We start from the raw sequence: 557,527 nt of genomic DNA on the forward strand, positions 1-557,527 counted from the left end.
GCAAGCTTATAAATATACCGGTGATAACATAGTTGGTAAAGCTTCGGCTTCCCTTTCGGGGTACCGAGAACGATACCCGACACGAACCTCTTAATTTTCAGAGTAATGTGCGTTCTAAGCAATTAGATTATCACTTGATTTGACGGGGAAGGAACACATGCTTGAGAGTTCACAATGGTATTCTCAAAGGCATGTGAGGTCAACCGAGCCACACTGGGCTTGCATGGTGGACAACAGCTTAAACCCCTTTTCATTGTGGGAGAAGACGGTAAGACCCGAGACCTGTAGCTGGCCGGAAATAGGGTGCTCTATGGTTTCATTATAGAGAGTTAACTAACGCAAGACATTAATACCAAAACGAAAAAAATATGTTTATTCATCATTCTATGTTCTTTGGCATCATACTATGTTCGCTTCGTAGGCACCTGTGATAAGTCTATATGATTTAAGAGTACTCTTATAGCTTATTATGACAGAATTTATTATTTCAAAAACACAAAACACAATCAAATAACTCAAAATCGACAGTCCGTGTTAACAACAAGAAATAAAACGAATACGAGGTATCAAACCGGGGCGAACCACTACCTATGGTTATAAAACACACAGTTACCTTGTGTAAGTCAGCGGAGGTCAGGTGCCCTCCGATCGGATACCGGGTCTGCTATCGAGATAGATTTTACGTCGAGAACGAACGGCCGTGCCTTTGTCGCATAATACATTTTTAATCAGTCTAGAATTTGTACCCGGTTGTGTAATCGCTAGGGTTGCCAACCATGCATTAAACTAGAGTAGCAAGCTACACAATTTGTGTTGTCTGAAATCAGTGGTGACTGATAGCTTTCGAAGATAACAATAACAATTAATAATAATATGTAAAAGGATTTGGATAAAATATAATACCCAGTTAATTTGGCAGCGACCCTTCTTTCTGAGTCCAAGGCTATGGATTCCATTCCAACAACTGGAAAATGTTTGTGTGATGAACATGAATGTTTTTAAGTGTCTTGGTGTTTGCATTGTAAAAAATATTCATTTTAATATCTATAGCACAAGCTACGCTCACTTTGGTGTGTATTGTCGTAGTATGATTATTTATTGTGTATAATCAAATAATATGACTTTAAAAAAATACCCTATTTATGTGGGAACTTGGTAAGTGTTCATAAAATTACTTAGTTTACATTTATTTATTCGGTTAGTTTACAGGCTTAGGGTATATACAACTGTCGGTTTCCTAGCGACATCAGTCTGCGGACCACTAAATCCAATAGGCACGTCTTTGTCGGTAAGTTGTATAGTCGAAAATCTTTATTTAAAATCTTTCTGTATTTTTATGTGGTGCACAATAACAGTGTATTGATTCATTCATTTAATAGCCACAGGCCGAAGACTAGACAAGAGAAAATTCAGATATTATAAATGCTCCCGCCGCATATCGAACCTAGGCCTCTCTCTTATGTGACCACAGCGTTTACCACTGTGCCAGAGAGGTAGTCAAATAACGGAAAAAAATTCGGGGTTAAACTTTATTCCGTTTTTCATTAAAAAAAAAGGTCAACCCTGAAACAGATCCCAGATGCTTTATTATGATCGAGTCATAGTTTGAGTTAATTTCAAAAATGTTTTAGACTCATGTTGTTTTGTATTATAAGTACAACTTCCGACAGGTTGGAATTTAACACCTACTTATCCGTGCTGACATAATGACAAATTGTGTTATAGTACACTGCATTAAACTTATAGGGTCTACTCTCTCTTTCTTTCTATAGTCATTCCTTCATCACTGAAGTCCTGGTAAAATCTCAACTTCAAGTGGGTAAATTGTATATGTGTTATTATATATATTAGTTTATTTTTATATTTATTTATTAATTATATTATTTACTTTTGTTCTATTTGTGTACACTAGTTTATGTATTAGCATGTAGTTATTCGCATCACGCATGTATGTATTTTAATATTTGTACCACCAGCAGTCTATTCTCCTCTTCTTTTTTTTTCCTAATTCAAAGGTTGCCTAGCAGAGATCGCTATTAAGCGATAAGGCCGCCTTTTGTATTACTACTTTCGATATGTTTCTGTTTTTGTTATATTTTATATATGTTAATGTTGTGGTATACAAATAAAGAGTTTAATAATAATAAATTGTCTCCATCGGTTTCTGTTGGAGCCCATTTTGGCGATTTGATAGAAACGGCACTAGTTTGACTTCTTCAATTGTTCAGACCATCTCTATGGGGACCGGCTTCTAGATCTTTTGCCTTCGGCTATATTTTTTTCCAGGTTATATCACCACCCCGCCGCATTATGTGCCTAAAGTCTTTTTTTTTTATTACTACAACTTACAAGCCCTTGACTGCAAACTCACCTGGTGGTGGTGATGATGCAGTCTAAGATGGTAGCGGACTAACCTTTTAGGGAGTATGGTAGTCATACCCCTAATAGTTTTCTACGTGACATCGCACCGGAACTCTGAATCGCTTAGCGGCACGTCTTTGTGGCTTTGACGGCCAGAGTTACTAGCAAACTAGTAACTTTGGCCGCCAAAGCCTCCCACAGACTAGAGCAGAGAAAATTCTGACGCGACCTCCCTGACGCAGCGCTGAGCGCGTCAGGGAGGTCGCGTCAAAAAACATTCGAAAGAAGAAACCACATCGGGTCTTACTCACAAATAAATCTTGCTGTAATAGTAGAGTTTTTTTAAGACCCCGTCTCAATCGAGAAGTACTACAGCTATGCTTATTTCTGTCCCCAAGCAGCATCGTTTCATTGATGTGTTCCGGTCTGAAGGGCTTAGTTGCCGGTGTAATAGGCATATGAGGCTTAACCAGTGGCGTGCACTTGGTTTCTTACCAGGGTATGCATACAGCAAAAAATTGCATAAAACGGCAAAAACCCTCCCGTTTTACGAGATGTTAGATACTTTTGTGCATGTATGAAGTGCACGCCACTGGGCTTAAAACCCACACCTCAGGTTAATGGATACAGTTCCTAGCATGATGCAGCCCTGCGAAATGTCGCCCTGGATTATCTCCTTGTTCCGTCAATTATTAATCCTTACTAATATTATAAATGCGAAAGTCTTGTTTGTTTTTTTGTCCTTCCTTCACGTTCTCACTAATCATACAAGCAACTTGATTTGTGGCATTGACTTAGTTGTAAAGGCGGAAAATAACATAGGCAATCCCAGGTAATCCCAGGTAAACAAACGGTTCCCACAAGTTTCTAAACAACCGTAATAAACGCGGCAAAAAAGTTGCATTAGAAGGTTGCTCTCAGTTATTTATATTATTTATCATTTTATATAAAACGTTAGCTTACAGAAAAATCCCATTATAATGTTAAGGATTACTTAATTGATAAAAAGCTTGCGTGTGAATTGCTCTAACTTCATAGCTTAATATTTACTGTGAGGTGGTGATAACAAAAAAAAAATTACCCGGCTAAGTTTGTTGTGGGCTCTTCTTAGACCAGGGCGCGTTTGTAACACTCGTAGCTTTAGGTTGGCGAACGAAGTTATCACCATCCCTTACAATTATGTAAACATATATGCATGAACGCTTCATAAGTGTCTGTGAAAGGCCTGCATGAATAAAGAAATGTAGAATTTGAATTTGAATTTATTTTTATTTTCTGTTACAATTACTACAGTAAAATATTTTAGAAAAATTCCGTCTAACTTAAGAGCAGTTTGTTAACGGGATCGGCTCTCTTATATATTACGTAGTTAATATGTTAAGATGGTAAAACTATTTCGACTTATAAATAGTGTATAAAAACAAATTATGGTTTATGAATGGTTTCATGATGTAGTTGAAATGCGATCTTCTTTGTCGTTACACTCTTGTCAGAATGGCCGTGGTCATCAAAAAGTGACGCTGTTTTGAGTAGATGTTAATTGTTTTACGAGCTTTCGTCACTTTTCCTTACTGGAAGACAGCCTGTAAGCCTAAGCCTAATGCAAGTGGCCTCCCAAAGCCGATTTGACATGATCATTCCATCCCATGGCGGCTTTCCGCGCGCTCTTAAATATGATTGAATACTATATAACTATTATTCCACATTTAATAATAAAGCCAACATTGACAAGAACACTTCCCATAGTCCCACATAAACAGCATATTACAATAATTTCATTCAAATCCTATTTAATTATTATAATACCATTCCAGAAACCATAAACCTCAGAACCATAAATAAAGTGGCCTGCCTATAAAAAATAATTATTAAGAGTGTTAGCTTGCTATTTAATAAATAACTATTAACTTCTTTCCCTTTGGTACTAAGCTCAGGTAAAAACTTTGGCGGAGAAAGGGAATTTTTATGATTTTAAACATGTTTAAAAAAGACCGAACAAGTTTAATACATGGTTCTTAATGCTAATGCATTTCGATGGTAAAGTTGATAACTTTTATTACACAGCTACTTATACAAATATTCCTCATAATGACTCTCCATGATCACGCAATAGGTCAGATAATCGTGTGCATACAGCTCCGATTTCTCCTAATTTTTTCTATGAAAGTTCTTGAGGAACGCATGCGATCGTGATCCGTATGATGAAAGTTATTTCCCTATATGGAGAGAACGTTACATGTACTTAGTCAAATGAGTGAGAGCCGGTGTCATTTTCAGTGCAACTAACAAATGTGTGTAATACAGATTACGTAGAGAACATAATCTAACTTAGAATTAGAAGAGATTTTTGTGACAGAGCTCGTCCGGGAACGTAATATTGCCATGCTTATAACTGCCGCTAAGCAGAATTGTTGCAATGCTGTGTTCTGAAGGGCGTGGTTGCCAGTCTTATTACGGGCACACAGGCTTAACACCTACGCCTCAAATTGTAGGACACAGTGCGGCATGGTGCAGGACGTGTTGCTTTGTTTATAGCTTGGCCCGTCAATGATTATTATAAAAAAAAAACTGCAGAGAATATGATATTAACACATGTAAAAGTTAATGTAAAATGATTTACATATACATACTCTGTTTTTTAATTTCTCTATGACTAGCTGTCGCCCGAGTTCTTCGTCTTTGTTTATTAATGGTTTTTAAAAAATCCCATGGGACCGTTTGTTTTCATGGAATAAAAGCCTATGTTACTCTTCGTTTTTCAACTAACTCTATGACAAATATCAAGGGCGTGTAATTAACATAATTCCTTAGTTACGGCGTGTAAAGGAGATACATAAAAGCAATGATTATTAAATATCTGCACGCCGAAACAACGCCAACTTTGTACCCATATTCCAGCAAATAGAAAAATCTATTCTATTGTATTCTTAATCACTTTCGCTTTTATCATATTAGTTAGGATTTAAACAATCTTTTTAATTAGAATAAGAGAGAAAATAGGTAAGGTATTATCATGATGATCATCAATTTATCACCGATAGACGTCCACTGCTGGACATAGACCTTTGTAGGGAGTTCCACAATCCACGGTCCTGGGCCGCTTGTTTCCAGCGGCTCCCAGCGACACGTTTGCTGTCCTCTGCCCTGTCCACCTCGTTAGGGGCCGACCAACGCAGCGTTGCAAATGTTTATGCTGTTTATAATCAAGCTAAAAAAGCTGTCAAAGTTCTAAAAAGCTTTCTATAATAATGTGGTTTAAGCTTGTTAACACCTGCCCCTAATTTTTCTTACGATTTGTGACAAACGGCTTATTTACCCTCTCGAAAAATTGATAAGCACTTAGTAATTCTCACAACCGTATCTGAGACTATAATAGTACCCACGCCGCTTACAATTACGACTGCTAATGTCACGCGATGTTTGGGGTCAGAGATAAATTATTTTGTTATAACGTGCTAAGATCGTGTGAATCAACTTAAAGATAATTATTGTAAAGTACAATATGTAAGCTTAGCTAACCAATTAGTCGTCGTCTCAAGCCTCAATAGGACGGCGTTTACGGCTGGGCATAGGAGAAAGGGAGATTCAGCATGGGAGAGGGAGAGAACTGGATTGAACAAATGAATGAGTCTTAGTTTTTGTTTTAAGAAATACTTATTTAGTACCATCCCGATGTTTACATCCTTTTCTTAATCCATTACGAGTTAGCTCTTTACAGCAATCTCACTTGGTGGTAAGTTACAATGCAGTCTAAGATGGAAGCGGGCTAACCTGTTATAAACGTTATAGCGTTGTAGTTATACCTACCCCTAATCAGTTTCTATGCTACATCATACCGAAACACTAAATCGTTTAGAGGCAAGTCTTTCGATAGGATCGTAACGAGCCATGAAGAATATTCAGAAATTATAAATTCCCAAATTAACGGGAATCGAACCCGCGACCTCCAGGTAGGTTGAAAATTGTCGGTGATTCAGCCCCGTGTCCGTGCCTCGGAAAGCACATTAAAATGTTCGCTTCGTAAAACGTTCCTTCGCCTGATCTCTCTCGCAAGTGTTTGTCCACTGGACAGATGCCCCATGGGCCATTCGCGCAGATAGTATTTTCGCGTGGCGCGATCGGCGAAGTGACTAGTGACTAGTGTATACAACGTGTAAATGAAAACCGAAATATTACTTACAGGCTTTAGATGTACATCTTAATATATATATAAATCTCCTGTCACGATGTTTGTCCGCGATGGACTCCTAAACTACTTAACCGATTTCAAATTAAATTGGTACACCGTGAGCAGTCTGGTCCAACTTAAGAGATAGGATAGCTTACCTTTAATTATAGTCGCAATTTTTTTTTATTGCAAATTATTTGTCTATGATTAGTTGAGTCACATGTTATATATATATATATATACTACTATACTCATTGAAGGCTTAGCGATACAGAATACTTTAAAAACAAAATCAAACGCAGACGAAGTCGCGGGCAACAGCTAGTTATTTACTAAATCTCATCTAGTGTAACCGAAACACTATTAGTTTTTGAGTAAACCACTGCCATAGTTTTTCTGAAAGAAATCAGATAATGCCCTACTAACATCACATGCAAAATTATAATCAAGTATTTCCTGTCACTTTACTAGGTACACGTCGCGTAGCGTAGGTACTATGCACGTGTCGATCTTATATCTACAATAGGGTTGTCATAAGGAAACACTTGAAATTTTTGAATAAGTTTGTATGGCAAATCTATATGGTTCTTTTGATTTAATATTTTTACAGGGCAGTGGCGTGCACTTCATACATGCACAAAAGCACTGCCTGCTCTAAAATGGCTTATAAATATATACTAGATGTTGCCCGCGACTTCGTCCGCTTTTGTCTTGCGAAAGACATGTGCCTCTTAAATGTGGCAGCACTTTATGTATTTACGATAGCTAAGCCTGGTTTAAAATCGTCAAACACTTTCGTCCCCTCTCCCAAGAGAACTGAGCTTAATTTCGGGATTAAAATAGATCCTATATTACTTCTAATACCTTCAGGAATATGTGTACAAAGTTTCGTGATGGTCGGTTTAGTAGTTTTTGCGTGAAAGCGTAACAAACAAACTTACATTCACATTTATAATATTAGTAGGGATAGGGATAGGGATAGGGATAGGGATATATAAAGCTCGTATAGGAAGACATTTTTTGCCATTTTATGCAATTTTCCTGCTGTATGCATACCGTGGTAAAAAACCCAGTGCACACCAATGTTACAGTGTGATTCCTTATGAAATATACTTCCTACCCTTCCGTTTATACCCTTCAGCAATATTTCGTAATTCGGTTACACTTTGTGACATTGAAGAAGCACATACCACAGATAGCGGCACATAGGGTAAATTTGGGCCACTCGGCTTCTGCTTTTGTGCATGTCTGAAATGGACGATACCGGCTGGAAGCATCTGAATGAGACGCAGAGGACCGTTTACGGTGGTGGGCTCTTGGAAAAGTCAATGTTCAGAAAATTATTGAATTGTTAGCTGTTGATGACACAGCCGCGGCTCGCGTCAGCAATTGACCGTCGATATGATTCTGACGCGATGGTGCTTCAAAACTACCCACTTACAATTTACAATTTATTTATTGTGCGCTCGAAGATTCAATTTTATATAATAACTCTATTTTTTTAAATTAGCCTGTAAGTTCCACTTAAATGGAAATTCAGATAGTGATGATTCCTTGAAGTATTTTCCTGTTCGTTATACCATTATATGTAGTCTGGTGGCATTGAGTTTATAAAGCATTGTAAACAATGCCGAAAGTCCCTCAAGCCCGCATTCTGGCCGCGAGCCAGCGAGGAAGTCTTTACTATAGATTTTTCACAACTTCTCGTACCTACAGCTGATATTATCACATGCTACATTGACCGCCAGTTTCTGAAACGTCGATCATTGAACATATTTGCTAATTTGTCTATAGCATATGCCTGAAAAATTCTTGTTGCACCTAAAAAAATTATCCCAATATCTCTGTTTCTTTGAAATATTGTATCTAAGGACCTAATCTGTTATTTAGTTATTTCAGATGACCGCGCAGTACCCATACAAGTCGACAGCGCTTAAGAGTGCGAAGAATCTATAAACTAAGTAATATTTTGTATTAATAAATGAATTTGTTTCAAATGGGTGAGACGATGTCAGTTTGGAAAGGGTCATTATTACAATTATTATTTAGGTATTTTCATTATTAATTTTCATTATATATATAAAATGGGTAGTTAGAAATAATCTCGAGATACGAAGTTGGATGAATTAATGTCCCAGTGATAAATTTGTTATATAAACGCCTTTAAGATTGACTCTACAGAGGATCGGCGTTTCTGAAATACGAATATTATTTGTGAACTTTAGTAGCTATTTAGGATGATTGTTGGTTCGATATGGTTTTCAGAAACTAGGGGAAAAACTAAAATTATCACCACGATGCGTTTTATTGAACCAGCTGATCGAGAACGAGTGTATAGTAAATGCTTTTTGTAGTATTAAAGCTTTGTTTTAGAGCACTTCTGGGGAAATACCTGCCATGCTTATTTCTGGACACAAGGCGGCACGTTGCAGGATGTGTTCGTGTCTGCGAAGTGGCGCTCTGTATAAAGGCGATGGTTTTCCACCTATCATCTCATCAGGAGTGTCATTAGCTTGCTCCGTTAATTACTACAAAAAAAAATTCCTAGCGTTTTCGTAGGGGACAAATGAAATACTAGTCAGCTGTTAGGCAGATACATTGATGGACTGTGGTTGACTACTACGAAATGATCGGATAGGCAATGACTACTTACCTATGTGGAGTGCACTACATTGGTTAATTAACCCAATTTACCAATTTAACATAAACAAACAAACACTTTACCATTATACATTCATATTATCTACCTCATATAATTCTATTAGAAAACAAATGCTTGCCTATGAAATAGTAAGCAATTAATAAACAAAAAACTGTGATTACACACTTTATTAATATAGTAAACTCACGCCAACTTGTCCGCACGTGATTTCAGAATGCGTTAAATGAATGGTCACAAAAAGTTTAATAAACAAGACGTTTAAACTGAGTGTTTGCGATGTTTAAAAACAACTTTTACTCGAGAGGAACTGTATAGAAGAGATTTACTGGGTAGAGAGGCTATTGAACATTAACACTCCAATAATGTCCCTAAGCATCAGTTATATTATCTGGCATTATATAAGTAGGTACGTGAAGACTGAAGTATGGACAGACGAGATCAAGCGTGTAGGAGGAGCCGCTAGATGTAAGCGGCATAAAACTACGGAATTTAGAAATCCGTAGAAAAGGTAAACGTAAACGAAAAGGTAAAACGGTAAACGTATAAAAATAATAGTAACGTTGGGTCGACCGTTATTGTTCCGATCGTCGTTTCAGTCAATAGTCTTCTCGCGAAAAGCTTCGACCATCATCTTAAGAAGCTTTCGCTTGGTTGTTGGATCAAGGGTCGGATACAGAAGGCAATAGTCCTTGAAACGGCGCGTTTTGTGAGGAGGTTCCTCACTCTGTAGCCCTGACCGCCGGTTGCTTGTGCATTCAAAAGCCCCAAAGGCGGAGGGTCGATGTTTTTTTATAATTTTTGGAGTTTACTACTTAAGAGTCGATTTTCATGTATAAGGCGCCCGGTATGAGAAAAATGTGAGGAGTAAAATCTACTGATGAATGACCTCGTTACGTTTTCGCTTTGCGACGTTGCATGCTAGCTTGCAACTTATTTTTCCTATTTAAGTTACCAAGGAAACCGAATAACTAGGTAAAGAAACAAAAACATAAATATATGGGACAGAGTGAGATAGAAAACATTAAGTATACATTTTTTTTCCTATTCTTGTTACCATGGAAACTAAATAATAAACATTACATTTATCCTTATAGTTCTGATACTCTACATCCACCTCAATCTTCCGTAGGCTACAGGATTTTTAATTTACCCACCACAATATATATTACAATATATATTGTGGCTATGTTTTAACATAGTCGCACATTTCCCAGTATTTTGAATCAATTACGAGTACATCGCGATCACACGAACGTAGGGTCTTTACGCAAACACTAAACCCCAGTGGCGGCATCAAACCGAAGTGAAAATTATCCAAAATAATTGCCGAAGCTTAATAATTTTATAATAATTTTAATGCGAGAAAAAAAATTTCCTACTTTTTAAAATCTGAACCTAATATTTTAATTTTTTTTTACATTCTCGTTTAGGAGGAGGGTGTTTTAATTGTATGCCATAATCCTGCTTTATGTCAACCCTGCATACGCCACTGCACGAATAGCAAATAAATAGAAGTAGTTTTTTGTTTAATACAGCAATTTTTCATTTACTTACCTTTATTTTAACGGCTGTATATATATTACGAGTATATTCCCACAATAACAAGGTTGGTATAATACACCTATTAAATGTATTCATTTTCACACGATACATCATCGACCCAAATAGGATTCGCTCGAAACGAAAGCCTTTAACGAATTTAATTTGGGCCAACGTGTAAGCTCTGCGTGACTCGCGCGTGTTTTAGTTTTTATGAATCTAGGTTTTAGAGCAAAACTTATATATCGGTAAGTGTATAGGGTGGGTTGAATAATGTTAATTAAGTGCTATGCTGTATATACCTCGTTGTATAAATCTAGAACAGACCTATCTTATTACTGCTGACGACGACTGATGATTGACGGCCGACTGGCGCAGTTTGCAGCGACCCTGCTTTCTGAGTCCAAGGCCGTTGGTTCGTTTCTCACAGCAGGAACATCTTTGTGTGATGAACATGAATGTTTTTCAGTGTCTGGGTGTTTGTGTTTATATTATAAGTATTTAGGTATATCATTCATAAAAATATTCATCAGTCTTCTTAGTACCCGTAACACAAGCTACGCTTACTTTGGGGCTAGATGGCGATGTGTGTATTGTCGTAGTATATTAATTTATTTTTATTTACCACTTAACAATAAAACTTTAAGGTATCATATTGCGACTGTAGTTTTCTTCACTCAAAATTTATGTCAGACAGTTATCCAAGTTGTGTTGTTAAATGAGGCGACTAAGGGAAAATAATAAGGAATCGGCAGCAGCGTCCTCTATGCTACTACTACAATTTACTGCGATTACACACCCGTCTGCCCAGTGTGGAGTTTATGGGCAAGCCCTCCCATTGGTCTTTAGACCAGCAGTGGACTGTTAGTCCAGTCGTAATAATGTAGGTCAATGGAAGGTAGTAGGTACATATGCACATAACATACGTTCAGTGTTCACACCCGTTAACTTTTTAAATCGGGCCACAGATAATGCAAGCGGACTCGAAGACCTGACAGTAGATACGCGCACTGAATAAATCCGTTTAGAAATAATCGGGCCGTGTGATGTTGTATGTGAACATTTGCCAACTACGAGTTCGATGTCCGAATAAAATATATATTATACATTTAATTGTACGCAGGCACTTAGAAAGTACGTTAAATAAATAATAGAATGTATTGTCTATATATACCTTATTTGTCACATTATTCATTACCTACTGAAGGTAAGGTAGGAAATGATTTACTTTTAAATCTTTTTAAATTAAAGAAAAAAAACGGCAACCACGTCCTTCTGATCGCAGCACAGCAATGCTGTTTGGCGCCAGAAATAACATGGCTGTTGTACTTGCCCGGACGAGCTCTGCTGCTCTGATAAGCTTTATTCCTACTAAAAACTCTAAAGTAAGCTAAATTGTCGGGCCTTAGAGTATATACAGCTACGCTGAATCCGATTGAAAAAATTGTATTATTTTTAGGCATATCTATTAATTTTTTTCATTCTTCGGTAGGATCGTAGCTGATAACTGCCTTAAGGGTGAGAGATGGGGTGAGTGGGAAATTTCGCCATAAGAAGAACCTCACGGCTCGAGAACACGACACGAGAGGGCAGGGGGATGTTGACCCGAAGGTGCCTCCTGCGAGGACTTCAATCTCGGCTCGGATCGACGTTTCAGACTGAGTCTCATCTTTGAAAATTGATATACTACTGTAGTTACTACTGTCGTAAATTTAACTTAATTGGCAGCCAGACAAATCTGGTAAACGTGAAAAGATCGAGAGAGCATGTCTTTTTCTTCAGCACGGCTAGCAAGGGCACGAGACAGTTATCTCCCCGGGTAAAGGATAAAAAATTATCTTCTCCCACAGCTTTATTAACTCTCAGAAAAGACGAAGACGAGTGGAAGCCCTGTTGCTGTAGACACTATCGCTCAAAGTGTCTAGTCCAATCATTGTGGATATAAGCAACCAGCGAACGCCACACTCCTTGTTTTAAATTTTTTCTTTACGCGTTATTTTATCTAACTAGAACTGTCTAGTTATCTAGTTAAGTTAAGGTAAGCGATGATTTTGATCTCCTAGACAGCTTAAGACTCCCCGAGAGTCTCGCGCAATCTAATTTCTTGATAGGTGTTCCACTGTATACAAATCCGATTCCAGCTATGTAGGCGGCATTTAACTGGCATTGCGGTAAACATATTTGCTTACCTATTGTGTAGAGGCTTGTGAGTCACATCTAAATCAAACCGAACCATTCCATTTATATTCGTTTATTGAGTTCATTGCGTTTAACCTGAAAAGTTGAATTTAAAACCTGCTTCCAAGAAGGCGTAGGTTCTTAATATGTTTATTCGTATGTAAAACATATACACACCTTTTTATAGTATTACTCTTGCTTGATTTGCACGTCTTATTAAAATTTCGTACCTAGTTTTAGTTTAGCAGTCTTTTAAATACGATCCAAAAAGTGGTATATTTAAGGAAATTAATTAACAACCAAGACCAAGATCTGCACTTATTGTCAAAATAAAAAAACAGTTTTCTAAAAGCCAACATCTATACTACATTAACAGAATCGTTTTTTGTTTTTAGTGGCTTTTAATTCGACTTCAATTGTATGTTGAGACAAGAGAACAAGAGCATGGCCTCGCAGGGCTAGCAGAGGCAGAAACGAAAGTAATATCCCCTGACAAGGGATGTTATTAACGTGCCCATCTGCTAAAGAACGGGAACAGGGAATAGGAGAAGTTTACTCCCGTTTATAATTACACATTTCCACTCGTAGTCGTGCGCCAATGCTCCGAGAGTTGATAAAGCTTTGGGAGAAGATAGATTTTTATCCTCTTTTAATGTCGCCGTGCTGGCTACATTAATAGAGTCAGGTAATAAGAGTGATTGCAAATATATTGTGCATTTACTTAGTTACCTGTCACAAGATCGATAAAAATAGATAAGGGGTTTTATCAAATGTTATTGTGGTAATATTTATCAAGATATACGTGCGTTTTCACTCTGACATTGATGATGGGTTCAACCATCAATGTTCTGTCACTATCCGCACTCCAATACGGCATAAGGTGAGATACTCCGAAGTTGTCATAAATAATTACCATGTATATACAACTTTCAAAGATGAATGGTCAGACTTTGGTCTTGAACACGAACACCCGCTCGGAGTAATCTTCGTATTGTTACGGTTTAGGGTATCACCATATCTCCCGAACATATCCTTTCGCAATGAGATGGTTTAAGTGCGGATTGCTGGACTTCACACACCTTTGATAACATTATGAAGAATAATCATAGTGTTATAAAAGGTGTGGCATGCATGTAAAGTTTAAAGCAAGTGATATTAAATTGCTTTAAACGCTCTAAACGAGCAAAATTTGAGGTGCATACCGTGGTTCGAACTCGGCCCTCCGAAAGTAAATCTGGAGTCCTAACCGCTAGGCTATCACCGCTTTCTTTCCACTCACACGCATCTGATATTAAATTGTCATTACGTTGCATTCTTCACGTGAACGTGAAATCTCATTCAACGTAGACAGCATACAACGCAAACTGTCTGTTGGCACATCTCCAGCCTACGAATGCAATGCATCATACTAAATTGTTACCGGTTAACGTATTCAGCTTAAAATACAGAATTAAGAACGTACAGAAACCGTGTACACGACTCACCGACTCAACCGAAGAATCAAAAACCACTCCTCTTTAGTCGTGTTTGTCAAACTGGCGGTTAGTACTTTCATTCCATTTAGCAGTTGACAGTAGTTATTTTATCTCTAATGTGCTAAAAGTTTACCATAAAATGGGGAAAATGGGAAAAGTTTGTGAGCTAGCAACATTGAGACGTGCGCGGGGCGTTTTAACGTTTGTTTTTTGCACTGTATGCAATAATGGCTGAATGAGGGTTCTGTATGTTACTAATTCTTCGGCTGAAAAGTTTGTTTAGAAATACCTGAACGTAAGCAACAGAGCTCGCCAACTAACACTGGAGCGGTGTGGATTTAATACCAACCAACCATATTAAATCCACACCATATTCAAGGAGAACGGGAATTAAAATATGTAGGACGCAAAGCTAAAATACCGCGTTGACCCCCCGAGGAAGTGGATAGATCAAGCTAGTCGCAGAGAGCTGCTGGAAACAGGCGGCTTAGGACCGTGGATTTTTAACTACCTAGAACAGAGTTATGTCCAGCAGAGGACGTCAATCGTCGTGACGTCAGTCGTGATGATGAAGGCTTAAATGTTGAGGGATCCAAACAACGCCTTACTATCGTTTTTAATCATTAAAAATAGTATACCTGTCTATCATCATCATATAAACCCATTACTGGCCCACTAAGGGGCTAAGGCCGTAGTCCACCACGCTGGTCCAGTGCGGATTGGTGGACTCCACACACCTTTGAAAACATTATGGAGAACTCTCAGGCATACTGGTTTCCACACGATGTTTTCCTTCACCGTTGAAGCAAGCGATATTTCAATTAGTTAACGCACATAACTTTGAAAAGTTAGAGATGGGTGCTGTGATACGAACTCGGACCCCCGAAAGTGAAGTCGAGCTCCCACTGGGCTATCAACGCTTCACCTGCCTATACGTATATGTAAATTCCATCGCAAACTAAAACAAATGAAACAAACAAACAAACCCAAGAGCTGGCGTTTTTTTAACCCAACGGCTAAGTCTAGCAATTCAAGGTTCAATAGCGCCAGCATTTTGGATACCATGCCCATAAGTGAACAGTTAGACGGCTTATATTTATTGTAAATATTATTATTATTAAACTCTTTATTTGTATACCACAATATTAACATATTTAAAATATAACAAAAACAGAAACATCGAAAGAAGTAGTAATACAAAAGGCGGCTTTATCGCTTAATAGCGATCTCTGCCAGGCAACCTTAGAATTAGGAAAAAAAAGAAGAGGAGAATAGACTGCTGGTGGTACAAATATTAAATACATACATACGAATAACTACATGCCAATACATAAACTAGTGTACACAAATAGATAAAAAGTAAATAATATAATAAATAAAGAAATATAAAAATAAACTAATATATATCTGAGCTGATCCTCGGTCAGATTAAGAAAGCTTGCATCCGCATAATCGAGAATAGATAGAAAGAGAGAATGTGCTAGCATAACTTTGGTCGGAATTGGAAGAAATGATTGCAGCCTTCGCAACGAGCTCATCGCCACAAACACTTTCTGACTCAGCTCTTTGACATGCACTGTCCATGACAATTCCCGGTCGAATTATACACCAAGATCTTTAACAGAGTCACAAAAAGGAATAGCGATGCCATTATAAATAACAGAAGGAATGCTCAGCCAATCAACCCTCGCGATCATTCCTGAGCTACCGAAAACGATAGCTTTTGATTTTGCAGGATTGACCTTTAGCCCATATTGCCTGCTCCACTCAGAAATTGCAGCCATATCATTATTTATAGCTGCAACAGCAGCACCAAGATTTTGCAGGGTAGATGAGCGATATATTTGGATATCATCTGCATACATGTGATAGAGAGAAGAGATGTTTTGAGTAATAGAGTTAATAAAAATAGAAAAAAGTAAAGGAGATAACACGCCACCCTGAGGTACCCCAGCCGCAACATCACACCAAGACGAAAAAGACTCTTCAATCTGAATGCGCTGTCGACGGCCATTGAGGTAACTCCGAAACCAGTCTATTACTGATGGAGATATGTTAATAGAGCGTAAAAGACTAAGCAAGATGTCAAATTCAACTGTATTAAAGGCATTGCTAAAGTCAAGCAGAATAAGAATTGTTAGCTGCTTGTTATCCATCGCCCATCGAATATCATCAGTTACTTTAGCTAGAGCAGTAGCCGTACTATGACCAGGCCGAAAGCCGGATTGCAAAGAACTGAGAAGGTTATTCTTATTAAGAAAGAGACTAAGTTGTTAAGATACGAGTTTTTCAAGAACTTTTGAGAGAAATGGTAATATAGAAATGGGGCGAAAATCAGAAAACGATGAAGGGTTGTTTTTTTTAGGTAGAGGAATAATCTGAGCAAACTTCCATTCTTCAGGGAATTTGCTACAGAGAATGGAAGAGTTTAAGATATGGGTTAGAATAGGGGAAACAACGTCAAGAATTGGAATGATCATATTACGGGTAATGCTATCTACACCAACAGCATTCGATGCAATGGATATTATGCTCTTCTTAACATCACATTCAGTAAAAGACTCGAAGGTAAATGGTAAAAAGTTAGGAGTTGAGTGGGAAGAAAGAATTCTAAGAGTACGTTCTTTATCGAAACTATTAATTGTATCAGAAGTAGAAAAATGTTTATTTAGGAGTTCGATATCAACGTTAATAGGAGATCTATGAGATGAATTACCCACTTTCAACAGACTTATGAATATGGCGTCGTTGAGCATCCCTACACAATGTATTACAGCGATTCCGTGCTTTATGATATTTTTCCCGGTTAGCGTCAGTATTATTTGTTTAATATTAATTTTAGTTTATAATTATTATTTCTCTAGAAAAATATATTTTTCGTTGGTTGGTCGGGTATTAATAAAGAAAAAAAAAACAAACGTAATTTTGTATTTATCACATCAAGTAGAGGTCATTGTAAGATGTTTGAAGTGACGACAAGATAAAAACTCGAGAACAAAAGTACGAAATGATAATGATACGCAACTTTCTTCAACGCGCGTCGGCGACTGCACCTTTCATTTGGACTTATTTGCTGGCTACAATAACCGGAATACCGGATGTGTCGACATAAACAAAGCGTATCAGATTCTCATTTTCTTATTTAACTATAAAAAAAAAGTAAACAAAACTATATCGCGGAAGCGGTATGAAAACAGGGGTTCCGTAGACACAAAAAATATTTTTTAAGTTTCCTAAAAACTATACTATCTAAATGTATTGTTGTGTGTGGTATAACTAGCTTATGTAGTAGTTGCTTTTTAGGGCAGAGCTCGTCCGGTTTAGATCTAACCCTATTTTTTTCTGCTACTAATAAGCATTGTTGCTATGCTATGTTGCGGTCGGAAGGGCATGGTTGCCGGCGTAATTACAGGCACACCTTTGCTGGAATGGCAGCCCCGAACTGGTAAGCGCAGTTTGGTCGACCCCCAACGAGGTGGACAGACGACATTAAGCGCGTCGCAGGTAGCTGCTGCATCCAAGCGGGACAGAACCGTGGCATTTGGAACTCCCTACAAAAGACCTATGTCGTGCAGTGGACGTCTATCGGTTGATGTGATGATGATGATGATGTGATGATGAGGCTTAACACCTACGCCTCAGATGGATGGACACAGCGTCACGTTTCAGGACGTGCTCCTAGCATGCCCTGCGATGTATTGTTCTGTTTATACACAATTTTTATCACTTAGAATTAGGTGGGCCATATGCTTGGTTGATAGATTGCCAACCTTCGTAAGGAGACGGCACCCAAGAAGAACACTTGGTCCGTCAATTATCACTCAAAAAAACCCCTTTGTAAATATGTTGACATGCCGATAACGTTTAGTTCAGAGATGTGTATACAACAGAATTGACACGAATTTCTAATATTGACAGAGCTGCAGATTAACTCAAGCATATTGAGCCATCTCATTGTTTGCCAGATTCACAATTGAATTACATAATATTACATGTAAGCGAGTGATAACAGTTATAAATTAAATTATACATCACCGTCGAATTATATATCTAACTCAGGTGTCAGCTTTATTTATTTACGCATACACATTTATTAATCAGCCACGGTTTCTTTTTTTTGATACAATCCAGACAAAACATTTCGTTCTAGTAGTTTTAGTACTTACTCATTTTTAATGGGTCATATTTAATAATAATAATGATAATAATTTATTTTATTTCATATAGAAACATTTTTACAGCGGGAAACTCCTTATGGACTATACAAAGTGACATTAGTAAAATTCAATTATCTTAATTTATATATATATATATATATATATATATATATATATAAATTTCATATAATATATTTATATATATATATATATATATAAATATATATATATATATATATATAAATATATTAAATGAATTACAATGATTTGAGTAGTTTTAATTTGTTTTTTGTAAGTGAATAATATTTATCTTTAACGAGTGTCCTTACAAGAGTTTAATTGTAACAAATTCAATTTTAAGAACTGCTGCTTTATTATTAGAAAGGAACATGATTGGATATATGACTGGATAATCCATGTAGTCATACATCTATCATGTTGCCAGAGGAATGTTAAACATACATGTAAGGAGTAGGAAGACAATACAAGAGACGGTTGTATTGTGTGAAAGTGGATATAAAAGAAGATAATATGTTGTGTGGACTCCAGGAAGCCTGGGATAAGGGCGAGAAGAAGATATTTAACAGTTATAAGCGGTGTTTAGGTTACAATAATTTTCGTAGTGTTCATTAATCATTAATTATACTAAACTGATAATGTCTATTTCTTAATGATTTCACCGTGGAATCCTAAAACGTAACTAGTGACAGCCGTTAACGAATTTGATATCTCTCTGCATCTAAGTTAACACTATTATTTATTAACTATCGCTTTTTTATCTTAATCTTAATGTAGAGCATGGTATTCATTAAAATATTTTTCAATTGATAGTTTAATTGGTTTATGGATTTTATTCAATCGATTTCAATTAATCTGAGTTATATTTTAAGCAAGTTTTTATAAGAATAATAGTGTCTATAAGATGTTTTTTTAAAGTAATATTTTAAGGACCTGAAGTTAAGTGACGGCCGACTGGCGCAGTGGGCAGTGACCCTGCTTTCTGAGTCCAAGGCCGTGGGTTCGATTCCCACAACTGGAAAATGCTTCTGTGATGAACATGAATGTTTTTCAGTGTCTGGATGTTGAACTGTTTTTAATAAGTATTTACTCGTAAATATATTATTCTTAAAACTATTCATCAGTCTTCTTAGTACCCATAACAAGCTACGCTTACTTTGGGGCTGTATGACGATGTGTGTTTATTGTCGTAGTAAATTTATTTATTTATTTCTTTATTAAAAAAAAAAGTAGAAACAGAGCAACACTTCACAGGGCATGCAAGGAGCACGTCCTGCAACATGCGGCCCTGTGTCCATCAATTTGAGGCGTAGGTGTTAAGCCTCATGTGCCTATAATTACATCGGCAACAACACCCTTCGGACCAGAACACAGCATTGTAGCAATGCTGCTTAGCAGCAGAAATAAGCATGGCAATAGCACTTCTCCGGACGAGCTCTATCACAAAAACTCTACTATTACAAAAGATTCTTGTCTAGATATTACCAGTTTTAACTGGATTTAATGAATGATGTTCTTAAAATGTAATAAATAAATATACTACGAGAATAGACACATCGCCACCTAGCCCCAAAGTAAGCGTAGCTTGTGTTATGGGTACTAAGATAACTGATGAATAATTATATGAATAATATACATAAACAGACAATGGAAACATTCATGTTCATCACAAAAACATTTTCCAGTTGTGGGAATCGAACCCACGGCCTAGGACTCAGAAAGCAGGATTGCTGCAAACTGCACTAATCAAAGGTGGCCGTCAAAGGTGTTCCTAATTGATGACGCTTGATTAATATGTGAAATCACACCGATGAGATAAGTATTACATAACACAAATTTTCTAAAATATATCTAAAAATAGTGTTTATAAATATTGCTTATAATTATTTAATGTTAATTTATTTGAATAAAAAATATATTAAATTGTAAATTTAGCATAAATAAAACTTTTCACAAAATTTTATATCCTGCTACGCTAAATAAAAAATGTGTTATGGTAATCGATTTTCTAATAGATTCGCTAGTCTTGATTTAATAAGTAACGTAAACAAACTATGAAGACAAATTCTATGAGCTTTTTTCGCTGTCGAGAAAGGTTGATTCGATCGAGTTATGCATAAGCATATTATGCCATCGAACTAAGCGAGTATCTATTAAATAAGAGTCTATCTATACATGCATAGAATAATAATTATTACCTAAAAGAGAATGCCCACTCTCGGGTTATTGTTATACTTACTTACGGCCAATTATTTATTTTGAAATCTTGCACGTTCTTATTTTACGTCTCTTTTGTCGCAGTACCGCAAGGAAATATATATATGGTGTAAATGAATACGGAAATAGTACTTCAGAGGCTTTAGAATTACATTATTTACTGTCTCTAAGACTTATCTGTGAAAGCGAATCGCTAATAGTTTTTGAGTAAACAACTGCCATAGTTTTTACTGAAAGAAATCGGATACAACCCTAAAACATCACATGCTAAATTAGAATCAAGTGATTCCTGTCACTTTATTAGGTACGCGTCGTGTAGCGTAGGTACTATGCGCGTGTCTGTCTGTTATCTTCAATAGGGTTGTCAAAAGTAAACACTAGGAATGTTTTAAATTAGTTTGTATGGAAACATAAATATGCTTCTTTTGATAAAAATTTTTACAGAGGGATTCCTTATTTAATATACTTATGCACCTTTCAAAAGGTATTTCGGAATTCCGTTACACGTATTTTAATACTATGTCCTACTTAATCTACTTATGCATTAGAAATTAACGTAATTCTTACAATTTTGAAAACGGCCGCGCCCTAACTAGACATGTATACGTTTATACGTTATATTGCATATTTAAATTCATTTTGTAAAAGTTACATTTATAATAAATTTATCTTGTATTGTATAAATGTAACTTTATGGATTGTGCTGAATAAATTAATTGATATTATATTGGAGTTGAAATGCAAAAATGAATAGTTATTTTTTAGATTACACAATCGCCTCTAAAGAAGTATATCACTCTTGTTTACATTACGGATATGATAACTAACCTAGATGATAATGTATTAAAAGCTGATGCTGTGATTTACCTTACAATCTATCAACTCTACGTTTCATACACTTGGGAGAAAAAGACGTCGTAAAGAGTGTGATATATTGAAAATTAAATTAAATGTCAACAAACGTTACGAACTTATGTTAAGTTTCTAGTTTCACTACATTTTTGCACAGTCTCCTTGTTAGCAACGATTCCACAAACGATTTTCAACGTTAGCAACGATTGATAGGTACAGTGTGATGCATGTAATCTAAATAACAATAATAATTTAGGTTTCTGTGCTGAAATGTTGCTAACACGCTAACTTGGCACTGAAATTGGTGCAGAACAATTAATAATGTTTCACACGGCACATCGTAACGGCACAATAATATAGCAAAATAATACACATTGAAAGTTTGGTTTGTCCATCCCCGTGCCTCAGAGAGCATAGCTAGCCTTCCTCATAAACCTAATTAAAGAATTCTGATCAATATCTCACTATCTTTAACTTAAAATCTTAAATTTTATACAATAGCTATAAAGACGGCCGATTGGCGCGGTGGGCAGCTACCCTGCTTTCTGAGCCAAGGCCGTGGGTTCGATTCCCACAACTGGACAATGTTTATGTGATGAACATGAATGTTTTTCAGTGTCTGGGTGTGTTTATCTATATATTATAAGTATTTATGTATATTATTCATATAATTATTCATCAGTCATCTTAGTACCCATAACACAAGCTACGCTTACTTTGGGGCTAGATGGTGATGTGTGTATTGCAGTGGCGTGCACAGAGTTTTTGACCAGGGTATGCATAAAGAAGGAAGATGGCATAACATTGAAAAATCCTTCTCCTTTATGAGTTATACAAAAAATTTTGGGTATGCATTGCTTTTGCGCATGTATGAAGTGGACACCACTTGTTGACATCATAAAGATTCAGCATACTACATACACCATAATATCTTTGCATCATCTGAGTCCCTCACAAGACTGATGTGTATCAAAATATTTTTATTATATTTTAATTCCATTAAAAGTTAGCTCTTGAATGCAATCTCACCTGCTGGTATTTGAAGATGCAATCTAAGATGGTAACGGGTTAGGGAGTATAGCAGACATATTAAAACCTACCTCTAATTGGTTTCACCGCAACATCGTACCGGTACGCTAAATCGCTTAGCGGCACATTTTTGTCGGGCCACGGTCTCCCAACTGACAAACGGCTGGTCTGGCCGGCTCGATACATCTCTATCGACAAGGACGCCAAGCGATTTAGAGTTCCGGTACGATGCCGCATAGAAACCTATAAGAAGTATGAGTTTAATGTAACCGCCATACCTCTAAAGGCTAGCCCGCTTTACGCCCTTAGACTGCATAGGGTGAGGTCACAGTCAAGGGCTACCTTGCAGTGGTAAAACAAAATATCTTAACATCATAGAATTAAGAAAATACAGAAGCCGTGGGCACGACTAATACTGAAGAATCAAAAACCACTGCACTTTAGAGTGGTTTCTCGAACAAACGAGTAGTAAATTCATAGCATTTAGACAGCCGATTTGCGCAGTTTGCAGCGACCCTGCTTTCTGAGTCCAAGGCCGTGGGTTTGATTCCCACAACTGGAAAATGTTTGTGTGATGAGCATTAATGTTTTTCAGTGTCTGGGTGTTTATATGTATATTGTAAGTATTTATGTAAAAATATTCAACAGTCATCTTAGTACCTATAACACAAGCTACTTACTTTGGGGCTAGATGGCGATGTGTGCGTTGTCGTAATATATCAAAAAAAAAATCTATATTTATTTATTTAGCAGTTGACAGTAATTTTTACCTTTAATGTTCTAAGCGGTACACCATAAAATGGAAAAATGGAGAAAAAAATGTACGCTAGCAACATTCCGCGGGTGTAAAGCGCGATGTGCGCGGGTCATTTTAACTGTTTTTGGACACAATGCTCTGCATACAATAATGCCTGAATGAGGATTCTGTATGATCTTAATTCAATGCTCAACATGCAACGTCTGTGACGAAGGTATGACATAGTAGTAATAATTGGTTCCAGCCATCGCAAATCGATCACAGGCGAGTCGGAATGAATTGTGTTTACCTTGAATCAATATACCAATTTCCCGTCAATTGGTCTGCGTCAAACGCCAATTAACAGAGTGCGCCTCAGACCGGTCGCAATGCTGTACTAATACAGATGTGGAAGTCATAAAATTTTAACTATAAACAACGTGTCTTTTTTTTTATATTTTATTCTTTATTCGTCAAAGAAGGTTTTATACATATCCAAAACACAATTCGGCATCCTTATGTTGTGATGTGGGGAATTTTATAAATCCCTCATGTTATCATTTCTCTGGGATAGAAATACATAAAATATCTTTTATGTACATTGTGAGAGGGTACGAAGCCGTCCGCGTCCGTCCCGGTTATCATCACTGATTTGTTACAATTATCGTAGAGAACCCACCAGTCCGCATTTTAGCAGCGTGGTGGGTTAAACTTAAATGATGAGATGGGGAGCCTGTAGTCAGCTGTGGGATAACAGTAAGGTTAATTATGACATCATCATAGGTACAATAGCACTGTATTGTCGTAGTGTATTTATTTATTTATTTAATTATGCAGTTAGCACCTACCTATTATTTTATGCACATAAATATTATTTTATGTACATATTCCGCAAATCCGCGTTGCTTAGTGTGGAGGGTTACTGGCTTGAATCTTAATGTGTGAACTTAAACTTAGCTTAAAAACGTATAGGTCGTACTATGGATCTAATTAAAAAAAAAAAATATACATAGAATCATCAATAGCCTATAATAGTCCACTGCAAGACAAACGGCTGCTCCCAACGGGATGGTATGCCCATAAACACTACGCTGAGGAGTTGAGGTGATCGCAGTTGGTGAAAAGAAAACTCCACTTGCTAGAAATGGCCATTAAAAACTAATGATATCTAAATATCGTCTGCGAGTCTCAGACAGATACAGAAATCCTACATGAGCGATAACATGATGATGTATTAAAATGTGCGAGAAAAATTATTGATTGTCTTTGACATACTTAACATAAGTACGATAAAATTAATAAATTTCTAAACGACGAGGTTGCTTCGACGTGGTTGCTTGTTGAACTGAATGACAGAAAAACGACTTCGCTGGTATGGTAACATATGGTAAATTAAAAAAAATAGCTTGTTCCAGTACACAGAATAACAGTATTCTTGTACCATCACTTCTTCATGCAAAAGCCTGAAGCAAACAGCCAATTTTATCTTTCAAGGAGATAATTGATTTTTATGCTTTATGATTTTTCGCTTTTTTAAGTTAGAAAAATCCAATGTAGATATTTTGCGTAAGTTATGTACACCGATAAAATTTTAAATATGCACACATTTACCGGATTGAAAACCTCTCGGTTGCTACACTCGCTGACATCGTTGGAAAGTTGATATCTGCATTCTACACCTCCCAGTGAGTACCTACTGAGCTACCAACATAATATTTTTTAGCTGTCACGTTAATATCATCCTCAACGTGAAAGGATTGTTAAAGGGTCCATAATACTCTTCTTGGTTTCTTCGTGTCTAAATTTACTCTAGTTTTTCAAAATTACTTCACAGTATTCTAAAGTAAGTTTTGGAAAGTTACTCTAGTAAAACAAGGTAAATTTTAGTTTATGTATTCGTATGCAGTTATTAAAATGTAATTTTATAATAATTTTACACGACACGTTTGTTCTTATTCATGTCGTTCGAATCCCCAATAGGGTTGCGTGGAACTTAGAGATGTTCTGAGCGTAGCTCTCTCCGGTTTCTATCATCCGCTGAGTGACTCTGGGCTTTCTATAATGGGATCCGATGGGCGGAAGGAAAGCTAGAAAAAAACTGTATCTTGAGATATAATAAAAAATGGTTAAAGAGTTCGATTCCCAGCACACACCTCAAACTTTAAGTAATTAAAATATCACTTGCTTTAAGGGCTAACGAATATATCGTGGGGAAACCTGCAAGTCTGACAGTAATCCTGTTCAAGTTCGCGTGTGAAGTTTACCAATCTTGGCCAGCGTGGTAGACAACGGTCGATAGGTAAACACATTCAGTGCTAAGAGGAGACCCGTGCCCTGCAATGAGTAGATTTACACTTTTAAATTAAATTAAAAATTAAATATATACTACGACAATACACACATCGCCCTCTAGCCCAAGGTAAGCGTAGCTTGTGTTATGGGTACTGAGATAGCTGTTGAACATTTTTATGAATATTATACACATAAATACTTATAATATACAGATAAACACCCAGACACTGAAAAACAATCATGTTCATCACACAAACATTTTCCAGTTGTGGGAATCGAACCCACGGCTTCAAACTCAGAAAGCAAGGTCGCTGCCCACAGCGCTACTCGGCCGTCTAAACTACACTTTTAAATCTTTACCTTTTTTGAAAAACTAAATAAAAAAGTGTTTACAATATTCGATAGCTAAGAAAAAATAGACTAAGTACATTTCTTCCAATTTATTACAACATTCTTACTATCGGAGTCAATCAGCATATTTGACACACTACTGAGTACTTTTCAAACAACATGCTTCGATACTAAACTAATAGTAATTAATGCAATTAACGGCATGAACCTCTCGATTGAACGCTTAGTTTAATCACGTCATGAGGCTTCCGAAGAAAAAACTCGTGTCATTATAGAGGAAGCGAATCCACTTTCGTTTTTATAATTAAACCTAAGCAAAAACCGCGTTAAAACAGCTTTATATAGCGTTCAAAATAGCACCATGAAAAACTAAACCGCCGTTAGCGGTTAACCTAGGTAGTATTTCATTCGGCTACTTTACCGTTTTTACAGTATTTACGATTAATGAAGATAAATGCAATCAATACAATGAACAAAAGTGATGTTATGAAATTTTTGGGACTCTTTTTGTGGTTAATACTCTTTTATAGCATGATTCCAAAAGTAATTCTGGACCGACCATTAAAACACATTTATTACAGCGAGGTTACTATACAATTGAAGAATTTCTTAGTGACAAGGTAGCTTGAAAGGCATCGCTGCGCCGCTCTTATCTCCTGCAAGATATAAAAATGATTATAAAATTTGTCTTTAAAAAAGAGCAACTGCTGAGTTTCCTGCCGGCTTCTTCGCGGTGAAATTCCGAATCGGTTAGCAGGGTCACTACAAACAGACATAAGTACTAGAGGTTTCAAAAGTTCCTATACCTTTTAGTAAACTTTTTTAAGGTTGTTTAAAATAGGATAGCTCAATGACCCAGGGTGACCTATTAGGATCGATTTCGAAAAAGAAATCGATTAAGATATGTCATGTTACAGTTGAGAGAGAGGAGTTATCTAAATACCTCCAAAAATAACTCGGTTATAATCCCTTATCTGCGACAGCTGTCGCCAGATAGCGATGTAACAATAGGCGGCTACTTATCTTGGTAGATGAGTTCCGAGAGAAGTGCAATATGAAAGTGTTGATACCGCTGACTCTAACGATTGCAGTGTAGGAAGCTATTTTTTAAATATCAAAGATTTGGATTTTTTTTATTTTTTATTTAGTTTTCTTACATTATTATGTATAATTGCACTATCCAGCTCTCTTGCAGCTTTTCCTTCTGCCAGAGGTTGCCTGTAAGAGATTGCTTGCAGCAAAAGGCCGCCTTTGCATGCCAACAATTCTTGTTCTTTTGCTTATTCTATATTTTATGTATATTTTGATGTTTGTTCTCAATAAAGTATTTCTTCTTCTTCTTCATTATCATATTGTATATTATAATTAATAGTTTCGTAACATACAATTTTTTGGAAATGAACATCCCTGCTTCTGCGATTTGATACATCGGCCGGGCTGTTCTTCCTATACACGTAGATAAAGTAAACTAAAGATTTGGATTTATATTGCTATAAAAACAGAGCAAGATCTTAGGGCCCCCAGCACAGCAACTATGGGCAGGAGACAATTATCTCGCCCGGGAAAGGATAAAAATTCATCTCCTCCCACAGCTTTATCAACTCTCAGAGCACTGGCGCACAAGTGAGATAATATATATGTGTAGTAATAAACCGGAATAAACTTCACCTATTCCATGTTTCCGTGCTTTAGCAGGTGTACAGGTTAATTATATCCCCTGTCAGCAGGGCTAGCACGGGCAGCACGGCTAGCATGGGCACGAGATAATTATATCCCCGGGGAAAGGATAAAAATTTATCATCTCCCACAGCTTTATCAACCCGCAGAGCACTGGCGAACAAATGGAAATAATATCCAAATAATATATATTTAATAATAAAGGAAGGTAAACTTCTCCTATTCCCTGTTCCCGTGCTTTAGCTGATGGACACGTTCATTATATCCCTTGTAGGGGATATAATCGGGGGATATAATTTTTGTCTCCTACCTGTGCTAGCCCAGCTGGAGACAAAAATTATATCCCCCGATTTTATCCCCTGACAAGGTATAAAATGAACATGGGATATAATCGGGGGTTATAATTTTTGTCTCCTGCCCGTGCTAGCCCTGCTGAAGAGTTTTGGAGTATCAAGTATTAATTATTTATTTTTAAATGATACTATAATGTGAATTAAGCATTAATAGAGCTTAGGGTCAGCTCGTCCGGGTAAGCCGCCATGCTGAGTAGTTGCTGGTGTAATTATAGGCATATAAAGCTTAACACATACGCCTCAGGTTTTGGACACAGAGCGGTAGTTTGTGGAACGTGTTCCTTGCTTGGCTTGCGAAATGTTGCTTTGTTTATAGGCGCGAGTCCGTGAACTATTATTATTAAAAAAATACTAACATCATTCTATATTTAAAAATATTTCGTTGACCGCCAGCCATTTTCATACCCGCTTTTCCATTATTGCATTATTTAAGCAATATTTCCATAATTGTATTATTTCATCTTTTGTACCAATACGATCATGTTTATCTATCGTTTTACAGCAATCGATTAATATGAGTACTTTGTTATGCATGGATTGGATTCAAAGCATTAGATTGATAATATGAGTTAATTTAATATATTTATACAATTTAATAATAATATTGTATTCATAATTAATATTAATATTTAACGAAGGAAACTGATAGACATGAAACATTCCTAAAGAATAAGGCCTTGACAGAACGCTTTCTATGCTCGAGATAATCGTTATTCCCCGTCACAGTAATAACAGCTTTTGCAATTTAATTGTTTTTATGCCTTTCTGTGTCTGAATTGTCTAATTCCATTTTCGAGAGCAATATTTCCATTATTGCATTTACATTGGGACATTGTATGTTCTACAGGTTACGCATTTATCTGCTTTCATCTAATCTTATCTATTTTTTTTCAATGTCAGATAACACAATCTTGCAGCAAAAGTAATACTTGTTTTCAAAGTTATAATGATCTTTGAAGAAGCGTCGTCATCACTTCTTTTCGATGCAAAGTATATTAAAACTCATTAACTAAGTAGGGGCTTGTTGTAACGGGGGTAAGTAGTAACAGCTTAATAACTCAGCCGGTTTCAAAAATTTTGTTTAGATTTTGGACCCAACGAGTGTCAACCCCGCACCAGTAAACGCAGCGTTGGTCAACCCCCAAACAGGTGGACAGACGACATCAAGCGACTCGCGGGGAGCCGCTGGATACAAGCGTCCCAGAATCGTGGAGTTTGGAACGTCCTACAACAGACCTATGTCCAGCAGTGGACGTCAATCGGTTGATTTGATGATGAACTAAGTATCTACCTTCATTCAATGAATATGTGCCTAATAACTTAGCTTCTTTAGACTTCTTAATCATACTTCTTTATAAAGAGCATCAAATTTTTTTTTTCTCATTTCTTATTTGTTTGATAAAATTTCGCTAGCCTATAACAGTCCACTGTTAAAGGCTAAAGGCTGGACTAAAGGCCTCTCCAAACGGAACGGTTTGCCCATAATCGCCACGCTGGGCACACGGGTTGGTGATCGCAAAGATAGTAAAGGGGTGGTAAAGTAAGCGGCGATAGCGCAGTAGACAATTTAGCTTCAATTTCGGGGGCCGACTTGGAATCCCAGAACGCAGGTCTAACTTTCTAAGTTATGTGCGGTTTAAGTAATTCAAATATAATTAGCTTCAAAGTTGAATGAAAACATCCTGAGGAAACCTCCATGCTTGAGAGTTCTCTCTCTCAGACATGCAGTTTTCCTCTCTCCTAACGTTCTTAAAGGCGAGTGAAGTCCACCAATCCGGGCCAGCGTGGTGGACTACGCCCTAAACCTTCTCATCGTGGGAAGAGACCCGTAATGGCTTTATATGATGATAATGATAAATTGGATTTAACCATAAAATGAATAAAAATAGTAGTAATAATATAATACAATAATAATAATCATTTATTTGCAAAAACGTTTGTACAATATCAAGATGTTGATAAACAATATAGTTAGTTTAGAGAGCATAACATTCTACTAAATTAATAGTGTGCAAATTTGGTTCAAGGATATTAAAAAGACCAACCATAATTAAATGTCAAATTAAATTAAAATAAACACTACAAACACATGATAAAGTTAAAAATGACATTAAATAAATAAATAAATAACCAAATCGAAATAAATGATCCATAATTTATATTTAAAATTATTTAGTTTATAAGTGTTGTAAGTTTAAAAGGTGAATAAGTATGATTTGCTAAACACATGGTCTCGTAGCGCTAAATCTCGAATACCTACTTACAGGTGTCACCAAGTTTAGCCAGCATGGGCAGGAGACAATTATCTCCCCGGGGAAAGGATAAAAATTCATCTTTTCCCACAGCTTTATCAACTCTCAAGTCTCAAAGCGCTGAAGCGCTAGTGGAAATAGTATCCAAATAATATATGTGTAGTTATTTATAAACCGGAGTAAACTGCTCCTATTCCATGTTCCCGTGATTTAGCAGGTGGACACGTTAATTATATCCCAATTAGGTGATATAATCGGGGGATATAATTTTTGTCTCCAGCACAGCTAGCATGGGCAAGAGACAATTATCTCCCAATGGAAACGATAAAAATGTATCTTCTCCAACAGCTTTATCAACTCTGAGAGCACTGGCGCACAACAAGGAAATACAACAAGGAATATCCTAATAATATATGTGAAAATACTAAACAGCTGTACCTAAACTTCTAATATTCCATTTCAGTGCTTTAGCAGTTGGACACGTTAATTTTATCCCTTGTCAGAGGATATAATCGGGGGACATAATTTTTGTCTCCTGCCCAAGTTAGCCCTGCTGGGTCTATCAAGCTGAGGCGTAGATGTTAATGTGCCTGTTAGAACACAGCAATTTGTGGCAGAAATAAGCATGGTAGTGGTACTCCCCGGACGAGCTCTGTAGCTAAAAGCTCTGCTACTACTACTACATCTAACAATCATCTATGCTATCTATATCTTGATATACGAGCCATGTCTACAACCGAAATCATCCTATCAGTTACATATTACGCAAAATGTCAGTCATGTCACTAGATTCGATCACGTCCTTACTTTCGAACGTTAATTAATCTTTTGTACCATTACGATCATGTTTAGCTATCGTTTTACACCAATCGATTAATATGAGTACTTTGTTATGCATGAATTGGGTTTAAAGCATTAAATTTAAAACTTACAACATTTTGGTATACGTTACGAGCTGATTTTGTAAAAAAAATATGTACCAACCAGTAACGTTTCGTTTGTGTAGTGATTAGCATGTTTGAATGTGGATCACAAGGGTTTGAATATCGGTTTGGGCCAATAATTGTTAGGTATTGTTCTGGTTATATACATTTTCAGTTGGTGTGGTTGGTAGACGTCTGGGAGGTATACAACGGGTTCCCCGGGCGTCTTACGAAGCCAAGAAAGGGCACATGCCGTGGTGGTTATTAGTTTAGGTTATATACCCCCTTTAGAGGGGGGAGTCCCACATAAAATCAATCCTGCCCAAGGGTCAGAGGTAGTAAGTAATACAGCTTTCCCACCACGCCAAAAACAAAGCGGGAAATTGGCCCCCGTCCCTAAGATAGCACGTTTAACCATAGGTCCCGGTATTATCACCAACCATCGATATATATTTCAATTTGACACTAACATTTTTATGTGTCAATTATTGGTTTAACTCGCCACCATGGCAGCATTAAGTCCGCCTTTTCTAAACCGTTTTTTTTTTGGTTGTGCAATAAAGTGAATGAAAATAATCTCCTCAAATTAGTGTATTGACTTCGGACCTCGATATGTCTACAAAGTTTGAAAGAAATCTGATCGTTCAAAGTAGGACAAAATTGAGCTCAAAGGGGTCGGTTACATACGAAGAGCGTGAAAAAATAATGGCTTAGAGCAGCGTAGTGCGTTGAACTTGTTCCCTCTCATAATATAAGACAGGAAGCCTGCCACGGTAGGATGTTTATGGGCTGATGGTGAACCAGTAAAGACTCAATATAACTATACAAAAATAGGTGGTTCATTAAATCTTATAAGAAAAGGTTTTTGACTATTTAAACTAACATTGACGGTAATATAAGAAAAATCTAGATAATATAATAAAAAGCTTCATTTAGATAAGGCTATAGAAATCTATTTAAAAACAGCATAATCTAAAAACAGATTTTATAAAACTGTGTACAATAGAAATTCTATAGCTCTTAATCACAATTTTTTCAATAATATAACTGAAATATTTCTATTGCATTGCACTATTTGTTTGCAAATAGTGGGTTGCCGCAACCATTGTTGTGACGCAGTGACCCGTCACAACCGATCGCAATGGAACTGTCCCTTCCTGGTACTATGTGGTGCAATCAGAAGGGACGAACGATAAAAATCGGACCAATTTCCTTTGTTGACACTGTATTGTAGTATTCACTATAGAGACGTATATTCATAAAAAAATTTAGCCTAGTCACTAGGCTATCACCTCCGATCCTTCGGCCGCTTCAGCCTCCTGTTTGGAGGGAGTTTGATCCCCGGCATTTACCGGAATATTTCGAAGTAATGTGCGTCACTTCCTTTAACGGTGAAGGAAAATATCGTGAGGAAACCTGGATGCCTGAGAGTCCTCCATATCTTTTACAAAGGCGAGTGAAATGCCACTCCTCACTTGGCCAGCGTGGTGGACTACGATCTAAACCATTCTCATTCTGATCGGACACCCGTGTGGGCTACCAGCAGCTTGGTTGGCAGTAGTTATCCTGTTTGGGTAGGGATTACGAATTACTGGATTTAATTTCCCAGTCGGGACAGTATTGCGTTTTCTGGAAATTCCCATTAACCGTCGCTCCGTCGCTACTCCGTCGCTGTCCTGCACCCCCGTGTTTCGTAGAAACATTAAAGCACGTTATCATACATTGGCAAAGGCGTCCTATCTCTATTAAGGAGGAGGCCTCAGTACCTGCACTTGCGTGCATATAGAGTATGCACAGGGTATGCAGATGATTTAAATGAAGAAAATCTCCAGTACGAGTTATAAAACGCTTAACGATAGGAATTGTAAGAGTTATAAAAAGCCTACGCTTAAGTATTTTCTAACTACATACCCTCTATGCACAACACTGTGTACCTGCACCGTTATACCTATACATATGTTTTTGTTTATATATTTAAAAGCCATACAGTCCTCGAGAAAGCTTTTCCACAAGATATACCACATTAACTTAGTCTACACATCAACAATGCGCTAATTATGGAAATCACATGGTGTTAATAAGTTCGAGACTAACACAATGACTCAGTTCAGACTTCAGATTATATAACTTAAAATTGTGACACACTCAGTCTATTGTTCTCCAAACCAACTTTTCTTTAGGCAGAGAAAATGGCAAGCTAGAGTCGGCCTAAACATAATCTACTAAGCGAGAGAAAGAGGTACTGTCAAGTTTCTTGCGGACTTTTTCTCAGTAGAATCTGCATTCTGGAACGCAACATCTACTCAAACTGAAATATTTTTTTTTAACATTTGGACGGCCGTTTGGCGCAGTGGGTGACCCTGCTTTCTGAGTCCAAGGCCGTGGGTTCTATTCCCACAACTGGTCAATGTTTGTGTGATGAACATGAATGTTTTTCAGTGTTTGGGTGATATGTGATCAGTATTTTGTAGATATATTATTCATAAAAATATTAATCAGTCGTCTTAGTACCCATAACATACGCTACGCTTACTTTGGGACTAGATGGCTATTGTCGTAATAAATTTATTTATTTATTACATATTTATATTTGATGTTTTAAAAGAGCCTATAAGGTAAAAATAATCTGATTTGGAGATCGTCTTGTTACCATCATATATTTTTATTTGAAGGCCAACTTCAAATTAAAATAAACTTTAATTCAAATACTTAGACCTACCTTAGAGACTTTAGACTTTTCCGCCGATCCGGAATGTGGATTCCGGAAGACCTATAAATCCCTGCCTGTTTTGTTGGGCGCAAAATTCCCAGCATTACCAAGGCAGTAAGTAGGTAAGTAGGAATTTAGTGGTACTGTCGCATTTGTTTAGATGTACGCCGTACGTAGTATGCAGTTTCCATCGCTTTGCAGCTTTAATGTTTGAGAAAATAAAACATTATGTTAGTTACAAGTATTGATCAGATTTACAAATGGTTCTCACACTTTACCAGATTCGTTACACAAAAACAAATTAATTTTTTTATAATTTGGGGTTAGAAGGTACCAGGCGTGCAGACAATGAGTGAAGCAGGCTATGGTTCATAGACTTCCTCAGTAAACGAGAACAATGCTCATTGTAGCGTCCGTTACCATTTCACTGCACTGGCAGAGTTGATCTAAATGAGATATTATCTCTAGAGACTCCAGTTTTCCGTAATGTCGTTGAGGGTTTATTGTTATTCTCAGACGAGGGCGATCTTACTCTTACAACCCAGTCACAGCTTATTGGGCATATTAATTATTGGAAATAATAATTTATGTTATTTATTTAATATTTATATATATGACATGTCAAAAATTAACGTTTGAAAAGTGCTTTTTTTGTTCATTGGGGCTTGTAAGAGATTAAAAAACGTTGAAAAATAAAAATTTAAATTGACTTTAAGCAGTCGTTTCTTCACAGTCGTTTTAAAAAAAGTTAATGGTAATGATTATTAGCGGGTTGGCTTTTAAAACGTAGTTGTTAGCTCTCTAACCACAGGAGGTAATAACATCTCACTGGCGATGAGTGTGTGCTACGGGCTAGCGATTCACAACGTATTGCAAAACGTATAAGTTATTTAGAAAGTATAGATTTAGCTGCAGGAATGTCAATATATATTATCTAGGTGCCTATTATGTATGTAATAAAACATTAAAGTGTTAGCGGAGCAGAATACTAAGAGCGCAGACAATAGTCAACGATGGCTAGGAATGTATCCTAAATGAGGGGACACAATGCCCATTGTGGTATCCGTTATCATTTCACCGACGTATTTGCTACCACAATGTGAAAGGCTTGGCAAAACGTTAATACATGTCTTATTGATTTACGCGGTTTGCACTTGTAGTTAAAATTATAAAGCAAGAACACATAATGTGAGTTCGAATTATAAGAACAAAATTTATTGAAATGAATAGCCTATAGAAAGGACTTTCGATACGTCATACTTCACAATTTACTAGAATGGCAAACTTAAAAGTAAAAAGTATCTTAACCCCTTATCCCATCTTTTCCCGTCTATTTTGACGGCCAATTGGCGCAGTGGGCAGCGACCCTGCTTTTTGAGTCAAAGCTTTCGATTCCCACAACTGGAAAATGTTTGTGTGATGAACATGAATGTTTTTCAGTGTCTGGGTGTTTATTTGTATATTATAAGTATTTATGTGTATTATTTATACAAAAATATTAATAGCACAACACAAGCTACACTTACTTTGGGTCTTGATGGCGATGTGTGTTTTGTCGTAGTATATTTATATATTTTAATTTACATTTATTTAAAAAAATATATATATAGCTATAGGAAAAATACAAGTACCTACCGGCTAGATAATTATGTCGTGCGCGCGAGTAAGCATGGACTTTAAAATAATGAATATAAATTCATAAAATCAGTAAGCAAGCCTTTTTGTAGGCGATCGTTATTGACTCTTCCAAAGATAGACTATATGTAATAATAATAACCAAACGTATGATTCCATATGACACCCTTTTTTTTTTTTTTTTTTTGTTGACGGGGGGGAAATCTTCTCAAAAGATGCCCAATTCTCTGTGGGAGAATTTGGGTTATGTGGGATTTCTACCCACTAAAACCCCCTCGGTTGCCAGCCTCAGTACATAATGGGAGGCTCCGGGATCTCCTAGGAACGCACCGGTGCCTCCCTTGCACAACGCTTATAGCTCGTCCCGGGAAGATTTATGATTCCCGATTACCTGTAGGGCGCTGTCTTCTACGAGCAGGATTGGCTCGCTCTCGATCTCGCTCAGCAGCCTCCTTCTTGACTAGTACAGTTTCGCAGAAGGAGACTACCGCCTTCGCCGCTCTATCCTCCGCGAGCATTGCTGCTATCACTGCTGCAGGAGAAAGATCTCTTCCAACGTGGCTGATCAGTAGATGGCGCTCCTGGTCCCAGGCCGGGCACTCTTCGAGTGTATGCTGCGCGGTGTCCCGGTCTCCTCCGCAATGGTGGCATTTTGGTGTCGCCTCACGACCAATCCGACACAAGTACTCCCCGAAACAACCATGCCATATGACACCCTAGAAAAGACAACCTTGGCACCCAACAATGTTACCCTGGCGATTTTCCGGGATAAAAAGTGTAACTTTGCGGTGCCGTGTGATGGCGGGTCAGAATACAGCTGTCACCACACCATCTCTTGCCGCGGGTGTCATACGAGGAGACTAAGGGAATATATCGGAGAACGGGCACCAGCATCATCCGCCCTACTACTATCATCTACTGTGATCACCAATCCGTCTGCATAGCGATGTGATGCGTTGACAGAGCCCTTTTGTCCAGCAGTAGGCTAAATAACATAACTACATATAATAATAATATTACTACATAATAGCAAATTTTAAATTTTTTCGTAGTATCATCTTTCGCACTCACACACAATACATTCAAAAAGGATGGCATGTTATTTATTTTTGAAAATTTTATCAACACGTCATGTCGCGACTGTCTACAACGATAGACTGAGCCCAGGAAGGCTAATCAGCCCATTTTTAATATGTGATATTAGTGTGCGTATTTACTTAATATAATAACATTGATAGCAATGCTGCAATTAAACTGTCTTGTTGAAGAGTTTTTATCTTAGAGGCAAAAGTAACTTTAGAACGCAAGTCCCCTATTACGTAGGCGATCGTTATGAGGTAACCCTACCCTTTCCAAAGCGCAAAGTAACCGTAACATCATAATTGTAAACAATGCAAGACTTACAGCATTTGTTATTACTCCGATAACATCTCGATTGATTCTCGGAACGGATCGATCTGACGTAATCGATTCGTTGCATGCCGAAAGAATGAGCTTTTCTTAGTAACTGGAAGTGATCTCAAAGAACCAATTGAAACCGAAAAAGGAATCGATTTGTGATTAGACACCTCCTCGGGTCTTAATTTCATTGCTTGTTCGAGAAGGTCAATGCACTTTAGTTCTATAATTCGGTATCTATACTTATTCTGTGGTTTAGAGTTTATTAGATGCCCCCGTATTCTCTACAATATCTGCCAGTGTTAACTGGTAAGGATGAGCAAGGATGTACCTATTTAAACAATCGGCGCGGCACTGGGTAATCATGTGTTTTGTACGTACAGTTGGCAATCTGATAGAAAAGTATAGGCACTTCGTAATAAAAATGTTCATTACCTCCATTTTCGATCAATAATGTCACTATTAAAGTTTGTTTATAATCTACTCGTAGCGGAAGGTAAGTGTGGTTTTTATTTGTCTCTGGTGGCTTTCTGAACTAAATCCGACTTGTTACTCTGATTTCTGAATCTTAGCTTTTAGCAATAGATCAAGAGATACTTACACAAACAAATACATACCATGTATTATATGTGGTTTATATACGTGTTTAATAGAACTCGCTCGCACGCGCGTTACTAATCGTTGATTGATAGATCAGGGAGTAGAGTAAGATCATACTTATTTAAACTATGTCGGCGTGGAGGAGAAATTGTTTTTATCAACTGACACGCTCACCGAGATATTACCGTTTTCAAGTGTAATACGGTCAAGGAAAATCACTTCTGAAACCTGACTTTAAAAGTAATACCGCTATCAGCGTGTATAATTTTATGTCATGTAACATAACTCGGTCGGGACCGTCGCAGTTATTATATCCACAATGTACGAGTATCAATAATAAAATCATAGCCTAGGAGATTATTCGCAAAGTCCTCTTGCTACCTAAATAAAAAGGTTCTAAAGGAGATAAAAACTGACAGCATACTGCCTGACGACTGACGACACACTAACTAATGGCACTGACGATGTCGCCAAAAGGTTTTTGAACAGATTTACAGGTGTTAAAATAAAATACCAAATAAAAAAAAAAACCCTATTTAAATATAGTATTGGTACATTGTTTTTCTAGTCCCTTTCATTTGATACCCATAATGCTAATAATGTAGTTGTGAAAAAATAAATGTAAATCCCCAAAATGTGATGGTGGCCATCTTGGTTTAGAAATTTGTCATAGTGTCTCATCAAAATACTATATTTAACTACATATTAAGGAAGTGGTGTAGATAATATAAGAACACTCCAGTATAATTTATCTTTCAAACAAACAAAAAAACAAAATAAAAATCGGTTCTTCCGTGGGCGAACTACAGTGGCACATACACACACACACACGCAAACACACATCATAAACATATACACCTCATCGTTTTTGCGTCGGTATTTCCATCAGAAATCATTGAAAACTAAGAACTCCTTCACGCTATCGTTATTAAGAACCCCATGAATTTGAAACTATTTATAATTTACGACCGAAAAACGTGTTTTAATAACATGTTTTATATAGATTTATTTAGTGCATAATTTATATTGTTTGCGTTCTTTAAAAAAGGTGGTAGGTTAGGCAACTTTCGGCCGTAAATTTAAGAAGTAAGAGTTTTTAGTAAATGCAAATATAAGGTTGTAAGATTCACTTGTTGCTGTTGAAGGATCACGAAGCGAGATCACGAGCTTGGCGAAATGTCTCACGAAGACTACTGTGACACAGAGATTGGAGAGCGGCGTACAGACTATCAATCTGGCATCAAATCATTTATTGTTCTTATTCGGATTGATTGTCTGACAAATGGATTGATGGAAATGTATTGTAGACTAACTTTTGCGTGTACCTACTGAATGTGGTTTTTACTCCCATTACGACATGGGGTCGTTCAATACTAGCCGTTGTCCGCCGTCTTAGTCCGCGTTTCACCATAGGGTGTTCAAATACCAAGGTCTTATGCCGCTTGGGTCCAGCGGCTCAATGCGGTTCGCCTGATGTCATCCGTCCACCTTGTCGGGGATCTACCAGTGCTGCGTTTGCCGGTGCTAGATCGCCATTTCATAACCTTGGGACCCTAACCTCCATCGGTTCTCTATGCTAGATATATCCACGCCCATTGCCTCTTCTCAATTTTCAATCTATTGAATTGAATCTGATTGGTTCAAGGCCCTCATTTATTTTGTACACCATACAAAAAGAAAACAAATCTTAAACTTACCAAGGTCACGGATTGAAAACGCTAGATTGATCGTCTAGAGAAGGCTGAGTCACGTGTGGCCCGTCAGTTTGATATAATGCAATGCAATTTGTTTGAAGCAAGTACCCGAGAGTACGAGGTCGTGAGTTGACAAACGCTGGCATTATATACGACCTGCATGATGTGCAATTTGATGTGTCCACACTCATTCGTCTTGCAACTGTACGAACGAACAAATCCCAAAAAAAAACTCAAATCTACACCTTAGAAAGAACTTGTCTAAGCGTTAAAGGAACAGTAAGAGTCAGAGTTTTAGAGCTCGTCAGTGTCAGTAGCATTGTTGCAATGCTGTGTTCTAGTCTGAGGCACATAAGGGTTAAGATCTCTACGCCTCAGATTGATGGACATAGGACGACACTATGCAGAGAGATTATTTTCCGATGTGTTGGTCTGGTTTTAGGCGATAGTTTTCTATTTACAACGAGGTAAATGAAAAACTATTGCCTATATTATTCTTCGGACTCCGACTTCACTTTACAGGGGCCGAGTTAGAATCCCAGCACACACCTCTAAGCTCTTCTCATAGTGGGAGGAGACGCATCCCGTGTAAGCCGGGACTGGGTTGATATGATGATGATGATCATCATCCTCCTCCCACAATGAGAAAGGGTTAAGGCCACGCTGGCCCAGTGCGGATTGGTGGAATTCACACACCTTTGAGAACATTATGGACATGTTTTCCTTCATCGTTGAAGCAAGTGATATTTTAATTGTTTAAAACGCACATTACTTAGAAAAATAAGGTGTGCGTGCTGGGATTCGAACTCGCCCACGCGAATGTGAAGTCGTAGACCTACCCACTGGGATATCACCGCTTCGATGATGATGTTATAATGATGAATTAAAGAACCAAGCAAGATGTCTCACCACATTAATTAATCAAATAAACTTAGTTACCGTGATAGTAGTTGTGCATAGGTATAGCTTGTATCCTCGAGACGGACTAGGATATCTATCTAAAAATTCTTGCGGGATTTAAAAAAAAGCCAAAACAAACGCGAATCTAGTAATGCCTGAGGTAATTTTAAGTTGTAACTTAGTTATCGCTTTCTTCTGTGTATACAATAGACACTTTGATTAATAGCTTTCGTCATAGCAATCGAAATTACTAACATTTATTTCTTGCGTGCGTTTCATTTATTTCTTAAGTACAGACGGTGATTTATAAGTCAAAGATGCGATGAAGATAAAAACGCTACAGTTTTGCCACACATAAAAGGTTTTGTTTTAATAACCTCTCCAGTGAATGGAACGATTGAATGAAATGGTTTAGCGCAACGCGTGAAGGGAGTTAACGTAATATTGCGCAGAAGTGTCTAAACATAAGAACGAATGTTCAAGTAAACTTCAATTTCTTTATTAGTAACTACATTAAAAAGTGTGTTTATAATTAAATACATGCCTACCTATTTGTTGATTTTTTAACTAAGTAGTACCGGACCGGTGAAGTCGCTTCAGTAAAACGCTTTTTTAATCTTTCTTGAGATCGCTGCCAGTTATTTCCCAATGCCAACGTTGGCTAGCAGAGATAATGGTCATATGCTGAGGTACGTCTTCTCCTATGTTGCCGTATTCCACTGTATTCCACACTATACGCGAATCCGCACTGGGCCAGCGTGGTGGACTACGGTAATAACCCTTCCCGGCATGATAATAGGCAGGCAATGGGTTCCTATGATGATGATAATGATGAAGATTCCACTACAAGTTAACTCTAGACTGCAATATCACCTGGTGATAAGTGAGGATACAGATGCGATATCCAGCTCACCTGTTAGGGATATTTTAGTTATATTAAAGTACCGTACTGGAACTCTTTCTTAATAAGGTGGAACTACTGGTAAATAACGGCCACGACCGAAGCGGTCAGACCAGATCAGAAAAAAATCAGAAATGCTAATTTTCACAATTTGCCCCTGCCGATGATCGAATCCGGGATCTCTTAATAAAGGCACAGCGTTCACAACTGCACCAGTGAAGTCATTAATAAATCTTCAAATTAATAGGTTTGTCCGTAACTTGTTGTTTTGTACAAAATATAAACAGCATTAATACATTATAGCATAATATGCTATTACTGTGTAGATGTAGCATACACATTATGTAGGCTACGTAAGAAATGTTTGTATCCTCTTTGTATTCTCCATTGACAAATAGTAGCTAAAGGAAATAAATAAAACAGAAGCATGCAGACTTAGGACCCCGGCAAACTACCCAGGTATTTTAACTGCCGCCGACGGCGCCGCGTCTCGTCATATCGCATTCTTTATCGACTGCGCTTCCAAACTCGCCATTTTGTTATCTCTTTTATGCGGAGGATTCTAAAATTTCTACAGAAATTGCTTGTTAGTTTCCTATGGATGTCGGCTTTCGGCGTTGATCAAGCTAATAAGCAGTTTGTTTAGTTGGACGACTCAGGCATGCAGATTTCCGCGCGATGTTTTACTTCACAAGGCATTTCAATTAGAAACTCTGAAAGTTATAGGTACGAGTCGGGGTCGAATCCGTCCCCCCGAAAGGAACGTTGAAGTATTAACCACTAGACTATCACGGCTATCGATAATTCGAGTGCTTACTATAAATTTCTTCTATAGTAACAGGTGACTGGCACAATCACTAAAACCCGGTTAAATAGAAATCTCCATTTGTTTAAGTTTAATCGATAAGGCTTTCAGTTAATTTGAAATGTACGGGCTGTATTATTATTATTATGTAAGTTGGGAATAAATATATAAATAAATAAATAAAATTATTACAATTAGGTATATACCTTAATTAATAAATCGAAACAATATACGAAACAATCACGCTTAGCTAATTGTATATTTCAATTCGGTTATTTTTTTAAGAATTTACAAAATTTTTATTTTTGGGACAGGACGGTGCATGGAATATGGTGTAAGCACTCTATATCGAGTGTAAGCTACGTAAGTTTGAATTCAATCAATTGCAGCCTTTTTATTCTGACGAAAAAATAATAGGTAAATAGGTTCTTAATCTGATCAGCTGCTTTAAAATTGCTAAATACAGAAATGAGAGATTTATTTTTTTATTACTGGTGTAAGTAAACTTTAATTATTTTGAATATTTTTTAGCTACTGTAATGGAATAGATTAAAGGGGCTGTGTATGTATGACTATTAAAAATTCACTGCATTCATTCATTATGTTGACATGGAATATGGTGTAAATTGTACTTCGTACTAGTATTGTAAATGTAAAAGTGTGGATGTTTGTTACTAAATCACGCAAAAATGGCTGAACGGATTTCAATGAAATTCGGCATACATGTAGCCTTTAACATGGAAAAGAACATAGTATACCTTTTATCCCAATTTCTTATGTAGTTCCCGAGGGAAAATTGAAGATTGTTTACGAGCATGTCACCTATGCAACTATGGAAAAGTATATGTAGTTTGTATACCGAACTCTCAAATAGTTAGGTAAGATAAAAAAGCTAACGAACGAAACTTTAGACCTAATCATGAATTCCAAGTAGGCGAAGTCGCGGGCATAAGCTAACCTGGATTGATGGATGATGTTTTTAATATTAACTAGTAGATACGGATAGGTGAGTCAAAATAAGTGCTATGAGAAATTTCTATTTGACCGAGGTGTAGTTTGTTCCGGTCTCGTTCAATTGTTCTCTCGGCACAGAGATTACAATATATAGAAATGAGGTTGTGTTGGGCGTAATATATTGCACAATTTATTACAATTATCCGGATGCTCGCCGATCCGGGTTGAAGGCTGAAGCAGCTAGATGGGTGTACTGTGGCACTCCCTTTTTAGGGTACCCAAATGATATGGGACCGTATGACCGTCTGTCTGTCCATCTGTCAGGCTGTATCTCATGGACCGTGATAGTTAGACATTTGAAATTTGCACAGATTATGTATTTCTGTTTCCGCTATCACAACAAATACTAAAAAAAATAATAAATTAAATATTTAAGGGGGCTCCCATACACAGACATTATTTTCTTGGTGTTTTATAGATAATGGTACGGAACATTTTCCGCGCGATCCCAACTCGCACTTGGCCGATTATTTCTTTAAGCTGTGCTGATGCAGCTGATGATGTTAATAATATAGAATCTTCTAAATATCTTTTCATTATAGTTCATCGATGAAGAATATACATTTGTGTTAGCCGTTAATTTAGCACTGCCTTATTCAACTACAGAACACAGGGTTCGATAAAATTGTAACGTATTGGGTTTTTCTGATATTCCCCCGTTGATTCCCCTGTGATGTGTAAATTGAAGGTGACTTAGACCGTTGTCGACCGTGTCTCGGAGAGAACGTTTAGTCGTGGCTCCAAGTTATCTTGACTAATATTCTGATGTCCACGAACGCGCATGTGAGCAGAGTGGTGGGTGGGTGGCTCTGAAACTTTCCCTCGTATGAGAGAGGAGGGCCTGTGCCCCAGTTGTGGTGCCATTTATAGACTCAACAAGGGTAGCAAACACAAAAGACAAAAAATATGTCTCCCGATTATTTTCCCATACATGAGATAAAGTTAACATGTCCATGTTAATTCATTCAGTTTTATTTGCCAAGCTCCAGCCAACCTTGAAATATCAGACATGTAAAAAAGAAACGATAACGGGTAATTAGATGCAGCTCTTATCTACGTCTTATTTATTAGGTAGAAGAATATAATAAAGAGATTTATATGTAATTTAGTATACTAAGATTGGGTATCTAGCGTGTTAATAAACTTTAAAAGAAATCCCTACTTATAGTTATACTTATACTTTACTTATTACTTATTACTTATATACTTACATTCACATTTCGAATATTAGAAGTATAAGACTTCTAATATTAGAAATGTGAATGTAAGTTTGTTTGTTACGCTTTCACGCGAAAACTAATGAACCGATCTTCATGAAACTTTTTATACATATTCTTGGAGGTATTAGAATTAATATAGCATACTTTTCATTGAAAAAAAATACGTAAGATAAATAAATGTTTGTGAAAAAATCTAAAAATCTCATATATGACTATAGGTGTAGGCTATGTGCTATGTAGCAGTACGCTGCCTCTCAAAATTACGCGGGCGAAGCCGCAGTGCACATCTAGTAAGTATATATATGTTTGATTTACCAATAAATAGGTATCTATCTAAGTAATAACCTACCAGGTTATTATTGAAATACATAGGATTAAGATCATACAAACCCTCATTCAGCCATTGTTGCATGCAGTGCATTGTGGCCCAAAACAGTAAAATGTCTCACACCCGCGGAATGTTGCTAGCTCACAAACTTTTCCCAATTTTCCCATTTTATGGTAAACGTTTATAACATCAAAGGTAAAATAATTACTTTCAATTACTAAATGGAATTAAGCGAGTAACCGCCTGTTCGAGAAACACTACTGTGGACTGTTTTGTACGCTTCAGTATGAAAATTTCAGAGAAAAATATGAGTCGATAAACGAAAGTAATATAGACACTATTTTTCATCACGCGCAGTGTTGCGTTCACTTTAGCTGCTTTTCGTTCTGAATCCATACTACAATATCGATACATAGCATAAAACATTTTGTGCCAAAATCAAAAAACAGAACCTTTCACTACGGCACGGCAATTCGATATAAAATGCTAAAATCTCCTGCGGATGTACGCCGCACGCGATGTCCTTTGGTAGCGCAGCGGCAACTTTGACAAAATACGGCACGGGCTAAGAAGGCTCGGCACAAAGGCGACTAGGCGAATGGCACAGATTTTAATTTTAATTTTAATCATAACTTACTTTTATAATTAAAAAGTAATTTTTTCCGTTACTTTCTGTTTTGGCTTTTGTTGTTGTTTATTTTCCTTTTTTTTCCACTCACTTTGAAAAATATTAGTCTATAAACGAAATTAGAATGTAGGGTATGCACAGGGTATGCAGATGTTATAAAATGAAGAATATCTCCAGTACGAGTTATAAATACTTAAGGGTAGCCTTTTATAACTCTAAAATGCCTATCCTTAAGTTTTTATAACTCGTACTGGAGATTTTCTTAATTCTATGTCATCTGCATACCCTTTGTGCACGCGAATGATTACTCTTTGTAATGTATATATGATAAGGAATATTATTTTTATTTATGTAAAATCGCTGGTAGACTCAAAAAATAAATAAATCCACTTTTACACTATAGACCCAGCCTACGAGCAAGTTTTAACCTACAAAAATAATAACATACCTATGCTCATTCCAATGATGGCATCTGAAGGTAAATAGCGTCAATAAAACACCTTCCATGCTTGCACACTTTCTTCTAACAACGGTTCGTTGGGCATTTTCACATGCAAGCCCAGCAATTAACGAATATTTTCAACTTTAGCACCAATTTCACAGTTCACACATGACGAAGTCTTTTTAATTGTTACCATTTATGTAAACCTGTTTTCTATACATAAACTGTTGAGCTTTGAGATTTCGGCAACGGTGGGCAATCTTCAGAGAGATTTTTCAACTACGCGGGAGATTTTATAACACACAAGTGTGTGCGAAACACATGCTTTCTCTTTTCCCTCATAGTCCGATGTGACGATGATTCCGACACCACCGGAAGATCAGGCGCAGGACCGACGTGCTCTCCGAGATACGGAGGTATTCTACTACAAGTTAGTCTTTACTGCAATATCATCTAATATTAAGTGATGATGCTGTCTCAAATGGTAGCGGGCTTACTTGTTAGGGAGTATGGTAGTCATACCCCAAATCGGTTTCTTCGCGAAATCGCACCGAAAAACTAGCGGCACGTTTTTGTCAGTAGGGTGGTAACTAGCCACAGCCAAAGCATCCACTAGACCAGACCTGAGAAAATTCAGAAATTATGAGTTCAGAACCCGGGACCTCATACGTAAATTCACAGCGCTCACCGCTGCGCCAGGTGGTGAAGGTGAATCTACTTTTCAAATTCGGGGCTGGTACAAAAAACTTGAAAAACACCCCAATACCCGTGTCGATCCGCCCGACCCAGGACAAACTCGGGGCACCTCGTGATCTGCAATCGAACAAGTAAAGCACTAGACCAGCTAAGCAGTTTTCTATAGTTAATTATTACGATTGGATAAGCAACTTATATCGTTTTCATGGCAATTTATTTTTTGTCTTTAAGTTCCTGCCAATAATGCCATATATAAATAAAATTGCAGTCTCTTGTAATGTTATAATAACAGCTTCTTACTTAAGAATAAGTGAAAGTAGGTATGTATAAACGGTACTCATAACTAACTAACTGTATTGGACAGAAGCAGGCGTTACTTTGCGGAATTCCATAATATATTATGAAAATTAAGCTTAATTTGCTATTCTCCGCGAAAAACAGGAGAATCTGTATGTAATAATTTATAATTTCTTCAATCTTTAAACTCCACACCAAACAGATCTTCTTAGCTCAATTTTCATATTAACTAACTGTAACTTAAAACAAAGGAAAACGGTTATCTCTCTGTTTGTTCCGGCTCATCTCCGAAACGGCTGGACCGATTTTAACGAAACATTTAGAGGATTACACATGAAAATTACTTCTTAAAGAAGGTAGAAATGGAGGTTGACAGACTGTGAGAGTTCTAGATTTTTCAAAGTACGTTTATTAAAAAATAATTTTTTTTTTTATGCTGCTGGCTGGTTTGGGTATCCAAAAAGAAAGATTGTACAACCCTTAAAAATTGTGGAAAATTGTTCGAAAGGCCTATGCATTGGAAGGGCGGGCATAGTTTCAAGCTATTTTCCATACAAACTTAAAATCTGCATGGATGAAAAATTTTGAATATGGAATAAAATGTACGATGACAAAGTTGCGAGCAACCGCTATAGGTAGGTATAGGGGTATGTATAGCATGTACATACCTAAGTTATTATTCTTACCTACCTGATCTGTACTCAAGGATTGTCGAGCTGAGATTGTAATTAATTGAGCAATTAACGAAAATATCTCTTAAAATTAAGTAAGTTTTTTTAAATAAGGTTTATAATTGAAAAGAAAAACGTACCTATCTAAATTTAGGATGGTTTGTAGTTGATTTTGTATTTCATCCGCATCAGTATCAACCCATTATCGGCCCAGAATGAGGAACCGTTTATACCGTTAAGTCCACCACGCTGGCCAAGTGCGGATTGGTAGCCTTCACACGCCTTTGCAAACGGGGAACTCTCAGGCATGCAGGTTTCCTCACGATATTTTCCTTCACCGTCAAAGCAAGAGATATTGTAAATAACTTAAATTGAAAATGCACATAACTCCGAAAGGTGAGAAGTGCGTGCAGTTCCTTCGAAAGGGAGGCAAAGCTCTAACCACTAGGCTATAACCGCTGCTGATTTTATATTTATGATCTTTATTATCAAAATCGGTCCACCTCGTAAACGGGGAGCTAGTTTACAAAAACACGCACAGAACACATAAACATTAGTATTTTTTCCACCGTTTAAACCTTCCGCAGACTTTCACGAATTTCGCATGATCCATATCAGCCAAATCGGTGCAGCCGTTCTCGAGTTTTAGTGAGACGAACGAACAGCAATTCATTTTTTTATATAGATTTCACACATATTTATAATCTAAATAATCTTCCATATCACCATTTAAGTGGACTACCGGCTTATTTGGTTTATCCGCTGCGGGGTCGAATGTCAATGATGAAACTGGGTCATGTTAATTAACTACCTTCCTCATAGGAATTCGATCATTAGCCAATGGAAATTGTAAACGACAGTGGGTACATTCATCCGGCAAGATACACTAATTTACTAGCGAGGTATTAATTTTCTTTTCTGTTTTCATTACCGCTATCTTTTGGCCGATTAAAATACAATAATCGTTACCTTCTCACAGCTTAACAGTGAAACTGATATTGATGAAATTTTGCATATACAGTATCGGGCTACGGGCTAGCTATTGCCCGTGACTTCGTCTGCGTTTGATTTTGTTCTTTGATGTGGCATTCAATTTAGGTGTAGTTCTAAAAAAATTAAAGTATTCAGTATGGCTAGTCTTAAATGAGGGGTTTGCTGCTGTCCGCTGAGGAGTTCTGTCCTCTATCTCCAGCAACATTCATCAGATCTACACAGTTTGGACAAAATTAAACACATATTATAACCTCTATAGTACATAAATAATTATGTAAATCATTTATAATTTGTCGGAGTTATGGTGTAAAATCGTCAAACACTTTCATCGAGCTTAATGTCGGGATAAAAAGTATCCTATATTACTTGTAACACTTCCAAGAATATGTGTACAAAGTTTCATGAGGATTTATAATATTAGTAGGTATTTGATATTATAAATGTGAATGTAAGTTTGTTGGTTACGCTTTCACGCAAAAACTACTAAACCGATCCTCATGAAACTTTGTACACATATTCTTGGAAGTGTTAGAAGTAATATAGGATACTTTTTATCCTTACATTAAGCTCGGTTCCTTAAGGAGAGGGGATGAAAGTGTTTGACGATTTTACACCATAACTCCGACAAATTATAACCGATTTAAATAATTACATTGTATATACAATATATCGAAATTTTTAAAAATCGGAACATTTATATCTATAAAACCGAATAAGTTTTGCATTTAAGTTAAGACATTTTTATTTCAAACTAAAAAATATAATAATCCTCCAGAACATCCTGCTTAGTTGACTCAAACGAAAAAGTGCGATATGCGGAACTGGTTTTATGGTAATAGTACTAGTAGCAACGCAATCATTATTTTTTAGAACTACCCTCACTCACCCATCATATTTTGTATGTAGCTTTAAAAATACTTACCTACTCATAATTTCGAGCGCTAAACGATGAATACAGGTGTACGGATAAACCCGATTGGGTTTTTGTTACGCCGTAATAGAAATACAATTATGTTTATTTAAAAATGTTTATTTTTCAGTAAAATAAATAATAAATAAGTATGATAACTTTGTAGCGCGGAAAGATAAGTGAAAATTGTATACGCACTAAATTGTAAAAAAAAAACATATGTATCTTATTTTATAACGATACCTGAAAACCACCAATAGAAGAATGTTATGTTATTTTAGCTGCTGTCGACGGTTACTAAGCATGTTTCACTTAATTTACTCTTTACAAACAATTTCTATTCCGATCAATGAATTGACTAGAATATCGATTGGGGTCGCGTAAATAAGGAGAAAATGCACAATAATGTAGACATTTGCATTTACTCAAATGCATGCAATATAATTCAGAGGAATGCGTGACAGTTGGAATAAGAGCCAGCGCACACCGTGCAAGCGTTAACATTTACAAGAGAACGATTTAGGTGCATTCGGCAGCATGCCATACCAATAATTGCAATATATATCCACGCCATCCACACTAATCACTGAACCAATGAGGTAATACGTACGGTAAACAGAATCATAGTTTTCTGAAGAAGATATAAAGAACTCGAAGTAATGATCAACTTCTGTTCTATGACATTTAAATGTCGAAATTTGAAATCGGACACCTAATGTCGTAGCATGGCATTGTACATTATTTGGAATCCCGCCGCACTATGTTTTAAACTTGGACGACACTTGGAATATCTTCTCTGGACACTGATAATAATAAATATTTTAACGAACTCGAACGATGGTGTGCGTTGGACCTAAGAGACTGTTCTGACCATGAAGATGATCTGCAACATTATTTATCTCTTTCACGCGCAATCTGATCAATTGTGTGCAGAAAGAGGACAGAAAAGAGGATTTGTAAAGCTAAAAGTGAGCTGGTCATCTTTCGATCACTCTGCAATCTGCTCTTCACACGATTTAATGACGTATAAATTAGGTAGGTACAATAATAAAAATGCGACTAAAAATAGAGTCTGCTTTATTTTTTCTTTTCTCTACTTTACATATTTAGTCTGAAATATACCTAGAGGCTAGATATAAATAAACGGGTGCATCAAGTGAGTACTCACAATGTGTTTGCTCAACGTAAAAGCAAATTATTTTTTAATACATTATTTATAAAACGCACATAACTCTGAGACTTTAGAACTGTGTACCGGGGATCGAACTCGGTCCTCTCGAAGGGACTTTATGGAGCGCTGATAGTCTAGGGCCTAGACTATCACCGCTCCATTAAGTAACATAAGAATTATAAAACAAGTGGGAATATCGGTATGAATATTGAATATTAGAGGATGAATGTAGAGTAGGACACATCACTATCATAAAATCAAGAAAAATTACTCTTGCTGTGACCGATAGTGTTCCATTGCAATCGTCCAAGGTCTTTCGCAAAGACTCAGTTTGTCGAATTATCCTGCGACATATTTCCAAAACAGACAAAAAACGAGGAAGCGTGTCTCCGCCGGTTGCCATGTCTGGATTTATTTAGAGATGATTGCCCAAGACAAATGAATGAGATCAAAACAACATGGTCCCGACAGAGTTTATTGGACATTCGCGGTGATTCATAAAGGGCAGCTGGATAGGAATAGCGTGTTTTTATGTGCACAATACAACTTGATTGTGTTCTTTCGAAAAAAGTTAGGTTATACCTACCCGGTTATATGTCTTCCGTGTTTTCCTAAAGTTTAATTAACTTTGAAAGGGAATCCCTATTGAAAGTTATTTTCAAACTGTTTTCATTCCGTCTTTAATGCAGCTGTTATATTATTTCTTTACACTCTGCCTCTTGGCAACTGGGGAACTGGGCGTATAATTTCAGTGACTGACATAGAAAAGTTGAATGAATTACCGGTAATTTAAAACCAGTCCGGTGGAAACCATGACTGTGGACCTACAGTCCGCCCCAGTTGTTATCACTAACCTGTGATAATAACTTAAAAATACTTTTATTTCAAGTAGTCCTATTTAATAAACACTTTTGAAACGTCAAGTATGTCTGTTTGTAGTGACTCTACAACCGCGCCGGTCCGGAAAGCAGATTCTACCAAGAAGAGTCGGAAAGATACTCAGTAGTTGCTCTTTCAAACATCAAAATTCAAATTTAAATTTGCTTTATTCATGTAGGCCTACCACGGGCACTTATGAAGTGTTCATACAAATATGTTTACATAATTGTAAGGTGATAACTTCGTTCTTGCGGGAGATGAAAGCGAAGCTGGGTGCTTCCAATCTACCTTGTCATTAAGAAAGTCATCAAATGTATAGGAATTATTTAATGTGTTTTTTACACATTGTTAAATGTATGCATAGTTATGTCCAGAATAATCTAAGGAATCATGTTGAACCCCACAGAGAAGTTCTGCATCTTTCGCAGAATCGTTAAAACCCCTAAACCCAGCAGTTGCCGTGCTTTCGCAGATATGACTTGTCACAGGCAGGAGATAAAAATTATATCCCCCGATTGAATCCCCTAATAAGGGGGTTCAATCGTATCGGGGGGGGTCCACCTGCCAAAGCAAGTAGGAGAAGTTTACCCCCGTTTATTATTATACATATATTATTTCCACTTGTGCGCCAGTGCTTTGAAAGTTGATAAAACTGTGGAGAAGAAACATTTTTATCCTTTTACCGGGGAGACAATTGTCTCCTGCCCAAGCTAGCCGTGCAGAGGATATAAACGAGGGATAAATTTTATGTCTCTTGTCTTGCCGTGCTGAGGGGATAGGAACATAAGTACTTATCCCTAGCTCTAATAACAGCACTATCGCTCTACAGAACAAAAAGTGGTTAATATCATTTCATTACACTGAGATTAGCCATTTACAGAACATGTATCGTCGCAACAAGAAGGCATGTTAAAAAGAGATTTCCTCGCGTCTCATTTATTATGTTATTATCGTGGTCGTGAGAAAGTACCCACAATTATTATGGCTGCGACAACAGTTTTCACTCATTAGTATAGACTACGCTACAGTCCGTGCGACTCTCGGGGGAAATCCGTATAGGAACCAAGTCTACATGGTGTTACGTAAAACTGCAATTGCAATGAAATGAAATAATCATGGTGGGTCTAAACTAACCCTATATCAAGAGTAATTTGCCCATTAATGTAAAATTAGAAAATTTAAATAATGAAGCAAAAATTGAAGTATTTCTTTTTTTCCTCTGTGGCATAGCCCTTCAGTGCAAACTTAGTGATGATGCAGTCTAAGATGGTAAGCGAGAGTTCGGCAAGGGGGTTAGGGAAACGAGGAAACGTCAAAAAATAATTTATATCAAGACTGCTTTAAATTAGCACTTTTGAAACCTAGTCTTTCTTGTTTTAATGACTCTACCACCGGTTCGGAAGGCAGATTTTACAGAGAAGAAACCGACAAGAAACTCAGCAGTTGCTCTTTATCAACATAACCATTTTCATAATAATTATTCTTTCTTGCGAGAAATTGAAGCGGAGCGACCTTGATCTTAAAAGGGCTGTGTAGAAAGGGTGTTAAGATGTCTTTTAATAAGTTCAAAGTTTATATAAAACGTAAGCTTATGGAAAAATCCTAATATAATATTTAGGATTACATGTTTGATAAAAATGCTTGGGTATGAATTGCTCTAACTTCATAGCTAAACATTAACTCTGTGAGATGGTGATAACAAAAATAAAGTCTAAGTTTGTTGTCGGCTCTTCTTAGACCAGGGCGCGTTTGGAACCCTAATAGATTTATTTTAAGCTAATGAATAATAAGCATGCAGTTATTACCATCACATTAGTGTTAACATGTTAAATCTATGAACGCTTCATAAGTGCCTGTGATAAGGTCTACATGAATTAAAAAAAAATGAATTTGATTTTGAATTTGGTGTTAATTAGTCAAGGCCAAAGGCTGTCTCCACTAGACAACTTTTAAAACGGCGTTCCTGACTCCACTCTCCCCAACACGATATCTGGTAATCTTTACCAAAAATTGTTTCTCCTCAAATTGTGAAACTTTTCCCGCTCCATCAACGGTGCCTCCTAAAACCTGTGGCTTTCCATGATTTTCTTTTCGAAGCTCGTTATTTTTCTTAAAGCAAACAACCTGTATATCACTATCACATACTTAACAAATAGGCAGGTATTATAAATCTGTTAAGTTAGTAAGTATTGTCATTAGAAAGAAAAAAGTAACAGGCAATTATTGCTGTCTTTTGTTCAAGTAGAGACGGTATCACACAGGCGATTGTTTATTCAAATTCAAATTCAAATTCAAAATTCATTTATTTCAAGTAGGCCTAATATAAGCACTTTTGAAACGTCAAGTCTGTCTGTTTGTAGTGATTCTACCACCGGTTCGGAATGCAGATTCTACCGAGAAGAAGCCGGCAAGAAACTCAGCAGTTGCTCTTTTCCAACATCAACAATTTACATTTTGTATTTTAACATTCATTTTTCTATCTTGTGAGAGCTGAAAGCGGAGCCGGATGCTTCCAAGCAACCTTGTCATTAAAAAATTCATCAATTGTATAGTAACCTCGCTCTAATAAATGTGTTTTAACAAATTCTTTAAACTTGTGCATTGGCAGGTCCAAAATCACCTTAGGAATCATATTATAAAAGCGTATACTCAATCCCACAAATGATCCCTGTACCTTACGCAGACGATATGCAGATGACACTAATTTATGACCATTTCTTGTAAGTCGACTGTTTATGTCCACTTTTTGTGTATAAAGACTAATATGTTGTCTTACAAATACTATATTGTTATAAATATATTGTGAAGCTACAGTAAGTATGCCTATTTCTTTAAACTTCTCACGGAGGGATTCGCGTGATTTAAGTTTATATATTGACCGTACAGCTCTTTTCTGCAATATAAATATAGTTTCGATATCAGCTGCTTTACCCCATAACAAGATTCCATAGGACATAACACTATGAAAGTACGCAAAATAAACTAGCCTAGCTATTTCAACGTCAGTAATCTGTCTAATTTTTCTGACTGCGTAGGCAGCCGAGCTTAGTTTACCCGCTAGTGAATCTATATGGGCACCCCACTGTAGCTTATTATCCAAGGTCACGCCCAGAAAAACTGTGGAAGTCTCTATTTTTAGTGATTCACCATTTATCATTATATTTTTATCAATTTTCTTTACATTTGGTAAGATAAATTCGACACACTTTGTTTTTTTTGCATTTAAAAGTAAGTTGTTAACTGTAAACCAGTGCGACACATGCGACATAACACGGTTTACTTCGTCAGAGTTATCTTTACTCCTATCAGTCTTAAAAATTAGAGATGTATCATCTGCAAACAATACAATGTCGCATGTTCCACTGACATGGTACGGTAGATCATTTATATACACTAAAAATAGAAAAGGACCCAAAATCGAGCCTTGTGGGACACCCATTGAGGTATTTGAACCCTGAGACTTTGCATCATTTATGCAAACTCTTTGGGTTCTATTGCTGAGATAAGAGGCAACCAAATTTAGTGCAACGTTTTGGATACCATAGTTTAGGTTTTATGATCAACACAATCGAAAGCTTTAGATAGATCACAAAAAACACCCATGGCGTTCTGTGAACATTCCCAGGCATCATAAACATGTTTTATAAGTTTAGCGCCTGCGTCCGTTGTGCTACGACCTTTAGTGAAGCCATACTGCTCAGGGTGTAGTAAGTTATTTACATTAAAATGATATAAGAGTTGATTTAATATAATTTTTTAAATATCTTACTAAGAGCTGGTAAGATTGTGTGTAAGTGAATATAGCTCGGTGAGCCAATGGATGCTGAGGTCCCGCACTGATAAACGCAGCGTTGGTAGATCCCCAACGAGGTGGATAGACGACATCAAGCGCGTCGCTGGGAGCCGGTGCAAATAGGCGTCATATAGGATTTTGGATACAATTTTAAAGTATTTCCGTATCTAAAAACGACACCTCGATTGCGGGCGAGTAAATCTTTACTATGGCTCGAGACCACAATAAGTAGATACGTCAAACGTATCGTATTATTATTAAATAAATGGAGGAAGTGCCCTAAATTTTTGATTGACGTGAATCCCTCGCCCAGTTGCTCGTAACGGTCGTTATGTTCCCCGGAGCGGCCGAAAATAAAATGATTACTTACTTACCTACTTACTTTTGATAGGAACACGTTAGGTTCCCACTAATAGAACGGTCGTGCGCCGTCGTTCTGGCCCATGTTGCATCATCTATCTTCAGTAATTGGACTGCCTTTTGGGACCTTTTTTTTGTAAATGCTTAGGAATCCTTAATTTTTTCAGGATAAAAAGTATCAAGTCTCCAGGATGCTACATGCTTATCTATGTTTGACATATATTTCGTCAAAATTAGTTTAGCAGAACAGAGGTGAAAGTATGAAAAAAATGCTTTTCTTAATTTTGTACTAAGGAACTCAATTTTTCTCAAAACTCAAAAAAAATTGTATTGAAATATAGGATGTCATGTCTGCAAGACAAACTTCAGTGCAGAGGTTTGTCAGGATTGCTGTAATAGTTGAACCTAAAATAGATATAAAATAAACAAACAGATACACTTTTTCATATATGATATAAGATGTTATGGACTCTACCCTGGATAAATATAACAGCAAGTACACACGGATAGTTGAATATGTGGGAAAAGCATATGGGATATCAATATCATAGTATTAATAGAGAAAAACTCTCGACAACTTTATCCATAGCCTTTTAGAGAAACAACCGAACAAAGTTGCTATAAAAATACGCACTGACAACAATAACATCAGTTGTTTACTTTAAAGGTCAAACGGGGTCACGGATTGATATGGCAACAGCAAAATGTTATGATCCTAGATAAAACATTGCAATAATAATTTACAAAATTTACACACACATTAGTTAGGATACAAAAAGTTTTTTTGGGAATTTTTATATTAAAACTGAAATATAAGTACGTCTCGCGACGTCTAAATCGCGCGTTAGAGTTACTTTCTATGGATGGTGTCCTTGTACTCCCTTTTAAACCTTGTTTATTGAGCCCATTCGCTATGCCATTGAAATGATTCTGACCTTTTCATACTGGGGACTGTATTTTTTTTTACATAGCATGTTGTGGTTAACTTTGTTACGATGGTAGCGTATAGAGAATCAGGGCCAAGGTTATCTCGCGATTCAAGATATATGTGATATTAATAAACTGCAATCTTCGTAGGTAGATTTATGATTATTAAGTCACCGGTAAGTTGGCAGCAGGAAGGTTTGATCAGTCATTGCGTGCTACGTCTACTCGGAGTTTTTTGTTAAACATTGCTGCGGGTGACGTATGAACGGCTTTAAATCTCTCTCTCACACTGAAAAATCGTAGAAAAGTATTATTACCACTCGTTAAAAATAGCAATAGGTACCAAAAATTGTCCGGATATATAACATATGTGATAATCTGCCGCGTGGTAAAGTTTACGGTCGATTAGTTGCTTTTAAGCCTTGGTTTTTTTGTTGTGCCCCGTAGTTACACTTCCGTTCACACAAAACTGTACGAAGGGGGAAAGGCCATAGGACGCGAAACATCTGTCTACAACAACTTACCACCTGCCTTTCTATTCCTTTGTAGCTCCCACACTATCGATGTAATTTGGGTTTTCATTCCAGTGACTTATATATTTCAACCTGTAAATGTGTGGAGGAATACAGCCACGGTTTTTCAAACCTAACCTGACTATGAGATACTTAAATTAATATCATATCGATCGATATATTTTCGGACTAAAATGGTTTTTATTTATTGATTGTTATTACGTACACAAAACAGGTAATAACTAAAGGTCTAAATATACATAATAACAAGTTTTGTTCTAAGTTAAAACCCAAAGTATGTTTACACAACTTGGAGTTAAATTTAACAAAAAGTAAAAATAAAATAAACATTAATCCGAAAGAAAAAATAAACAATTAAAATATATATATATATATATATATAATAAATAAATTACGTGGAATAGTGGTTAATAATTTGATTTCTAGAAATATTTATCTTTTTAGCAGAAATATCGAGATTTGAATGCCATAGAAAATCAAGGACTTAGTTTATAAACATTTTATGAACTGTTTCGCGGTGTGGTTTCTTAGTGCAGGGTTGGGACTGCATAAAATTCGATTGAGAACTTAATAATATAAAAATAAACACCAGACGATTCTATGACATTGTAAGACAATGTTGTACGTTTATGCTTCGCTTCGATCGGGTACCCTCGTAAAACCCTCATTTCTTATGTTAAAGTTTCCTACCTACAAAATTTACATATATTTTTATGTGTTTAATTGAAGTTTTTCAATTTGTTAGGTACTATGATTTTAATACATCATCCAAATATTATATTATGAAGTTTATAGAATGCAGAGTCATCTCACGGCAGGTTGTATATACAATAGTAAACTAATGGCTGGCGTTTGTTTTTCTACTCGATAATAGATGGCGCTGTGCAAAAGTGTGTATTTTATTAGAAGCTTGAATAACTGCAATGTTACTTTTAAAGTTTAAAATTATTTTATTAAGACATCTATCGTCGTCCCTTAAATAAGTATATATAAAACAAAAGCTTCACAACATTTGAACATCGCTAATGTACGTTTAATTTTGCTGAAGATCAAATGTAAACAAACAAATAACAGGTCGTGAACATTTAAAATGAAGCTAGGTTAGGTTATATTAGTATTTAAGAGGTAAACAAAATATTTTATACAACAACATATTAAATTTATACAGAAGACTAAAATTATATTTATTCTAATTTTTGTAGAAAATTAAAATGTTGTTTACCCATTTTACTAAAAGAATAAATAGCCTGACATTTTTTTATTTAACCGATGATAGACCCTTTACCTACTTTATTTTAGAAGCGCTATGAAATTGTTTATTTATTTATCATTGTACTCCCTTTTTATAAGGTTATAAAAATCGCACTTAATGACTTACTAAACAAATAAAACTCAATAATTTGTAAAACATTTATTTCCATAAATGATAAGACTAAGAACAACACTGCTCAGCGGATACTGCTCACTCTTTTAATTTTGCATCACAAACAATTAATGTCTTTGCGTTATTTATAAAGCTATAGTGTGGCTGCTATGTGAATATTAAACAAGTTTACTGGAACACGTCACGATCCCTATAAAGTTATAGGAGCTGTCGAGTGACCCTTAGTTAGGATAGGGTAGAGTGGAAGAAAGAGCATTACAGCGTTAACGAAAGTGATCGAATACAAAAAAAAAGCAGGTGTAGGCATGAAGATAAAGATTCTTTTAATTCATTTATAAAATGTTAATCTATTGTACCTAGTGTATGTTTTACTATTGTAAGTAAGTTCTGCGTATGCAGGTTGCTATTTTAAATTATTTTGAATATTATATTTTCATTTTCATTTCCATATAATTTTAATTGTGTGATATTCAGTATTATCTGAGGATAGAATTAAGAAATTCACATTCTAGGGGTAGGTTTCTAATTATGCTCAAGTGCAAGGTCAATTAATACCTAGCTAATGAGCTTTCATAGAGCACCTCAGAGGGATCGTGAAGTATATATTTAACCTTAAATTATGTAACATAACGTAACTAAAACAAAATTATTGCGTAGGTTGTTAACCAAAAAAAGTTTTACTATGGCTGTATAGGGACTAGCAGCTTTTAAAATATATTTCTTTATATAGAAAACTATGGGTTTCAAAAATAAACATTTATAAGAAATAATCATAAGTTCGTAAATAATATTATAATAAATACAATTTTAATTCTAAAATATCAACATAACGCAATTCATTTATTTATCCATTTATTTTCTCAATTATTTCTTTTTAGCCTAATTTTCATCCAAACACGATAAAATAATTCCTAAAAATTAAATTTTTTGCAGGCAATTATTTAGTAATACTATAATACTTTTTTTTATATTTTAGAGATCCCAAAAAAAGACGTGTCAATAATTTTAAGAATATTGTTAAACTACATTTTTTGAAATAAAATTATTAGACACATATTTGTAATAAAAATAATAATAACCTATCATAAAACAAAAACATAAACTTATGTAGTTAGAGAAAAAATAAAAAATATTGCAACACTGGTAGTTAATGTTTACTGCATGTAATTATTATTATAACTACAATATTATTGTCAATAAAATGATATATTTTTCTTAAATTATTTGAATACTCTACTCATTCAAAAATTAGAAAACAGGTACATTGCATAAATCGAAGGCTAAACGAGTGTATAGTTAAACCTGCGTCTGTGATGACGTTAAATTGTGCGTCCGTTGCGTCCAATCACAACACGAATCCAACTGGCGCGCATTATGATTGGTCGGACGCCACGAAAATCACGGCCGCGACCTTAGACTTTCATATGTTATTCACCGAAATAATAATATAATTATTTCAATCAGAAAATGCCCAAGCCGTAACAAAATCTTCAGGAAATTAATAGAAAATGAGCCGAAGCCAAACGTAATTTTAATTATTGACATAATTATTTTTTTACTATATAACATTAGTAAATTTAATTATTGTGTTAAAATAATCGGAAATATGTAATAGATTTTAATTTAATCTACTATTTATATACTTTATTACAATTTTATCGGTTAGGCGTTACTTTTTTTTGCGTGACATCGATAAAGATGACACAGACATATCAGGGTGGAAATTGAAGAATACCAATTTTTAACGAACTCGTTTCACTCGAAATTATAATGACTAATATGATTTTTTTGTGTTATCAAATAACCGAGAAGTTTAAGGGAGTACACCATGTACTCCTTTCTATCCTTTCTATTATTGATGATTAGTAACATTGTCGTGTACAGTAACTGTACACGGCCATGTTACTAATCATCAATAAATCCAGTGACCCGATAGTTCCAAAAGCCTGATATGTCTTGACATATCCCTAAAACTATTTGTATAATTAAGGTTGAAAGCACAAAAATGGATCTAATTTAAAAATGCGATTGTGTTAAATTATTTATACTCATTTTTTTTCGTGCAATTTCTGTTTTTATATTAAAAAATGGTTATAGTCAGATCGTTGTTTCTCATTTTACTACAACAAAAGCAGTGCTTTGCTAAACTATTTTTTCGTATATAGTTTTAAAGATTTCTAACACAAATACGTAGGTATTTAATGTACTTCTAAAGTAATCTTTTATTTACATCGCAAAACGTATATCAAAATTAAATATTTAAGAATAAATTTGATATATTTTGCTGCTATTTATGATAAATAAGCTTTAATAAGACCAAAGGCAATTTTGAATACAGATTAAAAAATATTAAAATATTTTTTTAATAATATTTCTTGTCTACAATATTTTCCTCTATTTATTATCTCCTACGCCCAAATATTGCAAATAATAATTAATTTAAATTATAATTATGATTTAGTCCTGATGTCTGCGTAGCAATGATATTCTGTTTTAAAATATACATATATTAAAAAAAAAAAGTTTATATTTATAAATTCAGCATAAATACAAAAAAAAAATAAAAGCCATTTATTTTTTATTTGTAATACATGAACATCTTGACTAACTTAATTATAATATGGAATAAATATAAATTACTACTTTGGTGGAAAGGGGAGATGGGGGGGGGGGACACAGGTCACTTAAGGTGTTTTCACAATGAACATTAGAAAATAAAAATAAATTAACGACCTCCCTGGCGCATCGGTGAACGCTGCCGATGAAGCGTATAAACCAATTAGGGGTATAGTTTTAATATAACTACCATACCCCTAAACCAGCTAGCCCGTTACTTTCTTGGACTGCATCATAACTTTCCACCAGGTGATATTTCAGTCAAGGGGTAATTTGTATGGAATAAAAAAAAAATCACAAATTAAGCTTAATGCCCGTTGTATATAATGGAATAAAAATATCTGAGAAGCGACGCCCGCTTCTATCAAATTTTTAAAATATTTCTTTATCCTTTCGATTATGAATATATGCGCCAGTCTTATAACATCGAGTTAATATAGAACGAAGGCACTCGCTTAGGCATAAAATAATATTCGTTATAAGGTAATTCCAATGTCATAGACAACCTTTTTTATGAAAACATCATAAAAATAGTTTGTTGAATTATTAGCAATCAATATTCTAAGTCGATCGTACCTAAGCAAAAGGGATCCAATCCATAAAAGGCCAAAATCGTGAAGTTAACAATAATACCGCGCAAGCGAAATTACCAAAGTTTATAACACAAATATAAAAAAAAAACACTCTTACTATATTATGTCAAAATCAAATATATCCTACATTTTTAATATTAAAGACTGGTTTATCATGCGATTTTTTGTATGAACTGATAAGAGAGACGTTGATTGTATCTCCTTAAAACTCTGCTTTTTTGGCTTGCCCGGTTATGTCATTAAAGTTATTCTTCCGAGTCGTACATCTTTTCGATTTCCCCTATCGTCTTCAATTTAAATACCTTCTTAGTTATTCCAACGATAAAACTATTAAGGCCATTTATTGAGTATCGAGCTTTTAAAGTAATATCAAAAATTATTATTACTTTTACATACAATCACCGACCTGCACCGGAAATCTAAGTCTTTTACTCAAACGAGTTTAGAACTAAGTATTCACATAAAAAAAACATTTTTACAAGTTGTCGCATATTAGAAATCCAAGTAAACATAAAACACATAAATATTATAATTAAAAATTTAAATGCGTTATATTTCCGAACGCAATGACCACTCTTGACAAATCAAAACTGTAATAGTATTGTAATATGGAATGAGAAAATGGCAAGCTCCCCTCGAATGTTCCACAAAAAATAAAATAATAATAATACATAGCTCTGGTTACATACCGTACTGACTAGTGATAGCTATGTGCATTTTAAACCTAACATCTCTCTTACCATAGAACTCCATGCATAAATAATTTTCACCATAGACAATAATATCAATATAAGAACATAACATTCATTCAAACACCGAACGCGACGCCTCGAATGAAATCAACCAAAAAATCAAAAATCGAACGCTATTATCAACCCATGGATAGGTTCTTTACAATCACTTCATGGCTCCGTCGATTTAGGTCTTTAACTTCATGGCTCCGTCGATTTAGGTCTTTAACTTCATTGCTATGGTTGGATTCAACTAGCATTGAGTGTCTTTTCGCGTTGAGATCCTTCTTCCTCCTCACTACCACCGGACTGTATGGCTCGGACACACGGCGGTCGAGATTCGCTTGGCTCTGTCCCTGTGTGCTCGAAAAAGAACCTTGCCTCGGAAGCGAGGGCGACTGTTGCTCCGGATTTAAATTCGGAAGGTAAGTTTGAAATGATGGCCGGTTTTGCGCAGCATCCATGATGGAACCTTTCGAAGGGAAAATTATACTGTGAATCAAAACTAGTTTTACACTTTTCATTGTTCATTATTATGATATATATACAGATAATGGAGAATATAATGTAAGTATTGATTCTTATAATGTACGCGACATTACAAGAATATTGATTGTTTTATAGCGAGCAAGCATTTTTTGTGCGTCCTTGCGCGTCCAACTGGAGGGAAGCACTTGAAATTGCTTTTAAAAGCTGAGGGAGATTTAAGGGAAAAAAAAATACGACGGATTTCACGGTCAGGTTAGAAAGGTTAGTAAAGTAAAGTAAAACTGCTAGGTACTACATTTTCTGTTAGACCTTCAAACTGTCAGACTTATGTCAGGTGGTTGCACTAGCTGAGTGCAAGCAAAGTAGGTAAATTAGTGAGGAATATGATTACCGCAGTGACTTGCGCAATGACAACTGACAAACACAATCATCTGGTGTCAATAAAATATAAATAAGTTCAAATAAGTAATTTTTTATAAATATATATTTCTTTTTGTTTTATTAATAAAAAAAAAATGTTTTAGTATAAATTAATACCCTACGTTACAGTTTTCTAATAAAACGTGCTTCCGGGCCAGATGCTCCGATTTGCAAAATCTCCTTTGATCTGTAGTACTGCATACTTGTTAGTGGACCCCGCAAACCAGCAGATATTCACTTGAGAATCGCCACGTTGCCAGTAGGCCAGTTAAGGACTGAGCCCAGATTTGTCGAAGCTAAATATCTCTTACTATACAGGATGTGCGGAATTTTCTACAGCGTGGGTTAACAAAGTCCTTTGGCAGGTGAGAACCCATCGGCCAGAAGACTTAACTAGCTCACTGTGCAATTATGGTGCAATTTTAATTCACAGGTCTCATGTTATTGTGAACGATTAGTAAATGTTATTGAAAATTGGGAAAAGACCCTATTAAAAATATTCACAGTTCAGTGTATGCCAAGTAAATTAAAATTTAAATACTTGAATGAGTGGGTAACTAAAAATATGTATAAGGGAGAAGAAATCAAACAAAAAAAAACTATACAAAACTGCTAAGATTTATTTTGTCAAAATCAATATTTATAAACTAGTTAGCACATCAACCAATTGCCATTGATTAGTTCATCATTAGATGAGTTCAATGACAAATTGAAAGTATTGTTAGACTAAAAGCAAAGGTTCCCACTTTGAAAATAGAAAACTTTATCCCTATGATATAAGCATGCACAAACTAACAACAACTTCACACTACACAAAACAATCACTATTTTATAATGAGATCATAGAATAAGCAAACAAAAGTGATAAATGCGTTGAAATACTGGTATTTTATATACACAAGTACTCTTTTATCGACTTACAGAGACATAAGTACTTCCATTAGATTCATAGGATAGAGTTCCTAGGCAATATTATGAATATAAAAATTACGGAACCGACAGGATTTAAACCTGCAACTCTCAGACAATTACGGCCTGAGCGATTAGCTCTTCTACCGTCGATACCGAAATTACTAGTATTTTATATTAGTCAGATTAGATTCGATTCGATTGCCAGATCTGGTTCAAACCATGCCGGTTCCGTAATTTTTATATGCATTTTAAAATTTATAAAATTGATATTTCCTTCAAGTGTAGGTAAAAACAATAATAAAAATGATAAAATCGTGAATAAGTACTTATTCGAATATTATTTATTAAGTTTTGAGGCAAAAAAAGAGTCGCCCTGTATAAGGTTTATTAAAAATGTATGATGAATAATCTATTAACTGGGATTCCTTACGAGAAATTAAACTAAAATAAATTGGCAAAAATAAAGAAACAAACTGTATGGACACTGGGAATTTTTAGTAAATATGACAATTTAGATTAGTTTTAATTTTTTGTAAAACCTGTATAATGCGATTGTGTAAGTTGGATCGTTAAATAATAAAATTGCTCGTGGATCGTTACAGGAAAATTCGTATTGTAAAAGATCCAAGACTTAAGAAGGTGTAAAGAAGAGAAAAAAAACAACCTAAATTATGTTTCAACGGAGTTACCGGAAAATCCGGTTAAAACTCGGTGTATGATCATGCAGCATCGACGGGTCCACACCAGCCCATTAAAGTATTGATTTCATATAAATTATCTGTAGTTAACGATCCAAAGTTGTCAAATGATAATGATATTCTTACACAACCGCATCTATGATGAGCACCATTATTAGTTACTTATTACTTATATTAATATAAAGTATCCAACACTCCATAATTAGATGACAGATAAGGTTAGCAACACAGTTATACTTTAAGACAGAAAATAAAGGATACCTGCAATCCTACTACATTAGGTTTGCCGACCTACAAGGAGAAAGAGGAATTTAAACACGTTCCAAATACAAATAAATAGGTCCAGTCACGTTACGCCGAACAGGGGCACAGGCAACAAACTATATAGACATTTTTTAGTTGAGCCTATGAGTCTTATTTCGACATTGGCGAAATACAACGTGCCGATTTAGCACAATACCACAAAATAGCCAAAAAAAGCAAAAAAAGAAGAGTCTTATTTCATACCACTCTCTAAACTATGGGGTAGGTACAACGTAAAGGTAAGGGTTGTAGGTATTCAAACAATGAATAATTTGTTAAAGACTGGTATAAGAAATACGTACTGTGATTAAGTAGTATCATTTTAAGTTTTTAGACAATACAGGTAACACAATATAAAAAAGAGATTCAGTAGTTAGACGTCTTTAAACTCATTGAGACATCTTCTAGATAGCGTCTCAAATAGTGTATAGGCCAGCCTTTTTTTCGCCCAGCGCTTACCGCACGATTGCTGACAACTGTGACAACTGTCTTAACAAACAATAGTGTCCCCTCGTCAGCCCATCCCAAGCAAGACGTAACGTGACGTAAAGTTACATGCGGAATTTATTACTACTCTCCAGATCCGTCTGCGTCAATATGATTTTTTTATACCGTGAGTATTAAGGCATTCAATTATTGTGTTAATGCACGCTTTAAGACGCATTTGGTGGGGAAACGTAAAGGTCCTTACACACGCATAAACTTTGTGCGCACGGAATAAATCATCACTATCATCGGTCTAACAAAGCCACAGGTCTGTCGTGAGATTCCCAGCTCCAATAGACATAGGGTCTAAAGTGCTTCACTGGGGTTCACAAAAATAATTTTCTAAAAACGTGTGGCAAAAAACTGAATTCCTAACAATTTTTAGCATAAAATCGCTTTGCCATTAATAGCCTGTTATTTTTTTAACACGCGAAAGTAACTAAATCTTTTCAGTACGTCCAAAATTCGTGGCGTGTGCAACAGGGAAATAAGAGCTAGCCCGTACTGCTAAAAATCCGGGCGATACAATTTATATTCCGCGTACAGAATTTTACAACGTACGACGCACTTCCAAAAAGGCCAACATAATATTCGCGCGAATTTAAATCGCACCGAAAGACTTCTTTACGTTCGAATTTTAAATAGCAAGTGCGGGTTTCCATCTCTAAAGGGTATATTATATACACGTAATGGTAGTACTACGTGGTTATATACTCGTGAAATCATAAATTTTAATTCGAGGTTTCACCTTGCAGTTTTATTTATTGAAAATAAATATCAATCTCACTTCGAATATAAATAAAAATACATGAATCATATATCATTAGATAAAATGAGCATTGTAGCGATTTCTTATTACTGTCATTTTAACTATTTGTATATGAAACCGCGCAGGAGTTTTAAGCAGTGTGTGCTAGCTCTCAAAAATTAAATAACAAGTAATACTACGTCAAAAGATGCGTCGTAATGAGATCAAGAAAAAGAGTATGTACGCGACAAAAGCGGCATAGTCGCAAGCGAATAGCGCTACGAATATGAGAATGCATTCTGTGGTGGTGTACTGTGCGCGGAATGATCGCTTACCCAGAGTCCTGACGAGCCACGGCGTGACAGTTTGCTTTTGATTCATGGCCGCTTGCATCTCGTTTAAAGCTGCGTTTAATTGGTGGCTTAGCTCCTGTGGAGGAACGTTTACTCATTAAACGTTTTTATTTAGTACAATGAAAATCAACATATATCTATACTAATATTACAAATGCGGATAGAAGCAGGCGTTACTATGCGGAATTCCGTGATATATTATGAAAATTAAGCTTATTTCGCCATACCCCGCGAAAAGCAGGAGAATCTTTATGGTGCAATTTACAATTTTCAAGATCTATTAGTTGTCGAGTACTCCGCGAACAGAATCTCCTGCTGTTCGCAGAGTATGGCAAATAAAGCTTAATTTTTACATTATAAATGTGTCAATGTGTTTGTTTGTTAACTATGTTCGGGTCAAACAGTGCATCAAGCAAGGTAAAATGGTGAGAGTACATTTTTACGATGCGCGCGCACACCGTCACAAAAAAATGACACCATGAAGTTAGCTATAGTCAACATTTTAGTTTTAAAAAAAAAAGGTTTGACAGATGACTTTCAATAATTCATCTCATTCATTTTTCTATTGTTAGTGTAGTTTTTTCTACAAACGTAGAATAAGGCGAAAGATAAAATTTTTGAAAAGTTTTTATCTTGTTGCGCCAAAGAAGTATAACTTCTAACGCGTGTACATAGGTACACAAAAACGTTTTTTTTAACTTATTCTTTTATCTTTATTTTAAGACATGATTGTCTGGGCGAACATGCCTCTCTGTAATGGTACATTACATACAACTACATACAGTAACTAGGACTGTCATCGAGAGAGGAATTATGATCGAAAGGAAGAGCATACGACGAGTGGATCACTCGTTGCCACACTTGACAGCACTAAGACACATGAGATAAAACTCACATTTTAATGTGTTGAGTTGAGTTGGTGTCACGTCTCTATAGAATACTGACCTGGTTACTGCATTGCGCCTGCACATGCGCCAACTTAACCTGCGCTAGTTCCAGCTCGAGATCACGAACTCTTTGCTTTAAGCGAGCTTCTGTATCGCTTGAGTTCTCCTTTTCCTCCTCGGGCTTCTGTTCCACTTCTGAAAAATAAAAAAAAATAAAAACATAGTTCATACACAATACGAAAAGACTTTTTCCCAAACTAATAATAGGTAATATAGTAATTTAAGTGTTAAATGTATATATTAATATAAACATATATATTTAACACTTAAATTGCTGCACCAACCCGTTCCTTCGTTTTTCCTAACGTCAAAGGTTGTCTGGAAGAGATCGCTTTAGTGATAAGACCGCTTTTGCGCGCTCTATTTTATATTCTAAGTTTCTTCTGTATATGTGTTTACTTTTTAAAAAATGTGTGAGTGCCATAAAGATTTCTAACAAACAAAAACGTATTTTCAATTAAGTCATTTTTTTTTTAATTCAGAGCAATCAAAATATCGCTTTATGTAACGGTGAAGGAAAAAAATGAGGAAACCTGAACGCCTTAGCCGGCTTTAGCCGCCGCCGCACCCGGTGAGTAGACCCGTACCCTTTAGAAGGCTGGTCGATAATGACGATGATAATGATGATTTTGATGATGATGACGACGACGACGACGATGATGATGATGATAAAAAGCATGCCAGGTTATAATATCAGATTGTTTTTGTTCCTACCTTCTTTATTGTCTTTCTGTGCCAACTTTAAACTGCAGTTCATACAGCTTTTCACACAATCCTGTAAGCAGAACACACAAATAAATCAAGTAATTTACTGATAATTTCTCAAACGGTGTATGAAAATATGGATAGACTCAGATAGATTTAGGCGAACGACGAGAAGTTGTACTACGGCTGACTTATTTACTGACCTGTACTGTATGTAGCTGTTTGTCTAGACGAGCGCAGATCTCTCTGTAGTCACGCGCAACCGCTGCATAGTGTACGGACTCTTTCTGTGCTTCTTCGTAATTGCTGCGCGCCTGTAACACATTAAATATGAATAAATAAATATACTACAACAATACACACGCCGCCATCTAGCCCAAAGTAAGAGTAGCTTGTTATCGGTGCTAAGACGACTGATGAATTATTTTTTTTCTGAATAATATAGATAAATACTTATAAAATAAATTTAAACGCCCAGACAATGAAAAACATTCCTGTTCATCACACAAACATTTTCCAGTTGTGGGAATCGAACCCACGGCCTTTGAACCAGAAAGCAGGGTCGCTGCCCACTGCGCCAATCGCCCGTCATATAAATTAATATTGTTGTATTTACGAACTCTTGTATAATAGTATCGATTGTCCAACATGGAAGGTAATGTAATGACCAGTGATCGGTATAGGTAATGCAATTTGGGGTCAATGATAGCAATAATAATCATATTAACGCCCGAGTTCTTCGCCCACGTTTATTATGATTTTTTAAAACCCGTGTGAATCGTGGATATCATGGGTGTTTTTCTTGGATAAAAATTAGCCTGTTATAATTCATCCTTTCAAGTAACTCTATGCACCAAATGCCAAAAATCAAGTTGATGTCTTGCTTAGAAAGCAAAAAGAAAGTGCAAACAAAGTCACTTTCGCATTTATAATATTATATTAGTGAGAAGCGGTGATAGCGCAGTGGGTAGGAGCTCCACTTCACTTTAGGGGGGGCGAGTTCGAAACCCAGCACGCACCTTTCTCTATCACTTGCTTCGACGGTGGAGGAAAACATCGCGAGGAAACCTGCATGCCTGAGAGTTCTTCATAATGCTCTCAAAGTTGTGTGGAGTCCACCTATCCGCACTCTGCTATGATGATGATCAGTGAGGATACAAAGTGTATATTTGTCCTTAAGGAATACATTAAAGAAATAACCAAATTGATTTTACCTGCATGAGTTGTGCTTCTAACATGTCTTTATCTTGTTGTAGTTGCGAATTGATTCCTTTTAACCTTTCCAGTTCCACGTTTATTTTCTCCTTTTCTGCAGACTCTGTAAGCAAACAATTTTATTTTTTGATTAGGTTTTATGTTCAACTACGATAGCTTGGTAATGGAAAATAAACTTTAATATTTTAAATGTCCGAAATTCTGATATTTATTTCTTAAACGAAATTTGTACAACACAACCTTTTTCCGACCGACTTACATTTTTCCTTTATTATTGACAAGACAAGTGACATTGAAATAGTTACTTTAGCAGCCATTTACATTTTCATAATAGATTTAACTCTACAATTAAACATTTTTTAAAAACCTAAGCATGCTAGTCAACAGTTTCAGTTATTTTTTAACTGACTAACTGCGGTCTAGTCTAGTGTAAAAAGAGGCACTAGTTGTGTTTAACTCATCGGTTACCTTTAATAAACTTCTCGTATTCGAGCTGATATTTTTGTAGCCGCTTCACTTTAATACTGCACGCAAGTTTGACGATTTGGCGGGCTGCCTCCTCTGCACGACATTTCTTTGGTAACGTAACTCTGTAAATAATAAATCATCTCTATTATTGTCCTACTGCTGAGAACAGGCTAACTCAGTAATAATAATAAATATACTACGACAATACACACATCGCCATCTAGCCCCAAAGTAAGTGTAGCTTGTGTTGTGGGTACTAAGATGACTGATGAATATTTTTATATGAATAATATACATAAATACTTAAAATAAACAGATAAACACCCAGACACTGAAAAACATTAATGTTCATAACACAAACGTTTAGCTGTGACTATGCGGGTTGAAGGTCACTAACCATTATTATAACATGTTAGGGATAATAAACGTACTAACTATTTGTCTTATTCTCAGAGGAGAAACAATCAATTGCATTCCACAGAAAACCTCAATATTAAATTTTCTTTTACCTAGACGCGGGAATAAAACCGAAATAAAAAATTTGATATATTTGGTGTATATTTAGATATAACAATAGGTTGTTATCTGTACCCGTGACTCGTATTTTTCTATAGAGATAGACGAGAAAAAAGGCCCCTGTAACTCTCTCATGGTGCGTATGCTAGCCCTACAGGTTCGTTCAAAACTTTTGTAGACAAGAAAAAGGGCTCCTGTAACTCTCTCGTGGTGCGTATGCTAGCCCTACATGTTCGTTCAAAATTAATGTAGATTTAGGAAATAAGTTTTCTAGCCCATCCAACAGTGTAACTGTCATTAAAGAAATCTAAGCATGCTACAGCTTTATAAACTCATTTTAATTTTATTATAATTTAATACCTGAAATATTTGAGTACGCCTTCAAAATCGTGCTGCAAGAGGTCTTTGCGAGCGCGCGAGAGCAATGCCAAGGAGACTTGGAAAAGTGTGTCCATGCCTTGCAGCAGAAATACGTCCAATATATGGTAAACCTGTAGAAAATATTAAATGTTTTGAAAAATGATTTTGTAATATCTTCCTATTATTAAAACGCATGTTAAATATACCATGGAACAAACATTATGAATTTTATTATTAATTTATTATTTAAGAAGTACCTATTATTTTATTGGTGCCTATACATAAAAAGTCAAAGTCAAAGTTAAATATTTCTTTATTCAGATAGGCACATAGATGGCACTTTTGATGCGTACATTACATGTTAAATATGACGTAGAAGTGAGTTGATGGCGATAACTATATTCATCGTTTTTTTTGTGATCACCATCTCACATTGTCATTTAAAACTATTAAAGAAGCAAAAGGAAAAGGTTTCTGAATAACTGATTTATTTATCTGACAAATGAGGCTTAATTCACAAAAGTACAGATAGATAGATATATACGGAGCATATACCAAGAAAAGATTTTTGAAAATACATTCTCAGATTGAGAATTAATTTCAGGCAAAGTAGGGGTTTGAAATTCGTGTGAAAATCGCACTTAAGGTGAGCTAAGCTAAAGGCAAAAGTGAATAAAGAATAATGAGAAAATATGATTTATAAGTAAGTGATTTGAGCTTGACAACATTTGTATTAGGAAAATATCAGAAAAACAAACTTCAGGTGGTGCATTATTAAAACCAATATGATATGATACGAAAACCCTCTCGGATTAAACTTTTAAACATTATAATTATAATTTTGCAACATTATAATGTGATCGAAAAACACTCACCAATGGCAATGGAAACCGGGCAGTAAAAACTGTTAGGAACCACTGCGATGCGAACATGTGCGGTTCAACTCCCAACTCTTGGAAGTGGGCGCGTAGGTCGTTTAGTTGTTCCTGTAGCAATAAATATTATTTAATAATGAATGTTAAAATTAGAAAAACATACATATATTTTTCAGTTTTCTTATCAAAAGAAAACTATTAAAAAATGTTAAAACTAATTGAATATGTGTGCGTGTGAACGTATGAGTAAATTATTATTTCAATAAAGAATTATCTAGGACCTTCATTCTTTGTCTGTGGCCATAGTAATTAATCTGTGACCAATAGTGTAATTTTGTTTAGTTATATTTATTCTAGAGACAATAATGCATCTTACGAACTTCGGGCTTTAAAAAACTAGAATAATCACACTTACTTCCATTAATCTGTCCAGCTGATGAAGCCGCATGTATAACGCGTCGAAACCGTCCTTGTACAGTTCTCGCAACCCATATCCATACATGAGACGCACTAACAGGCAAAATGCTTGCTCTTCAGGCATCTGTGAAGTAATTCAATCAAAGTTGTCTATACCCCTCCTCTTTGCACGTTATATGCGACTAAGGGAGTATAACGGAGAAAGGACAAACCGTGAGTTAGTTGAGGCTTTTATTCTAGCAGCTATTTATGAAATCTTATTAAAAAAGTTTTTAAAAATTTATAGAAAACTTTCTGAGGGTCCGAGTCGACCCCGGCACCAATCTAAACCGCACCATTGAAATTTATTCAAAGCACTTGCTTTAACGGTGGTGGTTCTCAAGGAGTCTACAAATCTGTCTAACGGAGGACTATATCCAAAACTATTCCCATTCTTAGAAAAGACCAGTGCGCTGTTGCGCGCCGCTAATATCATGTATAATATGTACATAGTTTTTTTTTAATTTTGAACCCCAATTGATATTAGCAGTTTATCATAAACTAGGCTGTAAAGAACCTGGCATATTCCTGGAGACCTTCATGAATTACTCCTCGTCAAATTAATACGTCAACCCGCACTGTAACAGCATGATTCATAATAAAACTAGAACTTACGTGCAAAAGCAGTGTAGCCGCCAAGAAGCTCAACCCTTGACAGTAGCCGACCTCGTGGTCGTACACAGCGTAGGCTCTCGCCATTCGGAGCAAGGAATCCTGCCCGAGCCCGCCCGCTTCACGGAAGAAGTCATGAGCCGGGAACGTGCGCGCTATGTCGCGTTGTATCACTGCTTCGAACGGACAATCCTAGAAAGACGGGGCATTATGGTCACCATCATAAATATCCAATGGCGATACTCCCTTAAAAGTCACACATTGCCATCGCAACACTGATCAAATTTACACCCTGAATATCAGAAGTTATTATATAGTAATACTACGTAAAGTAGCGCTATATATTATTTTCTATTCCCATGCTTTAAATCCTCTCAAAAAGATTCTTCAATATATTATTATGGGAGTAGATAAATATGCAATTGTTGATTATTAGGTATTAAACCTATCTGGTATTTCCAGAAACCTGAAACTTGATTTATGCAACTGTTGTACAATAAAACAAAAGTTGCATAAATAACTCTTATACTATTTTGAATTTACCTCGAGTGCAAGACTTTATAGTTTAATATAAATATTAGACTTTTGTTTGTTTGTTTGTTTGGGTGTACCAAATAGGCTCCGAAACTACTGAACCGGTTATAGCTGTTACTTGTTATGGTAATATAAAGCGGGCGCAGCAAGTATGAAATAAAAAAATATACCTTGCTTATAAGAGTCCGGTAAGTCTCCATTAGTTTATCATTCTGATCCACGCCGGCTAGTCGAAGCCACACTTCGCCACGCAGAGCCTCCGGTACTCCCACGCGTACTAACTGGCTAAGGGCTCGAGGTCTAGGGCCGATCCAACTGCAAAGACACATTTCCTAATAGGCCATACTAAAGATATAGTAGAAATTTCGAAACGCTAAGTAGAAAATTGCATATTGCAGATGAGTTGAACGTGGCTAATGTGCAAGATTGATTGACTCATCAACATCGTCAACCCATTCACGGCCCACTACAGAGTAAGGGTCTCCTATCAGAAAAGGGTCTCAGAGAAGGGTTAAGACTTTACACGCCGTTGAGAACATTATGGAGAACTTTCAGGCATGCAGATTTCCTCATGAAGTTACTACTACTACTTGAATTGCTTAAACGCACTTCCAATAGATAATTGTGCTTTATAGGGATCGCGCGAATGGTAGACCAAATTCCTAACCACCGGGCTTAACAGGTTCAAAACACCAACAGGAGAAATAAAGTTAACGGGCTGCCTTTAACTAAGATTTGCACGATTCAAAAACTTATCGGTTCAGAGGCATAATCCTAGAGCTTTGAGGCAAATTTAATTAAGAAAACAATAAGTTTAATAAAAGTCAGATTTTCCACTAACTAATTAAGGAAACAATAACTCAATCGATTAATCAGGAAACAATAATAAAATCGATTTTTACAAACGACAAGAAATCCCGCATGAGTCTACTTAAAGTAGTGTATAAAACTGCAAAAAACAAGGATCAAAAACACTCCTGTGATAGTATCAAAGAAACCTATCTGTAACGTCAGCAGATAAACTAAAATTAAAAGTTCTTTTCAAAGGCTTACCTTCTCAAAACTTGTGCCCAATTTTCGAGTACATCGACACCGCAATCTTTGGACACTTCGCCTGTCCCGCTGAGAAGAGGTTCATCACCATCTAAAGAATAAATGGTTTTACATGTAAACTAATGGGAAATTGTATGTAAACTATTAAACTATTAAATAATCAAGTGCGGATAAAATCACGGATAACTTTTAAGTATTTAATATATTTGGTCATTTTTCATAATATGATACCCGTTCTGGAGGCACTGGGTGGGTTCACATGCACACACACGGAGCAAATAGTATAACATTTTAATTTTTTTTTTTATTTTAATAATTATCATTATTCATTGTAATTTTTAAATTAAATTTTTATTTTTTATTTTGTCTTTTACTTTTTTGACATGCCATTTGAATAAATTTATACTGTAATTTTAATTTTTAATTCGATATTGTATATTAAGTAATACTAATCGTTGTTTTTAATGTATTAATATGGGCTTTGCCTGAAATAAAGAAGTTATTATTATTATAATCTTACCTGAATCGGGCTCAGAAGGCGAGGGCGGCGCCGGCGCAGTTGACAATGGCGATGGCAACAGACTAGATAGCGATAAGGGCAAGTTCAATCGCGATCTATCCAACTCCCCTGAAGTTTCCACACTAGTTACTTCATACTGTAGCTGCCCTAAAGAATCTACTGACTGAAAACAAATGGCTTCTTTAACATAATGAATGTTGGTCTGGTTCGATGGCCAATTACTACCCAGAAATACTGCCAAACATTTGCATTTCGATACGATGTTGTGTGGAAAGAGATAAAGAATAAATTTAGCGTGCTTTTAACTTATGGTCATAACGCTGTAAAAGAGCTTCCACATATCTACGGCGCGTAATTGGCATGAGCCGTTCAGAATAAGCTTTATTATATAATGCAATGTTTTTTTTTTGCCGTCTTTTTCACTTTTAATAAAAAACAGTTACAAAAACACTTAAAAGTTTTCTCGAGCTCGATAGCACTGTCCCTGGCGGTGTATCGTCTGGTTTGCGAGTGTACATCCATTGCTGTCAAATGATGTATTCCGTACTGAGGGATTGGCAAAAGGTCACAATGGTTATAGCTAAGGAAGGAAAGATCGCAGACAATCTAACTTCATCAAAGGTTTTTTTTTAACCTGTTTTATATGGATGTGTTAACCAAGTATCGGCGATAGCCCAGTGAAATTCGAGGGGCCCAGCACGCACCTCTAACTTCTAAGTTCAAAGTTATGTACGCTTTAAGCAAGGAAAATATAACTTGCTTCAACGGTGAAGAAAAAACATCGTCAGAAAACCGGCATGCCTGAGAGTTCTCCATAGTAATCTCAAAGGTGTGTGGAGTCCACCAATCCGCACTGGGCCAGCGTGGTGGACCACGGCCTTAACCTCTTCTGATTATGAGAGGAGACCCGTGCCTTGTAGTGAGTCGATAATGGGTTGATATGATGATGACGTTTACCTCTTTCAAATTGATATAGAACTGTTGTACAAGAGGTCGTTTCGAGTAGTACCAAAATCTTTCTGTCGGCGGAAACACTTTGACCGGCGTTTCAACTACTAGTCTGTAACAAAGAAAAAAAAAAAATCTTTACTGAAATGGTAAGCGAGACCAACATTATAATAAAAAAAATTTAATTTGTTTTTGCGATGCACCATTACGTTACGACATAACTAGTCGATCCTGTCCCTCGATTAACAATTTTGATAGGATGTTAGGTTAACCTTATCTAATAAAAGACGGTACAATAGTACATTTAAAGATAATTGTTAAGAGCTCATTCCATCGTCTTCTTTGTCATACTGCTAGGCACTGGTCTCTTATTGGTGACAAATTCGGACCTTTTTCGTACACCATATTTAAAAGACCTCCCTGGCGCAGCGGTGTGCTGTTTTAAGTGGGTCCCGGGTTCGATCCCCGGCAGTAGCACTTTGAGAATTTATTATTTCTGAATATCCTCTGAATTTCCTCTACCTACCACAAAACGTGCCGCAAAGTGATTTAGCGTTCCGTTACGATGTCGCGGGGAAACAATTATAAGTATGGATTTAATATAACTGCGATACAGGTTAGCACGTTACAATCATAAGACTGCATCACCACTTGTCACACGGTGAGATTGCAGTCAAGGGCTAACCTGTATTGAAATTTAAAAAGCACCGCTTCCAGTTACCATGTTTTTTATAGTAACAATTGACGGACTAAACTGAGCAACATTTCACGTAAATAAAAGCTACATAACTCAAGATTATAGAAGTAAAGCGAATTCCATTCAATATAAATTTTATACTCACCGCAGCGGATCCCGAATACCCCTTATTACGAGGTCGAGGGCCAGAGACATATAGGCCGGCGCCCCGTCTCCACTTGCAACATTAAAAGCGGCCAACGCCGACTCGCCCGCGTTCCACAAAGCGCAAACAGAACAGCCCGATCCGCCTGATGAACCGCTCACCTACATTGACATAAACCATCATCGATTAATTTAAATACATAAACTTAGATCTAAGTAATAACGAAAGGGAAGGAGAGAAGAGAAAATTTTTAAATAATGATAGATATATACAAATTATTAGAATGTATATATAATATTGTGTAGATGTTTATTATATATACCTATAGTATTTATGTATATATTTATAAATATATATACAGTGTAATTTATATATACAGTGTTTTACGACATCGTTTGCCTCGAAGAGATCGCTATGCAGCGATAATTATATACTTCGTGTCAACTAGTTTTTTTATAATTTTACCTGTATTTTATGTGGTGTACAATAAAAGTGTATTAATTCATTCATGCATTCAATGATGGAGTAAATCATACATAACAATTAAGAAAACATATAACACATAGAATACAAGAGTTGGTTGTAACTGGAATTTGCAACCTCTTACATACCATTTCTAGCAGTTGCATATCGGAATGTTTAACGCTTCGTCCGGGCGCCAGTAGTATGCCGAAACACCTCTCGATGTACAAACCGCCCGTATATGATGACTGCAAAAAAAAGCAGAAGTCGTATTAATATATGATTAATATATATATTATAATAAATAAGCCAAAAAGATAAAAGTGAACACACAAAATATTAGAGATTGACCACATATTGGAATAGATTCATACCTGGAGATCGTCAGTGTCTGCTTGCACATTGTTGGTAACCTGTGTCACGTTTATGGTCACTTGTTTGTCTATACCCCCACGCAGTTTGTAGCCGAGACGCTCCTTAGGTACTTGGCTAAATGTGCCCTAAAATAAAGTTAATTAAGTCTAGATTAGATCAAAGGATATATAACAGTACAAAAAGTTCTCTTGTGTAATAGAGTTAATGAGATAGCTACTCTAATATGGCGTCAATAAGTTCAAATTTGCTCGTAACCAAGCTGCCGCCTTTCGTAACGCTTGCCTAGACTAGGAAAGTGCGAGTTTCATTCAACTTTGACACCATAACAAACGTCTCATAACAAACTAAGTACCGATTAGCCATCACGATAAAAAGAGCACTAACTCAGAGCCTTATATAAGTAGTGTTATTTCAGATAGGCAGTTAGAAACCCTGAATACTAAAAAGACCTTTTCTCTGGCATTAGTTTTTAAGGTTACTATTGATCAACTATCTATCACTACTGGCAAGTGTAGTGCAAGAGATGCTGCTGGCACCATTTAACGAAGTGTGATTTAGTGCTGGACATTGCTCGGCAACTAACACAGACGAAAGGTACAGCGAAGCAACAATGCTTCAAGTATTTTTTTTTTTTGCTAACTGTATCCGAACTACTGAGTATGGATCACTACAATTAATTAATACGAAACATTTTTGTGAGTATCATTTCTGGTTTACCCTGTTGCTTCGGACTACCGTCCGAATATTAATATTATACTTAATATAATATTCTATGAATAACTGTTATTCACCTTAAGGGTTGTGATAGCGTCATCCCTTAGGAACTGAGAGAGTGTGCGAAGGTCGCCAGCATGGCTAGCATGGGCAGGAGACAATTATCTCCCCGGGGAAAGGATAAAAATTTATCTTTTCACACAGCTTTATCAACTCTCAGAGCACTGGGTGCACAAGTGGAAATAATATCCAAATAATATATGTAATAATAAATGGGGGTGAACTTCTCCTATTCCATATTCCCGTGCTTTAGTGCTTTAGCATTAAATACCCTGTCAGGGGTTATAATGAGGGGATATTATTTTTGTTCCCTGCCTGTGCCGGCCCTGCAGGGACAAATTATTTGAAGAACATGTGTCTCTCCCAAAGGCAATTCAAATGATAACATACAATAAATTCATAATCGTTAAATTCCTATAATACCTGTGCATCAGGAATCGATGAAGTAGTTTGTAAAAAAACGACGTGGTGAACTAGAAGTTATACATTTATAACCTACGCAGTAAATACTTAAATGGTCTTCTTACCTTGGCATCGATCTCCTTAATATCCACAGTACATTCGAGTACGTGCATAAGTTGCATCGGTGGTGCGGCGGGTCCAAGCCCTTCTGTTAGTGAACCGGTCATGGATGGTGCTGCGCTTATATCACCCACAAGTGACGATGCCATGGACCGTGGAATGCGCTCGAATGCTTTAGCGAAACAGCCTGTAACAAGATCAGTTCAAAGACTCAATTCCAACTGCTACTCTAAATAATTATAGTGTTCAATAACCTCTGATTTAAAAGAGACCTTTTTAATGAGCCCCTTTGAAGATAATGAATTTTGTGGCTTTCGTTGTTTTCTTAGTACAATTCGAATTAATGAAAACACATTTTTAACGCACAGAAAAAATATATAACAGTAAACAATACACAGAGCAAGTTAGATAGAGGGGACAATTTGGCGGCCTTATCACTACATTGCGTTTTGTCCAGGCCACTAAAGGCGTAAAAGGACATAAATTTAGATAGGTAGGGGGTGTGAAATGCTAACTTATTTTACTTTAAGCAAAAAACTAATAATAATTTAAAGTTATCAGCACTGACTTTAACGTTCAGTTGCGTGATTCAGTAATTTTTCGAACAAGTTGCCAACCGGTCCCTTTTATACGAAACGCATGTTTGACAGCTATTGTTGTATACATGACAATTTTAGCATTAGCCAGTAAAGTTAATTAATACGGAATCAGGATTTCGTTTTAGCTTTTTAGTACGGTGCCGCGTAGTAACAGATTAGGATCAAGGCTTAATATATTGTCAAAAAAAACCTTAAGCTCTTTTCCAGGTTATTGGGTTAAAACACGTTCGAGCGGTAAGTATAATCTGCCGTATATTCCTTTCAGGTTAGTTGGTGTCTAGCTTGAAATTAACCATAAGAGAGTAACCGACGGCGGCTGGGCGCTGTGGGCAGCGACCCTGCTATCCGAGTCCAAGGCTGTGGGTTCGATTCCCACTAATAGAAAATGTCGCTGTGATGAACATGAATGTTTTACAGTGTCTGGGTGTTTATCTGATTTTAAGTATATTATTAATAAAAATATTCATCAGTTATCTTAGTAACCATAACACAAGCTACGCTGACTTTGGGGCATACATCGCGATGTGTGTCGTAGTATATTTATTTATTCTGTCTTCTGTATAATCAGTTATATTCGAAATAAAGATGAAGTACCTTATCGTACATTTTATACCATAGGTTACCTTTTCAGGTTAGTGGGTTTTTATATTGACTTGTTGCTGACCAGTAATTATCTAACTCTAGAATAGAATAAAATAAAATAGAAGTAATAGTTTATTTAATACTATATACCTACAGTACAAAGTTATCGCGAGTTTCAAGAAATTTAAGGACCAAACAAAACGTATTTTAGAGAAAAAGTTTTTAAAAAGAGCCACACAAGAAAAAGTTATCTTTTTTAAAACTATATCGGGATTACTATGTTCTCAATTAACTTAACGGTTCCTATTCGTTGTTAGTGATAAAAGCTGAAACCGACTTAACCTGCTTAAACTACGCTAAATTCACCGTCAAACCTCCAAACTCCTATCCAGTATCCAGACCTATCCAGATTTTTTGCAGCTGCTACTGCCACATAGCATTGATAGCGCGGTGGGCAGGGGCTAAGTCGAGCTCCTGCCTTTTCCAGCAGCTCTAACTTATCAAAGTCATGTGCGTTTTATGTAATTAAAATATCATTTGCTTCAACGGGGAAGGAAAACAACGTGAGGAAACCTGCATGCCTGAGAGTTCTACATAATGATTGTTAAACTATAAAATTATGTTGGAAAAGAGCAATCTGCTGAGTTTCTGGCCAGCTCTTCTCAGTGGAATCTGCCTTCCGAACCGGTGGTAGAGTCACTATAAACAGACTGACTTGACGTTTCAAAAGTGCTTATAAATTAGGCCTGCTTGAAATAAATGAATTTTGAATTTTTTTTAATGTTCTCAAAGGTGTGTGGATTACATCAATCCGCACTAGGTCAGCGTGGTGGACTACGGCCTTAACTCCTACTCATTGTGGAAGGAGACCCGTGCTCTGTAGTCGGCCGGTAATAGTTTGTTGCGTTGACTGCCACATATTCAAGTAAACTGTTCCTACGGGATGCTTTAAGAACAAAAACAAACGCGGCAAGGTCGCGGGCAACAGCTAGTATACTATATAGATAAAGTATTAAATCTACTATTACGTTGTATACTGCGTTCTATACTACTAGTATAGTACTACTAGTGTAGAATGTAGTATAGCAATATAATATAGGAAGATGTACACATCTGTCGTACGATACTGAAACCTCGTGTTATATGACGGGCATTTGAACGTTTATCAACAGAATTATGTGGGCGTAAAATGTGATCAAATAGAGGTCGCATCTGCAAGGACAAGTGATACTTTCTATTCAATCAACTAAACTTTGCAATATTTTAGAAACAAAAGTGACACTTTAGAAAAAAAAACGGAAGTGGGTTATGAAGTTATGTATTAATGTTAATAGATTTTTTAACTGAGGTGTATGTACATAAAGAATAAACAAACTTATTATAATAATACCCGCTAGTGAGTTGGTTCGGTTAAAATTCATTTCGGTTAGCAAAATGTTAACTACATTATAAAAACAAATAAGTACATCAGAACATTTAAACCTAATAGTTAAACAACTGAAAAGCCTCGAGGACGTTCCCAATTCGGTTCGATTTTGTTTTTATATTCTAATGTTAAAACTGCTGAAAAAATTGTATTTTACAAATTAGCATCTCTATTTTTTAATAAGATCCATAATAATAATAATAATAATAAAGCCTTTTTAAAAACATTATCTACATTAATTTTATTTAAAACGCGGGTGAAACCGTGCATTATAAACTAGAAGTAGATTATAACTTATTCTGGTGGCCGGTAAACGATACTTTAAATATATCCAAATATGTATGTTAACAGGAAACAATTTCATACAAATACCTTTTAAACGAAGTTCCTAATATATCTTCATTGAAATAAAATACACTTCAAATACACCAATGCAAGCACTTATATAAAACACATATGATAAGTGAACGAGAAAATCTAAAAAAAACAACACAAAACAGACACGATTTCAAACATAAATGTTAAGAACGGATTTGGTATAAGAACCGACAAGCGCTCGACACTAAAGCCAGAAACTTTATGAAACAAACAATCCAATATCTAGATAACAGTTCGACGACCTTATTCTGATTCGTGAAACGATTTCGGAACAGTGACATCATTTTTAATGGTTTTCTTTAAGATTTTTATTCTGCTTTTTACTTAACGTTCCAGTCGAAACATACTGTAGACCACATTTTCTACTAATACTTCTCTTAAGAATATCTATGGGGGGAAAAAAAAAAAAGAGTCAAAACTTACGTCACAAAATGAGGGTTTCTTACGTAAACGCGTTGGATTGTTATTGTAAAAAGACCGAAATAGTATAATTTTTTTTAGTTTAAATCAGAAAATTAAATCGTGATATTTACCGAGACCCCATCTCTCTCCAACGTTAGATTAGATGACTCGACCTCCTCCCCCCCTTAAAACAACTCACGTATTTATGGACGCCTCCTTTGCGCAGTCCAGATTATAATGCCATACAGAATCGAGACCCTAATGTGTAAAAGAGGCTTTGCACTCTGAAAGCTTCCCGGAAGAGATACGGAATATTTTAAACACATACCACACACATATATATCGATGGGTTCTAATGCACAACGTAGCGGAACGGTTAATCGCCTGGAGGTAAGTCGAGTCCGAAGACCCAGATTACAAACATCTACGAGTAAATCAGATCCGATCTGATTTAATCGTAGATGTTTGTAAATTCCAGACACCAGAGGGTTAGATTCGAAGTTCGAGGTCATCGCAATCCATTAAATAGCTCGACATTAACCCAGAATAAGGATGCGATAAAACAATATGTCACGTTATCTATAAAATAAAACTGTGTCAGACTGTAACACACCATCAATAGACCGTCTATCCCGTTTATAACACATGTTTCAAAAATAATGAACCAGTGGTACTAAACGAAAATACAAAGTCGTGCTAAAAGAACAAGAAGAAGGAACACTTGATTACATACAGTAAAAGAAACAGTAAGGAGTATACAGTACACAAAGTAGACATGCAAAGGCGAGCAAGAGAACGGGATAGTGCCAAGTGTTGATAGATATACATAAAAACCAAAATGTAAAGATACAAATACATAGATAATTTAAATAAATATATATTAATACATAATTTAAAAGAACGAAATATAAAGAACCTACTTCAAATTCCGTCACTCAAAGAGACATAGCAGTCCTTCAGACGACTCTTAAATATCGGAAGGGAACTACTTCCACGGATTTCAGCAGGCAGATTGTTCCAGAGTATAATTGCCTTAAAGGTGAAAGAATTACCTAAGAACTTCGTTTTACAAAATATGAGTACCAGACGGTTACCAAGGCGGGATCGAAGGTTGGAATGAGAAATGTATAATTTGGGTCGCTAATGATTATTTATTATTCAAAAGAATGCCGTGTGGTGAAGGCAGCTCAGAATACAGTTGTTACCACCCGCCTCTTTCCGAGGGTGTCGTACGAGACGACTAAAGGAATATGACTGAGAACGGACAGCAGCTTTTCTGTGCTAATATACTACTACGATCACAAACCCGTCTCCCCAGCGTGGTTCAGCAGTAGATTGTTATATGGTACTGATGATTGTGATGGTTAATTTTATTTCAACGCAAATGAACAGAATCAAATTAAACTCAGCAAATTTAATATCACACTCAATGCAGCTCCTCGCGTTATTTATGGTGCTCAGTATTTATGGTGATACCTATGCCATCATCAGCCAATTTCCCGCAGCTCGACACAACTCTCCTCTCGCATATAGTTCAGATTGATTTAAAGCATATTGTTACAAATATTGGATAACATAAATTATAATTGGACTTAAAAATTATTCATTGTAAAGAAAACATCTCCTGAAGATGCTTCGGTTTCGGAGCGAAACGTGCGTAGAGGGTACATTGCCGAAGATCTGGGTACACCAAACGGTGTGGAGTATAAGGATTTAAGAAATTATAAATTATAAATTACATTATACTCTGCGAACAGAGGAGCAACAGAGGAACAGCAGGAGAATATGTATATATTCTCCTGCTCGCAGAGTATAGCAAATCAAACTTAATTTTCATAATATATAGTGTTACAATAAAGGCTTTAATGTTATCTGTGTCACTAACATTCTTATACCAAACAAATAAAACACGTTGATCACTGTTTTTTCATGGGAACAAATTAAATTTAATGCTAAATTCTTACCTACAAAATGTTATTTTCACTGAGCGTGTATAAGTCAACGCAGATCAATGATAACTATTCATCGTTATTTGGACGGCTCATTGTAAAGCAAACACTGAAATCATTTCAATCATTTGTAATAGGCCGGGCAAATAGCCACTTTGCTAATAAATCGCAGATTGTTTTCAATATTGAACCTACTTCCATTGTAATAAAGTACGGACCTAGTGATTTATTGTGAAAACATTAATTTTATTTAACAAATCATGCAGTAATATATACTATTATGTCAGAGCGTTGTTTTCATAATACACTCAAAGAGCACATACAACAACAGGATGAAAAACTATTCCAGTATGTTATGTAATGAGTGAAAATATACAGTTTACTAAACTATTGCACTTTTTCTGTTGTCCTAGTAGAATTCCATTCGATATCTCCACAAATCTTCAACAGAATCTTATGAAATTTGAAATGAACTCCGCAGCTTTAAAAAAACCTGTTGCCTGTGGTCCATTAGTTTTTTTTTACAAATGCCGTGGTAACCGTTTGTTTCCTGGAATAAAAAGTAGCCGTCTTTCTAACTAACTCTTAGCCAAAAATCTAGTTGGTAGCTCGGAAGAACAAACAAACAGAAAAACACACTTCCGCATTCATAATATTAGTAAGGATAATGAAATCAATCATACGTCGTCTACCCGTCTTGACCTAGTGTGGTAACATTAAATTTTCAATCACCCCATTACGGCCTCGGCCTAATTTTCTGTCTGGGTCATTAATATTTTATAAGGTTGTATTATGTAATAGATGTACTGTCACACGACTGACAACCAAAGTACGAAAACTAAGCCGGGTCAAACTAAGGACGGTAGAGTAAGTATGATAACAGAAAGTATGGTAGCATTAAACAAACACCTTTTCATTTTAGGTATAACCGACTGTTCTCTGTGCAGAGCATGCAAGGATCTAGCGGAGTAGGAGAGCAACGCGCACCATACCTTGGCGACCTGGGCGGCCTGCTAAGCTTCTGGAGTGAGCTAGTCTGGCTGGAGTGACCCAGCGGCGAGCCGTACCAGTGGCAGTCGTACAATGGATAGCCGACCAATTACGGAGAAAAGCCCAAAATTTCTGCTTGGGATGTCGTGGACTAGTACTCCGGCACTGTCTTAGATGTTTAATTAAACGTATTAGGAGCTGACCACGCGTAATTTGTTTTTCAGTTCTTTGGGGCATAACCTAACCCAATATAAGTAACCTTTCGCAAGGAAATGTATCCAGTACACTCTACCTACTTAGCAAACTATAAAGTTTCGTCGAAATGATTCTTTCCTTTGGCAAAAAGTAAGTCTAATACGATTAATATTATGCTTATAAAAACAAACACATATCTTTAAAAAAAAAAAAAAACTGAAAATATATTATAGAAGAAACTTGGTCGATCGTACGCGTTTGTTTCAAGTTTTTAAAGTATTCCGTAGGTGCAGTTATTTACCGGGGCTTAATAATATGCAATTTCCCCAGAATGCAAGCTATATCTATGGTTAAAGTTCTAACTAAGAACATGCTAGCATTTCTGTTACTCTGGCAGTTAAGAATAAAAATCCTGCGGTCGCGAGCGAATTAGAATTTTGTCGTGACTCTTAAAAACAGCTAACTTGACACTTGCTTTTCAGCTTCGGCGACGTCCGGACACTTGTTTGTCGGCTATCGGCGACGTACGATGGAACTCATAATACCGAAGACCCTATGGTCTTCTCCTCAGTGGCGTGTACAGGGTTTTTGACCAGGGTATGCATAAAGATGGAAGTTGGCATAACGTTGAGAAATCCTACCCTTTTATGAGTTATACAAAAATGTTAGGGTGGGCAGTGCTTTTGTGCGTGTATGAAGTGCACGCCACTGCTTCTCCTAAGACCAGTCGAGGAAACTAAAACTTTGGCGCGACTTTATTAACTATTATTTAGGCGATTTGATACTGGAACATATTGCAGCGGACAAACTAGAAGTTTCACGTAGAAGCGGTGAGCGCTGCGGTTTTACGGGAAAGGTCCCGGGTTCCATCCCCGGCAAGGACAGTTTGGGAATTTATAATTTCTGAATTTTCTCTGGTCTGGGCTGGAGGGAGGCTTTGGCCGCTTTAGGCCTAAACGCCGATTTAGCGTTTCGGTATGTTGTCGCTTTGGAACCGATTAGGGATATGGCTTTAACATAACTTAGGCAGCCGATTGGCGCAGTTTGCAGCGACCCTGCTTTCTGAGTCCAAGGCCACTTGAAAATGCTTATGTGTAAGCAATGAATGTTTTTCAGAGTCTGGGTGTATATCATAATATTCATCAGTCATCATAGTACCCGTCACACAAGCTACGCTTACTTTGGGGCTAGATGGCGATGTGCGTATTGTCGTACGTAGTATATTTATTTGTCGTACGCAGTATAACTGGACTTCGCTTACCACCAGGTGAGATATCATTCAAAGGCAAACTTGTGGTGGGTTAAAAATACCATAATAATAACAGCTTACTTGAAACTTGGTTGACAGCTTCGGCGATGTGACATCGGAAAACATGACAGCGGTAGACTGCAGACTCTTTGGTCTCCCCGTGAGACCACGTAAATGCAAAACACGAGGCGACCGGCGTGCCAGCCGCGCCTCTCGCGTAGAACGATATCCTGTTGACTGCGTACCGTGTCATCACACTGTTTGTAGCCGCTTGGTATAATCTGTGGACATTGTTATGATGCATGGACTGGTAAACTACATATCAATACTCAGATTAGTTTGTAGTGGGTATCTTCTTGTACTTGTACAATTGAGGCCTTAATTTTATAAATTTAAAATGCATATAAAATTATTCGGAACCGACAGGATTTGAACCTGCGTCGCTCTGGCTATCGCGGCCTGAGCGCTTTATCCAATTAAGCTACGGCTCTCCTACCGCCGATGACGAAATTAGTATATGCCCTTCGCATCAGACTTATAGCGACTGTAGCGTCATCTAGTAGGAAACGTTGCAGTTTCGATCGACTTTTTCAAGGCCTTAATTTAAGCACTTTGAAATGTCAAGTAGATCTGTTTGTAGTGACGAAACCACCGGTTCGGAAGGCAGATTTTACTTAAAGGCCGGCAAGAAACTCAGCAGAACCATATCGCATACTAGATCAACTACACCACTAAAAAAAATCACCTTTGAAAAGTGATCTTTATGTTATGCGACATAAAGTAAGTTATTCATTGTTATGAAAACGTGAGTAAACGAGTTGCCCGTTGTCGTACAATACCCTCTCTTAACCCCCAAACGATCAATCAATCAATCTTCAAACGATTGACGTCCTCTGCTGAACATAGGTCTTTTGTATGTAGTTTCAAAATTCCTGGGCCACTTGTTTCCTGCGGCTCCCAGCGATTTGTTTGATTTGTCCACCTCATTTGGGGCCAACGCTGTGTTTACCTCAACTCACCTCGCTGCGTTCACCTCATTAAGGGTCACCATTCCAGCACTTTGGGGCCCTAGCGTCCATCGGTTCTGCGATATTTGTGCCCCGCTTATTCAGCTATGTCGGTAACTCTACAAATCTGAGTCCTACACCCAGTGGCGTGCATAGAGGGTATGCACAGGGTATGTAGATGATATAAAATGATGAAAATCTCCAGTAAGAGTTATAAATACTTTAGGGTAGGCTTTTAATACCCGGCTAAGTTTGTTGTGGGCTCTTCTTTGGGCGCGTTTGGAACCCTCGTAGCTTTAGGTTTAAGTTGGCGAACGAAGTTATCACCATCCCCTTACAATTCTGTTAACATGTATATATGAACGCTTCATAAGTGCCTGTGATAGGCCTACATGAATAAAGTTATTTGAATTTTTATTTTGAATAACTCTTACAATGCCTTTCCTTTAGTTTTTTATAACTAGTACTGGAGACTTTCTTCATTTTATATCATCTGCATACCCTGTGAATACCGTCTATGCATGCGACTGCCTCTACAACTACCTCACCAGTCCTAACCTACTCATAAACTACAAATTTAAAGCACTTACACAACAAGTCCCTGCGAACACACTGGTATGGATATTGATACGGCTATCCCGTCTCGGTTCTCAGGCATCGAGCTTAGTTCCTTCATGATACGCTGTATGTCAGTTTCCGACTTCGGGTCCGCGATGTTCTGCGCGCCGAGGTAGCTGACGCCGCAGAACACTGTGCACTCCTGGTCCACATCTGACACTGGTAACAAATATGACATTAAGTTTCAAGTACAAGTTAGGTTTTATTTATTACTAGCGTACCCAGCCAGCCCGCTTCGCCGGGCTATATTTTGCTTTATTTTATTCAAGCAATAAACTTACATCAATAAATTTTTAATTTAAGTCTCATAATATATTAAATCATTTATTTCTCTCCGTATTCATTCTCTTCTCTTCTCGAGCGGGTGAAGATCATTATCTACACCCATGTACACCCAACAATAGAATATCATCATAGTACCTAAGTAAAAGCTGTATATGACAGTTTGACAGTTCAAAAATAGGAGTGCTCCGATAGTCACCAAACTTTACAGGATTACTCGCCAGGGCAATCCGGAGATTCCCTGAAAGTTTCATTGAAATCGGTCCAGCCGTTTCGGAGCCTATACGGAACATACCCACACACTTTCTCTTTTATATATATAGATATATATATAGATAGATATATAGATTCCACTACAATCCCACGTGGTTGTAAGTGATGCAGTCTAAGATGGTAACGAGCTAAACTGTTATATGTAACTGGTAGAAGTTAGGCAGTTATATGAAAGTCATATATCTAAACAGTTTCCACGCGGCATCGCAACGGATAGGAAATCATATGATCTTATCGCGGTACGCTTTTTTCGGTATATCCGTTGACTGCAATCTCACCTGGAGGTAAGTTATGATGCAGACGAGATGGTAGATACAAATGGTAACGGCCTGACCTGTTATTGGTATGCCAGTTATATTTAACCGATACCTCTAAGCGGGTTTTAACACCCTACCGACAAAACGTCACGTAAACGATGGGATAATATAACTATGCCTTTTAAACTAAGATTTTCTTGGTTAATCAACATTTCTTAAAAAAATATTTAATTATTTTTAAGAAATGTTTAATATAACTGCCATGTCTGTAATAGGTTAGCCTGCTACCATCTTAAGACTGTACTGACTGTAAGACTGACTTCAATTACCATCAGGTAATATTGCAGTCAAGGACTAGTCCAAAGACTTATAAAAAAATGTGGAATAAAAATATATAAACGTCTCGTCGTCGTCGTAATAGAAGCCTATTTGAATCTTTTTTTTTTTATAAATTACATGCATGGCGAGACAATTATATGACATATTATATACAACGTGTAAATGAAAACCGAAATAATACTTCACAGGCTTTAGACATACATTATGTACGACTTATCTGTGATACCGAAAACCTAATAAATTTTGATTATACCACTGCCATAGTTTTTACTAAAAGAAATTAGATACAGATTTAACATCACATGTAAAATTAAAATCATGACACGCCTGTCATTCTATTAGGTACGCGTCGCCTAGCGTAGGTACTATGCGCGTGTCGGTCTTTTATCTTCAATAGGGTTGTCATAAGTAAACACTGAGAATGTTTTGAATTCGTTTGTGTGGAAGAATAAATATGTTTCTTTTGATTTAATATTATTACAGGATGACTTCTAATGAAACATTCTTATGCCACCTTCAACCTTATTTCGTGATTCGGTGACACGTTGTATATAGGTCATCATCATCATCATCATCAAATCAACCGATAGACGTCCACTGCTGGACATAGGTCTTTTGTAGGGAGTTCCAAATTCCACGGTTTTGTGCCGCTTGAATCCAGCGGCTACCTGCGACGCGCTCAATGTCGTCCGTCCACCTCGTCGGGGGTCGACCAACGCTGCGTTTACCAGTACGGGGCTGCCATTCAAGCACCTTGGGACCCCAACGTCCATCCCTCCCCCGAACTATGTGCCCCGCCCATTGCCACTTCAGCTTCGCGACTCGATGTCGGTAACTCTGGTTCTTCTCCACATTTCTGATTTTATCACTTAGAGATACTCCGAGCATAGCTCTCTCCAGTATATAGGTATAAGTAGTAAACTCAATCACCTTCATCATCACTTTCAATGGGTTTCATGTGGTCGTGTTTCTCCGTTGGCGATGGCGTTGAGGTGTCCGCGCTCGCAGAACCTTCTACTATCTCGTAGAACTTCGAACCGCCGACATGCCGGCACGAATCCTGCGTTAGTGTAATTCAAAGATAATTATAAACCGAAATCATTGAAACCTTTTAAGTTGGGCTTTTAATCTAAATAATAATAATAAATAACTATACTAAGAAAATACACACATCGCCATCTGGCATCAAAGGAAGCGTAGCTTGTGTTATGTGTAGTGAGATAACTGATGAATATCTGAATGATATATAGCATAAATACTTATAATACATACATATAAACGCCCAGACACTGAAAAACATTCATGTTCATCAACATTTTCAGTTTTGGAAATCGGACCAACGACCTTGGACTCGGAAAGCAGGTCGCTGCCCACTACGCCAATCCAAATTCAAATCCAAATACCCAATATGGGTATCAAACTTAAAGTCTTGACTAGTAGAATAATGTACAGTATATTGAAAGTCGGTGGTTTTTAATTTTTTTTTTATGTATACAGGAATGCTCCTCTTTCCGTAGAACTAGTTAGAAATTTATCACGGAAAACAAAGTTATCTGGGTGACTTAACATAATAATAGGGAAATAAAAACGAATGCCTGTGACCATGTTTACTGCTTGTTGTTCAAATTTATTGGCAAGTAATGGCGATCATGTTATGGGTTTTACCGGTGGATTGTTATGGCTGGCGTAGCCATTTATAGTCGTTTATGTAGGTATGTAATGGTGGGTTTAGTATACATTTTCGTAGATCGTTGATGGAATGACAGCGGAGAGGGAGCGTGCTGGAATAGACCAAACAATCAATCAAAGCAATTTGGTCTTTTCTTAACTTGACTTCTAGCTTCGCTCGTCCTTCCTTCAGAGGAAAGGCACCATAAATGTTCGAAAAATCAATGGACGCTGCGGTGCCAATATGCTGGAATGGCGACTTCGCACAAATTACTCGTTGGTATAACCCAAGACAGTAGACATCCAACGACTCGCAGAGATCCGATGGACACAAGCGGCACAAGACCAGTTTTGGAATTTTTAACGAAAGCCTTATCTCTAGCTGTGGACGTGATTGGTTGATATGAAGATGTTCATCTTTAGCCTTATAATATTTTACCACTGAGCACAGGTCTTCTCCCTCAGAGGACGAATTAAGAGCGTAGACTAACTAAAAATTAATTAAGGTTAACTTTACTCTGATTTCCAGTATTTACTCAAAAAACAATTTAGTCGTTAACAATTTACAAATAAAAAAGCATCAATTTTTTTTTAAGATTTAAGCATTAAGCATAAATTTAAGAAAAAAACTCAATATTTTACATTTAGTCGTTAAATTAATAAAGAGTATAGTTTCCATTTTGAAAGGACAAAATGGTCTTTGTTTTGGATATGACAAATATCGTTTTATAAAAACCAAAAGTCGTGAGTGCATTTACAACTCCTTGGTTGACTATATACCTCCCAAAATAAAACGTTTATATACATAAGTGATGATTTTAAAAAATATATTTGTTTTTGTAATTAGTAACGAATACCTTTTTTTTTAAATTGACTCTTTGTTTCCAAACTATTATAGCATTTTTATTCACTTAAAAGTTGTTAACGAGGTCAAATAAGCGACTGTTTTAAAATATTTCTAGCGTGTTGAATCTCTACTATGAATGGACGTCTGTGCCCAGAAATAGGGCATTGATTAGACTTATGAAGAATATTTTATATTATTAACGAAAATTAATATAAAAGCACAAACAAAATAAAATATAAACGGATCAACATCATTCATGATTCTTTAAAATAAAAAAATAGCATCGTAATTGAAATTTACCATCCATTCAGTTTAAATAATAGAAATACGAATGAAAAGTAAAAATATGTACCTATAATAATAAGAATAGCCTAGTGGTTCTTTGGCTTCACTATCGGGGGATCGAGTTCGAGCCCCGGAAAGCATCTATAACTTTTTTAAGTTATGTTCGTTTTATGAAATTAAATATAAGTTTTTATTGATGACGATGATATCAATAGTAATAACAAGTGCATACAGAATCTTAATTCCTCCAAAGGCAATAACAAATAAAATAATATAAGAACCTTATACACCGCATGCGAAGTTCTCCCAAAAAGCCCCGGAACGCATCTATAACTTTATTAAGTTATGTTCGTTTTATGAAATTAAATATAAGTTTTTATTGATGACGATGATATCAATAGTAATTACAAGTGCATACAGAATCTTAATTCCTCCAAAGGCAATAACAAATAAAATAATATAAGAACCTTATACACCGCATGCGAAGTTCTCCCAAAAGTCATTATGTCAAAGAGCATAGTTTACCACTTTAAACAAAAAAAAAACTAAATTCGAACGATAAATTTCGTCTTCTGTCAACGTTCAATGGCCGACGTTTGAATACTAAACAGTTTACAGTATAACTGACTCACTATGCCCACTGACGCCCAAGTTATCATATGGTCGGTTAGGTATTCCAAAGGTTACGTCACATATAAGTTATATTATTGCCGATAATGTTCTAATATTTAGTTTAAAAGCTGTACACGAAGCTTATGTTGGTGTAACTACATTGTGATGGAAATAATTTTTTGTCCAATAATCGATAAATAATTTAAATAATTAAATAATAATAATCAATAATTTAACGAATTTACCATGTTTAGAATTTAACTTTACAAACTATTCTTTTTTTCCAGAGCAATACAAGACTTTACAGAAATGAAAACCGAAATAATATTTCACAGGCTTTAGACATTATGTACAGTCTCTGAGACTTATCTGTAAAACCGAAAACCTAATAGTTTTTACTCAGAGAAATCAAAAACAGCCCTATCACATGCAAAATTAAAATCATTTGACTGCTGTCACTTTATTAGGTACGCGTAGCGTAGGTACCATGCGCGTGTCGGTCTTTTATCTTCAATAGGGTTGTCATAAGTTAACACTTAGAATGTTTCGAATTCGTTTGTGTGAAAAATAAATATGCTTCTTTTACAGGGTGATTCCTTATGAAATATAGATAAACATACTTCAACATTATTTCGTAATTCGGTTACACGTTGTATAAGAACCATGCCGATAAGCAAGTTAGATAGATCAAGTTTCGGGGTTTCTTAGACCACGAAACTTGATCCAGAATACATAATATTAAAACTTAATCTCATCTCGTTTTAAGTATTTACTTATCTAATGCTTTAAATTACTGTTGATTAAACATAAATTGATTGTGGTTGTCTTGTTATTGCCAGTTGTTGTGATCCATCCTCTATGTTTGAAATTGTTTCATATTGCTACAAGAGACAAATTACGCTTCTAATACGTTTATAAGAAGTTGCAACCAATTGAATGCATTATTAGCAGTTTATTTACGGAAAATAGACTGCTAATTTGCCTATCTTTTTCAAACAAATTATAATACAAAAAGAGAATAAATGCGTTTGTGTGTGTGAAATAAGTGGTTGAGTGCGATTTTTTTTAAATGTTTGATTTAATGCAATGTTTATTATGTATGATTAAAAAAAACAAAATTTGTACTCTGTATTCCTCTATATAAACTATGAGTTTGGGAAATTTCATACTCTTCGATCCGCGCATTACGTTACGTTCACAAAGTATTTCCTTCACTTACCAAACTAACATAGGAAACAATTTTTAACAAGGTTGAGTAATATAAATAATTATAACCTATTATTCAATTATATTACTGTACGTTTCCACAAAATAAATAAACAAATTATTATTATCAGATCATCGATTCTCTTTCTTCTTGCCGATGTTTGACAATGTTTTCGATGGTGGAATAACCGCTATTTTCTTTGATCAATCTTGCGACTTTTATGCCTATGGCCTTTAACGACATCCATGGGTAGATATGGAGCAGTCATACTTTTAAAGCAAGACATGAAGGTACCAGAATAGATCAATAAAAAGTATAAATGCGACAAACTACATTTATGAATATATTAGAGAAAATTATTAAAAAAATAATATTATAAAAAATATTCAAGCGAGTCCAGAAACTTTTCCTATTTTTAGAGTCTGTATAAGAAAATCTCACCTTCAAGACGTTAATGTTCATCACTAATTACAAAAACATGCGAAATTCCAAACCTAATTATTCGTACTATGATTAACACTTGGTAATCAAATCAAAAGTTACTTTAAACCACAAAGTAGATATAAGAAGAGTACACTACTTCGTTAAATTAACTTATCTATTTATTTATGGTACTCTAACAGGACACTGTTTTTTTAAAACCTCCTCTTATCAATAATCACTGATCACACACTGATTCATAACGCTTTATAACCGGGTCTTTAAATATCTACGGCAATTGAATCCTAATGCACGAAATGCATTTTTGTGACGTGAATTTTGTTTGTATAAAATGCAAGGACTGTAAATTTTACGTCACAAATTGTGGTTAAGCGCGTTAAGATTAGAATACAATAGAAAACCAGGGCACAAGAATCTAATCAAGAGTTAGCAAGGAAGGTGACCGCCCCGACAGCAAGGCACTCGGGTAACACTAACAAACTCAATGCGCGCACAATAGGAGGAACCAAAACAACTGAACAATTAACGTTCACGGGCACCGATTGGATGTACGATATAATTTAAGTCGGTATGCGCTTTAGTATCGTCGCCTCAAGTAACTAAACTGTGCACTTAAGTTATTTTTAATGGCTTTCTCAGTGTTAAAAAAAACAGTTTTTTTAAGCTTCCGATGGCAGTAATACAGCAATTTTGTGTTATACATTTTATATATTTCCGAAAACTATAGATTTAGTGAGTGTTTGACAATATAATACGATTTCTCATATTAATTGATTCAATGATAATAAACTCACTTGTTTTTATGTTGTGAACTTTAGTTGTAGTTAGGTACCTACCCTAATAGGCAATATAAAGGACTTCACAACATGTTACTGTTTTGAACCTGATAGATAACCTATAAGATATTGTGTACTTTCAATCAATTATTTTTGTTTTATAATTTTTCTAATGATATTTTTTTGTAATGATAATATTATAACCTAGCGTTTATGATGCGGGGAAATAAATACCATAGATTTCAGAAACAGTTCCGCTAAAGGGACATATGTATACATACATGAAAAGGCTGTTACCATAACATAAAAACTATTACCCTACCTTTTCTTCGGCGTAGTGGGATAAAGAATATTAGGAATGCTCTAGAACAACTTTTCGCCTCATAACACAAAAAGCACTATAAAAACCACGCGTGATACATTATACTTTGTACAAAAAGAGCGAGTAATGTTCCAACGAAACTTGCGAATACAATGACGAATCACAACAGCAATAATGCTCTGAATGAGAAATGTCATGAGAAGTAGGCCGAAACGATGAAATAGGTTTGGGGAAATGTCACGGAAATAGGACGGTCTGTTTGTCTGAACGTCGTTGTGTAATTTCTGCGCATAAAAATCAGATAGTATTAGAATTTAAAATACAACAAGTACACGACAGTATAGGCTGAGCAAAAATATGGCAACACAAATTCAATATGGAGACGTCTGTAAGAATGAAATTCTTCGTATAAGTAATCGAATTCCCTATTAAAAACTGGAAATCACACTTATAATTTTGTTGGTCGTGACAGACTAACTGACTGATGGTTATATAACAAAATAAGTTAAAAAAAAATTAGGTATAGTCAAAAGTGAAATTTGAAAAGACAAACCAAATCGCACCATATGGTTGGTACTTACTTTGGTATGGAATCCTAAACGGCTAAGTGAGATTTCAAACCTATAGACCACTCATAAACACGTGCTGTGTAGTTTAGGCTTTCATTATTTTATTAGCTGTCGGGCTGATTGAAAACGTAGGTACGCGATTGCATTTGTCCTAACAATATTTTATGGGCAATAAAATTAAATTTATCGGTACACATATTTTTACAGGCGTTAACAATTCATTTCGCAATTAAAAATGATTGAAATAACCTAGGGCGATGACGCCTGTTGCTTGCATTTCAAGTTGAAATCAGTCGTTCCTAGTATTATCACTAACTCATGATAATTATTGTTACCTGATGATAAAAAGGGGGCCCTGAAGACCACTAAAGTTTTCGAATAGCGCGTGTTGACTTTATAGCTCCGTAACATGGTCGTTAACAATTGGCCTTATATTAAGGGCTTACTACAATCAATTTAAGCTGTAATATTTTAACAAAGTTGACGCTCTCGTTACAGAATTACTTTAGGGACGACAATGTTTGCTATATAAAAGCAAAACTGTTATTTGATCATAAGGATCATAATGCTCTAAGCAATGGTATGGTAGCCTCCTGATCAGAATACAAAGTCACTCATTGGGTTATCCACAGAGTACCTCTACGCCAGCTTGTCTCTCTCTATTGGGACATGGGGGTCCCAAGGTGCTGGAGTTGCGACTACGCGGAAACGGCACGTAATTCCAGCAAGACTGCGAATCTCGTAATTCCGTACAGAATCCCTCCAACTGCCCAGCAGCGGATTATCAGTTGATTTTAAGATGAGGTCGGAGACTTCGTTTCTTAAATCTGGCAACACGCTTTAGACTATTTTGGTTCTAAGCCCCATGTGCTTTTTTCATAATATGAGACATAAGGCCTGTGTCTGGCAGTGGGACATTCGATAAATAAATACACTTTTAACTAGTAGGTAACATAAAAACCGGTAACAAAAGTACAGACAATAAAACTCTTTCAGCCAGTTTTTTTACCATTACGGGTGAAAATGCAATCTGAGTATAATCTGCGTTCGCTTTCAAAGTATCTTTATTCGAGAACACAAAGGAAGATCACTTTCTATTTGCCTTATAGGAAGTAATATTTTTCAAAAAACAATGACAACTTTTATCAAATGGTTTGAATGTTACTTTCAAGATAAGATATCAAGTTATTCAAACATTTTTTTTTGTATCTGTACTATACCAGAAATAAACATTTTATTGACTTCTTTATCAGTTGGTATATTCAAAGTATGTGTTAATGGAGCAGTTAGCTATACGTCCTTACGCCGAACGCACTTTGTATAGGAATTTGTATTGCTATGTATTGTATTACATACGGGCGTTTATTTAAAGATACTTACTATTTGCACAAACAAAACAATTATCAAAATGCTGGGCAGTCTTAATATCTCACAGGAAAGATACCTTAATCCTACCCCACTGCTCCAACCGGGATACTGACTGATACAGATTGTCTCAAGTAACGTTCTTAAAGTCTTAGCCTAACCTAACATCCTAGTAAATGGGTATTACTAGGATGTTAGGTTGAGAGAGATGTGCTAGGTAGCTGAGCAGTGAGGTTAAGGAACTGCGTCAGACTCATTGTAGATTAAATAATGTATATAGTAAAATTTAATTTTAAAATTTTAAGACGTTAAAATTTAAAACAAAAACTGGACGTCTTTATGAATATGTCTGTGATGGTGATATCTAACATCATAGACACAGTTGCCCCTCATTTTTTAATGAATGGGTTGATATGGGTATGGAAAACTATTTCTGTATTTACTTATTTAAATCTGGCAATAAAAATTACCTAAACGATGATAAGCCTAATAGTCTTAACGTTTCTATATATATTTAATATAGCTTAATATATAGTAATGATGAATATCGTACACATCCTTAACACATTTATATTCGAAAAATTATTTATTCTTTTATAGTAATAATTGAAGAAGTGGAAAACCATCGCCTATAAACAGCACAATTTCGCAGGTCATTCGAGGAACACGTCCTTAGGCGTAGGTAACTTAATTAACCTGTAATTACACCACGCCTTTAATACCGGAACACAGCAATGAGAGCAATCGGCAGAAATAAGTAGCTGTAGTACTTCTCCGGACGTACTTTCCAAGGATTCTCCCAGGAACGGAGTAAAGATAAAGGCAAAAGATGTGTGACCCCCCATCCAGTTACCGCCTTGGATCAACGCTGCATAACCAACGTATTATAGATTTAGGCTAATGCAACCAGGCCACATAGCGACTAAATAACTAGCTTGCTTTTGTATAATGCAGATCCGTAAATCATAATACCTTACGTAATAATATAAACATAAAACGTGGCGATTACGTATTTACGTACGTCGATGTGCCTACGACAATCTGAAATTCCAACACCGCATTCCGAGAAGTTCGTAACAACAATAACCACCTTCATGTAACCATTTTAGTGCGGGAATTGGCGACCTACATATCTGGTTCATAGTTTAGCGGTCAAATAAAATCGAACTGACTCAAGAACTTTATCTTTATATCCCTTGTTTCATGATTTTACTACCTGTTTTTGTTGTCATTGTAGGTTTGTGTGTTCGCTTCTTAATTAATGCTCCCAATGCACATGTCTCAAAATAATAAACGTAATCAATTAATTATAATTAATTCATTTTTTATTGGTTTAATTGTTAAAGAAATTTTATTTTTTAATCTAAATATCACAAGTTAGTGGTTCCATATTACGTACGTAATTAATGTTAATATTAAATCTCATAAGTGTACAAAAATTAAAGTCTTCTTCGGTAAATTTATCTATTGGATGATCTATTTTTAACTAGATTGACTATGGTGCCAACTACTATGTGCTACACACCAAACCACAGAACAAATGTGATCATTTAATAGAAGAAATGTGTACGGATATTGTTTATATTGGATAGGGTCTAATATTTCTATTCTGTGCCTGATCCTGTGTCATTTTGAAATAAATAAAGCTCTTGACCAAGTCAATTTTTTGAAAAAAGAATATGATTTTAAATATGAATGTTTGTAAAAAGCAACTGCTGAGTTTCTTGCAGACTCTTCTCAGTGCAATCTGCCTTCTGAATCATTCACTACAAACAGACAGACTTTGACGTTTGAAATGTTTTTATAAAATAGGCCTACTTGAAATAAATTAATTTTATTTTATTTCGATGAATTAGTTTCTATGTAGCACCATGCCACAATGCTATATGACGTGCCGTCTTTGCGGTTTATGCAAGAATTTCCAATAACCGAGCAAATGCAAAGAAATTGCAGGCAACACTAGTCTTTAATAAAATTAATAAAATATTATTATATATGCACCTTTACACTGCAGGCAAAAGGAAACATAAATTGTAGTTGTAAAATATTTCCAGTGATATTTTCTGGAAAAATATTTTATTTTTAATTTTGGTATGATTGCAAGATATTGAAGAAGAAGAAACACTTTATTGCATTAAAGCATACAGGAAAAAAAATATTAAAGAGTATACAGTAAGCAAAGGCGGCCTTATTGCTACTAGCATTCTCTTACAGGCAACCTTTGTAGACTTATAGCCAAGAGAACGGGATAGTGCCTAGAGTGCTGAAATATATACATGAAAACCAAAATGTATAGATACAAATACATAGACAATTATAGATACATAATATATATAACATACATAAAATAATATATTGAACATTACAATAAGTATAATAGTATTCCATTGCACACTAACCTGACTCTTTACTGGTATATTCTGTACACTCGCTCCGTCAACTGTATCACCCATCCTAGTATCAGTATCACTTTCCACTTCGTAAATAACTTTGAACAGGTCAAGACCTTCAGGGACGTTAGATTCTATGTTCGCTTCAGGTCGTATTGTCAGCTCTTGATTAATTAGCTGACTGCGACTTATTCTTAGAGAGCTTTGAAGAGACTCTGATATGGCCTGGAAACAATTTTATGTAATATAGTTCTAGTAATAATAGGAAAATTTTAAAGAAATATTGTAATGAAAAAATAGATTGGCTTTTGGATTGGATTGTTTGGTTTCTTTATTTTTAGGTATTTTTTTAATTTTGAGGTCATAGCTTGGCACTAATCTCACCAACTCTACATTATGTTGTCTGTTGCCCCTAGTGTTGCTTTAACTGGTACACAAATACTTGCCTATTAATTGCTATAATAAAGTACAGGGTTAGCAAGATAACAGACAAATTTAATTTATTTGTTAACAATGCAGTGCAAGTCCAGTTTGCATAGTTTAAAGGAGACACAAGAAACAGTTCTCTTCTATTTTGATATTGTTTGATAAACGTATCTAAGATGTTAAAAAAAAGGTATTTCTTAGAATATATTTCTATGGGTTCATTACATACCTATTTGATATTTGCACAGTTTTGTTATTTATGTGACAATGTGCTAAAAATAAAAAAAAATTGATTTAAAATCAACAACATCTAGTATGTTTTTGATTATAGTCATCAAACTGTTTCAATGTAAAAATACCATGGAACAAAGTTTTTATGACTTCAAGGTTATAATAAGAGTTTACACAGCTATACTACACACTATTAAATCTGTGAGAACCAAAGTTTTTATACATACGTCGCTCAATATGTCTTCTAAGTCGCAGCATACATTTGTTGTTAGCACTGGGACGGGACTTGGCGTGAGCGATCTTCCGCGGTAATAAAACTCAAAATCCACAGGGTCCGACACCTCATTCATGCGACACCCATTGAACTCCATCACTGTCTGTTGAAAAACACCACGATTATTCACAAATACATGAATGTTACTAATGCATTATGTATGAAAAGAAAACCGACTTATATATAATACGAAAATAATTCTCATATTTCTTACCCATCGAAGATTAGGTTCTCTTGTGAGAACAAGACATTTTAACAACCCAATATTTTAGAAAAAGTAAATAAAAAGAAAACACGACTAAAGTTCAATGCGGTTTTTAGATAGATGTACTTATATTTACCGATGAAAAGTGATCAATTGTTGGTTTTTACTCGATGCAAAGAAACGTCAAAAATGTCAAGCTTCAAGAAAAATCCGTTCCACGCAATTTTCACGTTCAAAGGAAAACATTATTTGATAGCAGGAACAAACTATTTAAATTTTAAAATAATAATAAACTATAAAGTCTAGCATAAAACGATGAGTGTCAAGCAAGCAGGTAGCTGGTCGGTGGGCAAAGGGTTTTCGTAGTGGGGGTAGGACTTAATAAAAAATCATCACCGATGAGTATACAAGCACCATAACTACTCAAACCTTATCTTTTTCTCAAATAAACTGCCCGAAGACCAAAATCCTGCACTAACTGTATGTTTCCCCGGGTCAAGGAATTTTCTAGATCCTTCCCAAGGCTTAAGACATTTTAACTGGACGAAAAAATTAAGGAGAAAAGAAAATGACACACCTTTGTTATTCCTATTTACAGTAGAGGGAGTAGGTTGTACTCGTAGTGGCAGCGACGGATTTGCTCAGATTAATGATTAGGATTTTGCTAGGTACATCTTATGTAGATATGAATTTCTTCTTTCTTTCTGTATTCGTAGTATTTCTTATGTAGTCAAAATGATAGGTGCTGGGAAAGGAGCAGCTGATACCTGCATGTTCTGGAGTCTAGGTCAGCCTAGACTGCAAATCAATCACGTTGTATTGGGATGATAGTTTCACTTACTTAGTAAATTTTGATACCATATAGTTTAGTTACGTCAGCCTGAAGATGCAATAGGTAACAATACTTTTACTAAAATATGTCCATTAGCTAATACCGGCGCGTGGGGTTTGCAAGTCTAACAAAGAATTATGGGGGGGGTAGTGGTGCAAATTCTGTTGTAGACAAATCTATAAATAAAAACCAGCTCCATAAATTTCACACTGATACTTACAAAGATAGCAATAGTTTTAGACATTTTTCTGTCCGATGAGATAAGCTTTTAGCTTAAGATGATGATGATGACGAGGGTTCTAATGATTAATTATATTATTGTTGATTCGTGAAGTAGTGTACATAAAAGGGTTCCATCACAATGAGCCTATAATTCGGAATAGGGGCAATTCCTAGATTAGGTGTATAAAATAGTATAGGAAAATATAGATTAGTCTAGTCGACAGTAGATAGCATTTTATTTCTAAACTTTGATTCTGCATTTCCTTTGATAAGTTTTCTTATTATAATTTTTAATATATATAGGTAGATGACTCTCCTTACCTCTACCCTCCATAGGTAGAGGTAAGGAGAGTCATCTTATATGGGAGAAAAGTTGAAAAAGTGTCCAGTTGTTGCGCTAAATAACAGTTCAAAAATCCTCCACAATGGCGCTGGTGGATGCACAGGGTATGGTATGAATGTAGCAATCGTAGATGAATGAAGTATGCCGAGTTAAAAAATTTAATGTCATTGTGAACTAAAGTAGTTAATTATTGAGAATTTCAACAACTTACGTTGTACAAAATATTGTGGTAAATATAACCTTACTTCCTTGTTTATTTTTCAAGCCTACTCTAACAATATTTATATTTGGCGCTTCTTTTAAGAGTTACCTTGATGCAAATGTGGCGCCATCCTAATTTAATACATTTTGACGACACTTTTTCATATACACAGATGATCCTCCTTACCTCTACCCTCCATACTTTCTGTGGAATAGTATGTCACTGTCATAATAACGTCAACTTAGCGTCAAGCGTCACCCAACTAACGTCAAAAGCAGCGTCCGTTTGATTTGAAATGTCATTTTGTATTTTTAAATTGTTTTGAAAAGAAAGATTGTTGAGAAGTTTTGATAATAGTATTACGAAAAGAAAAAACAAGGATAAGAAGAAAATTTGTCATTAATACACTGTGGGAAGTAGTTGTAATCAGGAGACAGTGCACAAAAATGGAAAATTGCGAGAAAGAAAGTGACGCCCAAAAATCTTTTAGTTCACCACCAAGAAGAAGACGTTCAACGTTTTTTGAAAGACGTGACTCTATTGGTTTGTGTATTCAAATAATTACGCTTTTTCCTTGTATTAATAATTTGAAAACGAAGGTTTTATGTCTTGTTTGTACTTTTCCTATAAGACTAAATACATATATTTTAAAATATTTCCAGTTCCACAACCTGAAATAATAGACCCAATACAAACAGAAAATATTGACCCAAATTTCTATAAAAAGCTAAATGAAGTGGACAACAAACACAATCAAGATCTAAAGAGGTATTTAGTATTTAAAAGATTATTACTATCATTGATGTGACTATATTTAACACTTGTGGGATAATTATAAAAACAGAGTTCAATAGTGAACATGTCACCCTCAAAGCTTTACAGATTGTAGTAACTACACTTACTTCTAACTACAATGTTGCATAGTTATATAAATAATTTTGTATATCATTCTAGCTTCCAGTGAAATCAGAGTATCCAGAATGCTATTAAAATATCAACATGCATTTGTTCAAAATAAACTTAATAAATAAATTGGTTTTTTCCCCCACATTTTAAAAGGATATGCTGGACGTCTTTTAGCATTCCACATTCTGTACAGTTTAGATTAAGTATCTTTTTCATTAGGAAACCAAAACTATTCAGAGGAAGATGTCCAGATGTTTAACCCTTTTATTGTTGTTTACTTTGCCTGTAGTAACTTTAAGTTATATTTTTAGGTATCATGACATTCTTTTAGCTGAAAAGAATCAGTGGAAAGTAGAAGTAAAATGCAGAAGAAATAAATACCATGACTTGAGACAGTAAGTAAATTTTCATTAAGACGTTTTCTGTTTTCTGTACATTTACATCATAGACAGTGATCAATATTATAGTGCTATTTTGTAGAATTCTATGACAACATCTATGTATGGACATTCCATTACTATTTAATTATGATTTATTAATTAGAAGCAGAGGAACTTTGTGGAATTTCATTGTATATTATGTAAGCAGGAGAATCTGTATAGTGTAATTTATAATTTCTTCATTCTTTATACTCCATACCAAACAGATCTTTGGCCATTGCCTACTCTCTATGCATGTTTCACTCCCAAACTGGAGCATCCTCAGATGTTGACTTTACAATGAATAGATGTTAAGTCATAAAATAATTGAAGTGTAACTCACTGGATGAATGATAAAAACTTGGAATATGATTGTCCAATATCACCATTCAATTCCAATTGAGAACCTACACCAGGTGGGTCCAGCCATTTACTTAGTTCATGTCCATATACAAGAATTATGTTTATAAAGATGAGATGTTTAATAATGAATTTTGTTATTTTCTAGGCAGTTTCAAATTGCCTCAAATGCACCATCAAGATCCAGAATATCATATTCAGCACTATCAAATGAGGACATTGAGTTTCTGAAAGGAAAGGTTAATGTATCACAACTTGTTGAAAATCAATGTAACTTGCACAAAAGTGTGTTGAGGACTCGAGATTTTTTTAGACGGGCAACAGAACTTGACAATGTTGTTCTTGACCACTGCGAAAAGAAATTAAGTAAAGTCACAGATTACATATTGCAGAACAGTACAATTGATTTTAAATAATGATAGCTTGGGTTTATATCTCCACATGACCTAATAAACTTTACATTATATGTAGACATATCTAGGGCAGAAAATCCTAATTATTTTGTGTAACAGATTAAATTATGACCTATGTAACATATCTGTGGAAAACCAAAATTCAAATAAATAGCCTAAAGGCCAACAAAGAGTAAATGCATGCACAATAAAATGATGTGGCAATTCCAAATCTTTTTGTGCGTTTGTGTACAATACATATTCCTTAAAAATGTTTAATTTCTGCAGCCAGGTAAGGTCATATTGTAATTTTTGGTTAAGATTATTTAATAAAGTTATTGTACATATGTGTAGTTAAACTTAAATTAAAATAGTCACAAGTAGAGAAAGGTTGGAGCCTGTTGCAGAGAAATATATGTTACATATTTGAAAAAAACTAAAAGATATCTATCTTTTAGGTCGTATTCCCACTAATTTTATTAAAAATTAAAATCAAAGACTATCAACATTGCATGTACATAACATAAAAAATTCTGCTAAGTTTAAATGTAAATTGTGAATAGTTCAATTTGCCCTGTACTTTTGTACAATATATTATTACAATTAAGCACTAGATTAATTTTTTTTTGTCATAGTATGAGCAATGCCTTGAAGTGTAAATAATATTTTTTAAGATTGTACTTCTTTCTAATTATGACATTTAACTAAAATGTATATGGTTAACTAACATTTAAAAAAATATATTAACGTAACTGTCTCTGCCTGATATTTTAACTTGGCACTTCACTGCAGACTGCAGTGAGATTCAAGTTGATTAAATTATTCTATTAAGATTTTCATACATTTCTCAAATTGGTTGGTTATTAAAGATTTTTTTTTATCATGTTAATTTAATTTAAAAATAAATATTCATAATGGAAAGATATTATTATAATTTTCTTGCAATTTTACCTATGTGGTCTATGTAATGTAGTGTTAAACTAAAAATTAATATAATTGTTAAAACACAATTTGTAACATTCTTATTCCAATTGGATCTGCCAATTTTCTAAAGTGAGATTTTATGCCATTGTTAATAAATTACATATTTTATGTATACATTCACTAATGAACCTATGATAATATTGAAATAATAGGTAAATTAAACAACTTAAATCATTCATTAATAACAATTCATTTTAATATTTCATTTCATTATAAATATTTACATAATCCCTTTCATACAATTACTGAAATTAATTAACTTACAATTCAAAAATATTAACTTACAACTCGAAAATATTAACTTTTTGGTTAAAACATAGATAGTAGTTAGGTTATAGTAAAAGTATTAGTAATACTATGAGCGGAAATTATTTTTTACATTTTGATTAAACAAATCATGTAAGCCTACTCAATAGGTATAATTTCACTGTTAAAATTCTAATTATTCATATAAATTCATTAAAAATAAAACTAATGAAATTACACTTTGAACTAAGTTCAAAACTAACTTATCGTTTTATTAAATTTAAATACTTAATTCACCCATTTATACACACTTACTAATACAAAATTATAAAAATGTGAAATTTTCATAACATCTTAGCAATCTACGATTTAAAACTGTATGTGTATTGCTTGGAATTCTATATATTCAAGAGTTTTTAATATAAAGATATTAGATTACATTCAGTATTTCAATTTACAATAGTAATTATAAAAAAAAAAGCTATTTCATCATATTTGAAATTTTTTATCAGTTCAAAATCGAAATACGACATTTCATATTAGTAAAATCTTGCAGTAAAACATTTTCTTTAGTCTTTAACATCAGTCCGTAAATATATTTTTATGCATACGTTCGTGCCGTGCCATTACCAGGCTAAGCTTCCGTAATAATCCTGTATAAATTATTCACATTAATAATAGTTTGAGATATGGCTGTATTTTCTGTCTGGGCCTAGTCGGTGGAGTTAGTTTTAAATGAAATAAATATGTATAGTTTGGCTATCAGAAAAAATTAATAGTACTCGAGGCCTTTTAAGTAAGCGCTATGTAAACAACAATTATAATGGCATTGGCATATACTTCACAGTAACCCAGCCCATGCAAGGCCATGCATGCCAAGTCAAAGTTTATTCTTCTGTGCTTAGAAAAAACTAAAGACTTAACAAAATGGTGTGGTGTGTTACAATGGCGTTTGCCAGTGTGCTGCTGGCTTAATAGTGTTGATGGCAATGACCTTCGCACACCATATCTACACAACATCGACTGGAGAAAATGATAGTAGTAATGATAGACTGACTCGACATTGGAATATGAGCCTGCTGACATGAAGTATACTTTTGAAATGTTTTGCCAGTACTTTACAAATGCTAACGTTACGCACATTATACCAACACTCCAAACTATCATCTCACATGATATAAAACTCGCGCTTAAATACTATAATTTGAGTTGTGTTAATTGGTACAAGTTTATTACAAGATTAGTTCGTTCGCAATCGAGAAGTCGTTTTCGAGTATTAAAATCGTCAAAGTAAAATGCAACTTATGTCACTAGTTATAGAGCCGCAGTACATCTGATTTTTGTTTTACAAACGTTCTGTCAAAAGACCAAGCTAAATACTTGTAGGCAAATTTGAGCTCTAAAACAATGATCCATTGTACTCCAATGTTTAAGTATTCCATACTCGACAACGACTCCTCAATTGCGAAATCTTGTAAGACACAATGTACCTACAATCAAACTTGTCTGTAAGGCAATTTTGTGCTTAAATTGGAGTTTCCATAATTAATTAAATTCACATTTTGTTAATCAATCATAAAACAAAAATGCTTGTTTAGGAACTTTTAGCTTGTAGGAATCATAACTCAACTTAAATGCCTTGTGTGGAAACTCCTTCTGGTCTGCAATTTCTTTTCCTTCACTGTCTTGTATTCTCTTCGGCAAGGACTATTTCTTAGGTCGAGGATGGTGTTGACATTGTCAACAATTTTTTTGGCAATTTCATGCTCACCTTCAAAATCGTGTTTCTTGTATGTGGTGTTTGGACTATATACATTTACGTTACCTGAAAAATAAAGTGGTACACAATTGTTTATTATTTACCGCTAGCATATTCAAACAATATTTCTAATAAAGTTGTGAGATATTAGGTTTTTCTGTCAAAATATTTTTTTACCTGCCTTATCAGTCAGGAAGGTGCTTACTTTTATTAAAATTTGATTTCAGAGAGGGTAAATAAAGAGAAACAACTTTTAAAAAAATTAACTATTATTTTAATTTTTTTTTTTTAGCGGCACGACAATTTTACATCATTTTTAAAGAATTATGTTTCCAAACATACTAAATAAACAACATGATGTGACTTGTGATATGGTTCGTAAGGATACAAACATATTAACAGTAAACAGTGGAATATTTGGGTTATGACAATGGTCTTCTCTTTTAGAATAAAGATTATAAAGAATACCTACCTACATGAGATGGTTGGCAACCCTATTGTCCAACGACGGGCTTTGAAGAGTATGTTAAGCCGTGGATCCCGATTCCGATACTTATGTGCGTTTTTAATTTAAGCGGGTAAAGGGTCGATGTTTATGATGATAATGATGATACAGCACAGTAGGAGACTAATAAGCTAAAGGTATTGATGAATTGCCACCAATGATATTACAACTTTTTAGAAATTTTCTAGTTATAACCTTAACATTTAAATAAATACCTGCATTATTCCTATCACTAAATGCTGCATCATGATTGGGTGAGTATACTATTCTGAATGTAGTTTTGCTGCTTTTCTCCTCCAATATCTGACACCACGCTACGGAGTTCATGCTGTGAAGAAAATATTTTGGACGCGCCTGCAAGAAATTACAAAAAAAAATGAATATTTGTTTTCCTGGAATAGTAGATAGAGGAGAGTCGAGTAGTCTTATGTGCTAGGTCTTATGTGGTTATTTTTAAACTATGAACTAGGCCAGTTATCATCTAGCAAGGCTAGCGTGGGAAGGAGACATTTTTCTCCCTGGGGAAAGGACAACATTTTATCTTCTCCAAATGGTGTATCAACTCTCCTAGCATTGGCACACAAGTAGAAATAATATTCTATGTCTAATAATAAAGGGGGTAAATGTCCCCTTATCCCTGACACAGTGCCTTGGAAGGTGGACACGTTAATTTTATCCTCTCTCAGCGGATATAGTTTTTGCTTACTCCTCCTACTACTGGCTATTTATATATAGCCGCGTTATTTAGAAAAAAAATTCATCCAAACTTTTGAATTGATAATAGTAGTATAATACCTATTTATTTATTTAATAGTATATTATTTATTTTTCATAAACCATAGAGTCACGTATAAAATATGATGGTGCGCCGCGCCGTCTAACAATGCGCGTTAAGGTAAGAAAGAACATTTATTTTTATGTATTTATATCATTGCGTATTTGGATTAGTAAGTAAATAGGTCAACTTCAATTTGTCCAGCACAATACAAAATGTTACATTTATAATACAATATTATTATGTCCATTTATTTAATTATGTAGAAATATTTTATTTTTGATATTTAAATAAACTTTATTTAACTTGAAAAAAAAAATACAATATTTAAAATAAATCTAACGATATAATGTACCATATGTACACCCAGTTTGGGCGCAGCCATTTTTTTTTTTTAAATGTTATGGTTAGGTTTTTAAACAAATTCTGCTTAATAATAATTAAAATATTGCAACATAAAACAGTGCAACGATAGCGCGATTTAGAAGCGTCAAGCAGCGTTATCTAGCAGGGCTTTGGGGTTTATGCCAAAAATCAAGTCGGTTATTTGCTCAGTTAGGACCCACATACCCACTTCCATCATAATTTCAACCAATGGATTGACGTCCTTTGCTGGGCAGTGGACATAGGTCTTTTGTACGGAGTGTCAAATACAGCGGTCTTGTGCCGCTTGGCTCCCTGCAAAGCGCTTGATCCTTCCGCCTCATCGGGGGTCTACCAACGTAGCGTTTTCTGGTGCGAGGTCGCCATTCTAGCACCTCGGACCCATTGAGGGCATCGGCAGTGGGCAGCGACCCTGCTTCCTGAGTCCAAAGTCGTGGGTTCGATTCCCACTACTGGAAAATGTTTGTGTGATGAACATGAATGTTTTTCAGTGTCTGGGCGTTTATCTGTATATTATAAGTATTTATGTGTATTATATTCATAACAAAATATTCATCAGCTAACTTAGTACCTATAACACAAGCTACGCTTACTTTGGGATAGATGGCGTGTGTATTGTCGTAGTATATTTATTATTGCCACTTCAGCTTCGACACGCGTTGAGTCTCGGTAAATCTGGTTCCTTTACAGATCTCATATAATTCCGGATTGGATCTCACATACACCTTCGCATTTACAAAATAAATAGGAATAAAACCTACATACCCAGAAAGCGTGCTTATTCGGAACCAGTGGCACAACTTCTATAGTGTCCAGAGTGATTCCCAGCTGAACTGGTGTGTTCGCCCGCACCTTATGTAATAGCTGCACCCTGTATAGTTTGTCTTGCGAGGCATCTGCGACGGCGCCAGACTGGAATCCAAAACCTTTGTTACCTGGCATAAAAAATACGTAAAATACACAAATTTGCCTCATATTAGGTACAAATTTATATAATAAATTCAAATTCAAAATTTCTTTATTCATGTAGGTCTATCACAGGCACTTATGAAGCGTTCATACATATACTATGTTTACATAATTGTAAGGGGAAGCATATTATTATTTTTACATGCAAACGTATGTAAAAATAAATATGCTTTGTTTGATTTTATATTTTTTTGATGTAATTCAAAACATTCCAAGTATTTATGACAACCCTATTGAAGATAAAAGACCGACACGTGCATGTACCTAGGCTACTAGGCAGGAGTCACTTCATTTTACTTTTGCACGTGATGTTTTAGGCTTGTATGATTTTTTACAGTAAAAACTACGGCAATGGTCAACTCAAACTATTAGAGTTTCGGTTTCACCGATAGGTCTCAGCAAATAATGTACCTCTAAAGCCTCCAAAGTATTATTTCGGTTTTTATGTACACGTTGTATACAGCTAATCTAGATCCTTTAATGGGTGAGTTTTGGAAAATGTAAATAAATAACCTAATAATTTTCAGCATTGCCGTCAAAAATTGTGGGTTTCATCTTCTTAAGACCAGGACCTAACCAAAATCAATTAGAACAGTGCCACTAGTACGAGATCGTTACACTCAAGTGTATCAAAAATATAAATTGCGCAAAGTCGCGTATCATAAAGAGTATCGAAACGCGGGAACGTAGAAGTAAAATTAAATTTAACACAATAGTGTTAAATTCATATGATATGATAAAGCTTTAAATCAATATGATTTAAAGCTCAACTTTGTCAACAATTCCTCAGCAAATAATTTAAAGTACAGAATTAGCGACTGTAAAACCAGTGGCTTAGGTCCACAGGTAGGTTTGTCTATACACTGCAGTCTGCAGTACAATGTACTCAGTATAATGTTACGATACGCGTAAGCGACTTGTTCTCATTGAGAGTGTACAAAGCATATACAAAAAAATTAAATTAAATTGACTTTTCAATTTAGTTAAACTTTGGCAGCTTTTACTTCGGAAACCTGACGCTCTATTAGTATCAATGGATAATTTCATATATCTTTTGCATCTTTATAAAGTCTTACCTTCAATGACGGTATTCATTGCCCTTAAAACTTCAGTTGTATCGCTGTCCCCTGTATGAAGTCTTGATGTATTAACATTACTCTGACCGGAGACAGACACTTTTGGAAAGCACTGAAACGCTGAATGCAGATCAAAATCAGGTATAGGGCAGGCCATAACAGCAGTATCTCTTTTCTTTAGGTCCACAAGGCCAAGGCATGTGAAACCAAATTTTGAGCATGGTTCATTTTTGTCAAGGCATGGGAATGCCCAGTCTACTTCTCCATCATCTTCCACTATAAATAAACCATAGTTTTGCACGGAGCCTAGTGTTATGTCTGGATGTTCAATGCTGGAAAGGAATGTTATAGTTAAATTGTAGAGTAAGATAAAATTTCATAAGCAGTGTGGTTGATATTTTTCAATTCCTAGAAAATTAGGTGTAGTTTAAGTACCCTTAAAAATATTGAGTATCATAATAACTGCAGAGAACTCAAAAACTGGAGTAGCAAAATAATAGCCCATCTAAGTGAAATTAAGATTATGATATTAATTTTAAAATAATTTATGATATAAAGTAGGTAATTTATGATGATTTTTTTTTAAAGTTGGCTGCTTAAGTACTGTGAATAAGGGCTTTAAAATAAGTTCCATTCTACTCTTGGGTTACTGTTTCTAGATAAAAAATCTAATTTATGAATGATCATACAAATTTTTAGATACAGGTGGCTTATAATGGCAAATGACTTGTTAATGTTGTCAAAATTAGAAGTGTATAGAAAATTATTATAAAAATATGACCCTTTGTATTATAAATACCTGTATTTGTAGCATGTGAAGCCAATCAAGTCTTTTATCTTTGCACTGGCAATAACACAAATAACAACAGGATAATTCTGATATTTCTCCGGAAGCATTGTCATAAAAATCTTAAATGATTTTATTGGTAGCCCGAGCTGTGCAGTGCCATCAAACTTTGCATACTCCAGGTACTGACGATGGGGTAGGTCAGGGCAGTTCTCTAGCTGTTCTGCTAGCAAAGATTTCTTTGTTTCTGGTTTTTTAACATCAATCTTTGCAAAAACTTCGGCCATTTGTTCAGATGTGAGTTGAGCTTGTGGATCCTCCCATTTTATAACTTTGATTTTAGCAGCCTTCTTTAAATCTTGCTCCTTTTTGTCTATAGTAAGCTTTTGTCTGAAAAATTATTGATTAGTATTTTTTAATTTATCAATACATTAATTAAGTAATTTGTATTATAAAAATGGCCTGCATCCTGCACTGTCACCTATGTTGCAATGTGATATTTAACATGACTTTGTCTAAATGTCATAGTGTTTAATTTAATAGAAAGTTTAGTAAAGATTTGTTGAGTGATAATAATAGTCTTATCATACCACATTATTGCTAAATAGTTTTATTTAACAGACCGGGTTTTAAAACCAATACAGCTTATTATGTTGTATTATACCAATAAATTAACTAGTAAACATTGCTGTTTACCATTAAGGAGTGCCAATAATAATCTTACATTAGTTTCTTTTTCCTTCTTAACTGCACCACCCACCAGGTTGAAATGGGACAGGTTGAATGGGTAAAGAAAGAAAACAAAGGAACAAATTAATGCATTTCAACCTAGTATTTACATGATACTTATATAAACAACTAGTTGTTGCCCACAACTTTGTCTGCATTGTTTCTACAGGAATACTTTATATTCCTTAAATTCTTTGATCAAAATCCAGGAGCCAACTGTATTTATATTAAATTTCATCAAATTAAGGTAAGCAGTCAAGCCATACTTAGTCATAGGTCACTACTGCTTTTATTTTAAATCCCACCTAACTTTTACCAGCAGCTGCTCTTTATGATGTAAACTACATGTCTGCCAAACTTACACACTTATAATCTTAGTATGGATTCCAAAAAAAACATGGGATAGAAGCAGGTGTTACTTTTCGGGAATCCATGATATATCCTGAGGATGCTCTGGTTTCGGAGCGAAACGTGTGTAGAGGGTACATTGCCGAAGATCTGTTTGGTGTGGAGTATAAGGATTGAAGAAATTATAACAATTACACCATACAGATTCTCATGTTTTTCGCGGAGTATAGCAAATTAAGCTTTATTTTCATAATCTCCAAAAAAGACAATTGGTCGCTCGATATAATATATAACATCGATATACCTGTGTACTGGCAAAAATTCGTCAGGAATACGGGGGTAACTAGGGCACGGTTCGTCTTCATCACTATCGTCCATATCTGGGTAAGGATCAAACTGGGTGACCAGCTCTCTGTCGTCTTCGTCATCTGTACCCGATTCCTTGCCCCTACTAGTACTCGGTTGGTAAAGCACTTTATCCCTTTCACGTTTTTTCTCTTCCATGGCCTTGTTTTGAAAAATTTTGGAAAAATCTTCGCCTGCCATTACAATTTCGCAGAGACCGGTGTCATCTGTGGCTATAAACGCGTCGCGTACGCTTTTTAGCAACCACGCTTTATTATCATATGTCGCCATTGTTACTAAATTAATATGTTTTGGGCTGTAAATATTGTGTTGTACAAACAACTTGCATGTTTTTTTACAGATTGTTGGACATGCTTTTATGACATATGAATGACGTTTAATTTGATAACCATAGACCATAGAGGAAGGTAATGTAGCCAACTTTAAAGCAATATTTTTTATGCAGAGTAGTTACAAAGCTAAAGCGGTCAGTTTTTACTGGACTTCTTTTTAAGGTAATAAAGTATATCATTCCCGCTGTAGAACATTATTAAGTTCATGGTTCAGCCGGTTCTGTTTTTTAGTTGACTGAAAACATGGGAGGTTTATAAACTCCAATTTTTGCAATTGGATTTGATGTTATAAATTACGATATATCTGTTTCTTCTTCATTTCGCGTGTTTTTACAAACTATCGGTTTTTTGATTGTCAAAGGTCAAATGCTCATATATGTTCGTTTGGACCTTTTGTTAATTTATATATGTTTGAAATCGTAGAAAACTCATTTGATTACAATATAATTTAAAATTAAAATAAAAAATTGATATTTTCTGAAAAGTGTACATCACTAAATATGTCACGTCACTACGTGCTAGTCGTTACCATGGAAACGTTCAGTGTATCGGTGTGTTTGAGGTTAAAATTGTAAATACTAAATATTGATATTGTCAACTGGAATTTAAAATGACTACTAATTTTAATTGTTGTGATACTTTATGTATTCTCGCTAGAACTGTCCGATTGTAAATTACAAAATTTACATTAAACATTTGTAGTAAGTGTTAAAAATTGCTTTTTACCATAATTTTGTATGTTATTAAAAATTTTATTCACCATAATATTTGCGATATTTGTAGGATTGTGAGGTTGTAGTTGTTCGGTTTCTAACTTGCAGCTATGGCGTAGTTTATCCAATCGATATATTACTGTTAATTTTTGTTGGTTTGAAAGTTAAAACGAAGGGTATTTAAATACCTGGTATAAATCGTTAAGAAACATTTGCAGTTATGTTTACTAGAAATGCCAAGCCGCAGTGGGGCGCAATATCGCTATTTTATAACTACCTTCCTCTACATTTACATTATAGTATATGAGCCAGCACTACTGCAACACTATTAGGCTGAGATGATGAATGCATTTGCCAACAAAAACAGCTTTGATATGGTGAAAATAGCATGATTTTATTTGACTTTACACTCATTGCATAAGTTTCGATAATGTATTAAGAAAAGGGATAAAAGGGATTTTTATTGAATTTATAACACCAAGTAACTTTTATTAATAAAAGAAATACTACATAAAAATTAAAAACAATACAACAAAACAAAACAAAACCAAACTTTTAAACCTAAACAATACTATAGTTGCCCATAGCCAACATGCAGCTCCTCAAGTCTTGCACACAGTCGTAAAATGAGCGATAAGGTGGTGCTAAAGTAGCATCATAAAGTTTCAGCATTTCTATAAACTTCTTCATTGCTTCACCATACTTGCCCTCTTCCATTGCTACCCGACCAAGCTTGTACATCATTTCAGTGTCCTGAAAACAATTGTGTAAACTATGATCTTTCTTTATTTCACCATTATCCTAATCATTCAAGCTTTGTAACCACAGAGCATTGGGGCGAATGAGCTCTAATTCCCTGTCAAATGAGAGAAGCGGAAGCTAATATAAATTGGACTGAGACGAAAACAATCTGACCCACATTGAGGAAGTTTTGAGTCATTTAGGGCTTTACTAATAAATTGACTTTACTAGAAATGTGACTGTTGGCCGTTGCTTTACTTTACTTTCTTTTTTTACAGGTAACAACAAAAAAGGAAAATAGTAAAGGTGTTCCAAGGAAAATGGCAGATGAAGAAGAAGGTACAGTTTTCTTAGTATCTGAAACGAATTTCTTCAAATCACCAAAACTTTAAACTTTAAACACCTATTAAGCAGTTGTTTTATTTTTCAGTGGTGGAGGAAAGCTCCGACGTTGTACGAGTCGCAAGTGCAGGAAGTGAGGCTGGGCTCAGCCCCGTGCAGGAAAAACCACTCGCCCCTCCAAAATATGAAGTCCGACCGGGACTAGGTGACAAGTAAGTTGATCAATATTCTATTTCTATTAAAATCTATCAGAGATTTTTATCACATTTATATTATATATATTTTTTTAATATATAGACTGCCTGACTGCATTCTCCATTCAGAACGGTTTTGTGCTATTATATTAAGCTGAGCTTTCTTGAGGTCTTTTTCGACCGTCGTCAATTAGGTTGCGGGCGGTAGTAGGCGTCGTTCCGTAGGCTTTTTCGGGTTAAGTTCAGTGGCGTGCACTTCATACATGCACAAAAGCACTGCTTACCCTAAAATTCATACATAACTCTTGTAGGAGGAGAACTTTTGCCATTTATGCAAATGTCCTGCTGTATGCATACCCTAATAAGAAACCCAGTACACGCCACAGGTTAAGTTTAACCATATCGTCGTATGGGCAACTTTGGACGTGACTGTACCACCATAAACGTTTCTCTTTGACCTTTAACTTGACTGCAACTCAAGCGGTCCATATAAGACGTTCCGTTAAGAGTAGAAGTTAGGAAGGACTTCAGCAATAACCACCCTTGGATTATTTTTGAAAGGTCTAGAAAGTTCTGTTAAAAAGCCTTGACCCTCCAATTAAGCATTAACATTTTGTTAAGTGCAATAGGAATTCTACCAACGAGCTTTCGTATTACCGCAGTTCTGTCCATAAACTATTCAGAATATTAAATTCAAATTCAAAAAATGTTTTTATCATGTAGACCTTATTACAGGCACTTATTCGTTCGTCAGGCGTTCATATATTTAACATCTTACACTAATGTTAGTGATGGTGACAACTGCATTCGTTAACTTAAAACTAAAGCTAGGTGGGTTCCAAACGCGCCCTGGTCTAAGAACAGCCCGCAACAAACTTCGCCAGGTTTTTTTTATCACCATCTCACAGTCTATCTTAGCCTTTGTTCCATTTTAAAAGAGACTATATACCTAAGTTGTTTTTTTTTTTAAAGATTTCAAGCGGAGAACGTTCGGGAAATAATGCTGTCTTCAATGAAGGAGCAGTTGATGGGGCGACAGTACCGAGCGGACCAGGCTCCTCGCTGGGCCAAGAGCATCTCAAACGCGGTGAGGCAACGAGTGCAGGACCTCGATATGAAGAGGTGAGTTTTAGGATAAGGTAGTTGTCATTTTGATCTATAATTGTACAGATCCAACTGTTTAATACCAGCCAAATATTGGATAGAATTTGACGTTAATTTGCGTGAAGTAAATTCCATGAAGCTTAAAAATTAGATTAGAAAAGCAGGAGAATCTGTACGCTGTAATTTATAATTTCTTAAATTTTTGTACTCCACACCAAACAGATCTCAGGACATGGATATTCTTTACGCACGTTTCGCTCCGGTTCCGGAGAAGTCTAAGGAGATTTTGACTTTATAATGAATGCTATGTTAAGACAACAATTATTCTTTGTCGAAGATCTGTTTGGTGTGGCGTATAAATATTGAAGAAATTATAAATTACTACGTACAGATTCTCCTGCTTTTCGCGGCGTATAGCAAATTAAGCTTAATTCTAAATTTCCATTACTGTCCCAAAAAAGGGTGTAGTCCACCAGGCTGGCCAAGTGCCAACTGATAGACTTCACAAGCCTTTGAGAACAGTATGGTGAACTTTCGGTCATAGTTTTGTTACGACGTTTTCCTTCTATGTTTAAGCAAGTAATATTAAATTGCTTAAAACGCACCTGATAACTCCGAAAGGTAAGAGGAGACAAAATATTTTGATCGAACTCGGTCTCCCCGAAGACCAAAGTCCTGATCACTAGCTACCCTCTTCAATTTTAAATTTGGTTCCAATTGGGAGTTTACATTCGAATTTTGAAATTTGAACTAAATCCACCAATGGCGGGCCAGTAAATATTTCAGTTTAAAATTAATGTTCATGATGTGGGGATTTGGCAAAGTATCCTGGCTTCAACTTATTCAGAGCCAGCCAGAATACTATAAGATTTGAAGTTTAGATAAGATAGCAGTCTTATTTTTAAAATAATTCCTGAATAAATAAACAATAAAAAAAAAGAAACGAATTCTGTTATATCGATCCATTAGCAATTGCATAGGTATTAATCACCCAGCGACCTTACATAATCTATGATTTCGGTTTAACTGTTTGTTCTCAGGTATAAAATTTTAGTCCAAACGATCATAGTGGAGATGAAAGGCGCCGGCATTAAGAGTGGTCAAAGGTGCATTTGGGACCCAGAAACTGATGCGTATGTGGACGATTTGTTCAGGAACGACACTATATTCTGTTACACGATTGTCTATGGTATTTACATGTATTGATAAGTAGGCTTTAGTATTATTTTACATTGAGATGAATTATGTACGAGTATGTTTTAAGAAAGGAGTATTAGGCAAATATTTTGTAGATAAGAATTAATAAAAAAGTTCACCAACTCAACTGGTTTTCTTTTCCTAACTATTGTTATCATCTCTAGTATTATTGCCTAGTCTATGTAGATATAAAGTTTCACGGAAAATCCATTAAAGGTAATAAACAAACATGTGGCTGAAAAATTATAGTAATATTCAAGTGTTCGCTAATGTGTAACTTTATATGGTGATTTTGTCATATTTTGTTTAACGAAAATGTTTAGTGAACAATTTTCGTGTGGATGCTAATTTGATTACACATCCATTGTATGTTTTTTACATTTATATACTGTATTCACGAAATCTAGATTCAAACAGCAATTAGGTAACAAGACGAGTTTTACTTCCTTTTAAATTATTTTGAAGTCTGATATTATTCATATTTATCAACTTTGAGCATAGTTATCAACTGTAAGCATAGGTGTAGCTGTATGGCGACGGCAGATCTGAATACAGTCTTCCACCCCTCCTCTACCCGTGGGTGTCATACGAGGCGACTATGGACTAAGGGAACATAAAGGACAACGGGCAACAGCGTTCTCAGTGCTACTATTACTATTTACTGGGATCACAAACCCATCGTTGTGATTATTCGCAAACTCTCTCGTTGGTTGCGGCTCTTAAGTCCACTTACAGGCTGTTGAAAAAAACATTGGCGGTAACGATGATTTAATTTATTGTCTTAAAAAAATAGACGAAATTTTAGTTTTTTCTTAGTGCCAACAAAGATAGATAAAGAAAAAGTTTTTGCCTTTTGGGCCGCCATTTTGTTTTGCTATCAAAGCTGATCAAAGACAAGTTACAAAAATTAATTTAAAAAACCAATAATTGTGCTTTAAAGTTCTCTTTCTAATCCGCGGTAGTAAGTGATGGCATTACAAATACCTAATATAAATAATAATATTATTAATAATATTACCTATTAGTAGGTAATACTTAATAATATTACCTGCAATAATAATGATAATATTGTGGATCAATGGACGTGGACAGGCTGCTGTCATTTTGTTTTTGTCTGCAACAGATTGACGTCGTTTTGCTATCGACGTCCACGTCGATGTCGACGTCGCTGTAAGTATCGCACTGTAAAATGAGTGTCCAAGGATGTATAATTCCATTAACTTACTTGTAGTGACTTCAGTCCTTTCAAAATATTCGTGTACTGCTGGCATAGACCGCATTGCACCATAAACTCCTTGCAATCGTACGCCACAGGAATAACGTTGGGACAGGGCCGGTCAGAATCACACCTGAAAGCGATATTATTACTGCTAGTTGGTTCAAAGGACCGCGTTTATTTTGGTTTATTACCGCGAATGTACCTACCCTTTATATGCCTGCGACAAAATATACCCTATGGACGACAAGCTATGTAATTGCTGAATAGATTTTTCAGCGGCTCACATTATACCTCACGCGGCTTTTTGCGGTCTTAATTATCCGCTTAGAACCACCATTTTGAGGAAGTTTTCCTACTGTCGAGGTCTTACAATACCGGGCCGCAGTCTTTAGAACCATTCATTCTGGAGTAGTCAATATAAAGCTGTTTTTTTTTTAGAAAACAGTTATCTCAACAATTTTATAAGTGATAAAAGGATGAGTCTTGGCTTTCTGTTCATAAATAATAAAAAAAAGCATGCAGAAACTGATGGCATTGATTTTTCGCAGCTCATTATAATTGCGAATGACGCGCCTAAACTTCGAATGAAAATATTATGTGCAAGGTTTCTTATGACTTACTTGAAACGCATATAATTCTCAGTCATGTCTTCGTATGTTGGCCAATTTTGTTCACAAGGTATACAAGTGCAGTCGAACCAGTATTGGTCCTTTAGCTGCACCTTCCGCTTCTCTTTGGGCACTGTAGTAAATATTGGCCCGTAATTTTCTGATATCTCTTCGCCTTCCTTTATATTTTTTACAGCGCGAACGACAACATGGGGCCCGCAGAAATATCTGTAATCGAGTACAAAACTTATTAGAACATAAACTTATTAGAACACTTATTTAAGCTAAGATTGACAATTAAAACTCAAAATTCCTGGAAAATGTTAAAATAAATACTACCTACCTTACGATATTTGGATCGCAACTGTGATTGAACAAAGCAAGTGTTGGAAAGACGGCACCAGCTAGAAACATCGACTTTCCGTCATGCTTTATTATATTTTGTCCTACTTTTGGTTTGGGACAATGTAATTCGAATACCTCGTGGGCATTAAATTGGAGAACTTGAAGATTTTTTAATATTAATCCACCAAATAAGGCGACGTCTTCTGCATAACATTCAGTAATTGCCATTGATTTTATTTCATCAATTTCCACGGACTTTTGTTTTGGTCTGCCGTCAAAATAACCACTTATTTCTAAAAGCTTCAACAGGAAAAGGGTCATCTGTGCTCTGTGCAAGAAATCTTGTTTAGTTCTTTTATCTTCGTGCGAAACTAAATGGTATATGTTCCTGTAATCATCAGTTTTGTATGTGCCTGTTGGCTTATTATGTAAATCTTTTATCAAGCCTCTGAAGTATTCTTTATTGTTCTGTGTTATCATCCTTAGTGCAATATGACAGGTTATAGAACAGCCTGACTTCCAAATAAGTGGAAGGATATGACATTCATATCCATGATAGGATTTTTGTGCAACATCCAGACATTTATCACTACAAAATATTACGTTTGGACATTTCGGACATGGTAAAGGGATTACGCATCTGTAATAAGAAATAATTGAAATATTAAAATTTTTCCAAGTAGTATTCCAAAATATAGCATAAATATAATCTAAGGTATAGGTAGAGCTTACTTTACAAAACAATTTTGACAGTGAGTCTTCGAATATTCTCCTAATAAAACGCCACTATGGGGTTTCTCCACTAGCAAAACTTCACCGGGTATTATATCTTTGGTCGCCGTTGCGAATCTTCCTTTAGCTTCACAGTACTCAAATTGAACTGCTTCTGATGCAGCAGGATATTGGTGGCTATGTTTCCCTGGTAGTTTTGGTTTGGGTGGAATTTTCTTCAGAGGTTCTGGGTCCTTTGGATTTCCAGCCAGCACCATTCCTTTGTGTAAAATTTCCAACATAAGCTTTGCATCAGTTCTCATTTTCATTCTTTTTTCTTTATCAAGATTATTGGCTTCATCTAAGGCACTTAATGTATCTCTGTAAACAAACAATATATTTTAATGAAACTTAGTTATGAAGCTACATGTCAAAAATAAAATGTTACTTACTGAAAAGCTATAACAGCTTCCTGGTTTCTTTTTAAAACCAGCAAACATCTGGCTTTTCTTTCATAAACTTTGTATCTTAGGTGTCGAGGGTAACTCATGGAGAGGCTCCTTTTGATATCAGTAAGAGCATCTTCATATTGTTGCAAATGATTTAAAGCAGCTGATCGGTTTGCGTAGATAATTGAAAGTTCTTCAGCTGAAATATTTAAATACTTGCGTAAAACAAATTGGTCTCATAATATAAACAAGTTAAGAGAACAAAATACTTAAGCTTAAGCTAACCTATGAAACAAATATTCTTACAGCTACAACTAAAGGTTAGGTAAAGGTGAAAATACTTTAACACAATAGGCATAAGTAGGTACATTAAAATACGTTTGCATGTATTTCATTGTTGTGAGGATGGGTTACCGAGAATTCAATTAGTCAGCGTAGTGTATCTACTCGTACCACGTCTCCAAATATGCACTCGGGTCTAAGAATGATAAAAAATATAAGAATGATAAATAATTTTTCTAATATAATTTTGAGTGTAACTTTAAAATAAAGTTTTAAGAGCAAATAAATTGCAAGGTTTATAATAATATCTGAAGTTACTTAATATTATAAATGCGAAAGTGTTATTATTTGTTTGTTATCTATATTCGGCTCAACCACTGTGCCGATCTCGGTGAATTCGGCATCGAGATAACTTGCATCCTGGATACTTTGTATCAAGGAAAAATAAACGAGTCCCGCGTTAAATCTCAGCCAATAGCTAGTTCTTATAGAGAAAATCTACAACTTATGTTTAACCTAACGAAAAGGAATAACTAAGCGGTACTTTTAGAGTTGGTAGATTATAAATTGTCCCTTGTAGATGCCCTAAGTACTTGTTACTCAGTCATCGTGTTACTCACTTTGCTACGTACTAGGTACTTACTTTCTTTCTGTGGCATGTAAACCATACTTTGATTGTACATTTGTAACGCTTTAGCCCAGTCGCCTTTCTGCACGGCTTTATTGCCTTCATCTTTTAGCTGTAGCGCTTTCTCGAAATCCTTTTTAACAGGAAAACTACCACCGGTTTCATTTTTAACAACGTCATTTGAAAGATCATAATCCTTTACGCAGGGAAGACTGCTAAAATACGATACACGCTTTGAATTGGATTCCAAATTAGCGAAATTGTTGCTCGTCACATCATCTATTCTGCTGTTTATATTATCATGAAAATTCTTGAAGAATCCCTCTATTCCTTGCGACATTCTTACGTTGTTTTCAGGTTTCTCGTCGTCTCAATTTTTGTTATTATTATAGTAAATTTTAAGCAATTTTGGGTACAATTTTACGATTGTGTCGTGGTCTGAGTGACTTTTAGGTTAAAAAACGTACGAAAGATGCCGGTTCAATGTGTGGACTATTCTATTTTTATATTTGGAGCACTCGTTTGCCGATCGCTACAGAGTGAAGTTCGGAGCATTTCTCTATATTGACGTCTATTATTAAAGTTACGCAATTTGATTAAGATTCTAGAAGAATTGTTTCTTATACTTGTTATTTAAATTACCTACATAATTAATTTCTTGGTACTCATGTATGATCATTATTACCTACGAGTATGTATCAATTTATGGAAAATTTTAATACCCTTTGATCGACATCGTTCTTGGAAAAGGTCTTGCTCGGAGCATGTACCCACTGTATAGTATATTTAAGTCCACTTATGTAGGGTCATTTAAGTGGTTAGGGTCGACCTTCAATTTTATTCTGTTTATTTGGTTATCATAGTAAATCAAAGTTCATGGATGAAAAAGATATAAAACTTTTTTATAATTGGTTCCGGTATTAGGTACCTACTTCTTATGGTAAAAGATACTTACTGCATCATGTTCCTTCCGATCTCTTTAAAAACGTAAGACGTTGGGATGTCATCTTAAAAATTTGAAGTCCATTTTTTCTTACTTTTTAGTGTAAAGTATGTTTTAAAAATTAAAAATTATCAAATGTGTTGAAATAAATAAAAACAAATAAAATAAATAAAATAGATATTCTTTATGAGTGTATGCTTTTTTTATTTTTTAATATTTTCAAAAACAATCTTTACACTAAAAAGTAATTGAAAAATTGTTTACATAATAAGACATTTGAGAAAAAAGTAAGTGTATTTTTAAGATAGAGTTATCTAAAATAGTGTCATAAACTTAAATTTCTAATATTTAAACCCCAACTGATATATTTTATTAGTGTGTACAAGCTCGGCACCGACTGAGAATTCCCTGACAGAAAAACCCAATACCTAACAGTTTTTGGCCCGACCTGGGAATCGCACTCCAATTGTGACCCTTAATGCACATGTTAACCACTGTACTAACAAGGCAAGGCAATCAACTTATTATAGCGTTAATTGTCTTAGCGGGGCGAATACTTAGAATTTGGTGAAGGTCACGTCAATCCATCCATGAATCCGGCGCATCACAGAATCAAGAACTAGGGACACCAATAATTCTGTTTTTACAACTTTTAGTCCTGTTTCTTCGTTTGTACATCTTTCAGCTCAAACGTCATCGTCACCATCATCAGCTTCCAGTCGGACATCAGTCTAACTAATGGGCACAGCCCACAGGCAGCCTCCCTCGTAAGGTAAAACTTATAGCTTATAATATACCTACTCAGTTAACTTTTGTAACTGTATAACAACATTTGTGATTGTATTATTCGCGTTATTAATTTAAAACGACATTATTACTTATTTCTGATTATTGTATTTTTATTCTGTAAATTGTGATGTAATTTTTATTTTTTAAAACATTTGCACACTATCTGTGACTGTCTGGGGCCGTTTAATTAAATGTTTGTTTACATAAATAAATACGCCCTTTGACATTTTGTCCCTCACAATTCTGTCTTGCATTGATTCCAGCTATTGATTAATACTTATCGTGTTGATGAAAGACCTATATTTTGAAAGAAAAAATGTCAGGTTCATATTAAACACCCCTTTGCTATGCATTTCACAGCACATAAAATTCACAAAATATATAAATTATAATAAAATAAGATTAAATTTATACTAATGAAACTTAAGTACTAACTCTTGCCAGGCTAGCTTAAACCAGTGGACCTAGATGCCTTTGACTTGACTTTATCATGCTCAGATATTTGCTAACTTACTGAAGTTAAAGTTCAATGATTAAAGAAATTTCAGTGGTAAATTATTGCACCTTGCAGATTTGCCTGGTTTACTCGAAATGTCGAATTAATATAAAACATATCAAGCTCAATGATTTTTGGCGACCTCTCTGGCGCAGTGTTGTGCACTGTGGTTTTAGGTTGGAAGTTCTGGGTTCGATTCCCGGCAGGGGCAATGTGGGAATTTATTACTTCCGAATTTTCTCTAGTCTGGTCTGGTGGTAGGCTTCGGCTGTGGCTGGTTACTATCTTGACGATAAAGACGTGCCGCTAAGTGATTAAGCATTACGGTACGATCTGAGTGATCTGGGTATGGGTTAAATATTCAAACTCAAAATTCAAAATTCATTTTTTTCAAGTAGGCATAATAAAACCACTCTTGAAACGTCAAGTCTGTCTGTGTGTAGCGACTCTACCACCGGTTCGGAAGGCAGATTCTACCGAGAAGAAGCCGGCAAGAAACTCAGCAGTTGCTCTTTTCCAATATCAACAATTTACATTTCACATTTAAAATTCATTTTTCTATCTTGTGAGAATATAACTGCCATACTTCTTAAAATATATCATCATTCCATCCAGTATTCCACAATTTGCTTACTGCGTTTCGAGGCAGAATAGTTTGCCAACTAATGACAAAAAAAAGCGCTACCATTTAAGTTATGGACACCCTAAGGAATTCTAAGTAGCCATAATAACAAAAACTGTGGCACACGCAACTTTTTGTCCGGGTAACTGACCGCCCCTGGACAAAAACTGGCAGTGCAGTTTTAAACGACCGATCTTTCCAGAATTTCCAAAGCTCTGACTCAACTGGTTGACCCTTTTTGGCAGTTTCATTAGAAAAAACCGCTGACGTAAATGGAATTGAAATTAAAATTGCAGCACTCAGTTGTGCGGCTTCCAAACACGAAAATAGTTTTAATATGATTTTTGTTTTCTGACGTGTTTGTTTATTATAGCCTGCAATTGTGGCTTTATAATAAAACATTGCAAGAGTATATTTATTTTCTTCTAATAATTATTTTTAAGGTTACAGTAAAAAAAAAAAAAAACTTAAAGTCAAAGTCAAAGTTAAATATTTCTTTATTCAAATAGGCACATAGATGGCACTTTTGATGCGTACATTAAGTACATGTAAAATATGACATAGGAGTGAGTTGATGGCGATAAATAAATTCGTCAACTCAAAACTAAAGCTACGAGGGTTCCAAACGCGCCCTGGTCTAAGAAGAAACCTACAACACACTTAGCCTGTTGTTATTTTTTTTTGTTATCACCATCTCACATTGTCCTTTAAAAACTAATTAATAATTTATTTAGAGACCGACAACGGAGTATTTTTATATATAAACGGAGTGTCCTACTGTCCGTCTGTATTTCCTCCTTCCTTCACCATCCAGATCGATTTTCACAGAAGCGGCTTGACCTACTACTAGTTTAAAACTCAAACAAAATATTTATATGCATTTTTCAGTGCTGAAAAAGCTAGCTTTCAAATCTACTCAGGGCATAAGGTATTTTTACGGGAATACTAGTATAAGGTAGCTATTAAGTAGTTATTCTGTGACAGGACCCCCGCCAATCAGTGGGGTGCACTGCATAGATGCATAAAGGCACTGCATACCCTACTCTCAGAACCTATCAGGGTCTTGGAAACAACAGAATCAAACATTACTGTACCGATTCTAGACTAAGCAACAGCGGGGTGTGTGTATTTCATGAGTGTAATAAAACATTGCTTTTCCTAAACATTTTGTAAAACCTGTAGTGTTTTAGAAAAATCGTTCTATTGTTATCATATAAAATGAAGAAAATCTCCAGTACTAGTTAGAAATACTTAAGGGTAGGCCTTTTATAACTCTTACAATGCCATATCATGTGCATACGCTGTGCATACCCTCTATACACGCCACTGAAAGGTGTGCCTATATTATTTAAAGTTTTCTCTTAACAAGCCTAGATAAAGAATAATAGGCACTATTTCCGTTTAAATGTACAAATCTCTCACTGCAAGGAACACGCATTGCTTTGTATATATGGGAAGTTTTATCACTTATCATTAGGTGGACCATATGCTTGGTCCGTTAATTATAACCGACTACAGAAAAACAGATTGATAGAAAACCTTTTTTAGGTTTAGATTTCCAATACTGTAACTTGATAAATATTCTCATTTCTTCTTGTGCTACGATTCCAACCCGTGTTTACATAATACCGTCTCGTTGGTTGGTCATCGGTGTCAGATATCGTTGCGGTTAATTCTCCACTGTCTGTTACGCATTAATCAATCATGCGTTTCCGGAAAATTATTGTAACATCATCATCATCACACCTGGTGCTCAAGAGGGTATTTACCTTAGTTAGGAGATTCATAATTTTTTTAATTATTTATAGGTTTGGCCAATTTTAGTTTATAAAATAGGAAAATTGTTATTGTTGTAGCTATGGATTTTTATCTGAATGAAACGTTATTATTATTATTTTGGATTTTTGGTGTTTGTATTTCTCAGCTCTAGGCTGGTTTTAACTGCATTAACGGGCCTTAACCAAGTAAATGCAGCGTGTGGTGTGTTTTGTATTGTTTTTTTATGTTAAACCTATACTATGCTTTCGTCAACCTGCAAAAACTTTCTTACTACATGTATTTAAAATGGCAGCTTTTTGCAAACCGATGTAAAGAGATTCTTCCAGACCTATTATTTTTAAGCTATGTAGAAGATTATTGGGAATAACCCCTGTAGTAGAGATAACGATAGGTACCACATACACTTTGGCTTGTTTCCAGATTCTATTATTATTATTATTATTATTACCATCATAAATAAAACCTGCATGCCTGAAAGTTCTACATAATGTTCTCAAAGGCGTGTGAAGTTTACCAATCCGCGCGTGGGCAGCGTGTTTGACCTAGCCTAGTTAACTAAACCCTTCTCATTGTGAGAGGAGACCCGTGCCCTTCAGTGGGCCGGAAATGGATGGATATGATGATATATTATGAAAATTAAGCTTAATTTGCTATATTCCGCGAAAAGCAGCAGAATCTGTACGGTGTAATTTATAATTTCTTCAATCTTTATAGGACTATAAGGATTGAAGACTGTAAGTTTGAAAGGAAATTGCATACAATTCTACAATAAACTACCCATTGACATCTTGGAGATGTCTCTTATAAAGTTCAAAGTTTCTATTAAACGTAAGCTTATAGAAAAGTTCTTTTATAGTATAAAGGACTACGTAATCAATGAAAAAGCTTGGGTGTTAATTATTGCTCTAACCAGGTTGCTCTTCTAATAATGTGAAATGGTGATAACAAAAAAAAACACCCGCCTAAGTTTGTTGTGGGCTTCTTCTTAGACCAGGACGCGTTGGAACCCTCGTTGCTCTAGTTTAAAGTTTACCAATGTGGTTATCGCCATCATCTCACTACTGTGTAATTCTCATGTACGCATCAAGAGTGCCACTTATGGGAGTGCTACTTGAATAAAGATATTTTTGACTTTGACTTTGGTTAACTGTTGTTGTGGACTGAACTATTATTCATTGTAAAGTCAACATCTGAGGATGCTCCAGTTTCGGAGCGATACGCGCGTAGTGTACCCTACATTGCTGAAGATCTGTTTGTTGTGGAGTATAATAATTGAAGAAATTATAAATTACACCGTATGGTGGAATCTCCTGCTTTTGCAGAGTATAGCAAATTAAGCTTAATTTTCATAATATATCATGCATTTTAGCAAAGTACCGGCTTCGATCCAATATTTGATATGATGATGATGATATTTTGGGCATAAATAATTCACAAAAAGCAATTATTTTCTGTAAAAACATTAGACTATTGCCTTCTCAACTAGTATTAATTTTGTTTCAGAATTCAGTCAATCAATAATGAGATAAAGTAAAGCCGAGGTGCGAGGCGCTACTGGTCTTAGAGTCATGCACGAACCATGCTGAATCAATGCACGATTACGGATAACCCCACGTGGAAGTATTCCGGATCGCATTAACTTCTCATTTTGCCCATATCTAACGCGCATAACAATCACCATTTGTGACTAGAATATTCTTAAAGTCGTGACTAGCAAATCTACAATAAATTATCTGAATCACAAAACATGGATGCGAATATGAGTCTTGTTTGTCCGTTCTTAAAGAGCGATATAGAGTATCGATATTAAGATTTCATTTGACTATTTAATAGTGAGAGTGTTTGGTTAAGGTGCTAATGTTTTAGATTAATTAAGAGATAAATATATGGATGCACATGTATTGAATCTGAAATTTTACGTATAACAAAGCATATGGCAAGTTACACTCAAAAAGAAAGTTAAGTTGGACTTGCACATGAAAGGTTTCGTACCAAGGTGTGACATGAAACTCAAGATTTTACATTATTACGATCGGGCTAAAACTATTTTTGTATACGAATAATTTTAAATTTTTACCGTTTTTATAATTTGTTGTTATATTGGCAGATGATAGGAAAATTGCAACTGTCTACCTACAACGGCTCACGAGATACAGCCCGCTGACAGAAATACCGGACGGACGGATGCCCTAACAGCATACGCTACAGGAATAACAAAAGCAGGAGTGGCTTAGGAAAAAGATATAAAATAAGCATTGAGCTTAATCTATTTTTCTTCTATTACTATATTCAACAATCCGCACTGGACCAGCGTGGTTGACTACGGCCTTAACCCCGTCTCGTTGTGGGAGGACACACGTGCCCTGTAGTGGGCCGATAATAGGTTGATATGATAGTTGATGGATGGGAGAGGTTAGATGTACATTGATGACCTATGTCCAACTGTGGAATATTTAGAATACTGATGATATGTTAGCTAGGCTAGCTATGCTAGCTAGGCTAGCTTATAGGTTAGGCCTGTGCTAATGTGCAATTCTCTTCGGTGTGACCATTTAAAAATCTTCCGGGATCATTACATTAACTCAAAGACGCAAAACGCATTACAAGATAAATCTCGGTGAATCATATAAAATGAGCACTTCATGATTACAATAGCGCGTACGTGTAGCGGAGTAGTTGTAGGTAATTATAGTGCAGAGTTTTATGTAGGTTGTTTTCCTATGTTAGGCTAAATAGGTACAGTTTTCTCGAAAGTTGTAGCCGTCATCATCAATGTCCTGTTATGATTTCCTGTCATTTATAAACTGTGATACGTAATTAGGTATAATTTTAATCTTAAACCTAAAAAAAATAAACAACTCATATCTGATTGGTCAGTGTATAATTACTGTTTAACCGCGCTTTCACTCTGACCTATCAGAACGTTCCCTGGGAGATGGAAAATGAAAAGAAGAATAGATGGATGGTAGGCGGGGAATGTTAGAAAGTATGGTGGTGAAGGGGGTTAAGGTAAGAGTTCTGAAATTGAAGATGTATGAAATAAAGTTGTGACTAATGAACACTGAATTTGATTTATCAAACTCCTAAGAGTCCGTATTCTGGGGATTGGTCAACCAAATTTTGGTAATGGTAGTGGAGCAGCTGCTATCCACTCTATTAATCCACCGGCCTTGTTGACCTTCCGGCTTATCGTCATTAATTTTTGAGGCTAAGAGTTGGTAATTTCAATTTATAGCACATTTACTGCCAATTCCTGCGCGTTCAGATGATCTTTGTCAGCATTACCTGCCACCAATGGACGCTGGTCTCCTCTTAGAATGAAAAGGCTTTAGGCCGTAGTCCACCATGCTGGGTGCAGTTTAATAAACATCACCTGTATGTCTGAGAACTCTCAGAAATACAGGTTTCCTCACTATTTTTTTCTTTACCGAACCGGTGGTAGAGTCACAACAAACAGACATACTTGACGTTTCAAAAGTGCTTATATTAGGCATACTTCATTATCATCATCATCACTTCAACCGATTGAAGTCCACTGCTGGACATAGGTATTTTGTAGAGAGTTCCAAAATCCACGGTCCTAGACCGCTCGTATTTTTGTAATGATGAGTTAGGCCTACTAACAGAATTTTGAGTTTTGAATTATGTAGAACTCTCAGGCATGCAGGTTTCCTCACGATGTTTTGCTTAGCCGTTAAAGCAATTGACACTTTAAATACTTAAAACTTAGAAAAGTGTCAGGTGCGTGCTGGGAATCAAACTCGGCCCCCCGAAAGGGAAAAGGAGCTCAATGCGCTATCATTGCTTCACCACGCAATATAAGTAGTTAATTATAATGTAAGTAGTTCATTAAATACAATTTTCCGTATCAATGCTTTTCAATTCCTGTAGAGATCGTAATAACCATACGAATGACAATAATTGGACCGCCCTTCTGAGATCAGTGTTTCCTGATTCCTATTCCTCGATAAGTTAGAGATACGTACCGGGGATCGAACTCGGTTCCCCGAAACGGAGGCCGAAGTCCTAACAATAAGGCTATCACTATACCTAGTAGTACTTATTTTAAGACTACTCGTTTTGTAAGTTCAACTCATCATTATCCCGCCCACAAGTGTCCACTGCTGGACATAGCTCTTCTAAGAGCGCGCAAGGGACCTCCAACTTTCTCATCCAGCCGCTTCCAGCTATCTTTTGAAGGTCATCCGTCCAATGGGCTGGAGGTGGTCCCACACTGAGCCTACCGCTCTGCGGTCCCAACTACAGAAGATGTTTGCTCCAACGACTATCGATTCTGGGACAGACATGACTCGCTCACTGTCACTCCAGCCTGATTATTCTTTAAGCCTGTACGTCAATGAGTTCTCTCAACATCGACAGCAAAATTTTACTGTTTCTGTGTTACATAAGCGCTAAAAATTCGTTTGAAAATTACATAGTTTTAATTTGTTATATAACATTTCATTATAATCTCTTATCAAAACATCGTTGTTGTATCAGATCATCATCATTAAAATTAGAAGACAATTTAACTACTGGGGGTGAAAGCGATATGATAGTAAAACAAGAACAGCGGTGATATTTTTTAGATAAGACGTCGGCGCCATTGTTCTTTTATCTCGTGTTTGGAATGTCAATATTACTTTAAGCAGCTGAAGGTCGTTAGATAACCAAATGTTTTGATAAATACGGCCAGTATTTTAGGTGATTTACGGAAGGCGATACTATGTTGTCTAGACCATGCACTCTTTATGGCTTGCACTTTTTAGGTACAAAGGTAAAAATAAACCGATTGTTTTTAATAACTCGTATTGTAGACTGCCTCGTTGCTCTAGAGTTTACGGATTTGATTTCTGGGTCAGAGCAAAGTTTTATATTGTCGTTTAGAGCACGTTAAATTGTCCGTTTCGGTTGTTATTTTTATTAGTAGTTATCATCAAAACCCGCCAACACACTCAAGTAGCTTGGTAGGTTAAGGAGCCGGTCAATAAATATCATCGATAGCCTATAACAGTTCACTTCGGGACTAAAGGCCTCTCCTCACAAAAGCTTTTGCCCATAATCACCACGCTGGCCAGAAGGGTTGGTGATCGTTTATGCTAGTACTAGCACAGAGGACGCTACTGCCCGTTCTCCGTAATACTCCTTAGTCGCGTCGTACCATACCCGCGGGAAGAGGAGACAACTGTATTCCGTTCCGCCATAACAGCGTTCACGGTGTCCGACATACACGTATACGAGGAAAAAATGTTTTTCAACGTTGCAATTTTCAATGACATCTCAAAGAAAGGAATGATTCAACTGAATTTTGATAGACTAAATAAAAGGAAAACTTATTAACCTTCCAAAAGAGTTTCGCAACCAACTGGAAGATTTTAACAGCATAATGGGTCTTATTGTTTTTTTTAATTCGAATACAAATTAGCCCTCGACTGTACCCTCACCGGTTGGAGTTGGTAAATCATGATGCAGTAGTCTAAGAGATGACGGGCTGTCAGAAGTATGGCAGTTATATAAAGCTCATATCACTAAGCGGTTTCTACTAATCGTTCTACGTCTTTGTCAGTAGAATGGTAACTAACTATATATTATACTAACGAATTAAAAATTTCCGAATTGCCCCTTCCAGGGACCTCGCACTTCTCTGTCTCATGTGACATCGCTGCGCCAGGGAGGTCGTCAAAACATGGCATAACGGAATAGTTACGCAGTATTGTGATAACGACTGAGAAACGGGGAGGTATCTTAGCATCTGAAGTGTATCGAAAATGCATCCGTTTGGTGTGAATAGAATTGAATTTTTATTTTTTCTTCAAAATTATTTATTAATTACATAAGAATTATCAGTAAATTTGCTAAAATGCTAATCAATTTAATGAAATATTAAAAAACTTATCGTTATCCAAAGTTCAATTATTTACCCACTTTATAATTTTTTTGTAACAATTATTATCACACCAACGCTGACTGATTTAACGCGTTTTAGTACAGATTATTGCACTTACATCAATAGTAATTAGATACGTTACATTGACTTTATCAAAATCCTTAGGCAATTAAATAAAAAATGTAAGTATGTTTTTCTCACAGTGTTTTTTATGCCTTACCTTGCTACGTATAATTAATGTAGAAGACATGTAAATGCAGAAAACATTTACCTTCACCTTCCAGTAGGTAATATTTTTCTTGAACGCTCGCCGTATGTTATAAACAATCATGACAACATCCTCGTCATCTTTTCCCGTTGGCCTCACACAAGTGTTAGACCTTCTTCCGGTGTTTCTGGACATCCCTACTTCTATAGATTCATCACTCACTCTATTCATTCACTCTATTCATCATTATATGATCGTATTACAGGGATCTCATCAACTCTTTTAACCAAATCTTTGATGTGAGATGTTTTCTATAGGTGTCCTATGTTTAATTAGGCAAGTAAACTTTTTAACCGACTGCTGGAAAATGTGGAGGTTCTTAATTCACCGCCTATAAATACAACTAGCTGTGACCCGCTGCTTAACACGTGGTAAATAAGTAGTTTTTGGCGATTTTGCTAGGACGTGAAGGAATGACGATGTATGGTGTATAAATACCAATTTTCTTGTAAACTTACTCGATCAAAAGTATTCTATGTTACTTTCCGTCCTTTCAATTTACTCTTAGAGTATACTTTCGGAATCAGGCGTTTAGATAGGATAAACAAACAAACACACTTTCGCATTTATAATCTTAGGATGGGCTAGCATGGATACTAGACTTACAATAAATTCTTTACTGTACTATAAATTCGCTACTGGAAATGTCAATAGATTCAATTAAATGACCTTTGCGGTAATCCGTGCGCATACATCTTGCAATTATTAATAAATAACATGCAAATCGGAAGTGCGTTGACTTTGATAAAAATATTATAATGCGACCTGCGCGCGCGCATCCTCCGGGGACATCACTTAGCGCGACACCGGATGAATACTGACGCGCTTACCTTGCTTATGACATTGTTGATCACTTTTAATGTGTCATTATCAGACATTATATACCGCATTACATACAACTATTGCAATTAATTTTATTATTAGTGTCATTTCTTGTGTCTGTTTTGGTCTGGTGAGTACGGAAATTATGATTGATTTAAGGCACTAGAGAAATCTAGGTGCCGACTGCCTAGTATGTTTCTTGAAGACCTAAATAATTGATCCTGTGGTGATGGCAGATCAGAATACGACTTTGAAGCTCAGCGCAACGCCGAGTCAACTGTGTCTACTACGATGAAGTTACAGCCAGTGCGGTTATACCTTAAGTACTATTATTCGATTTTATATCTAAGTACCTAGTCTTCAAAAATCTCTAATACTTCTACTGCGATCACCAACCCGACTCCCCAGCGTTGTGTATGGGCAAACTCTCCTGTTAGAAGAGCTTGAGTCTTTTGTAATAGTCTGCTAATTGAATACTGTGACGATGATTGCGATTTAGCCTTCTGGTACGAAGTCTCGTAGAAGCAGGTCCGTTAATGACAACACCGACTTCTCAGGTTGTCATTTCTGGAACGCAGTTTTAACCATTTCCTGACGCCATCGTCTCTTAGTTTATCGATCTTATGTAATCCAATCACAAATAAATTAATTTTAGATTTTTTATTTTGACTAGCCAAGATTGGCAGGTAGCTTTGTATACCCCTGTATAATTCGAGACGAGTTAATTCTGCTGCACCCGCGTTTCCGGTATAGGACTGGTGAACATTGCAAAAGCTGGAGATTATATTTCAGCCACCGTACTTCCCAGGTATTGTATTAATATGCTTGTATTTTGCATTATAAGTCTTTATAAATAAATTCATTTATTTCAAGCATGCTTACCCCATAAGCACTTTTGAAACTTCAAATCTGTCTAAATGCTTTAATGCTAGGACCAATCTATACACAGGGTGGGTATAGATTGGTCCTATACTATAATAACAAGCTGAAGAGTTTGCTTTTTTGTTTGACAACGCTTATCTTTGCAACCAGATAAAAAAAAATGTATATAAGGAGGTATTAAGGTAAATTTTCATAAAAAAAAAAATTGGTTTGATATCCCATCTCTTGGGGAAGCCTATAGGCTATTTCACGTCACGCTACGTCGGAATTAATAAAACGGGTTGATCGGAGTAATGTATGTGTAGTATGCAGAAGCTAGCTCTACGCTTAACGAGATGGGAAATGGCTAGCGGGAAAATAAACGACAAACAGTCTTGTTCATCATCATCATCAGTTCAACAGTTTGTTGTCCACTGCTGGACATAGATCTCTTGTAGGGAGCTCCGAAATCCACGGTCCCGGGCCGCTTGTTTTCAGCAGCTCCCAGCGATTCGTTTGGTGTCATCGTTCCACCTTGTTAAACGCCGACCAACGCCACGTTTACCTGTGCGGGGTCGCCATTCTAGCACCTTGGGACCTAAACGTCCATCGGTTCTCAACTATGTGCCCCACCCATTGCCATTTCAGCTTTGCGAATCGCTTAGCTATGTATGTAACTCTAGTTCTTCTACGGATCTCCTCATTTCTGATTTAATTACGTAGTGATACTCCCAACATAGCTGACTTTATCGCCCGCTGTGCGACTCTGAGCCTTTTTATGAGTCTATTTATAACAGCCACGTTAATTTGACTAATTAACATTCCGTTTTCAGTGTACCGAATAACTAATAATGCTGCAACAAGAATGTTATCTCCTGAAATGCTACAGTAGTTATAGCTCATTGTTGATTGTTTATTGAATGAGAGTCAGATTATACTGTATATATCGGCTAGTATTCAATGCATTAATGCTTAATTACATTTCATTGGAATGATTGCTGATAATCGCAATCTCAGATTAATATGGAATTATTGGAGGATGAGAGTCGAGAGAGAGTAAGTCCAGGCATTAAATATAGTATCTAAAATATCAGTCGGTATTTCTTCCCCAGTGGTGATCGCTGTGGTCTTATAAGTGGGCGCCCTGGGTTCGATCCTTGGCGGGAGAAATATAATTTATTATTTCAAAATTTTCTTTGGACTAGTAATAATAGAAAATATGTTTTGACCCGTCTTATCATATTATATAGAATAGAAAAACTTCATAGCAACACAACACAATAGGAAAATCACAAGGAAAACAGTAATAGTACTTAGTGCCAGGGTGCAAAGACGGCCTTATCACTATAAGTGATCTTTTAAAGGCAACCTGAGCTTGCGAAACCGATAAAAAGGTGGAAAGTGGATGGTGCATAAAGAATTTTACAAAAAAAAAGAAAACCTTCATGAACATACAAAGTATATTTTAAAAATACCGCTATAAATGTATATATGTATATTTAGATATATATTTATGCTATTATCGGGATTTTCATTTTTCGAGATCTGTGAAATAAATTTGAACTGAGTTAGACAAAGACGCCTAATGAGACGCCATCAAATATTACAAAGTCCTTCCACACCCAATTCCTAAAAAAATCCTTAAAAAGATAAAAGACATAGTATACAATAATTGTTCTAGTATACAATTGGTGCTCAAATTGAATTTAGTACTGGTGTTATTATCGACGAAGAAAAAAATGTAACGCGCCATAAGAAGTCCCTTTTCAAAATTTATCTCTCATTTGAATTCCATAACGTACTGAAAGAACGACTATGCTTCCAAATCGGTATTAGATTACTTGTACCTTGAAAACACATGTCACGCATGTGTATGATAATAACTCTTTACACATTTTATGTAACAATATTAGCTCCAATTTTGTATCTACGATAGTAGGTATGACATTGATAGTAAGATTATAATTTTTTGTACACGGATCGGATTAAAATATCATAACATTTTCATCGCATTTTTGATTTCTGATTCTTGATTTGGAAATCATACTTTTCATTATTTTAGAAGCTAGTATAACACTTATCACTTATAAATTACACCATACAGATTCTGCTGCTGTTCGCGGAGTATAGCAAATTAAGCTTAATTTTCATAATATATTATGGATTTCCGCAAATTAGCGCCTGCTTCTATCCAATATCTCATCACGGGATAAACATATACCCACCAAGCTGCTCCTTAACAAGCAGGAAGAAAAAATATAAAATGCACTTTTGTGTAAGTTACCTATTTTTATTAGACCAATCCAGAAACTGAGAGTCATGTGAATCTTTATGGGATTTTATATAACTTGTGCTATGTTGGTTTCGTTGGTCCACCTATTGCGGGGTCGCCTACGAAATAATTACCTACTAAGCGTAGTAATAACTACGATCTTCTGTAACAACCGTAGGTGGATAATATCTACTCTAATATCTATCTAATATCTAGTTATGCGGATGTTGCGTTATTATGTCCGTAGAACGCCTACATTAGAATAGTTTTCATATTGAACTATATTGGATTGGCCACTTTATGCCGGCGCGCGTAGTAAACTCAGCAGTTCTACAGTGAGTTTTTATCACTAACTTATTGCATTTAGCCACAGAAACACACTTTGGTAGTCTTATGATTTGTAACTATTTAAGGAGCGGATGAACAATATCTTTCAACTCATTTACTTGAAAGATATTGGCGTTTTTAGCACAATTTTGAGACGAGAAATTGAGACGTTACAAAAGGATGTTAATGTTGCTGTGCGCGTAGGAAAAAAGGGAAAAGAAATGTGTGCCATAGAATAAAAAAAAAACTAAATATGCATGATAATTTCACACGACGTTCTGTGTCACAGATTGCTGAGTGCTTGCATGCTCATACGGTTCGGTTTCGGTGTTCGCACACTCCTTTTTTTTTTTGGCCTTACCCGGGCTCAAACCCAGAATCTCGTGAGGAATAGTCGAACATACTATTTACTAAACCATTTACATTTGCTACTACATAATTTTATTTTATCAAAATGTTGATTGTATGTTTTATCGTAATTACAGAATATTTGATGATAAATCGATAGTAAAGTAAATTATGAGCTTAGATATCTGTTAAGTCTACCAAAAGGTTTCTAAAAATAATAAAATTGATATCAAGGACGTTGAAAAAAAAAAATTGATTTGGCAAATATCGATAAATGTAATTTTTAATTAAAATCAAACCGCATTACAATAAAGTTGTTACGTTATAAAAAAAAATTGAAAACTTAACTTCCAAACTAAGAATGCACACTTAAAAATGGGGCCATAAGGCCGCCATATCTATTTTGTTTTCAGTAAATGTATAAAGTCAAAGTCAAATAGGTATGTCTTTATTCAAATATGCACAGTGATCGCGCTTTTGATGCAAACAAAAAAAATATGAACATAGTACTGAAATGATGGCGATAACTACATTCTACAAACGTAAAAGTAAAGCTACGGGGATTCCAAATACGCCCTGGCCAATGCCAATGTCATACACAAAGGATACCTCGTCAACTCAATCTGTTCAGGCATTTCGAAGTTATCGTGGAACGAAGAAACTCACAACATTCATATATACAAACATACAAGAACCCTGCCACACACCTTTTTGGGCAGTCCAATAATAAGTTGTATGTATTCGCGTTCTGCAGAATAAAAAGCCAGAAGCCTATATTTATATATTGCAGTTTTGTTGCTGCGTGAAATAATGGCAACCTAACAAACACTTTCACATTTAGTTATAATATGAGTAGGAATATATGGTACATTTATGTAAAGCAGCAACAACTTTTTGAGCATCAAAAGATGCTCAAAGAGATTTTTTAGATCACCAAAATTACACAGTTACTAGATTATTCTACGGGTTTATACCCATGTATTTATAGCTAATTACAATTTCCGCTCTTTATTTATATCCTCACCTTGCTCACTGTGAGCTAAACAAAAACTTAACCGCATAATTACCAAGACGAAAATACCCAAACTTCTGGCTGTCATTTATGTTTTGTTTTATTTCTGGGTATATTCACGGTTAATCATTGTGTTTTGTTACTTGTTGCATGTGAGTCTTCTATGAATGTTTGTTTATTCGAAATATAGTTTTTTTTTACACAATCTATTTATATATATATATATCTTGGTTGGTGGTTTAAAGAAAGAAAATTAGGGAAAACAGCCTAAACATATAAAAAAAACAGGCTAAATCTCGAAAACGGACAGACAAATTTTAGTTTACCACACATATATTATATATGTTTTTTTGCTAACCGTACGTACATCCAAAGCGTAAATCCAAAGCTTTTTCAAAGATTTTATTATATATTTAAAAAAACGTCTATATAATAAGTGCGTACGTAAGTAGTTATAAATCTTTGGCCTTATTCACAATTTGTTATATTTTTTTTAGAAAGGCCGTGTAAACATTTGTACATAAAAAAAACCTTTAACGCATTCATCGGGAGTTACACTGCGTGTCTAACTTGTTCATTCGAAAAAACATTTTTCATAACACGCCAAAATAATTACCTTTGCAAAAAGAAAAAAGAATCGGAATCAATCAGTAGCAAAACATTCAACGAATTATAGCCGTGTCTGTAATTATGTACAAAAATATTAAGAAATAAATATTACGAAAGTTTTTAAGCATATTATCTCAGCTTTATATCCTGTATTAATAAAACTACTTAAATTAAATATCAGGAATATTATATAATAATTATTGTTGTTGTGATATGAATACCAAATAGTGATTTCAATACCTTATCACAGATGCATAAATGATAAAAAAATATGTTCTTGCTGCTATCGAATCAGATTTTTCCTTGCGCGTATCATAGATGCCCAGGCCGTAGCTGCAATGAACGCAACCTGGGGTTTTATTAGGATCATTCCAGGCAGGCAACCATACGACAGAATGAGACTTTATTTGTACTATAATTTACCACTTTATCAAGCCCAACAAAAACAGGGCGGGATGTCATTCTCGATTTGATCACAGCGCGGTCCGGACGCGTTTTAAAAATAATATTATTATTTCGATAACATTATTACAGTGTAATTACGATATATCGGTTAATTATAGTCCCGTAGCGAGATACGTAGCGGCCGTCTACGAGTTGTACAGTTGCGTGCGCGTACGCAGTGCGTTCAGATAGTGCTCGAAAAAAATTCAGAAGAATGGCCACCAAAGACGTACAAAGTAAGTTAACCCTTTTTTTCTATGCCCGTCAATTGTTTTCAGTGTTTCTTTTTTTATTTTATATTTGGTTAAGAGAAACGACAATGATACACTCTATTTTTATTTTTGTGAGAACATAATCTACACATGTCATTTAATTTTGAGCAAGATACGAAATAATTTAACTTTTTTTTATTAAATTAATAATACAAATTTAAAAAAAACAAATTAACCGACTTCAACAAATGTCGGATTTGAATACTCAAACTGAATAGATTTAATTTCATTTGAGTTTAACAAAAGCACTTTCCACGAAATTAGAGGCTCCCCTGGAATTTTTATGAGATCTTACCAACAGATCCTGCCATCCTTTGTGGCGATGAGACCACCCAAAGTGAATATCCCGTTTTCAAATGATAAAACATTTTTCAAAATCGATGGACAATCGGGTTAAATTGGTGAACAAAATATATACAGTCGAATATATTCGTAGAACCTTCCTTTTTTTGAAGTCAATACAACGTGCAATAATCAAGAACGTAAAAGAAATTGGTTGCCTTCATGACTGATCCACTCAAATTAATTACTTACATATTCACGATAATATGGTAATAATGCTCCAAAAAGATACTAAGTAATAATTACCACGCAATAATTGCATATGTTACAGTTAAAAAATAAGATAACAAACTGGTTTATGAAGAATTCAAATAAATGAGCTGCTTCTATATTTTTCCACGCTTATATATGTCTCAGTAACATATGAAGGCATGATCAAAAACCATATCTCTTTCATAATATAAATTGGAAGTAATTACGAATGCTTAATCAACCTCCATATTTAGGGAAGAATATTACACAACAATATTAAAAAAAATATTTAAATCGAACCTTATTTTTTATCAACGGTGAGACCATTTGATAAATTGAATAAAGGTTATTTATTGCCACTTTGAATTTGAAAAAAAAGATACATATTTCTAGGCTTTTAATAAAGACACTCTTTGGTGCGAGTTGAACCGTAAGCAAATGTCATAATTTTAATATCGTGAAACATATAAACGGCTAAACTCATATTGTGGCAGTGCCTATAAATTTCCCGACTTATCTATAGCTACAGTTCTATAATTTTTATACCGGCACCATAATTTATAGCACGGCAACTTGTGCAGGAGACAAGGACTAAATGTATATTCCAGGGGTCCCACAGTATAAAACACCCTGCGAGCTATATTACTTTGATATTATTTCCACACATGTGATGTCAAACGGGCGTGAATTTCTCTTTTTCCATTTCGTAGTGCTTTGGCAGGTGGAAGGGTAAATTTTGTACCACGTGTGGCATCATCATCATCATCATCACCAACCCCTTACCGGCCCACTACAGGGCACGGGTGCCCGCTCAGAATGAGAAGGGTTTAGGCCTCTACAACGCTGGCCAAGTGCGAATTGGTAGACTTCACACTTTTCGTGGTATAATCGGGGTTTATTTTTTTTCTCCCGCTTATGCTATCCTTGCAGGATGTTGTCTGGTTTACATACGCATATGGAGAACACATCGTTTACCGTTTACCATTTCATCTAATTGATGAGATAAGTTATCAATTAAAATCCAAAATATAATACCGCATGGCATATTGAGAGATGGTTAGTTTTAGTTTGAAGAATGTTTATGTATATGGAAACTAAATCGGCTTTTGCCGGCCAGGAAAGCTTTACGCATTGAAGGCGAAAACGAGGTTATGGAGTTGAGTAATTGTTTTTATTGGCTGGTTATCCAGAAAAATCACTTCGCACTTCATGCATAGGTATTCTTTATTTTATGAGATAGACGCAAACCCAAGTATATTAAAAACGTAATAAAGTTGATATTTATTCAATAAGATATAAATTAGCGGAATTATATAATTTCATAAATTATTCATGTATAAAAATTATTTTTAATAACACTTTATAGTGTACTACACAATACTACTTAATAAATAATAGACTACTTAAGTTAATCTTAAAACACCTAATTAAGTAGCTGAAGATGTTATTATTATCTTATAGTGTTTATTTTACTTTAGTCTATTGGCATATACTGACGTTTAAATTGTTTTGATAAGCAAAGCCACTTATCAGAATACCTAATTCACATCTGTCATCTGTTTATCAAACATATCCATCGGTGAAGGCGGGCGAAGGAATTTTCGATATCTTTACATCGCGAGTGACAATAATTTAATGATAATCGTAGTGTAAGTTTAAGATAGCAATATCCAAAATGGTAAACTATATCCCACGCTGGAAATATGTTGAATTTCTCTCTCATTTTTCAAAGAGATTTTATAGATTGCGACATAGTTGCGGAGGATTCTGTGTGGTTGATTGATAGAGAAGAAAACTCTGTTAAAGCAATACTCAAGTTTTGTAATTTTTTTTAACTAAGTCGTTAGTTGACATACATCCAAATCAGAGTACTAAAATTGCCTAGTAATAGTTGCGTTGCTGGCTTTTAAGGAATAGGTTTATCCACCCCTTTAACAGCCTCCCATCCTAAAAGTATATTTCCATTGTTCCTTAAAGAATATCGTCTATCTTATTTGTAGTGTTTTTTTTACAGTATTCGTTTAGGTATGTATAATTACTATGAGCAGAAAATACTTTAATACGAAGTTAAATATGCAAACTTTGCGCATAACATTTTGGACATGAATTAATATAAAATAGCGTCATATAAATTAAATATTTAAGCGAATTGTTTTGCATTATCTAACGCAAACTTTGTGCGAGCTCTCTGTGCAAACGCGTGCTATTAATAATGACTTATCATAGCTGCTAATGGCGGTAAAGATTAATCATTAACTTTGTTGAAGTTATCTTGTATGCGGGAAGAAAATGGATATCCTCGTTGACATGTTCGCGTCCGGTTACCTAACACCTACCTCTTATATTCCGTATGCCGCGTCTAAGTTTTGATAACTAGCTCTGTCCCGCGAATTCATCCGCGTTTATTTAATTAAAAAACGCTTTTTCATTATATTTTTTATCATTAGGTACTTTTTTTCGTTGATCGACATGAGTGCAATAATAGTACTGAAATACAAGATGACATTTTTAATTTGGGTTTTAACAAAGTAGTTTCAAAAGTTTGTATCTACGGTATTGTTAATACAATACCAGTCGCCTTCAACACTAATTTTCACGCATACTATTTTTATAGGCGCAATGCCAACGAAGATAAATATAGATTGCATCTCCCTATTTTAAAAACTCAAACAACAATCAACATATCAACATTTAATTCTAATCTTTAACACATCATGTTCACTAGTTTCGAATGAATTTCGATTTAACAGGCCCTCATAACCCCACTAGTTCTCTATGTTGAACTATGGATTAGGTAGTTTTCCAGGTTGGGAATTAAAATTATAATAATAAGAATTTTTGCACGGCCTCTTTAAATTTATATATCTTTAGTTATTATTATCTAGGTTTCATGTTTTTCCATAATATCTAAAAGTCTGAATGGCCTGAATTGGATGTGTGAGGTATGAAGTGCCATTAGAAAAAATCAATATATATAATAATATAATCAATATTTTTAAATGTGATAATTGGTGGTTTTTAATTCTTTTGATTACCAGCCGAGAGTTAGTAATTCATCGTTGTCCACCCCGTGCCTAAGTGAGAATTTTAGCTGTCAGATCCGGTTTTTGTGATATTGAATAATAATCTAAAACTATTATTATTTAATATCACACTTTACTTGCAATGGAGTAGCATGGTAGGTCCAAGCAATAAATCCTTCTCTCCTATGAGAGAAGAAGCTTATTATAATCATAAATTATCACCTAACTATTTTCAAAGACTTAGTAAACTAAGCCATCGTGCATTATATCAGTTATTCTCTCAGAAGTGGCGCCATAATTGATGTCTTTGGCAAAACTAACTCATTATCACTCTCAGTACTTACCTAGTGACGTCACTTCAGCAACTAGACTAGAGCAGAGAGTAACCCATCATATTTAAAGCACACAGAGTAAAAATTAACTTTTATTGTATACTAAATTAGTAATTTTAATTTCAATTATTTAAAACCACCATTATTCTGTGCTTTATCTTATGATAATGCTGATAAAAAAAACATAGATACTTGAGGCAGGAAAGATAAATGTATATTCATGTAATAATATAAAAATTATATCCACTCTTAGTAACGTAGTATTGAGTGACACTAGTACGTAGTACTGAGACGATTTAGGGCCTCAATGTGAAGCTCTCGTTTTAGCCAACACCGTAATCTGACAACAATGAGACCATATGTATGAACGCTTTCCAAGAATCTTTGATAGAACTATTTGAATAGAGTTTTGATTGATTGATTGGTCAACGAGTCGCGAAGTATCTCAATTGGTAATGGAGGTTTGCAGAATAGGTACCTATTGTTGTCGATCTTAAAATTTGGAATGCGACTTCCGAATTGAAAATATCTAATCAAATGACGACCTTGTGTTAACAGTTGTATTATCTTGTAGTAAATATGTAATAGATTAAATACACTATCGGAAAATTCTGTTCGATAAGGTGGATTTGAAACATTTTTTTTTAATATCTTACGCTACGCTATACCTGGTGCTATTTGTGGGGCCTTAGACAATCACTTTGGATACGGATCTTAGTTAATTAAAGACAGATTGAAAAGAAAATAGCTTTTAAAGATTTGCACTACGATATCTCTTATAAAAATTGCACACTTAGGTTAGATTTTATTCAAAGTAATGTTACTTTAAAAAAAGCGAATTTTAGATAGCTCGGATATTAATGTGGAAGTTTTCACGCAGGGTGTACAAGACTAAATTTACCAATTTCTAGAAGAAAACTTTATAATACTCTGATTTATTTCAAAACCGATTGTTTTACTAGTAAATACTATTATGCGTACCTCTTTGCGTACACTGGCAGCTAAGTATGACATATATAAAAGGAAAATGATATCTGAGTACACGCAGACTTCAGATGAACTTAGAAAAGAATAGTAAAGCCACTTCATTATGCACCCATAGTTTTCATAGTAAAGGTAGTCATCCACAGTCTGTGTCACCAGTATCATCACCATCTTATGTAAGGAATATGTGTGTCAGGTTAAGTAACTCAAAACCAAATATAAATATTAATAATTCCTTTATTCCATCTGTTACTCATAGTACCAACTCAACAAAAACATTTATGTACAGCGATGAAATTGGATGTAACATGGGCTTATATCTTAACTCACAGTTAAACGGACACAAAGTTTTGAACTTCTGTTTACCCAAATCAGATTTTAAAAGTATTGTAGCTGCTATTTGTAGAAATAGGAATTTGTATGATGTTAAAACTAATTTAATTATCCTAATAGGAAATAGAGGAAATGTCAACAAACCCGATCTAATTAAACTTTTTGATTCTCTAAATACTTTAAATGTAAATAGTATAGTATTGTACACATTTCCTTATAGTGATAGTTAGAAACACCAAGAAAATACTATTAGATATAATTTAAACATGACTTTGTACAACTTATGTACATATAATAAAAAAAATCATATTATTGACTTTAGCAAGTGTGCTAGTCCTTCTTATAATTTGTACCGAGATAGGTATTACCTATCACACTATTTTAAACGACAGATAGCTGTTTCGCTATCATATTTATTTACAATTACAGCCAAGAACTTGGCTAAACAAGCTGCTTTTATTGAGCAGTGTAATAGTTCTGACATTAACACCTTGGAAATCATTCCAAGTCATTCTACTTTAAACTAGTTAAGGAGACAACAGAGGTTTCCTCTTGCTTAGATAAACAGACAACTGAGACTATCTCTGGCATATACAATATAAATTATATTAAGGCATTGCACAATTTAAAAGTAAACCAAAAAATATACAAAAAATCTAATTCTAATCATATCAACTTGGTTCACCAAAATATTCAATGTATTAAAGGAAAGGACTTAGAGATTGAATTATTTTTGAATGATTTCAACATTAATATTTTATGTATAACTGAACACTGGTTGAAGACTCATGAATACTTGTTTAATTTTGTTAACCACCAGGTTGGTAGTTCGTTCACCAGAGTTACTGCAATTCATGGAGGCTCTTTAATACTATTAAATAAAAATTTAAAATTTAAAACAGAAATGATATTGTGAGCCTGTCTGTTGAACGGACAATAGAGCTAGCCTCGGTCGAATTAGAGCAATTAATAATTGTCACTGTATATAGACCACCCTTGTCTAACTTTGAACTTTTTGAAAAGGTAATGGATGAGGTGTTATTTAAAATATCAAAGTCAAATAAACTCTAACTTCAGACCAATATCAGTACTGCCCACTTTCAGTAAAATTTTTGAAAAACTTATTTTAAATCATTTACTTTCCTATTTTCATAAGTATGATGATTTACTCCACGTTAAACAATTTGGTTTTACACGGGGTCGCTCACCTATCGACGCTGGTGTTGAGCTAATACATAATATATTTGAAGCTTGGGAGGAGTCACATGATGCACTTGGTGTGTTCTGTGATTTGTCTAAGGCGTTTGATTGTGTTGTACATGAAACGTTAGTCAGAAAACTACACCACTATAGAATTCAGGGTGTAGCTCTCGACTTGATTAGTTACTACTTGCGTGATAGGGTGCAAATGGTAGACGTTAATGGAAAGCGGTCTAATGGGTCATTTGTGAAAATTGGTGTTCCACAGGGTTCTATATTAGGACCTTTTCTATTCCTTATTTAAATTAATGACCGGCCTTACCTTGTTAAGGACAATCACGGGATAGTATTGTTTACTGATGATACATCACTTATGTTCAAAATTAAGAGACGTGAATTAGCTTTAGACTATGTAACAACAACCTCGCTAAAGTAGTACAATGGTTTGAAGCTAATAATTTGGTTTTAAATGAAAATAAAACTAAGTGCATAAAATTCACATTACCAAATGTTAAAAATGTAAAAACCACTATACTACTTGATAATGAGGAATTGAATCCGGTGGATACAACAGTATTTCTAGGAATAACGTTAGATGCTAAACTTCAATGGGGCCCTCATGTAAATAATTTATCGAACAGGCTTAGTTCTGCTGCCTATGCAGTAAAGAAGATACGCCACCTGACAGACATAGAAACTGCTAGGCTAGTCTATTTTAGTTACTTTCACAGCATTATGTCATATGGAATTTTACTATGGGGTAATGCTGCTGATATTGGCACTATTTTCGTGCTGCAGAAGAAGGCTGTTCGTGCGATCTATAAAATGGGTCCGAGAGCGTCATTGAAAGATAACTTTAAAGATGTTAAAATAATGACACTCTATAGCCAATACATATTTGAAAATTTAATGTATCACAAAAATATATCAAAATTTAGAAGAAAATGTGACTGCAATAATTTGAACGTTAGAAGCAAAAATAAACTTGCAGTGCAGTACACTAGACTACACAAAATAAGCAATTCATTTAAAGGAAATTGTATACAATTTTACAATAAATTACCGGTTGATATCTTGGCGATGTCACTAAAGAAGTTCAAAGTTTGTATTAAGCGAAAGCTTATAGAAAAGTCCTAACCAGGTTGCTTCTTAAATATTTTCTAATGACAATGTGAGATGGTGATAACAAAAAGAACACCCGGCTAAGTTTGTTGTGGGCTTCTTCTTAGACCAGGGCGCGATTGGAACCCTCGTAGCTTTAGTTTTAAGTTTACGATTGTAGTTATCGCCATCACTACTCACTGCTATGTACACATTTTGTATATAATAACGCATCAAAAGTGCCATCTATGTGCCTATTTGAATAAAGAAATATTTGACTTTGACTTTGACTATGAAAGCACCTCAATACAATATTTATCTAGAACTTAGGAGTTAAGAATATTTTCCATTCAAAGCTAATAAACATTTGATAAAACATATCAAAATGATTAGGTACAGACGTTAACAAAGTAAACAACCAAACCGAGTTATATACAACATGTAACCGAATTACGAAATCATGTTAAAGGGTGCATCAAATATTTTATTAGGAATCACTCTGTAAAAGTATTAAATCAATAGAAGTATAAGTATTTATTTTTCCACAGTGTTTTCTTATGACAATCCTATTGATAATAAAAGACCGACACGCGCATAGTACCTACGGTACGCATCGCGTACCATATAAAGTGACAGGGGTCACATGATTTCAATTTTGCATGTGATGTTCCGGCTGTATCTGATTTCTTTCAGTAAAAGCTATGGCAGTGGTTCACTCAAATACTATAAAGTTTTCGGTTTCACGGATACGCATCAGAGACAGTACATAATGTTCCTGTAAAGCCTGCGAAGTATTATTTCGGTTTTCATTTACACGTTGTATGTTTAGGTAGTTTTATTCAATAAAATTTCAAAACAATTAGAAATAGGTAATATCGCAACATTCATATTACATTCATATTAACAATTTCTAATAATAAATAAATAAGTATGTAGTGGGTATTTTATCATAATCCTAAAACCTAATCCAAATATTTTTTAATATCCGCTTAAATTTAAAGCATTTTAACGGGTAGGTATTTGTACCTAAATATCTATACTTCTATACTTCATAAATTAGTATTAACAGATTATCATTTAGTTAAAGATTGGTTTTTTGGTTTTTTACCAATAAAAAGGTTATCCATAGTAACCAAAACTATGTTAGGTTGTGTTCCATTCCAGTAAAAATAAGAATTAATGGTATTTGTAAACCAAGCCAGAAGAACAAAAGCTTTATACGCATGCGCAGACTAAATGAACCGTAATACGTAAATACTATGTACTACTACTACAAAAAATGTACTTAGTAGATAAGCCACAATTACACAAAGTATGCCACAAAAAAATATTAATTAAAATGTTATTTTCAATTGTTCTTCAATATTAATCCTAACAAAGAAAAATAATCGTTTTACTATTAAGATTCTATGACGAAAAACCTTGATATCTACAGCATGTGATTAGGTAGCATAGTTTATAATATACATAGTAAAATTAAAAATACTGGAGTTATATATTAATACCTCGAGCTGGGTCTAGCTAGTACTCTCAATAATTACGTAAGTAAATTTTACCAATCACTAGTATGTCTACCAAAACCCAATCCTCTTTAAGACCAATACAGCAAGCATGTATATTTGTTTACCGATTAAATTTCTTATTTATTTCCGCGATTCAAACCGATTCTTTAAGGTAAACTATTAAGATTTCAGTTGGCCTAAGTGCACAAATCGTTCGTCTTATTTAATCGGTGACTAAAATATATTTAAATATTACCGCTCTTGAACCGTAATGGTTCGTTGACCACATTATGCTAGTTTTACACACTCGTAAAAAAACACAAAAAAAAAATACCTTATTTATATTGTATTTTTTAAGATACACTCGTACATCAATATATTTTAGCGATAAGGTATCATGAACACTTACCAAGGGTGGTATGTTTTTCACTATTCTTTGCAGAGGCACTTCGACCTACACCATTCCATTATTGCTCGTTTTACGTTTAATAGTTTGTGTGTCTAGAGACAACAAACACTATTAGTATCAATACATATATATCTTTTTTTAAATGTTAGTAAAATAACAGATAGTGTAGATACGGCTTGAGATCAGATCGACGAGAGCGTTGCACCAATTATGCGTTATTTTGGCTGCGGTTTAACATTCCACTGTCGTTTTAGCTCTATTACGTGTTAACGAGACGTGAGCTCGTAGTTTGTGTCGCATTTAATGAACATGTAGGGCCTCATTAATAAACGTGGCATAACGTTGGAATAGTGACGCAGTGTTTTTTTACATTATGAAATGTGCTATTTCAGCGTTATGCTAGGGTTGTTTATAAAGGCCATTGAACCCTAGGTTTTAGCTTGACTGTTTACTGATTGTATATATCTATTGTCCAATTAAACATGGGTACATATATACTTAAACCCGTGGTATAATGTAAATATTCTTTTAATTGCTCTTTAGTGTGAAGTATGTTTAAAAAAAAAAGAAAAAAATATAAAATTACTCTTTAGTGTCAAGTAAGTTTAAAAAAAAAATGAAATCAATCGTGTTAAAATAAAAATAAATACAAAATACACACACGCATATCTGTGACTGAAAACGAAAGAAATGATAACTATTAACAAAAGATTGTGCAATATGCGAGAAGTTATGATAAGTTAAAATAGGATGTGTTATGGTTTTATTATCAAAAAAAAAAGTTGACTATCAATAAAAAATCAAAACTATTGTTTGAATAAAAAAAAATCGAAAAAATAGCCTATACAAGAATTTATCGCTTGACCCGTCGGATTCCAAAATGTGCATTTCACGAACATTTTTCCCTGTACACTTGGTTTCACAGGATATGGGGAGGTACAACTGCCCTACAGGATTACAATTAGAACTCATTGTTATAGGCACCTACAAGCCTTACCTATTATAACAACATCAATGAGCGTGTTATTGTATCAAAATCCGTATTTACTAGAATCGTTACTCGAATTCATAAGTATACAAGAAGGATTAAACGGTCACGCAGCTACACAAAACATAATTAAAATGTAAATATATTGAGCGCAATAGTAAATAATGCATAATATGAGCCGCACGCAAATTTTATCATCTGTATGCCGTTTCGATACGGGTGATCTGTTCTAACTACGCGTAATTATAGGTATCTACATCATCCATATAAATAACACTGAATTTTGTAAAACTGACTGATTTTTAAGACTGATTATAAAGCATCGTTCAAAATAATTGAAGTCTACTACACGAGAAAAAATTAAAACAATTAATTTTTGCATTTATAAATTTGGGGTTATTTGCCTATTCGAATATGTTTTTCTGTTTCATAAAACGAGCAAAATTGATTCAATTGATACCGCAGCCGCACCGCGACTCTGGCACTCGATATAGGATGCTCCTTACACACCAAACTTTTTTTTTTACCCATGTGCGACGAAAAAAAATTCACCGTGCACTAAGCTCAAAACTCACGTAACTATTATCGGTATAGCTTGTCCAATTCAAGTTTTATTAATTTTTGTGTGGCTTCCCGGCAGAAGACGGGAGTTACAACGCGGCGGTTAGGAAATAGTAAGGGTAGTTACTCTACGCTAAGGCTACGTTCTATTTTCCCCTATATGGGACAAATGGTAGATTGTTTGAAAATTAATTGGCATTCATGTTTGCAGGGTACTCATAGTTACAAATAAAATAACCTCCACGAATATTTTTTTGGAAAACAACAGGCTGTAGAACGGTGGATGAAAGTATGGAAGGGAGAATGTAGGGAATTTTCACAAAAAAATGACATGTACACCGACAAAGTTGCTCGCATCCGCTGGTATAACGTATGATTATAAACATTCTATACAACATGTTTAATTTAAGTGGGACAGGGAATAATTTGAATAAAGAATAGTTTAACGCTTTCGAATTTACAAGTCCAGCGTCCATTCGTTCGTCTCCTGTTTTAAGTCTGGTTAAGGAAGGAACGGTGTTCCGAAGGTTTTATAGTAAAATTAAATTTAAAAACTAACTATTAACAAGTGATAAGAATAATTAATTCCGCATTGCAGCTGCGATCGTGGAATGGAGGGTTTTAGAGCAAAATGTTAGTGACATTTAGCTCTACAACCCTCACTCCCATGAGAGAAGATATCTACATCCCTCTCTCCCACGAGAGAAGATGTCTACATCACTCTCTCCCTCGAGAGATTTTGTCTGTATCCCTCTCTACCACGCGAGAGAATCTTAGCACTTTGTGTCAGCAGTGGGATATTAATTGGCTTGTGATGATGAGGATGATGTTGGAGACAATAAGGTCAAAGCTTGAAGGGTGTGGCGAAGGTAAAGAGACATAACGTATTTTAATCTAAAGTGTCTGGCAAAATTATTTTTCTTATTTCGACACATAACTCCAGGGTTTTGGGCAGAGCAAATTGTTAGTGAACATTATGAATTGTTAGTTTACTAAACACTACTTAAACAAAAGATAGCACTGAGTTATCAGCACATGAAACATACAGCAGTGGCTCAAGAGTAGTGTCATTCTAACCTGTCAGCGAATAATTAAGTACGTATGTAATAATTGGATAGATCCGAGATGAGATTTACACTCGTTTGCTTTATTATTGCGAGTTAAGTCCCATATCGAGTTTTATTTGAAAGTCCTGAAACTACTGTATATGCGTTTTACACGAAGTCGAAACTAAACTGTGTCGTTGGATCCCTCTACATTTAAACTATTTGTCGTAAAAATTGTATTTATCAGTGAAATACTTACTATCAATAAACTTTATTGTTACGCCCCAGTTCAAAATAACTGGTCAATTGGAATAAATAGCTTTTTCATTTAAATGTTTCTACTGTTTGTTGAAATCATACGTGAGACTTCAATAAACAATGAGATTTTATTATTATTGAAAAATTATGAGGACCACGTTTAAAACAAAATTTTAATGGCTATTAAAATTTTGTTTAATAGCCATTAAAATGCATATTGTAAAAGCCATTCTTCGGTTCATAAACTATTTTTTTGCATTAAATTACATGAGTCCGTTGCCAAAAAAGAAAAAAAAAATTAGAAGTAGTTTTTTGTGTCAGATCTCTTATCAAGCGGTCGCATACAAATCGTAGAGTAAACTAGGTAAGGTAGTCATCCTTTTCAATCACTGCTCGAGCATTGGCCTCTATTATCGATAGGCCGCTGTCACTTTGAATAAGTCTCAAATTGACTGACGCCATATTAGCATCGTAAGTGAGACGCTGTAATACGAGTTTTCAACGAACTTATATTAAAATGACCAAAAAGACTTGTTAGTTCCAGAGACACTCGTACGTCATATGGCACTGTAAATTAGGAATAAATGTAAGCTGTCTAAAATAAAACACTAGGTTATTTGTATAGGAACAGCTAGCCCCATGTGGTTATACAGGTTAATGGTTTTAATGGTATGGTAAAAGCACGGCAGATCAGATAAGACCTTTTTGTTTAGGATTTTTAACACAACCGATTGATATATTTACTTGTTCATTCAGTGGTGAAGCAATGGCTACGATTGGAGAAGATCTGCACTCAATCTGTATCTAACACGACTATCTCAAGAATTCTATTTGTATTTATGACGAAAAGTTGAATCAGCCGTAAATATGGTTGCAGATGTAGAGGGCGGAAATACGAACTCCGCACCGGAAGCAGAGGCCCCAACTAGCAAAGTTTCCCGCCTGCTCGGTAAGGATGCATGGGTTCAAGCACGTTTTGGATAGCTAACACTTTATCACAGTATGACAGTTGCATGCACGCAATACGCACTTTGTTTAGCCATGCATGCTAAGCTCCTGAGACTGAAGGTTGTCTTTAGGAGATCCCTTCAAGCGATAAGGCCGCCTTTGCACATATAGAAGAATTACCTTTATTTTTGTTAATGTAGTTTTTTTAATGTACAATAAAGACTTTCTATTCTATTCTTCTTTAGATTATGGGGATTATGGGATGTTTTCCTCTATAAAAGAATTTTATTGAAAAAAGCGATGTGAACGTTTTAGGTTGCTTATTTTATTGTAATATGTACGATATATATTGAGTGGTAAATAATACTATCCACTATTTCACTCAATATATATTGAAAAATATGGTATTCGAGAGACGGTATCGCTGTTTATATGTAACCTTATATTTCTTTAAGCTAGGGAACTCAGTCTTTTCAGCTTAAGAGCTTTTTGATTTAAGCTTGGCTGATAAAATATATACTATATGAGTTTTACCTATTTACCTCGCATCCCTATGAGCAAGACAACATCGCTTTTCATCTCTTATTTTTTATTTACCAAATAAGTTGGTATAACTTTTTTGGTATTAGCGAAGCGATAATATGTTATAATGCACCATAGTTTGAATGCCACCACTGCAAACATTGACCTTTAATAGCACTTCACTACCATAATACATATTATAATTATAACTCCTTTATTTATTTTGTTTCCTTGAGCACCGATTGTGATGACAAATATTTCTATGTTCGTATGGAATGAAGACAAATCACATGTTTATATACCGTTGTTTTTAACTTTACATACAATATGTTTTCTCAGAGCATGCATATGTTAAACGTATTCTATACTCCAATACAATTAAACATGAGCATTATCAAATAAATCTTAGGCTGATCGACGGTTTGACGCGTGAAATATATATTGCACAGACACGCATTAATATACCTACTTTATCATTCGAAAATCATGTCTAAAAGCTTCCAACAATAAATCTTGTGGGTACATAATATTTCCATAATCATCTCTATGTTTATGCACGATTTAATAGTGCACCGTTTATTTTAATAGCTCTATTAATACAGATTAAGTTATTATTGATGAATATATTGCCTTAATTCATATGGAGCAAAGTCCAGTTTCGCAATCACTTGAAAGGTTATCTGGCGGGAGGCTTCGGCCGTAGCTCGTAACCACCGCACCGACAATGACGTGCAACTAAGCGATTTTCGGTTTTGGTTCCGATTAGGGTATTGTAGCTGCAAGTGAGATTGCAGTCAACTTGTCAAGAGCTATATTGTAGTAGCAAAAAAAGGTAAAGTTGGGTTCAGTTTGAAATCTCGTGCAGTCAATAGAGCTGGGGATGCAAAGTGACTGACTTTAGACTTTTAGACTGGGGAGCCAGAATTAATCTGCATAAATATATACATATAAATGAAGTTTAATTATGGCGTTATCTAAACACGAATAAAAAGTTTGACAGTTCCTGTTCATATTCCCTCTATCATACACGTCTTGATCATTCTTCAATGACTTTGTATTCATTCCTAATTTAAAGGTAAAATAGGCGGAAACATCTGTTCCCATATTTTATTAAAGTTTTCAAAAGTTCACTAACGAATGTGAGGATAGTTTTATATAAAGCTGTATTTAACAATTTAAGCCATGTTTTAGCCGAGAAGGTTTATTGGAGGTACATTCATAATTGTTAGTGCGTTCTATTCTAAAATATAATTTTCTTTATTGTTCTTCTATACGTAACGTTAGTTTTCAATTCAGGTTTTATTTAAGCCACATCCGTTATCCTCAATTCTTGTACAAAGTAGAATTATAGGACTTTGGCAGTGGCGAGGTGGACATCCATCGTGCTGGGACGTGCCACTGATTCACTGATAGTACACTTTCAATGTGTAAGTTTCTATTTACTTACCTACTTAAACTTGCATTCCATAGATAGATACTTAAATGACCATATTAATTTTTAAAAATATTACTAGCAATTAATATTTTATATATTTCCTGACTGCCATACTATACACTATATATTTTTGGGTCAATTATATGAATGAGGTTTTAATCGTTGGCATCTTCACGTAGCACGTTTAAGGGCATTACTTGAGCTACATGATTCATGCCAAATCTAAAATAGAGAAAATGCACACATATATATCTATATCGTATCTATAGATATCAAACATGTCAAATGGTGATTGAAACATGTGAAATGACCACTATTTGGTGCGAGCGTATTTTTTTTGGAAAAGCTTTTAGAGAAATGCCGAACTGGTCTTCATAAAATTTTCTCCAAAACTTGTTTGCATCCTGGAGACGAAGTTAGTAATTTTTTACCCTGGAATAGACACTGGTTCTTCACTGGACAATTTCTACGGGGTTAAACGGCTATCTTTTCATGGCTTAGCAGCTAAAGTGATCTTGACAGAATTTTGCAGCGAAATTAGCTGCATCCTTGTGGACCTGTAGAAATAAAACAACTCCATTTTCTTGCCAACTCGAGGTATTTATGCTCTACCTATTTAGATCAGTGATAATGACAAAATGACCGCAAAGTCCCACGTTACAATAAAAGGATAACAATGTAATGAAGCCGTCGAGAATCTTGCTGTCCACGTGTGTCTAATCATTTGATAATTACATCTATAACTACACTTGTAAATTAACAGTTACCCGCGATTTATCCGCGAACAATTATTTATATGTAAAACCCATCCCAAGGTACTTTCTCAAAAAAGCCTGTAGGTATTTTATTTTAAATTATTAGTTTCACTATAGATTTTAATTTACTGTCTGCATATACAGGAGTTTCATACAATCTCAGGTTAAAGAATCATTTATTTCTCTTAAAGAATAATTTACATATTCACTTACAGAGAAATCATATTGAACTTATATTATTTGATTAGCAATCATTTATATTAAACTTATTATTAAGGTATACATATAAATTGTTAAAGGTCTACCCTCAAATACTTCGATAACCGTATGTTGCCATAAGCGGTATTACAACATTACAACTGAGATAGTAGATTTTTCAGTTTGCGTTTGAAAATTGTAAACGACTTCGCATTTTTCACTTCCGTGGGCAATTTATTGTAGAGTTGTACCCCTTCAAATTTCACATTTCTTCGCCCGAGGCAGGTTCTAAGACGTGGAAGTAAAATATAGTCTCCTCTACGACTGATTCTACTTTGCACTTGGTGTATTTTTGTAAATGTGATGTGTGTATGAATGGATTTGTTTAGAATTTTTCTTATTAATATGCAAGTACAGTATGTAGCTGTTTGATGTTCATAAGTTTTGTGATTTTGTGCAATCTTCCAACCCCATTTAAACCTTTTACCTCTAAAGGGATGAAATAGGGTTGTAATTAAGCTATATTTTTACGTATTTTGAACTAACTTTTAGCATAGAACCCAAAAGGAATCTTTAAATATTAGTGTCACCAATTTTGAAAAACCTTATAATTTGATTATTTAAGGTTCAAAGCTCACAAGAACAGCTTGTCTCTAAAGAAAATTGTCCTAGATTTTGAAATCTTCTAATCCCCATTTTTAATAATATTAATTTCACCACCATAGAATAAAAGGCACAGCACATAATTCAACTTTAATTTTGTGCAACTTTAAAATCCCAAAAGAGGAAATTAATGAATGAAAAACCTTGTATCGGTTTCAAACTTGGGGTCGTTCAGGGTTTTATTTTAAAACCTTTTCTGTTCCCCATTTACATTAATGACCTGAAGTTCTTTACTCAAGACGAAATAGTATTGTTTGTGTCTGAAAAAAAATAAAGTTTAAATTAAACGTAAACTATGGAAATGTACAATAACATTCGAATAAGCCTTTAATATTCTAACACCTCCCAAGTTGTCAACACTCATGATTGTAGCTATATGGGTGCCCACTGTCTATTGTATTCTAATAAGCATCTGTTTAGACATTAGATATAAGTTATAAATAATATCCTATAGCTATAACTATACTCATTCATAACTTTAATGAAACCTATATAGGTAATATAGGTACGTATATAAATAACAAGTGTATTAGAAACTTTGAGTAATAATATACTACAAACTAGAGATGACCACGCTATGTCGCAAAATAAGTGAAATAGGTCTATCACCGGCACTTAAAAAACGTTTATGCATGATTTCATTTCATTCTTTTTTCGTTTGTTTAAATTAGCTCTTGGCGTCAATCTCACCTGCTGGTATGATGAATTCTAAGATGGTGACGGGCTAACCTGTTAAGGGTATATTAAACCTATACCCTAATCGATTTCTACGCGACATAGCACCGCAATGATAATTCGCTTAGCGGCTTGCTTACTCGGTAGGGTGATAACTAGCCACATCTTAGGGCATGCAAGAAGCACGTTCTGCAACATGCCGCCCTGTGTCCATCAATTTGAGGCATAGGTTTAAAGCCTCATGTTCATCTAGTTTATGTATCCTCTTTGCAACCAAAAATATTGTACCGTTGTTACAATTTCTCACATTTCAAAGTGGAATTTCATCAAATCTTATCTGCCAACCTTTTCGCCAACCTATATTTGTTGGTTCAATAATTTCTGTAAAATAGTGATTATTCAGTCAGTGAGTGGTAGTATTATTGTAAAAAGCAACTACTAAGTTTCATGCGGCTCTTCTCGGTAGAAACTGCTTTCCAAACCGGTGGTAGAGTCACTACAAACAGACATACTTGAAGTTTCAAAAGTGCTTATAAAGTAGGTCTACTTTTATAATTATTTATTTTTTATTTCTTACAATCGGTATGTAGGGGAGGACATCAAGTCACATACCGATGAAACTGAAACTCCACTGAGTTTTTATGGACATTGCACGATCCTAATGTTAAAAGAAATTATAAAATTTAACCGGGTATAAATACACCGCCAGCAGGTCGAGATACTGCACCATATAATGCAGTCCCACCGCCAGCTAGCAGGCGTATAGGCATAAACAGGTTGTACCCAGAAGAAGATATCAATATTCTTCCAATTTCTGAAAATACTCTTTGAAAACATTCTTTATATTCTATTCGGTGATCGGCTCCCAAATTGGTAAATTCAAGCAATTTTTGAAATATATGATTTTTTAATTTGAAATACCTACATATAGATTGACCACGTAATTTTGCAGGGCCGGACAGCTCTAGTACATTATTACTCAATGATTAGAAATGGCCGGGTAAACGTAGTGAAAGGATCTAATAGAGACGTGAATGTACTCCCTTTCCGTTGATGGATGTGAGAGCTGCCTCGGATGGTGACACTGCCTCATTGGTCAATGCTAATGTTCGACTGCATATCGCGAGGTCTTAGGTTCGGTGACCATATCGGGTCAAAAGTTGATACATATTTCTTTGAAAAAAACTCATTTCGGCACGCGGAGTTCGTTATGAAATAAGGGGTGTCTCGAAGATCACGTTAAGCACCCGGCTGCAGTTATTACAAACATATAAACAACATGTGATGGTGTGAAGAGTAGCCTTTAGTTACTAATGGGAGGGTATAAAAGTAAAACAAGACAAAATTATCCCATAAAAACACAACCGTAAAGGCGGGTTTTAAATGTTGGTTGAAAGAATAAAGGCATCGAAATTCAAGTCACTGTGAGGTTCAAAAGCTTTATTTGCATACCCATCAAATAACTTAAAAAACAAAAAAAATACGACATACTAGGTATGTCCGAACTTAAAAAAAACTTATTCCAAATTCTAACTTATTTACATAATAATTTTAGTTAGGTTTCGTGAAGGTTTATGACCATATAGATGTGTTATTTATATCATAAACCGTCCATCATACATCGGTTATCGTAGTGGGTCTAAGTTATATATTACTTTATCTTTAGAAATAGCACAGCAGTGGACTTAGGACGATAACTTGTTTTAGGAAAGGTCTTATGATGTTTTATTGTTTGGCTTTATGAACCTTATTTTGATTAAACCGATCTTATGAACCACAAAAAATTATCGAAATTCTAAATTCATTTCTTGGTCTTGTAGAAATAACAATTAGGGGTATGGGCTTAAAATTACCAGGTTAGCCCGCTTCCCTCTTTGACTGTAAAGTGAACAAATATTTGAAAACTTTTGAAACCTCTAGTCTCTCTGTTAGAATTGTATCTACTACCGGTTTCACATCCGGATGCTACTGTTAACCAGCAAGTATAAATACAAAACGTCATAATCAATCATAATTGAACATTAATATTTTCCATAAGACGTTGCGATAGTGTGTAAGACACCTTACCTGTTAATGGGGGGGCATAAAAGGCGAACAAGAATCAATTAAAATGATTAATACAGTAGCTTCTTTTATTTTATATATTTAAGTTGATTCTTGCGTTAATTAATGAGTGTTAGTACTTAGTACTAACTGTTAGCATCATCCATACCATATGATTAATTGGTTGTAGTCATTATTTTTAATTTGATTTCTTAAGGTTACTTATACACAATACGTGCTAAATAAGACATGACCGTTGACCGTGATATACCATATAAGTAGTTAGGTTCTAAAATATTTATACAGTATACTGATGATAAAATCACAGGCGAAATTTAAAAAAAAAAACAGTTAAGGCAATTATATTGTCAACGGCTATTAATAGCATGTATATACTTACTCATTTATTGTATGTTAAAGTATTTAAATATGTAAGTGTTGTTATTATATACATTAGTTTATTTTAATATTTATTTATTATTTATATTATGTACTTTTGAGCTATTTGTGTACACTAGTTTATGAAGTTATTCGCATGTATGTATTTTAAATTTGTACCACCAGCAGTCTATTCTCCTCTTTTTTTTTTTCCTAATTCAAAGGTTGCCTGGCAGAGATCGCTATTAAGCGATAAGGCCGCCTTTTGTATTCTACTTCTTCCTATATGCTTCTGTTTTTAAAATATTTTGTATATGTTAATGTTGTGGTATACTAATAAAGAGCTTATTAATAATAATACTCTATATATATAAAAGAGAAAGTGTGTGGGTATGTTCCGTATAGGCTCCGAAACGGCTGAACGATTTCAATGAAACTTTCAGGGAATCTCCGGATTGACCTGGCGAGTAATCCTGTAAAGTTTGGTGACGATCGGAACACTCCTATTTTTGAACTGTCAAACTGTCAAATACAGCTTTTATTTACTATGATGATATTCTATTGTTGGGTGTAAATTGGTGGAGATAATGATCTTCACCCGCTCGAGAAGAGAACAGAAGAGAAAGAATACGGAGAGAAATAAATGATTTAATATATTATGAGATTTAAATTATAAATTTAATGATGTAAGTTTATTGTTTAAATAAAATAAAGCTAAATCTAGCCCGGCGAAGCGGGCTGGGTACGCTAGTAATAAATAAATAAGGACTTACAAATAAACGTGGAACAAAGTTGAAATGGTTACTCGTATTTAGTGTTATATTAGTAGTAGAGCTTATTGTGTGACAGAGTTCGCTTGGGGAGGTACTGCCGATAAGCTTATTTCTGCCGCTAAGCAGCATTACTGATACCAACTGGCGTCGTTGCTGATGTAATTACAGGCATATGAGGCTTATACCCTACACCTGCTATAATGGGCACAGGGCGGTGCTTTGCAGAACGTGACCCTGGCATAACCTGCGAAGTGATGCCGTGTTTAAGCTGTGGTTTCCACTCAGGTTGGCCCTTGTCAATTAAAACTATAAAAAATATTGAAGACTGACAAAGCTTAGCGTAACTATTCCGACCCCGCTAAATTTTAAAACCCGTAGAGTATGTTTATATGCTTGAACTTACTAGATTTTTAGGAACTACCATACCGGTGTGTTAAATAGATATATCTAGAACCTTCTCTATTTTTTCTTCTGCAGTCTTTTGAACCGTTTTGGTGTAGGGCTCCTTCAACATCCACTTCTCGCGACATTGAGCTGTGTGGATCTCATTAGAATAAGCTTCTTCACGGCGTCCTTCCATCGCATTTGTGGCCGTCCTTGAGGGCGCTTTTCTCCCCATGGCTTCCATTCGAGGAGACGTTTGCACCAATCATTCTCCCTACGAGTTATATGTCGGGAGCACGTCCATTATAACATAATATGCGCTACTTTTCTTGTTACATCTGCAACTTTGCTTTGTTCTCAAAGCCATTTATTTGTCTAATTCCTCCCTCTTTTTCACACCCACCAGTTTCCTCTCCAGTGCCCTCTGGGGCACTTCTAATTTATTGATTATGACTCTGGTGAAGACCCAGGTTTCGGCACTATAAGTAAGCCCTGGTAGGATACACTGGTTGAAAATTCTGTCTTTTTGTTCAGCTGGGATTTTTATCTTACAAACAAAAAATAATTTGGAGTCGGCAGCCTACTTCCCTTACTCTTCTGTGAATTTCATTACTTTGGTTTTCATTACCCATATTGACCTAGACACCACGTCTTAGCAATGAAATTCCACCATAATTTTGGCTGAGTTGGAGTAATTCTGAAGAATTAACATCTGAAGATTTTAAATACGCTTATCTTAGAATAACTTGATAGGAGAAGTTACAAATCTGGGTTGGTTACAAAAACTGTTTTATATTAAGGTTCCATTAGGTAAAGTTCTGGTGGCCGCAGACATTCTTTTATGTATGCATAATTACAGTAGTGTTAGAATAGACCATCTGCATTCTTGTTCACGTAACGTACCTAACACCTACACGTAAATTGTATTTGGAACTCCAAATTGTGAAAGTCCTATAAATTAATGTGGAGTGCTTTATGTTCTCTGACTTTTTTTACAAACGATAAAAAAGGTTGAATGGAATTATATAATGTAACGATTTAATCATAGTCAATTTTATCCGTGTCAGTTAGTTATTTAGATTAAATAATACCTTACTGTGAACATTACTTTCTATCGTCTAAGAATGTGATATGTAAGGTTCCTCACATCATATTACAATGATTGGACGGACTATGATATATTTTTAACTGTTACCCAAAACAGAGGTATTAATTCGATACCTGGGTCTTATACCTATTTTATGCCGATTGTCAGGGTTTGGTACCTTAAAAGGAAAAAAAATACAGTTATGACCATAAACTTCGTTGTCCGCCAGTCAAGACCATTTCCTCAAAAATGAATGAATGAATGAATGAATGAATACACTTTTATTGTACACCAAAGAAACAAAAAGTAGTTACAAAGATATAAATACAATCAAGAGAGTACAATTTGGTGGCCTTATCGCTACATAGCGATTTCTTCCAGGCAACCAATGGCGTAAAAGGAAAAAACGTAAAAAAGAGGTAGGTGGTGCAATAAATAAGATTTAAAAATTATACAAATATATAAATATAAATAATATATATATATATATATATATATATATATATATAAAATGTTATGAATAAAATCAATTACCTCTTAGAGCTGAGAGAAAATCCTACTAATATGTGTGTGATAAAATCATACCTCAAAGCCACATATTCTGGCACCATCCAAAACCTTATACTATAGGCACATACCCTTAACCTAGAATGAAGAAATTAAATTTAATAATTTCTTGATTCTTACTGTCATAAAACAGCATTTGATGACAAAATACGATATCACACACAAAACTTATTTGTTGGAAAACTAATCGCGAAATCCTAATCCTATATAATGTCAAATCCTAATGTAATGTAAAATCCTAATCCTAATCCTATATAAATGCGTAGGTGAGAATGTAATTTTCTCTTTTCTGCGAGTTCGAATCACACCTCCAACTTTTAAGATATTAAAATATCACTTGGTTCAACGGTTAAGGAAAACATCATGAGGAAGCATGCATGCCTACATAATGTTCTCAAAGGTATGTAAAGTCCACCAATCCGCACTGGGCCAGCGTGGTGGCCCACGGCCTTAACCCCTTCTCATTGTGGGAGGACACTCGTGCCTTGCAGTGGGCCGATAAATTGTTTCATATGATGATGATGATGAAACTTTGACCTTCCAAGTCACTTTTCATATCAATCACAATAATCAAATACGATTATTCTGTCACTGGATTGCTGTATAGTGAATAGGATCACTTCAGTAAATTGCCGTTAAACCGTTCAGTTTTGGAGTTGTTATAATTCTATATCTATTTTCGTCTGCTGCAATCAGTCAAATTGTCAGTTAGGTCATACGTATCTTGGATTAGAGGAAGCTGTGGACACAGACCTACGCACTTATAACAATTCCAGCCAATTGTGGTTCAGTTAGCGATATTTATATGTACTCCTACAATTCTACATTCCGCCGGTTTAGGTAGGTATAGGCAGTGGCGTGCATAGAGGGTATGCACAGTTTATGCACTTTCAGTAAAATTTTTGAAAAACTTATTTTAAATCAGTTACTTGCCTATTTTCATAAGTATGATTTACTCCACGTTAAACAATTTGGTTTTACACGGGGTCGCTCAACTATCGACGCTGGTGTTGAGCTAATACATAATATATTTGAAGCTTGGGAGGAGTCACATGATGCACTTGGTGTGTTCTGTGATTTGTCTAAGGCGTTTGATTGTGTTGTACATGAAACGTTAGTCAGAAAACTACACCACTATGGAATTCAGGGTGTAGCTCTCGACTTGATTAGTTACTACTTGCGTGATAGGGTGCAAATGGTAGACGTTAATGGAAAGCGGTCTAATGGGTCATTTGTGAAAATTGGTGTTCCACAGGGTTCTATATTAGGACCTTTTCTATTCCTTATTTACATTAATGACCTGCCTTACCTTGTTAAGGACAATCACGGGATAGTATTGTTTGCTGATGATACATCACTTATGTTCAAAATTAAGAGACGTGAATTAGCTTTAGACGATGTAAACAACTATCTCGCTAAAGTAGTACAATGGTTTGAAGCTAATAATTTGGTTTTAAATGAAAATAAAACTAAGTGCATAAAATTCACATTACCAAATGTTAAACATGTAAAAACCACTATACTACTTAATAATGAGGAATTGAATCCGGTGGATACAACAGTATTTCTAGGAATAACGTTAGATGCTAAACTTCAATGGGGCCCTCATGTAAATAATTTATCGAACAGGCTTAGTTCTGCTGCCTATGCAGTAAAGAAGATACGCCACCTGACAGACATAGAAACTGCTAGGCTAGTCTATTTTAGTTACTTTCACAGCATTATGTCATATGGAATTTTACTATGGGGTAATGCTGCTGATATTGGCACTATTTTCGTGCTGCAGAAGAAGGCTGTTCGTGCGATCTATAAAATGGGTCCGAGAGAGTCATTGAAAGATAAATTTAAAGACGTTAAAATAATGACACTCTATAGCCAATACATATTTGAAAATTTAATGTATGTTCACAAAAATATATCAAAATTTAAAAGAAAATGTGACTGCAATAATTTGAACGTTAGAAGCAAAAATAAACTTGCAGTGCAGTATACTAGACTACACAAAATAAGCAATTCATTTAAAGGAAATTGTATACAATTTTACAATAAATTACCGGTTGATATCTTGGGGATGTCACTAAAGAAGTTCAAAGTTTGTATTAAGCGAAAGCTTATAGAAAAGTCCTATTATAGTATAAAGGATTACGTAAACGATAAAAAAGCTTGGGTGTAAACAATTGCTCTAACCAGGTTGCTTCTTAAATATTTTCTAATGACAATGTGAGATGGTGATAACAAAAAGAACACCCGGCTAAGTTTGTTGTGGGCTTCTTCTTAGACCAGGGCGCGATTGGAACCCTCGTAGCTTTAGTTTTAAGTTTACGATTGTAGTTATCGCCATCACTACTCACTGCTATGTACACATTTTGTATATAATAACGCATCAAAAGTGCCATCTATGTGCCTATTTGAATAAAGATATATTTGACTTTGACTTATGCAGATGATATAAAATGATGAAAATCTTTTGTACGAGTTATAAATACTTAAGGGTAGGCTTTTTATAACTCTTACAATGCCTATCCTGAAGTTTTTTATAACTCGTATGCATGCATACACTCTATGCACGCCAATTTATGATATTTACAACGGCATCGTTTGTAAAGCAAATAAAAAAAACATTCGATTGAATATCGTGAGATCTATTATCGAATCATAGTGCCAATTATTCACTCTAGAAATCTTCATTGCCAGCTTTGGCGATGTTGCCCCTCTGTGTCTCAAATATTCTTCATTCAAGTTTTCTTGGTTTATGTCATAAATATGGTGGCGGTAGATCAGACCTAAGTTCTCACCACATCTCCTCCGGCGGTTATCGTACGAGTAGACTAAGCAAATTTACCAGAGCAGTGTTCCTTTGCAACTACTGCCATCTACTGCGATCGCCAACCCGTCTGCCCAGCAGGGGGATTCTGGGCTAGATTTCCTAATGTAAGTATAAGCTTTTCAAGAAGAATAAATAAATAATATAATATTTACGAAAAAATAAGAATGACCTGGAGAGAGATAGATACTTAATGCTATCGATTGTGGCATACAAAAAAAGTTACATCGAAACATTATAGTTTAGAAATGTGTCTGCCTATAGGCAGTATAGTATAGTCATAGGCAGGTAGTTATTCATTTATTGAGGATTGAGGTACATTGAGAAAATGAACTAGTAATATTTATGGGTTCATCGCGGAAAGTTCTTTCGATTGTTTGTCATCTATGTTTGGCTCAACTGTTGTAACCGATTTTGATGAAATTTGGTACACTTGTAGCTTGCATTCTGGAGGAAAGTGTATTCTGGAAAAGCTGTTGGTACTTGTTACCTAAGCTTTGGAATGGCTTTGTCGGATTTTAAAAACCCCAACATAAACGCTGAACAACCAACATAAAAGAGCTTCGGGCAATAGTTCCAATATTAATAATATTGATTTGCAAGAAACATTGTAAAAGGATGGTATAATATCGTTTACGCGTCCATAGATGTTTCGTCAACTTACGTGCAATACTAATGGGTAGATAACTTTTCGCCAAATACAATCCCTCCCGTTGGGAGAGGCCTTTAGTCTAGCAGAGGACTGTTATAGGCTATTAAAAGTCCGCGATCTTGATTTAAAACAGCATTTAGAAGCTCTTTCAAATTCAAAATTAATTTATTTCAAGTAGGCCTAATTAATAAGCGCTTTTGAAACGTCAAGTCAGTCTGTTTGTAGTGACTCTACCACCGGTTCGGAAGGCAGATTCCACTGAGAAGAGCCGGCAAGAAACTCAGCAACATCATTTTAAAGCTTAATAATCTTTAGATTTTTTTTTTGTTTTGTGAGAGATGAGAGCGGAGTGGCCTGCTTCCAAGCAGCCTTGTCGTTAAGGAATTCATCAATTGTGTAGTAACCACGATTTGTTAAATGTGTTTTAATATATTGTTTAAACTTAGGTAAATGTAGATCTAATATTACCTTCGGTATCATGTTATAAAAGCATTTACCCATCTCCACAAAGGATTTCTGTACTTTTCTCAGCCGATATGCAGATATCACTAATTTATGTCCGTTTCTAGTTAGTCGACTGTTTATATCGACTTTTTGTTTATAATTACTTATGTTTTGTTTAATAAAGATACTATTATTATAAATATATTGCGAGGCTACTGTAAGTATACCTGTTTCTTTAAATTTGGTACGAAGGGATTCGCGTTATCTAAGTTTATGTATCGATCGCACAGCTCTTTTCTGTAGTATAAATTATAGTTTCTATATCAGCAGCTCTGCCCCATAACAAGATCCCATACGACATTACAATATGGAAGTATGCAAAATAAACAAGCCTAGCAGTTTCAACATCTGTTAACTGTCTTATTTTTCTGACAGCATAAGCAGCTGAGCTGAGCTTACCCGCTAGTGTCTCGATATGGGCACCTCACTGTAGCTTACAATTCAAGGTAACTCCTAGGAAAACTGTAGAAATCTCCATTTCTAATGATTCTCCATTTATCATTACTTTTTTATCAACTTTCTTTACATTTGGTTTCTTTACATTTCTACCATATTAATAAACAGGCTAAGGATGATGAATCTTAAATTGTAACATACCCTTTACACTCCTGCGTACCTAGTCTTCCGATTCAAACATAAGCTCCTTAATGCAACAAAAAAGGAGAACCGGTACAACATTCAAAAGAAAAAAATCTGAATACCGATTTGTTATCTATGACAAATAGTCCATACCAAGATGCCATTATGAGTTTTGAGAATCCGTTCATCAGATCTTCCTACAATGTCGTTACGTAAAACCATTGAAACAAGTCAACAACCTCTTATACCGCAATTTGTTTCAATCATTGATTTAATGATAGACTAACACTCAAAAAAGCGTTCGCATTCATAATTACGTTTAGAATTTGGATGACCAAAATGTAATGTGACCAAATTGGATATGTCCTGACTTCATCATACTGACGACTTTTTTTTTTCTCCGACGTAGAAACCATAAAATCGGTTTAACAAAATTCATTCAATTCACTGTCTCTGAGACATATCTGTGAAACCGAAGCGTTAACAGTTATTGAGTAAATCATTGCCATAGTTTTTACTGAAAAGAATCAGATAAAGCCCTAACATCACATGCTAATTAAAATCATGTGGCTCCTGTCACTATGTTATGTACGCGTCGCGTAGCATAGTTACTATGCACGTGTCGGCCTTATAACGTCAATAGGGTTGCTATATGGGAAAATAAATATGCTTTTTTTGATTTCATATTTTTACTGAGTGAATGTGAAATATAAAATAATTAATTAATTAATCCTTATGAAATATACTTATGCATCCTTCAACAACTTCTAGTAATTCCGTTAAACGTTGTATATATTTAAGTGGGCAGTTAATGAACAAAAACTTTTTTTAACATCGAAATTTTCAATATCGATGAAATTTAACTTTTAATCTATTAAATTGAGAAGATCAACATGGTTACCCTGCATACAATGCAAAAACAAAGCCAACGCCCTCTGCTGGATGTTTTCCATACTAACCCATCGAATGCTATTTTAGCAATCCTTCAACGTTTCTGCTTACCGTCGCGTCGTGTCTGGAGATAATTGTACGTTTGATTAAAAGCTTTCTACCGGCCGTGTACTCGTATGTTATTAAATTATCGTCTCTATGAAAGTAATGTTGATAGCTTTTTCACCAGCTTTATTTCGTGTTACTTTCTTAATTCGCCCCTGTGTTTATAATGAGGATAGTAAAAATCATTTATCATCCTATCTTGTAAGAACCGAATGAACTGAACAGCAACAAAAGGCAAGGCAACAAAACGATATTATACTATGGGGCTGGTCTGATGATAGTTTTTATGTATGATATTACTAAGTATTATCTATTCCGCGTTTTGGGTTCATTGGTTATTCTCTATACTAAGTAGTTGGCTGATAAATGTTACATGTTTGACTTTATGATAAAGTTATAAGAATGGTTAAAATAATTTGCTTTACTTAACATATATAATGATAAATCAACCATCTCATTACAGAAAAAATAATGAAAATTAAATAATCGAAAACTATAATAATAATAAAAAGAATATTTGTTATTATTGTAAGCAACCTGGACTTAAGTCTGACCCATAGAAAGGTTATTTTTATAAAAGTTTTTAAATTCTATTAAGTAATCTGATTATTATTTTTTGTAAGGGATTTTAAACACTTCTAAGGTTACTTTCAGCTAACCTGGGCACTATGTTAGACCACACCACGCTGTCAGTGGTGATTGGTATTAGGCTTGGCGCCTCTATAATTCAGCCTCATCGATGCCACTGCGGTGACAGCGTTGACACCTACGGTCACCATGGACTCTCCTGTTCAAGAAGCGCTGGTCGCTTCTCTCGCCATAGCACCATCAACGACATCATCCGATCTCTTGCTACCGCTCACGTACGAGCTGTATTAGAACCTATTGGTTTGGCGCGTAGCGATGGCAAGCGACCTAATGGTATGACGCTCATACCTTGGATGCTGGGAAAGTCACTTGTGTGGGATGCAACTTGTGTCGATACCCTAGCTGCATCACACATCCAGGCCACCTCGTCAATGGTGGGTGCGGCTGCTACCAGTGCCGAGCAGGCCAAGAGGCGTAAATATGAAAACCTGGATAGCAGTTTCATTTTTGTGCCTTTTGGAGTAGAGACTTTGGGACCGTGGGGTCAATCTGGGGATTTGGCCATCCAAAGGGGCAATGCTGCCAGCATCTTAGGAACTGTACCTCTTTGCGGTGGTTTCGAAGACGATTTAGATTGTATTTAGTTTTAAATAGTTTATTTTAGGTTATATTTATAAAACAATAATTTTAAAGAATAAATAAATTTATTTCTCTAAGGTTACTTAGCCGGTATACTTATAATCATTTGATGACGAATTCGACTGTAAATTGTAATGAAATGAAATGCACAGCTTGAAGAACCCAAAGTTCGTTTGAAATCTTTTTTATCAAGTTTTTTTAAGAAGAATGCTTCTTACATGCATAACAGATGCGGAATCAGTAGATCAGAGTAGGTCGAATCGCACGATTAGTTTTTTTATCGAAAGGAAATACTCTCGCTTTGATGGACATCAGTCGCTTTTGTTTTTGTTTATAAATTTTGAAATGTCTATTAAACTAATTCTTACAATATTTCTTTAACGTAACAAGTTACTGAGCGAATGTTATTGAAAGGAGTTAGATCACGTCGAATACGTAATAATGATGGATTGATAATCAGATGTTTAAAGTTTATCTTAACTGCCCATTGTCTTGCGTTGCGATGGTGGATCTACGGTAACCGTTGCTACTACATATAACTCTTCTATAAGTGAAAGGGTAACTGGAAAGTGTTTTGTAAAGATTTAATCTCGCGCCTAGTACCTTTTGGTCTGTGGATTTATATTATGTTTATCTGGTTGGGTAGATAAACCAATACATAAAACCATTACGAAACGCTTTGCCTATGCATTATTGGTAACTTGAAAAGTAAACAAAACAGTCTTTAACATGTTTATTTTGCGTAATGTTTTAAGCCGCTTATAAAATCTTGACCAAGTAATTTTACGAGTTTACGGTGCTTTAATTTGCTACATATAGGTACAGTTGTGGTATACGGAAACTACATTATAGAAACTACGCGCTGAAACTAGAGAAGACTTACGCGTGTAATTCTACCCCGTGCGCTGGATATTCTGTGATTGTATTATCGACATTACCTAACATTATCAACTTTTATTTTTTTAAGGTAATCTGTATTATTATATATTTCCTTCTCTTTTTTTCCCGTGACTCACATCATTATTTGTCTAACTATAAAGGAACCGCCAAATATCGTGCCAAGTTTTATCTCGTTCAAATTACCAGAAACTAATTTACTGATACGTTAACAAATTAATTGCAAAATGAACCTTAAGAGTTTCGAAATAACGCATTTAAATGTGTGTGCTTAGGGTTTTAGTATACGTTTCGTAACATGTGGTTTTACAAAATGCATCAGTGAGAAAAGTTCTGGGAATGTTTGACGACATAGTACTATGTCTGTAGCTTTCCGCAAAAATTGTTAAAAAATGTACTTGACATTTTTTTTACAATTTTTATATTAAACTATATATTATGCCCTCGACTTCATCCGCCTTTAAATTTTATAAATGCAGAAATAGATTCTTAAGGGAAGGACCGAATTGGGATTGATACCTACTGCTTGATCTATCTTCTTCTACTTCCTTTTCTTCTGAATATATTTGTATTCCCATATATTGAATCTTGTAAAAGTCCATTTAGTACTTTTAGCGTGAAGAAATAATAACATAATCTTATTAATGACAAGGTTGCCTCGAAACAAGCCGCACCGCTTTCATCTCACACAAGTTAGAACAATGATTGGTAAATTTTAAAATGATGTCGGAAAAGAGCAACTGCTGAATTTTTTTGCCGGCTTCTTCTCGGTAGAATCTGATTTTCAAACCGGTGGTAGCGTCACTACAAAAAGACATACTTGACGTTTCAAAAGTGTTTTTTTTTTAAATTTTGATGGATCATGCATTTCTTCGGGATAAAAAATTGCCAATTTCACTCTCTGGCTTCCCAAATACACAAATATTGGCATCATCCCGTGTCTCGGTTGCTGCGTGAAACAAAGACAAATCAACATCAATAAACACACATACTTTTGCATTAAAAATATTAGTATCTAGAGATTGCTCTGACGAACGAGTACTGCGAAGCGCGTAGAGGTCACGTCGTTTTATTTTTTGGCGAATGTAATATTAAACGTGACTCGAATTAAAATATACCAATGTACAACATAAATTGTCAACATAAAACTAGATCGGTTTAATAGACTGCAATTAGGGCAATGAATCGTTTAAAAATGTTGGAAACTCACAACATGGTAGTGATTTATAAAGTTTTTATTTTATAAACTATCGGACGCTCGCGACTTCGTCCGCATATGAGTCAATCAAAAAGCTAGAATAGATCTGATGCTTACATCATAATCATCGTGACTAGTTATGTACCCTCTATTATTTTACGTGGTATACTGAGTTAGTAAGTTGTCGTTATTTTTGTTGATACAAACATACATACATCCATCCATACATCCATACTCACAAACTTTCGCATTTATAATATTAGTAGGATAGCAAGTAATGCACAAAGCGTATTTTTTCGCGCATCGAGGCGCATTTCGAGTTTGCACGCAATAACGCCAAATAGGTTTTGTCTGGTTTGCTTTGGAGGCTTTGGCCATGGCAAGTTGCCACCCTACAGACAAAGACATGTCGCCAGGCGATTAAGCGTTCTCGTACGATGCCGCCTAGAACCAGATAAGAGGTAGGTATAGTTTTATTATAACTATTATACACCTAACAGGTTAGCCTGCAACCATCTTCGAATGTTATTATCATATCATATTATTTAACAATAGAATAATAAAATATCATGTTATTAAATGCGTCGCTGCTTTTTCGGGCTGGGTGACGTCTGCTGGGTCCATAAGTTTACAATAACCTTTTTCAAGAAATAGGCTATTAAATTAAGAGGTCGGTAAAAAAACATGCACTTCCCAATAAATCATAACTAACACTAAAAATATATGTAAGTAGGTAGGCACTCTTTCACTGACGGGTGTTTTAAACTTGATTCATCTGAAAACCATTAATACGAGCCGCAATGTCATTGTTTTATTTTTTAGTAGAAGATGTTCCATTGTTTGTTGGTACACAGCCCAGAATAGCAATCATATGTAAATGCGCTCGCGTCTTCGGTAATTTAAGATGTCGGTATTGTTACTAAATTGCCAGTGTTATATAAAAAAAACAGGCAGGTGCGAGTCGGCTCACGCGCCGAGGGTGTCGTACCTTGAAATATTTTTATTTTTAATTAGTGACAAACTTTAAAGTCTTAGAAGAAATATAAATGGTTTAGAATTTGTTAATTAGGAAATCTCATATGACATTTGATTTTCTACGCTCTAATAATTATATGAGTTGCCCCTTTAACAATAACAAAAACTATGGATAGAAGTTCGCTTTACTTTACGGAAGATGCATGGATAACTAATAAAAAGGGAAAATGATATAAAATTAGCATTAAGCTTAATTTGTTAGACCTTCCAAAATGCACTCTTAAAATTAAAACTGAGCGTTTCTAACTGAGCGCATTTTGGAAGATCTGTGTGCGGTTACATTTGATAAATACAAATTGCACCGTGCAAATCTGCACTGGTTTTCTCGGATTATATATAGCACATTTAAGCTTAATATTTATTGTAAAAAAACTAAAGGATTTTCTTACAAATATCAAGTTGATGACTTACAACTTGAACTCATAGTTATTGAAATATGCAGTTGTGACAGACTAACAAAGTCCTAGCCAAAGTTTACGTCATTTTGGTACGAAACCCTAAAAAATATAGTTAGCATATTACCATCTCGTCTTTAAATAGTTTTGAGTTTTGATGCAATATGGTTTGACTATTAAGCACGTGGCAATAAAAATAAATACCTCTTTTTGGGTCAGGTGTAAACTTAATATATCATGTGGTAGTAACTACTTTGGCGCAATGATGCCAGTGTGGTGTGGCTTGGTTACGACAGTGTTAACCAATCAATTGCTATTTTAAATCAATGCTAAACAATGATAATGGGTGACTAACTTCTCAATTTTTAGTTAAATCGTTTCTCCCTGCCTCAAAGAGCATGTTACGCCGTCGGTTTCGTTTGTTTCCACTAACAACTGTAAATACTACCTGAGAGTTAGAGCAGAGTGACCACAAACTATATGTTACGGAATCTACACAATGAGGACATTTGTCCCATTATTTTAATCATTGTCTGTCATATCCACTATATTTGATTTGATGTTATGCCATAGGTATAAATTATAATTCTCGGAATGCTACGTGGAAGCTAAGGACATCTTATTTATCAAAACCAACTCAGTAAGAGCGCCGCAATAGTGGACTATCTGAAAAATATGTACAGTCCATTAAGGTCGAAGTGATGGGAACAGGCCCCCTTTCTCGTGGGGATTTAGTGATAAAAGCACCACTTCAGGAAAATGCTGGTTGGCGGGCATATATATAATCGGCGCCGCTCAGTTTACGCGCTCTCCGTGGCACAGAAAACTAATTTTCATACTCAGGACTGGTACTGAAAGTTCTCTTGACAGGAAAACCTCTTGTTGGCCCGATTCGTAACTCGAACCCAAGACCACATGATTCGTAGTCGAACATGCTGACCACTAAACCAACGGGGTATTAGTCGGGCAAAGATGATATATGATGGTAAAGGATACAGATGCTCGCACGTGAGGCGACGTGACGTGAGTATGATTCTCTACGCATATTGTGGCGTCTTTGTCGCTAATGTAATGTACGAATATTACAATATTTTGGTCTGAAGCATAGACGCGAGCGTTTTCATTCCACCACAAATCTTAAAATGTTATTATCTAACAATTGAAATGCTTTGTGCTTCTCTGAAATTTGTCTTTAGTTGTTTAAAAAACAGATCAACTCTTCCTTAGGAACTCTTCCTTAGGAATCTCAAGTGAGTTCCCATAACTTAACATTGATTAATTTAATGTTTCAATTAGTACGAACCAGATTTAATAGCAAGTATTATATCCTAATTAATTTGTTCTAAATCGACAACATTGGCACATTGCACTACTATGACCTTTGTGACAGTTTAGTTTCATTACCTATTTTCTACACTAGTTTTTACAAGCCCTGGAGTGCAAAATCATATGGTGTTATGTGATGATGTTGTATAAAATAGATTTTTATAACCTGTTAGAGGTAAACCAGCTATAACCCAAACCCCTACACAGTTCGTTTTAATATTTTTGTTAGCGTCCTCACGGCCGCTTTGATGTGTATATAAATGAAACTAAGTGGACTGTATATAAAGCTGATTACAAATAGAAGTACAACGTTTGCGAGAGCCTTTCGCCGCCACGACCGGACCGAGCGATGTACCCGTCGACCTGCCTGGCTCCCCGCGCGTTTCCTCCCGTGTGTTACATACGAGTATATCTTTACCCCACAATTTTGCTATTCAAAGATAGCATAAATATTTCAGATGCGTATCTACAAACAAGTTGTTATTCTCCTGAAAGGCTCCTTGTCGCCCCTTAAAAAAATCCTCATAAATTGTCTTTTTATTTAAATGATTTATTTAGTTTTTTAAAAAACTTCAGCGAATAAAATATTTTTACTATTTTGGAAAGCAGTTAATAAAATAAGTTTCATTATGGTCTTAAATATTACGTAACTAACAAAGGTTTTGGATGTTCCAATATAGGAGTATATTATTAGCTTTTAGTCAAGTTGATGATTCAAGAAATCCGTTGTCAAGCAGTGATAATTTAAACTTTAAAGGACAAAGTTGAGCATTGATGAGTCAGTAAGTCTGTCAGTAAGTTTCACCTACATTTATATCATATTTACACAAATATCGGGTACAACCAAAAGCGTTTTTAACAAAAAGCTTATTAACGTGTACCTCTATCCTATGAAAGAAGGTCTTAGAACACAGATCAACGGGCGCTCCAATTTGCGAATGAATTAAATATCATAAAAAAACAATATTTTTCCCTCGCCTATTAAAATCGATAAGTTGAAACGCCAAAGCCTATGCATTAGGGCAGATGCGACACGATTCAAGGCTGTGTAATTGTACGTTTGACACTCACTGACACCGCCTTGAAGGTTTAGGTTACGTCTTAAATCTTGGCATACGTTAACTATACGTAAGCACTAAAAAAATATGACTATGTCCCATTGGAGGAATCGTCGTCATTGCAGGAAAAAGTTACTAGTTGGATGTCGCCTGTCAACCTAATTCACCAGTCATAAACCAAACAAGGCAAGATTTGTTTACAACTGTATTTATTTGTTACACATTAATGAGTGAATGAATGAATACATTTTTATCGTACACCACACCAGAAGTGCTTACATTACAGAGAGCAATAATAAAATAGCGTATACAATTTCGCGGTCTTATCGCTACATAGCGATCTCTTCCAGGCATAAATGTCAATGTAAGTTTGTTTGTCACGCTTTCACTCAAAAACTATTTAACCGATCCTCATGAAACTTTGTACACATATTCTTGGAAGTGTTAGAAGTAATATAGGATACTTTTTATCCCGACATTAAGCTCGGTTTCTTTGGGAGAGGGGATGAAATGGTTTGACGACTTTACACCATAACTCCGACAAATTATAACCGATTTCAATAATTATTTTTGCACTATAGAGGTTATAATAGGTGTTTAATTTTGCCAAAACTTTGTACAGATCTAATGAATGTATTTGGAGATAGAGAACAGAACTCCTCAGCGGACGACAGCAAACCCCTCATTTAAGGCTAAACGATACTGAATACTTGAATGCCAATTGAATGCCACATCAAAAAACAAAATCAAACGCAGACTAAGTCGTGGACAACAGCTAGTAGCGTATAAAACGAAAAAAATGGGTCCATTTGATTTTCAAACTTTTATCATTTCAAAGTGAGTACTTCAACTGCCTCGTTGGACTAGTGGTAACAGATCATGTCCTGGGTTCGAAATCCCGGGTCGGCCAAAAATTGTAAGGTACCAATTGTGTATTGTCTGTTAAAGAATTTTCAGTACCAGCTCTGTGTTAATAAATTGGCGGTGTCAACCTCTTTGCCTCAGAGAACTCGTTAAACATTTGTGATAATAGCAATAAAAGCCCAGCAACCCGCATTGGAGCAGCGTGGTGGGTCTATGCTGTAAAACCGTCCTGTAAGAGACGAGGACTGTGCCCAGCATTGGGACGTTAATAGGCTGCGGATGATGATCATTCGAAAGACACATGATTTTTTCTTTACCTAGACTTTACGTGGATTCCATCTACTGACTGAGGGTGAGATTATATAGCCAAATACCATAGGTTGTAGTTCCGTCTATAGGGGGTTTCATTTTAAGGATTGACGTTCTTCAACCTTAGGACTCAAAGTCAAACAGAGAACAGACTCGAACCGCACCCCGATGATTGTGTAGCTGACATGTTGGTGGACTTAGTCTAGATAAATCGTATAAATAATTATTTGATCAAGGTTTTTATTAATGCACAGCGTGTTTATAAGTTTTCTAGAAATATTTGCATGACTCAACTATCGTACCACACAATCTTCTACTATTTTTTGTTAAAAAAACACAAAAACAGGATACGATTTTTACAAATTTATACGAATGTTCTAGATTGTATCACTTCTCTATCTAGTTTTTTTCTCTTATATTCCTCAAGGTCAAAATAACATAATTTTCCCCAGAATTAACTATTGTGGTACAAGTTATTTCACAATACTTTAATGAATCCCTTCACAATCAACTGCCAACGTCAGTATACATTTTTTTGTCCTATTTGGGAAATCTAGTAGAGTTGCTCTTATATATTATCTTATTTTACTTTAGGATTACGCAAGACTGGGCAATAAACATATTACAGCACAAAGAGTGTGCGGTTACAATGTTCCTTTCAGAATTCAGTTAAGGGTTTTTAAACATTAAAGGATTGGAATAATACTAAGTTCGTCTTAAAATAAATAATAATATTATTGACGTGTAACCTACACTGTTATCATTAAAAGCTATATTGCTTATGCACTATTACTACAGCGTCAATTAGAAAACTCGTATCAGTGTTTCCGTAGCAACACTGATAAAATTTCTTTGCTCTTTGGTTCATTCCTACATGGAGTTCTTGCATGGATGAAGAACTCCATGTAGGAATGAACTCCAAAGAAGAAGCCACGTTTCGACGTGACTTTTTCTATGGAATGATTCCTTTACTACTTGAAAGTTTCTAGATTCTAGATTCTTTGTATAAAGATCGGGCTGGATACCACGAAGTTACCAAATGAACCGTGCAGCAATGAGTAACATATTCGATTGCTAATCTGTTTTCCTTTTAGTGTAAGATCCGGTATAAGAAATGTATACCCCCATCTCTTGTTTATGAGGGAGCAGAAATTCATAGCCCTCATAAATAACATATATATATATATATATAGGGTATATTATACTGGATTCATGCTTCTTCGCGTTGGGCGTGTATGTTTGTCTCAGTATATGGTTCTTAGATACTATAATAATATACCTACAAGATGGCACTCAGATAGTTTTAACGTAAGAATTTAAAGTGTTTATTATTTTATTGATCTTCAAGGAGCCAGGATCGGGCAGCTGGCTAAGGGATACATATAGATTGCAGCAAATTTTAAAACATTGTTTAAACTTATGCATTGTAAGATTTACAATATGTTATATTAATTTAGCAGTTTAGCACGTCTCGCGACGACATTGTCAGGGACGGTTAATTTCCACGGTTTATTTGCTTAACTGCTTTGCGTTTGACATTTTTCAGCTGTAACATTTTACTTAAGTACGCAATGTTGACTTTATACATTTTCTCAAGACAAAAGGTAACAAGATTATTAGTTATAATTGTAATACTTAGTAAAAAAGTTATCTTTGATTTTTTCGAATAGGGACATACTTTTTTTATAATATTTACATTTTACAAGAACTCTCATTTCTCATTTTCGTTGTAAAAACTTAAAAGTCGATGTTTTTTTTCATAATATGAGGAATGTGAAAATTGCAAAAGAAATGATAAAGCTATTGAAGAATTTACAAGTAGAGCTCTTTTATATAATACCACACTTGTCTAAGTAACTATACTTGTAATTTTTGATTCACTTTTTGGCTATTACATTGTTCGAGGGGCAAGGAAAAATAGCTTATATATTATCCTTTCAAATGGACGAACAAATTCACCCTTCAATATTAAATTCTTCATCACACTATTTCCTGCTGACAATAACAATAAAGTTATATTATAAGAGTTATTCCTTTCTCTTCATCAATAGCATATGCACCACGTTATATCAGATATTCTAAGCAGACTTAGAGCATCAGCGTATACTCTAAGTAAGTTTATAAATACCTATGCATACAAGTCAAAAGTGTGTTGTTTGTTTGTTACCAGTTTAGTTCAAACACTTCACCGAACTAGGAGAAATTTTGCATAGGAATATCTTGCATCCTAGGGACGTAATAGGTTTGTACTAGGGTCGTATATTTAGTATATTTATACTTTTTGTCAGTGATAACATATATATTTAGCAATCCTTAAATGTTCGATATCTTAAGCTGCTTTACGAGCCGGTGGTAGTCTAAGACACAACAATTCTATACTTTTAAAGTGCTTGTTAGTACAGTATCATTCTTATTTTTAGAGAACATTTATAACAGAACTCCATCTATGTAAAAAATAAATACGAACTAATTATGTTGAATGTACTTATTTACTCGAGTAAATTACGTGAGAATTATTTATTGCAATCTATTTGCTAGATATGCGCTGGACAATGGCAAATATATGCAATTTAAATAATTTATAACGCGCAACAGGAGACATAGGTAAGCGCCGGCTTATTTTAGCTCTGCTCGTAAACAATAAGTGACGCATCTAAATAAATGGATAAGGTAGCAATTTGTTCCGTCACCTTCTGAACTAAGCACGGCCAAGGTGCAACGAGCGTTTTCAGACACGCGTCGAAATTCGTAGACAATAGATCTACTAACTGTCTTATGAGATAGGAAGCCTGTGCCCACCAGTGACTGTGGATTTATTTATACTTTATTTTATTATTAAAAAAAAAAAAACAAAAGATGGCCTAATTGCTTGGTAACGATCTTTGCAAGGATGCTGGTAACGCCTTATCTCTTCCCTTAGATTAAAGGATTTCTGGAATCTGGATGGAACTTGAACGCAATACTTATTGGTTGGAGGATTTGGAAAACGAGCGTAAATTATAAAGGTTCTATTATCTTGCATCTTTAGAAGAATTCCAGGTCTACAAGGGCTGTAACGCTCTACCCATATATCGAAATCTACTATCTGACTTGAGTTCAACCGTATATTATTCATTAAAATGAGCTTTACTTATGAAAATTTAGCAAAATATCCTAACGTTTTACATTACCAGCGAAAGGCTCGACCTTTCGCTGGTAATGTAAGTAAATGTAATGAGAATATTGTAATAGAATACCTAACAATTTTTGGACTGACCCAAGAATCGAACCAAGGACATCGTGTACCGTAGTGTAATATCATAAGCAATAGACCTACGAGTTTTTATAGATACACATAGCTTAAAGTAATAGTAGAATTAGATAACAGGCTACTGAAACAGAATTTTATGTTGAAATCGGTTTAATAAATTTTGCTGTAGTAGACAGCAACTTCTTGCATTATTTTATTATTGTACTCTCAAGACAGTTTTGTCTGTAGTCTACAATTTGTTTTATTAACATGATAGCTTGCTCGCGTAATGCAATAACTTCGTACGAAGATAAATGATGTAATATCTATAGTCTATACGTACAAAGAAAAATTTACCAATTTTCTTTTTTTTAGCTGTTTACAGCAGCCTTATGTACCCAGTGGATTTGCATGCTATGTTCGCATCGAGAAGGCACAATTGTATACATATGCTAAATAGTGCTATAGTTTAAGTTAGAGTAAGCAGTTGATTGCCAGTTTTGCGAACTAAATAAAAATTAAATAAAAAAAATATGTCTGACTAAAGCAAAAGCATAGAGTGGTTTAAAAAAATGTACTGCGAAAAATCATACAGTTAAACTATTGCTAAATTAGTTAATAAATATATTAGTATCCATTAAAATATCGTAGTCACATATAAACGAAACAGACTTGATTCGAATGGTTCTCCAATCAACTTTCTTCTTTTCTAAAGCCTCCATTAATCTATAGGCAAAGTTGCGGGTACTAATAAATTAACTAAGGTTAACCTCCTAAAATAATATATTCCATCCCGCACTGTTCTATAAACTTGACACACTTGAATCAGAGTAGGTACCGTTAATGGTTATGGTAGCAAATTGCTCTTATCACAGCCTTTTACAGCTTAAAGATAACACATGTTTTCGGTAGTTAATGTTATATGGACGGACATTTAGATAAGGGGCACTATTTTTTGGAAATCACCTATGATAAGGCTTTTTCTATGACCACCATATAACTTAATGAAACTACGATGGCGGTTTGAAAATAACGCGTGGTTTTTCAACAAGAGGCTGTGTTTATGAATTTATTGTAACTAGTGAGAGTAATAGGACCCTATGTATATTGGAAGCTCTCTTACCTAACTTGTCTATGGTTCTTGTCACCAGGTGTAGTTTAATAATTATAATAACCGAATTTATATTATTGACGGCCGATTGGCGCAGTGGGCAGCGACCCTTCTTTCTGAATCCAAGGCCGTGGGTTCGATTCCCACAACTGCAAAATGTTTGTGTGATGAACATGAATGTTTTTCAGTGTCTAGGTTTTTATATGTATATTATAAGTATTTATGTATATTATTCATAAAAATATTCATCAGTTATCTTAGTACCCATAACACAAGCTACGCTTACTTTGGGACTAGATGGCGTGTGTGTATTGTCGTAGTATATTTATTTATTTATTATTCTCATCTGTCAAGGCTTACGAGTCCTCTTCTAAACTTTGCGATCCACTGAATCGGTGTCGAAACTTTACGGCGTCTAACGTAGTTAGACATCACATAATCGTTCGTCAAACGTATTTTTTAACCTAAATCACTAGGCATCCGGTTAAGGCGATTCGCTACATAGCGATCTCTTCCAGGCAACCAATAGCGCAAAACAAATACAGAAAATAGGTATGTGGTGCCTATATACACATATTAGTAGGAAAATATTGAATAGCTTGCTCTTACGGGAAAGTAAAACTAACTAACTAACTGAGAGTTCTACATAATGTTTGATTGGGTTGCCTGGCAGAGATCGCTTTTTAGCGATAAGGCCGCCCATTGTACCTGTGTTTTATTGTGTTGTTTTTGTTTATAATTTAATTTCTGTTAGATGTACAATAAAGTGTATTTTCAATGTTCTGAAAGGTGTGTGATGTCTACCAATCCGCACTGGGCCGGCGTTGTTTTTTTTTATGTTTATAGATGAGCCCTTGACTGCAATCAAACCCGATGGTAAGCGATGATGCAGCCTGAGGTGGAGCGCGCTTCCCTAGAAGATGCCTGGAAAATGGAAGTTGGAAGGGCATTCTAGATCCTAGCGGTGCGGATCAGAAACGAAGATGCGAAGCGCTTCGTACGCGTCCACGGTATATCGACCACGTAGGGATGCAGATCCTTAGCGTGATGGCCTATGGCCTCAACCCCTTCTCATTGTGGGGGGAGACCCGTGCTCTGTAGTGGGCCGGTAATGGGTTGATATTGTGATGATGATGATTTATTAAACATTTTACATTTATTATACATTTTAGTATATTAAGTAATAACTTTATCTAACAAAATGAGTCGTAGACAAAGGGTCTATAGCTCAATTTGTTAAATAATTAAAATTTACTTTTGTTGTTATAATTACAATATTATTCGGGAAGTACCTACTTAATGAAAAATGCATGAGTCGCAAGGAAGTCTGATATAATGCCCATAACGATTCGTGTTTTCAATTATAACGTGGGAATAATAAACAATGGATAAATTACTAATGAATGGCCTGAAAAAACTTGGTAAATTATAAATGAATTAAGACACATACTAAGTAGGCAGTTAATTGAAGACTCGATATCCTGACAGTTATTGTTGGAACGAGGTGTGAAGGTCATAATTTGGAACTAGTATATATTTTTACTACACATCTGTTGGCTTTGGCCGTGGCTAGTTACCACCCTACCGACAATGGCGAGCCGCTAAGCGACTGGTGTTCCGGCGCAATATCGCGTTGAAACCAATTAGGGGTATGACTACCATACACCCTAACAGAGTAGCCCGCTACCATCTGAGACTTCATCATTACTTCCTACCAGGTGTGATTGCAGACAAATGCTAGAAATACGCTAAAGGCAATACGCTAAGAGTGTGCATAAGTTTTTATTCATTAATTAGTCAGGTACTATTTTTCTGAAATACCACTCGGAAGGTTCTTACATTTATGTTTTAAGGGTATAAAAAAATTACTGCTATTTTTCTTGCTGGCTTTTCTTCAATAGAATATTTCATTCACATTTTGAACAGGTGTCATAGAAATGAATTAAAATAAAAGAGAAAGAACCAAGCGATTAGTTTCTCGGTAAATCAGCTTTTTGGTAGTAGAGTTACTGGAAATAGATTTTACGTTCCAAAAGTGCATGTAAAAAGCTAGAACTGAACGAATTTGTAACATAAAACTTTCTATAAGGTGCCTACCTACGTCATTTCGGTTCGCAATGCAAATCGTCAGGCTAATAAACTTGTATTACAAGAAAGAAATTGAGGCTGATTACTCGGCACGATCGGCGCTTACAAGAATTCATAAACCTGTTTTCATTATTCGAGCATCGCACTTGCTTGCGTCTTACTTTTTCCAAGTTAGTTTATTAATAGGTATTCACCACTTCAAAAATAGATTTGTAATTAAAATACGCCACTTCGCATTTCAATTATAATAATGTCTTAATTATTACAAATGAGAAAGGCTGTATGTTTGTATGTTACCTAAGTTTGGTTCGAATATTGCAACGATATTGGTGAAATGCGACTATAAATATTGGACATGCAGATGCTCCTGCTTTTCGTGGACTATATTAAGGAGCAAATTAAGCTTAATTTTCATAGAAGAATTTTTGCAAGTTACTCTTAAGTTAGTTTTCATCCTGTAAGGCTAGCATGCGCACCTCAAGAAAATTATGTCTAACCATTATCCCGTCTATCTCGATAGAAAATATACGAGTAACGGGTAGAGATAAATACCTCGTGGCAATCTTGCTAGCCCTACTGAAGATGGAAGAGGATATTGTTACCCTAGTTAAGCACCGGGGAATCTGATTGAAAAATAGCCTGTTTTAACTTATGCCCGGTTACGCAGCTAAACCGTCGCGGGCAATACCTAGTGATTCATTAATAGATTATATTTTCCTACTGAGTTATAAATAGCTGCACTCTTCAAAAAAAAAACATTTATTTCATAAATTCATTTATGTAGGAATAGTTTATAAGTTCATTAATAAATCATTGTTTTAACAATCGTGGAAGTAGCGAAGCCTGAGTTAACGTCCACTAAAAACCAATTTCATTTATTAGTATTTTATTTGACTTTATTATTCCTATACGGTATACCATAGATAAATAATCGGTGAGTATCTTTCGTATTAACTAGACGACTCAAAGAATTTAAAAAAAAAACCTTGCTAGCAGGTTGCAAGAAATTCCTCTTTATTCTGGTATTCGTGTGATAATCATATAATGACAAAGAAACCAAATTTACACATATGAATTTATAATAAAGAACAAAACGAATATATAATAAAGAGAGTAAAAAAAAACATTTATAATATACTATCAGGTAATTCTTAGATAATTATATCTGCTGTATTTATTAACTCCAAAAGTTAAAACACTATTAATGTAATCGTATTTTAATAAAAAGTATATTGTATGTCTTACCTAAATATACTTCATTAGATAAGTAAACAGTTAAAATAATTCTAAAACATTTTTGAAGATAATTTCTTTGATATGTATCGCGGTTTCTAGAGTATAGTCCGGGAGCTCAAATCGTAAGAAATCAAAAGATCTCAGCGATGTTTATTGTGTTCGCCACATATTGTAAGAGTTCACATCAGATGGTGTCGAAGTTATATCTCCAAGCTAATTTTCATTGAGTTAAAAAATCATTGGTTATTACACCCACCTAGGCACCTAGAGGTTAGATGTTTGTTTAGAGATGAATATACCTTCATCTATTATGAAGGTATATGCATCTCTAAACAAACATTTGGCAAACAGTTAACGATAAAGTGTGTCAGACAAACACAGTCTCCGAACGCGAGGTTGAAACAATGCCTGTAGGCTTATCTTACGCTACAACTACTGTATTTTTACTACCGATAAGAGCTGAATAAATTATCCAGCCACTTCGCGGCGCGTTCGTAAAATATGTGCGGACCTTCACGCCTTAATAATTTATATGCTTGCTTTTGTTAGTCATTTAATTGTATATTAACAGATGTTATTTTTCTCTCCTTTTAACCAACCTCGACAGGTTTTTTAATTCGACACGTACCCTACCTACATAACGTACAACTAGTAGGTTTAATTATATTACTAAGCGAGGCACGTTACTTCGTCTATGTACCTTTCCTGCATCATAGTATCACATGTCACAATACTAACTGTTTTTGTGCAATTTAAAAAAAAGTTGGTGATAAAAAATTCCGTGAAATTTGCTATATTCCGCGAAAAGCAGGAGAAAATCTGTATAATTTCTTGACTCTTTGTACCACACCGAACAAATCTTCGGCAATGTATTCTATACGCACGTTTCGCTCCGATACCGGACATCCGAACCTCAGGAGAATGGAGATGTTGACTTGCTCTTTAGGTACAATGAATAATTGACACTTAAAATTATAAATACCGAAAGAGCAAGTGATATTAAATTGAAATTAAATAAGAACGCACTCTTTTATTGCCATTGCGAGCCAGGGGATAGAATTCATTTTCGTTTTTAGAGTAGTATGGACAGAATATAAATTAAATTAGGCAATTATTTTACATATTGTTCTAGCGTCTATCGCATCGTTTTGCTAACAAAATAATTTAATACATAGTGTTCTATTTACTAAGTAGGCATCTTAGCACATCTTGTACGATCAGCCGTGTTCGAGTTCGACAGGCGCTTCATAAATTTTTTATTGATATTTGTTAGCGTATTCATTCGAATCCGAACAAAATTGTATCAATTCAAATCAAATAACAGATAATTGCCTACCTATTAATAACGATTGTGGATAAGTATCACGTAAGTATTTAGCAATCGCAAAAAATAGGACAATGTTACAAACCAAACAGATACGAAGAGATACGCTCATTAAACATGTTTATATTTAGATAAATATTGATATTCAGAAGTCATGGCTTCTGGAACCATTAAAGTGGAAGCCTGTTTAATAGTTTTCTTTTAATTATTTAGAAGTATTGAAACTAGCAAATTTTTGACATAAGATTTTTTTCTGTTGTAGAGATCTTAATATATAAAAACGAGATAAAAACGAAATAAATATTACTATTGTAATTATTATATGAGTAAGTGCCTTCAAATTCAAACGTGAAATTAGAATCGGGCCTCAATTTCTACTACGAATGTCATAAAAAAATCCATAATTAATAAATAGTTTATATAAGTATTTATAGACTTCTTAAGATGTGGTGGTTTTCCATAATTTTATCCGTTACTTAAGTATGAATTTCCTCGTCGCTGCGTTATAATAAGATCACACAAGTAAGTCATACCAATTATAGGTTAGGATTAAAGTAACCTAGAAGGTTTTTCAGATTTGGAATTTTAATTCGTTCATTGCATTTAATTGATAGGTTATAACGCAACTTTAACATTAAATGTAAAGATATAAACATAACTGAATCCGGGCCGATAGAATAAAACCTACGTATCTCAAATAGAGGAAGCATTCTACTTATTCTTAGTTAATATTCCTCACAGAAACCTCATTTTCGTAACTACAAGATATATTGTGATTTAAGGACCAGAGAAAGCATTTGGCATTGCATCGCGCACGCAACATTAACGATTTGACTGTATGCCAATGGGGTTAGGCTTATGCCAATTTGTGAAGGTTTTACCTAGATCCTACGTTGATATCTTGAAATCCTTTTTTAATGATAATTTCTTACAGATTACTAGCTTTGAACAAGTGAGTTAAATGGCATTTTAAGTGAGCATAACTTAATAAGCGAAATAAACTTCTTATGAATTAAAAAAAATATCAAACATGAAGAAAACTAAACTGTAAATGACTTCTTTAGTGCGAAAGTAAAACTTAGTTATTGTAGCCCGTCCCTGAAGCGAGAAAACCGTCCTCACAATTGAAATGAAATTGTTTTTGTGCTTCCGGTTTTAAATTAGCAAGTGTGTAGAATAGGTAGAATAATGCAAACCAAGAAAAAATCGTACAGCTTATCGACTTATAAAAAGTTACGTTGTCAGTGTAGTATGTTGAACAGTTCGTGAAATACCGACAAAAAGAACACGAAAGCGGGTAGTCAGATTCTGCCCGTGACATCCAACTTGACATCTGGTACCCCCGCATTCCCGCCGTGGCCACGATCCATGCAACTAGGTCGAAATATCAACAAAACCCAAAATATTATCGTGGTATGTACTCGTTCAAGTTTATTTAAGAAACCTTATTAAATATTTAGTAAATTTAATTATATTTAATTTACTTTTATTTAAATAAAAACCTTAAGAAATAAATAATCAATTAAGATAATAACTTTTATGAGATATTTTAAGCTTAGTTAACAGTTAATGAAAATACTTTTAACAATGGATTAAATTAAATCATTATTATGCATGTTACGGAGTGTGTTATTTTGACAGATTTGTTTTGACGGCGAATCTTACCTCCTCAAACAAAACATAATGTAAGAAGACAGTTTCATTCTTAAATTCCCATCCTTTCCGTTTTAGTTGGTAATTCCCGATTTACTGCGATTTCATTGACATTTTGGCTTGGATTTACATAATATATCTAAGTTAAGCGAATTTGATTTTATTATGCTAGTTAAGTTAGGTTTATTCTATTCATGAATAGATCGTGCCTGAATTATTACGGTTTTTCCAACAACGTACAGTTCTTATAAAACGTGATTCAGACTTGAGATAGATTATAAAGCCTATATTGAGTCTAAAAGAATTCCATTTCAATATTCTAGGTAGTAGGTTTATTTCCATCTATGTTCTGCATGTATGCCACTTCCTTTCTCTACATCGACTTTTATACTTACGCACATTACTCAGAATTTAACCTGTGCTGTGATATTTTCCACTTTGTAATTTTATATGGAATATAGCTTTTGCCCGCGGTTTATTATTATTAAACTCTTTATTTGTATACCACAACATTAACATATATAGATAGACGGCCGATTGGCGCAGTGGGAAGCGACCCTGCTTTCTGAGCCAAGGCCGTGGGTTCGATTCCCACAACTGGAGAATGTTTGTGTGATGAACATGAATGTTTTTTAGTGTCTGGGTGTTTATCTATATATAATAAGTGTTTATATATATTATTCATATTATAATTATTCATCAGTCATCTTAGTACCCATAACACAAGCTATGCTTACTTTGGGGCTGGATGGCGATGTGTGTATTGTCGTAGTATATTTATTTATTATTTATTATACAAAATGTAATCAAAACAGAAACATAAAGAAAAAGTAGAATACAAAGGGGTTTATGTAAAATTATTAAAGAAATATTTGATGTGTGGAAAATAATACACGAGCCCTACTCATATGTCCATTTTACCCGCAAGCCAGTAGTAGGAACCCGTTTAAAATTGAATTGAACCTTTCTTATAAGTTTCATCCGAGTATTCTATTATAAGCGTATAAACAGGTTCGGTTTTGCTTTTTTATGTGAAATATATATTGGCATGCCTTTGCACTCTAGGCATGTCAATCGATGTGATAATAATAAAATAGCCCCGGATGCCCTCACGGAAACGGCATGACGCTATTACGCCGTCACACCATCGCACTCGACCCCTTTGTCGACTATAGAATATTATATTCTTCTTTTATCTATTTAATAATAGGTATACATTACATAACTATAAGTCTACATTCTCTAATAATTATTGTATTTAAATTAATTAGATAAATCACTATGATTTCATTAACGGAACCTAATTTAAATGCTTTACATCCACTACTTCCAGTGACAGCCAACATTTTTTTTTCTTTCTTAGCTAGTCATTTTCCTTATACCTGGTTCTTAGAATTGTTACGATGGGAAAGGCTTTTATATTGTGTAATGTTTTTTCTCCGATTAGAAGGTCAAGGTTGACACTTCTGATGAACTCTAAGCTATTTCCACGATATTTATAATAGGTATCCATTATCTACTCTCTTACCGCATCTTTCATCTAGTTCTTCGCTATGTAGTTTATGTAAGGTGCCCGCGGGTATTAAGGCCTGTCGGTTAATAAGGCCTAAATGACAAAAATCGTACAAAATATAACAGTTGACGATCAAGGTTACACACACACATTACATAGTGTGTATATGCGTCGCTGTGAAGCGGCGGACGCGCTTAGATATTATTTGATACGCGAATAACATAGTTTGGAAATAAAACTGGACCCTGGTAGGGCGTTGTAATTAGTTTCTAGATTTTTTTAAGATATTAAAACGATTTGGTGCAGACGAAGTTGCGCGGGTCAGCTAGTATTTTATAACATGATACTACAATAATTAGTTTTTTATGAGGTTAAAAAATGTATTAAAACACATTTGAAAAATCCTGGCTACTTCCGAATTAATGAATTTCTAAAAGACAAGCCACTCCGTTTTCATCTTTCACAAGATAGAGAAACAATAATCAAATTGTAAAATGGTAGAATGCTTCTTGGTAGAATACTCATGGTAGAGTCCGAACTCATGGTAGAGTCACCAGAAACAGACAGAGTTAACGGTTCCAAATTGCGAAGTAAGCCTACTTGGAATAAATGAATTTCATTCAATTTAACCAACGAGCATTAATATATTTATGTTCAGATTACATCACAGACAATGATGTCAGGAAAAGTTTAAAACTGCGTTCCAGGCCGTTACAGGGGATATCATAAGAATTGGGAATTCATGAAATTTTCGGAGACATTGACGCCGGACGGATATCCAACCGTCGATTAACTTATAAACATAACAAGAACAGCATTCGGAATAAAAAGTAAACTGCAACGACTGGTCCGCTGACATCCCCGGCAGCCGCCTACCTCACACTCAGGTACGAAGCGTTACAGACTGGTAGTGCGTACACAGTTCATACGACGATACTCGATATTTTCCCCGCGACAACGACCGAGGAATTTTTCAATTAAAATTAAATAACTTGCGGTGATATCGCAACGGTGCGGTGCGGGTATTGTGATATCGGACTGTAAACAGTGTTAGCAAAATGAAGACGGATTATCCCATGGATGAAATGCATAAGAGTAAGTAAATTTAGATGCTGATTAATCCAAACTGAAGTTAAAATAACGTATATTATTATTAAATTTATGAAGTGTTTACAGCGGGATTTCTTGAATATATTTTTGACTAAATGGTTATTTGCTGTACTAAATGAAATAAAATTTTCTCAGTTGAATAAACCGACAAAGTGACTCTAACGTAAATTTGCAGTTTACGACTACTACAAGTTATTATCATTTTGGGATAATTTTATATAGCAAACTAAAAATTGCAAAAAAGTGTAAATAGAAAAGTTTATGGAGCGGTTACATAGCTTTTTAAATCGTGTTTTAGTTTCAAACGTTCTGTTATAGCATCCGGATATTTATTTATTTTTGATGACTGTTGTATGAAAATGTTGTATCCACGCATTTATTAACTTTCGCTTCGTGTGAAATTTTATCGCAACGAAAATTCGTATATGATATCATTTCAGAATGCTTTGTTTGTTTTTATTAGCATTAGGGTTTTTTAAGATGATCTAGAAATCTCTGAAAGTAATACTTATTCTACATAATATCACTAACGATAAAAATCTAAACGCTTTTAGATAATCTATAAAATATTTTATTTGGGTTAGTTTATCAATCAATTATCACGCCCTTGCAATGTAATTATTAATTATTAAATAACATTTACTGATACACAATAATTATTAAAGGTGGTGGTTATAAATAATCTTATGAACGAATCCTTAATTCAGGTAACTCGGTCAATAGTCGTGTAAAATGAAGAGATCGGTTTTCGTAGAAAGCAATGATTTCTAATGCTGTAAATTGCACATGTCGCGAAGTAGGTAATTTTATTGATGTCAGTTAATTTTAGCGATAGACGCATAGCGTAGATTTTATTACCTCTTAAAGTCCGCAATGTCCTGCATGAGTGATTCTAACAGTAACATGAGTAGTAGATATATTGTATAATTTGGCTTAGCAAGTTTTATAATAACATAATTATCAACCATTCAATTAGATCTAAACTTTTCCACCTTTATTTTGATTGCGGGATTTTTATGGGATTTGTAACCAAACTACACAAAACTGTTCGTTCAAAAACCGTTGGGTCGCTAGTTTTTTGGAACTTAAATCTCCGGCCTTTCTGTTAAACCACGAAACGTGGTACCTGCTTACGCGGTAAAACACTGTTAGTTACGCGGTACCTGAATATTAACTATAATTCGCTACTGCCATCCCTTTATTGCACTAACGACCATAAATATTAACTACTCAAAATGCTATCTTAAATATTCACTATCTGTATTAGTTAGTAAATATAAAATTTAAAAAAAATTAAGGAGCACCAGGATCAACACGTTTTTCAATCCTGGGGTCAGGCCAAATACGTGCACTTTTAAATTATAAAATTTTACGCTGTAAGTAGGAGAGAATCAATAATTATTTTATAAATATAAATTAAGTGCTTTTATTAATTGTGTGATAAAATTTTAATTGCTTATTGTAATTTATTATAAAGTTACTTCATAAATTACTCGTTCAATGGACCCAAGTTTTTTTTTTTTACGTCGTCGTGTATAAGTAGCGTACCTTAGTACTAAAATTAATAATATTTATTTAAAATGAAATAAATACATTTGTTTAATTAAACAAATTTTACTTTACGAACTAAATTCTCAACATAGAATCGATAACCTACTTAAAAATGAAATCTTTTTTTATTAAAAGTTATTGTAAATATGCACATAAATTTTCATATTTTTATTTTTATACACAACTTAGTTAAACAATCAGCAGTTAAGTATATTGTGATATACAGAAATGATAGCTTGTGACTATGATAAAACAATATAAAGTGTTGTGTAATGTTGTTGTTTTTTTTTTAATTGCGGAAATGGTAATTATAGAACAATTCATTTTATGGATAGATGCAAAATATAATTGAGTATAAAGAAGCGTTCATAAGGACGCAAGTTTTAACACGACGTCTACCAATGCACGTCCACAGCTGGGCATAGGTCTTTTCTAGTTCCAAATTCCAAGGTCTTGCGCCGCTTGCATATAGCGTCTCTTTGCAACCCCTTTTGTCGTCTATCTTTATAAACGCCAGAAACTGGAGACATCGTCTATCCGAGCTATGTGGCTCGTACAGCGCCACCTTAGCGTCGCGACTTTTGGAGCTATGTTGGTAACTCTGATCTTCTCATAATTGAGGAGATCCGTAGAGAAAAGAGAGCTCGAAGCTCGGGATATCTCTATGTGTTTAAATCACACATAAAGATATCCCGAGCTTGGAGCTCTCTTTCGAGGCTGAGTGCCTCTGAGTAACTACTTTTTATGAGACCCAATAAAAATAAAGTTAAGAAGGTCTCTTTTTTTATAATAAAGCCCGCTTAGTGAATTAAAGGAAAATTTAAGTAAATTGGTTAGGTACAATTTGTTTATATTCTCAGGAAGTACTGGGCCGATAAATTAAACTAGTCCCGAGAAATATTGTACTGTATATTGTTTAATTCAATAGGCAAAACCGCGGGGTAAAGCCTAACTTCTTAAGACATGACAGGCATTAACAATATTTTTTGTTCTTTTAAATCTGTGTCATGAAGCCGTAGTTTTTTTACCGTCTTTTTTGCACGATTGGTCACTATTTGGTTTAGAAATATAATTAATATTTGCTTGACTCACATTTACTTGAGATACACATTATGCTCTATATTCGTTTCTGAAATTTATGCACCACGGATATTTGTATAAAATATCTCATAAAAGTATCACAATGCATACTTCATAAACGAGTTTGTTTGCATGTTTGTATGCCTGGAACTACTACGGTTGTATAAAATATAGAGGGTTTTATAACCCATTTATTTAGCAAGGTAGGTTGGGGAATTGGAATGTGGGACAAAGTTTAGAACGCCGTATTTTTCAATCCAATATCCGAATTTAGTTTATAGGTATTTTATTAGGTATCTGTGAGAAAAAAAGAAAAGTTTTGTTGGGAGCGTGTTACCGATGTAAATTTTCTATCGAAGTGAGCCAGATGAGTCAGTCGTCTTTTGTCTTTAGCATTTGTTGCTTGACATTTGTGTTGTTGTATTTTTATTTGCATAGTTGATCGTTGACATGAAACTGCTTAAATTATAATACAACCAGAAACTTCTTATTATTTTGTCTTCTTTCTGTGTGAATTAAGCTATTTTTTGTTAAACAAATATTGAAGTTAGTGGGGTTAAGAGCTTAGTTCCACCACACTGCTCCAGTACGAGTTGGCGGGATTAAACGATTATTTTAATATACCTACCTACATCACACATTAGTAGTGATTTTGATAAGAATCGTGATGAAAATTTTCTATCTTCCAGGCTGACACAGATAATTTCTTGACTGGAATGCAAAATAAGTATACTATTAATAGATAGTTGTTAAATCTTCAGCTATGGTATCGAACCGAGTGCCGTATCCGTAGACAAACAAATGAATCTCGGCACCAACGTCAATGTGAATCCTATCCGCATATTTTTAGAAATTTTGTTTTTCTACTGTTCACAGTGGATAAGTAGGTATAAACCGATTCTAATAAATAATAAACTAAACTAAGATATTGAAACAATTACCTAGTTTAGGAACAATTCCAAAAAAATATCACTTTTTTTATATAGTTTATGGAAATGGTATTGGTATTATTAATAATATCGTTATTTTATATTTTTTGAAAATTGTATTGCTCGTTTGAATAAAGAATGCTTCATCTATATAAATATATATAAAAAAACACGAGCGCAGTAATATAAAGTAAAACTACCGTGTTAAGTTTCTTCGGTTACGAGCAAGTGTCATGAAAATTTATTTATTACGAAATAAAGTCGCATTACGTTAGACTATTTATTAATCGCAATTCCAACCGCAATTATGAAGCTATTAGAAACATAAATATTGAAAAGTTAACACAACTTACAATTTCTTCATCTTGGAGGTACATGATCTATTAATATTGATATAAAAATATAATGTGATTGGAATACTAAGTAATAATAAATAAAAAATGCATTAATTATTTTTCAATTAAAGATTATCTCACTCAAACCGAAAGTTTGCTGTATTCGAAAGTCCTGTTAAAGAGGCAGAAAGTAACACAGGTTACATTTTTTATCACAGAAAAACAAATGTAGGGATTTTAGGGTATGGAAAAAAACTAACCTCTTGTGGACGAAGTTGTTAACTAACGCATGTAATATCATGTTGGAACAGTCATAGTACTCCAGTGTTCTAGAAGAGATTGAAAACGTCTTTGCAAACCTTTGTATTTTAAAGATTACTTTACATTTTTAATCTGTATTTATGTCTAAACACTTGTGTGTTAAAAGTAAAGCGTTTTCTATCTACGTGTAAAACCTACGTAGTGAGAGAGTGCTTATGATCTCTTTTTCTCTATTTTCTCTCCTCTCACCTTTTTCCCATCGGGCATTGTTAGAAACAAAACATTGTTGATATCCCATACGCTTATCCGAAGCATTTTAATTACTTGTTTTAAATATGCACCGCAAAAATCTAGAATGCTGTTTTGGCTTCTGTTTTCCCCGAATACTATAATTGCGCTGTCACTTACAACTAAACACCAAACTTAAATAATAAAACTAACCTACGTAAGTATGTTAAAATAGACTTTACTTTAATTTTATCTTCAGAGTGAGTGTTTGTCTCACTTTATAATATAGCGCAAAAATTACCAGAAGAATAAAATAAGGTAGTCGCCTGATAGTCGTATGGATACACTTTCGGAAAATGTTCAGTCAGTTTATAACTACAGCTTTAGAACAAGGAAGGGTCTCAAACCGGAACAACAGCAATAGTTCTAACAAGGAATAATAGGCCTTTTTGGGATACTATTAATGGATAATCAAGTACATGCATTATTTAAAAAGAGGTGAAAGATAACACCCCTGTTGATGACTTGAAATCGGAGTTACATGTGTATGTGTGTGCGTGTAATCGTGTTTAAATATTGTTTGAGACCTTTAAAACTCTGTGATGTTGCCGTAGATATCCGTGACCCTATTTGACTCCCCACTTGCAAATTATGGAACAATCTCCCATCCTGATGTGTTTGCTCAAAAATACAATCTAGGGTTATTCAAGGGGCGGATAAACAAATTTTCTAAAAGCCGGCAACGCATCGGTGATCACTTATCACCAGGTGACCCACTTGCTCGTTTGCCCGCTATTAATATTTAAAAAAAAAAAAATCTTCTTAGTAGTCTTGTATATTGAAAACATTAAACAAATAACATAGACGTATAATAAGTAGAAGACACTGACCTTTCTCGTCTTTGTTAAAGGAACAAGCTCACTAATCGGGTTATCCGATGTGACGGATAACAAGCTGTTCTGGAGGCAGTTGGTGGCGGAGCTCCTCGGGACCTTCCTGCTGACGTCCATCGGTGTAGCTGCCTGCATCGCCATCGAGAATGCAGAGGCACCGAAAGTTACCAGCATCGCCTTGTGTTTTGGTCTACTAGTCGGCTCTATTGTGCAGGTATGTGGTCTTTCAGCTTTTAGCACAAATCAACAACAATGTTGAAGGAAGGGAAGAACTCCAGTACTTGTGGAGATGGTGTGTTGCTCTGCCAAAGCACGGAAGTACCGGATACATTATTTGAAGATTTCATAACGGGACGTTTCATTTTCCTGCTTTATCAAACGCCAGAAGATTTTGTTTAAAAGCGTTCAATTGATTTCATGGGTACATGTAAGAAATACGACATTATTACAGAGGATAGACAAAGATCTCGAAATAACACAATTTTAATGCGAAAATTAGAGTACTGAAATGTTTAAGACAATTTGAAATGGTAATAACAAAAAAAAAACAACCGGCGAAGTTTGTTATAGGCTTCTTCTTAGATCAGGCGCATTTGTAACCCTCGTGGCTTTCGTTTTAAATTAACAAATTTATTTATTGCCATCAACTCAAAAGTGCCATATATGTGCCTATTTGACTTTGACTTTAATCTTATTATGAAGAACGATACACACGATCTCCTTCAGCTCATCATTTAGAGGAATATAGCTTTTTCAAAAATTTAAGCTATAAACTATATTGAAACATTTTCTCCTGATGTCTCCTGGCATACTAAATTGAGTTTAAATTAAAAAAAAATCTTTTTAAATTCTGACGGTATGCCAATTTTCATTAATAAAACCGTAAGTGTTTCTTTACCCGTACATGTTTTCACGACGTGCAATCGTATTAAAGCAACTAATGTTATTACGTCATGAAGGGCCTTTCTAGCCGTAAACTCACGAGACTATTGTCAATTGTTCTTCAAGTATATATTTATAATCTTTTGTGTTTCAAGTATAGCCTGCGTTGCTATGAGATTGGATGAAGAATAATTAACGAGATTTGAACCTCTATTCTATATAAAGATCATTTCTATATGTTGTAGTACGCAATTAATTATAATAATCCTATATACTATTAATGTGTTCTTCTGCGTCGATATGATCGTAAAAAAAATTGAGGGTTAACGAAAGCTTAGATTTGATTGCACTATAACCATGCCCTGTTATTACGTTTTAATATGTAATGTATATTTTGTTTATACACAAACGTATCAATCAGTTATTAATTGTGTATTTTTACAAACTCGCTACTGGTTCACCCTTGATAAATTGCAGAGGTCAAACGGCAAATTAAAACTTGTGATCGTAATTGAGGTTACATTTAAAAGCTGAGGAGGTCTACTTAATATGACGTAAGTGAGTATATAAGTATGGAAAATGTAGGACCTCCCGCTGAAGTTTATTAAACCGAAACGATACGTCTCATTACTCCCAAATTCTTTGAAGTTCGGGAAGGATTACTTGACTTGTTTGTTTTATCTGTTTACAGATATTTTTTAATCCTGCTTCAAATATTTTTTTCCCCTTGTCCTAAAAAAAGGGTGGCTTGGCATTCATCTAAAGTCTTTTGATCTTCTTTTGAAGAATACAATATGACAGAAAAAAAAAAATGGAAGTTAGTAGTCTGGAAATATATTTTATATTTTAGAAAAAAATACTTCGAAAATGAATTTATAAGTAGTGTTTTAACGAGTAGATTTTAATATTGTAACTGCCATTTTGGTAGTTTGGACAGCAGCATATAAATGAATAAAGTCGTAGCTTCGAGCAAAAAAATATATATTAAAAGGCAGTTATTAGTAACTACTGACCTTGTGCACAGAAATTTCACCCTCGTCTATAAGAGAAGAGCATCGGGAACTGTGAATGCGGTTATTATCACTTGTTTGCTTAATAACCCATATTAGATCAGCGTGGAGGGTCTAAGCTATAAATCCTATTCTTCTGTGCGGGATGCCCAGCTGTGGGGCGCTAATAGATTAAGTATGATCTTAAGAATGTATTTGTCATAATTTAGCTTTGTAAATAGGGTTATTATATAAACTATACTGTTGATATTTCAAGTTTATCAAATTTAAGCAAAAACGCGGCCTAAATTTTTGCAATAAAATATTTAATCCACATCCTTAAATGCAGCTATCAATACAATAAAATAGGACAATTGAGTCAATGTCCGGCCTTTCCCACGAAGTCGCAGACCCGTGGTCGCTCATGTGTTAAATGTATAACACATGTTCCATTCAATATCATTAAAAGGCCAATATGCAAATAGATGAATATGTGAACCTTGGTACACGATAATAGTACGATACCACTTTCGACTAATGGAGGTGAATATAACCGACAGGTATGGGTACAGTTTATTGACAATGTAATTATTACGTGTGTCAGAATGGTGTCATAAGATAAAGTGTTTATTTTTTAATTTTATTATTTAAGTCTACTAATCGAAGTATCGTAATATATTTTAAACAGATTTTTATGTACCGATTGTGTTTAATCTATAGTAGTAGGTTCGTGCTCGTAATAATATAGGGGAACGAAAAAGAGTTAGTAATCAATTATAAAACACAACAAAGTGTTAGTGTAAACGGGATATTAACTATCAATCGAATTAACAGAAAGGTCTCAATACGATGAGTGTTGGGTTTTTATATATATCTCTGACGTCATCATCATGTCAACCAATGGACGTCCACTGCTGGAAATAGTTCTTTTGTAGGGAGTTCCACAATACACGGTCCTGGGCTGTTTGCCTCCAGCGGCTCCCAGCGACTCGCCTGATGTCTTCTGTCCACCTCGTTGGGGGCCGACCTACGCTGCGTTTACCGGTGCGGGGTAGCCATTCCAGCACCTTAAGACCCCAACGTCCAATATACCAATATAATGGACAAATATATCTCTGTATACGAATATAATTTTTCTGTACGTCACTTATCCCTTTTAAGGCTGGATATATTTTGACGAGGATTTTAAAGAAGTGTCTGTGTGTCTCTAGATGTTTAAGATTGATTGGTAGATAATTCTGCGACCAGATTCAAGGTTCTTTTTAATTCTTAGGGACTCATTGTTTCATGACCGCTAGTTTATTATGATAGTTTAATAAAATAAAAAGGGTTATATTTATAAAAAAAATCTTTATATTCCATCCCTACTTAATATTATAAATGTCAATGTAAGTTTGTTTGTTACGCTTTCACGCAAAAACTACTTAACAGATCCTCATGAAACTGTGTACACATATTCTTGGAAGTGTTCGAAGTAATATAGGATACTTTTATCCCGACATTAAGCTCGGTAACTTTGAGAGAGGGGATGAGTGTTTGACGATTTTACATCAAAACTCCGACAAATTATAACCGATTTAAATAATTATTTTTGTACTATAGAGGTTATAATATGTGTTTAATTTTGCCCAAACTATGTTTGGAGATAGAGGGCAGAACTCCTTAGCAGACAGCAGCAAACCCCTCATTTAAGGCTTAGCGATACTGAATACTTTATTTTTTTTAGATCTACTACTAAATTAAATGCCACATCAAAAAACAAAATCAAACGCAGACGAAGTCGCGGGCAACAGCTAGTATTGTTATAATTTTTTAAATTAATACCTTATTTCATACAAATGTAGTGTGTAGTTTTTTAAGTAAGTCCGCGCGAGCAAGTTCATGAATAAGAACCCCGAACGTGTTCGTAACTAGGGCATGGAACCTCGATCTATATGAGTACTTATATAATATTTGATTAATTTCATCGATATATTAAATTGGCAATTTTATACTTACCAGTTATAGTTGTTTATATAATTTGTAGATACAAAACCAACGTATTAAACCCTTCAAATCATAGATTTGTCGAAAAATGATTTAGAGATAAGTGGTCACGAATACGGCATCCGTATGTCACTCGTGCTTAGCCCTGGACGTTATGCAAATTGATCGGATGCAAGATAAAGCTGCTACTCACAACATGCTTTAAGTGTTATTATTATAGGGCTATAAATAAATATTTATGTAACGGTGCAATGAATTTCTTGAATTCTCGAGAATGTTTACAAATGTTTTGAGTTTGACTTTGACACACTCATGCATCGATTGAAAGACAAACTATTTATAAAATAATTTTCTTACTTTAAAAAGTTCAAAGATCATTTTATCACGATTTTATCGATCAACGACAAAACTTATGTGAATTAAATAAAATTCAAAGACCATTTCGCGATTTATTCAGCATACGTTTAACAGCGTAAAGTATATAATGACAAAACGTGTTTATGTATATAGCTTAATTTTGTTCATGAATAACTTGCACTTGACTTCAATAAATAATACGTGTGGGTAAAATTTATATCTTATTTTCGAAGTTACCTTTTTTGTTAAATAACTTAAAATACGTGTTCTAGCCTTCCTTTAAATTGTAATTTCTTATGCGGTATGTAAGTTTTAGTTGCGAGGTATGGAACAATCGAACGAGCGCGGCCATTCTTACTAATATTATAAATGCGAAAGTGTGTTTGTTTGTTTGTCATTCCTTCACGCTCTAACTAGTCAACCAATAAACTTGATTTGTATTTAACCACCTCCCTGGCGCAACGGTGAGTGCTGTTAATTTAACTAGAAGGTCCCTGATTCGATTTCCCGCAGGGGCAATTTTGGAATATATTATTTCTCTTTAGCACGCTATCATCTTAGACTGCATACCACCAGGTGAGATTTCAGTCAAGGGCTAACCTGTAGTTAAAAAAAAAACAATTAAAAAATATTGGCAGTAACATAGGGTCCTAGGATAACAAACGGTTCCTATGGGATTTGTAGATTAACAATATAAACGTAAACGAAGTCGCGGGTAACAGCTTGTATTTTATCAAAATTTTTAAAAGCGCTTTCATCGTATTTTTGAAATATACTAAAAAGGTTACTTCATTCATTATTTAGAGAGTATTATATACAATACGTTTATACTTTGTTAATATTTGTTTTGGGGCGAAGATAGTAAATAGCAATCTTTGTCAATATACAATGCCTATATTTGATAGCTTTTTGACCCTCGGTGCAAAAAGCTCGAAGTACGGATCAGTGATAACTCGATGGTCTGCGCAAATAAATGTTTTAATACAACATAGCATTTTGTACTTGGTTTAGCAACTATGGGCGTCTACGTGTTCCACTTTTATCTTATTAGCGTTATTTCTTTATCTAAAAGTCAAGGGAAATAAATATCTGCATACAACATGAACACTGCCAGTGATGAGTTAAGTTGCGAAATTTCTATCGATCAAAATATTGATAAATATTAAGGACGCGCAAATTACAATCGCTCGTCATACATAGGTAATGCGTGAAATTTGCAGCTTCAAATGTTACGTGTTGAAGAAATAATTCTTGTTAGTAGGTATATTTTTAATCTCCCACAGTCTTTCAATGCATCCAGTGACAGTAAATTTTTCTTTCATCATCATATCGACCCATTACCGGTCCACTACAGGGCACGGGTCTCCTCCCACAATGAGAAGAGGTTAAGGCCTCCACCACGCTGGCTCAGTGCGGATTGGTGGACTCTACACACCTTTGAGAACATTATGTAGAACTCTCAGGCATGCAGGTTACTAAACCGTCGAAGTGATATTTTTAAATACTTAAAACGCACATAACTTAGTCAAAAAAAAATCTTTATTTAGTATAGGCCCATAGATACCCATTTGTTTCCATCATTATAATGGTGTTATCTAAATTCGTTAAATAAAAATTAATGCTGTATGGAGCAAGCATGGTTCCAAACGCCTCCCCAACAAATTTAGCCAGAGAGAGACATTTATACCTTTTTACCGTAAAAAAAAAAAAAAAAAACACCCGGCTAAGTTTGTTGTGGGCTTCTTCTTAGACCAGGACGCGTTTGGAACCCTCGTAGCTTTAGTTTTAAGTTTACGAATGTGGTTATCGCCATCATCTCACTACCGTGTGGTTCTTATGTACGCATCAAAAGTGCCACCTGTGGGCCTACTTGAATAAAGATATTTTTGACTTTTGACTTTGACTTCGTCTGTGCTTAATATTACTATCGGATCCTTCTATAAGCGTTCGTTTAATATAAACTTTTAACTTATTGAGTTTATCGTTTTATACTGTATACACAATGTCAGGTTTAATCAAGTTCTTGCGTATAATTTATGTTTTGGATACATTGCTGTACAATATATTGAAATTTACAGAAGATTTGTATGAACATGCAGACGATACGGTCGCGTGATCCCAAATAATTATTATGAGGTTCATGTGAAATCCACACGGTTACAAGTTGATTAGACCATTCACGACTTCTCATTAATCATATTCGGTGCAGGCAATCGACGTTTGGCATCTCGACATTTTAATAATGTGCATTGAACCATCTTGTTCTCGGAAATCCCTTGATAACCTTCATAGTTCTGTGTGCATTTTCATATTCTAGTTCTTGACATTTTCCTTATTTATTTCTATGGTTATGTAACGTATTTATTTATTACTTCGTGAGATATTCCATATGTTTAGTAGTAGAAGAGCTTTTATGACAGAGTCCGTCCAGGGTAGCGCTCCTGGCATGGTTATTTCTGCACAGCATTTAGGAGATGTTAACTTTACAATGACATTTCTTATGTCATTGTAAAGTCAACATCTCCTGAGGATTGTTTCGGAGCGAAACATGCGTAGAGGGTACATTGCCGAGAATATGCTTGGTGTGGAGTATACGGATTGAAGAAATTATAATTTACACCATACAGATTCTCTTGCTGTTCGAGGAGTATAGCAAATTAAGCTTAATTTTCATAATATTTTTGCTATCATTATAAATCGTTAACTATCAAGGTATACCTAAATTAAAATATTATTTATAAAATAATAGTTTCGTGCTCTGTTTAAACAGTGTTTCCAAACTTAAAGTTGAAATAAAATAAAAAAAGTACTCTGTGCTTGAATGAAAGCGTTATCAATTCACTACCGACCCGCAGGGTCTCTCAGAATAAGAAGCCCAGCCCCGTGACAAAGTCTCGATGTATAGACTTCACACGCCTTTAAGAAAAATAAGGACAGCTCTTAGGTATCAGGTGTCTTCGATGTTATACTTCACCGTTATAGTAAGTAATATCTAGAATTGCTTAAATTAAAAACAAACATAATTTCGAAAATCCACACACAATTTTTTATTATTTTTAGTAAGTTTTAACCGCGGCTTGGCTCGCGTGGTAGTTTAAAAAATTTTGCCAGAAGGAATAAGATACCGTAAACATTGTTGTGTGTCTTTTCATTAGCCTGTTGTAAGTTAGTTACTATTCGGCTTTTCAGCTAACTCTTTGCCAACAATAAAGTAGATTAGTCGTTTAGTTAGGGCGTAAAGGAAGGACAAATAAACAAACATACTCGCTCTTATAATGTTATTTTATTTTTGGTGTTGGTCCTCAGATTGTCATCATACTACCTATTTAGAGTTATAGTGTTATTTTAAGTCTTAAACCTCGCTTGGATTGGTAAGTAAAACCGTAGAGGTGCTACTATGCAGTCTTGTAGTAAAATGTAGCTGTCCAAATTACAATTGCATTTATTTCCCAATACCTTTGTAGTAGTCAATCAAGCCGTGAAAATATCGCAACGGAGCAATCAGTGTTATTAATGAACAAACAAATGCGACGTGACAATCAATATCTCACTATTAAGCTGAGCACACATGCCAAAGATGTTATCAAATTAACATTATAAAGAGACAGAGTGAAACTCGCGACTTCATTCGTTAAATGCGACTTTGTATTTTTAATTTATATTATGCCTTATGGAAAGGAATGATGAGGTGAAACAGGCTTGCCTAAAACATTCCCATTCACTTTTGTCTTAAAGGTATCCAACAGGGTATACGTGTTAGGAAACACAGATGCCTTAACGGTTCGTAACAGGAACGTGGATGAAAAACATTATTGTCATTTGACTTATCATCATCATCATCAAGCGCCCCACTACAGGGCACGGGAATTCTCCTTTCAGAATGAGAAGGGCCAAGCGCGGATTGGTAGACTTCACACACCGTTGGGAACATTGTGGAGAACTCTCTGGCATGCAGGTTTCCTCACGATGTTTTCCGTCACCGAGTAAAGCAAGTGATATTTAAATTGTTTAAAATAAAAACGCACATAACTCCGAAAAGTCAGCGGTACGTGCCGGGCTCAAACACGGTTTCCACGAAAGGAAATCCGAAGCCTTCCCCACTAGTCTATCACTGCTTCTGCACTGTTGGCTACATACCAGCTTGATTATAAAAATTATAAATAATAAGGATAATGTGTATTATGATACGATATAATATATACGATAGGTTGGACATGCAGTTTTTTAACTTCAGAAATAGGAACAAATAAAGCACTTCACCATGCTAACGGCGCGCGGCGTCTCGCTTTTGTAGTAAAAGTTTCTAATACCTATGATGTGAAACAGTGCGTCGCTTTTGAAACTTGTCACTATATCATATTGTCAGTTATACCCTTAAATTGGGTATTAAAACCAACAGTCTCATAATGTAACCTAATTTACCTAATCGAAATGCGCAAGAAGACCATAGTTTTCGAACAGTGCTTGTTGCTAGTTATACTTAACGCATCTGAAATGTGAAGTAGCAAAGGGAAGAGCTATGTTACATAAGAGTATATAATTGTTATGTTGTCGCTGTAATTCTACGGCATTTGATCCCTTGATTAAAGTTTTTGTATAGCCATAATTAACAGAAACGTTTACCTATTACTGGTTCCTGGTTCGATAACCTTTTTAGTTACCTTTGTGCTGTAAATAAATAACTATTTCAATTAGCAACAGTGATAAAATATTCTCGGACTGTGATTTTTATAAAGTAAGTGTTTAGAAATCTAAGACTGGAAGTAGACAAAAAGGAAACGTCGGCTAAAGCCGCGTCCTGTAAGACTTCGGAATAGCTTTGTTTTCACGATTGAGATGATAAGAGTTCATACTGAAATTAATGGTTACGCTTTGAGATGACACCTCATCTTTGCAGGCGTAAAATGGCGAATGATATTTGTATTAAACTTTAAACAATTCCTAAAGTATATGTTTCCGAAAATAGTTGTTATGTATTAAATTAATTACAAATGACCTAACTTAAAGTATATTTTGATATTAGTTGATGTAGATATCTTGTGTCATGTTCAAGAGATATTATCGACGTAGCGACGTTGCTCGCTGGACCGTATCCCAATTAATCGCTCCAATCTCTGTTATCTTATCTGATATGCTGACTCATTGGCAGGCCTTAGTTTGTTAATTTGATTGTTGTTTTTCTTATGGTTGGAGGCTTAAAAGATATAAAGTCTGCTGTTCAAAAAAAGAAAATACGTGTGTGTACTTATGTGTACGCGTTAGAAGTTATACTCCTTTGGCGTAACAAGATAAAAATCTTTTCACAAATTTTATCTTTCGCCTTATTCTAATTTCTGCGTTTGTAGAGAAACGACAATAACTATTGGCTACTGTTAGTAGTAGTGTTGAATTATTGAAAGTCAACTAAACACACCTTTTTTAGAAAAACTAAAATGTTGACTATAGCTAACTTCATCGGTGTCGGTTTTTTGTAACAGTGTGCGCGCGCATCGTAAAAATTTACTCTCACCATTCTTCATATTAATTACCTTTTCGTTTAGCGGACAATAAAATAGCGCAAATATTAAATTCTGACCCTAACTATTATTTACATGTATGTGATTGAACCACTGAAATAAACTAGCGAGTGGTTTGACATATAAAAATCGTTTTTAATAGAAACATTTTTGACCACGACGGTTTTCTTTCTAAACATACTTTATTTATATTTACAATCAATAACATTAAGTTTTTTTGTTTTTACTACGAAGCCAATTAGCATCTAATTACCTTTTTTGTTTAGCGACAGTAAAAAATGCGAATATTTAATTTTGACCCTAACTATTATTTACGATTCACAATACCTACTGAAATAAACTAGTATATGCTTTGACATAAAAAAATTTGACCACGATGGTTCTCTTTCTAAATATATCTTATTTATATTTATAACCATTGACAGGTAAGCGTTTCTGTGGTTTGATACGAAGCCAAGTAGAAACTCAGTCATGTAAAAACTTTATTGCAAAAACTCTATTTTAACCGCCTTTAAGAAAGGAGGAGGATATAATTATTTTAAACAATTGTTTTTCATTTGGAAAGCTGTGTCACTTTAATCAAAATTTTGCACAGACAATAAATGATGATATGTTTGATTTTGAAGTTCTCTACCCGTATGTTATAAAATATACAAATCATCTTTAAAATGCTCTCCGCTGAATAACGTAACACGAATCTCTTCACTTAAAACGTGTAGACTAAATAAAACTTACGTAGAAGTCAAATGAAAAATGTTTTGTTTTGATTTCCTTAAAATTATATGTTCAGATTAGTATGATATATATTATAGTGTTATATAGCAACACCAACGGTGAAAGTAACGATTCTTAAATCATAAATTATTATTATTATAATTACCAACGAAACAAATCCATTTTGCAAGACGACCTTGAAATAACGGTACAAAGGTACATCGTTGATATTAGTATGGAAATCAGTTTCGAGATATGATTGCCAAACGGTTCTAAAATTATCAAATGCATATAAATTGTAACCGAACCCTTCATTATGAAAAGCTCTTGGCCCAAATAAGTACTCATGTTGGTTAAGAAAGTAATCGGCATCAAGGTCAGTTAGTTGGTTTAAGTTCAAAGACTGCAGTCGTGAAGATGGACTTATAATTAACTATTTTTCCTCACCGTTTAGAAGTCTAAGTTAACGCAGCGAAAATTATGTTTAAAAAATCTATATCATGTAAGTAAGTATATATTTATTATTGTCGTAACGTTAATATAAACAAAGGTTTCTTGCCTTTAAGGATTTTTTATGTACCTACCTTCTAGCTGTCCCGGTTTTTTAAAAACTCCGGGGGAGCTGTTTATTTTTCTGGACCTTTAAGTTATCCTACATCTGCATTCAGAATTGGAGCTAACTAGAGCGAGTAACAAAATGTTTTTTAATTTCTTCGAGACCAGTCCCTAAGGGATTTCCCGCCATAAATTAGTTTTTTATATCCTTCGCCTACCTAGCTGTCTGTGTTCCAAATTTTGATACGGGCAGTGCATGAGTTGAGCCTAACTTAGGTAACAAACAATACAGATACATAAACAAACAGACACACTTTTATATTTAAAATATTAAAATAAATCAATCACCTGCCATCAGTGGCGTGCATAGAGGGTATGCACAGGGTACGCAGCTGATATAAAATAAAGAAAATCTCCATTACGAGCTATAAATACTTATGGGTAGGCTTTTATATAACTCTAACAATGCCTATCCTTAAGTTTTTTTATATCTATTACTGGAAATTTCCTTCATTTTATATTATCTGCATACCCTGTACCCTCTATGCACGCCACTGCCTGCCATGGTGTATCAAGGACTGTTTTATACACCAATATTCGTAGCGTATCACATCATTGGAACGTACTGAAAATTCAAAAAAATCGAAATTCATTTATTTCAAGTAGGCCCAGTTTATAAGCAGTTTAGAAAGGTCAAGTTAGTCTGTGTATGACTCTACCACCGGTTCGGAAGGCAGATTCCACCGAGAAGAGCCAGCAAGAAACTCCCTGGCGCAACGGTGACCGCTGTGAATTTAAGTAGGAGGTCCATGGTTCGATTACTGGCAGGAGCAATTTGGGAATTTATAATTTCTGAATTTTCTCTGGTCTGGTCTGGTGGGAGGCTTTGGCCGTGGCTTCTTACCATTTACCAGCCTACTTGCAAAGACGTGCCGCTAAGTGATTCGATGTTCCAGCGCTATGTCGCATAGAAACCTATTAGAGGTATGATTACCACACTCCCTAACAGGTTAGACCGCTAACATTTTAGACTGCATCACCACTTACCATCAGGTGAGATTGCAGTCAAGGAGTAACTTGTAGTGGAATTTAAAAAAAAATGTATTATTATTTTGATTTATTATTTTGAATGAATGAATGAATACACTTTTTTTGTACATCACATACGAAAAATTGTAAATAAAAATTTAACAGAAAGTATACAATTTGGCGGTATTATCGCATAGCGATCTCTTCCAGGCAACCAAAGGCGTAAAACACAGCTCAAGAAGAGAGGTAGGTGGTGCATATAAATAAACATATTATATACCTATATATACGTATAATAAACTTACAATATAGTATATAGTGAGGCTTATTTACGGAAAAGTGACTTTAAGTTGTTAAGAAGATCTGATAAAGACTTCAAAATGACATAACAAAGCCATTTACATAAACTAGAAACATATTATTATTGTTATGGTATTACGGTGGCACGGTATCCAACAAAAAGCGGCCATCACGCGATTTGAAGCGTTTTATTCACTTTATTCTAGTTCAGTGTGTTTCCGAGACAAATCAAATTGCGTCAGTTATACTCTGTTAAACTTGCGCAACAGAATAAGCTGTCAGTCAGGGATTAACATGACAATGGTACGATCCAAATAAATGCCATTTGTCGTGCGTGCTGTTCGCCCACGATAGGGTTAGCAACTCCCATTTAGTCGATGTATATTGTTGCCCTGACAACACGTTCATGACTGTGTCGCAAGACAGCATCAATGCAAGATTTAAGACACGAAGAACAGTGGTGCTATTTATTTAATGCCATAAATTCTAAAGTTCTATCCTAGAAAATAATAACTACCTACTGCATAATTACGGATGTCAGGCTAGTTCTCTATGGATTTAAATCTTTGCCAAAAAGCGTTTTGTGACGCAGAAAAGCACTGCGAATTTTCCAAACGGGTTGAATACCTGATTATGAATTGTTTTAACTAGGTACATAGTTAAAAGGGACAATGTGAAATAAAAATATCCAAAAGAATTGGTCGGGGACAAGCCTGCGTAACCTCTAGTTTAAATTTTAATAAGTACTATGAATTATACGGTAATCAAGCAAATTTTAATTTGTGTTTGTTTGAGTAAAGTTTTCAATTCTACTTTGTTTAATAATTTAAGTTGTAAATATTCCTAAAAAAACCGCGACATTCGACAGGATAATAGAATGGAGATCTGAAAGGTGACAACCCTAGTTTACACGACCAATGTCACCGACTCCTACGAGTTTATTGTGTCACACATGTTAGGCATAGGTTTTCATTTAAATATCACAACACCTAAGATGAATAAGGTAGGTTTTTAAACACATCTTTGTATCGTGCTCGCTGAAAACTAGTGCATTATAAGGCACTGCGACGTTTACGTAGCTACATAAGTTAGGCTACATTTACATGACGTGCAATACGATTTTACGCGTTTATGGTTCTTTTTAAAACAATATTATAATAAACCTAGACTTGCAGCTTAAATCGCTCTCTAAAGAATAGTCCGAGGCTATTGAAATATGGAAGTAGCTGATTAAATTAGGTACCTATAAGAATATTTTTTTTTGCTTGATGAAATTACCGTAATTAATTGAAATACCGGCGCCGCATCGCGCCGCTTAAACTTAGTATAGGATGCTTCTAAGCTACCAAATTATAAAATTAATTTTCTAATTTTCCAGTGAATTTTCGTTGGAAATTGCCCCGTTTATTCTTGCACTCATTCGGGACTCATAGCTAGAGGGGCGCGGGGCGACATACACTGGGTCAATTACGCATTCAAAATTATGTTTACAAAATGAAATGAAATGAAATGAAATGAAATGAAATGAAATGAAATGAAATGAAAATGAATGAATTTTTATAATATTAAATATAATCCAATACATTCTACCAGTTAGTGTATGAATATTTCACAATATCAAAAATGTTACAGTAATGAGATTAAATGAAGTAGTACTTAACAATTTATTATAATTCAACAGATTCATAATTTACTTTATTTTGGTAAAATTAATATTAATTAATTTATTAAATAATTATTATGAATAATTAATTAATTTATTAAATAATTAATTAATAATTCATAATTTACTTTATTTTCATAAATTAAAGCATACTTAATTATTTTTGATCAACTTGGCTCACGTACGATCTGATTCAAGACAAAAGTTTTTAGTTCCGTGCCAAATTTTGTGACAAAAGATTATACGAATATGCTTATTCATGCTCGCATAGATTAACTCGTTAGTTTATGGTATTCAGGTCAATTAATTCGTTTATAATAAAATTTATATAACAACGTCTCACTTTCCGTTTTTATGTAATTTATTAAAATTTACGGAAGAAGTAGTTCATTGCTACACAACGGAGGAAACAATGTCTGTTGGAAGGCTTCGGCCTTGGCTAGTTACCACCCAACCAAGCAACCTAGCATGGTACGATACCACATAGAAACCGATTAGGTGTTTAGGTTTCCTTTCTATTGCTACACTGAAGATATTCTTAAACTGTGTCATCACTTACCACCAGGTGATATTGCAGTTAATGGCTATCTTTTATTGAAAAAGAATAGAACTTTCTGGGCCGTATTCTGTATATATAGTAATTTCTGATCCTAAGTAAAGTTACAGCTAAGCGTATGCCTCAATGAACTAACATTCAGTCTATATGGACCCAAAATGAAGACGCGTAATCAACTTGAACTTTTGCCACTACGCCGCTTCCCATGACGCCGCTTTACGCTTTTTGAACGGCCTGCCCTGAATGAAAATTGATATATTCCATGGGTGAGAGTGGCAAAAAATTGTTAGGTAGATATATACCCAAATTTAACTACTAGTTTAACGTTGACCAATCTGTGCCTCGGAAAGCACGTGGCTTTGTCCCAGTTATTAACACTAGCATATGATATTTATATTATACACTAGTAAACGAGATACGTCCAGAAACCCATATTGAAGCAGCGTGAAGGCTCTCAGCTCTAAGTCCCACCCTCCTATAAAAAACGAAGGGCGTGAGTATCTTGTGATCTGTAGCAAACATGCTTTGCGTACCACTAAGCCAACAAGATATCTCATTTATTGTTCAAATAAAAACGCGATAGTATGTTCTTTGAACTGTCTTTCACGCAGCAACGAATCAAAATATATTTTTTTACGTAGAGACAGTGGAACAGCCGGAGAGTGACAAAGTTTGCTTACATAAACCGGTAAAAGAAACACACGCAGACAAAGTTGTGGGCAAAATAAAATCGGATACAGCGATCGTTTCATTCATGTTTTCCTGTTCATTAATTTAATTTGAGTGTTTGCATTTTTTATGACGCCTACACCGCATCGGCCGTTGTGACACAGAGCTGTCGCGTAACGGTGCCTTAAACAAATGAATGTGGGAAAAAAGCTTCAGGTCGTGTACCCGCACTGGCGACCCCGATATATAGGTATATGTTTATGTATTCTTAGACTATGATATAGTGTAAGAGTCACCACAGATCTAGCATACTTATCACAGCTGTAAGTCTAAGGCACTTCTAGAACCGGTTCTTAAATACTTCTTGGTAAGTCAATACCACCAACGCATGTTCCCTGCGATTCTATATATATATTTGCACAGATGTATATATTCAGCTTGTTGTATTGTCGTTGTTAAAAAATAAATATTACGTAATTCGTTAAACATACATGTAGTATATGAAGTATATTTAAATATCATGTTACATAGTTACATTCATTAGATCTTAATGTAGAATTTAGGCCTAATCAGTTTACATCAAGTGTCAACTATGTCGGAGAAAGTTGGTCGATAACTTTTCGTTTTTTTTTTAAATTTTAATAGTGGGCAAACGAGCAAGTGGGTCACCTGCTGTTAAGTGATCACCGTCGCCCATAAACATCTGCATCACCAGAGAAGCCACCGATGCGTTGCCGGCTTTAAAGGAATTTGTTTAGTTGGTAATTTTATACTATTGTCCTTTGCTAGATGGAGGTTTTGGCAGTGGCTAATACTACCTTTCGTCCCAGACTTGGCGAGTAAGGTAGCGTTTCGGTACGATGTCGCAAAGAAAACAATTAGTGGTTTTGGTTTAATATAACTGCCATAACAGGTAACCCGCTAACATCTTAGACGGCATACTTTACCTTGCAGTAAAGAAAAGAAAACCCGACTTCAATCCTACCTATGTTCGCATCTGTACAATGTTTAATCCACGCCGTTAAATAATAGATTTAGAAAACGCGACCGATGTCACGCTATCTCTTTCGCGCCTTTTTTTAAATTACGAACGTGAAAACATGTGCGAGATGGGTGCTAAAGATGTTCCTGAGAAAAGTTTTTTTTTAATTATACCAACCGGGGAAGAATATTTGTGTGTTATAACAGATGTAAAAAAAAAAATTATAACTTACGAACTGCGAGACTATTTTCGTTAGTTTGCTAGTACAAAAGCGAAATTTGTTGTGTGATATAGCCGGACAGAAAATTACTAAAAAAGTGGCGGAATGTATTATTTACTTTATGTAAATGCATACTTATAATCAGCTATTCGATATCTATACTAAGTTTCCAAAAAAGCTCTAAAATAAATAGTGCTAAATTAAGTCCGTCCAGTCTACATTGGAACAGTGGGTCGTATTAATATTTATTTATTAATCATTAAACTGGGTAACATCATGAAAATTACAAAAGTAAAACGGAAAAATGGCATGCGTAATTGTAACAATCTACTGCCGTAACTTAAGAAAAGTAAAACGGAAAAAAAATCCCTAGGTAAGAGTTGGTCTGCGCCCACTGCTTACTGAAGATATTTTTCACATCTGTTGGTACGATTGTTCTACATACGCATTAATAGATCGTTGTCGATAAGGTCTCAGATCATGGCGACCTTGACTCTGATTGCCTTTAACCAGCCGCAACCTGTTCGACATAGTTTCTTGACTTTAAAACGTGTGAATTATTTCGAAAAAAAAAAATTACCTTCCAAAACATATTGGCGACCTTTGTATTTTCACTTATTATCTACGATGTTTTTTTCTAACATGTTCCCGCGGATGTCGTACGAGGCGACTAAGAGTGTATAACGAAGAACGGGCAGCAGTCTCGTCTATGCTACTACTATCTCCATCATCTCTATCATTTGCGGATGGTGGGCAAACCCTCCCGTTGGGAATTGGGATACTTAGTTACTTAGATACCTTTAGTTAAGCAGTGAACTGCTATAGGCTTTTGATGATAAAAAGTACAATAATGTTCATACAAGTTGATTATTAAACCTTGATTATGTTTATTTTTATTATCTATATGTTCATAAGTATTTATGTATGATTGAGTATATATTAGTTTATTATTTTATATTTATTTATTATATTTTTCTTATTTGTGCAATTTTGTTTATGTAATTGTATTTAGCTATTTGAATGTAGGTTTATAATAATTTTACACCACCTGTCCGCTCTCGCTCATCTTGTCCTAATCCAAAGGTTGCCTGGCAGAGATCGCTACTAAGCGATAAGGCCGCCTTTTGTATTCTACTTCTGTGTTTGTATTTCTGTTTTTTTTTCCTAACTTCATTGTGGTGTACAAATAAAGAGTTAAATAATATTAATAATTATTAATTGTACAAGTCGTTCAGTAGTTCCCCGACCATTGCAGCGAAGACTTTAGTTACGACCTCCCCGGCGCAACAGTGTGCGCTGTGAATTTGGAGGTCCCGGGTTCGATTCCCGGCAGGGGCAAATTGGTCATTTATAATTTCTGAATGGTCTGGTCTGGTCTGGTCTGGTGGGAGGCTTTGGCCGTGGCTAGTTACCACCCTACCGACAAAGACGTGCCGCTAAGTGATTTAGTGTTCCGGTGCGATATCGCGCAGAAACCGATTAGGGGTGTCTACCGTACTCCCAAACAGGTTAGCTTGCTATAATCTCACTTACCAGGTGAGATTGATTTCAGTCAAGGGATAACTTGTAGTGGATTTAAAAAATAGTTTATTTGTTCGATAAAGTCTATGATATCTCCATTTCGTCTGCTCTTTTATTAAATATATCTCAACAGGTTGCCGAATTCTTATCATTATACAAAACAAATAACGGCCGAGTGGCGCAGTGGGCAGCGACCCTGCTTTCTGAGTCCAAGGCCGTGGGTTCGATTCCCACAACTGGAGAGTGTTTGTGTGATGAACATGAATGTTTTTCAGTGTCTGGGTGTTTATCTGTATATTATGAGTATTTATGTGTATTATATTCATAAAAAAATATTCATTAGCTATCTCAGTACCCATAACAAAAGCTACGCTTACTTTGGGGCTAGATGGCGATGTGTGTATTGTCGTAGTATATTTATTTATTTATTTAAAAAAAAAAAAACTTCTAGAAATGAATGCTTAGACATTTTGTATACAGTTATCACTGATTAGCAACTATTGTTAGTACAGAAGAAGTAAAAGCGTCAATAGTAGGTAGTTACGCCGAAACATCTTTAAGGGCTAATAAGAAAGCCCAGATGTCCCAAAAATTGGTATTTAAGTCTGGTGAGCCAAGAGCTGGATTAGTTAGCCCAACGGCTAAGTTTAGCAATTCAAAGGGGCAATAGCGTCAGCATTATGGATACCATGCCCATAAGTGAACATTTCTCTCTCTCTCTGGTCGTTCCTTCATCACTGAAGATCGTGGTCCTGGTGAGATCTCAACTTCGCCTTATTAAACTGTCTTTATCGGCTTCTGTTGGAGGCCATTTTGGCGATTTGATAGAAGCGGTCCGAATTTGATTTTTTCAACTGGTCTGCCCATCTTGTTGGGGACCGGCCTCTAGATCTTTGTGAAAAGTGAACATTAAGGCGGCTTATATTTTTTGTAAATATTAATATTAGTTTGTCATTACTATTGTGTTTACTCAAATGGTGATTTCCATCAGTTGTATGATGATGGTGATAATCGATACTGTGAGCGGTAATGACCAAATTTATATAAGTAACTTATTTTGAATCAATTACTATCCGGTTAATTAAATGTGAAGTGGTTCGATGAATATTGCGCCATACTGTAAGTGCACTCGAACGTAGAGGCTCCACGCAGTCTGTTAAAATAGCAAACTCCATTCATAGAGAAGATATCAATCATTTTAATTAACGATTCAATATTGAGATCTCTGAGATCTACCTTGAGCGTATTATTGCAACTGAGAGCTTAGGAATCGTGACACATGAATACCTAATTATGACCAGTCAGTTAAGTTATGAGATACAATTTAAACCAAGAACATAAACTTTACTTACACAAGTAACTTGACATTTGCTTTTGTCCTTCTAACAATTATTAAATAGAGAAAATTTTTAGCCCAAGCAATTACTTATATATCTACTAGCTGTTGCCCGCGACTTCGACTGCGTTTGAATTTGTTTTTAAAGTATTCAGTATCGCTTAGCCTTAAGTGAGTATTGTAGTATATATGTACATACATAACATGTGACAAATAATTTGCAATAAAATAAAATTGCGACTATAATTAAAGCTCTAAGATATCCTATCTCTTAAGTTGGACCAGACTGCTCACGGTGAGCCAATTTTATTTAAAATCGGTTAAGTAGTTTAGGAGTCCATCGCGGACAAACATCGTGACAGGAGATTTATATATATTAAGATATGAGTTCGAACCTCGAGCGAACTTTCGAAAGCTTTTTTCAGATTATTTAATATTGCTCTTTTTCCTAACAAGAGAAAACATAGTTTTGGGACTCTCTTCTCTCTTCCTCTTTTCGTAAAAAAGTGGAACTTTATGAAACTTTTTTAAATATTCAACTTCTATAGATGGCAACAGTTATCTTACAAATATAACCTACTGAATAGCAATAATATAGCAGTTTATAAATGTAGCAGCAAAATAAAGCCCATTGTATAAGTTTTCTAAATTGCGTTATTACAGTTTTTGTAAAAGTGTTATCAATATCGGTTCTACACTACAAACATACAAACAGTTACGTCGTAGTGAAAAAAAAAATCATATGAGATTATATTTAACTATCATTTCGAGTTACAGAGACAAAAAGTGGAGACTTCCTTACGTCTGCATCCCGACGATGTTCGAAAAATCTTTTTTCCCTGTAACATGAAATTGAGATAAATCTCTACATTTATCTCAATTTCATGATATGTACCCCTTCCGTTCACAGATAATCAAAAAACTAATATTAGATTTTTGATTATCTGTGAACGGAATGAAAAAAAAAGGATCTGTATGTTGTTTTGACATATGTCCTGACATATATCCATATGATCCTTTTTTTTCATCATCATCATCATTATTCTCAGCTTATCAATATCACATTGCTGAGCACTGCCACGCTGCTCTAGAGCAGGCGGGTTTTATAATGAATATTGTATATGGACGAAGCCAAAGGAAGTAAATAGTCGTACATGTGAATATAAAATGCCCTTTTGTACGTACCTACCTACCGAATAATTTTGATAACTGGCCGTGACATTTTTCCACCTTTCGCAAGATTCCTTCGTAAAATTGAAGTTTAAAATTCGCATATTATTATTAAACCCTATAGCGCCCCGGTTTCGTCACTATCTTAATGATTGCTTGCAAATCAGGCCCTCTTTTACTCACCGGCGTACCTATATCTTTAAATTAATAAGCCTTTGGACGTGTAAGATAAATAAATCGGAGTTTGCGACACAGTTACATTTATTTCATTGCATCAAATTTATGCAATGAAATAAATGTAATTACAGTTTTTGTAAAAGTGTTATCAATATCGGTTCTGCACTACAAACACACAAACAGTTTCGTCGTAGTGAAAAAAAAAATCATATGAGATTATATTTAACTATCATTTCGACTAACAGAGACAAAAAGTGGAGACTTCCTTACGTCTGCATCCCGACGATGTTTGCGACACAGTTACATTTATTTCATTGCATCAAATTTATTTATCTTTTTATTCATAACTGCCTCGTTGGTTACAATATGAAATGTGTTATTACTTATGACAAGCGATCATGAGGAGTCGGAGGTTCGAATCCAGAGTCAGGCCAAAAGTTATAAATTACAGTAAATTTTTTTATGCCAAGTCAGAAAAATTGGCTTATGAGAGCACGGTTCTGATTATTATCATAATTATTACTATTGGTAAAAACTCAAATCCATCTCTCCTATGAGATATGAATGGACTAAAGATGATGGTAGTTAATAAAAGATTTCACATTAAACTACAATTACAAACAAAATTTAAAAAAAAAAGAGTCCAAGTAGAGTCCACTTGCTCAAACTCTATTCTACAACTATTCTAACATTATTGAAGAATTGCCACCCATTTGGCTGATATCAATGTTTGAATCCAGTTTTGGGTAAAATAATTCATACTTGATATTATAAATGCGAAAATGTGATTGTTTATTTAATTTATTTGGCCGTGGTATCGATTCCCACATGTTGGAAAATTCTTGTGTGATGCACAAGAATGTTTTTCAGTGTCTGGGTGTTTATCTGCATATTAAAAGTATTTAAGTATATTATTTCTAGAAAATATTCATCAGGCATCTTTGTACCCATACCGGCGTAGCTTGCTATTCTTACTAGATGGCGATGTGTGTGTTGTAGTAGTATTTATTTTATTTATTTATTATCTATATTCATATCAACATATATTTAGTACACATTTGAAAATTTAATTCAAAAAAACGTTCATAAAAACATTTTTAAATTTAAGAAAATATGTGACTGCAATAATGTAAACATTAGAAGTAAGAATAAACTTACAGTGCAATATACTAGGTTACATAAAAATCATAGTTTGTTTAAAGGAAATTGCATACAATTCTACAATATACTACCCATTGACATCTTGGAGATGTCTCTTAAAAAGTTCAAAATTTGTATTAAACGTAAGCTTATAGAAAAGTCCTATAATAGCATAAAGGACTACGTAATTGATAAAAAAGCTTGGGTGTGAATTATGTAATAAGATAGCTTGCATCCTGGATACTTTTATCCAGGTAAATTAAAGATTATAGGATACGGGGGGTTATTTAAACAAAAGAGCGGCCAAAGTCTCGGGCAACATTTAGTTTTCCCATAAATATATTTCATTACGACCACTGTACAACGTAAACATCGTCTTTGTCAACCGCGGTAATGTCTTGATTTGTCAACCTGCGGTGAGGTATGCGCCTGCGCACGTGTATATTAAAGCTTGACTGAGTTGTTGACCGGTTTGTGGGGTCGAGCTTTTTAAAGTTAATAGCCTTTGACGTTCACGTACTAAGGAGCATTTATTCAATTTCTTCGAACATTGTGCATTAAGAATCAGGTGTACTTATTTTAAACGAGTACATTTTATTAGATAACCCACAATGTTTGTACAATATTTAAAAATACACATATATTTCCTATTTTTTTTTCACATTTGTCCTTTTCTAATTTTAATTCTTTCGTTAACTTATCTTCTTCTATGCAACATGTCTATTGTTTCTAATACCATCACAAATTATTTATTGTTTGTATACCTACCTTCGTTTTTATGTTTATTTCTTGTTATGGACGAGTGGTGTCTTCTGACACAGTCATACTATCCTTAAAAGAAGGATCCAGCCATTAGCGTTTACAGTTTTTTTATTTTTTTTTATTTGTGTACTTTGTAAATTAGTGTCAATCAAGAAAAAAATTTAAATTGTATTATATTATTAACAAAGAGTACTGGCAAGACCCAGCAAAAGTTTAGCAAATATGAAAAAATATCATCGGAGAGTCAATAAATATTATGACATTTAGAACATAAGTTGTACTCTATCTATACGTCCCTTTTTTCAAGTATGCTCCAAGACATCGTATTTTTTTTTATGTTTATTGACGAGCGCTTGACTGCAATCACACCTGATGGTAAGCGATGATGCAGCCAGCTACACCTTGTAGCGCACTTGCCTAGAAGATGCCTATTCACTCTTGATTTGAAGGTACTGATATTGTAGGTACTGGGGAATATGGAAGCTGGAAGGGCATTCCAGATCCTAGCGGTGCGGATCAGAAACGAAGATGCGAAGCGCTTCGTACCAGTGGTGTGCCTAGAGGGTATGCACAGGGTATGCAGATGATATAAAATGAAGAAAATCTCCAGTACGAATTATTAAAAAACTTAAGGAAAGGCTTTGTATGAGTTATAAAAAGCCTAGCCTTAAGTATATATCTCACACTCGACATTTTCTACATTTTATATCATCTGCATACCCTGTGCATACCCTCTATGCACGCCACTGCTTCGTACGCGTCCGCGGTGTATCGACCACGTAGGGATGCAGATCCTTACGGTGCCCCGCGGTTCGATGGTAAAAACGCGAGAGGGGAACAATCCACCGTATTTCTATTTTTTTAATTAATAGAGTCTTCATTATGTTTTCACTACTTACTTATTAGTACACACTATTATTTCAAACTCACAACTGAAGTATATCATCATCGTCATGCTCCGATATGGGTTAGCAGATGAAATCATACGTAACTAAGTATCTTAATAGTTCTGCACATCAAAAATTGACAACCGATATTGATAACAAGATTGCAGACTCTATCTTAGAGCACAAAATCCCACACTCAGAACTTATCGCCATTAACGCCCAATCATCTTGACTATATTGTCACACGATTGCTATCATGTTTCCAATTTATTACAAGAGATAAAAAAACGCCGACCGATATTCTCTTTCGTTTATAACTCAAGACCATCAAAGTTGTCATTTCCGTTAAAGTTAACGAGAGTAGGTTACCCAGATTTACAGTTTTTTTTTCCTGCGTATCACAGATATAATAATTGAAAGCGAATGTTTCTATCGTTGTTACCTTTTACATACCTGATAACGTCATTTTTATCTGCATGGTGGAATTTATCCAATATACGTCGACGGATTAATTTATGGACAAATGACAAGTTTTGGGATTTAGGTGGTTGAAGCGGTGATAGCCCAGTTGTTAAAGTTTCGGCACCCCTTCAGGGGGGACCAGGTTCGATCTCCGGCACGCACCTCTGATATAATTTGAGCGTTCAAAATATCACTTGCTATATAGGTGAAGGTCAAACATCGTGAGGAAACCTACATGCCTGAGAGTTCTCCTTAACTTTCTTAAAGATGTTGTTAGTGAAGCAATTCGTACTTGGCCAGCGTGCTTGGCTACGGCCTGAACTACTCATCCTGAGATTAAACCCGTGCCCTGCATGAGCCGGCGGCATTCTCACAGCAATAGTTGCCAGAGTTTTTTTAAGTGACGCGCTCTCTGCCTACATTTAGATAAATGAAGTGACACTCACAACTACAACGGTCGCTAAACACGTTAGCAGTGTCATATTTTTCCTCTGTCAGTTGATAATATCTTACCATTTAATTTAATATTTGTTGTAAGCCTAGCAGACCATAACGTAGTAATTATTACTTCGTATATAGTGCATACATACAAATACAGTATATACAGTATGTGTCGTAAATAAAAAAGATATTATTTACGACACATACATAATGTTTTTATACGTAATTGTGCCAGCTAAAAATTTGAACTTTTATTAAAAATTTGAATTTTTAATTAAACTAAAATGTAACGGAAGCCACCTCATTTAAAAATAATACTAATGTGGTATTGTTACTTCTTCACTTCTTCTTAGCCGAACCAAAAAGTACGAGCTTGTATTTTGTTGGTTTTTTCACCGATTTCTCTGTAAATTTTTGACAGGAACCGATTTTGTAAATAATTGACAATAAACTCTCGAGTTCCTCTCATTGTCAAGATCTTATGAGGTGATTGATCCCAAATTGAGGGAAATTCTCGAATTTATAGCCATGTTTAGTACAGTGTTGGCGTTGATATCTCTTATATTAAATAATGAAATCTATAAAATGATTTATGTGTTTAACACTGAAAGTCTTTGGTTTGTATAGTATATACCAACCAAAGACTTTCAGTATCTTAAGACTTTCATATATATAGTTCAATGATTTACGAACAATGTTATAAAATCGTAAAATTCGGCAAAACTGGTGTAATTTACGTATCAGTGTTTTAAAACCTGAGAATGACTACGAGCTTTTACGAGCTTTTACAAGTTTGTGAGGTGTTTTTAGTTTTTTTTTTTTTTAAATATCTTGTGTGAGCTTTTTTGCGAGCTTTCTTTTTTGAGCTGTTTTTATTTTTTGCGAGCTAGTAAATATTATACTAAGAGCAATATCAAACTTATCCATACAAGATTTTCTAAACAGTGTATCTGAAGAACATCTGTGTATTGCAAAATTTATTTAACTTCTACGCGAATTTCTAAATTTTTGAGCAACAATCAAGTTAAAATGTTAACGAGGCGATAAAACTATTAGCACGTAACGAATGCACCAGACCAATCGATTACAGACAAAATGTGCACCCATAAACTGTTATGTAACACGACATTTCCGTGTGTGATCATTACCACATATACCATATATATCACTTATGACAAAAATTAAACCGTATGGACTATGGTGATGATATTTTAATACCATGTAACTTAAGTACAATTGTTTCACGGATCTAGATATACCCATTGAGTATTAATAATACTAATAAATTATCCGCCATTTTGTAGCGGCGGCCATCTTGAATTTATAATGATAATGAATAAACATAATTGTATTGTCACCAAAATCCAAAGTGTATACAAAATTTCAGATTAATCGGTTGACAGGAAGAGGGTGAAATTTGAATTACTAAATTTGACCCAAGAATAATAAATAAAACAAACGGGGTGAGCTAAATAAAACCGTTTAAAAAGAAAGAAGAGATAGTACACCACTCACCACTACTGCGTTTCTAACAGATGCAGCGCAAGCATTTAATTTCATTTAGTTGCGTGCTACTTTTAAGCGTCCAGGGACTTGTTTGCAGACCCCACACTTCAGATTAGCGCGATTTAATCCAAGATACCGACTGGATTATTACGATTATTTTACCACGATCTTAGACCATATCTATTATGTTATTTACCTATTTTAGTAATTAGGTTCGTAAATGCCTGAACAATTGAGCAACTTCTGGCTATTTTTCCATTCTATCTGAACTAAACCTTTCTGATATACAGAAAAATCTATGTTAGACAAACGAAAAATAAATCCTACAAAGTAAACTCGAAGAGCTCGCTGTGCTCTGTAAATATATTGCAAAATATTAAAGTTTTAAAATAAGTTTAAAAATACAAGACACCGATCCACTTTTCACAAATTCTGAAAAGTGGCAATAATCATGAATCAAACAATAAGAAATAGCAACCAAATTGCATTTTTTCATGTAGGTAATAATAACACTAATTGGTGTCCAAAAAGGGCACTAACGATAAACTTTGTAAACGGGGTCACGCAAAGTTCATGTAAATAGTCGTTCATTTAGTTGTAGACTTCTAAAAAAGGCGAAGCCCACTAATCTTCTAGTTAATAGAAGTAAATTGAAAGTCAGGGTTGTCCCATTCAAACTCTAAAAGACCGATACATAGAGCATGCCAGTAATTAGTTATGGAGAGCCAGCCAGGCGTGAAACGTTGATTGATAGATATTTTTATATACCTCTTTCAATATCTATTATTAACTATGTCATACAGTTCATGACATAGTTAATAAAAGATATTGATTATTCATGTGACTTCGTTTGCGAAATTCTATAAAAATAAAACTATCATCATTCTTCAATATTAATGACAGCTGATTCATTTGATTTTCATGATTAATATTCAGAGCTAAACATAGGGCCTCCTCTCATGTAGGACATGCTTTAGACCCACAACGCAGCTCTGACGTGCTTAGCCAGTATTAAAAGGTATTATCAATAAAAATATAACAAAATTTAAAAAGAAAATGGACTGTAACAATATTTATATTAGAAGTAAAAATAAACTCGTTGTGCAGTTTAGTACTAGGCTACACAAAATTGCAAATCCATTCAAGGGCAATTGTATATTATTTTATAACAAATCACCAAATGAAATCTTTGAGATGTCGCTCAATAAGTTCAAAGTTTATATAAAAGGTAAGCTTACAGAAAAACCCTATTAAGGATTAATTAAACGATAAAAAAGCTTGGGTGTGAATTGCTCTAGCTTCATAGCTTAATATAAATTTACTATGAGATGGTGATAACAAAAAAATAAATAACCCGGCTAAGTTTGTTGTGGGCTCTTCATAGAAGTTCCCCTTCATAGAATATCGTTGTTTGGAACCCTCGTAGCTTTAAGTTTAAGTTGGCGCACGAAGTTATCATCATCCCCTTACAATTATGTAAACATATATGTATGAACGCTTCATAAGTGCCTGTGATAGGCCTACATGAATAAAGAAATTTTGAATTTGAATTTCATTTGAGTCATAATAAACGACTGCTTATAGTTTCCGCCGTAGAATGGGGATAGATAACGCAAATTTCCTATTTGCGCGAAGATAATACTGTGACTTTTTTTGACCTGACGCAAGAATCAAACCAAGGCAAATAATTGTATCTAGGGTGGATGTGCCAGTCTCAAACCAATTAGGAATAGTTTTTCTCTTCTTCTTAGGGAACAGGGCACAGGTCTCTCAGAATCTCTCAAAAGAGAAAGAGAGAGAAACTTTTGAGAGAAAGAGGTCTCTCAAAAGTGTTTAGGCCGTAGTCTACCGCGCTGGCCAAGTGCGGACCGTTGGAGTTCACATGCGGTTGTGAACATTATGCATACTCTCAGGCATGCAGGTTTCGTCACTATGTTTTCCTTCACCGTTTAAAGCAAGTAATATATAGTATTTTCTTAAATTAAAAACGCACATAATTCGAAAAGTCAGCGGTGCGTGCCTGTGATCGAACTCGGTCTCCAAGAGAGGAAAGCCGAAGCTTTACCCACTAGGCTATCGCCGCTTTAAAAGTTATATCCCTATCCCTACTAACATTATAAATGTCAATGTAAGTTTGTTTGTTACGCTTTCACGCAAAAACTACTGAACAGATCATCATAAAAATGTGTACACATATTCCTGAAGGTATATAGGTGAAGTAATATAGGATGCTTTTTATCCCGAAATTAAGCTCAGTTCTTTTGGGAGAGGGGACGAAAGTGTTTGACGAATTTACACCATAACGCCGTTAACCATAAGATCAATTGAATAAATGAGGTTCTTTTGTTGACCAGTAAAAAAAAAATTGTAAAAAAGTGTGAAAATTGTGGTTAAAAGCGCCTAAAATTATTTTAAGATCCCATAAATAAACATTAAATCATTTCAAAAAGCACTAAGCACTATTAAGTTTATATATTACATTTCAAATTGAAAATAATATTGTCGTACCCGTTGAAATGCGTCGCTTATTACAATGGCGGCCGAACGGCTAATGACATTGCACGCCTTAATAAAATACAATTTCAGACTGTGTTTTTTGTCTCTTCTAACGGCAACGTAATTGAATGATCTGTCTTAGTAGCATTAAACTATCTTAATATTTACACTTAATGGTGCAATTGGTCAACAACCGTAGAAACTACTACGAACAAGACTAAAAACGTCAAGTGAACGTTCGGTTTAAACGATGACAAATAAATTAAAATACGTAAAGGTGCCTTCCGGGCTCTTCGTCATAAAATAATCGATATAAGTTCCAAAGAACATAATAGGAAAGAAGATTGATGAAGGTGATTTATAACATCGTTACCATCATTACGACACGCAAATTACAATTCTTACGTTGTCTCTTTTTCTAGAGTTTCCAACACGTTTAGTTTTAAGGGCCTACCTTTCGAGCGAAATATAAGCAGAACTATATTCACTTTGTCGTATACTAGTGGGCATCGAGCCTAATGACACACGAACTTTATTGTTTTCATAATAATCTATAACAATCAACAAATTAGGTGAAATGGTTATCCACGTACATTTTGTAAAACACCACGCCAAATATATAAAATTCTTCATAGTTTAAAAAAAATGCAATCAAACCTGATGATTACTTATGATGGAAGCACATAGTCTTGAATAACGACTATGCAGGGATTCGGTTCCCAGTATTTCGTCAACGATATAATGTGATTGTCACTCTCTGTGATGATATAGTTTGCAATACATACTGGTTGCAGCAAGAAACAGCTGTAGTTTTTGGCGTTGTTGAGCCTCCGCAGATTACACAATATGTTATCTCAGATAGATGCTACACTTATGCATTAGTGCAGGCATAAAATTTAGTGGCATTTTATCCACCTTGCGTGACCTTGACATTGTCTGTATACATATACTTTGAACCGGTTTGTATGGGAAAGCACAGAATCACAAAACAGTACGTCTTACCTACCAGATAAGTTGGCAATTGGTGACTGTGGCTGAGGGCACAAAAATAAAAAAATAGAAAAACGCATTTTGTGACAAAAATAAAAAAATAGAAAAACGTTTAGTAGGGCCCTTAAATAGCATCGCAGCTTTCAATCACTAGTGATTACTATCAAGCGGTAGATCAAAGAATTAAGAATACTTTATATTCAATAACAGGTCACTTGTAATGCATGTTTGTATGTAAACATCGGTCGTGATATAGGTGAAGGCTCGACGTTCACATCGATCAAAAGCCCAATTTCGGACCTCATTAACATTTACAGTATAAAGTTCGTTTCTTCTCATCTCTCGAAATGTCCAATCCAATTAATAATGGATTAAATACGTTCGCCAATTAGATAATTTCAGCCTTGATTAAGAGTATTTATAAATAAATATCTGAAAAGATACGCTTGCAAATGCAATTGAATGCCGCGGGCGCTTTACAATAGGCTCAAAAGCTCATAGAGACTCTTGCGAAATGCAATAACGTTAACTTGATGTTTTTTGTAAACAAAGCGACTGCCGATTAAAGAGTTGTGTGCACTGTAATCAAAATAAAAAACACTACTTTGTGTTATATCAAAAAAACAGAATTTAATTTACTAATTTAGTTTTACATTCAAGCAAAAGTAAATAGGTTTTATGAGCTATTTTTAAACTAATATAATTTGAACGAGATTGCTATAAAAAAATACTCTGATTTTGCCTAGGAGATGTAGAATATAGTTTTTAAGGGCTCCAACGGATCGCTTCCCGAATTATTGTAGTGACTGCTGTTTACTTATAACTTCCTTTTGGAAACTATGTAGCGTTTAATGTATGCTGTCTGGAAGAAATTATTACAATATTGTTTATAATAAGCTTGTGCGGTATAGAAGGATTTTATACATTAAACTTAATTATTAAATAATCTGCATTCCGAATTAGCGTGGCTCAGTAGATGCAATTAAGATATATATAATACTACTATACTTATCATTATTTTGACATAGCTAACATTCACCTGAGATGAAGAATAAAAACATATAACTAATAATACAATTATGCGATTGATTTGAAATATTTCACAGAAAAGTATACTTAACCTACATTTAAGTACCTGCAATTTTATAACATCTTTAACCAACGACTTCAATGTCTTCAACGTTAATACTAATTTTACAAGTTCATGAGTCCAATAAATCCAATAAATTAAATTTTATTCATATGCTACCTACTATTAACCAGTTACATAAAGACTTGTTTATTAATTTATTTATAATATTTTCCAAAAGTAAAGCTTCAAGTGCATGACGTAATTTGAGACAAACCGTCACGAGTATACACTTGACCCACATGGGACCGGTCTACACAGCTAGCCGAAACCGATCTCTTCCTATTGCCATCAAATGACCCCACTTTTTATTAACTACAGATAAAAATCAAAAGACTTTTATTGCAGTGAAAGTAATAATCGTGCGCTTTCTCCATCTGAATCTAACTGTCGCACTGTTCCGTTTGGATAATTTTCAGACTTGTTTTTACTCACGACGCGGAACGGAGATGGTGTTGTGCGCAAGAGATCGTGTGTGTAAATTTTATACAAATGTAGTACTCCAGAAATGGCTGAATGCATGTAATTATCTGTGTTCACAACAAATAAATAAATTAATAAATCAATTATTGCGCTACACGCACGCGTCACAGGAGGACGAGAAGAGTACAAGCCCAGTATAATGCAGGGATACAAAAGTTTGACGCCTTTGATCATGTGGTAAATGCCGACAGTGTCTAGACAACATCCTTGTATTAATTAGGTGAAGTGTCCTTTACTAGTTCCTACTGAAATTGACGAGGAGAGGCCCTTATTGCTGTTAGACTGTGTTGCAGGAAAAAAACGATAAGTGCATCGATATTTATTGTTTCATATATCGATATTTAAGGGCATATTTGACGATAGAAAATTTCGTAAGCTTATAGAAAAAACATATTATAATATTATGGATTACATGTATGATAAAAAAGCTTGGGTACGAATTTCTCTAACTTCATAGCTAAACATTAACTCGACTGTGATGGTGATTACAAAAAAAAACCTGGCTAAGTTTGTTGTGGGCTCTTCTTAGACCAGGGCGCGTTTGAAACCCTCCTGGATTTAGTTTTGAGTTAACGAATGCAGTTATCACCATCACTAACATTAGTGTTAACATGTTAAATGTTTGAACGCTTCATAAGTGCCTGTGTAGGCCTTCTACATGAAGAAAACATTTTTTGAATTTGAAATAACGGACATTCAAACGATATAAAATACTATATATTTCAACTGATTTCAACCGCTGGTCTTTATGGTAGAAGTTAGTATAATTAAACAAACACAGAATTTCATAAAGCATAAATATTTTACAAAACTTCACCTCCCTAACGATATTTTTTTATCTGCTTCTATTTCCTCCATGGAAATAAGAAAATTTGAATTTCAGGTGGGGCTTTTTATTTAGCTATCTTTTTTATTTTCTAGCGCCAGAGCAATCTACGCTGGGTTTGCGGATCGAGCAGTTCTTACTCCAATATGAGTTTTGTTTGATATTTGCAATCGATTGAAGTATAAATTTTATATACTTTGCAGTGGTTATTATTATTTATTTTTCAATATGAATACGATATTCCTACCCTCAGGGTAGATTTTAATATTACAAGACATTTGTGGTAAACGTAAAACAGTTTCATTTGTTTTGGGTCTCATCAAGGTCTTTATTTGTTGGGGCTACCAAATTAAAACAACAATCTATACGAAACAACAATCAATACAAAACAACACTTAATTAGAAGTCATCACACCTGCACCACCCGGTGGGTTAGAACAATCAGCAGATTAAAATGTAAATGATTTGTATCAGCGATCGCTTCGCGCGGGACCCATTGTTATACGTTTCATAAAATAGATACCCATAATCCCAGACGGTATTGTCTCTATCTGCTTTGGTATGAGCATGGTATAAACTAAGTTGGTAATGAAACTTGGCATAACCAGCACAGGTTCGATCAAAATCAAACTTAAGTTTAATTTAACTTATTAACTTAACTTTAATTTATTTTTGATAATTGAGACTTTTTTCAAAAGCCTTACAACAAAACTTATAACTTCATTAAAATATAACCTAAACTAATTACTATACAAATATCATGTCCGCCTGGAATTGTTACAAGAATGCATTTCCGCGCTCAAGAGCAGAGATCAGGCTGATCCCTTGTTGAAAAAATGAGCCATGCCGTCGTCACTAGATGAGGCAATCAACAGTATGGCAAACGGAACAAATATGTAACTCTAGTAACTTAACTATTCACCAAATTTTTGGGCCGCTTAAATATTTTGTGAACAAATCTGTCTTTAAAATGACATTTTCTACAATATTAATCTAGTAAGTTATAATGTAGAAATAAAAAATTAGGACAAAGTCAGCTTTAAGTTTAGAACGTTCTTCGAAAGACAAAAGCATGTACTTATAACATAATATCTAATATCGAGACTGAATTTAATGTAACCAGGTTCTTATTTTAATTTTGATTCGAATCTTTCCGTTTTTTTGTTTATCAATTAATACTTATTATTAGATTTAAATAAAAATGTGCAAACGTTCACACGCTCTTGAGCAAATACGATAACTTAATTAACCAATTAATATTCAATGATATCATCAACGCTAAATTTTGAAAATTATAATTTATTTTATTTGCTAACAACATTAAAAATATTTTTTTACATGTGTCATGATATCTTTAATATTCACTTGAAATATCTAAATTTTTCAGGAAAACGAGCTGAACAAATAAACTTGTTATTTTTATTAATTTAAGAGTAAGATATTTTTCATTGTTGTGGGAAGAAATCTTTAATGAATGAATACTAATATCTGGCCTGGACTGGCCATTTCTTTATTTTTATTCAAACAATAATTATTTTATTAAAGTAACTATCTCAATACTTTAGTTAAGAATCAAATATTAAAAAATATAATCTAAGGTTTCATCCGATGAGTGATGCTGCAACATTATTATAAACAAATTAATAATTATGGCGCACTTTTACAAAAATGATTATCCTTTTTGTTAAAATTCTAATCAATTTAATGAAATCCTCACGACAAACAATTTCACGAAACGTAATAATTAAACAGCATAGTGACATTTAGTTTCATAATGAAAACTTTAAATAAAATAAATTAGAAATATCACGACCAACGCGAGCTAACATTTACGTAATTATTTTATCCATCTTATATTAGCCTGGTCTATAAATAACTATTAACCGTTAAGCATTCTCATGTAGATATTTATAACCAATGTTGATGATAACTTCTCGGGCACTTAAAATATTAATGGCCAGTAATACATAATAAGTTAAATAGAAGAAGATATTAAGAGTCTTATTTACTGATTATTTTTCAGAAGTTGTTTCCGATTAGGTTATTGTTTTCCTTAAGAGTTGGTTTCAGTATAATACTTTAAATAAGCAAATTCTGGCATTCTTGCGGGAAAATTTAGATGAGCGTTGCTTCAAACTAAACTACGTTAAAGTTTTATAACAGGGTAATCTAGTAAAAAAACAGATAGATAGAAAAACGAAAGAAATACATCTTTGTTCCGTTTAACGTGAAGACCCCGGGGCCATGGAGTTTAAGTGCAAAAAAAATCTTGCTAGATATCTCGATTGATTGCCTCATCTGGCGACAGAGGGGCTGGCCCCTTTTTTTGCACAGAGGACCAGACTGGCTTATGGTTGAAATGCAGCCAGCATTTTAAGCTACATTCCAGCAGGCGTGAAATGTACAATAATTACATTTGTTATGTTTTATTTTGTCATAATTAATAAAAAAAAATGAAAAAAAAAAGTTCAAGCAGAACTCAGTACTTAAGTTCAAGTTTATGACGTTTATTCAGCTTTCGATTCACACTTGGTAAGATTCGCCACAGCAACGACCGTGACCTTCCGTCGTTTATGCCAGTAACTGTTTGTGTTATGACATGCGGCTTTGTAGCCGTAACGGAGTGCATTTCAATTCCATTTCCATTTTAATTTATTTCTGCGAAATATTATTCTTGTGAATGTTATCATTTTATGATAGAAATATTCTTGACAAATTCAAAATTGTAAATCGAAATTCTTTATATTAGGATCCTATTTAACATAATTACAAAACTAACATTTTATTGTCGTGACCCGCACAGTCAAAAATAATTTCAACCATATTGCAATGCCTATCTACTCAATATTGTGTAGAGTATTATGTGCTATACATGAAAGAAATAAAATATAAATAAAATAAATTGAATGTAAACTCCCTGGCGCTGCAGTGAAAATTATAGTCTAATTAGTGGGTGGCCCCGGGTGTGTTCCTCGACAGGAACAAATTGTAAAATCATAACTTCAACATTTTATATCCCAACCCACTTGACGCAGCGTGGTAGTTCTATGTCTTTACAGCTCGCCTATGAAAGACGAGCCGAGACAAGTGGCATGAAAGGCTGCTGATGATGATGATGATGAAATTGTATGAAGTCTGGTGACGTGCAGCAATGCAATTTAGCGTTCTGACCCTGCCATACCCCTCTTCTTATTCTTCTTCTGTTCCTGGGCCTTTTCCGCACTTGGTTGGTCTGGGACCGTCCGTTGTACGTATGGCCACTGATGCGGCTCCCCGCTGGATCACTCCAGCCAGCCGAGCTCGCTCCAGAAGCTTAGCAGGCCGCCTAGGTCGCGAGTAAGCGAGTAGATAACATAGAATGACGAAAATAACCAATAGTTACCAATTAAGGGTAGGGATTCTTTCTATTTTATTTCACCTGCCCTCAAAGTGCATACCCTGTATGAACGCCACTACCTATTAGCCCATTACCATCTTAGACTGCATCATAACCTACTGAGATTGCAGTCAAGAGATAAATTAAAGAAAGAAAAAAAATCATCACAAGGTCATCACCTCTTCACCACTGAACTATCGCTCTTCACACTGAACTATTAAAGAATGAAAAAAAATCATCACAAGGTCATCAACTCTTCACCACTGAACTATCGCCGCATTTTAGCTGCTAGCACTGCTCATATACCTGCATAATATAATGAAGTCATAATCAAATCAATGTTAAAACCACATGCATATGCAACCGTTCAGGTTTCGTTCCCAGCCAGCTTGACGCCTTTCTGCAGTGCATTGTGCAATATCTGAAGTTGTTCTATGTAAAACAGGCCTACTATATGCGCTCTACTTCAATTAAGGCAATTAAAATCTTTATAAATTTCATTGACATTGGGTCAGAAAATGTTGGTGCGATGAACATGAAAGTTTTTCAGTGTCTGGGTGTTTATCTATATTTTATAAGTACATATTTATGTATATTATTCATAAAAATGTTCAACAGTCTTCTTAGTACACATAACTCAAGCTACGCTTACTTTGGTGCTAGATGGCGATGTGTATTGTCTTGGCTTTATCATTATTTTTTATTATTATTATACCTCCTCCCACAATGAGAAGGGGTTAAGGCCAAGTGCGGAAGGGTGGACTCCACACGCTGTTGTGAACATTATGGAGAACTCTCAGGCATGCAGGTTTCCTCACAATGTTTTCCTTCAGGTTTAAAAGCAAGTTATATATAAATTGCTTCGATTAAAAACGCACAAAACTCCGAAAAGTCAGTGGTGCGAACTCGAACTCGGTCCCCACGAAAGGAAAGCCGAAGCCTCACCCACACGGCTATCACCGCTTCTTTATTCATTTACTAACAAGAAAATATAAATTAATAAATAAATATACCACGGCAGTACACATATCGCTACTGTGCATGCTACATGGGTACCTACTAAAATGACTTATGAATATTTTTATGCAGAACATATATAAATACTTATAATATACAGATAAACTTTGGGGCTAGATGGCGATGTGTGTATCGCAGTATATTTATTTAGTTATTTTATTTATTTATAAACACTCAGGTATTGAATAGCATTCATGTTCATCACACAAACATTTTGCAGTTGTGGGAATGGAACCCACAGCCTTGGATTCAGAAAGCATGGTCGCTGCCCACTGCGCCAATCGGCCGTCTATATGTATGGCAGCTGCACTAATCCCATATCTCTAATGAGTTTTTGTTAACCTTGTTTTAAAAACAAGCGAAAGCAGTGATAGCGCATTGGCTCGAATTCACTTTCGGGGGGCCGAGTTCGAATCCCAGCACGCACCTCTAACTTTTCTTAGTTACGTACGTTTAAAAAAATTATAATATCACTTGCTTAAACGGTGAAATTCCAATCCGCACTGGGCCAGCGCGGTGGACTAAGGCCTTAACCCCTTCTCATTGTGGGAGGAGACCCGTGCTCTGTAGTGGGCCGGTTATGGGTTGATATGATGATGATGATGATGATGAATATGGTGATGGACTTCCGTTATTGCCTTGTGCATAATATGTTACATCTGCAATCTGCACATTTACTAACTGGTCAGTTACAAAAGATTATCTAGCTGGAGTTCCCTTTAAGAAGACAGCGATTCAAAAAAATTACGTGTTTTGAAAGTACCGATGAAATTTTGATAGTGAATTTATTACTCTAGATAGGGTGGCGCAAAAAAAACGACTATTTTTTTTTTTTGAGTCTCGGATGAAAAAATGTTAGTTTTTGATGTTTTAAGAGCCGTCTCCAAAGGACAGCTCAAAAAAAAATTTTTAAGAGGTCACTCCAAATTTTTTTAAATTTCGAATAACGTCGAAAATCGAATTTTTTTTTTTTTAAATTTTTTTTCTCGTTACGGTATAATTTTATAGACCAAAAAAAATAAGTTTCTGAAAGTTTCAGTTAAAAATTTTAATTTTGAAAGGTCGCTCATAATTTTTTTTAATTTATTAGTAAATGACTTTAGATTTTTTCGAGTGACTTTTAATATTAAAATTAAAATTCCGGCCATTTTTTTTCCTTTATTTAGTACAATAATCTATAAAAATACACCACGAGATGAACTAAAAATCAAGGATAACAAAAAAAACACAATTTTTTTCTAATTTTATCATTTTATTTAATCAACTACAACATTTTTACAGTATTTTAATGAACTTTGTTTGTAATATATATATAATATATATATATATAAATAATAAATAATAAATAATATATGATATCGATCTAAATAAAGTTAAAATCGGTTATAATTTGAAATTTAGTTTCAGAATTAATTACTTAATATTGTACTAAATAAAGGAAAAAAAATGGCCGGAATTTTAATTTTAATATTAAAAGGTCACTCGAAAAAATCTAAAGTCATTTACTAATAAATTAAAAAAAATTAAGAGCGACCTTTCAAAATTAAAATTTTTAACTGAAACTTTCAGAAACTTATTTTTTTTTGGTCTATAAAATTATACCGTAACGAGAAAAAAAATTAAAAAAAAAAAAAAATCGATTTTCGACGATTTTCGAAATTTAAAAAAATTTGGAGTGACCTCTTAAAAATTTTTTTTTGAGCTGTCCTTTGGAGAGGGCTCTTAAAACATCAAAAACTAACATTTTTTCATCCGAGACTCAAAAAAAAAAATAGTCGTTTTTTTTTGCGCCACCCTACTCTAGATGTAATAGGAGCTTCTGTACTTACGAGTAGTTTTATATCTTTATGTCAACCATTTATTAGTTCATTGGCTTACTTAATAACTTTAACGATAAACGATAACATAAAACAAACATAAAACCGAGAATGCAGTCGTTTTTATGTCAATCTCCATTCAGAGATTTTGATGCTCTTTTTATCTAATATCGTTTTTATTACCCGATCAGGAAAGTTTATATATTAATTTACTATTGTAAAATGACCATATTTACATAAAATGAAAGTTTATAAAGAAGTAAGCTGTATAACGTTACGTGATAGGAAATGCAATATCTTAATACATAATAATTTCATTCACTATAACTTAATATAAAAAATCATCATCATATAAACATATTACCGGCCAACTACAGGACATGGGTCTCGTCCCACAATGTGAAGGGGTTAAGGCCATAGTCCACCACGCTGGCCCAGTGCGGATTGGTGAACTCAACACACCTTTGAGAACATTATGGAGAACTCACAGGCATGCAGGTTTCCTCACGATGTGTCCAAAAACAATAAACAAAAACTCATGAATATCTCAAATATCAAAAAAATAAAAATATGTAGAAACATAACTTGATTACATACAGCGCACGATTGGTATATATGGAAGATACAAGATAAAGCTGAAAAACTTAAGCACTACACTCTAAACCCTACCTAATCTACTCTATAAAAAAATCAAGGTTTTTGAGACTAATGGTATTATGATCTACATTATTAAATAAATTTCCTTTGCTATGTTTCTCAATTAATTCATTTTGTTTCATGCCTATTCTCCTTTTCATATCCGACATATTCGATTTTTAATGAGTCTGGGAATGGAATTTGTAGAAATTAATTCATCCATTTTTATTATTATTCTACTCGTTGATCTAAATACGAATTCATACCTAAGGAAATGACTGCAAAAATGACAAACACTCGTATAAAATTTAAAATATAAAAAGTTATGTAGACTTCAAATAGCAATTTAAATGATTTTTCAAATCCGAATGGCAGTGACAAATCTTTTATAATATAAGCACATTCAAAAAAACTCTTCAGCTTTATCATTATATACTGTTAAATGTATCAGCCTTCAACAGAGATTGACATTTACCCTTTTGTTTACACTTATAGTGCAACGATAAAGCTTATCGATTGTTTTGTTCATGTATCAAAAACCAATCAAAAAAACAATCAGATCGTATTACTTAACTCTTATCAATAATCATTAGTTTTATGAACATGTACGCGTATATGCAGTGCATTAACTCTATAGTTTACGTCCATATGTAAATACACTAAACAGCTCAAGCCGTAGGTGTAGCGGGCTGACAAGCTGGATTTACGAGGCACAGCTAATAGCAGATAACCTTACACCATTAGTTACGATCTGACACACAGAGACACTGGAATAACTATGCTAATATATCAAAAGTAACGGCTCTAGGCTTCGATCATTATTTAATAGATGTGCACACACAATATCGAAGAGAAAAAGTTTTATAACATGTAACAAGCTAAATATTCACTTGGCTTAGAACGAGGAAACTTGGTATTAGCTGTTTGTTTTCTTAAAAAACATAAATTCAAATTCGTTTTTCACTAAAAAAAAAAAGCGCCTGGTGCCCTGCTCCTGAGGCATCTTTGGACACAGTTGTTGCAGTTTTATACTTTTGCTAAATTTTTGATTAAACGCTGGATCCTGCACGGTGTATTATCCGTAACATTCTACAACACAGGTTTTAACTTTTAAAATCATTTTAGTCGTGGTTAAATTAGTTGTGGTTAAAAAATTCAAAAAAAAAAAAATTCAAATTCATTTATTTCAAGTAGGCCTACTTTATAAGCACTTTTGAAACGTCAAGTATGCATGTTTGTGTGACTCTACCACCGGTTCGGAAAGCAGATTCTACCGAGAAGAGCCGGCAAGAAACTCAGTAGTTGCTCTTTTCCAACATCAACATTTACAATCATTTTGCTATCTTGCGGGAGATGAGAGCGAGGCTGGCTGCTTCCATTCTACCTGACCTGCTGATTCTATAAAGACCTGCTTATGCTTACGGCATTTACTATTTTACAGCTAAAAATATTTGGGTTTGTTTAGTTTTTAAATTAAAGAACGGGGATTAAAACTGTGAAACTTTATAATACGACCAGAGATTAATCCATCGTAAAAATATAATATTTTTTATTTTATTTCACTATAAGTTAGCCTTTGACTAAAGTCCAGATTATATACATTTAGTTATCCAATTTATGTTGCTTGTAGGCCTATCACAGGCACTTATGAAGCGTTCATACATGTACGAGTATGTTTATATAATTGTGAGGTAATGAAACCTAAAGCTACGAAGGCTCCAAACGCACCCTGGTCTAAGAAGAGCCCACAACTAACTAGCCTGGATTTTTTTTTTGTTTTTTTATTATAGTATTGCTGAAACTACAGATAACTTAAATACAAAATATGATACTACTAGAGTTACATCTCACTGATATTAAAGATGCGAAAGTGAGTTTGGTACGCTTTCACGACTTAACTACTCAACCGTGGGCATGGCAACTCAGGTGATGTCAGGGGAACTGAACAGTACATAGGTCATCCAAAAGTAGGTATTATTCCCTAGAGTTGTAAAAATAAGTTAAAGGCAAGGACAATCTGAATTGATAAAACAAAAATCTACGTTACACAAAGCCGCGGGCTAACAAAACCTAGCTCATAAATATCATCATTACATGTCACGGGTCTCCTCCCACAATGAAGAGGAGGTCGTAGTCCACCACGCTGCCCAGCATATTGCTGTACTCTGACTCCCTCAAACATTATACTAATAAAACTGAAACGCTGAAAAGTTTTTCACAATTTAATTACATTCACCAGTAATTTTTTTAACTATTTTTCACATACACTATTTTATCATGTCCAGAACCTCGCGACCCGTACAAACAATAACCACTACACCACCTAGGCACTAACATAAAAACCTTAAGTAAAAGTACCAGGGAAAAGACAGAAAGGCTCTTAACTCCCAATACTATGTCGTAAGATGACCATGATAGAGTTCTATTGGTATTTGATGTTAGATGTTAAAGGGCGTACTCTTTGCGAATGACTATGCGCTATGTGTGTGGTACTTATTAATGAGATCCGTAACAAGACATGCATATATACACCTACTATATATGATATATAAGATAAGATTTTATAAATTAATAGTGTAATTATAACGTTAGGTAGTTAAATATCTGTATTTTTATTCAACTTTTATTCTACAAACGCGTTTAGGACTTTTCTAAGTAACGTGTGTTGAATGCAATTAAAATATCACTTGCTTCAACGGTGAAGGAAAACGTCCTGAACTGCATGCGTGAGAGTTCTCCATAATGATCTCCAAGGTGTGTGGAGTCCACCAATCCGCACTGGGCATGCGTGGTGGACTACTGCCTTAACCCCTTCTCATTGTAGGAGGAGAAGACGACGAGATATGATGAATACGATGATATTATGCATCCTCGTTTCTAATGACCACTAAGTTGTAGAATTTCTTTCCGGCATCCACTTTTTAACTAAGTGAGAGTAAAGTGCTTTCCATCTTGCTTCCAAAGCAAAAGCGAATAAACAGCTTGTAAGAAATACCTATGCGACAGTTTCTATCAGACGTATATTTACGCATTTTAATTAATTGAATTGGCATACACTGTTGCGAAAATTGGATTTAATTATTGGCGACCCTGCTTTCTGAGTCCAAGATTCCCACAACTGGAAAATGTTTGTGTGATAAACATGAATGCTTCTCAGTGTTTGGGTGTTAATCTGTATTTTATAAGTATTTATGTGTATTCATCATAAAAATATTCACCAGCCATCTTAGTACCCATAACACAAGCTACGCTTACTTTGGGGATTGATGGCGATGAGTGTATTGTCGTAGTATATATATTTATTTATTTATCTTCCTGAACGCTGTTTATCCATGATAAAATCGGCAAATATGTTAAATCATTGTAAATAACCATAAATCTACGCATATAAATATAGTGATGTTTAGCAACAAAGGCCGCGAGCCTATAACTCAGTTAATTAACTGTTGACATCGCTAATTCGTTCAACTCACTTTACATTGAGTTACTTAGTGTCATCTTATTAATAAAAGTCAATGATACAATGACGCCATTGAACTGTAACTAATAAACATATTTTTTTGTTAAAAATGAACAAGAAAATAATAATGTATATCATATGAGAACTGCGATTATCGTAAGAGCCGTCAATTTTTTTAGGATCAAGAGTAGCTTATTATTATTGATTAACTGTAGGACCCGGGTTAAATCCCAAGCAGACGGTAATTTGGAAAAAATCTTATTTCTGATTTTTTCCGGTATGATCTGGTCTGGTCGTGATATGTCAAAGACGTGCCGCCTAGCGATGAACCGTTCTGGTACGATGCCGCGTAGAAACCGCTTAGGGGTATGGGTATAATATAACTGCAGTTCTACCCCTCACAGGTTACCATCTTAGACTGCATCATCACTGACTATAAGGTAAGCACTCTCAACTGATGGTAACTGGCGATACAGTCAAGAGCTAACTTGTGGTGGAATACGAGTAATAAAAAAATGCCTATAAATATAATACATATCGACAATAAACACATCGCTATCTAGCCCCAAAGTTAGCGTAGCCAAGAGTACTAAGATGACTGATGAATATGTTTATGAATAATATACATAAATACAGATAAATACCGACCAAATTAACTACACAAACAACGTGTACATATATAAAATAAATAACACCAATCTGTTGCTCTGTTGATCGAAAGACAAAAACACCAACGCACTTTCGCATTTCCTACAGTGACAATTAAGAATATCTTCTGCACATTTATGAAAATACCGTTACTAGATAATGTATGGAACAACAGGCAGCAAACAAAAAATATATATATTTACGCGGATAGCGTGGGGTCAATATGTGGAACATTCGGAATAACTGTACCTGTAAATTGTACGATTAACTGTAAAATGTAATGTCAACATACATTGAGCTGCTCACGCACGTATGCAACTTAATTCACCGATCTAGTTTTTCTAAAGCAATGCGAATTATATTAGAAACAGTCTCTGGTGAATGTAAGTAATGCTTATTACCGATGCGATAGATTGCCTGGTCAGTAATAAGTATATTAGTGTCTAAGTGTGTGTGTTTTTTTTTAACTGATGTAGGGCATTTGAATTAAAATGTTCTAGATCAGTATTATCGTAGGTACCTAAGTAGACCTATAGGCTGAATAGCCAGATTGACCCTTAGATTGTTAAACGATAAAACGTTGATATTAGAAATGATCAACTGGTTCGTTTCTTAATAGCATCTCGTATTATAGAGGTGGTGGAGTTATTACAAAAATCTTGACGTTTCTTGTAGTATTTTTGACCAAAAACATTATATGCAGGTCAGGCGAGTTGGCGTGTTGTCATAAATAAAATAAAAGCCTTTTATTTCTTGTAACTTACATTTACATACCTAAGCTAGTTAAATGTTAGTATGTTAGTTTTCGTGTACCTAAATTTATTGTTACAAATGTTAGCTTATTACAAGATCCCCTGAAGCGTGTTGTCATAGTGGGTTTAAAACATTTATTTTAACATTTACAATATTTTTTTCTAAATATGCATTTGAATATTTTGTTTTTATTCATTAAATAAACCATCCTTTATGCTCACATTGCTTTTAGGCATATTGACTAAATAGTTTAAATATTTCACATCTGCTAGGCGTCCCGTGACGGCCTTTTTTTATTTCCATTATTTATACATCATGAAAGGTTTAAAAGTGTTAATTTTTTTTTCCAATAATTATAATAATACTACAATATAAACTATGTACATACAAAAATAACCCACTAATAAAATAAATTCATAATAACACTGCACAAAATGAAGTAATTGCAATGAATTTATATTGTTGTACTATTTATCGGTAAAAACAGATAAATACATCCGGCGCGTGTCGGATACATGGAGACCAACGCGGGCGTGTAATGTGTGTTACCGTTGTCTAGGGTCGCAAGTTATAGGATTTTAAGTGTTTTAACTAAGGTATTTATTTGGGGCCAAAATAAATATGTTTGAAATATGTTATCGAAAAAATGTATCACTAGCAACTGCTGTTGTGTATAAAATAATGTCCACATACAATGAACATTATGCTTATTTTTTTTAATCAAGTTGACAGTGAAGTTTATAGGAGAACTCTTGTAGTTTTTCTAAGATAAGATTACCTAAAAAGAACCGAAAAAGGAAAACAATATCTCTAGAGGGCACTTAGCTGTCCGAGAAGTTAAAATGGTAAAAGAGGAGTGTATGTAGATCAATGTTATATATACATAGGATTGAAGTGCGGCCAATTTTTCTGCGGAGTAAACGTAAATTAATACAACAAAATTTCATCACCGTTTTTCGATAGACAAGAAAATTGTTATTAAGTTACTCTTTGTCATTAGATAACATTTTTGTCTCATATTTTGTTGAGGAATTCAGTAAAAAAATAAATAAGTAAAATTATATTTCTATAGTCATTTGTTTATTGTTTATTAATTGATTGCATTCATCTACACACATAAGAGATTACATGACACCCCGCCGGGGCATTGCAATAAATTAATCGAAATTATTTTAATTCCGTTATTAATTGAATGTAAATTATTTTGGTCAAATAAAAGTATTATTAAAACTAATAAAGAAATTAAAATAGGTATAAAATATGAAAACATGTCAACTTAAAACATAAAATATTATTTCGATATACAATTACTAGCTGTCCCGGCGAACTTAGTACCGCGGACCATTTTTTTTATGAATGTTATAATTTAATACTTACTATCTTATGCCAGTCTATCCGTTATTTATATGAATCCAAAAAATCAAATATCATAAAAATTGGTCCAGCCGTTCTTGAGTTATAAATGGTGTAACTAACACAACTTTCTTTTATATACAGATTACATTAATCAGTTATAGAATTCTAATTCGACGTTACTTACAATGTTATAAATAATCTAAGTTAGTAAGCCTATACGCCTCTAACTTGAACCACGTCAAGTTAGGGATTGTAGACGCCCTTGATCGTACGGCGACCGCGGGCATATGAGTACGCATGGCGTGGCTTGGTACCTTCGACATGGAACCCGTTACGAGACCACGCAATTTATTACATATGAGATTTGATAATGATTCGCTGGCGAACCTTATAGTAATTTTACTGTAAGAGTACCTGCAGTAAAATTACTGTAATACCTTTGATCTACTGTAGGTAAGTATCATATATGTATTGCCCGTTGGTCCTTTCGTCTTTTTTTTTAATTTTACACAATACTAGCTGTTACCGTTGACTTCGTCTGCGTTTGTTTCGGCGTCAGGGTTCAGGATGAAGTTTTCCACCTGCCTGACGCTGAGTTGAGCGCTGTGGACCCCTAACTAGGATGTCCACTACAAGTTGGGTTAAATCCCAACTTGTTGTGGATTTTTAATATCTGAATTTGCTGTGTAACTGCTTGAAATTAAAAAAAAAAATTGCTTCTTTCACTTTTAGTGTAAGGTCGCCTTTTACCTGAAATATTTGTTGTTTGTTGTATGTATACCTATGTTACGTAATAACAAAGAATAAAATACACATTACAGTATGTATACTTACTTATTTTTTGTGGATCAATAGACAAACTTGTCCGGTCATATCTTTTGCTATATGTAAAGTTGTGACCTACTTAATCAACTTTGACAACTTTATGGTTTATATTTATATTTTTACATATAAAAATAGAAGCATTGAATAGCAAATTAAGTTTATTGAAGGCTCACGTCTAACTTTTAATTACTATGTTAATTTGTTTAATGTCTAATTTATTCCAAAAGTATTATATAATTCGCATTCCCAGTGTCACGGTTAGATTAACTGTTCACCTCCGCGGTGTCATTGATCTTTAGTACATTATCGTGAAGCAGAATAAAAAATAATAATCGAAGAGCCCACGATGTGGAACTATGAATTTCATGAAACTCTAGACAAAATGTCTAAGTTTTTTAAAATGTCAAAACCATTTAGCCCTTGACAGTAACGTGTAACATGGTAGTGATTTCGCTATCGAAGATAGAAATGGGCAATACTGTTGGGGGTATTGCAGTTATATTAAACTTATACCACTATCGGCTTCGTACCAGGACGGTAAATCATATGGCAAAGCCTCTCACCAGACCGGACAAGAAAAAATCATAAATTATAAATTCCCGAATTGCCCCTGCCAGAAATCGTAGACCAACATTTATAAGTCCACCGTGAACGTCTACTACGTTTATATTGTTAAGAATATAAAATACCTTGGTTAGTTATTCATCTCATCTATAACCACACGAAGTTTGTTTCGAGGCATTATAAAGATGTATTTGGAAGATGCAATCATTAATCGTACCATCGTGAAAAACTACGATACGTTTAAGTAGTTAGTTGACAAACGTATATAAAAGCGGATCGCCACACTTCATTCTCTTAGCGACAAACCTTTTTTGTGACCTCTCATATTATTATATTGTGTAGTTTTGGTGTGCTTTTCACGTAGTTGATCTACGTGAAAAGAGCGTCTGTAACCTTAGTATTTTATTAGACTCTTATTCAATGTGAAATTGCAATAAAGTGCAAGTCTATTAGACAAAATACATTACTATTGGAACTAAACTATATGCTCTTTGGCTTGGGATAGTTAACCAAATTTGAAAATTCTTTAATGGGACTAAATTGTATTTGGGCTCTTGGACTAATTAACTAATGTTACTCAGGTTGTAAATAACGTATGTCTGGTCTGTCGTGTCGCATTTGAATGATTACATTAATCAGTTATAGAATTCTAATTCGACGTTACTTACAATGTTATAAATAATCTAAGTTAGTAAGCCTATACGCCTCTAACTTGAACCACGTCAAGTTAGGGATTGTAGACGCCCTTGATCGTACGGCGACCGCGGGCATATGAGTACGCATGGCGTGGCTTGGTACCTTCGACATGGAACCCGTTACGAGACCACGCAATTTATTACATATGAGATTTGATAATGATTCGCTGGCGAACCTTATAGTAATTTTACTGTAAGAGTACCTGCAGTAAAATTACTGTAATACCTTTGATCTACTGTAGGTAAGTATCATATATGTATTGCCCGTTGGTCCTTTCGTCTTTTTTTTTAATTTTACACAATACTAGCTGTTACCGTTGACTTCGTCTGCGTTTGTTTCGGCGTCAGGGTTCAGGATGAAGTTTTCCACCTGCCTGACGCTGAGTTGAGCGCTGTGGACCCCTAACTAGGATGTCCACTACAAGTTGGGTTAAATCCCAACTTGTTGTGGATTTTTAATATCTGAATTTGCTGTGTAACTGCTTGAAATTAAAAAAAAAAATTGCTTCTTTCACTTTTAGTGTAAGGTCGCCTTTTACCTGAAATATTTGTTGTTTGTTGTATGTATACCTATGTTACGTAATAACAAAGAATAAAATACACATTACAGTATGTATACTTACTTATTTTTTGTGGATCAATAGACAAACTTGTCCGGTCATATCTTTTGCTATATGTAAAGTTGTGACCTACTTAATCAACTTTGACAACTTTATGGTTTATATTTATATTTTTACATATAAAAATAGAAGCATTGAATAGCAAATTAAGTTTATTGAAGGCTCACGTCTAACTTTTAATTACTATGTTAATTTGTTTAATGTCTAATTTATTCCAAAAGTATTATATAATTCGCATTCCCAGTGTCACGGTTAGATTAACTGTTCACCTCCGCGGTGTCATTGATCTTTAGTACATTATCGTGAAGCAGAATAAAAAATAATAATCGAAGAGCCCACGATGTGGAACTATGAATTTCATGAAACTCTAGACAAAATGTCTAAGTTTTTTAAAATGTCAAAACCATTTAGCCCTTGACAGTAACGTGTAACATGGTAGTGATTTCGCTATCGAAGATAGAAATGGGCAATACTGTTGGGGGTATTGCAGTTATATTAAACTTATACCACTATCGGCTTCGTACCAGGACGGTAAATCATATGGCAAAGCCTCTCACCAGACCGGACAAGAAAAAATCATAAATTATAAATTCCCGAATTGCCCCTGCCAGAAATCGTAGACCAACATTTATAAGTCCACCGTGAACGTCTACTACGTTTATATTGTTAAGAATATAAAATACCTTGGTTAGTTATTCATCTCATCTATAACCACACGAAGTTTGTTTCGAGGCATTATAAAGATGTATTTGGAAGATGCAATCATTAATCGTACCATCGTGAAAAACTACGATACGTTTAAGTAGTTAGTTGACAAACGTATATAAAAGCGGATCGCCACACTTCATTCTCTTAGCGACAAACCTTTTTTGTGACCTCTCATATTATTATATTGTGTAGTTTTGGTGTGCTTTTCACGTAGTTGATCTACGTGAAAAGAGCGTCTGTAACCTTAGTATTTTATTAGACTCTTATTCAATGTGAAATTGCAATAAAGTGCAAGTCTATTAGACAAAATACATTACTATTGGAACTAAACTATATGCTCTTTGGCTTGGGATAGTTAACCAAATTTGAAAATTCTTTAATGGGACTAAATTGTATTTGGGCTCTTGGACTAATTAACTAATGTTACTCAGGTTGTAAATAACGTATGTCTGGTCTGTCGTGTCGCATTTGAATGTACCTGTATCATTCATATTGCATAGCGGTGAGTTTGACAGGTCAATGTTTGATATCGGCATTAATTGCTCGCAATATCTTTATTATTTCCGAATCCCATTAAATAAACGTAACGAATGAAATTGTTAAATGTTAATAATTAGTTAATGCTGTTATTAATTGAATTGTATTTAAAATTAATATCAACGTGATATTTTTTATTACTTAACTTATAAATGAGGTTTAGGTTCTGGAATTATATGTATAATCGCACCCGTAATAAAGTACAATATCGAAATTTGAAAATCGAATATCGAAGTTTTTCATTTGTTTTTAATTCCACTACAAGCTAGGCTATAGTGAGGTCTCAGGCAAGTGTGAACATGGTAGCGGGATAAACTGCAAGGGTTAAACGAATTTCATTGTAAGAACATATTCGAATATTTGATCGTAGTTTATCTCAATGGTTTATTTAATCTTTCTTATCAGGTAATAGGTACTAGTCTATACTTATTATAAAACTGTAAATGGAAGATTTCTTTACATTAAATATATTTTGAAAATTTTGACCGGGGGTTGCTTTATAATCGATACTGAGTCCAAAACAGATTTTTATTTAATTTTGGTCTGTCTGTCTGTCTGTCCGGGCATCACGAAAAAAAAATCTTGAATTATTTACAGATAACAGCAAGTCGCAAGGCATATGGGACAACGATCGAATGATGCGTGCCATCCAACTAATATTATAAATGCGAAAGTATGTGAGAATAGATGTATGGATGGATGGATGTATGTATAGATGGATGTTTGTTACGCCACAACGAAAGAACCGATTTGGCTAAAATTTGGCAGAGATACCTACAATATAGTCTGGCATAGCTCATAGGCTTCTTTATATCCCGGAAAAGCGAACAGCTTCTACAGGATGGCTTCGCTATTTTTTCCCCATTTGTCTTTCAATATCCGGTGGTTTTTTGGATAGGCATAATTGACGTGGTTTTTTAAAGTCGAGAGCATAACTTAACTGGTACGATTGCTAAAGGTTCTTCAAACATCCTGCATAATATTGTCCTTATTTTAATGATGATACAATCATTCATAGTACCGACCTATGACATAGCATTACAAAGGAAGTCAGAGGTGCGGTGTTGCTCATCGAGCTTACGCTTTTGAGTCACGATCTAGCAACGATGGGTGTATCATGATTTCTCATATGTGAACATATTTACCACTAAGGAATATTCCCTTTACGACCAGAATTTAACCATACAAATCCTAATTCTAGTTCAGAACGTAACGAACTAAAACGCGACGTAAAATGCTGCGTGTACGCTCTGCGCTCTTTTCCATCTCCACGTTCTCTAGCAATATTTAGTTGCATAAATAAAATGTGTCATGTATCAACGGTAGATCACGACTTCGACGATTTAGACAGATTGTGTAGAAGCGGCGTTTACTGCATACCATGGTTATGAAATAAAATAGAAATAGAAAAACTTTATTGCAACACAACACAATATGGAAAACACAAAGGTAGTAATACTTAGTGCTGGGGTGCAAAGGCGGCCTTATCACTAAAAGTGATCTTTTAAAGGCAACCTGAGCGTACAAAGCCGATAAAAAAGTAGAAAGTGGATGGTGCATGGATAGATGGATGTTACAAAAAAATAAAATAAACTTACATATTACTACATTTATATATTAACTACAAAAATACCGATATAAGTTTAAGTATACTATAATAGCTACTATTTATATTTATGAAATATATTTATGCTATTATAAACTTACATAATACTCAAAAACATAGGTGATATGATATGTTAAACTTATGGTAAGGTATAGTTATATGGGGACTTGAATTAATTTAACATAACTGAAATAATCAGTATTATTGAGCATACACATTGAATTTTTATTTTATCCTAAAACTTAAAAAAAATAACTAAGAAAACATAGCAACAAGCAGCGGATTACCTAAGTCAGAAATATGGTCAAGAATAACATAATATCTTGTTTACGCTTTGTACAACTTTATAGTATATAATATAAAGTATATTAAATGTTTAAGGTATTTTTGTACTTAGCTCACTTGGCTCAGCGACGCATCTGGGGAAGGCAGAGAACACTTGTGCTCAACAGTGGGACATATATTATTGACCTCCTTGATACCTTCTTGAGCTTCAAATAAACTAAGAGTTTTCTAACCTAAAGCTTCTAGTACTACTTGAGCGCGGCTATAAAGCAATTTACTCGAAAGTGATGTTTTGACCGAAAACGGATATTACGCAATTCAACTAAGCAATAATTAATCGCAATGGCTACAAGAGTAGATAGATAAATGTTAAGACAAAACTAATAAATATACATCGCAACTATCTACTGACATCTATTTATTTGAGTTAGTGATAAATTAATGTAGACCATCTCGGGTACAGATGTGTTTGTAATGCTGCTTCCGCCCGAAATTAGTAATCGATCTAGCCAAAATCAAGCTGGCATATTTAACCTCTCACTAGTGCGTCTTTTAATAGTGCCATCTTTTTCATACTCTTCCCTTAGATAGGGATAGCACTACTAAGTCAAATCGGTCTTCTGGAGGTTGTTAGTGTATCTAAGTAAATAAGTTAGGTGGTCGATTTTAGTAGCGTGAGGTTTTTTTCACCTGGTGAGTCACCTGCAGGGCTAGCACAGGCAGGAGACAAAAAATATATCCCCCGATCCCCTCCTAAAAAGGGATATAATAGGAGAAGAGTACCCCCGTTTATTAATACACATATATTATTTGGATATTATTTCCACTTGTGCGCCAGTGCTCTGAGAGTTGATAAAGCTGTGGGAGAAGGTAAATTTATATCCTTTCCCCGGGAACATAATTGTCTCCTGCCCAATCTAGACGGGCTGATGTTGAGTGATCACCATCGCCCATTAACATCTGCAACACCAGAGGAGCACTGATACGTTGCCGGCTATTAAGGAATTTGTTTATCCGCCCGTGGGGTGATAGGAGATCAGAATATATTTTGTCAACAGCCTTCCTCTTCCCGTTAGTGTCGTACGAGGCGACTAAGGGAATACAGTGGAGGACTGGCAACAGCGTCCTCTGTTCCCGTCAATCACATACCCCTCTGTCCAACCCAGCGTGGTGATTAAAGGCAAGCCCTTCCGTTGGCAGAGGCTTTCAATCCAGCGGTGAACTCTTATGTATTTATTTTTTATTTATTTATACACTTTATTCGGACACGACGAAAATAAACTAAACAATGGACACAACACGAGGAAACTTAAAAAGTAGGATAAAAGCGGCCTTATCGCTTAGTAGCGATCTCTTCCAGGCAACCTTAAGATCAGGAAAACCAAGGGAAACCGATTGGTGGGATGTATTGATACATACATACTTACGAATAATTACACACTAATACTTATCCAAATAACACATAACAAATAATAATATTAATAAATATAAAAAAATTATAATCTAATATGTAACATAAGATATATAAACTTAAATATGAGTAAGAATAAATCACCAAATGTCGTCTTTATGGCTTTAACAGCATGTTTGAATATGTCTAGTGACCTAGACTGCCGTAGGCTTATTGGGAGTGCATTCCACAGTTCGGTAGCTTGAACAATGAACGAATGCTTATAAAATTTTGTTTTATGAAACGGCATGCTCAAACCAAGCGTACGACATAAACGTAATGTGACTGCACTCAGTGGCGTGCATAGAGGGTATGCACAGGGTATACAGATGATATAAAATAAAGAAAATCTACAGTACGAGTTATAAATACTTAAGGGTAGGCTTTTTATAACTCTTACAATGCCCATGCTTAAGTTTTGTATAACTCGTATCTGCATACCCTGAACATACCCTATGCATATGTATACCCTCTATGCACGCCGCTGACTGCACTCCAAAAAAATTAAATTAAATCTTATAGGCTATTGGTAAAGAAAGATTGGTTATAATAGAATTAAAGTTATAACTTGTGTTAATTGCGAGTGGGAAATAAACCGTCAGCCATAAGTTTCCGATTTCAATAGGATATAAGCTAGACCCATTAATAGATTTATAAGTGGAGTCGTCATAAGCTGATAACCTAACACGGTTTTACACTAAGCTTCACCTGTATTTGTAAACTGACGGCGCATTTAATTGCTTCTGAAGTTCTGAGAGCCGCGCTTAATGTCGGAGAGGTGATTTAGGTATATGTCTTGTATAAGATTAGGACTGACTGGAGATTGATTTATATTCATCTTTGGTTATTCGTGCCGACTGCATTATTTACCCAATTTGGGCATATTGTTTATAGATTCTAAAGATAAATATTCAATCTATTGAATAATCCTTAAATCCTAATGACTTTAGTTGTTTTTGAAAAACCAGCGCAGTTCGAATTGGTTTTGCACGCGAAGCTGTTGCCGAATGAAGCTGAAGCTGAAGCCGTATCGCTACCACAGAATTAAGCATATGCGGTGCAAAATTAGTGAAAACATTTTATGGTAAATGTTTAGAACATTAGAGGTGAAATAATAACTGTCAACTGCTAAATGGTATGAAGTGACTAATGGCCTGTTCGAGAAACACTGCTAAAGTGGAGTAGTTTTTGATGCTTCAATATTAGTCGTGTACACGGTTTCTGTTTCTTCTTAATTTTATGATAGCTACATATTATTAGAGTTGTTTAAAAAAAGAAGACTCTTTCAGTTCACGTTGCCATCCCGATACTAATCATTGAGACATAGTATTAAAGAAGGCAAAAAACCAAACCGCATGCAAACTACGGGTAACTCGCGGCCACCGCACGGCGAACTTGTTTTGCAAGCGTTCTGATTTATAAAAATATTAAAACAAATATCAGTGAGCTTACATGAGTTATGAGTAATATATTAAATCAATGTCTAATATTACTTGCTTCCGAACTTTATATTAAATGTTGTGTTTTGTTTGTCACAGGGCATCGGCCATGTATCAGGCGGCCACATAAACCCGGCGGTGACATGCGGACTGTTCGCGGCGGGAGACATCAAACTGCTCAAAGCCATCTTCTACATCGTTGTACAGGCTCTGGGAGCCACTGCTGGTGCTGCTTTCATTCGGGTAAGTTCTTTATGGAACATACATACCTAAGGTGAATTCATCTTTGTAACTTTAATGGAACAATAGTCGCTGTGGTTTCCCGTTGCCTTCTGCGCCAGTTATTTTAGGGTTTATTGGACCCTAGGCCACTGCTGCCTCTTCTAGTCAGTTTCGTAGCTAGGTGTATGGATATACCGCCATTGATCGCCAGAGACTAGTCCGTTGTTTAGCAAAGAGTACAATGGCAGCCGATTGACTACCGTCGCCGTAAGGCTCGTGTAGGTGAGGTTGACAATAGGTCGGCTAAGATGTTGAGCACTGTTTCCCCTTAATCCCCTATTATGCCTAACGCTATGCAATTCATCTCAGCAGCCAAGAGTGAAGAATCCTAAGGTGGCCTGGTAGAAATTGCTACTTAGCGATAAGGCCACCTTTTGGTGTCCTACTAATTGAAGAGTCTGTTTTTTTATTTTCTTAAAATATTACTTAACCATGCCCTTTAGGCCTATGTAATCATCAACCCATTATCGGCCCACTATAGGGCATTGCCACTTTTAAGAATGAGAAGGGTTTAGACCATAGTCTACCACGCTGGCCAAGTGGTGCGGATTGGTAGGCTTCACAGTCCGTTGAGAACATTATGGAGAATTTGCTACTTATCGATAAAGCCACCTTTTGGTATCCTACTACTTGAAGAGTCTGTTTTTTTTTTTGTTTTCTTAACACGTAAAGATAACAAATAACGAGTAAAAGTCTGTATAAATATAACACTGTATGCATTGTATGAAGTGGTGATAGCCTAGGGGTCTTAGGGTCTTCTTGAAGAGCGGGGTTTGATACCCATCACACACCTGTAACTTTTCGGAGTTAAGCAAATTATAATAGCACTTGCTTTAACGCTAACATCGTGAGGAAACCTGCATGCCGGAGAATTCTCCACAACAGTCTTCAAAGACGCTAGCCAGAATATTTCTCATTTTGAGAGGAGACCCGTGCCATATAGTGGGCCGATAATGGATTGATTATAGTGTCGCAAGGACCATTGTGAAAAGCCTTTTATACCTGCCAATTTAGTTCAGCTAAGAATGTGTTCAAAAGAATTTGCACCATTTTTCGATTAAACCAAAACAAACAAAACAACGCTTTCGTAACAACATTCTCCAATATAAAGATACAAAAAAAAATACAAAACAGATTTCAAGGTAGTTTAAAAAGCTAATAATAAAAGGGAAAAAATTGTTTATCGATAGCGAACAGAAAAATATATTTTAAAAAAAGTATTTTTTTACGTGAGCAAATAATTCACCTCTTAGCGTCGCAACTTTCACTACGCCTACGCTGAGGCCACTTATATCTATGGAACCTAGAGTTTTCTACTTATACATTTGGCTATAATACACACCTATACCCCAAAAACCCACTAGGCATTCTCGAAAAATAAAAACACGGAAGGATAGTTTTTCCTGTAGAACCTTCAGAAAGATTACTTTCATTTCATACCAAACTTAATACATTTGTCACAATTCGTTTTTTTTTTAATATTATAAGTAGTCAGTGGCTATATTGAATGAATAAACTTACTATTGCCATCAGTTAATAAATATATCGTGTACACCGCAGATAAAAATATCATGAACTAGCTCCTAGAATAGCATGAATAAATATAAATAAATAAATAAATATACTACGAGGATATACACATCGCCATCTAGCCCAAAGTAATCATAGCTTGTGTTATGGCCACTAAGATAGCTGATGAATATTAAATGAATATAATACCTATAATATACAGATAAACACCCAGACACGAAAAAACATACATGTTCATCACACAAACATCAATGGGACTCGAACCCATTGCCTTAGATGCAGAAAGAAGGGTCGCTGCCCACTGCCCTGTCCCATAAATAATAGAGCCAGTCAGAGACACAAACTCGCTTTTCCCTACATAAAAGATTCAATCATTTGCAAACAACCGTAAAAAAGCATAGTTAGTAGTTTCATTACTTGTTCTAAATTGAAAACATTATGTGAAATTTTTTGGCATGTGTGTGAGTAATACATACTATCTAACTTTAAAAATAAAAACACAATAATAATTAAAAATACCTTATAATTGTGTTTGAACTTAACTATTTATTCGAGTGATAGGTAACTCTAGCACTATCTAATAACGCCTCCAAAAAATCTGGTTCCAACATTACCCATCGTTTTAGATTACATACCGCTCGTTGATCAACAGCTATTACATAAAATGCAAGTTTAAACTGCTCTTCACGTGACCGCAACATGTAATTAACCATTTCCCATCCAAATACGACAAGACGTCGACATTCTAATCGCCATATAAAGCGGCCGTTTAATCAAGCTCACTTGTGATGACATGAAAAATTGCCGCTCGCCCTGACACTGATGATCTTAGAATAAAGGAACAACTGGAGCAACCTTCGCTGACGAGAGAGCCTCACGTTTTTGGTAACCATCGCTAATCGACCGTAGCTTCGCTTGTTTTATATTGCCCTTACTCAAAGCCTTTATTAATTTCAGATAAAATACATTTCAGAAATCGCAAACATTATTTTGTAATAAGTATCCTTCTTTCATCATGGACCCTTGCGACATTGTCCTTGTGCAACTTCTGGACGTCTAAATGTCGTAGCATGATTTTTTTTAATAATAACACCTAATGGTTAAAGAAAAACCATCGCCTATATAACGGTAAATATATAAAAGCAGTAGGGAAACCATACTAAGTGTCGCACAAAAGAGCACGCACCGATTAGGCCCCCCGACTAAAATCCTGTGATCATAGCTTTGGGGCCTCGGTGGTGCCTGCATCTGTGTAAGTGTGCATTTTCGATCGTTTGTTCGTAGTTTCCATACCTCTTTAATATAATTACAGTACCTATAAACAAAGCAGGTCCAACAAATCGCCGTCCTGTGTCCATCAACCTGAGTAGGTTTCAAGGCTCATGCGCAGTAACGCCGGCAACGATGCCATTCAGACAAAAAAACTCACATCAACATCAATCCATCACCGGCCCACTACGGGGTACTGGTCACCTTTCAGACGGAGAAGGGTGTAGACCATAGTCTACCACGCTGGCCAAGTGAGGATTGGTAGACTTCACAGCCCATTGAGAACATTATGGAGAACTCTCGGGCATGCAGGCTTTCTACGATGGTATCCTTCATCGTTTAAAGCAAGTAATATAACATCATCATCACATAAACCCACTACAGGGCACGGATCTCCTCCCACAATGAAAAGGGGTTAAGGCCGTAGTCCACCACGCTGGCCCAGTGTGGATTGGTGAACTCACACACACCTTTCAGAACATTATGTAGAACTCTCAGGCATTCCTCACAATGTTCTCCTTCACCGTTTAAGCAAGTGACATTTTAATTACATAAAATGCACATAACTTAGAAAAGTTAGAGGTGCGTGCTAGGATTCGAACTCGCCCCCCGGAAGTGAAGTCGAGCTTCTACCTACTGGGCTATCACGGCTTAAGTAATATATAAAGTGCTTAATTTAAAAACGCACGAAACTCCGAAAAGTTTGTGGTGCGTGCCGGGGCTCGAACTTAGTCTGCACGAAAGGAAAGCCGAAGCCTTACCCACTAGGCTATCACCGCTTCTACAAAAAAGCTCGCCTTCTACTGAATAAATAACATATGTTAAATAGCCTTTAACCTTCCTCAAGAATATGCTTCTATTAAAGTCCGACGCGATACGTTTGCAAGCCGCAGGTACCTACTTATGCTACTCGTAGATGAGATGTGCAATCACAACGCTCTAGATGATCACTCATAAATTATCACTATAACCTATTATGTAACGTCACGATAAACGTTGGGTGTGTGGCCTTAGCAAGCCTCAGCAATCACTACCATTATATTAGGTACAAGTTTGCACTTGTCTGTGACTTGACGCTCTGATAAACGCGCGTACCGACCTGATAAAAGTAACATAGAAAAAAGGTTATAAACGTCCCCAACGACTCGGCTGAAGAATCCAAGAACTCCTAATCCCTTGTCAAAGTCAAAAATATCTTTATTCAAGTAGGCCCATAGAAGGCACCTATAATGCGTTCATTACGTGAGGATTCAAAGTCAAAAGTCAAAGTCAAATATTTGTTTATTCAAATAGGCACATAGATGGGACTTTTGATGCGTACATTACATTACACTTTTGATGCGTACTCAGTAAAATATGACATAGAAGTGAGTTGATGGCGATAACTAAATTCGTAAACTTAAAAGTAAAGCTACGAGGGTTCCAAACGCGTCCTGGTCTAAGAAGAAGCCCTTAAAAACTTCGCCGGGTGTTAATTTTTGCTATCACCATCTCACATTGTTATTTAAAATTATTAGAAGAACAACCTGGTTAGAGCAATTCCGACACAAGCTTTTTTATCGATTACGTAGTCCATTATACTGTAAAAGGACTTTTCTATGAGCTTACGTTTAATACAAACTGAACTTTTCGAGAGACATCTCCAAGATGACAATGGGTAGTTTATTGTAAAATTGTTTGCAATTTTCCTTTAATTATTTTGAATTATAGAATATTTAAAAAAAAAAAAAAAATTATAGAATGTAACCTAGTAAATTGCACTGCAAGGTTATTCTTACTTCTAATGTTAAAATTTTTGCAGTCACATTAATTTCTTAAATTTAGAAATATATGTCAACCGTACTAAGACCTAAATCAATTAGGTATCTAGTAAAGAAAGAAGCAGTTTCTATAAATAGACACGTGATTTAGTCATTTTTATTGTGTTTTTACTTACACTTGAAGGAAATATTAAATAATTACAGACACATGAGGCGTAACACCTACGCCTCAGGTTGATGAACACATGTTGCAGGACGAGTTCTTGGCATGCCCTGCTCAGTGTTGCCTTGTTTATAGGTGCTAGTCTTGCATTTACTAGGAAGGCCTTCTGCTGGGTCCGTTAAGTATCTCTATAAAATATATATAAATATATATATACAGTCAAACCTGGATAAGCGAGAGTTCAAGGGAGCACAATCTCATTCTCGCTTATTTATATGGAATATCTTGATTGCTGTAGTAAGTAGGTGGGTGTTAATTAATTTCTTTAGATGTTACCTTTTGTCGACGGCACGGTGGTGTACGGTAAAATTCGTAAGAATTTATGATTACACCATAATAGTTTTAAGTCTACTTGTGAATTTTGGTTAATAAATTATTATTATTATTATTATTATTATTATAGAGGTTTCTCACTAACCCGAGTTTCTCGCTAATGCGATGACTGATGAATATTTTAAAAATTAATATACTTATAATAATTGTTTTATAAATATAACCTAAAATAAACTATTTAAAACTAAATAAAATCTAAAACGTCCTCGAAACCACCGCAGCGAGGCACAGTTCCTAAGATGCTGGCAGCATTGCCCCTTTGTCTATATATATATATATACAATATATATATATATATATATATATATATTGTATTATATATATTATTATATATATATATAGAGTTTCGTTTTTAATGTAAGGACTTTATATATTACTTAAGCGGTGATAGCCCAGTGGGTAGGAGCTCGACTTCACTTTCGGGGGGCCGAGTTCGAATCCCAGCACGCACCTCTATCTTTTCTAAGTTATGTGCATTTAATATAATTAAAATATCACATGCTTCAACGGTGAAGGAGAACATCATGAGGAATGCCTGAGAGTTCTACATAATGTTCTCAAAGGTGTGTGAAGTCTACCAATCCACAGACTATGGACTATGGTCTACACCCTTCTCCGTCTGAAAGGTGACCAGTGCCCCGTAGTGGGCCGGTAATGGGTGGTGGTGATGTGAGTTTTTTTGTCTGAATGGCATGGTTGCCGGTGTTACTGCGTATGATATATATTACAATATCTAATAAATATATATATATATATATATATATATATACATATGTAATATTATATATATATATATTATAACAATGCATTTTTAAACAATTATAAGTTATTATAGACATGTGGTTCTCAAGTAACATCGAAAAATGCAAAAAGTAAAAAAACTGAACCTACAATTAAAAATAATAGATCAACAGCAATTCGTTAATTTGTAATTAAATTATGCAAGCGGTCATGCCTCTGGCACAGAATTAAGAACATACAGAATCCGTCTACACGACTAATATTGAAACAACAAAAACCACTCAACTTTAGTTGTGTTTCTCTATCTCTATCTAATAGGCAGTTAGTCACTTCATTCATTTAGCTTTTGACACTAATAATTTTGTTTCTAATGTTCTAAACGTTTATAATAATATTAGGAAAATGATAAAAGTTTGTGAGCTAGCAACATTCCGCAGGTGTCACAACGAGAGACGTACTTGGCGCGCCTTTTTGGAATGAGGCTTGTGTATGTTTTTAATACTGTGGCCACTGGCGGACTTACCATAACGTTCTGATCAATTTTATAATTACCTTGGGAAAGATCATTAAAGTTTAAACACGCGTCTGAGCATTAACAAAAATGTTTACCAATTAACCATTTAAGATAATTACGTATATTAATATTTTATTCATTGTCTCAACCGATGGACGCCCACAGCTGGAGATAAATGTATCATGTAGGGATAAACAATATTGACGAGCCCTTCGCTTTATAATAAATTTATATTTTGGCACTAACTGCTTCGTTTATCGACTAAAATAAAATAACGAAATTAATTATTAAAAAAAAATAAAAATTATTATAAATCGCGATAACTACTAAATTAATTAGCAATCAAACAAAAAGTCTCTAATAAAGTCTTTATATATATTTTTTTTTTACGATAGACCAGCGCTTGAGGACATTCATACACGTTAGAAGCAATCAGGTCTAGCTTGGAGCACGCTTGCCTAGAAAAAGCCTATTCACTCTTGCCTTGAAGGCACTCAAGTAATACGTGGCAGGAAACACAGTTGCCGGAAGGGCATTCCACATCCTAGCGGGACGTATCAGAAACGTGGATAAAATCGTTTCGTGCGCGTTGATAGAATGTAATTTAGGGTGTAAGGGTTTGGTCCGGAAAGTAGCGTTACCCAAGTGTAATTAAATCAATGTTTGTTTATATAGGTACAAACGTAAGTAGGTACAATCTTCAGTATTTGCCTGGCGACCTTCCATCTAGATGTTCCAGATGCGACATTTTAATTGCAAAGAGCATCGACTTAACACATCACGAAGTGTATGAGTAATGTTTATAGTTATAATTAGGATTGTAAACGTGTCAACAGTTTACTACATAACAATCTAATAAATGCAAAAGAGTGTTTGTTGCTATTATTGTTTCACGCAGCAAAGTGCAGTGGTTCGCTAACTTAAGCATACCTATGTGTAATGACGTCAAAATATCATTTTATTTAATCCTTATGATAGGTTTGCTGATATAATGTATTTAAATCGGAAATGTATTTTTACGTTTTTAGTCGTAGTTTAGTTTTTTTAGTTAGTAGCATATAACATAGTAGTTAATAGTATATTAACTACTCTGTGGTATACATTAGCTTACTGCATTGCACTGCTAGTCAACAGAATAATAATATACCCACCGTTCCCCTAAATTCTATTCGTATAGCTTTGAGTAGGCTAAACCAAATTACCTTATATGGCTTAAACGATTTCGCCATTACAGTCTCTTATCATGACCTAAACCTGTCCAGCGAATGCTAGAATATATAAAATTCCAAACTACGCATATCGTACAAATGATACCTGCAATGTGCGAGTATGTAAGTGTGCTATTATTTAATACCACATGCCTGATTTGTATCAAAACTACATACTAAAAGGATTTCGTTAATGTTACATGCAAGAGATACCTAAAGCCTCTTCCGGAGAAGATACAAGTAGGATATGTATTGGATTATGTTGTACTAGCTGACCCTTGCAACTTCGTCTGCACCAAATCGGTTATTACCGGAAAACACAAATAAAATGACATTTTCTAAAAATGAATCCTAGCTAGGTCGGTTTATCACCCCCGAAACCCCCTGTATACTAAATTTCATGAAAATCGTTGGAGCCGATTCCGAGATTCCAATTATATATATACAAGAATTGCTCGTTTAAAGATATAATATATGCGCTGTGAAATAACTAGATCTGGACGATAGTTGGAATTGATTGGTGTACGATCAAAGCAAAATTTGTTTTTGTATCGTTGCAATTAGCAATAAGTATATCATGAATTTTACTTTCTTCGTCTTCATTATATATGTAGTAACCATGTCCGGTCTCGTCTCAGAATAAGAAGGGTTAAGGCCGATACAATCTGCACTTTGGCACCACGCTAGCCAATTGCAGATTATAGACTTCACCACCTTTGATAGCATTATGGAAAACTCACAAGCATGCAGGTTTCCTCACGATGGTTTCATTTACCGTTGAAGCAAGTAGGTGCTTAATTTAAAAACGCAAATAACTCCGAAAAGTCTAACTTTTTTTTGTGTGTGGTGCGTTCTCGGTCCTTACGGTAATTTATTGCCCGTAGTGACACGATAATAAACATGGATTGTTTTGTATTTCGCAATGAGGATATAAACACTAATACTAATTTATTGCTATTTTAATGGTGTAAGACCTTTGCGTGGTCCAGACACAGATATTTTAAAATTTATGAAACAAGAGCACATGGTAGAAATTGCGATTTTCATTTAATGTAATATGCACTCACTTAAAAAAAAGCTGGTAAAATATAGATAATTTTGCGGTTCCTATAGATAGTAGTGAAGTTAAATTTTATTAAAGTATTAATCAAATAATAGATAGAGCATTTCCCTCTGGAAGATTATATTATTAAGAATCATGTTGTAAATTCGTCGGAAAAAATTTAAATGTATGGCAATTTACTTGCCAAGTGGCACAAGATCATTGATTGGTATACATTTTGCAATGAGGATATAAACACTAATGTTACTTTTGTAATAGAACGCAATACGGCAATCGAAATGGTCGCTTAATTCCCGTTCCAATCGGTCCCGATCTAAAAAATGTAAACTCCTAAACTATGCTACCACATAACGTACTTTAAAGGACACAGTTTAATAAGATAAGTCTTGATATTAAACGAATTCTTGTAAGGGTTAATATTTTATACATACCTCCGTTTAAAAATCATTTTAATTTTTTAGTATTTGTTTTTTTTAATAATATAATATAGGTACGTTCGCAGACTTTCTCTAAAATGTACTATAAACCAGTATTTATGTAGACAGCGCACTCAAATAAATCAGATTGGGCACGTTTGGACTCCTGGCTAGATTATGAAATACTATTATTACATGTTTAAATCTTTTTATTAGTAAATTAAATATAGCCTATGTTACTTTTGGATTACTAATGGTGAAAGAATAATTAAAATCGGTTCAGTACTTTCGAAGTAAGTTAGTATGAACACATGTTATATTCAATCAATTTAATTTCCTTCAATAATTTGTTTTTTTTTGTTACAGTTGGCCGTACCTGAAAATAGGGTGCTGTCATTTGGAATGACCCTTCCAGGAACTGGAGTGACAGATGGACAGGTACAGTAACGGACAACTTACTTAACATACTTGATCTATCTGTTTTGGCATATAACCTCATCGGTCGTTAGATCTAGCAAGTTTTTTTGGCTAAACCAAGAATAATTATAACTTCTCTTGATACTTGACATTTATTTATTATGTTATTTCATTAAGGTACGATTTGCTTTATTTTTTTCTACACAACAATTTCCGGTTCCCGGCGTAAATACCCGGATCGGGATTTCGGGAGTTTATAATTTGTGAATTTTCTTTGGTGTTGTCTCGTTGAAGGCTTCGGTCGTGGCTAGTTTTTACCGTACTGACAGAAGTGCCGCTAAGCGGTTCAGCGTTTCATTCCGCTGTATTAAACCGGTATAAGTTTATCTGCCATATTCCTAACAGCACAGGACCGTGAATTTTAAGAAGTCCGTACAAAAGACATATGTCGAGCAGACGTCAATTGGTTAATATGATGATCCGTAACAGGTTCACCTGCCAATATCTCAGACTGCATCATCACTCGGTAGCTGAGATTTATGTCAAAGATCACCTTGTAGTAGAATAAAAATAAAATCCATTCCAGGCGGTGCTAGTGGAAGCTCTGATCACGTTCGTGCTAGTGTTAGTGGTGCAGGGCGTATGTGACGCACGCCGCAACGACCTCAAAGGATCTGCGCCACTTGCGATTGGCCTCAGCATCACCGCCTGCCACGCTGCTTGCGTAAGTATTTATGGTTTCATCTAGACTTCACAGCTTTTGGTTGTTGGTTTAACAGTGTTCTCCATAATTTTCTCAACGGCGTGTGAAGTCCACCAATCCGCAGTTGGCCAGCGTGGTAGAATAAGCCACAACAAACAGAAAAACCAAAATTTGTATAAGTAAGTATTTTAGCATAAAAACTGCATGCCTTTGAGTTCTCCATAATTTTCTCAATGGCGTGTGAAGTCCACCAATCCGCAGTTGGCCAGCGTGGTAGAATAAGCCACAACAAACAGAAAAACCAAAATTTGTATAAGTAAGTATTTTAGCATAAGAACTGCAAGCCTGAGAGTTCTCCGTAATTTTTTCAACGGCGTGTGACGTCCACCAATCCGCAGTTGGCCAGCGTGGTAGAATAAGCCACAACAAACAGAAAAACTAAAAGTTGTGTAAGTAAGTATTTTAGCATAAGAACTGCAAGCCTGAGAGTTCTCCGTAATTTTTTCAACGGCGTGTGACGTCCACCAATCCGCAGTTGGCCAGCGTGGTAGAATAAGCCACAACAAACAGAAAAACTAAAAGTTGTGTAAGTAAGTATTTTAGCATAAAAACTGCAAGCCTGAGAGTTCTCCATAATTTTCTCAACGGCGTGTGAAGTCCACCAATCCGCAGTTGGCCAGCGTGGTAGAATAAGCCACAACAAACAGAAAAACCAAAATTTGTATAAGTAAGTATTTTAGCATAAAAACTGCATGCCTGAGAGTTCTCCATAATTTTCTCAATGGCGTGTGAAGTCCACCAATCCGCAGTTGGCCAGCGTGGTAGAATAAGCCACAACAAACAGAAAAACCAAAATTTGTATAAGTAAGTATTTTAGCATAAAAACCCATAATTGTTCTCCATAATTTGGAGTGGACTTCACACGCCGTTGAGAAAATTATTAAGAACTCTCAGGCATGCAGTTTTTATGCTGAAATACTTACTTATACAACTTTTAGTTTTTGTGTTTGTAACTAAAATATTTTATTTATTATTTTTATTGACCAACTTAAGAGTAAAACAATTTACGACCACTAGGTCACTCACCTCATCTCAAACCACACAGAGTTTATGTGACAAGGTATAGAATAATGATTAAAGATATTCATTTTAAAAACAATTTTTATTTTTTATTTAAGTTTCAATCACACTATAAAATAGTAAACTAATTTTTCTATCTTGCGGAGTTGACTGTTTCCAAGCAACATTTGGTTATACATTGTTACCTCGCTCGACTCTTGTTTTACTACTTGTTTTTACTTATGCGTTAGTAAGTCCAGAATTACCGTCGGAATCATTTTAAAGAAGCGTACTTACATAAAACCCCACAAAGGACTTTTGCACCTTTCGCAGACGTTATGCAAATCTAATTTATGTCCATTTAGAAAAGTCATGATAGAGTTGCGGTAGTATCTTCTTTTATAGTATTCTTAAATGCAGTGCGTTATTACTGTTTGTTCCATATGATATAATCCTTATATTATGTGTTGTTAATAACAGATACCTTTCACCGGCTCAAGCATGAACCCCGCGCGATCTTTCGGCCCCGCTCTCGTCATGGGAGTATGGACTTCGCATTGGGTATGTATCAACTCACCTGTCATATTTAAACTAATCTAACTACTTAAAGTTGCACCTTCCACGCGTTTCTTTAAAGTTACGTAATCGGTTGATCACTAAACACAGAAGTATTAATATACAGAGTCCTCAATCAGCCATTACTGCATGCAGTGCATTGTGTCCAAAACAGAGAAGACGTCCCGAGCAAGTCTAACTTCACACCCGCGGAATGTTGCTAGCTCACAAACTTTCCCAGTTTTCCTCATTTTATGGTAAACGTTTAGAACATCAAAGGTCAAATAATTACTGTCAATTTCTAAATAAATGAAGTAACTGACCGCCTGTTCGAGAAACACTACTAAAGTAGTGAGGTTGTTGAGTGGATTCTGTGGCTAAACAGATTTTTTTGCATGTCTTATAATTTAAATACAAAATTTTTGTTACTTACTAGTACAAAAAAAAACATTTTAAAAGAGTTTTGTTTCTAATATAAATATATGATAAAAAGAAAATAATATAAAGGTATTATACCTCGGAGCGTCTTACCGTTTTCCGTGACGGCATACAGGTTGATTTTAGACACCAATAGATGTTTCACATAAATATTAAAAGCCAAAATAAAAAAGAAAATCTGTTTTTGTCTGTTTTTCTAAAACTACACTAAAATGTAATGAAAATATTGTGTTTCACTAGTATAAAAAAGGAAAAAAAAATTGACCGTAATATTTTATTGTGCCAAATTATTTCTTAACTTGCTGATACCCGCGACTTCGTTTGGGTGGATTAAGGTTTTTTATTCCCACGGGAACTTTCTTATTTCCCGGGATAATAAATATGTTCTTTTCCTTGTAAAAGGCTACATGGCACATGCATGCCAAATTTTAATCAAATCCGTTCAGTTCTTTTTGCGTGATTTAGTAACAAACATCCAATAATTATCGTATGTACTTACCATGGTGACAATGATTAATGGGGCAGGCTACCTGTAATATAAATATACCTATTACGCTCGGGCAATAAAAATAATAAGATTGTAATATTACGGTATTACAATCTTATTATTTTTACGTAACTGACGTGTGATCTAGGAAAGTAATTAATCACAAAGTCATATGAGAGGCGAATGGGAAGCAATAAAACGTATAAGTCCAGTTAACCTAATCTTTAACCTGCTGCCATCACTTTCACTGCGTCACGTGTCGGCGAGCAGATTATGTTATAGAGATACGTTATAGTACACAAGTCGTGCTGTATTATTTTTTATGAACTGTTATATAATATGTATAATTTTATTATTATATAAGGTACCTACAATTTGCCATTAGATAGTCGGTAGGTAGTAGTTTCATTGTGAGATTACTATTTGCAAAGTATAACTTTGTTGACTTCCCTGACGCAGAGGTGAATGTAGTCCGGTAATTAAAATGGTCTGGTCGGTTTTGGCGATGGCTTCTTTCCACCCGATAAAAACCGACTCGACTGAATGAATGAATGCATGAATGAATGAATGAATGAATGCATGAATGACGAAACAAATGAATGAATGAATGCATGAATTAATAAATGCATGAATGAATGAATACACTTTTATTGCACACGACAAAAATGTATAAAAAAATAATAGTATAACAAAACGACGTATATAATTTGGCGGCCTTATCGCTTCATAGCGACTTCTTCCAGGCAACCGATGGCGAAGTAAAACGTTAAATAGTTAGGTGGTGAATATATACATATACCCATTAAATAATTTTTTCATTATTAAATAAATATAGCTCAACATTACCTAGACTGTGAGATGGTGATAACTTCAAAAAACCTGGCTAAGTTTGTCGTGGGCTCTTCTTAGACCAGGACGCGTTTCGAACCCTCCTAGCTTTAGTTTTAAGTTAACGAATGCAGTTATCACCATCACTTACATTAGTGCAACATGTTAAATGTAGGAACGCGTCATAAGTGCCTGTAATAAGAAGTCTACATGAATAAAACATTTTTTTTTAATTCGAATTTGAATTTATATATAAAAGTAAATAATTAATATATATATCAAAGACGTATCGCCAACCGATTAAGCTTTCCATTTAGGGATAGGTATATCTGTCATATCTTATATGGTAGCCCGCTAAAGTCTTAGGCTATATCATCACTTGTGATTGCAGCTGAAGGCTAATGTAGAGGGGGAAAAAAATGAAGCCCTTTCTCTATCCAATACAATCAGTAATAAACATATTATATTCAGCTGCCAGTCATAAGAACCTGTATATGTGATGCGTATGAACCTGATGTAATAAACCTGTATCAAGTAAGAGTGCCCATGCAATTGGAGCTAGACCGTGACAGTGAGAATTGGTGCGCGGCCAGGAAATTTCCACAAAATAAATATTGTACAACTTGTTAAATAACAATGTACGTTAGTTTATCCCATTACGTTTAGTTTGTCCGCAAATAACTCGGAAGGTCAAATTCGTTAGCGTCGATTTAGGTATGATACGAATTTTTTGTACGTGAGAAGACAAATAATATATACTTTATTTATTTATTTATTTAGCAACGCATCCCGTGAAGACATTACAGTTGCCCAATTCGTCTCTCCGGGGCTATTAAAAGCATGTAACTACAAGTAATAATTACATAAAATTTAATTTAATTTAATTTAATGTTTTATATTTATGTTTACATAAAAAGAAGCTAAACAATAATAATAACAATAACCAATAATAACCAGAAAAAAAAACAAAACATTCGAACATATAATTAATATCTTAGATTACTCTCTAATAACATTTTTTTTTTACTTATATGTACTTATAATAATAAACATATAACTCAAAATTAAAATATATTTACAAACGTGGCTCGTGTAATAACATGAAGCGATTACTTAGATATGTAGGAACGTAACATAAATTAATAATCAACCATCCTCATATAAAAAACAAAAATGGCGGATGACATCGAGTTGAGGCGTCTCCAGGCATCCCTAAGTTTAATTTATCCACAATTAATAACTCTAAGAGTTTCTCCTCTGCAACTCGAACCTCGACTTTAGGTTAGGTTTAGACTGTAGTGTTTATTGGACGAGGACTTAGTCTGTACTAACCCGAGACCGTGGATAAGACTCACGTCCCAATGACTTCGGGAATCGGGCACCAACACGCCTTCCTCGACTTAAACGAAACGGTGCGAAATTTTATTAAAAAAGAAAAAAGTTACCAAAAAAACAGACTTTGAAAATATATGTTTTACCAACCAAAAAGTAAATAATGTTAGGTATAAATCAAAATTGAATATTATGTGCTACGACTTGCTTTCAATCACTAAAAGACATGCAACTAAGTGCCTTTAACTTCGATAGAAAATGTGGGTGTACCCCGATATGCTGAACACATGCCTAACCCTTTCTAGTACATACGTCTAGCATTATAGCATAGATGTGCGATTGCGTATAGAATGCATATTTATGTACGGTTAGTTTTCTCTAATTTTTTTAGGAGTTCTGCCCTCGGTCTGTGAAAATAATCATCAGATCTACATGAAATTTACCTAAAGAGATCATTTCGAAATAAGCCGCTCTCGAACAGGGAAAGAATTTTGCGAATCCCTCCCGAAATATGACGCTGTTATGGCCAAACAAAAACATCGTATTTCAATTTGATAAACTCTTACTTTTCGAAGAAAAATTTCAACGTTGCATACTGAAATCGAATACGGTCATCATAAGAGCTGTCTTTAGATCTATTTTGACGACCTCCGTGACGCAGCGGTGAGCGCTGTGTATTCAAATGAGAGGTCCGGGTTCGATCCCTGATAGAGGAAATTTGGGAATTTATAATTACTGAATTTACTCTGGTCTGGTCTGGCGGAAGGCTTCTGCCGTTGCTAGTTACCACCCTACCGAGAAAAACTTGCCGCTGAGCGATTAAGCGTTCCGGTACGATGTCGCGTAGAAACCGATTAGGGTTATGCGTTTAATACAACTGTTATACCCCTAACAGGTCAGCCTGTTACCATCTTAGACTGTATCATCACTTGCCAGCAGGTGAAATTGCAGTCAAGGGCTAACTTGTAGTGGAATAAAAAACTAAAAAAATTAAGAAAGCTTGATGACTGTATGATTTGACGGCCGATTGACGCTGTAAGTAGCGATCCTTCTTTCTGAGTCAAGACCGTGGGTTCGATGTCCACAACTGGATAATGTTTGTGTGATGAACATGATTATTTTTTAGCGGCTGTGTGTTTATTTGTTTATTATAAGTATTTATGTATATTATTCATAAAAATATTCATCAGTTTTCTTAGTACACATAACACAAGCTTCGCTTACTTTGGGGCTAGATGGCGATGTGTGTATTGTTATTATTATTTATCTTTTTAGGTATACTGGGTTGGTCCGATCGCGGGCGGCGTCATCGCAGGGCTGGTCTACAGGTTCATTCTGCGCATCGGCAAGACGGGCGACAGTGGTTCATACGATCTATAAATAATCCATCGACTACCACGCATATACACACCATGTGCCTTATTTATACTGTTTCTCGTGTAACGCGATATTAATGTGTATTTGCATTACTAAAGGTATATAGTTTCTGCGCAGTAGAGAGTGTTTGAGCAGCCAGGTATATAACAAGGAAGAATCCTTTTCCCATTACGATTTATTGCTTATATACAATGAAACTAAGCGCTAGTTCAGACACGGCGACAGCCGAGCGATTGTAGAATCGCATGGAATTTTCGCATGATTATAGAATCGCGCGGATCTTATTTATATGAGTTATAAGTAACCGTTCAGACACAACCGCGCGGTTAATCAAGCCAGACAATAGAATCGCGCTGCTCCCGCGCATTACTATGCAGTCCTTACTTCACGTTCAGTTGCGTTGCGGATACCGCGTAGTTAGCACGTCACAGCTCGTCAGTTCGCCATGGATCATTTCGACACTAAACTTTTTAATTATGAAATTGAGAAGAAACCTGGAATATGAGATCTTCAGTGTGAAGATTACTCAAGTTTTTTTAAGGAGCAACTACAGGAAACACACACACTTCTTCGTCGACCTCCATTTTTAAACTGACGTTCACCCGAAAGGAAAATCGCATAATAACCGCCGGTGTCTGAATAGCATCACAATTTTGCGGGTTCAAACCGCGCGATTAGTAAACGCGCGGTTCCCGCATGTGTGAACTAGCGCTAAGAGATATTTTATTATTAAATTTTAATGTGGATGCCATAATAAGTTAAGTAGGGTTCCATAGTAAAAAACTTTTTTAACAGCCATAAAATATTGTACTCATCATCGCTGATTTAATGGTCAGAGTCGGAGTGCTCGTTATACATGAAATAATTACCAACCCTAAAGCTTCTTTATTACTCGATGTTGCAGAAGTATCTTTTAATTTTTATTTACCCTGGTCAAACACTCTGTACTATTGCACCTATATATGAAACCTATTGTGCTTATGCAATGTTAGATAGTAGAAAAAAGCACTAACCTTGTGACTATCATATAGCCGCTATTATGGTCGCTATTGGTAGATTTATTTTACTCTCGCTCCAATTAGGTTCTTTATAGGTATGTTTTAGGTGACCAAGACATCTTTGAGGATTTATCGAATGAAGTCAAAAATAACTATTAATCTTTTAACAGAAAATCAAATTTACCTATCTAGGAGGAGCACCATTTTTCACGGTTTATAATCTGTATAATGCACATATTTTAAGCACTGAGATATATAAATTGGGTACTTTAATATCTACACGAGTTACAGTCTCATTATAAGCTCATTGATATAAACTTATTTTATGCGCTGTTATATATAATCATAGTTACATTTTATATAATAAGGTTTATTAATGGGCTTGTTATGTTACTTTTTTTAAACATTTAATAAAGTATTTTAAACTGTTTTTAAATTCCAAAGTCGATGTATAACATCGAGTGTCAAAATTAATGCAGGTGCAAAAGTTTTAATGAGGACAAACTGTAGATAAGACGCAAAGTTTTTATAGTAGCGAAATAAATTTTTGATGTAAAATTTGTCAAAAAATTCAATAACTGTCAAAATTTACGTCACAAAATAATTTTCGAAAAGCCCGATTGGATCGTTAAAAAAAGAAAAAACGCAGTGATCCAAAGTATTTTATAACGCCTAAAAGCGCTTCTATAATTTGTTCTTATCACGACGTTAGATGATTATAAGTTAAATGCCGAAACCATTTGCCTTTTTGGAAAATATTCTTGAAAAGTTTCTTACGGAAAGCCGAACTGAAAGAGTCGCCCGGAATGTTTAAAAATAGCGAGAATACTGAATACTTTTTCCAGATTTTGGTTCGATCTCAAGAAAGTCTTTTCACGATTTCACAAAACACTACAAATAAGTTTATTTAAATTTTAACATGACATTTGCCCAAATAAATAATGATTATTAGCTTGGATGAATCTTAAACTGAGGCTACACAATACAAGAAACGATATGCGATCCATACATCGCGCATACTAAATCATACCACGCTGATTTGTATGGATTGCCTGTCACGATATACCTTAGTCTCGAACCTACATCGCTGCCTGATTTTTATCTCAATTTACCTACTCTTAGTAACATCTAACGTCTTTATGCCTCATTAATTTACTTCGAGCAAATACCCGGACGATTGTTTGTGAGATAAGTTATATTATTTAGTTATTTAAGATAGGGTTTACAAAAGTATTAAGTCTATTTATGCTATGTGAATAAAATAAGTATATGGATAAGTTAAGAAAGAGTTCATTATTACGAATACCAGGTTTGACGTGAGCTGGATTTTGTTTGTATGTAAAACATAACACTCACGATGTTTAATGCGAAAATAAATAATACAAAGATACTGATTTTTTTTTGGTTCCTTCCTCCTTCGTTGTAGCATGATGAGAGTGACGCCTGCTTATAACAAAGCTCAGGCCAGCTTGTTTTCACTTTACTAACAGGTACCAGCAGTGGCGTGCACAGGGTTTTTGACCAGGGTATGCACAAAGAAGGAAAATGGCATAAAATGGAAAAATCCTTCCCTTTTATGAGTAATACAAATTTTTTAGGGTATGCATACATGTGCATGTATGAAGTGCACGCCACTGGGTACCAGCTGATAGCAGCAGCACCAATTAAATAGTCAATCGCGCTGGGTAAGCAACGTTGATTGAAGTCAAGCTTTTTTATAAATTTAAAATGCATGTAAAAATTTTCGGAACCGACAGGATTTGAACCTGCGACTCTTGGGCAATCGCGGCCTGAGCGCTTTAACCAATTAAGCTACGGCTCATCTACAATCGATGCCGAAATTAGTATATGCCTTTCACATCAGTCTTCTGACATCGTATGTCGCTATGACATTGCCCGAGAGTTGCAGGTTCAAATCCTGTCGGTTCCGAAAATTTTTATATGCATTTTAAATTTATAAAATTTATAATTCCTCCAAGTGTAGGTAAAACACTAATAAAAATATGAAGTCAAGCTCTTTCAACTTATTTAAATAAGTAACATTAAGCCTTGAATTCTGCCCTTTGCAAAGGAGTTCAGTCTTCTAGATGACTACTTAGATGACAGTTTTTCCAATAAGAAAGGTTTAGCAATTAAATTATTACATAATATGATAGAGTTATGCGATACAATTGTCGAAATCTCCAACCCCTCCTCCTCCAACCACCAACGAAACCAATTTTTTTGCAGAGATAAAAAATGGCCTAAATGTATAAACACCCGGAGTATCAGCTATAAGTAAACCGAATTGTATTAAAAATCCGTTCCGTAGTGTTCACACGAAGGGACAGAAAGACGGACAAAAATTAAATTAAAATCTTTTTGGTTCCTATGGATATATATGTCGGAGATTCAAATTAAAGTTGTTATTATTAGTTGTCTTGACGGTCGATTGGCGCAGTTTGCAGCGACCCTGCTTTCTGAGCCCAAGGCCGTGGGTTCGATTCCCGCTACTGGAAAATATTTGTGTGATGAGCATGAATAAACTTTCATGCTCATCACACAAACATTCAGTGTCTGGGTGTTTATATGTATATTCTAAGTATTTATGTATATTATTCATAGAAATATTAATCAGTTGTCTTAGTACCCATAACACAAGCTACGCTGTCTTTGGGGCTAGATGGCGATGTGTGTATTGTCGTAGTATATTTAGTATATAGTATATATTATTAACAGCGCCGTCTAGTTATCCATTGGCAAATCAGGTTTTGTAGTATTGGTTAATTGAATCACTCAATTATCAATTATTATAACCTAGATGGAGTTGGTGTAGCGAGGGCGATCAGTTGTCATAATCGAGAGTGGGGTTGGTACCTGCCAGGCAGTTGAGTTGTAGGCTCCGTATGTAGGCCGGTAGTCACACCGCCGCCGCACCAAATTTGTCGTTCGCTATACAGTTCTATTCTATAGCGTGCCTAATTTTCTATCAAGTGTTAAGAGTGATATCTGTGTTAGTTATTGTGAAATACCCAGTGTAAATATAGTGTGCAATAAACCTTTAAATCAGTTTCCCGTGTTTTATCTGCCCGAGTACCTGCAACCATTTCATCAGATCATGATAAAGAACATGCCCAATACATTGAGACACGCATCGGCCTCCGACGTCAGAAGTGCGGATCATCTCGGGTTACATATAAGAGTGATGATTTATTCAGTGGTTTACTGGACTTAGAATATCAAAAGATGATGCCGTTAATAGAGGCAATAAGGACTACCCTCCACTCAGATTATATCGCTGCTGATATTCAAGCCTGAACATAAAGATAAATATCGACCTGCATGGTGCTAAACTGTTTTTCTAGCGAGATTCGACACTAATGATCTGGTAATCTGGCGTTTATTATCGATATTACTTCGCGGAGCAAGTTACGACAAAAAAAAAAGGAGCTTCATTTTGAAACAATACCCTCCCCCCCCTCGTCTTCAGAGAAAAAACGACTTAAATCTCCGTAGGAAGATTTCCGCTGCCATTGTTGCCGAAACGTGGGTTACAAAACAAACATTATGAAAAGTAAGCTTAATTTGCTATACTCCGCGAAAAGCAGGAGTCTGTATGGTGTAATTCGCCAAATGTGCATTTGGATTATTTTTCACTAAACAATTATTCATTGCAAAGTCAACATCTTCTGAGGTTGCTCCGGTTTCGGAGCGAAACGTGTGGAGTATAAGAATTAAAGAAATTATAAATTACACCATACAGATTCTCTTGTTTTACGTTGAGTATAGCAAATTGAGCTTAATTTTCATAACATATCACGAATTCCGCAAAAAGGAAATATCAGGAAAATATCAAAACAAAGAAGTATCATTTAACTCTGACAAGACTTTCCAATTAGTTAGAGCAATCATTTGTTTTCGGTGTGGAAAGGGACACCACATATCGAATCAGTGTTCATTATAAATAAGGTTCCTGTAATATAGACGACGCATATATTGCCTAGATCCAGTTCAACAGTTATCAGACAATATCTCATCACGACGCGTCACAATCTATGAGACATTGCGCAACAGTCGTGACTGCATCGTTCTAATCACGCGCGACGTATCGGCTGCGCAACTACTTCTCCGAACCTATTAAAAATGTGTCGCTTATGTCAAGGTCTTGTCTTGTGTCTTGCGGTCTTTGTCTATTGGTTAGCATGTAGAGTAGGTTCAAATTTTATCCTTCCTATAACCGGATTGATCGTTTCTATCTTATTCCTGTAAAGAAGCGGAAGGAACTAGTTCCAATTTTGAGTGCCCAATGAAATACAATGGAGGTTCTAATTGAAAGGTCTTAAATCAACGCAGCGATTTTAAAGCGATGAGTAAAATGTAATTAAATAAAACAATTACTAGAAGCGAATATCATTTATTGAAGCAACACCAAGCGGGATACATTTAAAAGCGCCATAAATTTGTAACATGTCAAGTGGATTATACGTATTAAATACGAAGTGAATAACTACTAAAAACGTTTATAATTAAACATCTTACATTACCGACTTCATCATATGACCCGTCCGGTTATAAGTATTTTTATTTGTGTCTCGCTCGCACTCTTAAGCGTAGCGGAAAAGCAAGAGAGTAAACTGGCATTTATTATAAGACGACTAACATGATAACGACGATATTATAAGATCATAAAACTACAAACTATGGGTTCATTTTGATAATTTCTATGGGTTTCACAAATAATTTTTTTTTGTAATTTAATCGACGCCATTTAACAGGCTATGCACCCGTTGTAGCTGAGGCAGTAGGGCGCGAAGGGCCTTTCTCAAGGTAACTGCTCGATAACGTTCTGCAAGAAGGCGTCCGGTTCCGGGATGTCTTCGAGGAAGCCGGCGGCGTCACAGAATTCCGCAAAGGATGCGCACGGGAGCAGTTCGTCGTACAGAGTAACGACAATACGCTCGGCGGCTTTAGCGTTCGCCTCGTCGTTGTAGCGGATGTACCCTGCAAGCTTGATCGGCCATTGCTGCTCTGTGGTCGGTGTCGGCATCACGTTCTGTGGCAAGAATATTTTATTTAAACACCTTTATTGCGTTACACATACTATACTACCACCACATACTATGGTAAAATATTTAAGAAAAATGTGATCATATAACTAAAAGTGATCTTCCATATTACCTAAACGAAAATATTTACATGGGAGACGGGATATCGCAATAAAAACAAATATCTGACTTTATGTAATTTGATAAATAAATAAACTTGGAAGGTTATACGAAATAAAATAAACAAGAGAGTTTTATTCATATCAAGGATTCAATTTAATTTTGCAGGTCCTTAGAAGTATTGTACTAAATCTTAATGTTAATACTTAACCAATTATTATTTTAAAATTTAATTTTTCGTATATTAATATTTTAATGTTAGAAGGATAAATAAAATGTTATTTTTTTAGGTCCCATTTCAAGTTAAATTTTTTAGCAGTCTCGATAACAATTTATGATTATATATAGTTAGAGACTAACACAAAGAAGTAAATCTAAGATTCCGTTTGATTATACAAATGGATGTAAATAAATTAAGAATTTCTGGAACTGACCTTGAACATGACAGTGTACAACTGGTGTATGAGGGCCACGAACAACGCGTACGGCTTGTAGTCAGCCCACGGACGAATCGCGCGGTGCTCCGCCGGCAACGCACGTATCGGGGGGCCCACCGGTGCTACTGCTCGCACGTGGCCGATGATGAGAAGTCGCACCAGCATGTCTAAACGCACAGTGCGCCATCTGTTTTATAGAAACAATAATCAGTATCATATATGTACAGATTATATTTCTCCGCCCACCGTGGAATACGTCCGCACTCTTGCGCGGCGCATGTTTGCTCGTGCAGATAGTGGGAACATGCACTCACCTCCACGAACTCGGGAGCTTCTGCAATCACCTTCACCAACGCGGCAAAACCGCAGGTGCGGTTGGAGACTATGGGTCGACGATTCAAGCATCACCGGGATCGAAAATGCCATGGCGACAAACCTTTCGTTCTCAGCCCTTATGGTCTCAGATTTCATTGATGACCTTTAGGCCCCTAGCCAAGATTACAGGCCTTAGCCTAGATTAGATAGGCTTAAAGAACAATACTATGGTTTAGCTTTGTTCTACGCGCTAATCACCCGGTAAGGAGGTTGTCTCGATGCCTGTACTCCCGCTTGATGACCACTAATCTGACAAAGCTGGCATGTTAAGGAGCAATGAAGAGGACATATCGATAACAAAACTTTAAAATCAAGCTCCACTGGTAGACCAGCCTTTCAGCGAACAATTGAAATTATTAGCCTGAAACTTACATGTACATGTTCGAAAACTTCGAAATTTCTAAATTTATTTGATTTCGAGCAGGTCCATTTTTAATAACTTTTTAAACGACAAGACGGTCTGTTTATAGTGCCTCTACCGCTAGTTTAGTTCATGGAATACTCGCCTGGTGTGTGGACATAGAAGCAGCATTAGCGTGAGGAAGTAGAGGGGTCCTTCGGCGTCGTGTGCAGACTCCATTACACGCGGCGCTCCCCAAGCCAGGCTGGCCTCCAGCGCGGTCATTTCTCGAGCGGCCACGCGGGTCCTGTGCATAGAGACAACATGATGTTAGAACGTTTTTGTACAAAAATTAACCATGTATTGGTATGAAATAGTTCATCATCAATAGCAACCCATTACCGGCCTAATACAATGCACATGACTTCTTCCAGAATATGGAGAACAGGCAATGCTCTCAGAATGAATGTTGTTGGTCAATGTTTATGTTTAGGCTGTAGTCCACCGTGCTGGTAAAGTACAGATTGGTAGAATTGACACGTGTTTGAGGACATTATGAAGAACGCTCACGCATGCAGATTTCCTCGATTACCGTTAAAGCATATGCGCAATAAGTACATAATATGTCAACTCAGCCGAAAGCGTGCAGTATGGAAAATGCGGTAAGAGCTTGCGTCGTCTGTGGTACACTGGCTCAGTTTTGCTTTCGCACCGCTGATGTCAAAGTTGACTCAATATAACGTACTCAATCCTACCGAGTATCGGACTTATTTCTTTTTTGAGTCCTTTAAACCCTGGTGGTTCATAGGGCCGAGACTACTTTTTCCATCCAGTCCTATCCCGAGACTTTAGCGTGGTCCAAGATAAATTGGAAGCCTTAATTTTCGTTTCCAGACACCGCTACCGTGCAGCTTTTAGCCTTCTACGGTTTCGTTTCCCTCCCTCCCCCAAGGCTGTCATTGGAATGCTTCTTGGACACCGAATGTTCCACCTATTAATTGTTGGACTTACGTGTTAATAACATATAAAGCCATGTGAGCGAGCGCTGGCACTAGTTGCATGTTGGACAGTGGGCCGCCGCCGCCGGTGTCGTCGTGGAAGGTGCGCTCGCGTGCGAACCTCATCAACAGCAGCTTCAAGTCATGAACCGTACACGAGTGGCCGATGTCGCGGTGACCCGTGCACTCCTGTAAGAACGGTTATGATTATATCTCCAGTCTATAAACGTCTCGTACGAGAGAGGGTTTATAGAGCATACATATAAGCGGGACCGGCTTTGCTCAATTTTCGTTGTCTGATGCAAGTAAATAAACGTGATCGCCGAGGAACTGGGATATTTTCTCTCTACATCAGACCTACCTGCAAATAGGTAGTGTGTCGCGCGAGACATGAAGCGAAAGCAGATTCCGGTACATGCGGTCCCCACAACGGTAGAAGTCCGTTGCATCGAGTCGACGCGTTTTGGAGGGCTGCACTCTCCCATTCGTCTCTGCAAATTTCAATCATGACAATATTTTTAAAATTTTAATATTAGTATATAATATAATAATAAAAAGTTAAGTGTAAAAAGACACTTAAGCACTAAAAAAATAAATAAAAATATATTACGACGATATGTGTAGTGTGCATCGCCATCTAGCCCCAAAGTAAGCTTAGCTTGTGTTATGGGTTTTATGAATAATGACAAATACTTATAATATAAAGATAAAACACCCAGACACTGTAAAACACTTATGTTCACACCATTTTCCAGTTGTGAAAATCGAACCCACAGCCTTGGACTCGGAAAGCAAGGTCGCTGCCCACTGCGCCAGTCGGCTATCGATAGTCGATAACTTCCAGCCCAGAATAACTAACGGTTCCTACAAAACTTTTACAAAACCGAAGCAGATGTGAACCTAGTTGTGGGCAACAGATATTAGCTAAAAAAAGTGAGGCTTACCTTGCCCTAGCGAGTCTTACGGCGGCCATGTGACACTCGACGTGCACTATATTGTAGTGCGACACGGTCGTGTAGCCAAGTGTCTTGCGTGCACGCACTTCGTACTCCTCCACCGGGCACCGTTTCGTGAACGTGTAAATGCCAAGAACCTAGAACAGAAAAAAAAACCAGTACAGTACGAGTCACGACAGCTGAAAATGTTATACGTGGAATACATATGTTTCTGAGATACTTTTCCATAATGTTAACAATGCTTAACATTTATGAAGAAAACCTCTTTTCATTTTATTTATTGTCATGCATTTGTTGTTATTCTATTTAATATATAATAAGTATGATAACCCCTTCTCTTTGTGGGAGGAGACCCATTCCCTGTAGTGGGTAGGTAATGGGTTGATGAAGTACGATAATTTAATAAAAATTAAATTGTTTAATATTAATTTACTCTGAGATAGTGTTAACAAACAAAAAATTACCCGGCTAAGTTTTTTGTGGGGTCTTTTTAGACCATGGCTGGTTTGGAACCTTCGTAGCTTTAGGTTTAAGTTTGCGAAGGAAGTTATCACCATCTCCTCGGTATGTAAACATATACATATGTGTAAACGCTTCATAAGTGCCTGTGATAGGCCTACCTACATGAATAAAGAAATTTTGAATTTGAATTTGAATTTAAGTAAAAACTAGTTTAGCTATATTGTAAGGTACCTTTGTGGGCTGGTATTTGTATCCCTCGCGACAGATGCAGCAAACCGCGCCGGCCTCCTCAGCCAGGTCGGCGACCTGTTGCGTGAGCGAGCACTGTGCTGTTACCTGACCGCGCTCGTTGCTGCGCATACCCAGCGCGCCAAGTTGTCGCTCACGCACAGCCATCGCCAAGCGTTTCTTTTCCTATAGGCAAGAATAAAATGAAATCATGCAATGACAATATGATAAACTAGTCGCTGCTGGCACGCCCAGCCAATAGATGTTTTATAAACATATACTGACATGCCTTGGCAGTAAAAATATCGCTCCGCATGCCGTCATGGCATGACACTCTTTTATGCCATCATGGCATCGCTCTCGAATCCCTTGTGAGTGTGCGCGCGTTTTTCTATTTATTATACATAATATTTTGATTTTATTAACGAAACCTCTTTTTTACTATATTACTCTGTCTCAAATAATAATTATTTGTGTTAACTTAAATGTTTTAAATCTGCCGTGACAGCCAGTATAAGTAAATACACCGAGTTATAATAAGTAACATTTTCATAAAACTCATCTTATTGCTATTTTAAATTGAAAGATGATGTCATCTACGTTGACGAACGAGACCGTTTTGAACATTGTAGAACTTTACAAAAAACGGCAACTTCTAAATACATCTTCATATTAAAAGTCCATACAAGAGTAAAATATCATCAACCAATGTTAAGATGCTTAGAATAATGGACGACCAAAGTGTGAAAGATAAATAAATAACATACAAACAAGTAAATAACAAACAAGTAAGATCTAAACACTCTACATCTAAAACGTATGTGTGGTGAGTTTGAATTAATTTACTTTTTTTTATTACTAAATTCCGACATATGTACTTTAAAAAGGAATATAAATTTTGTAACAAAGAAAATAATACTTAATATATAGGATAGTAATATGGGAATAAATAGTTCCATTCATTTTTATGCTATTTTTGTACTGCGGATATATACGTACGACGTATTTTTGGCAGATGTACGCTCACCTGTCTAGTGAATTCCCGCACTTGTTGCACTTTCGCGGCACATTGCGGCTGAGATCGTAAAGCCTCCAGTAAATTTTCAGCCAATGAGCCGACATGCTCGCCCGACGAAACTTGCTCCAAACGATGCACGATGGGTATCGCTTTCTCACATACCAACATCTACAAATACATAAAAATCATCAGAACCCTTATCAACCTATTAACGCCCACTACAGGGCACGTTCGTGTTAGAATGAGAAGGGTGTAGACCGTAGTCGAACACGCTGGCTGAATGTGGATTGCTAGACTTAGAGGACGCACCTGATTGAAACACCAGAGATTGAACTCGGTCCCCCGGACGCCGCCGCCCTAACCGATAGGCTATCGCCGTTCAACAACGTAAACTTATGCCGTTATTATCATATTCAAAGTAATGTTTCCTTTTTTGTGGACATTTTTACAGCAAAGTAAATTACAGTGAACAAGATACATTTGTGGGAAATTTCCGAAAATTTATATTAGTGTAATTTAAAATAAATCGAAAGTAATTAAAAATGTAGTGGACGGTAGATGGCGACTCCGAATGAAGAAGATATTTTTGTCGATAACTTAGAAATTTCAGGACGAAGTGTATTTTCAAGTAAATGATGCGATGTATACCTGTGTAGGCTCGTGTTCGGCAGCGAGACCAGTAAGGAAACGCAGTATGTACTTGAGCGCAGGCCGGCTTATGAACTCCTTGAGCTCGTCCGAATCCGTACACACTAACGTTGGCTTGACACAAGGCGCGTGTTTCTGTAGTAAATGCAAGAAAACTTTAGTGTTAAAAAATATCAATGTGTTATTCGTAACATAAAATTCTAACTCACATGCCGTACGAGAATTTTTATTGGGTAGACCCCCGAACTGAATGCATTAAACGAGTCGCAGGGAACGCTAAAACTAAGCGGCACAAGACTGTGGAACTCCCTACAAAAGGATTATGTCCAGCAGTGGACGTCAATCGGCTATTTGATGAACCCTGCTTGTCTTCGAGTAAATTACCAAGAGTTCTTAGACGTGCAGGTTTCCTCACATAATTATCCTTCACCACTATAGCAATTGGCTTAAAACGTACGAATCCTGAGAAGTTGTTGCATTTAACTAATAACTAACCCTGAAAGGTTATAGGTGAGTGCCCATGGATAGAACTGAAGAACTGGACTAGAAATGAAGAACTTGACCTGAACGGGGTCCTAAGCTCTAACCACAAGGCCTCTACCGCCTTTTTTCTCCTATGCAACACCTTAGTAGTACATAATTGTGGGGTGTAGTCCTTTGTGGAGTGATGATAAATGATAGAGATTACTAGAGATTGATAAGTGGACTGTGTGGATAATGATTTGTAAATGATATAATGATATTGATAATGAGTACGCGTCGAGTGGCAGCCCGAAGTGCACTGTCCTAGTTATGGCCACGAGGCTCGACGATTGCGTAAACTGCTGACGGTACAGTGTTCGGTATACGCGGCTCTTACAATAATGTTATTTCAATCACAATGGTATTAGTATTCAACCGAATAAATTGAATAATTTATTACTAAACCTCTACTTTATGATCGAAAGTAACTCACTACAATATAATCCAATGCGTCCCGAACAACTCCAAGAGATATCAAATAGTCCTTAAGTGTTCCTCCGATGGAATTCCTCTCAATGTTGGCACAGAGAACGCAGAACAGCTCCATACGGAATTCCTCCTCGGTCCACTGTTCAGAGTCCAATCGATCGAAGTCCAATACCGGCTTGAAATGGTCTACCAGCATTGCCATCTTGAGATCGTTACCGTACACTAGTGCGGCTAACACACGGGTTAGGTGTCCCAGGGCCACTGAGTTGTTCCGAACACCTGTTAAACAGTGATTGATTGAGTGATTATATGACGCACGTTTTAAAATAATGAATAAATCCGCCGCATGGATAAATAAGGCTATACACCTGCTGTCCTATTTTGTTGTATACTTTTGAATTCGTTTCAAATAGTCTGGCATAAACAGACCTGACTGAATAGATTTTTATAAATTTAAAAAGCATATAAAAATTTTAGGAACCGAAAGGATTTGACCTGCTACTCTCTGGCAATCGCGGCCTGAGCGCTTGCTCCAATTAAGCTACGGCTCTCCTACCGTCGATGCCGATTAGTATATGCCTTTCACATCAGTCTTATAGCGACTGTAGCGTCATGTAGTAGGAAACGTTTCAGTTTCGATCTACTTTTAAAAAGGTCCATTTTACAATGAGACAGGTTTGAAACGAGAGATGAAACATTGTTGTTTTATAATTTTTATTAGTATTTTTACCTACACTTGGAGGTATTATCAATTTTTATAAATTTAAAATGCATATAAAATTAAAAATAGATCCACTAATAAAAATTATAAAAATGACCAAACAGATGTTTAAATAATTTCTTAAAAAGCTCACCTAAATTTAATAGCGTGACTCAAAACTACTTATGTATAACATATTAATTTTATTTCATGGTAATCATTGACGCATCAAGCAGATGTCCCGACTGAAAGGTGAAAACTATCGAGTAACTACGCAGGACATGTAAGAAGCACGTACTACAACATCAACCTGTTACTACACCGCCAACCGCGCACAGACCTCACGCGGACAGCAATAATGCTTAGAGCAAAAAAAAAAAGCATGGAAGTACTTCACCGGACGATCTCTATAACTAAAAGCTTTTCTAATCAGATCAGTTTTCTTTAATTGTGTGAGTAAGATATACAAACCTGGACATTCAGTGGAATTAAGAAGCGCTTGTACGTGTTCTGGCCCACCAAAAGTAAGTGAGAACTGCAGGAACGATTCCAAGCTTTCACTTGAAGCAATAGATAGGATGCGTTCCATTATCTGAAACATCCGTAAATTCAAACGATTGGTATTTTCTTAATAAAACAAACCGGAATAGTAAAGCATAAAATATCTTCTCTAAATGGTGAAAATACAAACCTGGACTTTTACCTACAAGTAAAAGAAGGCAGTCACTTAATAAGATAAACAAGAAGGCTAATATCAATAACAGACCAGATGGTGCATGAAACTTGCAAAGTCGCAACCGTCATAACTTACCTCGAGCAGTTGGTATACGAGCGGTGCACGCTGCATTTCTTTCTCGTCTGTTGCGGCCAGACTCAACGCGTGTAACAGCACTGGTAAAGCACGCGCCGAGGGTTGAGTAAGTACACGTACGCAACGGCGCACACGAGCACAAAGCGATAGCAATCGCAGAAGCGTGCCGGCTAGCGCACGTGCGCTACCTACTCGGCCGATCGCTGCCAAGCGTTGCAACATCACTTCTAGACCACCTGCAAAGTATATCGCAGCTTAATCCTAAGCGTTCTATCCTTATTTCAATTAAAATACATTCAACATTATGATTGTATTTCAGTTTCCGCATGATGTTTACCACAAATATTAAGTATTCTTTAAAACATTAGTGCAGTGCGATATTTTCAATTTAATTTTTCATCCAAATTTAATTAATTTTCAATTATTATTCACTTTTCTTGTGGAAGCTGAACTAATATACATACCGCAATCAGCCAGAACGTTGGCCATCCGATATACTTGTTCGTCATCAAGAGTCTCTGCATTTGTCTGGCTGAGAGTCTCCACAAACTCTTCGGTAGCGTCTCCCAGAAGACCACGCATACGATATACTACCCGCATAGCGTCGACGCCCTCACCGGATGTGCACCATACCTGACATATTTCACATTCATTATTTTGCGCAGAGTGAAAAACAACATTTTTATAAAGAACAAATCACATGAGTGATTTGTACGCTTTCTAAATCCTGTTCCTACAGATATTTTCATCTTTGTCGGGCGAGTTTATGTCAATTTTCACTACAGAAACGAGCCAAAAGAAGCTTGAATTAACGCACTTACCTTTTTGTAAACTTCTTTGACCGGCAGATCGAGGGACATGATCTTATTACAGACAAGAAGTTCCATGCCATTGTCGTCTTCCAACAGTGCCACGAGCTCACAGTCCGTGCAGATTTTGTTCTTCACGTCACGCATCAGAGGGCCCATGCCCGGTTCTAGTGACGAGTACGGGTTGCCCAACATACGACCCTGTGTATTAATAAATGTAAATCACAACAAGATTTTCTGGTTAAACGAAATAAAATTTTTGCTCCACCAGAACATTACGGTCGATTGGGAAAGCATGTACAGGCTCGTCAAAATTTATTTTCGGAGATAATTTCACAATTACAACAACACAGACTGTCCACAATAGACCACAATTTTGCAATTGGGGATCGCAAACGCTGCGTTTACGTGCGATGTCGCCATTCCAAAACCTTGGGACCCCAACGTCCATCAGTTTACCGAGCCCCGCCCCGCCCCGCCCCACTTCAGCTTCGTGAGCTATGTCGGTAAATCTAATTCTTCTACTGATCTCCTCTTTTCTCATTTTCTAACGCCCGCTGAGTGACTGAGGCCATCTTATGAGGCCCACGTTTCAGATCACTGGCAACACGCATAGTTCAAAGACTTTGATTTTCCGGCACCGAGGGATTTTTACCATACGTTACACCTTTTATATTCTATAATATAAACTGTGTATAAGGTGAGCGGTGAATCTACCAAAAAATATTTTTTCGCAGTTATTTAACAAGGCATTCTAAGATATGGCTAGAAGTGTCGTATCCGTTACCTGCAAAAAGTCCTCCTGTTGTGGATCCTTTTCAAGCGTGAGGAAGAATTCGCCGACGTCATTCTCCTCCGGATAAATTATGGAACAGAGTCGCTCAAAGATAAACACGGGTGTGCGGTAATCGTGCAAAGGATACTTTTGTACTGTCTCGATGCATACTGCCATAAATTCAGCAGTCTCCGTTTCCGTACCTTAATAAAAATACAGTTTTTATGCAAAAATGGTTATTTCATTCAAGTTCAAAGTCAAAGTCAAATATGTCTTAATTCAAAAAGTCACATATATGGCACTTTTGATGCGTGCTTTGATTGGATGATTATAGCAGTGAGATGATGGCGATAACTACATTCGTAAACATAAAACTAAAATTTGTTTTCACCATCTGACATCATCATTTGCAACGATTAAGAAGCAACCTGGTTAGAGCAATTAATCACACCCAAGCTTTTTTATAGTTAATGCAATGTATAAATGTAAACTATAATAGTACTTTTGTATAAGCTGATAGGACTTCTCTATAAGCTAATTTTCTTTAAACATTATCTTCACCTATCCCACCACTGTGGACTGATCTCATCTCTTATAGGATAGGAAGATTGAAAGAGTATTATTTTCAAATTGTTTCTTACCAGTGGTCATTTCTTCAAGTAACTCTAACAGCTTCTCCTGGGTATCGTCGATAAGACGCGTGCGTTGCACAACAAGTCGGCGTAAAGACAAGTATCCGCCTAGCACGGCGCCCACAAGACGCCCCTTGTACGCACGACGAGCGCCTGGTACATCTTCCAAGAACATCGCCAGTAGTTCTGTGAGACGCTTCATTGCGTAGCCTGTGAATAATTTTGCCGTTATAAAATCATTCATATTCATATCATAAACAACTAGCGATAGTCCGCAACTTCGTCGGCGTACGAGTCAACCTTCAAACAGAGCATTTGGCGCAACATTAACTTTACGCATCGCACGCAATAAAAGTTCTGGAAGAAATATTTTTTACCGTTTTTACAGCATTATTCAATGACGATCCTCTCCTATTGGTCATAGTGTAATGCTACATAACCTATAAAAATGTTTCTAATTCGAACCAGTAATTCCTTGAATTAGCGCGTTCAACCAAAGAAAGTTTTTAGCATTATAATATTAGTATCGAAGTATAGATGGAACTGCATTTATCTACTAACCATTCTTACTGTTATAAATGAAAAAAATCTGTATGTGCAAATTATGATCCAAAAGCAAACAATTCGAAATGAGTAACAAGAGAGTTCAAGTATCAGATATATCAGAATAACTTTTTTATTATACCTTGAGCCAAATCCGATGTAAGTGTGGTTTCTTCTAGGTGGTGTAATTGATCAATTTCTTTGGTCATTAGATCGGCTATTTGTTGCAGGACACCACGCAATGCTAGGAATTGTTTCCATGGAGGTTCTTTAACTAAACCTGCAATCAAATAATAGAAAATTCATAACCACACACTGTGAGATATAGAGTGTCCAAGTAAATTTAATATAGCAGGTTTAATAATATTTTAAGCTTAACTTTAAGTTATCAACGGAAAGTGACTGATGAGTGAGTACGTACTTTGATATAATTCGAGGAACTGCTCGCTCGACTCTCCTGCGACTCCAATTTCCGGTAAGAAACTCGTCAGCAGTAGCAAGACCTGTATTAATGTAATTTGATTTAAGAGCAATGCACATTGATTTAGTGTGCCTTTGCGTGGCATGTGCATGTGTCTTTAGTGTAAATGGCAAAACCGAACATATATCACGACCTGCTTATATAGCAGAACACTAAGTTAAATACAAGATTTTGATTGTATACCCCGCTAACACACACACCCGCACAGACAGACAGACAGACACACAGACAGACCGACAGACACACAGCGGATAGACAGAGACAAGCACACGCACACGCACACAAAAGCACAAAAGTGTTTCTAAGTGTCATTGTAACTGTTCCAAATCTAGATTTATTCATTTAATTATTTTATTCAATATAAGCTTGAATTGATTACATCCTATCAATATTCTCCACCAAGTGAAAACAAGCAGTCGTTCAACTTTCATCACTCGTAATATAATAATAAAAGTTAAAACTTTATAGATAACTTTAAACTTACCGCCTTAGTTCTCTCGTAGGTGTTACAAAGATACTTCACCATATGGCAAGCAGTAAATCGAGCCATACGCGAGCTCGGGTCGAAAATAACGGGCCGAAGCCATCCACCCTCGTCTAGCGCCAACGGGCGCATGCCATTCGCCAGAAGCATCTGCAAAAATGGTATTGTGCATAATTCTTATTTGATGTAATGCTACACAGGTGTTACATACAGAATTTTGTTCTGAAAGTTACAAGAAAAACACTGTATCATTCGCAAAATATTTATACATTCGTGAATTATGCGAAAGAGATGGCACGGCACCGGCAACAACCACACCACATATTTTAAATATATTCTTCAATGGCGCGAGTTATTTTTTCGTTGAATTCGTAACTATTAAATTCATTATATCAGTTCATACAATTTTAATGCAAAAATGTAAAGATTACTAGGTTCAATAGTGACCTTATAAAACCTAGTAATCTTTAGTACAAGTAAAAAAACTCTAAAACTTTAAACTTTTGCATAAGGGGTACTTTAGGAGTAGTTTGACAGCTGTAATGTCCCATACTATAACCCTGGAACGAGATTATGACATATTTCCCTACAACCCTGTATAAACCTACCTTTTCTTTCCACTTGCCGACGTACTTGTGCGCGAGATGGAGGTCGCGCGGCGGTAGTGTGGTATCAGCGGGTGGTATCACAGTCGTGGACACCAGTTTCCTCCACTGCTTGTGCGGCACTTTGCCCGCGAGCCAGTCAGATAAGTCTACCACTATGTTAGCAGTAGTAGTCGTAAGCTGGATTCTTGGCGCGGCTTGTGTTTTTGCTTGGGTTTCCTTCTAAAAAAATAAAAAAATAAAGTCATCAATCAATATCCTACGCCTCACAGGCCTCCTCTCGCATCCATAATAAATTTATAAATGCGAAAGTGTGTCAGTTAGTTTTTTTTTGTTACATATGTCCGTTGAACCCATCTTGATTAAATTTGGCACACATGAAGAATGAATGCATCTTGGATAAATTTAACCCGGAAAAGTTGCTGGTAAAAATTACCGGGTGATTTAAATATAAAGCATTTGTAACCTATGCATGACCACTATTTCGATACAAAATTATAAATTATGATTAGAAATTGATTGTATTCTGGAAACGCCATGGGCCAGGTACATTTACGAATTTTAGGTTAAGTTAGTGTAGCGCGCTTTTACATATAATAAGATAGTTATAAGGACGGTGAAGCTTTGCTTGCGCGCCGGTACTCTCAATGAGTATACAAAGTTGAAAAACTATCGGATGTTTTTAATATTAATAATTTAGAAATTTACTTTATATAGTAACAAGATTGTACATACAACAAGTACAAGTAAGTGTACATCACAAGATCAGGAATAAAAAATAAAAGCTTAACCTTAGAAGCCCGCAATAAACGTAGCCCTGTATTAAGGCATACCTTAGCATCCGTGGCCTGTTCTTCATTAGATGGCGCGGGGATCGCAACGGGCACAGTGATAGCGGGGGTGACCGGCCCTAACATATCCTGCATGTAGCGTAAGCATGGCAATGCAACTTGTTGAAGTGCGAACTGGTGGGCTAGAACACAGACAATTCAATATAGCTACATAGAAGTCTTAATAAATACTGTTTTCATAAAAGCCGGTCAATACTTACAATTTGGTGAAGAGGTATTTATGCCTGGTATCCCGGCTAAAACTTCAGGTTTTAGAATGTCATTAGCTGCCGGTGGTATCCCCACCATTTCCGACAGTTGAGGACAGCACCTATGCAAAAGAAGAATTTGTTCGTTTAAGGCCAATATTTTATATACGACTTACCCTTTAGAACATAGTATAGTCTATTACTAGACTCATCTATTATTTATTTATTTGACACACCAACACTGCTATTAGACACTTAATTAATAACATTGTATACTTACCACACCCATAGCTTCACAGTACAGCGCAATCGAATTTCCCAACATTCAATAGAATCTTGTACTTGGACCAGCGCACCCAGTAATAGTACAAGAGGTCGCACCTGAAATTTTAACACATATTATAATTTTCAACTAGTTGCGGAGATGAAGTGGCAATGGGCAAGGCAAAAAGCTCGGAGAATCCATGGACGTTAGGGTCTCAAGGTGCTGGAATGGCAACCTCACATCGGTAAACGCACTACGAGTCACACATCACATCGTTAGTAGACCCACTACGAGTTGGGACTGATAACATCAAACGAGTCGCAGGGAGCCGGACCCTAGCGGTACAAGACTGTGGTATTTGGAACTTCCGATAAAAGAGTAATGTCTAGAACTGGACGTCCACTGGTTGACATGATGATGATGATGATACTTGTAATTTTCGTCATTAGTATGTCATCCAGAAACTTATGTGAAACTTTGATCTTAGGCGTTCAAACTTTATTTAATGTCATTTACAAGGTGCTCTCAGTTGAATTAAGACAAAATACTGAATAACTATTACGACGCTATGCCACGTTCATTTGTAAAGCCATAAAACAATATGCTTGTTAAAAAGGTAAAATATAATATAATACATAATTTATTTTATAGGGGTTTTAAATGCATCATATTATTAATTATTTACTCATTGCAGTTTTATTTAATTATTTGAAAGACAATTTGAACAAGTTTAACTTACAGAATTATTATGGTCCTGCGATGCTGCGTGACCCATAAGCGAAAGAGTTATTCTCTGTGACAGTAGGTTGCATAAATGTTCAGTCTCTGGTAGGTTGTCACGAGTAACCAAGCAGATTAGAGAGCGGACCTCGTCTTGACTCTAAAAAAAAAATAGTATTACAGTATTATAAATACTAATGATAAATTTATTGCAGAAAGAAGACGGCAGAACTTGCTCCTTTCTGATTTTACCAAAATTTTGGTCTAGAAATAAATATGACAATACACACATCGACATATAGACTCAAAGTAAGCGTACCTTGTGTTATGGGTACTAAGATGGGTAGGCTAATGAATATTTTTATGAATAATATTCATAAATATTTCATTACGTTTATATTACACCCAGACACTGAAAAAACATTCAAGTTTTAACAATCATTTTCCAGTACAAATAATGATATATTTGTTGAAATGTTCTTGACATGCGTATTGCGGGATCGGAGTGTCACAAATGCTTTTTTATTTGTCGATCAGAATAAACCACCCCTACTTTTCTCGCGATAGTCGTATGCGAGGCGACAAAGAAAACATTACAGAGACGGGCAACAGCGTCCTCTGTACTTACATGCGCCAACCCGTCTTCCCAGCGTGGTGATTATGGATAAACCCTCACGTTTGGAGAAGACTTTAGTCCATCAGTGGACTGTTAATGACAGCTATTAATGATAACAGGTCACACAAGAAAAAAATTAAATTAATAATTACACGTAATCTGTTGGAAGCGGTGATAATAGTGGGTAGGACTTCACTTTCGTATTGGAATCCCAGCACGCACCTCTAACTTTTCTAAGTTATGTGCGTTTTAAGCAATCAAAATATCACTTGCTTCAATGGTGAAAGAAAACATTGTAAGGAAACGAGCATGCCTGAGTTCTCCATAGTGCTCTCAAAGGCATGTGGAGTTCACGAGTCCGGACTGGGCCAGCGTGGTTAACCACGGCGCTAACCCATGATCATTGTGGGAGGAGAGCCGTGCCCTGTCAATTGGAAATACATGGAAAATCATATAATAATGTACCTGTGGTGTGCCGCGATGTAGGTTATGATGCACGAGCTCGTGCACGAGACCGAACCGGCAGAGGCGCGCGCGATGCTCGCGTTGCGACGCCAGAGCCCGCAGTAGCGTAAGGCATTGCTCCGCACATGCCAACGAGCATCCGTAGCAAGGTCCGCCACTATCTGCAGACAATCATATAAGTACATTAATCAAATGCGAAACTTTATTTACTTAAAAAGATCTCATCATCGTCATTATCAACCCATTACCGGGTCACTACGGGGCACGGGTCTTCTCTCAGAAGACCCGTCCACCACGCTGGCCGAAAGCGAATTGGTAATCTTTAAAAACGCCTTTAAGAGCATTAATGGCGAACTCTCAGGCATGCAGGTATGCCTACAATGTCTTCCTTCGCCGTTTGAAAGGTACGTTATAAATAACACGCGTAATGTTACAGGAACTCGAACTCAGACCCTCCTTCAAAGGAATAAGTGTTAACCTTATATAGGGCTTCTTGTCTGGTAAAAATATTACACTATATTCATAATAATAAGAAACTTTTTCCTGAAACACTTAAGAAATGAAAAATGAAAACTTTCAGAGAAGACTTAATTGTATACCTATTTAATCAAATTAACTAGAATTTCTAGTGTCTAGCGAAGTAGCCCATAAAGTAGTCGTATTATCTCATCCGCACAGTCGTATATTATGCGTATAGATAGCACGACATCTGCTTCCTCTGGGAGTTGCAAAATAAGGTCATAATTTAATTTATTCTAGGCCATAAAAATTGTACATTTAAAACCTGTGGTTTAATGAATAAAAGACTCAATATATGGTTGGTTTAGTCTTATTTTTGAACCAAGTCATGATGAAAGGTAACCTAGGAGCATAGTACCTTTAGTAACGTCACCATCGTAATTCTGTAGAAGACCGGCATACACAGGTAAAGTGTCTTCTTTATGTTGTTCACTCTGAGACCTGTCGTAGGCCACTAATTCTTTCCTGCAAAAAAAACAAAGTGTTAAACTTCCACTTGCAACGAAAAATGCACTTTTAATACTGAATTTAGGTATATAATTTAACTTTAAAGACATACTATACAAGCCTATACTATTTACCTGCAAGCCAATACTTTCTGTATGATCTTAGATAGATCCTCGAAATGCCCTTTGCTCTCGACGCAGTATTTATGCGCGAGAGTCTGTATGACACGGTTTATGTGTGCACCACCGAACGCGCCGCTTCCTCCATTACTATTTTCGTCCGGACGGCCTTCGATTCTGTGTTCAGTGATCTTGTGCACTAATGACTGTAAATAAAATATTTCAATTCAATTCCACTATTGGCTAGAAGTAGCCTTATTTCGCGGAATACAATGAACATATAGTTTAATCCCACTGATATTACGTATGCGAAAATTCTAAGGATTAAGTTATTTTGTATGGGAGTAACAAACATCCAGACATGTTTGGTACTCTTTCACACAGAACTTTTTCCTTATTGAGTTGCACATACATTTAAAACCTTTGTTTAAATTAAATGCATCTTTTCGCAATGAAATACCATTTGTGACAGACCAAATCCAAAACAGTCGCTAAAGGAAAGAGAAAACGACTTTATTTAATAATACAACTTTGTGATTTTGTACATCACAAAACATAGATAAGCTAGCTTAAATCCGTAACGATCAACAGGAAAGTTTTTTAAAAATTTGATTTTGACTTTCACGATAACATCAGGATTCTAACTTACAAGGGTACCAGATAGAACATACCTCAAGCACAGGTTTGTTCATAGACAACTGCCGGTAGACTCGATCAGCTTTATCGAGCAGCGTTCCTATGGTCTGCACCATCTTCTTCCGTTCTTCATCGTTCTCAATTGTATCGACCGCACAGCAAGGCCGAGCTAACAAGGTGTAGTCAAACTTGGCGTACTTGCAGAAACCGCACGCGTGGCATAGGAAAGGATCTTTTTCATCGTAGTTTATAGCCCTGAGTAATGAAAATTTATTATTTATCATGAGGTATCATCATCACCACCATCAGTACAAAAGACATACGTCCACTGCTGGACGTATGGCTTTTGTAAGAACTTCCACAATCCACGGTTTTGTGACTGTGTGTATTTCCTGGCACTAAACATGGCAGACCGATTGGCCCCAAGGAGCTGGAGTGGCGACTCCGCATTGGAAAACGCATTTGTATACCCAGTTGCGGTACTACCATAGAAGCCGAAAAGCCGGGCTTGCGTTACAATAACCTCTTACTCAACTACTTTCTTTCTACATTTCGAAATTAAATTCATAAAATAATTCATACTTGATAGCAATGAGGAAGCGAACACAATGTTATAACTGTGAACACAATGTTATAATGAATGGACAAAGAGTATTGTATAGCACTACGTTACTCTGGCAGGTAGACTCTGTGGCATTGATTTAATATGTTACTATCGTCTCTGTGGTATCAACCAGCCGATCGCGATAGAATGCCATTAATAAGTGCCGCGCCGAAATAACTCGATCGTATAATTTTGTGTGGACGTAAAAAACAAGATTGCGAGTTGAAGTTCGTGCAGGTGACTAGCGAGGGAGTATAAATAACTACACACTTGATATGATTTGCTTTATAACTGGTTTATTATTATTGTCTGTTTGGGTTTAAAAGTGCATTTCACTGGTTTGTTTTCTTATAAATTCAAGTAAATTTCATTACATAAGAGCTCCAATGGTGTGAAAATGCCAGACTTGTGAATTTCTCAGGCTAGTTAAAACCATAAAAGACAAATTTAATGTATACATAACTCGTTGGGTTGTAGGATGCTTCCTTTCTAATAAATTGCACTGTTGGTATAGCATATTATTTTCTAATGAAAACAATGACTAAAACGCGCCTGGTTAGTATGGTTCAACAGCTTATTCAGAAACACAATTGAGGTTCTGTTATTGTTTTTTTTTAATTTAGGCAAACAGCGCGTAGATACTTCCTTGTCCTACCAATTATCAATCGAAATTTCACATCGACACTCATCATGCATAAACATCTTTGAAAGATTTGAATACTCAGATAAACCATGGATTAAGTTTAATTTTCAAATCATTCATACACAGATTGCATTTACTCTAAATATAAGGCAAGGATATTTTGTAAACGTGCGACAGAGATAAACATGTCAAACTTACCGGCACTTGTGGCATTGGAACACGTTTTCACCACAGTTGGCGCAAACACCGGGATTCGCCAGTACTGACTGAGAGCAACGCGGACATTGCAAAGATTCACCTAAGAATTGAGAAATAATAATGATATTGATATAGTATATAGGTAATAATAAGAAAAACTGGCAGTTTTTTTAATTGTTTTTTTTAAGTCCAGGTAAGCCATTAAATAAATAAATAAATATATTACGACAACGCACACATCGCCATCCAGTCCCAAAGTAAGCGTAGCTTGTGTTATAGGTACTGAGATAACTGATGAATATTTTTATGAATATACATAAATACTTAGAACGTACATATAAACACCCAGACGCTGAAAAACATTCATGCTCATCACACAAACATTTTCCAGTTGAGGGAATCGAACCCACTGCCTTGGATACAGAAAGCAGGGTCGCTGCAAACTTCGCTAATCGGCCGGCCATTGCAATCTATTACGAGTGTTCTAATAAAATAAAATTAAAAACAGGTCTTAATTACGCTTACTTTGTTCTTTGCGCTGAGTTTTTTTCAGTATGGGTATAATTGACGGCCAAGTATATGGTCCGCCACACAAAATGATGGTAAGAGTAAAACCCTCGCCACAATTTGAGAGTTTAATACGCCAGCGAAACTTTTACCTGTAGCTTGTTGATTTTCGTAGAATTCAGCATATTCCATCATGAGGTTACAGGCGACTATCGGTAATGGGAACTCGACTCGTACTTCCGATTGCCCAGATTGTAGCTGGACACGTTTGGCTTTGTGCCACATTCCTGTTAATCATAACATATAGTATAAAATTCTAAGCTGTGAATACCAAAGAAACAATACACTAACAATCTACTTCTCGTTAGAATCTGCTTTCCCAACCGGTGGTAGAGTCACTACAAACATACACACTTGACGTTTCAAAAGTGCTATAAAGTAGGCCTACTTGAAATAAAAAAAAAATAATTTTGAATTTTTGAATAGCAACATAATCGCAGCTTTTTCTCAGTTATCAAAATCGAATTTATTTGGTAATAGTTTCAATTAAACACAGCATTTTTTTTATACATCTGAAAGTTCTCAGTTTACTTTGATAACTTAATTTTTCCACTACTTTATTTTTTTCATTAGAATTTGTGTAAATCACCTCTATTTGGAAAATATATGAACCATTTTATACTTTTTTTTTACACCACAATAAATTATTAAGAACATCAACAGGTACAGCAGAAAATTAAAGAAGTAGGATAAAATATGCAGGCTTTTCGCTTAGTAGCGATCTCGGTCAGGCAACCGTAAATTCACAAATTGTTGTTTATTGTACGACGGTATCTTGGGTATTCTGATTTTTACGACGGTATCTTGGGTACACCGATCCACTATGAGAGATTTTGTAATGTTAAAAACTCACCAGGCTTGTTCTTCAGCTCTTGCACTGCTTGTACGGTTCTGTTGTTGTAGTAGAAGTTAATGGTGCGCACCATCTTGCTACGCTTGATGTCTCCAATGCGTAGGTTGATGCGACTGATCATGTGGCTGTTGACCAACTTGACGATTTGTGTCGTCGTCGTGAACTTCGAGTCGATCTGCGGCAGTTATATGCGATTAGCTCTTATGTGGTTGGGCCAAGGTCATGAGTGGCTTTGAAGACGGATGATATTTAAAAAAATATTTATTTGGTCTACATCTAGCAGTCACGATTCTTTATAACGCATAATCCGAAATAAGGCGATCCGTAGAGCTATTGACACAGCTCAACGAGTTAAAGATGAAGTAGCAACTGGCGGGGCATATTGTTCGAAAAAGAGATGAAAGTAAAAGTCCTGATGTTCTAGAATGAAAGACTCGTTGCCTATTATAATGTAAATAAATCTTTAAACCCAACTAAATTGACAAGCCTAAAAATATGTGTTTTTATACATGAAGGTGAAAAGGACCGCACTAATTCTAGACCTGCTAATTTAGTTTAGCTTAAAGAGTTGTGTATCATATCATTCCATAACGGCAACAGCCCTTTAAAAAAAATATAATATCTTTAAAGAAAACCTAATACAGATGCATTCCTTTAAAGCGCATCATCTGAATAGTTAGGGTTCCACAAAGCAAAATGTGACCTTGTTTTTATTATAAGACACGTTAACTGTGCACGTCTATTGTTCTTATCAAAAAACAAAACATTTTGTGGTTAACTAACACGCTGTTTACGCATACCGCACTAGAAGTGCTCGTGTTAATTGCGTCAAAGAACGTACGTCATCGAGTAGAAGACCTAATATATAAGCCCAACGGGAATACTTTAAGACTCATGCGACAAGAACCTTAAAATACCAATGCGCAATAACTAACAAAATCTTACTGCAGCAAATTTATCTAGATATCATACAATCTAATAGAACAAATAATAAGTACTCTTAGTACAACATAAAAGCAGTGTCTACCACATATTGTTAATACATCCAATACATTACAATGCCAACCATTTTTTTTGTTGTTTGAATTTTAATTTCTGTGATGTTTCGATGATAATGACCAACTCAGACAAACGTATAAACTGCGAGTCAATAAATTAGAAGTTTTGTTATCCAACTAAAACATAAATTGGACTCTCCTACTAATATTATCAAAGTTCAGAGTCGACAAACCTTTATAGTAGGCAGTTTGATAGACGTCATAGGAACCTCGGGGTTGTTGCAAACAAGGCACGGCTCGGATTCCAGATAGTGACCATCCAGTTCGACATACGCGCCGAGTGCAGCGTACAACGCGGCATTGCCATGAGAAGAAAGCAGTTTGTTCTGATTACGCAGAAGTTCTACTGCGTTGCCGATGTAGTTCTAGAGAAACAGATAACTTGTGAGCTGGTTTTATTATTTTATTTATTGCCACTGATTTTTGTTCAACATTATTCAACTGAATTCTCCTCTCAGGAGGAGAAGGATTTAGGTCGTAGTCCACCACGCTGGTGCGGTTAGGTAGATTTCACATTGAGATTTTGAAGAACTCTGAGCCATTTATTTATTTATTAAGAGCATACACACAAAAACATGGACTGATGTGCACGTCAATTACAAGTGCACATAGCATTAACAAAGCGGCGTAAATGTTTCCTCGCAATATTTTCCTCCACCGTTAAAGCAAGTGATATTAGATTAAATTAATTACATTCAAGGTAATTAAGAAAGAGAATAAAAAAAATAATCTTAAGGTTAAATTTAGGCATGTCCTTTCTTTGTTTACACAATCTATAGATAAAACTTTTTAGGTTTTAATAAAGACCAAAAATATACTTTAATAAAAATTTTAATTTTTTACTCACCTCTGTATCAATGTTAGGTGTCTTAAGCGTGAAGTAGCCGAGTAAGTCTACAAATTGTGCGACCTTGCGTCCATACTGCGGCAATGTAGGCCATAAGCCCCACAAAAGTGAAACCAGCTCTGCTTGCTCTGTTTGCGAACAATTGCTAGAAACAAACAAAAACGTATTAGTTAAAGCCAGATTCGTGTGATGCGTCGATAAAGTCGCTAAATGTATAAAAAATTCTGGTTCTTACTTGTAAATTGCAAGTAGCAACGCGTGTGCTTGCCATCGAACTGCCGTGGAATTTGTCTCAAGAAGGAACGCTTTTACGAACAAATTTAATTCCTCTTGGGACACCTAAAAATTAAAATATATTAGTGAGGTAATCCTGCAGACCTATGGTCTAAATTTAAGATAATAATTACTATAGATTAATTAATTATTTAAGATAGTAAAGTATATTTATTATACCTGTTGGAGTATTTGCTGCACAAGTTGCGGTACTCTCTGCTCCTGGAACTTGGAGATGTCTGATACGAAGTCGCTTTCAGTGCTTCTTTCACGTTCCGGCCATTCCGAAGAAGTCTGTTGGATTATTCAAGGATAAAGCAGGGTAATAATTGAAACAAGGACAGTCACCGTCGATCATGCTAGTCCATTGTTTGTAAGAAAGCGGACACTTCATTACTTAAATCAACTTGTATCTGCGGGAGAGGATCGTGTTTTGTGAAAACTAAAACTGTACGTCAAATCGAAGGCGTGGCGACTAACAGGAAAACTACCTTTTTGCCGTCATATGGCTCGTAAATTGACTATACATCTTCAGAGCATTAATCGGCTACTTCGAGCCACAAGCCAATGTTCAAGATATTCAATTCAAAATTAATAATTCAATATTTAAATATTCATACCATGGAGCCAGCGAACCCCAAAGTTAACATGCGTATTGCTAGATGACTTATTGCACTCGGGAGGCGATGGATATAGCTGGGCTCGCAGTAACGCTACGTGATCGATTTATAAATAAGAAGATCCGAAAAGATTAGGTTCTTGTCCCCGATATAAATCAACGAATCGCGAAGCTGAAGTGTCAAGTAAAATTTGGCAATCCCCACAATGCATTAGACGCCCGTAGGTTTATATGGTGACTATGATGATGATGAGCCAGGGAAGTATCTGTAAATAAACTTTATTTATAATGATCACTCACCTTTTCCTGTGCAGGCTTTTGAGGCGCAGGCGTCGGGGGAGTAGTGGAGGGCTGCACGGGAGGGGGGCTCGGCAAAGGTGCACATAACGCAGCTTGCAGTAATTGCAGTACTGTAGGCGCCACGTGTGGGTGCAGACGGCGGGCGGACTTCACTAGCCATCCGAGTGTTTCGCGACGCTCCGTGCAGCATGTATGCTGCCAGTTGCCAGTACGCGCTGATACGATTTCCGCGCAAGCCTATGAAATGTCCTCCAAAAAGTTCACTTTGTTTCGATCCCGATTAAAAACTGTAACTTTTATATTCATTTTAGTCATATCCTACACACACATATTCTAACGGAATTAACTTTTTTTTTAGTTATTTTCGCAACTTAAAGGCCGTGTCAGCAAAATATCGAACTAAATAATACTTCTTTCAAGAAATAACTCAACTCTAACAAACTCGGCTAACATATTAAGTTGACCATAAAGTTATAGGAAAAACCGTAATCATCATCATATCAACCCATTACGGGCCCACTATAGAACACGGGTCTCCTCCTAAAATGAGAAGAGTCTGGTCCAATACGGTAGCCCAGTTTGGTTGCCCATTGGTGGAATTCACGTCGTTGAGAACATTATCAAGAACTCCCAGGCATGAAGATTTCGTCGGGATGTCGGGATGTGAAGGGTAAACATTGCTCAAAACGCACAAAACTTAAAGAGGTGCGTGCTGGTATTCGAACTCGGCCCCCCAAAATTGCAGCCGCAGTCATACTAACTAATAACATCGCCTTAATTGCATTGTGCCTACTATATACTATGTAAATTGCAAGTTCAAATAAGCTCGTATCTGTATACCGTTTTTATCAACTCATGTGAAATAAGAAAAAAAAATCAGATAACTCCAGTGTCAAAATTACCTTCAGGTGATCCATTAGTCGCACCAGCTTATCATAAGCTGGATCAGAGCCGAGTAAAGCGCGTGCAGCATTCAGGTTCGTGTCGAGTGCGTGCACGTCTCTCAGTTGGCGGTAACGGTCGCGCGTGCCACAGAGCAGCAATAACAACTTGCGCACTTGTTTCCTAAGAAATTTTAACGGAGATTATGTTAGAAATAGTAAAAGAACTGCAATACCTTATTAATAAATGAACCCTCGTAGCTTTAGTTTTAAGTTGTCGAATTTAGTTATCGCCATCAACTCACTTCTATGTTATATTTTACATGTTTACCTTTCAAAATATATGTGCCATATATGTGCCTATTCGAATAAAGAAATATTTGACTTTGACTTTAAACGCGGGATAACGTCGGAATAGTTATGAACTGCTTTGTCATAATTTACCTTTTCAACATCATATGTCGTTAAAGCCTGATTACGCAGTGATATTACAAATTAACGTAACTAACATCGTAAGTTATACAAGTACTTTTATAGCTTTGGCTGTCAGATGTAATATGCTCGCACGTCGCTTTGCGAAATGCAGTGACCAAGTTAAGGTGACATTGTTTAGAGCATACTGTTTATGTTTCTATACATGTCAACTTTGGGTAAAGTCCACCAGACGCGCTGTCAACAATATCAGGGTGCAATACAATAATGCATTTCGTATCTTGATGAAGTTGCCAAGGTACTGCAGCGCGTCGGACATGTTCGCTAGGGCCAGAGTACCGGATTTCTTTGCGATCATGAGATCGCGTTTCGCAACATTTTGGAGTCGTTTGCGAGCTTCCGATAATGAAATCCTAAGCACGTTGGCAGAGGGTCCGGACTGCTCGATTTTCAAGCACTGGCTTTCGGTGCACCGTGAGTCGAATAGAATATAAACTGTAGTGATTTTGTAAAGGTTAGGTATAAGATAACCCATAAACTATGACGAACTATGTAATTATTATGACGGACGTGAGTTTGCAATATTTTTATATTGCAATACTGTTACTTATTATTATTATTTTCTATATATATCTTTTTATATTCTAATAACTGGGTTTATACCTTTAAATAAAGATAATTATTATTATAATTATAGCCTAAACGTCTGTTCGGGCCACTGCGTGTACCGAACACTGCACCGTCAGCGGTTTACGCAATCGTCTAGCCTCGTGGCCATAACTAGGACAGTGCACTTCGGGCCTCCACTCGACGCTTACTCATTATCAATATCATTAATATCATTTACAATATATCATTATCAATAATTATCATTGGAAATACAGTTCATTTATCAATCTCTATCAATCTCTATCATTTATCATCGCTCCACAAAGGACTACACCACACGTCAATACTTACCTGAATAAATAAAATAATGAAAGGCTTTAAGCCTTTCGATTATTACAAAAAGATTGCTGAATAAGGATTACTTTATTCAGCTGCCGCAATACATTAAGGTCATTGTGGAACGACTTTTAGAAGTTAGAATAATATATGAAACATAACCAGTCAAGTATATTTGGGTATGGTTTTACCTTAATGGCGTCTGCTGGTTCATCATATACTCGCAGAGCAGAGTACGCCAGTTTTCATCGAAATGTTTCGGGTCGCAATGCTTATAGATCTGGCAGGGCAGACGTAGTGCCATCTCCATAACCAGCTGAGGATAATTGTCGAACACATCCAGAGCGTGGCCTGCCACAATAAAATATTTAAAAGCTTTATTTATATTACTAAAAACTTATTAAAAACATAATATAAGGCCGCTTTTTAATTTAAGGTTAAATGATTATGTGTATCATTTTGTTACAATAAATTTAGCATAACCATATGCGATGTCAATATTTCGCTTCTCTCGTCTAGATTTCTTTATATCCGTATTAACAGACGGGCTCTGTTTTTTTATATAGGATTATATAGGAAAAAATTGCAGCGCAATATTTATAAGAAGAATTTTTTAAAAGTGATTGAGTGAAATGAACTATGAGGTTTTAATAGTTATGCTGTTCCTAAACATCTTACGTTAAGATATTTATTAATGGAAGGCCAGATCCACTATAAATAAATAAATCAATTAAATATTGACATCCACTTACTTTTAACATATTCTTTAACAAAGAATGGTTGCATGTCCGGCAAAGGTTGCGACGGCTGAGGTTTCAACAATTGCTGTCCTGTTGTGATTGTGCCAGTGCCTTCAAATAGAAAAAGTCCATCAGGCAAATATTGGGTTTTAATGATTTGTAAATAAAAAAGCATAGTTTCAAAGACTGTTATTGTCGTCCTAAACACGCTCAGTGCTCCGTGATCAATGATAAATATATAATGTGCACATAAATAATTTTGACACCGATTTATGCCAGCAAAACATTTGAGGGTTTAAAAAATACAGATTCTTCATAATCCAAAAGCTCAGGGTTAGGAAATTGGTGGTGACCACTCGCGGTGCGCAATCACATGTGCACGTTAGAGCAATATACGGAAAACCTCTCTCCTATGAGATCGGAGGCCTGTGGTCAGCAGTGAGACGCTAATGGGCTGATGATGATGATGATACAGAGTTGTAACTTACTGGCAGTCTTCTCTTTCCAGTACGGCAGTAGTGCGGCGAGAACATTGTAGCAATGCTTCGGTGCAGCGGCTTTAACCAGAGCGGCTGCGGCCAGACGCGACACCTGTGCAGCGCATCCAGATCCAGAAGGTTCCCCGCGATTGCTCGTGTGGCCCGAACCACTCGAACTGCCATTCTTCCAACGGGCCATTAGTACACCTGTGGACAACATAACGTTATTCGACAGAAGCTCGAGGTCTCTCTCGATGTGTCCTTGAATTCTTCTTCTTCTTCTGTAACGTGTCTGTCTTGTTGGTAGAAGTTTCTTAAGCGTTAAGTTTTGGTGACAGCATATGCGGATTATCGAAACAGTTGACGTCGTGTTTAACACTGACCGACATTTTCAGAGCCAACATTTTCCCCTTTAATTCATACAGAAACACATTCACACATTCAGATTCTACAAAAATACTGGTTTTTAGGAGAATCAACTGTAATAATGCATTTTATGTCGAAAAAAAATTGCCCTTGAAATTATTTATCTTTACAGAAAAAGAGTCAGTTTTTTATCAAGACAATCATATCATGCAGATAAACCTTGCCACTAACAGCGTGTTTTAGATAGAAGATTAAAAAAAAATGCTATTACGGTACGTACCGGAGGTGTCATAATAATAATAATAGAAGTGAATCTAAATTTAATACTTACTGAGGAGACGCATGATAACAAGCTGCAGTTCTCGCCTATTAGTGCGTTCGTGTACAGGCGGTGAATGCTCTTCGGTCTGGGCGTCCAACTCGGAAACTAAAAGTTCGAGCCTCATAATCGCTAGCTGCAACTCCCGCCTCTCCGCACTCTCGCTACTTGAACCCTCGTCGGGCTGGATGTTCAGTTCTTCAACTAACACGTCCAGCAGACGCTCAAGTACCACACGATCAGTTTCGACGCTCGAGTCAAGGTCGCCAGCGAGCATAAGTACAACCTGTTTTTTTTTAAATTATTTATTATTTTTTTCAATTACAATCATTAACAGTTAAAATGGGTGTGTATTTAGAATGGTAATCATCAAAAGTAATGAAACTTACTATTACGACCTAGCTTTTATAACATTGATACACTGACATTGAAATCAATCTTAAAAATTAAAAACTTAAGGCGTTTTAAACTTGTTGCACAACTTAATATAATATAGCACCGCTTACAGTTGGAAGTAAAATTTACGAAGCATTAATATTAATACATTTCGGATATAATAATCTACTTCACAAAAACACGGCTAAAGGCTAGATATTTTCAAAATGTTAAGACTAACTTAACTTGTTTTAGTTAAGAACGCCACTAGTATATCAATATCATAAAACAATTATTAAGAGCTAAATGGTCTTAATAATTGTTTTTTTTTTAGTAAATTTAGTAATTATACTCAAACATTAAAAAGTGATCTAAGTATCAAGTCATAATGATACCTCCAAAAGGTAAATCGAACGTATATTTAATCCTTATAATTTGTAATTCACAAACAACCCTAAACTTTTCATCACTAATAAAAGTAGTTCTTATATAAATAGTCCTGACCTGTACAAACGGTATAGCGCGCACACCAGGCAAGGTCCTCAGAGTAGGCAACGCATCGAGGGCTGTCGATAGTAAAGTCAGACGTAGCGAGTGAAGTTTGCGTGTCTCGTTTTCTACTTCCATCGTGCGGGATGTCGATGCCACGGGCTGTGAGGAGCCTGATGGACCTGCTGTTACCAAAAGAACATACGACTTTAGTATCAGCTATCGGTATATTAAATGCCTATTCTTTCGTCTCTCAAATGTCAGTTCACGCTTCCCCTAAACTTCTCTATCCGCCGAATCGGTATCGTAACCTGAGACGGCGCCTAACACATAAGAATTCTTGAAACGTTTTTTTTTTTTCTCCAGGAAACACCTAAATCACTAGGCATCCGATTAAGGCAATTCGTAGGTTTAGCGAAAACGGCTATAAGATTACTATTGCATTCCTAAAATCTGTAAAAGAGCAGCCATCGGTAACTTTCTTCAATCCGGTCAAGTTTAGTTCCCACAAAACATTTGTGTTGTAATAGAAATATGAGTTGGGCATTTTTTTCAAAATCAATCATTAAATAAAAATTGCAAGTGAAATGTCAAAGCTACACAAATAAATAGTACCTTAACTAATTAAAAAAAGAAAACAAAGAACCGATAAATACATGAAGCTCAGAAGGCAGTCTTTCCTAAAAATAAAATGTACACTCTTTTATTAACAGCCAACTAGCAGTTGGAACAGATACGTTGTGGAATTCCCGAACGTCTACCAACTACCCAAGGGGTACAGAGCTACCAACCCTGTGCAACATCATATTACATACCATGGTAAAAGAAAGTGTTGTTTTCGAAAGCTTAGCTTTATTTATTTATTTAATAGTATAAAGCAACTGGTAACTGGTAAGCGCAGCGTTGGTCGACCCCCAACGAGGTGGGCAGACAACATTAAGCGCGTCGCAGGTAGCCGCTGGATCCAAACGGTACAGAACCGAGGAATTTGGAACTCCCTACAAAAGACCTATGTCCAGCAATACACGTCTATCGGTTGATGTGATGATGATGATGATGATAAAGCAACATTTAAGGTACAAACTTGCTTACCGTAAGCACTGCTACGTCCAGAAACGCCGCCAATGCTCTCTGCAGCTGATCCACCACTGTCGGAGGCCGCAGATCCGCCCACTTCAGCTGGTGACGTACGCAGAGTGCTTCCGTCTGTAGCTGCTGTGCTGCCTTCGTCGTCAGATCTATGTAAACAGATGATGACGTTGAGTTAAATCCAAAAAATCACTCTCTTTATCATAATCCTCGGCCTTCTCTCAGAACAGAAAGTTGGTGGGCTTAGCTTAGTGATAGAAACCGTGGACGAAGCCTTAATTTGCTCTCTAACGGACGGGGGTAGAAAACGACAATGTCCAGACTACGGGCTGTTACTCAGAAATTCTCAAAAGAAACAAATCCAATAATTAGTAGTAATAGTAGAGCTTCTGGTTACAAGAGCTCGTCCGGGAAAGTACTACCGCCATTGTTATTTCTGCCGCAAAGTGCAGAAATAATCATTGCATTCTCGCACTTCAAACCGAAATACTTACAGCATTGCTGTGTTTCGGACTTAGTTTTAAATTAGTGGCGGCGGCGGACTTAGTTTTAACTTTATCCATCAGGAAGGCCATCTGATTGGTCCGTCAATCCTAACTAATATTATAAATTGTTTGTTTGTCCATCGTTCACGCCCTAACTAAGCAACCGATCAATTAGATTTTTGGCATAGGTTCACAACTCACCCATTGGGAGAAGCGGTTGCGTCGCTGTACGCGGGCGCCGAGTGCGAAGAGTGTGCGGGCGGCTGCGAGGGCTGTGCGGGGGGAGGGGGTGCGGGCGCGTGTGGAGCCCGTCTGCCCTGCTCTTGTAGGGACAACGCGATCGCCAACTCCACCATTGTTTCATCGTCAGCGTCTGCTGGTATATCTAGTAGAGCTTCGAGACCTGTGAAAGAAGGTAAATATTAGTTGTTCAGTTAGCTGGAATATTAAGAAAGAAATCAAAGGAGTATAAGCGCTACACTTTCGCAATGAGTATATAAATAAATAAACAAAAAAGCCTTTTGATTATTGTTAATATCTGGTTGGCAAATAGCAAAAGCTGTATTAAATTAATTGAATTAATGATAATATTTGATACAAATTAACTCAGAAAATAAATATAATGTTTAGCGATTATAAAAATACGAATTACAATCGTACAATTTTAATAACACGTATTCTTTTTCAATTAAAAATGCCTATTACTACTGTGGTAATGTACTGTGTGTGTTTTAAACAAACTACACAAGGTGGTTTGGAAATGGGGTGGTAGAAAGGATACCACCTAAAAAGTGATTCACGATTTAGAGAAATACAATCTCATCTAACGAATATTTTAAAAACAAAAATTGACAGCCCTAACTAGTACTAGACTTGAAATCACATTGTACGTGGTGTGCGTGAACGTGTGTGAAAATTATTGTATTTCAGTCAATAAGGATGTTATGGATGTATTTTTTGACGGATAACTGTAAAGTTTTGATAACTTTGTACAGTTATCCCACTAAAATTTTTAAACCCATGAAAAACTTGTGGAACATAAGTTGTTCATCATCACAATGCTGTAATACCCTATTGGCATTCTACGATCTTCCCAATAAGCCTTGTTTTCCGTCATTTGCTAACCGTTGTGGGTTTGTCATCACTGTACAAAATTTGGGATTAATCATTAGTCAATTCGCTATCTAATTATGCATTATGTATAAAGACTACTGGCTGGTTAAAGAAATTTAGGAGCCGAACTTTCAAACTACTTGCCTCCATCGGGTGCTAACAACACCATAGGTTCAAGAGAGTCATCCACATCCATGTATTGTTCCTGCTGCTCCTCACGATTGGCACTGAGGTCAGATTCCGAAACAGCGGCTTCTGTGACCGAGCCTGCTGGCTGTGCAGTTGTAACTGACGATACGGCACCTAAAATGTATTCGAAGATTTTTTAACTTAGCTTAACTGCTTAGCTTAGCTGAATTAAACAAGCATATTTTGAAGAAATAAATGTTAATGTTTTCAGTCATTTGTTAAACTTTAGGTATCCCTGAGGTCTATTCTGTCAAAAAAAAACTGCTATCCTTCCGAAAAAGAAACGTTGTCTTATAGCAGTCTGCCCAGCCACAACAATTATTATTATACAGAATAGAACATAAATGTAAGCAGGCGTTATCCAAACGATTTGAACAAAATATATTTTTGTAGGCATTTTCCACACACTCAAATTGTCGGTGAAAGGATTATGAAACAAATGTTTTAGTGTGATCAGTTTATCGTTACTTTTATATTGTACTATAAAAAAAATATGAAAGCTCATAAACAATAGCTAGAGGCTTAAGAGGGTTACATTTTAAAAGACATTACCTGGAGTATTCGGAGGTGATGGTATGTATACACGTCGCCTTTTAACTCGCGGACGTAAGACTCTCATGAGTGCTCCCTTGGCACCAAAGCTAATGATCTGATCCTCCGCTAACAGCAACGACAAATAGATTTGATTGCCAAAATCGACCTAGAACAATTTATAATACTAGTTTATTATACATGTAAAATGTACTCTACCCAACACATATATTTTACTTTAAAGGAATGAATATTAAGACTAAAAATATTTTAGGAAAGAAGGAATACAATTGCTCTAATTTGCTCAAAATGATTATCTTTGCATGGATACGTACGTACGTATAGCAAATACAGTACAGTACACAATACAGAATAGCAAATCAGTACTTACACAATCGGAGTCAGAGTTCAACTGGAATGCATGAATGGTATCGGCCAAAGCGTGCAACGTGTGCTCCACATGACGCAGTCCATATGACAGGATTCCAGGAGGACCGGCAGTTTGGCTGCGGCAAGCCGCCAATTTCCATAGCACACTGATCAGTAGGGCACATAAATGAGGCTCCTTGCCTGGTTCATCTTGGTTATCGCCTTTCCATAGAACAGACCAGTCACCTGTTAATTTCAAAAATAATAATAATAGCTGATTAATTTGTTTACAAAACTGACAAGAAGAATAAATTTTTATTTAAATAATTTTGAAATAACACAGGATATTTTCTCTAAAAATTTATAATACACTCGCAACAAAAACTCAAAAATATTACATGGGACTAAATTTTATGGATTAAGTATAACTGTCATTCCCCTATGATCAGTTACTTTAGGAAGGAAAAGTAAAGGAAAATAACAGAATAGTTTCCTTCCTAAAAACCTAATTTTATAAATGCAAGAGTGAGTTTGTCTGTATATCTTTTCACACTGCAACTTCCAATTTTATATTAGTAGGGAAAAACGGAATAGCTAGACAATACGAGACGGAAGATTTTTGCAGTTAATATAACACAAAAATTATATATATGATAAAACATGGAATCTTACCATTAGCTGGTTTAGAAGGCGTGGTTGCGCTGAACTTTACAAGATGTTGCGGTCGTGCCACAGCAACACCACGCGCTAATAGCACCAGTCGGAAGTACGCTTCGGGGTCGATGTTACGGGCATCTGCAGTATCGCGCAACTCGCGCAGCGACGTACACACGTATTTAATGATTGCTTGGTCCTGGAGAAAAAAAAAATATTAAACTATTGGAGATATAAATTCGATCAATAAAAATACTATCGCAATGAAAGTCGCTCAAATGAGTTATTCAAGCGCTGTTATGCTGATTGCGTCTTCAGGTTTATAAAAATGCTCAATCGACATGACGGGTTAGATATTTTTTTTTTAAATCAGAAGAAGGAAGTGATTGTGATCTGATTTGTTTGATATTAATCAAGTCAAATAAATCATATTTACTACTTGGGGATTCCTTTTCATGACTTATCACATGAACAGATCTATTTGCCGGTCAAAGTTGTAATGGCGAGACATCCAAATAAATCAGTAATTAAAGCATTTAATCTTTTTTTTGTTTGTCTGTTCCAATTAGCAACACTCCGCTGTTTCATTAGTTCGCAGTTTCGTGTGAGATTATTTTTCACGATTACAGTAGAGAACCAAATGTTTTCCACAGCAAGGAATACCCTAACCTTGAACTGATGGGCCCATGCGTGCAAGTGCGGGAACACGTGGCATTTAGCGTGCGGTCTCGTATAAAATGAAAACAAATAGGAAAATGTTTATTTCTACAGCAAAGGATGCACTGACCTTGAACTGATGGTACTGCGATTGGTACACTGCACGCAGTAAACATTGAGCCCGTGCGTGCAAGTGCGCAGATGAGGGTGCGCATAGCAACTTGCGTGCGGCCTCAGTACCCGCCTCAGCGCCGACTGCCGCACCCGTGTTAGATGGTGCGTTGGCTCCGAGCTCTAGAGCTTCTAAAGCCGAGCACGCTAGGCGCTCAAGGGAGCTTGGATTCCAACCACCATTGCCGCTATCAGACTCCTAAGATAAGATCAAATTCGATAAGATTTATTGTTGCTAAATTACACATTATAGAAATTAAACTGGCTGATTAACTGTTAATATCCTTTTTACTGGAAGCATTCAGTAATCAAGGTTTCAATATATAAGCCTTAGCAAAAAAAAAATACAGAATACATACAATTGTTTCATTTTTTAATTTTTACCTGTGCAACTTTGCTAGATGAAGGACAAGCTGTGGGATCTTCATTTTCTTCCGGCCATCCAAACTGTTCCTTGTTTTTGCCGTAAACCTAAAAAAGTATATCACTTAGAAACACATTATACTAATGGTATAAAATAGTTTTATTTAGGGAATATATTTCGTGTCTTCTTTGCGGCATAATTATAATTTGATTCTCATGATTTTTATTTTTTAGCTGTGATTCTCAATTCAAAGCCTTAATGTTGTTATGCAAGGAAGAAACCACGCAATTCTACAGTCCACTTTCAATTATTTTATTTACCCAAATACTGGTGTAATATTCTACCTCTAAATCATGCTAGTATAAGTTATTAATTAAAATTTATGCAATTTAAAGAATTCAAGTAAATTTATAATGTAAATTTCATTGAATTCTAATACTGTTTGTGCACAGAAGCGCCGTTGACAGATAAGCTATAAGATTCTAACACTTAACAGAAAACTCACTTTTACAGAGTCAACCATAGTAACTCCATCGGGGTCTGCAGAAGGACCGAAAGTAACGACTAGCTTCTTATCTGACTGAAGCGATTCCTCACGAGTGAGCGGTATGTCGTACCAACGACTTCTGACCACATTCGTTGTGATGGATCTTCCATATATCTATGTGATAAAAAAATTTACATTTAAAATAAATATTATTCCACGAGCTGTTCCCGCAAGAAACCTTAGTATTCGCAGGATACAAGTGATCCTTTTCCCAGTTCAACAATGCATGCTTTATGTGTGCCAAATTTCATCAAGATCGGTACAGTGATCAAACCCGACATGGGTAACAAACAACAACAAATCAAATAAACAAGCATCATTATTAACATTAACAACAACACTGTTTTTTTAGCCTTGTTGGTCTAAAAATTTATGTGTTGATAAAGTGATGCAAGTTAAATGGGTTTTCTATCCAGAAGTTCTCAGTACATAAATACGTTAGGCCATCAGTCTCGCTTATTATTACTAACTTCTAATAATAATCGTTAAAGCCTGCTAATCCGTATTGAAGCAGCGTGGTGGGTCTAAGCTCTATCTTATGAGAGATGGGGCTTTCGCCCAGCAGTGAGAAATTAAAAATTAAAATGACGACGATGATAATCCTATCCATATTATAAAGTAGTATATGTAAAGAAACATACATCGCTTATTATTACTAACTTCTAATAATAATCGTTAAAGCCTGCTAATCCGTATTGAAGCAGCGTGGTGGGTCTAAGCTCTATCTTATGAGAGATGGGGCTTTCGCCCAGCAGTGAGAAATTAAAAATTAAAATGACGATGATAATCCTATCCATATTATAAAGTAGTATATGTAAAGAAACATACCTCTACGTAAGTAGGTGTTCGAGCCACGTCCTGGCTGCCGAGCAAAACCCGAATCCCGCATATTACCATGTTAGGATCAGAATTTGATATGTCCATCACAAAGCCAGTCATTTTAGTAGATACTACATATAGACCTAAAAGAAGGTAATAAAATTTAGCTACACAACTTCATAACATGCAACATAGACTTGTGTTTGACGACTATTATACAAAATCGAAAGCAAGCTTAGTAGTTTTAAAAATTAAAAACCTAAGCTGTTTTTATAAGAAATGGGGATAAGGAAATGTTTTATTAATATTTATTTTTCCGTGGTAGATCGGTGCAGCAGAAACAAGATTGTGAAGTTCCTGAGCAAAATTGAGCCTGTGCAATAAAACTGAGCATTTTGGCTCGCAATATTGACACTATGGTGATGACTCCTATAGTCCGAGGGCAAAGCTGGTGCTTGGAAAATAATATCTTAAGACTTACTGTTTGTGTTGAGCCTGTGTTTAATCTGAGCTGTGTTGTATACTTGTAGTAGGTCGTTGCCACCGAATTCTATATCGCTCATAGCAACACAGTGCTCGAAGAAGTCAATAGGGAACTGTGGTGTTCCGTTCGAGTTTGATTTTATAACCACCTGTAAATTAATCAACAGTTATTGAACATTTGTAATATTGTGAACTTACAACCGTATTAAGGCAAGTTTTTAAAAAAAACATTCTCTCATTTGAATAAGCTTTTAACCAGCTCTAAAGAAGTATTATTTTGATATCCACTGACGTATTTTTTTAGAATTGTAATCATTATTTGTAGGACATAGAGATCTGTCATTTAATATGTGCGGTAGTAGTATGCCCCTCAGATCATGTATCACATACTATCAGATTTTGCAAAGGCCTTCACCTGTGAAGAATTAAATAATAACATAATTTAAAAAAACACTGCTGCTGAAACACGCATCATATTGGTTTTTTAAGTTCCTAAATAGAAAAGTACCCACAGTGCAGTACAAAGAAGCTTTTTAGGTTGTATTTTATTTTGCAACGTTTCGAAATCGGATCCGTTCATGTCACGCTCCTAATAAAGAAAAGTTGGTAGACATTCACTGAAATAAAGTTGTTTTTAAAGTAATAATTGACGTACCAAGCAGATGGCCCAACTGATTTTAAGCGGAAAACCAACCGAACAAAGCAACCAGCAGGGAATAACACGTTAACAACTAAGGAACACGCTCTATAGAGTGCTGCCGAGTGTAAACCGGCAACCACGCTCTCAGACCGGTCATCGGAACATAGCAATGCTGCTTGAAGAAAGATAGTTATCTGAAAATGTCCGTAATAGCTCACCTGTTGCGCTTTTCCTTTAGAATGATGCGTCATAAGTCTAGGCTTTCGTCTGGGCGCATGCACCGGTTGTATTGCCGGAGAGAGCCAGTAGCCGGTCTGTTCCGCACTGGCCGCATACATGCGAAGGCTACCGTCCTCGCAGAGCAGAATGAGCGTGCTTTTTTGTTCACCGCCCCCGCCGCACCAGTGTCGTACTGCTACCATGTCGGTTATCTTCGCTTTCGCTGGCACCACCTTATCAGAAATTTAGCTCTATCATTTAGCTCTCAATTGTCAACATTTTTGTCAATTTCGTGCAAATTGTCAATAATCGTGTCTGAGTTTGAGCATATTGAAGTAATATTGACTATGTGCGGGCAGCCTATACTTTTTGTTTTGTTAATCTTGTTTTCTTTCTTTATATGTAGACGGACTATCTAAATTGCATGTCTGAAAATAGTCTTTCTATCCTCTTCTAGGGAGCAGTTTGCAAAAGAATAGCTAGCTCTGTGTCCAGGATGCTATGCAATTTATTGTCCTGATCAGCTAAGATCGTTTGATGCTAAGCTAAAAATACGAGTACCTAAAGAAGATCTCTATTTATTTTAACTGTTTATTTGGAGATACTATTTTTGTTAGGAACTTTTCCTTAAACTTTCGATACTGTTTTAGAAAATTACTAATAAGATCGATTGTATACAATAAAAGACAGCTTAGAATAAATGTAATAAAGCTAATTATTTACGCGCTTGATTTGCAAAATTTTTATTCGCCTCACCTTGATTTCCTGCACGTGTATGTTGTTAGGGGTCAGCATGAGTACAACTGGATTATTCGAGGCCTGCATGACCGCGGTGACGAGTCCGGGGTGACCGGGAACTTCAGCCCATTGGCATAGGGACTGAACGCCTTGTTTACCGCGCCCGCCTTCCTTCTGAGTGGCAGCCGCCGATAGGGTTATCATCGCCGTACCTGAATATTAGAACGTGTGTCTTACCTACTTTTTTTTCCTTTTATTAACCATAGGCCAGCTCTTGACGACAATCATGAACGTAAGAAAGCAATGATGAGGTCTAGGTTGGAGCACGCTTGCCTAGAAAAAACCTATTCACTCTAGCCCTGAAGGTACTCAAATTATATGTGGCAGGAAACACAGTTGCCGGGAGGGCGTTCTTAGCGGTATCAGAACCGTGGATAAAAAACGTTTACTGCATACGCAAAGCATTTTTAGCGGGATTAGGAGGATCTGCTAACTGGCGGTGGAGTAACAATCAATAGATAATCCTATTTAAATATTTATGTAGTACCTTAGATTAAAACAAACATGACAAAGGTCACAAGGACAACTTATCTCTAATGATATTTCTTACAGATGTCCCACATTCGCGATGTGAGAAAAACTAAAATGGTAAATAATGCTGAGTAGGTACTTTTTTTACGTAGGTAAAATAACTGATTAAAGGCAATACATAATCGAGTTATAAGCCTCGATTCAAAAGCCTAGGGCGTACCTATAAATATGAAATTCAATGATTAATGGTTATATCGACTATACCTTTCACACTATCTTCAACAGTATTCAGTGGAGCGAGGAAGCTCTTGCCTTGAGCGTACGAGAAGAACAATATCTTGAGTGTGTGCGAGTAGTAAATAGATACGCCACCACTACCAACTAGACCGGCGACGTCCTACAAAACAAAAATTAAGTACGCAATCATTTCTTTGCTCAACTGCCTATGTCCTTAACTTAATCAAAAATATGTTAACCCGGGAATTCCCTTAGATACCTTGGGGTCGATTTCTTAACATTGGAAAACATCTTGTTACCAGTATTAAGTTGCGTGTTTGTTTACATGAGATAAAATTAAATTGCTCTGCCATGCCATCCCATTACCAATTATTATTATGAGTATAGACAGTTCAGCCATTATAACGATTATTCTTGTGACATACAGAGATTGAATAGACTTATGTAACTTTTATCTACTACATTGATTTAAATCTTCTATAAAAGATTTTAAAACTCAAACTCAGCTTACTAGCTAATATTAAAACAACCAGTCCTAATAACCTAAAATCATCCATAACTGAGTAAATACAAATTAATTAAGTATTAATGAAATAATTATTTATTGTACTAAGTTATTAAAATTAGTATAGTGCAATTAATGAAATTCACTTGAATATAATGTTCTTTAATATAAGAAGGTCCCGATCCCTAGGTATTCTATATTAAACCATCCCGATAAACTTACCCCTTATTAAAATACAGTTGCATAAATAACTATTACGTGTAAATAAATATTTTTAGCATTGCTTTCAACTTCATCGCTAACAATATTTTTATTGTTTATTTGAAAACATACAATCCAATATTTATTTTCATTAAAAACTTTTAATTTATAGTAATTATTTTATTTAAACTAGTAATTATTCAATTTTAATTCTTATATCTTTGTAACAAGTTTATTTCCTGTTTATCAGTTATTCTTATAAAACAATTCTGAGAGCGGTCGTATTTTAGGTATTTAGAATACCCACCTGTATTTCAGGGTGTAAAACTTCAAGCGTATTCGTCACATAGAATGTGCCCAAGGTTGCTCGTGACTCCTCGGTCATGGGCTGCCAGTAAATGTGACCGGCTGAGCTCATACACAGCATGTGCATTACATCTTCCTGGTTCACGAACGTTACATCTCGCACCTGAACATAATCACATTAAATAAGTTGAGTTTATAATCTTTTTTATATTGGATAGAAGCAAGCGTTACTTTGCGGAATTCCATGACATACAATGAACATTAAGCTTAATTTGCTTTATAGCAGAGTTCAAAATCAAGTTGATCTCTAAAAAACACAGTATCGGATTTATATTATTAGTAAGGATTATATTTTGGCAATTTGTTATCTGTTGACTGCGATCTCAATGATGGCAAGTAACCTGATAGAGGGTTTGATAGTTATATTAAACCCATGTTCCTTAACCCTAATTTGTTTTTACGCGACATCGTACCGCAACGCCTAATCGCTATCGGCACTTCTTTCAGGGATGTGTTACGTTTACGTTTAGGAACAGAAAGTAGGAGAGCGGTGAGCTCAGTTAAGTTTAGAATTTACGCACGCATTCAATTTAGACGCAGATCAGTGAGCAAAGCGTATATGGGGGCCCATATACGCTTTGCTCACAGCTCTTCTACTTTCGGTACCTAAATTGCGTGCGTCTAAATTGAATGCGTGCGAAAAATTCTACACTGAATGCGTCGGATTTATACTTACAAATCCGATGCAAAGGGAGTGAGGCTAAAGAGAGTATATGGCGATATGCCGCTCTCTTTTTCATCACTGTCTAGCTCTTGGTCTCTTGAGCTCACCCAATACAAAGCTATGGAATAGCATATGAGTCGCGCATTAGAAGTTATGCCGAGTAACCAACCTTTGCTTAGTTTTAATATTTCTATAGCGATAATATTAAATATACTTTGCGATTGATATATAATTTTAGAAATTTCACTTTAAAACCTAACCTAACCTAACATGTTACTCCGTTACCATCTTAGAATGCTTCATCACTTACCACGGTGAGATTGCAGTCAGCAGGGGTTAACTCATAGTGTAATTTAAAAAAAAAACGTCCAGAAAATTATCGAAAAGCCTAAGAAGACCCATTAAAGTAACCATTATTCATGTTAATTTATTCAAATTGTGTTATTTAAACTGTTTTATTACCTTTCCACTGGGCACAAGAAAGTGGTGCATGGGATTGTTTAGGTCCTTGCTAAGGTCGAATATCTTGACGAAGTCAGATGTAACGAGCGCCAGCTGCGTCTGTGATCCCGGCAGCCATATCGCTTTTATAACGTAGTTGTTTGCTTCCAGTCCAGCGTTTAACACTAGGTGGTCGGCCACGGCACCTGTTATAGTGGAATTAAAACCAAATACTAAAGAGACCTCCGTGGGCTATGTTGTAGTAAAATAAATAACGGTTAACTGTTCTGTTCATTACTACAATTATTTTGTCTATTTTTCAAAGCTGTTCAAGCGTCTTCGAGTAATCGGGTAACATACATAAAAAAAAGATTTCGACGAATTTAGAACCTTTTTTGAAAACAGTTAAATTTTTTTATGAAACTCTTTCAAATGAAAAAATCTAAGATATTCATTTAAATAGTTGAGGGTATCGAGTAGCAACTCATGATTAAAAGGGTGGTTGTTGTCAGATGGACGGAGTTTGTCACTTCTCGTTTTGGATGTCCTATTTAAAGAAGTGATTTAAAATCGAGACTCACCACCACTGTTGAATGTAAGCACATGGCATTCTTTCAAGCCGCATACAGCCAGTAGATCCTCGTTCCAAGGGTTTCCGCTGAGACTCAGCACAGTGAACGGGATAGGAGCAGATGACAGTCGCGTTAAAGTCAACTTGTGCTTTGATGAGTCGGCCTGCTTGAGTAGCGTGGATAGCTGGAGTACTGTGATTTTTCCTAGAAAAAAATACATATTTGAGTTTATTGAGATAGATTAATTGATGGCAGTGGCATGCACAGAGGTTCTGACCAGGATAGGCATTAAACAGGAAGTAGCATAAAAAAGACAAAAAAAATATCCTTGAGTAACAATCAAGGGACAGTATATATTCAGAGCAACACCTCGCAGGGCATGCAAGCAATACGTCTTGCGCACGCGTAGCTTTTTGTGACAGAACTCATCCGCGTTGCTTATTTCTGCCGCTGAGCAGCATTGTTGCAATGCTGTGTTCCGGTCTGAAGGGCGTGGTTAGGTTGTTGGATACAGGGCGGCACATTGCAATACGTGTTCCACCTACAATCAAGTCTGCGATCTGCTTAGTCCATGACCTATTACTATAAATATATATATTTATATACCTTTTTCATGTGATACAGCAAGATGTTGCCTTCTGCCTTGTGGTGACGCGAGGCAGCACATAGCAACGCGACGCAGTTTGTGCGCGGACATCAGTTGCCGTATTGTCTGTCCATTCTCACCGGTGTATGACATGCGCACGTTCTCGAATGCGCCTTCTTGCGAACCTGTGTTAATGATAATATAATACGCATATTGTGGAGACTACTGAAATATCAAGGTTACAACGTAATCAAGGTTAAAAAGGCAACAAAAATATATTTTTGTAACTTTAATATTTCGTAATGAATAGGCATTTAGACAATAGTTTTAAAATATCTAAAATGTATGTCTATATAATGTTCGTTACATGAATCGAGTGTCCTATTCATATTTTGATGAAATAATAATTATTTATAATATTAAATCAACAAATAAAACTTTAAAATAATTGTATATTTTATGTGTTGGTCACTTCAAACGACACACGTTTAGAGGAATGTGACGTCATCTGTGTAAGCAAAAGAGAGTTGTGGAACAAATTTAAAAGCGCCAATTTGTGGTGGCGACCATTTTGGATTTGTCTCAAACACAGACACACAAGACAAGTCAAACTTATAACTGGGTTAATTAAACTGACAAAAATAATTGAAAGATAATATTAGTTTTAAAAACTAAATGATCCTCACGAAATTAAATCGAAGAAGTTGCAGAAATTACAACAGCCCGATCTTGTCACAACATTGGGAAACCGCACTCTAATTAAATGGCGATCGAATAAGTTAACGTAGGTTGAAAATCTCACACTGATTTCAGATAGAGCACCAATTTGACTCACCAAGTGTTGGAACCATGAGTGAGTCTATATGTGTGAAGCGCTTCTCGCCCAGATGTAACTGAGCTAGTGCACGCTGAGCTCGACCGTGAGCCCCAACGGCCGCACCGCGTTCGCACGCAGCACGCACTGGGCCCGCTAAAGATCCTAATAAACGCCTGACACGTTCAAGACACGGACCCCAGTTGTTGTAGGAGAGCAGGAACGAGCGACATCCTGTCAAGAATAATTTTACGAATCGATAATATACATGTTATATGTATATAACATATAACATGTATATTATATATATCATATATATATCATAGTATATATAAATATCATAGTATTTATATATACTATGATAGATATATGATTTATATCTATCATAGTATATATAAATTTATGTTGGTATTTGTGTAGTTAATATGTAAATGTAGTATGTATGTTCATGTAAGTTTATATTACATTTCTTTTTTTTTTTGTTTTTTTTTTTTGTAACTTACTTTATGCACCATCCATTTTCCACTCCTTTATCGGCTTCGTACGCTCAGGTTGCCTTTAAAAGATCACTTTTAGTGATAAGGCCTTCTTTGCACCCTAGCACTAAGTACTATTACTGTTTTCCTTGTATTTTCCTTTTTTTTTTGTTGTGTTGCAATAAAGTTTTTCTATTCTATTCTATTCTATGTTTCTTTGCATTTGGTGTATACACCGTGTAAATAAAAGGATAAAAAAATTAAACTAACTTCAAAGTTTTATATATACAGGTGAAAATGTAAAAAAAATTTTAAATGTTTAATCTAGAAACGCGAGTTTGAAGAACAATATGACGGACTTGCTCATTTGATAAATTCGTGGCACGCTACTGAATGTTCTCATACTACGATGATGACTTTTTAGAGATTTAATCTCACTATGGCGAGAAAATTGCGAAATATTAGTAAAAAGTATTGACAATAGAAGATAAAACATCACAAACAAGTTATGAGGGTTATAAGACAAAGGACAGATTATCGAGAAGAGTAGTCCAATGGCACCAGATCGGAAGGGACGCAATTGACAAGAGTTAGGTCTTTGGTTATTGGTTAGGACTTCGGCTTCACTTTCCGGGGGCCGAACCCAGCACGCATCTTTTACTTTTCTTAGTTATGTGCGTTTTAATCAATTAGAATATCGCTGGCTTCAACGGTCAAGGAAAACAACGTGAGGAAACCTGCATGCTTGAGAGTTCTCCACAGTGTTCTCAAATGTGTGTGAAGTCCACCAATCCGTACTGGGCCAGTGTGCTGGACTACGGCCTTAACCCTTCTTATTGTGGAAGGGGGGACCCGTGCCCCTTAATGGGCCGGTATTGGATTGATATGATGAATGATTACGTTTATTGGAAATAGATTTTCCGAAAATAAACGCAATTTTGGGGCTCTTATTAGTTGAATATGGATGTAGCAGAAATATTGGTTAAATTTTAACTGGGTAAAATATTTCGTTATAAAACCCACCTTGAATGTTATGCGCCAATACAGGACGACGCGGAGGCGAGAGCAGGGTAGGTGGGGTGGGGCTCGATGGCCGACGACGGATAGAGGGCGCGGGAGGAGTATCCTCTGACCCTCCTGTAGCACCGCGAACACCGCCGAGCGTAACTGAGCGTTTAACTAGCGCTTGGCAGCTGTGAAAATGATACTTAATTAAAGAAATGTTACTAATCACATGTTGAAATATAAATTATACAAAGCACATAAACTGTCAGGAGATTTACTCCATTATTCTTAAACGCGTATGCGAATATAACAATTGCTATCGAATTAAAAACTCTTTGCAAGATTTTCGAAGAATTAAAAAACAATAAAGGACACCTGGTTGTCGTGCGATCCTATGATGATACTCAAGATAAACCTCTAGTTATAATGATCCGCCTTAATTACGTAACAGTTGCATAAATAGCAATAAGAAATTGCTTGTACATTATTAATATACATTTGCACCAATTAATGTTGATTGCTACGTGATGGCAGATTGGAAAACAATTGCCATTTAGTCGTACGAGGCGACAGAGGAAATAAAACGGAGAACGGGAAACAGCGTCCTTTGTGCTACTACTACCAACTACTGCGATCACCAACACACCCTTCCGTTGGAAGAGGCGTTTAGTCCAGCAGATAGACTTGTATTACCTTGAATCGGGCTTGGCACCACAGTCGCAGAAGAAATTGCCGAACTTGGCGTACGAGACATCGTGCCCGCGGTGACAGACGCGAGCGCAAACCGTGCATACGCCAACACCGTCCACCATTTTGCACGTGTGGCAATGGTACCAATGTTGGTTCATGAATTCACGCTGTGTCACCGTGAATGTGCATAGTCTATATTGCAGCATGGCGTCCTCATCCTGTAAAAACATTTGGGATTTCAGACACTATTTCATTCATTTACAACAACTAACTGGTAACTCAATACTATTATTTTGCTAAAATATTTGGGTAAGTAAAAAAATAATTTCACCTCATCTTATAAAATGTCTGCCATACTTTTGCCATGAAATAGTGTAATAAAATATCTTGTGAATATCTGGGCTATGTTTACTTGAACGCTCGAAAGGTTTCTTTTTAGTCTTCTAATTAGTTTATTAGATTTTTTTTAAATTATTGTAAAAGTAATATGATGAGAACGTATATTATAGACAAAATTATTGTGTAACATGATTATTTTTGTATTTTTTATTTCACTGCAATTGGTGGCAATTGATGATCCAAGGTGGTACTCATTGGCAAATTGCCTCTGCTGGGGTTCCGACCCAGACCTCCAACTTCTAAGAACTCTCAATGTTTTTTTAATATGCACTTATAGCAACCACTTATTATTAAAATATTAAAAGGTAAATAAATAAATACATTTTCATGCGAATTTTATACTACTCACAGAATCGTCAGCGCTTGTATCGTCATCATCTTGTTGTTCATCTGTGTAGTCAAATTCAAATCCAAGATCAGATGGCGCCTCCCAAGTTGGGCTCACTGAACGCCAAGCTGCAACAAAAGTTTTTAATCCCTCAAAAAGTCCATTTAAAACAGGTGTCTTCTTAACATTCTGTGTAGCACAAGTTAATCAATTCACGAAAACTCTAATTATAATTCGTTCGATATAAGTTTTTAACCTTGTACAGGTACAAGATATAAAACTCATTTGGTGTGATGGAAGTTTGTATGCCAATACTAATTTCACTTTAGCCCATAAAACACGATAATCTGTTGGTATACACTTATATTCTTTTCATGAAGTTACTTATACTGCAGTTTCGAAATGGTAAATTGCATTTACGAATACCTTATAGCATTTTGGTAGGACCTATTACATGTTTACAATGCTCCCAATTTACGTTTTCCCACTGGACCATTGTTACCAGTGGAATAATGTTAGAAATGAAATCACTTGCTACCATTGGCTAGTATTTGTTACGAAATGTCTACTCTACTATTTGGTCTATCTGACCCTTTGTATACGAAAAATAAACCGAACTTTTGTGATGTTAGTTAAGAGAAAAATGATAGTCTAGATTTACAACTTTGTCTGGTTTTTATACTAACTGTGTGGTTCAGCTGTTCCAATTGCGTGCAAGGCATCAGTGAGGTAGGAAAGTAGGACGCATGCCGATTCGATCTTAGAAGTTAGGTTGCTATCCAATTGCCCTTCTTCTAACTTCTCCAAAACATCTGCACTGCTCAAGTTCTCCACACTGTTGAGGAATAAGTGCAATTAGTTTCAAATATTATTGCCTCGTTGGTATAGTCAGCATGTTCGACTACGGATCACGAAGTCCATAAGTGGCCTGAGAACGATGATAAATAAGAATTTTAGTCTCAGTACGATTTATTCTAACAATTATTAATAACATTCATACAATCTCTCTGTATATTATTATAAATCTTTAAGTTATGCCTAGCTATGCATAACGTTGCTCCCACCACGTTGAGTTTACCCTTGATTTTCACTGTTTGTGAGTCTGCCCGTCACAGTCTTGACACAATTTGTGTGTTGTTTTGTTAAATATGCTATTTATACATATTTATTTATTTGCATACTATTACTTTACTTTGCTATTGTATATGTATCTCTGTAAATTTTCTCTGTGGTGTAAAATAAAAGTGTATTCATTCAATCATTCATTCATTCACTCATGACCACGTTGATGACAATATCAAGCAGTAAGTTTCACCCCTTTAAGGCATTTTAATAAGTTACCCCTCTGTTATGCATTAATTTTCCCAAAACATATCGAGCTTATGTGTATTTAGAATACTTTCAGATTTAAAGTTAAGATTACGATATAATTCTAATTTGAAATAAGATGACATTACATACCATGTGGATAGCCAGTTTATAGCGGCAGGGAAAAGATGGCGGTGATCAGATCCCGAGTGCGCGTCGGCCAATCGGCATAGCTCACGCAGTAACAGCGGATTGCACGTGTCACCGCTAACGCTGGTCAGTGCTCCCACCATACGCTCGCACACCTTTTCACCTCTATGGACAATACATTCAACATTACTACTGATAACAAAGCTCGAGTCCCTGGCCGGGCACTATCGTATCGAAATACATGAACAGCATAGTAAAATGGATCTTATTCGTATTATATTTTAGTATAGAATTTGCGTTTTCAGCTAATTCTTCAGCTAGGGCTTTTGGTAGAACTTTGTAGAATAAAAATCGGAAGTAAAGGAATTGCAACTCTAAAAAGAGAAATATTAAGCCCAATTTACTTTGACGGGCAACATCGGCTCAAAACCGTGGAATTAGGAACTCTAGCCGTGGACGTCCATCAGTTGATATAATGATGATGATGATGATAAATAAATAAATAACAGTACAAGAAAGTTTGCAAAAAGGAAAAACTGAGCAAGATTTCAGCCGGTTAAGATTGATAAGAGTAGCATTTCGGGAAGATTTGAAAAATAGCCTTTGTTTTCTTCACACGGCTTGATTGCTTAATAGATCTTGACGAAATTTAGCAAGCAAACATAGGTATTCTTCTGAGGAAAACTAACAGTTATCATGGATTTTAATAAATCCGAAAAAGAAGTTTATTAATGAAACTAATATTAACTATCTATTATTACTAGTTTATCAAGGAAACTCACCCGTGACGCACAATGTGCTTGCAGAGCAAAGTAAGCAAGTTTGCATTATCGTTACTAGTGTCGCCAAGCGAAGAAGTGTTTATGTTATCGAGAACGGGTTGCTGTGCAGGGACATTCTCTTTACTGCCTTCCGACCAGCTGCATGTTTCTGCAAAAATTAATCAATGAATGAATAAAAAAAATCTTAGACCAGGGCGCGTTTGGAACCCTCGTAGCTTTAGGTTTAAGTTGGCGACCGAAGTTATCACCATCCCCTTACAATCATGTAAACATATATGTATGATCGCTTCATAAGTGCCTGTGATTTGCCTACATGAATAGCGAATTTTTGAATTTGAAATTTGAATTTTTGAGTTGGACTTACTCACGGAGAGTTCCGTACCAAGGTATAATATGAAACAAAAACTACTACTACAGTATCACGATAAGAAACTCCAAAGCCTTTTCTAGTATGTGGACGCTGGTTTCATATTTATTATTATTATTATTATTTTTTATAGCAGCAATAGAAATACACTTTCTGGGAAATATTATTTGTTACAGCAGCAATAGAAATACACATTCTGAGAAAATATCAACTCTCTATGCATTAAAATTTCATGAGATACAGCTTGCTGGCAGACAGACAGACAGTGAATGCTTAGTCCCAGTTACCACACTTCGTGAACAGAACCCTAAAATTGATACAATTCTAATTGTTAAAGATTCATATACCTTGAATTTGAACGCTATTTACCTAATAAGTGAAATGGAACAGTTATTTTATGTCAGTGTTATAAATGGTTTGCTTACTTTAAAATAAAATACACTATAGTCAAAAGTTACCTTTACCTGACCCGGTGGTTCCTTGCATGGATTCAGTCTGAGCTCTAGGTGCTGGTGATCTACAGAGAAAAAAACTTAGGGTTATAATCACAATAGTTATTCATATTACAAAAAAATAATTAAAATAACAAAAAAGAAACTTTCGCGTCGCCGTCGTCTATCAACGCCTAATCCATATCTTAAACACGGAATCTACTGTAAATCCGAAGATTTGGATATACTGCAAGCCTATTCTGCATCTCATTGGTTATGTAGCTATCCTTTAGTAATGCGTAAAACATTTGATATCAAATTATAAGCACAGCTGATTTTATGGTTGTCACGGCGTAATTTTTATGTCAATTTTATACAGTTATTTACGTTATAGCATTGATCCCATGAAATGTTTTGGAACAAAGTTTTTAACTATAGTAATAACTATATTTATACCTGATTACACTTACGGATTCATGTTTGCATATACTTACGGGGCATCAAACACGGGTAGGTCCTGTTCATTCCGGTTTCCGTTATCGTTCCTCGCAGCTTCATTATCAGTGCGGAAGACAGACCGCAACGCATTTCTGAGGGCAAGCGACGCGGGGTTGGTTCCAGCCTCCGGGGCGGATGTTGTTGGCGTTGGGATTTCCGTTTCCGTTGGAGAACCATTAGCCGTGGCGACGTTTCCGTTTGTTGATGTAGCTAGGAAGTATAGAATGGTTAGAAGAATCTAATGAAAATTTCTTCTTTCATATAAATAAACACATTGCATATGTTCATCGTCATAAAAGCTGTTTACAGTGATGTTATTATAAAAATATTTGAATTAAAAATAATTGAATTCATTACATCTCCGTAAATCATAATGCGTACTCATAGACTATATAATTACTACACATGGTCCGGGGTAATAAAACTGTCAAAAGGGAAGACACAAAGTGCAATATTGTATTTAAATTACACATTCTCCAAAGAGGAGTAAATAGAGAAAAATACGATAACTTTACTTATCTTTTAAATTCTCAAAGTTATCTAATAAAAAAACTAAACCAACTATTTCCTAAATAAATGAAATAATATAAAAAGTTCTCTTTGGACCAATAGCTGCACCCAAACAGGGTTTAAGTTACAATTGTTTTTGCTTAGTTATTATATTATTGTAATGTATTCTTGCAATGCACATAAATTAATGATATAAACAAGTTTCACTCACCTGGTGTTACCAAACAAATATGAGCAAGTAGCTCGAGCAATTTCTGTTGATCCGCAACTCCAAGGAATGTGCAAACCGACACGCAAAGAGGGCTGCTCTGCTCTGAATCGTCACATCCGGTGAAAATCTTGATAAATAGCCTATTGAAGAATACATAGTTTGAAAAAACCCAGAAAATGATTATTTTAGTTAAGACTTGCATTGACGGACATTTGAATCTATAAGAGTCTACTTCTATCATTTAAAGCAGTATTATTTTAAAATACCAGTTTATTTGACTTACTTTGAGATCCCAAAATATATATATATATATATATATGAAATATTAATATACTGCAACATGTTGTCCATATCAATGCTGCTTTAAGTTTAGGTAGTAAGGAGGCAGTATCTCAAGTATAAAAATGTGTTTATAATAATCCTTTGGTGGCAATAATTTAAAATTCTTGCTGATTATGTACAGCAGTCCTTTGTGGGCCCGGGCCTGCTCCAGTCGATTTCCTCATCTATCTCTATCGTGTGCTCATGTCCGCGAGTTTAGCATACCGATGCCTCGTGGATCTCGGTCTACTCAATCTATTCAGCGCAATTCCGGCCTCCCAATCGGTCTCTGCCCGACAGGCTGTGACGTCAAAATCTTCTTTGGTTAGCGAGGTTTTAAATTAAAAGTTAACTTTGTTTTCGACTAATGAATAAGTGCACGTTACTTTAGCTTTGTTTTTATTCTACTAACTAAAATCGTTAATTTATCTAGAATTAGATAAAAAGCCTATGTATCAATTAAAAACAAACAAAGAAACTACAAATAAACAATCCGATATGCTGATGACACTGTGCTTATAGCAGATTCTGAAAACGGCCTACAAAGACTTTTGACCACCGGCTGACCTCCAAACTTCAATATGAAGATGGCACCTAATGATGATGATGATCAAATTTCGTATATTAATTCATTTCATGGATAAAAAATCTTACTTGATAACCCTCTCAGTATAAAGAGAATTTGCATTCGTAGCAGATAGTAAAATCTTTCCGAGTGCGTATCCACTATTGTCAGCGAATACATTTTCGTACGCCGCGCGTCCCGCAGGGCGATCAAGAATCTTCTCCCAGTATTTCACCTGTACGTGAAATTAAAACATAAGACTTAATAAATAATAGTGACAGAGTTTATTTACCTCAACACTCTTGTTAATAAACGAGACATAACGTCGGAATAGTTATGCAGTATCTTGTCATACTTGAACTGCACTTTTCAAATGTCAGAGCTTGAAAAAATACTGATTTGGTGTTACTTATTACTAAGCTATGATATGCGCGCCACTAAAGCATAGAGTTAGAAATAAAATCTCTTTAAATAAAGAAAAAGCAACACTTTGGTTTAACTTTCAGTTGAAGCAAGCTATATTTTAATTACTTAAAGAGCACATAACTGAGAAAAGTTAGAGGTGCAGAAGTTGGAGGATTCGAACTCGGCCCCCTGATAGTGAAGACACGCTTCTACCCACTGGGCTATCAACGCAGTGTTTTGTAGGGAGTTCCAAAATCCACGGTCTTGGGCTTTCAGCGACCCGTTTGATGTCGTCTGTCTAGCTAGTTGGAGACCAACCAACCCTGCGTTTACCATTGCGAGGTCGCCATTATATATTCTATTCAATGTAATCTTACCATTTGCCGTAAAATCTTTTCCGTCGACGGTTGTAGATGGTCCACGAGCACGGTGTACGTTGTCTTCAATATGTGTTCGTGTATTAACTGCTCCGCTTTGTTCGACTGCGGCACCAGCGCGACTATTGTATCACTCAATGGCTCGACGAGGAACTCTAGACGCCCGTCCGTCTACACAAACATGTACAACCATATCATATCAATCTTTATCGATATACAAAAGTTAAATATATTAATATCCCAGAACAAAGATAGTTAGATAGATAGATAAAGTCTTTATTACACATATTAAAACACAAGAAATAACAAAACAAAAAAAAAAAAAAAATGCGCAAAGGCAAAGGAGAGGTAGACCTAGTTCGACAACCCGCATTAACAGTAGCAAAGCTATTCGTGACAGGGCTTGCCCATGGAATTACTACCCCCTTTTTTATTTCTGCCGCCAAGCAGCAATGCTGTGTTCAGTCTGAAGGGTGTGGTTGCCGGTGTAATTACACATTAGGCTTACCACCTACGCCTCAGGTTGATTGACACAGTGTGGCAGTTTGTAGGACGTGCATGCCTTGCGAACTGCTGCTCTGTTTGTGGACGATGGTTTAATTTATAAAAAAATAAATAAGAGCAACGTCATGGCTTTGTATACTAGAGGTGTACATGAAAGAGAAGGCCAGCGTCCAAAAGCAACAGCTATCTCGTGCCGCAGGAATGGTTAGTTAGTCAGAATTGTGGCACTGTTTTTTAACTTGTATGTAAACAATCTTTCATTGTTTACATACTGCCAGATGCCAGACATTGAGGCAGACAGACAGACGGATCAACAGACAGAAAGACAGACCAACCCCTACGTTTTTGCGTAGGGGGTTCAAAAAGAACGAACAATTGTTTGCTTTAGACACCTATGAACGAGGCAATTACAATTTTACATTTTTCTTATTAAAACCACAAGTAAGAAGTGCACTTACCAGAGCCGGAACAATTAAATCCAAGGCTTTTTGCGTAAGAGTCGGGCTATCTGCCAGCTTGCCAGAGCCGACTTCTAGAAGTTTCGCCGCGGAGTACGCGAGCATCATAAGCGATGTGCCCATGGAGTATCTACGCATACTGCTCATGAGCTCGCAGTGGGATGTTATAAGAGTTAGTACCGCACTTTCCGACGGTATGATGTGGGACGCGTAGAACGACTAAAAAAAATAAAAGGAATGAATTATAACAAACCAACTTCTAAATGACATTTTAGTCTAACTGGTGGTCGGTTTAAGTTGAAATTCGATTTTCGAAGATTTTCAAAGGTAAGGAAAATGGTGCCAATAGGATATTTCACTGCTTTTTTGCCATTTTAAATTTACCATAATGTTATTTTAATGTTAACAGTTAGTTTATTTAGTCACCAATTTCAGTATATAACAAAAACACTAACTGATTGTGTATGTTGGTATAGTTCATAAATTCAAAAAACAAGTGCGCGACACCATATGTTAATATCTCTGACGAAGTCGCAGTGGACCGCAGGCTTAATCATAATAATCTCTAAGGATTATCACCAATACAAGCGATATTTTTAATACAGTCAAATACCCTATTCTGTTATACCCAAATCTCGAAATGAAACTAGGTTTTGTTTACCATGGAAAAGCATAGCAGTGTTTCAAAGCTTTCAATTTAATTCTTTTTATACTTGGAGAATTTAGTTTGAACGAATGTAGTACACGAATGTGTATTACAGAATTGGCACCACCAAGTCCTATCTTTTTTTTTATTAATCTTAAAAAAACCGCGAGCAAGTTTCTGGTAATTTTTTCTAACAATTAGGTCGGAAACATACTTTTAACACGCGTCACAATTCGGTAAAACCTTTTCTAGGTGTGATTACTAAAATTGTCCAACGGGTGGGATTTCCACCGACCTTTGGGATTTATCTTTATTGGGGCTATAAAAGTATGTATCCGGCTTTACCTGGTCTATACACGCGAGAGGCGGAGGTGAAAATATCGTAATCACTGTAGCTATGTTAGTCGGTAGCTTCAGCAATGTGCCCAGTACTGGCGGCGCGTCGTCGGAGCCAATGGCGAGGGCCGGTCCCATCGTAGCGCACACTTGTAGCTGAACTGTTGCGACGGCGCTGTCGGACGGGTTGGCCGAACTCTCCATGTCCAATTCCATACTGGCGCTAAGGCTGGAAACAAAGAACTATTGTCAACTTTTGGAATACTTTACATTATGTTAAAATTACGTACTTGGCACTACATCAGAGATGAATAAGAATCGTTCTAGGAAATATACTATGTTTAATTTTTAAATTTTTGGCATTTATTTATAAAAATAAAGTGATCATTATCACCATTAACCCATTGCCCTCTACAGGGCATGGGTCTACTCTCACAATGACAAGGGTACGGGCCTAAGTCCACCACGCTGGCCAAATGCGGCTTGGTAGAGTTCACCTTTTGAGAACGTAATAGAGGTTTCTTCACGATTTTATAATAACTTAAATTTAAAACGCAAATAACCCCGGAAGTTTTGTGCGTGCGGAAGAGGTGCGTGCGGTTCCCCCTAACTACGTACAGATAATTTTATTTGTTTGTTCATTGTATCATTTCATATTTAAACTATTCTGTTATTTTTAAGTAAATATTATTTTTATATATTATGTGTATAATTGTAGTTACTTATTTATTTATTTGTTTTTAGTTACAAATATTGTTTTTTATAAATGTATATATTTAAGTAATAAAATATGTATTTTATGGGTATATGCACCACCTAACTTTTTTCTGCAACTATTTTTTATCTTCGCCATTCGGTTCGGTTGCCTGGAAGAAATGGCGATAAGACCGCCAAATTGTATACATTGTTTTGTTATACTTTTCTTTTTGTCCTATGTTCTTTTTGTGGTGTGCAATAAAAGTATATTCATTTATTCATTCATTTATGATGGATACATGATTGTACTGAAGTCTCAATATCGAACATAAAAGAATAAACTTCCGATTGTGCAAAGAATGTGAAATTCAATTATATTAGGTAGTAGGACATATCTAAACTTACCGACAACAATCCAGTACTGTCTCGAGCAATTCCAGTAAATCTGGCATAAATTGATGCGCTTCGGATGCAGAGGACGAGTCTACGAGACACACTTTCAATCTCACTAAAGCAGAGTCACAGGAAATGACGTCAATGAGTGAAGGCAGTCCGTTTGCTGGAATAAAAATATTTTGTTTGGTTGACTATACGAGGTTTCAAATTCGGTTATTGAGGTTTAGCAGTCTTAGGCTCATATATAGTCAAAGTCAAAGTCAAAGTCAAAAATATCTTTATTCAAGTAGGCCCACAGGTGGCACTTTTGATGCGTACATAAGAACCACACGGTAGTGAGATGATGGCGATAACCACATTCGTAAACTTAAAACTAAAGCTACGAGGGTTCCAAACGCGTCCTGGTCTAAGAAGAAGCCCACAACAAACTTAGCCGGGTGTTTTTTTTTTTTTTTGTTATCACCATCTCACAATGTCATTTTAAATTATTAGAAGAGCAACCTGGTTAGAGCAATAATATACGAGTGGCAAAAAGCCAAAATCAGAAAAAACTATTGTTAACTGTCTTTTTGTTTGCCGATTCAAAAACTAACAACTGCAAGCGTCGCTTTTTAACGTGTAACCGAATTACGAAACAAAATTGAAGGATGCATAAGTATATCTCATAAGGAATCACCCAGTGATTCCTGAACGAATTTAAAACGTTCCAAGTGTTTACTTTTGACAACCCTATTGAAGATAAAAGGCCGACACGCGCAGCGTCGCGAGCAGTGACAAGAGTCCATGATTTTAATTTTGTATGTGATGTTAAGGCTGTTTCTGATTTCTTTCAGTAAGAACTATGAGGTTTTCGTTTTAACAAAAAAGTCTCAGAGACAGTTCTTAATGTACCTCTAAAGCCTATGAAGTATTATTTCTGTTTTCATTTACACGTTGTATACTGCATCTGCCGTTGGCAATGGGCCGCCCATGTAAAAGAACACTTAGAGCACTCTTGTCATGCGTAATGAATACGCAAACAGTCAATTGGGTGGGTGGCAATAATATCATGGAATTCCGGAATGGAAATTCAATATCCTTGAGTGATTTGTTACAGAGTAGAAAATGGGAAGGCATTTCGAGTAAATCATATAGACTAGTCTCTTGCAGCCCAGTAGACCTCAAATAATAGCACAACAACTTGATTTGCGACGTCAATCTCTAGTAGTAATTTTGAGTAATATGTATACTACATACATATTACTCAAAATTTGATGTAAATAAATCTTAACTATTTTTTTTTGTCCTAAGTTAATAATAAGTTATTAAATTATATTTACCGTTAATGTTTTGTTTAAGATGTTTAATAGTCTCGGAAGCAAGCCAAGCTGTGTACTTGATATTGTTACACGATGCACTCACTCCAGCTAGAAGATTTTCTGCATACTGTAATGTAAATTATTGAAATTATAAACAAAATTAACTAAATAACTATAGTTAAGCCAAAATAGAACTAACAGTGAAAATATTTAAACAGAATAGGAAAGATTACTGATAACTTTAAGGTAGAGGGCGCTATAAATTTGTAACTTGTCAGCTGTCACCAGTGTTGGGTTATGGGTCTGTAGGGGGTCTGGGGTTAGATTCCCGGCAGGGCCAATTTGGGAATTTATAACATCTGAATTTTCTCTGGTCTGGTCTCGTTGGCCGTGGCTAGTTACCGCCCTACTGACAAAGAAATGCCGCTAAGCGATTAAGTATAAATAAATATACATGGCTAACATGTAGTAGAATTAAAAAAAAAAGGGATTATTAATGTTATTACATACCTGTGTGTACATTCCCTGTTTAACAAGTGCGTCCTTCAACCACGGGTTGAACACCTTCTTGTTATCAGCACGCGGCGCCCATATGAGTGCGTGTAAAGGCAAAGGGGAAGGAAGTTCCGCGGCGATACCTTCTTGTAATTTGTCCATGTGTGGTGTAGCTGGGGGCATGCTTATCACCAACCTGAGAACAAGACAACAATAAACAAACAGAACGGAGCAAATATTATAGAAACGTTAAATCACCTTGATGAAATTTAGCACATATGTAACTTGCATCCTGGAGATGGAGAAGCAGAATCTCTGAACAACACAAGGTACCCAGGAGATTTAAAAAGGATCTTGACGAAATATTGCATTAAGACGGCTTACATCGCGGAGACCATCGTCAAATCTATAGATTTGGAGTCTCGATGGATGGATGGTAGGATACTTTCTATCTATTCCCGCGGGATTAAAAAAAACATGCAACAGATAGTTTTTATAAAACTGACCACGAGAGAAAATTCCAATTCCACACTTTGATTACTGAATAAACTTGTGTGAATAATTTTTTCATAATTATTTAATCCTTTCCCTGTTGTCATAGCAATCTGTCATCCCATTTGAGCTTAAATGTAAACAAAACTGTGATGGTTGTCACTGCGTATTATTTTATGATCACTGTTCTGCTATATTTTTTGAGGTATGGATTGTTGGAAAAATTTGTACAAACAGTTTTTCATTATCACTGTAGTGTTTGTATCTTTTAAATAGATACACATATATTAAATAGATACACATTCATTGTCTCACGCAGACAAGTATGGGCGGTAGCTGTCAATAGAGTAGTCTTGTGAAGGACAAGGTACGTATTGGACGTGCGCCTGCACTCGTGACTGTGTAGTTAGCCAGTGGATTGTAAGTACTACCGGCCGTACACCAGCCATTACAATCATCAACTTTGTAACCCCTTTCCCACTAACCTTGTAGGAAGTCACACTATATTAATATAATATGTTGTTAATTCACTTACCGCCAGGCCGTCTGGAAGCAATAATGCGCCGCCGCAAGCGCAGGCGTCGAGGAATTGTATTGTGGGTTGTCGCACAGGCAGGCGGAGTTCAATAGCGAAAGTAGCGCATCCAGCAATAATGGGTATTTGAGCTTGTGAGGTGTGCCCAAAACAAAGTTGCTGGCCAGTCCGTCGAGTTTTGGATTCTCCTACAAAAAATGATAAATGTATTTTTAATTGATTTGATATGCCGAGCGGCACAATCAAAACAATAATAATGATGTCATGTGTCTCGATGTCAAGAAGTACTCTGGAGTATGGAGTTGTGTAATTGACGTTTTCCAAACCCTTGCCGTAGTTACGATGATCGTTGGAGTCCCAAGGTGCCGGGATGGCAACCCAGCCCCGGTAAATTGCATTGATTAACCCCCAACGATGTAGACAGACAAAATGAAACGTATCGCTGGGAGCCGCCGGAAACAAGCGGCCTAGACTGTGGGCTTTGGGACTCCTTACAAAAGACCTGTCGTAAATGGACGTCAATCAGTTGATATGATGATGCTGATGAGCCATGCCTTGGAGAGCACGATAAACCGCCACATTAGCCCCTGTTATCATTACATAATAATCGTTAGAACCTGTATAGGGTCTCCGCTCAATCTCTTTCTGCTATAAGATAAACTGTTTCTGTTTCTCAATCTCTTACTGTTATGAGAGTAACTGAGATTGGTTGCTAAGTAGTAAAATCTATTCCACCTACCTGGTTGTTAATCTCAGCATTGGTAAGTGCGTAGAACTTGGGTCTCATAGAGGAATCGTCTTGTGACAGTCGTCTGTACGCCTCTTCTACGTATGGTACGTCGCAATAGATGCGCGACTTTAACTCTCCGTTATCTGACGTAGTCTTCACACCTGTGTTGTTCGTATCAGGCGAGGGTTGGGCCAAGCCTGGAGCTATCACCAAATTCCATTCAATCTGTCAAAAAGGGAAAATTTGTAGATTTTTTGTCATGTTAACAAATCTCGCTTAAAATTTTGCAAGGACACTCAGATGTTACTTGTTTAATGCTTAAAATCCTATGAAAAAAAGCTCTTCTTATTTGATTACCGGAATCCAGTTTTGGTCAACAATCAACAATAGGATTATAAGATGTTAACTGTAACTGATGACTTGTAAGATGTTAACTATTAAAAAAAATTACCAAGATCTATATCAGAGGAGACACCATATCAGAGTCTAGTGGGCGCAAATTTTAGATTATTTTCAATAAAAATTTATATGTATATAATTGGATACTCCGTACCTGTTGTAACAAAGTCTGTGGAGCATCATAAAGATGTCTCATAAGGTACTCCAGTAAGAGCATAAGTCTAGTAGTCAGCATCAATTGGTGTGGCGCTAAATTCATTGCGCGTTTTCGATCACTTATTCCAAGTGTGTCCGCTACCTAATAAAAGGAAAAACAAATTTTATTTTACGAAACTGAGGACAGAAAAATACTTTTTTTTAATTATTTTTTTATATTAAGAGCGGGTTAACGAGCAAGTGGGTCACCTGATGTTAAGTGATCACCGTCGCTGATAAACATCTGCAACACCAGAGGAGCCACCGATGCGTTGCCGGCTTTTAAGGAATTGGTTTATCACTGTTTAATTGAGGAGACACATTGGATGGGAGATGTTCCACAATTTGCAATAACATCAACTGCGGGCATAACTTGTTACAAACTTCGTTCATGTACAGGTTCCTCAAGCCGGTCATCAACAAACAAAATGGCACCGACTAATTGGTGCGAAAATGTTAAAAGAGCACCATTGTAAACGCACTTAATATGCGTACATTAGTGACGCGTTTTTAATTCGAAATTAAAAATAGTCATACGAAATTTTAATAACATGTAAGAACTTGATTTACGAAATAATTTATTACTTCTTTTGTAGACGTTTGCAAAGTGAAAATCTAAAATATGTATAGTTAATAGGGGTTCCTGTTAATACTACAGGAATTAATCTATTACTAGTTAATAGATTAAGTTCAGTGTTTTCGAGGTGTCCTAATAATTATTTATATATCAACCACGATGCGCGTGTAAGTCTCACACTTTTTTCCTATAAAACCTTATTCAACTTACCTTAACGATGGCATTTGCTGTCAAAAGCAGTACAGACTTCTTCTGCATCAAAGTTAAAGAATGGAATAAATACACAAGAAGTTGTGCATGTTCAACATTCAAATCTGTAACAAAATATTATAAAATTCTAGTTATAAAAATCTGAGTTTCAAACTAAATTTTAGATAAGATTGATTATCGCCGGTAATTAATAAGGAATCGAATTAGAAGGGCTACCCTTTTCCTAGTTGTTAAAAAGGATAGCAATAATAAATTATATCTGCTATCTGGAAATTTTAGATTGGCTTAATAAATAATTATTAAACTTACCGTGTGTTTATCTGTATATTATAAGTTTTTATGTATATTATTCAGAGAGCTGTGATAGCGCGTTGGGTAGGAGCTCGACCTCGAATTCGAGCAGAGTTCGAATCCGAGCACGCACCTCTAACTTTTTTAAGTTATGTGCGTTTTAATAAATTAAAATATCACTGGCTTCAACGGTGAAGGAAAACATCGTGAGGAAACCTGGATGCCTGAGAGTTCTACACAATATTCTCAAAGGTGTGTGGAGTCCAACAATACGCGCTGGGCCAGCGTGCTGGACTACGGCCTTAACCCCTTCTTATTGTGGGAGGAGACTTATGCTCTGCAGTGGGCTGGTAATGGGTTGCTGTGATGATGATGATGATTAATAAAATACTCATCAGTTATTTTAGTACCCATAACGCAAGATAAGCTTACTTTGAGACTACATGGCGATGTGTGTATTGTTGTCAGTGGCGTGCATAGAGGGTATGCACAGGGTATGCAGATGATATAAAATGAAGAAAATCTCTAGTACGAATTATAAATACTTAAGGGTAGGATTTTTATAACTCTTACAATGCCTTTCCTTATTTTTTTTATAACTCGTACCTGAGGTTTGCTTCATTTTATATCTGTATACCCTGTGCATACCCCCTATGCACGCCACTGATTGTTGTAGTATATATTTAAAACTTCGGGCATACAAGGACTACTGATAATGTAGCCTTAATACACCTTTTGCATGCACGCAATCGTGGAATCGTTTTCCGAAAATGAAAAGCCTTAAAGTAAAATGCACCTTATGAATCTCGTTTTACAAAGCCATTTCTGAGAAGAGGCAGTCGATAAAAGTGTGGGTGCTTTAACATAAGGACTATAAATTCCATTTTTTACTGCGACATTACAGTGTTTCGATACTCGAAACGTCTCTATGGTAGCGAGCGTATAAATCTTATGGTACGGGTTCTGATATTTCGTACCTTCATAATCGTGATCCTGACTGGGCTGGGGCTGTAGAGCACACTCTTGCAGCGTGTTAACAATTTTGTGCCACATTAACAAGATACTGTTTTCTCGGTCCGCTGCAGCCTTGCTGAGAACCATGCTGCCGAGCAATTTCACCACGCGTGGACCAATCTAAATAAATATTGGATTGAAGCAGGCGTTATTTACGGAATTCCATGATTCAGTTAATATTAAGTTTAATTATTGGTGATAATTTTACTGTTTAATTTATCATTTCTTCAATGTGCTGCGGCACTGGAGCATCTTCAGAAGATGTAGACTTTACAGTGAACAATTGCTTAACACGGGCGGAAGAATCACATGATTAGACAAGACGCTTTATTTGCTATGTAAATACTATTTCACACCGGCTTCAGTTATTAACTGACATCGGGATCATATCGGTTAGGTTTCGGTTTCGTTTGTTGAACCGGTTAAATTGAGAAACCGTGTCTTTTTTTTTTTTTTTTAAATATATCTCAGTTTTGCTCATAATTAGCAACAACCTATTCCCCTAAGAAGCATAGGAACCATCTCTAAAGGTTCCGATTTTATTTAATCAACAAAAATTTACCAATTTTTCGAACCCAAAATTCAGTTCTTTTTGTAATTTCCCGCGCCCACCGCCGCTTTATGCAGAAGTAAAGTAAAATTAGCACCAAATATCAAACAATAGAATAAAGCAGTGGAACGCTTTGATAATGTCTAGTTATTTATCAAACATTATGGCCATTTTTTTTTATATTGCGGCACATACCAGTTTATTTAGAGTAATTGAACGTTATGCAATCGTTCAACTATTTTGAAATAAAAAAATAAATCGGTTGCGATCTTTACACACGGCCACATACTTCCTTTAGAATACACCACTTCCAATCACCGATTACGGAGGATTATAGGCAGGCAAGGCAGTTGACCTACATGATTTGTTATTCTTTTCTTAACCCATTATAAATCCCAATGATTTGTCCTAGATGTTTCTCACATTTCTGGACTGCCGGAAAAAGATGAAAATACATATATATATACACTAACCTGCAGCGGTGATGAATAACTCGAGGTGTTGTTTCTCTCGGAACCGGTGGCAAGCAAATGTTGCTGCAAAGAAACCTGTAGAGACGCGAACGCGGGCGCACCACTTAGGTTATGCAAGTATCGCACGAGGGCAGAGCTAAATGATGCATATAGCGAGCCCAGGCGAGGTCCGAAACACGAGGAGATCGTACCTGGTACCAAAATTGAAGTTGTTCAAAACATTGGATAGAAATCTTCAATCGTATATGCGCTGTCCTTATTAGAACTATAACATATTACTACTGTCTCAGTTTTAATTCATATAGGATGAGCCAAAAAGTCTACACATCCAACTTTCGAAAATCGATTTAAAGAGAACAAGAAGAAAAACACTTTATTGCACGCAAAACATAACGGAAAAGAGACAATATGAAATTTACAGTAAAACGCATTGAAGGCATGCAAAGGCAGCCTTCTTTTTCTTACAGGCAATCTTAGTAAATAGAACTTCCAGTCCAGAGCTATTTCCTTTACATTTCAGACAACAGTTGACGATAAACATGTTGATATTGCCTTAATCTGTACAACTCACTGACGTAGTTCTACCTATGAGGAATGCAAATCTATTCATCTTAATGCACCAAGTGGCGTGCAACACTGCCTGTTCCAACTTTTTTAAAGTACTCTGATTAAGGAGGAAGAGTTTTCGATTTTATGCCAACTTTCTGCCTTATGGCCCTTACGGCAACACGAACACGCACGCAGCACCCACACGCACGCACATACGTTCACACACACACACACATACACTCATGCACACAATCATACACACCCGTACGCACATACATCCACTTACTGCATTACCCTGTTAAATCATTTAAATCACCATTTAATTACCCAATCTCCAAAAATAAACATTTTATTTATTTTTCTTTAATATTTTTGCATGTTGCATGTTAAATCTATATCCAAAATAAAATATACTTGTTGTAGTCTTATGTTGTTGTATCAAAAATTATATAGGGGAGTGCACTGATATCAATAGTACGAGTTTTTACTCAGTTTAGGTACCAGTGATTCAACCATACATAGTACTAAGCTATGATTTCTGCCACAATTTAATATAAATGAATAAATGATTTTATTATTATTATATATATATTATGCCTACCCTTAATGAAAAACTTTGTGCACGCCACTAAGTGTTCCGATCCGATAATAACAAGTTTTTAATCATGTACGCTAATCAAGTAAAGGAAAACGCAATTATATCGTTTGGAAGATGAGTGAATTCCAGAGGAATCATACTGTCTAACTCTTTTTTTGACGACCCAAACGTACGTCACTTGACGTATACTACAATAACTGATAACGTCAAATCATGGCGATGCCACTGGGGTTTAGTTTCATAGCACGCTTTGTTTCGTCTTTATGATTAGTTAGAAGCAAAAAACTGTGTATCAAATGCAAGGAAAATTTATAAAGATGTCTTGCTGTAAGTCTCTTACCAGTATCAGTTCTTGCGGTTTCCCTATCCAAGTCTTTAGCAAGTGCGGCTAGCAACGCAGTGTGCGCTTCGTGAAGTTGCTGCGCCGAAGGCCCCAGCCTCTCAGAGTCTTCGTTAATAATTTCCTCGGTCAGGAGGTTGAATACATCGGTAGCTAATGTTATGTACTGGAAACAATAATGCTTGTTTTAATATTAGCTGGCAGTAACATATTATTTTATTTTACCAGTAGCCAGGTAGCTACCGAGCTTGGATATCAGAATCTTCGCTGCCCAACTTTTGTTATAGTTAGGAGTGGGAAGTATTTTTAGGTTTGTCTCTCAATGACGCCAAAACCAGCAGAGCAACCGATTTTTTTTTTATATATGAAATTTGCTCTTTGAGCAATCTCACTTGGTAGTAAGTGATGACGAAGTCTAAGATGGTCGCGGGCTAACCTGTTATGGAGTATGTCAGTTATAATAAACCCTTACCCCTAATCGATTTCTACGCGACATCGTACCGGAACGCTGAATCGCTTAGCGGCACGTCATTGTCAGTAGGGTGGTTACTAGCCCCAGCCGAATTGATTTTTTGCATGGAAAAACATCAATTCCCAGAAAATTTTACGGTTTTCAATCGGAGAAAATATTACGGTTCATTTAGAATAGAGCTAAAGCGTAATTTGGTATTAATGCATTAAATTTAACACATGATACTTTTTATCGCCAATATCATAAATAAAACTACAGGCTATTAGAATATTTTGAAAATTTTAATATTAATTATTAAACTCTGAAACTACTGACGGTTCAGTAGTTTTCGGTTTTTAGTTTTCATTTTAATGATTATTTAAAAACAAATACGTCCTATTTAACAAGAACCTAAGTACTTATATCAAGTTTTAGGACAACCAGTATCACGGTTAATTTTTTAGATAATTTTTGAATAGAATTCTCAAAAACCCGTTCGATACTCCATTTTTAGTCATAATACTTACAGAATACGGTTCAGCTTTGTCCGGCACGATGGACTGGCTCGGTCGCGTGTTGTTGTCATTAACTTCATTATTTTCGCTAGCTCCCGCTCGAGTCAAGCAGTTGTCGAGTGCGTCGGGTGCGACAAGCGTTGATTCGAACCATAGTCCGAAAAGTGGTTCGCTGTCTTCTAAACGAAATGAAATCAACAGTGAACGTACAACTTATATGAATGGTCATATTCATCAATAGCCTATAACAGTCCACTGCTGGACTAAAGAACACTCCCAGCGGTAGGGTTTGCCTATAATCACCACACTGGGTAGACGGGTTGGTGAGCGCAGTAGTTGGTAGTAGTAGCAGAGAGGACGCTGCTACCCGCTCTCCGTTATTTACCTGTAGATGCCTTGTACGCTACCGGCGACAAGAGTACGGGTGGTGATAACTGTACTCTAAACTGTACTCTGAGTGTGCCGTCGCCACACGGAACACTCTGCTTTAAATAAGATTACAATATAAACACACGTTTACGCACAAACGTTCACGCATCGATATGCTGTCAATACAATTTATTGGGGTTGTCAATTTTAGTAAACTTTTTTCTTCTTTTATTTCATTTAGGTAACAGAAATAGTTACAACCATAGACAGTATATAAGGTAAACAAGACGAATCTTATCTCTATCTCTTCCAGCCACCAGCCACGGTTCACTGGTCAATGTGGTGTCAATTATATTTATTGGGGTGGACAATTTTAGTAGACTTTTTTCTCCTTCTTCTATTATTTAGGTAACCGAAATAGTTACAAACATAGACAGTATGTGAGGTAAACAAAACGAACCTTATCTCTCTTCCAGCCACCAGCCACCAGTCACCGTTCACTGGTCAATGTGGTGTCATTACTATTTATTTGGGTTGTCAAATTTAGGAGACTTTTTTCTCCTTCTTCTATTATTTAGGTAACAGAAATAGTTACAAACATAATCAGTATATGAGGTTAACAAAAACGTATCTCTATCTCTTTCCAGCCACGCTAAGTTTACATTGTGATGACTGAAATTTATGTAAAGTCCTAGTACCCATTTTCCAAATGCCCTTTTACATATACAAGCTATTATCCCAGTATAATTAGTTATTCAGTATCAAATAAATCGGTATAAGAAGAATTGAGATTTTTTGTTTTCTTTTTCATCTGGCTTTGCACAGATTAAAAATAATTATGTTACCGTCGTCGGTTTCGGAATCCTCAGAGCAGAGTATCATGTCCTGGAAGTAAACAGTGGAGTCCGATCGGTCTGGGTCGGCGTCCTGGTGCTGCTTCTGGACCACCGCACGCTTCAGGTGCGTCGCCTTGCGGTAACACACCACGCCTAACGCCATCAGCAACTGTCGCCGGCGGAATATAAAAAATATAAATATATAATATATATAAATCTCTTGTCACGATGTTTGTCCGCGATGGACTCCTAAACTACTAAACCGATTTTAAATTAAATTGGCACACCGTGAGCAGTCTGGTCCAACTTAAGAGATAGGATATCTTTAATTATAGTCGCAATTTTATTTTATTGCAAATTTTTTGTCTATATATAATATGGTATTATATATACTACTATACTCCTTTAAGGCTTAGCGATACTGAATACTTTAAAAGCAAAATCAAACGCAGACGAAGTCGCGGGCAACAGCTAGTATAAAATATATTATAAACACAAATATAAAATATATTTATTTATATGACGGCCGATTGGCGCAGTGGGCAGCGACCCTGCTTTATGAGTCCAAGGCCGTGGGTACGATTCCCACAACTGGAAAATGTTTGTGTGAAGAACATGAATGTTTCTCAGTGTCTGGGTGTTTATATGTATATCATAAGTATTTATGTATATTATTCATAAAAATATTCATCAGTTATCTTAGTAACCATAACACAAGCTACGCTTACTCTGGGACTGGATAGCGGTGTGTGTATTGTCGTAGTATATTTATTTATTTATTTTATTTATTATGAAAAGATTCTACCAATTAATAAATTTTTCTAATGTATAACATTTTTATTAATCATAATTACTAATTTTGAATTTATTTGATAAAAATTATATAAAGTAAACTTTTTGATATCATTTACTGTCTCATTCTTAGGTCAAATTTAAGGTAGAAGTCGCCACATCGGCGTGAGGCCACCCCCAAGTTTTTCCAAAGATTGGCACAAATGTAGGAATCCGGCCTACACGTAGGCATCCAATTTGTGCCAATTTTCTGTGTTAAAATAGCCAGCGGAATAGCAAGTTTGTAAATAAAAGCTTCGCATGTTCAAAATGCCAGCGAATGTTCGCAGAATGTGTTTTCTATGATGTATCCTAAGCATTTGATGGTGTTGAACATTAAACTTTGCTTCCTTAATCTTGAGCCTCTATAGTATCAAAAACATTGTAACGTAAAAACCTGTACGATCATGTTATCATCTCAGAACAGACAAATCCTTCGAAATGTAGCGATAAGGCCGCCAAATTGCATACATTGTGTAAACTTTTTATGTACAATTTTCCTGTATTTATATGTGGGGTGCAATACAAGTGTATTCATTCATTTATCCATCCTTCTGAGATAAGATTACTCCAGTTCCAATGATGAAAAGTATAGAATATTTGTCAGTTGCATTAACTCTACAAAAACAAAACAAAATACATGGATAGGCTTCTAAAAGTGCCTTTTCCTATATCCATATCTATACTAAATTTATGTTTGTAATTGTACTTATGATTGTTTTAGGACAACCACAGCATCGACCTTGATGAAATCAAACAGTTCATCCTGGAGATGGATATGGATACTCTTTATCAGGGGAGAGAATCAGGGTAACGTTCACGAGAGATTCGAAAAATAGCATTATGTTTTGTGTCAGAGAATATTTTCCTCTATCCCGAAAGCACTAACGTCTAAAGTCACTGGCTACAATAATATTCTTAATTTAAATCTACATAGCAATATGTAGAATCAAATACAGATCCATACAGTCATCCTGGGGAATTTTTTATCCCCGGAATAGCATCAGGGTCACGTTCACGAGAGATTCGAAAAATAGCGTTATGTATTGTTTCAGAGAATATTTTCCTTTATCCCGAAAGCACTAACGTCTAAAGTCACTTGCTAAAATAATATTCTTAATTTAAATGTACATAGCAATATGTGGATTTATATAAAGGAGTCGTCGGTAAACATGGGTTAGGGGTTCGTAACGACAGAGGTGATACTCTCGTACAATTCTGTCAAGAAAAAGACCTTGTCATTATGAACACCTTTTTCCAACTACCAGACCGAAGGCTGTACACTTGGACATCACCGCAACATACCCCGGAACATATTGTCCGAAATCAAATTGACTACCTGATGATTAATAGCCGTTTCAAAAACTGCGTCAAGAGTGCTCAGACCTATCCGGGATCGGATGTTAACTCTGACCATAACCCAGTAGTTGCGACATTATCTTGTACTCTTAAGAAGATAAAAAGGAAACGGCTTTTTAACAGAGTTGATATTAGAAGAATCAAAACAATGCCAACCAAAGCTCTGGTATCTAATGAAATAAATAAGTGGGCAATTGAAGCAAAGCGAAGACCACCACATTCTGTCGAAGATAACTGGCGGCATCTCAGATTGAGAATAGATGACATTAACAAAAACCTTATTGCACCCAATTGGATTCCGAAACAAGTTTGGATGACAGACAGAATATATCAACTCATGGAGAAAAGACGTAGTTACAAAAATTCTGACCAAGTGTGTTATAACCACTATAATAGAGTTATTAGACGAGAAGTGCGATTTGCAAGACAATCTTGGTATAGCAACAAGTGTCAATATGTAGAAAAGCTTCATGCAAAGCATGACTCATTCAATCTACATAGGGAGATCAAAACCATGCTTGGTCAAAAAACACAACAGCAACACCAGCTTGTGGATGAAAACAATATTCCTATCATAGACATAGTCAGTAAGATGAACCAATGGGAACGATATATTGGAACTATGTTTGCAGATGATTCTAGACGTCACAGTTGGTCTTTAGAACAAGAAGACGAAGGCCCACCAATTCTGAAGGATGAAGTCGTCAAGGCTCTTAGTAAGGCTAAGGTTGGAAAATCTGCAGGACCAGATGGAATACACATAGAAATTCTGAAACTAATACAAGACGAACATCTCGATCCGTTGGTTAATTTTATGAACCTCGTGTATGACACCGGTGAACTTCCGGGGGACTGGCTAAAATCGGTTTTTATCACTATTCCAAAGAAGAGAAACGCTAGGAAATGTGAGGAATATAGAACTATAAGTCTTATGAGTCAAGTTCTGAAGTTATTCCTTGGTGTGATACATGAACGCATACGAATTAAATGTGATGAACAACTTGGAGACAGTCAATTTGGATTCAGAGCTGGCGTAGGCACCAGAGAAGCTTTATTTGCACTACAGGTTCTTGTACAAAAATGCAGGGAGATGCAACAAGACGTGTTTATGTGCTTCATAGATTATGAAAAAGCATTTGACCGGGTTAAGCATGACCGTCTTGGAGCACTTCTCAGGAATATAGGCTTAGATGGAAAAGATCTGCGAATCGTACGAAACCTGTACTACAACCAAAAGGCTACAGTGCGTATAGAGGGCGAAGTATCCAAAGAGGTAGAGATACAGAAAGGAGTTCGACAAGGCTGTATTTTGTCTCCCGTGCTTTTTAATTTATATTCGGAGGCAGTCATGGCAGAAGCATTGGAAGACTTAAACTGTGGTGTTAAGATTAATGGTCGTATTATTAACAATTTACGGTACGCTGACGACACAGTTTTAATTGCGTCCACGGAGGAAGAGCTACAGAGGATTGTTGATCGTGTCAATAAGTGTAGCGTAGAGGCTGGTCTAACTATAAACATCAAGAAAACAAAGGTCTTGGTAGTGTCTAATAATGCAAATTTGGGTCCAACGATTAGAGTGGCTAGCCAAGTATTGGAGAGAGTGCAGAGGTATAAATATCTAGGCACTTGGCTGACTGAAAAATGGGACAGTGAAACAGAAATTAAAACCCGGATAGAAGTCGCCCGTAGTGCTTTTCAAAGCATGAAAAAAGTGCTCACTAGCCGCCGCCTAAACATCGCATTACGAAAACGCCTTCTACATTGTTACGTATGGCCAATACTTCTTTACGGATGCGAATCCTGGACCATCAAAGAGGATCTCAGGAAACGTCTAGAAGCATTCGAGATGTGGGCCTATCGACGCATGCTGAAAATTAGTTGGACTCAAAAGGTTACCAATGAAGAAGTCTTGCGACGAGTTGGTTGTCAGCGCGAACTTTGGAAGACCGTCAAAAAGAAAAAAGTTGCTTATCTAGGGCATGTGCTTCGGCATGATAGATACAGGCTACTGCAACTGATAATGATGGGCAAAGTTGCTGGAAAGAGACGCATCGGTCGCAAGAGGAAGTCTTGGTTGCGCAACATAAGGGAGTGGACTGGGATCGCGAGTGCCGCCCAGCTGTTTAGCCTCGCGAGAGAAAAGGAAAAGTATCAAAAACTGACGGCCAACCTTCACTAGTTGGAGAGGCACCTAAAGAAGAAGAAGATTTATATACAGATCCATACAGATCCACTCTCCTTAAAAAGTAACTATTACACAATGGAACCATTACTGAACTCACAAAGTTACTCTGAAGTCTTTATATTATCAAGTATACCAGATACTTGATAATATTTGAATACAGTTTACATTGTACGCAAAAATTATAAGTGACAAAATATTATAGATAGTATACAATGGTGAATAAGGGATAAAAATTAATTATCTCATAGAGTTTACTTTACCTGATGCAACGGTGCTGCGGAGGCGAGCCGTAGCTCCCTCTGGTGGGCCGTGTGGTGCGCCAAGATCTGCAGCGGTGCGGGAATGGCGGACGTTGACGTGTTAATGTTCGACGTGCTTAATGCTTCCAGACGCGCGTCCGACAGTAACACGCCCGTCCATGCGAGGCAACGACCGCCTAGGGCCACCCACACCACACTTAGACCTTGTTGCCTGTGGAAGTAATAGTCGCGTCAGGACCGTTTCAAGATGCATACACATGGGCTGTTTTCATCATCATAATGAACCCATAAACGGTCCACTACACTACAGTATGAGGATCTTCTCTCAGACTGAGAAGTATATAAACCTTGGTAGATGTTTGTTCACACACAAACATGCAAGTGTCATCACCATGTTTTGATTCAAACGCACGTAACTCCAAAAAGTTATGGATGCGTTCTGAGGATCGAAATCGGTTTCTCCAAAAGGAGGCTGAAGCTTTGACCACTAGGGTCAAAGATTGATCGGATTATAATCACGTTTAATTCAGTTTTTAAAAATCTGCTGGAACTGTTTATCCCGTTTGGGCTAAAATTTATCGTAAGTCCGTTTTTATTTTATTCCACTACAAGTTAGCCCTTGACTGCAATCTCACCTGGTGGTAAGGGATGATGAAGTCTAAGGTGGTAGCGGGCTAACCTAACGGGAGTATGGTAGTCTTACCCCTAATAGGTTTCTACGCAACAGCGCACAGATCACTAATACTGCACTAATTTATAAAAATACTAGCTGACCCCAGCGCCATCTGTCGGGCTGATTCGAAGTCACGTCAAACGGCCATTCGAAGAGGAGAGCGGGGGGGAAAGGCGGATATAGGAACCATAGTATTGCAAAATCTACATCTTTATACATATATATTTCTTGTGTGCGTGTGTATGTCACTGAACTCCCCCTAGACGGCTGGACCGATTTGAATGAATTTTTTTGTATGCGTTTGGGTGGCATCCTGGATGGTTTAGATTCACACATCAGCCCGAAAGATGGCGCTGCAGTCGGTATCTAGGTTATTTACCTATACTGCAACTAAACGGCTGATTTATTCAGGTACGAGTCTGATTTGATATACTCTTTCAGTGTTGGATAGCTGATCTATCGAGGAAGGCTATAGAGTATATACCATCACGCTAAGACTAAAAGGAGCATAGGACCAATGAAGAATGTTTCAAAATCGGCCACTTAGCTTACGCCACGTGCGCTGCGTAAACGGTTAAAGTTTCGATAAAATCACGCATAAAAAAGTTTCTCCCTTTATATAATATATAATAAATATCTAACAGACGTCATTTGAAGCAAGTGTATACTAACATCTTAGTGAGGTTGTAGGGCCTGGCGGGCAGCTTGGCGGGGCTGTTTGGCGCAGCGGGGCCGGGCGCGCCGGTCAGCGCGTGGTGCAATCCGCAGAGCAGAACCCAGGCGCCGATCATCAGGTGGTTTTGATACACCTGCACATTCAATAATACAGTATTATGATAAATCTATACTGATATTATAAAGAGGACAGTTTTTTTTTTCTTTCTGTTTGTTTTTACTAAAGTACTTTAGCGATTTTAATCATTTCTTCGCCAAACGAAAGCTAAACTATCGCGAAGTAACATAGGCTATAATTTACCTTTTTTTTAAAATTGAGATCCTTAAGAAAATTCTTATAATAACAATCCTTTTTCCTATACTAATTACGTACACACTATTAACTTTGACGACCTCGCTGGTGCAAGTGGCGAGCGCTGTGAATTTAAGTAGGAGGCCCCGGGTTCGATTCCTGGCAGGGGAATTTGGTGGAGTTTGGGGGTCTAGTCTATTGCGAGGGTAGGCCGTGGCTAGTTACCACCCTACAAACAAGGACGTGCCGCCTAGCGATTTAGTGTTACGGTACGATGGCGCGTCGAAACCACCATAACAGGTTAGCCCGCTACCATCTTAGACTGCATCATAACTTGCCACCAGGTGAACTTGCAGTCAAGGGCAAACTTGTAGTAAAATAAAGAAATAAAAAAATGTAGGATGTTATGGTCTATTTTTGACATAATTGTAATAACCATCGCCTATGTACAAATATATGTATTGGCAAATAAATGTTTATTTATTAATATTAAAAGACGGTTGTCAAGTACTTACGTAGCCACCTGCGCGCGTAGACTGTTTGAACGTCTCGCCAACAGTGTTGTAAAGACTGAGTGCACTTTCCACTAGTGCCGCCGTCTGTTGCTCACTCTCCTCGTCCTTCGGGTGGAGAGAGGCCTTCACAGATAAAATACAATACATTAAGGCCCGCTTGCACCAATAGCTGGGTTAAAATGTGCTAACACCGGATTTTTAACTTCGGGTTACACAATTAAATTTTGACTCAGTATTGTTTTGCGCCAAGTTAGTTTACCCGGGATTTCTTAATTTTACATTGGTTGGTTAAACAATTAAAAAAATATACCCAAGGCTAGACCTAACAATAAATACAAGAATAAAATTGGAGACAATCTTGAAAAGGAAGTGGTCACTTGTAAAGTGGAAGAAAAGAGACCTCGAGGACGTAGCCCGATTCGTTGGTCAGATCAAATCAGCACCGTTCTCGACACAAAAGTGCATATTGCTTTACAAGTTGCTAAAAGCAGAGTCAAATGGCACAAAATCGTCCGAAAAGTTGGAAGTGGGGTCACGACCCTCAGCAATAAGGAACACGACGTAGAGAGAGAAAGAGAAAGACCCAAACACTAACTTGCGCAAGTCATAGCTGCAACGTATTAATAATAATAATTGACAGCCACAGACCCATAACCCAAGGCTGTAGACAACTAAAAAAAAAACAGAATCTAAAAATGTGTTATACTCTGTACCTGTGCTGTAGCGCAGCACAGAAGCCAAGCGGTCGCGACGTCGCTGAGGGCGGCAATTCGCTCCGGCGTGAACGGCTCGAGGCAGGGCAGCGACAGCGCAAGTCGGCACACGTGCACTTCGTTCACCAGGAAATGAAGGCTAGAAAAATGCCTCCATTTAGAATTTTATTCATTTATGAAACACAGCGTTGGTCGTCCTCTAGAGATGAGGATTTATTTAATTATTCCTAGCACCACCAACAGAATCACATGAGATACATTGACATATGGCAATAGCATATGATTCAATTTATATGTAGCTACAACATTAATTAATTAGGATAGACGAAATCAAGCAAGCCGCTTGGAGCCGCTAAAAGCAATAGGCCCAGGACTGTGAATGTTGGCACTCCCTAAAAAGACATAATAATAATAATAATAATAATCTTTATTGAAAGGTATAAACCCAGTTATTAGAATATAAAAAGATAAATTAATAACAAAATAATAATAATAAGTAACAGTATTGCAATATAAAAATATTGCAAACTCACGTCCGTCATAATAATAATTATTATATATACATAGTTCGTCATAGTTTATGGGTTATCTTATACCTAACCTTTACAAAATCACTACAGTTTATTTTCTGTTTGCCTCACGGTGCACCGAAAGCCAGTGCTTGAAAATCGAGCAGTCCAGACCCTCTGCCAATTTGCTTAAGATTTCATTATCGGAGTCTCGCAAACGACTCCAAAATGTTGCTATTCGCGATCTCATGATCGCAAAGAAATCCGGTACTCTGGACCTAGCGAACATATCCGACGCGCTGCAGTACCTTGGCAACTTCATCAAGATACGATAAGCATTATTGTATTGCACCCTGATATTGTTGCCAGCGCGTCTGGTGGACTTCACCCAAAGTTGACATGTATAGAAACATAAACAGTATGCTCTAAACAATGTCACCTTAACTTGGTCACTGCATTTCGCAAAGCGACGTGCGAGCATATTACATCTAACAGCCAGAGCACGTCGTTCCCTCTCTACATCTTCATCTTATGTCCAATCGATTGAAGTCATGATGAAGTTTTTTCTCAAAACTGTATAAATCTTTACAGATTTAACCTAATGTGATAAGTACAACAATTAAATATCTAATACATACTAATAAAACTAAAACCTTATTAATGAGGATAAAATTCCAAAAAAAATCTAAATTTTATTTAGAGTAGGCCTAGTTTATCAAGTCAGTCTCTTTGTAATGACTCTACCACCGGTTCGGGTGATGGATAAATAATAGCTTGTATGAGCTTCCTAGTGAATAACTGAATATGTGAAGTCGCTTTTGTGTATCATAACTAATGTCACTTGTTTTTATTCTGTACTACTGATTTTTATTTTAAAATCTTTCTGCCAGAAACACTATCTTTGAAATTGTGGACATATTTGTGCTTTAAATCAATGACAATATGTTCTATTATGACTGTGAGGTTCCAATGTTTTTATACTCGTAAAAGAATTGTCGATTGCAAGCGAATAAATCCTATTGTTAAACTGTATCCTTATTTAATTTTCAAATACGTTTATCAACCTCACCCTATTAATATCACATTACTGGGCACAATCATCCTCTCTCATAGAAGATTGGGTTTTATAGCATAGACCCATTACGCTGCTGCAGTGCAGGTTAGTGGACTACCAAATTATCAAATGTTAATGATAATAATGTTTAAAACAAGCCAGAATAACTGTTAAATCAAAGATAACTCACACAATGGGCATGTACTTACAGTGTGACATCAGAGTTGAACTGTGGTGATATAGCACTCTCCTTGGCATTCTGCCAACGGTTGAGATATCTCTGTAGGCAGGGCAGGGATGAGCACACCTTGAGCACCACGGAGCCAGCTCTTAGCTCCATTAGTAAAGATGCACACGTAGATGCCATCCACTTCTGCAAAAGTAAATCTAAACGTCATCACCAATTTCATCAGTCATAAAATCTCAGTCAGCAACTGACATATCAAAGTGAAGTGCCACACTGTGTGTTCATTAATCTGAAGTGCAAGTGATAAGACATATCATATGCCTGTAATTACACTGACAAACCATGCTCTTCAGACTGCAACACACCAAAGCTGTTTGGCGGTAGAAATAAGCATAGAGGTTGTATTAAGTAGGTACAGTAGGTACAGCTCTTAATCCTCCCCTTGACAAAAAGCTCTACTACTACTAAATTGGTCATACAAATACATAAACACTTAATACCTTCATATCTATTGAAGCCTGTTGAGAGGCGTTCCCGTCCTTCGTGCTTTCCAAACTATCTTTGCTTCCGGGAGTCATGACACCTGCTACTGTGTGTGTCTGTGCCGTTGATGACACTGGATTCCTCAAGGGCATAGTCAATTGTTCAAGTAATGCATCTGATCTGCGTTGGGCATTTGATGGGGCTTGCTTTTCTGTGGTAGTTGTTTGAGATGCCAGCGATGTAATGGGGCTTGGAATAACAGATGATTTTGAGGCTTGCGTTTCTAAAAATATAACCATGTACAAATTTTGTACATCTGAGAACATGTTGAATCCTCCAGAACTCAAAGAATCACAACAAAAACAATAGAGTTATAAACAATAAATATACTTTTATCATATCGAAATTAATGTCACTTGTTTTAAAGTGAGTTCTTTACCACTGATTTTTATCTTAAAATCTTTCTGCCATAAATACTATGTTTAGAATATGTGGATAAATTTAAACTTTAAACCAATGCCAATAAGTTCCATTTTGACTGTGACAATGTAATGTTTCTATACTCGTAAATGAATTCTCGGTTGCGGGCGAAAAAATTAAACATCACGGCTACATTGTCTATTAAATCACGACCTGTTGGACACATTCTTTTAACAGCCAACTGTTATGCCCTTAGTAACAAACAGTTTGCTACAAACCATATCTGACGGTGCAACCTTGAGGCACTAGTATAGAAAATTATATATTCAAAACTAGTGATTTAAATATAAAAACAAATTGGAATACAAAATGTAAGGTGATAATGACAACTATGCTCACAAAGTTAAACCTAAAGCTAAGAGGGATCCAAATACGCGGTGGTCTAAGAGCAAATATAATTACCTGCTGAATTGACACTAGTAGGCAACTTCGCACTTTTAAGTAGAGACGTCAATATAACAAGGTCAGATTGTGTAAGCCCTCCACCATCGATTCCGCACAAGCCCACAATTGGGAGAAGGAGCTGAAACAATTGTCAAAGTCAAAGTCAAAGTCAAAAATATCTTTATTCAAGTAGGCCCACAGGTGGCACTTTTGATGCGTACATAAGAACCACACGGTAGTGAGATGATGGCGATAACCACATTCGTAAACTTAAAACTAAAGCTATTGAATATTGTAAGTCACATATGAGAAGAATTCAAAGAGTAGAACTAAGAACTTGCTGTTTTTTGTCATATTATAATAAAAATATTTTAAACAAAGACAATATACCTGCTTAACAGAAACATTAGGTGCAGCGGTGTTGGTATTGGTTGCATCATCATAGCTCAATCCAGCTTCTGAGAGCTTCTTAATAATTTGTCCAAGTATAATTCTTGCTGCATCGCGAGCTGCGCTGAGTTGGTCAGCTGGCACTGTGCAATATCATTAAGTTCGATATAGAAATATAAAGTGGATGTGTGTGTCTTTTATGCGTTTTTTTGTGTAAGCTGAATGCAATTCCTGTGCAGGATATAACTCATAAAAATATTCATCAGGCATCTTAGTACCCATGACACCAGCTACGCTTACTTTGGGGCTAGATGGTGATGTGTGTATTGTTATAGTATATTTATTTATTTATTTATAACTTTCATCCCCCTTGTACATATTTTTTGGTGTTATCAGGTACAAGCCATATGTTCTTGTTGGATATAAGTTACCTAGTTGCATGTTGTAGTTACTGCTAATCTTTTATAAGTTTCATAATTTTAAAGCATTAAATATGTAACAATCCTAACAATTTTTGCAAATTAGTTTATTATTTTGCAACATTATGCAATACTAAAACATAGATGTAACCTTGACATGAAAGTCAATAATATTAAAATGGAAATAGGTAAAAAGTAAGAACTATGAAAAAAAAAACCTATGCAATAGCTGGCATAGCAGTAAACTTGTGATCTCAAAGTCAAGTATCAGCCTGCAAGCTTCCACTGCTGGACATTGCTTTTCGCGAGCCACACACCCACACGCTGCTCTCAACTATTCCTTTCCAGCTCAGTAATAGTATTAAACAACCAATAAGCAATACAACCAATCTATTGTTACCGGCCAACCTGCAACATATCAGCTTAAAATTTTACTTATTCATTCAGTTATAGTAACAAAAATCAATTATAATATTATTAATACTTACAATTATTGGCATTGATGCTGATAAAATGTGCTGAGAGACATGCAAAGCATGTGTAGAATAGATCATTAGCATCATCATGGTTTTGAAACTCGCTTTCGCTGTTAATAAATTGGAAATTAAATTGTATTAGTAAAAATTTGTAGTTAATCTTCACAGCTACACAGGGTGTTTAAGGTGTTCACTGGCGATGCTAAATAAATAGTAAAGTCTATTAACTATATTGGTACATTCCTTTTCACAACTGTCCTCTGCAGTAATAGTCTTATTCTCTATGTTGGTATAGCAGATGAGAATAAATCAATAATCATAGATAGATGCTACTCCTATACCTTGACATAGTGCAGAGCAGTGACATATAATAAGCTGTAGTATTTCCACATTCTCATTATAATCTGAAGAAATGGTTAACAGCTTCACTTTAATTAAGTATAGTTGGAAAATAGTGCCAATTCTGTTGCCCATCAATGTCTTAACAAAGTTGATTTCTAAAAATAGAGCTATCCTTTTACAGGGGATAATGTGACTTTCTATCATAATTAAATATATATACATATAATTAAATTATAGTCCAAAATGTTTGCTTTATTGTGTGCAATTTATTATATTGTCTGCCAATCTTTTACCATGTGGAATGTGTGTTTTTGACACAGGAAAAAAAGTAGCTTATGTCACTTATTAGTTCAAACACAATTTCGCAATAAAAGCGATATTACGAGGGTAGAAGAGAAGAAATATATTTAGATGAGACACATTAAACTCTATTAACGTAAAAGTATAAAAAGTCTAGAACGGATTATTATAACAAACTTATAATTGGCCTTATTATTTGTATCAGAAATAGATTATTTTTTTAGGCCAATTTAATAGTAAAGATCAATAAATAAATAAACGGGTAACATTGAAAGGATGACTAACTACATCTCAAAATACCTTTAGAATAGTAAATTTTGTACCAACCATTGGATCACGGCTTGTATTATTTCTACGGGGTCATTTTTGTCGAAAAATGGGCCGTAAAGTGCCGTTAATATTGGTTTTACTGTAGTAGACCACTCAATATTTCCTCCCGATGCGGCCATTTTCGTGAGTGACCTATCATGTAATGTCAAAATACATGACAGTCACTTCAGAAGTTCTGTCTTCTTTTCTTTATTTTTTGCCGTAAGGAAAACGGCAAAGGTATATTACCGTACAGCCATTTCAATCTTCAAATTTTCTGCTGACATTTGCACTATTGATGTACAAAAAATTACAGCCGGTATAACACTCATATAATGGCTGATATAGACAAGCAAGTACTTACATAATGATAATTTCGTAGACGACATTAAGATTATTTACCTACATACTAAATTGTTATATATTGTATGCTAGATACATAATTATAGTAGGGTAACAAGTAACTAGTTGTATTCCAAAGAGGAGGAGGCGAGCGTAGTCATACGTTATCGAATATCGTAATTAAGCATGAAAACGTTGCGTAGATTATTATTTCTTCAACAGTATTTTCTAAGTAACTGCTGAAAAGAACTGTATGCCATTACGTATAATGAAAATTAAAAGATGAATTTTTTATTGGTAACAGACTAGCGCTTGACCACAATATCACGCGCTTGCCAAGAAGATGCCAATTTACAATTTATAATATCTAAGTTGTAAGAATGCGAAAAAGAGCGTTCCAAACCTCAGCCATATGTATAAGAAAAGAAGCTGCAAATCGCTTTGTGTCCCACAACCCGTCCCAAACCCTCCTAAACCCGCCAGGTGTCTTGCAATGCAGATAAGGTGCAAGGTAAAATGGTTAAAGGGATCGAGATCGTATACTTTCTCTATCACTCATTTTGTATCCTATAAAATATCAACAAACTGGCTTCTTTACAACCTCACAAAAAATCTTCTGGCTCGGAGATCATCATGAAGTAAATATTATTATTGTTATTGTTATTTACAATTATAATTTTATTATTATTTAAACTTAAATTTATCTCTTTGTAGTTTAATAACTCGGTTTATAACTTTGAATAAAGATTATATTTGAATATATGAAGATTATGAAGTTTTAACAATAAATCTTTTTTTCTGCAAAAAAGTTAGAAACCAAAACTGTAAACTAAATGAAAAAATTAACCACAGACTAGTAACCAAAACTTTTATTTAGTATTTACCTACCGTTCTTTCTGTGGTTCATTCCAAGTTTGGTAAACTAAACTATGAAACAACGAAATACGAAAGCCAAAAAAGCTGAAACACTAATTTAGATGGTTGAGTTACCATTGAATTGAGCAAAAATGAATGACAAGGTGCATAAAAAACGTAAAATAACAGATCAAAATGGTACTGAATTCTCAGGTAAATAAGTTTATAACCTTTAAGTTTTATATAAACTATATTCATAACTTTACTTTTTGAACTAAAGGAAATATACGTAATAAGACTTTAATCAGAACAATAGTGTCAAATCTGTTTCTTAAATCTTATCACACTATTAATTTTGAATGAAATGAAAATGGGAATTGGAGTATGGTTTGTTTCAAATCCTCCGGATCGCTAGATCTAACTTGTTCCGTACTATAATTCTTTATTTTGAAGTTAGTTTTCGTGGCACTAGTTATAAATCTGTAAATAATATTTTTTTTTACAGAGCCAGCAGTTAAACATGCTAGAACTACTCAAATACAATGCCCTTATCTGGACACAATTAATCGACATGTATTGGATTTTGATTTTGAAAAGCTATGTTCGGTTTCCTTAACAAGAATAAATGTTTATGCTTGCTTGGTGTGTGGAAAATACTTTCAGGTATTTAACCAAAAAAAATGTTTTAGGTTCTCTAATTTACTATTCTCCATTTACTATTTTGGTCCATGGGTGGGTGCTAAAACTATACTTATATTTCACATAGGTATGAGACATATTCACAAATCTTCTAGATGTTGCTCTCAGACCACCATTTTCTCCAGGGTGTTGGGGAGAACTTATAGACAGAAAACTTAATATCAATAACTTAATAAGGTCACTACTAGGCTAGAATAATGAAGTTGTCCTTATTTTCCTAAGATTTTTTATATGTAATGTTTTTATATATTTGGTTTTCTTACTCACTCCTATAGGAAATTCAACTGGCATCCTTGTTTCTCTCTGCATATTTTGTAGTTTAGCTATGTATAGTGCACAACAAATAAAAAAAAATGTAAGGAAATGGTATTATTGTTGCAATAGACATCTTCTTTTCTTTGACCTTTCAATTGATAGGGTATTAAGAAACTATTAATGCATCAAAATATGGAAGCTAGTAACCCAGTAGTAGTAGTGGCCTTACCCAGAAAAAATCCATATGAGGTTTGTTCATTAACCCTGGTATTTGAATAATTTCAGACAGGTGAAAAAAAACCTTAGTTTTTTTTTTACAATAAAAATAAAATGGTAAATCATATACCTACCATTGCTTTAATAGATGAAAAATGTTTTCAGGGACGAGGAACTAATACCCATGCATATACACATTCAGTGGCGGAGAGCCATCATGTCTTCCTAAATCTGCTTACATTAAAATTCTACTGTCTGCCAGATAACTACGAAGTCATTGGTAACATATCTAAATTACTGTTATATTGCTACTTATCACATACCTCTAATCTTTCTTATCTGTCTATGAAGCATCACACTTGAATAGCTTGGTTATAATAGCTTGGCCATAAGCCTTTCACTAGATCAGACAAGAGCAAAATTAAATACATTACCAAATTGTCTGTGCCACAAATCAACTCTGGCCTTTTGTTTTTAAAGCCACAGTGCTCGCCACTGCATAAATGCATTTTTGAAAATATTTCAACTGGAAATAGATTGAGGGGATTTTTTTATAGACAGCTCCAGCTGAATCATAATTTGGAACAATGAATAAAATCTAGAAAAAGATGTGAATTTATTATATCAATGGCTTACTCTTTTAGATTCCTCACTAAATGACATCAAGTATGTCCTAAACCCCATTTTTACACCAGAACAAATTAAGCAGTTAGATGAAAATACAAAGATGTCCAGAGCTATTGATGGTACTATGTACATGCCAGGTATTGTTGGACTGAACAATATCAAGGCTAATGATTACTGTAATGTAATTTTACAGGTAAGAATGTTCTTCTTAGTGTGTTGGAAATATTAAATTAAGATAGAATTAGCTGTGTACATAGTGAAGTAAGTTCCATTGGTTGCAAATAAAATAACATTTAAAGTTTCAATCCGTAACCACAACTGATTATCTCATGTATATATTGTCATATAAAACTTCAAACTTAAAATAATATTATAATATAGAAACTATTTTTTCACCAGTGCTTATTCTTTTCAATTAAGTAATTGTTGTCCTTTTCATATATGTATATGATCATCAGCTTAATGTTATTGTGCAAGGCTCCCTCTTATATAGGAGAGAAGGATATTCAGCTACACCCCAACATGCTGCTCAGATGTTGTTTAGCCAACTAAGGCAAAAGGCTGTAACTCTTATGCCCGTTTTCACTAAAAATAGGCATCACCTGAATCAAATGCCTAATGATTTAGGCGACGTTTCACCAACTCCAAGGGGACAACTATATATGTATGCCTAGAAATCTCCTTAAATAAGCCGTTACTTATTTATGCATTGTCTTGTTCGTCGTTAGTGAAAACAGGCATTAGTTTTGATTATTAAATACACAAGAACAGTCATTAAAACCAAAATGGATATAATGTCAATGTTGGTTGTTAAATGCAGTCACAAATAGCCTCACGTAGGAGCATAGTCTTAACGAAATTGCGTAAACTGAACCAACCGAATTTTCGAATCAATGCCAATGGCGAATCTGTTTCTAACTGCTTAGAAGGTATTTTAAACGATTTTTGTAATTATGGTCAATTATTGCTTGCTTATTACAGATCAACATAAAATACCAAATTTGTGATGTATCAACAATACAAGTCCACAAAAATAGTATTTTGGGGTGTGTTTCAGTGATAATGAATATGACCAAAGTTCAGCAGTATGTAGGAAAATAAACAAAAATCTCATTTATGTTTATCTGTCATAGATAATATTTGTACCACCAGCAGTCTATTCTCCTCTTCTTTTTTTCCTAATTCTAAGGTTGCCTGGCAGAGATGGCTATTAAGCGATAAGGCCGCCTTTTGTATTACTACTTGGATGTTTCTGTTTTTGTTATATTTTAAATATGTTAATGTTGTGGTATACAAATAAAGAGTTTAATAATAATAATAATAATAAAAGATATCTAACTAATCTTAATATTTGTGTTGCAGTGTTTGTCGCAAGTGAGGCCCCTTCGTAACTATTTCCTACGAGAGGAGAATTATGCTCATGTGAAAAGACCACCTGGAGATTCTTCATTCTTGTTAGTGCAGAGATTCGGTGAACTTATACGCAAGCTGTGGAATCCTAGAGCATTTAAAGCTCATGTTTCACCACACGAGATGCTGCAAGCTGTAGTACTATGGTCCAAAAAGAGGTTTCAGTTTATAAAGCAAAGTATGTTTAAACCAAGTTTGAATGCCTACTAATTAAACAGTTGGTTTGGTTTAGTTTTAAATTTCCTGCCATCACACAATTGATATTTTGCATAATTTGAACTAAATTTCAATTATTTTTTACAGATGACCCAATTGATTTTATGTCATGGTTCCTAAATTCCCTGCACTTAGCACTGAATGGTACCAAAAAGCCCAATAGTTCCATAATTTACAAGTCCTTCCTTGGACACATGAGGATATACACAAGGTTAGTATAGTACTCGAAAATTATTACCATTATGTTTAAAATAGATTTAAGGCATTGTATATAACGTTGGCTTCCTATTAATTACATAAATAAATAGATAAAGTCCAATCTGAAAATGCATTATGGTGCTTTGAGAAGGTACAGAAAACACATCAGTTTTTATGCAGTTCAGTTGGATTGCTATACTTGTTTTGCTATCACACATACTACCACAGATTATAATTCCTCTGAAACTTGTTTAATGGATGCCCTTCCATATATATAGGGTATATGGTCTACCAATACTGTTTTCCAATGTGGAGTCACTACCTTTGCCCATCAGCTCTCTGTTTTATGGGCCAGCCCATTGCCACACCTTCAGCTATGTTGTTAACTCTGGTTCTTCTATGCCTTCTTTTGAGGACTATATTTGAAAGTTTAGCCACAACGAAAATTTAGTTTAGCATATGAATATAACAAACATTTTTTAACATTGTGTTTTTATAATTTAATTGTTCAAATAATAAGATTAACTTAATAATGGGCAGTCAACTGTAAATTCCACCCAAACTGATTGTTTATTTCTAGAAAGTTACCGCCACCTGATGCAGACGACGCAGCAAAAGTAGACCTTAGCAGTGAGGAGTACAGTGAGATGATAACAGAATCACCATTCCTTTATTTGACCTGCGATTTACCACCAACCCCTCTTTTTACTGATGAATTCAGGGAAAATATTATTCCACAGGTAAACTTGCACTGTACACAAAACTAAAGTAGGGTAAACTACACATCTATATGTATATAAATAGCAGTATGAATAAGTAATATTAAATTTTTTACACTTGACCAAAATATTATTGCCCAATTATTCACATTGGTAGGTAATAAGTAAGTGATTGAGATGTTAAACTAACATTTTCTTTTATTACACTACTAGTGTAGCCCTTGACTGCAATGGTGCTTCCGCCTGGTGGAATTCTGTTTACCGAAATTTTACACGTATCTTAATTATAATTTTTATTGCAGGTAAATCTGTACCAACTTCTATCAAAATTCAATGGTCAATCTTCAAAGGAATATAAGACTTACAAGGAGAACTTTATGAAGAGGTTCGAAATAACACAGTTGCCGCCTTATCTCATTTTGTACATAAAGCGGTTTACTAAGAATACGTTCTTTGTGGAGAAAAATCCCACAGTAGTAAACTTCCCAGTCAAGTAAGTTGTGTTGAAAATGTATGTACTTTTTTTTTCTTTTCTTCAACTGCAATGATGCAGTTTAACCTGTTAGGAGTATGGCAGTTACAAAATCTCTAAACAGTTTCTTCACGGTAACCTACTGCTAAACCGTTTGGCAGCACTTCTTTGTTGGTACGGTGGTAACTAGCCACCAGATCAGGTCAGAGATCATTCAGAAAATATCATCATCATATCGACCCATTAACGGCCCACAACAGGGCATGAGTCTCTCTCTGAGAGTGGGGCTAAGGTCCAAGTCAATAGTAAGTCAGTGCAGATTCGTAGACTTCACATACCTTTGACAACGTTATATAGAACTATCTAGTATGCAGGTTTCCTCACGATGTTTTCCTTCACTGTTTAAGAAGTTATATTTTAAATAGATTAAAACGCACATAAGAGGTTTGTGCTGGTATTCAATTTGGCCGCCTGAAAGTGAAGTCGAAGTCCTACCCCCTGGGCTATTCATTATCATCATCCCAACCAATTGACGTCCACTGCTGGACGCCTCCAGCGGCTCCCAGCTACTCCCATCTGATGTCATCTGTCCACCTCGTTGAGGGCCGACCAACGACCTGGGCTATTACCGCTAAGAAAATATAAATACTACTAAATTGCCCCTACCCTGGATTGAACCCACGATCTCCGACTTATATAATGGACCAGGGAGGCTGTCACGGAAAAGTTTAGAGATTGATGCTTGCTTCGGCAGAATTAGGGAACCTCAATAATTCCCAGGCCTAAAGTTATATTAAAGATTAAAGTAATAACTGGTGTTAACATCCAATGCAAAAATACAAATGTAGTTTTGAGACAATTACACCAAGTATCAATAATTTTCTCACTATCGTGTAAAAATTTTCTATAAATCAAAAGCGCAATCTCTGGCAGCCTATTTTCATAAAAATAATATATTTGACGTGTGACTTTATCTAGGATATATTTACAGAAATGTCGACTTTGGAGACATCCTTACTCCGGAAATCAAAGCCAAGCACAATGGAAAGACAATATACGAGTTAGTTGGAAACATTGTTCACGATGGAACTCCAGAAAAAGGAACGTACAGAGCCCACGTGCTTCACACACCAACACAGCAATGGTAAACCTTTTTCACTTTTTTTCTACAAATTTAACCCAACCTAAATCCTTTACTTTTAATGCGTAACGTGTCGATAAATATTAATCAAATAAGTGAAAGAGTTATTGAAATGGATTGATCACGACGGCATTACAACATGTTGAATACCACTCCAAAAATAGCGTATCCATCCTCAATGCATTTAACTAAACCAACTGCTATCAGAATAGGAGCAGTTACTGCGCGCATTGCATTGTTAGTACAAAAATAGCGTATCCGCAATGCATTTAACTTAACCAACTGCTATCAGAATAGGAGCAGTTACTGCGCGCATTGCATTGTTAGTATTTTTGTACATGCAGTAAATAGATTTGGACGGAAGTGGGCGTTGAAACAATAAGTACACGCCTACTTGAGGACTGCCAGGCATAAACGTTTGTTGTAAGGCTATATATAATTGTATAATCTGATGAATAATGTGTACTCAGCTTAAGTGTGGAACAAACTGAATATTTGAATTTTCAAAAAATAGTTCAGTAATTTTTTCATAGTAAAATAAACACAGGTTAGTTAGCTTTTGGTTTATATCGCGAGATTAATGATAGCTCAAGTTTATTCTTCTTCAGTGGTATTTGAATTAAATTCAATTGAGAAGTCTAAAAATAGGGCTTTTTAAGCATTGTAATCAAGCTAGTCTTATTTTTAGACCTGTCAATTTAGTTGACTTTGGTGTAAAATAGAATTGCCACCATTACATTGTCAGAGTAAATTTTTATATTTGGATTGAATGGCATTCATTTATTTCAGGTACGAAATGCAAGATTTACACATGACTAGTATTCTACCACAGATGATCACGCTCACTGAAGCTTACATACAAATATATGAATTAAAACAGGACTGATGATGTAAATAAAGCAATTACATACATTACATGTTTAATTATAACATACAAATTTTCTAATGATTTGGAGTTTCTCCATCTATATTTTCTCTAACACCCATTACAATAATTGTTATGAACTTGACAATGATAATATAAACACGCTTTTTATACGACATTGAATAATTATTTGTTATAATATATTACAGTCAATACAGATTAACATATATTATGTGTACAATAATTATTCTAAACACATATTATTTAGTATTTAGTTCACTTAGCCTTAAATAGTAATCTACCACACTTTTAGTAGTAGTCTTTCACTTGTGTTTGCAACATGTTGTCATAGTTAGAATTGGATAGTGAAGTGTTTAAAGAACATTTTAGTTATAAATAAATAAAACAAGTATATTAAATCTCTTTAGTTTTTGTAAAAAAAAAAATAACTGGCGAAATGTATTAAAATATTAAATCATTTTTAAAATAAAATAGCACTTTCACTTTATATCCAATTAAACTATTGACAACACTGCAAAAGTCTGGGCTAGTGACTTTCACCTCTTTTGCCTGCCACACGTTTGAATTCACCCATGTTGGTGGTTGAGATGGGCGAGCCATACAACACAAGGTGGTCGATTTGCGTCACATCGCCACCTGACTGATTATCTTTAATGAATAACTGAATGTTTTGAACACTCTGGAATTTCACAAACTTGACAGGTACTGGGTTTCCCTCCAAGTCGCTTGGAGAGAATCTGTAACAAAGAATATCCTACTGAAACTTACTATTAACTTGTCGATATTTCTAGGTCTCATGAAATAATGGTAGAGAGATGGATATGGAAATTAAATACTTGGTGGTTCACAAACACAAATCTATGAATTTTATGGTTTTACAAAGCAATAAAAGTTATCAGAATCAGTCAATTAGTGTTTGAGTAAAATGGCATGGTATCATTTTACTTTAATTGTTCACACAACTCTTTAATCTAAATTAATCTCTACTAAAATTTTGGATGGAAACAGGAAGTGGATGGAAACGGATCCAGAGAGGACATAGTCTTGTGTTCAGTTACAAGTGGATAGAAAAACTAATGAGGTTTACTTACTCCAAATCTTGAATTGATGCATTTCCAGATGCCTGATCAAAGTCAAGTGTTCGCGGCTGATTAATAAATAGCTTAACAAACTTGGGGCCCTTATCACTGGGCGCCTTTATCTTCACAGAGTGTATTTTCACCAGCTGAAAAAAAATATACTGATGTGAATTTTAAATTTACCTATACATTTCACAGGCAACTTTTGGTACAGTAAACAAAATCTTTACTAATATTATAAATGCAATGTGTCTGTTCAAGCAACATTGTTATTTTTGGCAGGGATTGTTTCTACAGACTTGACATCACTAAATAACATGTTAAATATGTACTAGATAAACAAAGATATACTATGAGAAAATGTACAGTTCCTATTTCACAAAACATGAATTTTATGTTGGCAACATGTGGGCACCCTTTATTTGTTTCATGAGAAATTACCTGATTGAAAGATATATTTATAATGAGTTGCTCATCACAGTCACTGGCCAGGTAACCTCCGCTGCTAGTCAATGCATGTCCTAGAGGATGATCATCTGCCTCATTTAGACATTCACATTCACTCTTAGTGATGAATGTTGTTAGGTCCATCTAGAAAAGAAAGATTAATGATCACTGTATAATTCTCCATTTCATCTGAAATGAAGAATTACACAGTGAACTATTGTTAGTATACCAAATATTAACCAAATTCTAAACAAATCTTAACAAAACTAAATAGACCAGTGTTAAAGTAGTGTAACCCATTCAACTGTTCTCTTTATGGAAAAGAGTAGCATAATTTTAAAACCTGTATTCAGTTTAGTGATAAGTATAAAACAACATAACCAAACATTTCTAAAATAAAAAAATCTAGAGAAGATAATATGTTAAACCTATACAGTCAAAACCAAATATAAAAACATTGTTAATAATGTATTGGTTGTTACAATTGAATGGCAAAGCTTTAGTCGAATCTCTGTATAAACAATTAAGTTAACATAGCTTCTCAAACAACATGGGATACAGCAGCAAATTAATAAGTCATGTTTAACAATATTATGAATAAAAGTAAATAAAAACAGAGATATAGTCTATTAATAAGTGCCCATAAAACTAGAAATTGGCCCTGCCGGGTTCGAATCCTGGTAGGTTCAATCTGGGAATTCATAATTTCTGAAATTTATGGCCATCTTTGGCCATGGCTAGTTATCATCCTATTGACAAAGACATACCAATAAGCAGTTTTAATCACAACTTACATGCCCAGCAACAGAGTTGTCATCATCACCAGATTCTTCAGTACCATAATACTGTCTTGCTTTATTCTCTAGAGCTGCAGTGTCAGCACCTTGCAGACGGTCAATCCTTGTCTACAAATAACAAATGGATTAAAATAAATAATTCAAATAATGAAAAAAAGAAAGTCTAGCAAATAATACTGCGCAAGTCAAAGTATTCTAGTATTGACACATAATAGAGGAGATACCATGAAAAATTATAATTAGGTATTTTTACCTAATAATTTTTTTAACCGTACAAAAAATGGCCTCGTAAACCCTTTAGTAAAGGCGATAGTAATTAGAGTTTCATATCAATTCAAGAGTTAAGTCAAGTCTTAAGGTTTTCTCAGCTTTTTTGTTTCTTTTGCTTTATGTGTACATTTATTTATTGAAAATTAAATTTTTCCTTATGATCTTATGCAAAAACTTACCAGAAGTCATACAAAATAGATATAAAAGTGACTAGTCCACCTTGAGACTGAAACATTCTTACTGAACTGATGCCTAGAATGTATCAGTCCTCAAACTCTATTTCAGAATTATTTTTCACTATAGGTTGACAGGTGACAAAGAAAAAGCATCTGATTTAATAGAAAAACAGAACAGTATTTAGCCATTTTGAGGACATGCATTGGAACATTTTCGCAAAACTAAGTCTAATCATCCCTTGCCGTACTTAAAAAAATACATAATAAGATGCAGACACTTACTCTGTTTCTGAAGAATATGAAAGTTGGCATAGCACTTATTCCCTGAGCGCTTGCTGTTTCGGCACACCTATCTACATCGACTTTGAGGAACACTGCTCGAGGGAACTTTGCCGGTAGCTGCTCGAAAAACGGCGCGACACGTTGACACGGTGGGCACCTTGGAAAGTTTAGCATTAATCTCTGTGAAATGTGCATACGGCGATGACTCGAAAACTTAAACGAAGCCAGGTTATATTTACCACGTCGCTGTAAAGTCCACAACAACCAACTTTGTGCCGGCATTGGCCATCTCAGATTGGAAATGAGCTTCATTTTCGATCACTGTTGCACCCATTGTTCAATTATTAAAAATAATTAAATACAAAACAGAAACGACAACAATGATGATACTTCAAATTTCAAAATGGTTGTCACATTTTTTGTTTGTAACTGGCTATACGGCTCTGAGTTCTTGACTTTTTGAGCCTTGGTCTTGGTCGACACTTGGTTGACGGTAGTGTTTCTATCCTCATTTATATATTTCATTTCATTCATAAAACGTTTTTTGACACGAAATTAATGAGATAAGATACAGTGTTTCAAACATTATAAATAGTAGCAACATGGCAGGGTTTTGACTACCAACTTTAAGTTTTAAACATTATTTACTATGTAAATTATATGAAGTACAGAACCAACAATAGAATCAGCCAACCAAGTGGTGGGTATTTCCTCTAAAACTCTGTCTCTGAAAGGGTTTAAACTTCGTGGATAGTAAAAAAACCCACTGTAAAAATTTCAAGTTTCTAACCCTAGTTTAGGCTTGGGCTGTTCTCTGATAGATCAGTCGGTTAGTCAGAACCCGGAAGTTAGAACTAGGATTAGGTATAATAGTGAAAATTGATTAATATGTTACTAGTAGGTAATATAAGCTCACTGATAATAAATAAAAATCTTTAGAAGTAATTTTGGGTTTTAACCTTTTGTAAAAATTTCAAGTTTCTTTCCCCAGTTTGGGCTTGGGCTGTTCTTCGATAGATCAGTCAGTTAGTCAGAACCAGGGGTCAAAACTAGCATCAGGTACATACGTACACTAGCATCATCTTTAGGATAAGCTTACTGATAGTAAATATAAAAATCCTTAGATTGATAAAAGTAATTTTGGGTTTTTTTCCTACTACGCGACGGCTGGACTATGAGGGTAATACTGCTTTGCAGCTTCGCAGGGTAACATTTAATGATGATAGTAAAAATATGGTGTCTTTTTTTAGCGAAATTAATATTTACTTCTAAGTATTTTTTATTATATTTTTTTATTAATGGATAGTATCTAATAAAAATCTCGTGCAAATTACTTTGATCTCGAGCAAATTGGCTAAGCTTAAGCTTCGTAGGGCAACGCTCAAATCGCCTGCAGCGTGACTTATCTCCGCAATTATTTACGTTGAGCCTTATAAATGACCGCTATTTTTCTTGAGCTTGGTCTAAAATTGTTCGACGCATTGTTTTTTTATGGATCAAAATGATTTTTAAGCTATGATAGCCTAGTGGGTACCTAAGGCTTTGGCTTTTCTTTCGCCACCACCATAACATATAAAATTTCAGTATTTTCTTATAACACTAAAAATTAGATGAGTGACCTAACCTTTGTTCACCTATTGAATTATCATCACTTTACTTCACTTATTATTGCAGGCTTATTTATAATTTGTATTTTTCTATTTTTTAACATTGTGTACTTAATATTTTTTTTACATTTTAAAGATAACATACTGGATACGTCATAGGTACGCTTCTCTTGCACATTGAGCACATTCTTGGAGTAAAGCTATATATGGAGTATACTAATTGGGCATAAAATATATCATGGTAATTTTTTTTTTTGCTTCTCGTTATTTCATGTCTCATTTGCTTCGGTTCGTCGGCATTCATATTTTGCGAGTGCGGCACAAATATTCGAGAATGAAAAAAACAATAATTTCAATATTCTACTTAACTACACTCGTGGGGAGCTAGGTTTCGCAACAGCACGTACCTGCTAAACTGTATGATGGAGCCCGATGTACGGTTACCATTTTGTAGCTTTCTGGTGGCACAAGGATAACTCGGACTCACGAGTGCGTGTCATTCGTAATGAAAAAAAAAATTATACACCCTAATCCTCCGAGAATGGTGTTAAGGGTTAAACCTTCTCTCCTATGAGAAAAGAGGCCTGTGTCCAGCATTGGGACGATTATTTAAAAATACAAGAGATTGCTCGCGACTACATCCACCAATAATAATAAATATAATAAAAATAGTAATATACAAACTTTTATTCCTTATCCATAAAAAATAGGACATAGGACATTGAATAAGATTCAACCCCTACTTAGGAGATTCGAAATAAAAAGATGACTATGATGGAAAATTGTTTATCTCTGTTTTGTCTTCTAGTTGTGAAAGCCGTTAAAATCATTCCAACCGTTTCCGAGATTAGCCGTAACAAACATACAGACAGACTGACGCCAATTTGAAAATTTTATGCCATCTGTCTGTCTGTCTGTCTGATTAAATTGATTGATTGACGAACCCCGAGTGTGCTGATATTCACGGATTGACGAAAAACATTATTGTTCATCACACTACCATTTTCCAGTTGTGGGAATCAATATAACATGCAAGGTTTTTGGGGAGTATATATTTTCTTACCAGAATATATTTTCTCCCTCATAGATTTTGGAAATGAATCTCAAGAATGTTGATAAGCATAATAAATTTTACGCATAAGATTTAAGCAATTGGTTATTGGTAAAATACTTTTACCTTGCAGTAATAATTTAATTTTGTACTTCATGTTGCCGATTAATTCACACGTCGTTAATTAATATTTCCGATTAGGTACACGGGTAGGTATTTTAGTAACCGACTGTATTTATACTTATAATAATAATAATAATAAATAATAATAAAAATAATAATAGGCGGCACAGTCGAGGGTGTTGTTGGTGGACATCACGATTCCTTATGACGAGAACCTCGAGGGAGCTGGGACAGAGAAATGGCTTAAGTATCTAGACCTATCTAAGTTACCGCCATATGGCATGTTTGGTACACTGAAACAATCCCTATCGTTATTTCTGCGAATGGTTTAATCCAAGTCAGCCTCTGGCGATCTGAGGCGACTGGGGTTCCTTGGTAGTTCGCTCGCAGCACAAAACGGTGTTGCTGAACTCGGCTAGGATAGTCCGCCGGTTTTTTAATCTGTCCCCCTGACCCCCCTGCCGTCTGGTCTCCCTTGTGGGGGTGTAGTATTCCACCCGGTATAATATTTATTTATATAATGTATATTTTAGTTTATTTATCTCTATGTATCTTACTTAGATACATAGAGATAAATAAACTATATAATATAATAATAGTTCAAAATATTAGATTCAGATCTTTGTATAGATACTTATATTTATTTTGTGCACGGGTGTGAGAGTTAGGTGTATATAATAATAAATAAATAAATATACGACAATAAAAAGTTAAGGATCTCAATTTGCGTCGGCTTTTTTTAATTCTCTCAAACGAAATGAAACCTATCAATGACTTAGGTGTTTGAGTCAAACAGTAATTAAAGTAGATTGATTTTTTCTTCAAACTTTGTGCCCGTTTCTTTATTATGGTTTACATATTAGGTATACCGAAAAAATGCGTAAAATAAGTACAAAAACATATATCTATTATACTATCGGGTTTAAAAAACTTCCTAAATAAGAGAAATCTCTATGTAACTAATCTTCAGTTTATTCATCTTCAGCAGTATAAGGGACCTCACGCACTACTGGATGCTACTGCGACTGATTACGGACCCTTCCTTCGCAAATGTGCAAAATAACATGCTGTATGGCATGCTTATCTTCAGTATACGGTTTTTTTTTAATTGATGACCCACTAGCACTTTCTCCGACTTAACTCTGAAGTCAACATCATGCTAGTATTGTAATTTTATATTCCAGTCCAGGCTAGCGCTTGCTAAGCAAAGCTTAAGTATATCTGACACTTTTTTCATCGCATCAAAATATGTAAGCATAAAATTAATTTGACTTAAAGATTTTCAGGAATGAAACTTCTTGACATCCAGCAGCGGTGCATGTTAATTTCATGACTACGGACTGGTTCTTTTATCGTCAGAAAACCCCAAGGATTTTTAGCCACCAAAATCGAACCCAGGGCTTTGTTATTCGTACTCGAACTGGTACAACCAGGGCAAAAACTGTAAACGCAATACAAGCTAATAAGACCACAACGAGCTGTCGGTCGTCTCTACGGTATGGTAAGTTTTTCGTTGCTTGATACCTTACCGGGATGCTTCAATGCGGTTACTAGCTGCGAATGTGCCGCGTAGTATGCGAGGGCCCTTAGTATCTATCGCAGCGGATAAAAACGGCTTCAATCAGAGAAAAAACCGCCAGTTGAGATTTGTTTTCCGTCGAAGAAGTTTAGTCTAGTTTTCATATAATGTCGTGTTTAAGCTATTGCTTCTTCTTAAGTATTCAATTGTATGTTTTTTCTTTTTATGTAACAAGTGCAGAGAATGATCCAAAGTGGGATTTGCCCACAAAGCGGGAACTGTTTAAGTATTTGGGTGCTATTAAAGATATATCCGATTATACAGTACAGCATAAAAACAAAACAGACCTTAATTTGGCGTTTGGTTTATTTTTGGCGAATGGTAAGTATTTTAACCCGACTATAAAATATTATAAGAATCTAAAAAACTACAAACATAATTTGGGATACATTGTTTAAAAGAATATGTTAATTTTTATTAAAATCAACACAACTATTACAAAGTCTCCGATTAACACGTGGGAGAAAACGAGACTGTTCATAAAAAATAAAGAAACCCAACTGTTAAATTGATAAAACTAAATAGTTGGTATTCGATTGTCTGTTAGGTACCTACGTTTCGTTTCGCAAAATAATATATTTTTACTATTATCAAAATTTTAATACCGACGGTTAAAACTTCACATCTCAAAAACTAAGTAGACATCAAACGAATGCTATTGGCTTATTTGAAAGAGTTAAAAATACCTCACAATATTATTGACAATATTCTGCACATTGACTATAATAATGCCTGCGTGCCGGCAGCCACAGACATATTAAGACACTACACTATTATAATAGGTATGTCTTTAACTCTTTGAGTTAAATTAAAACGACAATTCCTCTTTATCCCCGAATTTATTTATATTTTTACTTAATTAAAATTCAAAGTTTATATAAAACGTAAGCTTATAGAAAAATCTTATTATAATGTCAAGGATTACTTAAACGACAAAAAAGCTTGGGTGTGAATTGCTCTAGCTTCATATAAATTTACTGTGAGATGGTGATAACAAAAAAAATACGTAAACATATATGTATGGATGCTTCATAAGTGCCTGTAATAGGCCTACATAAATAAAGAAATTTTGAATTTGAATATATTTTTAACGTCATTTGGGTCACGTGATCCAAATAAAAGTCAAAGGTAGCGTTTACGAGGCATTTTAATTAAAATACTAAAAATAATCACAAAATATGCAAAATTATTATTATATATAAATATATATTCGGTTTTAAATATATATATATATATATATATATATATATATATATATATATATATATATATTATATTAGGTAAGGTATATTACTATATATAATTGTGACGGAAACGTATGGTACCTAGGTACTGATATATCGTTATCGTTGTGTCACGTGATCAAAGTTCAAAGTTATTTAAACATTACGACATTTATACGTATGATATTATCAAGATAAAAGCTTGGATATTTTGTATTTTTATATGTAATCGATAGAGTCAAAAACTAGTAAACTAGTAAATAAAGCATATAAATTATTTTACTCTATACATACAATTCAGTAAGAGGTAATTTTTTCCAGGCAGGCAGTTTAGGAGAAATAACTGTAGAAAGGTTCCCCTTGAAACGCATCGACAACAATAACACGGCTGAGTGTTGTTTGTCACTGCGTATACATTCACAACAAAGTCAGTGTTGTTTATAAATAAGGTTTCACACACATATCCACAAGCACACTCAACCATGTACACAATTAATGTGATTTAAAGAATAATGCGTTACATACTTGAAATGATACTACTTGTAGCTTGATTAGAGTGAAGAAGAGTCCTGTCGATCTAAACCTATTTTTTGATTCTATAAATTGAATTTAAAATATAATCTTTTTTTTTTTAATTTTTCAGTAAATATGGATCACGCTCTAAAAAATAAAGAGGGAACGATTCCAAAAAATGTTAAGAAAAAAATGCTAAATATTATAGTGGAAAACAATGGGATCTTGAAATTTTTCAAACAATCTACTATAGCTGAATTGAATCCAACAAGTAATTATTCCATATATTCATCATCATCATAATTTCCAATGGACGTCCACTGCTGGCTATAGGTCTCCCATGACAAAGTTATGCCAATAATCACCACGCTTGGCATGCGGGTTGGTGATCGCAGTGCTGATCCTTTCGCACCGACAACGCTGCTGCCCGTTGCCAGTCAGTTGATTTTGGACCAGCTGGACAAAGAATGGTTATACCGCCATTAGTCGGTCGTCAGTAAAACCGATTTCAATAAAAGTAATGTTTGTATATCCAATTTATTACTAGACCAGGCGCGGAACGCCGTAGTTTTTGTGTTTGACGAATGTATTTATACCAATCATCATGTAAAAAATACGTAATATAGTATGATGTTCGACTACCTCGGAGAGAAGGTTGAGATATCGGATTATTATCTATACTTACAATCGGTTTATTATCGGAGTACCGGGTTAGACTTAAATGGCTGCCGATCAGATTACGTCGTGAACTTCATCTTCTCTCATTCTTGTACTCTGTTCTAAATAATCCAGTTACACCCTCGTACCTTGAATACCGTTTTCGCTATATTTCCGATTCTGCTTCACATACTGACTTCCGATCTCGGCACGATAACCGTCTAGGACTCCCATTTTGCAAAACCAAGTTCTTCGGTAACTCTACCACTTTGAATGATGTAGTGCTTTGGAATAATTTTCCTGCTGACATCCGTAAAAGTCAATCCCTTCCCATATTTAAGTGTCGTCTTAAAGACTACTATCTGTCTTTGAGTGAAGTGATTTGAACAAATAACGTAATTAATGTGTATTATTTGTATTTTTCTTCTTTCATTATATATATATGTATTTATATATATATTTATTTTATATCCATGTTTATGTATGTCTATTTATTTATTTTCGAATTTATATGTACAATTCCTACAATATATATATTATATGTGCATGCCTACAATTCTTGTTGTTTTGCTTATTCTATATTTTATGTATATTTTGATGTTATTTGAATTGATTTGATTTGAATAAAGTATTTCTTCTTCTTCTTCTTCTTACTATATACTCTAATATTAGGTTTATTATCGTTAGGCCCGCCAACCTGTATCGGAGCAGCGTAGAGGGTATTAAAGCACCCAAGTCCATCTGTCTCCTATCAGAGAGTTTGCTTGTGAGGAACGTTTATACGATGTTGATGATCAATTACCCGAAGCGGTGATAGCCCAGTGGGTAGGAAATTCGACTTCACTTTCGGCGGACCGAGTTAGAATCCCAGCACGCACCTCTAAATTATGCGCGTATTAAGCAATAAAATTATCGCTTCCTTCAACGGGCCTGAGAGTTCTTCATAATGTTCTCAAAAGATGTGTGAAGTCTACCAATCCTCACTAGGTCAGCATGGCCTTAATCCCTTCTCAATGTGGACCCGTACAATTTAATGGGCCAGGAATAGGTTGATATGATGATCAGCTAGGAGAGCGGGTTGAGATGTCAGTTCCCGCACTACTTACGCTAACATGTGGTTATAATCGTTGAGCCCGCTAACTTGAATCAGCATAGGGGGTCTTTAAGCTCTAAGTTTATCTCTCCTACGAGAGAGATTGCTTGGGTGGATATGACGTTGATGATCAACTAGCTTGGAAAGCACATAAGACGTTGCTTCCCGTTCTTCGCTGTATTCCTTTAGTTGAAGAGGAAGTTTAGTGGCAACTGTACTAATCTGCCAACACCACTAGAACTCTAATTTCATATTAATAAAATTTCAGTGCTGGACTGTTTTAAACTATTTAACAATGCATCATACTGGGTAGAGAAATTGGAGAAATTTGTGTACACTGAGGAGAAGAAATACACAACTGATGAATACAGAGAAATGTACTCGCCTTTTGGCTTGCACAGGAAAAAAGTGCATGATATATTTAATTGGGTGCCGAATCCTCATATTTCTGGTAAGATTTTTTTTATTACTGGTGTAGATGCATTACATGTGAACTTTAAAAGGGTCCATTAAGGGGAAATTGCATCACTTGGCAAGCGACGGATTTTACGTTTGTATTAAAATCGTGGATGTCACCTCTCGGTGGTGCAAGCACACATGCACATTGCACATACCTACTATTTACTACAAACTACTGACTGACTGACAATTTGGGATCGATTACTATTGGGGCAAATACTATACTGGGGCAATTGCGGAATTTATATAATCGAAATGATTTCTGGTCTCGTCTGGTTTTAGGCTAAGACCGTGGGTGGTTACCACCCTTTCGACAAACACGTGCCGCTAAGCGATTTAGTGTTCCGGTACGATGTTGCTTAGAAAGGTATATTGGTTTTGGGTACCAGGTGACAAGGTCCAACTTGAAAATAAAAATAAAACTATCTGGGAGGCCTGTGGGCCCAGTAGGGCGTAATTTATAAGGTGTTGATACTTTTTATCAATTATAGATGCGTGCTTGGCGTCTCTGTCCAAAACCCCTACAAATATGGGTCATTCGCCATCGAGATGTTACATCAACGACGTATGCTACGATATAGTGAAACGAGGAACGAATTTTGGTTACTCTCTAACGCACAGGTAGGACTGCGAGGAACTAGTCAATAATTTGTTTAGTTTTAAGTAATAATGAACGCTCCATCTGATTTAATTGCACATTATTCTTAGGAGGCCTTATAATAATATCCCGTTTTTCCAAAATATAGGTACCTTACCTTAAAATATACCTAACCTAACCTAACTGGTAACCTTTAAATAAATAAACTTTGGTCTTTCAAAATTCACTCATTAAATTATTAGCAATTAAGACGTTGTAAGTAATTGCTTTTATATGTGATTCAACATAGCTAATCTTTATATATATATTTCTTGTGTGCGTGTGTATGTCACTGAACTCCTCCTAAACAGCCGGACCGATTTGAATGAATTTTTCGGTATGCGTTTGGGTGGCACCCTGCATGGTTTAGTTTCACAAATCAGCCCGACAGATGGCGCTGGGGTCAGCTAGTCTTTATATATATATTTCTTGTGTGCGTGTGTATGTCATTGAACTCCACCTAAACGGCCGGACCGATTTGAATGAATTTTTCGGTATGCGTTTTGGTGGCACCCTGGATGGTTTAGATTCACAAATCAGCCCGACAGATAGCGCTGGGGTCCGCTAGTATACGCTTAAATCTCAAATCCACACAAAACTGTGAGGTGTATTAAGTAGGTACCATGCACAATTGTACCTCTCGCATTCTCAGTAACTTGCAAGATCTATCGAAACAGACCGCTGACACATAATAGTTAATACAACTCAGATCCAATAGTTTGCAATTATTGATTCTATGTGTGAACAACTCGCAGTTTTCTGACGTTATTCAGACGAGGGTATTATCCACGCTTACGTGGGTGTTTAGACTAAATTCTAGTCCAAGAATCCAAACACAATCCAAACGGGGACCTAAGCCGAGGCACAAGTCACAGGAGAGTCACCCTCAACGACCCGCCCTTAGGTTCGAGTATGTTATATTGCTATTACTTGGCTATGTTATATAGCCAAGAAACGACATAGCATAATGTTTTGTAAATGAATAAATTTTAATGAATAAATATTTTATTCCTTTTCATTTTCAAACTATGATATGCCTCTGGTCTAGTCCACAGAAATTATACATCGGAGTCGGTAGAGCGCGTAAACAACGGTATTAAGGTTTTACAAGTTATACCAACTGTTATTTACCTAACAGTAAATTCCAGAATTTTTCTCTTGCTGGTAGCCCGCTCTGCACGTGGGTGCACAATTTTCTCCCAGCAGGAAGACAGGGCGCTGCTGAAAAAACTTTGTTCTTTTACCCATGCTGAAGCGGCTTATATTGCGGAGAATAACTTTGGACTTCCTGATCTGTTTATGGAAATCAGTGAGTCTTTGTATACCACCTTATTTACCCCCGTACCTAACTATCTAGTATCTACCGCTTCTTTTGATGGTTGATGTTCTTCGCCCAAGAGTTAACCCGTGGATATACAACTATTAATTACATTCCCCGACTTTTTCCCTTTCTCCATACAAAAATCAATATTTTTTTCATCTTTCAAGATAATATTGTTATAATAACGATCACCAAAATAACTTAAATGGCACATGAACGTTTCATAAGCGCCTGTGGGATTATTAGTTTCGTATTTTATAGTACTTTTGATTTTATTGGATTTTATACAGACGGCCGATTGGCGCAGTTTGCAGCGACCCTGCTTTCTGAGTGGCCATGGGTTCTATTCCTACTACTAAATGTTTGTGCGATGAAAGCAAAATGCCATCTTAGTACCCATAACACAAGCTACGCTTAGTTTGGGGCTAGGTGTGTATTGTCGTAGTATATTATTATTTTAAACTTAAAAGGGTCTTTGGCCGCTGGTCGGTGGTTCTCTAATAAAATAAAAGGTTCCAAGTTTGCTTGCAGCTATAAGACCTCCTTTGCATGCCTACAAATTTGTGTAAATTTGTGTTAGGTTGCGTGCAGTAAAGTAAATTTTATTCTTTAAAAAAAAATGTTCTAGTTGGTGTATGCACAATTGACGGACACACTCAGTTCCTTCGTCGCCATTGGCTGGACAATATTCTTAAGTTCAAAACTCGAGATGGCTGTTACTCTCAGAATATGCAAGTCAAACGACGATCCCTCTTCTGGAAAAAGGTGGACAATTTCAACCGCATACCACGGGACGAATGCAACATACACACGACTGGGGTAGCTGCGGCGGCGTTGTCTGCTGCTGTAAGATTTATTATAGAAGAGTATTATTAAAACAAATTCTTATTACAAAATGCTACTTTATTATCAACCTATCTATATATATATAATGAAAATGGTCTTCGTTTGAGACTCAATCACGCATAAACCACTGATCGTATCGACATGAAACTACCACCATTCGATGCGAAATTTTTCCTAGATGGTTTATTGCTATCTATTTTTTGAATTCCAACATTCCTTCATTTTTTTATTGCTGTTTTACTTTTATGAACATTTATCCCGCTAATAAAAACAAAAGATAAGCATTTTCTCTTGATTCTTTTGTGTTCATGGATTTCAACAGAGTGTATTAAACGGATTATGGTTTTTTACATTCAGCTAAGTATCTACTCACGGTAGTGGAGAACGGCTGGACCAATTGGGCTTTTTTTTATCTTCAGAATTGTCAGGAGAAAGTTTTGTATGTAAGAAAATTTTAAAAAAGCCTGATAAAAAGTTAAAAATTTCGATGATAATCGAAGAATTCCCATCGATATAGTCACTCACCACGAAATCTCGGGAACCATAAGACTTAGAAACGTGAAACTTGGTAGGAATATTACTTTTGCTATGTAGAGGTCAGCTATGAATAGATTTTAAGAAATTCATTCCCCAAAGGGGATTGCGGGGGCGTTAACAATGAACAATTCCCGTTTTTAAACTATAGCTCCTATAGACTTCAAATTTGGTAGGAATCTTCTGTAAGAGGTGTAGAAATAGGCTATGAACGAATTTTACGATAGCTCACCCCACAGGGAGTTGCGGGGGTGGGTATTAACAATTAATATTTTTAATTTTCCAGCTAAAGCTCCTACAAGCTCCAAATTTTGTAGGAATTTTCTATAAGTGATGTAAAAATGATTTATGAACAAATTTTACGATATCCCACCCCAAAGAAGATTGCGGGGGCGTTAACAATGAAAATTTTCAATTTCCAAGCGATAGCTCCTATAGACTCCAAATTTAGTGAGAGTGTTCTATATGTAATATAAAAATGATCTTCGAGCGGATTTTACAATGAATCACCTCCAATAAGGTTCGCGGGGGTGGGTGTTAACAATAAAAAATTTCAATTTCGAAATATAGCTTCTAAAAATTCTAAATATGGTAGGAATCTTTTATTATTCACATAAAGAACATCTCAAAATGGATTTCAATAAAGTCTACTTCCGACAGGAATTGCGGGGGTGGGTGTTAAAATCTAAAATTTTTATTTCTAACCTGTAACTTCTACAGACTCCAAATTTGGTGGGGATCTTCGTGTATGTAGGGATATTCGTGTATTTCCTTACAACAATCGTCTTTTTGGCAGCGGAGAAAAAGTTATTGAGAGGTTTCAAAAACTTAACTTTACATGTAGCTATCCAATCAACGGACTAAAAATTTTACATTCATTTTACTTTTGCAGACTACATAACCGACGAATTCTTTTATTGCGGGATCGCGGAAATGTAATAGATTAAAATGAATGCATTTTCCAAGCACATGAGATGTGGAAAAGAAATTTAGTTACTTATTCCAATAGAATTCATAAAAAACATGCACAATTAATTTTCTATAAAAAATTGATGTCACGGAGAAAATTTTAGTTAACAGAAAATTCGTCGCACTTGAACCTAGACAGATTTCAACTTCACATATGAGACTTGCAATGACTTTAACTTAAACTTTCAATGCTCATTTCAAATTTTTTTTCTTCATGTCAATTATTATTAATTTTTTAAAGGCACGGAAATGATTGCACATTGAAAGTTACAATGAATATTAGTGAGAAAAATCACCTGGATGAAAGATACAGGCTAAATCGATGGAATTTGGAATTTGAGTAAGTCTAAACAATATCGATGCTTACAGTTCTATCCGCGGGGCCTATTTATGTTCATACAAAATAAAAAAAAGGAGAATAATAAAAATATAAAAAAAATAAATAAAAATGAAACATAAAATGTAATTTATTTCCTTTTTCAATTCGCCCAGCGAAGCGGGCTTGAAACGGCTAGTAATATTATAAATGCAAATGTCTGCCTGATTGTTTATTTGTTTGTGGTATCAATATGAATGTTAAGCGGAATCACTACACGGATTTTGACTAAACTTGGCACAGGGATAGCTTGAATCCTGAAGACCAGTGGCGTGCATAGAGAGTTTCCATGCATTCCAGAGGGTATGCATATAATATAAAATGAAGAAAATCTTCAGTACGAGTTATATATGCCTATCCTTAAGTTTTTTTCTAACTCGTACTGGAGATTTTTTCATTTTATATCATCTGCATACCCTGTGCATACCCTCTATGCACTGCTGAAGACGGATATTATTTTTTTTATTCGCCAACTTACATCGCCATCTAGCCCCAATGTAAGCATTGCTTGTGTTATGGATACCAAGATGACTGATGAATATTTTAATGAATAACATACATAAATACTTATAAAATATATATAAACACCCAGACACTGAAAAACGTTCATGTTCATCACACAAACATTTTCCAGTTGTGGGAATAGAACCCACGGCCTTGGACCCAGAAAGCAGGCTCACTGCCTACTGCGCCAATATGCCGTCAAATATATCGATATAATATCTTTGAAACGTACCAAGAATCGAAACTTTACTTAGGAATCAAATACATTTTGTTGTCAGTGTTATGTAAAGTTTAAATTTGTATGACTGTTTATTTCGGAAAACTCTTAATAAAATTATTCTTTATGAGTCAGTATTGGATAACAGATAGATAATTGAATTCTAGTTTAATCTAGTGTCGTTTTATAAATTACCTATAATCAGTAAAGTTTTTTGGTTCAAAGAAAAATACCCTTTTTTTTTACCAAATAACGTATTTTTGGAGATTGTTTGATGATAAAGTGTCAGGAAGTGGAATTTTTAAATACAAAATACAATTTCATAGCTTAAACTTTTAACAGACATAAATGGCTTTTGACTTTAGCAATTAATATAACAAAAGCAATTAATATATTATGAGGTACGAAAAAGTAAATAACCCGACTTATTGTTAGTCTGGAATCCAAGGCGTTATCCAAAAAACAAGTTAGAGAGCTGTTCTAAACGGAGAAAGTGGTACCTACGCGAAACGCGATAACTAGGAATATTACAGAAATACTTATCTATAAGTACACATAGCAGTTAAGGTGAAATTCATTATTATCTAAAGAAGGCTAGGCTTCGATAGATATTTTCACTACCAGTTAACAGATTAAGCATAGAGTTTGAAGATCTATACTTTACTTTACTGCCACTTGTATTCAGGTATTTTCTGGCAAACATTGACGTCCTGTAACCTACAGACTAAACTTGCGATGATCATTATCGTAATCTTATCAATTAACGCACAACCACTGTCCAACATAGGGCGTTTTTAGAAAGTTGCAAATACCACGGTTTGAGCCGCTTGCATCCAGCGGCTCCCTGAGGCTTGTCTAGTGGCACTTATTCTGAACACCTAAGATGACGGTCTAACAACGCAAAGCATACCAGTGCAGGGTCATCATTCTGGTACCTTGAGATCTCAGTGTCTATCGGGGTTCCCCGAGTTACGTGCCGTTCAATATCGCATCAGCATCGCGACTCGTTGAGCTATGTAAGTATGCTGCTCTGGTTCTACCACAGATATCTTCATTTCTGATTAGTGATACTCTGAGCATAGCTATCTCCACTGAACCCTCAATTCTAAGCCTTCATAAGAAGAAGAAGAAAAAGTCTTTATTGCACATAAAAATAGAAAGCCCGGTTAACAAAATAAACGATAAAACAAAACATATGCGCAAAGGCGGCCTTATCGCTTGAAGCGGAGAAGGTTCATAGTTGGCGTGTTTGAAAATCTCACTAAGAAACACATTTTTCGAAGACTTTACTTTGTCTTTATGTACTGAGAAACGAAAGTCACAAAGTTTGACAAACTATGTCAGTAGTTTGCTGAATTTCATATAGTGGTGTTGGAGGCATGTTGTTAAAAAAAATTCAGATAAAGTCATAAGTTACAAATATTTATGCGCAGATCAATCTGCGCATAAATATCAACATTATCGATTTTAAATAGACCTTGGTTTCAAATTGATCCAAATACATAAGCAAATCAAAAAAAAACAAGGCCTTGGTATTATTACGTTAGTCATGTTACAAATATTTTATGACCAGTAATTAATGAGTAATCGATCATGAATAGTGATTACAGTACCAGCTAGTTACGGATACGCCAGTTAATGTATCCACAAGTAGCTAGTAGGTACTATGAAAATCTGTAACGGTTTGTTTTGGTGAATGTTGATGAATCATCTTAGACAGTAGTGAGTAAAGGTAGGTATAGATGTAATCTAACATAATGTTGTTTAAATACTATTTGTAGAACTGTTATTGTTGAATAGGTACGACCTATGTAAGACTGTAAGTAAGTGGCAATTTTCCATCGTCAATGGGTTCTGGCGACAGATTGGAGCAATGGTGTCATGGAGCACCTGGTTTTTTACCCTTGTGTACCTTTCAACGGCCAAGTCACACAACATTGACTATAATAAAAAGAAATCGCAGTAAGGAACCTTAGACTTGGCACGACTTTGCCTAGATTTCATTTATTTTTAGAGACAAACAAGCAGCTCCACCGAGACTAGGCTAGTTTTTTACAGAATGTTTAGAATGACAGTTAGAGATATAGCTTTTTTGTGGATAATGATGATTACTTTAAAAATGTTAAATGTTAAAATAATTTTATTTTATCATCAATCATTTTCACGGCGTACGCTTGTAAAGCTCCAAGTCGGTATGACATCTTTAACAAACATCGTTATATTTCAGTCAATTTACAGAAAACCATATTTAACCTTCCACAAGAGTCATCCTGTTTATTAGTGAAACCATATGAAAATCAGTTGAGTAATTTTTCAGTTTTTCACGCCCAGATAGACAGATAGACGCGGCGGAGGACCTTGTTTCATAATATGTAAAGATTGATTCCCAATATTACATAGTAGGTATATAGATTCTTCACACCCTTAAGCCTTGTCTATTCGTCTGGATACTGCATATTCCTCTTAAATAAGAGATTAGGTAATTAAATATCAAAATTTAACGAAACAGCAGCATTTAATTCAGATATTGTTGCCAATTCTATATCTAATTAAAAAAAAGTTGACACATCTTAAATTGGGCTAGCCTTTTTAAGAAATACGGTGTGTAAAGTACAACACTACTTATAATCCAATCAGTATAGTTAAGTTATGAGATTTGTGTACAAGAAAATCGGTAAAATTGCATTCCCCGGTACAAAATATTTAAAAGATTAACACATTTTAATGATTAAACCCCATTATGTATACATACTATTGCTGTACTCTCTGATGCCTTATAACCTAAAAATATCTAAACAACTGCTTTGAAGTCATATCTTGTATTGAAAAAAGAAGCATCAGAATCGGACTTTCCAGGATGGTTTTTATTCCACTTCAAGTTAGCCCTTGACTGCAAGTAATGATGTAATCTAAGATGCTAACCTTTTAGGGAGTAAGGTAGTCAAACCCCTAATCGGTTTGTACGCGACATCGCACCGGAACACTTAATCGCTTAGCAGCACGTCTTTGTCGGCAGGGTAACTAGCCACAGCCAAAGCCTCCTACCAGATCAGACCAGAGAAAATTCAGAAATTATAAATTCACGAATTGCCTTGCCGGGAATCGAACCCGATAATTCCTACTTAAATTCGCAGCTTTCACCGTTGCGCCAAGGTCGTCAAATGGATGGTGGATGGTAGCTGAAGAGTCAGGAACCTACCGAAAAATGCCTAGGCTCGTATAAACAAAATATACTTTGTAATATTGTTGTTGAAGTCCCATTATTGATCATTACCGGTCCACAACAGAGCACAGACCTCTCAGAATAAGCACGGTTTAGGCCACGCCGTCGCCCGTCGTCCACCATTATGGCCAAGTGCGGATTGGTGGAAATTTACACGCCAAACAATATAGCAGGTTACCTCACGATGTTTTCCTTCACCTATTTAATTGCTTAAAATGCACTTAACTTAGAGAAGTTACAGGTGCGTGCCGAAATTCGAACTCGGTTCCTAAACGTCCATCAAGTAAAAAATGTTTGTTAAAACATTGCTGCTGCAATTTTGTCAGGCGCTTAGGTATATTTGTGCCATAAACTGCAGTGTTTCCATTAAAATTCATCGCAACGGGGGATGCAACTGTACCGTGCTGCCTATTTCGACTAAGCGCAAGTCCACTTCCTCGTCTTAAATGCAGTATCCTGTTAGGTACGCTGCTGAAATTTGAATTGAGGTTTATTACTGCATCATTTCATTATCCTTATATTTGATTCAATGTAATGCAAAAATACTGCTTTGCTAATGTTATTTATGAATCGCGATACAAGATTCTTTTTCGCTATAAGAAAGAAGTCTCTCTTATAAAAAAGGTTTAAAAACAAATTTCCATGAATTAAAAAATATAGCGGACGCAAAATAATTTCCCGTACCGGGAATCGAACCCGAGCCTCCTGGGTGAAAGCCAGGTATCCTAGCCACTAGACCATACGGGATATGAATACGAAATGAAAATATTGCATTGCTTAATACTCCTCGTTCGTCACTGATGTTATAATTACATACACCTACCGATTTCTGATGAAACTGCCTAAATTCTGCAGTGCGTCGAACATGTTTGCCGATGCCAGAATACCAGACTATTTCGCGCTTATTAGATCTCAAGTTGCAGCCTTCTGGTTCCGTATACGCAATTCCAAGAACGGAATACTTGGTGTATGCTCCGAGTACCCGGAGAATCCTATTGTAAAGAGCTGGCTTGCCGTGCATCGCGACGGAAACCGTAAATAGTAGGTTATACGGGTACGAACCCTCTTTTGGGGTAATTTATTATATTTTATTTGTATTTTTTTTTAATGTTTTCATTTCATTTATTATTTTTGAGATCATTTAAAATACTATGCTACTTTTTTACGTGTATTGAGATGGGTTTTACCTGAATCAAACAATTATTATTATTATTTAAATTTGAGCGATATTCGACTTTGCCGTCTAGAATCATCGAAAGTATATAATATAATCTTATTAAAAAATGTAATGGTTATTGAGAAATTAAATAAATAGATAGTATTTCGTGTGTTGTTAAAAAAAATCTACTATTAGTACCTACTTAAGGAATTTTGAAAAATCTCCTTAAAGAGGAAGAACATTTTAGTAAAATAGTCCTACACCTCAGTATTCTATCTTGATTATTAATGTATTTATAATAATAAATACATACATTTAATTTGTACTGTTATTGATGAGAAAAATCCTATATTCGGCGTAATCACTTGTACCGTACTTGGTTATCAATCCGTTAAGTAGTTTTCAGTTTTTCGCGCCCAGATAGACAGACATACGCGGCGGAGGACTTTGTTTTATAACATGTAAAGATACATACAAAATATTACATAGTAGGTATGTAGATTCTTACTGGGTACTGCACATTCCTCTTGAATAACAGATTAGGTACTTAAATATCAAAATATAACGAATCAACAGTCAGTCAGATATTGTTGCCAATTCTATATCTAATTTAAAAAAATTTACACATCTTAAATTGGGCTAGACTTTTTATGAATCACTTGTACCGTACTTGGTTTCGTTTCGTTTTTTAATCACTAATTTTGCCCGCGAAAACGTAAGGTTCCTGCGGAATTTTGCAAAACAGATAAAAGCGGAAGAAGCTACAGTTAATTTTTTTAATCCCTGAGATAAGTTCCTCAGAAAATAGGCATTTTATTAACAACTTGATCTATTCGATCATTCGACGTGTTGATTCCTCATGAATGTCATTTCCATGGTAAACTTCATTATAAACGAGATGAATAAACCTTGATCGATATAAAAATAGATAATGTTTTCTTTAATGTTTCCTTTTTTAATTAATGTTTCCCCGATTGGTTAATTATGCTTTTCAATAGGCTGCAAAGGCAAACAGTTAAAGTATTACTTAGTTAATATCAGATAGGCACAGAAGAAAAAAGACGTACCTATATAATATTAGCACAGAGTAAAAATAGTAATAGCCATCTGTTACTTAGGATATATTGGTAAAATCCCATGACGTTACCAATATAGAAAGAAGAAATGTTGACGACTCCCGACTGAAACTAGGTTATTTACTAACACCGACTAATTGAGACATTCTCAGGAGCCCAAAAACGCTACATACTGTAGCTACTGTTTTGTCGACCACTAAATATATGAGCACATAAACTTGTACAATGTATAGAATGGTAGAGAGATAAGGCTTAATCTGATTATCGGCCATAATAAATTATAATTAAAATACAAAAAATGCATGTAGATATTTCTATACTATTAAACTATAGTATATACTAATATGAGGAATGTTTATTAATAAACGGTAGTTTTTCTTCCTAGTGCTTTAAGGTCTATTTGACGGTGAACGTTGAAAGTGACAACACGTCTGGACGGCCTCGCTACAAATGAAGCTTGGAGTCAATGCCGGGCGGAAACGGCGAGATTGCATCACGCACTTCCGGCGGCCGAGGGTCTTTATGTCTTGATGCGGTGACACAAGAACACACCAGATCATAGAGTCCTTACTCTACATTTTATTAGCATAGCTGCTGATATGGGCCTCGCGCGGGCGTCGGCATTTTTGAGGGCGTGTTTGACCAAAGCTAATGCAGAGCTGATGCTGAAGCCGTGATAGCCTAGTGGGTAAGGCTTCCCTTTCGGGGACCGAGTTTGAGTTCGTTAAAGTTGTAATTTAAGCAATTAAATTATCTTATCTCGCTTTCAGCGCTATAACGAGTCATTCACTGTTAAAGCTGTAACACTGTGAAATACGTCATTTCGACTCTATTCACCTGTTTAAACATCGATTTATGTACGTTTATATATCATAAATACACAAGTTAATCTTTACATAGTATAAAATAAAGTCGCTCCTCCTGTTTGGTATTATATGCTTAGAAAATTCAGTAATTATGATTTCTCAACCTTGGCCCTACCAGGAATCGAACTCCGGGACCTCCTACTTAAATTCACAGCGCTAACCGTTGAGCCAAAAAACCCACAGTAACCATTTTTATCATTATCTTATAATAACACACTCATAATATTATTAATCACTCCGAACTTGCTCTAATGCAGTAGTAGTATTGCAATTGTGCAAAGCCGGAGCGAGTCACTAGCTGAATATAAAGTCTTCTTCATAAATTATAACTTAAATAAACGTGTAATTTATTGTTATAGACATATCGTGAGTAGGTTAGGGCGTATTTTATGGTTGAAGTGAATGATGGGCTTCCGTCGCAAGCGGGAAAGGCTCTCCATATTTCACTGCTAATGCTTAAACTTTGCGAAAGCTTGGCTGTGAGGGGAATCACAAAATCGGTTACAAACAGCAAATGAATGTGCTACTTGATAAATATAGCTTTATGAAAGTTTGTAGGTATTCTAGAATTTTTTCCACCGCTGTCTATGCTCGCCTCAAGAAAGCAAGCTAAAGGAAAATTCCAATTTCCTATAAGACCAGACCAGATTTCCTTGCAGAGTGCCTACCTAATGGTAAGTGGAAAACCATCGCTTATAAACACAGCAACTCTTCATAAACAATAAAAAAGCAAAGCAAAAAAAAAGAAAGAAAACAAAGAGAAATAAGGGAAACATGCATTTAGTATATTTTTACTTTTCTGTTAGATTAAGGATTACCAATTAAACAAGATGCCCGTGACTCTACCGTTATGCCTGTATTCAAAAAACAAACTAACTTTAATATTCAAAAAATATATAAGCCTACCTATTCACTTATGGTGGTTCCCAAAATGCTGGCGCTATTACCCTACATAAAGTGGTATTATAAAAAATGGATTGAAAGCCAAAAAAAAAGCTAAGTATAGGAAAAATCCAAATTTCCGTAAGACCAGTGCAATATTTTATGCGTAAGAAGGGCAACAAACAGAGAGCGACACACTTAAGTGTTTATATAATATCATCATATTGATTTTCGTTACCGATATTGTAGAGAATTTCTTTCCAACAGCCTTCATATGAATAAATAGTTAAAGAAGTAAACTTTTATGCTCCAATGCATCGCCTTTCGGGGTAGTCGTGGTACGATGTATAGCAATAATTGTTGACTTATTGAAGATTTCATGAGTAGACGACGTGACGTATAATATTAATATTTATGAATAAATGACTATTGACTATTGACTATTGACTATTGTAGCTTCTAAGGTCGGAGTTGGACTCCTCAACAACCGATTGTTGTAAATTAATGACCTCCTAAAAGTAACATGGTTGGTGGTGGTGTATCGGTTTACGATGTCGAGTAGAAATCGTTTAGAGGTATGGCTTTAATACATCTGGGGTATCCCCAAAAAGGTTGGCCCTTTTCCATCTTTGACTGAATTATCAATCATCATCGGTGGAAAATGTAGTGACGAGTTAATTTCTAGTGTATAAAAAAAATAAACACAACTTTATTGATAGAGTTCTGATCACAATCACGAGTTTTAGTTGAGTTCTTCACAATAAAAATGTTATTGAACTCCAAATAACGTTCACACATACGAATGGTGAGATTGCGTGATTATCCTATTAATGATCGAATAACGAGTACACAACGCACGTAATGAGATTTCGATCAGTAAGTTGCTTCAAATATATCCTCTATGTGAATGAATTAAACCTCAGAGTAAAGAATAATAGAGGGAAATGTAAATTATAGAGAGAAAGCTGCGATGTACCGGGCGACCGTTGTTTGCCCAACAGGCTAACACTGTCCGCAGTTTAATCCATAGCTATCTAAAACTGTACTACATAATAAAAATCTATGTATGGTTAATTATTTGGCTTAGCATTTTACATTGGGGCATAACTTCGATTAATACCTGGCTAAGTTTGTTGTAGGCTCTTTTTAGACCAGGGCGCGTTTGGAACCCTACTAGTTTTAGTTTTAAGTTGCAGCTTTCACCATCACTAAATTTAGTGTTACATGATAAATGTATGAACGCTTCATAAGTGCTTGTGATAAGGTCTACATGAACAAAACATTTTAAATTTGAATTTTGATTTTGAATGAGGGGACTTAAAAAGCAGAACGTCAAGATTACCATATATTTATCAGAAAAATTAGTAGAGTTCCCAACATTTTCGCTAGGTAGGCAGTGGGCAGCGACCACGCTTTCTGAGTCCAAGGCCGTGGGTTCGATTCCCACAACTGGAATGTAGGTGTATTATATGTATATTATAAGTATTTATGTATAATCCATCAGTCATCTTAATAGTCACAACACAAGCTACACTTACTTTGATAGATCGCCATCCATCAAGTAAGTGTGCATTTTCATAGTATATTTATTATTTATTTACTGTACAAAACATTCATACGATTCTGTGTAAATTTGCAAGTCAGTTAATACAACATTTAGAATTTTGCGGACACAGACGTACGGAAACTGCACTTTTATAAAATAGATACAATTTTATTAGGTTTGCAGGTTAGGTTTTAATTGTGCAGTTCCTCTGTGTTATATAATTATGTACATAACTACATGTACATTAAGTTTTTTTACCTGAAAATCTAGTATCGGAATAGTAATTAGTCATAACCTTCCATTGTTTTAATCATAGACTAGTATTGTATCTCTTTACTGACTTTGTATCTCAGACAAGATCGAAGTGATAGGTGCTGCACCAGGGGAGGCCTATTTTTTTTAAAACGTTATCGGATTAATATGTATACCGTCGCAAAATAAAGCTTTCTATATAATTCTATTTAATTTTTTTGTGTTTCTAATTTGGATCTTTCAGCTTAAAAAAAATTGGCCGTCATTCAATAGGTTGTTGTTATAGTACTAAGAGTATCTGAGCTAAGCCGCGAACTGATAGCCAGTCCTACTTAGCAAAACTTTATGGACTTTTTTATACTAGACGGATCAAGCAGACATCCTACGTGAAGCAGATAAATTGGAAGTCCTAAGTTCATAATAAAGCAACACAAGGCATGCAAGGCCTAAAAAGTCAGCCCCGTGTCCAGAACTTGTTAGTTTATCTCGAGGGTGGCTTCGGCAGTTGCTAGTTGCCACCCTAACAAAGACGTGCCGCCAAGAGATTTTCCGTTCACGTAGAAACCGATTGGGCGCACAGGTTTAATACCAACAGATTGCAGTCCAGCGCAACTCCAACCAGTCCAACTTGTAGTGGAATAAAAATAGTGTAGTGTAGTGTAGTGGAATAATATTAATTTTTATCAGTATCTATATATTTGACTGTAAGTTATATTTATATGTATATATTATTTATGTATATATAGGTTTATATGCATGTGTATTAAATGCACCACCTACCTCGCTTCTTGAGCTGTGTTTAACGCCTTTGGTTGCCTGGAAGAGATCGCTATGTCCGTAAATTTTATACTTTTTACTATATGTTTATGTGGTGTACAATAAAAGTGTGTTCATTCATTCATTCATAAGTAATACTTACTAATTATTAATTTGCCCAAAAAAACAATTTGAACTGGCATAGGTGTCTACCTAGTACATTCAACGTCAAATTAGCATTTAACATTTACCATCACCGAAATTGGGAATGTTCGGGTCATTTAAGTCGACAGTGGTAATGGGAATATTATAATGCAAGACCGCTATTGGTGGTACCGACTTACCGTTACTTGGACAGTGACAATCCTAGGGGACTCAGCCCGAATTTTAATTTGATGAACAAATTGGACTAAACGCGGCTACCGTTTATTGAAATTCATAATAAATATTATATAAAGTATTTGTTGGTTGTCTAAATGACTGCACCGTAGTTTGTAATATTTAAATTGTAACGACAGTTACATTTTATAATTAAAAAAATACGTTGCAATTCCCAATCATTACGTCAGTTGTCACTGTCAGTGTCATCCTTCAACAGTGACAAGAGACAAGGACTTTGGTAAAGGGGAAACAAACATTTGTGTTTATTTATAATACAAGTTACACTACATAATATATTGTTATGAAGATATTGGATACATTTAAAAATGATATTTTATATTATACTTATAATTAATAATGATATTGGATCCTTAGAATTAAAAACCCCGAAAGGCTTTACAAGGTTATCGATATTTTAAGAAGGCAGTGTTTAATTAATAGAATTAAATATAACACGCTTTAATAGGGAAGGAAAACTACACGCCCGATAGTTTTCCATAATGTTCTCGAAGGCGTGTGAAGTCGGCCAATCCGCACTTGGCTAGCATGGTGCACTAAATCCTTCTTCTGAGAGGGGACCCGCCTTGTAGTTCGCGGTATTGGGTTGAAAATGATGCTGATCATTTTTATATCCTTTTTTGATTTTATATCCTTGCAGATCTTTATAATCTTTCCAGTATTTGAGGAAGGTTTTAAAAGTATATGAAACGTTACGAGGTAATTAAAATTATAATCATCACACGAAAGAGGTCTCAGACCAGTTGACCTTTTTATCGATATTCAATACGTTGTACCTATAACGTTTCATGTTCATTTTTTCGCTGCAATAACTATTTCGGGGTCCTTTATGTTTTGTTAGTATAATTACCACATGGCCATTTATGTGTAATGATATTATTTCGCTGTATCAATTTGATTGTACTGCTTAATATTCTTGAAGTTTTATTTTAGAATTATGAGAATAACTAGCTGTTGCTCGGTTTCTTAGTCTGCGTGTAGTTAGTTTGATATTTGTTTTCCTTGGAGTAAAAAGCCTATGTTACTCTTCGTCTTTTCAACTCACTCTATGCCTAAATGTCAAATTGATTGGCATTATGGAAATACAAAAAAACAAGCACACTTTCGCTTTTATAATATTAGTAAGGATTATAATTCTTATTAGCCATAAACAAGAATTGAATTGAATTGAATAATTCTTATTTCCAGGACGTCACGGTGTGTCAAATGAATTGACATTTAAAAATAACAATGCTTTATTGAAGCGCCTTGACTGCGCTGAAGGCTCAGTAGGATTAAGAACCTTGTTGATCATCAGCATCAACAAGATCAAAGGGCAGGACGTGGGTATAATATTTTGCTGCAAGTTCCCAGTTCTACTGTCTTGTGGCGCTTGCGTTCAGCGGCTCCCTGCAACTCGTTTGATGTCCACATACTTGGGTTTTATCAACGATGCGTTTACCGGTGCGGGGTCACCGTTCCAATACTTTAGGGCCCCAACTTCCATCAATTCTCCCAGCTGTATACCCCGCTCTTTAGCCTAACTTTAGCTTTGGGACTCGTAGAGCTATATGTAACTATGTAGTTATTGGTAGGTTTGGGTATTCTAATAGTCTCCTCGTTTTTAAGTTAATCGCGCTTCATCGCCAGCTGAGTAAAGCAAAGCTTTGTTATCAGACCCACAGTAGGAAACCATAGTCGTTTAAAATATGAGCCATAAATAAATCTACCTGAGTTGACCAATAACTGGACCGCTAGTTCATTATTAACTTAGCTTAATTCAGTGCAGACTAGTTTTGTATAAGGAAAATTGACATAATCGCTTCAGGTAACGAATAAATAAAACGTGTTGGTGTAAAAACTTGAAGATCAGAACGGATACAAAAGTTTATTTAAAGATAAAATTACCGGAGCTTCTTGTGAATTAAAAACGAAGTGGTATTTGTTTATTTACCCAACCTACATCCGTGATACATGCAATTTTCATGTATTCCTGGTAATGGTGCCAGGCAGTAACGATAAGAACTTCCTCATTTTTTTTAATTCGTATTTTAAGTATAGGTATGAACCTCTTTTGTTTTGTATCTTTAAAACTTAAACATGTATTTTTTTTGTAGGTATCTACTAGATATAAGAATTATAGTTGTGTTGGAAAAGAGAAACTGCTGAGTTTCTTGTCATCTTCTTATCGGTGGCATCTATTTTACGAAGAGGTCCCTAAAATAAAGAGAAATATGAGGTTTTAGAATTGCTTGTAAAGTTGCCCTACATGAAATAATCGTATTTTATTATACTATAGGTGCAAAATGAAAGCAAAGTGTATTAAGATTTCTTTTTCGTCTTTTTAGTACGAATTCACATCTTCGCTCTATAAAACTCTATATCACCATGTTGAAATATATCAGAAGTGATCCTATTATTGAAGTTATTTCATGAAAACAGTATTGAGAATTAAATGAAGAGCTTCTCCAATTATATTTGAAAAAAATCTCCTTATTCATATTAGAGAGCATGGAAAAGTAGCATGACGTTTTATCTAAAAAAAAACTTTATGAACATACCAGCCGTTGCCCGCGGCTTTGAACGCGGTTTTTTGAATTTTCAGTAATCCTGCGGGAACCGTATATTTTCCCGGAATAAAAAGCAGCAGTGTTTATCTATCTCTATACCAAATTTAAGTCAAATCCATCCATCGTTACAAACTTTCGCATTTATAATATTAGTAGGTTATTGTGGTTAAAACATGTAATATTTAATTATAAATACATTAATTAATTGCAATTTTCATAATTAATGATAATTGAATTTATGAAATAACCCAATATGAGACGCTAGGCTTGTATAAGCAGCCTTATCAATATTCTACCTGAGTCCAGGTTCAATGACTCCCCATTGACACAGATTTCAACCCAAAGTCTAGACGTGTTGGTCGACTCAAATTATTTATGACTGTCCTTGCTAATAAAACATACGAGCTGTTGCTAATTGATAACATTTCAGTTCAGGAGCGTTTATTTTATTTATTTAATACATGCAAAGTAGGAAGTAAAATGGCTGCATGGCTTTAAACGTTTAAAAAAAAGGAGGTCAATAATAGTAGAGTATTGAAAAATATAAAGTCTGCATTGCAAGGGATGGCAAGTGGCCATAGGCACAAAAAATATTAACTTTGTAAAAGTTTCTACAGTTGATTTAAAAATCACACTATTAAACTGAATTTCATAAACTTTGCCATGATATTTAAGCAGAGATGGACACTGACATTTTAATTTTTGGGACAAAATTTACGGGTGACGTTCCCACGGGATTAAAAAAACGTAGCATGTTACCTATTCACGGCTTCAAAGCTTAAACGATCTTAGCGAAATATAGCATTTAGATAGATTGTATTCAGGATAGATAAATATAATTTTTTATCTGAGGAGAACAAAGAATTCCCCCAGGATAGAACAGAAAAAAACTAAAATGACCCGGACAAGCTAGTCGTATATTTTTATATATTAGTAATTATATATATAAATAAGGATCAATACAAGTAAATAGATATAAAATTAGTCATGATATCAAGTAGAGGAGTTCACAAGGGCAAAGCAATCGCTTAGCTTACACACAGTGTCCGTGGGTGTACAAATGCATTGTTCAATACAACAATGGTGGCATCTATGCAATATCACTCTTAACGAAATGCTACGGGTAAAAATTGCAAATTACATGCACACGAAACTAAGTCCTATTTGCCTTTAAATACTGGCGTATATCGTTTGTTTTGAAAAGGTTTTTGGCAACCTTTTGGTTGTGTTGATGCGTAACGAAACATAATGTATGCGGCACTTGCATCCGATTCAAGGATTCTTTAGTCATCAGTTTAGGCGGTGATAGCATTACTATTGAGCTAGAGATGATCCAAGATTACTTATAAAGGGCAACAACAATAGCTTATAATAGGTCACAGCAGCAGGGCTAGTACGGGCGGGAGATAAAAATTATATCCCCTGACAAGGGATATAATTAACCTACCCTTCCCTTAGGCCTACTTGAAATGAATGAATTTTGAATTTTGAACGTATCCACCTGCTAAAGCACGGGAACATGGAATAGGACAAGTTTACTCTCGTTTATTAATACACGTATATATTATTTGGATATTATTTCCACTTGTGCGCCAGTGCTCTGAGAGTTGATAAAGCTGTGGGAGAAGGTAAATTTATATCCTTTCCCGCGGGACATGATTGTCTTCTGCCCATGCTAGCCGGGCTGTAGTAAAGGTCTCTCCCATACCTTCCCTGTTTGTCCATAATTACCACTAAGGGCAGACGGGTTGATCGCAGAAGATGGTAGTCGTAGCACCGACGAAGCTGCTACCTAGTCTCCGATATTTTCCTTAATGACCTCGTACGACCCCCGCGGGACGAAGTGAGGTGGTGAAAATTGTAGTCTGATCTTATTAATGACCTAAAATATGTATTACTAGCTGTTGCCCGCGACGTCGTCTGCGTTTGATTTTGTTTTTTGATGTGGCATTAAATTTAGTTGTAGATCTATAAAACTAAAGTATTCAGTACCGCTAAGCCTTAAATGAGGGGTTTGCTGCTGACCGCTGATGAGTTCTGTCCTCTATCTCCAATCACAGTTTGGGCAAAATTAAACACATATTATAACCTCTATAGTAAAAAAATAATTATTTAAATCGGTTATAATTTGTCGGAGTTATGGTGTAAAATCGTCAAACACTCATCCCCTCTCCCAAAGGAACCGAGCATAATGTCGGGATAAAAAGTATCCTATATTACTTCTAACACTTCCAAGAATATGTGTACAAAGTTTCATGAGGATGGATTAAGGAGTTTTTGCGTGAAAGCGTAACAAACAAACTTACATTGACATTTATAATATTAAGTAAGTAAGTAAGGATTTTTAATGTTTGTCATATTGTCACTAATTTATTTATTATTAAAACACATAATAATGATTACAAACGAACATTAATATTTACAAAAAATATAACCCGTCTAACTGTTCACATACAGCATTTTGGGCATGGTACCCAAAATGATGACTCTATTGCCCCATATGCTTAAACAGTTAGAGTTCAAAGTTATTTGAGAAAATACATACGTATGCAATGCGAAAATGCATGGATAAAATATTTTAGACTATATTTTTTTTCACAGTGGGTGGCTATGTTCTTATATCTAATATACCCGGTTAGTATTATTGGGAGTACAAACAGAAAAAAGACACTTTCTTATTTATTGGTATGAATATGGAACAATAATATTATGCAACAGTTGAATAGAACTTTTTCATTCGCAATTACTATAGCTATGGTGACAGCAACATTCGCTGGGTGACAAAGATTAAGCGATTGTCGAAACGCGGCGTGCGGGCGTCGAAGCTAGAATTAGTGGAGACACCTCATTACAGATGTCATGATGAACCTAAATACCAGGAAACGCAATTTCTTTGTTGCCAACTGAGGTAAGACTGTTGCTAAAGCTTGCGTGCTTAATCACGATCGCAAACTTTAAGAAGAATAAAGCCTGTGACATTTTTACGAGCTAGAGTTTATTGATTTGACAAATCTCGTGCAATTATTACGTGCAATATGTAGGACTTTATTATTGTCGACTGTCTGGTCTTCCTTAACTCGACTTTATCTTCAAGGTCAAAGGTGGACACATGAGGTCTGGTTCTGGCTTTTCCAACATTCTCCTCTTAAACCACGACTTGAGGCAATCTTATCTTCTTCTATCATTCTCTCTTGCAGTGTCCATGTCTCTGATGAGTAAAGAAATGTGGGTAACAGCATTATTAATTATACAATAATTTCGATTCTTCCATTTTTTTTTATTTATCCATAGCATATAGATATTGCGATTCGTCTCTTTGTTTCGTCATGGAAAATATTCAGTGTGAAATGTTAAAAGCTGAGCTGTATCGCCAAAACGTATTCTGTGTTGCTCTTCGAAATGACGCAATGCGTTCAGATGAGTTGCGTAAAGCCGTTTTAGCATGCTGTCTGCAAAGCTTTCTCGCACAACGTATTCGAAGAAGCACCCGCATGCATTTGTTTCACGAACGAGAAGAGGGGCGTGAAATCAGGCCTCTGTTTGTCACACCGGCGTAACATGGGTGACGAATTGGGAGAGATGTAACCGCGTCTTGATACCGTTCGAAAATGCTTTAGTTTTTGTACCGGTTCAGAGCTTTGATTGTTTTAAAAACTACACTCAGTTCTCAGTCGTCATATTGACGTGAGAAATGTATATTGGATTTGTTTCTAGAAATTTGGCACGGTCAAGTTCAAGGAATTACTTAACCTACTTGTGTTTTTTTCATTTCTGAAAAGTAACTGTTCGATGTTTAGAATTAAAACACCAACGTTGTATAGTTTATTCTTATCCATGAACATAAAACCTTAGAAAAAGTTAGGTATATCAGAAACAGGCTGTTACACAGTTTTGTTCTAAGTAAAAACAGAGCTTGGTTTATTTTGATTTCGCCTTCCCTTACAGGGAGACAGAATTCGATCCCTGGCAACCACCTCTAACTTATCGGAGTTATGTGCGTTTTTTATTTGAACAAATAAATAAAGGAAAACATCGCTAGGAAACCTGCACGCCTGAGAATACCCCATAATGTTCTCAAAGGCTTGTGAAGTCTACCAATCCGCTCTTGGCCAGCGTGGTGAACTGCGGTCTTCAGCGGCCCTACCTTCTCATTCTAATACGGAGTCCAAGATAATGATGATACCGTTCTTGATTAAACTTTGCATAGAGATAGCTGGCATCTTAGTGACGAACATTTGGGAATCAAAGAGGTTCCCGCAAGTACCTACATTAGAGAACTAAAGAGATCTAACCACAAGACACAATAAAAAATGAACCATTGGTGTAGAGATATTTCTGTCCGGTGGGAGGCTTTGGCCGTGGCTAGTTACCTACTTACCGACAAAGGCGTGCCGCCAGGCGATTTAGCGTTCGGTACGATGTCGCGTAGAAACCGATTATAAGTATGGGTTAAATATAACTGCCGTACCCCTAACAAGTCGTTCCCGCTACCATCTTAGACTGCATCTTCACTTACCAGAATAAAAAAAAACATATATGCTTGTAGTCTCAATTATATCATGTTCACTTGGAAGCGTAGGTATTATGTAAGTGTGAAGTTATGTGTAAAGTTACGGGGTCGCTGCACAAATACCGCCCGATCGGTCGGCGACCCCTCACATTTTGGCGTATTGTATGAGCTGCTTACTGTGTACGACTTTGTCAATGTAATTTAAACGCAAAAACAAAACCGTGCTAATATTTTCAAAGGCATACCGCAACCGTTTAACTGATAATGACGTTTGACACAGAATTCGTGTGACTTGGAATTTTTACTGGAAACTATAAAATAATCGTAGGTAACTTTTACGTGCACGGCTTTAACCAACCGCTCATAAGGAAATTTGACTTAGAGTTGCATCCTGCAGAAGGGATAGGATATGCTTTTTAGCCTGAGAAAACGAATGGTTATCGTGGGATTTATCCAAATAAAATATAGATAAATGTGGAAATAATGAAACCTTGATTGTAATTTTCGTGGACAAATAATCTTTGAAAAGGCGTAAAATTTTCATCCAGTATTAACAGAAATAGTTCATATATCATGGGTTGATACAGGGCATCAAACTCTTCCCACAATGAGAAGGCTTAGGCCGTAGTTCCACCACGCTGGCCCAGTGCGAATTGGAGGACATAACACTCCTTTGAGAATATTTTTCCTTCACCTTTGAAGTAAGTGATATTTTAACTTCATAAAATGCAAACCACTTAGAAAAGTCAGAGATGAGTGCTGAGATTCCAACTCGGTCCCTTGAAAATGAAACCGAAGTTCCAACCACTGGGCTATCACCGCTTGTACAGGGATATTTAGTACCTTGGACTTACTATGTTCGTTTTAACTACTACCCTGACAACAGTCTGGTAGAGATATATACATTTCAGCAGTAAGAGGATTTCGACTGAATTGGTAACGAATTGTGTCTGTGACACTCGACAGCCGGACATCTGGGTTCGAATACTATTATATTAGCCTGCTACTATTTCAGACTGCAATGGTAGCAGACCGGTGGTGTGGTGATGGGCAGGCAGGTGAAATTTCAATCAAGGGCTATCTTCAAGAAATATAACATACTGGTTTTCTGTAACGTTACAAGGTCAATGTTGTTGACGGCTTTTGTAGTAAGGAGATATTATCATCCCCATCCAGGTTTTTAGATTATTGGCATTAGAAGGCTATGTATTTTAGCCTTTTTTAAATTTTCGGTCTTGTTATTACGTTATGTTGAAATACTTACTTACTTAATTATTTACTCCAAAAGAAAGTTTAGATTTCTTTACACCATTCTCTTTCCTTGAATACACCTAAGGTGAACTGCTATTGAAGTATCAAGTTTATAGATCGTATCTTATACGTATCGTAGGGCCTTATTAAGACTATCTCTAATACTTTCGTAGAGTTTTCGTGGACGAGATGCTATCGCCACCTTACATTGGTTATGTTCGATACGGTGCCAATACCTATGTCTTCAGAATCCCAATGATGGCCAATCGTTGCGTAACCACACGTTCCGAACATTGTGGAATCCGCAACAGGTAAATAAATGCTTATACAATTTTGCATACATGTGCCAATATTACCAGTTTTTGTAAGATATATATTTTGATCGCGTATATATTTCACTAAAACACTATTTAATATTATAGAAATAAAATGAACGCAGCTAAAGTTTAAAGTTCAAATTTTCGAACAACTTTGTTACGCAAATAATTTATGATATTTGCTGGCAAGAGTCATCGTGAGGTTTTATATTTTATGATAAGTGGACTATTGTCAGTAAATTAAGGAAAATTACATAGCGGCTTCTTTTTATCCCGGAAAAGCAAAGAGCTCCTACAGGATAGCATCGCTATTTTATCCGCATTTTCTTAAAATAGACGGCCGATTGGCGCAGTGGGCAGTGGCCCTACTTTCTGAGTCCAAGGCTGTGGGTTCGATTCCCAAAACTGGAAAATGTGTGATGAATGTTTGAAATGTCTGAGAAAAGTTTTTCATGTCAGGGTCTGTATATGAAACGTATTTATGTATATTATTCATAAAAATATTTATCAGTCATCTCAGTACCCATAAACTATGCTTACTTTATGGGATAGATGGCGATGTGTGATTGTGGTATACCACACAGCTTGAAGAACGCTAGCGCTACCAGTCACTTTGGTAGTTACCTCGCACTGATAATACAGCGGTAATAGCCCAGTGAAAACAGAGAAATCCATGATATATAATAAAAAATAAGCTTAATGTGCTATACAGCAGGAGCAATATATAAACAGAAGAATCTGCATGGTGTAATTTATAATTTCTTCAATCTTTATAATCCAAATCAAACAGATCTTCGGCAATGTACCCTCAACGCACGTTTCGTTCCGAAAACGGAGCATACTTAGGGGATGTTGACTTTACAATGAATAATTGTTAAGACAACAAAACAGATTCTCCTGCTTTTCGCGGAGTATAGCAAATTAAGCTTAGTTTTCATAATGATGATGATTTCAAACTGTTGGACATTACCTTCATTTTGTAATAAGTGGGTACTTAAAGCTGTTTTTTACGTTCATTTAATTTTATCGGATCAGGTTAATTATTACACATACTATCGAGGTCAAGTTTATACGGAGTCGATTGAAGGCAAACCACGCGCGCACTTCCGTTACACTTATTGTGTTATATTGGTGACAGTTTTGCCCATCGGGATACCAAGTACCAACCGGGCCACGATTTGTGGGTCGAGTTAACACGGACACGCTAGGTATGGGTAGACAATAGCTAACATAATTTATATGCTCTGACGGCCAGTTAACAGAATAAAGGTCAAACTTCATGTCTGAAAATTGCTTCTTCCTATTATCTTTGAATGATTTTGGCTAGCATATCTATCTTACGAAATAAATCTACAACAAATAAATTATTAGCTAGATCGGTGTTACTAAAAATATATAATAATAATAATAAATTCTTTATTGCACACACAAAAACAAAATACAAATAAACACATTTACAGAAATAATTAAAAAAAAAAAAAAAAACTAGTTTAGGTGTGCAAAGGCGGTCTTATCGCTAAAGCGATCTCTCCCAGACAACCTTTGGCGATAGTAGTTATTTAAAGGAACGGGTTGGTGCGGCAATAAAAATTTCTACCTACATAAAAATATTGCAAACTAAACTACATACATGGTATAAATTCTAATACTAAACATATTATTATTATATAAAATATATAGTGTTCATACATATAAATATAATAAACTACATACTATAACGCTACATACATAAAAAATAGTTTTTCAAACGACTTTTAAAAAGAGGCAAGGATTTTGCCTGACGTATGTCATCAGGTAGGGAATTCCAGAGTCTGACACAATTAGCTGTAAAAGAATTACTATAATATTTCGTGCGACTGTACGGAACCTGTAGTTTGCTGTCGCTGCTGTGTGTGTGTTGCTGTATATATTTTAAAAAACTAAGTTTTTTTTTTAATGGTTTCAAAAGCAGTCAGCGAGCCTATATATTTAATACCCATATCATGGGAGTGCATATAAAAAGCTAGCCCGCTTTATTGAGAATGACGTTACTCACTTATTTACTAGTCCTATTATCAAAACAATAGTTCCATTACTTTAAGGGAAAAGTACGTATGTTAAAAAATAGAAAAAAACTAGCGTGTGTTTATTTCATAAATGAAAACGATTAACAAAGCGATATAAAATAAATAAAATAAATTGTTTTTTTTTAATAATTTAAAACATAATTCACAGTAAAAACTATGATAAATTGTTTTTATAGACAAGTTAGAAAAAATAGACTACAGCCATGCATACTCCCCCAATCTAATCGTGTATGAAAATTTTTAGCTTTATTATTAATTTTCAATATTTGACCTAAGAAATCGAATATTGCATTATTAGACAATAACTCGCTTAGGTTAATTAAAAGCTTGCCATAAATGGTATATTCATAGCGATTACCTGAGAGATGTGTGCTTCATATTGTGTTCAATTTATTTAATAAAAGTTAATAAAATTTTCTAGTTCATTGGAATTAACATTACCGTGTTTTAATTTGAAAATATAAATAAATAAATATACTACGACAATACACACATCGCCATCTAGCCCCAAAGTAAGCGTAGCTTGTGTTATGGGTACTGAGATAGCTGAAATTTTTATGAAAATAATACACATAAATACTTATAATATACAGATGAACACCCAGACACCGAAAAACATTCATGCTCATCACACAAACATTGTCCAGTTGTGGGAATCGAACCCACGGCCTTGGCTCAGAAAGCAGGGTCGCTGACCACTGCGCCACTCGGCCGTCTTTCAAATATTCTATCTATCAGTAAAAAAAACTATCTATGTTATAAACCCAAAAGAGATAGCTCAAAAGAACATAAGTCAAAATTATATAAATAAATTATGAATTTTGATTTTGCAATAATCTACCTTATTTTTAATTAGACATAAGGCCATCTTTAAGCGGTAAATATTTAGGAAGTTCAAATACATACGTAATTCATTAAACGTATTGCCAGAGGGTTTCAAGTACATCTCATGTTAGGTGTGACCTAATATGTCTCTAGGGCTAACCGTTACTTCAGGTAGTTAAGTAGGTAAGTATGTTACAATTAGAAGGTATCTCTCTGCTAATTATCAGACGTTCTATCGATATTCCTTGTAGGATTGATTTTTTCAATATTATATGAATTACAGCGTAGCAATTTTTATTCCTTATAAGTACTATATAAATTATTTCAGTGCTAGGCTTCTTATTAATATAAATCATGACCATCACTAGCCTGATGTAAGCCCTCCTTATTCGAGAGGAGACCCGTACCATGTAATGGAACGGTCATGGGTCCATAATCATGATGAGGTAAGGAAGTGCACTTTCATCTAGACATTCCAAATGCCAACCTCACCTGAAATGAAATTTATATTTGCCCACAAAATCTCTTACAATTGTATACAAAAATATATGTAATAAAAAGCATGTGGACAAATAGGGTTCCACCTCAGCACGAAGCCGCAGCGAGCTGCAGCGCTGATTTTCAGGAGGACCCTGTGTGCTCACAGACGTGTTTGCGACTGCTTCCATCCATGCCAAAACCTTAAGTCTATACAAATTAAAAATAAAACACGGTACGGAATATAAAATTTACAGAGCTAAACCAAGAAGCCTACCACAAAGTCGGGCAGTGTCCATGGTAACGCTAGATACGCCCTCTGTACATACGCCAGAAATAAATTACAGCCCTGCTACTATAGTGTTTTTCACACACAAACGCATACGGAAAAATAACTGTTTTAAAGAAAGCCTCATTAATATTGATTTAGGAACATTTTTTGTTGCTGTAGCAAATGTGCTTTGAGTTTGTACCTACCTACCTGCTCGTGGTACTACCTGCTAATTGACAAACGAGGCTCTTGCGACCGACTAATGGCGGGATAAACATTAAACTATACTAGCTAGACTTGAACAAATGACATTTGCCGATGTCGGGCAGCAGCGATATCAGCGCAATCAAGTCTAATGCTGCGATCACCAACCCGCCTGCCCAGCGTGGTGATTAGGGCATTATACTCATGAGTAGTACAACAAAAAATAGGCCCCTAGTTCCCGGCGCCCTCACTTCTTCGAGGGGAAGGTGGGGCAGGTGGTGCTAAGAATCTCCGGGTAAAGCCGAAAATAGGAAAAGTTGGAGCTGCTTGAAAGAGGCCTATGTCCAGCAGTGGACGCACAGTGGCTGATGATTATGATGATGATGATAATAATAAGGTAGGATAAGTAACACTGTAACAGTAAAACTGCTCAGTCAAGTTAGTTATAGGTTCCCCCTACTTTACGCCCAGGATCGGCAACATCAAACGTGTACAATGTACATGGTTGTTGAATGTAGGACGAATTTATGGGACCTTGAACGGCGTATAAATATTTAAACAACCCGTTTCAAATTTCACAAAGGTTGGACGCGGTAATTTGATTCAATATGTGTTGCCAGACGCCGTTAGCTCATCGAAATATTCTGATGGCATTTAATGAGTTACGAAGTCAAGTCTGGTTTGTTAATGATGAATAATGATGAATTTATGAATAGTTGCAAAATATATTAGAACTAAATGCGTGTGAATTTTGTAAATAAAATATGCAAAATTTTTGATGTCCACCGACTTGTCTTTTTCTATTTATCACTAACGTAAGTTTTAATATTTGCGAAAGTAGTTGCTGTGCATAACTTAACACAGGAGTATTTTTACCTTAGCTTGCCTAGATGCGCGCTGCTACAGTTACAAGTGCCTTTGTTTTCTATTTATAGCTGTTCAGAAACAGCAAGAGGGTCGCTTTAAAAATGCACCTGATATTAAGGGAGATTGTTGAAAGCACTTACCTGGAAGATTCGCTCTGAATTTAAATGGAACGTAACGTCATCGTAAGGGTCGTGAGGAAATAAGAAACGAGAAAACACTTGATGATTAAATACAATAGCTTAAAGACCACCAGAAAAAATTATAGTTACGGGCAACACCGAAGGCAAAAGACCGGTCGAGGCCGGTCCCAAGAATTAGATTTTTTCAGCTGGTCTGCCTAAGACCAAATCTAATTCAGACCGCTTCTATCAAATCGCGAAAATGACATCCAACAGAAGTCGATGGAGACAGTTTACCAACGCGAAGTTGAGATCTCACCAGGACCACGATCTTCAGTGATGAAGGAACGACCAGAGAGAGAAAGACCACTTTCTTAATCGTATTAATTTCAAACCTTATAAATCCTGTTGCAAATCTTAGTGGAACGTATTTTAATAGTCATCGTCACCACCCGCAGCCTATTTGCATCCCTAAGATAGACAGTTTTAGAGCATAGACTCACCACGCTTCTCTAACGCGGGTTGGCGGGCTTTAACGAGTATTTTCACAAGTCGGGGGACGACGGCTGAACATGCTCTCCGAAGCACGGGATGGGTCATCATCAATTTTCTAACGCCGGGTTGGTACTAAAAATTCTTTAACAGAAAAACAAAATACCTTAAAACTTTGGCTCTGATGCCTTATACCTTAATCGTAGTAGCGCTTCGTGTGACAGAAACGTAAGTACTACGACCATGTCATTTTCTGTCACCAGTCAGTTCTATCTGTGTAGCATAATGGCGTCATGGCCGGTATAATTACAGGCAAAATTGATAAAGGTAGCACTTTGTGGGACGTGCTCCTTGAATGTCCTGCAAAGTGTGGCTACGTTTATAGGCTATTGTTTTCTATTTAGCACCAGAAAGGCTATCTGCTTGGTCTGTCAATTGTGACAAAAAAAATAAAGAGCCTTATCCACTACGCAAAAAGATCCTTATATTTAATAAAACTAGACTAATTATTGTATCAATATATTATGCTGTCACGAGCTTCACAGTCTGCGGTGTATGTAACACAATAACGTGTGGCGTTTAACATTCGCATTTATTATATTATTGTTCCCCTGAAGGTCGCATCTCTCTGCAGATCTGATGCTGCGGTTTCTTGACCGACCGCGGTAACCTAATGACCGATATACAACGAGTTCTGCACTTATTAATGCTCTAATTACAAAAATGCTATTAGTAAACCTAAATGACGTAACATCGGTGATAGTGTAATACCGCGATGGTACCTATAACTACTAGTATTACACGAAAGACAGAAAACGAAGTCTCCGACGAAGGTGTTTAGGACTACGCTGTTCTGCTATTCTCATTATAATGCTGTAATTATTTACTATCTTAATCTTCCCAGTAACTTGTTCACAAAATCACGAAAGCGGATTTATTCTTTGTTATTCAAAATCATCATCATATCAACTCATTACGGGCCCACTCCCTGTAGTGGGCCGTTAATCGGGTCGGGTCTCCTCCACAGTGAAAAGGGGTTAAGACCATAGTCCACCACGCTGGTCCAGTGCGGATTGGTGGACTCCAAAAACCTTTAAGAACATATTGGAGAACTCTCAGGCATGCACGTTCCTCACGATGGTTTCTTTCACCATTGAAGCAAGTGATTTTTATTAATTGCTTGAATTGAAAATCCACAAACTCTGCAATGTTAGTAGTACCGGAAAACGAACTGAGACCTCAGTAAAAGGAGCCGAAACCCGAACAACTAGGTTGTTGTTGTCGTTTTAGTCATAAACTCTGTACTTATTTAATTAGCGCTTATTTTATTGAAGAGGAACTCAGGCTTAAAAACAAGTCGATGAATTTATTTTTGATCATGCGTCTATTAAACTAAATTCACATTTTTCATTACACAAGGTAAAGGTTAAACCTATTATCTAATCACAATAACTTTGCTCCCTAAAAGTTGCATACTTATACACTCTCTCACAGCGCCTTCGCTGGCAAATACGAGGCCCCTGATTTCTAATGTACAATACACACGGGATTTTTCGAAATGCCAACCGGACAAATCCCGAGTCAAACAATAGCATAATTATCTAACGTATCCCTAAGTCGAGTTCTAAGCAATGACCCGCTTAGACCTCGAGTTAGGGCGGCAGATAATAATTAAATTTATTTAATGTAGGTATTAATTTATTTATATATAACTCTGAGAGTTATAAATAAATAAATAAGTTAATATACTACGATAATACACATCTAGGCCCCAAAGTAAGCGTAGCTTGTGTTATGAGTACTATTGATGAATATTTTTATGAATAACTGGTTGTACCCATAAGCATGTGCAGTAAAAATGTACCAAAGCGAAGCGTGGCACGTCGTTAAAAAAACTGTAGTTTCGCGGTCGCGCAAAAAATAGATGAAAACAATCCTTGATGCGGAATATATCTTGCTAAAATTTCAGCTCGATCGGTGCAGAACTTTTTGAGTTTTTGAAGCGTACACAAACCAACATAACATTTTTATATATATAGATATACATCAAAACTTATAATAGAATCGTACATATAAACACCCAGACACAGAATAACATTTATGTTCATCACACAAACATTTTCCAGTTGTGGGAATCAAACCCACGGCCTTGGACTCATAAAATAGGGTTGCTGCCTACTGCGCCAATTCGCCGTCTCCATAAAGTTACCGATAATGTTTTCAAAGACGTTTAAAGTCTCTAGTTGTCTACGGCCCTTCTCATTGACCCTGTATAAGCTGATGATGATGAAAAATGATGATGAAAAATCAAGTGTTTTGATACCTAACACGACTCCATTGTAAGCTTGCAAATAAAGTTGGTGGACGGTGATTTTTAAGTTCAAGATGTAAGACGTAGGAGAAAATTAATTATTCTTTGTAGTAACACTCTTTATAGAGTGGTCGTGGTCATCCCGTTAGGACACTGTGACTGTTGTTACTCGTACTGCATATCGTCTGCGAAAGGTGCAGAAGTCATTTGTGGAATTGAGTATACGCTTTTATAATATGATTCCTAAGGTAATTTTGGTCCTACCAATGCATAAGTTTAAAGAATGTGTTAAAACACATTTATTACGGCGAGGTTATTATACAATCGATGGGTTTCTTAATGAAAAGGTTGCTTGGAAGCATCCGGCTCCGCTTTCATCTTTCACAAGATAGAAAAATTAATGTTAAAATGTAAAATGTAAATTTTTGATCTTGGAAAAGACCAACTGCTGAGTTTCTTGACGGCTTCTTCTCGGTAGAATCTGCCTTCCGAAACGGTGGTAGAGTCACTAGACACGGACAGACTTGACGTTTCAAAAGTGCTTGTATTAGGCCTACGTGAAATAAATGAATTTTGAATTTTTGAATTTCACCTCACGATCATTCCCCACTTCTTCCTATTTGCAGTAAGTCCTGTGCAGAAAGTACACTCATGCAGGAATCACCCACTGGACAGTTGGCTCATTCCGGTGATTTAATTATGCAAAAAACTCAAATGTGCAGGAAAACTTGGTTGTCCTATAATTAATCTATTAGTATTCCAAATTTAATTATGTTAATTATGTCCATTTCTTTAATTATGAACACCGACCTCGTCAGTGATTATGAAGAAATATTTTTTGTGATATTTAAATAAACTTTATTTAACTAGATAGTATAATAAAACTGTCAATGTATTAGATACCTTTTTTCTATTACCGCTGTTGTTTTTTCTACACCTTGTACCTTAGAAGGGTGAAAGATAAAATTTTTGAAAAGATTTTTATCTTGTAAGTGTAACTTCTAACGCGTGAAAGTACACACACTTTTTTTTTACAGCGGCCGGAATGTAGTCCTACAAGGCATGGTAGTAAATTATATTGATGACTGATGTGTCCATCTCAGGCCCGTATTAACAAACCGACGTCGAATTAACAGCAGATCCTCTAGGATTTGATTAATCTGAGCTTAAAACCGAACTTGAGAACTTATTCTTAGCTCGATGTCGATTTATTAACAATGGCCGTAAACGTGTTACACTTGCGAGTAATTTTCATATAAAGATTTTTTTTTATTGTTTGATTTTTTTCCTAAGGTTGATAAACATATTGAGTCTAGTCCAAAAATTTTCGCGACAAATGTAACGGGCTTAAAAGCAAACTAATGCAACCCTCCAAAAATTTATATATAAGCAAAAAAATGAATAATGTCTATAAAAATAGTTGTCAGCTATTATAAATAGGTTCGTCCTTGTATCCTTATTTTATTATTAAAATATGGATAAAAAATTGATTCGATGTTCATTATGACACTTGTACCTGACCCACGTATAAAGTCAAGGGCGTTTAAAGTTAAAATACAGCTTTAGATTGTTAATTATAGTGACCAACCAAAGGTTTAAAACTGCTTTTGAAATTTATGTAAAAAATGTTTGACACGGGAGTAAAAGATATTACGCTTTAAATCACGACCTAAATTTAAATCGAATTAATAATTTTTTAACTTAATAAAATATGTAAATGTTCGCGGTTTCGCCAGTGTCAAATTCGTGCATTTGATTTTGTCTTTGACTTCATAAATTACAATACTATCCATCTTTCAAACCTATCCCTACTTCCCTATCCCTACTAATTTTATAATTATAAATGTCAATGTAAGTTTGTTTGTTACGCTTTCACGCAAAAACTACTTAACCGATCCTCATGAAAACATTATAAGAAGTACACATATTCTTGAAAGTGTGAGAAGTAATATAGGATACTTTTTATTCCGACATTAAGCTTGGTTTTTTTGGGAGAGGGGATGGAAGTGTTTGACGATTTTACACCATAACTCCGACAAATTATAACCGATTTAAATAATTATTTTTGTACTATAGAGTTTATAATATGTATTTAATTTTGCCCAAACTTTGAGATCTGACGAATGTGGTTGGAGATAGAGGATAGAACTCCTCAGCGGACAGCAGCAAACCCCTCATTTAAGGCTTAGCGATACTGAATACTTTAAATTATTTTAGAACTTAAAGTAATGCCACATCAAAAAACAAAATCTAACCCAGACGAAGTCGAACGGACGAAGATTATATATAATAGTTCCAGTGCTTGAGATGGATGCGTTGCTACACACATATAAGCTCCAGCTGTGTAGAAGGATCTACTTATCCAACATTTAATATACCTACTTATACATACATTACACATCACACGTTCCTGGAAATATACTATGCTTTTTGTCAGTAAATTAGTTAAAACGAGTTCGATAACTGAAAATATTAAATAGTTATGTGGTACCTCTAAAGACAGTGAGAATGTTATCTGGGGAAGGCATTAGATATTAAAATTTAGACCGTTCCTATTTCATATAATATTTTTAAAGATTATTTAAAAAATTAAATATAAATAAGTATACATAAAACGAGTGAAAATTTAACAAAGAGGTCATCGAAACGGGCGAATTTTACTTACGAACTCGCGTTCTTTTTTGTTAACTCAGTTTTTTTAACCTCACCAACTTTATTCCCGAAACAATATAATTAATGACGAGTACCTTGAAATGCCTTAGAAATGCTTAGATAGCTTACTAATCTTATCTTTGGTTTCAATTTTAACTAAGAAATTTTGCAGTTAGAACACAAGTTTTCTCCACGACATTTGATAATCCTTCAATTTATAAGCTTGACATGGTCAAGTATTGAACTTTTGAAAAAAACTTAAAATTTTCTCGAATACCAATTCCGTCGCATTCACTCCCCAAACATGATTGTTGTGACTCCATGTTGGTTCTGGTACAACATAATTTTCAACTAAATTCGGCAATCTTGAAGTCAAAATAAATAAGTCTTCTGGAGTGGATAACCAATCGTTTTTAGCACTAATCAGCACTACGGGAGAAGTTATAAGAGATACATCGTATTTTGGAGGCAACGTTGATCCATACTTCCTAGTATTTCCTGCTTTTCCTTCATCGTAACGCCGAAACTGCCCAGAGTCAACCAATTGCGCAAAATGAGTCAGAGTTTTAACAGAAACACCAACAAGTAAATGACCGATACCAATTGCTAAATTTAATGACGTGATGGAGCCCAATTTGTAACCTGTGGTTAAGGCCAATACTGTGCCACACACTGCATTCGGAGCTATTTGACACAGAAGTTCTGGCACCAAATGTGTCAGTTGATGTTTTGCAAAAATTTCATTGTACCCTGCAAATTCAAGAGCACTTCTTATTTCTTTTGATCTTCGTGATAAAATTTTTGGAATAGGGCTTTTTATATTCTTCATCCAAGCTACCGGCGCTAGTTGTATTGATAATCGTACCTTCTCATTATAATCTGGTCTTAGCGAGCCCATGACGAAAAAGTCTGTCGATCCTTGCGAATGGCCTACATAATAAACGCTGCTCTTCTCAGTAACATTCAAAATATAGTCTATCAAGGCCGGCAAATCATAATTGCCGTTTTCGTCGAAAGAAAACTCCCAAAATGCCGAATCTTTTTCTGGATCTAGGCGTAAATGCTTGCGCGAATAGGTATTTCCTCTGAAGTTGACTGCCCACGCATCGTAGCAATTATTTGATAGAATATATCCCAGTCCTGTATCTGGGCCCGTAAAAATCCACGTGTCTGAACTGTCGTAGATTCCGTGGCCAAGTATCACGGGAAATCCTTTTGCTGGTGAACACTTGGGAAGTATCCTGAAAACTGTCAGAACGTAACCATCCTCTGTTATAACACTATGTTGTTCTGATGGGTATCCATATTTTGTGGCTAATTGCGTGAAATTCAGATATGTGTCCTCGATGTATCCCAAAGGTCTTTTAATAGGTCTCGTTTCCGGTGGTTCGAAAGAAATAAATTTATGTGGCCATTTTGCAGGGATTGTATATGTAGAGTGTAGCACATAGAAAATTATTAGAATAAACGTTATCATTTTAATTGAATCACATCACTTAACACAATAAAGTACAAGTAAGGTATGATTTCGTAATATTTTGTTGCTCAGTTTTATAATACGGATGTGACCTCTGTGTTAAGGCCTTAAGGAAATCATGGTAATATGAAACAAAAGTATTAAAGTAGAATTTAATAGATTCTGATTGAAAATAGTTTTTTTTTTGTATGTGTGATTTTTGCGAGTAACTACCCAGTGTAACTTGTTTTTATATCTAATAATACAATTATAAACCTTTATACATAAAGTATTGAACTTAACTTCCTCAGTAGGCACTGTACTGCTCAATCCGTAGGTATTGATTCTGCAGCCTTAACTGTAATGTCAAGGTAGATCACGCATAGGGTTAAAAGGTAAAGAGCAGTTCAATAATGTTTTTACAATTATTTAATCTTTAACTAATATTTATCAGATTGAATGGATGAATGAATGAATATACTTTTATTGCACACAACAAAAAGTACATAAAAAAAGAAAAGTATAACAAAACAACGGATGCAATATATTATTTAACCATTATTTTACAGATTATGACATAAAAAAGAATTTTGTCATGTAAAGGTTAACACCATTGAAATCGTTTGAGTCAAGCCTTATGTTAAAATGAATCAACATAAAATACGTAAATAAATAACAGTATATTATGTCCATGGCCCATGGGCAAAATCCAAAGGTTTTTACTATTTCAAATACGTATAAATAGTAAAAATCTTATAGCTAGTTTACCGTGGTTTCACCCTTGATGAATAAGGGGTCTTTTATAAAGTTGTAATATTGACCTTTTGGATACCTTAATTATGGGCAGAAGCCACTCGCGTATGTCCTGTAATTTAAATTTTTCACTACCTCTTAAGCTATGTATCCAAATAATAAGCTGTAAAGGGCAAGGTTTATAAACACATAGGACAAAATGACCTGTGAGTGATTTAATACATGAATACATACAATTACTACTCTAGTACTCTGGTTACTGCATTTTACATACTTATAGTGAGATTTAGGTTTCTAGAAAGATCAGAGAGCAGGCTGACCTGACCGGTCACCTACTTTTACCTCTGTGGGGCCCCGGCACGATAGCAACTCGTTTTGGCACATGTTGCCGTGCCTACCAGCCAGATACACGAGGTCGGGGGGGCCGTTTCTCCTGGGATGAGCCTTTTGGGCGTAGCACAAGGGAGGAACCGGCGTGTTACCTGGAGATTCCGAAGCTTCCCAATACGTACCGAGGATAGCCACTGAGGGGGTTTTAGTGGGTAAGAATCCCACATCCCCAGGAAGTTTTGTATCTCACACGGAGATTTCCCCTTTGTATTAAAAAATAGTAAAGGTTACTTTTTACTAGAAAGTAATATCAAAGAGCAGGCAGAATAGGGGATCTGGCCGGTCTCCCTCTGTTACTTACTTATACTTTTTATATATTTTCATGTCATTTCCAAGCCTTTTCCCCTCGTTATCAAAAAAATAAAATAAAAGAAGGTTTCTAGTAAGATCACCGACCAATCATTAAAGATAATAAATTTACTGCTTTAAAATCATGTTTATTATCATCATAATTCTCGTTCTGAATGCGGATGATTTTAATTAAATTTCGGAAGGAAATGCAGCTATTGCGAAGGTCGTATATTTTATTTAGTGCTAGAAGATTTGCTTAGTTTGACTGCCTAAGCCTTCACTGCAATATATTACGAATATTTATAGATTGCAGTCTATACATATATTTTTTTGTTTGTTTTAGCATTTATGATTCCAGTCGCATGGGGTAACTCGGTTCATGGTCTTTTATAATGTTATACAGTTAAGATTAAACGTAACACGTTTGATGTAGAATTTAAAGTAAATATCTTAAAGTTAACACTTTTATTTTAGGGCAATTGCAAACAAATTATACTCATGCTTAACAAGTCACCGGTTGAATGATGTGGATTCCATTGTCAACCGAAGATATAAGAGATTTTAAATTAATTAGACATTATGGCTGACTTTACAGATACCTCAAATCTAATTTGTTGAGGAAGGTTGTAGACTATATATCCGTAAACTGTAACTAGTATTTATTATAAGAATACTTACAAAAAGTCTGGACTTGAACGAGGAAAGCTTATCTCTAAGGAGATCTCTTCCAGAAGCCCCCGTTGTACATATGAGTCTAATATGTTGGACTTCTATTCTATTATATACCGTATGGCATTCAAACTGAAGTCGTTTGGTGGCACGGTCACGGGAATTCTTCAGCACTGACAGGTACAGGTAACAGGTTGTCAAGACTCTGGCACGGTTAAAAAAAGACGTTACATAAGGTCACTGGACTACCTTCAGAGAAACGCAAGGATACAATATACAAGCTCGTTATGATTATATGAGTATGTATTTTGTTTTGCAATTTCGACCCTGTTTCAACTCAAGTTCAATTTTCAATGAGAAGTATGCTAGATTAAGAATTTTAAAAATAGTACCTACGTTTCAGTCAAATCCGTCTACCCGGAAATAAAAGTTTTTGAAATCCCGGAACTATTTCTTTTACAGGGCTTGAGTCTAGCTATCTGTATGCTATTTTTGTAAATTTCTGTTTTTCTGCTTAGCCGTGTTCATAGGTAACACAGTATACTTTTAAACTCGACGAGAATGGTGCCCGTGAGTTTTCCCAACATGTCTATATAAGTTCAAAGTAAAATTCAAAAATTTCACAGGCCCTTATGAAGCGTTCATACATGTATGTTTACATAATTCAAATTCAATTCAACATTTCTTTATTCATGTAGGCCTATCACAGGCACTAATGAAGCGTTCATACATATATGTTTACATAGTTGTAAGGGGATAACTAAGTTCGTCAACTGAAACCTAAAGCTGCGAGAGTTCTATACGCGCCCTGGTCTAAGAAGAGCTTACAATAAACGTAGCCGGGTATTTTTTTTGTTATATACAGTGTTAGAGTTGGTCCAGTTGTTTTACTTTATTCCTTGGGGAGACAGGGCTATAGAGTACAGACCCACAACACTGCTCTTATCAAGGTTGGTAGGCTTTATTATAAAATGAATACTTTAACAGTATGTCATAAGTAAAGAACAATAATACCATTAATTAATACGAGATCAAAGTGCCATCCTGAACATTGTTAGTATTATATTTAATACCTTGGTCACCAATACATCACACAGTATTATCTCCTGCAAAATGGCCGGGTTGTGCAACTTCCCCCTAAGCGCCTTAGTTATTAATTTGTACCGAAATAGGTGCGTAAACTTTTGTGCCCTTTCATATTTCTGTAATTTAATCACTATCCGCAGTATTGCAAGCCGAAATAATAGAACAATATCGCATGCTTTTGCTCACGCTATTTGTCCTACGTGAAAATTCCTTGCCAAAGAAAATACGTACTGAAAAAATGTGGCAGAAAGATATTAATCAAAATCTGAAATTGCGTTTTGCGTGTAGACAGTATGCAAGCATCTTTGCATTCCATTAACGCATTCGGTACACGCAAAATAAAGATGAAAGCTCACAAATGTGGACACACCTTAACGGATAAAATAAAATTTTGATTATTATTACATTTAAATGCAAAAGTGTATCTAGAAAAATACGATACAGTAATCCGGTTAGTACAAAGTTTTTTACTTATACAGTAGGTACTTAGAAACCACTTCTCCTCTTAACCAGTTGTTGTTTTGAGTAAGAAAAAATGAATCGGGCGCGCGGGCAAAATATACCGAAATTTTAAAAACTAATACTATGACACTTATTGTTAAAAATTGTAATGAAAAATTGTATGGCATCACTTCGAGCATTGAAATTTCAATAATTGCTTTAATTACCAAGCACGTATATTTTTTTCCTTACAAGCGTGTTTAAATCTTTGTACGAAACGTGCTCAGATTGATCATAACATTTTCAGCACTTTTATTGTGCTTGTCTGCGGTTCATACGCATATTACCTCTTCGAATGTAATACCAACATATCAGACTGGTATCAAATTATTTCGGCACTAAAAAAGGGTTCCAATATTTTCATCTGCATTTCTTTGGACAGTTTAAACTTGAAATTCGTGTGATTTGACTAGACCGTATTATGCTGATCACTTTTTAAATTATTTTAATAAAAAAATAATGGTGTCGAAAGAAATGATATGTAAGATTACCTACCTTATTATAAATATTAAGAAATATTGTTAAGAGCTGACCATTTCATCATAAAGCGCACCTTTCACGGGTCCATCTTCACTAAATGTCAGATGCATAATTATTGAGGAATAACTAGCAATTATTTGCAAATACTCAAAGTTACTATTTGTATTAACGTGTTCACAAGATAAAGAATTTCGACACAGCTTTTTTTTTTAGGGTAAACGAGAGTGGAATTCGTGTTATATTTTTTTTTTTTTTAAATTTATCAAAAAGCGCTTATTGTGACTATAATAGTTACACATATGGCCTCGTGTACTTTCTTGTCGGCAATGATAATGGTTTCAAACATATTTATCTTTTGTCCCATTTCGTACGTTATTTTTATGTATCATTCATAATTTTTGCGACTCACGCCAGTAAAGCTCCCAATCGTTATATTTCAGCAAATTTACTAAGCATTATACACTAAAATACTGTGCATTAGTAAAACCGTATTAAAATCCGTTTAGTAGTTTTTGAGATTATCGCACCGAGACAGATAGACTGACGCGGGACTTTATTTTATAATGATATATCCTTATATTATACAATATATATATCCTTATATGTCCTGAAAGTGGTGTGCACTCCATATATGCACAAAAGCAGTGCCTACCCTATCATTGATATATAACTCGAATAGGAGGAGAATTTATGCCGTTTTATGCAATTTTCCTGGTGTATGCATACCGAAGAAACCGGTAAGAAACTTAATGCACGCCACTGTTTCCTTATATATACTTATTATTATCGGTCAAATGTTGTTTATTTTCAATATAAGTAATAGCTATATTACTTTCATGAAAAATCGACAAGCAAACAAATGTTTCCTCATTTCTATTTAAAAAAAAACAATATTACGAGATGATTTAATAAATGATTTATTCATTTATCCAATCTTCTCTATATTTATAATGATTTTGATGTGTAACCGATATGTGTATGATGTATAGAGTGAATGTTGATAGGAAGTAAGTGGCATCGAACAATTTATGCGGACGCGTAGATGTCCTCATGCATACTAAACAAGGAGTACCGTTTAATTTATATATATCGTCACATCAATTATTAATTGTTTGGACTGCCAAATAAAATAGGTTTTCGATTAAATCAATTGAAGTAACACTACTTGCATAAAGTTTTCTTTTATACTTCTTAAAACTGTAACCAAAGGTACGTACAACAAAGTTATTAGTTAATTATAAAAAATTTGCTATGAAATAAAATGATACTTATAGATTTTTTTATATTACTTTACTAGCTGACCCCGCGAATTTAATTTCTCCTTAATATTTTGTACATCACAAAAAAATGCCTTTGTAAAGTACAATACATACTAGTCATCTTACTTCGGATTAATGTAGCTCTCTTTAGGCCACATCAAAGTTTTTAGACAAACTTACGCTGTCAGTTGTGTATTGTTACTAACGAAATAAATATATATGGTATAACATGTTACTGAATGAAATTATGGAATGTCTCTCAAAAAGTTTAAAGGTTATATTGATTTTAAAATTTTAAGGATAACAAATATTATAAAAAGCTTGGGTTTGGATTGCTCTAAATTCATAGGTAATTAATTAATCGTCAGTAGAGTGGTGATAATGTACTGATGGAGTAACATGCTCTACGAGCGACAGAGTAGATGTATATGCCAAATCCAAAGCACCGAAGTCGTCCCATCCAGTTTCTGTCTAAGATGCCGTTGCTTAACTAACGCATGATTAACTAATCGTTTGATTTGGGCTGTCGTAACCAAGCCACGTCACTCACTTAACGTTCAATATGATCGTTCAAAAATAAATATGAAACTTATTAATTGCTTCGTTAATGTGGATTTTGCATAACCTTGCAAGGTTATGAATTGTTTCGTGCTTACTCACGAGTGTCGTATTTACCAGTCCGTAGCGATAACAATCACAGAGGATGCAATAGACAAGTGGGCTAGGCTAAAGCGACGGAGTTTGTTGAAATAGATATCATACAGTTGAAGGATCAGCGGGCGATTGAGGGAGCTATGCTTAGAGTAGGTACCTCTACGTGATCAAATCAGGAATGGGGATATATGTAGGAGAACCAGAGTTATCGACATAGCTCAACCAGTCAAGAAGCTAAAGTGGCAAAGGGGACGGATGACGTCAGGTCGAGCTGCAGGGAGCCGCTGGAACGTGGCCGCTGGTTGCAGAAGACCCTGTTATTAGGAAATCTCTACATAAGTCCAGCAGTGGATGTCCATCGGGTGGCATGATGATCAAAGATGTTAGTTTTATATGATGCAGTTAGCACTTTTTTCCGACACTCGAAGACTTTAACTTAAGATTGGATTATCAAAAAAATATTATTTCTGATTTTCAGCTGAGACCCAAGTGACGGTAAGGCAAATTAAATTGATTATTAAAAATAAATAAATAAATTCATAGTGTGAAGCACAGGTTATTCCCATTAAAGCAATAAAAGTGATAAAAACAGCAAAATTATATAAAAAAAACAGAAATACTGTCAACAGACAGTCAGTCATTCACAGATTTCAGCTCACTTTTAAAGATATAAAATAAGAAAAATGCATGTATTTTAGAAAGAGAATTTATAGAAAACTTTATTTGTTGATTTTGATAGTTTTATTTTTTTAGTTTACTAAACTGACAGACCACCACGTACTCCCGCTTCATTTATACAACTGTTTAACATTAGCATGTAATCGTATTGTAGATGGCAGCATAACATGCATTTATAGGATACCTACTGTTAAAACAATGTTATACTATAGAATTACGATATAAATCCTACATAACTATGTACGTTATGTTTATGAAAATTACTATTTCATTCAATAAATATACATATATATATATATTTCATCCTTCGTAACGCATGTACGCTACTCGCACTATGATGTAAGGCATTCATAATCTCGCATAGGTCTGCGTTTACAAGTTTAACGCGTTTAACTGGTACAGCTAGCTTCCGAATTGCGCAGTGGGTAATAGATTTCTCCATTATCAACAAAGAATTTGTGGGTCAAACGAATAAACCTTCTCTTTCAGGTCGGCGCTTGATAAATAAATATACTAATATAGCTTTGACTAGGACTTCATTCGTGCGGTACTATTCGCCTGTACTTTACTAGGACATGACAAGTAGTAGCTTAAATGAAGCGCAAAACCATAAACTTATATTCGCATTGAGGTAGGTAGTTTTTTTATTTGGTAAATCAGCATGTATGTTACCATACATATAATTTAGAATCAAGCAACCAAAAATTTCAAAAATCTAATATATTTCAAGAAATTAATACAAAATTTTAACTGTTTGGAAGTGATAGATCGATCTTGAATTTATTATGAGAACCATGTAATAAGAGTGGTGGCTGACCCCAGTTTTCGGTCTATTTACGGCATCCCTTTGGTCGCTTATGCAAAATGGGCGCACGAATAAATTGTACTTTCTAAAGATATAAATTGGAGAAAGGTTTCATCAAAATCCGTTCAGTCATTTTACAACTCCGATTACAACTTTTGGTAGGAACCCTCAATTTATCTCCATACACTATCTCAGCTTGAAAAGGTCATAACAATTCCAAGCTTTGTGAAAGAAGAACACACCAACAAACACAATTTTGCATTTATAATATTAGTTGAAATAGTTAAACATTGCAGGCTGCAGGCTGTCTTCCGCATACTGCGAATACCAGTTGTCGCCGCATTAAGCTAAAGTTGCGGTTGACGTCTAATAATGGCATAGATTAAATATTTTGTGAAAAAATATATTTAAGTGCGCGTACCTATTTCGATATTTCTCAAAATGCATAAAGTTTAGATGATAGAGCTATAAACTATAATATTGAAATGTTCAATGAATTTTATTTTAGCATTGCTATGTGATGCTATGTGATGTCATGTGATGTATATGAAATGTGTATTTAAAGGTGCAGTCGTATTGTACGATACGTTTGACGCCTAATACAATGACATAGATTATTTTGTTTCTTGAGTGCGCCTGCATATTTTGATATTTTTCAAAATGCATACTAAGTGCAGACAATGGAGTTAAAAATTATAAAAAAATACTTTTTTGTGCTTTATTTAATAGTATTGTTTAGAATAAATATCAATACCAAGGTTTTGTACGGATGAACATTGATCGTTTCTTCTATACTAAAGACTTCAACGCGTGCTGATTTGCTACACAATTTTATTATCTACCGAGAATTAAATATTATTATTTCTATACTTCTCTGTGGTACACGTTTATAGCTCTGTATCAATCCTTTTCAGATAGGTAGAGAACAGAAATTAGTAGATTACCTAAAGTCATTGAATTATGAATTTCATAGTAGCTCGCGTATATGAAAGAAACGGCACCTTTTTTATCGAGAAAGAATATGTAGAATTGGTTTTTTGTGTATTTTCAGTAAAATCTGCATTTAAAATCTGTGGGAAAATCTATAGACATGTCCGTCTTAGTGAAGTCTATATTTAAGCTAAGGATAAAATAGGTTTTATGGTCTAATAATACTAACTTTTAGCTTTAATTTCCGGCAAAAGAATAAGTGATAGGTACATGTCTCTTCAATTAAAATTTGAAGTGAAATTAGAAATAAAGAGTTTTATGAAAGGGTCACTTCTTGCATATGAATAATATTTTTCCTATCTGTTACGATGAAGTCATTCAAGAGCATGAGAAGTAAAAATGTTGGATTTGCTAGACGCCATTTACTTATAAGGTATAGTTGTTTTCTAGGGCAGTCAGAATAACGGACATTGACCTTTGAATGCCTCTTAATAAACATTTTTTCGGTTTTTTTAAGCTTGTGGGGGCTTTTTAGGCTTTTTAAGCTTGTGCAGCCATTCAATAATGGCTGAATGAGGAATCTGTATGTTCTTAATTCTGTGACATGTGCTATAATTGAAAGTACAAAAAGTAATTTTACTGCCAGAAAGGATTATAAAATATCAAAAAGAGGAACATTAGACGTAGGAAGCGATTTTTGAAATTACATCTAGCCCCAAAGTAAACGTAGCTTGTGTTATGGGTACTAAGATGACTGATGAATATTTGTATGTATAATATACATAAATACATAGAATATACATATAAACACCCAGACACTGAAAAACATACAAGCTCTTCACACAAACATTTACCAGTAGTGGGAATCGAACCCACGGCCATGGACTCAGAAAGCAGGGTCGCAGCCCACTGCGCCAGTCGGCGCTAAATTACAACGCTAGGAAGACGGTTTGGTTATAGCAGTAGATTGTAGTAGACAGAGGACACTGCTGCTATTTTTACGTTACATTCACAGGTATAGCTATGACACGAGTGGACGAGTGGTGACAATTGTATTCTGATCTACCATCTCCACACGGAAAAATTGTATAATACACATTTGTCATAGTACTTACAAAATACAAATGAATAATTGGACACATCTGCATAAGTAATCTATGCGCAAACCGTGAAACCTGCAGGCCTTCAGGCCGGGCGCGGACGGTTGACGACTCCGATTCATTCGGACCCTGCCCCAAATACCTTCGGCAATCTTATACAAATACTTACTCGCAAGTTCGCAATACTAATTATGGTGAACAACTTGATGGTGAATTGCTCGTTTTACGATTTACATTCGATGCCTTGATTAGTAATCTCCCGAACGTAGAATCTTTTAGGGACCGGTAGTAGTAGTAGCACAGCAGTAGTTAACATAGCCTTATAACTATTCGACGGAAAGATTTTTTATTAACAAATACTCCTTATCCTCATCGCTTTATTTATAGTAATAATATACGGCCGATTGGTGCAGTTTGCAGCAACCCTGCTTTCTGAGCCCAGGGCTTTGGGTTCGATTCCCACTACTAGAAAATGTTTGTGTGATGTGCATGAATGTTTGTTAGTGTCTGGGTGTTTATATGTATATTCTAAGTAATGTATATTATTCATAAAAATATTTATCAGTCGTCTTAGTACCCATAACACTAGCTACGCTTACTTTGGGGCTAGATGGCGATGTGTGTATTATAATAGTATATTTATTTATACGGTCCAAGCAAATGGACTACCTGATGATAAGTGGAAAACCCACTCCTTTTTATTATCATCAAGTTGATGGATGATATAATACAGCTAGTATTTTAAGTCATAGTTAAAGTTAAATGTGCCGATGCATCCCTAATCCGTAAGCATGTATTACAATTTATTCTGACATAATTATCCTTATAAAGAAATTGCACGCAGAAGAGGTTTACAAAGTAGTTTGTTCTTTTTATCAACTTCTATGGCCTTGTACAAATGTACGATGATAAACTTGTTTAACTAAGGTATGTTTACTGCTGGAATGGAATGTGATAGTTTAAGAAGGTGGTTTGGAACTTTGTATTATTTTAAAAACTTTATTCAGAAGTGAGATACAATTTATTTGTTACGGAACTCCATTCTTATTCTTCTTCTTGATATGATGATGATGAGAATGAAATACTGTTCAGACTGATGATCAAGTTTTAAGATACAACGTTCGAAATCAGTAGATAGAAGTTGCTTCATGCGTAAATTTTTATGGGTACAAGTTAGTAATTAGCGCACTCACGGCTACACATAATAATTATATAATATTTATCGTGAATCTTAACCAATTCAAATATCTATTGCTACAGCGGTGAAGGAAAATATCGTGAGGAAACCGGCGTGCCAGAAGGTTCTCCATAATGTTCTCAAAGGTATATGGAGTCCATCAATCTGCGCTGGGCCAGCGTGGTGGACTACGGCCTTAACTCCATATCGACCCTAGCGACCGAGTATAGCAAATTAAGCTTAATTTTCATAATATAGACACTAAAATAGTAAGATTCGAAAAAACATGTGCCGTCCTCACAAAGACAGGAAGATAAGATTCGCAAAGAAGGAATAGTTAATAACAATATGGAAATGGCATAAGATTGTATGTTGGATTTGAAGTTATCGAGCTATAACAATTCGACAGTGCAAATTTTATTTGCACGTTTATTTAATACAGCAACTTTGCATAAGGTCAACATTGCTGCTTGAATGTCCAAATAAGAATCTAAATATAAGGCGATAATCAAACAGAGGTTGAGTGTGAATAGAGATCACTAGATCTTAAGCTGGTCAACCAGGAAACAGAGCTTCAAAAACGTTACGAGAGAGAAAGTTTATGTCACAAATTTATAATAAATAAACTTTATTATTAATATAAACACATAATTGTGAATTCAATGCAAACCACTTATTTTCCGTTTAAAAGGTATTACAGAGTCCCATTACAATATACCACTTACAACATTCTTTGAATCAATTGTCCAATGCCGTGATTAGGTTAATTATAAAGTCGTTCGCTAAGTGAGGGATTTCTCTAAAATACCGCGTCATAGTTGCTAACAACAAGATGCTTAGTAATTACACAGGCTCGTTAAATTTGTATTATTGCGAAATAAAATGATACTGTAATGCTAAAAGTTATGTACATATTTATCGAGTACGTCATGCTTTTTATTTCCTATTGGAGATTAACAATTCTTTTATCAGGGTACCGTACTGTAATGGCAGAAAGAAAACTTATGAAAACTTTAATTATTAGTCTGCATGTTGCTCGTGATTGTCATACCAATGATGTAACGGAAATGATATCGCGATCACGAAAAAGAGGAGATTAACATAGAGTCTGTATGGAGTTGTTTTCATACAGACTTTATGTTAGTCTCTTCTTTTCGTAGAACAGATAGATGTAGAACTCAGACTCTTATGAAGCGGTTCTTAAAAGTCAATAAAAAAACGTATGTGTACTTATGTACACGCGATAGACGCTATATTTCTTTGGCGTAACAGGATAAAAATCTTTTCCAAATTTTTATCTTGTGCCTTATGTTTGTAGAAAAAAACTACTCTAACTATAGAAAAAGGTATTTAATACATTGAAAGATTTGTTATAACGCATTATCTAGTTATCTCACTATCGGAAAGTCAAGATTCATCATTAAAATTTGAGATTTTTGTTTGTACAATTGAATCAATTAAATCACGTGAAAGAGCCTGCAGAATTTGACAATTTAAAGTGAACAGTGAAAAACAAAATTGTTGACTATAGCTAACTTTCTATGAGGTTCTTCCTCCATAGTCGTGTTAAATGTGTTAATGTTTGTTTTCAGTTCTTATTGTAGATTTTTATGTAAATATATAGTAAAAATAAAGTATATTGTTTATAAAGTTCCCCGTTATAGCATATTCATATTTGTGTTGCCTGTGATGTCTTAGGTTAAGAACTAACAAGCTTATCACAACTATTTATTTCTTCGTACATATTCAACATAAACTTTTCATTAGTTTCACCGATAAGTCTCCTACGTCACTTCTCCATCTACAAGAGATTAGCGAAGTACCTTGTGCCCAGTTGGCACAGACAAAAGCCATAAACAAGAATTGAATAAGCTAACGTATGTCGGGTGTCGGTTTTTCGTGACGGTGTGCGCGCGCAACGTTAATTTACTCTCACCATTTTTCCCTAACGCGCCAAAAGAAGTATAACTTCAATAATGAGAGATGACAGCAACGAGACTAAAGTTCAAGACGTCTGGCAAGCAGCATTACTGTGTTGCGGTGTTAAAAAAAAATGTGTTTTGTAATGGAAGAGCGAGATCTTCTGGCACAGGTTTCAAACTTAACAGAAGTTCTCCACCTTATCTGCTATTGTTTTATGTGAACAAATAAAATTTTCATTTCATTTTCATTTCATTTTCATTTCAAAGAGCTTTATTGCTGGTGTAATTACAGGCACATGGGGCTTTATACTTACGCCTCAGGTCATGGACACGTGGGAGCAATTGTTGGACGTGTTCCTTGCATGCCTTCCGAATTGCTGCTGTTTATAGGAGATAGTTTTCCACACAGCATCTGCTTGGTCGGTCAAAAATGTATGTCTACGTCCACAGTAGTTCACCCATCCATTTACTGACTTAGTGAAACATAGTTTGGACATTAATCGACTAAATGCGTTGTTTAAACAAGACACACTACATTCCATATAAATCGTTTCGTTTTGACATCAACTAATTTGATATTAGTCTTAAGAGTTATATTAGATTCTGATTAAAGCGTGACTAGGCGTTGAATAACGAAGAGCCGTCAGTATAATGCCACTCAAATATTAAGACAGACGCTCTTCTATGAAATATAATTATGACAAAGAAACAAAACTTCCCATGCTATAAGCAAAGAACTAACATATCATAAAACCTTGTTTGTGCTAAACTTTACACAAATTAATTAAAACAACGTATTTCGTAAAAAAAAAATAACAACATGCTATAAAAAGTTTAGCTAAACATGTTTTTATGAACCCAGTTACTAAATTCTATCTTTGAATGTGTCATGACACATTTCGATTAAATATTATACTTAATATACCCGCGTCTTTTTACGTACACCGCTCTAGTGTACTGCTTACTAATGTGATAGATGCGACAGTTGCTGCGTGAAAGAAGCACAAACACACTTTTGTATTTGTAAAATAGTATGGTAAACTAGCTGTTGCCGGCAAAGTCGTTCGCATTTATTTCAGCTTTTGAGAAACCCCGCGGTTACTGTTTAGTTTGCTCGAATATATAGGTCCGTCTTCATCAAAACATTTTAATATATGTTTGGGTATGTTTTTTACTGTCATACACGATCGCAATACAATATTACATACAAGAACATTGTGACATTGTACAACTGATTATCTAGGTTTTTCTTATGCTATGTTTTTGTACTCTTGTTATAATATAAAAGTAAAAAAAAACTGTGAAGTCTTGCGTAGGTTATATTGTTTAAAGACAGATCTAAAGGATGCTATATGTGCCAAATTTCATTACTATCGGGGCAGTGATTGCAGCGAACAAAGATATCAAATAAACAAACGGTGACACTTTTTTATTTTTTATTCTACTACAAGTTAGCCCTTGACCGAAATTTCATCTGGTGGTAAGTGATAATGCAGTCTAAGATGGTAATAGGCTAACCTGTTAGGGAGTCTGGTAGTCACACCCCTTTTTTTTGGCGTGGTGGATAAGCCTTATTGTTACCTCCGACCCTTGTGCAGGACGGAGGTTATGATGGTAGTCATACCCAGTGGCGTGCATTGGATTTCTTACCAGGGTATGCTTACAGTAGGAAAATTTCATAAAACGGCACGAATTCTCCTCCTACTCCAGTTATACATCAATGTTAGGGTATGCAGTGCTTTTGCGCATGTATGGAGTGCACGCCACTGGTCATACCCCTAATCGGTTTCTACGCGACATCGCACCGGAACACTAAATCGCTAAACGGCATGTCTATGTCGGTAGGGTGGTAACTAGCCCCAGCCAAAGCCTCCCATAATATTTTCCATAATTCAGAAATTATCAATTCCCAAATTGCCCCTGTCGGAAATCGAACCCGGCACCTTCTGCTTGAATTCACTGCGCTCACCGTTGCGCAAGGAGGTCGTAGAAATAAACTTTTGTATTTATAATATTACTATGGATAAGTAAGGATTGTTATCTAAGCCTTCCGTATTTTTATGTCTTTTGTTCTGATTGTGTAGGTTACACAATCAGAATCCATGAGAAATCATTTACTGTGGTTTATTATCAAAGAATAATATGCTTAAAAGATAGGGCTTCGAGGTCAAATGTTATTATATAACACGTTGACCCGGCATTAAAATATTCAAATGTGTAATTTTAAACCTACATTTTAATATCGTTCACGCTTAAAAGTGTTCAAGCAGATGCTGCGGTGGAACAAGGTTATAAAGATTATTTTTTGGGTAGGTATAGATTGTAGTCCTTGTAACTGCCACGATGGTGCCATTAGGATCTGGGTTTGATTCCCTGGTCAAGCTATTATTTTGGTATTAAGTTCATCGGCCAAGAAATTTCCAGTAACAATATCGGAGTTAGGAAATTGACATTGCCAACACCCGTGCATCGGGCAGTACGTAAACCCACGGTCCCCGTAATTATCACTTACAGATCGTTAAAGCCCGCTAGCCCATTTTGGAGAAGCGTGGTGGGAAAATGCTCTAATCTCATCTAAATCTAATGCAAAATTTTTCCGCTTTAACGAATCCTGTAAAATATCCAATCCGCTCAACTAGCAAAATAAGCCTTGAAAATATGTTTTTATCCCACAGAATGCGATTTATATTCCCGCTAAGTAAATACATCGTTCGAATACCGGTAAAAGTGACAGTCGAATAAAGAACATGCTCTAAACCGCGATCTTAATATATTGTTATATTGATATTCATACATATTTATATCGTTATTGCACTCTTAATGGCATATTTTGAGCATCAGTAATCGAGGTCGTGTTCTTTGCAATTCAGATGAACTTAAAAACTTTACCATGCGAATTAATTTGACACTTGATTAAGTGAAATGTTTTGTTAGTTACAAGTTTATTTATTTATTTTAGAGAAAATGTGTAAGCCTGGTCATTCTTTAGTGCAGTCTTTAAATATGATTATAATAATAACAATAAAATTTCAAGTTAATCTATATCTTTTTGAGTTTTGCAAATACTGACAAACGGAAGTTACTTTTATTGACATATAGAAGTAAGAACATGCGAGTGATCAGAGTAAAAATTAGCAAACTTTATCTACAGTTCTTACATTTGATAATAGGTACACTGAGTAGCATTGGAACTAAAATAGCCTTTAAGAACTATAAATAATGAATTAATGAAATACAGTTGTACAACAAATACGAAGAAATTATAAACAATATATAGCACACAGATAATATGATGGGCATTGGGCGTCCTTATAGCTAGAAAGAGATCTCTGCCAGGAAACTCAGCAAAGAAAAAGAAAAAAATGCTTAGATTAAAGAAATAGAGTAAACATTTTTTTTTCTTAAAACGTAAAAATCAATTTTTATTTTTTCGATACAAACTTCTATTCATGCATTCCTATTTCGAGGCTCAATTACAACGATAAGAAGTTGTTCCTTTAAACAAGTTACCATATTCCGTTCAACGCTTATAATCTGATGGTCAAAGATTTTATATGCGGTATGTCTGATTTATCTCGATTAAGAAACTTTCGCCTTCATCGGTCAGGTTGTGTCCTTTGAAGTACCCTGGAAATGGCCATAGGCAATTTATTCTTCAAGGAAATTAAGTTCATGATAATATAAAATGCACAGCCAGCGTGCATATCGTAATGTTTTTAAAAATAAATGAACGTTATTTATAGACTATAAAATTTAAATAACATTACAAAAAAACGTAGATAACATTCCAAGTAGTTTTAATGCAAAATAACTCAAAACATATTTAGGGCAGATTTCTAATCGTTCGCTATAATTTAACTAAGGAAAATTATAACGTTTCGAATGTTAGAAAAATGTATTAAATTTATACCTCCGGTTGGTTATCAGATAATCAAAAGATGTAAAACACTACAGTGTAAAATTAAATCTTTGATCTTGTATAGATGAATAATATTTTAATAATTAAAATATGTAATGAATTGTATTTCAAATAATTTGATCTTATACATATATGTTCAAGACAGAAACAGTTTATTATTATATAGAGTAAAGGCCAGAATTTTAAAGAAACACGCGTGACGATGACTAAAGTGGAAACCAGTGACTGAGTTTTCCAAAAATAAGCTCTAGTGTACCAGGATCGAATGAACCCGGTGCGTATGGGGAGCGCGGGGCCGGCGCGGGCGCTGACGTTGCTTTTCTCCGGCCGTACGCCGCATTCGGCTTCCCGATATAAAAGCCTCAACCGCCCATTCACCCGCTCGCAGTGTGTGCTAGAACGTTAAAGTGTCCACTACTCTCGTGCAAGGACTTATTGTTTAACCATGAATTCACGGTGTTTGTTAGTGCTAGCAGCCGCCCTCGGCGTGGGTACGTAGAATTTGGAATATTTAGGGTGCGGCAAGGCAAACGGATTCCTGTATAGTGTAGTGAAGGATCTGGTACATTGTGTTAGTATGGAGAGCGAAAGCTATCCAAGTGTTATCGATATAAGTTTCCACACTCGTTGCATTAAGCTGAAAGTGCTGGGAATAGAAATTGCAGTTAATTCGCTGCCTCGATTCGTTCCTTTGGAGTGCCATGATTACGTGTTTCCTTTGGCCGTTACCTTATGTAGACAATCTTCACATATAGCATCCTGATCTAGTTCATATAAGCTTATAAAACTCTTATAAGCTTCTTAACTTTAAATTTCATTAAATTAGTTTGCGAAACAATTTGTTGTTTATAAAATAAAATTGTTTTTGCACTCTTAAATAAAATTAGCATTCTTATAAGTTTCCGCTTGCCTTTCCGACAGCCTTTTATTAAAAAGAACTTTTATCTATTGCAAATCGGAAAAAGAGTACTTTCACTTACTATTTATTAAATACTGAAGAGCACTGATGGTATTTACCCATAGACTTTATAAGTAGAGTATTGAATACCTAGTTGGGCGATTTAAATAAAAGATAAAGTAGGTACTGTGGGTTTAACAATGGCTAATTGGTTCGCTTTGGTTCTTTTTAATGAAATTAAGCTAACTTTATTCTGATTACAATGATTTTTAAACAAATAGTTTAATGTAGAGTTCAAAAAACATCCACTTTCTCGCTATTTTCGCATTCTTCTATTATAAAATGCTCCTTGGTATTACATTTCGCGTACCTATATGTATTTAATTTTTAATAAGCATTCATACAAACAGAAAAAAATATCAAATCTTCCTCGATTCAATAAGATGGTTGCCATTAATTAATTGATTGGTGCTAGAAACTTTGAAACTTTTGGATTTGCTGTAAAATTCGTACAGAAACCATTAAAACATATATTTTGCTGCAACCCCCAATTATATTCATTGAAAAATTATATAATGGAGAAAGGTGGTGAAGTTACTATTAAAAATATCATTTAGTAGTTACAATAGATACGGAAAGTACTAAGGCAACATAACCGAGAATATCTTATGTTATCTCATTATGCAAATGAAGAAGAGTAATATGTATTTATTTTTATTTCATGTCAGTGCAGGATTAACGTAATGAATGTAGCAATTAAAGCTAACGCCCCCATTAGCTTTCTAACCTACACTTTAAGTTGCATAATAAGAATATTGGGTGTGCATGTGTGATTTATGCAATACCATCATGATGATGGCGAATGGTGTGTTGAAAAATGTTTTCGTAGAAACTGGCGATATAGAAAAATACTAAGGACTAAGTATTGCAATCGCCTAAATAACTATAACTGCACGGTTAGCATGGGCAGGAGACAATTATCTCCCCGAGGAAAGGATGAAAATGTATATTCTCCCACAACTTTATCAACTTTCACAGCACTGGCGCACAAGTGGAAATAATATCCTATTAATATAATTCTGCCTATGCCAGCCCTGCTGATTGATAAATTTGACATCTCGACATACTCGTATTTCCATTATAGATTATCGTAACAAAGTCAAATTTATTAATAAATTACAGCTAAACAGGAGACTATGAATATATACTCTTATAATTTTTGCATCTTTTCGACACAACACTTGTGGTGGGAGGCTTCGGCTGTGGCTAGTTCCTACCGACAAAGTCGCGCCGCGAAACGATTTTGTGTACCAGTGCCATGTCGCGTAGAAACTGATAAAGGGTATTGCTACCATACCCCCTAACATGTAAGCCCGCTACCACCTTACACTGCATCATAACTTACCACCAGGTGAGATTGCAGTCAACTTGTACTGGAATTAAAAAAAAATCTATACATCAAAGGAGGTTGACTGAGAACCTTTTTTGGACAAATAAATATAAAGTCTAGCGTGCTCCACTAAATCATTGATTGATAAAATAATGGAAATATTCCGAAAGAGAACATAATGAAATTATAAAAATTAGTATTTGCAATAATTTATTGTTATGATGGAAACGAAATGAAAATAAGTGTAAATCTGAAGGATTTCCTTAATTGATTGTTTGGCATTGGTTATTTAATTAATGAACTTTTCGTAATTATCTTGATATACGTCGTTTTCTAATGACTGATACATAGATACCTCATCAATTAGGCGATGTCGGGCCTCGCAATTAAATCAAATAATTACCTTGTCAAGTAGCTTTAACACCATTTGCTTGTCTATGAAAAGGCAATTTTCCACTGAGCGTATTTCAAGCGAAATTTGTATTGATCGGTAATTACGTTATTTTCTTAAAAGATCTTTTGCTATTATCTGCTATTTGTTGCGAAGTCAACGTAGTCATGAAGTTATTTAGATGTTATTATAAACTTCTCTATAACTAAAAGTTACTCTTTAATTTATTTGGAAGGGAATACCAAATTTATATAATTCCTTTATCGGAAGGTCGTTCCCAAATTTACAATAAAAAGGTTAAAATAAACAGAAAAATCGCCCTCGAAAATTATGTAATACTTCAGAATATAAATTCATTAAACATTATTTTTTAACTAAGACCTCTTAAATTTTGACCGTATTCCATTAAAAGGATTTTATCCATCACTTTCAATATTCAATATTCATTTATTTCAAGTAGATCTTTATAAGCTGAAACTGAAAATAAAGAAAAAAAACATTTCTGTTTTAAATTCCTTATATTTGTTCTTGATACTTTGTATGATAATTTCATTGTACCATACTTAAGTTTTGTAATGCACATGCAACAATTGCATTCATTCCAAACAATTGTATGCAAGGCAAAAGTTATTATGAAACAGTAATAGAATTCAAATTGTCGTACGTCTCAACAGGACGGTGTTCCTTCATTGGTTAGAGACAGTATATCGTTCTAACCATTGTTTGTGCATTTATAGCACGTACCCAGTTCACACGAACACACTGTGGTGTTTCGCAAAACTTTAGCTTCTTATTTCATAAATATAATAAAATAATTACAAAATAAGATGGTTGGTAGTTTTCAATGATTTTTCTAGGTCTGGTTACGATAGCTTACGTTAAAGTACGTACCTAGTTTATCATTGCATTATACGTAAATTTGTGAAACTTAACCCTGATTGGTATTCACATGGTTGACGATACTAAATTGGAATAATTAGACCAGTACGTTCAGTCATGTATTAATTTTGTTATTAGACTAGATGGCAAGCACTCCGTAGTACCTAAAGAACTCAAGCTATTAAAAATAATCTGAAGGTACAATTATTGAGACATAATTAAAAAGATCAACTTGAATTTTTGAGAGGCACATACCGAAATTAATTTTTATAGAAACAGATAGATTAATAAAGTATGAATAAATCATTTATAACATCTATAATTTATATATAAAAAATCTTAATCATCTAAAATTATTAATAAGTTAGCCAATAGGTCTGAGTTGCAACAAAATATGAGGTTTATTTTAAAGAAAAGAGAGATTAACTTTAAAAGTATATACTCTTTAATTTTTACTATGTCGTTGTTTATGTCCGTTGCACCCGTTGTATAAATACATTGAAACACTTAATAAGAGTTTAGCTTATATATTAAGAAATTTAGATGCAGATATCACGCTTTATAGCATGAGGTAATTTGGGCTTCGCGTTTACAAATTAAATTGATCGCGAAATTTTACGACCGTAGCAATTTAATATTCATAAAGTTATTATTGCGTGAAGGTATTCAATTATCTAGGCTCGAGGTGCGTGTTTGAATTTCTCAAGAAGAAAGAAAACTCGGTGAAAATGATCATACTGCTTGAGTGCACAGGCGACGATCGAATGTTATGTTTATCTGGTTTGTTCAATCTGATAAGTTACACATTATATTCTAGAAAACTCTTATAAACTTTCGAGAATGTGCCGTATATAAGGTTCTGAGGATCAAAGTTGTCAGGAATAAAAGCAGTCACAGTGACAGTAATTTTTGACAAAAGTACTGGTATGGTTTTATCAAAATTAACGTATTTACAGTGTCAAATGAACTGAACTACCGGAAAAAGTCCAGTCTGTTCTGTTAATAATAGCTCAATTTACTGATGCCATAAAAGTCTTGAATTCTGTGTCTTTAAAGTTGTGTAGTATGTGTCTCTCGTTAGGTAGGATATGTAATTAGCGCTTTACACCAAAACAATGCAGCGGAAGTTTGATTGTTTTTTCTAAACGATTTTTTTATTGTTTCTGACAATGATAGCCGCGTCCAACAATGCATCGTTGCTGTTTAAATTCTATTCTTATTTGAAGGTTTTAATTGAGAATTTTTCTTATATGATGACATAAGTGGGAGTCTTTTGTTCACTTCCGTGGAACCTTGACGTGGGTTAATGAAACTCTATTCTTAGAAAAATCGACGATATAGTAGTAAAAGTTGCAAACATTTATAACAAAGTCCTTCCTAATATATCCATAGGAAAAAGTTTTTTTGACGACCTTCCTGCCGCAGCGATGCAGTGGTTTCGAGTTAGAGGAACCGGGTTCGATTCCTGTTAGGGCGATTTGGAAATTTATAATTTTAGATTTTTCTGTTCCGGTGCGATGTCGCGTAGAATCCGATTAGGTGTATGGGTTAACTGCCATACCCCTAACAGGTTAGTCCCTTCCCATCTTAGACTTTATCATCACTTACTACCAGTCAAAGGTTAACTTGTAGTCTTTTACTTTGACTGGTAATAAAAAAAAAACTTTAAAAAAAAATTTTTTTAACGGTTTCCATTATGAGTCTCTATAATTTCTTCGGTTTTCGTTATAACTTGTTGACAATGTACCAAGATTTGGTAGCATTATTTACACATTAGGTATACAAAAACCTTCTTAAATAGAAAGCAACATGTAAATTGATTTACGAATCGGTATCTTTAGAAACAGAAGATACTGTAGCATTGGTACAGTCGATCGCAATCGAGGGTCGTTTTCGAGGATTGAACTCTGCATCGTCAAAGTAAAATGGACCAAATGGACCTCATTTCACTCGTTTTAGTATCTCAAATCCTGTATTTGATTATTTTACTAACGTACTGTCAAAAGCCTACTAAACTAAAGAAATGAGATAAAACGATTAAAATAAGATCCATTTTACTCCGATGTTCAAGTATTTCCATATCCCAAACTACACCTAGATTGCGCGTGAGCAAATCTCGTACTAAGACTACATAAAGGTTCTTAAAACTCCAGTACCTTTGAATAAAGTTAAACGCCGCACATTAATAAGTCATTACACGACACAACATTTAAATTGTTATCTTGGCACGTATGTCCGTCTATAAATAATAGCATATTATTCAATTACAAAAGCATCTCGAGCTTAAACATGGCATTACCCGGAGATTGTCTGTCCTTCAGCCAACAATATAAATAAACTCACACCGTCCCTTGTGTTGTATTGTTTTTATTCTCTAGATGCACCACACATTACCTCAATGTACGGAAACCCACGCGAAATCGATGTAAATTAAGATAGGTAACAAAATAAATTATGTGGCATTTAACGTACTACCTGCGTTCCTATTTACCCACGTTTTTCTTCGATTTAAAGAATGCAAGGTGTTCTACGAAAAAACTGCAGGTTTTTAAAATTTAGTCTACGAGTACCCATTAAATTCATGAGCCATTCAAATAAAGATTTACAATAGGTTTACGCATACGAATAACCCAAAACAATATAAACTTAGACAACTCTATCTTAGATTATTTTCTACAGTTATTTAGTAATTAAATCTTATTGACATGATTTTGGTATAATAATTTGCTAATTTTAGCAAATATTTTAATTTTTTTAACACAGTAAATGAATACCACGAAAAGTAACGGAGTCGTGCGAAAAATTAAATTAACCGTGATGTAATAGGTATAAAATTTAGACAATAAAACGTGCACTTACGAAATAAATAGCAGAGCTAAAGAAAACTTGAAGAAATTTCTAAGTATTAGGAACGAATATCATTTTACAGTTGCTCAAATGGCTATATTAGATTGATGGCTATATACGATTGATGGATGGATAGACCGATGTGCATATAATGATGGAACTTAAGAGTCCCTTTTTGATTGCTGTCTAAATAAATAAAAAAATATACTAGGAGCACATGGGACATTTGTGGCGAACTTAGAAATGAGAGGTTCAATGTGTTGAGCAATATTTACAACTAAATCACTATAAACAAGGGCAACAAATTTTTCGTAGTAGGTACAACGATTAGATACTAAATAAAATCAATTACAAATTTATCTTGAACAGCTTCAAACTTCAAGAGACTCTCTAACGATATTGGAAATATAAAAAGAGACTCGTTTTTTACATACCACGGTTGATAGACGAGCTATATTTTTAAGTTATTTAAATCGCTGCACGTTGCTTTTCACGCAAATAGATGAAATCATCTCACTTTCACCAGATACCGAGTTTGAAATGTTGGTTATCTAATGAGATTTTAAATGTTGCATCATAAAGATAACGACGCCTAAACATCATGTATTTTTAAGTAAGTGTATCAAATTGTTGCCTCACATCTTTGTCAAGGTATTTGTCGATATAAATTTAAATTTTCTGACACATCTTAACTCTAAAGTTATAATTATATGCCCTATAATCCCAAAACCTTTAGCGATTGCAAACTGAATATTATAAAAAATACTCTTTATATGTTAATTTAAAGCAAATGACGAGTAAATCTCTCGAAAGGTTTATTTTGTATAAGAACTTAAATTGTTTGTCAAGCATTTTTTAAACTGAATTGCATTTGCACATTTGCATCACCTTTCTGATTCAATTAGATACTTTTAAATCGATTTTATTTTATTGTTTAACTGTTCATAAATACCAAGGTCAAATACCTACTTAACTTGATTTAATAATTTTCAATTATAATTTTCAATAGATTTAATACTTAATTATTAACGTTGATATAGCTTATATTTTTTAAATAGATTTACATATATTAAATAGATGACATTTTATATTATTGCCCGGCATATGTAAATTTCGATTAAAGGTCAATCGTGTTGGGAGATTCGTTAACGAGATGCGCAGGCGCAGTGTGTTAACGAAATCGAAAGTCCCGCCCACAAACTCGTTTGGTAGGTCAATTTTGGGCTTTCACCTGTATTACTTCACGGTTTACGACCTTAATATTAAATAATATTTACGTAATAATCGATTTTATGTAATACTATATGTTTGGTATGAACATATTTGGCAAGATTGTGTCTTGCTCTCGATGTTATTACGAAACATTTTTTTCATTGTTATTACAAGAAAAGATATTTATGTAATGTTAGAAAACTTTACAAAAAGGCTATTGTTGATAATACAGAAGGCCGTGTTTCTTTAAATAAGTTCCAATAACCTAAAAATCTATTATTATTTTATTGCTATATTAGAGACCTGTCTTAACATTCTTTGTGGATATTTGAAGAATTTTTTTTTGTAGGTTTTGTTTTATAGGTGCTTAACTAGGGCAACATTTTGGAGCACAAACTTATACATTGCAATAGTTATACTTTACATCTTATATCTTTAAACGAGCAATTCTTGTATATATATAATTGGAATCTCGGAATCGGCTCCAACGATTTTCATGAAATTTAGTATACCAATGTCCCAATTTATACTGAAAACTATGACTCTTCCTGACATCTATTGGCGTATAATGATACTATTTTTTTAAAATTGTGATACTTCTTATAAAAAATATATATTTTATCACGAAAGATAAAAAAATGTTTGTCAAAAATCTCATGTATAGATAATAGGTTTAGACGATGTAGCAGTACGCTGCATTCGAAATTTACGCGGGCGAAGCCGCAGTGCATATCTAGTGTTTTGTTAACACCGTAACTTTTATTTTTGGCTTCAACAATGTTATAACTACATTTACAAAATTTTCGCATCTTTCCGATAGTTTTTGAGTCGTTCGTTTCGTTTTTCGTGGTGCAAAGAAACATAGGATACTACTTGTAAAGACCTATTCTTACATCGTTATCAGTCTTTGCCGTGATAAATTACTTTGAAGTTTTGGCAACTTTGGTTCAGCCATTCATAGGATAAGTCAGACAGGCAGAAATTTTAGAAACGTGTATAAACTGTGTTATGTTGCTTTAAAACAAAAATAACATGAATTTTATTGAACCTAGATACTAATAGTTATTTCGAGAAAAGGAGAAGTTTATATAGACATATCCTGATATGTAGTGTGATACGCTGATAGAAGAAAAGAAATATAATAGTGTCACTGAATCTAACATATAATAACTATCTGCTACTGTTATGCAATGTTTTGAGTGGGAGTGAATTATTATGAAGGGTTTTATTAAATAATACGTGGCAAGTAATGAAATCCCACTCACTTACACGTGGCTCAATAGACGTTGGTCCAATTGTATTGGCCCAGCGTTTTCTAGGCCCTTAGGTAATAGACACTGGCGTGTACGCACGACCCGCCAGTGCTCCGGTGTCGGGTGCTTGCGTAAAGCTTCACCGCGCATACGAGATTGCTAATTACACTTACGTTACTAATTTTTACCTTGGGAATATGGGTCACGGTGCGCTTTCGCTCGAGTAGGCTGAAACAATGAAAATTGCTCATGCAATTTTTGTATTTACCTGGTTGATTTTAGGTGAATATGATGGGAACCATATTCAGAATGTATGTTTTTTAATACTAGACGGGACCGTGCCTTCATTCGTATGTACTATTCGCATGTTTATCTCCATTCTCCCACTAATTTAACGCACATATGCGTAAGAAATTTATAACATAATGGTCGTCTGGCTCTGTCTAGTAGAAACTGTATATCATTTTTCCTCGAAGAAAGGCAGGCTAAAAGTATTTATCTTATAAAATCTCATGATCATGTGAGGTAAAGAATTGGGTAGGCAGAGTCAAGGTACATATCAAAAAGACAACATTACAAATATTAACTAAAATATTAACTAAAAATGTTGTCACCACTGAGGCATGAAATTTGCAATAAATTACTTTTATTCTTTTGATACAGTACATAAATCTAAAATGTTAGACAAACTTAGTACCTGTCTCAGTAAGAGCAAATAATGAGAAGAATTATTTCTTCTCATACTACTAAAGTAAAGTTTTACGATCGCCGTACGCCCTGTAGGTAGGAAGGTGGGTATAACGAAAACATCGCATGTTTTAAGAACATTCCGGTATAGCCAAATGTGATTCTTGATAGCCGTGGTCGTTTTGTGGAAATGTTTACGGAGGATGGATGTTTTGTCTTAAAGACTTACTTTCTTCAGTTTTATATCAGTATCACAATCGCTAAATAACGATGCGAAGATAAATGTGAGAGTAAATTACAAAATAACCAGGATGTTCTTCTCGGTTGGTTAGTCGCAAATGTCAACTGGTACCTACGACCGGCTGGTAACACACATGACATAAGATCCAAACGAGGTGGATGTTTTACAAGTGATGAAACTCGTTTTGCCATTATAGTCTTTATAATCATTCACATAATATTCTACTTTGACTTACAATTTATTTTATTAATTCCTTTATATGTTTTTAAAAGCAGGCGATTTATTTATGGAATGAAAAAGGCTAAATAAAGACACCAATCAGATTTTGATATACATTTGATATACAGATACATTCTGTGATAAAAAAAATCATCATTATAAAGATTTTTATCACTTTTGCATTGGTCATTGATTAATATGATTTCTAAACCATTATATTTTGTTATAAAGAGATAGAGTTAATAGATAACCATTTATGAGGATTTAAACCAACTCTATTCATAAAATAATAGAAGAAATAATTCCTAAATCTCTAAACTGAAACTGAAACTGAGAACGAAAACACGGTGTCAGAATAATTTTGGGAAACTGTAATGTTGATTAGAACTCGAATTTTAGAATGAAATGAATTTATTTTCCAGCCACGTGCAATTTCCAGGCAAATAGTACAAACATAGAGTATGAGTAACAAAGAGTAGGTAACCGATAACTTGAACTAGTAATGCGTTGCCCAACACGAGTTTGTCGCATGGAATTCCGTAGAGAAAGAGCCGCCCTGCCGGCGACCGGTATATTGCAAAATTATTGCGTCCTATAATCACCGTTTGGTAGTTTCTTTTGAAATTTTACTTGTAATTCAAGAAGACACCTCTATTTAAATCACTTAGTAGTAACTCGAACATTTGTCGCCATTTAACGTAAGTGTACCACATTTTCGTGACACGACATCCAAGTGTTTCATTTCTGCAAACTTATGTGATGTGTTTTTGTAAATTTAAAAAAAAAAAACATTTCAGTGGCCAAGTTATTTAGTTTACTACCATCATCATCAATCATTCTATATATGATCGTTTGCGTAGCGAGTATTTTTGCATTTAGTTTTGAAGCTATCACTGTGCTTAAACTAACTGTTTTATCTATATATGAATGGCATTAGAAACCTTGTTTTACTCAGTCTGATAAAAAACAAAGTATAATATTATTAATCTGCTCTTTTCATTTGTTTAGCGGTCGCCCAAGAATCCTTCAAATGCCCAGACGACTTCGGTTTTTACCCACACCACATCTCTTGTGACAAATACTGGAAATGTGACAACGGAGTCGCGGAATTGAAGACCTGCGGCAACGGACTTGCCTTTGATGCCACAGACTCAAAATACTTGACTGAGAACTGTGACTACCTCCACAATGTTGAGTGCGGTGAAAGGACACAACTTGGTGAGTAAAAATATTTGAGCTATATAACAACGTATGCAAAACTCGCATGAACGCCTTCGTAAAACTAAGAGGTCATGCGGTTATATCAGATGCTACTGACTAAAACATCACGGTATTCCTAATCACTGCCTGGGATCTGAACCACGGGAACTCTTTCGCACGAAACTTCGACTCCGCAAGCGGGTATCCAACGAAGAAAATCCACCCGAGGCGCAACGTGCCCAATTTTGCCAGTCAAAGGCCGCGGGTGCTGTTATTCCAGCACGGTTGGCAATTGAAGAACGTACTGTAGTGATAGTCAAAAAAACAACTCTAGCTTTCCAGCACGAAACTCCAGCATAAATTTACTAATTATTAGTTCAGCTGATATTTTAAGTTAGTTATTAAAGTCATATTTAAATGTAAATTAAGTAGAGGCTTTAATATTGAATTTTTTGAATTATTTTGTTATATGAGTTAAAGCTCATTCTAAAATAAAATGCGGAAGCACAAAAACTCAATTATGTTATAAAGTTCAAGACAATAAATTATGCAAGGATGTTATTATACAAAAGCTATTATTACAGTAATTTTTTTACATATGTAATAAATTGTTAGCGGTCAGAGTTAAGGCTTTTTATGATAATATTATTTCAGTATTCGTAGTATTACTACCAGGATACGTTTGAAGGTCATTCAGCTAATATAATCTGATGGACAACATGACACATTAACGACACTTCTTAGATTGTTCAAATGTAAAAAAATACCAAAAAATAAAATAATCAACCTTGAACTAGCATGTAAAGAATTCGTCTTCGTGATTGCATTTGAAAACAGGTTTTACAATTCATTAGTATACATGAGACTAGCATATACAGTAACGATTGCTATATTTGTATGAGGTTACTTAATTATGCAAAAGCAAAGGTTAAATTTTGTAAGATTAATCATTGTATGTAAATTTGCCTGCTCCCGTACTAATATAATATATTTTTCTCTTATTACGGGACCTCTAAAGTTTGTGTTGAGATATAGATCAAGTACGTATAGAGCCTGAGTTTTAATTTAATTTGTTTGAGTTTGTACTGACAACAGAATTGTTTCAGTGCTCTAGTTACTTGATTGTACGAAAAGTTCTAGTGAGAAGCCATTTTTAATATGATTTATATTTCCTTTTTAATCTCTACTTAAGCGTCAGGATTTTGCTAAGAGCGGTTTTGAAAATATTCAATCTTGAATTATTATTACGTTTACGGAAAGTAAAAACAAATTTACGTTTAGTAGCAATTTCCTAGCCTAGATCGATTATCTAACCAATTAATTATTTATGAAAACTGCCTCAAAATCTCAAAATGAACATAATAGCTTCGTTCCGAATCTAGAAAGAGAGAGAGAGAGAGGGAGAGTATCATCTATACTGGCAATGATCGTGTATTTTTTCATGTTTGAATTATTTAACAGAACCCCCAGTTGGAACTACCCACTGCTCGAGGCTGTATGGTATCTTCGCTGATGAAGCTAAATGCGACGTTTTCTGGAACTGTTGGAATGGCGAAGCTTCCCGTTACCAGTGCAGCCCCGGACTTGCCTACGACAGAGAAGCCCGTGTGTGCATGTGGGCTGACCAAGTCCCTGAGTGCAAGAACGAGGGTACGTAGAAATTTGTTGATCCATTCAAATAGTTTATTTCTTTATAAAATTGATTATATTTCTATAAAACTTGTAATGGAATAAAAATAGACCTTAAAACTAGAATTTATTGATATTCTAAGCTAATCTAAAGCTTTAACCTAAAATTTATTATCAAGGCACTGCACAAGTACAAACTGTCACCACGAAGATATCGCACAGCTAGATCTGGAGATCTTTACATCTACATCTTCACCCTGCTCTTCAACAGCACAACTGTCTCGTCTGCGCTCCGTTTCGCCTTCTCTCGCTTTATGACTCACGTAACTTTTTCTGGTTTTTCCTAGAAGTAGCGAACGGTTTCTCTTGCCCCGCCCCCGGAGAAGTTTCCAACGCTGGATCCTTTAGCCGTCACGCCCACCCAGAAGACTGCCGCAAATACTACATCTGCTTAGAAGGAGTAGCTCGTGAATACGGATGCCCCATTGGCACCGTCTTCAAGATCGGCGATGCTGACGGCACCGGTAACTGCGAAGAACCTGAAGATGTTCCCGGATGGTAAGCTTTAACTCTTTTTATCATGGGCTCTCTTCTTCTTGTTCAAGTAAAACAATCTTGACTAAGTAACTTGGACTCTGTTTACTTCTAAAACTCACTAGTTACATATCGCTGGTGCTGTTTAATAAGTCAATAACATTTTCAATTTTAATAATGTCCCGTAACCCAAATGTGTTTCCTTGTGACTAACCATCTGCACTTTAAGAGGTCAATTTTACAAATATTTTCGTTTTTATTTTTATGATTTCGATAGCAATTATGTAATTAAATAAACGAAATGCTAGGAATATATTATTAAAACTGAAGTTCGCTATCTTTTTGGGCATTGGCGACTTGAAGTCACAATGTGCCTGTCACGGAAAATTTGGTTCATATATTTTCATTTACATAACTAAGAGAAATTTTATGCGTACTTGTTAAAATGCTCGTGTCATTGTCAATACAGTGTAACGGGATTTATGGTAATAACCGATCCTTACTATAAAGCGTGTCGCTTTTAACCGTTTTTATGTCATCTTACAAAAACATTTTTGCCTTTGTATAATATTTTTTTAAAGTTATTTGCAACAAAATTAATGCTTAAAATATCATTATTATAAAACTGCATATTAGTAGATTCCTTAAATATTTCCAAACCTTGAATAATGCAAAGATAAATTAAATTCTTGGTAAATCGAGTGGTAGAGTTTTAATATTCTTGTTGCCATTTCAAGGCAGTTCGGTCGATATTGAGCGTTGTTAACGAGTTCTTGTTACACAATTAATGATACTTTTAGTCACAACTAGGCAGTAAAAGTTGCTAGGAATTGTGATATCCATTTATATCGGCTTGCGAAAATATATGTATTAAGTAGTAAGCTTAGATTTATAGCGATTTAGACGGTAGAAGAGCGAGGTAGTAAGGTTCGCGTACATTTTCAGCGAAGACTACTACGGAGACTTGGATCTGAAGGCCATCCGCAAGAGCGAGCTGTTGGCTGGACTCCAGAGCAACGGCCAGGCCCGCGTCGCCCCCAACAAGCTTAAACCCCGCCCCCAAAAAGAGAACTAAACAAACACCCCACTCCCACCCTTAAACTTATAATACTCAAAACTTAAATATTCACATCGCACACCACAAGTAATAATTTAACATCTAAAGGTTTTTGTGACATGCAGAACGACCTATTTATAAATTGCTTTTGATGTGTGCAGACCTAACTCCGGGTTCAAATTCGTATTTTAAGTGAGTGAAGCCAATTTTTTTGTATTCATTTCCAATTGCCAAATACTTTTCTCGTTGTAGCCGTTAATATTAATTTCACGAGACAGGTTAATAAAAAAAACAGCGGTAGAAATATTTATTTTTTATTTTGTGTTAAGATTTTGTAGCGTCCTGTTATTAGGTAGTAACAACCGATTAAATAGCTACGCTACTTTGACGGAATTATAATATAATGTCGATAGGTTTGCATTTATGTTTAAGATTTTCAATGTTGAACGATGTAACAGGACATGATTCCATTCGACATTCCAATTGCTACAGCCACGACCTTGTAAATATCTTCTGTACTGACTTAGCTCACTTCGACTGAGTGTTGTTGTTTGATATAGAAACTGTAATACTTAAGTTTTATTTTTAGTGATAAAATAAACAAAATATATAAAAATTGAACTGTTGTGTGATTTTTGATCTGCTAGAGTTGCACAATGCCCGGTGTCTCCTTGTAACAATTTTACTTTCACAAGCACTCTGTCTCCTATTTTTATTGCATTCACTTTCTAATAACATTTTAATACTATCTTGTCTCTTTCAGTAATTTCTTGTTCTCTTACATTGTATATAATCAACTTTAGTAACTATAACCCGGCAGCGTCTTTGCACCATCACCAAAACCTCTGAGTGTTTTGGTTAACTAAAGGTAACTATCATATTTTTTCTTTTCTTTTTGAATCTTTGGTAAATTAATACTATATTATACAAGAAGACTATTTGTCATCTCGCAACGTTGACTCCATTTAATCTGTTCAATTTAAAATATTTCTACCCATATATAGATATATAGGTATACCCATTATGTTTACCCCACTAGTGATTAAAAATTTATTTAGGAAGTAACTGAATAAATTAACTGCTTACTTAGTTTAACATTATTTATCGAAACAGTGATAGTTCCCATTACCACACTTTGTCTCTGGACTGACTCTATAGTACATTTTAACTAGCTAGAATGACACTTTGAAATTATTTGCCCGTTTGTTTATATACATAAGCAATAAATCTTCTGCTCCGATTTTAATATTGCAATCCATGAGACAGTGATACACAGTATTTTTGTAATAATCACCCAGGCCGCCCAGGCGTCATCATTGAACATTCTAGCCAAATATGTTCTTTGATAAACATAATGGTCGTCTTCAATCTTTAACTGGATCTAACAAATTGTGTATAAATGTTCTGACATCTTATTAAATTGTGTTACAGTGAAGATTACTACGGAGACGTTGACCTGAAGGCACTCAAGAAGCTTGGATTCTGAATGTCGAGGAGCGACTCGAAGGACAGACTGAAGCTCAACCCTTTCGACTTGCTTAGAAGGTGAAGGCCTCTTCTTGAAAAAAAATATATTAATTTAATGATATTTATTACACTATAAAAATGTTCAAATGTTATTTAAAAAGGTTTTTAGTCCGTCCGTCTATCATATAGTGTAGTAGTTCAAGAATGTTCCATGATGTCTCACGGGAGCGAATTGCGGTGTAGCGCATATAATAAGGATTATAAAATATGAGTATGACGAGTACTAGTCGACGTACAAAAAAGGTAAACCGATACTCAGATGAATACAATCTTAGATGAAATATTAAATGCAACTTGTTTGAATATCCGGTTGTTTCTGATGTTTTTATAATGACCAGAGTACAGAAATCACTCAAATAAGTATCAGAATTTGTTTTCAATAATCGGATTTCAGAATAAACTGTACTGACTTCTGTTTGTAAATATTGCTTGCAATCTCCAAATAACTTCATCTAAAATACATTTCAAGTTTGCATCACACCATTCCGAAAGCATCATTATTTAAATGAAATAAATAAAATCCAGTAAAAGGTTATTATGTCTATTATGGAAATCCCGTACAGTTCTCTAATCGTTCTAAAATGGCACGTAGTTACGTAACAACGTACTACGTACGTTTCTGTGTATATGTGGTTAAATTTTTCTTGTTAGTGTATTAAAAGTTAACACAGATAACCGCTTAAATGATAACCAACCAATGCCCTGTTATGCAAACTGCTTCCGTGGGACAAAACTAAGATTCCATGGTCTGTCTGAAGAGGCGCTCGAGTTTGGACAAAATCGGAAAGTTCAAAGACTTTTATTTTTCAAAAGTCTTAAACATTTTGTAAACTCAAAAAAATATAGTCCTTTTTTGACATAAGATTAAATTCCATTTAATTGCTGCCAAAAAATAAATGAACTATCACTGGAATTACTTTGACATAGTACCGCTGCAGGTAGGTGCTGTGTCGAAATGAAATAATTTAGTCATTTAACTTTAGTTGTAAGTTACAGTTAAGTTAATTTTCATGGATTAGTGTAAATAAAGTTTTTAATCATAAAATTTGTGTTTTTTTCCCTGTTCCATTAAAATAGCCGTTTTCAACAGAATCATTAAACTCTTCACCAGATATGGCTCTCTCTCTATTAAAGGAAAATGTGCCTGAGTGTAACCATTCTTTTAAATTCACGCATGTTAGTGGCTCTGACGTTATTAAAGCCTTTAAATTATTAATTAATAAAAAATCAAATGATCTGTGGGGCATTTCCGTAAACGTTGTCAAATCATTAATTGATATTGTTGCACCCGATTTAGCCTTAATATTTAATAATTGTATAGATTGTGGTGTGTTTCCTGACTTAATGAAACTTAGTAAAATAGTTCCATTGTTTAAATCGGGTAGTACTTCTGATCCCACTAACTTTAGACCAGTATCCGTACTACCCACTTTCAGTAAAATCTTTGAAAAACTAATTTTAAATCAATTACTTTACCATTTTCATAAGTATAATTTACTTCATATTAAGCAATTTGGTTTCACACGGGGTCGCTCAACAATCGATGCAGGTGTTGAGCTAATACAAAACATATTTGAAGCCTGGGAGGAGTCACGTGATGCACTTGGTGTGTTCTGTGACTTATCTAAGGCGTTTGATTGTGTTCAACACGAAACGGTAGTTAGGAAACTACACCACTATGGAATTCAGGGTGTAGCTCTAGACTTAATGAGTAACTATCTATGCGATAGAATTCAGAAAGTCGACGTGAATGGAAAACGGTCTAATGGATCAGTTATGAAAATAGGTGTCCCACAGGGGTCTATATTAGGACCATTTCTGTTCCTTATTTACATTAATGACCTTCCTTACCTTGCCAAGGACAAACACGGGATAGTTCTGTTTGCCGATGATACATCACTGACTTTTAAAATAAATCGACGTGAACTAGCTTTTGACGACGTAAACAACTCTCTCGCTAAAGTGGTACAGTGGTTTGAAGCTATCAATTTGGTTCTTGACGGAAAAAAAACCAAGTGTATAAAATTCACTTTACCTAATGTTAAACACGTGAAAACCACTGTACTACTTAATAATGAGGAACTGAAACTGGAGGATACGACAGTTTTTCTAGGAATAACGTTAGATTCTAAACTTCAATGGGGCCCTCATATAAATAATTTATCGAACAGGCTTAGTTCTGCTGCCTATGCGGTAAAGAAGATACGCCATATGACCGACGTAGAAAATGCGAGACTTGTATATTTTAGTTACTTTCACAGCATTATGTCATATGGAATTTTACTTTGGGGTAATGCTGCTGATATTAGCACTATTTTCGTGCTGCAGAAGAGGGCTGTTCGTTCTATCTACAAAATGGGTCCGAGAGAGTCATTGAGAGATACATTTAAAGATTTTAAAATAATGACAGTGTATAGTCAGTACATATTTGAAAATTTAATGTACGTTCATAAAAACATTTCTAAATTTAAGAAAAAATGTGACTGCAATAATTTAAACATTAGAAGTAAGAATAAACTTACAGTGCAATATACTAGGTTACATAAAATTCATAATACGTTTAAAGGAAATTGCATACAATTCTACAATAAACTACCAATTGTCATCTTGGAGATGTCTCTTAAAAAGTTCAAAGTTTGTATTAAACGTAAGCTTATAGAAAAGTCCTATTATAGTATAAAGGACTACGTAAACGATAAAAAAGCTTGGGTGTAAATTATTGCTCTAACCAGGTTGCTCTTCTAATAATTTAAAATGACATTGTGAGATGGTGATAACAAAAAAAAAAAAAAAAAACACCCGGCTAAGTTTGTTGTGGGCTTCTTCTTAGACCAGGACGCGTTTGGAACCGTCGTAGCTTTAGTTTTAAGTTTACGAATGTGGTTATCGCCATCATCTCACTACCGTGTGGTTCTTATGTACGCATCAAAAGTGCCACCTGTGGGCCTACTTGAATAAAGATATTTTTGACTTTGACTTTGACACTAACGACGAAAACAAGGCAAGGCCTAAATAAGTAACGCAAGGCATACATCAACTGTTCATCAATAGTTATCGCCTAAGAGTTTGTATAATGTTTTTTTTTCTATAGATATCGTATAAACCATTTGATTTAGGCGATGCCTAGGTTTAGTCAAAACCGGCATTAGATTAAAGATTTGAATTAAGATTTTTTAGCTACAGTTAATCAACATTTCTTAAATATAGATCAATATTATGGGATTTATCGATATTCTTGGGCATAAGATTGTTCACTTATTAGGTTAAATCACCGAACTTTAAAAAAATCTGTAAATGGCTCCTCAGTACGTACTGAATGTAATTAATAATTAAGAAATTAATATATTTTTTCGAATGTACGTATGATAGCAGATATTATCATTTTAAAAGTAACTTTCGCTTTCACAAAGTTTACCGTCTGGAAAAAAATATATTTAACTAGCTTCTGCCCGCGACTTTGTCTGCGTGGACTTCATAATTGAAGCATTTGAGAGATTGGTATAGAAAGTACATGTCCTTTTCCATAGCATAGGTGACATGCTTACCAAATTTCAAAGCTGTCTGCCTGCGGCTTAGCTCGTATACAATTTTCAATTTTACCTCAGGAACTACTTAAGGAATCAAAATATAAGGTAGCCTATGTACTCTTCATGTCAAAAGCTACATGCATGCCAAATTCCATTTTAATCCGTTCAGCCGTTTTTGTGTGATTGAGTAACAAACTTTCACTTTTATAATATTAGTAGGATAAAGAAATATCATTGTTTAGCAATAAAATATTAAAAATTAAATAAAACTTGACTGAAAGGTTTTGATGCTGTTGCAGTAAAATAACATGACTAAATACCGTTGAAGATGGATTAACCTTTTTTAAAGTGTTGGCAAATCAAGTTCTATAATTGAGTTAACTTCGATAATAATAATTGGTCGAGAAATTGCTATTGAATTTTGTTCTGCTTTTTTTGACATTATTAATTGACGAACCAAGCACATGGCCAAATGATGGCAAGTATAAACCTGCCTATAAACAGAGCAACACTGAACAGGGCATACAAGGAGCAAGTCCTGCAAAATGCCGCTCTGTGTCCAGCAATCATGTGCCTGTAATTACACCGGCAGACCGGAACACAGTATTGCAACAATGCTGCTTAGCGGCAGAAAGTTCTGTCACAAAAAGCCTATACCACCAAAATGATATTACTACAAATGCTTGTGTCAAAACAGTGACATTGACTGTGCGATAAAAATATTACCTAAGTCTGGAAATCTGTAGTCAACCAAATAAATTTAATCGCACAGTCTTACCACAATGACAGTGGGGTAACAAATTTTAATTATACCTACAGCCAATTTTATTATACCACTTGCTCGTTAAGAGGACCTTATTACAAGGATGTAAGGGTCATCATCATCATCACATTAACCCATTACCGGCTTACTACATGGCACGGTACTCCTACCACAACGAGAAGGGCAGTGGCGTGCACTTCATACATGCACGAAAGCACTGCATACCCTGGTCACAAACCCTGTGCATGCCACTGGAGAAGGGGTTAAGGCTGTAGTCCACCACGCTAGCCCAGTGCGGATTGGTGGACTCCACATACCTTTGAGAACATTATTTAGAACTCTCATGCATGCAGTTTCCTCACGATGTTTCCTTTCACCGTTGAAGCATGTGATATTTTCATTACTTAAAATCACATAACTTAGAAAAGTTAGAGGTGCGTATGGGAATGTGTGGGATTCGAATTCGGCTCCCCGAAAGTAAAGTTGAGTTGAGTATGACCGCTTTTTTAAGGCCTTTTCGAAACGTTTTCTCAACTTTGCAAACATGTGTTGCCAACTATTTAGGCATAGGTGTTTGAAGAGTAGAATATAATGTTGAGTCCCAGCGCGCTGCACCAACACGGCTTTGTGGGCTTAGTTTACTGCAAGTCTCAACTGATAGTAATCATGTTTTAGTCGTAATACAACCGGGATTGATGGCATATCGTGCTATCAAAAACACGATGGTGGTCTAAGCGATTTTTTTTCGTTCGTTTTAAATTAACGATTAACCTATTATTTAACGATTATTTGGCAGGATTCGGATTCATGATCTTGTTGATATGCTATCCACTTGGTAGTCATGGAATGAACAAAAAACTATTTAAGTCCACAGCTGGACTCTCCCTCCAAGCGGAGGTTTTGCCCATAAAAACAGTCTGCCAGCACTCCGTTATATTCCCTTTGTCCCCTTGTACATAATCCGCTGAAAGAGGACAGCTGTATTCTAATCTGCCATCACAGCACGGCAAATACACAAAATCGACACTTAATATTATTCAATTGATAAAACTACAATCAAAAATAAAACATGATGCAATGCAAATAATTCTTTATTCACTTATCTTTTTGTCTCGGTGCACATCAAAAAAAATATTAGGCACAAAACAAGTTTCCTATAAAAGCTTATGTATGACAGCGCGTTTTTTTAAAACGTAAATATAAAAGTGTTACGAGCCCGTTTCCTTATAGTACAAGATGCCTTAACGGGCTCGAAAATACTGGGAGCAAGCAATACTGGTCAAGCTCATTCGAGGAAATTCCATAAAATTGATTAATTATCGACACTAATTTGCGCGATTTTTCCGAGCTGCAACTGTCTGATTGCATCTTGACGCGATACGGCAACGTGTGTTGATGACCAACCTGTAAGCAGAGTATTATTTAATATTGAAATCCTTAGATTTAAGCCTGCCATACTTTGAAATTATCAATAACCATGTTGAGGTCGAAGCCGGTATTTTTTTGTCTATTTTTGTTATTTTACATTACCCCATTGAACCCGGTAGGTGGCGCTTCTGTCGGTATGTTTCCAAAATTTGATTAAATTCATGTATGTTATGTTCATGTACTTCACGTATCTTATGTTCACAATCACAATTAGTGGTACATAAATAATTAATAAATATAATAAATTATCTGCTTTTATGGTAGGCGCCTTGATAGCCCAGTGTGTGGGACTTCGGGAGGGCCGAGTTCGAATCCCGTCACATACCTCTAACTTTTCAAACTTCTGTGCGTTTTAAGCAATTCAAATATCATTTGCTTCAACGTTGAAGGAAAACATCGTGAGGAAACCTGGCAGCCTAAGAGTTCTCCATAATGTTCTTAAAGGTGTTTTGAGACCACCCGCACTGGGCCAGCGTGTTGGACTACGTGACTCCCTTATCACGGTGGAGACGGTACTGTAGTGGGCCAGTAATCGGTTGATATGATGATAATAGTGATGAGGGTAGGACGATGTCTGCAAGGTTCGATGGCTATTATTAAAATAATAATATGATTACATAAAAGGTCTTTTAAGGTTGGTTTTATTGAGAATATGAGTAGATACTTACTTTGCGTATTGTATTCGTATTTATTTATCACCATATTCTTATCCCTATTTTGATTTGATATAGGTGCAGCTGTCGAAGCAGCGGTCGTGCTGGATTCACTTGGGGTTATTGTTGAAGTTGCTTCGGTAAAAAGTTGAGTCGTTTGAACGCTAGAGGGCGCGCTTGGAGTAATCAATTGAGTAAAATTACATGCAACTCTCCCAGGATAGTCGCAAATACCCAAAACCTGAAACAATGATATGTTAAGTTTTGCATATATTAACATCGTCAAAAATGTAAATAAATAAATGCCAGCATGTTATATTAATAGTAATAAGTTTAATTATTATTAATATCTTTCTTAGATTGTAAGTTATCCATGTTCGGAATCTCCTTAGCTCTCCTATCTCGTAGAAGTCAGGGATTTAGAGATTAGATTCTCTACGATGCTCCACTGCGGGTTAGTAGGCTTTACCGTTTGATAGGTATTATATGTAGTATTAACCGAGAGCGACATGACGGCAAAACATGCTGAGCAAGTCTTTTAAAGACAAGTTACAAAGATAGAGCACACATAACTGCAAGAAAAATTACTGTATACATTTTTGTGGATTTGTTCTTCGAATGTTATCAAACAGTGTCAACGCATTGTGTCGCAACGGACTGCGATGCAAGACTGAGCTCAGGTGAGCTATTTAACCAAGTTTATGGTGGCTATTCGTACAGGACAAATTTTCTTCGTAATTATTTATCCGCCTCTGTTCACTTATAGTATTATCAGGTGTTTCATGCGTTCTTAGTCTACGTTTATTACGGTTTTGTTTACAAATCCCGTTTGTATAAGTTGAGTGGTTGCTTTGTTAGGGCGTAAAGGAAGGACAAAAAAACGAAATTTCGCATTGATAATGTTAGTAAGGATTTTTAATCCAATGACAAAGAGTAGATGACGCAGATGAGGTTTGATTTGTATTTGTTTAGGTCTGTTATGATTTGACTCAAAAACCACCTCACCGATTTTGATATAGTTATATGCCTAAGTGGGTATTATGGCAGAATAATTTTTGGTACATAATATATGAGTTACAGATAAACAAGGGGCGTTATCCATACTTTTTATGGTGAGAAAACGCTATATTAGTATGTACCTATTAGTGATTCGCAAAACGTGTCTCGAAGAATCATATGATAATTTTCTTAGAAATATTAATTCAAGGACCCTTGCCTTTCACAAATACTCATGCAATCTTAATATATTGTTTACTTACTTCCACCCACGACTACTCCAGCGTAGAATTAACTTATAGCTATATTGTAAGAACATAATAAAAATATCGTACCTATGTTATTAATTGGGGGTAAAGCTATGCTGCATTTCAAATTGTAAGGTCAAGAAAACGTCCTAAAATACAAACTTTGACATCCTTAATAACATTATGAAAGCTGGAATGTGTCCATGTGTTTGTTTAGCCTAACTCAACCATCACAATGGTCTCAGACGAAATTTTACATGGATATAGACTGAAATCCTGGAGGCATATAGGTAGATCCGCAGACTAATAGGTATTTTTTTATCCTGGTAAAATACTATGCGCGTATACGTTGTTAGCTTATCATTGGAGACGATTATTGAAGCTCTAAGAGCAAGAATATTTTTTTATACGCGCAACCACAGCAGTTTGTTCAAACATATTAAAAGAAGCTCAAGAATTGTGGAGCTAAACAGATTGTTTATGTTTGTATATTTGGAGCTAGCTGTTTGATTAAAAAAAAAAAAAAAACAAATGATTTATTACGGTGTAGTCAGAAAGCAGCACTGCTACCGCGGGCCACCGGGCACAGTCAGTAAAATAACGCAATATGTGCATATTTACTTTTATACCTATCTACGGCTGAGTAGGTAAACCGATCTCAACAAAAATTTTGCCTGGATAAAGTTATCATCCTGGAAACAGAAATTGAATACTTCTCATCCCGAGAAACTAAAGTGGGATTTTAAATAACCGAAACAGTAAAGATTCGTGCAACAGCTAGTATACGATATATTACCGCCTTCTTTGAAATATATTTTTTAAACACAAGGAATAAAATTAAATTAATTAATTTTTTATGTTTCATGTTTAATCTATTATATAAATTTATAAATTTTTATATATTATATATATAATTGAAGTTACTTATTTTTCTTTAGTTATAAATATTGTTTTTATATATTATATGTACATATTTAAGTAATGAAATATTAATTTTATGGGTATATATGCACAGTGGCGTGCATAGAGAGTATGCACAGGGTATGCAGATTATATAAAATCATAAAAATCTCCAGTACGAGTAATAAAAAACTCAATGATAGGCATTCTAAGTGTTATAAAAAGCCTACCCTTAAGTATTTATAACTTGTACTGGAGATTTTTATGATTTTATATAATCTGCATACCCTGTGCATACCCTCTATGCACGCCACTGTATATGCACCACCTAACTATTTTCTGTACCTGTTCTTTACCGTCGCCATTGGTTGCCTGGAAGAAATCGCTATGAAGCGATAAGGCCGCCAAATTGTATACGTTGTTTTGTTATACATTTATTTTTTCTATGTACTTTATGTGGTGTGCAGTAAAAGTATATTCATTCATTCAACAAAAAAGAAGGATCAACCGTTCCATCAGAATTTATTCCCTTACCATATACTGGTGATTTCATTAAATGCCCATAATCGGATACATTACCTCGCTGTAGGCAAGGTCGACGGGGCACTTGAACCGGACTGGGAGGCTGTTGACGCATACGAAAAACTCACTACAGTCAACTTTGTTCCGGAAAGCCTCAAATTCCTTGCTGCACATCGGGCTAACAGGCTCTGAAATGAAAGAATAGGAGTTATTAATAAATCTTGGTCGGGCTCCGTATGTGCTTTTATAACTTGATATCAATGATATTAGATTTAACTTTACTTTTTTTTAAAGTTTATAAAAAGTATCAATATATATTTTTAATTCATCGTGGTTACTACACTATTAATGAATTTCTTAATGACAAGGTTGCTCGGAAGTTAACTGCTCTGTTTCCATCTTGCACAAGATTGATAAATTGTAGAATGATCTTGGAAAAGACTGCTAAGTTTCTTGCCGGCTTCTTCTCGGTAGAATCTGCCTTCCGAACCGTGAGTAGAGTCACTACAAACAGACATACTTGTCTTTCAAAAGTGCATATTATAGAAGAAGAAGAAGAAGAAGAAGAAATACTTTATTGCACACAAACATTAAAAAATACATAAAATAAAGAATTACTAATAAAATTGCAGGCATACAAAGCCGTTATATAAGGCTTATATTTGAATTTGAATTCAACCAAACTTGCTCCCAGATTAAAATGCTTTCAGCTGGCGCAGTGGTGAGTGCTGTGAACTTTAAAGTAGGGAGCCTCGAGTTTGATTGTAATTTTTGCATAACATGTAATGTTATGGAAGCATACCTATCCCCGACTTACTACCTTTACTTGTAAATATGTGCATATCTCTTTATTTATTGGTTTGTTACCTATATTTGGCTCAACCACTGAATCGATTTTGATAATCATCCTCATAAGTTATAATGATCATGGAATTTTATGATTTTATCCCTCAAAAGCACCAAAACGTGGTCAAATTCGCGGGCAAAGGGCAGGTTAATAATCACTATAATTTTATCAGTGGCTCTTACTATCGTATAAGGTATTCGCTGCCCATCTTTGGCAGTAATCACGTCATACAGTTCACAAGGCTTATGTTGCCTTTATTTGTATTAACCTAAATAAGGTCGTCAGTATTAAACACTCGTTTCAAAAAGCTTATCCTCAACGGATAAGGTTTTTAAAATTAGTACTTAACGTAAAGTACTAAACGTTCTACGTGGCATCTTATCGGAATGCTAAATAGCTCGGCGGCACGTCGTTGTCATAAGTATAGTTAACCAGCCACGGCCGAAGTCTCATTGTGAAATTATGAATTCCCAAATTGACTGTGCCGGGCATAGAAACAGGGTCCTCCGCTTATAATACCACACCACTTACCATTACGCCAATGAGGTCGTCAAAACAGATAAATTGTGAAAAGTTTATTTAAAAAATATTAAATATAACATATTTTTACTACATACGAGTAGCTTAAAGTAAAATAAAACGGAATAAAATATTTGAAAGCACCAATCTTAGATTATCAGTTATACTTCTTTTGGCGCGATGGAGAAAAATTATGAGAGTGAATTTTTACGATGCGCGCGCACCGACACCTGAATTCTACATCGTAAAGTTAGTTCTAGGTGGCATAAAAACTACGTTCAAGTTGTATATTCTAGTATTTTTATATTTAGAACACGTGTTTCGTAACAGTACAAACAGTGTGAATAAATAAATATTATTATGTTAATAAAACTTTGTTTATTTAAATCAAATCTTTTTGATTAATTTTAATATTTATCGTTAATCACTACAGCATTTTAGTTTTTTTTTTCCATACGCCAAAGAAGTATAACTTCTAACGCGTGTACATAAGTACACACACTCTTTTTATATCAAATGGGTCGGTGCTTTATGCTTTACAGAGAACAATGATGAAGCCTATATAGGAGTGTGCTTGCTTAGAAACGCTTAATTACTCTTGCCTTGAAAGTACTCAAGTTAAACGTTGCAGAAAATATTATATGCCGGGAGGGCGTTCCTTACCTAAGCTGTTTGTATTAGAAACGTGGATAAAAACCATTTAATTTTTTTAATAATATTTATAAGTAATATTTCTAAAATTTAATGCCAATATACTAATTAAGGTATACACAACTAACTCACCTTTTACCTTCCTATTGTTGCAATTGACATTTTGAGGATAATCGCAATAGCCTTCAGTCGAAAACATTAAACCAGCTGGGCACTCCTGCTCAAACGCCCAGCCATCCCAGCAGTTTAAGAAGTTGCTGCATAGATTAGTAGAGGGTATTTGAGCTCTTCTTCCAGAACAGAGAGGGTTGACTTCGACTAGTGGGTCTTTATATGTCAGTATGAGGAGTTTGTTTTGATACACTGGATCCTTGTTAATCTGCTGTACAACTGCGTCTGATACTGGTACCATGTATGCGATCGATGTCCTTCCTATTGCAGTTGGCTAGAATAAATTCATGTTTTATGACGTGTGTACAGATACTTATGAAGTTTTAGTGGGGTACTTTTTATCCGGTGAAGCGGCGGTGATAGCCCAGTGGGCAGGACTTAGACTTCACTTTCGGGGCGCCGAGTTTGAATCCCATCACGCACCTCTAATTGTTCCTTGGTATATATATGAGGTGTTTAGAGTCCACCAATTCGCACTGGGCCGGCGTGGTGGCCTACGGTTTAACCGCTTCTTATTGTGGGAGGGGACCCGGGCCCTGTCATGGGCCGATAATGGGTTGATATAATGATGAATTTTTGTCTGAGTTATCATTATCTTAAATGATGGACGCATACTGCTGGACCTATGTCCAGCATAAGCCCTATGGCTTATATAGAAATTGTTATTTCATAACGGTCTCGTACCACTAACATATATGATCGGTAACTGGTGAATATCAGAAACGGTGTCGGATTTTCCATAATGCGGATTGGACCCAGGCGTACGGTGGAAAGATATTAGGGCGGCTAATTGTGACAATTAACGTCATAATGTAAAAAATAATACCAGCCAACCAGCTCCGGGTTCGAGAATCGAACGCAATGTGATGACGAAGCAGATTCAATTTCAAATATTTAAAAAAAACATACATAATTGGAGTTTTATTATGTAAAATAAAAAGTTGAACTTACGAAAATAGGGCTTAAAAAGTTGTTTAAGAAAGTCCAGTGGAATAAATTTTCTTGCTCATTTCGGCCGTAGTGGTAAAGAGAATTTCCGTAAGTGTTCACTAACTGTCCTTCACCATCGTAAACTGTAAAAATATTATGATTTATTACGATAAAGAGCATTTTATACTAAACTATAACGTTCTTCCCGCCATAGTAATAATATAATAACACTGATTAAAACACAATTATTCTAAGAATCAATGGGAAGGATGTTAATGATGATCTATATTTTCATATAGATCATCATTAACATCCTTAAAATATTCATATAGTTCCAGGCTTTAATCCAAGCTTTTATTGTTAAAATTATAAGACCAAAAAGTATGCAATACTTATGCATTTCTATCTTGCGGTCAGTAATTAATCACCAAGAACGCAATGTGTCAAGATCCTCCAGATTCAACCGATCGACAATACGCTGGACGCCGTACACTGATATCGGGAGTGCGATCTAAGCAATAATTTATCCATATACGCTACGCAGTGGATTTGCAAAATGATAGGAAAAGGAAAAGGTCACGGCTTCGTTCATTACGAAGCAATATATCTTGGTTTACATGAAAGATGCATTGCGGTCAGTGTCCGCTAATGTTATCGGTATACGTATTATAAAATTATATCAAATTACATGAGTAATAAAGAACCTAAGATGACAACAGATATTCTAGAAAACAGCGGATTTCTATACCATTCTAGTACCATTTTACTCATTTTCCACAAAAATAAATAAATCCAATTTGGAGTTATGATAATATAGTGATATTAACTAATTACTGTGATCGTTGGCTCTACCTACAGGATAAAAATTTTTTTATAGAGTTATTGAATTTAAATTTTGTAATTTGGAATAATTGGTTTGGTTAAGATTTTATATTATTTCACATAACATGTTTTTAACCTTACCTAACATAACAGGACCACTATCTGCCGTGAAATAGAATTAATAATATAATATTGTCTGTTCAAATAAAAACGCTGTAAGTTGTTGCAGACACTTCGATTTCAGAACTCTTAAATTTTATTTAAACGTTCTTAATCCCTATCCCTATTCCTATCCCTATCCCTACTAATATTATAAATGTCAATGTAAGTTTGTTTGTTACGCTTTCACGCAAAAACTACTTAACCGATCCTCATGAAACTTTGTACACATATTCTTGGAAGTGTTAGAAGTAATAAGGGATACGTTTTATCCCGACATTAAGCTCGGTTGAGAGCGGACGAGAGTTTTTCACGATTTTACACCATAACTTCGACATATGATAACCGGTTTAAATAATTATTTTGGTACTATAGAGGTTAAAATATGTGTTTAATGTGGTTGGAGATAGAGGACAGAACTCCTCAGCGGACAGCAGTAAACCACTCATTTGAGGCTTAGCGATACTGAAATCATAATTGCAGCTACATTTATGAGGACTTCAGTGGTAGGACTAAATAAAAAATGTTAAAAATGTTCTTCGATCTTTAGCGTATGAATCAACTAACAATGCAATTTCGATTCTTCCTTTAACAATTAATATTCTTTGTAAGTGATAGAAGGAGCTAAGATTGGTCACACAGTTCTTCAAGGATATTGTAACTATGTGAATTGAAAAATTACTTATTAAAAACTCAGACGAAGTCGCGGGCAACAGCTAGTAATTAAATAATATTAACCAGGAAAATTGGAGAATTAGCTGGACCAATTGGGAGAAGGCCTTTCGGATAATTTAAAACGATTTTTTTTCTATTTAAACATTGTTGAAAAAAGCTTTGGTTGCAATAATAAAAATTAAATAATTGGTATTAAGAAAAATCTACTTACATAACAATCTCTTTTGCCTTGCGTTTTTGTCAGTAAGCTTGTTTATAAGAAGGCTTTCTTCCGCCCAGGCGTTGCACCCCCACACAAATATTACTAAAGCAAGAACCTTCAACATTGTCCTTCCGACGAGTATCTAGTAAGGCTACAAGGGCAATGTCAGGGCTACAGTAAAATCCTAGCTTTTATAGCAACGCATGGTCAAAACAAGTACTAAGTATACGTACGTGGGATACGCTTAGTCAGGGCGCCAAAGATGATTCTAAAAGGATATGCATGTAACACCAGTATCTTTGAATATATGGCTGAGTTAAAATCTTTATTGGTTCTTTCTTTTATGGCTGCCCATTTTGTTGTGATCTGAACAATAAGTTTTATGATAATATTGCGTGAACGCGAGCCGTATATTTAAGCTAAATTAGGAATTTATAGTCATGCGTCAACTGCATATAGTAGAGAAGTATAATATGAAATTAAAATTTTCAGTAAAACAAGCCACAGAAACACTATAATATATCTATTTACTGCCTTTATATATTTTTTCATAGTTATAATTGTTTTAGTGAAACCCCATTGCCTATAAACAGAGTAACACTTCCTAGGGTATGCGAGGGACACGTCCTGCAAGTTACCGCAGTGTGACCTGAGATCTGAGGCGCAGGAGCTAAGCTTCATATGTCTGTAACTACTCTGGCAACAACGCCCTTCAGACTGGAACACTATGCTGCTTGGCAACGGCAATACTGCTTTGCGGCTGATATAAGCGTGGCAGTAGTAATTCCCCGGACGAGCTCTGTCATGAAAAGTTCTACTACTTCATATAATCAACGGACTTCTTTGATGAGGATGATGATGTAGTATTACTAACTTCACTTAACTTAATAAAAAATTGTATTACAGAAAGAAAATAATTGAAATTTAACGACAGGAAAGCCCAGCAACGATTTAATCTCGCTGAAGATGATGATCAAAAAAATTTTAATTTGTAGAAAATAAACAATATAACTCTTATATACTTTTGAGAAAACAAGTAGATATAGGTTTAAAAGATAATCTCAGAATCTAAAAAGATAAAGGAGAGCATACCGATCATATAGAATCTCATCTCAGATCCATCTTGCGTGCTGTCAATCAATTCCATTGAGGGATTAAAATACATTAAGTGCATCTCGGACCGTTTCTGCGTGGTTTTTTTTGTCAATCTGTTATTAAGTACTAGGCACTTTGTAAGAATTGAAATATCTTTTTCGTGTAAGTAGATATTATTATGTTGTTGCTTTGATGCAATGTTAAATATTCAAGGCTAGTTTTAAATAGTATGTACCAAGCTTAAGGGGTGCTCATCATCAGCTTGCAAGCGTCTATTGCTGGACATACGCCTATCCAAGATCTTGCCACCACTCACGGTCCTCCACCTTTCTGGGCCTTACCTTGCATATAGTTCCAGTAACCCTACCTTTTTAAGGCCATCTGTCCAACGGGCGGAAGGTCGTTCCACACTGTGCCTTCCGGTGCGCGGTCTCCACTCCAGAACACGTGTAGCCCATATTCATATCTGTCTTTTTGGGCTATGTCTACGAACTTTTTCCGGTGGGCGACTTACTGAAAGGCTGTCCAAGTTTCAGAACCATGTGTCATCACGGTTAGGACACACCTCATATCTTCGTCCTTAGTCTTGGGGGTATTGACGACGGTTGCAGTCGAAGGGTATTATCATAATAAAATCCTTTTGTTCCACAACTTTTCAACGGGATGGATACTTTTATTTAATTACTAGCGGACCCTCGCGACTTCGTCTGCGTATGAGTGAATCGAGAAGCTAGTATAGATCTGACGTTTTGGACTCAGTATCGATTATAAAGCATCCCCCGGTCAAAATTTTCAAAGTATATTAAATGTACAGAAATCTTCCAGTTACAGTTTTATTAGGAGTATAGATATTCCGTTTTCTATGTGTCCTTTGTTTATTGACGGCGTATGGACTTATATTTATTTTATAAAAAAAAGGTGCTTCATTTGAGAATTGAGAGATTAATTTGTATTTTGCCTTTTCTGGATTTATCGAATACCACCATGGACAGATCAGTCGGCTCGTTTGAATCGTGAATGTAATCTAAATGCGCGCATGCATCACCGTTTAGACAGGCATCAGATTGTTCCTGCACGTTGCATTATTCAAACGAGTTTGGTTCATCTGATGTCGCTTCCTCCTTCATCCCTGAATGCACTGTCAATCAACTCCATTGTAGGAGCGGAATGAGTTAGATGCATGTATTTGTCATTTCAAAATTCAAAATTCAAAATTCATTTATTTCAAGTAGGCCTAATATAAGCACTTTTGAAACGTCAAGTCTGTCTGTTTGTAGTGATTCTACCACCGGTTCGGAAGGCAGATTCTACCGAGAAGAAGCCGGCAAGAAACTCAGCAGTTGCTCTTTTCCAACATCAACAATTTACATTTTGTATTTTAACATTCATTTTTCTATCTTGTGAGAGCTGAAAGCGGAGCCGGATGCTTCCAAGCAACCTTGTCATTAAAAAATTCATCAATTGTATAGTAACCTCGCTCTAATAAATGTGTTTTAACAAATTCTTTAAACTTGTGCATTGGCAGGTCCAAAATCACCTTAGGAATCATATTATAAAAGCGTATACTCAATCCCACAAATGATCCCTGTACCTTACGCAGACGATATGCAGATGACACTAATTTATGACCATTTCTTGTAAGTCGACTGTTTATGTCCACTTTTTGTGTATAAAGACTAATATGTTGTCTTACAAATACTATATTGTTATAAATATATTGTGAAGCTACAGTAAGTATGCCTATTTCTTTAAACTTCTCACGGAGGGATTCGCGTGATTTAAGTTTATATATTGACCGTACAGCTCTTTTCTGCAATATAAATATAGTTTCGATATCAGCTGCTTTACCCCATAACAAGATTCCATAGGACATAACACTATGAAAGTACGCAAAATAAACTAGCCTAGCTATTTCAACGTCAGTAATCTGTCTAATTTTTCTGACTGCGTAGGCAGCCGAGCTTAGTTTACCCGCTAGTGAATCTATATGGGCACCCCACTGTAGCTTATTATCCAAGGTCACGCCCAGAAAAACTGTGGAAGTCTCTATTTTTAGTGATTCACCATTTATCATTATATTTTTATCAATATTCTTTACATTTGGTAAGATAAATTCGACACACTTTGTTTTTTTTGCATTTAAAAGTAAGTTGTTAACTGTAAACCAGTGCGACACATGCGACATAACACGGTTTACTTCGTCAGAGTTATCTTTACTCCTATCAGTCTTAAAAATTAGAGATGTATCATCTGCAAACAATACAATGTCGCATGTTCCACTGACATGGTACGGTAGATCATTTATATACACTAAAAATAGAAAAGGACCCAAAATCGAGCCTTGTGGGACACCCATTGAGGTATTTGAACCCTGAGACTTTGCATCATTTATGCAAACTCTTTGGGTTCTATTGCTGAGATAAGAGGCAACCAAATTTAGTGCAACGTTTTGGATACCATAGTGGCTTAGCTTAAGAAGCAAGGTTTTATGATCAACACAATCGAAAGCTTTAGATAGATCACAAAAAACACCCATGGCGTTCTGTGAACATTCCCAGGCATCATAAACATGTTTTATAAGTTTAGCGCCTGCGTCCGTTGTGCTACGACCTTTAGTGAAGCCATACTGCTCAGGGTGTAGTAAGTTATTTACATTAAAATGATATAAGAGTTGATTTAATATAATTTTTTCAAATATCTTACTAAGAGCTGGTAAGATTGAGATAGGTCTGTAATTGTTTATATCATTTTTATTACCAGATTTAAATAGAGGAATGAGTTTACTATGTTTCATTAGGTTCGGGAAAGTACCTAAATCAACACATTCATTGAAAATTATGGCTAAAAGAGGAGCAATGACGTCAATAATTTGAGATATTACCTTTACCGACATTCCCCATATATCACCTGTTTTCTTTAATTTTAACAACTTGAAGTTTTTACTGATATCCGATGCATCTATATGTTTGAAATGAAATAAAACTTTGCACTCATTAATGTTGCCTCTTAATAAATTCTGAGCTGCAGTAGGTGAGGAATTTAGTGAATCTGTTAACAAAATAGGAACATTCTGAAAAAAGTTTTCAAAAGTACTAGCAACTTCTGTATCAGTAGTTACCATATTATTATTAATAATTAATTCAAAATTTCCGTCTCGAGATTTAGTTTTCCCAGATTCATTATTAACAATTTTCCAGGTTGTTTGTATTTTGTTTTCAGATTTTACTATCCGATCTTTAATGTATAGCGACTTAGCTTGTCTACAAACATTTTTAAATGTTTTGGAGTAACTTTTTACATATTCAAGGAAGGTTGGAGTCTGATTGTATTGTTTTTCATCATATAGCTCATACAACTTATCCCTGCTTTTGTAAATGCCTATTGTCGCCCAATCACTAAACCTCATTTTTTTATTAGAATCTATGTATTTAAAAGTAAATACTTTATTAAATGCACTTTCTATTTCATTGAAAAGCGTACGATAAAGATTGTCGGGATGACAGTTTTCAAAAAAGAGAGCAGGAATTTTGGCTGATATTTCACCTTCAAATCGCGTCAGTTTACTCTGAGTTATCGGCCTGTACTTAACAATATGTTTATTTCTATTTGTACCAACAACAGTAATTTGTTGGCCACAATGATCTGACCTTAAATTGTTTAATATCGATTTACCTAAGATATCACAGTTAAAAAAAATATTATCTAAACAAGATGCTGAAGTTGCTGTGATTCTAGTAGGTTCATCGAAAGCATTATTCAAATTAAAGCATTTAAATAAGTTTAACAACCTAGTCGTAGTAGTATTATGTAATAAGATATCAACATTGAAATCCCCGCATACTATTACATTTTTAGTAGACATACACAATCGCTTAAGGACATCTTCCATTACATCCTCGAATTGGTTGAAATCACCTGAGGGGGGATGGTACACACACACTATTATAAAACGCTCCAGCTCCACACAAGACAGTTCAATTATGCGCTCCACAGAAAGACTAACTATATCTTTTCGCTCCTTACATGTTATATTATTGCGTACAAAAATTAAGGATCCACCATGAATAGCAGTCTTTCTAAAGAACACACTTGACATTTTGAAGTTATTGATGTTAACTGCTATTTGTGCTCCAGTGAGCCAATGCTCAGTTATACACAATATGTGTATATTGAATTTTTCAACAAACAGTTCTATTTCTAATTCTTTGCCGGTGAAGCTCTGTATGTTTTGATGTACAATGTTCATATTACAGAGCTTCCCCGTTGTCTCACTGTCTAGTTTAAATAACTATTTGAATTAATTATAGTACTAGAACAAGTACTAGGGTCAATATTAGAAATATTGGTGGTACTTGAAGTACAATATGTAGAGGTGTCAATAGACTTAGTTACAATACTTGTAACAGTATCATTTAAGTTGTAAGCTAGTAAAGATGCCAAGTGATGCTTACTTTTCTTAGATAAAATTAAACTATCTCTAGACAATAGGGATGACATGGATTTATTGATTTCAAAATAAAAAACTGCGTCACTATGACGGCAAGTCAGGTTATAAATTAATAAATTTAAATTATAAATATGTTCATTCTGCTTTGAACTAAATGTGCCACAGTAAGGAAAGGCACACATAACGAATTTACATTGAGTTTTACTATGTAAAGCTAGTAATTTATCAATGCATCTTATAATTTGATGCTTTTTGACATTCAAACTGTCTCCTATTAAGAGAACAACATTTTTATTTACATCTAAATAGTCACTATTCAAACTATTAATAAGATAATCGAAACTAGCCCCCGGTGAACATCTATTAGTCACTGAGTGATCAAGGTAATGGTTCATAATAGGTCCAAAACCTTTACCTAACATGTCGGAAAATATAATTGTCTGTTTTTCAGGCATACTTTTTAATAAAGGTGAAGGGTCTGGTATGACAGTTGAGCACTGCTCCAGGCATGTTTCTAATTGGTTGGAAGATACTGTATCACATAATTTTAGGTTAGTCATAGGTATCTCATGAGTACAGTTACATTTATTTGCTAAAGACTCAAAGCGAGCCATGTTGTAGGTACCTAGGGCTAACAACTCATCAGCTGCCAGAATTTGTTCATCAATCTGCCTTTGTGATAGCTCATATTTAATGGTTACAGTTTTAAGTGAGTCCTCCAATTGTTTAATTACATCATTGAGGCTTTGAATTTCACTTTCATAGTTTTCTCTACTTCTCTGAGAGGATAATGAAAGGGTGTTTAATTTATTTACTAAAACTGAGCGTTCCTTTCTTAATGCCAGGTTTTTTGTGCCAGCCCTTTGTTTTTTTATTAAAGTTTGAGTTTTTTTAATTATTTTACTTATTTTAATGTATTTTTTTATTTTGTTATGGCTATTTAAATAGGAACAGGAATGTTGCTGAGGCTTGGGGTTTTTAATACAAGGACTATCACAAGTCAGATCGATACACATTGGCATTGTTGAGGATGAAGCAACAAGTTCATCGTACAGATTATTTGTTGATAGTATTTCAGCACTGTGTAATTGTGATTGAAGGTCATTGATTGTTGAACATGCCCTACTTAATTCTCCCTCCAACATAGAAATTTTCCCTAGAGCTTCTTCATAGGTTGATATGCATTGTTCAAATGAGCTGACTGCCTTCTGGAGTTGGTCGCGTTCCTCTATGACCAGATTGTGTGCACTGTTTAACTCTGCTAGTTCACCTTTCAGTTGGGAGTTCTTGGCTATAATTGCTCTCAGTTCAACTTCACTGTCATCTTGTTCCCTCACCAAGTCAGCATTTACTTGTTTGAGTGACTTGAGTTCACGGAGGGCATTCTTTAGTTTCAATTGCTCTTCCAATGCAGCCGCTCTTCTGGTTAACATTGGAGGAGCCATTTTATAGAACTTGTCTCTGAAACACACCAAACAGTGTATGTAAGTGAAGGAAAATAGATGACCTACAGAAGAGAGAGACCAAAGGAATAAAAGTAGGATTCAAATTAGTATTAAACAGAGTATATTAAAGATCTGATTAGAAATATAAAAACATACTAGTTTGGCATATCCAACAGTTACAAATACTATTTTTTGCGCTGACTATTGAAGTTATTTCTAAAATGTATTAATTACTAAAGTAGATTACTAGAACAGTGACCTATATCATAAGGTGTGCATGAGTAGATGCTGTAAATGTTGTCTGAGACAGTTTCAATAATTCTTTTTCTTCACTTCCACAAATCCGTCAAGTAAAGCAAGAATGATTTTGTCAGAGTGTATATAGGGACGTGTCTCGTGATCAACGAGAATGTACTGTGTAGGGAGTATAATGTATTTAATAGCTAGCGGGATAATATAACGTGATAACAGAGAACGATAAAGAAAATAAAAGCAATACTCCCCAGTAAAATCCTTTGAACGTAAATCATACGTCGTTACAGACGTTGGATTTTGAATTCTCGCCGAACGAACCTCCTGTCACATGGATAGTTCGCTTTTTGTGCTCGCTGAGTTGATTACACTTTTTATGACTACTTATCTAATGAACAAACACTTATTTACAAATAATTTACACAGTTTTACGAATATTAAGACTAAAATTAAAACTTAAATTATAAATAAAATACGAGCAGCTGATTATATTTGTTCGGATATTTGCTGAATGCCTCGTTGGTCTTGTAGTTGCCTTTTTGACTACAGATCATGAGATCCTGAGCTCAAAGTCGGGTCAGTAATTATTAGGTATTAAACTTTTCAGTCAAGGAAATTTTTGCTTGGATAAAACCATTTTAAGATTTTTCTCTTTTGTGAACAATCTCTGTAACTTAAATATCATTAATGTTTTATTTAATCTATTTCATTTAGATTAGGTTAAGTTAGCCTCCGTCTTAGTCCGCCTCCGAGCGACGGATAAAAATCAAATGAAATGAAATCAAATATGTAGTTCAAAGGTACCTAACGGCACACTTTTTGAATGTCATACAAATCTGTTATTATTTCAATAATAATTTTGATATTGTAATTAAGATAAGGGGATACTGTCGACCCTCGGAGATAAGTACTCGAGTTTGAAGGCACTCCTGTGTTCCCGGTGTGCGTTCGATGGTGTTTATGTAGTCTCAGAGGAGGGTCTGCCTCGGTTGACACGCTGGCTCAGTTTAGGTTGTGTGCTAAAGCGTTCCTATGACACAGTCACCACTGCACCTCCCCGTGGTGTAGTTGTATCCATGAGGAAAAAAAAGGTTAGGTTAACATGACTCCTTAGCATGATTTTAACATAACCTGTTTGGAAACTACGGACGGGCCGTGCGAAGTTTTCAAACAGGTCATGTTAAGATGACCCCAAAAATCATATTTTTCATCATCATTATTTGCGGGTATTTCATGTTAAAGTAAACAAAGAACCTTGTTACTAAACGATAGATTTTATTTTTGAAAGCTTACGCTGTGCGTGCAATGAAGTGCTTTTATACACTTTTCGCGTTTGGCTCTAGCTGCGAAGGAATTTGTTTTTGCATTTCGTTTTGTTTACTTAATTATGCATACTCCCGCCAACGCCTCACACAAAACAATTTTAATTAATCCTTTAATTTATTTACATATGGAATAATTAATGTAAACTGTTCCTTTTGTTAATGCTACAGATTCGAAGTGCAAAAAGCAGTTCTCCGTATATAAACGAGCCGGTACTGACTTAAATTACTGTGAGTTTGCTCTATAACTTTATCTTTTGTATTTTTATTTATTTATCATATAATCTAGATCCGTTATCCGTTAAATTACTTTGAAAAAGTTAAAAACAATGTTAGTATTTTATAGTTCATCACTATCGCCATCATATCAACCCACTACAGTGCACGGGTCTCCTCCCACAATGAGAAGGTTAAGGACCGCAGTCCACCATGCCGGCCTACTGCAGATTGGTGGACTTCACACCCCTTTAACATTATGGAGAACTCTCAGGCATACAGGTTTCCTCGCGATGTTTTCCTTCACCGTTGAAGCAAGTGATATTTTTATGAAATAAAACGCATAACATAACGTAGAAAAGTTACAGGTGCGTGTTGGGATTCAAACTCTGCCCCCTGAGATTAGAGCCCTAACCACTGATTTATAGCTTTAAATTTTATACCCTGCACGAATGCATAAGTTATCTCTCTCTCAGTAATGATTCGATTTAATACACATAACTAATGGTTACTTATTTAAATCCACAAAAGTAAATCAATTACTTCAATATTTGCTGTCGTTTGTAGAGGCGTTCTGTTTATTAATCCTGGAAATCTTCACTAAAGTTCAATAAGAATAAGCCAAAAACTAAAAAATTAAAAAAAGAACGGCATTACTTTTATTATAATTGGATTATTAAATTTTATAGGTATATCAGTACTTCTTACGGATTCAACGTAGTAGTGGTGTGGTATATAAGATATTTCATAAAGAAAAAATACATCTTCAAATATGTCGTATTGGATTATGAAATTTTATAGGTATATCAGTACTTCTTACGGATTCAACGTAGTAGTGGTGTGGTATATAAGATATTTCATAAAGAAAAAATACATCTTCAAATATGTCGTATTGGATTATTAAATTTTATAGGTATATCAGTACTTCTTACGGATTCAACGTAGTAGTGGTGTGGTATATAAGATATTTCATAAAGAAAAAATACATCTTCAAATATGTCGTATTGGATTATGAAATTTTATAGGTATATCAGTACTTCTTACGGATTCAACGTAGTAGTGGTGTGGTATATAAGATATTTCATAAAGAAAAAATACATCTTCAAATATGTCGTATTGGATTATGAAATTTTATAGGTATATCAGTACTTCTTACGGATTCAACGTAGTAGTGGTGTGGTATATAAGATATTTCATAAAGAAAAAATACATCTTCAAATATGTCGTATTGGATTATGAAATTTTATAGGTATATCAGTACTTCTTACGGATTCAACGTAGTAGTGGTGTGGTATATAAGATATTTCATAAAGAAAAAATACATCTTCAAATATGTCGTATTGGATTATGAAATTTTATAGGTATATCAGTACTTCTTACGGATTCAACGTAGTAGTGGTGTGGTATATAAGATATTTCATAAAGAAAAAATACATCTTCAAATATGTCGTATTGGATTATGAAATTTTATAGGTATATCAGTACTTCTTACGGATTCAACGTAGTAGTGGTGTGGTATATAAGATATTTCATAAAGAAAAAATACATCTTCAAATATGTCGTATTGGATTATGAAATTTTATAGGTATATCAGTACTTCTTACGGATTCAACGTAGTAGTGGTGTGGTATATAAGATATTTCATAAAGAAAAAATACATCTTCAAATATGTCGTATTGGATTATTAAATTTTATAGGTATATCAGTACTTCTTACGGATTCAACGTAGTAGTGGTGTGGTATATAAGATATTTCATAAAGAAAAAATACATCTTCAAATATGTCGTATTGGATTATTAAATTTTATAGGTATATCAGTACTTCTTACGGATTCAACGTAGTAGTGGTGTGGTATATAAGATATTTCATAAAGAAAAAATACATCTTCAAATATGTCGTATTGGATTATTAAATTTTATAGGTATATCAGTACTTCTTACGGATTCAACGTAGTAGTGGTGTGGTATATAAGATATTTCATAAAGAAAAAATACATCTTCAAATATGTCGTATTGGATTATTAAATTTTATAGGTATATCAGTACTTCTTACGGATTCAACGTAGTAGTGGTGTGGTATATAAGATATTTCATAAAGAAAAAATACATCTTCAAATATGACTACGTAGATATTTGAAAGTCCGAATAGAGTCAGAAGTCGATTCTGATTGCTGACACCTTTGGTATTTATAGTTTTTCAATACTGGTCTGGTCTGGGAGGCTTCGGTCGTAGTTAGTTACTACCCTACCCACGAACACGTGTCGCCATGCCTGTACGATTGTGTGTAGAAACTGATTAGTGGTCAAGGTTGCTTGGGAGCATCCGGCTCCGCTTTCATCTCTCACAAGATAGAAAAATGAATTATAAAATGTAAAATTTTATAAATTTAAAATACATATAAAATGGATTTGAACCTGCTAGATGCCGCTACAGTAGCTATAAGACTGATGTGAAAGGCATATACTAATTTCGGCATCAATGGTAGGAGAGCCGTAGCTTAATTGGAGCTAGCGCTCAGGCCGCGATTGCCAGAGAGTCGCAGGTTCAAATCCTGTCGGTTCCGAAATTTTTTATATGCATTTTAAATTTATAAAATTGATAATTCCTCCAAGTGTAGGTAAAACACTAATAAAAATTATAAAAAATGTAAAATGTAAATTGTTGATATTGGAAAAGATCAACTGCTGAGTTTCTTGCCGGCTTCTTCTCGGTAGAATCTGTCTTCCAAACCGGGGGTAGAGTCACTAAACACAGACAGACTTGACGTTTCAAAAGTGCTTTTATTAGGCCTACTTGAAATAAATGAATTTGGAATTATTTGAATTTTGTTTTATATAACTGCTATACTCGTACCTCTACTGCCATTGAAGATAAATCAGTTTTGTATTATGCCATTCAAACTACACAAGAGTTAAATCACTATTCATTCATGAATTTCAAAAGTTATTTAAAAAAAAACCCTTAAATTAGATTTAACGTTGGGTCGGTTCACAAATGGTTCAAGATCATTCTGTTGAACAACTTTAGTGGTATTAAAAACCTTACTGGACTTTACCGTATTGTTTGAGGAGAACACTCAATCTTTTTTCTTTTCTTGTATTTCTGTTTCCAATATTTATTATCATTATCCCTTAATTTTGTGAATGTATCTATCTATCTATCTTTATTATCATTATCCCTTAATTTTGTGCAATAAAGAATGTATCTATCTATCTATCTATCTTTTACATAAATAGCATTAGAAGACCATTCAGGGAAAAACAACACATTGTGTCATTATAATTATATAAACTTTTTTAAGCCGTTTTAGGTATGACAATGAAATGCAAGAGCTATAAACTAAACGAAGCGAACAGAAAAGATTAGGACGTAATGGCAATACGAATGCCATAGATGGGCCGCCATTTGCCATTGAATAGCCATCGACATCCCAGGTTGGAGAATACGTTTCCATTGGTGGTATTTGGTGGTATTCCAGCGGAGTATTTGTTACCCATTGTTTCTTAAAATTACTATTTTGCCTTCTTATATGCGAAACGGTGATAGCCCAGTGGTTCGGACTTCGACTTCACTTTCGAAGGGCCGTATTCGAATTCCAGAACGCACCTAGTCCAGTCAAAGGGGCGGATAAACAAATTCCTTAAAAGCTGGCAACGCACTCCTCTGGTGCTGCAGATGTTCATTGGCGGCGGTGGTCACTTAACATCAGGTGACCCACATGCTCGCTTGCTCGCTAATATTTTTTTAAAAAAAACCTCAAGATTTTTTTAACTATGCGTTTTGAGTAGGTAAATATCGCATCGCATGCTTCAATGAAGAAGGAATACAGCGTGAGGAAACCAGCCTGCCTGAGAGTTCTTCATAATGTTTTGTTTGTGGGAGGAGACCCGTGTAGTGACCCCGTGTGACCCCGTAGTGGGCCGGAAATGGGTTGAGATGATGATGATAAATAATGTATGTTGATGAATTAATGAGCAAAGTCTATATGTAGTCTTATGTTTAAACTTTAGGTACCTACGCTTTTAAACGACAGTTTCTTCACCATCATTATCAAACCGTTATCGGACCAGTATAGGGCACGGGGCTGTTCCCAGAACAAGAAGGGATTAATTTTATAAATTTAAAATGCATGTAAAAATTTTCGGAACCCGCAGGATTTGAACCAGCGACTCTCTGGCAATCGCGGCCTGAGCGCTTTTCTTTGAGTGAGGAGAGCCGTAGCTTAAATTTATAAAATTGATAATTCCTTAAACTGTAGGTAAAACACTAATAAAAATTATAAAAAAAAAGAAGGGATTAAGCAATAGTTCACCACGCTGGCTTCAAAATGCGGATTGGTAAGACTTACCAAGTATGCAGGTTTTCTTTACGGTGTTTTCTTAGATCGTCCCGCAAGTGAAGCCGAATTCCTAACCACTGGACTGTCATTAATTTTTGAAGTCCGAACTCATGAGGTAACAATGCATGTGCCTGAGTTACTTTCTACGTGGCGTTATTAAAAATATTGTATGCTTTAAAGATATCAGCAATATACTATCCAATAATTGATGGGAATAGTTATTGCCTTTTTGGAGGTATATTTACGATTAATAAATATATAAGTTGTTGTGAAGTTGATGTTTAAATTAGCATTGAAAGTTCCATAAGAATTCCGTTCTAAGAAGTCCTATAATAATAATAATAATCTTTATTTCAGGCATAGCCCATACTTAAACATTTAAAAATTACAAGAGAAAAAAACAAATAATGAGCAGTACACAAATTAAAATTAAAATGCAATATAAACTCATTAAGAAGACATTTTATAAATATTAACAATAAAAAAAAATACAATAAATAATGCTAACAATTAAATAATAAAATTTAATTATTTAAGATAATTTGAATCACTTTTTTTAGCAATTTAAATGAACAATTAAAATTTGATTATCCATTATTCTCACTGTAACTAAACATGCTATTCGTAGCATGAAACTACAATGGGTAAAAAAGTTATTTAAAGAGGCCTTATGCAAGCAATTGTCGGTTTAAAAAGTCATCTTAGCATCCTCATGATAGAGTAAAATGAATGTTCTCAGAGTGAAACGCTGCAAAAACTTAACTTTCTCGCAAATGTACGTTAAGAAAGTGATTTTAATATTATGATTTGCACGCTCGTTTTGTTTTACTTTGATGGATGCTGCTGCTGTCACATAACGACAATGGTCAGCGGTGCTAGCATGCGTGCCACGAGATAATTATCTCTACTCATTGCTAGTTATGCCGTTTGGTGATGGCAGATCAGAATAAAGTTCCCACTACCTCCCTAACCCTCCTCTTCCGAAGGTTGTCGTACGAGGCGGCTAAGGAAATATATCGGCGAACGAGCAGAACCGTTTTTTGTGCTACTATCACCATCAACTGCGACCACCTAGCGTGCGGATTAAGGGCAAAACTTCCTGTCGAGAGTTGCCTTTAGTTCAGCAGTAGACTATTGACGACGAATACTCGTATTTTAAATATTATTTTCAGTATATAAATATACAAATATACTTGTTATATACTGATAATAGTAATAAAAATACGATTCAGCATATACTCGTAACTTAACTATTTTTTTATCCATTGTGTTTATTTTGGTGTTTTGTTTTTGTATGTGCAGTAAAGAATTTAATAATAATAATAATATATTTATTATATTGTTATTATTTTTATTAAGAGATAGACGGGAAAATGGGTATACATAATTTTCTCGTGGCGTCCATGCTAGCACACTACAAGTATTAAAGCGGGCGATTGGAGCAAAAAATAGATCTCGCTATATTGTATAAACAGTTTTTTTAAACCTAAGACATACAGCTAGAGAAGATACCACCTTCATGTAGCCTGTAATCATAAAAAATATTTAATGAATCCACTACGAAATGACCCCTCTAGTAAAAAGTTGCACTAGATTGGTTTAGCTTATTCAAATTTCGAACATTCGAAAAATTGTAAAACTGTGATATTATTTACGGTGTTTTTTTACATCGGTGGCAACGATTTATTCTATCTGATTAAAAGTATCTTTAAAAATGTTATGATTTGACAACTTGTTGTTTACAGAAGCTGTAACCGACGGATGCCGACTTTTCCTTCAAAACCTTAAATTTTGTCCCTAGTGGTTTTTCATAGACGACGAGTTAGCTTCCCGCCAGACAAGACCATGGAAAATTCAGAAATTATAAATACCCCAATCACCTCCACCGGGGATCGTACCCGGAACTTCAAGCTCATAAAGCGCAGCGCTACAGGTAAACCATCCACCATCCTAGATTAAAGATAATTCACAAATTATTAATTCTACAGGTTTAAAATTATTGGTGCCTGAAAATAAATAAATAATTATAAATAAATAAATAATTATATTTAATTCCCCCGTAAATAAATAATTCCCGCATACTTTAGTAGACTATAAAGTTGCATCACTATGACATTTTTTGGTTGGTCTGGAACCAACATTCAGATTTAAAAAAACTACCTAGATAGCCCATTTATTGAGGAAGCTGTAGGCTAGATTGTAGTATTCCGCTGCGATCCGTAGTAAACACAAGTGGAATCAGCAGCACAGCTAGAACATATATATGCCTAACATATGTGTATGTTAGATATTTAGATGTATATATTTTAGGGAGAGAATTTTTTTATAATTTTTTTCCAAACAGGCTCAAAAGTTTCTTTTGGGTGTAAAAAAAATTCTGTGAAAAGATGAGCTCTTAATATGTTTTAATATTAAGATTGTCCTCATCGCATTTTTTTAATTTCAATAAGGATAACATGGGAAATTTTTTTTTTGCTTCTTCTGATTTTTGTACCGTTCAAACGACTGATTGACTTATAAATCACTGTTTCGATCTTTATAGAGTATTGAACGCACTACAAAATTGAATTGAATAGAATGACTTACATATCTATGTGTTAAAAATATGAAAAAATAAGTACATAATTGGAAATATGAAATTTTTATAAAACTTGGCAAATAAAATTATTTTTATTCTAATCATTGTATATCTGGAGACAAGCAGCCTGGACCGTAAAAGAACCTATGCACGGCAGAAAACTTCAATTGGTGTAGCCGATGATGATGAAGATGAAATGTCTTATTGAACCCGCGCTACGAACACTCTTCCGTTATCTTTTCCCTTTTAAAACATAGCCATAAGTTAGAATCCATTTATGAGTTTCCAGATTAGTATTTATTCCATAATTTACTTCTAACCGTTTACAAGATCCACTTCAATTTCGCTATGCATACTTTATGCATAGATACATATTACTTGACCAATATTTCCAGTAATTAGATTAATTATTCATACTTTGTTAATATAGTGCCCTAAATTCTTTATAAGTTGTGTAACACCTGACATCATAAATTAACGCTAAATATATAATTAAAAAATATTTTTTAACTTCTAAAGAAATTTAATGTGGAGTTCATTAAAGGTGAGGAGTACATAATTTAAAAAAATGTTTGCAACATAGGTAGTATTAATTTGTTCTAATCGATTTACCATTTACTAACGATTATTGGATTCTAACGATAATTTTCTTGCAGAACACGTAGCTCTATAACAGGATCCAAAGGTTCTTAAGAACTCGTGAGTGAGCAGTGCGAATGCATGTTAATATAAATGAGTGGGAGGGAGATGGGCAAGGTAGCGTAACCTTTCGCTAAGGCGTTCAGCTGGTAAGAACGGAGGACAAAAACTGTTATTGTCAGTGCACTAGAGAACGCTGCGAAAGCATCAAGTTCCGATAACGATAAGTCACATTTTGACGTATTATTGAGTGGATTAAGGAGTATTTTGGAGGGACGCATGATGGCGTTCAGGTCGACTGTGGGTGTAGTCATTCTGGCATGCTTAGTAGGTAAGTTTGAACTGTTGGTTTGGAATCCACCGTTAAGCTTAACGTATGGTTTGCATTTCAATTGCCTTTCTTTCCACTGATACGTACAGTTATAACGTGTATGCATGAGTCTAAACAGCTTTATTTATACTTATCCCTTCAATTGTTATATGTCATGAATTAAAAGTTTAAACAAAACGTCAAGTTATTTAAAACTTAATTTTTATTACCATGCCATCAGTTGACCTTGGTTTAACTAAAGCTATCAAACGTCTTACATATCGGGTATCTGACATTCAAACATTAGTTTTTTAGAATAATTTATGTGCGTATTTTTAAAGGTGTTTGCGTAATCCGATGTCTATAAATCGTATGTAATATCCTGCTAAAAGGTTAATATGTAATAATCATGTTTTGAAACTTAAAATTGGTCATTTGTTACATATATGGATATTTTGTAATTATGTTTGCAACCCAGATATGATTATTTATGATGTTTTTTAATTAGTTTTACATCGAATTTAATTAAGGAAATATCTTAGCAAACAGATATTTCTAGTTATTTTATTTTAGGGCGTATTAGTATATCATCTAGGTCAGATATATACTGAAATAAAATCAATACAATGAGGACATACTCTTAGTTATAGGTATGAGTTTTATAATATAACACACAGAATTAGAAACACACAGAAGCATCAATAACCACTCAACTATAGATTGGTTTCTCGAACGAACGGTTAGTCACTTCATCCCATTTAGCAATTGACAGTAATTACTTTTATTTTACCTCTAATGTTCTAAGTGTTCATCATAAAATGGGGAAATGGGTAAAAAATTGTGAGCTAGCAACATTCCGCGGATGTAAAGTGAGACGTGTGCGGGGCGTTTTTACTGTTCTTGGGCAGAATGCACTGCTACAATATGCAATAATGGCTGGTGCATTTTGTATGTTCTTAATTCAATAATATAATACTTGCCCGCTGTTGCCCCTGATTTCGTTCGCGTTATTATGTTTATTTTTAAATCGTGGATATATTTTTTTTGGGATAAAAGTATACTATACCCATCTTGAGGGTGCAAGCGATACCTGAATAAAATTTCACGATGAACGGTAGTTAAGACTAACAAACAAGTTTATTAACAGACTTACGCATTCATAATAATAGTAAGTTAGGCACTAACCTATTTTATTAACACACTAAATATAACAGCTTAAAGTCGTGTAACACACGATTGCTCTGGAACTTAATATATAAAATGATATAGTGTTCTTAGTAATTCTTGTTTGAGTTCCTTGGACACTAGTATAATCGTCACACTTATAGCACCAAAATCAATCAATTGGAGGTAAAAATAAAGTGACAGTAGGCTGTCCAGTGTACTTAATAAAATACTATATAGGTCAACCGTATTATGGGCCGTATGGTGACAGCAGATCAAAACACAGTTGTCACTACCCTCCTCTTTCGGCGGATGTCGTACGAGGTGACTAAGGGAATATAACAGAGAATGAATACTACCATCTACATCGATCATAAACCCGTCTGCTCAGCGTAGTGATTATGGGCACACCCGCTCGTTGCGGGCGCCCTTTAGTCCAGCAGTGGCTGTTGTTGATAATGATGATGAGGACAGAGTTTACTTCGGTAGAACTTCAAGTTACAACTTATTCTATTGTAGTTCTCGGGAATTTTTCCAGCATACCAAGTATCTCATTGTCATTTATATGAAGCTAGCTATATTTGTTTCGATTTTTATCAAGATCGGTTATCGGTAAGCCGATCTTAGATACCTAGTAATCGAACAGACACACTCTCTTTACCCATAAAATCATAACGAATAATCGCATCGCATAAATCATAATTGCAACGAGGTCGAGCCAGCCTCAAGCCCCAGCAGTTGTCTTTAAGTTATTACTTATTCTATGGTAGGTCTCGGGAGTTTTTCCAGCATACAAAGTATCCCGTCGTCATTTATATGAAGCAGGAAACTAGCTATAATTGTTTAGATTTTTTTCAAGATCGGTTATCGGTAAGCCGAACTTAGATACCTAATAATCGAACAGAAACACTTTCTTCACGCATTAATTTATAATGAATTAATATAAACCATAAACGCAACGAGGTCGAGCCACCCTCAAGCCTTTCGTAGCGCCCCAACAGTTGAGTAATTGAGAAATCGTAAACATTGCAAAACTCTTATTTATAAGACTTTCAATAAAAACGTTGTCCTTAAAAGTTTTTCTTTTTAATCCTACTATCTACTTTTCGATACAGGGAAAACGAAACGATTACGCGAAACCAGCAATATCTTGTGAGATTTTCTGACGCATGTGTCATCTTTATGTTTAATTTCGCTTTAACCCAGCGTGATAAATTATTATTACCCTTTATTATTAAAGTTATATTGTTTACTTTAGCGCCCATTTGAGTTAAATTGCCGTATACCGCGCTCCCTATCTTCATAATTCAGAAGCTGAGTTTCTTCATAGTCAAAAATATAACGCAATGTGTATAATTGAAAATAATAATGCAGAATCGGGAATTAATCGGGAATCTTATACTGCTCGCCTGGTTCATGATAATTTTAATTCTACATATGGGCCGATTGCTGATTTAGATTACTGCGACCAATAAGCGTCCTTTCTCACCCCTGGTCTTATCGCACGATTGCTCTATCTAGACTTTTAGCTGATATCTTTAAACAAAATAGCTGAAAATACCAACTCTAAGGGCTACTTATTAGTCGGAGGCAAAAAAAAAACTCTGTGTGGATAAGCTACTCTTAAAAGATCAATTCACTGTCGAGCTAACTTGGTGCATTTATATAGAAAAGGCCCCATAGAATCTTCTTTCTCGTTCTAGGCTCTCAATAATATCGAATTTTGTTAGTTTTGGGATTCTGTCTTAGTTCGTGGTTGACAAAAAATATTAAATTTTGATTCAAGGTCTGTAAACACATAGCCTAAGTTCTAAATGTCAATATGATTATTGTAAACGAATTTTGGCCCGGCTTTCAAATAGCTTGTTGTTACGAAACAGAGAAACTGATTATATCAAATATTGCTACATATCTTTGTTCACTTTTAGTATTATATCTAAATAAATAAAATTACATTGACCTTCCGATTTCTCAGTCTGCGTGCATAAAAACCGAAAGGCTTATTATCAGGGTTTTTATTAAAATAATTAAAAGAAATAATCTTAAGCAAACATTCAGTTCATTCATTGTTCGAAAATCATATAAGTCTTAAGTTGAAATCTTACTTACTAGCGCATAATTAGGGTAGAGTATTGTACTATATGTATAGAGCTGATCTAGAAATTTCAGAAGCGATGTACCGGTAAATGTTTCATATTATAAAATAAGTTTTATTTTAGGCGATGTTTAAAATAAAGACTAAAGACTTCAGCGAGTGAAAACGAGTAACACTAGTCGTTGTTGACTTAGGGAAAAAATCCGTAATGAGTAAATTCTTGGGAGCATCGAAAACACCGACATAGGCTTAAGGATCACCGAGCAGCAGAGGGCAAGCCATATATGTCGCAGAACCTATAGCTTCTGCGGTGCTAAGAAAAAAAATCATAAACTTTTTGTCCAGTTAGGCCTCTCACTATACTTATGAAGCGTTCATACATATATGTTTACATAATTATGAGGTTATGTTGATAACTACGTTCGCCAACGTAAACTTAAAGGCTAAGAACGGTTCTGAAGTGGAGACCACGTACCAATTAGCACAGTATGGAACAGCTTCCCGCCCAATCGCCCCATCACCTTAAAAGGGTAGCGAAAAGTGGCTGGATAAGGGCTTCGAAAAGGGCTACGTCCAGCAGTGATTATAGAGTAGCTGTTTATTGTACGTGTTAGCACACTAATTCCGGTAAAAAAAAGGTGTCACTTGAATACGTCCGAAATTAGACACAAGCAATTGCGTTCGTAACGCGGTTAGGTAATAGAGAAACCGGTAACACATGGCAATGTTGGTTTTGTTCAATTTGAAGTCATTTTATCGCACTACTGCGATATGCGAACTTATTATATCTAAACCAAATAAAGCTGAAGGGTTTTTGACTTGTTTTTGTTTGAATACTATTATAGATGCAACTCTGCTAAATCGGTATCGAAACATTTTTTATGGATTAATCGATAGTCCAATTCTTGAGGAGCGTTAAAGACTATTGGATATCACGCTTCGAAACTTAGTAATCTAACAACGGACGGGTGATGCGATGCAGTGGGTCATAGAAAGAATCTTTTTTTGGGAAACAATTTACTTATTAGCTGTTGTACGCGGACAAAATCGCAGAGAATCGCTATAGCTTAAGAATTGTATGGATGTGATACTATCATAATCTGTAAGAGCCCATATAGATGAACATAACCTTGCAAAGTAACTTTTATACATTGTAAAGAAAACAAACCAGATTCACGTCACTAATTAATAACAATGTTAGTGAAAGTTGATAATAGTCTCTTTACGAAGTTAAATTGGATCTAATTATGATTGGAAACATTATATTGCACTTTAATGAATTGGGTAATACTTAACTCGGGTCAAGTTGTCTTTATGTGAAATCAGTAACATTTTGCATTTATAGAACTTGTATTAACTTAAATAATTTTCGCAACTTCGTGGCAGAAAATGTCACGTAAGGAAAAATCGTTATGTCCCATCATGTGTCGTTCGGGTAAAACTGTCAAGCACCAGCTATTAAACTTGTGTTATTGAAATATGACGTTTTCTAAGGTCAGAGTTTCTGAACTGGCGGAGTCCGAACCGGCATCTCTCTAGCTAACACTGTTAACTGAAACACCACTAGTTCTTTTCCAAAGTGGTGGAACTTTGAAAAATAACTGAGTTTCGTCTTAAATTTTTTTGAATTTATTTGAGTTTGTGGGGTTTGCATCACAATATATACACGCAGCTTTTCTGTTGCATCAGTGGTTATCACCCTACGGAAAATCAGCTTTGCAAAACTTCTTATAAACTTACTGCATCATAAAGCTGAGTAGATGACCTGTTTGCCCTTGGTAAACGATAATGCAATCTAGGATGGTAGTGGGTTAACCCCTGTTAGAGGTATGACACGAATACCACTATGGTTTCGACACAGCATCGTACGTGAACGCTAAATCGCTAAGCAACACGTCTTTTTCTGAAACCACAGCCGAAGCCTTCAACCAGACACATTGACCAAAACAATGCCAAATTGTACTTAGCTTAGTTTTCTATTGCTTTTTTTCTGTCGCTTGTTTTGTTTGGTTTGTTTATAATAAATAATTGTGGTCAGTAAAGGTTTTATTTATGTAACTATTATTATCTAAGTTCATATTAATAAACCAAATAATTTATTATAACTTAAACTAGAGCTACTCGTAGTTCGAAGAAAGTTTTTAGTAACGACCTTTCCATGATATTGAACCCAAATAGGAAGTCTGCGCTCAGCTCAATGCTAACCGCTCTTAATAAAATATGCTTATGCCTTCAACAGGAAATGCCCACAGACACGCTTGATATACATTCACGAATTTTATCTATACTAGATATAACTAGGTAGTTTTTCTCGCATTAAAACTAGCTTGCATTTGAATTCAATGTCAATATATGCCCTGTAGGATGTGATTTTAATCCGTAGTAATATTTTTATCCAATTGTTTGTTTGTTAGTAATTGAAATACCCTTCTTTCATGCAGCAAGAGAACTACGGATTGAAGTTATTTTTTTCACTGTATAATGATGGAGTGACAAAATTAGGACTGCTTTTTATAATAAATAAAATTTAGTTAACGGATATCTTGGAATATCTTAGTTCCATAACTATGCTTTTAATTTCGAAAAACCTACTGTATTAATAAGTATGATAATTTGTATCTATGAGCTTTTCACGCAGTAACTTTACAAAAACTTACGCCGTACGCGAGCGAATCCGCGGGTAGAGTCAGTATGTAATATTTTTTTCGGTCCGGTTATAAGGAATTCGAAAGTGGTTAGTTGACTAATCAAATGTAACTTTGTCTTGCAACGATCGTCCGTACAATTATATTATTATGTATAAGTTGATTACGACCTTTGTTTTTCTATAGCAACTACTGATTTTTGTTGTATTGTCAACTGCTTCTTGTATGTTTTCTCGATACAAAGGTTCCAAAAGTTATTATGTCCATATATTCCAAGATAACGATGCTTAAATTTATCGACCTCCCTGCCTGCCTGTGGTTTCAGAAGTGGGATGTCCCGTGTTCTATATCCAGCAGTACATGTGATGAATTTTGTCGAGTAAGTTTGGCTTGTATCAAGCTGAGGATGATGATTGTGAATTATAACCGTAATTTGAGGCAAAATTAAAATCGTTATGAATAAAAATAATAATTTAATAGTTTATTTACTTATTTACAAAAATGTAGGTAAATGTAGGTATATAGGTATGTAATGGTGCAATTTAAAATCTACTGTCCCTGATTTAGGTAAAAACCTGTATTACAGGCGACATGATTGAGTGTATGATTGTGCGTGTGTGAGTTTGCGTCGCGTAGGTAATTGTGCTCGCGTATATGTTTGCTTAGACAAGATAATTATTATATTAAATTATATATACATATATAATTTGTTTTGCAGGTGTATGTGTGTGTTTGTATGCGCGTGTGTATGTGTGTGTGTGTGTGTGTGTATATGTGAGTTAGAGTTTTACATATTAATTCGATCCTAAGACTGAAATGAAATAAAACCCCAGTCTTGTAATGTAACTTTTCCGTTACAGTATTAGCGTCATCAGCGGGACCAAAGAACTCGAAAAGGAAGCCCGCGAATCCACCAGCTAGAGTTGCCGAGGACGCTGAAAGAGATGCTGAGATCACAAACTCTTGCCCTGAAGATGGATTCTTCGCAGATGCTGAACAGTGCGACAAGTACTATCCTTGCAGGTAAATAAAAGCAAAGTTTCAAATCACCTTTGAAGGCATTTCTTAGTTATTAACTCGAAGTTATAAATTAGGTAATCTGTTTAAGTAACCGATGTAGTTCAATGAGTCGCGAGAGCTAAAATGGAAATGTACAGGGTATATACTTAAATTAAATAAATGGTAGATATACGTTGGGATACAGTTATGCAGGAGGTAGTTGCGGCACTATCGGTGAAATGAAACTGGGTCAAAACATACAACAGTTCTTAGTTCTTAATTTTTTACGAGATAGTTTATATTATTTGATAGTTTTTTCCCCCAAATTTCATGAAGTCTGGTGAATAATGTTCTAGTTGGATTTCTGGAATGATCACCAGATTGTTTTGTGCTAACAAAAATAGCAAATGATCACCAAAATTTTACCTCTGAGAGTAAGTTCTCTGAGAGTATTTATATTAAATTAGTCAATGACTGAAAACTTTGCTATAGCAAGCGCGCAATGAAAAGTTCGTGAGGAAACCTACATGCGTAAGAGTTATCCATAAATATTTGAAGTCTAATCACTTGACCAACGTGGTAGATTATGGCCTATACAGAAAGGAAACCGTCTTTTGGGTAAAAAGGCTTACGATGAAGCACTAATGCTTATTAGGAGACATAAAAAATAGCACGAACTTTATGCTAATAACCGAAGGTTACTTATTTAGCTGCCATAACCCTTCGATAGCGCGAACTAAAATAAAAGTGGCGCCATCCTTTATCACAGTGCGACAACTTCCTTTCTTGATACATTTAAATTTAAATTTTAACCACATTTTAATTTAAGTTAATTTTGCATTACGAGGATATATATTGCTTCTTGCCAATTTTCATGATTAACAGACGGAAACTACTCTGTAAAAAATATTTGACTACAATTATCTCCTTACCTAAATCTACTGACAGTTTAGTAGTATCTTTATTATTTTTTTCTGTTTAGCTCTAAATTTGGATGTCTTGTCGGTAATATGCATAAAATACAAAATGTTAACATCTTGAACCATATGTTAATATAAAGAATTGAGTTTGAATTTGAGTTAAAATAAAAGGAAAAAAATTGTATGCATTTTGAGGTAGAATACACATTATGGGGAATTTAATAAAAAAACATTCTGGCTACTCGCAGTACGTAACTCTGCTACCTGGACAACTAGAAGCCTACATAAAATAAATATATTGGAACTCGGCTAACAAATTTAAAGATTTTTCCTTGTTTAAATATTTGAAAAGGTTTATTTACCATCACTTGCGGTATCCAAACATCGGCGTGTGTAAAGCAAACATGCCAAAACTTCACGTATGTATTGAATTACTAAAGTCGTATGTTTTGTATACTGAGTTGTTAATAAGCATTTTTTTTATACTACGACAATACACACATTGTCATCTAGCCCCAAAGTAAGCGTAGCTTATGTTAGGGGTACTAAGATGACTGATCCATATTTTAATGAATAATATACATAAATACTTATAATACACCCATGACCGAGGTAATTTTTTTTTTTTTTTTATTTGTGTAGTCTGGTTTATGTATTAGTATGTAGATATTTGTATGTATGTACTAAATAGTGTACCCCACCTATTTGTTTTCTTTTTAGTTTTCCTAATCCTAAGGTTGCCTGGCAGAGATCGCTACTTAGCGATAAGGCCGCCTTTTGTATCCTGCTTCATTCTTCATGTGTTTGTTCTTTTTTTGTCTTGTTTCTTTGCTTGAGTGGTGTACAAATAAAGAGTATAAATAAATAAATAAAATAAATAAATAATTTTCCAGCATCCATTTTATTTTATTTTGGCAAAAATAGCAGTTGTAAGTTAAAAACTTATTTATTTAGGAATTGAATTATAACCTTTTTAGTTTATTCCATAAATATCAATCATCTAATTTTGTTTTTGCCGAATTAATTTCCCACTTCTATAATTACGAAAAGAATTTTTGATTATCAAGGCAATTGAATCATATTTTATACTTCTGACTTTTGCTCCTTAGATTAAAACAGCAAGGTTTAGAGATGCTTAAAATTAATTTACCCAGTTTAAATTAATATTTTAATTAATTAACTAATCTTTATTTCAGGGACGGTGAAATAACTGAAAAGCTTTGCCCCGATGGTATGGTGTTTAACGACTACAGCTCCGATGACGAGAAATGTGACTTACCGTTCAACATTGACTGCTCACAGAGACCTAAACTTCGTAAGTGTTTGTAGTTAAAAGTTTAAGTAAATTTACTCGTGGCCGTTGAACATTAGTAAAACATCTAATGTTAATGGTAAATCTGTGATTTTTAACAGGAACCGAGTTTTTTAAGTTGAAAAACATTTATTGGCAGATTTTCTTGAACATTGCGTAATAATTTCAGTAAGGATTTCAGTCTCAGTTGGAATAAGAGACACATTTTCCGTATATCCTGTACACCAGTATTAAACATTACTGTATGGCGACGGCACATTAAGGTATATAGGAAATATGTCAGGCCATAGATTACAAAGGACATAACCCACGTGAATTTGAATAATTATCATATATTATATGCCACGTGTTTGCCATTTCAACTTGTTGTGGCATCAGTATTATAATGATCGTACTGTGCTAAAGGTTATCTTTGCTCGGAACAACTTTCCAATCTCAAGGGAACTACGGCCTTGGTGAAGTCGGAATTCATTGAATAACACTTTTGTCGTCGGGTGGATTTAGTAACGTAGACAAAAGAATTAACGAAAAAAATGTCTGTTTTGTTATTTTTTTTAGCTGCTCAGATACTTTTTTTCACTGCAAAATCCTACTATTGAAAGTAAAAATTATTTAATGCTGAATCCACGATGAATTTAAGGCAATATGTTTGCCTACATAATTATATTATGGACTGGCAAAACTTTTAGAATACTCAGTTACAGTCTTTCTTGTTTTGCGACTGTTTATTAGGCTTTTTGCACTCTTTTTCATTGAAAGTGTTATGGTTAGTATCTAAAGATTTAATTTTGGGCTCATTTAAACCCTGGTTCTCTATTCTATTTGATATTAAAACTGTTACTACTCACAAATATATTTTTAAAGTAAAATTTGTTAACAAACAATAACTGTCAATCATGCCGTTAAGGTGACCCTAGACTGACGCATCTCCATTCCTCCATTTATTTATTTATACTTTATGCTTATCTAAGCGAGATTTTGCTGTATCTTAGCATTATCTAAACCTTTACCTAAACAACTCATAATATATCTGTTTTGTATTTTAGGACCGAGGTTTCTAAAACTATTGAACTTATACCAGTAGCATATAGTAGGGTTTCTTCGTTTTAGGTGTAGAAATTTCAAAGAAGCAACATGGAGCTATTTTAACGGTTCAACACATTTCACAACTATAAATATCTGCTGATAGCATATTTTTATTAACTAAAATTATTACTATTAACTAAAATTTCATAGTAAGCTTTTATAAAGTTGGAAGTTTATAATGGTTCGGGGGTGGTTAATAGCTATTCGCTCCAGCTTCAAGAACTTGGATTATTGTTATCGCTCCGGCGGCTATTTAACAAGGCTAAATTCAGGTTTTTTTGAAAGGTTATATATCTAAGAAATGTGGAAAATACTCATCAATATCCAATAACAGTCCACTGCTGGAATAAAGGTCTCTCCCAAGCGAATGAGTTGGTAATCGCTTTAAATGGTAGTGATATAGCTACTACCAAAGATGGACTAGTAAATAGTCATAAAAGTGGCTGTTTAGGTTGCACTGTACCCAAATTTTAATGTTAAATATCTTATCTTCAGAGGAGCCCATCCCCTCCCTGCACTGTGTCCGTCAAAACGGCTACTTCTCCCACGAGGATCCTAATGAATGCGGCAAGTTCTACTTCTGCGTGGATGGCAAGTTCAACATGATTACGTGCCCCAACGGTCTGGTGTACAACGACAAGAGTGGCATTTGCACCTGGCCCGATGAAGCCAAGAAGAAGGGATGTGGAGCTGCTGGTACGTTTATGTTTATTTTTTGTCGTTAGCTGTCGACTGCAATGTAACGTGATAGTGTGATCTTATGTGGCGATTGATGACGCAGTCTAAGATGATAATGGGCTAACCTGTTAGAAGCATCATCACATAAACCGATAGACGTCCACTCAAAATCCAAAATTCATTTATTTCAAGTAGGCCTAATATAAGCACTTTTGAAACGTCAAGTCTGTCTGTTTGTAGTGATTCTACCACCGGTTCGGAAGGCAGATTCTACCGAGAAGAAGCCGGCAAGAAACTCAGCAGTTGCTCTTTTCCAACATCAACAATTTACATTTTGCATTTTAACATTCATTTTTCTATCTTGTAAGAGCTGAAAGCGGAGCCAGATGCTTCCAAGCAACCTTGTCATTAAAAAAAATCATCAATTGTATAGTAACCTCGCTGTAATAAATGTGTTTTAACAAATTATTTAAACTTGTGCATTGGCAGGTCCAAAATCACCTTAGGAATCATATTATAAAAGCGTATACTCAATCCCACAAATGATCCCTGTACCTTACGCAGACGATATGCAGATGACACTAATTTATGACCATTTCTTGTAAGTCGACTGTTTATCAAGATGATTTAATTATTCGTATAGGTCAAATAAAGGTACAATATACCAAATAATAACTACTAAAGATATGCAATATATCTAAATGTTAACAAAATTCTACATACTAATACCATAAAATTTGAAGATATTATAATATATAGAAAATGCATAAAAATAATATAATAAGTTTTTCGCCCATTGCCACTTAACCTATTAGGTGTGTGGTGGTTATACTAAATCCATATCCCTAATAGGGTTCTTCAAGGCGTCATACCGGAACGCTACATCACTTTGCAGTGCAGATCTATTTGGCCGTGGCCATAGCATAAATAAACGCAATAGTTCCTTTCCATTAGTCTTGACAAATACGGAACTTTTTATTGCCTAAAAAATTTGTTGGGTACTATTAGTATTCGTGCTTGCATTCGTGACGTGACGTGCTATTAGTTACCACGAGACTAAGTATAAAATTGAAACAAAAATATTTTTTAATTCATCCCTAAAGGGTAAATAGTTTAATATTTATATGAAAACCTTAGCGAAGGTGTCAAAAGCTAGCAATATAATAAATGCATTAAATCTGTGTACATGTGATATGTTATATCTATATATCGTTTAATATGGTTTTAGATGTTTTCCAATTCAACTGCCCTTCTGTCAACGAGACATTCGGCCTGACTCATCCACGTTACGCTGACCCTGATGATTGCCAGTTCTTCTTTGTGTGTATTAACGGTAACACACCCCGCCGTTCAGGCTGCAAGCTTGGTCAGGCCTTTGACGATGTCAGCAAGAAATGCGAGTGGGCGAGGAAAATACCTGAATGGTGAGTAGTTTGATGTTTCTCAATCTCTTTAAATAAAATGCCTTTTTCGGACCGACAGAGCTATCAATGCACAGCCTGAAGTGCTGAAGTTAAATCCCGGTCCATTAAATTTCGAATTACGATAATTTTTAGTTTTATCAAATATTCACGATACCGCGAACTAATGGAATAGTGGCGACATCTGGGAACAGTGAAAGGGACTAAGCTAAATGGATTGCCGAGAGATATAAGACAGTCACAGACAGTAAACATATTTAGAAATCGACTAAAAGAATTTTATTTATCTAATATGTATGTTCTTTTGTTTTTTTATACATATATTATATATTTATATGTTTGTATACATTATATTGATATGTATTTAATTTTATTTTATTTATAACTAGCTGTTGCCCGCGACTTAGTCTGCGTTAGATTATGTTTTTTGATGTGGCATTAAATTTAGTTGTAGATCTAAAATAATTTAGAGTATTCAGTATCGCCTAAGCCTTAAATAAGGGGTTTGCTGCTGTCCGCTGAGTAGTTCTGTCCTCTATCTCCAACCACAGTTAGGGCAAAATTAAAGACGTTATAACCTCTATAGTCCATAAATAATTATTTAAATCGGTTATAATTTCTCGGAGTTATGGTTTAAAATCGTCAAACACTCATCCCCTCTCCCAAAGAAACCGAGCTTAATGTCAGGATAAAAAGTATCCTATATTACTTCTAACACTTCCAAGAATATATGTACAAAGTTTCATAAGTAGTTTTTGCGTGAAAGCGTAAGAAACAAACTTACATTGAAATTTATAATATTAGTAGGGATAGTAGGGAAGTAGGGATAGGGATTAGTTTGAAAAGTGTGTGTTGTTTATTTTATCACCTGTTATTAACCAGTTCCACTATCCCGTTCGGTAACTTAATTCTCTACCATAAAGTGTTGTCTGGAGGAGATAGCTTAGAGCGATAAGACCGCCTTTACGCATTTTATATATATATTTTTATTGTTTTTGATATTTCTTGTTTTCACTTTTGATTTGTGCGATAAAGACTTTATCTGTCTATCTAAATATTATCCCCCGGGGGACTAGGGTGAAATTCGTAGAAGTGTCGGGAGCTAACAAAACTGTACCACACCCACGGGTACAGAAGCGGTGGTGAATACTGTATTCTGATCTGCCGTCGCCACACGGCTTAAGCTACGGCTTTAGGCAAAAGGATATACTCACATATAATTCTTATATTCTTTTACAGCGCTGAATGGTACAAGGGTCAGCTAACAGACGCCGAGTTGGACGCGCTAGAAAACCCCCCAGCCCCGAAATCTAAACCCTCAGGTTCAGGATCACGTCGCAAGCCCAACCGACCCAGCAAAGGCAAACAAGTTGTGGTCGAAGAAGAGTAGTGATTATCGTAGTTAGCTCAATAAAGGATAAGTTTTTTTTTTAAGTGCGTGACATTTTATTTTCGCAATCCCAACCAGTATTATAAAAATAAAAGAACACGAAGAGGACAAATGTATTTATTACCCTTTTTGTCAAAAAAATATATGTGTAAGTAGGTACCAGGTAGGTACTTTTGAACTCAGAACAAATCGACGTAGTAGACAAGTTATAATTAAGTATGTCTAAATTTCACGCAGCAACAGAGCAACCAATTAAAATGAATTAATTGCTCTTTATTCTGAAACAATATATCTGAAGCACATATTTTTCTCTTAGATTTTGCAACAATCCTCGATTTAAATATCTACCTTTCCCTTCGGCCCATAGACATCTCAGATAAAACGGGTATGATGCCTGTATGACTGAGGAGGACTCTGCTTTTCATTTCGATTCCAAGAAAATTGATCGAGGTGTAAGGTTATATTTCCAAGTCTGATCAAAGCTTAGTATTTAGGTGTAGAATAAAATGGGTTGAATGACCAATTTAAGCACTCCTTTCTTTTTTGATTGCATAAATTAAATATTGTATAAAAAATACATTGATATTTCTAAAATACTGTTACTTTTCAAAGAAAACTATACTCATAATGTTTGATTCTTTTTTTTTATCAGAGGTATTATTTAAAATGCATTCTAAAAAAATTAAAATTAAAAACATACACCTACAACAATGTTATCAGATAATTAGAGTAGAATCGACTACCTGCTGCAGTTTCATGTAGGTTTCAATCCAGTGTTTTCCACGGACCCACTAATCTTGTGAGCGCAAAAAAATAAAGACCTCAGTCGATGGACATTAAGACACGTAATGTATCTTTAAGCCCCGATTACGATCTTAGAACGCATCGTCACTAATCAGCAGATGAGATTGTAGTCAAGGGCTAACTTGAAGACAAATAAAATAAAATTGTCATTTTTAAATAATAATGATAAAATTTCTTTAACAAATTTTAGCCTTACCCAGCAGGGCTAGAATGTGAGCCACAAGAGAGTTATGTCTTCGGTTTATCTCGTCTATACCTTTAAAAAAACGGGTACGAGTAACGATTAGAGATATTGACCTCGTAGCGCGCATGCTAGCCCCATTGAAATTAATTCCCGGACCCCATCATACATAGTCTATTAGACCAATGAAGTTGAAAATATACTCATAAACGTTTAAAATCTTTTATTTTTTACATATAGAGTATTTTCTATTTACATTTTTTACTGTTCTTTATTTTATTTTATTATTTACATGGTTTTTTATGAAAAATATATACAAACATTCATATTAAGGGGTAACTCTATGGTAACTAATATCACGCAAATTATGGTTATTTGATAAAGTTTTCTCGTTTGTAGTAAAGATATAAGATTGTTAGCGATACTTATGTAAATAATTACACGTTGTTTTAATAATTTCATATTAATAAATAGTATTCGGTGGAAAATTACTTCCATCTGCTATTTAAAAGTAAATACAATGAAGTTTATTACAAAACGAAAACGAAGATTTTGCTTTGTAAATTATATCTTTTCAGTTTTACATTGATACTAATTAAATAGCATAATATATAAATATAAATATATTACATGTATCTTTTAAGTATGTAGATATCTGGTGTTTTTTTATTTACGTATTTATTGAAATACGAAGTATATCAAAACACGTTGGAAATTATAATAAATTCATCAGAGGTGAGTCAATAATATTAAATAAATCAAAAATCAAGACGCTTACTTAGTTTTAATTCGCAACATACTTTGTATTTAAACTTATTATGTAATATTCGTTTTCGTTTAATAATATATTTTTGTGGTTATATAAATTACGCATGCGCACAATGTGGCACTAACTCCGGGTCTTCGCACGTGAGGTTCTGGTCGTCGAAGACCTTGCCTTCTCCGCAGGTGATGAGACGAGGGTTGCCTTCAACGCAAGTGATGAGTCTGTAGCAGTCACCGGGCACGGGGAAACGGGGGAAAGGCCAGAATTTAGCTGATTGTGTATGCGCTGGTACCTTTGTTGGGCATTTGAAACCGACCACAGCTGTAAAAAATTAAATAACATATAGTTTTTGATGTAAAACTTCTTTAGGCGCGACTAGGGAGTAACTCAGATTTTTTAAGTAACGCTTAAGTCAGACGTCTGTGTAGTTTCCGCTATTTAAAAATAATACTTTGGATTGGTCGTAAGTAAATGTCATATACTCCACGCTTCTTAACTTATACGCCAGCTAGTGGCAAATATCACAATCAATAAGTATTATTTATTTCTAATATTTTCAAACGGATTAATTGTAAATAGCAAATTGAAAAAAAAAGAACAGTTTAAAAAAAAAAATATATTGCAATGTAATAAAAAAGTATATTTTGAAAATCTCTAAATATACTTGTTTATTACTTTTGTAATAAATAAATTATTAATAAATTGACATGTACTGATCTAACCTTCAATTTTCTACTCTCAATTATTCTATTTAACAAATAAAAATATTCATAAAATGTGAAAGTGATATTAATGAATTTTATTAATAATAGAATATAAAATGAAATAGTAAATATTAAACGAAATGGCGGAGTCCCAGAACATTTAACTCTATCAACAATAAATAATAATAAAAGTTTTACTTCAATCGCGCGTAAAGGTCACACGCACACACTTTTTTTTTTTTGTATTTTGAAATTGTATACCACTTTTTACTTGTATACCACCAAACAAACAAAAAGACACACTATCGCAATTATAATTTAGTTTAGATGAATAGAAGTTGAATTATAAACAATCGACTAATTGGAAACGGGCATAAATTAGTTATGTCTGCATATATCGTCTGAGAAAACTGCAGAATTCCTTCGTGGGGATGGGTATGGCTTCTAATATGATACTGAAGGTAATATTAGATATACCTTTACCTAAGTTTACACAATAAATCGAGGTTACAAAGCAATTGATGAATTTCTTAACGCCAAGGCAGCTTGGAAAAAGTGCGCTGCGCTTTAATCTCTCACAAGAAAGAAAAACCAAAAAGAAACTGTAAAATTATGGTCAAGAATAGCAGTATCTAGTATCTGTTTTACAAATTGGTGGTAGAGTCACTACAAATAGACGTTAACATTTAAATAGCTAACGTTTAATAGCTAGCCCTATAAATGCACTCTCACCTGGTGGTAAGTTATAAATTACCTTCAGGGTTACAGAAAGGCTGGAGAAGGTCGGGCCAGTTGCATCCGTGGGTGCGTTCGTCGTAAACGAGACCGGGCGTGCAGGGCTCCTGGTGTGGGACTCCAAAGGCACACTTGATGTAGCTGGTGGAGCATTCCGCACTGTCAGGGTAAATGCCGAACTGGTACTCGCAGCCGGGAGTTGAGTAGGGTGTCACTGAAAATATAAAATTACATTGTTATATAAAAGTATGGAATATTTTATTTATCTACTACATTTTCCTAGTTCAATAAAGGATTTGTATTTGATAGCAATAAATCTTAATTAATATAGGATGTTTACTAGAAATAATGTCAATACTGTCAATTTCCTAACATCGGGACTGCATATTTTTAACAGAAAAATCCAGATGAATATATGCGGATATTTTAACTAAGAGTTGCAGTACGTTACCTAAGCGCACAATCCCATATTGGAAGACTGTTGTGTTTTTAATATATCAGTCAATCAATCAATTTTTATTTATTTGCCGATACAGATAAATAGATATTACAGAAAAAAACGTAGATCTTAACTATACCACGCCAAATTAGCATTCAATATCCCATATATACCCAGTAGAAGAATAACACAATGGACAATAGATAATAGATTAGGATATACTTACACAAACTTAAATTCTATTGTTAATATAAAGGTACTTACAGTCAGCTTTCCTCTCTCCGCACTCGACAGCCCAGTGGTAGTTGCAGTGATTGTGTACAGCGCCTTTGCCATCAAAAAGTAGGCCATTTTCGCAAGTCTCTACCGTAAGGGTTCCATTTGTGCAGAGAAAGAACTGGTCGCAGAGCTCTGGGTGTGCGTACGCCTAAAAGAAGAAAAACATAGAGATTCTGTTATTTTTGTTACGTCCCTAACAATATGATTATGAAGTTTAGTGGGTTACAACATGTTTTAGCAAATGAAGTTCAATATAAAACATTTTAACTTTATAATTTGGTTTGGTATATTCTCAACTAAAAAAAAAAAATAAGTTACCTGAACTCCGTAGGGTTCAGGACATGCTGGTGCATTCTGAAGAAGAATTCCCGCATGCGCTGAAAAGAAAGACAAATACGTTTTCACAATGGTCATTATTATATTAACCGACTAGAAGTACAGCAGTTTGTTTTGGTTTTTAAAAATCAGTAATTTTTTTTCCGGGATTCTATGCTCTTTATCAGGTGTCTCTATGCCAAATTTTAATCTAAATCGTTGCAGTGGTTGAGCCGTAACCAACTATCCAATCCACCAATATTATAAATGCGAGGGAGAAATCTTTTAGCATTTATAATATTAGTATGCACTTGGCGACCTGGGCGGTCTGCTAAGCTTCTGGAGTGAGCTCGGCTGGCCGGAGTGACCCAGCGGGGCGCCGTACTAGTGGCACTACGTATAATGGAAGGTTCCGGCCGAACAAGTACAGAGACAAGCCCAGGAGAAAAAAGAAGCAGAAGAATATTAATTTGGTGGGACGTTCAAAGCTGGACCATAGGTTTTCTGACGGATTCTCAAATTCCATTGTCTTTTGCCACAGGACAACATACTGCATAGCCTGAAGTTGTCTTATAACTTTTATTCAAAATGTATTTTCACTAACAGTGAAAAATAGTTTTCCCGCCCGCTTCTTCATCCGCGTTTATTAAGGTTAGGTTTCTAAAAATACCGTGGAACCATTTACTTGGCTGGGCTAAAAACTACTTTATGTTACTCTCCGTCTTTTTGACTAAGTCTACCCCAAAAATGAGGTTAATTTGTTGCTTAGTAAGGTCTTAATTAGGTTTGTATATAATATATATACCATCATACTAATACCATAGGATAAACAAACAAAAAAAGCACACTTTCGCATTAAGTTAGTAAAAATTTCTCATAATCCTATCCCAGTAGGTACAACTTGTGTATAGTTAGTTAATGAATTCTAGTCTTTTCGAGAGTGCGTCGCCGTCACACATCGTAATCCAGCCATTTCCCATCTCATTTTTAAGGACATTTGTAGTCGTCCTTCGCTGCGCCTACCGGCACGCAGTCTCAACTCCGAACATGTCTAGCCCAGCAGATATTAGTTCAATGACAGATATACAACCATATGCCTGCCTACTTGTCTATTTTCGAGCTTAGAACAAAAGATACGAGGGTCCCTAACGGGTCTAAGAATCTCGTAATAAACATTCTTTTATTGCCTATACATAATGGATATGTTTGTGCGAAGCATGACGGTTAGGCAACTATGATGTGAGGTCGAATGCGGCCATTAATTGGTTCATTAGACAATTAATTTCTTGATTTCATTTTTCCGTGGGTCGGGTATTAAGGAATTCTATTAATTTATTATAATTGTCTAACAAATTTTAAAATTAACTTTGATTGCATTATAGTTATTATAATAATATAACGTTAATTACTGTTTTATAACCGGTAATTTACTCCATGTAATTAATCTATCATAGACTGAAACCTAAAATTTATGAAAACACTTTTGGAAGTTGCTCTAGCAAATTGGATAATTGAATGTAACTAAATATCCATTAGTAGTTACTCGCGATCTCAAACGCAACAATTTCTGTTTTCTGCAAAATAAGTCATTTACCGTCTTCAGAATATCGGTAGATTTAAAAATCATTAGAAGGCCACTAGTTGACTGAAGTTATTTGCACTTTCGTATGTATAATATCAATTTATAAGCGGTGTTTCAAAGAATAACTTTCATAAAAGCCATTTTGTATTTTTTCAGAGTTAGCGGAGCTATTCTACGCCCCAGAAGGCCCTTAAAAATTTCCAGTTTGGTTCAAGGTATTTTTTAACCTTTGTTCACTTTCTCAGATTTTGTACATCGTCTACAGTAAGCTAATGAATTTACCTCTTAAACACACTCGTATACAAGTTACATTATTCAAATACAATTATTTAAATATTTATAACCAAGCCACGGCAAAAACCTTTCACCAGACCGGAACTGAATCAGTTTGGAAATTAAAATATTGAGCTATTACAATAAAATTTATAAAACTTCCGCTCTTAAAATATCTTACTGTGAAATAGACGTAAACTCTAGTACATTAAACTCGTCTTATAACTTAAATCTTATCTATTAATCGCAGTCAAAGATGCACGATATATAAAACAAACGCCATGTTAGTACAGTCCTGTAAAAAGCTATTAGTGTTTTATCAACAAGAAATAAATATTTTCTACAACATATGTAGTAGACGACTAGGTATAGATTATATACTTCGTATTCCCTTTTATAGAGTAGTAAGGAAAGTGCCCGTAAAAAATGGGACTGGAAAGTATACCGTTTCAAACAAAAACGTTCTAAGGTAACAATCCACAAAAACAAAAAAATATAACTGAACCGTTTGTTATACTCTGTGAAAAGCAGTAAAATCAGCGGTTACACGTACAATGGACGGTTACAGGTCAACCAAGTGCGGAGACGGCCCAGGAACAGAAGAAGAAAAAAAGCAGTAGCATCGGTATGGTGTAATTTATAATTTCTTCAATCTTTATACTCCACATCAAACAGAACTTTGACAATACTCTCTCTACGCTCGTTTCGCTCCGACGCCGGAGCATTCTTAGAACGTGTTGACTTTACCATGAATCATTGTTAGGCCAACATAAAATTATTGTTCTATGTTCTAAATTATTGTATAGCAAAATAAGCTTCATTTTCATAGTATATAATGGAATTCCGCAAAGTAACGCCTGCATCTGTCCAATACAATTTTTATTAATATTATTTAAATAATTGTAAAGCAGTAATATCATAAACAATGTTTTCAATGTATTTAGCTTTTATGAACGCAAACATTATTTCTACTGCTTGAGTAGTTAAGAGTAGTGTATCAAATTAATTGGTGTACACAAGGTCAAGTCGACTAAAATTAATTGTTAAGTAATTTATTATACCACTTTTCTATTTACTAGTACTGTGTTCGTGCTCATTCTCTTGAACGCAAAACCATAGTCACGATAACGTGTATATCAGCCGGCGCATCATTCACTTTTACTTTTCTTCTTATTCTGACAGATACAGTTTAACTATTATGTAACGAATTGTATTTTAACGGAATAACTCAAAGTCGCTGTTAGGTAATTGTTGCCTTCTTTAACTTTATTTGTATTTCACTTCGTATAGCGCTTCTTTGTATCATTGCCTTAGAATGATGAAATGGGGATTGTCCAGTGGGTAGGACTTTGACTTCTCTTTCGGGGGGTAGAGTTCGAATCCCAGCACGCACCTATAACTTTTCTAAGTTATGTGCGTTTTAAATATAAAATATCACTAGCTTCTACGGTGAATGAAAACATCGTGAGGAAACTTGCACACCTGAGAGTTCTCCATAATACTCTCAAAGGTGTGTGGAGTCCACCAATGCCAAACTGGGCTAGCGTGGTGGTCTACGACCTCAACCCCTTCTTCGGAGAGGAGACCCGTGCCCTCGGGTCAGCAGTAGGTTGATATGATGATGATGATGTATTATTTTTGGGTGTCGTTGGCAGAGTATTTTCTTATCTTTATATATTCGTACACTTATCTTGACCCAGATGTCTATTTCAGACCATTTTCTTGTCTCGTATGCAAGTACGAGAATGAAGATCTTTCACGGGTACGAGTCTGTCCACGCATAATGGTGTAGCATGGAAGTTACATGTTCAAAACCCTCTTTCACCGTAGAGTGTCCAGAAGTGTACCCGTCGTGGGAAAATGGGATACTAACCGGCTGAGGCTGACAATGCTGTCAAAATTGACTTTAGGCCAACATTGACTTTAGGTCTTAAGTGATATAATGATTTTTATACTCTTGACTATTTTTGAAGTTGAATATTTCTATGTCCATTAAAATTCCGTAAACGGTAACGTAACTTTCGTTGTGAAATAAATATAATGCAAAAAAAAGTTATGACATTGTTATATGACAACAATAATTATTTCCGTGACCTTGCTGTACTTTATAAAAGGTAATGTCTCGATCTGCCAGCTATTCACAGATGTTAAATGAGACGATAAAATTTCGCTTTTTGCTTTGTTTAATATTTATTATCCTAACTCAATTATGAAATATATTTCGCATTAAATGGAATGCAATAATTATTAACACTCAAAGACTGAGTTATTGTGAAATATAATACACTAGTTTCTGCCTATGTCTTCGTCTGCGTAGAATATGGTCAGTTTTATTTTATGGTCGAAAACAGTCAGTCAGTGGGAGCGTACCTACCTTTGACTTTACATGTGTGTGGCGTGCCTATAAAGAAACAAGCTTTTGTCTAAAGAGTAAGTAGATTACCTTTTTAAAATGCCACGATAATTATTTGAGTAGTTGGAAAGCGTAAATCACACATTCGCTTTTTAATACTAGTTAGAATTGCTAGTTGTACTGTGCGGATTTGTCTGTTTGTTGCGGATTATAGAAAATAACATTGGTGTGCATTGTATATTATAGACTTCATTTAGGCATAAATGTAAGGTCTGTTTTTCCTGGTCTGATCCAATATCGCGCCTTATGAGTGTTATATAAGATGAAGAGGAATATTTTGTTTTTAAGATTGTAGTACCGTTAAGAAAACCATTTGAAACATTGTTATGACAAAATGTATTTTTCCCATAGTTCATTGGTTATTATTTCATTTATTTTAATCCCTTTTTTTATAGGTTGCTATATAAGAAATTTCATCACATTTTTGTAACCCTTATCGCTGTTTATGGTTTATTAATAATGAATGAATGAATGAATGAATACACTTTTATTGTACACCAAAGTAAAAAAGTAGTTACAGAGATATAAATACAGAGAAAGAGAGTACAATTTTGTGACGTTCGCTACATAGCTATTTCTTCCAGGCAACCAAAGGCGTAAAAGGAAAAAAACATAGAAAAGAGGTAGGTGGTGCATTCAATAAGATTTAAAATTATACAATTATAAAAATAAAATATATAACTATAATATATATAATAATATAATTTTATATATAATTTTATTTATTAATAAGGTTAGAATGTCCCGTTTTGTAAACTGCGCAGTATTAGATAACTGCAAAAAATATGAAGAATAAGTAATACAACCTAAATTAATATTAAGCAGCAACAAAGCGTGTACTTAGCGCTCCATACATGTAGAGCGAGCGAAAGTAGTACCAACTAGTGGTCAGCCTTGGTACGCAACTGACCGGCTGATAGTGTTGTCAGATTACACGTTAGATACTTTTATATTATCAGTTTAATTCTTATGTAACTATATCTACACACATAGCATTTAAAAGCTTTTGCTTTGTTCCGTTCTCTGTTGATTTTAACATGAGTGAGTTGTTAAAGAATTTTTAACTAAGATTTTTTTGGTTAATCAACATTTCTTTATATATAGTTCAACTGGTACATACCACGATAATATTTTTGGATTTGTCGATATTTCGACCTAGTTGCACAGATCGTGGTCACGACGGGAGTTGGTCATGACGTTGAGTCCCGTGTATGTATGACATCGTATGGTTTTATCATCGTCATCTCAACCACAGGACATTCATTGCTGGAAAAAGGTCTTTAGTAGGGATTTCCTATCTTTGTTTTGTGCCGCTTGTATCTAGTTGTGCTTTTTAACGGAAGTAGAGCTTTTTGTGACATTGCTCGTCTAATTTCTACCAAGCAACACTCATGTGTTCTAGTCTGAATGACGTGGTTGCCAGTGTAATACCGATAAATGGACACAGGGCGGCATTTTCCAAGAAGTTTGCCTTGTATGTCCTCTAAAGTTTTTCTTTGTTTATAGTTGATGGACTTTCTCTAACTAGATACCTCCTACCATACGAGAACAGAGAAAATTCACCAGATGTTCGCGATTTTAAAAGTAGTTGTCTATGCTTTTTTAAATTAAATATGGGGTTTGTTTTTCCGAGATAAAAGTCTCAACCCACAAAAGGGTTTTTAATCGTACGGGTAAGTTTCCCGGAATATATAGTTAATCTATATGCGTTGAATACCATTAATATCGGTGGGGTAGTTAGCCCTAAATAAGCAACAAAGAAAAAGAGACTTTCACATGGATAATAATTATAATAAAATAAACCTTTGTATTTGTATCAGCATTAATCTTTTATTATGAAATGTAGGACCAGTTAGCCACAGCTAAAACAAGTATAACGAACTTATTATATTGGAAGGACTATTTCTCAACAGTGTAATGAAATTGCATTAATCCGGTTGCTATATTTCGACACTTGTTTAAAATTCACGTTTCCGCTTTAAATTTAACGAAAACTATTTGGAATAAATGACAAAATTTGGATTAATTACAATAATGTACATATTAGCCATTACTTATTGAATTATTTATGTAAGTGGGTTGCGTACTTAATAGGGATTAAAATAATTTTAGTTCAATTTGTAAGTTTTACTTATGGTCTCTTAAAAGAAACGAAAGAAAGCTTGAAAGCGCACTGTTAAATAAACTTATGTAATTAGATGGAAGAGTTTACTTACGTAAACTCTATTTTCATGCTTACTAATGAAAGAAGACTCGCAAGGAGCTTTTGTTCATTTATCGTTGGAGTTGAAAATGGAAGACGAACAGTATTTTTTGGGTTTTATTCGAATACTAGTTGTACCCTGCCACGCTTCGCTGTGGCACATTGTGATTGAACGGTTGAGAAAAATAGATAAAAACAATCCTTGATGCGTGTTATATATCATGCTAAAATTTCAGCCCGATCATTGCAGAAGTTTTTGAGTTTTTGAAGCGTACACAAACCAACATAACATTTTTATATATACAGATATGTGTTTTAGCACTAAAGATGTCCGTCCTACTTCCAGAGGCAACCAGTATTATTTGGAAATTATAGATAGTTGCAATCATTGACTGAAAATCTTACATAGACTCTTCCGCACTTAAAGTTTTAGTAGTAGTACCTATTAAAGCATTTTGTAGCCAAGCTTGTCCAGGGAAGTCCCTACTATCCCCATGCCTATTTAAGCTGCTAAGCTGCGTTCCAGTCCGAAGGGTATCATTTCATAGGATGTGTTCCTTGCATGACATTCAAAGTTTTCCTCTTTTCTTTTATCAACAATTATAATTATATAAATAATTTTAACGCCCCCACAATCTCCTCTAGGGCTAATTTTTTTTGAAATCTGATAGTAAGTGACCTTAATTTAACAAACATGAAAATTTAATTAAATTTTAAGTCTGTGGGAATTTTAGTATAAAATTTTCTTTTTTTTTCATTAGTTTTCGTTACCGATTTTGTGATTTAAACTTCATTCAATACATTCTTGTTTGCTCGTAACATAGCCCAAAAAAATTCTATCCAAATTTCATGTCTAAAAGAGTTAAAATTCAAAATTTAGTTTTTTATGATTTTTTCTAATAGTAACGCCCCTGCTATCATTAACGCCACTTCGGAGATTTAACACTTATTAAAAAGTTAGCATATCCATTAAGTCAATGTATCCTCTATATGGATGCAATATTTCATTTCAATCGGATGTAAAGTTTAATAGTTTTAACGGAACAACCGTAAAAAACAATATAGATGTATATATTAGTATAGTTAACAATTTTGAATTCGAAAGCTTGATGAATCATTTTATCGAAAATCCATATGAAAATTATTATATTCAAGTAGGGAAAGCCCATTCACAACCTGAAACTACGTATGCCATTACTACGCTCGTGCGTACAAAGATCTCAGGTGTGAATTTATTTTCGTAAGCGGGAACTTGTCGACACTGCTTCGATAAGCTGTAAGTGCCTCTATGAGAGTTTTTAAGCGATACGTGATATGTTTTCATCTGACGTAAGTCAATATTACTGGCTTACGATGTTGTTTGTGTAAAATTTACGAGTGTGGTTACAGCCTAGAGTAAATTTTACATACCTACGTAAAATTGGCACAGAAAAATAAGAATATATGGTGTACGAGGACAGTTTATCTCTAAAGAGATTTCTTCCAGAAGTCCCCGGATATGGGAGACGTTGAATTAAGTGAGCGCTAAGTTCAGTGCAGTATGGTTTATTTAAACAATAACTTTTAAAGGTTTTGTCCTCATTGAATGAAGACAGCCTGTAGTGAAAACGACTGAACGTTGAAATTTAAATTTTTGAGAGACTATTCTTTGATGACCCTAGAGTGCAGCACCTCTCAAAGGAACCGGAAGGACTTCGTTTAGTTATACCTCGAAAGGAATTAAACAAAGACATGATATTTGTATAAAAGTATTCATTTAATAAGATACTTTAAAAAAAAAAAAAAAACCAAAAATGGTAGGTTTTTTGGCTTTTGGCGTATTTTTCTCGGGACATCAGAAACCAACGTAGTTGAAGTTGCTGGCAATTACTAGTTTTTCATAAATACATAAGTTAGGAATGTTTTGAACCTTCACAAGAAAGTAACAACTTTCACTAGAGGTTATATTTTTGGACGTGTTTAAAGATTGACCATGTTTGACACATAAGTCTTTTAAGTTGAACAACGATAATCGGTTACACAAGCGCGGAAGACGCAGAGAAACCTGTTCGCATCTCGTAAGCTTATGTAACGATGCGGCGAATAGGTAAAGCCGGGGAAACATCCATTATCCTAGATTAGATTATGTATGGTTATGGATACACACTGTGACCATTTAATGAATACAGTGTGATATAGAACGGATTGATGGAAAGCTTTTTTAAAACATCGACATCATCAACATGATATTAAAAGGTACTTTAAGCCGGAAATAATAGTAATTCTTATTTTCAAATGTCTGATACTCTCCCCTTTAAATAAGAATAAAGCTAATAAAAAGGGGAATAGAAATATTTGACGTTTAATTTTACTTTGAATTAAATCTGCCATCTGAAGATTTTAGATCGGTGAACAACATCAGGTTTAGGTTGGTGCAACTGGAAATCTATTCTTTCCTGTTTATTTAAATAGCATTATCTTCACATTTTCCTACCTTTCTTATGGAAAATCTCATACAAATATTTTTTTAAAAATCAGGTCCGGGTTTCTAAAAGTTAATTTCTTAATTTCCGAAAGTCAGACCACTTCAAAATTAACACCTTTATATATCTATATTTAAATTTTAGACAAGTTAAATCACGTATATTGTAACGCGTTGCCTAGTTACATATCATAGATAAACTAGGAAAGGTAATAATGTGCTTATAATTAGTTAAATTAGAAAAGGTAATAGACCTTTTCTAATTTAACAAAAAACATTAAATATGATATTAGTTTCTTAATTTAAACTATAATTTTACTTTTAAAAATACGAAATTTTGTGGGATTGGCCATTTTTTCATTCGACGGATCGATGTAAGGCGAAGGACTGACTTGATTTTTTTTACTCAGTAAAGAACGGAGTAGCATTTTTCATTTCATGTTGTTTGCCTGTAATCATCTGTTCTAGTAAATATTTGACTTTATGCAGCAGTGTCCGATATAGTGCTATTACGATAATAATTACATAAAATGGTAAACACAATGCAAATGAGAAGGTAAATCACGTAATTTATAATGATTCAACTCCGTACAATAGGAAGTAAACATCATTGTGTATTCTAGACGAACCGTAAGGAGAAAGCTTTGTTTATATACTTAGAAAGAAAGATGCTATAATGACAGAGATGTATTCGAACATTACGTCTTTAAGGAAAAGTTCAAAGGTTTTATAGAAACCTGGCACGTTTTATCAGTGATAAGCATACAAATTATTATCTGTTGGATAGTTTGTTACAATTAAAGTTGATACATTGTTAAACACTTTTATCAATGTGTTTGTTACATATGTTTGGCTTAACCATAGCACCCATCTTTTGCAAATAGAGACAGAAGTTTGCATCCTGGAGACGGACATATCCTATTTTTATAGCCTGGAAAGCCACAGGATAAGGTTCCCGGGGGATATATATATAGCCATGTTAACATCTTAATACAGTAATGACGGCCGATTGGCGCAGTGGGCAGTGACCCTGCTTTCTGAGTCTAAGACCGTGGGTTCGATTCCCACAACTGGACAATATTTGTGTGATAAAAAATATTCATCAGTTATCTTAGTACCCATAACACAAGTTACGCTTACTTTGGGACTAGATGGCGATGTGTGTATTGTCGTAGTATATTTATTATTATTATTATTAGTAATGCTGCTCGAGGCAGAAATAAGCATAGCTTTAGTGCGTCCTCGGGCAAGCTGTCTAAACAGTCACTAAAATCAGTATTGCCTGTTCATAGTATAGTAATTTTCGTGGCGACGCCTACGATCTGTTCTGCCAATTCGAACCAAAGTTATGATAGCCCATTCTCTCCTTCTCTCAATTCTCGATTATGCGGATGCAAGCTTTCTTAATTTGACTGAAGACCAGATTAACAAACTTGAGTTTCAAATTTGGCCTACGCAAATATGACCACGTTTCCGAATTTCGACAAAAACTCAAGCGGCCGACGAAATTCGCCGTCGCCGGGATTGGCATGTATTTTCGCTTCTGTGTATTATTTCATTTAAAAACTCTTTCTTAAGTTAAAACAATGCTATTGGCTATTAGTTTGGCCTTGCTAAATTAGTAACTAGGTATTGGGTACTATATTTTATCGTTCATCATATCATTGTTTTTAATTAAGTGAGGAATTGTCAAACCTATAAAATATTAAGTGCAACTTTTTACTATTTGTTATATATGTTATAACTCAGATTTAGGTATAACTTCTATGAAAGAGCGATTAATAGCTTAGGAGAATGTGGTGGACATTGCGGGTTATTAGGTTTTAACCATTAATATCAGTTGTAATAACCGGGACTGAAAGGCTATGGTACTCAGGCAGTCTAGGTGGCATTGAGAATTTCTTGACGAATAAAACCCAATTTCAAACAGCTAATGGCTTATTTGAACATCTATGCATAAATTTAAGGTATAGAAGTCGCTGGATGATAAAATTAACGTACTAACCACTTAACCTATCAGTAAGTTATAAATAAACACTAATGATAGTAGTATATGTTATATAAATAACCATTATGAAAAGTGTATATTTTGCAATACATATAATTAAACAATTAAGAAAAAGAAAAAAAAACGCGCGCGTTGAACTTCTTTGTACAGACAATACAATGGTTGTATTTACCACGCTACACTCAGCTCCATCTTGATCGATTCACTCAATGCTTATTAGATTTATTAGCTAATTAACTTTACAAATTACACTGATTAGTGTTAAGTGACAAAGAAATATCAAACATTTTATGTAGGTACGAGTATGTACAGCATTCGAAATGTACATCGGCCATAAATTCTTTGTGAATTAAAAATTTTGCATTTTCATCGTTGCAATCACATATTAATATTATGAATTATTTTTAGATTACTGTATGCGATGAAAATTATTTTTATAAAGCTAGTATTTTACGTGCAATTAATAAATAAATACTTACTAACGGGTCCAGTTCTGAGTAGGTATAATATACCTACACAAAACTGGGCCCGATAAACTTTAAACGTTTTACTTTTGTGAAAGTTTTGATATTTAACTAAATAGCCTTTTAACGCAATCACGACCTACATAGGTACACAAAATTGATTAAAAGTTGTAAGGTCAAAGTTATGATACCTAATATGTAGATATCCAAATCCGGGTAAGCAATTTGCCATTCATATGGTTTTAATTTGGATAGCAGTAGACAGATCCTGAAGAGACGGAATTGGAATAGGAATTGTATTTTAATTTAAAACGAAAAAAAAACCGGAAATATTATAACTGCGGTGTCTTTGCTTTTTTGTTACCCATGCTATAGTCAACCCATTCGCGTGACGTATCCTGGTGATGGAGTCTTTATCCCAAAAAAATACCAGAGTAAAGTTCCCATGGGGCTTTGTTCACAGGTAAACCGAGCGGTATAATATTTTCTATAGAGATTGTTTAAAAATAAATAAATAATAAGGAATAAAAAAAAAGAAAAGAAACGCCATGAATTCGCGGGCAACAGCTTATTATATGTTAAGGAATATGATTTTAGCAAAATATTTACGAAAACTTAAGTTTTTATCGAAATAAAATTTAAGAATAATATTAGTTCAATGTATAAATTTAGTAAACTGCTTTTTGATTGTTTAGATTATAACAGATTGTATCCTTGTCCGTTGTCAACATAAATGTTTTTAAAGGGGTTTAATATGATCATAACAAATCAGTAAATCTAGTTTTACAAAATGATATAACATTATATAAATATCTTGTTCCAAATATGATTTTTAGCCGGTCGGCCAGTCGGACAGGTGAGGACCTTGAGTTTGACCGATTCCGGCCCCCTTTCCAATTCGTTGAGCAACACGAAGGAAATCGTTAGCTCTGGTTACAATGATTTAAAAATTACCATAGGATATTAATTTTAAAATCATATTAGCCTGTATTAAGTTGGATTAGTTACCACTCTAATAAATTAATTAAATTTATTTGAATATTAGTTGGTAATTCGAATAGTAGTCTAAGTTGAGTAAAATATACAGTAGCGATTTGAAAAATAAAAAGTATCCAAGAATAATTATGACAAATTTTGATATAATTAAGACTTAATCATTGAATTAGGAACACACAGAATCCTCAGCCATTATTGTATGCAGTGCACTTTGTACAAAAACAGTGAGAACGTTGCTAGGTTTTTTTTTCCCATTTTGTTCAAGAAATCAATCTAAAGTAAGTAGAAAAAGAAGTAGTTCCCTTCCGAGTTTTAAGAGTCGTCTGAAGGACTCTACCCTTTCTTTGAGTTATGGTATTTGGAGTAGATTCTTTATTCATCATCATCATCATCATCTCAACCAATTGACGTCCACTGCTGGACATAGGTCTTTTGTAGGGAGTTCCACAATGCACGGTCCTGGGCCGCTTGCCTCCAACGGCTCCCAGCTACTCGCCTGATGTCATCTGTCCACCTCGTTTGGGGCCGACCTACGCTGCGTTTACCGGTGCGGGGTCGCCATTCCAGCACCTTAAGACCCCAACGTCCATCGGTTCTCCGAGCTATGTGCCCCGCCCATTGCCACTTCAGCTTCGCAACTCGCTGAGCTATGTCGGTAACTCTAGTTCTTCTACGGATCTCCTCATTTCTGATTTGATCACGTAGAGATACTCCTAACATAGCTCTCTCCATCGCCCGCTGAGTGACTCTGAGCCTTCTTATGAGGCCCATAGTTAGCGACCATGTCTCTGAGCGATTCTTTATTATTGTTTTAAAATCTACTTATATTTATATATGTTATGTATATATTTAACATACGTAATTATATTTATATATTACGTATGTTTTTTAGATTATCAATGTATTTGTATAAATAACATTATGAAAAGAGTCATAGAGTATATCATAGAATACATTATACATAGAGTCTACCGGTGATCCTAGAGCGGGCAGTTACCTTGGCCAACGAATTAGTTTGGCCATCCAAAGGGGCAATGCTGCCAGTATCTTAGGAACTGTGCCTCGTTGCGGTGGTTTCGAGGACGTCTTAGATTTTATTTAGTTTTAAATAGTTTATTTTAGGTTATATTTATATTTTAAAGAAACAATATTACTATAATTAAATTAAAAGATTATATGCGTCTAAAATATGGCATAGTTGAATAGATGCATCTTTGATTTTGTTCAGCTTTAAAAAAAAATTATTTGTATTTATACATTTTGGTATTTATGTATATCTATCAACACTCTTGGCACTATTCTCTTGCTGTAAGTCCTGTCTAACAAGGTTGCATGTAAGAGATTGCTTGCAGCAATAAGGCCGCCTGTGCATGTCTACATTGTGTACTATATTATATGTGCAATAAAGAGTTTCTTCTTCTTCTAAAGTGGAGTGGTTTTTGATCCTTCAATATTAGTCGTGTCCACGGTTTCTGTATGTTATTAATTCTGTATACTTAATTTAATTTTCACACCAATTACTCGACAGTGCCTTATACGTCCTATAGGCTTAGCGGGTTTGTAATGTTTTACTGGAGTCCCTTGGAGCTTTTATGATTTGAATAAGGAACATCACGAACGGCGAATCTGAATGGAACCTATTCATTTTAATATTGCTATCTCGCTCTCGATGGTATCCCTGACACTCACCAGAGCCTGTGAATCATAAACCATAGAGTAAAGGTTGTAAAAAATACCTCCAAAACTAGATTTCATCGCCTCCCGAGGTTTGAAAAGTAGAGTATTCATCTCAGGGTTTAAGCTGCCCTCGTTTTGGACGCCCCTAATACCCTCGCTTAGCTCAGGCGTCTAGATACAACACTCTCGCTTCGCTCGGGAGTTCCTCTAAAATCCCTCGTTTGCTTGGGATGTACCCCGGTGCCCCGTAACATAAGACCTTGTTGAAAAATCTACTATTGCGTCATAACGTAATTATTTGTGAAATGTCAATGTCATATTTAGTTGCAATTCTGTTGTGAAGGAAGCCTTAATGAACAATGTTTCATTGAAGTAATTGTCGTAGAAATCGAAGGAAGTAATTAATTTCAAGTACTCAGTAGTTCATTTGTTTCTAATGTTAGTACTATATACAAAGAACACAGATTATGAAAAACTAAGTAACAAAGATCATTGACGTAGATAATGTTACGGTTCATGTTTTAAGAAGAGCAGTGTTTATCATTCATAATTACGTAAAACGTATTTTTTAAACAGGATATTTTATATTAAATTTCTAATATAGAAACCTTAGACCAAAGTATTTTAAGATAATGTTTAGGCGCGGCTTGTATTAACGCAATTCAAGTCAACCATTTCTTGCGCCTACTATTATTGTAAATAATCCAAACCCTTTCCAATCTTGGGAAACCAATAATGAAGGATAATTTCAATGTATCCACCATAAACTGTTCACGAATGCCTTGCTTTAGTTAAAATTAAAACATATCTAAAGACACAAATACATATAACAAAGAACTGGAAAGATTACAAGAATTAAAATAAGGACTACTTTATACGCTAACTAACAAGTTGTAAAGTTTGCAAAAAAAAAAAAAAATACTTAAACATAAAAATTATCAGATTACATGTTAATTTAAAATTTGTCAAAGCCCAAAGATTGGCAATATCTAGTGCCAATTATTAAACCATTCATAATAAGTACAATCACAGTTATATTCATAGTTATAGCCATTGTGCACATATGATAGCCGAGAAGACGGATTTATTTTGTTGCACTCTGAGTGCTATATATATTATTAAAATTTACATTTAACTACTAATAACTTTTTCCTGTAATGCCAAAAATGTAAGATGGTAATAAATAAATAAATAAATAAATAAATGTATAAACTGATATATAAAAATCATTCCTGCGAAATAAAGAATCGATCGTATGTTATTTGAATATTTTTACGTATGTTTAATGACATTTAATATGCTGCCATCCAGTTTTTTATCTTGTAATACGAGTTTAGTTATATAAAACCGATTAAATACTAGTTGTGTGTATATAATATGTAAGATATTCTGACGCTATACGGCAAAAAGAACAAAATAGTTTGTAGCCTCGAGCTAAATTAATTGGTGATCTAATCTTTATAAAAATTTACCTATGCTTAAGGTCGCCGGAAAAATTAAAAGTGGTGGTTTACTGACCGACCGCTTTCAGTGGGTTACAGTTTTGAAATTGAAAATACTATGCTAAGGTTCATCGAATCATAGCAGGAGATACAGATTAAGTAAAGCAGTAGTTTTTGCTTTTTTTATAGCATTTAAGATTTGTAGGTGCAATAAAACGTACAAAGATTACATTGTATTGGGTAACCTTAAGCACGTGCAAATTAGAAATAGAGTTGAAAGAGAACTGTCAATTGCGATACTGTCACAGTATTTAACAAGAGCAAAATGCTATCTTTAATGTTATCATATAAATTAGTTTAGATTAAAAATACTACTAAAATAATCAGGGTCATATTATAAGTCGAACGTAAATTTCGCACAAGATGAAGTAAGTGTATGAGTAAGAATAGTTTATGTATTCAATAAAACTAGTGTGAAACCTGTAGTAATGTAATAAGCTAGTTATTTTTGGGATATTAATACTTCGTTTCATCATTAATATATCTCTCATATATTCGTAACATCATAATAGTATCCCATAGCATAAATGTCATTTACGCATAGGATGTATCTGACGTCACCTGTACTTATAAACAAATTTGTCTTTTAAGGAAATTATTACTTTAATTCATCATTAAGATATCAGGGTCACTTATAAAGCGAATGTAATACTCGCACAGGGTAAATTGCTTTTGTATTATATAGGAGACTGGAACTTGAGCTCATTACCCAGGTTTGTTTTTTAATGGATATTATTACTTAATTGCTTCATTATCATATCAGGGTCGCTAATATCGGTAACGTCATTTTTCGTACAGGATTAAAAGCTTGTGTATTAAATAAGTATATATGAAAGTTTTAACTACTACGAGTAGTTAATCAAATTGTTATTAAGTAACTAACACTTTACTTCATCATTAACTTATCAGGGTCGCTCGAACTCCATTTTCGCTTGAGATGAATAGCTTCAGTATAAAATAGAGCAACTGTGTGTAGAGCAACCTTTACTGAATAAAAGATTTTACGTATAATTTTTTGTAATGATAAAAATTGGACGAAGGTTATTATTGGATAGTTTATATATGTAGGTATCAGTTCTTACCATAGGCGATGCAGAGGGTTAAAATCGTGAATGCACTTGTGGTCATGTTGTCTATCCGTAACGACGTCCGCGCGTGTTACTTGGCCCGGCAGCACTGGCGCGTGCGCATACAACGGCCACCGCTACCACCAGCAGTGCAGTATGTATAGAGCGGGCATATATTCATTGCAGTTCTAGTAAGAAATTTTGGACGACCTCCCTGTAGCAGCAGTAATCGTTGTGTTCTGTCTGTCTGTCTCTTTGAGTGTGTGTGGGTGTGTGTGTGTGTGTGTGTGCGTGTGTACCACCTTACTAACAAAGCCGTTCCGCCAAGAGATTAAGCGTTTAGGTACGATGCCGCGTAAAACAGACTTGGGGTTATTTCCCACCTACACCCCAAATTGGTTTTTACGAGGCAAACTAAACTGTAGGTTTAATATAAATGCCTTTACACATTAGCATGCTACAATCTGCAATAAAATAAAATAAATTTCCAATGCTTTAGCTACTTTTTGCTTGTTTGACTACGGATCAAAAGGTCTTAAGGGTCGATCCCCGTGTCGAGGCCGAATTTGTAAGGTATGCAGTTTTTATATTGAGGAATTGAGTATCAACCTGGAATTAGGAAATTAACACTTTCAACAGCTATAACACTTGCCGTGCAATACGCCACCTCGTTAGTCCTTTTTATTAAATCAAACATGTTCTAATAACCTCTGGTGTTTTTTTTTTCGGTTATCGTAATTTGGCATCCGGCAGTTATGACTTTGTTTAAAGAGCAGGATTGTACTATGAATACGACCACGCAGTTTGAGTTACCTATTACGAAAACGGGCATACACCTCGCGGCGTGCTTTGTGTGACAATATCTCACCGATGTAGACCTACTAGAAGGGACATGATATAATAATACGTGCAACATAATCATTCATATACACTGCAGTTCTGTACAAGCAGCTATTATGGAATGTAGTTAAAACTTATTAACGAAGTTCACCAAATCTTAGTAGGACTTATTTGAATGCATCTTCTACCCAATGATAAAAAAAAACTACTATATCTGTAAAGACAGATCAGAGAGAAGAAGAAGCTCACATGTTTCTTTTAAGCCTTAACGCTAAAAAGTTATTATGTTGGCTTCTTTTTAGGCTGCAAAGTATTTAATCACTTTTATTATTATTTAATTAACCTTTTTTTATATAGCTATTTTTGAAAGAGCTTGTCCAAGGATATTCTGTCAGCATGCTTATTTCTGCCGCCAAACAGCATTGTTGTGTTCTGCTCATAATTACAGGCACATGAGGCTGAACACCTACGCCTGAGGTTAAAGCATTTTGTAAGACGTGTTCCTGGCATGCGTTGCGAGGTGCTGCTCATTTAATAGGCGATGGTTTTCTTCTTAACACCATCTGGACCATCTGCTTGGTTCATCAATCATTACTAAAGCAAAAACTAGGCCTGACCGAAGCTTTGAACAATATTTTATACTGGCCCTAACTTGGCCACCGTCAGGCATCAACGTACCACGTAAAATCCAAAAGTGCACGCCTCATAATCTCATTCATTACAATAAAATTGAGATTATTTGTAAATAATAATTAAACTACATCTAATTATACCGTAAAAAGTAATAGGCTTCTATTCCTCAAAATACTGAAACCTATAAAAAAAACCAACTCGATAAGTGAAATATTTCGCTCGTTATCGTGACCACAAGATACGGGATCCGCACATACAGACACAAAGACGTGCAAGACAGAACTTTTTTAAACAATTTTTTAATAAGTTTAAATAATAAAAAGAGATTTAAAAATATCATGAGTGTTCAAAATAGTGGTTTTTCTCAACATTTGTCTATTTATATTCACTTATAAAAGCAATAAAGAATAAAAAAGTGACATTTTAAGTTCGAAAATCACTCGGTGTGCGTAAACTGACAGTAATACCCACCTCAACGCTTCGCTTATGAGGCGTGCAATGAAATGGAATACAAATTTACCCGATTCATAATAAGACCCTGGTATGGGTAACCTGTAATATGACTGTTAATTAGAAGAACTCCTTTTGGGAATGAGAAAAATAAGCACAAATAATAATGACTGACTGAAACATTTTTGCTCAATTGATGCACAGTATAACAAAAGGTAGTCAAGTTATTGTGTCCATTTTGTGTGACTGGTGGATTGGAACATTCTTACAGAACTATGTCCACTTTACAAAGGCCCATTTTGACACAATTTTTTTAAAATATTTGTAATGAAATTTATTTAGTTTGGCTCTTTTAAGAACATGGTATAACATGGCATTGCAATTTGAAGTAAAGCTTGAATGAAAGTAAAAGTTCTGGCCTTTACTCTGTCGTATAAGTTACGTAATTCTGTAAATATGGGGCATGGGTAGATAAGAAGTTCCTTAACCATATCCAATGAACTATATCTTTATGACTTTTTTATCATCATATCAACCATTTACCGGCCCACCATAGAACACAGGTCACCTCCCGCAATAAGAACTATACATAAATCTAATATACTAATATACATAAAGCATGCTTCGGGGAATGATAATATTATAGTCCATATATAAATAGCGTACCTTATATTTTTTCAAGTAATGCTTATTATTTGACGATTGATTGTAATCAAAATCCCTAGTTAGTAGTTTAATGTAGGATAAAGAAAAGGATACAACCAACAGTTTTTAGACAGCCCGTACTAACGTCCAATGCTTTTGTAAATAACGCCTAGTCTTAAGAGATACCTTGGCATACATTTACGTTTCACAAACCGATTTTAACTAGGCAATACTTAAGCTACGATATGCTTTGTATCATGTATGTCACAAATTCCTTGCCACAAGTTGTAAAATTTTACGTTTCACTGGAATCTAACCCTATACCAAACTCATTCGATCGAACTTGGAGTACTGCAGCAATTTGTGACACTGGTAAGAACCAGCTCACAACTTTGGATTCGGTGGTTGCGATGCTGCTCCAAAGTTACCTGTCTTTCGGTATTCTGTAAAATATATTTCAAAGAGTGTGCTCGGGAACTATTAATCCTGTGTTACCATCAACACTTTTTTAACCTCAAACTGAGAATCATCATAAAGATCTGCTCCGTTAAATAGTTGATATCGTACAAAACGCTTTTCATTCTAGTTTCTAATTCGTACCACTAAGATCTGAAAGGCCCGATTCCGTCGTCCCCGAATAACTATAATTAAGGAACCTATTCCTTAAAATCAAGAGTGAATGGGCATATTTGGACTTCGCAAGTATGTTTATATTGCAGGATTCCGCAGCAAACTCGAGTGACTTCCAATTCGCCTTCATAGGAATACTCATATTCTTTCTCATGTACTTTGTTCTATTCAATCAAACTTCTCCTCCATATCTTAAAGAGCGGTTTGAGTGACAAACTCAGCTCTCTCTGTTCGAATGATAATCTTATCTTAAAGATACCTCCTTATAATACCACATACTTCATTCTATTCCAATTCTTTCTCAATTGAAGCTGTTCGATTATGGAATGCTCTCCCTGTTCATATCAGGCATGCGCAGTTTCTACTCATTTTCAAACAACTACTAAAAAGTACTTTTTACCGCCTTAGTAGTATGTGTATTTATTTATCATACAATTTTTATTTTATTCGATTTTATTTCCCCCTTTTTAAGCTTTAAAAAAGTCTCTACTTTATGTCATATAGGTATATACTATATTATGTTTATTATATAAATATTATATATATTCTATTATATTATATATATTATATTATATGTGTACGTTTATGAAGTAAGTATATTTTATTTTATTTATTATTTTATATTACTTTTTTTATTATATATAATTATTTTAATATAATAAAAAACTATCACGAATTACTGCAAATAATATATGTAAGCCTACTTTAGGTAAGTAAGGTGCAAGATTCCCGAAACGCTGGAGAAGACCGAAACAAATGGAGGTGTATCGCGGTCTAATTTTACCTGCATTAGCTAGTGAAAATGGATCATCGTCAAGAGTGAACGACTAAGGACGAGTTTAAGTAAGCAACCTTGACCCCATACAGGAATGGATGCGCGACTATAGAATTTTCAAAGAGAATTTTGGATAGGTCAATCTTAGTTCCAAACAAAACATAGAAAACTTGTACTCGTATGCAGAATGTTAATAAAATAATTTCCTATAAATATATAGCAACACTTTATGAACTCACTATCGTCGAGCCTCAAGTGAGGGGTTTACTGATATCTGCTAAGGAGTTCTGTTCCTCTATAAAAGATATTATGCATTAAATCTAATTGAAATTTCTGCAAAACTGAACTAATAACTGACCTTAACTAATAACTAAACTTTATATTCCAAACAGAATAAAATAAAATCGGTTCACCCTTGACGAAGATATAGTGTAAAATCGACAACGAATTCCATCCCCTCTCTCAAGGGAACATTGCTGAATTTACACAGAAACAGTAGTTTCGGCGTGATACACACAGACAGAGAAACAGCAATATTAAAGTATTTCGAGCATAAATATAATCGAAATACTTTAATATACAGAATTTGATCTGTTACAGTTTTATTTAAAGTAAAATAAATATTGAGTACCTTCTAAGTTCGATACATTTACCCCTTAATAAAGTTTGCGGTAACGTAACAAAAGCTATACAGTGTTTTGTCATACTTAAACTGACAGCACTTTTAAATGTCAGAGCTTACACCAAGCAACTTCACACCAAGTTTTAATATACTTAATATATCTCATTTTAATACACAGACATTATGCAACAGGAAAAACCTCGTGGGATTGCTGAATCAATTAAATGCATACCACAATATTTAGCCTTTCGGCGTTTACAGATGAGTTAATGGAGCCCAGTTTACGATCCAATTAGATGAGATAAAAATTCTTTATTCAAAATCAGACTTTAAGTTATAAGTAATAATAATAGCAAACTAAAATTAATATTAACAATAAATATAAGCCGTGTAACCGTTTATTTTATGCTACATATAAAAACCATAAGAAGTATTAGGATGTAATCATAGTAAAGCCAAATATCCTCCCTAACAGCGACGCGACGCAGACAGTGACAAAAACATGGCGAATAAACTGTACCATAGAAACAGGCGCCAACTATGCGCCAACCAAATATGCATTAGGTAGGTTCATTACCTTCAGAATCCTATTAAAAAAGATACAAATGACTTCTGTACCTTTCGCAGATGGCACTAAATTATGACCTTTTCTTGTCAGTCGACTTATTATATCCACTTTATGTTTATAAAGATTAATATAATGTCTTACAAATACTATATCATTATAAATATATTGTGAAGCTACAGTAAGTATACGGTATTTATTTAAGTTTCTCAAGGAGGGATTCGCGTGATTAAAGTTTATATATTTTTTATGAATATAATAAAAAAAAAATAGTTTATTCACAAGAATGTAGGTACATAGAGTTTTTATAATGTAAATTCATTATTATAATATTTATACAAACAAATGCGTAGCTCACAAATTATATTGGTGTGTATGTAATAAATGTATGTAATGGTGCAATTTTAAATCTACTGTCCCTGATTTAGGTAAAAACCTGTATTACAGCGACACTACAGACGATATCGATCGTACAGATCTTTTCTGAATTATAAATATAGTTTTGATATCAGCTTTGCCATATAACAAGATCCAGTAGGACATCACATTATGAAAGTACGCAAAACAAACAAGCCTAGCAATTTTTACGACAGTAATAGGTATTATTTTCGTAGGCAGCCAAGCTTAGTTTACCCGCTAGTGTTTCTATATGGGCACCCTACTGTAGCTTATTATTCGAGGTAATGCCCAGAAAAACTGTATGGTATTATTATGTTATAATTATTAGTGATTGTTAGTGAGATACCTTCAAGCTGAAGGTATACCTTCTAAACTAGTAACATATGAAATCAATGTTCTAAACTATAATATTAATCCATTTATCTTGTCTAGAACTTGGGCGTACTTTTAGTATTATAGGTCTTATTTTCGCATCCATTGTTATATTTTGTAATTCAAATGTACTTTGGCACTCTATTTTATGTCGTTTAAAGTTTTCTTATGATATTCTTTATTAAGAAATGTATTGTTTGTTGAATACTGTCTCAAAATTGCTGAAGACCATATTAGATTGATAGAATTCATAATTATTATGTTTTACAGCTTAAATCTACCAAAACAAGACGACCGATTGAAGGCCCATTTTTGCAGTGGGCAGCGACCCAACTTTCTGAGTCCAAGGCCGTGGGTTCGATTCCCACAACTGGAAATGTTTCTGCGATGAACATAAATGTTTTTCGGTGTCTATCTGTATATTGGTGTTTATTTATATTATTCACTAAAAATATTCATCAGTCGTCTTTGTACCCATAACACAAGCTACGCTTACTTTGGGGTCAGATGGCGATGTGTGTGTTGTCGTAGTATATTTTATTTAAAATTAATTGATATCATTCGTTTGATTATTATGGGCTCTTGCACAACACAATGGATTAGAAATAAAAGAATAACTTTAAAAGGCTATGACACTATTTATTTAAATTTTAACACTATTATTAAATCTTACTATCTAACTTTTACGCCTTCTTCGGTAGTTTGTTCTTTTCTGTGGGTTGTCCCTCGTAATAGTTTTCACTGTAAACAAAACATCATAGTTAGTTCGATGAAAATTTTTACCTTACAAACTAATTTATATTTAAATTTAAAACAACTGCGTTTGAATGATTTCGGAATTAGGTATTTGCTGGTTAATAACTAGATAATAATAGATAGCTTATAAGCACTATGAAGAATAAAAGTGTTCTGATATTTGAAATAGCTTTTACTCTTGCCGTATCGTTATTGTGATAAGTAAACTTTATCCTTGGCTAACTTGCAAATGTAAAGATAAGTATTTTTTATTAAATTATCTTACCATCCTTGCACCTTCTCTGGTTCGTCGCACATGAAAGTGTCCTCGTTATATACTTTCCCTGAAGGACAGCTGCCCTTCTGGGGTTGCACGCCGTTGCGGCAGATGTAGAACTTCTGACAGTCTTCAGGGTGGGGGAATGTGGGGTGAGGTAGAGCGCGGCCGTTGGGTCCCATGACGTCGCCGTCAGGGCAAGTAAAGCCATCGTCTAAGACATCTGTAAAGGACAGAAAATATTTTTTGTCATCAAATAAACGACTTTTTAAGTTATATTATGAAGTTATGAAGGACAAAGTATATTGGCAGTTCCCCTGGTGCGTAAAGTTGGCAGATAAGGTCTAGGCGTAAGTTTGGGTACGTGTACATGATCAATGTACACGTGTCCACGCTGTACTTATAATCCTATTTTAAGTAAAAGGCAGTAGAAATACTTCTGGCGTAATGCCTTATTTACTGAAGGTAAAAAATAAGGTAAACAATATAGTATTTTGTATTTTTAAGTCGGTGCCAAGTAAAATGTAAAAAATTACTGGGTACTTTTCTTATTAACTACTTTAAAAAAGGTATCTTAGTAATGTTATATTTTACTTGGCACTGACTTAAAAATGTCGTAGAAAATATTTATTTATTGCTTCAGCTTTTAGTTGTTAAACAAGGCTCTCGGCTCTCGCTACTCGTTAATCTTCATCGTCTAATTGAGTTCTATTACAGGATTCATAAATGTTTGACTAGGAATAGTGATAATTGTACTCTGATTGGCCGTCACCACACATTTATATGCATATGCCTAGATATTATTCAATTTAATTTATAGTTTATTTACCTTTAGTGATCTGATCACACGTGCGTGCGACGGAATCCTTCCAGTCACAGTTGGAAGTCTCTTCGTCGAAGTACAGACCGGGAGGGCAAGGGAGCTCATTAGGAACACCCTCCGCGCAGTAGTAGAATTTGTCACATGCCTAGAAATAATTTAATTAGCCTTCATCTTTAACGGACTTATTCAGTTGTTAAATATTGCCTTACAATACGGAGCTGGTAGTTTTTACAGCAAAATAGAGATAACCAGACTGCTAAGTTAAATTCAAAGTATAAAAATAGCCCTTTAAATCATATTTTGTTACGTACATAAATTTTTTTTACATTTTATTACATGTGGTTTCAACAAAAAAATAATGAATGTATACAAATTCAAATTGCAGAGACATCATTTCAGACCCGAGTTTCAGAGTTAAATATTTAATGGTACCCACTCTTTTTATTTATTGCTAAGAACAGTAAAACCTTTAGTACCTTTAGAAGTATTTATTGTGGATACCTAGGTATGTTTGGGACGTCTAAAGATTCGAAATGCAACGACAGTGTTCGGTTTGATACGGTAAAATGTTGGTTACCTGGGGATCTGGGTGTTTGAAGTATCCATTTTGACGTGGGCAACCTTTTGAGGGTTTTGGTTCCTCTAAAAGAAAATAAAAGCATTTACATTTTGAAAAATTGTTTTAACGTAAATAATACATTTTTCTAAAGCTTTTTAAGTCTAAGCCTTAATTAATGGCTCTATTATTTTTTATATAATTTTCCAATCATTATTTAAGATCGAATTGAAATGAAACAGGTATGAAAGACGTTTCAAGTGTTTATAAAATAGGCAGACTTAAAATAAATACATTTTAAATTTAAAAATTCTGAATGATTTTTATAAAAAATAGGGCTCTACATTATTGTACAAAGTTAAAGGTTCTCTCAATTACTGAAATACCTACATTAGCCGAGTTAAAGCTTTTAAAAAGTTGTAATGTAGTAATTGTAATTACTTACGTAATTCCTTACGGTCTCCGCAGTCAACATTTGATGGGATGTCGCAGAGCTCTTTGTGAGGGTTCTCATCCGCAAACACAAGGCCATCCGGACAGAGTTTCTGTTCCGCTTGACCTTGAAATGATATTGTACATGTTTAATCTGTGTTTAAAAAGGACGACGTTAGTGTCACGTCATTATTTTTAAATTTGGAAGGGTTCCGTTTCAAGTTGTTGCCTTTTAAATGTGATGAAGATCTTCAACAATTTCTCATAGAAATATAATCATTGTTAGTATTAAAACATACTTTTATATTTTTAATATTAGCGCTTTAATCTTATGTAAACAGATTTAAAAGACTACTGTTTGGCGTCAGTATGCCTTCAATAAACAACTGTTACACAACGTTGAGCAGAATTATTTTGGGGAAACTAATTTAATATGCAAGAATTTTAATGTGATTGTATCACTGAACAATTATTACTTTAACTGTGCAAAAAATCTAACCTAAAACAAAATTATTGCAATATCACTGCCAAGAACAATGACCTACCTTTATATTACTTTACTAATATTTACAAAAGCTTTTATTACCTTCAGTTTCATCACTTGTATTTTACAAAGTTTATAATGTGGTTTAATATTTTAGTACTAAATAAAAAAACGCATGAATACATTTAAAATAAGTCAAGATAATTACATACTGATTTATGTACTAAAAATATTTTTTGATCACGGTATACTTTATCTTAGATCTAACGAACGTCAATTTTGAAATAAATGGCCAAAAAAAGAGGTCAAACTGAGTCCAGTAGTTTCGGAACCTATTAAAAACAATTAAACCAACTACTTTGCCCCTTTATAATATTTACGACCCAATGGCGCAGTCGGCAGTGACGCTACTTTCTGAGTCCAAGCCTGTGGGTTTGATTCCCACAACTGGAAAATATTTGCGTGGTGAACATGAATCTTTTTCACTGTTTATCTGTATATTATAAGTAATAAGGTACATTTTAATACATTTTCAGCATCTATCTTAGTACATTATTATAGACTTTTTATAATTTAACTGTGTTTTGCAAACATTAAAAATGCTTTATCAGTGAGATAATTAAATTTGACGGCCAATTGGCGCAGTGGGCAGCAACCCTGCTTTCTGAGTCCAAGCCCGTGGGATCGATTCCCACTACTGGAAAATGTTTGTGTGATGAGCATGAATGTTTTTAAGTGTCTGAGTGTTTAAATGTATATTCTATATACCTATTTATGTATATTATTTATAAAAATATTCATCAGTTAGTTATCTTAGCACCCATAAAACAAGCTACGCTTACTTTGGGGCTAGATGGCGATTTGTGTATTGTCGTAGTATATTTTATTATTAAATAAGCCTTGAGATAAATGTACACGTAAACGATATATCTCAATCAATGTAATTAATCTTTAATATAGGTAGGAATGAAAAACCGCGACCTCCGGCGCATTGAGCAGGTTCTTTGACCTCAATCCTGAACAGACTTCGGCAGCCCTGAACAACTATTAATAACGATACATACATTACTTACCACACGGATTTTGTAAAACCCGTATGGGTGAGGAATTTTTCTGTTATATACTATTTCGTGTTTATTGATTATCCTGTTTAAAAACCCTATTCGCGCCACTAACTAACGTACACACTGACTTATTATATTATGCAACTATATTGTATATTGTTTGTATATTTTATGTAGATTAAAAGCATAACTGTTGGTAAAGCTAGAAACGGAAGTTTATTTGGAAACTATACTTAGAATAAATTGCAAGATATAGGTATTATGCTGATAGGTATTATGTGCAACCATGCGTGCGAAGGTGAGTGACATTTGCATGACACGAACACCTTTCGACACACGATACTGACCTTTGCTGCATCTGTAATAAAGGTCGCATTGGTACGGGTCCGCGTAGAAGCCGCTCTTATCCGGGCAGTTGAAGTCTTGTGCTGAAACTGTAAAGAGTTTTATATAGACAACTCTAATAAACCTTGTATTAAATTATGGTATATTCTTATTATAAAACTCGTTTGGGATTTTTCCATTTTATATCATATCTGAGGTGTATTAACCTCGTGCACTGATAGTTGCGTGCACATTATTTTAAAAGGCATAGTCTATTTTTTGTCAAACACACACAACTTTGCATATAATAAAATATATATATACGTTTCCAAGTTATACACTTATGTGTATAACTTAGGCATATAGGCATGAGGCATATATAAACTTTCAGTATTCAAAAATATGCATTAAAGTGAGGTTGCGGTGGTAAGAAAATGTACGTCTCAACTATTTCTTACATCTACAACTATGTACTTTATTTATTAAATAGAGATATGTCATTATTCAAGTTTTTGTATCGTTTATAAAAGCAGTGGTTTAGCTAATCTTTAAGATAGTTCATAGTCAAAGATGTTACTATTAAAATATTAACCAGTATACAAAGCTAATAATTAAAATAAAAAAAAAAAAACAATCAAGATGCAAATTTGGATGCGGTTTGATGCGTTTGACCTTACCATAACTGATGGCACGGACCTAACGGGTAATATGTTTGTACTGCATGGAACAGGAAGTAGACTTTTTTTTTAAATAATTTAATTATTCCTAATATACATTATAATTTTATAATACTTTTATGGAGTCTGATTGTTATCACAAACCGGCATCCTGTCTGATTTACGTTCGGAATAACAAGCAGGAGATATATCGGAAACACGTTAGCAACTATAGCCCATTTTTTCTTACCTATCTTATATTACCGACTGAAATCTTTGAGATGTGTCTCAATAAGTTCAAAGTTCAAATAAAACGTAAGCTTACAGAAAAATCCTATTTTAATATTAAGGATTACTTAAACGATAAAAAGCTTGGGTGTGAGTTGTTCTAGCTTCATAGCTAAATAAATTTACTGTGAGATGGTGATATGAAAAAAATAATTTACCCGTTTGAAACCCTCGTAGCTTTAGGTTTAAGTTGGTGAACGAAGTAATCACCATCATCGTAGACGCACTTTTACTTTTATATTACACATTTACCCAAAACATACTTTACGCTAAAATAAAATACTTTCAAGGAAAAGTTAGTTTTAATTTTAAGACAGGTAAAAAAAACTCTAGTATGACAATCTAGTTCTTGCTAAAGCCAGTTTAAGGAAATTTATAAGCATGGTGGTATGTATATTATATTTATCATCAAACGGCAGATGTCCTCTTTATATGTTTCTGTAGTAATAATTGCCATCCAAGCAAAACCATCGCAACCAACCATCCAACCTATAAAAAGGGCAACAAGACCAACAACCAACAAAGAACACGTCCAGTAACAGTAAGTACCGCCCTGCGTCAATCATCTCGAAGCATAGATGTTAAGCCCTAAGCGCCTGCAATTACACCGTCAACCACGAATGTTGCTCAATGGCACAAATAAGCATAGACGTAGTACTGCCCCGGACTAACTCTGTCATGAAAAGCTCTACTTCTACATCTTACTCTACTTTTCTCTCTGATTCTTTTCTTATTCGATGTGCCACTTAAAATGAAATAATAACATTAATAACTAACGCCGAGCCGCTGAAAACAATCGGCCCAGGACCGTGGATTTTGGAACTCCCTACAAAATACCTATGTCCATTAGTTGACTTCAATCGTAATGATATGATTCACTAACGAAAATGAAATAAACATTGTTGTTACCATCATAGCTATAGATGTGAGAATCTACATCGTCGAATCTTTCAGAAGATTCACTTATATAAGTATCATATGTAACCCAAATGATCACAACAACTTTTTACTGTCATCTCGTAGTACTTTATCACTCGAAGGTCGGCTATTAACGGTAGAAACAACAACCTGTATCAAAAATAATCCTTAGCTTGTTTGATTATTACAACTTCGTCCATAATTTTCATTTAATAGTTCCAACAAGTACTTAAACTTCATTAAACTAGTGAAACTAATTTGCTATTATACTTAAACGGTTCGCTTAACGACTGTTGCATGCAATATTGTAAAAATAGAAGTTGTTTTCGTTCCATTTTTCTGTTTATCTCAAACATCTCCATTATCCTATATGTCATTGTTCTTTCTATATAACCTAAATATATATTTTCTTAATTTTTTACTCTTCATCAAGTTAATTACGTACTCTATTGATTTTATTTATACTTATTACTTATATTATAAATGAAAGTTTGGATAGATAGTTTATTCTCAATCGCACTAGAATAGCTAAACGGATCAAAAAGAAATATAGCAAAAAGATAGATTTTAGTTTGGAATAGCACATAGGCTACTTCAATATTGGTCGTGTACACGGTGTCTGTCTGTTCTTAATATATGTAATACTAGCTGTTGCCCGCGACTTCGTCTGCGTTTGATTTAGTTTTTTGATGTGGCATTAGGTATATTTAGTTGTAGATCTAAAAAAAAATAAAGTATTGCCGCTGTCCGCTGAGGAGTTCTGTCCTCTATCTCCGACCATGGTTTGAGCAAAATTAAATGCCTATTATAACCTCTCCCAAAGGAACCGAGCTTAATGTCGGGATATAAAGTATTCTACATTACTATTAACACTGCCAAGAATAAGTGTACAAAGTTTCATGAGGATCGGTTTAGCAGTTTTTGCGTGAAAGCGTAACAAACAAACTGACATTGACATTTATAATATTAATAGGGATTGTATGTTCTGTACACTCATTCCGACTGGTTTCCCTTAGTCGCCTCGTACGACGCGGGAAGAGGACGGGTGGTGACAGCTGCATTCTGATCTGCCGTTACCACTGGCATACATTTAGAGTTGCGTTTACAACAATAAACATGAATAAATGTATATTCTTTCTCTCTTTGTCTCAAGTTGACGGCGGCATCTAGTAGAAGCGATCGGAGGCGCCAGACGGCGATTTTATATCCAGTCTAGGTTATGCGTTTAGAATCTTAATGAACTCGCGGTATTGTTTGACACGAATAAATATATCGATCACGATTGCCGAATTCGCCCCAATTCACGGTATTTACACACGAAACGCTAGTACAATTATAACTACCTTATCCGTTTCGAAAATCCGATATGCCGTGACAGAGTTCAATAGTAAAATTGCCCTTGCAACATATGCATTAAGAAATTACACCTAACATTGTTAGGACGTGGTGAAAGGAGGACGAGGTACTAGTATGTTGAGTAAGCTTTTTATTTATTTACAGGATGGCACGTAGTTCACTCACTTGCTATTATAATAATAGTAGCAGTAACTCGCGGCTATCTCGTTGGTTAAGTGATATGCACGTTCTACTATGGGTAAAGAGGCCCAAGAACTTTTAGGTGTAGGAGTTTTTGTAACAAAAAAAAAAATTATCTTCAAAAATTCCGGTTGTCTATAACCGAGATTCGCAGATGAGATTCTAATTATTATCAATATGTTATAGAATATTTAAACCCTACGTAACATCATTAAAACGTCTATGTTCTATAAACCCCATTCTTAAAAGTATGACCTTAATAGATCCAGCCAGACACGATAAAAGTAAGTCCTTATAAGAGCCCTATCAAAGTCGGTTCAGATATGCCGAAACCCAAACCCACAGACAGATAGACAAGCATTTTAAATACGAGTGGTTTGATATCAGTCAAATACCCAATGAGAGGTTGTTATTTCGAATGAAAAAAGAAGACAAACACTTCATTTCAGTTCATTTGTATTTGTGTACACTGAATGATGAGTCAGTTTCATTGCAACACGTGGAATAAAGGTATATCCAGACATATCAGGGTCAGACCTTCGTCAATGTTTCGTCGTGTTTGTAGAACAATGTAATTATTTTTATGAACTCGTTTTTAATTATCATTGTAAGAAACTTCCAGAACTTTACTATTCATGAATTTTTGACGGTTTTTAATGTAACTCAAGACTACTCTTAATATTCAATTCAGAATTCTGGAAACTCAAATACATAAAATAAAATTAAAGCCACTTTACTGCAGTAATGCAAGTTGGCGGGATTTTAGCATAAATTAATTGTAAACCAAATAAAATAAATCAACGTTGAATTTTTGAATTTTTTTACTATTACTGTAATTACGTTAAAAATTACACAAGTTTATCGTTGGCAGAAACCCGGGGGAGCTTCTGAAGTTGATATATATGAATAGACTTTCAGAAATATTTACTGTACGTGCGTTATAACGATACGTAGGTACATAATTTTTTTATTTCTTTTTACTAAATTCCGTGAAATTCGGCAAAGAAACGCTGCAGCATATAAAAGTACCGTTTAAAGAAATAAATAACCCTCGTAAGAAAGGCTTTTCGGTAGTCGGTTTTTTTTACTTACTGCTTTTAATTTTATGAGCGATTGGTAGGACATAGTAACAGTTTACCGTTAAAATAAAGTACGAACAGATAAAATAATGGTTATTGGAGCTACAAATTGCTTTCACGGTAACATACCAAAGCAGTCCCGCATAATTAAATCAAATACTTTATACGAGAATGTTAAGGACGTACACACAAAGTTTTTAAAGCTGACAGCCTAAAGGCTTAATTTCTAAACGAGCCATATTAAAACTTGAATTAATTTAAATTTGCAGTTACTTGAATGACGTTTAAAGCACAACACATTGCAAATGTAAATTTAAAGAGAAAGCATTATATTGCTCTACGTACTCGTATGTCTACTTACATTCTAGGATATTAAAACTATCTAAAACTTCTAGAACAATGATTTTTTCCAGTATGTTATTAAAATCAAATTTACGATTACTCTTCCCTAGAAAATTGTCCGTCATACCGACAGTAAGCCATGCACCTTTCAATACTTGTCTAAATATCCAATTATTTTATTCTTATGGTTCTATCTTTTATTATGGATAGTTTTTGAAATTGAACTAGGATACACATTAGTTTGTTATTAATGCGATAAACTTTTAGGATGAGGACAAGATTCACAAAATGTGACACGAGTGGCCTATAGGTATATTGCTTTAAAGCTTCGTTCTTCTCAGTAGAATCTTAATTTAAAACATATTCACTAAGTACTAAAAGCATATTAACTAACAGGCAGTAAGTTACAAAAAAATATTACAAAGAAAAGAAATTAAATTATTTTTATAATTGAAATTTAATTGACTTTTTTTGCTTCACTCCTGCCAGAAATCCCATGGCATTTAACTTTTTTGTCCCCGATTCGCTCTCGTATTCGGTAACGAGCGTTTAAACGCAAACCACAAATCTAGTAATTTGCAAGCGTCCTTGAAACCAGACTGTTACTTTCATAAACCTTTGTGAAGAAATTCTTATTAATTTAATATTGAAAGGAACTATCCTTTACAAAACACTTAGGTATTTATAAGAAGGCATAACTGCAACCGCAATGCCGCAATACGTGTTAGAGCTTTTACTTTGCACAGCTTATGCGACACCCGGTGAAGGTTTTAGTCTCCGAAACTATAGTTAGGTACGATTACAATAACTTTAAAAACTTAATACAATTTTATAATAAGAGAAAATTTTTCTCGTTATTCTGTGAGTAAAAGTTTTTGTATTATAAAATGTCGCCATCGTGTTTGAATCTTTACGTATAAAAAATCTGCTACCATATGTTACATACTCAAAAAATAGTCGATGGGTTTTCAATTTTCTCACGACTTTGTAAGATAGAAATTAAGCACTTTTATTGCACTATAACCTAGAATAGGAGAACGTTGTATTTCTTTAAGAGTATTTTTATTGTATATCTACTTTATTCCGAAATACCCACTTATAAGCTCTTTAATACATTTAATAATATCTTGTTAAGCCATAGTGGATTAGGGCCGGGTATAGTTATCATATTTATTATTTTACAACAATACAGTTTTTAAATAAGTGTACAATAGCCAATATAAATTGAGTCTTTAGCAAGTACAATTATGTGTTACAACAATTTATTTTCTTCAAAATCCGTTGAGCACTTTCGCTAACCTTATTCGCTTGAAACCGGAACTAAATATCGCAACTTTACACAGTACTTTATTGTTTTCACTAGTATTTTTCTTTAAAATATTATTTTTGACAAAGCTCACTTAATATTTCGGGGAGAATGTACAATGGAGACAAAGGTAAAGGTAAATAAATAAATTTATGGGGACTTACCAAAAGCGCACGCAGCGAAGATGATTAAACTTCTCATGTTGAACGAGCTTATACAAACTAAATTAAATTAAAATATTTATATAATATATATGCCCCGGGTACGCGTGCGGTTCCCGTCGAAGGTTGCTTGGTATTGCCCGTACGGCGCATTGTGGTCGGCGCCTGCGCCGTTTCTTTACGAGCCGTTCGGCTAATGAGGCTGCTTTTCCAAAAACTTGTTTCAATTTTTATAAAATTGATACAATTATACAAATGCAAGTTACTTGCATTCGTATGATTGTATTAATTATATTTTTAACGCAGTATTGAAAATTATTAACCCACGAACTTTTTACTTTATTTTAGTTTTCTTCTAATACTTTCTAAAATCTTTATAATATGAGACTATTTCTTTTTTCTAATAATAGGAACGAATTTTTGTGACCGTACTATTGTATAATTACATGTGCTATAAATGCGTGACTCACGTATGTGTATTGCAATCTTTTCTTAGTATTTTAATTAAAAGTATCAACTCAAAAGAACAAAAAGCCTAACCTAACCTATCTTTGAGCCTAAATAATAAATAATTATAATGTCTTATCATTATGGTTATAATATTAATTGAAATAAGGGAAAAAAATAACTTCATTTACTTTTTTTTTTAATGAAACTGTATATGAAAATGTAACTAATAACGTCTGAAATTTAAGACACTTACTACTAAAATGTATCAATATAATATAATATAATATAAAACCTGAGATGTATGATAGAACATCATAGAAATAATATCTGCATCATTTGATTATCAGTACATAAATCACATATATTAATATTAAATGTATTGTATCATTAAGAAGATAATAGCATGAGAATGGAATTATCCTTCTGAACCATTTATAACTTAACAAACAACAGATCGCACTCTAAACTGTCGAATGGAGTATAATTTTACTCTATATAACAGATGTATAATAAGAGTAGACATGAAAAATCACGCGGCATGCAACTGTACAGAAAGATCGCGGGTACAATCCAGTCTTCCAATCTTAAGTACCACGCCTCGAAACGTCAAGGTCAATCTCATGGTGAAGTAGTTTGGGCTTATATTGAGACCATTACTCTTAATGTACCTAACTATTCAAAATTTGAATCCGTGTGGCGCTAATTTATTGCCGTTTTGAATTTGTTTTCTAGTTATCATTGACTTTACTGGTCGAGTGGTTGATTTTTTTTATTTATTAAGTCAAAGTTTACTTAAAACTATACAGAAATAAAAAACTAAGTAGAAAATTACTAACACAAATTAAGTAGGTAGCCGCTAATGGAATTAATTATTTTAATACAATAAAAGAGAAAGCTAACGTATATAATATCTTCATACAACATCTTCTCCATTTTAGATTTATCTTTGTGATTAAATACACATATATTTTTCTCTTTATATATCAGATAATTTTGCGCTGGGCGATAATCATGACGTATAGAAAGCAATGATAAAATATAGGTTGGTGCGCGTTTGCTTATTCACATTGTAAAATCATAACAGTTGTTACGAAATTTGCCCATTATTATATAAAGTGATGATGAAGTTAACAAGTAAAAAAATTTAAACTTAAAACTTAAAATTTTTCCGGTCTTCCCTTTTTTGTGAGTTTAGATTGGTTAGATTTTAGTTTCTAGGTCAGGACTTGCTAGGTATTGGTTAATCCTGTTAAAATCGCTCTGTGCTAACTTAGAGACACAAATACCTCAAAAGCAACGTAGGTTGTTAGTTATTGTAGAAAATAGTAGACCTTTTTATGACCATGCTTGTTTCTGCCATCAAGCAGGTCTGAAGGGTATGAATGCCGGTGGTTATTACAGGCATATGAGTCTCACCTACGCTTTATGTTAATGGACACAGGACGGCACTTTACTGGACGTTCTCCTTGGCTGCCCTACGATGTGTATTAAATTTTAGTGGAAATAAAATATAAATGATAAATATACTAAGACAATACACACATCACCACCTAACCCACAAATAAGCGTAGCTTGTATTATGGGAACTAAGATGACTGATAAATATTTTTATGAATAACTAGTTGTACCCTGCCATGCTTCGCTGTGGCACATTTTTGTGGAACGGTCGAGAAATGAGAAACAAAACAATAACAATTTCAATATTTGTGGATATACAATATTTTTTCTATCGCGGATATGTGACTGATGCAAAAAAATAGATAAAAACAATCCTTTATGCGGATTATATATAATGCTAAAATTTCAGCTCGATCGGTGCAGAACTTTTTGAGTTTTGAAGCGTACACAAACCAACATAAAAATTGTATTTATATAGATTTACATTAATACTTATAATATACAGAACTAAATATATTGAGTACGTCCTAAATGTTCTTTATCGTAGTTATTGTACCATATCGTTTTTCATGCAATCTATCAACTCTTCTTTGGTCTTCCTCCATCTTACACATTTAAATATAAACTTATTCGTCTTCTTGGAACATGAAATTTCCCCCTCCGCATTCGATGCCTTGTCCATGCAGTGTATAACTTACACTTGGAAATAAAAATATAAATTCTACTTATTTATCCTATGGTACCTCTCTTTTTTAGGTATTCTTGGTATACTTGGATGTCTAAATAATTTTAATTTATAGAAATTATAAAAAAATCACAATCAATTTAGAAAGTCGTATATTTAAAATTCATCACGTAGAATCCGAGTCAACGAACCGTTGAGGAAGGACTTTCAAATCATAAGTTTACTTAATGGTTTCCTGATGTGTTCATGTATTTGAACTTTTACTGCACACCGGACAGTACGCACTTTACAATATACTGCATCATCACTTATCATCAGGTGTGATTCTGGTATTAGCATAACCAATGCTCTGTATATTTTACAGATAAATAAAAATACTCTATCAAACTAAGTTAACTTTGCACTTAGGGTAAAAGATCAATAAAACACAAATAACTTTATTGCATTAATGTATAAACTTAAAAAAAATGTGAAATTTAATACTCAGAGTAAATTTGATGAAGGGTACAATTCGGTGGCTTTATGGCTACACAGCGAATAAATAATGCTTAAATGGAAATGGTTGTAGATGTTAGTAAGACAGCAGGATACACTTTATATATATAAATAACAATTAACTACAAACAACGTACATTCAATACAACTCTATAGGTACGAAAGAAAGACTTGAAAAAATCTGGATATGAAATCTTCTGGATCTGGATATTACTTCACTTTCCGGGGGCCCAGTTGGAATCTAACTTTTCGAAGTTATGTGCGTTTTAAGTAATTAAAATATCACTTGTTTCAACGGCGAAGGAACATAGAAGAAAAACATAGTGAGGTAACCTGCATTCCTGAGAGAACTACATAATGTTCTCAAAGGTGTGTGGAGAAGCTATCCATTTTTTCAAACACCGTCTGAAAATTTATTGTTTATCTACGTAATTAAGTTTATTATAACATATGTTGATATTTTATATTTATTTTAATATTTATAGTTATTAAATATTTGTGTATTTTGTTATTATATTTTAGAATGTATATTTATTTATGTAGATTTTTTTTTCTTTACTTTGTGCACCATCCGTTATCCGTTTTACTGCGATAAGGCCTCCTTTGCACACTAAAACTATGTACTATTTACTGCCAAATTGTATACGTTGTTTTTTTATACTTTTCTTTTTTTATGTACTTTTTGTGGTGTGCAATAAAAGTATATTCATTAATTCATTCTTTTGTGTTTGTTTTTCTTTGTGTTTTGTTGCAATAAAGTTTTTCTATCTAATATCGTTATTTTTTATCATGACAAGTACATAGTTAATTATACTCCACCATTATAATCCCTATGACTAAAGAAATATTAATGCATAAAACATATAAAGAAACCTTCGTTTCGAAAACTAATTATTATGAAGGATGAATAAAAGTATACTATTTTTATTATTTATAAAATATAGAAACGATACGTTAATTAGGAAATTTCATAAGGTAATATATAACAATTTCCTTAGACGGTTTTTGGCGTGCTTTGTTTTTTAATGACTCGATCAATCTCGGCATACAATTTATTAGGAAACACTTGAAAGGTTACTCGCAATATAAACATCCTTATGTCATTGAAAATAGAGGTGATAGTTGTCATAGAAGAAATGTTCACGTGTGGTTTAACTTCCATTATTGTTTCTGTGAAAGCAAGTAAGCTGCCAGAGTCGACGTTTCCAATAAACCATACAGTACTTTTGAATTCCGTTCTGTATAACTAAGTTTAGTTAAGCGCTGTGCTATATAGTTTTTTGCTCAACTTCGTAGGAAGTCTGCCCTTTTTATCGGATAAGTGGTTTCAAGTAACCTAACTCAATGATTTCCACGATATATTTATTGCCAGATATTTCTCACAAAGTGAAATAATTATCTATTTCCAGAAGCAACTTCTGTTGCGCAGCGGTGTGTATTGTGGTTTTATATGCGGAGGTTCCGAGTTCGATCTTCGACAGGGGCAATTTGGGAATTTATAATTCCTAAATTCTCTGGTCTGGTCTGGCTTCTGCCGTATTTGGTTTCAACCCTGCTGAGAAAGGCGTGCCGCTACGTTTCTTAGCATACCAGTACGTTGTCGCGCAGAAACCGATTAAAGGTATACATTTAATATAACTGTTGTACCCCTAACAAGTAAGCCCGCTACCATCTTAGATCGTTTGATTTACCACCAGGTAAGATTGCAGTGAAGGGATAACTTGTAGTAGTAAAAAAAGCATTTATAATTGAAAATGAAAATAAAAATGAAAAGTTTATTTGAACATCAACATTACAACTTATTTGTTACATACATTACGTAAAAATATTGTTTTAAGTCACAACAAAACATATCTCTAGCGAGCACACTAAGCTAAGCTTGTTATTGTGCGCGCTAGCAAGTCTCGATTTGTCAGTACTTTTTACCGAAAAAATCTAAAATTTATAATGATGATATTATTATCACTTAGTCTAGGCGAAGTGTGTGTGTGTGTATATGTATGTGTGTGTGTATGTATGTGTGTGTGTGTATGTATGTGTGTGTGTATGTATGTGTGTGTGTGTGTGTGTGTATGACAGAGTATATTTATAATTGAGAATTGGAGCAGTATTGTCAGTTATTTTGAACAACTGTATACGCCTGGTTATTTAAGGTGGGCATACCTACCTACCTACATACCATCAAACAACTGGTAGGCAGCCGCTAGATACAATTGGCACAAGAGCGTGGTGTGTAATCCCTACATTAGACTTGACTTGCCCGGCAGTAGATTCCACATCGTGATGATGCGGAGAGTCACTTTGTGACGGTAAATTTAATCGACGACAATTATCAGCAGGTACTTTAAGCAGTAGATGTGCTGGAAAATCAGCTATTAATAATGCTGTATAGTTCTCATTTAGGGGCATCAAGGAGTGTCATGTCATTCTCATTGTGAAATAATACTGCTTTAGGCCATCGTAGTAATGCTACAAGATACAGTTAGTTAAAAAAGTTGCGCAAAATGTTATAATTACGAGGTTAATTATGTTTAAAAATTTAATTTTTTTTTTTAATTTTTGTGCATTGAAGTTATTTCAGTAGTACACTTATAATTATAACATTAACTAATTAATGTTCAGTAAAACATTAATAAAATGTGCACTTATTGCAATGCATTCAAATGAAGATAACAATAAAAATACAGCAGCAAAATCTTTTAACCAAACCCGATTTTTTTTTTTTTATCTTTTCATATAAGTTTATGTGCACATAACTATTTTTAATATTGTCATTACAGTACCTAGTGTAGATACTCACTATCACTTAGTCACTGAAGTAATTCGACCCAATTTAAGGAATAATTTTACCTTACAAGCTTATTATTTTTATTTTATACAATGGTTTATTCTTTTAATTCCCTCGGGAAAATAACTTTAGTGTTTAACACAAAAAATTTTGACTTTATAATAATAGTATGGATGTTTCTATAATATGATCTATTATGTAAAGTTTATTTATTTAGTACGAGACATTTAAAAATTAACATAAAAAGGAAAGAGCGTGAAGAAACCTTCGAATGTGAAAAAAATTGAAGAGTACATCTGAGTAGGTATTTAAAGAAATAACGGATACGAAGAGAGAGAGATTCTGTATCAAACTTAACAAAATATACCCGTATTTTTTTTTTAAATTCTCCCAACAAAAATAGTTTGCATTGAGATAGCTTGTGTCCTAGAGACATGTATCCCGTGAAAACTAAAAGTTTTTTAGAGATTTTTATTAAACTGCAAGCGATGCTGGTTTATTGACTATTTAGTTTTTTTTACATGAGTTTAAATGCTGTAAAATGCTTTTAAATATCGCTTAAAGGATGTTTTAATAGCACCGAGAAAATAACATTTACGTATAAGGAAGAGCTTTTTTGGTCTTCTGAAGGTTTTGAAAGTATAACCTTGTCTGTCTGCCTCGTTAGTCTAGTGCTTAGCAAGTTCGACTATGTATCACAAGGTGTTAGGTGCGATTCTCAAAGGGCTACAAATGGTAAGGTAACGGAATGAATCTTTTATTCCACTACAAGTTAGTCACCTGGTGGTAAGATTGAAGTCAAGGGTGATGATGCAGTCTAAGATAGTAGCGGGCTAACCTGTTAGGGAATATGGTAGTCATACTCCTAGTCGGTTTCTACGCGACATCGCACCGGAACACTAAATCGCTTAGCGGCGCGTCTTTGTCGGTAGGGTGGCAAGGTGACTAGCCATGGCCAAAGCCAGACCAGAGGAAATTGAGAAATTATAAATTCCCAAATTGCCTTGGTCGGGAATCAAATCCGGGACCTCCTACTTAAATTCATAGCGCTCACCGCTGCACCAGGGAGGTCGTCAATATTGTTTGTTACATTCCGGAGTTAAAAAATCAGCGACGTCCAATCCTTGTTTTAGAGAGCATTTTAAGTTAAGCCGTGTTGGACGTCGGTTCTCATTATTCATCATCAACATCAATAAACTATTACGGTCCTACTTCAGGGCGCGATTCACCTCTCAAAATGAGAAGGGTTTAGGCCGCAGTCCACCACGCTAGACAAGTGCGGATTGCTTGACTTCACACGCCTTTGAAAACGTTAAGGAGAGCTCTCAGGCTTGGAAGTTTCATCACAATACTTTGATTCAACGTCAAAGCATGATATATAACAGCACATAAAACTGAATAGTTAGCGGTGCATAGAGGGTATGCACAGGGTATGCAGATGATATAAGATGAAGAAAATCTACAGCATCAGTTATAAATACTTGAGGGAAGGCTTTTTATAACTCTTACAATGCCTATACTTAAGTTCATATAACTCGTACTGGAGATTTTATTTCATCTGTATACCCTGTGCATACCCTCTATGCACGACACTGATGACGGGGACTTCATCCGAAAGACTAGGCTGTCAATGCTTTAATTCATTCCCGTTATTTATTATATTATTCCACCAAGAGTGGTAGTATGGTCTGTTATAAATTAATGAATATACTTTTATTGTACAGCAAAGAAAAAGGTAGTGACAGAAATATACACAATTTGGTGGCCTTATCGCTACATAGCGATTTGTTATGTTTAGTATATTTTAAAGATTGAGATTTTGCCTCAGATATTGATACTTTTCCAATTTCCCTCAGCTATATTTAAAATGAGGTAAGACCACAGATTAGCATTTCAATTTTATTTGATTATATCGAATTATAGTGTAACATGTTATTAAATAAGATACTAAATGAGATTTTAATTATAAAGAAATAAAATAAAATAATTGCCCATTCCGAACAATCAGGTTACAATATTGCAATTTTTTTATCTACATAATTAATTACCTTTGCTAATCGATATTGTGCGTAGTAGTTATACTTTTCAAAATATTTTTATAAAGAAATAAAATGGAGATGTTTGTCTGTGATTTCAAATTAATTGTCACTTATAAGCTTTTCGAGTATACTTTTCTACAAGTAAAGTTTTCCATACAAACTTTTACAGAATATACCGATCTACCGCATAACATCCCCGTACACGCTATAAACTCCGTTCTTCCTGTATTTTTTTTAATTTCGCTCGGCTCATCTTTCGTAAGGTTGCGTTGTCGTGCTTGCGTTTTTTATCGTTTTCCATATATTTTAAATGGCATGCCACTTTAAAGCGTTGCGTCACGCACTAATGAGGCATCATCCTTAGGGTGCTGAATGCAAAAAATATTTTCAAAAGCCACTACTATTCAACTAGCACGTTCAAACAAAATATTTAAATAATCTAGTTTTTTTTATATTTTTATATTTTATAATATTTTTTAAATTAAATGTTTAACACACATTTTTATAACTGTTACTGTTTGCTGGGGCTAATATTTAACACCGTTCCACCTGCATTGATAAAACTTTAACTATCCGGTTTGATATTATACCGGAATTGATATTCTGAATATCTACTAACTTATCCACCCAAAGGAGAGAAACACTTGAAATTTTATTTTAAGGTCTTATACTACCCAAAGTTGGAGACATTCATATGTAGATTAAATTATTAATTCTTTAAGAGTGATTTACGCATATAGAATAAAAGCTTGTATGAAAAAGTTAAAGGAAAATGAACTCGGGCGGTTTCGCTAGCAACCGCTAGTCTTACATAAATACTTAGTCAGTTCAAATAATAAAATGCAGGATAGTGGACAAATAAAAGTTTAAGTACCAACTTACGTAGCTGTGTGACATAATACCGTACATCGACATCGAGTTTCGTTTTTAACAGACTTCATTGAACGAGGACGGTCTCATTGAGACCTGTATGTTTCGTCACAGTTCACGCATAACGTTTTATGTGTTAACCTATTTGAATGAATCTTTCTTTATTAAGCTAGCTTATACTCGTAGGTATCAACGATAATAAACATATAGATTTTTATCCGATGTTCCAACCTCTATTCCAGCACGTTAGGGGTAAGCACCCCTAAAAAGACATCCCCATAAAAGGTTTAAATTATATCCTTTTTAGCTGATATATATTCCTTCATTGTTCACGCATAACGTTTTATGTTTAGATCTATTTAAATGATTTTTTTCTTTATTTAATAGCTTATATTTATGAGGTATACATATTTTTATACAATTTTCCAACCCCAATTACAACTCCTTAATGGAAGGCTTAAATATATTTCAAGTTATATCTATCATCACATTTTACGCATAACAAAATTGGTTAAACCTATTTGAATGGTCTAATTTTATATGCTAGATCTTAATCTAGCATATAAAATTAGACCATTCAAATAGGTAGCCCCGTATAAGGTATAGCCCCGGTTTTATTCTTATTTTAATCCTTGTTTACCTGAAGATTTTTGAAGGTTAAAAATGTTAATGTAATGTATTTGACGAAAGTATAATACATCACTTGCTATTTTCATTTGTAAACAATTAATTTGTATACATTTTTTTTATCAGTCCAGGTATTCCAAGAAATTGAATGTCCTTCAAGTTTAGTTAATAGGTTTCAGATTAAACAATATCATCGAGACTCATTATAATTAATTATGCAATCATTTGATTATTGAACATAAGGCGGTAACAGTTTACGAACTTACTCATAAACTTTCTTTAACGACTTTTTCAAGAATGTTCTTAAGATATTAACTAATGATATCACCAAATTAGGCAACTTAGTAACAACAATTAAGGTTGAGTAATCGAATACCACCGAACTGGTCTTAGGCTTAGTTTATAAGACATAATTTATCCTTGAAAACTAGATGACGTAAGATACTGTTATACTTCAATTGGGCCATTCTATGGGACTTTTCAGAGGAAGCTGCTTTACTTATAATATTAGCGGTTCTTTTTATCCTTGAATATATGTAGAAATACTTGATTATGTTTTAAATTGCCATTTAATTTGTAGTTGTGAACTTTAGGTATGCTCAGCTTTATGACATCCAAATAAACAAGGCGATGGAAAATTCCACAGAATAATAAAATAATCGATGACTATTAACAGGTTAGTGTTGTAAGTATGTAGATTTAAAAAACATTTTATTTTAAAATGGCTTTTCATCTTTTAGGGTTTGTCCATAGTCCTCCACGCTGGCCATTATTCCTGAAAACATTATAGCGATCTCTCAGGCATGCAGGTTTCCTCACGATGTTTTCCTTCTATTTCTTGAAATTTAATTTATTAAAACGCACGAAACTTAGAAAAGTTAGAAGTGTATGCCGTGGATACAACTCAAAAGTGAAGCCGTAGTCTCCTCTCCTCTCCTCTAGGCTATCACCGCTACAAATGGCTTGTACTTTTTACTCATTGTCGGAATAAACGAATCCTTGATAATGGTATCATACTATTTGAGATGCATGTATTATTTTATTGTTTCCCAGCTTGTCCTGTATTGTTTGTTATCCTTCAAGACTTTTTTGATTATGTTTTAGTGCCCAGTATGTTTAAAAAAAACTCCTTATTTTATTTATTTCTAACATAACTGTTATTTTTTTTTCATTTTTATAATATTCCGCAAATAGCAATAGCAAATAGTTCCGCAAATAGTTTAATCTTTTACTATAAATTAATGAAAAGATTAAAATATTTGATGGATAAAAGTATTAAATTATATGTGCGTGTGTGCCAAATTGCAATGTATTTGGCTCACGCTTCAGATCACGATTTCGCCTAAACTATCGGCCGAAAAAAATGTTAAATTATTAAGGACTATTCAGTGCTAATGTTCGATGTGTATTCGGCTTTACTTAAATGAATTAGACACAGGATTTGGCCTTGCATGTGTCTAGCTCACGATTTCGCCTGTCCCAGACAAAGTTATGGTACGAGCATTTAAAGCAGTAATTTTTTGTAAGATAATATGTTTATCATATATACACAACAATTATTGGTTTTTGTTAACAAATATACTCAAAAACATAAAATAAGCCTTAAATTTCTTAAGTACTTAGCTATATTTTTTTAACTGTCAAGTATTGCAACTTAAAATTTAACTAAAGTAGATAAACTGTTTTTGCTTGATAAAAAACACTGCTTTAGCTCCATATAACATGTAACCTCAAAATAATCTTACACGAATATCTTGCTGATAAAACTCTATACATTTATGTTCAATATTTTTTTATCAATTTTAATGAACTTTCTAAGGCAACTTCACTGTTGCCTAATACGACATATCCAGGTCGAACTTTATTGTGTAAAATAAGTTATTATGTAACCTAATATAATAATTAGATAAGACATCAATGTACAATTATGCATATAATTACAATATATCAATGTCAATTACAGCATAGTATGTTTGCTAGAAGGTTTACACTAAATATTTTTTAATTATCAATTTTATTGATTTCATTCAACGATAGAGTTGCAGAATAAAGAGATTCTAAAAGATAGGTTAAATATATCTTTATAAATAATATATATGATATAATTTATATCTGCCTGGTTGGTCTAGAGGTTGGCATGTTTTACGAGTTGCGAGATCGAACCCATAACAAGTTCGATTCCCGGGTAGGGCCGGATTTGTTAGTATGATGTATGAGGATGACCTTCCTGGCGCAGTGGTGAGTATTAAAGTCTTATAAATATCAGGAAGTTAGGAAATTTATGACTTTTGAAACCTACCAGCAAGGTTGGGAAATCGGCGGAGTCGAGTGGACTCCGCCGACTCCGTGACTTGAAAAGCATGCTAAGCTCCCACATGCATACCGGTTACTGACACGAACATATTAAATACGCCAACTTACATTAAAGGGTGGGAGGTCTGTGATCTAAATTCATCTTTATGAGATTGAAGGCCTATGCCCAGCAGTGGGCATTAATAGGCTGATGAAAAACATTATCCAAATTTGAGGTAACTAAAATCAACTTTTAAAGTCCATTGAAGAAATCTCAAGGAAACTGCCTTGTTGGTCTGGGTCTATTACGTGTGTCTTGAGATCGCAAGGTCCTATTTCCTTTCCTAGATCAGACCTTAATGTTGTTAAATATTCGTTTTGCTCGCAAGTAATTTCCAGTACCAGTCCTTAAAATGGACCCCGGTACCTTGGAGAGCAAGTAAAGCCATCGCCCCCGTATGATCACTGTGATGTAAATTGTAAAAGCCTAATGAACAATAATGTACTAACTTCACGGGTCAAAGCTGTAAATTTCTCTATCCTTTGTGAGAGGAGGCTTGTTTTTTAAATTATTAAGTTTTATCTAAGATTGTACATTTACAAAAAGTGCTATAATTTAAACTGACAACCGTTTAAATTCAATCATTTCAACTTATTTAAGTTTTAATTAACTTAATTTTAAGAATGTAATGGACTGCCACGCAATTATATTTAGCAAGCAAGCTTAGATTAGTTGGTATGTTGTTCCGATTTAAATAATCGACTTTCTTAACACTTCATCATTATCAATTTCAGCCTATTTATTTCCTATTGCTGCGTGAAGACCTCTTCTCTCTTACGAGAGATGTTTAAAGTTTGGCTTCAACGGTTATGATTACCTACATTCAGTGGCGTGCACTTCATAGATGCACAAAAGCACTGCATACCCTAAAATTGATAAATAACTCGTATAAAAGGAGGATTTTTGCCGTTTTATGCAATTTTCCTGCTGTATGCATACCCTGGTAAGATACCCAGTGCACGCCACTGCCTACATTTTGTAAGCTCTCCAAGGAAGCAAGAAAGTTGGCAGAACTATTTGGTCAGATCTGAGCTTCTAAAGACTAGCCAGCCTACAACTGAGTACTAATTGAGGAATTCTTCAACTGCATTATAACGTCCTTAAATTGGTTAAAATAAAATTGGTACTAAGGATTACGCATTATAAGCAAACGCTTTCTGTAATGAAACATTGTGTTCCAAATATTTAACATTCCAAATCAATACTGTGACTACTTTTACAAACTGTAATATACGAAAGATTAGTGTATATACACTATTAAGTTAAAATGCCTCCTTAAACGAAATTGATCAATCCATTTAATTTGTGAGATCTCAAAAGTTGTTAAAAGGCGTAAGTAATCATATTAATTTGGCGAAGCAGCCAGTCGTGTAATGCCTGTAAATTAAACGTATTACTAAAACTTTATAATTGCCTAAATATCATGCCTACTTTACAAATTACAACAGTATGAACCAGTTTATTTGTTAACTTTTATATGAAAGTGGGCGTAATTCAGATACGACGTTTTGATTAGATGTGAAAGAGATTATTACTCATTGTCTGAGCACGTTGTCGTATTGTTTATATAAAATAATTTCTATTGTACCGTTTCAGTTCTCTGATTGTAAGTACATAAAGCACCCAGCGGGGGCCAAGGTTTCAATGGTAAATATCTATCTTGAACATTATTGTTCATTTGATGCAAAATTATAAAATGTCTCTGCTGATGTTATTTATTATCGAGCCTCTAGTAAATAGTTTTGTATCTTCAGTACACACGTCTCTCATACGCGAATAATTTATATTTCAATAAATGAATGAAGTTACTTATAACTAAATAATTGTTTTCTAGAGTTATATTAATCGCTGTAGTTGTAGTGAAAACATACATGTAAAAGCAGAAAAAAAACCTTGCTTATTTATCCGCACGTTTGCACGCATCGTTTTTATATAATTTTATCGGAACTGCATCCTCTTGAGATGAACTGGAAAAGGAAAAAATAAGATTGTATGTAATCTCTCTTATAACTTTAAATTAATTTATATATATTTTACAGTACAATCTTTTAAATATTTTAATATTACTAATATTATAAAAGTGAAGGTTAAAGTTAGTCAATGAGCTATTGCCATAGCAAAATCCCTTGAAATAAAATTTATACTTGCTGCCCCTCCGTTCACCTCCAAGATGAATAAATCTATGCAGTAGGTACGTGGGAAATTAAATATAAATTATGTGTGCTACCTCATTCGACGCGAGTAAAACCGCGGGGTGCAGCTAGTCATAGTAATAAATGGACTTCAATACTATAACATAAATAGATAGGTGCGTACTTACAGCGTACCATAAGGTGACAGATGGTGACTATGTTTACCTCCTTCCGCATATGACTCACAACTCTTATCCAAGTAGGTGCTATTAATCACACTTCCGGAAGTATTGATTAAATAATTTCAGGGATTGTATGCTTAAATTGATTTATATGTATGATAATGGTTACAAACTCCCCGTATTGCAGTAATGGAGTATGTCTATGGAGCTTTCTTTTATAAATTCAAATTCAAATTTAAAATTTCTTTATTCATGTAGGCCTATCACAGGCACTTATGAAGCGTTCATACATATTTGTTTACATAATTGTAACGGGATGGTGATAACTTCGTTCGCCAACTTAAATCTAAAGCTACGAGGGTTCCAAACGCGCCCTGGTCTAAGAAGAGCCCACAACAAACTTAGCCGGGTAATTTTTTTTTTTTTTTATCACCATCTTCCAGTAAATTTATATTAAGCTATGAAGCTAGAGCAATTCACACCTAAGCTTTTTTATCGTTTAAATAATCCTTAATATTATAATAGGATTTTATATATATTTCTTCAGTACTTCAACCAATTGACATCCACTGCTGAACATAGGTCTTTTGCAAAATCTACGGTTCGCTTGTTTCCATCCGCTCCCAGCTACTCGTTTGATGTTGTCTTACCCCCTTTTTGGAGGCCGATAAACAATGCATTTTCGCCTGCTGCGTCACCATTCCGGTAACCTGGGACCCCAATGTTCATCGGTTCTCCGAGCTATGTGCGCCGCCAATTATTGCCACTTCAATTTATGTCTTACAATCATTAATACTTGCCCACCCCCTTGGTACAGTGTTGAGCCTCGTGGTCTTATAAGCAATACATATAAATAAACAAAGTTATAAAATACACACATCGCCATCTCGCCCCAAAGTAAGTGTAGCTTGTGTTACGGGCACTCAGATGACTGATGAATATGTTTATGAATAAAATTACATAAATACTTACAATATACAGATAACCACTCAGACTCTGAAAAATATTGATGCTCTTTAAACAAACGTTTTCCAGTAGTGGGAATCGAACCCACGGCCTTGGACTCAGAAAGCGGGGTCGCTGCAAACTGCGCCAGTCGGCCGTCAACGGAGGTAACCTGGTTCTTTGTTCGGCAATGTGGGAATTTATAATTTACTTCGGTCTGGTCTGGTTCTGTCTTTAGCACGTGGTTTTGTTGCAGTCTTAAGCACAAAGACGTGCTGCAAAGTGATTTAGCGTTCCATTACGATATGGGTTAAATATAACTGCCATGACCCTAACGGGTTAGCTCGTTACCAAATAAGAATATCAGCATCAGCCGAGATTGCATTCAAGGCCGAACTTGCAATGAAATTCGAAGAAAGGTACTAATGTATCATTCTTTGATTCAAAAACTAAAGTACTGAACCGAATATGATGGAACTTCTTTTAAACTAGACTGAAAGTATATGCTTTGAAAAAATAAGTTCTTATACTCCTTCTACTCGGATTCGCCTGCTCTCTGGTTAACGTCGACGGGTTACTATCAATTGTGACGCTGCTGTCTTAATCTCCCAGCAAGTATTAGCTGCCAGCATGAATAGCAGCAGTTTGCGAAAAGAAATTTAGTATTATATATTTCCCCAGAAGGTTACTACGTTTATGCATCAATGCGGGGCAGCAACAGATTAAATGCAGCGGCGTGTCCGCAGTAACAATAAGTTAATATAGTAAATTTACACATGTTATTTTTATTTATAGAGTTACTATGAGAAGCCGCAGTAAAAGAGCTAAATCGCTTGAGTGATCGGATTTTTTGCAAACTAATTTAAATTATGCGTACATTAAACTTTATGATACGTTATAATTTGAATGTTAACTACTAACATTCAACATACGTGTAAAGGAATGCAATCTGCCAATATAATGATCATAGTTGTAGGTATTTCAAAAACAAAAGTCATTATGCGAAACTTATGAAAGTTTATTGTCTTTGACACACATACATATAAATAAGCGAATAATAGGCGCTGTAAAAATACCAAGTATTATTTGAAGTGTAACTGAAATGTTTTATTACTATCTAGTACTATTGTTGTTATGTCGCTTCAAGACCAACTGGGATTCTTCGCAAAGATCCTATCCTGATTTGAGGCCTTAAAATTGATAACGTGGGTTAAAAAATTATCATTGTCATCACCTTATCAACCCATTATCGGCCCAATACAAGGCATGGATCTTCTCCCACAATTAGAGGGCTTAGTCCACCACGCTGGCCCAGTGCGGATTGGTGGACTTTACTCGCCTTTGTTTATATTATGGAGCACTCTTAGGCATGCACGTTTCTTTACGATATTTTCCTTAACCGTTGAAGTAAGTAACACTTTAATTGCTTGAAACGCACATAACTTGCGTGCTGGGGATTCGAACTTGGCACCTGAAAGCAAAATTTGAAGTCCTAACATCTAGGCTATCATCAGTTATATAAAATTATAGTTATAATTAAATAATATATTGTAATTATACATAATTGGTTTATTTTTTAAAATAATTGTTTTATAAATATAACCTAAAATAAACTATTTAAAACTAAATAAAATCTAAAACGTCCTAGACACCACTGCAGCGTGGCACAGTGCCTAAGATGCTGGCAGCATTGCCCCTTTGGATGGCCAAACTAATTAGTTGGCCAAGGTAACTGCCCGCTCTAGGATCACCGGTAGATTCGATAACCCTTTCGATAATTCTTTAAAAAGAGCTCTTTGTAATTAAATAATCTCGTTTATAAAAGGGATGTTTTTCTTAAATATTTGATAAAACTTCATAGTGGGATTGAAAAATGTATATACCTAAATTAGGTAAAAATTAAGTATGTACTTGAGTACTTTTATTATTATTGTTTTTGTCTTGTAGTATTGACAAGTTGTAGTATTATTAATAGAGAAATTGGAAAGAATCGTGTACCAAACTTCATAAGAGAGTTGTATCTCGTAGTATTTTTAATTTATCAATGCGAGCGCGTTGAATTCTTTACAAAGGCGCAAATGAAAGCGAGTTTCGAATTTAATACAATATAGATAACATCTATAGGATGTTATGATTTTAACTACAGTTAACTTTTGAGTAAAAATATGTTAAGATAAAATACTAGCTACCGACTACTTTCGCTTCGCATATTTTAATTTATAAAATATTCAAGGATAAATTTCAAATTGCATGCAACAAAAATCGAAGCGTGCGTGTTCACCTTTGCAATTTGAATTTTTGTATAATTCACTCGTGTGCTAGAGGTTTACTTAAGGACTACATGATTAAAAATGCAGTACCTCACTGATTGTATGACTGTATGGTCCCTTTAATTAGTAGCTTCAACGGTGAAGGAAAAAATCGTAAAAAACCTACATGCCTGAGAGTTCTTCATACTGTTCTCAAAGGTGAGTGGAGACCACCACTCCGCACTAGGCCAGCGTGGTGGATTATGGTCCTAACCCCTCCTGATTGTGGGAGGAGATTCGTGCCCTGTAGAGAGCATGAATGGGTTGATATGATGATGATGATGTTAAATTAGAATTGATATAAATTAGTAAATTCGATTTTTAAGATATCTATTACGTACCTATAAAATTGCCAGCATTCTTAGAATGTTAGCGCCTGTTGATTATATATTTCACAAGATTTGAATCATTTATATCCGCATACTTTGCTGTAGCCACATTAAAGGTGCATTTCGACCAAACCAAAGCTGAATGAAGCAAATACTGCACATAATTATGATATGTACGTTAGCAAAAAAAAATATATCGTCTGCTGAGTTCTATATTATTAGTCTTATCTCCATAACTCAGTTCGCTGAGTGAACGCATCCTTACTTTTAATGTTTAGTGCGTCATTACCGTTATTTTTTCTTTATATTTGCTGACAAAAACGCTATGATGCAAATCTCGTGGATATTTTAAGTATTCAAATTTAATTTTTGTTTTTTAAAATCGCCTTTAAGAGGATTGGTATCGTCATTGTGGCGACGGCAGATCAACATTATATATATATGGACGGCCGATTAGCGCAGTTTGTAGCGAACCTGCTTTCTGAGTCCAAGGCCGTAGGATCGATTCCCACTACTGGAAAATGAAGAGCATTAATGAATTTCAGTGTCGGGGTGTTTATATGTATATATTTATGTATTTATGTGTATATATTATTCATAAAAATATTCATCAGTCATCTTAGTACCCATAACAAAAGCTACGCTCACTTCGGTGTTAGATGGCGATGTGTATTGTCGTATTATATTTATTAATTTACTTTATATATATTTGCCACTACTCCTTCTCTTCTTGCGGGTCTCGTACGGGACGATAAACGGAATATAATGGAGAAAGGACAGCACGATCAACGTAACTCTCCATTTAGGATAGGACTTTAGTCCAGCAGTTTCAATACAAGTCTCTAAATTATACTAAATCGTTATAAATTTAGAATAATATTAGAATAAAATTTGTGTTTTTATCGATGTCGCTCAGTATCTTCGTCAAATTATTTTTATTTGAAAGGATAAACTTGGCCCATTTAAATTTCACGTAGATCTGGTGAAGATATTTGGTGATAGAAGAAAGAGTTCTTCAATCAATTACAGCAAAGTTTTCGCGATTAGTGTTACTATTGTAGTAACACTCAAAATAAATTGTGAAGGTTCTCGTACATAAATATAGCACCGTGTGCTGGTTGATTTCTTGCTATAATTTCTAAAATATTTAGGATACATAGCATTTTCACAGCAAAACATATTCTTTGCTCTAAGGTTTTCTAAGAATTAATCATCGATTGTTTGGTAAGGAAAAATAAAATACGCTTCTTTTTTCTTTATCTTAACGTATATTAACTTATTAAGTCTTAGGTGTAACTAAACTATTTATTACTAGCTTAAGATCTCGCCTTGGGGGTTGGGGCGGCATCTTCGGCATCCTTATACCAGTCCTCGCTGAAATAATAAAGTTATCTTAGTATTTTTGCATTAATATAGTAGATATTACGCTTATTTACTAAAAAAAACGCTTTCGTTGTGTGACTTTTTCTATCTAACAAAAATATTTCAAAGCAACTTTTTCTATAAAGTAGACAGTACATTTCTGGACTTCATACTAAAAAGAGCTTTTATACTTTTTTATTTGTTATATTATTGGCTGAGAAGGGTTTCTGTTGATTCCCAGTCTACGCGCCAGCATATTTATGGAAAGGTCTCTTTTCAAGGTTAAACAAGTTCTTACTCTCTTGGTGACTGTTTGATTCATTGCATTGTATTATATATATTGGATCGTACTATATATTATTATTACAGTATTTATTAATTGGATAATGTGGCATAGACAGCTGATTGAAATTGTTTTCCCTTCCAAAAACACAAACGCTTTTTACTTTTGTAAAATGTACATATTTATATAATTTATATATTAATTTAGGTATATTTTTACTAGGAGGCCTTTGACCTGCAGTATGTTAATAGGCTGATGGTAGGGATGATAATACCCTGCATTTAAATTCTCGAAAGTGTAGTAAGGTCATAAACTCACCATCCGCGTACGTTCTCAGGTGCGTCACACCTTTGACTTTCCTCGTTGTAGACCTCTCCGACTTGGCAGCCGAGATCACGGGGTTCAACACCGTTTAAGCACACGTAGAATCGTTGGCAATCGTTAGGGTGGGGGAACTTGGGGTGAGCGATGGGCTGACCCAGAGGGTCGATGGGCAGTTCCTTGGGGCACTCGAAACCATCCTTGGTCTTCTCTGTAAATAAATAAAAGTTTAGCAAGACACAATAAATAATTTAAAAGCTAAGATATCAAAAAATGGATAACACAAAAAATGGATATAGCCGTAGTTCTGGTAATAAATATATTAGACCGTTTAAAATAAAAGAAATTATCTTTACATAGACTAAGTTGCACCTACACTTGCACAGAATAAATTACATTAAAATAACATAATAGCAGCTGTTGCCCACGGCTTTGTACGTGTTTTTTGATTTTTCAAGAATCCCGCGGGAAGCGTACATTTTCTCGTGATAAAACGCAGCATATTTGTTAATCCAGACTATAATCTAACTCCATTCCAAAATTCAGTCAAATTGGGTCAGTATTATTAGCGTGAAAGCGTAACAAACATCCATTCATCCTTACAAACTTTCGAATTTATAATATTAGTAAGATTCTACTATCAGCGTAATTGTTCTAATTTTAGTCAACACTACTGTTGACTATTTTAAAATTATATAAATTATTTATTATTATAATAGAACAATTCATACAAATTCTAAGGTATCACGCTTACAAAAAAAGGCATTTGTAACCTTTATAAGTAAACAGAGATATTGGTATATTGCACAAAGATAATAGAAGTAGAATGCATAAGCAAAGGTTACGAAAGATATAAATAGTGAATCATTTAGATGTATAGAAACAGTGAATGCAACACGGAGAAGGGCATTTTGTTTGATCGCAACCACTAGCAACGTTGCGGGCATATTAAAGTGGAATGAACATTTAAATATGCGCTAAGCATTAGTGCTTTGCATGGTAGGTATATCATTGTTCCAACAAAATTGTTCAAGATTAGGTCGTGCCTTAAACTTACTACTAAGGTTCTATGCCATATATAAAGTTTCTCGTAATAAATTTTGTTTAGTAAGTCTTTCCGTACTAATAATATAAATGCGAAAGTGTTGCCGTTTGTTTAATAACTATTTCCGCAGGATTTAAAAAATATCATTTTTGATACGCAGTTGACAGTATCAGCTATATAATAGCTCTATAAAAGCAAAATTAGTGTCGGCTAATGCATTAAGGGCAAATGGCGGACCCCTTCTTACATCAACGGCTAAGTGAGAGGCTGTATATAATGCTCACAGAATTTATTAGATCGTGTCGTATCAATTTGTTTTAGTTCTGTTACGAAAATGACTAATCTATCAGCTCTACTGTGTATTTTACGCTAAAAAAATATAACTATATTCTTAAGATGATGATGATGAAATATTTAGGTTTATTTGAAAACGCGTATATTCTAAAATGTCTAGTCAAAGAGCAATTCAAAATAAAAATAGTGAGTTAATATGAACCGCAACTTACTTTCTTGGGCGTTGCATCCTTGTCTGCCAGCGGTATCGGGCCACACGCAGGTTCCAGAGTATTCGTCGAAGTGGAGTCCAGCGGTACACTTGACTTCTGTGACTTCACCTTCGATACAGTTGAAGAAAATGTTGCAGACGCTGGGGTCGGGGTGAGCAAAGAATCCGTTGCGGCGAGGGCATTGGGTGCTAGGCTTGGCAGGTTCTGAACAAAACATAGATACATTTAAATTGATAGTTCTATAGTAAAAGAATCTTATTTTGATTAAATGTAAGAATAATTATGATTTTAACAGATAACATATTATCTTTACAATCTTCAAAGGTAGTACGATGATTCAAAACTAAATGAAAGAGTTTTGCAAATAAAATCATTGCAAGTAAATTAATAATAATATTTATCAGCAATTAAGGTGTGCGTTCATAAGACCCTGCATAAAACAAAGCAGCAACTAAATAAACGAACAAATTCTCTATTTGTGAGAAAGGGTAAAAATTAAAAAACCAGGATTATTACGAAAAAAAATCAAGGCAAAAGATCGAAACAACTTTTTAAAATCGTATTATTAATATAAACGTATAAGTTGCATCATCTCAAAGTCGAAATAACTTTCCGAATAGAAATGGGGATAAGGCAGTAATAAATGTTGTAAACCTTGAAATAACAAGTTGCGATGAATGAGGTCGTATTTCTAGGTATACGTATTCAGAGATAATGAGCAGGAAGTAAAAAGTATCTTTCTATATGACAAGCTTAATGCACGCCGATCGCTATTTTTATATTGTTCCGTTCTCTACCGATTCGCCTTGGTTCAACGAGTTATTTGTCTCGTATCGAATTCCTTTCACGTCCCATTAAAATGCCGGCAGACATACAATATCTGCAACTTTATCGTGACACTGGTATTACGCGAAAGGCAAGACTGCGTAAGTTAGTCACATCACGTGGCAGTTAAGCAGATTCTAAGCTAATACAATCTACAAAAAGTCCTTCTGTTCGTCTTTACATAGAATCGCGACAAATTTTATTCCATTTAAGTCGACGCAATGCTTCTTTGCACTGTATTGTATCACAGTTTAAAGGTATTCATTTCTTGTTAGCAATTAAAGTAATTAAAAAAGCTGGTGCGTAATACCAATGTTATACAATGGTATGCAGGTACTTAGTATTACGTGACAAACGTACTAATTGGCCTAGAAAATCATTAGGGTGTGACCTAGGTGGTCAAAGGTGGACAGGACACTTTCATTTCTGGCATAGTTGCGTTGAGTGACCTTCATAATAAAATATTTTTGCACCACTTGGCTAATAGCAAGTAGAATAATAATTCAGCTGGAACCGGTGTAATATAGGTGTTCCTTGAGTTTATCATATAAAGCTTCATTATAAAGTTACAACTCTAATACACTTTATTTATAATTTCATGCAAGTATTTGAGGGTCAAATGAAAAAATATTTTAATGTCACGTTAGAGACTTACGAAATTTGTTCAAACTTAGTCTAAATGCTATAACCTTACATAAAAAAGGGATGCAAGTGATTCAACCGCTGTGTGGCATAATGAGAAATGGTTGACGCATTAAAAGTGCCTTAAGTGGTTATTTTAGTTAAGAAATTCGATGTGATTTCGTTTAGTTTAAGAGCAATAGTTACCCATCAAAAATTAAATTTGAATTCGCCATCCCACTTCTGATATCAGAAGTCATTGAAATACGTTTAATATTTTACGCGGCACTATCGAACTATATATGTGTATGATTTGAGTAGGTCCATAATAAGTAGGTACTTACGGAGTTCAGTCCTGTCACCGCAGTCTACATTGAAGGGCTGGTCGCATTTGTTGATCTTCCTGATGGTTGGGTCAAACACAAGGCCGTCGGGGCACAGCTTAGTTGTAGCAACGCCGTCGACGCACTGATAGAATTTGTCGCATTGCCTGTCATCTTCATATTGGCCATCTTTGTTCGGGCACTTGAATTGCGCACCTGCAGCAAAACAATTTAACATATTTAATTTGGTAATAAAATTCAATTTACTTTGTGCAAAACAAACGAGCTATTTACTACAAATGAATGATAAATCAAATCCAAGATATTCTGTCCGAAATTTTTATATACTTGTGTACACAGAAAGAGTAGGAAGAGCTATACAATAAGCTAATAGCACTTCTAAATCCATTCTGCCATCTGAAGATTTTGGATTAAATGGAATATTTAGGTCCAGAGTTAGTTTCCCAGTTTGATAGCTGTTACAGTGACAACAAATCTTGTAGATGAGTTACAACTAGAAGGGTATAGGTATCATTGTTAAACGAATTATCAGATATAAGGCAATTATCAAAAACTATGATGATGAGAATATTTCACTATTTTGCTATAATCAGCCAAATCTTCACGTTGCAATTTATAATTTATTTAATCTTAAATCAAAGCTAAGTGCATATTAATAAGAAAGTTTGCACTGTACTGTAAATATTTCCTAAGACAGGAGCGAAATGTTCTCATTTATCTGAGTGATGTTATCTGAGTCGTGTGGTGTATCTATATATTGAACAAAATTATAAATTAAACAGTGCAGATTTTCCTGTATTACACAGCGGATTAAGATTAATATTTACACACAATCTACAATTTTTATAGTATATAGTATATTCAAATTTGTTGAAGTTTTATATTACGATCTATCTATCTATGATGATCACAATCCTTATTAAAGCTTTTTTTATTATTATAAGGTTCATTATTACAGCAATATATTCCTTACTCTACTTATCTAATATCTGTTTTTCGTTGTTACATAGTATAATTATTAATTTTTTGCCGTTTAATCAGTGATTCGTTCCACTCTGTAAATAACGGTACATTTTTTTTTCACCATTACAAGATGCCGTTACAAAGTCCTATGCGATAACAATCGGACCCAACAACAATAACGAATCAAAGATAAAGTGAAAGCCGAATCAATCAAGCCAAGAATCAGACCGACTGTGTTCTGATACTTCGAAGACCGAACGGGTCACTATTTTTTTTCTTGCATAACAACGCACCATTATGTAACCGTCAACGTCAACAAACAATATTGGGTTACTTGCTCTTATGCGTACTTTAGCAACACTTAATTGAACTACAACACGTAAAGGCGACAGCACACTTGTAAGACAGTGTTGTAACAAAATTGCACGCCTAATATTATCACGCAAATAAATTTAATGCCTAATACACTTATGTTTCGCAAATGATTTAGTAAAGTAGCAAAGGACTTTGACAGCCTAAATATACCTTCATACTCTGTACCAATGCGTCGAATGGATATTTTAAAAGTAGTGCTTGCAGAAAATGTTGATTAATGTATGCTTTGAATTTATGGTCCCGGAAATGTTAATGTCCATCTTAATGACTATGTGAGAATACGACATTTAACGTGAACGGCTATTCGCGGTAAATGTCTAGTGCTAATTTATGCATTTCAAATCGCGAGCGGTCAAGGCTATGTAAGCGAAAACTTGATTCATTGAATTGAATTATTTTTTCATGCAAATAAGGCAATAATTTATGCAATTTTATATGTATATTTCTTTTTTTTCTTCACTAGGTCATTGAAAATATAACATAAAAGTCAATCCTATTTTGAGTATCGATAAGGTTTTCTTTAAATTAGCTAGCAAAGAACAAAGCATTTAAAGAACTATTTTATAATTTAATATTATGTAAATTATGTGGACTGACATGTCAAAATTCAAACTTGATTTAGTTACCTAATAACCTTTTTAATAGATTCTAATTATAAAGTTGCCAGAATGAATTAAATCACTGAAACTAAGCCAATACTTGAGATATGATTAAATTTTAAAGTGAGTAGATTAAATGGTAAAATTATCTTTTGGACTAAGGTTACAAAATTAACTCAATTAGAGTAAGGGCATAGTAACTATATTATTATTGCCGGGCTCTGTGCTAAGTATTCCGGCAAAGATAGCGTTCTGTACATAGTTCTTGCATTTAAAATGAAGCTAAATTCGATTCGCTCCAGGATCTGGGCAAGACATTTTAAATCCTAAATAAATACCTTGGTCGCTTAGGATTTGTATACAACGGTTGGGGTGGTTGGTAGACGTCTGGGAGGTATACAACGGGTTCCCCAACGAGTTTGGTCTAACAAAGCCAACAAGAGCGACGTGCCGTGGTGGTTTTTAGTTTGGGTATACCCCTTTAGAGGGGGGAGTCCCACATACCCTCCGTCCTGCCCAAGGGTTGGAGGTGGCAATAAAGCTTTTCCACCAAGCCGAAAAAAAAATGGATTTGTATACAACCGATTCAGTAGGACTGACTCTACTGCTGATATGGAAGTCCTTTTAAAATGGATGTTTATATTGCTTCCAAACTATATATTGCAAAGTAATTAGGGTTGCTTGCAACCATTGACTGATTTTGACGAAAAGTACGGATAAAATTTGCGCTTTTTATCGACTGATCGGCGGACATAGCTTATGGCATAGTCATTGTATATGCTCATACTGTTACCTAGCTATTTACAGCAGTTGTCACAGCATAGATAGTATCGGTTTATCAGTGTGCCCACGTGGGATAAATATCTATGCTGGGTTTGAAATACGCCCGCGCCGTATCGCAACCTAGTGGTGACGCAACCAGTCGAGAAGTGAAAGCGCCTCGCTTGCGACATGCGGTGCATCGCTCGGATGCATCACATTGCCTTGTGACGAAAAACTCGGTGAACTATCAACTTTATGTTAGTGTCTACGAATGTGAACTTATCAAATGAAACTGGTCACTGAAGATCGAATCTTTTCGGCGAGTTTTTTAATGATAAACAGCATATTTAGGTGGTCTTATCTTGAATATTTTTTAATAGAACACTTAAATAATAATTTATTTATAGTAAATAGAAATTCCGTTTTACTGCAATAAAATATTCTATAACTACAGCGAAAATACTTATGAATTCAATTTTACTAAGATCGGTTTTAGCGTGGAGACGTGCATTGCATATATACTTAAGCACATATAATATTAATATACATTATGGATTTCATCTATGATAATATCTATTGTAAATATTAATCAACCTTCAGTAAACGATTTTATTCCTTATTTATCTACAATTAATAAAATTGTAGGTAAATAAGGAATCAACAAAGCTATCGCTCTTTTATTTAAAAATGCTTTTCAGCAGTTTCTTTGATCAATCTAACCTCAAATCTTAGAATGAAAATATACTGTAGTTAGTACAGCCACTTCTACTGACAGGGTAGAATAGAAAAAGGATAACACTACTAAATCTTCAGTCTGGAGATATTAGATAAGATTGAATTTTAACTTTGTAATACATACCTATATTTTAATTAATCATAATAATATACCTTAATTATACATTTACCTTAATTAGTCATAATAATATATGCATATCTTGGTAGAGGTATCATAAGTCAATATTTAAACGTATTCAACCATCGATTTTTTTAGTCACGTTTTTCTTAGTTACTTATAGACCGGCATACAAAATTAAATGTCAAGTTTGAACAATTTCCATAATTATGTTTAATTTAAATATTTGAAAATAGTGAAATATAAATAAATTAAGGTATCAAAAAAAAATGTAGCGCGTACATAGAAAGATTCAGTTATCAATATGGTCAGAGTGATATGACTATTATTTACTAATCATAAATTTTACCTGAACAAGTGTTCATCGTCATCAGTATAAAAATTAGTGTAAGTGAAGCAAACAAACTCTGAACGGATACTAATTTGTAACTTCACAAGGAATTTACAACCGAATTTATGGATCCTACTTACCTATTGACACCAATGACCTGACTAGCTATAATTTTATTTTATTCAATCTCCTTGAAACTATGCAAAGGTTTCCAGCAACTTATGTAAAGTGGTCTGGTTGCAAAAGCCTCTATCCACTTTACGTAAACTTTAATATGCCTATTTCAACACAACAATAACGCAACGCGTAAAAAAATCGTATTATAACTTTTATGGAAAAGCAAAAAAATTGTGCCAAGGTCGTATTTTCCGCGATTGGCTTGAATATAAAGTTTAATCTCTTTCAATTATCATATTCATTAAGGTCACATTATAAAAATTAAAGTTTTAAGAAAATAATTCCGTAAACTTTCTGTAACAAGTAAGCTGTAAGTCAACAAAATAAAACATTAGGTATAATTGCTCAGTTGGTTCTTGTAAGGTTATTTGGTTTTAATTGCGATATAATCTGATGATAGGTCACAAAATGATATAAAAATGGAAGCGCGAAAACTTCATCTTAGATTTTAAATGCTAATGATTTTAAAAGCTAATGTCACTGGTGGCCACTGGCCTCCTTCGTCATAGCAGAGAAAGATTTGGAGCTTACATTTTCCAAGCTGCTTAAATTCGGGTTTGACTACAACATCTACTTGCTATTACTAATTGGGAATGGGAATCGAACCCAGGATCTCATAATCCAAAGCCGAAATAGCTTACCAATTAACAAACGAGGCAGTTTAATATTTCACCTTCTTAAAAAAAAGTTTTAAAATAAACTAGCTAAAAATAAAATAGCTGAACCGAAACTTTTACGTTATTTTTTTCCACGTTCGCTTTTAAACACAAAGTAGTGTTTTTCAGTATTGTTGTAGTAAAAAAGAAATGTATTTGTGATAAGTCCATATTATGATAGAACAATAAGTACAACGAAATAGTTTTGTGAAATATTTTATCGCTTGGGTGGCTATTGGTTTAAATGTTTGTATATGACTTCAAGATCAGGGTTGGTTTTCCATATTACAGACTGAAATAAGAACTGCTACAATAAAGCGAAAACTGATGGGTGTTCTTTTTTTGGAGCCTTAATATCGGAAACAGGTTATAAGGCTTCTAAAAGTACTTTATGAAAAATTCAGGAATGATATTATATTGAACAGGATCAAGTCAATTATTGTTTAAGGCTTTCGGATAGAATTGTCCACATTTGCCCGGTTATTATTATTAATAATCAATAAAACTCACATATACTAACAAAGCTACGTATAGATTGAAATGAAGTCTTTATCTCTCCTATGAAGAGAGAAGAACCCTCGCAGATGAGAAAGTGACCAGTGCTTAGCAGTGCAGCATAACTAGGCTTAGGTTTATGCTAGTGACATTTATTGGAATACCTGAACAATGCTACTGAGATTTACTACTATGTTTGAACATTGTAATGTTAAAGTAGTAGTTACGTTAACATTTGAACATTTTCACTGTTAATCTGATAATTGGCCTTCAAGTCTGAACATTTGCCGTCTATTTGTTACTATGAACTCTATATTCGAGCTTTATAGAGCTTTAGAGTCACTAGCTGCATACAAAGTGGCTTTCGAATACTCTATTTGAATACTTAATAAAGAGATATATGATACAAATAAAACCACTTGGGATTATATATCGGTGGCCAGGTGTGCACTGAATATTAAAATATTGAGTGTCGATTTTAAAATAGCAAATTGCAAGAACTGGTACTTATTTGATAAAAAAGACAAGATTTCTAGATTTCCGCTATGAACAGAAACGCTGATTGTCGTTGAAAACTTAAGAAAGGTATAATTTTATGGTACACTGATAATATCCTTTATATATAGGACTTTAGAACCTCGTGCCGTTTTACCATATATCTACATATGTATTGCATCGTATAATGATATTATATATTAATTAAGTTATAGTTATTGTATGTACATAATTTATGCACATCGAATTAATAATAATAAAAACAATTTCAATAAATAATATTTACATATATTAATAGTAAATTTTTTTATATATTTTATAGAATATTTTTATTAAATAATTTATTGATTGAAACTTACTCGCAAGAGTGGCGACCGCTGCTAATACGATGAACACTTTCATGATGCCCTTTTGATTATATGATTAAAAATATTTAAAAATACAATGACTAGATTGCGGTCCGACCCCTTTGGCGACCCTGGTGCGACTGACGAATGCAAGCGTCGCTCGCGCTTTTTCTTCACTTGACCTGCGTATGCGCCTAAAACCGGTACGAAGACTTAGGCGTGATTTAACAAATTATTCTATTAGTGAAACAATACTAATTTCCGCAATTGCATATAAATCCCATTAGTTGATGATGTCGTTAGCTTAATATAGAATTCCTGGAGAAGTACCTGTTCGCTTAGTTAAACGAAGCTGTCGCTGCGGCGGCCATGTCCCCTAATTGCATACTTATGAGCGTTCAATATTTCCGTATGCAAGGCGTAAATATGTAACGTTACAATAAACAATTCTCATATGACCCTTAAGTTCGACGTATATGCGGTTAACTGTACATCCTAAAAACTCTATGATACGCCGCGCATAGTAATACTTCAGTTATTCTACTTACATACGTTTGAAAAATGTTTTTTTCAATGCACGTGGCCGAATGGACACTGACTCGGCAGTCGTTACGTTCACTTTGACAGGTTTATTAAATTTAGGTCCATGAAATTCAACATTCGAACAGTCTGGTGCCGAGCGAACATTTTTTCTGTTTTATATGAACGAATAAAATTACACCATAGTACAGACTATGTTAGTTGTGATATCTCATGTTAGATTAACAACTATATGTTTTAGTAGCACAAGTTAGTTGGTTTAGCCTATTATGGAATAATTTATAACTGAATAACATGCTAAAATGAAAGTTAAGCCCGCCAGCCAACATTGAAGCTGTGGTGGTGTGAGACTAAGGTCTATATTATATAAACCAACATCGAGCTATCGGTTCCTGAGAAAAAGATTAAGCAAAGATTGACTGATACCTTAGTATCTTTGCTTAAAGCCGAGCTTGAAAACCAGTTATTTGCTTGATGTTGGTTTATTAAATAAGGGCCTTAGATCTGAATCCCACTCAATCAAACAATTATTCTTTGTAAAGTCAACATCTCCTGAGGATGCTCCGGTTTCGAAGCGAAACGTGCGTAGAGGGTACATTGCCGAGGATCTGTTTGGTGTGGAGTATACGGATTGTAGTTATTATAAATAACACGATAAAGATTCTCCTGCTGTTCGCAGAGTATAGCAAATTAAGTTTAATTTTCATAATCATCATATCTCCTCATTACCGGCCCAAAAGTTAGAGGTGTGTGCCGAGGTTAGAAGTCAGCCCCTCCGAAAGTGAATCCGGAGTCCAAACCTCTAGGCTATCACCGCTTTAATTTTGTGCAGTCAAAATGTTGTAACTAAAGTTTTAGAATTTAATGTTGATGAAAATATTTACTTCAAAAAAAATGTAGAGCAATCCGTTTGGTGACATCGGATAGGAAGACATCGCTATTTAAGAAGTATTGAGAAAAATTTTGTTGGATTATTTGTGCCTTGTTTGATCGAACCGTAAATATGTTGAAATTCGCATTACAGTTTGCATGTAGTCATACAGTCACGGCCGAAGAGTCATTACTAACAACCACTGACAAATAAAAATTTCAACCCACACCTACATTTTCGTTCCGTGTCGCACCCATGGTGACCCTCTTAATATCTTAACCCACCGAGGCTATTTGAAACTACTAGGAAACCTCTCATAAAAAGTATCACTTGATTAAGAGAAATTATTATAATTTCAAATAACCTTTATTTCACTTTTTCATTCAAAAACTGCCCAATCTAATCTATTTGTAATGAGTTGAATTGTAAAAAGTAATGGACCTATTGAGTAAGAACCTAGTGTGAATGCGTATGTGATGTTTTTTTTTATTTTATCTAGTTTAATGAGGTTGAGGAATCATTTTGCTGTTGCTATACAAATATACGAGTATGACCCCATTCGACCGTAAACGTTTTCACTGCATATTTTTTTCATTATCATTTAAAGTAGGTAGTACTAATCTCACGAAAAAGCTGTAGAGCAAAGGTTTTCTTTGTATATATGTTAATCCCTATTCCTATCCCTATCTAGGGATAGGGATAGGAATAGTCCTCCTACTATTATAAATGTCAATGTAGGTTTGTTTGTTACGCTTTCATGCCAAAACTACTTAACCGATCCTCATGAAACACACATTCTTGAAAGTGTTTGAAGTAATATAGGATACTTTTTATCCCGACATTAAGCTCGGTTCCTTTGGGAGAGGGGATAAAAGTGTTTGACGATATTACACCAAAACTACGACAAATTATAACCAATTTAAGTAATTATTTTGTACTTTAGAGGTTATAATATGTATTTAATTTTGCCCAAACTTTGTCTAGATATGATGAATCTGGTTGGAGGTAGAGGACAGAACTTCTCGATACTGAATACTTTAAATTATTTTAGAATGACAACGAAATTGAATGCCATATCAAAAAACAAAATCAAACGCAGACGAAGTCGCGGGCAACAGCTAGTTTTGAATAAATTAAGACTACAGTTTAAAAAGTTTGTCATTCCAAAACAGCTGATCAGATGTTCACAATTGCAAAGAATCATTTATTCATCTTATTTAAAATAAAACGTATTAAAACTTTTAATCCTATTTATATCAAGTCGGTAAACTTTATGAGCACTTTTGAACCTGTCTATTTGGAGTTACTCCAACGCCGCCGGCTCTAAGAAGAAGCCGACAAGAGAGTCATGATTTCCTTAACTCATATAGAATCATGTTACTAAAAGTAAAGCCACGAAGGACTTGTGTACCTTTAGAAGACGAATGAAAATCTATAATTTAGGACTGTTTCCAATAAATATTTTTTTGTATTTTATCCGCTTTACGTGTATATACCTACTAATATTCTGCCCTACAAACCTATGAGAAGTTACGAAAGATTACGAGGTACCTATTACTACTTTATCTTTTTTTGTTTATAATAAACCATAACATCTAGCGGTATTTTTAAAATATAAAATTCTATTCGATTATATTATAATTTTATATAGTTACTTCTTTTCGGTACAGTACATACAGTTTTGACAATAGCAGTACTATTCTATGTTTGATGCACACAGACATAAAAAAAAACATAATATTATACTCACAGAAAAAAATTAAACAGACTAAAACTTATTTATCCACTCTTAACGCCTCTGTTTTTGCGTCTAAAATATCAGTTCGACTATTTGATAATAGCACTTTGTGAATATGTCGAATGTGAAATAACATCCATCAATCATCAAATCACCTAACATTATATGCAAATAAGTAAATAATAATACTACTTGCATTGTGACAGACAGCACCAATAGGAGCCTCATATGAGCTGCAAAGTTCAACTGGCGCTCATATAACTATTGCAAAATTAACCTTTACTATATTCGCGCACGGGACAGAATATTTAGAGATTCGCATAACATTATCAAAGTGACGATTATATTAAATCGTATCCTCAGAGTATTATTGTGCTGATGCTGAGCACATGCCTCCTCTTTGATACGGGAAATGGTGTTTTTTTTTTTAGTAATAATTGACGGACCAAGTAACGGGCCACCTGATGTTAAATGGAAAACTAGCTCTTATTAACTGAGCAACACTTAGCAGAGCAAGCAAGGATCTCATCCTTCAAACTGCCGCCCTGTAACCATCAACATTAAGCGTAGGTGTTAGCCTCGTGTGCCTGAAATTACACGAGCAACCACGCCTTTCAGACCTAAACACAGCAATGATTTTTGGCGACAAAATTAACCAAGGCTATAGTAGAAATTTTCCGGACGAGCTCTGTCACAAGAAACTCAATAACAACTTCTACTACTACTACATAAAGAACCTCCACGCTGCCCTAATGTGGTGTAAGCAGGCTTTTACAATTATTTATCACGTGCAGTTGGGTGCATATAGAGTATGCACAGGGTATGCATTCAGCAGGCAGATAATATAAAATGAAAAAAATCTCCCGTACGAGTTATAAAAACTTAAGGATAGGCTTTGTAAGAGTTATAAAAAGCCTACCCTTATTTTGCTTCATTTTATATCATCTGCATACTCTGTGCATACAATCTATAAGCGCCACTGATCACATGCTAGTGATAATAACCAAAAGCGACGACTTGGAGTGCTCACGGAGACAAATAGTTTGCCAACCCTAATTTCGTAGACTGGTACATAAAAAAGCTAATTTTCGCTCCACCCAGCAAACAAAACTTTGGCTACGTAATTTGTTATCGAACATGCTAAATAATATACTAATAAGGTAGTTAAACATGAACGTGACAAACGGGATATATAAACATATGTTATCTGATAGATCACTTAGAGATCTCTCTATAGAGTACGAGTACAATAGAAGGGAAGATATAAGTCATCAGAAACCAGAAGTAAATCCCCAAGCAGGTAATATTACTATGCTTAGTACATCTATATATTAGACGGCCGACTGGCGCAGTGGGCAGCGACCCTGCTTTCTGAGTCCAAGGCCGTGGGTTCGATTCCCACAACTGAAAAATGTTTGTGTGATGAGCATAAGTGTTTTTCAGTGTCTGGGTGTTTATATGTATTTTCTAAGTATTTATGTATATATAATTCATAAAAATATTCATCAGTCATCTTAGTACCCATAACACAAGCTACGCTTACTTTGGATAGATTATTTTATCCATTAATAATATCCCTACTGATATTATAAATGTCAATGTAAGTTTGTTTGTTACGCTTTCACGCAAAAACTACTTAGCCGATCCTCATGAAACTTTGTACACATATTCTTGAAAGTGTTAGAAGTAATATAGAATAGGTATTTTTTATCCCGACATTAAGCTCGGTATATTTGGGGGAGGGGATGAAAGGTGTTTTGCGATTTTACACTATAACTCCGACAAATTATAACTCATTTAAATAATTATCTTAAACTACACTTAAAACTAAATTGAATGCCACATCAAAAAACAAAATCAAAAGCAGACAAAATCGCGGGCAACAGCTAGTTATCAATATAGAAGAAATAAACTTGAACGATAACGATAAAGATTTTGATTTTAAAAGTAAGGGAGTTCTTAGAGCTTCCTTAACTTATATATTATTATCAAAATCTGCTTTAAAAATTGTATGTTTGCTATGTAAATATATAAACTGAAGCTTACGACTAAACCAACTTAGTCGTTATGTGCAAATATTGTAAGTGCTTCAACAATATTATAATGGCAATAAAACCCTAAATAAAAGCTGTACAATAAAAACTCCTTGTTGACTCCTTTATTGAGTGAAAGAAAGATAAACCATTAAATAATAAGTGCGTTGATTTGTCTTTCTTAAAATAAGTAAATCCTTATGGAACACTTTCATATGCAAGGTATACCTAAGAGTTTTACTGCAGCAGTAACAACCTTTTCACATGTGAAATTTTTGATACTTTTAATTTCTCTTCTTTTAAGATCTCTACGTAAAGTAATAGTAACCACTGTCATATTTATTCGGCGTGGAGGTCGTAGTGGCATCCGGTTACACGTGGGTCGACCGTAGCGCGCGCATCTGTATCTCAAAGGTCAACGGGTACCTACCGTTCCTCCATCTCTGATAAGGTTACGATATGTATGATAATTAAAGAATTAGCAAATGAATTTTAGATATTTTTAGTTGCCTATTATTCAACTACTTAAAACCACTTAAATTAGATTCGCCTCAAACTAAAGATCTCTTATTTGACTCTTGGTGGCTTAAATTCAGCGAGCAAATCTACTAGTCATAATATATTATAAATACTATAATTTGGTAATACTTATTAGTTTATGCGTGAACTTTAAGATTGAGCCTAGGTATCATTAAGAATGTGATGCCAATAAATAAAATATAATACATATTTTTTGAATGAAATTGAATACGTTGCGTAAATTTTAATTCGGCTTGTGCTAGCTTAGCCTAAGTTAACAATCTTCATTTAATTACGAAAAAATCAAAAGATCCTTTTCTAATGTCTACTAAATCAGCAAGCTTTTCATGCCCTCAAATTTTAACATTTTTTTATTATAAAGATAAGCCTAAGTAATAATATTTAACTAATTTCATTTAAGTATGGGTATTCTATATGAGAAGCGGTGATAGCGCTTAGGAGCTCGATTTCACTTACGCGGGGGTCGAGTTCGAATCCCAGCACCTCGCACTTCTAACTTTTCTAGGTTATGTGGGTTTTAAGCAATTGAAATATCACTTGCTTCAACGGTGAAGGAAAACATCGTGAGGAAACCTGCATGAGCGGAGTACACCAATCCGCACTGGCCCAGCGTGGTGGACTACGGCCTTAACCTCTTTTTGGGAAGAGACCCGTTCCCTGTAGTGAGCCGGCAGTGGGTTGATATGATGATGATGATGGTATACTTAGGTAAAAATTATATTTTGACACATAGTAGGTAAAAGGAATGTTGAGTACCTAGTGTGTGGCCTAGTTGCGATACCGCATATCAATCGTTAAACCAAGTGGGCAACTGGATCGGTGTGCTTGGAAAGTGCCCCTTACCTCTCATTTTACGTTCTACGGAGTACACGTTTCTCATGTCTTAATATCGTAAACTAAAATTAAAGCATTGTGGTAGGTGGATTGACTTCCTCATCGGGTAGGAGTTAGCATGTTCAGCTGTGGAGAAAAGATACATACTGATTCCGGGGTCCCGCCAAAACATTTTAGTAGCTAGTGGGTATTTCTGACCAGATAATTGGCATATACCACTCATTCGTTAAACACTGGCTGCCGTTTCAAATAACCATTTCATCAATTCCTCACTAACATATTGTGATAATTATAGATAAAGTCTACCTACCAGCGTTGGGGTCGCGTGTAGGGTCTACGGTCTATATCCCTCCCTCCTATGATACGAGTAGCAGTGACATGTGCTCAAAAATGGATCATTATGAGATCTTTGTTATTAGAACAAGCCGTTTATCAGATCATATTTAGTGTACCTTTTAACCGGGTTTGAAATTAATCATTCACAATGCCCGGACGCAGCATGGAAGAATGTTCATATTATAGCGAGCTGTGCCGAACCTTCCAACAACCGTGGCTTAGGCTAGTGTCGCACGGGCTTAGGATAATATGAAATGTACTTCATACAAAATGTACGCCACGTTTTAACTTCGTGCACGGCACGCTTCTGACACGTCTTGGTTTTTAACTAAGAATTATAATGTAGTGGGCTTTAGTTATTAAGCCCTCTCTCATTTTACAAGACAGGAGGCCCGTCAAATGAATGTAATCTAAATATTACCAAGCGCATGATTTGCATTTAAACTGGTTATTCAGAGTCATGATAGATGACAGACAATGTTGTCAATTCGACAATAAGAAATAACTTTCACTGAACTGACTGTCAAAGGAAATAAATTAACATCAACAGTTCCGCATGCTTTAACAAAATTATAGTGTCAAATGATTGTTTAAGCGATTACGATTGTGACTGATGATTTACCAAGATTTCGAAGCTTCTCTAACACTCAAGTGAGACGACACTGAAATACTTACATGGGCCACAATTTTTTTTCTCGCCCACAAAATTGGGTTTAAATCTTTTAAAAACAAAAGAAAATTATTATTCTTATTACCTATCATTAATAGTTTTATGAATGTTGTTTATTTATTTTATTTATTTTCTCACGAAAAGGGGACAGATAAACCACAATGCTGATCCAATGCAGAAAATGAAGACAGTGGATATCCATCGGTTTAGAGGAGGCCTAGGTAGGCACGAAGAATTAAGTATTTCATCAGTTTTTTATTCAGAACGTTGCTCGTTGGGCAAAACAAGAAATAAATATACCTAGTAGAACAGGTTGTTAAAAATATGGACTTAAAAGTTAAAATCTCTAGGACGAAATAAATAAATCAACGTAGCACTTGTAGACTTTCATGAATAAAAATTATGAGACAAATAGGTACTTATGAATTCGTTTCATTAAATAATGCGGATGCGGAAGTTATATTCTTTTGGAAGGTATTTTAAATAAACACGTTCTCTTTCCGAAAATGAAAACAATTCTTAATAGTTAATTATTTTGATTTTTAGGCGGCTCCAGTTTATAAAACTGTAATCATTTCTCAAATTAATAAAACCAAGGCAAGGCAAACCGGCCTACATAGATCATTTGAAAATAATCAATCTCAAAGCATAAAACTAAACCTAATATAATTTGACAAACGCTTATCAATGTAACATTACCATGATTCATGATTGATGTTTCTGTCACTCGTAGGTCGATAGTGAAATTTGTGATTATCTCATTGACATTATCGAAATTGCTGTTATTGGCTAAATTTTAGCTAGTATACTTGTTTAAGTTGCGTATTCAAGTCAATAGTTTATACAAGCCAGCCAACCAGTTATCATATAGTAGTCTATTTTTTTTATGGTAGAGGGAATAATTGTTATTCGAATGCACAGTAGGTAACTACTTAGGGCATTCCAGCTTGCAGTTAATAGTGTGTTAACTATGCCTGACTCCATTCAAATGATGCCCAAGATTAAATGGACAAAATAACTGCTCTACTATATGACAACTCTACTTTTCCAATTTTATAAGCTCTAAAGTATTAATAATTATAAATCAAATTCCTTATCTCTCTGTATCTTTGTCTACGCTATCTCATGTATTATCAACATCATCATGTCAACATATAGGCACCCACTGCTGGACATATTAGGTATGTCTTTTGTAGGGAGTTCAAATACCACCGTCTAGTTATGCTTGGGCCCAGAACCGTGTACACCGTCACAAAAAACTGACACCCTGAAGTTAGCTATAAAGTTTCTAATTTTCAGGTTTGTGGAGTAATTAATAAAAAAAAATAAGTAATAATAAAGCAAAAACTTTCATGCATTATTTTACCAGCCTTATATAAAGTCATATAAAAAAAACGTTGCTGCTAGTATTTTTAAACGGTTTTATTTAGCTCACCCCGTTAAATCGTAAAAACTTTCGCCCCCTATTTTACCACCCTTAACATACACACACCCCTGACCACTAGTTCCATATACGGTGGTGGTACCTAGTTCCATATATGTTATACCTGGATGGGCCATTTCCAGGGTGCACGGGTCCCCCTCAAATTAATAAGCAAAGACCTACAAGCACACGTCCATGCGAGCCAATCCTGCACCCCATGTAACTTTCTATATATGATAACTGATAAGTCTATAGTATTGCTAAATTAGGATAAAACCAAGTGTAATCTTTATACTAAACATTATTTTTTATCTACTTTAACCTTAACCAAAGATAATACAAACATTAAATTATACTTGAACGTTTGATCTAGTGCATGTAAACTCATTAAGCACTGACCTCTATTATACCTACCTACTAAATATATTACGATAGGTACAGTTTTAATAGCTTAGGTACTTTTGTTTTTGTATCACTGTTTGTGTACTACATTAGCACCAATA

General features: G+C 35.1%; 18 protein-coding genes and 1 non-coding gene across 35 annotated transcripts; 7 read left to right on the forward strand and 12 right to left on the reverse strand.

Annotated features, from left to right (window-relative positions):
- Positions 1-35,959: 35,959 nt before the first annotated feature.
- LOC120623479 lies at positions 35,960-37,424 on the reverse strand. Its single transcript, XM_039889516.1, has 2 exons — positions 37,419-37,424; positions 35,960-36,301 (listed from the first exon to the last, which is right to left on the reverse strand). Exons 1-2 carry the CDS (start codon positions 37,422-37,424, stop codon positions 35,960-35,962), a joined length of 348 nt encoding a protein of 115 aa, XP_039745450.1.
- A 23,296-nt stretch (positions 37,425-60,720) lies between these two features.
- LOC120637637 (rab GTPase-activating protein 1-like) lies at positions 60,721-102,039 on the reverse strand. 3 transcript variants are annotated; one of them, XM_039909550.1, is made up of 26 exons: positions 100,836-100,972; positions 100,575-100,724; positions 99,700-99,915; positions 90,139-90,268; positions 88,030-88,216; positions 86,514-86,713; positions 78,668-78,849; positions 77,366-77,491; positions 77,141-77,239; positions 76,530-76,690; positions 75,697-75,799; positions 74,740-74,902; positions 74,220-74,310; positions 73,337-73,481; positions 72,636-72,824; positions 71,980-72,105; positions 71,565-71,675; positions 70,690-70,820; positions 69,814-69,935; positions 69,345-69,448; positions 68,334-68,444; positions 68,140-68,200; positions 67,424-67,560; positions 66,461-66,554; positions 64,850-64,879; positions 62,464-62,541 (listed from the first exon to the last, which is right to left on the reverse strand). In XM_039909550.1, the coding sequence occupies exons 2-25, from the start codon at positions 100,716-100,718 to the stop codon at positions 64,866-64,868; spliced, it is 3,147 nt and encodes a 1,048-aa protein (XP_039765484.1). In that variant the 5' UTR covers positions 100,719-100,724; positions 100,836-100,972; the 3' UTR covers positions 62,464-62,541; positions 64,850-64,865. The 3 variants fall into 3 exon arrangements, with proteins under 3 accessions (XP_039765482.1, XP_039765481.1, XP_039765484.1); XM_039909548.1 differs by lacking the exon at positions 64,850-64,879 and having other exon boundaries at positions 60,721-62,541; positions 100,963-102,039; XM_039909547.1 differs by lacking the exon at positions 64,850-64,879 and having other exon boundaries at positions 60,721-62,541.
- A 609-nt stretch (positions 102,040-102,648) lies between these two features.
- On the forward strand, positions 102,649-105,512 carry LOC120637638. Its single transcript, XM_039909551.1, has 4 exons — positions 102,649-102,968; positions 103,088-103,193; positions 103,643-103,726; positions 104,259-105,512. The coding sequence occupies exons 1-4, from the start codon at positions 102,872-102,874 to the stop codon at positions 104,524-104,526; spliced, it is 555 nt and encodes a 184-aa protein (XP_039765485.1). The 5' UTR covers positions 102,649-102,871; the 3' UTR covers positions 104,527-105,512.
- A 192-nt stretch (positions 105,513-105,704) lies between these two features.
- On the reverse strand, positions 105,705-113,788 carry LOC120623279 (target of rapamycin complex 2 subunit MAPKAP1). Its single transcript, XM_039889221.1, has 6 exons — positions 113,369-113,788; positions 112,000-112,377; positions 111,201-111,532; positions 109,921-110,090; positions 108,212-108,350; positions 105,705-107,557 (listed from the first exon to the last, which is right to left on the reverse strand). Exons 1-6 carry the CDS (start codon positions 113,698-113,700, stop codon positions 107,358-107,360), a joined length of 1,551 nt encoding a protein of 516 aa, XP_039745155.1. The 5' UTR covers positions 113,701-113,788; the 3' UTR covers positions 105,705-107,357.
- Positions 113,789-114,289: 501 nt separating this feature from the next.
- Positions 114,290-118,175, forward strand: LOC120623398 (dynein light chain Tctex-type protein 2B). 3 transcript variants are annotated; one of them, XM_039889410.1, is made up of 5 exons: positions 114,290-114,463; positions 115,495-115,555; positions 115,647-115,770; positions 116,725-116,874; positions 117,897-118,175. In XM_039889410.1, the coding sequence occupies exons 2-5, from the start codon at positions 115,537-115,539 to the stop codon at positions 118,060-118,062; spliced, it is 459 nt and encodes a 152-aa protein (XP_039745344.1). In that variant the 5' UTR covers positions 114,290-114,463; positions 115,495-115,536; the 3' UTR covers positions 118,063-118,175. The 3 variants fall into 3 exon arrangements, with proteins under 3 accessions (XP_039745344.1, XP_039745345.1, XP_039745343.1); XM_039889411.1 differs by having other exon boundaries at positions 114,299-114,324; XM_039889409.1 differs by lacking the exon at positions 114,290-114,463 and adding an exon at positions 114,790-114,852.
- LOC120623397 (SET and MYND domain-containing protein 4) lies at positions 114,994-122,771 on the reverse strand. The gene is made up of 7 exons (XM_039889408.1): positions 122,311-122,771; positions 121,389-121,584; positions 120,958-121,317; positions 120,224-120,865; positions 119,893-120,108; positions 119,279-119,402; positions 114,994-115,228 (listed from the first exon to the last, which is right to left on the reverse strand). The coding sequence occupies exons 1-7, from the start codon at positions 122,633-122,635 to the stop codon at positions 115,037-115,039; spliced, it is 2,055 nt and encodes a 684-aa protein (XP_039745342.1). The 5' UTR covers positions 122,636-122,771; the 3' UTR covers positions 114,994-115,036.
- A 17,027-nt stretch (positions 122,772-139,798) lies between these two features.
- LOC120637697 (aquaporin AQPAe.a) lies at positions 139,799-267,609 on the forward strand. Of its 3 annotated transcripts, XM_039909650.1 has the most exons (8): positions 139,799-140,010; positions 153,195-153,266; positions 195,168-195,364; positions 248,786-248,929; positions 258,392-258,463; positions 259,029-259,166; positions 260,685-260,765; positions 265,120-267,609. In XM_039909650.1, the coding sequence occupies exons 1-8, from the start codon at positions 139,989-139,991 to the stop codon at positions 265,222-265,224; spliced, it is 831 nt and encodes a 276-aa protein (XP_039765584.1). In that variant the 5' UTR covers positions 139,799-139,988; the 3' UTR covers positions 265,225-267,609. The 3 variants fall into 3 exon arrangements, with proteins under 3 accessions (XP_039765584.1, XP_039765586.1, XP_039765585.1); XM_039909652.1 differs by lacking the exon at positions 153,195-153,266; XM_039909651.1 differs by lacking the exons at positions 139,799-140,010; positions 153,195-153,266 and adding an exon at positions 189,645-189,858.
- Positions 267,610-270,596: 2,987 nt separating this feature from the next.
- LOC120637556 (E3 ubiquitin-protein ligase UBR4) lies at positions 270,597-349,172 on the reverse strand. 10 transcript variants are annotated; one of them, XM_039909392.1, is made up of 96 exons: positions 349,049-349,172; positions 348,092-348,189; positions 347,185-347,327; positions 346,813-346,933; positions 345,948-346,213; positions 345,470-345,633; positions 343,698-343,836; positions 342,985-343,107; positions 342,175-342,311; positions 340,830-341,040; positions 336,201-336,360; positions 334,999-335,162; positions 334,021-334,186; positions 332,534-332,724; positions 331,474-331,630; positions 330,206-330,309; positions 329,378-329,521; positions 328,834-329,049; positions 328,095-328,282; positions 327,083-327,263; positions 326,594-326,699; positions 325,284-325,437; positions 324,192-324,411; positions 323,201-323,419; positions 322,239-322,409; positions 321,546-321,691; positions 320,571-320,710; positions 319,846-320,059; positions 319,385-319,437; positions 318,554-318,701; positions 317,775-317,936; positions 317,000-317,148; positions 316,335-316,441; positions 315,590-315,804; positions 314,915-315,084; positions 313,437-313,649; positions 312,622-312,786; positions 312,025-312,219; positions 311,465-311,649; positions 310,280-310,441; positions 309,294-309,426; positions 308,517-308,710; positions 307,760-307,993; positions 306,900-307,050; positions 306,428-306,561; positions 305,558-305,713; positions 305,073-305,159; positions 304,648-304,887; positions 303,879-304,059; positions 303,229-303,452; positions 302,859-303,006; positions 302,262-302,420; positions 301,206-301,407; positions 300,523-300,668; positions 299,446-299,615; positions 298,579-298,852; positions 297,891-298,088; positions 297,415-297,513; positions 296,854-297,013; positions 295,307-295,469; positions 294,405-294,641; positions 293,666-293,779; positions 293,448-293,551; positions 293,213-293,357; positions 292,539-292,730; positions 291,308-291,482; positions 290,547-290,681; positions 289,888-289,987; positions 288,478-288,697; positions 287,822-288,012; positions 287,599-287,705; positions 286,722-286,882; positions 285,660-285,800; positions 284,936-285,036; positions 284,668-284,777; positions 284,450-284,589; positions 283,620-283,838; positions 283,012-283,161; positions 282,468-282,549; positions 282,189-282,326; positions 281,513-281,713; positions 280,884-281,074; positions 280,109-280,297; positions 279,752-279,920; positions 279,288-279,523; positions 278,948-279,068; positions 277,781-278,055; positions 276,826-276,960; positions 276,187-276,345; positions 275,163-275,345; positions 274,458-274,606; positions 273,875-274,004; positions 273,527-273,702; positions 272,682-272,822; positions 271,798-271,987; positions 270,597-271,251 (listed from the first exon to the last, which is right to left on the reverse strand). In XM_039909392.1, the coding sequence occupies exons 1-96, from the start codon at positions 349,168-349,170 to the stop codon at positions 271,021-271,023; spliced, it is 15,780 nt and encodes a 5,259-aa protein (XP_039765326.1). In that variant the 5' UTR covers positions 349,171-349,172; the 3' UTR covers positions 270,597-271,020. The 10 variants fall into 10 exon arrangements, with proteins under 10 accessions (XP_039765326.1, XP_039765320.1, XP_039765324.1 ...); XM_039909386.1 differs by having other exon boundaries at positions 319,379-319,437; XM_039909390.1 differs by having other exon boundaries at positions 319,379-319,437; positions 324,237-324,411; positions 334,999-335,165.
- Positions 349,173-350,267: 1,095 nt separating this feature from the next.
- On the forward strand, positions 350,268-357,092 carry LOC120637748 (U4/U6.U5 tri-snRNP-associated protein 2). The gene is made up of 10 exons (XM_039909735.1): positions 350,268-350,440; positions 350,733-350,890; positions 351,563-351,677; positions 352,042-352,217; positions 353,387-353,612; positions 353,738-353,861; positions 354,429-354,588; positions 354,870-355,060; positions 356,031-356,183; positions 356,970-357,092. Exons 1-10 carry the CDS (start codon positions 350,380-350,382, stop codon positions 357,064-357,066), a joined length of 1,461 nt encoding a protein of 486 aa, XP_039765669.1. The 5' UTR covers positions 350,268-350,379; the 3' UTR covers positions 357,067-357,092.
- Positions 357,084-360,532, reverse strand: LOC120637749 (thioredoxin-like protein 1). Its single transcript, XM_039909736.1, has 6 exons — positions 360,357-360,532; positions 360,118-360,274; positions 359,387-359,497; positions 358,587-358,736; positions 358,158-358,291; positions 357,084-357,803 (listed from the first exon to the last, which is right to left on the reverse strand). The coding sequence occupies exons 1-6, from the start codon at positions 360,449-360,451 to the stop codon at positions 357,593-357,595; spliced, it is 858 nt and encodes a 285-aa protein (XP_039765670.1). The 5' UTR covers positions 360,452-360,532; the 3' UTR covers positions 357,084-357,592.
- Positions 360,533-364,555: 4,023 nt separating this feature from the next.
- Positions 364,556-371,261, forward strand: LOC120623489. The gene is made up of 6 exons (XM_039889528.1): positions 364,556-364,798; positions 366,344-366,484; positions 368,232-368,414; positions 368,914-369,043; positions 370,208-370,368; positions 371,009-371,261. The coding sequence occupies exons 1-6, from the start codon at positions 364,585-364,587 to the stop codon at positions 371,254-371,256; spliced, it is 1,077 nt and encodes a 358-aa protein (XP_039745462.1). The 5' UTR covers positions 364,556-364,584; the 3' UTR covers positions 371,257-371,261.
- A 6,463-nt stretch (positions 371,262-377,724) lies between these two features.
- Trnae-uuc lies at positions 377,725-377,796 on the reverse strand. Its single transcript has one exon. It is a non-coding gene; the product is annotated as a tRNA-Glu (tRNA).
- A 25,332-nt stretch (positions 377,797-403,128) lies between these two features.
- On the reverse strand, positions 403,129-404,373 carry LOC120623491 (lipase 3-like). The gene has a single exon (XM_039889529.1). It carries the CDS (start codon positions 404,371-404,373, stop codon positions 403,129-403,131), a length of 1,245 nt encoding a protein of 414 aa, XP_039745463.1.
- Positions 404,374-421,355: 16,982 nt separating this feature from the next.
- Positions 421,356-437,967, forward strand: LOC120623428 (protein obstructor-E). 2 transcript variants are annotated; one of them, XM_039889456.1, is made up of 5 exons: positions 421,356-421,457; positions 431,992-432,201; positions 433,645-433,833; positions 434,160-434,370; positions 436,835-437,967. In XM_039889456.1, exons 1-5 carry the CDS (start codon positions 421,412-421,414, stop codon positions 436,887-436,889), a joined length of 711 nt encoding a protein of 236 aa, XP_039745390.1. In that variant the 5' UTR covers positions 421,356-421,411; the 3' UTR covers positions 436,890-437,967. The 2 variants fall into 2 exon arrangements, with proteins under 2 accessions (XP_039745390.1, XP_039745389.1); XM_039889455.1 differs by lacking the exon at positions 436,835-437,967 and adding an exon at positions 435,292-436,024.
- A 4,565-nt stretch (positions 437,968-442,532) lies between these two features.
- Positions 442,533-451,067, reverse strand: LOC120623455. Its single transcript, XM_039889489.1, has 6 exons — positions 450,953-451,067; positions 449,107-449,228; positions 448,117-448,429; positions 446,025-446,155; positions 443,317-443,542; positions 442,533-442,624 (listed from the first exon to the last, which is right to left on the reverse strand). The coding sequence occupies exons 1-6, from the start codon at positions 451,065-451,067 to the stop codon at positions 442,533-442,535; spliced, it is 999 nt and encodes a 332-aa protein (XP_039745423.1).
- Positions 451,068-467,494: 16,427 nt separating this feature from the next.
- Positions 467,495-481,340, forward strand: LOC120637901 (protein obstructor-E-like). Its single transcript, XM_039909961.1, has 6 exons — positions 467,495-467,607; positions 474,351-474,513; positions 476,606-476,724; positions 478,303-478,503; positions 479,714-479,909; positions 481,146-481,340. Exons 1-6 carry the CDS (start codon positions 467,556-467,558, stop codon positions 481,294-481,296), a joined length of 882 nt encoding a protein of 293 aa, XP_039765895.1. The 5' UTR covers positions 467,495-467,555; the 3' UTR covers positions 481,297-481,340.
- A 1,807-nt stretch (positions 481,341-483,147) lies between these two features.
- LOC120623254 (protein obstructor-E) lies at positions 483,148-502,314 on the reverse strand. Its single transcript, XM_039889173.1, has 5 exons — positions 502,181-502,314; positions 485,523-485,581; positions 485,190-485,352; positions 484,506-484,700; positions 483,148-483,368 (listed from the first exon to the last, which is right to left on the reverse strand). Exons 1-5 carry the CDS (start codon positions 502,224-502,226, stop codon positions 483,148-483,150), a joined length of 684 nt encoding a protein of 227 aa, XP_039745107.1. The 5' UTR covers positions 502,227-502,314.
- A 6,431-nt stretch (positions 502,315-508,745) lies between these two features.
- Positions 508,746-519,193, reverse strand: LOC120637934 (protein obstructor-E-like). Its single transcript, XM_039910004.1, has 7 exons — positions 519,081-519,193; positions 512,815-512,901; positions 510,933-511,046; positions 510,509-510,573; positions 509,938-510,076; positions 509,118-509,331; positions 508,746-508,837 (listed from the first exon to the last, which is right to left on the reverse strand). The coding sequence occupies exons 1-7, from the start codon at positions 519,115-519,117 to the stop codon at positions 508,780-508,782; spliced, it is 714 nt and encodes a 237-aa protein (XP_039765938.1). The 5' UTR covers positions 519,118-519,193; the 3' UTR covers positions 508,746-508,779.
- Positions 519,194-537,957: 18,764 nt separating this feature from the next.
- On the reverse strand, positions 537,958-548,175 carry LOC120637892 (protein obstructor-E-like). The gene is made up of 5 exons (XM_039909949.1): positions 548,052-548,175; positions 541,987-542,181; positions 540,197-540,400; positions 538,643-538,856; positions 537,958-538,053 (listed from the first exon to the last, which is right to left on the reverse strand). The coding sequence occupies exons 1-5, from the start codon at positions 548,092-548,094 to the stop codon at positions 537,996-537,998; spliced, it is 714 nt and encodes a 237-aa protein (XP_039765883.1). The 5' UTR covers positions 548,095-548,175; the 3' UTR covers positions 537,958-537,995.
- Positions 548,176-557,527: the final 9,352 nt, after the last annotated feature.

This window comes from Pararge aegeria, chromosome 4 (genome assembly GCF_905163445.1).
Source record: "Pararge aegeria chromosome 4, ilParAegt1.1, whole genome shotgun sequence".
In the NCBI taxonomy this organism is placed as follows: domain Eukaryota; kingdom Metazoa; phylum Arthropoda; class Insecta; order Lepidoptera; family Nymphalidae; genus Pararge; species Pararge aegeria.

Coding starts and splice junctions, on each gene's coding strand:
- LOC120623398 (XM_039889409.1), top strand. CDS start 114,814: ATGATGAATGCATTTGCCAACAAAAACAGCTTTGATATG. Junction 115,771..116,724: donor CGACCGGGACTAGGTGACAA/GTAAGTTGATCA, acceptor TTTTTTTTAAAG/ATTTCAAGCGGAGAACGTTC. Junction 116,875..117,896: donor CAGGACCTCGATATGAAGAG/GTGAGTTTTAGG, acceptor GTTTGTTCTCAG/GTATAAAATTTTAGTCCAAA.
- LOC120623254 (XM_039889173.1), bottom strand. CDS start 502,226: ATGACCACAAGTGCATTCACGATTTTAACCCTCTGCATCGCCTATG. Junction 485,582..502,180: donor AACCCTCTGCATCGCCTATG/GTAAGAACTGAT, acceptor CTTTCTTTTCAG/CGCATGCGGGAATTCTTCTT. Junction 483,369..484,505: donor GCCTTTCTGTAACCCTGAAG/GTAATTTATAAC, acceptor AATTTTTTACAG/CTGTGGTCGGTTTCAAATGC.
- LOC120623489 (XM_039889528.1), top strand. CDS start 364,585: ATGTCGTGTTTAAGCTATTGCTTCTTCTTAAGTATTCAATTGTATGTT. Junction 366,485..368,231: donor AGCTGAATTGAATCCAACAA/GTAATTATTCCA, acceptor ATAAAATTTCAG/TGCTGGACTGTTTTAAACTA. Junction 370,369..371,008: donor TGATCTGTTTATGGAAATCA/GTGAGTCTTTGT, acceptor AAAATGTTCTAG/TTGGTGTATGCACAATTGAC.
- LOC120637637 (XM_039909548.1), bottom strand. CDS start 100,718: ATGGAGTTCAATGGGTGTCGCATGAATGAGGTGTCGGACCCTGTGGAT. Junction 74,903..75,696: donor TCTATATCAATTTGAAAGAG/GTAAACGTCATC, acceptor ATTTGTTTTCAG/TCAGTAGATTCTTTAGGGCA. Junction 68,201..68,333: donor AACAGCTACATACAGTACAG/GTCAGTAAATAA, acceptor TTCTGCTTACAG/GATTGTGTGAAAAGCTGTAT.
- LOC120637748 (XM_039909735.1), top strand. CDS start 350,380: ATGAATGACAAGGTGCATAAAAAACGTAAAATAACAGATCAAAATGGT. Junction 351,678..352,041: donor AGATAACTACGAAGTCATTG/GTAACATATCTA, acceptor TTACTCTTTTAG/ATTCCTCACTAAATGACATC. Junction 352,218..353,386: donor ACTGTAATGTAATTTTACAG/GTAAGAATGTTC, acceptor TTTGTGTTGCAG/TGTTTGTCGCAAGTGAGGCC.
- LOC120637556 (XM_039909384.1), bottom strand. CDS start 349,170: ATGGCCGCATCGGGAGGAAATATTGAGTGGTCTACTACAGTAAAACCA. Junction 345,634..345,947: donor AGGCTTCAATAGATATGAAG/GTATTAAGTGTT, acceptor TTACTTTTGCAG/AAGTGGATGGCATCTACGTG. Junction 336,361..340,829: donor CCGCAGCACCGTTGCATCAG/GTAAAGTAAACT, acceptor CGCCGGCGACAG/TTGCTGATGGCGTTAGGCGT.
- LOC120637901 (XM_039909961.1), top strand. CDS start 467,556: ATGATGGCGTTCAGGTCGACTGTGGGTGTAGTCATTCTGGCATGCTTA. Junction 478,504..479,713: donor GAAGGGATGTGGAGCTGCTG/GTACGTTTATGT, acceptor ATATGGTTTTAG/ATGTTTTCCAATTCAACTGC. Junction 479,910..481,145: donor GCGAGGAAAATACCTGAATG/GTGAGTAGTTTG, acceptor ATTCTTTTACAG/CGCTGAATGGTACAAGGGTC.
- LOC120623279 (XM_039889221.1), bottom strand. CDS start 113,700: ATGGCGACATATGATAATAAAGCGTGGTTGCTAAAAAGCGTACGCGAC. Junction 112,378..113,368: donor GAATTTTTGCCAGTACACAG/GTATATCGATGT, acceptor ATAATTTTTCAG/ACAAAAGCTTACTATAGACA. Junction 107,558..108,211: donor TAGTGATAGGAATAATGCAG/GTATTTATTTAA, acceptor TTTATTTTTCAG/GTAACGTAAATGTATATAGT.
- LOC120637638 (XM_039909551.1), top strand. CDS start 102,872: ATGGAAAATTGCGAGAAAGAAAGTGACGCCCAAAAATCTTTTAGTTCA. Junction 102,969..103,087: donor TGAAAGACGTGACTCTATTG/GTTTGTGTATTC, acceptor AAATATTTCCAG/TTCCACAACCTGAAATAATA. Junction 103,727..104,258: donor AAATACCATGACTTGAGACA/GTAAGTAAATTT, acceptor GTTATTTTCTAG/GCAGTTTCAAATTGCCTCAA.
- LOC120623397 (XM_039889408.1), bottom strand. CDS start 122,635: ATGTCGCAAGGAATAGAGGGATTCTTCAAGAATTTTCATGATAATATA. Junction 121,318..121,388: donor GAAGCTGTTATAGCTTTTCA/GTAAGTAACATT, acceptor GTTTGTTTACAG/AGATACATTAAGTGCCTTAG. Junction 120,109..120,223: donor TGCGATCCAAATATCGTAAG/GTAGGTAGTATT, acceptor ACTCGATTACAG/ATATTTCTGCGGGCCCCATG.
- LOC120637697 (XM_039909650.1), top strand. CDS start 139,989: ATGGCCACCAAAGACGTACAAA. Junction 153,267..195,167: donor CAAAGTTTCCCGCCTGCTCG/GTAAGGATGCAT, acceptor TCTTTGTTAAAG/GAACAAGCTCACTAATCGGG. Junction 258,464..259,028: donor CTGGAGTGACAGATGGACAG/GTACAGTAACGG, acceptor AATCCATTCCAG/GCGGTGCTAGTGGAAGCTCT.
- LOC120623455 (XM_039889489.1), bottom strand. CDS start 451,067: ATGTTGAAGGTTCTTGCTTTAGTAATATTTGTGTGGGGGTGCAACGCC. Junction 446,156..448,116: donor CAACAATAGGAAGGTAAAAG/GTGAGTTAGTTG, acceptor CTTTCATTTCAG/AGCCTGTTAGCCCGATGTGC. Junction 442,625..443,316: donor ATACGAATACAATACGCAAA/GTAAGTATCTAC, acceptor CTCTGCTTACAG/GTTGGTCATCAACACACGTT.
- LOC120623491 (XM_039889529.1), bottom strand. CDS start 404,373: ATGATAACGTTTATTCTAATAATTTTCTATGTGCTACACTCTACATAT.
- LOC120637892 (XM_039909949.1), bottom strand. CDS start 548,094: ATGAAAGTGTTCATCGTATTAGCAGCGGTCGCCACTCTTGCGA. Junction 540,401..541,986: donor CGGTGACAGGACTGAACTCC/GTAAGTACCTAC, acceptor TGTTTTGTTCAG/AACCTGCCAAGCCTAGCACC. Junction 538,054..538,642: donor CCTGAGAACGTACGCGGATG/GTGAGTTTATGA, acceptor TTATTATTTCAG/CGAGGACTGGTATAAGGATG.
- LOC120623428 (XM_039889455.1), top strand. CDS start 421,412: ATGAATTCACGGTGTTTGTTAGTGCTAGCAGCCGCCCTCGGCGTGG. Junction 432,202..433,644: donor CGGTGAAAGGACACAACTTG/GTGAGTAAAAAT, acceptor ATTATTTAACAG/AACCCCCAGTTGGAACTACC. Junction 433,834..434,159: donor CCCTGAGTGCAAGAACGAGG/GTACGTAGAAAT, acceptor GGTTTTTCCTAG/AAGTAGCGAACGGTTTCTCT.
- LOC120637934 (XM_039910004.1), bottom strand. CDS start 519,117: ATGAGAAGTTTAATCATCTTCGCTGCGTGCGCTTTTG. Junction 510,574..510,932: donor CGGAGACCGTAAGGAATTAC/GTAAGTAATTAC, acceptor ATTTTCTTTTAG/AGGAACCAAAACCCTCAAAA. Junction 510,077..510,508: donor TCAAACACCCAGATCCCCAG/GTAACCAACATT, acceptor AATTATTTCTAG/GCATGTGACAAATTCTACTA.
- LOC120637749 (XM_039909736.1), bottom strand. CDS start 360,451: ATGGGTGCAACAGTGATCGAAAATGAAGCTCATTTCCAATCTGAGATG. Junction 360,275..360,356: donor GTGGACTTTACAGCGACGTG/GTAAATATAACC, acceptor AAACTTTCCAAG/GTGCCCACCGTGTCAACGTG. Junction 357,804..358,157: donor GCATCAATTCAAGATTTGGA/GTAAGTAAACCT, acceptor TCTTTGTTACAG/ATTCTCTCCAAGCGACTTGG.